The sequence below is a fragment of the Gymnoscopelus microlampas genome (genome assembly GCF_963454915.1).
Source record: "Gymnoscopelus microlampas genome assembly, chromosome: 1".
NCBI classification, from domain to species: Eukaryota; Metazoa; Chordata; class Actinopteri; order Myctophiformes; family Myctophidae; genus Gymnoscopelus; species Gymnoscopelus microlampas.
Genome location: NC_139962.1, coordinates 19,794,112 through 20,283,264, shown reverse-complemented (window position 1 = coordinate 20,283,264; position 489,153 = coordinate 19,794,112). Strand labels below are relative to the sequence as shown.

At 40.4% G+C, this 489,153-nt stretch overlaps 16 protein-coding genes across 35 annotated transcripts in view; 9 read left to right on the top strand and 7 right to left on the bottom strand.

The window, feature by feature from the left end:
- Nucleotides 1–25,676: 25,676 nt before the first annotated feature.
- gpc6a (glypican 6a) lies at nucleotides 25,677–214,244 on the top strand. Of its 2 annotated transcripts, XM_084066777.1 has the most exons (10): nucleotides 25,677–25,778; nucleotides 25,921–26,096; nucleotides 78,251–78,409; nucleotides 138,772–139,163; nucleotides 157,512–157,677; nucleotides 179,203–179,333; nucleotides 183,531–183,674; nucleotides 208,047–208,177; nucleotides 210,202–210,377; nucleotides 211,414–214,244. In XM_084066777.1, the coding sequence occupies exons 1-10, from the start codon at nucleotides 25,756–25,758 to the stop codon at nucleotides 211,626–211,628; spliced, it is 1,713 nt and encodes a 570-aa protein (XP_083922903.1). In that variant the 5' UTR covers nucleotides 25,677–25,755; the 3' UTR covers nucleotides 211,629–214,244. The 2 variants fall into 2 exon arrangements, with proteins under 2 accessions (XP_083922903.1, XP_083922904.1); XM_084066778.1 differs by lacking the exons at nucleotides 25,677–25,778; nucleotides 25,921–26,096 and adding an exon at nucleotides 76,805–76,889.
- On the top strand, nucleotides 117,779–120,238 carry LOC311042470 (apoptosis-resistant E3 ubiquitin protein ligase 1-like; the record flags this gene model as incomplete). Its single annotated transcript, XM_084053223.1, has 1 exon — nucleotides 117,779–120,238. The coding sequence occupies one exon, from the start codon at nucleotides 117,779–117,781 to the stop codon at nucleotides 120,236–120,238; it is 2,460 nt and encodes an 819-aa protein (XP_083909349.1).
- A 22,390-nt stretch (nucleotides 214,245–236,634) lies between the features above and the next one.
- Nucleotides 236,635–355,193, bottom strand: gpc5a (glypican 5a). Of its 2 annotated transcripts, none has more exons than XM_084057973.1 (10): nucleotides 354,812–355,193; nucleotides 350,199–350,360; nucleotides 320,936–321,175; nucleotides 320,239–320,459; nucleotides 319,454–319,687; nucleotides 317,305–317,438; nucleotides 317,017–317,142; nucleotides 286,641–286,761; nucleotides 270,953–271,115; nucleotides 236,635–237,564 (listed from the first exon to the last, which is right to left on the bottom strand). In XM_084057973.1, exons 1-10 carry the CDS (start codon nucleotides 354,963–354,965, stop codon nucleotides 237,413–237,415), a joined length of 1,707 nt encoding a protein of 568 aa, XP_083914099.1. In that variant the 5' UTR covers nucleotides 354,966–355,193; the 3' UTR covers nucleotides 236,635–237,412. The 2 variants fall into 2 exon arrangements, with proteins under 2 accessions (XP_083914099.1, XP_083914100.1); XM_084057974.1 differs by lacking the exon at nucleotides 354,812–355,193 and adding an exon at nucleotides 351,034–351,054.
- An 11,633-nt stretch (nucleotides 355,194–366,826) lies between these two features.
- On the bottom strand, nucleotides 366,827–373,549 carry LOC311042978 (ephrin-B2a-like; the record flags this gene model as incomplete). The annotated part of the gene is made up of 5 exons (XM_084054087.1): nucleotides 366,827–367,178; nucleotides 369,206–369,326; nucleotides 370,811–370,903; nucleotides 372,252–372,535; nucleotides 373,443–373,549. The coding sequence occupies 5 exons, from the start codon at nucleotides 373,547–373,549 to the stop codon at nucleotides 366,827–366,829; spliced, it is 957 nt and encodes a 318-aa protein (XP_083910213.1).
- A 14,349-nt stretch (nucleotides 373,550–387,898) lies between these two features.
- Nucleotides 387,899–389,591, top strand: LOC311046167 (C3a anaphylatoxin chemotactic receptor). The gene is made up of 2 exons (XM_084058339.1): nucleotides 387,899–388,039; nucleotides 388,320–389,591. Exons 1-2 carry the CDS (start codon nucleotides 387,917–387,919, stop codon nucleotides 389,253–389,255), a joined length of 1,059 nt encoding a protein of 352 aa, XP_083914465.1. The 5' UTR covers nucleotides 387,899–387,916; the 3' UTR covers nucleotides 389,256–389,591.
- Nucleotides 389,592–391,583: 1,992 nt separating this feature from the next.
- cenpq (centromere protein Q) lies at nucleotides 391,584–403,390 on the bottom strand. 4 transcript variants are annotated; one of them, XM_084051891.1, is made up of 9 exons: nucleotides 403,117–403,390; nucleotides 401,225–401,320; nucleotides 401,063–401,120; nucleotides 398,361–398,475; nucleotides 396,762–396,830; nucleotides 396,507–396,636; nucleotides 396,066–396,185; nucleotides 392,831–392,908; nucleotides 391,584–392,114 (listed from the first exon to the last, which is right to left on the bottom strand). In XM_084051891.1, the coding sequence occupies exons 1-9, from the start codon at nucleotides 403,219–403,221 to the stop codon at nucleotides 391,959–391,961; spliced, it is 927 nt and encodes a 308-aa protein (XP_083908017.1). In that variant the 5' UTR covers nucleotides 403,222–403,390; the 3' UTR covers nucleotides 391,584–391,958. The 4 variants fall into 4 exon arrangements, with proteins under 4 accessions (XP_083908017.1, XP_083908018.1, XP_083908019.1 ...); XM_084051892.1 differs by having other exon boundaries at nucleotides 401,066–401,120; XM_084051893.1 differs by lacking the exon at nucleotides 401,225–401,320.
- Nucleotides 403,391–405,187: 1,797 nt separating this feature from the next.
- Nucleotides 405,188–411,214, bottom strand: mrpl16 (mitochondrial ribosomal protein L16). Of its 2 annotated transcripts, none has more exons than XM_084060912.1 (5): nucleotides 410,984–411,214; nucleotides 410,208–410,279; nucleotides 408,998–409,146; nucleotides 408,353–408,646; nucleotides 405,188–405,703 (listed from the first exon to the last, which is right to left on the bottom strand). In XM_084060912.1, the coding sequence occupies exons 1-5, from the start codon at nucleotides 411,072–411,074 to the stop codon at nucleotides 405,512–405,514; spliced, it is 798 nt and encodes a 265-aa protein (XP_083917038.1). In that variant the 5' UTR covers nucleotides 411,075–411,214; the 3' UTR covers nucleotides 405,188–405,511. The 2 variants fall into 2 exon arrangements, with proteins under 2 accessions (XP_083917038.1, XP_083917039.1); XM_084060913.1 differs by having other exon boundaries at nucleotides 411,005–411,214.
- A 412-nt stretch (nucleotides 411,215–411,626) lies between these two features.
- Nucleotides 411,627–416,033, top strand: LOC311042969 (tyrosinase-like; the record flags this gene model as incomplete). Its single annotated transcript, XM_084054075.1, has 7 exons — nucleotides 411,627–411,655; nucleotides 412,534–413,254; nucleotides 414,110–414,320; nucleotides 414,722–414,863; nucleotides 414,996–415,201; nucleotides 415,569–415,609; nucleotides 415,866–416,033. The coding sequence occupies 7 exons, from the start codon at nucleotides 411,627–411,629 to the stop codon at nucleotides 416,031–416,033; spliced, it is 1,518 nt and encodes a 505-aa protein (XP_083910201.1).
- A 59-nt stretch (nucleotides 416,034–416,092) lies between these two features.
- txnl4b (thioredoxin-like 4B) lies at nucleotides 416,093–418,543 on the bottom strand. Its single transcript, XM_084082184.1, has 3 exons — nucleotides 418,325–418,543; nucleotides 417,586–417,737; nucleotides 416,093–416,919 (listed from the first exon to the last, which is right to left on the bottom strand). The coding sequence occupies exons 1-3, from the start codon at nucleotides 418,454–418,456 to the stop codon at nucleotides 416,754–416,756; spliced, it is 450 nt and encodes a 149-aa protein (XP_083938310.1). The 5' UTR covers nucleotides 418,457–418,543; the 3' UTR covers nucleotides 416,093–416,753.
- Nucleotides 418,544–419,241: 698 nt separating this feature from the next.
- trmt10c (tRNA methyltransferase 10C, mitochondrial RNase P subunit) lies at nucleotides 419,242–421,074 on the top strand (the record flags this gene model as incomplete). Its single annotated transcript, XM_084041687.1, has 1 exon — nucleotides 419,242–421,074. The coding sequence occupies exon 1, from the start codon at nucleotides 419,536–419,538 to the stop codon at nucleotides 421,072–421,074; it is 1,539 nt and encodes a 512-aa protein (XP_083897813.1). The 5' UTR covers nucleotides 419,242–419,535.
- A 1,798-nt stretch (nucleotides 421,075–422,872) lies between these two features.
- Nucleotides 422,873–427,020, bottom strand: blzf1 (basic leucine zipper nuclear factor 1). Its single transcript, XM_084042851.1, has 7 exons — nucleotides 426,918–427,020; nucleotides 425,774–425,850; nucleotides 424,981–425,438; nucleotides 423,992–424,191; nucleotides 423,623–423,751; nucleotides 423,286–423,508; nucleotides 422,873–423,065 (listed from the first exon to the last, which is right to left on the bottom strand). Exons 2-7 carry the CDS (start codon nucleotides 425,796–425,798, stop codon nucleotides 422,883–422,885), a joined length of 1,218 nt encoding a protein of 405 aa, XP_083898977.1. The 5' UTR covers nucleotides 425,799–425,850; nucleotides 426,918–427,020; the 3' UTR covers nucleotides 422,873–422,882.
- A 666-nt stretch (nucleotides 427,021–427,686) lies between these two features.
- On the top strand, nucleotides 427,687–438,687 carry ercc5 (excision repair cross-complementation group 5). The gene is made up of 15 exons (XM_084060065.1): nucleotides 427,687–427,918; nucleotides 428,570–428,745; nucleotides 429,456–429,571; nucleotides 429,663–429,764; nucleotides 430,039–430,099; nucleotides 430,320–430,463; nucleotides 431,005–431,215; nucleotides 432,068–433,063; nucleotides 433,278–433,540; nucleotides 434,134–434,253; nucleotides 434,652–434,865; nucleotides 435,744–435,888; nucleotides 436,591–436,824; nucleotides 437,128–437,200; nucleotides 437,883–438,687. Exons 1-15 carry the CDS (start codon nucleotides 427,831–427,833, stop codon nucleotides 438,450–438,452), a joined length of 3,513 nt encoding a protein of 1,170 aa, XP_083916191.1. The 5' UTR covers nucleotides 427,687–427,830; the 3' UTR covers nucleotides 438,453–438,687.
- A 149-nt stretch (nucleotides 438,688–438,836) lies between these two features.
- Nucleotides 438,837–443,025, top strand: mettl21e (methyltransferase like 21e). 4 transcript variants are annotated; one of them, XM_084060195.1, is made up of 6 exons: nucleotides 438,837–438,915; nucleotides 439,143–439,196; nucleotides 440,003–440,160; nucleotides 440,291–440,408; nucleotides 440,531–440,628; nucleotides 442,167–443,025. In XM_084060195.1, exons 2-6 carry the CDS (start codon nucleotides 439,145–439,147, stop codon nucleotides 442,482–442,484), a joined length of 744 nt encoding a protein of 247 aa, XP_083916321.1. In that variant the 5' UTR covers nucleotides 438,837–438,915; nucleotides 439,143–439,144; the 3' UTR covers nucleotides 442,485–443,025. The 4 variants fall into 4 exon arrangements, with proteins under 4 accessions (XP_083916321.1, XP_083916322.1, XP_083916320.1 ...); XM_084060194.1 differs by having other exon boundaries at nucleotides 438,892–438,915; nucleotides 439,114–439,196; XM_084060196.1 differs by having other exon boundaries at nucleotides 438,856–439,215.
- Nucleotides 443,026–448,284: 5,259 nt separating this feature from the next.
- On the top strand, nucleotides 448,285–455,005 carry mettl21ca (methyltransferase 21C, AARS1 lysine a). Of its 4 annotated transcripts, none has more exons than XM_084068044.1 (12): nucleotides 448,285–448,306; nucleotides 448,464–448,609; nucleotides 448,990–449,014; nucleotides 449,071–449,188; nucleotides 449,320–449,437; nucleotides 449,547–450,404; nucleotides 451,661–451,809; nucleotides 451,959–452,076; nucleotides 452,343–453,164; nucleotides 453,309–453,466; nucleotides 453,730–453,850; nucleotides 454,026–455,005. In XM_084068044.1, the coding sequence occupies exons 4-12, from the start codon at nucleotides 449,174–449,176 to the stop codon at nucleotides 454,460–454,462; spliced, it is 2,796 nt and encodes a 931-aa protein (XP_083924170.1). In that variant the 5' UTR covers nucleotides 448,285–448,306; nucleotides 448,464–448,609; nucleotides 448,990–449,014; nucleotides 449,071–449,173; the 3' UTR covers nucleotides 454,463–455,005. The 4 variants fall into 4 exon arrangements, with proteins under 4 accessions (XP_083924170.1, XP_083924169.1, XP_083924168.1 ...); XM_084068043.1 differs by having other exon boundaries at nucleotides 448,464–448,613; XM_084068042.1 differs by lacking the exon at nucleotides 448,990–449,014 and adding an exon at nucleotides 448,844–448,937 and having other exon boundaries at nucleotides 448,464–448,613; nucleotides 449,040–449,188; nucleotides 451,673–451,809.
- Nucleotides 455,006–456,901: 1,896 nt separating this feature from the next.
- On the bottom strand, nucleotides 456,902–476,328 carry tpp2 (tripeptidyl peptidase 2). Of its 5 annotated transcripts, XR_014601163.1 has the most exons (30): nucleotides 476,129–476,328; nucleotides 474,355–474,483; nucleotides 473,406–473,501; nucleotides 472,285–472,389; nucleotides 472,041–472,165; nucleotides 471,715–471,878; nucleotides 471,433–471,587; nucleotides 471,218–471,294; nucleotides 470,993–471,120; nucleotides 470,549–470,797; nucleotides 470,296–470,411; nucleotides 469,975–470,146; nucleotides 469,407–469,564; nucleotides 468,427–468,503; nucleotides 468,233–468,339; nucleotides 467,683–467,837; nucleotides 466,949–467,065; nucleotides 466,743–466,843; nucleotides 466,555–466,651; nucleotides 466,325–466,462; nucleotides 465,748–465,992; nucleotides 465,363–465,441; nucleotides 463,438–463,476; nucleotides 462,803–462,954; nucleotides 462,618–462,714; nucleotides 462,252–462,385; nucleotides 461,892–462,153; nucleotides 459,119–459,238; nucleotides 458,016–458,923; nucleotides 456,902–457,949 (listed from the first exon to the last, which is right to left on the bottom strand). XR_014601163.1 is itself a non-coding variant. In XM_084062619.1 (29 exons), exons 1-29 carry the CDS (start codon nucleotides 476,291–476,293, stop codon nucleotides 458,834–458,836), a joined length of 3,849 nt encoding a protein of 1,282 aa, XP_083918745.1. In that variant the 5' UTR covers nucleotides 476,294–476,328; the 3' UTR covers nucleotides 456,902–458,833. The 5 variants fall into 5 exon arrangements, 4 of the variants coding, with proteins under 4 accessions (XP_083918745.1, XP_083918746.1, XP_083918747.1 ...); XM_084062619.1 differs by having other exon boundaries at nucleotides 456,902–458,923; XM_084062620.1 differs by having other exon boundaries at nucleotides 456,902–458,923; nucleotides 462,252–462,382.
- A 9,839-nt stretch (nucleotides 476,329–486,167) lies between these two features.
- Nucleotides 486,168–489,153, top strand: part of rasa3 (RAS p21 protein activator 3) — a 45,978-nt gene continuing 42,992 nt past the window's right edge. For all 4 annotated transcript variants that reach the window (XM_084071561.1, XM_084071559.1, XM_084071560.1 and 1 more), the window contains exon 1: nucleotides 486,168–486,421. In XM_084071561.1, the coding sequence (XP_083927687.1) occupies nucleotides 486,367–486,421 (55 nt within the window). In that variant the 5' untranslated portion in view covers nucleotides 486,168–486,366. The remainder of the gene's footprint in view (nucleotides 486,422–489,153) is intronic.

Genomic DNA, 489,153 nt, shown 5'->3' with positions numbered 1-489,153 from the left:
GTTTGATGTACGTGGCATAGTAGCTGTAGACATACTGGCGTGCGTGCGTGCGTGCGTCCGTGCGTCCGTGCGTGCGTGCGTGCGTGCGTGCGTGCGTGCGTGCGTGCGTGCGTGCGTATACTTTTCTGTTTATACCCCACAAAGATGTCCGCCGCTCCAAATGACACTTGTTGACGCCCCATTCAGGATTTTTTGCTACGCACTATGGAACACAGCCCTCTTCCTTGAGTTGGACTTAGGTCATGTCAGAGTAATCAGTCCACCACTCGCCCCTCCAGTGGAATATGTATGATTATCTGAACTATAAATTATGTTATTATAAAGACTATAGGAGTAAGTATTTAATAACTCTATGGAAATAAATCATTAAATTAACAGAAAGTCTTTCCTTGACAGCCAATTGAGACACTCACACATTTCTGCAACACTTGTTCTGGATGAACAACCAGTCTTGCAGCCTTGTTTTGAGCTACTTGTAATTTATTTAGCAGACTAATGGATGCAGATGACCATACTGCTGAGCAGTAATCTATGACATAAAATCAATGAACAAACAACTTGACAAAACAACTGTGAGGTGAGAAATGGTGCACATTTACGTGTTATGGCAATAGCTCTGCCCATTTGGTCAACCACTTTGTTTATATGATAAGACCATGTTAATGTGCAGTCAAGCCAAGCTCCTAAAAGCTTTACAGTAATTACTTGTTGAATTGTTTGACCATTTATTTGTATATTCATTATAGGATTTTGTGATTTCTATAATTAGAACAAAAACAATATACGAATTGTCTTTTCGATATACTAAGAATATGTTTAATAGTTTTAATCCAATTATATATTACAATAAGTTCACTGGACAGAACCTTATTGAGTGTGTGTGTGTGTGTGTGTGTGTGTGTGTGTGTGTGTGTGTGTGTGTGTGTGTGTGTGTGTGTGTGTGTGTGTGTGTGTGTGTGTGTGTGTGTGTGTGTGTGTGTGTGTGTGTGTGCGCGTGCGCGCGTATGTGTGCGAGAGAGAGAGAGAGAGAGAGAGAGAGAGAGAGAGAGAGAGAGAGAGAGAGAAAACCTACAATAATCATTTGTAAAGTAGCACACATCTAATATTACCTTTCTGGTGATCTCATTTGCATGCAGTTCATCAGGATCTCATCTTTCACTGGGAGCTCCGTTTGTTCATACTCTTCCAACAGGTCTTTAATTAGCCAATAAATGGGACTGTGTGACCCCATTAAGTGAGTCAACTGCAGTGAGAAAGCAAATTGAAAACTTTCATTTAATTTAAGTTGTTCTTTCTAAATTATATCCAATTTGTTTCACATATATACTAATCCTGTTTGAGCTGTAAGAGTTAATTGCTACTGACATCCACTGCTGTTTTACCAGGAACATAGTGTAGATTTGTTCTATGGGCAAACAGAGCACGGACGATCAGAGATGTCTTTATTAACCTGAATTCCAGAAATAGTGATCGTTAGAATTTTACACTTTGTGTCAATAAAGCTCTGTGTGTGTGTGTGTGTGTGTGTGTGTGTGTGTGTGTGTGTGTGTGTGTGTGTGTGTGTGTGTGTGTGTGTGTGTGTGTGTGTGTGTGTGTGTGTGTGTGTGTGTGTGTGTGTGTGTGTGTGTGTGTGAGTACGTGCGTGCGTGCGTGCGTGTGAGAGAAGTAGTGTAATGTACTACAGTATATCTCTGTTTTTTTCCGTCTGACTTCGTCATTCTAATCAATGGGGGACAAACCACCTAACTCCACAAGTTGGAGTTTGTCCGACAGTTTGAGGATGACGGAGTTAGGAGGTTCAGAAGAAGTGCTTTTTTAATACCTTTCATTGGTTCTATATTTGTAAAACCAACACACAGACGTAAAGGGTGTTAAATAGCACTGATTTATAAAACAATAAACATAAAAGTTGAAAAATTGAGATAGCTGGTCTCTGCCCGGCAGCAACGATATGTTACTGTATATACATTACAAATGTATACAATAAGCAACTTTCTCAATGCAAATGAAATGATTGTGCATGACTACTTTTCAAGAATTAATGGATTCATCTACTGTACATCGTGTTGGGTTGACATGCACAGCACTAAAAATACAAAACAATGATCAATGCCATGGAAGGCCTAAATAACATGAAAACAACAAAAAGACAGGTGCAAAGCACACACACTGGGAAAAAAAATCCTGGGCTCAGTGGCAGGTTTTTCCTTGCTTGCTTGCGTCTGGCATTTTGGTGACAAGCCACGTGTACCAATGTGGGAGAGGAGGTGTAGTGGTGTTATGCAATTCAGCAACACAATTTTGGAGGACCATGATTTGCGCCCTCTGCCACCTGCCTGCTTGGACCAGGTCAACTGGCATATACTGTATGTTTTGTGCTATCTTTGGCATTTTGCTGCAGTTGTTGCAAGTACAGTACACCCAAATACTCTACACTATAAAATGCAAAGCGGGTGTACATGATATATTTTTTTAAAGTGTTAAATAGGTCTATATTCCACTTTACAATAGAGTGTTTGTTCAGTAACAGTTGTCTCCCCATCTCTCCATCCCCGTAGTAATCATAAAATACATTTTCAGGTCAGAATACCAATCTCTAAACTAGCAGAAAAAATTGGAACTGTAAATATAACAGGTTCTCTTTCCTGATTGAATGAAATTGGCGATTTACCTGAAAATATATTTTCAGTTCATTAAAGAGCTGGAGATACAAGGAGACCCCTGTTACTGAACAATCACTCTATAGCTATTAGAATATAGAGCTTTAACATTTTAACAAAACAAAAAACCTTCTTGTTTTAACCATGGGTCTCCATGGGTCTTCAACAGGGGGTCCGGGACCCTTAGGGGGTGGGGCTTTTTCTTCTTTCTTTCTTAATCTGGGGTGGACAATTCTACAAGTAGGCCAAAGCTCACAATGCATCGCTGCATGAGCTGGCCAAGCTCAAAGCCATAGGTGAAGTATTGAGGGTTAAAGTGATTAAGGGTCTAAAAATACACATATACATGAATCCAGCACATTAATAGATACTGTGTAAACAAACAAACAAAAAACATTAATTTACAAATCACGGATGTGTAAATTATTTATAGTTTATTTATAGTTTAAATATCCCTTATGCGTAAATATGTTTTACATATTGTACAAAACTATTTTATACAATATGTAGTAGGGGGTCCCTGCTTCATCTCTGTCCGTGGCTTGCCCTGAAATTGAAGACCACTGTAACCCATTTGGTAAAATCAATACACATAATGTGTACACTCCCTGCTACACTCTAAGAATTACAAATGGATAAATTAACATTGAGAACTTTATTGTGTAGCCATATCAGAAAAATCACACAAACACGCATTATGTTGTGCTTGTCTGTTTCACTTTTGATATGTATCCCTCAAGCTGGAAAACAAGATTTTAGTCAATGTTTTATGCATTCTAACCCACATGTGATATTGGTTAAATGCTTGTATCCAACAAAAATGTTGTGCATCACGATGCACAGAGAATATTGAAGGCATGATATCCATATGCAGGCACAGTACATTTATCCTTCATTAGTCTCGCGCTATAGTCACGCAGCAGATGATCAGAGATCTCTGCCTGCTGATACATCTGGTGACATCTAAATTAAATGAATAGGGCAAAAAATGGATGGAAACCATTAGGAAATAAATACAATAAAAACATAGCAGATCCAATGCAAAAACGTTAGAAGGTCCTTCCAGTGGTGTGTTCCAGTTTTTTTTCCGGAGGGATACGATAATCATTCCCTGCACGACATGCGCGTGGTAGCGAAGATATGCTAGCCCGTTTTCAATAGATTAAATGGTTAGTAGAGGGCTACGCTTAATCTCTCAAGAACAGATTCTGCACTGCGTTGGAATCTGTCCTGAAGGTTCGTCAGAACGTGTACACACTGTGTGGGAGTGGGCGTGCCTTCAGATCAGGAAGCAGGCCGCGCTTTACCCAATCAAATGTAGTGGGCGGGATTCACGTGTCCGTCGATCATTCCCTACTGGAAACTAACCGAAACTAATTTAACAATAGCGTCCGCGGAGCAGACAAAACCACGGAAAGATATTCACATTTGAACTTACTCTTTCATCATAGAAACAAGTGGGCTTATAACCAAAACGATCCATGTTCTCTGGGAGAAGTGGTGTTAGTGTTCCGTGTAGAAATATTGTTAGTGGGAATGAAAACGTAGTCGCACTACCCGGAAGTGGAGCGGTGAAGGCAGACTTAAACCCCGGTTTCCTTGCGCACATGTGCTGCGTCGTCATTGTCCCAGAGTTAACTGACATAGTGAAAAACAGCAGAGGTCGCTGTTTTTCCTTTGCAGTTAGCTCTGGGTTCCCAGATTGGGCTACGCTTGGCTACGAAAATGTTCTGCCGGTCACACAGCGTATATAACGTAACACGGTAGAACCTTTAACTCTATGGGTAGAACACACCACTGGGTCCTTCCTATTGGGACAGTAACCTCAGGGTTGGTTTTCAAATCACTGGGCGTAGGTTTGTTTGTGCTGGATTTCTTCACTTTTCTAGCCCAGTGGTTCTCAACCTTTTCTAGATAAGGGCCTACTTGAAAATCTTTAAAGCGTTACTTGGTGGCCCACCCATCTGACCACTCAACACGGCAGCCCATCGGCAGCTTAACGGCTGCCGTGTTGAGTGGTCAAATGGGTTTATTTTTAATGATCAATCAATTGATTGTCTTACGGCTTGGATAAATAGAACCAAGTACTTTAAGTTCTTAATTATTGGTGTCCATATGAAAACGACATTTTCAAGGTTTTAAAGAAAAAATACCATGCAATTAATTGATAAGCTTTTTCTTAAATGTTGTTATTAATGTTATCATCAAAATCTTGGTGTTTTGACAATTATTTACTTTACTTTGCAATATCCTCATGGCCCACCAGTGGGCCCCGGCCCACAGGTTGAGAATCACTGTTCTAGCCGTAACTGTATATCTAATTTATATATTAGTACTGGTGGAGATCTCTGGTCCCCTGCAGCGATGCTACTCCTTCATAAAAGGCTTACTGATTTGTCAACCAAATAGATGATTAAACACACTGCCATGTTATGTTTGGCTCCGCGCCGAACCTCACTGAAGTTCTTACACTGAGAAACGCTTCTCATAGGATCAATGCCAGACATTAATTGCATTCATGTCATTGTCATCTTTTAAAAGCAATACCTACATATATATTCTCCCAGGCGTATCTCTCTCTCTCTCTCTCTCTCTCTCTCTCTCTCTCTCTCTCTCTCTCTCTCTCGTTTGTGAGTGTGTGTGTGTGTGTGTGTGTGTGTGTGTGTGTGTGTGTGTGTGTGTGTGTGTGTGTGTGCGCGCGCGCGTGCGTGCGTGTGTGAAATTGAAAGAGAGAGGGATTACTTTGTGTATCTATTTCTGTTTGTACATATTTTATATTTTTGTGAAGCATAAATATATACCAGGTCCCTCAACAATAGACAAAATAAATTAGTCAGGCTGATTTTACATCTCCATGCCAGGACTCGCCTCCTCCCAGCTCACTTTGATCAGCTCAAGTGGCTCAGGGTAGAAGAGAGAGGGTATCACTGATTAAGTTGTGCAGAGTGCAGAAGATAGTCAACAACTATGTTCCTGGCTATCTCTGCAATAGACCGCTCGCTAAGCTCTACCCCCTTAATGTTACTAATGCTATCATAGACAAGTTAAGACAACACCTCCGCTTTTGACAAGGTAATGATGGCAGAAGCCAGCTGTTTTTTAATCATTTATCTCTTAAAATAATAGACAATCTTTGGAGCCAGAGCTCAAAAAAACAAAACAAAAAGGACAGCATTATGCACTGGAACAATATATGTGCATGAAATTCGTATTTCAAAAGACTAAATAGAAACAAATGTGTATCGTTCCCAGAGAAAGCGGGAGAAACCTGAAATCTGCTAATAATATATAGTAGTAAATTAACCGGGCAGGAGACGCAGGGACTATACTACAAATATGACTTAGTTAAGAGACAAACAAATTAAATGAATACAAGTTGCTCAGTGATGGTGCAGAACTCATCTAGAACTGACTGAAAAACACACTGCTATGCACGCAATGTTATCTGACATCATCACTCCTTGTAAGCCCACTATTGTCCAAGGTCAGAGATAAAGGCCAGACATGTTCACCGTCACGCCACCAGAGGGCGCCCCACCGACTTCGTGTCTTGCAGGTTCAAAACATGTACCCACCTGTTTCCTAGGCTTGTGTTTTCCACTTCCTGTCGGATTTCATTGGATATCATTAGTCATCTGACCGGTTTCATTGGATTTCATTGGATCAAAAGACAGGAAGTGGAACACAGTGAAAAGCCTAGGAAACAGGTGGATAGGAAAAAATACATTCCAATATTCTGCTGTGCTACTGTGGAAAGGTTTACCTGCTTACTGTACCTAGTCCATAGGCTCATAATGTCACTTTTAAGTCCTCCTTAAAGAGCCGGTTCAGCAGCACTAGAAGCTGCTCCTAAATGGTTCCTGAGGTGTGATACATTTTTTGTGAAAATAGTATTTTTGAAGATATATGTACCTGTTGTTTGGTTTCAAGTCTTGTATCGATATTGTAGATGGTATATTGTGAATATGTATCTGATGTACTTAGTTGCACCGTCTGTCCTACAAACTCAATTTTGTTAACAATTTGCAAATAGTACAGTGGTACGATTATACAATGACGCTAAAAGGATAACACAAAAAATCCTAAGGGCTTGTGTCCATTGTGGTCCTATGTAATCAATTCATCAAGACATTTGAAGACATACAATAACATACAAGAAATCATCAACACTAGTAGCAATAAAAGTATATGTACAGAAAACAACCTGGGTGCAACTCAGCTCTACTTTCAGTCTGCAGCCCATGGGAATATGTTTGTTTTGTAACTTATTCAGCAGCCACAAGGTTGCTCATCCATTCAACCCATTATCCACGGAACGCCACTTTGTCCTAGCAGCATGGGGCAAAAAACAACACTATTTTTGATAGTTGACAAAATGCAATTGATAGCAGGTCTATAAATGGCAAAATTGCATGATAACCTTGGGGTGATTTTAACTTGGAATCTATTATAATATTAAATAAGTTTTGCACACTTGGATCAGCTTAAGTTTCTTAAATGAAATTTAAAAAGAAAGTCAAACTTTTTAACCTTCATCAGGCAAGGTTTATTCCTGATAAACAATATGACAATATGTTCAGAAAGCTTAGCTTTTTAAAATGAATTAAATAAATGTGCATTGACCCAAGTGTGCAGAATTTTTAGCACCGTGGCCCATTCTATAAGTCATGAGTGCAGTTGCTGTCAATAAACCATAAACCCTCTCTTTATTAGTAGAACGGCATGGGTTAGGTCGTAGGTGTGGTGCTCCACCTCAGCAATCCACCTCCGTGTCTGGCGCATTGTAAACAGGATAGACTCCTGCGTTCTCGGCTGATACCAACAATAAGCCTCTACGATCTACTTACTTACATACATACTTACTTACTTTACCTATCTTTTGACCCAACTAATCAGATGTTGCAGTTTAGAGTGCACCAAAACTAATATAATACAGCGCCGTCTTGAAATCACAAACACGTAAAGTTGAGTCGAATGTTAGATTTGAAAATAACATGTTTGGGTGATTTTATCGGACATCTATACTTAGCTTAACATTATAAGGAGTGTATTTCTGATCTGAAGGAGTGTATTGGAATGATGGCCATCTAAAGGTCAATTTGTGCTTGTCATTTTTACACTTAAGGTGTTGATTGATTCATGGTGTCAACTTCATAGACATATAAAGGTAGACGCCTCCTTCGGCTCTGAAGCATTCGTATCTCGGGCGCGCTTCCTTGTTCCGCAGGGCTATCCCATATAAGGCTTGGGCAAGCTGGAAACTTCCGTGTGCGTCACAGAAGGGGGCGTTCGGTAGGCCAATCAGAGGCAGGTGGGGCGGGTCTTTTCTTAAGAGGCAGCCGCGCAGCAACTAGTCAGTTAGACGCGCTGTGATTGGCCAGTAGTTAACGCGATGTGATTGATCAGTAGTCAAACAGCCCTGCGGAAGAGCCTTGTATTGAGATACCAGTCGCTACAATGAACTGCAGAGGCCAATGAGGTATCTAGGTTTCTATATCTATGGTCAACTTATGCACTGAGTAACATGCAAGGAAACTTCCAGTAGTAGGCTAGCCTTTGAGCAGCAAAGTGAATTAAAATGTGTTTTTCTGCAGTATATCTAAAGTAGTATGGCTGAAAAGGCAGCAAATAATCTGTTCATATTTCAAGGGTAGGAGAGAAAACAGCACTCCATGTGCCGAGAGGCATGAGAGAGAATAGGCACAGTTGAAGCACCCAATAACAACCACTCTAACAGACACTGACAGTGAGTCTCAGAAAAACAACACATAGTTACAATTAGTTAATGACTTCTCTTTCAAATCAAACATCCCAAGATATGAGCTCACCCAAACAATTAGTTTAGGTCCAACTTGTGCTGGATCACTCTATCTACATCAATGAGACTTGAATGAAATTCTGTACAATTCACACTCAGGACACTAATTAATATTTTCTTATGTTCAAGGTGGGCATCTCTTGCAATTAAAACAAACAAACACCAGCACAACCCTCAGTTCAAAGTAGGATGATGATACTGTTAAGAAAGGCATTTCAACTGTTTTGAAATAGTAGCATGCTGTGTAACAGTACAGCATGCAGAAGTCACATAATCAAGGGAAAAATACATATTGCCACAAAATTGCATTCTGACTTGAGAGGTTGGCAATTGGCATTTTTTCCTGCAGTAGAAAAAAAGTTAAGTTAAACAAATGACTCCCAGCTCTGCATTATTATTTCATTTTAAATGCCATATCCCAACAAACCCGCGGTGAGGCCTTTAGGAGGGCCATTCAATCAATCCGCAAGTGGAGCCTGCAGTACCACCACGGCCCAAGGAACCATCACGCCAGAAGGAAATGTTTGGATCGGGGCGGTGCAGCGGATCTGGCGCAGCGCTCAGGTCCTGGACCTGGTCAGACGAAGGAGGATCCCGGCCCGGAGTCAACCCACAGAGCCTAGTCCCTCCACGTGCCAGAGCCCCCCCGAGTCCCGGCAGAGTACTTCCGGAGAAGCGGACTGAGTGGCCCTGTCTTGCCCTGTAGGACTGACCGTGGGTAGCTACTGGGACGTAAGTCGGGGCTTGATCAACCCTGGCTGGGTCACCTGGGCGAGGGTGTATGTTGCGAGACCCGAAACACCCTATGACCCCAGGCTACAACACTGATGATACGTCCCAGTTGCATCCATGTGATGTTTTTCTCATTAAGACATGCAATCAACATTCTCAACTCAGGATCTAATCATATAGTAAGATACATTTTGCCTGATGCTTATAAAGAAAAAACTTTACTTTTTTGTGGCAAGTCTACCTTCCACCAATAACTGAGCTCACCTTGTTAGTCATTAGCCACTAAAGCCTGTTTACAGTATGATTCAGAAACCTAATTATTAGTAAGCCTAAAGACATCATTAATTTAGTTTAAAAACATTTTTCACCCAAGGAAAACAACCACCTGAAACTATTTTTGAATTATTTATAAGATACATTAAAATAAAATCGCTCACACTGCAATAATTTGAATAAATTATCAAGTGGAGATCGCAGAGTAAGAGTGCTGTTAAGAATGAGACTGATAAACAAATTGGCTTATCATTTAGAACTCCCTCCTTCAGCTGCAGTATGAATGTTAATGCATGCAGCATTCAACTGTACAAGCGTAGAACCTCACATGTTGTGTGTGTGAGAGTGAAAGTGAGAGTTATTTACTTGTTGCCTCAAGTACTGTCAGGCTGTTAGCCTTTTGTTTTCACAAGCACAGAATTCCAGATGGATAAGATTTACTGCATAATGACAATTGAGGTAAATTGTATGTCACAGAGAAGTATGGTGAACCATCACTGATGGTTCACAGCATGTTATGTAAGTCAGTGGTTTTCCAACTTTTTGTCCCCACAGCAAGTCAGAATCTTTTTGTAGTTGTACGTATGGTAATAATAATGTGTGATTGTCCCTGAGCACGCCTGGACTTTTCAAACAGCACACCAGTGTGCCTTGGCACACCATTTGGGAACCACTGATAAAAACATCAACAACACCATTGTTTGTAATGGCTTGACGCAGCCCTGACATGACCTTTTCATTGCCATATGAATATGATTAAGGAAAGACATGCTGTGGCTTAACATTTAAGTCAGCAGGCTGCTTATTGATTATGTATTCACCTCTAAGAGATCAGGACCACATTCTTGCAATAGATTTATTTAATTGTCTTTATTTCAGCTTTCGTTCTTTAGTCTTGGTTGTATTTTTAGAAGTTTTGTTATATCTCAAATTGTGCTATTTCTGTTGGTACCGTGTGGACAGTTTTTAGTACAAATTCAATTATAGGCATGTTTTCCTTTGCATTGATTAACGTAATTGATTTGTTCATTTTATTTGTCAACGAGCAGTCCTGAGAAATAAAAATATAATTAGGCATGCCGTCGATCGTTCAGTTTCACTGGTTTTGGCCCTCACTCCCACCTCACGTTACCATAGACAAAATGTATTTCCTCTCAGTACCAAACAATAAGTAAAAAATCTAATCATGTAGATCTCGGGATCCAGTGTGGATCTCGGAATTCTTGTGGCAAGCCTGTGATGTCACGACACTAATTAAGGCTGGATAGACAAAACGTCTGTCATTGAGACATAACATAATATGGAGCAATAAGATAAAACATTATTGACTGTTTTATCCCCCCCCCCCCCCCCCCCCCCCGTATTGCAGTCACGTAAATTTGTCCTATTGTATTTCAAACTAGAAAAAGTGCTCGGAGCACAGGTCTCCGCCAGGTTAGGTGCTGTAGGTTATTGTGGCCTCCTGTTGGCGCTCTAATAAGCCAATGTGAAAAGGGGCGTCATTTCTTCTTAGGCCTTGCACGGCAATCGGATACTGCATTCATGATTTGAGGCATTTTGTTCCAAAAATGTGTTTTGCTAAATTAGACCTGCTGGTGGCGCTATAACAGGCCAATGTTCTTCCTCGGTCTGGTGGGAATGTGTGTGCAAAATTTCACAGAAATCGCATGTTCAGTTCATGATTTGAGGCATTTTGTTCAAACGGACCAATCCAGCAAACTTTGGAAGCCAATGTTAGCCAATTAGGATGGAATATGAAATACTTCCATCTTGATCACATGACTATAGAGATCTGTAGGAGTCTGGAGGAGAAATCTGTAGGAGTAATATAAAAAAAAATGTTTTGCACAATTCGGCCTCCTGGTGGCGCTATAACAGGCCCATGTGAAACATTTGGGGCAGAGGTTCTGAGTTGGCATCCAGGGAGTGTGTGTGCACAGTTTCGCAGTGAGCAGGCCAACGGTGCCGGAGATTAGCTGTTCACAGACAGATGGACACACGGACGGACACACGGACACACAGACACACGGACACACGGACGGATGGATGGACGGAAGGACAGGGTGCAAAACATACTCTCTCGCCATGCCTTTTGGCCTGGCGGAGACAATTATTCAAAGCCTATAAAGCTTGCTGCCACATTACTTTTCCATGTGTTCACTGTCCAGATTTGTGTCCACATAGCCTACTATACTCTGGTTGCACTATAATGACTCTCCTTTATTATATCCCTTCCCCACATTGCCCTGTGCCTTTCCATACATATGCATGACCCCTAAATATTGTCATCACATTCCCCAGGCAATGGAGGGATTTTTCTACTGAGTGCAACGTTCTTGTTTAAATTACTTTTCTTATTTAATTGTATTTTTGGGCACTACCTCTATTGTTCAAATATTGCCTGAGGTCAACTGGAGACCAGACCCTACTCTCACAGAGTCATCTGAAAATGCCAGTGCAAATCACGACTGAATTAGAAGCAAAAGACGCCCCCAACAGGCGGGCTTCATGCCAAACCGCTCCACAACGGACCAGATCTCTGCCCTCCGCCTCATCATTGAGAAGGCACATGAGTTCTGCCGAGATAGAGATCTCTATTGCCTTTCTGGAACTCATGGCTGCTTTTGACACTTTGGAAGATCCTTACCATCCTTGGAGCACCTAAAAAGATTACCACTCCATTTCAAAATCTGTACAGCGACGCTGAAAGCTGTGTGCGTGTCAATAGCAAAAAGGCCTGGTTCTCAATTAACAGCGGAGTGAGATAGGGATGCGTAGCTGCACCAGACCTATTTAACTGTATCATCGACCATCTGATGGAACGGATCTGTGCTTGTGTTTCCGGGGTTCAACTAGGCAGTTACCCCCTCACAGATCTGGAATATACAGATGATACCACACTATTCTGCTCCAATCTTGATCATTACAAGAAGCCATGGAAATCCACCAGGAAGATCTAGGTCTAAAGGTCCGCTAGGCCACAATAAAATGAATGCACATCGGAGGCAAAGCTCCTGCTCCATTGCACATCAGTGGGGAGGAAGTCGATATGGCAATATAGCAACTGAGATAAATCGGAGACGTGCCCAAGCAGCCAGTGCCATGAAAACACTCTGGAAGCCGCTGTGGAGACACCATTCCATCGAGAGAGACCAAATTAAGGATTTACAACACCTCAGTTCTCTCCATCCTTCTCTGTGGAGCAGAAACGTGGCCTCTCAACAAGACCCTGAATGACAGAATCAATGGCTTTGACACCAGAGCCCTGCGCACAAGGTATAAAATGGCAAGATAGGGTCTCCAACGTCACGCTGTGGGAACGCACCCAACAGCCCCCGTCTGGCAGCACAGCGCCGGATGCACTGGTACAGCCACACACACACACACACACACACACACACACACACACACACACACACACGCTATCCTCCACTTTGACCCAAAAGCCACTGTCTGGAAACACCCCCGCGGTGCCCCCACCCCTGATGGATCGATGTCACGGCCGTTAATTGATCCCTTTGAACTTCAGAGGGATTGTGAGCTGAGTTGATTGATAGGCCATAAAAGTGTCAAACTCTAAGTGTCAATGCTCTCTCTAATCAATTTATGCATCAAAGACAGCAACATCTTTGATGACTCTCAGATGGGGGGGGTATCTAACAACACACCTTCCCTGTTTGTACACACACAGACAGACTAGAAATCTTGCATAGTTGAGCTTTAAGAATGTCAATTGTGGTCATAACTTTCTAAATGAGGACTTAAGTTTCACAGCTTAGATAAGCGTCTAAGTCTTAGACAAATGTGACAAGTGATCAAATACAAATAACCAAATGCATGTATGATGCAATTAACATAAATGTCATACATTGTTTTGACAGGTGCATACGCCCACAGAAGCCCTCTTTTCAATTAACTTGCAAAATGCTTGTTTCTTATCTCTTTAATAATACAATTCCTATCACAACATTGCACTGTTTAACAAATCAACTTTCAAACAAGTGCCAATTTGCATGCCCCTTGTAAGCTATTCATAGCATCATGAAAGATAATGAATTTAGTTTTTCCTCGTGCTTGAAACAATACAGTAGATCTAATTCATCACAAATGTTACTGTGCTTTACATTACATTACAGTCATTTAGCAGACGCTTTTATCCAAAGCGACTTACAATAAGTGTATTCAACATAGGTAGGGAACGAAAACTACTAATCACCAGAAGTTTTAAGTACATTTCCTGCAAAAACAAGCAACCAAGAGTATACCTAGCGCTAAGGTAAAAGTGCAATATATCAGCTACCTACTTTCTTAAACAGATGAGACAAAAATGGCAAAATCAAATGAGCACGAGCTAAAACAAATAAGTGTATCGACTAAACAAGATCCAATACAACAATACAAGAATAAAACAAGAGTTCGTACAACTAGTTAACAACAAGTAGGCCAGGCAAAGAGGAAGGATAGTGTTCCTGAAGAGGTGGGTTTTCAGCCTGCGGCGAAAGATGGGCAGTGACTCTGCTGTCCTGACATCAGTGGGAAGTTCATTCCACCACTGTGGGGCCAGAACAGAAAAAAGTCGTGACCGTGTCACGACTGAATGAAGAGCACTCAGTGTAAGGATTGTTTACAGATATTTGATGCCTGATGCTTCATTTAGATGCGTTGTGAGCTTGTAGATCGGCTATATTTGGAGTGAGTCACCGTCGTACAGTATGACAAAGTATAAATCTGGCTTAAGTAAATATTGCTTGTTGTTTAAATAAAATATTTCTAATTAACTGAATGACATGTGATTCTGCTGGGGAGAAATAAAGTAAAAAAAAAAAAAACAGAAAAAGATAACACTATGTACAACAAAAAATAAAAAAGGGGGGTAAAGTAAAATAAAAAGCTATATGTACAAGAACAGGGGGGGGGGGGGGGGTCTGTCTAACGGGATAACCAATACTACCTCCTTTTTTGGCCTCCTGAAAGGTGAATTTTCAGGGCTGTTTTAAAAGAGTCCAGCGAGCTGCACTTTTTCATAAAGCAAAGTGCTTTAATTTGAGTGTTTTCTTTGATCTATCCTACTGTACTGTACATCCCTTGACTGTTAATTATCAATGTTTTTTAAAATGCAGTGCAGGGGTATGCATTTAAGAATGATTGCAACTGCATTTACGTATTCATACAGTACATAGGCTCATGGAGTATTTCGTTTGCAAAGAAACACCAAGATTTCCTTTCCTCCCATGCTCATTGCTGTGTTGTTATTGCATCACGGATATATAAAATACAAATAATATAAATAAAACTCCTACTATACATACTCCATAATGCGTACTGTATTTCTGAGCATTGAGTGTGCAGTGACTATTTTTTCCCAATTTAGTTGTTATGGTAATGATTTCCTCCCCACACACATTTGTGTGTTGTATCCTACTGACTCACCTGCCAGTGAGGAGCCCCCAAAGGGACGACGTAGAGCCTTCATCCTATACTCCTCCCGACCAACACTCCCTGCTGACAGGGGCCACCCCAGCCCGTAGGAGTACGTGCAGTGACAAATATCACCCTGCCTGTCCGGCTTCCCTAGCCTGGTAAACCCTCCCTCCGGAAATCTCATTTGTCATTTATTTCAGGAGTGAGTCTGGCATGATCGCCCATTCTGCAATTTTGGCTGTGGGCTGGAGTTGGGCGGGAGTAATACCGTTGACTGACAACCCCTTCAGCCAATCAGCAGTGTTCCCATTCAGGCAGTGCATTTTTACCACCTCCAGACTAATGTGACGCAAAAGGACTTTTGAGACGGCCATGCCAAATAGGTTGCCTTATTCGGATACATGCGTGTCACATATATGAAGTTAAACAACTAAATTATATCCAAACGATATCTTAAAAGTAAATTCCGTGCCTCAAAAAAGAAGTTTGAGAGCGTTTTAAAACCGAAAGTAAGAAGTAAAGACAACGCACAAAAAACAATGGCTGCCGTTCGTTTTTTGTCGGCTGCACTCAGGCTGCACTCGGCTCCATTCGGGCTCACTCGAACTCGCCACCTGATTGGCCAACTTTCGCTGTCACAGAACGATGAACGACGATGCTGATAGGCTCGTCCATTTGGTGAACGGGCTAGAAACGCCCAGACAAGCCATCAGGCCAGACTCCTTCCTGAAATCAAATGGAAATGAGATTTTCCGGAGGGAGGGGCTTTACCAGGCTACGGCTTCCCTCCCCCGAACACGGGCCAATTGTGTTCATATAGACGCTTGAGACAAAGCCAGATGCACCACGGTGGATTTGAACCATAGAGTTATAATATATCTAGAGAACGGACGGCCCCGCCCCCACCTATTCATTTCAATGAAAGTTGCTCAGCGCATGAAGCACTCGGAAGTAACCTCTTCTACCGTATTCCAAAACTTACCAGGCAACGGCGGCTTCACTAGTCCTTCGCGGTTCTGGGGGCTTGATTTGAACCCACAACATCTGCCGTGGTGGGTTGGCACTTTACCACTACGCCACCCGAGCGCCCAATTCATTTTTCCTTTGACCTCAATATAGACACCAAAGTGAGTAGGTAAGTTCAAACAAGGGCAAACCTGAACTGCACTCTGATTGGATGCGCTTTCAAGGTCAACAGCACATGGGGTAAAAGTTGAGGACCTCTAGGGGGTCCTCAGAGTTCTTTTTTTTACATTAACATACGACGATGACTCACTCATAGCCGATCTACAAGCTCACAACGCATCTAAATGAAGAATCAGGCATAAACTGTCTGTAAACAATCCTTACACTTAGTGCTCTCCACTCAGCACAGCAATATTTGTGATGAATTAGATCTACTGTATTGTTACAAGCACCTGGCAAATACCTAATGAGAAAACTAAATTCATTATTTTTCATGATGCTATGAATAGCTTACAAGGGGCATGCAAATTGGCACTTGTTTGGAAGTTGATTTGTTAAACAGTGCAATGTTGTGATAGGAATAAAAGTATTATTAAAGAAATCATTTTATTTTATTTTTTAATGAATTGAGAGCTACAGATTTTCTGAGGTGCTTAAAATGTTCAGAATGCCATTTGTAGAGTGTCATACAAATGGCTGGTGGGACAGCCTGTTGGTAATTGCACCTTCACGTTGTCATCACCATGTCATGTCACCTTCCTCCTCTAACATCACCTTCGTTGTCACTTCTGTTCTCACACCTTCCTTGGCATGTGACCTTCCTCTTCTAACTAGGTGCTCCTGTGGTTTCTGCCAGAGCATGCCTACATGTGCAGAGAAGTTGTGCTTGTTGGAAGTTTAGGCAGGTTGGTGATGGTCAGTTAGAGAACGTTTAATCAATCAGAGTTCATAGCTTGTTTTTCAATGCTCTTGTGTAAAATAGCAAATGTTGCATAGCAACGTTACGTTCTCCAAAGCTATTTACATGCATTGGATTCAGCCATTCACACAGCGGAGGACATCATGCACGGGACTGTCTCTCTCTGCTCAATAGGCAGTATCGGTACACAGCTTTACTGGACATTTGTGCGTTGGTGTTGGTATTATCTCTTCTATGATCCCCTAAACTTGTCATTCTGAACATTTTGAGCACCTCCGAAAACGGTTCAGAAGATACAGCCATGTTGGTAGTAGTCTATCACTTCCAATGAAAATGTGTGTGGTCATTTTAAAGAGGGTGTGGTCATTTTCAGGTTGTTCATCCTGGGTAGAGATGTTGGCATGAGAGTTCAGTTATCCTCTCCTAAATTATGTGCATAATATACTGTTTTTCCTCAAATAGTGGGTCTTTGCCTCAGAGTGTACCAGCCGGGCCTTTATTGGACTGAGGCTTATATTAGAAAGAGGCCATTATAATTTACAACGGATCAGGGTGAATTAATCAAGATTTAAAACGCCATAATTGTGCCAGTTTGAACCCAGTAAAACATTCTGGGTATTTTATAGAATTAGAATATAATTAATCTCCAAACAAAATCTCAAACTAAAATAATTGGATCTCTCTCTCTCTCTCTCTCTCTCTCTCTCTCTCTCTCTCTCTCTCTCTCTCTCTCTCTCTCTCTCTCTCTCTCTCTCTCTCTCTCTCTCTCTCTCTCTCACACACACACACACACACACACACACACACACACACTGTCAGTAATAATGTACTGTATATGTGCAAGATGATGGAATTCAGACATATTCAGGCATAATTGCCAAGCAAGTGGACATGTTGACTGGACATGTCACATGTCCCACTGACTGTCGGATGCGATGCGAGGGTGCAGACTTGTCAACACCAATTCGGGACTCCTGGATCACTGCCCTCTACTCCCTCCTATCTAGCATCAGTGTCCAGAGCTTTGCAGTGTTGTTTTCTCCACTGTCACACCGCAGTGTGTCTATGTAGGTGGTGCACCCCTTCTCCACAGTAGCTGTGCCTTGTGTCGGCTCCCTTAGTGTCAGTGGGCTCTCTATCAGTTGTGGATGCCTGACACAGTGCCCAGCCAGCCTCATCTTTCTCTCTCTGACCTTGTCCGTGACCTTCGGGAGGCCCCTGTAGATAGAGACCATGCATGCCACGAGATGACAGAATATCCTTTCAAAACTCTGCATCCAAGAAATTCTCCAAATTGAATAGGCAGGTAGAAGGCAGCAAGTAGTAACATTTTTAATGGATAGATTTAGCTTGTTTGCTAAAAGTGTAACAATAGCGTGGCCTCCGTGTTCAATCTTTAGCTATTGATAACATGTTACTAGATGGGCATTTTTACCGTCAAAAGGTAAATTGCAGATATTAATACAGCAGTAGACTGTAGCACTGTAACAGTCTACAGTCTACCGATTACCTGAATGAATGAGACCTTTGCTGTGTGTCACACCCCCCCCCCCCCCCATCTCTCTCCCCAGTCAGCCTACTATCCTATCAATAAAAGCAGAAAAAGGCCCAAAATATATCTTAAAAATAAAAATAAATATATATATATTTACATTTTTTATACATAAATGAATCCATGCAAAAAAATCGAATAGATTTTTTCAATAATAGACCAAATCGATTTGTGAAGTCACATTTCAATGTGTTGTGAGCATGCTATTTTTGGTATTTTCGCTACTGTAAAAAAAAAAAAGACACACCTGCTCTCACACAGCAGGTGTGTGCTGGCAGGTTGCTCAAATTGGGGGACTTTGGCAAAAAATAAAAGGGCAAATGTTGATTGTGAATCATGATGGCAAGTACAATATTATATATTTAAGTGCAATACGTTTAATATGTGTAAACTAAGTGCAACATGTACAGTAGGAGAAGTGCAATAATGCACAATGTATAAAATGTTAAGTTTGATGATTAAATGCTTAAAATGTACCTGTTCACATTTCTATTCTGTCTTCCAGTGTAATTGGACTGGACCATTGGTAAAGATTGGCAGAGGGGGGTTGAGATGTGATTTTGTAATTGGTAATATACCCCTTGACATGGCGGAGTCCAGACTAATTACCTCCAGCTGAGTATAAAACGCTACCAGTCAAGCAACTGAATTGAATGAAATGGCATCTTCTGCTTGTTTCCTGGCACAGAATCTACAGCGGAGGAAGAGCAGATGTCACAGATGGGGCTAGCTGGCGCAGAGGCTCTGGGCTGGTTGAATCACCCTGCCCTCTAGTGGAGGAAACGGTTGAACCCCAATATAGACAAAGTATGGAGGTGCGTTACGTGTGTGAGTAAATATGTGTCAATTCAACTTATGTATGTAAGAACAAGCATAACAAACATAGCCTACTACTGTAAAGCTGGTTTGCGTGATGTTGGATGTCTATCGCAGTGGACAGCATAAATGTGGTCCTCACTGACTCCATATTTGCAGTGTGCTGCGCTTGGTAAATCCCCCAATTACCAAATCCAATGCACCTCAGAAAATTGTTAATTCATCCATCCACTGCATGCCTCACGTCAGTGTGCCTGCCCCAAGATAGGGCGGTGTCTAAACTAGTAACGCCTAGTTGATGAGCTATTCTTCTGTGCACTCGATGCAAAAACAAATCCTGGGGGTCATTCAAATAGTTAGGGTTCATCCTCCAGGTAGCATATACTCAGCCATTACATTTTGAAATCTGGTGTGTAAAGTTGACAATTTGGCCTACAGGTGCTAGAGGAAAGGTCAGTGTCAGGGTCACTCAAATTGTTTGTTTCACCAACCGGTGAGAATTAATAGTCAGTTTCACTTTCACATGAGAATTCAACAAGTTTCATGGCGATCTACCCATGAGATATCTTGTGTACAACTGGATATTTTGGCCAAAGGGTGGCGCTAGAGCAGTGTTTCCCAATCATTGGGTCGGGACCCATTGCTTTTTACCCCTTTTACACCCCCAATTTAGTCATCATGCTTCCCTCCCCCAAACATTGGCCAATTGTGTGGATGCACCACGGTGGATTCGAACCCACAACCTCTGAGGTGGTGGGCAGGCACTTTACAACTGCGCCGCCCAAACGTCCTGTTTTTAATTTCCTACATTTTTTTTTTTCAAAAGACCCCCCCCCCCCTCAAAGATTTTTAAATAAAAAATGTAGAAACAATAAAAAATTCTAACATTATTCCAAAGAAATAGAGAATTTTAAGAAATAGTGGAAACAGCAGATCTACAAGCTCTCAACACATCGCATCGTGACCACAAATGTCCGAGCTTGTAGATCTGCTATTTTCACAGGTTTTGGTCTCGGGCAGACATCAACTTTCTCGGATCTCAAGCTAAAAAGTTTGGGAACCACTGCTTTAGAGGAAAGGCCATATGGTCACCAACATATAGGGGTTCATCCTTTGAAGTGCATGAAGACGGACAGCAGATTGCATGGCATTCCAGCCAGTAATTTTCGAGATATCTTGATTGGGACCAAAATGTTGGACAGATGAATGGACTGATTGGACCGACATACTGACCAACAACATGAACCTTTCATAGTGCTATGATGTTGCAATTTTCTGTTAAAACGTAACAAACATGCGCCATGGATTGCAAAATGCAGATTGTTTGGTGTTTGTAGAGAACATAACAGGCCTTTTACACGTTGTCTTGCATGCTTGTATCGTATTATGTTTAGTCTCCCCTAATCCCTACCTCTCAAAATGATTAACATTACTATTTTATACTCTTCCAGACATACTGTACCACAAGTTGCAATAAGCCATGGTCTCATGACTGGGAAAAGCAGTATGATTTTGCAGTAATTGTACATATTTGTCTTAAACATCCATGAATTATAAATACATGATCAATTATTCATCTGTAGCTCACTGTGCTAATGTGAGCAAAGTGACCTTATTTTTAATCTGCCTACACCTCGCACACAAACTGTGATGCTGAATGCTATTGCAGTACAACAGTACCACTTCAGACATGCATAGAAATAACTAACAAAACTAATCCATCACCATAACCACACAATACCAAAGATATACATTTGTCCATTCATTTTGATGAATGTTTGTTAAAATAGGTATTTTCCTTTCTGTATTACACTTTTTTCTAAATGTTTTTTTTAATTTAGTTTCAGGAAACACATTAAGCGGATTAGAGACAAATGAGTAATAAAGCATAAGCAAGTAAATAGTTTAGGGAAAGAATGTAATAAATGAAGTTCAAAGAGCTTAAATTACACATACCTCTGAGTTTGTGTCCCCTGATTCTACTCTACCTTTCATCTCTCATCCCAGAGCCTTTCAGAGTGATGATTACATCACTTGAATGGTTCTTATCCAGTGGGACTCTTCTCCTCACATCTGTATGCAAGAGTTATCCATGTCTTCAAAGCATTTAAAAAGGAGTGGGCTGACAATTCAGTACTGTACTGTATGTACATTAGGTTGTGATTCTATTCTTCTCTTCCTGTCTGTCCAACCCAGAATCCATGTATCTATCAAGTGAACTTAAAGGATTTTGCCATTAGGCTACTGACAGAAACGATCCTCAGCAAATCAAATCAATATAAACACCCAAAGGGTATACTGTAGCAGATGAAGTTATGAAAGAATTTAAGTTTGAAACTACAGATTCCCATAAGAAAGCGGAAGTAACATTTCTGACGAGGAAATCTGCTGTAGGAACAGCAGGCCTGAATACTGAAAGCTACCCAGTGGTGCAGGGAGGGTGAGTCATGATGAACCCCATGCTGACTCCTCCTTGTGCGCTATCGATCCACTACCGGGATCACCTCCTGGCCAACATCTCTCGGCCTCATTAGCTAAAGCTTATTAGCTTAGTAGGAGCATTAGCCACAGTTGAGCATCTCTGCTGCACCTCTGCTGTGCTGTACACCCAAAAGTGGACTTGAATAAAAACTTCAGTATTAAGCACAGGACAACTTTGTTTCACTAGTAGTGTGAAAGAAAACTATATATATATATATATATATATATATATATATATACACACACAGTATATATATATATATATATATATATATATATATATATATATATATATATATATATATATATATATATATATATATATATATATATATAAAATTCATTCTTACAAATCTCTGGCTTTGTCTGTAATCTTTATTTTATTTATCACAGCTAGACCCTCTTTGTGGCCAGATAGGGCAACATATATTTCTACAAAACAACACTGGTGTGGCATTTTAAGATATATTGGACATATTACTATAATTTGACTTTAATAAATGTTTACAGCCTATTCATAACTTAATTTGTCTTTGTGAGAGATTGTGATGCAAGAAATAGTACTAGATATTCTTTTGGTGAAAAGGTTACTGGGTGCATATTCTGATAGCGATCATTGATGTAGACTAGGGTGTTTGTTGAGTAACAGGTGCCTCCCCGTCTCTGCAACTCTTTGATAAACAGAATATACATTTTCAGATGGGTTGCCAATTTCATCCAATCAGGAGAGTACCCAGTTCAGCTTAAATTTTATAGTGTTGCAGTTTCAAATGTGTCTATTCATTTTGTTGTGTCATCACTTCCCATTTCATTTGTTTATCCTGTATGAATGTGTGTGTGTGTGTGTGTGTGTGTGTGTGTGTGTGTGTGTGTGTGTGTGTGTGTGTGTGTGTGTGTGTGTGTGTGTGTGTGTGTGTGTGTGTGTGTGTGTGTGTGTGTGTGTGTGTGTGTGTGTGTGTGTGTGTGTGTGTGTGTGTGTGTGTGTGCGCGCGCATGCGTGTGTCACCACAATAGGACATGCACGCAAGAAGCCAGCCTGTATAGTGCCACTGAACACCACCTTGTGATTGTGCAGCTTTGTACACAACCTGCACACATAGTAACTTATTGATAGCTAAATGTTGGACAGCTAGGCCACACTGTTATTAGACACTATGTCTTGTTTTTATACATTTAGACTGCTACTCAAATAAACACAGGTCAATGCAAGTCTACTAAAGTACCCTCAAGCACAGGTACTGGATGCATTTTCTCTTTGTTCCTTTTGTTTTGTTTTACAGTATTACTATTTGTCATACCATGTCACATAAGTAGCCCATCCCACATGATTTTATAGGCCTATGGGAATGTGTCCTGAATAACCCAGTTAAGGTGGAGAAAGGCCTGATAATATTAGGCAGTCTAGAACAGACAGACTACAACATATTGGTCCTGTCCCAAATGGAAAAATAAAGAAAAAGGTTTTCTATTAAGGCAACATTCAAAGGCAGGAAGGCATCAAGACGTTCCAATCAGAAGTGACCTTAAAATGCTGCCTGGTAAGGTGACTTATTTTCAATATTTCTGAAGGCAGCATTAGAGTATCCTTAGGGCATTCCACAATTCTGTGTGAAGAATAGCGTCACTCGCTGTATCTTTTTATACATTTTATTTTAGAGCAGGAAGCTCAATAGCTCACACATTATTGGATTGTATTTGAATTTAGTAGTCTGTGTTTTGTTGTACCAATATTAATTTCATGAAAACTAGCTAGCAGTTCCTTATTTGGTTATTCAATTTTGATTTCAATAGGGTTGAAGGAGATGGCACAAATAGATTGTCTAAATGAAGCCACTAAGATGGTTGCTCGACAGATGTAATCAAACGTGTTTTTCGTAGGTTTGAATAAATAGTGGAATTGCTTTCACTTGCAGTCATACTTACACATTATTCATTCATAATTAATCATTAATATTATTTTTCAATAAAAAAATCCATAACAATAATGACAATAATAATAATAATAATAATAATAATAATAATAATAAATGTAATAATAATACATTTTATTTATTATGCATTTATTATAAGCACTTTATATTTTTCAAGTGGATTGACATGAAACATTGGCATAAAACAGCAATGGCAAAAAACAACATACTGTAAGACCCAACTATAATAGGTATAAACCAGCAAAATTAATTGTCTGCATTGAAACCTTTAAGAGGACCTACTGTATATCACTGTCAATCTATTGATACATTTGCCTTATAAATGCATATGTCAATATACAAATACAGGTTATGTACTGTTGATTGATTGATTGATAGAATTAACAAATTGCAAACAGTACAGCAAGTACGCAAGCATAAAAGGATAACACAAAAAACCCTGAGGCCTTTTTCCATTATGGTCCTATGTATTCAATTCATAATCAGGACATACAATTGTATTGTACAATACAATACAAATCATCAATACCATGCACAAGAAATGAAAAGTATAGTTATAGAAGGGGGGCTCAACTTGCTGACGGTACTCTCTGGTGGCAAGCTGGAATACCTATCTAGGTCCTGTTGCAATTTGCGACAGGTGCTCTTTAGGCTGTAATGTTACAATAAGACGTTGACCTCAACAATGGTGAAAACACAATTGCATCCTCAATACAACAGGAAAAGTGCCAAACGGTGTATTTAGCAGACCTTAATAGCTGTGTGACATTTTGTTCCCAGTCAGGAGCAGCTACATAATTTCTTGTGTGAATGGAGAATGACATTTACTGCTCTCTAAATAAACGACACAGTTGTGAGTTATTCACTCATCATCATTATGGTCAAAACGTTATGCCCAGTGGAATCATTTAAAGCGATTTTGTAAAATAAATAAATAATGGTTAAAGCTCTATATTCTGATAGTAGCTATGAACTAACACTTAGTTCAGTAACAGGTGTAACCATCTCTCCAGCTCTTTACATGCTCAGGTCATGATACCAATGAGAACTCGACAGATCTTCAATTTGATAGTGTTCTCGTTCCAATTTTTACATTTTCTGGGGTCATTTTTTAGTTAATCACTCCCAATTCCCCCCCCCCCCCCTGTATCCTGTATGAGTTATCTCATACTTTAACTAAATATATCAATTATACCCCATTAAAGTTAGAAAAGGCACTCAGAAAGCAGTGTAACTCGATGTAACTTGAAAATAAAACAAGAGAGGCTTGCATGCAAGTTGGCTACATGCTTATGTTTACATGTGGCAGCCAGCTATCTAAAAGCCCTTGTTGACAAAATTACATGTTGTGTCTATTTTCTTTTCTTACTTGGGACCACAGAGACAAGCTCTATAGACAAGCTCATAAAGGACCATACAGTGGTCAAGTGCAGACTAAAGCATCATTGTCACTCAACAGAGGCTCACTGAATGGGCCATGACTCACTGGTAAACAAAATGTTTACTGCATTCACCCTTTTCTGTCTAGACTCTAGGGCAGTGGTTCTCAAAGTGGGGTCCAGGGACTCTCTGGGTTCATTTAAGGTTCCAAAACCCTTACAGATCTGTAACTCTGAGAGTGTCAAAATGGAACCAAATGGACCCTCACGGTTCCATTTGGTTCCACTCTCAGAGTTATGGGGGTCCTTGAAATTAAAACGTTTTTATTTTTTAAATTTTATTTACACATGCTATAGTGGGCATTGCCAATAATGCATCCATAGAGCATTACGCGCCATACTGCTGATCCATTCCATGTTTTGCCCTGCCCTGGTGCGCTCAACTCGTATAGTGCAGCGTGTCTTCGCTGACTGAAACACACACAGTGGTCCACAGTGTGTGCGTGTGTGCGTGTGTGTGCGTGCGTGCGTGTGTGTCTGTGAGTGTGTGTGTGTGTGTGTGTATGTATGTGTGTGTGTGTGTGTGTGTGTGTGTGTGTGTGTGTGTGTGTGTGTGTGTGTGTGTGTGTGTGTGTGTGTGTGTGTGTGTGTGTGTGTGTGTGTGTGTGTGTGTGTGTGTGTGTGTGTGTGTGTACGACTTCAGTGCGAGAGAAGTTGTTGGCAGAACGGGACGCGGATTTTTGCTCAAGCTGGGTCACTGGACTCTACGCGTTCTTCTCGAGGAGAAGCGATACGAGGCTTTTTGCAATGAGGTGGTGGACGCATCTAAAGTGAGATGTGATTTTTATTTGGTTCATCAACCCCCTGACATTACATTACAGTCACGGAGTGACGGAGAGCCCTCTCTCCTCTCATTCCAACCTTTTGGATTCATTTGCAGACGGATTTATTTGATTTTTATATTTCTCTCAGAAACATTCGCAAGGATTTATCCCTGATGTATGCGATGTGGAGACTATTATGCACTTTCTCAGTGCTGTCCGTGTCGTCTGGCGGGGACAGTAAAGCGCGGAGCTGCAGCGACGTTAGACAAGCATACACGGCTAAAGGATTCAGCCTCGTCAATGTGCCTCATCAAGAAATATCAGGTAGGTTAACATCGGTGATTTGCCAAGTGTATAGACATGAATTATCTTGTTGTAGCAGAACAAATAAATAAAATAAAACAATTCTAGCCATACATCATGATAGGCAATAAACTATAGCCTATTCTACTCCCTTCAGCTTTGAAATTCTACTGCGGTCCCTTCATCTTCCTATTTTTACAGTCAAACACGCTTGATTATTCCAAACTGACATTATTTTGCCAAACAATAAATAAGCAAGTTATCTTTTACACCTTGCGATTGCATAAAACTAAATCTGTAGGCTACCTTTATAATCTGGTTGAATTTGTTGTCCCCGAAATATCGGAATGACTGTTGAACAGTCTGCACTGTAGGCTCTAAGCAGCTCTAAATGAAGGTGTAGGCAGCCTGCCCTACACGCTGCCTACCTTCAACAAGTCATATCTCACTAGAACTTCTGAGAAGCAGACCACTACAAACACGGACCAGTGGTGTAAAGTAACTGAGTAGCCTACATTTGCTCAAGTAGCCTACTGTACTGTACTTATGAGTGCAATTTTGTGGTATGTTTTACTTTACTGGAGTGTTTCCAATTTTCAGGCTACTTTTACTTCTACTCCTACTCCACTACATCTCAGAGTCAAATATTTTACTTCTACTCCACTACAATTATTTGAAAACGTACTACTTACTTTGATTATTATTACAGAACATACATTAACCTCTTCAGCCCTATACACATTTCGGCCATTTGCAAATAGCCGATCTACAAGCTCACAATGGTCACCATGTGAGGCGTTGTGAGCTTATAGATCTGCTATTTAAAGTTTTTTTTTTATACAATTGAAAACATGTGAACCATTCATGTGGGCCATTCTGCATATTGAGTACTTTTTTACTTTTGGTAGGCTACTTTAAGTACATTTTTATACCAACCAATGCTTTTGTACTTTTCACTCAAGTACATTTTGAATTCCGGACTTTTACTTGCAACAGAGTGTTTCCACATTGCAGTATTGATACTTTTATTTACTGTAGGTAAAAAATACTTAGTACTTTTTCCACCACTCTTTAGACTGTGCAGGGTCTGGATCTTGTCCAATTAGCCCATTAATACCTGAAGGAACTCCACCAAATGAACAGTTTAATGTTGCTCAATATTGATGCCTCTGTCTATAGCAGGTAAAATCATAGATAGAGTAGACTACCCACTGGGTTTTCTATTTTAAGTGTTCGTGTTGTTAAGGTACAGTGCAGCATGAATGCTCATTCTTTTCACAAGTTTGGGATCAATGTGCATATTGTCATTGATCAGAACTTAGCAAAAGGCCTCATAGAAGATTATATTGAATTAAGTAGGCATGATGCTATTTTCATAGCATGAAACCTTACCTATTATTCTGTTTGTTTATTTTTTTTGCATTTTTGGACTATGCAAATGTACCTGGTGAAATGCAGGGTTTGGAACACTTGGAAGAGATGTTTGAGCGCCTTGCAATTAATTTAACTCCAGTATTTAATTTTTATATGAAACTTCAGGATATGTCTACCTGTTGCGCATATTCAACAGTGGCATAAAGCCTGGTTAAAGTGGATAAAATGCAGAACCTTGTTTACCAGTAGGGGGCTGTATGCTCGCAGCACGGAATGTGCTATTTGGTATGGATTTGTCACAATTCCTCAAGGCTACAGCTTAGATTTTAATTCATGCTCTTTGGCATAGCACAGATAGAGGTTTTATTATCTGCTGTGTGGTGGTAATCACATTTATGGTCAAAGCAGGAAAGGAGATTAGCCAGTCCAGTAAACGGCCTGTTTCATGAGAAGTTAGTCAGACTCAGAAAGCAGAGTTGCTTAGAATGAATGAATCCCTCTATTGCCTCCCTCTCACAGACAACAATCTGATCAGTGTTGGGAGCAACATCACTCTCTTTTTGCAAGGAATGTCACAATGACCATACAGTGTTATCTTAAGTGGTAATTAAAAGCTTTTGTATTGGGCTATTGATGCTCTGTGTGTGTGTGTGTGTGTGTGTGTGTGTGTGTGTGTGTGTGTGTGTGTGTGTGTGTGTGTGTGTGTCTGTGTGTGTGTGTGTGTGTGTGTGTGTGTGTGTGTGTGTGTTGGGGGGGGGTTATGAGTGATGTGTTCCTTATGACTGAAAAGCCGATAAGGATGTTGTAAGACCGACAATTCCCTCCGAATTGGTAAAAAGTATTTACCACCACATGAACCCTTGCATCTGGGTAGGTCATAATAGGCAAATAAATAGGCATTTGGTGAAAATAGCAGATCTACATGTGTACAATGCGGCATGTTGTGATGCGTTGTGAGCTTCTAGATCAGTTATTTTTGGTGAAGAGATTTGGTACAGAGGGAGAAAATGAGGGGTCTAATAATGATAGACAGTTTGCATCAGGAGAGAATATTGAATAGAAATGTGTTGTAGGGTATAATGACACAAATCTGAAACAGGAACACAGAGTTCTAAAGAAGAGTGTGCAAAAGAGACGTGTAATAATAATAATAATGTTCCACTTAGTCCTGGTATCCCTATTTTGGGCATGTCATTATAGGCATAATAGTGCCATGATACTGTATATTTCAAAATAACTACAAGCTCACAATGCTTTGCTTAGCGGATATGTTTTACTATTTGTTTTACGATGAAGTATATAGGGCGTAAGTTGTGAAGCATGCAGATTTTTACCTATTTATTCATAATTTGAATGTACACAAAGACATTAATGGGAAGTTTCCAACACCAGCAGTGATTTGTTTTATATCCCAGCATGGCAAGACGCATACACAAAAGGTAAGATGGCAAAATTGAGAAAAATAGTTTGCACTCTTGCTAAATAGTCCCAAGTAGTCTGGTATTCCAGCCAGGTGTCTAAAACAAAACATAATACTAGAGAGACAGAAAAAAGGTTTGCCCACTTGACACATCAAGAAAAGACAGTCAATAAGAGAGTGCACTAGCAATGTGCTCCCCAGAGATTGCCAGTGTTCCTGTCTGTGGGGTTTCTATGCCAGAAACCCCACAGACTAGGCCGCGGACCCCCCCATCTCAAAAATATTTTGTGCCAGGGATTATTCAAAAATAGCAGATCTACAAGCTCATATGAGCTTGTAGATCTGCTATTTTTGAATAGCCAAAGTATAGGCGGCATTTGCTCAGGGGTAGAGTGGCCGGGTAGAGTGAACTGGAAAACCGCAAGGTTCCCAGTTCGATCCCGGGCTGGGGCGCTCCCTTAGAGTTAGTGTCGAAGTGTCCTTGAGCAAGACGCTGAACCCCTAATTGCTCCCGATGAGCAGGTTGGTGCCTTGCATGGTTTCCTCCGCCATCGGTGTATGAATGTGTGTGTGAATGGGTTAATGGCACAATCAATGTAAAGCGCTTCGGATAGAAGCGATATATACAGTAAATGCACCATTTACCATTTACTTTGAGAACCAATGTTCTATGCGGTCCACTCTACAGGCGGTCTCTCCCTCAGCTTCTCTTTCTTTGCAGACTAGAATTACCACTCACTCCTCAAAGTATTGATGCTCAAAGTAGCACCGTCTTATCAAATCTGCCTGCCCATATTCCTTTGTAATTACAAGTTGTAATATTTAAAAAAAACACTGCCCCAGGCCTTAATGTCATGGTCCTATGAAAAGAGCTGATTGTTACTGAGGTGTATGCTGGATAATTTGTCACGATTACAGACAGTAAATCTCTAAATGTATTATGGCATACCGTCTCTTCACTCTCTTGTATTTTCATCTCCTCAATGTAGAGCTATTCTTTATTGATCACAGCTTTATTCATCACCCGTGTATGCAGGAAAGGTTTTTGTGTGTGCTCGCATGTTAACTCATTGTCTGCATACAGTTATTGCAAGGTCGTTATTTTAATCATCTGCATAATTCAATAATTCTCCACTGGTTGAATAGCATTTTTGATTAAAACTCGCTTTGTGTGTGGTATGATGATATGCTCAGTTTGTAACTCTAAGAGAGCGTCTTTGACACTACTGTGTGTGTGTGTGTGTGTGTGTGTGTGTGTGTGTGTGTGTGTGTGTGTGTGTGTGTGTGTGTGTGTGTGTGTGTGTGTGTGTGTCTATGTGTGTGTGTGTGTGTGTGTGTGTGTGTGTGTGTGAGAGAGTGTGCGTGCGTGCGTGCGTGCGTGCGTGCGTGCGTGCGTGTCTGTGACTGAGATGGGATGGGAACGGGTTGAAGAAGCATATAGTTGAAAACCCTGTAGTATTCTGTATCCTTTACCAATTCACTTGTTACTGTAATTATTATTCAGGATCGTTTAGCAGATGGAGTTTCCCATCTAAATTAACGTTGAATTACATTCTTTAGATTGTTGAAAGGGCAAAACCACTTTAGTAGAGGTTTGGGTTGTGCAAGTTACCTTGCCATGATGTAACTCCAAAGGTGGACAAGAAATCAAAAATAATTGCTCTGTTGATTAGAAATTGATCATTCAAAATATGCTCCTCATTGACTGATAAAAAGCACATAAACGAACGCAAACAAAGTTGATTCAGACGATATAGAACATCACCAAACCCAGTGCTGTTTAAAAAAAAAAAAAAAAGTTAACTTCCTGTTGATTTTGCGATTTTTATTAAGACCCAGCTTGAGAAAACCCGGACGGGATCCGCGGATCCGGATCTTCAGATCAAAATCAGCAGGAAGTTGACATGTTTATAAAGAAAATAAACAATACTGGGTTTGGTGATGTTTTATATCTGAGTAAGCTTTGTTTGTGTTCGTTTATGTGCTAAAATAGTGACTTTGAGAGCTGTTTTACCGTACAATGTAAGTCAATGAGGAGCCTATTTTGAATTATCAATTTTGTAATCAATGAAGAAATTATTTTTGATATCATGTCCACCTTTGAGTTACACCATGGCAAGGTAACTACACAACCCAAACCTCTACCAAAGTGGTCTTGCCCTTTAAATAAAATGTCACCCATTGTACTGTCCTGTTGGCAAGCATATACACATAACTCATTTTAGCTGTCTAAAACTTAGAAGCTTACAAATTATTTGTAAATACTGTTTGATGCAGCTCAGTTGGCTGCGCTATATAATATGTCAAGTTATTTCTTTAGGCCATTGGCGATCACAATTAGAATCCACAAAAAAACATGTGTGCTTGTGCTATGTGTAATTGGATTTTTAATGTCTTCAAATAACCTTTGCATAAATACGACAGAGGTTAGATATGGCCCTTGGGAGACGGGAAAGAGAATGCACTCAATTATGCCTAATTAGCAATGCTAACAACCCAGTTGTAATCTGCATGTGTAGTGTCAGTCAGAGGCTGCTCATCCATCCATCAGTCGCCACATCATGATCCCACTGTTATGCCTTTGGCGTGAGTTATTTTAACACAGATCTGCTGTGTAAAATCCTGAGTGTTAATTATGGGTCCATTTGTTTCCGTTTGTACACTTTCAGAATTAAATTGACGCCGAGGATTTTGCAGTCTTAACCTTTCGTTGTAAATCTTCAATTTGCATGAGCTAATTATTGTGACAGTTCTCGGCACTCACTGGCGGAACAGGATTATGTAGGAGGTGAGATTCAAATGCATATTTTCCTTCTTTTTGGGGTGTGGGGGTGGTGGTGGGGGCGCTATTGTCAAAGAGATTTGTATAATAAATATAATAATAAATAAATATATATGTATATATAATAAATATAATAATAAATATATATATATATATATGTATGTATGTATGTATGTATGTATGTATGTATGTATGTATGTATGTATGTATGTATGTATGTATGTATGTATGTATATATATATATATATATATATATATATATATATATATATACTTACGTTGGGATTTCTCACTGGCCTTTTTGTCTTGGTGGGACCTCCTTGTTTGTGGAAAATGACAGGTGTTGCTAAATTTGGTTGGATATGTATGCCTTATTGTTATGGAATGAATGCATTTCATTGTGCTTTTTACTTCTAAGAAGTAAGAATTGAAAATACACCAATTTCCCAAAAAATATTTGGCATTGAGATGGCATTGACAACCTTATGTTTAGATGGACAACTATATTCAATTATACAAATTCAATTATACAGGACTGTTGGAATCTGTGTCATGGGCTCCAGGGTCACGAAACCAGCACACTAAGTACTCTAAATGATAAAATGTTTGAAGTTGCAACTACTGTATAGAGCTTTCACTTCACAGTTGGTAGGCCATTCCATCATGAACTTTATGTTTTGTTATTGTTGTATAATGTGATTATGGGGTTTGTTATGGGCAGGTATTTTTTAGTGGATATTTGGTTTATCCATGGTATGGCAAATACATATTGTAGATGCCCCACAAATGTAATTGACATGCTGGGAAACTAATGTTTAGGCTTTCCCAACCACAGACATAAACATGTGTGCACAGCACATCATTAGACTTCCGTATTCCAATATCTCTAGTAGTGCCTCTTAATCCATTAAGACCGGGAACGCATCTGTGTAATTTTAAGATTTCTTAGGCTATTAAAAAATAGCAGATTTACAAGCTCATAGCGCGGCACCGAGTGCCGCGCTATGAGCTTGTAGATCTGCATTTTTTTTTTAAATCATGAAAATGTGTGCAAATCTTTACACTAACACGCTATAATATCAGTGGTTCTCAAACTTTTTCATGTCAAGATTAAAAAATGATATGTATTTGGCCGCCGACCCCATCAAAATATGTTGTTCCAGGGACCCCCCCAGAGGCAAAGATTTGAGTTAAAAATGTTGTTTAAAAGAATATACTGTATGTATTCAAAGATTTGCACAATTGTTCAAGACTTTTCAAAAATAGCCAAAGTATAAAATAATGGTTATAGAGCTCAAATCTTAAAATGACACAGATGCATTCCCGGATTGAATGGGTTAAACTGTAAAATGTAACATGTGTGGTCGTGCCATCATGAGATGTCGTGCGCAGTCAGCAGTATAACACATCTCTGTCATAGTCACTGCTGCGCTTGGCATATTGTCACCATGTGTGTTTTTCCTTAGGGATTGAAATAACTCTTTCGGCAGTGAGGCAGACATGAGGTAATTGGCTCTGTTAGCTGACTCAGATAGAGGTCAGTCATAGTGCCCACTTTATTGATAAAGCGTGTTACTTTCTCCTGTTGCCTGAGGACTCTTTAGTGCTTTAGTGTTTGGTTGTCATATGGCTGGTGGGAGACAGAAGTGTAAAATTATTACACTAGTATAGTATATATACAGTATGAGGCCCCTGGCAAGTGAGTATGTCTTTAGGTGTCCATTAGGTGTGTGTGTGTGTGTGTGTGTGTGTGTGTGTGTGTGTGTGTGTGTGTGTGTGTGTGTGTGTGTGTGTGTGTGTGTGTGTGTGTGTGTGTGTGTGTGTGTGTGTGTGTGTGTGTGTGTGTGTGTGCATGCGTGAGAAAGTGGGTTGGTACTAGGGTTAAAAGGAGCTTTAAATGTTAATTATTGAAATAGACTGGTCGATGCACCTCCTCTACAAGTGTAGTCTCATCCCTCTGGTTCTTTTGCTCATGAAACTGTCGACCACTAAATTCATGTCAGCTAGCCAACAGCGAGGTTCATCCTTGAAGAACACCTCTGTGTGCATGCATACCGTGGGCTTTTGTGTGTGTGTGTGTGTGTGTGTGTGTGTGTGTGTGTGTGTGTGTGCGCGCGTGCGTGTGTGTGTGTGTGTGTGTGTGTGTCTGTGTGTGTGTGTGTGTGTGTGTGTGTGTGTGTGTGTGTGTTTCTGTGTCATTCTAGGTTAGCCATCATCAGTCATAGTGTCAAACCTTCAATGATTGACAGTCTTCTGCACCAGTCAAAGCTGGCTCTGCATCTAATAACGCTTAAGAGTTTTACAGCAGACACAAGTTGCTACTCAGATGGAGCTCTGATAACTTAAAACTTTAACGGTTAGTGTTCTATAGGTCCTGCACTAAAACATGCTCTATTCTTCCTTACTGAAGAATATCAAGTGTCTTTGTGCTTTAAAACCGGGAAAGCATCTGTGTCATTTTAGATTTCTTTGGCTATTTGTAGAACTGATATTTTTGAAAAAAAATATTTTTTTTTACAAATCTTTGAATATATATATTTTTAAAGCGAACATTTCTAACTCAAATCTTTGTTTCTGGGGGTCCCTGGTGCAAAACATTTTCAGATGGGGGTCCGTGGCCAAATACATATCTAAAAATGTTTTCTAAATCCTAACGTATGTATGTTGTTGTAAGTATGTTGCTATATCAGTGGTGCTCCAACTTTTCCATGTCAAGGACCACCCAGAATGATATGTATTTCGCCGCGGACCCCCATCTCAAAATATGTTGTTCCAGGGACCCCCAGAAGCACAGATTGGAGTAAAAAAAACGCTTTAAAACATATATATATATATTCAAAGATTTGCACAAATTTAGGATATGATGTTCAATGAATCACCTGTAAGATAGGCTCACTGCTGATCAAGGTGAAATTTCACCCAGTGAGATGCGCACAGTGTCAAATGTGGATTTCCGGTGACCTCATTCCGTCCATCTTTTATTGTGATTGGCAGCATACTTGTAAGGTTGCAACAATAAGTGGAATGTTTTCAACTCCTGTACCTCATATCTAGTCATAGAAAAAATGCTGTGCCCTTCACCCCCGGCCCTTATACAGTCAAGCTCTAAAATATGTTTTGCCAATCAGACATCCTTAGACGCTGTCCAAATCATTCAATAATTAAGTATCTTCAAATATTCACTGGATACGTGGAAACTTGGCCTAGCCAAGTAGACATCTTTAAAAAAGATTGTTTGGGTTTTATTCTATTCCCAGGCACATTAACATGCCCTTGGCTTCGCCAAATTGGAAGCGAGTTATTTGCCAGCCTTTATTCATCTTCAGAGAGAGAGGAAAGAATATTTGATGTAGTGTGAAGGACCTGGGCGTTTTGTGTGTGTACACGCATGCTTGCACGTGTGCTTGTGTGTGTGTGTGTGCCGCTGTTCTGTCTATCTTTTCAGGTTATATTAAGCCCCAACCACGTAGGAAATGCAACCGGAGTCGTCAATCAGGCAGAAGTCATTCATTTCCAGGGAGAGAATCTGGTACTGTTCTGGTGAAACTGCCAAATACTGTCTCGGTTGTTGCGGCCTTCCTGCCGCATGCATTGAAAATACCTAAAACTAGAAAAAGTGCTCCTTGGAGCATAGGTCTCCGCCAGGTCAGGTAGGTTAGTGTAGGGCAGCAATGTTCGGAATTCGCCAATCAGGCTGGAATGTGAAAATTCGGACGGATCGGACGGTTCAATGGCTTTAATGGCTGTCGGCCAAACGAGGCATGACTTTTGCCTGTTTAAAGTTTGCATTTTCAAAAAATTGCTATAGCGCCCCCGTTTGACCAATTGGAGTAAGATTGGTTTCAGTTATACTTGGAATGACCCTCTACATTACTGCAAATTTTCAAAGAAATGTGAGTCTGAATGTATGTGTTAAGGACAGATGAATAATTGTCATTTCGTAAAAAACGGTCCAAAGGGACTGTTAGTTAATGCATGTTAACTTTTTAAAGACAAGATGAAATGGCATTTTGACAGTATTTGTTTGTAAATTTTCTGACATATGTTCTTGTAGAAGAGTCATCCTAGTGTGCAACACTCCCCCTGGCCTATTCCCATGGATTGGATCCACCCACCTCACCTGCTGTCACTCCCTCTCAATCCATAATCACACCTGCCCTCACTCACTCCTCATTTCTCTCTCTCTCTCTCTCTCTCTGCCTCTCCCTCTCTCTCTAACTGCCTCTCTTTTTCTCTATCACTCTCTCTCTCTTCTCTCTCTCTCTCTCTCTCTCTCTCTCTAACTGTCTCTCTCTCTAACTGTCTCTCTTTCTCTCTCTCTCTCTCTCTCTCTCTCTCTCTCTCTCTCTCTCTCTCTCTCTCTCTCTCTCTCTCTCTCTCTCTCTCTCTCTCTCTCTCTCTCTCTCTCTCTCTCTCTCTCTCTCTCTCTCTCTCTCTCTCTCTCTCTCTCTCTCTCTCTCGCGCCTCATATCACCTTTTGACGTATCCCTCGAAACCGCTTGTTGCTGCTTGCAGCTATATTCTTGTATTTGTTTTACTGAGGAATGAGGATAAGGTTAGAAATATAGTTTTACTGAGGTTAAGTTTAGGTATTAGGTTAGGTTTTGGCACCGTGAGGTAAGGTTTAGGAATAAGGTTAGGTTTAATTTAGGCATAATTTACTGGGGTTACGTTTAGAACTACCAGGTGAATACCGCCGGATTTGCCCCGGGGCGTGTTTTGGGGCGAGCGTTTAAGCACTGCGGTCTGACATTCATCTCCGTATAGCGCAGCGAGTGAATGAGCCACAGCTGTTTGTTCTTGCAGCGTCCGCGACACAATGATTGAGATTATTTTGTTATTAAAGAAAGCCTCTGTGCTTTATTAACCAACAATAACGTTTCTGGGTGTACTGCTTGCGTTTAAAACAAAGTCTGCTTCACAACTTTTCACTGTTGACTGTTGTCTTTTGTCAGTCTTTTGCCTGTGACGTGTACCACAGCAGGTCAAATTGCTCAAGTAAGGCCATACAATGTTTGTAAGCACTTTGCGAGCAGTGGAGGCGAGACACCTGTCAGGTAAACTACTCAAAGTACTAAAAGAAAATTGCATAGGTCCAAAAGCCTTTTGTGGTGGAAACCATGCAGAGACAAATTGCAGAGCTTGAAGCCATGGCAAGCTTATGAGCGGAAAAAGCTGGATTGTTCATGATCAGAAATGTTAGAAATGGGTAATTAATTTATGGAGGAAAAAAATAAGAAATATGGAGATTTTTTAGAGTTCAAGGTTTCTGAACGACAGCGACGATGTTACTGTGAAGAGTGTTGCCTGAATGTGCCTAATGGAAGAGCCGGCTCTGTAGAGCTGTCGTCACGCTCAGTGTTGCCATGTCCTCTAATTATAAGCGACATTGCCCTTGTTTTTCTGTGAAGGTACTTTTGTGGTTGGGCTTTGTCCCTGTTTCTAAAACGTTGTTGATATTTGGCATGAGTTATTTGTTGATAGCTTGTAGATCTGCTATTTTCTACTACCACCACCACCACCACAAATAATAATATTAATATTAACTAGAGAAAGTGCTCCTCGGAGCACAGGTCTCCGCCAGGTCAGGTAGGTTATTTTGGCCAATAACCTACCTGAGGTTCATGATTTGTGGCATTTTGTTCCAAAAATATGTATTGCTAAATTAGACCTGCTGGTGGCGCTATAACAGGCCAATGTGAAAAGGGTGGCATTTCATCCTCGGCCTAGTGGGAATATGCGTGCAAAATGTCACTGAAATTGCATGCTGCGTTCATGATTTGAGGCATTTTGTTCTAAACAAACCAATCCTGCAACTTTGGAAGCCAATCTTAGGCAATCACGATGGAATATGGGAAATCGGACAGATCCGTGTTGATCACATGACTATAGAGATACTGTGTACCGATTTGTGTGATGTTTGGACAAAATCTGTAGGAGAAGTATCAAAAGATGTGTTTTGCACAAATCGGCCTCCTGAAAAAGGTTCTGAATTCGCATCCATGGAGTTTCGCAGTGACCGGGGCAACGGTGCCAGAGATCAGCTGGTCACAGACAAAAGGACACACACACACACGGACGGACGGACGGACACACGGACGGACAGGGTGCAAAACATACTCTCTCGCCACCTGTGCTATATTGAAGTGGTATATGCTAATCACAGCATATGGAAGTTTTGTTTCCAATAGATATGTCACACTTAATCAGTATTCACATTCCACGTACATCACCAGCGTAATAGAGATGGGATGTATGGCTCTTTTAAGGGAGCCGGATCTTGGTGATCCGTTCCTTTCACAGAGCCGTTCAAAAGACTGGCTCATTTATGGCTCATTTGTATATTTATTATTTATTTAAAAAACATGTATAAATGTATATAAATATATATAAATATTATATATATATATCTCATAACATTATTTATATTTATATTATATAAATATGATATACTTGATGTTATATCATATTATATACAACAATACAACATATAACATTATAATAATATATTATTATAATTAAAAATATATAATAATATAATAGATTACATAAATAATACAATATTTATTATATTATAATATATCATATACATTATAATACATATTATTATAATATGTACAATTATAATATAACATTTTATTACAATAATTAATATAATATATCTCTGCTGTCCAGCAGCAACCAGCTAACTCCAAACGCTAATTTTTCAGGAAATGAAACAACAAAATATACGTCTTTCAGGAAATGAGGAAAACCTTTTTATTTATTTTTATTTTTAAAACAAAGCAGTACAGCCTCATCAAAGTTGGTATAGTGACTTTATATATTGTCAGACACTTGCATGTGTCATTACATTATCACCACTTTACCCAAATCCAGCTCAAGTGGAGTTCAAGTGGAGAGTCCGAACAGCTGACAATAGCTCCAACCTCCAATCGCTGCTGAGGGAGACGCAGGGGCGGCGTTACGCGGGGGCTTCGGTGGCTATAGCCACCAACGTTTTATCCAAAGCCACCAATAAAATAAATAAATAAATAATAATAATAATAATTTAAAATGTATATATATATATCTATAACCCTAACCTAACTAGATTCCTGCAGCCCCGGCGGGGCCTGCCCAGGGCCCGGCCCGTGCTCAGGCTCACCGAAAATTTTGCGCAGATAATTTCACCCTGGTAACATAATCCGCCTCTCACAAAACTCCGGTATAGTGCATGGTTGTCCACTCCATTCTCCAGCCTGCACGCTGCTAGTAGTAGTCACGTGACAACAACACCGGGGTGCGCACGCACGCACGCACGCACGCACGCACACACACACACACACACACACACACACACACACACACACACACACACACACACACACACACCCCCACCAAAAGCGTGTTACAGACTGGAACTATTTTTGCAATATTATTCTTCACAGTTTACCTCAAAGAAAGGTAGGCCATAATCTTTTTTTGTTGTTGCTGCTGGCTGGAAGAGGATCACGCAAAGGGCACGCTGCTGCCTATAGTTGATTTGATTGTTGTGAGCTTGTCTTGACTTCTTGTGGGTTTGTTTAGCGTTGATTTATGAAAAAAAAAGCTGAAAATTTAGTTAGCTGGTTCCTGCAAAACAGGATGGAATATGAAAAATCTGAAAGAACCGTTTCGTTTAATGACTATAGAGATATAGTGTACTGATTTGCGTGACGTTTGGACAAAATTTGTAGGAGTTATGTCAAAATGTTTGTTTTTGAGGCAGAGGTTCTGAATTGGCATCCAGGGAGTATGTGTGCAGTGTCGCTGCGATCAAGCTAACGGTGCCGGAGAAAAGCTGGTCACGGACGGACACACACACACACACACACACACACGGACGGACGGACGGACGGACGGACGGACGGACAGGGTGCAAAACATACTCTCTCGCCATGCCTTTCGGCCTGGCTGAGACAACAAGTTTTACTACTCTGCTTCATGGGAACACATACTGTACATTTACTTTACATTTTACACTTTACATCATACTATACATTTATTTCAGTGGTTTTCATGTCAAAATTGTTTTAGTGCATTGCTGAAAGCACGGTAATGGATGTCAGTTTATGAGAGAGACTATCTACAGTAGCTAGCAAGAATACTAAACTAACATTGTTAACTATTTAGACATGTTTTGTCTTTGTTTTTTCCCCATGCTTCTTGCCGTTCAAACTGATTCTGAAGGGCATGATATGATGAAACAACTGCTAGACTCAATACTTGTGCACCCGGCAGATTATGAAAACCTGTCTGGTAAATAACATAAGGCAACTTGAAAATGGGATTTCCTACTGTATGTGATCAAGGCTTTATACAGTAGTACAGATAATTCATAAGAATATTTTAAAGGTTAAATATTACTACCCAGGCATTTGTCATTGCCCGAGCATATCCACCGAGGTCAACAAATGCCATATGATTGTTAATCACAAACCCATAGCCTCATTTATTCACAAAGATAATTGCACTTGTTCAACATTAAAGCGGGCCTATTAGGCTCATTTCTAGCCTCTGTCTGAAACAAGCAGTATTAGCTCCTGTCTATTCAAGGCATCGATCCCTCCTTAAAAGCCTACGTTCTTCTGATTGGCCAACATCCTTTATTTGGATGAATGAGAACTATGTAGAGGCATTGTGGGTAGAACAGGTGGCCATATAGAAATCCATTACAAGTTCACGGGCCTCGAAGGTTCAAATATTTCGGAAAGTCTATTTACAATATTACACACCTCACCCAGGGCTAGAGGTTTAACTTGGATGGTTAGCAGCTTCAGATCTGGGGAACAGTGCATTATTTAAACACAGACATTCGTGGCCCATGAAGAGTTAACCATAAAGAACAACTCCCCCTCCCCTCAACTTGAGTCCTTCGATCTGTCTTGTTGGAAGATATGGCATGCTTCACTCCGTTTGATTTTCTCCGGCAACGAGTAAATAAACATAGGACCCAGGAGAGTATGTCGTCCGCAATGTCAAAAGTCGGCTTTAAAGGTCCAAATGGCTTATGATATATCTCCTCTCTTAGCTTATTATTGGCGTTAAACATGACATGTGCTCTTATTGCTTAAACATCAGCACATGGACGTGGAAAATACATGTAGTTGAGAAACGTTTAGTAAAAAAAAATAAGCAAAACAATAACAATAACAACAATAAAAAACTACATCATATTGCGTTTGAAAATCATAAATAGTAAGTTTACTTGCACTGCAGTGTCAGAGCAGCGCAACCGGAAGATGAGAGGATTAATACATTACAAGTGCATTCATACGAGAGCTTTGAGACCTTGCGAGAGTATTAATACGAGAGTATTAATAGGCATACTGTATTCCTAAGATTTATACATGTTTCTGTAGGAACGGCCAACAAATGCCCGAAGTCTAAAGAAATTACATTCGGGCGAGCCCTAGAGCTGAATAGCTGATGTCATCTCAGTCTGAATTTTTCGCTTTTTGCTGACAAAGATTATTTTGTCAGGTGTTTACCTCATTATTTGAAACTTTGGCCATGTTTATTATGAATATCCAACATTGTAACATTAGCATAAAAAATGACATAAAATAAGGTAAATATTAAGATAATAGATTCAAGTTAATAGATCACTTTGCTGTCAATGAGAAACTGCCCTGGTGCAGTATAGTAACATATTAATTATGGTGGCATAGTGGAACTTTAGCTGTGCCGCTGATTGGTCAGCTACTGTTTAAACCCAGCTTACCAATCAGCACAAGGTTATCACCCTCTCTGTACTTTTCTTTCCACTCCCCTGATCCAGGACAAATAAAGGATGGGTATGTGTTAAAAAGTTTTCTTAGAACATCCAAGAGGAATTTCTTTGTTGCCCTTCCTCCAAACTCTGCTTATTCACTGTTGTCAAATATGATGGATGAGAATATCTGATGGTTGCCCTAAAGAATCTGTCAAACCACAGTATGCATTCATGCTTGAAATGCATATGGCCTGCAAACTTCTAAAGCCATCCTCAGCACCATCTACGGCATTTTCACAGCAGTGTGAAAAAGCCCCTGGCTGGCTTAGAAGACTGTCACAGCACTTTTCACTTTTCAATCAGCTGTTGACCTAAATCAGTAATGCAAGGGGGATTAAGATTCCACCCTCTCAAGCTCCAGAAACCAGCAAATAACAGGAAGAAGTGGGAACAGGGATGTGATTGTAAGTTTAGGGATTAGCAAGGAGAAGAGAGATGGAGCGAGTGAGACGATGAGAGAGAAAGACAGCCAGTGCAAAGAACACAGGAAAGTAGCTATGTACTGTATGTAACTGAGAGCACCAGAGGTCAGTGCATCATGGCTCTGCAATAAGAACAATGAACACGGGAGTCATGGGATGACCTTTGAGGGATTAGCCTATAGTGGTCTGACCTGCTGTTTGTGTTGAGGAGGTCACTTGTTCATGCACCTTGCTGCATTTGTTGTAGAAGATGAGGAAACCGCCTTATATTTTTTTCTGGAGTTAAGAAAAGAAGAGTCCACCTCTCACACTGTACCCAAATAAACTGATTTTATTGTACTCAGAAAAGTAATTAAATACAAAAGATTTCCACATCTTTTTTTCTACAACTTATTTTATTGTATTCCGAAAATTATTTAAATGCAAAATAATTCTACATCTTTTTTTCTATCTCTAGCCCCAAGTTTGCATTAATACACCTCCAATTATCATGATGTTTGTTGCAGCTTCAGGGAGTTCTCTGTTGTTTATTACTGTGGCCTTTCGTTTCGCCTTCTGAGCTTTTTGTTTCCTTAGGGTAATCTCTATATAGCAGTCCCAAACCTCACATCAGCAACAGGCTCAGAGACATGAGAACATCGTAGTGCTTTGGGAGATCCCACATGGAATATCATGTTGAGGTGGCAGGGATGCAAATACTTCTCACACTTGGGACTTTTTATTTTTGTTTTCCACACGCAGGCAACACATGGTTGAGGTGATTTGCTAAGGAAGCCATTCCGCAGAGAGTCACAAGTAAACAGGCATCAAGCAACAATAAACAGAGCATGCCAAAATTGTCATAGCAACAGCACTAACAAATGGAGCAAAGGAGTATCACAAACTTGACAGTGTGAATGCAATTCTTTTTTTTTTTTTAGGCTCACAAACAAAACGTCACCCATGCTTGTCTAAGAGTTGTGATGGGTCATGCATCAAAACAAAGAGTTCTGCAGCTTTTAGCCTTCAGTCAACAATACTGAACAAGCAGCAGCAGTACAGTGAACGGCAATGCAGAGGATCATACTGTAGTCAACACAAAATGTGTTTCTTTACTGGTCCATACTATTTACATATTTCAGCTGGATGGGCCCCTTGGGAGCACTGAGCCCCGAAGCCCAATGTTGGTAGCTTGAGAATGATAGAAATCATGTAAACATCAAGCTAAAAGCGAGTTATTGCAGAAGGTATTGCTGACATAAACTTACAATGCAAGTCGTTTAACCACTTATACCCTCTGTTCTTAGTAAAACGGACCTCAGTTGTACTTGACCCCCCCCCCCCCCCACACCAAATCTGCGATGTGATGCGTTGTGAGCTTGTAGATCTGCTATTTCTGAGTGGTGCTAGCCACTCCAAGCACTGACTTTGTCTGTGCGTCCGTCCGTCCGTATGTTTGCGGACGGCCTCAACATGTTTGTGTCTGGCCTCAACAGCTGTGGCTGATTGCAACACAAAGATGCAACCAGTTACACTAATTATACACAAACACGAGTGCAACACACACACACACACACACACACACACACACACACACACACACACACACACACACACACACACACACACACACACACACACACACACACACACACACACACTTTTGAGTAAAACTACTTAAAATGGGTAAAAAATACTTAAATATGAGTAATGATACTTTAAAGTTCCTGAACTGTGTAAAAATACTTAAAATGAGTAAAAATACTTAAAAGATGTTAAAATGAGTAAAAACACGTACAATTCAGTTTAAAGTAGTTCAAATTAGTAAAAATACTTTAAAGTCATCAAAGTCTGTAAAAAGTAACACACACACACACACACACACACACACACACACACACACACACACACACACACACACACACACACACACACACACACACACACACACACACACACACACACACTAAAAAGACAGATCTACAGTTTGAGTAAACATACTTTAAGTACTTAAAAGTAACTTAAATGAGTTCAAATATTTAAAAGATGTTTCTGCCAATATAAAGTTATTTTAAAGGAGTCTTAGGCTAATAATAGCTTAATGAAATTAAATCATGAAAGGCACCACTCTCTTCACACTGGGTGTGATTTTTGGCTACTGCTCCACCCAGAATATTGATGCTGCGGTTCAAGTGGTTAAATGTGGTATGAATAGAACTACAAACAAGCAGCAGCAGTGTTTATTAACCACTTAAAACTTATATACTTACTGTAGTTGACTGGAGTCCCCCAGGGGCCTACAGTATACAAAGCCCGCTCCTTCTTTCCCTCCACACTAAGTGTCTTTGCATAAAATAGCAGATCTACATGCTCGCATTACATCGCAACACATTGTGAGCTGCAATTTTTGCTGAATGTTTGCCTCATAATTGGGACGCTAGGGTTCATGTTATTAAAGATACCGATTAGTCAAAAATTGTCTCCATGTAACACTGGAGAACAGAAAACTGTAATGGAAAACAGGCCATCGAAAGCTGTGTATAATGATTGTCCGGCTAGCACACATACTGTACATTGAACTGGTAGAGTGCATGAGACCCTGACTGACTGACAGGCAGGGTACAGTAAGTCACGTACAGTAGCAGTCTTTGTGATGGCACTGGCAAGCTAGTGAGGTGGTGAGCATCTCCAACCTTTTTCACAAACACAAATCTCTGAATGTGGCAAAATGCAAAATGCAAAAAAAAATGCAGGCTAAACTTTCCTAGTTATGGTACCCAGAGTTCTATGTTTGCAAAATCAGGCATCAATTGCAGTGCTCACTCAGACAGTGAATCTGACAGTTAGCACTATATTTAGTTATACGTTGCTCCAATTAGTCTTGCGCTACATTTAGCAAATGAGGTGCACATCGGGACACATGTTTTGGACTATTTCAGGATTTGCAGAAGGGGAAAAAGTATACTATCACACCGTAAAATCTTTCACTCTGAGAGTGTGCAAATGTATATTTGTGCACTCGAGTACTACAAATGTACAGTGATGGGAGAAGTACTCGCATGTTTTACTTAAGTAAATGTATCAATACTGCAAATATACTCTGTTACAAGTAGAAGTCCCGTATTCAAAATGCACTTGAGTAAAAGTAAAAAAGTATCGGCATCAAAATATACTTAAAGTAACAAAAGTAAAAGTACTCATTGTGCAGAATGTCCCATTTCACAAGTTCAAAATGTATAAACATTCTTTTGAAAATAGCCGATCTACAAGCTCACAATGCGTCGCATTGCGACGCATTGTGAGCTTGTTGAGCTGCTATTTTCAAATGGCTGAAGTTTTTCTAACGCCTGAAGTGGTTAGTGTGTTTTGTAATAATAATCAAAATCTAAGTATCTAGTAACTAAAGTCAAATAATTGTAGTGGAGTAAAAGTACAATATTTTCCTCAGAAATGTAGTGGAGTAGAAGCAAAAGTATTGAAAATTGGAAATACTCCACTAAAGTAAAATAATACCTCAAAATTGTACTTAAGTACAGTACTTAAGTAAATGTACTTAGTTACTTTACACCACTGCAAAGGGATTAATGAACACTCAGGTTTTGTACTGTGTAGGGTAGCATAGCACAACTCGTTTAAGGTTTAACAAGGGAGTGCATAAAGAACTGCCTGGCTGCAGCTCTCAAGTGAATAGGTGATTATGGCTCACTAAGTAACAAGACAAGTGAGAAGTAGCCTCCTGCCATCTTTGCAACATTCAAGACGTTCCATAAACAAGTTGAAAGAAATAATTGCCACTTACTAGAACCTAGATGATATGTGTGACAGGGTATGCTGTACAAGCCAAGATAAAAATCTGTGTTTTGTTGTGCAAGTTGTTCAAAAGATTGTAATGTCACCAATTAGATGAACTCATGATGGGAAATACTTGTATCTAGAAAAAGTGTTCCTCGGAGCACAGGTCTCCGCCAGGTCAGGTACGTTATTGTGGCCTCTTGGTGGCGCTATAATAGGCCAATGTGAAAAGGGTGTCATGTCTTCTCAGGCCTTTCACGGCAATCGGACACTGCATTCATGATTTAAGGCATTTTGTTCCAAAAATGTGTTTAGAGAAATTAGACCTGCTGGTGGCGCTATAACAGGCCAATGTGAAATGGGTGCCATTTCTTCCTCGGCCTAGTGGAAATGTGCGTGTGAAATTTCACGGAAATCGCACGCTGCGTTCATGATTTGAGGCATTTTGTTCAAAACGGACCAATCCTGCAAACTTTGGAAGCCAACCTTAGCCAATGAGGATTGAATATGGAAAATCAGACAGATTCGTGTTGATCACATGACTATAGAGATACTGTGTACCATTTGCATGACGTTTGGATAAAATCTGTAGGAGTAAATGGGTTTTGCACAATTCGGCCTCCTGGTGGCGCTATAACAGGCACATGTGAAAGATATGGGGCATCCAGAGAGTGTGTGTGCACAGTTTCGGAGCGACCGGGCCAACGGTGCCCGAGACTAGCTGTCCACAGACGGGGACACACACACGGACGGACGGACAGGGGGTAAAACATACTCTCGCCATGCCTTTCGGCCTGACAGAGACAATAAAGTGGGCTGTGAGGACTTCCAGTAGGAAGGGAAGGAGTGACAGGGGACAGTTTAATTCAGGATGGAGCTGGGCAGTGGTTAGGGGTCTCAGCTCAGCAGTATCTGTTATCTCACTCTAAAGTTACCTCATTGCTCAATTTTATATTCAGTCTTCCCTCAACCCTATTTTACTGTCATCTGCAGTCTTTCCTGATATAGGCTTATTCCATTATAGTGTGTGCGTGTGCGTGTGCGTGCACGTGCGTGTGTATGGGTCATCCGCATGGCAGATTATTTAAAAAAAAAGTTTTTCGGTGGTCCCTGTTGCTCTGCCCAGAACAGGTTTCACACTTGAAGTAGTTGATTTAAACTCACTTAGAGTCTAATCAGCAGCTTGTTGTCACTGTTCAGATTATGATGCAGATGCCATGAATCTCCAAAGACATATATAATACAAAAAAGTATTAAGAAGTTTCTGACAGCACTTGCTCAGAACTGAGTAAGAAAATCTGCTCACCAATCAACCACATCAACTACAACTACAACTCTCCTTCTGGCCTCCTCAGTCCTCACACAGTTCTCACCAATTACTGTATGTACAAACCTACCCTGCTTACGAAGCATCATGTAATCCATTTTTTCAGGCCAAGGACCCCTTTAATTGAGAGAGAGATGAAGCAGGGACCCCTACTACATATTGTATAAAATGTGTTTGAGATTAAACTTTTTCAAAGATTCCATAGAACGCTTCATAGACTTGTTTGACAGCACTATCATCAGTGTTGTGAAAATCCGAAACCTTTGGTTATAATCCCCTGTATTTTCGTTTGAGCCACGGAGACATAGTGGTGGTGGTTTTCTTCTACAATACCTGTACGATTGCATCTAGACCCTGCACTTGGTGAGAGACCATTTTAAAGATAGAGTTATGCTCACGCCATTGTTTCATATGGGTAAACCCATTTCCAGGTGCCAAGGCCACAGGTTGGAAAGTTCTGTTCTGGAGAAACGATATCTTCCTTTGTTCGAGTTGATACTTTTCTCTGAAATGGGAGCTTCTCGGATTCCCTGTGCAAGAGTGCAATTAACTCTTGAAACCATGCTGTCCTTTCCGTGAGGCTGAACCTGCTTTGTAGAGGGACTGCGTAAAATAGGTCTTAATGTGAGACATCACACTCACTCCAGGTGATGCATACTCATCCTCACTGGGGGTAACAGCAGTAGTAAGTGTTTTCTTTGAGTCACCAGATCCTGCTCCGGATATTTCCAAGATTATTGAGACTCTCTAGTCTCTAGTCCCAATGACATGGGCTCTATCAAGAGACATATCATCATCAGTCCTGGTGAAGAGCATTCAGTGATACAAGGTAGTCACCTGCATTTGCCTTTGCACATGCCTGTTAACATGCAACCCAATGCTTATTATGTCTTTGTTCAACATAATAGGACACTTGGCTACATGACGTGTCCTTGCTGGGGAAATTGCTTTAGAGTCACAAAGACTATCAAGTGCAGCAAGATATAGAGTCCACTCTGGTCCATTGACCAAATGTCACTAATTTCTCTGTCTGCCATAATGGCCTGATCATGGAACCGGACTCAATCCATGCTGTTACCTTTGTCAGGACACTCGAGTCTAACCAAGGGCAACTTGCCTTTCCAGCATATCGTTGCTGTCAGGAAGAAACCTTGTATCTCCATATTTCAATATTCTTTTTATTTTTTTGCGTATATTATTGCCCTACTACTTCATCATACAAGAGTGTCGCACAAAAGCAGTGGCGGAAAGTACATTTCCTTAAGTGTACTACTAGTACTGTACTTAAGTAAAATTTGTAGGTAATTTTACTTAGCTCACAACGCGCCACGATGCGACGCCTTGTGAGCTTGTAGATCTGCTATTTTCAAAAGATTTGTATGCACTTGTGAAAAGGCACATTCTGCGTAACTAAGAAATACTTTTACTTTTGGTACTTTAATTACATTTTGATGCCAATGTACTTTTATTATTATTATTATTTTTTTTATTACAATGTATTATCTATTTAAATGCTGGACTTTTACTTGTAACAGGGTGTTCGTACACTGAGGTATTGATACTTTTGATACTTTTATCAATAATGCACTTTGTTGCAATCACTTTTTTTGCAAGAAAATAAATAAATAAAGAATCTTTATTTATTTGTATTTATTTATTTACAAAAATAAAAACAGTACAAAGGTAGCATTATTAAAAGACAGAAAATAAGTGCAGGTGAGAAAGGAAACCCATCAACCCATCAGTCATAGTGACAGGCTGCGGTTTTTCGAGCAGAAAACTCTCTGCAGTGTGAACGCCTTTACCAGGAGAGGACTATACAAGTATATGGATGGATCTAGGCAAGCATCCCACATTATCTCTGAAGCCTGTTAAGGGTGGATCTAGAGCGCCCTGTCCACCGTCTACAGTGGGCTTGCTGATTTTTATTGTCTCCGCCAGGCCGAAAAGCATGGCGAGAGAGTATGTTTTACCCTCCGTCTGTCCGTGTGTGTGTCCGTGTGTGTGTGTGTGTGTGTGTGTGTGTGTGTGTGTGTGTGTGTGTGTGTGTGTGTGTGTGTGTGTGTGTGTGTGTGTGTGTGTGTGTGTGTGTGTGTGTGTGTGTGTGTGTGTGTGTGTGTGTGTGTGTCCTGTCCGTGTGTTAGCAGCTAATCTCTGGCACTGTTGGCCCGGTCGCTGCGAAACTGTGCACACACACTCCCTGGATGCCAATTCAGAACCTCTGCCTCTGCCTTTTCACATGGGCCTGTTATAGTGCCACCTGGAGGCCGATTTGTGCGATTTTTTTTTACATTACTCCTACAGATTTTATCCAAACGTCATGCAAATCGGTACACAGTATCTCTATAGTCATGTGATCAACACGGATCTGTCCGATTTCCCATATTCCATCCTCATTTGCTAAGGTTCGCTTCCAAAATTAGCAGGATTGCTCCGTTTTGAACAAAATGCCTCAAATCATGAACGCAGCTTGCGATTTCCGTGACATTTCACAAACACATTCCCACTAGGCCAAGGAAGAAATGCCTCCCTTTTTCACATTGGCCTGTTATAGCGCCACCAGCAGGTCTAATTTAGCAAAACACATTTTTGGAACGAAATGCCTCAAATCATGAATGCAGTGTCCGATTGCCGTGAACGACCTAAGAATAAATGGCACCCTTTTCACATTGGCCTATTATAGCGCCACCAGGAGGCCACAATAACGTACCTGACCTGGCGGAGACCTGTGCTCCGAGGAGCACTTTTTCTAGTTTCTATTCTGTTTGAATTCTATTTATAGGGATGGAACATATGTCTAAGTATGCCATTATAAACCAATCTGTTGATCGCAATTGGATTTTGGATAATTGAAATGTACCTAATGAGATTTCTGAGAACTAGAAATGGTTTATGTCGTTGCGTTGTGGAGGGCAGTAATTCAGGGGTCCCGAGTTGGTGTCGGCTAGTACACACTCTCACATGTCATTGATGGTTGTACCCGAAGATTCATTCGGTTCTGGAAGTGCAGTATGGCATCTGTAAAAGGTTTTGCCTTTCTGTAGGCAGAACAATCATGAGTGCTTCTAACAGTGAATGAATTCCTGTCGTAGAGTACAAATTCATCTCTTGCAACCAATGTAAAAACTCCACTGAAATGCTAAAAGGTTGCCCACTCTTTTCATGCACCCATGTGGGCCGCCATCTTTAAATTTGGCAATGAAGTCACCCATGTGTTTGCATGCAACTCAAAAGGCAAACGAGAACTAATTCGTCATGTAGTTTACTAGCAAATAACCGCACTAAGTGCCCTGAGCTTTGGCCAAGGACTCTGGAGGAATAAGAGGAAGCTTTCAGCTTGCCCACAATGGAGCTGTTGATGGACATCATTTCTGTGTACATGGAGACAGAATAGAGGTAGGAAAAGAGAGATATAAGCTCCTTTACAAACCTAGTGATGGATTCACAAGCTCAAAAGAAAAACCTGTGTTACATACTGTAAGAATGTGCAATATAGCATTAAAGGAGCACACGGTAAGCATCTGTGTTATTGTTGGAGAGACGGTTTACATTCTTTTTGAGAGGATGCATGCGTCTGCCAGCAAGTAATGAAAATACTTGCACGTTCAGTTTGGCCAGACATAGTGCTAAGGCATAGTTCCGCACAAAAATATGATGCTGACAGAAATAATTGCCTTGCATCAATGTGAAAATATTGTTCACATACTCTAAGAAAAAGGTATGTGAGGTGCATAAGAACTAATAGGAAATGAGCATCATCAGTTCGTCGTAATTTATAGACTGTAAATGATATACACAACTCAAATTGTTGTATTGTTCTGAAATTGAAATAGTTCAGCTTTTGCTTTACAAAACTTTGGGTGGCGCAGGGTTAAAGTATCTGTCCACCACCGCAGAGTCCAGGGGTTCGAATACACCGCAGCACATCCAGTTTTCATCTATAGGGGCTGGGGTGGCGGATGTTGAACGGGAGGAATAGGATGCTACTGTACATCGTTCCGGTTGGGGCTCCTCACCAGCAGGTGAGCCAATAGGGTTCAACAGCAGTGCAACATTGAAAAAGGGGTAAAAAATATATATTGTATACTCAAAAACTAAAAACAAACCAAAAAAAATACCCTATGATGTCAAAGTGAAAAGAAAATACTAGACGATGACAAAACACTTTTCCAACACCTGATGCTTTAGCAAATGCAATTAATTGTAGCCTACTATGGTCTTAGTAAATTGCCCTTTATGGGTGATATGAGGGGTTTTGCTCATCAACAATTCCACGTATGCTTACCATTACCCAACTCACAGGGTCTTCTGGAATATATGGGAGGCCCTGTGGGAAGTCAGCAGCGCAAGGCCTTTATCGTGATGCACTACATGCACGCTCGACATTCACATTTTTCTCGGTGTGCTCATCATGTGCCCTCCACTGATATTGTCGCTTGTGCACTCTCCCTTTGTTCCATTCGGCATGTGCTCATTACACACCATGCACGGTATCTTAGGTAATCTTTCAAAGCCATTATGAATAGGCTAGGCCAATATGTAATTTATCTTTATTCCCAGATTATAGCCAGTCAGATAAAAAAGCAGCTTGAATTCGTTTCAGGCCTATTACTCACCAGATATGAAGAGCAGAGTTATGCGAGTATGTTCATCCTCCTGGATTTCCGACTTTCAATTTTTCAGCACAGTTTAAAATGAACTACCTCTGTCTCTTTCTATAGACATTTTTCGCATTCACGTACACGCACAACGTGCACAAGAAACGCTTGCGCAATTTAAATTGCTGAATGTGTGCGCTCTGGAGAGCCATGTGCTTGGGGGCACGTTTAGAGCTGGTGCATCTGTCATGTCATGCACTCCTTTAATCCATGTATAAAAGGGACTATTCATTAAATGTCATCACATAGTTTACTAGTATGCTAGCTATTCTAGGCCTACATGTACCGTACATATATAATTGACTATATGGGCCTAGACGAAAATAATCTATGGTGTGAGGCCCTTATACTGTACTGTAGGTGTGAGGCCCTGTAGGACCTTACCTTCAACCCTGTCCCAGCGGCCAAGCAAAAATCTTCCAATTGCTTATAACAAAAAATATTGCACAGCTATTTAAAAGTGTCATCATTCAAACGTCTTTTTTATCAATAGAAAATGTATGTAACATTCAATGATAGTGTTGCATTGCATATTTTATGTTTTCCATTTTTCATTGTTCAATAATTATTGATTTTAGCACTAAGTAACTTTCCTTTTCTTCCCCGGATTTGAAACAGGTTCCTTCCTTAAGTGCTGGCATTTTTACCATTGCCTGGGGGATAAATAGAATCTTGACCATCAGGTCAAAATTCGTGTCAGATCCTGTGTCTAGGTGAGACATGACCTTAGACACAATCTAAATGTCTCAATAGAAGAGTAGGGAGACAAAATACAACCATTGTATAAATAAGTTATATTGTATTAACATACTCTACCATACAGATGTAATTACATTTTATTCATTTGCATTCAAGTTACATAGTAGTGAGTGAGGCTTTAATCATTATTTATTTATTGTCTCCGCCAGGTCGAAAGGTATGGCGAGAGAGTATATTTTACCCCCTGTCCGTTCGTCCGTGTGTGTGTCCGTCCGTCCGTCCGTCTGTGACCAGCTAATCTCCGCCACCGTTGCCTTGATTGCAGCAAAACTGTGCACACACACTCCCTGGATGCCAATTCCGAACTTCTGCCCCAAATTTAACACATGGGCCTTTTATAGCGCCACCAGGAGGCCAATTTGTGCAAAACATATTTTTTGACACTCCTACAGATTTTGTCCAAAAATCCCGCAAATCGGTACACAGTATCTCTATAGTCATTAAACGAAACAGGTCTTTCAGATTTTTCATATTCCATCCTGATTAGCTAAAAATGGCACAGCCTGCAATTTCCGTGAAATTTTGCACGCATATTTCCACTATGCCGAGGAAGAAATGGCACATGATTTTTTTCAAATCAGCCTCATGGTGGCGCTATAACAGGCCGATTCATGTTTGTACCTATAACTGCACCGATCTGTGTAACACTTTGTATGCGCACTCCCTAGAGGTTAAGGAAAAACCTTTGCCCTGCATTTTTCACATTTGCCTTTTATAGCGCCACCAGGAGGTCGACTTACATAAAACACATTTTTTAATATTACTCCTTCCGATTTTATCCAAATTTCACGCAAATCGGTACACATGATCTCTATAGTCATGTGATCAAGACGGATGTGTTTGATTTTTCATATTCCATTCTCATTGGCTAAGATTGACATCTAAAGTTTGCAGTACTGGCTTGTTTTGAACAAAATTCCGCAAAGCATGAACGCACCGTCACACTATGTTGAGGAACAAATGCCACCCTTTTAACATTGGCCTGTTATAGCGCCACCAGCAGTTCTAATTTAGCAGAACACATTTTTTGCACAAAATGCCTCAAGCCATGAATGCAGTGTCCGATTGCCGTGCAAGGCCTAATAAGAAATAGCACCCTTTTCACATTGGCCTATTATAGCGCCACCAGGAGGCCACAATAACCTACCTGACCTGGCGGAGACCAGTGCTCCGAGGAGCACTTTTTCTAGTTTATTATATTTTCTCTGCTGCCCCCACCCTCCACCCAAACACAGGTTTACATGCACATTTACATTTACATCCATCCATCATTATGAACCTTCTTGACCTCCTCTTACAGTACCTTGTGATGAATCTGTAAAAAAAAAAAAACCTGGTCTCCTACATCTAATATAATATAATCATTTATACTCATAGTCATACAACGGTATCACTGGTCAAAATAGCAGATCTACAAGCTCACAATGCACCGCGATGCAATCCATTGTGAGCTTGTAAATTGGCTATTTTTGGCACACAACGCCATCGCACGACGGAGTATAAATCAGGCTTAAATGTGTAAAGCTCTGGTCATCTTCCACCCTGGGGCATTTCCTGAGGCTCTTTTAGACCACCAGCTGTTATGTTTAGGACTGAGTCATGCACCAGTTAGCATGCTGAATTATACCTCCCCGATGCGTGTCTCATATTCTCCCCATAAAAAGGAGCAGTTCTGATGAACTGCTTTCACTGGAACATTGTTATTCTTTCCCTGAAATTTTGACGGCAACCGACTTCTGCCTGTGAACTATTGATGAGGACCAACGAGGGATGGGAACTGAGATTGGTCAGAACCAAAATACAGATAAGCTCCTGGACAAATGGTGCTGCTATATTGGTATTTTACAGTCAATTCGTTCTAACAAAGCGTTTAACAAACATAAGCTTTACTGGGGTGGGCCAGCTGCAGAGGTGTATTTGAAGACCCATTTTAGCAAGGTACTATTTTACGTGCCAGAAAATGACGGTTAAGTAGCAGACAGTCTCCTCTCGCTCTGTCCCTCCAGTCCCTGTTTGTTCACAGTACACACACTGTAATGTGTACTGTGCATGGCTACAGAGTAACCAACACAGTATTACATTAGATTAGAAGATGGTCACACATTGTTGAGTTTTTACTTGTAGACCTAACTTCTAGTCTTGTAGCTTCAAATTCTATGAAAGAAAGGTGCAATGATGCTGCCAGTAGCTGCTGTACAGCTGCAAGATACGTTTATCATCTACACATCCCATAAGCCAGAGGGACAGGGTCTTTGTATTGGCTAGGTGGTAGTATAGATCTCATATGCTGAGGGACGATTGTGTTGTAATTGGCTGCCACGACTTCCCTGTTGCATAATTGTGTGATTAATTTGCACGAGTCGAAAATATATTATTTTCAAACTGTTGCGCAAACAACAGTTTGAAAATAATATATACAGTATCATGAGTACAACACAGAACAGTTGTTAGTCAACACAATTTATACATGTGAATAAAGGCTTCCACCTGTATGAATATAGGCATCAACTGTATCAATAGTTTTCATGCAAAATTCTGTGATTGCCTGTGATTTTCCTATTGTTTATTAAGATAAGACCTTGACTAAAAAACAACAACTATGATATCCTTCAGACCAACCCATTATTCTGCAAGTAAAAGAGGCTGATTGTTTCAGTTTTGTGAAGCAATATAGCAGAAACGATCAACTAGGACTCCCTGCAAGTTTTAACACAATCTATAACAAGCAAAATATTGCATTTGGCTCTTCCAGAACTCTTTCAGATTTTACTTTTATTAGTATGTTTAATAGTATTTGACCTAGCTGTGGTGTGGAGGATTTTATTCAATTATTGCTTGTTAAGCCAAAACTTTACTTTGAATTATAGCTGTGATATCTAGTAAGTAATGTTCAGTATGGTGGAACTGCAGAGGTTTAATGGCATCAGTGTTGACATTTGCGGTGTTCTACTTAACAATACAACTGCTGAAAGGGTCTAAACAACCTTGTAAAACTTTGGAGGACACGGAAGACAGCCAGGGAAGGATGCGATGAGAGACAGTGCACAACAACACATAGTAGTACAGCACCAGTGACGGTCACCACACCAGAGAGAAGTCAGGGGGGAACATCACAATAGACACAGCCCAGGAGGTCCATTAGACACTGGCAGTGGGCCTTGAGTTGGCGGGCATTAGTGCTCATAGCTCACACAACATCCGACACTGTTTTTAACCCATTAAGGCCTGAGGCCGATTCTACAAATGCCCTCTAGATCAGCAGTTGTTCACACACTTTCAAGATTTGTTCAAAAAAAAATCAAAAAATAGCCGATGTGCAAGTGATGCGCTGTGAGCTTGTATATCTGCTATTTTTGAATAGCCAACGCTATCTAAAATGACACAGATGCTTGTCATAAATTTAAAAAAAATAATGTCCATCTCCATCCAGTGTTTTAGTGCCTTGTCAGAAATAATCTCCATCCATAGTACACACTTGAAAATATATATCACATTTGACATGTTGCATCCATGAAACAGTTCTTAGTCACATATGCTTGTACATTCAAAGGATACCCAAGCCGGCATTTTGATACAACAGCGTCAGTGTCTATTGTTACGCTATGCTGTAGATTCTATACATTATACATACACTTCATAACAATTTCACTCTCTCTTTCTCTCATTTGCTCTCTCTCTCTCTCTCTCTCTCTCTCTCTCTCTCTCTCTCTCTCTCTCTCTTTCTCTCTCTCGCACACACACACGCGCACACGCACACGCACACGCACACACACACACACACACACACACACACACACACACACACACACACACACACACACACACACACACACACACGTATCATTGTGGTGTGAACACATTGTAAACCTAGCATAGATGACTTTTGGTCATCATCTATTAAGTTTTCTGTTTCATGTGTTGAATATACCAGCCTGTACTGGTAATTTATCAAAAGTAGCGGAGAACAGGAATAATGATTCGTGAATTCATAATAAATAAATAAGCTTTCTCCAGTCAAGCAGTATATGACTTCAAAGTATTGTTGGGATTTTTAGTTATTTATTCATTATTTCCATCTGAAGTAGACTAGAGATTCTCCTCTATATCTAGTGATACTGTTGAGTTTATACAATTCATGCCTTTCATTTTAATGTAGCTAATGAAAATATTTCACAGGTATTTCTCCTGGCTTGAACAATGAAGCCATATATATTGTGGGTCTGCTTTAATAGACTGCATGCATCATTGGAGATAGTGGCCATGGGCTCAACTGAAGTGCTCAGCTAGTAAGATGCCTTACCTTTGACATTTACCATAACGGCTTCCAACACGGCAGTGCACATATTGGCTCCAAATTACTGTTCAAGGGATATAGCCAAGGAACTGTAGAAATGCTCATAAAAGCATTAATGCATATGAAATGGCCTTAGAATTAGTCCAGACAGGTAAGTGGGGTGTAATATTGCTTGGCAGGAAATGCACAGCAGTAACAATGTGACCTACCGTGTAAAACCAGAGGAGTCTAGTGCAGCAGTAGATTAAGTGTTTAAAAGATTTGAAAGTGCTTCACCACTTGCATGTTTCTATTGTCTGTTTTAAAGCTGAAGACATGGGCTGCATCATGCTACAAACAACCATTGTCCCTTTCCATTTTTATGTATTCTTGTAATTGATTATGGCTTCTCAAAACATTGGTCAATATATGGTATATGCAATTTAGTGAATATTCTTTAAATGAAATAAAAAAATATATTTAATGTTAAAGGCCCACATTCAGCCTATGTTCAGATAATTTGTCCTCACTGATGCTTATTATAAGATTGACTTGATCTAATTGGTCTGTGTCTCATAGGGCTGGTTTGGTCAACACAATTTCAAAGGTCAAAAAAGTATTCATGAAAGAACAATGGCTTCTATTTCAGCCTGCTATCTTTCCAGGAAGCGAAAGGCTGTAGTTTCTATTAGCTTTGAATCCCCATTGATGATGCACAGGTAGGCAGGTCCATAGCCCACCAATGAGAACCAGAGTGAGTAGACGGAAATTGTGGCATCATATAATGAGCATTAGTGAGGACCAATTATATGAAGATAAGGCTGAAAATGGATGAAGTGCTCCTTTAAATAAATTGAACCCCTGATAAAATAGGTGAACTGTATAAAAAATGTACAGCAAGGAGGATGTGAAACCCTAGTTTTGCTCTGGTATGGCTCTATGACTTTGGGGTGAGGGGTGGGGGGAGGGGGAGTTCATGACAACTTTAAACCTTATCTCACTGGTTCTGGCCACAGTTCACACAATGAACAATATCTTTATCCATCCATCACTGTCAAAACATTTGCCAACTTTGGAAGTTATTTTAAAGTTGGGAAATCTTGTATCAGTCGCCAAGTGTGGTAACATATGGTCTGATGTGATTGTGGGAATTATCTGTGTTATCTTGTTTAGAAATATTCAATTTGGGTCTCTAGCCCCAGTGAAAATTGTAGAAAGTGTGTGATTTGGGGAATAAGGGGGGGAAATCCAGATGGTAAAGCAGGAGTGAGATCATTTGAGCTTGATGCCTTTCTTCCAATTACACACAGATGTGATTGAACGTATAAATTGGTGATTGAACAGGCTGTAAATGGTTGTTGACAACTCTTAATGGTTTATAAAGCAATTGTAAGATATTGTGAAATGCTTTACATTATGGTAACTAGAATAGCTTACAGTAATATTATGGATATCAAACATCTATGAACGCTTTAATTAACATTTTTACAAATTGTGAAATGAACATCACTCCCAGGCTTATTTATTGACCGACCTGCTAGACACATTTATATTACAAGAGATTATTTAGATATTATGTAGACAGAAACAGAAATTTCATCCACAACTGATTAATTTATACAAAAATAAAAGAAAAAGAGCTGACACTCGCCATTAATTAACAGCTGATTAATCATTCTAGATGTGTTAACGTCTCAACCAATTAATAATATACTTTATATTATTATAATAATTTATAGATATGTGCTATCAATAACATTGTGTATGGTTTCCAATTGTTGAATATCCCATTTTGGAACTGTGCACTTCAATTGAAGGGACAGACTACAATCATTGACCGAACTGAACATTTTATAAATTGTTCACCGCAAGAAGCAAAACCAGAGCTCAGACTTGATTTGCTTTAGACAGAACAATGAGAACATTCTGACATTACAGTGATGGTTCAACCATGCTGTATACTGTAGAGGTCTTGACAATATAATTCAGCCTATGTAACTACTGTATTGCTCTCTATCACCTCACTCCCCAAAAAGGAGTCAGTTATTCTGCATATTGGTGGATTTATTGAAACAGCTCAAAGGCTCAAAACATCCAACGTCAAACAGGTAACAATATTTAAGACAAACAAAAACAACGAGAAAACAAACCTTAGTCTCCCGTGTCACGCTGTCAAATGACGGAAGTGTAACCACCAGACCATATAAAGTGTTCCCCATGAACTGAAACAATTGGCACTTCCGGCACAATTAACACAACCATTGAAATTAATAAATCATATTGGCAATAAAGAACTGAAATTAAATATAAAACACAATCATTACAAATAATAATTATGGCAGCCATGCTCTCTATAACACAACTGCAGTTTGAATTGATGTTCTTATTCTCTTTACACTGTCCCCAGACAATGAACAATTTCGCTCATATTTTCGTTTTCTGTTCTGTTTCATCATACAGGATAGATATTCCATCATTAACTACCCTTTAATTGTCTGAATGACCGGGATTGTTCCCATATCTGCCCTCTATTCTAGGTCATGTCATCTGAATAAAAGCCCTCTTTAAAGTGCCAAGGTCCATATAAAGACAGAACAGTGATGCTGTGCCTGAGTCAATAGACGTCACTGATAAAGGAGTCAAACTTCCAGGGGACCTTGGCTCAACTTACTACTTAGCCCATCCTGTCCATGGTTCTGGAATTGGCTGCTCCAAAGCATTTAGCATCAGGGAGAGTGGGGGTGGTAGGGGAGGGGAGTGAGGCACATCCAAGTACTGGCTTTGTCCCTCCCTCCCCCCAACCAGAAAGTTAATGAGATCAGTGGGATCTAGCTCTATCGAGAAGCCAAGAGCACTGACCTGCTACTGCATCGAGTGGAACATAATGAGTCTCTATGCACATTGGCTCTGTACAGCAGCCAGGTGGGAGAATAAGGGGAGCGCAACCGTCCTTACTAAGGCAGTGGTACTTCTGAATGACGCTGGTAAAGGGATTTGATGGCAGATCAATAAATGATACCAAGTGTGATTCATTCAGCACAGTGCTTGCCAGTTATTGAGCTTGGCTCTGGTGTGGTGTGAAAACAACACTCACATCCAGAATGTGATTAGTCATGGTTGGTGTTAGGAAACAAATTCAAATTTTAACTACTGTAGATTGAAATTTATTGGGCGCCTGGTGGCAGAGACATTTTGTGTACTGACCATTATGTTTTTATGACTCACAAGGACCTAAGTTGGCATCCAAACTGCCGTCATGTCTTGCATGTCTCTCCCCCTCTCTGTCAGCTCTTGATCATGTCTCTCTACACTCCCCTGATCTAAATAATAGAGCATCTAATGAAAATATTTTTGTTCAGCGTTATCTTCACATTGTATGTGTAATTGAAGTCAAGAGATGGGTCAGAAGAACACTTTAAATGTTACAATTATGCAGTTTATTACAGTATGCCTAGGCAGCAGTATACTACTAGTAGTAGCCTGTAGTATTATTAATAGTATCTTGTTAATTAAATTTGATTCAAACACAGTAGTTCATGCTACTATACATGCTGCCAAAATGTAAAAAAAGAAATTAATCTAATGAACCCCAAAACGCTCGTTCTGGAATTTGTTGCTGTATAATACAGTATGATAAAAATATAATGACATGCCAAAAATAGGTGTGAAAAATAGTGACTAAATAATACACAGGTTATTTTACCATTTCCTGAAAAGTAACGGTTTTAGACATACAAGGATTCTGCCCGACAGCGACAAATTGCAGAAACACAGGTGTCAGGTGGGATATGTATTATCTCCTTACTTCATAATCATCTGGCAGGTTGTTTGGCATGAGAAGCTGGCTGGAATGTCTTTCCAAATCCTGGTAATAGTGGTCAAGGAATCTACCAGATGGCAGGGCCTATATATGCAATTTACCCCATGGCCAGGTAGACTAATGAATACTTTTGGGAGTTAATCACATTCTTTAGCATCTTTAGTACAGAAAGTGCCTTTTTCACTCAATTAACCTGAAATGTGTTGGAGTCTTTCCATCCATTTCTATCCAACATGTTTATGCTATCTACAAAGTGGAAAATGATGAAGATGTCATGTTCTGAACATGTACAGAAGGCTTCAGCCCAGACCCAGTATCTATAGCTCTGAAAATCACTGATGTGGTATTAATAGAGCATTAAACTTGATTTTTCGGCAGATCTTAGCTCATAGAAGTTTATTCTTAATTTCTATGAAGTTGTTAAACAGTGACAATGTGAAAGTGCGGTAATGAGGACTTTTTATGGAGGTAACTTTCTCAGTTGGAGGCCTCATTGGTGCCAAGAAATACTTGGCCAAAGATCATAAAGTGAAGTGATGAATATTTTAGTTAAATTCTGCTGTAGGTTGGAACTGTCAAGGTCATGTGGGATTTGAGATGGCAAATGTACCTACAGTAAACTGTATCAGCCTCAGCCATTGATATGGTTTAATAGTTTTGTGGTTATTAAATCAGATTGTTTTACTACTGCTGTTATTTTTTATTTATTTATTGTTATTTTGTAATGTAACCCTAACCGCAAACATTACTCAAAATGTAAAAGTACCAGAATTCAAATTCATCATTAGAGCAATGGTTACCACCTGTATTGTTTGAGCTCGAGTGTTGACCAATTTAGGGACACTGACTGTCCAACTGATAAAATGTAACGTATATAACCTTTACGAAGTACGATTTCTTTGCCCTTTACACCAGTTTTTACTTTAGGTCTTTTCCAAGGGTTCAGGGAAAACTATGCTACTTCGAGGGCATCAGGGGAGATTTGTTTTGATGAAAAGCAGTCTGCTTTCTCAATTCTGTTTATTTTCATATCAGCCTCATGAGCAACAGCAGAAAATAAATGCTCACTGCCGACGTTAGTGCAAGGGGGTTGACAGGAATTTCAGTGCAAGTTGGGCCGAGGTTGGGAAACGGGATCTGTTGCTGCTTCAGTATTCCATTGAGCTCTCAGTCCTGAGAATTGGGGATATTTCCAAAAGCAAGATCACAATATTACCAATTTTCTATTCAATTCATTTCAAAGGGCTTTATTCGCATTACGGCGATGCCCGTTGCGAACACAAGCCTCCCTGGTTATGCAATACCTGTTGTACCCATTGTACCTGTTGTCAGAATACCAGTACCTGTACTTTAGGTACTTAATGCAGTATGATTTATCATTCTTGGAGGGCAGACTATGATGTCTGTACAGTATGACGTCATATTGACATAGCGCTGTACTTCAATTACAGTAGCCGACTATTGTACTGAATTTGGGGGAAAGGCGGCATGGACGGACAGACAGACAGACAGACAGACAGACAGACAGACAGACAGACAGACAGACAGACAGACAGGCAGACAGAAACACTCACAGAGATTTTGCACATTTATAGATAGATGACCGTTTCAAAAGCAATGTTGTGTGTCTTTGTTTATCTAAACATTAATATCACCATTTGTTTAAAGTCCGCTTTCCAGGCTCCGCTGGGTTGGACTGGGTTCTCACTATGGCTTTCTTCCACCGGGAACGGTCCATGGCCATCTCGTGATTGATGCAGAGTGTTTATCTAAACATTAAATACAATTAATAACTGTAGGCCTACTTCCACTTCCGTTTGGCTGCTTGACTGTTCTTCTGAGAAATCAGTGTTTTCTTCAAAGATTTCATTGTACATTTTCTGGAAGGAACTATTGATGCTGACAGTGCCTGTCTTCTTTGCTTGGGGCTTGTCTGCCTGTCAGCTGTTGCGTACTACAGTAGCTGTTGTCCATCTTTTCCTTAATCATTTCTGCTGCTTGCTGTTTCTTTCCCAGGTTAAAGTAGTGGCCCTTATATCTAGGCTCCAAGATTATACAGGGGCTCTGTATGAATGTGACAGAATCACTGGTCTACTGCTTGTACCAGGATGCTCTTTGATGTTTTAACTCCCTGGCCTATTGCAACAGTCTTGTTTAAAGGGCCATTCACACCAAGCACGATAATGATGACAATAACTATAAATGTGTTGTTTTAAAAATCGTTCTACTGTAACTCAAATGGATGGCAGCGTCCACACCACGACTATAACGACAACTATAGTCATTAGTCCTGGACGATATTGTTTGGATCACTTTCAGCGCGATCTTATGGACGATAGAAGCATTAACAATCCTTCGGACATCTGGGATGCAATCTTATCACTCACAAAGTTTTGTTATTAAAGAAGATAAGGAGACTATTATGAATAGTTAATGCTAGCTGGTAGGCTAGCTGTTACCTCAGGTAGGGTACAAGTACAACTATCTCACCTCCTTACAATTCATAATCAGAGCCAGATTGTCCATGTATTCTATGCGTCTTTCAGCACCACGGAGAGCTCTCTCTCCTCCCCTGTGTGTGCTGACTGGGCTCAGACACAGCTCGTCTGTGCATCGCGTTTGTGCCACTATTTACAGAACGTTGCCGTGTGAATGCTCACATAATTATCGTTATATTTATAGTTATCGTGCTCGGTGTGAATGACGCTTAACAGGCGGTTTGCATGCCCAATCTTGCAAGTTGGGAGTGCTCAAAATGTGATCAAAACACACGTCGGCTATACTTGGCTCAGTACCTCCTCTTTTACGGCAAGGTGTAAAGTGTGTGCCATATGTGCTGTAGTCTTGTGTGTAAGCTTGCAACCCAGCAGTGTTCTCTGTGCGTCATGACATACAGTACAACAGATTTGTTCAATTCAAGCATTACCATTCATTGTCAGGTGTGAGTTAGAATGCATAAAGGACACGCTAAAATATTTCTTGCCTCCTCCAATTAAAGCTAAAAAAGATAGAAATGGACCGAGTGCATACCTTGCTATAGTTGATGCAAATTGTGGTCATTATTGACCTCAAGATTGCAGTGTGCTGCTGAACCCCCCCCCCCCCAAAATAAATAAAATAAACATAATTAAAAAAAAAAAAAACGCTGCAAGTCAGTCTTGTAATTTTGTTTTGCTTGGGGTCTACCATTGATTATGTAAACTTGTAAACTTTACAAACAACAGTCTTGTTCTGAAGCTTGAGAGGTTTCTGCAAATGATCCTGCATGTCATAATCAGCAGATTCTGTTTCAGCTTTCCATTTCGAGGGATTTAATTTGTTCAGTCTGTTGGTTCGTCCAACTACAACAAACAAACTGCTTTAAAACTACTTGCTGAATTGCCATGGAATTTTCTGTGCAAATTCATGCTCCAGGACCAGGGAGCATAGTGATTTTGAGACCTGCTGTACAAGAGTGAATGGAATAGAGTCCTTGATCACAGAGCACAGAAGTGACAGATGATGATTGACAATATGTGGCCTTGTGCCCAGTTAGCTACGGTATACAACACAAGTTTCTTGACTTTGTTAAGGTTGTGTCGAGCAGCAAATACAGCACACACCTTGTTCTATCTGTAGGGGCGGTTCACAGAATACGGGAGTCTCATCGCTGATAGGATATTTAGTGCCAGCTTGGAACTCACATAAAACACTGCACTGGGTTAGCTTTCGGCAGTGGTGTTTTGGTCACTACACGGGACACCATGGCGTTCCACTGGTAAATCTTCACCCCCCTAGATTCACGAGCCAAGTAAACAAATGGCTACTTCGCATAACAGGCTTACAGGTGGCGGTGAGTGTGCGCACGCGTGCATGTGACGTCATTAAAATACCGTTCCCCTTGGAAAGAAAATCACCATTACACCACTGGTTATCGGCCAGTTTCCCCACCTTCAAGCTAGTGGCTTTGGTCGTAGTTAGATTATTAAGTCATCAGTTGTATATCTATATACTGTATAGCTCCAAATCCAAACAGAAGTTATATGTTCACACTTTATAAATGGAACAGGTCAGCGATGCTCTTTAATTTATAGAGATCCAACAGTTCACCTATGAAGCAAGCTAGCACATGGCAATGGCGGTAAGGGAAAACTCCCCTTCAACTGGAAGAAACCTCGAACAGAGCTTAGCTCCCTAGGTGGGCAGCCTTATGCTTTGAATGGTTTTGGTTGGGGGGGGGGGGGTAGAGATGCACAGCAACAACAATAATAACAATATCAACAATTGTAATAACGGTGCACAGCCACAGTCCATGGGGAAATGACAATGACTATGATACTCAAAAACTATTTTACGGTTGATGTAAACTGTAATGAGTCTTCCCTTCGGTTCATGTGACCTTAGGAAGTTGCGAACAGATCTAAGATTACATCATTCCACTGCCTTGGAAGGAAAGATTGATTGAGTGAGAGCAATCAGTCTGTGAAACCTGAGGTTTCACACACAGGCATAACACAGGCCTAGCAGTACCGCACTCTCTCTCTCTCTCTGTGTGTGTGTGTGTGTGTGTGTGTGTGTGTGTGTGTGTGTGTGTGTGTGTGTGTGTGTGTGTGTGTGTGTGTGTGTGTGTGCGAGCGCAAGTGTGCAAACAACACAAATTATGAATTAATAATGCCAATGGCAGATGTATATTAGAGGCAACAATGCTACAGCAATAACCACTGTCTTGATTGAATACAGATTAAATGCTTATGGTGGATTGGGTCAGAATTGAAAACTAGCTTGATGAAACAGTTGCCACTTAGCTTGATACAGAATTGCAACCACTGTGAATATTGCAGCAACTTCTCTTCGGCCATATGCCACAAGTGAAAGAAGGTGAGACTCTGAATACAAAAAGGGATTCTGACAGCGCTCCCGATTAATGAACAGTCTAGCTTGGTGCCAACAGGGTATGCTTTTGTGCTTGGAATGCCAATTTGTCTATAGCCCATGTTTTGATTCCTTGGTCGTTGGTCCAAAGCAGAGTAATATTGCAAAAAGCTCCAGTATTTTCTCATCCATAATAGTGAATCCTGATAATTCAGATTGGGTCAAATTAAGGTATAGCGTGCTCTAGTGAACTCTTTGTAGGCTAATATGGAAGTTACTTCTGATGTGCTTCTTCATGATATTCACAAACCAAAACATCTTTAGAATTTTTGAACCACACCCAATTAATATAAGTTAAAACCACATAATATGTTCAAAATTCACAGTTGGGATATATTATCAATTTATGGTGTAGAACAAACTTTTAACTCTTGGTTCAAATTTATGGGCATATACTGATGACATCAGGGATCTCCATATATGGTTATAAAAGGGACACGGACTGACAGATACGGACAGACACAGCGGCCCAGACCTCAATATATATATATTTGTTTGAACATCATAGGATGAAATTGCAATATCTACTTAATACATTAGACATAGTACTGTATCTCTGTTATAGTCAACCAGTCATGCATACAATATAATTGCAGCATAATAACAGCGTACAGTAATGTATAGTAATAATCACATCAAGGAACTTTGTTCAGTGACCTCAACTGAGTTGTTCTTACAAATACAAAAATGATGATTTTGTCAGAGCACAGATGTCATGTCTCTGAAAAATTGGACCAGGCTACATGCTGGTCTCTCCTCTACCCTCATCCATGAGCGACTAGCATGCATCCTCTTCACGCTGTCTTTCATTGAGTGATGGAAAACAAGGAGTGCGGTCCTATTTTGAAACAGTTGGACCTTTTTAAACTCTTGTCTTGCTGCACTCGCCAACATTAGTGGACAGTAGTCAAAAACGGGAGAGAATCAACGCTTTCATAACTTGTTTAGTTGTTATATCATGTTAAGAAGAAAGAGAACCTTCGAATGATGGATACTTCTCTGCCATCTCGGTGACCAATATTGATGTGGCTTGACCATGAAAGTAGTCCATCATCTGTGATGACTAGCAGCTTGGCTTACGTAACCTTCTCTGTTGCTACCTCTTTCATAGTGAGACGCACAGTTGTGGTTCTACCATCAAAGCATGTTTGAAGCCCGAAATCATTATTTTAGTTTTTGCCGTCTTTTTTTTCAGACACATATGAGTACCAGCTCTTTTGTAGCATTGCATTTAGTTCAAATGTATTTTAGGCTAACATATGCAGAGAGTAGAGTTGTCATCATACATACTGGCTACTTTGTTTAACAGCAGTGATAGATTGTTTGTTTGTAGTATAACGCTGGTCCCTCGTGGTCTCTGAATAGGGTGCAAAAGGTTTTTCACCCTAGCATGTTTTTCCAAGGCTTCATAAGTGGAACCTAGTGGGGAAAACACTGGCTCAGAAGCAGAATTGCCAGGCCAGGACAAACAAAACAAAGTATTTGCAGGCTTTAACATTTGTGCACTCCAAAAAGCAAGAGTGATGAGGTTACAATGATGAGGTTACAACAATGAACACGTTTTGACAAAAAAACAGGGTATTTTTTTGTTTTTCAAGGCACACCAAAGCCTGCTATTAAAAGTGCGTATTGCAATATAAAATATGCTAGTCAAGAATTATTACCAACATATTAAAAGTATTTTTTGAATAAATATTTGTATTTGTTTTATTTTCCAATACATGACTCATGTACTGTAATTGCATTGCTATTCTAGCATTGCAGTTCACGATTCTGTGACCCAATAAATATCTCTACCCACAGTTTATGCACCATGCACTGTTCTATGAGATGAGTTCTATGAGCCTATATGCTGCTCTGAAATCCAGGATTACAGCCCCCATCGCATAGGCGGAGTTTCACATTAGTCCTGGGGGGGGCACATGCACCGCGCGCGCGATTTTTTTCGGGTTTACCGTGGATAAAGTTACTTTTTTTGTTACTTTATTGCGGTTTTAGGGTTAGGGTTGTTAGGGTTATTTAATTCTTTTGGGGGAGCCAGCCCCCCAAACTCCTGAAATGCATAGAAATCTATGAAATCCAAATAAAAAAATCTATGAAATTTGTATTAAAAAAAAAAAAAAAAAAACACCCCCGGCCGCCAGGGGGGGCAATGCCCCCCCTGCCCCCCCATAAAATCCGCCTATGCCCCATCGTCAAAGAGAGTCAATGGATCACGTTCTGTCCACCCACCATTTGGTCATTTTGAAAACCTAGATTTTTACATTATTATTTAAACCATAAAATTACTGTATATCACCATTGGGCCATGCCTGATTACCCTATATGAAATAGGTTTTTAACATGTGCGAGCTTGTAGATCGGCTATTTTCACTATTTTTGAAACATGGCTACCCAAACTGGCTGTGCATAATTATTTAGTGTTGTGTTGATGGTGCACAATCTGTGGCCAATTCATAAGAACCATCAGACACTCTATTTGTAAACATACACTAATAAGTTCCATGGACATTGAATTGAAAAAGACGGTGGCAGCTTTTCTCCCAATTGAAGACTATAATTGGCTGCCTTTTTCAGCTTCTTTGGCAGATACATTGGAACATTTTTAACAAACATTTTCATATACTGTACAACATTTATTTGTGAAAGCAGTCATTATCTGTGTGACTGAAACTGGTCATTCATGGTGTGATTTTTATGAATTACCTGCATGTTCTGAACATAACCGAGATAGAATGAATAGGATTCTGGTTTTGGTCACTTGAATTAATGATACAGCGACTTGTTGTACGGGCAGTGGATTTGGCCAGAGCCTGTCTGTCAATTGGTTGTGATGTCACCCTGTCAACCAGAACCAACCAACAAACAATAAAACTATGGCATGTCCGTGCACTGACCCAGTCAGCGGAACACATTCACCTGATTGCCCCCCCGTCCCTGGCTATGGGATCTAAACTCTACGCTCTCGGGGAGATGGGATCCAAAAGTCTTGACAGGCACTCACTCACACACTGGGAAAGGAAACTTGTTTCATTATTATTGCATAATTCTTCAATCTATAAAGTGAAATTTGGGTTGTGTGAAATTCTTATGGAGCAACGCTAATTATTGAAATAGTAGCAAAAGGTCGTATGGGTATTTTAGGAGACCTATACGTATTCAACAGAAACACTTTGAAAATAAATTTAGATGTGTGATTACTAGAAAAAGGAGATTACGAAAAAAGCTCAACAAGACTGGCCTGAGATTTATTAATAATTTAATGTGGAAAAAATACTGATATCTCTCTTGAGAGGAGACATACCATATGTCAGACCCACAAATTAGAACCTCACACGGCTAATTATAATGGATTGGAGAATTCTCTGAAAAGGAACTGTGTCTGCCTGACTGATTGCATGAGTTAAATGCGTATTGTCTCTAGGGTGATTTATACATACAGCAGTTGTGCGTTGGTGTCGCACACCGAAAATAGATTATCCAGCTCACAATGCATCATGTTGCAATGCATTGTGAGCTTGTAGATCAGCCATTGTCGGTGTGGACGACACTGACATGCAACCAACTATAAACCAGGCCTCACCATCTTTCTTTTACCCATTCCGCAGAATGTTTGCCTACTGTAGTAGTAGTAGTAGTGTCAGCAATTTTACCTAATTACAATGCTAGGCTCCAATCATGTTTTTACGTTTGTGGAGATAATGGTCCAGAACGATCAAACACATCTATGTAACAAAGAAAAACAATGCGTATGCGATTGCATTCGTTAGATAAACAGTATTTCTCATGCCTCACTTCTTTTTGATTGGGAAACATTTGAGCTAACGCCAGAACATTTCACTGTAAAATCCCCCAAGAAGATTACTGTTCATCCCCAATTATCTTGCCTTGTGTAATTGCACACATCTAAAACTCTGATCAGTTCATTGTTTAAGATGAGGAAATATGTGCAGGAGTGCCTCCTGCCATCTGTGCTCAAGCACATCTAAATGATGCAGCTGCAAGGTCAAACTAGTTGGATCAGATTGAGACATAAAGAGAAAGCCTGCCTCTGGTTATATGACTCGTGTCTATCATTACCGCAGAAGTCATTTGGCTATAGGCTTCAATTTAACACAGTGCATTGTTGAGTGAACTCTGGAAAATCCTCAGATATGCAGGCTAATCTTAAAAAGTGTGTGGGCAAGCGTGTGTGGATTTGTGCGCGCGTGCGCGTGTGTGTGTGCGTGTGTGCACTTATGTTCATGTCATCCTATGATAATGCTGTGGTTGTTACGGTCATTTCAGTCAGCAATCCATGACCATTCTGTACCAACTAAAGTAAACATTATCTTTAAAAGGCTTCAAGATTTCCTTTAATGTTAGACCATCATTATTACGCTATGGCAGATTGGGATGATTTTTGACAACGAGCACCTAAGGCAGTTTTCTTTTTTCTTTAGATTTACTATAGGCGGGATATCATAACTGAAGGAATTAAAGTGTGAACTAGAGCAATGTTTCCCAAACAATGGGTCGGAACCCATTCTTGGGTCGTGTAACAATTTGTATGGGTCGTGACTTGTGAGTAAATATCCCCCTTTTTAACATTAAAACAAATCTTTCAAAATGTTTTCACAAATTAAAAGAAAAATCTTTTTTTTCTTCACAAATACAGTAGAATAATTACAGCAATTTAAAACAATCGAAACAATTCAATAAATAGTTTTTTTAACACGTGCAATGTGTCACATCGTTGTGAGCCTGTAGATCGGCTATTTTCACTATTTTTGTAATAGGGAATAAGTGGTTAATTCATCATTTATTTTTGTAGGTTTAGGTCCCGGGGAGAGACCAAACTCATCTTTTGGGCTGAACAGTTTGGGAACTCCTGGACTTAAAGGCCCTCAGTTAGAATACAGTAACACTCGCTCACTAATATAGTGTTATTTAAAGCCCAGTTTTATTACTGCTGCAGGACACGTATGACAGCAGGTGCTTGAGTAGGGCAAAACGGATTATGAAGGACGAACGACACCCGAGTAACAGCCTGTTTGTGATATTGTGGAATGGGAAGTGTCTCTGAGGTGTCTCAAAGCCCGGAGCTCAAGACTCAGGATGAGGTTTTTCCCTGCGGCTGTCAGAGCCCTGAACATGGACAAAAACTAAATAATAATAATAATAATAATAATAATTATAATGATAAGGGTAATAATAAGGGTAATAATAATAATAATAATAATAATAATAATAATAATAATAATAATAATAATAATAATAATAATAATAGTAATAATCCAAACAAAACTGCATTCAATCTGTAGGCTAAATACCCCCTTGTAGTTTTTGCTCACACTGTTACTTGGCCTTTTTACAGGGTGCATATTGTTCGTATATCGTTTGCTTACGTAGTTGTCATTGCTCTGGGCGGGATACTGTTTTTGACGCTAAGACTGTGTATTTTTAGTCCTCCAAGCTTTTTGGGTAACACTTTACTTAAAGGTCGGGCCTATAAGGTCGGGAATAATAATGTGCTTATAAGGCATTATAACACTCATTATAAATGTTTATTGTCATGTATGAGAACTTATAATAACGTTTATAACATTTTACAAGTGCTGGTCATAATACATTACAAGCTCAGTGGAACAGCACATTATAACTACCTTAACTTAGTTAGTTATAAAGTGTCTTTGTTATAAGTTGTTTTTTTGTTGAGTTTATTGAATTTATTTATTGAGTGTTATGAAACATTATAATATTTTATAATATTATTATTAGTTTATTCTTCCTCTTTAATTGTATTATGTTGTAATGACATCCAGTATTATCATTATTATGTTGTATTGTTGTTGGCACAGCCTTTTATAACATTTAGCTGCTGACAAACCCTGAATCTTGAAAGCTGAAATCCACCTAAAATAATGTGTATATATGAGCAATGTATGTAGTAGTTTTAGGTTTGACATAATAACTTTTCGGTTGTTAAGACGTGACGTTGCGCCCCGCTAGAATAACTTCTGGGTCCAAGTGTGTATTTTCCCAATATGCGCAGTGCTGTGTCCCTCGTTGTTTTAACAGATCTGAGACTAAAACTAGAAAAAGAGCTCCTCGTAGCACAAGTCTTAGGTTTATAGAATACGAGGGCTCTGTAGATTATTTTAAGTCAACACCGTGTTAGCTAGATTAAAAGCAATCAGTTTTCATACTGTATCAATACTATCTTGTGTCCCATTACCATGTTTAGAAGAACCACTGTCAGATTCTGTGACGAGCATAATTCCTCTTAAATGTAGCTTTCACAACACTGATGTTGTTAATTTTATTCAAGTTATTTTGTCTGGAGTTGATTCACTAAATAGCATACCGGTATGTAACCTAGCCAGCTGAAGTTCTTACACGACTGTTTTCACTAACTTTGATAGATTAGCCTATGTATAATTTTTGCCTGGTGTTTTGAAGGTCTTATGTAGGTCTACCACATATGAAATGGTAGCTGACAATATGGGGTGTCTAGCCAGCTCATGAAGGTAGCAGGAATGGTCTTTGAATATAAACTAAATGCACAAGCAAATTAACTTGGGATGTGGTGAATGCACACAAACAGCAGATTAGATAACCCCATTTAAACCATATAATAAACCGTATGCGAGTATTTTACTCTGTAATTAACCAAAAGATAAAAACACGCTCTGAACTCTGTACTGTACAAAATAACGAATACAGCCTGCTAATGCACACACACTTGACAGACAAACATCATTTAACCCAACTCTCCCAACTTAATACCTTAACAACTGGTAACTTAAAACTTTTCAAGAGAGAAAGAACAAATCACCAACTGTAACTAAAAAATCTAAACACCAAATTAAACTTACTTGTTGTGGCAACAGATGCACAGTGACTGGAGATCTCAACAGAAATGATGGGAATCAATAAAACAATAGAAGAGCCAATTAAGCATAGCGAGCAATATCTCTAAATGGGTGCATATTGATTGGTCACTGCTTAATAGTATCTTAAGCATTTGCAGCTGTTGTTAAAACGCGAAATTATTTGTATCTGTAAACCATCCTGCTGTTGCCTGTACGTCTATCAGTTCACTATCGTTATAATGATATAACATTGATGATCAGTATTATAATGTGCCGTCATTAACACGGCTGCCATTCTATAGTCTGCATCCATTGTATCAAATTTTCATTCTAATTCTAATTCAATCATCAAAAAACGAATAATACTGTCGTTGTCATTCAGTCAGGGGATGTTCATTTCCTGGTTCTTCCTTTAATTGCCAGTCGTACGAAGAACGTGATTGGCCAACTCAAGTCCAAGATAAAGTACTCAAGCTTTGATTGGTTTATACTTCGCATCGGGTTGCCAGTTTTGTGATGATCGCTACTGAAATTATATCTATGTTATATTATTCTGGCGCAACTTTTGAGGTTGGATCAATTAAAAAACTAAAGCAGATAGAGGGACTTGGCCCATGGCCTATACTGTAGGTGGTGAAATAGGCTTTGTTTCAAGATTGCGACATGTCAGCTCTATTAAAGTGCTATTAAAGTATCTGAAAGAGTTACTAAAACAGAAATCTGATGCAATACTTTGCTTTACTTTCATGTCTGGAGGCCTTTGGTCATGGTGGCTACAGTATGTGGCGTAGTCAGTACACAAGGGACTGTGGGTTTGCATTGAACTGTTGATGGTGCAGCTCATTACCGTGCATGGTAAATCTGCCTCTCTCAGGACTGATTAAGGATTTAGCACAATTCAGAGTGCCAGCAAGTATGCACAGACATTTCAAAACCCTGCAGATCTACAGCTTTTGCCTCCATAGATCCACTCAGTGGCATACATACAACAAAGTGCCAGCCCCAGCCAGCATGCCTGTACTCACGCGTATACTGAATTCCACTGTAGGCTCGAGATTGTATGATCCCCGCCAGGCCAGAATGGCCGAAGGCAAGGGATCATGTTTTCACTCCTGTGAGTCTCACTGTCTGTCTGTCTGTCTGTCTGTCTGTCCGTCTGTCTGTGAACAGCTAATCTCGGGCACCGCTGGACCAATCAGTGTGAAACTTTGCACACATACTCCCATTAGCTCCCATTTCTTTCCCGGCCTCATGGTAGTGCTATAACAGATTAGCATTTTTTTTTATCTGCCTGTTATAGCGCCACCATGAGGCAGATTTTTGCACACAAATAAATTAGCTACTACAGATTACACAGCTTGCATAGTTTTGTGATCAATATGTTTCTGTCAAATTTTTCATATTCCATTCCATTTGGCTACGATTGGCTTCCAAGATTTGTGGGAGTGGCCCGTTTTGCACAAAATGCCACACACCCTGCCAGTGTCATATTGGTGTGAAACTTTGCACGCACACTCCCAGTAGGCCAAGAAGATCTGCCACCCCAAATGTTTCAAATCGGCCTCATGGTGGCTCTGTAACAGGTCACAACAAAGCCCTAGGTAGGCAACCTGGCCTGGCGGTCAAACAATTTAAAACTAGGCAGCATTAAAACTTTGTTCCTGCAAAGTAAAATTCTCAATGTTCATTTACCCATTTGTTACTAATTTGGTTACATTTGTAGACTCTCAGAGTTAACACTGAGGATTGTACTGTGTGAATCGTGCAGTGATCAGTGTGCATTCCAAAAAGCGGTCCAGTGTAGCACAGTGTGCACAGTGAGATAGAAATGAGACAGTATTTTACATTTTGGCCCCTGAGAGAGAACAGTTACATCTCCACTGGAATGATTCATTCCGTAATGTTGTTTGATAATGACCAGAGTATCTGTCTGCATTTGAGGTCATTAAACATGAGACTGTCATTATGTCAGAGTGAGTAAGTTTGCCAGTTTGTACCTAGGGAAATTAGGTTGTAACAGTGATATCACCAAGGGCTGAAAAAGCATCCAATCATAGTAACATCGAGGGCAGAGGCAGGCAGACTTATTGATATATGTACTCGTCTTATATTTCCTTACAACAATGTAAATGTTGAAATATAAAGGCCTGACTCAACCAATGTGAACTGCACTTTCCATTAATAGATAAATAAATAATTAAACAAATCTAATATAATCTAAATCTAAATAATACAATTTGTTTTCACAATTATGTGGCTTTTTTAGTTTTTTTGTTGAGCACATCCAGCTTCCATTTGTACTTTAATATTTACTTACTTTAATCAAGCAACCTTTCATTTACTATGGGATCACATTAGAATGAAAAAAAGATATGTGTTGATATAGAGACAGATTAAGCTAAATTATATTTTGTTATTCATGCATATGGTACTTGTGCGGTTCAACTGTCTGTATTTCTGTCGTCATCCATTGTTCTCCTTAGTCGGTACACTGTTCGATCTGAACTTACTCATGTGCATTGACGATTGGCATAATGTGAGGGAGTGAATAAGCCAATTATTAACTTTTTGCATTTTTGTTAACTCTCACTCAATTAAGACTGCTGTGAGAGGGTATGGGAGTGACTCATGTGAGCATTGTGCCAGGGTTAATTGATCGGCAGGTGTTTCCAGTTGTCTAATTGTGCTCTCCTCTTTATAGTAGCTGCATGCTGTACTGTGTCTGGGCTCAGGGCTACGCACGCACGCACGCACGCACGCACGCACGCACGCACGCACGCACGCACGCACGCACACACCAGAGAGAATGCCAGCAGAGGGATAGATCTGGCTCAATGGTGCAAAGTTATAAAGGACTGTGATTTAAACGCATAGCAAGCAGCAGACCCAGCAAGACTCAGTCACACGTAGCATACACCAATATGACGTAGTGTGTGGTCAATAAAATGCAGACGGTTTAATTACAACCTTACTTATTGTGTCAGCAAGAACCCACAGTAGCACTCAGCATGCTATAGTGACATAACCAATCGGCTGACGCGGACTTTGTCTTTTATACAGTTGTGGCTGTTCTCTGTTGTATCGAGACTACCGTATATATCCAAATAGTAGCCCTACCGCAAATAGCCACCCACTACCTAATACCCCTGACACCAGTTTGCGTATTAAACTCCCCGTCCAAATAAAATGCCCCGGTTTGTGCAAACGCCGGGGCTGTTATTTGCAGTTTCTTCATCTGAATTTGGGTCCGTGCAAACGCCGGGTCTATTATATGCAGTTTCTTCAGCCTAATTTGGGTCTGTGCAAACGCCTGGGCTATTATTTGCAGTTTCTTCAGCATAATTTGGGTCCGCCGGGGCTATTATTTGTAGTTTCTTCAGCCTACTTTGGGTCCGTGCAAACGTCGGGGCTATTATTTGCCGTTTCCTCAGCCTAATTGGAACTGTAACCAAATAATGGCCCGGTGCAGGCCTGCGCAAAATAAATGAAAGCCTGCTGCAAATAGCCGAAAATATAGATTTTTGGTATTAAATGCCCCGGCTACTATTTGAAAATGTACGGTATCTGTCTGTTCTCATGCATTTTTCTTCTCAGTGGGTTGGTACAGTATATGTTAAATTTGATTGAAGCAGATTTTTAACATTTCCCTAATTTAAGCTGTTCATTAGCATTTTTTCCACAGGCTATGGGATCTGTAGTGCAAGTTGGGATCCCAAGAGTGAAGTGTGCACATAGTTTGGGTTTGCAAATGCCGTGTTTGGACTATATAGTTCCTGGCTAGCAAACTCAAATAGTTATTGTGCCTAATATTTTGCCAAACTCTACACAAATATATTCCACTTTCATAAGTCAGTTTACATGACCTTGTACAGTATGTGCACGTACCTGGCAAAATAAACAGATTCTGATGACTAACATTAACATTATTAAAGCAGATATTTTTATTTCTTGAAGACGTGGTGAAATGAAAAGTATGTTTTTCACTTTGTTTTTGTATTCTTATGTCAAAAATCCCTAAAAGTCTATTTTTAATTACTTCCTGTAAAGGCAAACGTACTGCGTGATGACATGATAGACCCTTATGAATATAAATGTATAGTGATTTAATTCAACTGTTTGATTCCCATAGCTCATGTTCCACCAGTCGCACCTGATTTTAATTTAGGGGGTCACTCTTGGGCTACTGCGTTCTTTATCTAACTCGAGATAACGGCCAGACGTTGCATTTCTCGTTTTAAACTTAAACAGTACATTACAATATGTAGCCTATCTGAAAACATTGGAGGTGAGACATAAGCAATGCAACCCACAAAAGTTCTGCTAGAATTGCTCCCCTCGCTCTCTCTCTCTCTGCCTGCCTCAGCTATGCACTCTGATCAGTGCGGCTAGTGTAGTACAGAGATCCCATAGCTCGGAGGAATGGCTGACAATGTGATTGGTCAAAGAAAAACACACTCCTGTGTGTAAAGCCATTTAATGATGTATTTAAATTTGCAACAAAATGTTTTTAACAATGTTAAATGAAAGTTGCACAAAGCTAACAGATCACTGAAAGAGGTGGCTTGTGGTGAATATCTTACTTGTGCAATAATTATCTTTGGCTTTTTCATTAAAGAAGAAAGGATGCAAACTATCTACAAGAACAATGTAAGCTGTGTTATTATTCATTACGAGCTTAAACTTTTGTATTTTCTAATTTAAGATTAGGTGTCTTCAAATGCACACCAGTGTCCTACTATTCTTTGGCGTACTCTGTTCTTCCTTCTTTGAATTGGTACATGTAAGTATAAATGCTAAATGAGGGATACTCAAATAGTTTAACTTGAGGGCCACATTAGAAAAATGGAAAGGGGCCGGGGGCACTGTATTTTGACAAATGAAACTCTGGGATAAATGAATGGCATGAGATGGTAAATAAAATAAGAAGCTAAATCATCTGTCCATTTGGGGTTAAAGTGACGTTTTTTGGCATCAAGTTTTTGGTGCTTGCTGCTGCTCATTACTGCAGTGCAAATGTAAATTGTAATTTGAGGTCAGTCAGGTGAGGCTGAGTGATATTAATGTAATAATGGATATTATCAATGTAATAATAATGTAATTAAATGTAATTACAGTCATTTCATATGATGTCATTTAATGTAATTAAAGATAAGGTAATGTCTTTTTTATTATCTATAATTATTCTATTTTTGTATTGATCGATTGGGGGCCAATTAAAAGAAATTTGCGGGCTGGAAGTGGCCCCCGGGCCTGAGTTTGAGTATCACTGCAAAATGGTGCATTTAAATAGTGCCTTTATCCACAAAGCACTTTGAATTCACGCACTGATGGCAGAGCAACAGCAAGGCACCAGCCTGCTCATAGGGAGTAGTTTGGAGTTAAGTGTCTTGCTCAAGGACACTTCGACACTATAACAGGGGTGAGCTGGGGATCAAACCGGGAACCTTACGATTCCCAAGTGGCTGCTCTACCTCCTGAGCCACCGCCGCCCCATGAGGTTAGCTCATAACGTGGAAAAGCTTCCTGGGATGCATCCTGTTGCTTACTACAACAGTGAACTAAGGTTTATGTATAATGTACAGCAGACTTTTGTTTTGTCAGTTATCACATTCCATGTAAGCTCATGGTAATATTCTTATTTATTAATTTATATTTGCCCTCAAAGCGGAGCTAGCAAAAGCTGCCTGATTGCCATTATCTAAATTCTTTTGACAATGACATTTATAGAAAAACCTACATGGAATACTTCATGTACACGCCCAGCTCTGGTAAAGTTACACTCTGTTTCACATGACAGCATCGAGCTGACAGAATGTGAACCTTCCCCATTTGTTCCGGTCTGCCTCCCTTTGATAGCTTCAGCGATGGGAGGAACAAAATCTACAGAAGAGCCTCGATCAAACGCTCAGCGCAGCCTTTTGAAAAGCACACTCCTGTGGCAGCGCACAGCTCCATTGCTATTGCATGTAAAAAGCTTGCTCTCTATTTCTCTCTCTCTCTCTCTCTAGGTGAACACCTGCGTGTATGTCCTCAGGGATACACCTGCTGCACATCCGAGATGGAGGACACACTCAGCCAGCAGAGCAAGCTGGAATTTGAGAATTTAGTTGAGGAGATCAGCCACAACATGAGGACTACATTTGTCTCAAGACATAAAAAGTTTGATGGTAAGAGAGATATAATCACAGAATAATCCTCAGCATTACGTTTGTCAAAGTTGCAAATGGATAAATCATCACACCAATTTAACATAATGGATACTTGTGCTTCTGCTTGGTTTCTGTTAGTATACTGTCGCTCAGATGGGGTACTATTAGTATCCCTATGTACCCCTAGGGGTACTTTGGGGTTCTCCTAAGAGTACTGAGAAAGTTTATAATTAAAGAAAGTTTATATATATATATACACACGCACGCACGCGCACACACACACACACACACACACACACACACACACACACACACACACACACACACACACACACACACACACACACACACACACACACACACACACACACACACACACACACACACACACACACACACACATCTGATATTGTTTATGAACATTTTATCCCTCGTTCATAAAACAATTTACACCTGAACACTAAACTAACTAACTAATGTTTGAAAAATATTTTATAACCTACGTGAGCCAGATGTTATTGGTTCTAAATATCAGTTTTGATATATTTCAGTTAATTGCCCAGCTCTACACCAGGCTAAACTGAGATAGACTTTTACAATGATCAAAGTCCCCGAACGATCACAAGTCCCACGCCAACATCGTCAGCCATGGCCATCCCACAGGCTTTGAGAGCGCTCCACCTTGTGGGGTTTGAATCCATCCTTCATCAATTTTACACGGCCTCATTTCAGTCCCCGGTTATTTATAGGGGGCCCTATTAAGAAATCCCTAACTCTTACTTTCTGATTACTGACTTCATCCCCTGGAGGCCTGTGGGTTTTGATGCATTATTTAATAATCCTGAAGCTGCGAGTGACTTTTTCACGATAGAGTTAAGATTCAGGATGTCTGGATGTGCCATCATCTTGCCCATGGATTTATTCTCCCTATTTCTCAGTATTTGTTTGTAGTTTCCCATAGAGACTTATAGCTTGATCTTATTCCAGTCCAGCAGATATAGAACAAAAATCAACAGCTTAAGTGTAATCTTACTATAGCCTAAAGTGTGTGTGTGTGTGTGTGTGTGTGTGTGTGTGTGTGTGTGTGTGTGTGTGTGTGTGTGTGTGTGTGTGTGTGTGTGTGTGTGTGTGTGTGTGTGTGTGTGTGTGTGTGTGTGTGTGTTTGTTTGAAAAGCAGTGGGGGATGAAGATAGATTGAATTATGTGGAGCACAACTGATAAAAAAGATTAATTACAACATTGGATGATCCATAAAAGGTGGCCAATAACTCAGTAAAGTGTACATTTTACCCTAGAGTAAAATGTGTCTCAAATGTGTCCATGCAGCTGCCAGGGCCCTTAGCTTAAAAGCACATTTTGAATATCTGTCTCGGATAAGTGGGCTGCCACTCTGCACCTCTACATTTTAGAGCTATTCTACTGAAATCTTTAATTTTATTTTACAGAGAAATCAATTGCAACCGTTGCTCCTTTTGTGAATAAGAATTGATAATAATAATCGGCATCATCATCGTCATCGTCATCATCATAATCATAATGGGGATACAAAAGAGATTGAGCCATTTGGATTGATTTTTTAAAAGTGTTACACAAATGACATTAGTACAGTACATACTACAATTACAGTACTGTAACAATGCATCACATAAAATCAAATCAAATATTAGACAAAGATCTCCAAGCACTCAAAAGATGTGGAGGAAAGGAAGTAAGTTAAAACTTATTTTATTCTTTAAAAAGCCCAACATTTTTCGACCGGTTAAGGTCTTCACCAGGGTGAGAACTGATGAAGACCTTAACCGGTCGAAACATGTTGCCATTTTAGAGAATAAAATTTGTTTTCACTTTACTTCCTCTCTTGCACATTTTTTGAGTGCTCGGATCTCTTCCTCTTTTTTAAAGTTTACAAGTCCCGCTGATCCTAGAAGCACCATACACCTTTAAGAGGTTTTTCATCTCCTGTGAGCACCCGGTTGGCCTCTGTGTCTTTTCTCTTTATTTTCTTGTTCCGGTTGTATGTTAGATGTTCATTAAAATATGTTTGGTTTGCATCTGGCCTTTGTGTTGTCCGATGGGACAGTAGAGATTAGCGGGTGTGGTTGGTTGAGTAAAGTCTGGGTTGAGCTAAGCCTTGGTTGACTGACTCCTTTGATCCTGCCCTAGTTGAGCTGAGAGGCACTCCAAACTTTCTTCTCCCTACTGTACATCCAGAGCTGTAAAATACTATAAGTAATGTAGCATCCCTTATTTACACAAGATCAGAGCTAAGATGAACCGGGACACAAGCCTCTGCCCCCAATTTCTCCACAACTCTTTGCTCAGACAGCTGACTTACAAACAGTGGAACAGCAAACAGGCAAAGGCTAAGATACTACTTCAGTTTTTGAATTCCGCGAAATTCATGCCTCCCTTATCTGAAATATTAATTTAATGTGCTTGAAGCAAAGTAAAACTCAATTTAAAGTGTCTACTGGCCATTTACCATTAACTATTACACAAGCTTGCAAATTTGGCTATATACATTACGTGTTGTGTACTTAGTCAATGCATAGTGGTGTATTCTGCCCTCAATAGATTCCTTATTCCTTATTTGCCCTGTTCATTTCTCTTCATAGATAACATGTGAAATGTTATCACTTTGACACTCTTGATCTTTATCTCCACCTGACTGACAGGCCAGGTTTAAGTTTTACCCCTGTCCATGTGTCCGTCATTTTGCATTTTCAATTCAAAACACACTTTTTCCTACTACTCCTACAGATTTTGTCCAAAATTCATATCATTGGTACATAATATACTGTATATTTGTTGATATTCCATACTGTTTGCCTGTAATTGGCCTCAACAATTAGTGGAAGGTGCTTATTTCTTCCAAAATATGCCATATATCATGAACGCAACATCCAATCATCCCCAAATTTGGAAACGCATGGTGATGGGCCTCTGTAAAGCACACCTCCTACAGCACTTTCCTTTCTGTTGAAATGCTATGGTCAAAATGTGTGTTATGTCCTTATTAAAGCTATTCTACAATACAGTCTAGGCAATGTCTGAGTAAGAAGTGGTACAGATTTTAGTCATGTTGTGCACAAACCCATTATGGGTTGTCATTATGTACAGCAATTGCAGTGCACAATATACTGTGTTATTTTGTATGCATGATATAGCCAATGTTCTGTTGCTAATACAATATTCTCATTAACCATGTTGCTAATACAACAGGCTCATTAACCCAGTTGTAGTTTTTATCTTGTGACCTTTGGGAAACAAAGCTTTTATTTGCCTTACAACACATTACTGTATATAATATTTATTCTTTTGTAAATTGTTCAAGTTCATTACAAATGGGCCCAATATAATTATGTACAAGAACTACATTTCCAGAGTACTGTACCCCACTGCAATTTGAATGCTAGATATGATATGCCCATTAGTTAATTAATCTTCACATCCTCAATTAACGATCCATTAGAAATGATGCCAACCTTACTGCCATCATATTCGGTCGGCTCTGAGTGATGCACACAATCAAAAGTGGGAAGGAACAACGAAGCTCTGCAAAGGAAGCATATCATTGTACTTGCAAGGGGGTCACATTTTTCATCTGTATCAATAGAGAGCCAGATCTCAGCTGTGGCCTGAGCTAACTTAATATCCTGGGGCTAGGATTCTCAGTAAAGTGAATTATACCTCTGTATATGTTTCAATATCTCACTCGCACACACACACGCGCACACACACACACACACACACACACACACACACACACACACACACACACACACACACACACACACACACACACACACACACACACACACACACACACACACACACACACACACACACACACACACACACAAACAAACACACAAGAAAACGTAATAAATTAAACAAGTAGGAATAAACTTGCTGCAATGCACTTGAAGCACCCCGCAACACCCTATTTGTGTGATGGCAGTTCCTGGAGAGAGTTGTTTTGTGCAGCCTCTCCTTGAAAGTCACCAGTGGGACAGAGTTAACAGTTTCCAGGCCACACAGAGCCATCCATCCTAGCGAGAGAGGAAATGACACCAACTTACAGCCCAGCCCCAGATGATGGAGGCTTCCACCAGCCATGCTGTGAGTGCTGCTGGACAAACCCCATTCCCTCTGTCCACAGAGAATTACAGTCTTTGTGACATTGACTTAGGATGACACAGGAGCACTAAAACAAAGGTTATTTATTCATGCATACTTCCGGGAACTGAATGTCAGTGCGGCATTGGATTTCATTAATAATGAGCACGACTCTGTTACTGCGAATTTAACTATACATTATTAGATGTCCTACTGTAATTCTGTTTACAGACACAAATACTGTAGTGTGTGTGTGTGTGTGTGTGTGTGTGTGTGTGTGTGTGTGTGTGTGTGTGTGTGTGTGTGTGTGTGTGTGTGTGTGTGTGTGTGTGTGTGTGTGTGTGTGTGTGTGTGTGTGTGTGTCTTTCTTACATACATACTGTACATACTGTACATACATACATACATACATACTGTACATACATACATACATACATACATACATACATACATACATACATACATACATACTGTACATACATACAGTGCATACATAAAATGTATATAGCCTACAGTAAGATAAGATTTATAAACCTTAATTAATCCCCGTAGGAAAATGCAGCTGTCATAGCAGCAATAGAAACAACACAGGAGGCACAGACAAGAGTGGAACCAATATAAAAATGTAAAGAAAATAGTTAAGCTTAGATTCTGTTCTCTGAATGAATGTACTGTACAGTCTATCATTATAAATACTGTATGTACAGCATATGAACAGTGAATACTGTATGAATGAATACTGTATGGTTATCAACAATGAGTGAAGGGTGTGTGTGTGTGTGTGTGTGTGTGTGTGTGTGTGTGTGTGTGTGTGTGTGTGTGTGTGTGTGTGTGTGTGTGTGTGTGTGTGTGTGTGTGTGTGTGTTGTTACTATTACTTATTGTAGCTTCGAAAATCTACAGTAAAGAACAGGCAGTTTAAAAAAGGTCCCAACCGCAACTTCTCACCCCTTAACGTTAAAGTTAAAGCCCTATCCTGTAAAAATATCAAATCATGTTTCTCCAATGTGGATCTTGGACTTAATGAAGACTTGTTGCCAGCCTATGACATCAGATATTTTTGGTTATAAGTTTTTTGTTAAAGAAAAAATCATTGTGATAATAATGAGTGAGTGTTTGTTCAGTAACAGGGATTCCCCTTTCCCTCCAGCTCTAAAATAAACAGATTATTTTTAGGTGCGTGAAGATAGAGAACGCATTTACAGCTTAAATTTCATAGTGTTCCAATTTTGTCTGCTTTTCTTTTTCATCACTTCCACTTCACACACACACACACACGCACACGCACACACAGACACACACACACACACACACACACACACACACACACACACACACACACACACACACACTGACAATCTTATAGACGGCAAGCTTCCTGCAGTGTCTGTAAAAAATGTAAAACATTTTAAAGAAGAAAAAAAGAAATACAATATCATGTATTTTCTTTTTAATTTCTGAATTAATTGATTTTCATTTGTCTGCTTGGCCAAGTCTTGTAAAAATGTTTTAGCAGTGTATGTTAACCCATTAAGACCGGTAACGCATACTGTGTCATTTTAGATTTTTAGCTATAACCATTATTTTATACTTTGGGCTATTCAAAAATAGCAGATATACAAGCTCATAGTGCGGCACAGTGTGCCGCACTATGAGCTTGTAGTACTGCTATTTTTTTTAAACATTGAACATTTTTTACTCAAATCTTTGCTGCTGGAGGTCCCTGGAACAAAATATTTTAAAAAATGTCGCTTTAAAAAATATATTCAAAGATTTGCACACATTTTCACGATTTTCAAAAGTAGGCCTTGTATATCTGCTATTTTTGAATAGCTAAAGAAATCAAAAATTACACAGATACTCTCCCTGTCTAAATGGGTTAAAGCAATTGTGAGATGTCATTTTACAGTATATCAAGATTATATTATGGCTATGGATGTTGTTGACATGACATGAAACAGAGCTTCTTAAACACCCATAGTTTGGATATATCACAATGTATCATCATAACCATGCCTGTATTGTTGTTTATATAACACAGTAAACGTGATTAGCAAAAGTTTAAACCAATCATTTTATGTTGCTTATCAAAACCTACTTTAGCGTAGCAGTGGGTTATTGCGATTATATGAAAAAAACCTTCCCTTCCTTTCCCTTCCCAGACAAAAAAAACTATACTGTAACTACAATAATCTCCAATGAGGCCATGGCACAACAATTAATCAATGAATTCTTGATTGATAACATACTTTACAAGGTGGTATGGCACAGAGGATGTTGCAGACCTATAACTGACTCATTGAAATCGTCTTTCTGCCACTGAGGATTAAGGCCTGTCATAGTACCTCCATTGAAAAAACAAATTGTGATTTTGCACAGATGCATTACCTCATTTATAGAGATTAGGTTTTTCAAACGGCATACTATTGGTAATATAAAATTCTGTTGTGGACCTAAAATACTGTAAAAGTGTAATTATATATTATATTATATGATAGTATAGTATAGTATAGTATAGTATAGTATAGTATAGTATAGTATAGTATAGTATGGTATAGTATAGTTTAGTACACATTGTAAGGGGGTAAGATACAGTAGTTGTAGCCTGAGGTAATGCCAGCTCGCCTACCAGCTAGCGTTAGCTATTCATAACCTTCTCCTCATCTCCGTTAATAACACAATTATACACTTTCCGAGGGTGAGTGAGACAGATTGCATCCCAGATGTCCTTCTAATGGATTTTGATTGGCTGTTCATAAAATCACTCTGACAGTGATCCAAACGATATCATTAACAACTATCGTTGTCATTACAGTTGTGGTGTATACTCTGCCATCCAATTCAGTCAGAACTATTTTTAAAACATCATATTTATTGTTATAGTTATCGTGCTTGGTGTGAACAGCACTTTACACTCTCAGGGCCCAATTGGGGAATTTGGGGAAACAGGTGAACCGGTTAATATAGCACATCCAACAGTGTGGCAGGTGGGGCCTTGTGACAGATGCTTGTCATGCCAGGATATCCTCCTATAATTCCACAAACCTCTGAGACCAAACCTTTGAGCCCAAACCTCTGAGCCCAAAAATTGTTCTGCCCGGTTCTCCTCAGTGCCTGGAGCTATTGATCTCAAATTGCACACAACCATTGACCATTACCATGTGCATGGGACTGCGAAGCCTGTTTTTCGATATAACTAGATCTCAGCTGTTTATTCGCATTTTTAGGTCAAAGAATGTCGCCATTCTTACAGTGGCTGCTCAAACTGCGCATATCTCGCATCTACAGCCCCACTGCGTTACACTGTTGCACACACAGAACACTCGCCTCCGCGGCCGTGTATGCACGGACGCGCAGGTGCGCATGCACGTTGGGGAGGCACGTGTCAGAATGTACATTATTAGTGTTTGCGCGACGGCCGCGTGTGTGTGTGTTCGCGGCGGGGGACAGCTCTGGCCGCATGAGGATGTACCGTGGTATATGTATGTCTGTCTGTGTGTGTGTGTGTGTGTGTTTGCGCTTGCGACGGGTCGCGCATGTGTGTGTCGGGGACGGCTCCGACTATTAGATCTGTATATGCGCGGGTGTTTGTGTGTGTTCTGTGGCTCCACGATGTGGCGACCGGATGTGCGTGTGTGTTGTACACACTACAGTACAAACTCACTCCCTGATATACTGTCTGTTCACAGCGCATTAAAACTGCTCACTTTGGGTGCTCATATTCCCCGACTGGTATGGTCTAGTCGGTGTAATCCAGTGAAATCATGTATTATGCTCAAACATGATCATGTCATCGTGATATCAACAGTAAAAATCTTGATTATCATTATGCAACAGGAAAGTAATGCTGACGATACAACAGCAAAAAGCAACAGACCTAAGTGTTTAGCCGAAATAGTATTTTCTTCTAGTCAGCTTGTATCAAATGTATCAGCAACTTTGTCCTGATCAATATTTTCAGTTTCTTGTCTCTCGATAAAGAGGACAGCAAGCTTTGAGAGTTGCTCCTCCTCACAGTCAAGCGCAGGCAGCAGCTACGTTTTAAGTAAGTGTATGTATGCTCTTTACGGTGTGCGTTTGCGGTGTTGATGGCAAGATTGTTATCTTGCAGTAATCCTGCGTAGGCAGACCTCTGTCTGGCTATGTGACATTATCTCCACATAGGTCATAGAGATAAGCTAGCTGTTTTTCTATGACCACTTTATGGTGAATACGTTTGCAGCGCAGTGAGAGGCAGTAGTCGTGAGCTCAAATCTCACCATGATCGCAGAGGATACAGGATCTCCTCTGCTGAATGAACGTTCAGCCTATGCACTTCCTCTATCTCAATTTTATTTTAAAGGAGCTACACCATGAATTTAAAAAAGAATAATAATATTTGATATCATATTGTGTATGTCCCTCAAACGTTTTTCAAAAGGTTTGAGCCTAAATCAAGCCTCAGATATACTCATTCCAACTAACTTCTCTCTGGCTTATAAAGCACTTTCACCTGCAATACCACATTGTCCTGTTTGGCACGGGGCGCTATTGAGCCAGTTTGTATGCATGTCATGTCCTGGTTCTGTGTGGAAAAAGTAAAAAAAAAAATAAGAAAAAAATTATAAAAAAATAAAAATGAAAAAAAACATTTTTTTTTTTGGATTTTTTTTTTGTGGTTAGAACTGAAAAACGGGAGGAATTGTTCCCAGACGTGACGTAGGGTGGGGGAACAAATCTGACGGACTGTTTTCAGACCAATTTACATGAAAACCACAGATAGCCTATGAAAGCCTGCATGCTCGAAGTCGGGTATTTGTTGGAACAGAAGAGAGGTGGGGGAGACCAAAAACACACAAAAATTAAGAAAAAGTTAAAATTCATGGTGTAGACCCTTTAAACACAAATTATTTATGGAAAATTGTCAGCATGTAATTATTTTACAATTTACTAAACGCATATCATGATAATTGAAAAAAGACTAAACTAGCAATTGAGAACAAAGTATTTATGAAAATGTTTACTAAGGTATTAAAATGAAGTGTATAGTCCGGCCAAAACATCATTCACTTGAATGGAGTGTAGAATGCTTCTGCAGCCAGCAGGAGGGGAAATAGCGACATCTGCTGGGCCCAGAGCTCTCCCTTTCCGCCTGGTTCAGCCCTATGGTTCCTCAGCCGTAAGTTCCCTCTGTTTAGGGTTGGCGTTCTGGTTGGGGTTGGGTTGGGAACAGGGTTGAGGTTGGGCTTAGGGTTAGTGTTGTGGTTGGGGTTAGGTTTAAGGCTGAGGGAACACAGGGCTGAGGGAACAACACCCACTGAAGCACCGCTTGTGGACAGACATTTGGTCGTTTCCGGACTGGAGAAGGGCGAATTGGCGAGAATTAGGTTGAACATTATGATTGGGTGTGTTGCAGGTTAATTCAATTATGTTACATACTGTAATTGAATCAACCTGACTATTATTATGACCAGTCGAATTATGGCTTTTCATTACATTTAAGAGGAGTGCACACTGCTCGTGTTGGTAATTTCCACTTTCCACTTCCATTTTTGTTATTGCAAAACATCGCAAATGTAATTTCTCCAAGAGCAAACTGACATCCTTGTGGGTCTTCAACAAGGAAAAGTGTTCCTCAGTTAAGTCCAGTTCATAAGACCAATTCATAGTCTGCTTTGGATACATTATACAGTAGCTACAAAGGTAGCCAGTTTGTTGAAAAGTGACACCATGATCCTGACCAAGTGTCCATATGTGGCAAGTTGTGATTGAGAATGTGTTGAGTTCTGTATAAGCATAGTGTGCCTTTATTATTCTCCTTGTCATGGCACTCAACAGTTTTGTACAAGCAATTGTCACGTGTGTTAGAAATAGAATGCATAAAAACATGCTCCTCCAATATGTTTTCCAGCTTTAGGGATTCATAGAAACAGACAAGTATAACATATCATTGCTGTTGGGTGGAAACCTTATGTCCAAAACTGTTACTTTTCAGGAGATGGATCAAAGAACCTGTGTTCCAATGAATCCAATGTAGTTCTTATTTAGTCACAAGCTCTTGATAATGCTTTTCATTGGTTAAATATTTTTAAAACCCACAGGCAGACTTAACCCATTAAGACCTGGATCTGTGTCATTTTTAGATTTGAGCTAAAAAGCATTATTTTACACTTTGGGCTATTCAAAAATAGCAGATATACAAGCTCATAGCACGGCACCGAGTGCCGCGCTACGAGCTTGTAGATCTGCTATTTTTGAAAAATCGTGAAAATGTGTGCAAATCTATGAATATATATATTTTTAAAGCGAACATTTTTAACTCAAATCTTTGCTTCTGGGGGGTCCCTGGAACAAGATATTTTGATGGGGGTCCGCGGCAAAATACATATCATTTTAGGGGTCCTTGACATGAAAAATATCACTACTGATATAGAAACATACGTTTTTCAGAAAACTGTTGAGATTTAGGAGACATGTAGAATCGGCTTCAGGTCTCAATGAGTTAACCACCATCAACCTGGTCTCCCTGTTTTTGGCATGTGAGGTGATTTTATTTGACTAGAGGTGTCCTCAGTATATGCCCATATATTGGAATGCCCATATAGGAATATTGGTTGGATCGGCGGTTCTGGACAACAGGATAGCCAAACTACTGGACGGCGGGCACCGCACTCCCTTGAGTCCTTACTTCCGCACAAGTTTGAAGTCGGTCTGTCCCATGTATGCATATGACCATATATGGCCATAGCGGTCGGATTTGTGGCTTTGGACAACCGGCTCTCTGTATCTGTCAGTCCTTGTCCCTTTTATGCCCATATATGGAGAAGATCCCTGATGTCATCAGTATAATATGGGCATGCTCCGTTTTGTGCCCAACTGCCCATATGGAGCCCCCCCTTAAGCCAATTTTAATATAAGAAGATGTCCTGCATTTTAAGAAAATATGCGACAAAGTATGAAATAGTAGCCTGGTTCCAGACGAATCTGCCAAAAAATAATTGCCCTTGGCAGATTAGGTCTGGCCCCTCTCAATAGAGATTTTATTTCTCTCCCTCCGAAGTTGTGAGGGACCAATCAGAGCCCAGTATACAGATATGGGGAGGGTTTATTACCATGGGCATTTTTTTTATTTGCCCCTCGGAAATGCAAGTTCTACACAGAGATTCCAGAGACTAATATCTACGCAGTGATATTAGTCTGGCCATGCCAGGCTAATGAAATAGGGCATTTTATTAAAAAATAAAATGTAGTATGAGTGCGTGCCTCGCTATACTATGCTGGTATACCTGGACCAAGCAGGCAGACGGTGCAAATCCTGGTTCTCGTTCACTACAAAATTGCAGTGCACAACTGATTTGCAAAGGATACAGGAGATACAGCACACTGGCGCACCGTAATTCCCCAAAACACCAAACACATGCAGACCTAGAAAATAATGCATGCCCCTTCACCTCTGGAAATTAATTCACCCATTTGCTGCACACCTCACGCCAGTCCAGCTGGCACCTGCCCCAAAATAGGGCTCAGAGTTAACTAGTTAACTAGTTAATTAGTATGCTAATTATTGTGTATCCAAGCCAGGTGTGCTGCACTTAAAATGGTATAATGTCTTACTTTCAAATCAGTTTTCTCTACATCAAAAGTTTCTGATGCAAGTGTTATGGCAGGTGCTTAAGAGTTCATTTCTCATCATGTGACCTAAGAGAGCAGAGTTCCACGCTGTTCCTTCTTTGAACCTCAGCATCCTCTCTCAGACCCAGGCAAAGCTCTTCTTGATGGATTGGTCTGACAAACCCCTCCAAGAAAGCCTTCCTGCAGAGCGGCACTGTAAGAGCCAGGTTGAAACGAGACTGCTTATTCTGTGACATGGTGCCGCAGGACTGTAATGGTGTGTGCCGCCAATTTCTCATTTCTATTCAACGGGAGGAACCATTGTACATGGGAGAAAATTACTTTGGTTTTCTGTTCCTTGTTAATTTAGTCCCCCGCCCCCCCATCTCTCTAGATTTTCGTAACTGTATGCCAGATCTCAGAAGTTACACAGAGCTTTGAAAAGGAGACTGTAGCCTTTATCAACACAATTAACTAAAAAGACGTAATGAGCCTTTGCCTTGGCTTTTCATATAACTTTATATTATTTTATGAATCATTTTATCTCTTCAGTAGCAGGTAGCCAGGTACAGTGTTGCTTAACAAGGTATTATAAGGCATCACATTATAGTGTACATGTACATTAATGACATCAGAAAACTTTTAATATTATATATTAAATTGTATTTCACTGTAAGGTTGCTGAATTTACTACAGGTATTCACCTTTTCATTCATTGAATACCAATGCATACAGTCATCAGGTAAACATAATTCTAACACACTTCCTTTCCTTCCTTTTTGTAATGTACAATTAACTCATTGAGTGCCAGATTTTTTTTTAAACGTTTGGCAATTCTGGCACTCAATTGTACTACCTATGAGTATGTAAAAGAACAAAAACGAATAAACAAAAATGATTTCTATATTATTTTGTCCCAGTGCCAGAGTTTTTTTCACAGAAAACAAAAAGTGCTTAGGAAGCGAGATACAGCCCTTTTCAGTTCTAAGTTAAACAAGGAGTGGATGGAGCTGCAAATCTTCAGATAATGATATCTTGGGCTCATCACATGCATATGAAATTGATTATACCTCTACCACAGCACACTGAAGCAATAGATAATAATGATCGACATTTAGGCCTTTTATCTGTCGCTAGTGCAGTAACAAAGACACTGTCCCTCGCCAGCTTCCCACACATGAACACTAACAATTGTGTTTGTTGGAGCGTCTGGCTGAGCCAGAGCCACCGCTGCCAAGAAGCTGAGTTTACCTCTATGCCACCTGGACGTGGCAATTGTTTTGCACTGAGGAATATTACACTGAGTATACTTTCCCTCTGTACATTAACGTGAGTTGTACTTGACTTATGAGACTGCCAATGTTTAGTTTACAATTCTGTAGATAAGTTAAGAGAATATACAGTATACTCAAAATGTACAGTAGGTCTAATAAGACAGCAAATTTAGCAAAATCGAAATCAATGACATGGTATTTCCAAGTGACTATTAAGAAATTCACCATGACAACAAAATAAGAAGGAGATGAAGGAACATCTTCTCTCTTTCAGTTCAATAGGATGTCAGGGAGATTGTAGAGAAACGCATGCTATTAAGAATTGATTTTTATCATGCATCCTTGTAATTGGCTCTTTAGCTCTCTTTTTGTTGAATGATATTCCATTAACAAAAGCATAATCATTATAATCATGCTATCAGGTATTTGTTAATTTGACATGATGGCTACAGCCAAATTCAATTTAGGCTAATTTGCTCTTCTCAAATGACTTGAGACTTTTTGATTAACCACTTGAACTCTACCATCCTTATTATGCGGGGAACATTAGCCGAAGACAGCGATCTACAAGCTCACAATGCATCGCAATGCGACACGCTGTAAGGTTATAGATCTGCTATTTATGGCAAGAGATTTGATGTAGAGGGGGGAAAAGAGTGTACCAAGAAGGCCATTGTGATCTCTCGATTTCCATTATAGTTTGCATTGTAATCTCTCAACCTCGCGCCAAAATAATTTGCATCCGAAGAGATCAGTGTAGATTTTATTTACAAGCATGCTCCTTCCTTATATTGTAATATACTATACACAGTATATGCAGAGCCTGGTTTACCTAGATTGCACTATCCTGTGCACTATCTTTTAAAACAATCACAGCAACTTGCATGTTCCACTTACGCTTTGAAGACTGGAATGTTTGGCTCAATCTGAATTGATAATATGAATTGATAATAATTTCACTTTCACAGTGATTGTATACATTGTTTTTGTCAGCAGCAGCTGTCAGCAGCCACTAAGCAAATCCACCTTTCTTCACCATTAGGGAGCCAGTTCCTCCACCTCCCGTTACTTACTGTATGTTGTTGACAACTTACAGATAGACAGAGGGTCCAACAGGAGCAATGGAGCCCAAAAGAGGGAAACTAAACTAGAAAAAGTGCTCCTCGGAGCACAGGTCTCCGCCAGGTCAGGTAAGTTATTGTGGCCTCCTGTTGGCGCTATAATAGGCCAATGTGAAAAGGGTGGCATTTCTTCCTCGGCCTAGTGGGAATGTGCGTGCACATTTTCACGGAAATCGCACGCCGCGTTCATGATTTTAGACATTTTGTTCAAAACGGACCAATTCTGCAAACTTTGGAAGTCAACCTTAGCCAATCAGGATGGAATATGAAATATCGGACAGATGCGTCTTGATCACATGACTATAGAGATACTGTGTACCGATTTGCGTGATGTTTGGATAAAATCTGAAGGATTAATATCCAAAAATGTATTTGACATAATTCGGCCTCCTGGTGGCGCTGTAAAAAGCAGATGTGAAAAATGCAGGACAGATGTATTTCCTTGGCCTCTAGGGAGTAGGCGTGCAAAGTTTCACGCAGATCGGTGCAGTTATAGTTAAAAATGCAAATCGGCCTGTTATAGCGCCACCATGAGGCTGATGTGAAAAGTTTTAAGTGTCATTTCTTCCTCGGCCTAGTGGGCCTGGTGGCGCTATAACAGGCCCATGTGAAAGATTTGAGGCAGAGGTTCTGAATTGGCATCCAGGGAGTGTGTGTGCAAAGTTTCGGAGTGAACGGGCCAACGGTGCCGGAGATTAGCTGGTAACACACGGACAGGACGGACGGACACACACACACACATGGACGGACGGACGGAGGGTAAAACTTACTCTCTCGCCATGCCTTCGGCCTGGCGGAGACAATTAACTGTACTACTGTACTACTGTTACTGTAATTGCTGTAACTACTGTAGGTTCTCAGTTGTAAAAGAACCATCATCTGTTATAACAGAGGGTGCATACTGGAGCTAATGCCACAACTAGTATGTGCTAGTTGAATCTCCTCCAGGAGGCATGGCCCTAATAATAATATCAATGTACCATACTAGCATGACATGTGATAACACTAACTTTGTAAACTTGACCTGAGTGACACTGTGCTCTGCTCTTTTTTCACCAAATCTCTACAAACTAGAATAGGTGGTGATGCTAGTGGTTAAATGGTAAATGGTAAATGGTGCATTTGTATAGCGCTTTTATCCAAAGCGGTTAACAGTTGTACATCCTCCCTAGTACTGCCTTATGCCCTCTCTCTGTACACATTCATCATTTTCCTACCTCACTCCATCTTTCTGTCAGATTGCTGTCATTCAAATTGCTCTGTAATGTGCAAAGTCTGATTGTTAATGCCATGTGTCAATTACATTTTACGTTAGTATCACCAGTCAATCAAAGGTTGAAATTTGAAATGTGTCGGGTTTTCGCTGGCCCATAGTTCCTTTGTGAGTCCTTCAAGGATGTAAGCGCTACTGCCACACCAGTTGACAGTCAATTGTACATTAAACTGAACAGTTCTGGCATGCAGGATGGAATGTAGACCGCTATATCTGAAAGGTGACAGACCATGCCAGCATAGTCTCAGGAATGAGACCTCAGACCCGAGAGAGAGAGAGAGAGAGAGAGAGAGAGAGAGAGAGAGAGAGAGAGAGAGAGAGAGAGAGAGAGAGAGAGAGAGAGAGAGAGAGAGAGAGAGAGAGAGAGAGAGAGAGTGAGTGAGTGAGTGCTGTATGTAACAGTCGGCATGAAATGGAGAGAGAGATAGAAGAGAGACAGATACAGAGTGGTCTCTCAACCCATACAGGGCATATTTAACGTTAAATTCAGGGATGTCCCAAAACATGATCATTTCAAATCCGCCATTCTCATTTGATAACTGTACATTCAACACATGCAGCAGTTCAATGCTAGTATTAGGCTATGTATTATTACTTTTGGTAAAAGTTCTAGTTTAATTTCAACCAGAATGAACAGATCTCTCCTCTAGCCTGATGTGCAGAAAGTAATGCTAGCTTGCCTGGTCTCTTGCTTTCTGTAAACAATGGGCGCCGTGAGTTAGGTGGTTTTGTGATGGACATGAAATGGGAGCAAGGGGGAGGTATCACAGGTGGTAGTGGGGGGGGATGTATTGCACAAGGGATCTTTAACATATCATATTAAAAAGGAAAAACAAGTTATATTTGTGTTGAACTTTTATGGTCGGTAGCTGTCTCCTAAACAGAACATCTCAGGCGCAAACTTGAATGAGAACCCCACCAAAACTGTGTGGTCATTCCAATGTTTCCAGGGTCCTATGCCCCCCAGCATTATATGGCACATAATGAGAACACAGTGGTGTACAAATGGAACCGAATGGACCCTTACGGGGTTACCCTCAGAGTTACAGACCCTCAAGGGTCCATTTGTTTCCTATCAAGGGGGGGACCCCTTGAAACCCCCCCAAGGACCACTGGGGGTCCCCGGACCCCACGTGAAGAACCACTGGCTTAAGTTAAATAGTATCAGTGGGTGTCATATAGGGGCTGGTGTTGAAATAAACAATCAAATCTTCCCCTTTCCTTCAAATTAAATTGAGTGTACTACTGTATATTGCCATGGCGTTCTGCCAATTTGGTGAAGAGCTATTTTGTCCTGTAATAATCCGCTTATTCACTTTTGTTCAGCATTAGACGTGGATGTGCTCATAGGCCTGTTGACCTATCACCTACCTTTTTTTAATAAAAATGTTAAACAATAAATATTTTGCAGGTCACACAAGGGGTGATCTGTTTCCGATGCGCTGATCAGATGCACTTACAGTATTCATTTCCATCCCATTACACACTGCACACTGGCACAGCAGTTTAGAACAACAAACACAGCTTTTTCCATGAACAATGCCAATTTTTGCAAGCTTGGCGGTTCTTATGTCATGGGTTCATAGGATTAGCCTATTGATGATAGTCTGATCTGGTTATTCCGTAAGGACGCACGCTCACACACACACACACGCGCTCACACACACACACACACACACACACACACACACACACACACACACACACACACACACACACACACACACACACACACACACACACACACACACACACACACACACACACACACACACACACACTCAACCTGATTTTATCTGATAATACATTTTAATACATTAATATATATATACATTTGATTTGTAACACACTTTTCATTTGAACCAAATCTCAAAGTGCTACATGTTAAAAACAAAGAACAAAAAAATATATTAAAACAGTGAAATGAATAAAATTCAGATCAAAGGTCAGCTAAACACAGTTAAGAAGTTTTAAAAAAGTTAAACAAACACACATGGCATCACTGAGTCAATCTACAAATGCCTTGTTAAAAAGAAAGGTTTTTAGTCCCCTTTTAAAGGTGTCAACGCACTGTGGTGCTCTCAGATGGTCAGGGAGGGCATTCCACAGCCGAGGAGCTGCTGAGGAGAAGGCCCGGCCGATATATATAAAGAGCAGGGATATACCTTAATTATTCTCCATACATCATGCATGACAGTTTTGTTGGATCATTTGGTAACTGTACATTGTTGTACAGCTACCAAATGGACCATTTATCCATTGCCACAGATGTAGAATGCATAAAACATTTAGTAAAATGTGAGAAACTTTACATTTGTATATTTACATGAAAGTAACTAATCTGAGTAAAATGTATTAAAATTATGTACTGTACCTTAAAGTGAGTAAAAAGTAACTAAAGTGAGTTAACGTACTTAAAAGTAACTTAAGTGAGTAAAATAAATAAAGAACACGTCAGATGACGAAGGTTTGAGGTTATCTCATATATGTCGTCGCTGTGATCAGTGCTATTGAACACCCTTTATGTCTGTGTGTAGGTTTTACAAATGTTGAACCAATGAAAAGTATTAAAAAGCGCTTAAAGACTAAACCTCCTAACTCCATTGGATCCTCAAACTGTCGGTCAAACCAGCTAACTCCAACTTTGGAGATATTTGTTTTCTCCATCATCTCCACATGAATGGTCAAAAACCTAAAAATATAACGACACATTCAGGCAAGTATCTGACTATGTATAAAGTCACCGTACCAACTTTGATGAGGCAGTATTGTGTTGTTCTAAAAACATTTTTTTTTTTCATTTGCTGAAAAGTTAATGTTTTGGACATAGCTGGTTTCTGCCTGACAGCAGAGATATACTGTGTTTCCTATTTCTACTCACCTTAAAATGTCCGCCAAATGTTTGTATAAATGATTTGATCATTTCCTATTCAGATAGTGGGCTATATTTATTGTTCTATGATTGAGTCCTTTTTGGTGGGCCAATGCAATGCATATAAAACAGAAGACAATCATAGAGATTGAGTCAGGACCATCAAGGTGTTGAAGACTATCTATATTATAACATTAGTAACTAGAAAAAGTGCTCCTTGGAGCACAGGTCTCCGGCAGGTCAGGAAGGTTATTGTGGGCCAGCAATGTTTGGAATTCGCCAATCAGGATGGAATCTAAAAAAGCGGACAGAACCATCTTGCTCACTTGACTGTAGAGATAATGTGTACTGATTAGCATGATGTTTTGACAACATTTGTAGGAGTAATATAAAAAAGAAAAGTGTTGCAAGAATTGGCCTCCTGGTGGTGCTATAATAAGGCAATGTGTGGCATTTATTCTTCAACGTAGAACGCAAATCTGTGTGCAAAGTTCCAGCGCAATCGGATGCTTCGTTGATGATTTGCGTCATTTTGTTGAAAACGGGCCACTCCTACAAACTTTAGATGTCAATGTTAGCCAATGAGGATGGAATATGAAGAATCTATCAGATCCATCTTGATCACATGACTATAGAGATCATGTGTACCAATGTGCGTGACATTTGGATACAATCTGAAGGCTTAATATCCAAATATGTGTTTTACATAACATTACATTGCTGGTGGCGCTATGAAAGGCAAAAGTGAAAAATGCAGGGCAGATGTTTTTCATTGGCCTCTAAGGAGTGTGTGTGCAAAGTTTGATGCAGATCGGTGCAGTTATAGTTAAAAACGTGAATCGTCCTGTTATAGCGCCACCATGAGGCTGTTTTGTAAATTTTCAAGTGGCATTTCTTCCTCGGCCTAGTGGAAATGTGCGTGTGAAATTTCACGGAAATCGCAAGCTGCGTTCATGATTTGAGGTATTTTGTTCAAAACGGAGCAATCCTGCAAACTTTGGAAGCCAACCTTAGGCAATCAGGATGGGAGGGAATATGGAAAAATCGGGCAGATCTGTGGTGATCATATGACTATAGAGTTACTGTGTAGGAGTGATATAAAACAGTGGATTTTGCACAAATCGGCCTCCTGGTGGCGCTATAACAGGCCTATGTGAAACATTTCTGAGGTTCTGAATTGGCATCCAGGGAGTGTGTGTGCACAGTTTCGCAGCGACCGGGTCAACGGTTTCAGAGCTGCTCGCGGACGGACAGGACGGACACACGGACGGAGAGGGGGTAAAACATACTCTCTCGCCATGCCTTCGGGCCTGGCGGAGACAATAAGTTACATTCAGATTGGAAGAAAAGTTTCCACAAAACTGCACATACAGTACAGTAACCGTGGTTCATTTCACAGGGCTCTGTCATCCTCACTGTCTTTATTTCCAGATTGCCTAGCTGTTGAGAAGTTGTTAGGTTAGTAGACTGGGTTCACAATAATGAATCCTGGTGGCATATCCACCAGGTTTTTAATTATTAGAAAAACTCTATGACAGATCAAATGCTGACAGATGAATTGAATTCTCAATGACATGCTTCATTTCTACAGTAAGTGGAAGTGAATTCCAGTGTGCAATAAAGAACACATCAGATGACGAAGGTTTGAGGTTGTCTCATAAAGCTTCTAATGTGAATTGTGGTTGATGCACACCAATATTGTCTTGGGGAAATGAGAACTCCATGTGTGCATGTGTGTGTGTGTGTGTGTGTGTGTGTGTGTGTGTGTGTGTGTGTGTGTGTGTGTGTGTGTGTGTGTGTGTGTGTGTGTGTGTGTGTGTGTGTGTGTGTGTGTGTGATGACAAAGGTAATCTTTGCAACTGCAAGAGCCACAAAGCCATAAATCAAAAGGCAGTGTATCTTCATTAAATGCTAAAATAAGTAAACTTGGCACTAGACAGATGAAATTGCTCTACAGGTATCTTAACTGAATCATCAAAGTTTACCGTAATTTTTCTTATTTTTCTATTTCTATTTCTATTACTATTTCTATTTCTTCTTGAAGATGACAAAGAAAGTGATCTCTGCACGTTTTTTCTCATTCTGTCCTGTATGTGAAACTATTTGAAAAACAGACCAGAGCAAAAAAAAACAATAACAGAAAAGGTCTGGGTCTAATAACGGTGTGGCTTCCATGTGGATCCTGTACTTCATGGAGCCAGTCTATGACGTCTGTAATCTATCACGTATCTAGCTATCATTGATGTGTATCACCATTTGGGCAAGGTTTGGCTTGACTGCCTTTGACTTCCATTCACGTTGATGCGTGACATTGCAAAAACAATAACGGTGTTGTTGTTACTGTACTACCTTTCAAAAGAAGAATATATCTTTCTATTCACTACATTTTCAAAACAGACTTGCACATTTCTACGTTTCGACTACACTGACTCTGAATCAGAAGCACATTGCCATACACAAAGAAACAAGAGAAGCAACACAGCAGAGAAGTGAATAGTGAACTCTGTGTGGTGACAATTATCAAAGGCACAGTACAGTGGACATTGGATAGAACAAAGTTGTTGTGGACAGTCTAATAGGAGAATTGAGTGATTGTTTGTTTCTCTCATGTAGAATCGTATTTGTTAGATATAGTTTGAATTGTCAAAGCTTAATGGTCTTCAAAAACAACATTGTTTGAGTTGCAGACTCCTATCTCATCTGTGATTCTGTAGATCAGATTAATACTCAACAGAAAAGCCCCCCTTTTTAGCCGCGCTAGCCGCTCTATACCTTTAGGTATAGAGCGGATCCTGCTCTATACCTGACTTTGTCCGTGTTCACCGTCAACGTTCTGATTGGTCAGACCCGTCAACGTTCTGATTGGTCAGACCCGTCAACGTTCTGATTAGTCAGACCCGTAAACGTTCTGATTGGTCAGACCCGTCAACGTTCTGATTGGTCAGACCCGTCAACGTTCTGATTGGTCAGACCCGTCAACGTTCTGATTGGTCAGACCCGTCAACAAAGTGATTGGTCAAGCTTCACGTGACACATGGCTATAAACACATTATAAACACATATCGATGACAAAATGTATCAAAGGCGCCGCTACCTTCACACAGGGTGTGATTTTTTAAATGCATTAGAAAGGTCTTTCCAACATGGCTGCTGTATTCTTATTGCCTGCCAAAAACGTTTATAAACGTTTTTGAGAATTAAGCTATTGCCTGCCAAAAACGTTTATAAACGTTTTTAGCGGTGCCAACCGCTCTAAGCTTGACTTTGTCCGTATGTCCGTGGAAGCACGGGATGAGCACGGGATTTCAAAAAGCTATAACTCCAGTTTGCAGCATGCCACCAATTCCAAATATGGTATGTGGCCTTAGACCACCAATAGAGACGAGCATGAATTGCTGAAGTTATCAAAGAGGGGTCCAGGGACCCCCAAGCACGGGATGAGCACGGGATTTTAAACAGCTATAACTCCAGTTTGCAGCATGCCACCAAGTCCAAATATGGTATGTGGACTTAGACCACCAATAGGGACGAGCATGAATTGCTGAAGTTAGCAAAGAGGGGTCCAGGGACCCCCATCGTATGTTATGTTTGTCCGTCCGTGGAAGCACGGGATGAGCACGGGATTTCAAACAGCTATAACTCAAGTTTGCAGCATGCCACCAAGTCCAAATATGGCATATGGACTTAGACCACCAATCGGGATGAGCATGAATTGCTGAAGTTATCAAAGAGGAGTCCAGGGACCCCCAGCGTATGTTATGTCCGTCCGTCCGTGGAAGCACGGGATGAGCACGGGATTTCAAACAGCTATAACTCCAGTTTGCAGCATGCCACCAAGTCCACATATGGTATGTGGACTTAGACCACCAATAGGGACGAGCATGAATTGCTGAAGTTATCAAAGAGGGGTCCAGGGACCCCCAAGCACGGGATGAGCACGGGATTTTAAACAGCTATAACTCCAGTTTGCAGCATGCCACCAAGTCCAAATTTGGTATGTGGACTTACACCACCAATAGGGACGAGCATGAATTGCTGAAGCCCCGCCCCCTCTGTCTTCCCATTGGCTGGCCTTTAAACAGGCATAACTCAAGTTCACAGCATGCTAGGGAGTACAAATTTTGTACATGGACTAAAACCACCAATAGGGACGAACTGTACTTACTTAAGCCCCGCCCCCTCTGTCTGCCCATTGGCTGGGCTTTAAACAGCCATCATTCCAGTTTGCAGCATGCTACCAAGTAAAAATTTGGTAAGTGGACCAAATATGGTATGTGGCCTTAGACCACCAATAGAGACGAGCATGAATTGCTGAAGTTATCAAAGAGGGGTCCAGGGACCCCCAAGCACGGGATGAGCACGGGATTTTAAACAGCTATAACTCCAGTTTGCAGCATGCCACCAAGTCCAAATATGGTATGTGGACTTAGACCACCAATAGGGACGAGCATGAATTGCTGAAGTTAGCAAAGAGGGGTCCAGGGACCCCCATCGTATGTTATGTTTGTCCGTCCGTGGAAGCACGGGATGAGCACGGGATTTCAAACAGCTATAACTCAAGTTTGCAGCATGCCACCAAGTCCAAATATGGCATATGGACTTAGACCACCAATCGGGATGAGCATGAATTGCTGAAGTTATCAAAGAGGAGTCCAGGGACCCCCAGCGTATGTTATGTCCGTCCGTCCGTGGAAGCACGGGATGAGCACGGGATTTCAAACAGCTATAACTCCAGTTTGCAGCATGCCACCAAGTCCACATATGGTATGTGGACTTAGACCACCAATAGGGACGAGCATGAATTGCTGAAGTTATCAAAGAGGGGTCCAGGGACCCCCAAGCACGGGATGAGCACGGGATTTTAAACAGCTATAACTCCAGTTTGCAGCATGCCACCAAGTCCAAATTTGGTATGTGGACTTACACCACCAATAGGGACGAGCATGAATTGCTGAAGCCCCGCCCCCTCTGTCTTCCCATTGGCTGGCCTTTAAACAGGCATAACTCAAGTTCACAGCATGCTAGGGAGTACAAATTTTGTACATGGACTAAAACCACCAATAGGGACGAACTGTACTTACTTAAGCCCCGCCCCCTCTGTCTGCCCATTGGCTGGGCTTTAAACAGCCATCATTCCAGTTTGCAGCATGCTACCAAGTAAAAATTTGGTAAGTGGACTCAGACCACCAATAGGGACGAACTGAAATGAGTTAAGCCCCGCCCCAAAGGCACCGCTTCCTTCACACAGGGTGTGATTTTTTTTTAAATAATCAATGTTTTAAAAATGTATTTCTAAAATTATTTTTTTATTTTGGGGGGTTTTCCGTTTTTCCGTTCTTCACAACAAACCAGGAGATAACGCGATCAAAAGATTTGCTGCTCCATTCACTTCAATGTTAAAAAATAAACGGACAAAGATTTCACATTTGTTTTGCTATGTATTTTTGAGTGAAATTAAAAATTTCAAACAACAAATGTCAACGAGGTCGCGATGTGATTCAGCAACCATCAGGGGATCAATCATACTGGAGGTAAATATTCTGTGACTACTTGAAAAGGTGTGAAATCATTAAAAATGCTGGCGGCCGCAAACTGTTTTAGAAAACCCCTGGCAGTGAACAAGAGCAGATTATGAAGAATAATACATGCACTTCCCCACCCCATTTGGTTAGCTCAAGTCCTCCTAAAGGGGTGGGCACCCACGTTTCACAGATACAGGAAGTCAAGCGAGATATGGGAGTCTTGCTTTCCCACTGTCTTTGCCTCCACCCGTCTCCACCAAAGCCAAAAGTATCTGGCTGCAGACAAGATGGCAGACTGGTACATGTTGGCACATGTTGGAAAATATTCTGGTTTTATCATGTATGTTGTTATATCACCCATCTCTGCCTTGCATTTTATTGTCCATTCGTTTTGTTGTTAAAATCATCTATAGCCTACTGTATGTTGTGTAATTTCATATGTCGACATATACGGTAGTTTCAGTCAGTGTCAATGAACTCATCACACCAATTTCAAGCTCAAAGGGACCATAACATTCCTTATAAAAATACTAGTTCCAGCCACGTGCAGCCCGTAATTTGATTGAACAAGAGACATTGTGGATGTACAGTACTGCTGCACTGGAATGTTATACTTATACATTTAACATATCCCTTTGTTTCAATATGTTCAGGGCCATTACCTTGACAGCTAGCTCTGAATGTACTGTAACATGAATTATGATTTTTTTCTTCATTATGTTATTTTATCCTCAATTTGAAATGCAAACAGCAGTCCCTAATACTTTGTTAAATGTGTTCAAGTCAAGTAATTTACTGTATATTGCGCTTTATTTTACATTTAATTTGCCAGTTACAGTAGTGCTATTAGCAGGACTAAGTTTAAGCACAATTTAAGGTTGTTTTACTTACCACAAAGACTTATAACTAAGTACCATGCAAAATTCTCATGTGCACAACTACACTATGCCTCTGAGCTACAGAACCTGGAGTGACCCAGCAGTTCAACCTACGTATTAGCCTGAAAAATGAGCAACAGTGAAAGGGATGACAGTGTCTCAGCTTCCATTAACAGTAAATCACTCTTCACCCAGAATGCAACAGTGCACAAAGGTAATTAATTTCCTCAAGGACAATTATTTTTCCACTTTAAGATAATGACAAGAATTCCCTGAGGTTAAATCTTGACAGACAGGAGGTTTTGAAGGGAAATGATCCATAGAAACCAACTACAACCCTTATGTTCTCTTCGTTCGGCAATATGAAATTGTGAATGAATTTGCATTGGTGACAATGGTGCATTACTCTAGGAATGATCAATATAGTAGACTACACATATATCTTCTATATCGTATATGTTACATTCAGCCAGTGCCGGATTAAGGATTTTCTTTGTGACAGTAAGCTATAGTATGAACACAGTCGCCCAAAGACTGAAAATCTTTAGGAAAAATAAAATATTGAGGACTGCATTGTGAACACATTTAGGTCTGTGTATGAATCAATACATTTAGTATGATGCAACAGCAAAGCTATGTACAACACCCTGATGGAAATGTAAACTAGATATTCAATGGAAGGGCTGCCCCGGTGGATCACTGACAGAGGTGTCCTGCTGTTTTTAGAAGTGGGGAAGAGCATTATGTGCATGCACAATATGAAAACATTATGCACACGCAGTCTGAAAATATTATTGTGACAGCTCACCTTGAATATGAAACTGTATTACATATAGAATATTATCAATAGCATAAAAATGACAATCACATAAATATGTATGAAAAAATATACATGTCAGCAGAATATGCATGGTAACAACAAGGGTGCAATTTGTGAAAAGAAACTTCTTTTTGTAGCCTAGGGATCCTTGTGTAGGATGTGAAACTAGCAAATACTACTAAGAAAAACTGCCGAATGAATTAACTGTTTCAACTGCTTCGACCACTTTTTATCAGAGATGTATAGCAAATTAAAATCTTAATCAATGGCGATTTCTTCCTCGGCCTAGTGGGAATGTGCGTACAAAATTTCACGGAAATCGCACACTGCGTTCATGATTTGAGGAATTTTGTTCAAAAGGGACCTATCCTACAAACGTTGTAAGGCAATGTTAGGCAAGTAGGATGGAATATGAAATATGTGACACATCCATCTTGATTACATGACCATAGAGATACTGTGTACCGATTTGCATGTTTTTTGGACAGAATCTGAAGGAGTAAGAAGAAAACATTTGTTTTACAAAAGTCAGCCTCGGTGGCGCTCGAAAAGGCAGATGTGAAAAATGCAGGGCAAAGGTTTTTGCTTGGCCTCTAGGGAGTGTGCGTGCAAAGTTTCACGCAGATCGGTGCACTTATAGGTAAAAACGTGAATCGGCCTGTTATAGCGCCACCATGACGCTGATGTGAACGTTTTCAAGTGGCATTTCTTCCTGGGCCAAGTGGGAATCTAGGTGGAAAACTTCACGGAAATCGCATGCTGCTTTTCATGATTTGAGGCATTTTGTTCAAAACGAACCAATCCTGCAAACTTTGGAAGCCAATCTTAGCCAATCAGGATGGAATATGGAAAATCGGACAGATCCGTGTTGATCACATGACTATAGAGATACTGTGTAAAAATGTTTTGAAAAAGTCGGCCTCATGGTGGCGCTATGACAGGCTGATCTGAAAAATGTGGGGCAGAGGTTCTGCTGTGGCATCCAGGGAGTGTGTGTGTGCAGTTTCACAGCGACCGGGCAATCGGTGGTGGAGATTAGCTGCTCGCAGACAGAAGGACGGACGGACACGCGGACACACGGACAGGGGGCAAAACATACTCTCGAGACAATTAACGAATGGGCTCTGGCCACGTCCGCTGCATGTAGAGTTTGTCGCTAAAAACCATCAGGTGGTAAATGCAATTGTCCCATAGAAAGGAGGTGTCAATTACTGCCGACATTTCCCTTTTTCTCCTTTGTACATAGTGTTTTGTATTTGTTGATGATATGTATTATAGCGTTATTTCTTTATACTATGTTGATGAATTGAATACATACATGTATGGACCACAATGGAAACAAGTCCTCAGGACTTTCTTTTGTGTTATCCTTTTAGCCTTATGTCTGACTGCACCTGTTTGGTATGGTGACCTGTTTGGTATGGTGGCCGCCATATTTCCGGGGGGAACGGGCACTGGCCAATATCAGCGTGTTGACTACTGGCCAACCACAGCGCCTCGTTTCCCGGACTTGTCAGAATCTAGTTGTCCCGCCCCCACCTGCCTCTGATTGGCCTACTGAACGCCCCCATCTGTGACGCACACGGAGATTTCCAGCTGCCCCCCCGGAAGCGGAAGCGCGTCTGCCATACAGGCGCTTCAGAGCCAGAGGAGGCGTCTACCTTTATATGTCTATGCTCTCTCCACTACACCCCTGATATGACCACACAGTATGAGTGCATACCACGTAGCTATGGCCATAGTCCTATCCCGAAGCTGACCCCGGTTCGAATCCGACCAAAGGCTCTTTGCTACATGTCATCCCCGCTCTCTCTCCTGCCTTTCCTATATCTTCTTTACTTTAAAGTTTTGGAGACTGGGAGACACACGCCACAGTGTAAATAAAATGTATATCCTAATAAAGTTACACATTTATTAGGATGGACCTTGTTTTCACTTTGCTAGCAACACCAGACTTTTCTGCTACCCTGCCTACTTTTTTCCACCAGCAACAAATGTATGGACAAGACAGCTGGATTCTGTCACTACAAGCTATACAAGTATTAAAATTCTATTCCAAAATTCTATTTTTATCATCAAGGATTATTGAAGGAATCTGGCTTTCATTACTGCCATTGTCTACACAGCCACTGACCTCACTGCCAGTAGACCATTTTTTATTTTGTATATATATATATTAACAGCCAGCAAATCCATTACTTCCAGTAAAGACACTGCTCTGAGTGAGTAGTAGCCTACAACATACCTTCTGTAAGCAAGCTCCTCAATGCTGCCAGTCATAGCCAAAAATGTATAAATCACTTTAAGATTATGGATTAAAGGATTTACAGTTTACATTGTCTCAGCAGGATCTAGAAAAACCTGTCCATGCATTCATCTTCAGTATACCTGACAGTAACTGTAACGTTGTCTTTACAGATCTCCCTAAAACATTTATCAGACAGCAGCAGTTGATTCAGAATGCTGCTTGAGTCCTCACTAATAGCCTGAAAGTGGATCATACAGTATCTCTCCAGTTCTCAGATCATTACACTAGCTCCCTGTCTGTCAAATAATTGATTTCAAAATATTGCTATTGGTCTATAAAGCATGGAACGGTTTAGGGCCAAAATATATTCCTGCTCTTGTGCTACATCATGAACCATCCATACTTCTTTGGTCATCTGGGACAGGTCTGCTTTCTGAACCCAGAGTCAAAACTAAACGTGGAGAAGCAGCATTCAGTTTGTATGCAGGTCTGCTACAACTCTGTTATTTTAAATCTCAGCTGAAGACCTTTCTGGTGGCTACTATCTTTTACAGAGTTTATATAATTTATTATGTGCTGTTATTTTATTATCTCATCTTTCTTTCTGTTATATATTATCTTCTTTTTGTCTCCGCCAGGCCGAAAGGCTTGGGCCGAGACTATGTTTTCCCCCTGTCCGTCCGTCCGTGTGTCCGTCCGTCCGTCCGTCTGCGACCAGCTAATCTCCGCCACCGTTGGCCCAGTCGCTGTGAAACTGCACACACACACTCCCTGGATGCCACAGCAGAACCTCTGCCCCACATTTTTCAGATCAGCCTGTCATAGCACCACCAGGAGGCCGATTTTTACAAAACAAATGTTTTGCTATTACTCCTTCAGATTCTGTCCAAAAATCACGCAAATCGGTACACAGTATCTATAATCATGTGATCAAGACGGATGTGTCCGCTATTTCATATTCCATCCTAGTTGGCTAACATTGGCTTCCAAACGTTGCAGGATAGGACTGTTTTGAACAAAGTGCCTCAAATCATGAACGCAGCGTGCGATTACCGTGAAAGTTTGCACGCACATTCCCACTAGGCCGAGGAAGAAATGCCTCCCTTTTCACATTGGCCTATTATGGCGCCACCTGGAGGCCACAATAACCTCCCTGACCTGGCGGAGACCTGTGCTCCGAGGAGCACTTTTTCTAGTTTCTAATTGTATTGACATGGCCATTATATGTGTTTCTTTTGCACTTAATACTCTGTCTTAGTCTTAATGTTTCGTGTAAAGCACTTTGAATTGTCTTGTTGTTGAAATGTGCTATACAAACATACCCGTTGTGATTTTTATTGGCTGCAGCTGGGGTTACCTTGCTATGACATATCTGTGTCTGTTGGTTGTGATACATTTTGGCCACGGGTTACAATTGATGAGAGGGTTAGTTCAACCTAACTGTGGCTGGAGCTTTCATATGTGACCTGCATCACTTGTCTATTTTTCATCTACGTATTTCTTGTTTTTTGTAAGAAATAATTGCCATGCTTGGTAATTCTGGTATTTGATTCTATTTTGTGATTTGAGTGGTGGAGTAGTGGAGGATGAGGCTGGATAGGTCCTCTGTCACATAAGTCATGAAATTAAAGGATTTTGGAAAACAAATTTATTTCAGAATTGCTCTACAGGAGCTGCAAATGGATGTAAGTGCATTGCTAGCTCTAATGGGCCTTCCAAATCTGAAGCATAGTTGTTTTGCAAGTCCAATGAATAGATAATGCTTGTTCCTTTTGACTTTAGAGTGTCATTTACAAAGTCGGTAAACATCAATCATTTTGGATGCCACTTTGAATAGAAAACGTTTTCCTTTTTCTCTTCTTCAAATCACTAATAAACAGCACAGGAGTTCCACATACATTTTCTACCACTCTTCGCTATTTTGGAGGAGCACTATTTCTTGATATGCCACCCACTAGGATAGCGATTATTTTCTTCAAATCTAAACAACACTGCTTGTTTCTTTCCATATCTAGAAAGTAGTTTATATGTAACACTGTGTGTGATCGATTATACACTAGACCGGTGGCCTATACTCAGGAACGATGCAAGTCGGGAACAATGCAAGTTGTAAATGCATGCCTCACCAGGTTATGTAATACCCGTGGTACCTGTCAGAGTACCGGTTGTATTAGTCTGTCTGTCTGTGTCCCTTTTATGGAATCTGTATCTGTCTGCCGTTTTGTAATGTATTTTTAATGCAATCATTTTTTTTTACATACAATGCACAAAATCTCTGTACATCCGTCCGTTTGTAGTTCAGGTATCTCGAGAACCATCCGCCTGACCAACTTCAAATTCAGTACGCATGTCACTCGCAAAGACTGGAGAAAGTGCCATGTCCGGTGTCAAGTCTGTCAGATAAGCGTTGTCCAGAACCGCCGATCTGACCAATCGTTGCATCGTTCCTCAGTAGATCGTGCCACCAGTCTAGTAAAAATGTATAAGAGGAAATACGTAAAATAAATAATTAGCATTATCATATAAATTGTGATGCAAAAGTCACCTACAGTAATATTGAGCGATTCGTGCAAATGTTATGAGTAAAACGGTATGACATTAAAAAACATGTGATCATCCAATCGCAGAGGTACATTCATTCTGCTGGAGTCCATATCAACCTGGACAATGGAGAATTCACCTGACCTGTGGGTGGTCTTAGAGATCTGGGAAAGATTCAGAGCGGCAAATGTAGGTCTGTTTTCCATCATGAGATGAAGAAGCGTACACCACTGGGAGTGGTTACACTGTCTCATCCATGGTTCCCCTGTGGAACTGATTCAGGTCAGACTGTAGAGAGCGTGACAGGCAAACCACCCTGATCCAAGAAGAGGAGTTTATGCAGATAATTGTCTCCTCACATGGGAGCCCCTGTTGACTCGGTTAGAGGGGGGGAATCGGATTCTCCTGGCCAGAAGTTTGTGACTTGTCGCTTTAGCCTAGAATTGGAATAATTTGATGTTTATTAGGGTGTACAAATAAAAATCCAGTTGGCTTGTGACTCTTCTGTCAGGTTCCCTCGTTGTTTGCATCGAATATTTACTGTGCATTTGTAGGAATTTGATTTTTATTCTGAGTGATTTACTGAACAAATGCTGCTGCAATGCAAGCTTCAATTTGTAGAGCATTGTCTTTGTAAGACATCAATATTAAATAGTGTTCATAGTGATTTGTCTATGGTCAAATCCATATAATGCTCAGAAAATATTCCACTAATCATAGAAAATGTAATCATGGCAAATGGGCAGTATAACAAAATGACCAGAAAGTCAGGCAGGGTGTAGGCAAGCATTTTTTTTTTCTTTCTTTTTTTTCCTTCAATATCAAGAAGAGTGAATTAAAGACATAAATATGGGAATGGGGTATAAAGCAGGTAATGGGAGGTGTGGTCTGTGGCACACAGACACATATGTGAATTATGAATAATGCTCCCTGGTCACAAAGCAGCTGTTTATTTGTTGAACAATGATGTGAACAGGTTGGTATAAAAGCGGCATATGAAGGCATACTTTTATGACCATTGTCTGACTGCTTTCTTGAGAAGAACACCCATATTTTCTAAGGTGAGTTCCTTGCACAGAACTGAACATAATTGTTGGGTTTTCAGTTCATGAGAGATATGTGAAGTGAAACTAAGGCTGTTATTCTCACACATCCTGGTTACTCAGTTTATAAGTGCACGCATGTCATTTACATTGTAAGCCCTTAATTGGACATGGTTGACCTGGACATCTTAGGATTGCTTTACTGACAGTAGGGCACTGGCATCAATCAACTAAAAGCATTCTGTAATTTGTTTGGAGGCTTATTTTTGCCCCATCCCAGCATATTGAAAGTGTGTTGCCTTTCCTATAGTATAAAGTAGTAGTTCCCAAACGGTATGCCTTGGGATTATTATTATTCCCATTATTATACACATTATTATTGCAATATATACAGTACAACTAGAAAAGGGCGTAGGCGGAACACATAGCCAGGTTGGGTATGCCTAGCCAGGCTGGGTTGCCTAGCCAGGGCAGCCGTCAGGACCCAAGGAAGCTGTAGGCCGGGGTTAATAGTATTTCTACAACATACTGTAGGGTTGCGACGTTTTCTTTTTTGTGGCCGAAGTGAAAGTTCTTTTGGAAGCGAGCTCTATAGAGGCCCCTCAACATCAAATTGTACAAAAGTGTTCAATGTGCGACCTACGATTCCAAAACGTAATAGCGCCACCATGAGGCTGATTTGAAAACATAGAGGTGTCTTCCTTGGCCTACCGGGATTCTGTGCATGCAAACTTTGATGACGATTGGGCTCGCAGGTTGCGAGATTAGTGTGCACACTGCACAGGGACACCTGTTGGCCTGTTGGCCATACAAAAAAATATATGTATTTACTGTTTAAATGCTAATTTGTTTTCATTGTCAGTGTTTCAATCTCATGTATTCTCCCTCACACACACACTCCTGCTCTGTGTACCAAGATGAAGTCTAAAATAACTGGGCTGTAAAATATACTCCCACACCTACAGGGCCCCACCTCCCAGCAATGAAAACCATACAGACGCTCCATAAATAGCACATTCATGCATTTGGGTTTTTACACCAAGCAGAACTTTCAGTGAGATCTGTGAGAGCTGTTTAAATCAGCAAATGCCTTAGCTGATCAAGACAAATATGACTTAATGTGGGTTCACACTACAAGATAATCGTGGTGATTTTGGGTTGGAATCGTCCCTCTGGACAATCAGAATAGGCGTTGCCCATTCTAGCCTGATCAGGATAGATTATCTGGATAGATTATCCTGTGAGTGGTTCAAAGATCCAATCTTAAACCTCCTAACTTCCTCCCAGACGATCAGGGCCATCCCAATAATTCTCAAATATGTTTGATATTTATCTGGATGATTACATCACTACTGTCCGAATGGGACGGCAGGAGTGGCGGGTGACCAAGACAAACAACAACAAGGAGACAGAGATTCAGTGAAAGAGAGGACGTTTGACAAGGCCACCAGTCAAAACAACCTGTGGTGCGTTGGACAGCTGAGGCTTGCCGATATGCAGCAATAACTAGCAATAATCTACATGTATATAATGTTTGTCTGTTGCCACCGCACATTTTATAGGCTCTATTGTTTACATCTGCTTGCGCGTGTGATCACACCACTTTGGGGTGCTGTGTTAGCGTTGCTCCGGCAAGCCTAATAATGTCAATACAATCGTGTAGTGTGTGATTTTTTTTTATCTTAAAAAAAAGTTAGTTTTTGCCCTCATTTCGGTCTTTTGGCTAAAAGCTTGGCTTTTTTGAAGAACCTTGCATTGATCCAAGTGTGCATAACTTCCTTATTTTATCAAAATACAAATATAAAAATCACACCCTGTGTGAAGGAAGCGGTGCCTTTGGGGCGGGGCTTAACTCATTTCAGTTCGTCCCTATTGGTGGTCTGAGTCCACTTACCAAATTTGTACTTGGTAGCATGCTGCAAACTGGAATAATGGCTGTTTAAAGCCCAGCCAATGGGCAGACAGAGGGGGCGGGGCTTAAGTAATTACAGTTTGTCCCTATTGGTGGTTTTAGTCCATGTCCAAAATTTGTACTCCGTAGCATGCTGCGAACTTGAGTTATGGCTGTTTAAAGGCCAGCCAATGGGAAGACAGAGGGGGCGGGGCTTGAGCAATTCATGCTCGGCCCGTATTGGTGGTCTAAGTCCACATACCAAATTTGGACTTGGTGGCATGCTGCAAACTGGAGTTATAGCTGTTTAAAATCCCGTGCTCATACGGGCGGACGTCCCTGGGGGTCCCTGGACCCCTCTTTGATAACCGGTGGCACGTGTGGCAAATGAGAGGAGAGATGGCATAGGCAATCTCCAAGTCTGTGTGTGTGTGTGTGTGTGTGTGTGTGTGTGTGTGTGTGTGTGTGTGTGCGTGTGCGTGTGTTTGTATGTGTTGCTTCTTTGCCGTGCTCATCCCGGGCTCATACACACAGACACACAGACACACAGACACACACACAGACACAGAGTCAAAGCCACGTATAGAGCGGTTGGCACCGCTAAAAATGTGAGAAGCGTAAAGGCACAGGAGAGTGTGTTGGGGCTGTTTACTCATATTGAAAACAGACACACTCTCAGTCTTAATATAAGCGCTAAGGTTTGGGCGAGGGATGGGCATACAGTACTCATACTGTTGCATGGATTTGTGCAATGACTTTACCTTGCAGGTTATGCAGATTGTGCACTTGTATCCTCCTTCAAGAAACCTGTAATTGATATAACCTACTCAACAACAATTGAGTTTTGTTGATTCATTCTCACTATTGCTCTCCTCTCAATGGGACATTTTTGCTTGTGCTACTCTGTTGGTATCATGGTAGCAAGGGGTAGATATAAATTCTGGGTACAAGTCATCAGGTTTTAATGACAGCAGTTCTTCACGCGAGAAATGATATTGCCTGCCTCTACACACATTACCCCAGGGTATGAATCTTCTTGTATAGTATTCTTGTCACAGATTGAGCCAATTTAATTTCAAAAGAGCATCTTCAAAGAAAAATGGCTTGTGGCTTCCCTTGAATTTGACTGATAAGCTAAATTTGCTAATTCATTTTCGGTTAACCTTATAGTCTTTGAAGCCTACATTACCGCAACTGCTTTAGGTATGTTCAGTGTGTGTGTGTGTGTGTGTGTGTGTGTGTGTGTGTGTGTGTGTGTGTGTGTGTGTGTGTGTGTGTGTGTGTGTGTGTGTGTGTGTGTGTGTGTGTGTGTGTGTGTGTGTGTGTGTATGTATGTATGTATGTATGTGTATGTATATGTATATGTATATATATGTTTAATCCAAAAGTCAGATGGTTGACTTGGCCAGCATTAAACATATCAAACACAACATCAACCATATTTTAATACAAAAGAGGAGATTAATTAGTGTTTTGGTTTGAAGACCTGATGCAGTTACACCTAAAAGCCCATCATCCAATGCAAATATGTACTGCTCTACGCTACTATTGTATTGGATAACATTAAGTACACCCAAAGTTATTTCTGTGAGAGTAGTGAGCAGACTCCCTCTTAATTCAGTCTGTCAGCTCTCTGCATAAAAGTCATCGGCGCTCAACCTTTCCCCCAGCGATTTCGGCAGAGATTCACTGAGCTGTCAGAAAACAATTGCTCTTTGTAAAAGGCAGGGGCCGGTGCAACTTTAATTTTAAAGATGTTTTAAACGAGCTGCCAGTGTATGATGGATGGGCTGTGTGGAACATGCCTCCTGTTCCCCTGTATGCTACAACAGAGGCCTTTAATTATGAGACCCCTGTATTGATGCTGTCAGCTCCTATGTGATATGCATCATGCACGTGGTGAGAGTTTTTTTTTTCTCCACCTGGCAGCCCACTGTAAAAGATAGCATGCATGGAATGTCATCTGTTGAAATTGCAGTGTCATCAAAGAAGAATACTTATTACCAAAGGATCAAGGCCTCTCAGCATGATTCAAAGCCTTTGGTATTCATGTATTCATTCTCACTCATAGATCAAGTGAATTTGATCAACCCTGAATAATCAGTCTCTACAGTGAACATCTATGTGCAATGCATAAAAGAAATTCAAAACTAAAGGGTAGGATATTATGCCATTAATACGCTATACAGAGCTTATGATATCTCCTAGAAGGTGCTGATATTACCTAAAACATGCTTCTGTAGTTCAAAAAGGTGCAACAGCCTTTAGTACTATAATGGGCTATAATGATCTACTCTCCAGTTTGTTGTTAAGTCCTGGTTAAACATAAAAGGGAACTGTGGTGATTTTAGACATCAGAATCTGTTTACTTGTCACCAGTGGTGGAAAGTAACTAAGTACATGTACTTAAGTACTGTACTTAAGTACGATTTTGAGGTATCTGTACTTTACTTGAGTATTTCTAATTGTCTCCGCCAGGCCGAAGGCATGGCGAGAGAGTATGTTTTACCCTCCGTCCGTCCGTCCGTGTGTGTGTCCGTCCGTGTGTGTGTGTGTCCCTCCTGTCTGTGTGTTACCAGCTAATCTCCGGCACCGTTGGCCCGTTCGCTCCGAAACTGTGCACACACACTCCCTGGATGCCAATTCAGAACCTCTGCCCCAATGTTTTCACATGGGCCTGTTATAGCGCCACCAGGAGGCCGATTTGTGCAAAACATTTTTTTTTACATTACTCCTACAGATTTTATCCAAACGTCATGCAAATCGGTACACAGTATCTCTATAGTCATGTGATCAACACGGATCTGTCCGATTTCCCATATTCCTTCCTCATTGCCTATGGTTGGCTTCCAAAGTTTGTAGGATTGCTCCTTTTTGAACAAAAAGCCTCAAACTATCCACGCAGCTTGCAATTTCCGTGAAATTTCACACGCACATTCCCACTAGGCCGAGGAAGAAATGCCACCCTTTTCACATTGGCCTGTTATAGCGCCACCAGCAGGTCTAATTTAGCAAAACACATTTTTGGAACAAAATGCCTCAAATCATGAATGCAGTGTGTGATTGCCGTGAAAGACCTAAGAATAAATGGCACCATTTTCACATTGGCCTATTATAGCGCCACCAGGAGGCCAGAATAACGTACCTGACCTGGCGGAGACCTGTGCTCCGAGGAGCACTTTTTCTAGTTTTCAGTACTTTTACTTCTACTCCACTACATCTCAGAGGCAAATACTGTACTTTTACTCCACTACAATTATTTGAAAACTTTAGTGACTAGTTACTTTTGAGATATAAATTATGATATTATGAAATATACATTAACCACTTTAGCCCTATTTTATACATAGGCTATTTGAAAATAGCCGATCTACAAGCTCACAACGCGTCGCGATGCGACGCGTTGTGAGCTTGTAGATCTGCTATTTTCAAACATTTTAGTACTTTTACTTTTGGTACTTTAAGTACATTTTGATGCCAATACTTTGGTGCTTTTACTCAAGTACATTTTTAATTCCGGACTTTTACTTGTAACGGAGTACTTCTACATTGCAGTATTGATACTTTTACTTAAGTAAAACATTTGAGTACTTTTCCCACCACTGCTTGTCATGTGGACTATAACATAGCATGTGAAATGTGTTGTGTCCCTATAGAACATTTCCTGAATGATGATTTTCTCAAACGTTCCACCGCTCGCTCTAGACTAATAGCTCTAACACTAATACTCCACGACTAAACAGACTGTGATTGGTTCCCTTTTAAAGGTGAAGGTCAAAGAATGTTCACATTATTGTGTAGGATAATATTCTCAACAAACAAGTTGAAGTGGTATGTTATGTAAAAGCAAAAACAATTAACTAATCGATGAAAAAACGATATTCCATTACTGAAAACATGCATACTGTACAAGCAGAAACTATAGTATATATAGACTGTGTTTCACAGTAATGATCACTGGGCCATTTTTATCTGTACTTTTTGGCAACTTATCCTTAAACGATTACGCACAACAGAGAACAATTAAGCGAAAACCAAAACATTTCTTAAATCTCAAAGGATCGTTGAAAACAGAGAAAGCAAAATTAGAGCATGATGGTTTGAAGACACCCATATTGTATTCATCTGTCACAGATGAATGTACTTCTAAAGAAGTTGAACATTAACATTATTTCATGTCTGATGTTGGCTTTTTCATTCAAAACAAATCATAGCTAATCTGTGTTGTACCCTGCATGTCACCACATGCTTCAAGAGTTCCATTATTGTCCCCGTACCCAAGAACTCCTCCACAGAACATTTTATTTGATTTATTTGACACTATTTTAAGGATAAGACACAATACTTATTTCCATTTTTGTCCATGGTTTTGGACAAACAAAAAATTACAACAGAGAACAGGAATTGGAACATAAATAAAACAACATAAAACTATAAAACTAAAAGAGTGCTGTATATTACTGTTTAGCATGCTTGTTAATAGGACTAGAGGTTTGGGCCGCTTCGCGGCCCTCACATCTAGCTCGATCAAAAAGAAGATGCTGCGGCCAATAAGAAGGAAAGCTGCTGTGGCTAAAATGTTAAGATGTAGTAGGAAATGTAGTTTTATATTAACCGTACACTATGTAAGTACATTGAAGGCGGGAAAAGAAGCCAATATTATAGCCAGAGCTCTGATCAACAGTCTGGGGCAAGTTTCGGGGCAAGTGGAGTGTTCGTGTGTTGACCAACCCCGGACAAATTCTGGAGGTCATTTCAATTAAAGTAGTAGGATAGGATAGGATGTTCGTATGAAGTGCTACTGTGGTATATCCAGGATTAAAAGTAGTTATTAAGTTATTACACATGATAATATTACTACCAGGTTATTTTGTTATAACACATTGGTTTAATAATAAGCAACTGGGTTAAAGAATTGATGACTCACTCAAAGTCCACTATGCCAGCAAAAAGTGACTGAGTTTCCCTAACAGAAGACTAATCAGTTCTCACATTTACATTTGAAAGGGGTGATGAGTACATCACCTGATGAAGCTCCAAGAACTGAACTACTTTGATAAGGAGAACAGAGGGTGGTCATCAATGTAAATAGCATAAATCATTAGTTCCTCTCTTCTACTGATTCCCCATAAGCAAGACAGTTGCTGCAAGCCATCAAAGCAAGTTTGTAAGCAACATAGATAAGATAAATAAGATAATATAAAGTTGAGTCGCAGTATTTTTCCCTGACTGTGAAAAAACAAAGGTCACCAGACTTAAGCAATGGCTAAATGTAAATGAGTCCAAATCATTTGTCTGTAACCTTTTCTAAGTAGACAAATATGATATTCTGATATAAAACTCAAAACCTGTTGAATATACTTAAGATACATTGTACAAAGGATTTCTACTTTTACTGCTTTAATAAAAACTAGACTAAAAGATTTACAGATCAAAGATCAATTCCAGGTATTAAAATAGTAGACAATAGTCTTTCTTTAAGTTTCTTTTCATAGAACTATATTTTAGTATAGATAAGTCACAGTGGACAAATGTTCCAAAGCTCCAAAAAATAACCTGTATTTTAAATAGGACTGTATGAGTGTAACTTTGGTTTGCATTGATTTAATGGAATACTTTTTGGTCTTATTCTAATGTGTGTGAAATATTGAATGTGGATAATTGAACGAAGATTTGTTTAACTAATGAAATTAAGTAACAAATGTATTGTTTATGATATATGCTTAAAAACTGAATACTGTTGTGCCTGCATACTAATTCGTCACACACCTCCCGGCAGGGCTGCTGCTGGGAGATAGAGCTTCTGATTGGATGATCGTTCTGTCAATGAAAGGCGGGTGTTAAGACCCCGCCCCGGAGGCAGTAATGTGGATAGTATATATGCACTAACATTAGACAGAAACAGAGCGCAGTACAACATTGGCCTTGTATCTTGTTCGCCTTTTTAAAACTGGAGCTTTGTTCATCATTTTAAACACTCAGGAGATGATTGTGTTTTCGTTGGAAAAGACTTAGACCATTTACCAAACTACCTTATTTGGAAAACCACCTTATTTGGAAAACCGCCTATGTCATTCGGTGAATAAGCTTCAATGCTTCAATACCAGTGCTTCCATGTCCGCTACATAATCAGTCCATTTTATCGATGGCTCTAATATTTGGCTGTGCTGTGGCGCTGTGCTTCTTGATAGGGAAAATGTTGTACGTGATTGGTGTAATTACTGTTTCCATCCTAGCATGTGTCTCTATCATAATTTTCCTCTGTGAGCTTGCAACGTGGGTGGTCAGCTTCCTTCAGAATGAGGACCCAGAGAGACGTAGTGACCGCAGCATCTACGACAATGTCATGGGCAATTACTTGGACCCCCGTTCATGCAAGGTGTCATGGGATTGGAAGGACCCACAGGAAGTGGGTCATACTATGGGCTTCAGAGTACAGCTGTTCTATAGGAATGGCCAGCCCTTTCCTGCATATAAACCAATGGGACTGAGGGTCAACATTACCCATGAAGAGTTAACTGTGGATATCCCTGTGACCCAGGAAGTTCTTCAAGACCCGGAGTCCAACATAGTCAAAGTGGCCTTCACCGTACGCAAGGCTGGACGCTATGAGGTAGCAGTCAAACTGGATGGCCTCGACTTGGCATACAGCCCCTACTACAAGATATTTCAGCCAGGTTTAGTGGTTCCTTCCACAACAAAGATAGCGTATCACTTCTCCACACTGGTCCTGGTCAATGGCCAGCAGCACACCTTGCAGATTGAGCCCAGGGACGAGTATGGAAACCCCACCACTAACTCCATGTCTCTGGTCGACGAGGCCAACTACAGCATCCACGTGCTCTCTCTCGGGACAGTGGATGACGGCAGTGTGGAGGAGTACTACAGCAAGTCTGTTTCCTCCAACAAGCAGCACGGCCAGGTTCTGCTGACGTTGACCCTGTGGAAGACGGGGTGTTTCAGGGCCTGCATCTCCTACAAGGACCAGCCACTGAGCAATGGAAAGTTTGACATCATTGTTCTCAGCGAGAATGAGAAGAACTGTGTGGAGAAGAACATGTCCACTCCAGGCTTCAGCATCACCTTTGAAGCGTACCTCTACAGTAGCGGAAACTACAGAAGCTCCTCCTGGCATCCACCAGCCATGGCCCCCCAGAGGAGGCCCTTGATGGGGGACAAAAAGGAAGGTTATGACTCCATTGTGGAGGGACAGCCCGAGAAGGTAAAGAAACCAAAAAAGGTCTATTGCTACATATCACCGAAGCAACTATCCGTGAACGAGTTCTACCTTAAAATTATTCCATGGCGCCTTTTCACCTTTCGTGTGTGTCCAGGGACCAAGTTCACTTACCATGGTCCTGACCCCGTTCATAAGTACCTGACCCTCGTGGTGGATGATGGGATTCAGCCTCCAGTGGAGCTCAGCTGCAAAGACAGGAATATTATGGCTTCTACCTTCATCCGCTTCATGCACAAGAACATTGGCGGCTCTGAAACGTTCCAGGACAAGGTGGACTTTTTCCAGAGGGAACTCAGGCAGATCCACTCAAAGAGACCTCGTACCAAGACCTGCCTGAAGATCTCACGCCACTCCATTCTGGACTCGTCCCTGAAGGCTACCAGGAACTTCTCAGTGTCCGACTGGAGTAAGAATTTTGAGCTGGTGTTTCAGGATGAGGAAGCTCTTGACTGGGGGGGTCCTCGCAGGGAGTGGTTCGAGCTCATCTGTAAAGCCTTGTTTGACACCTCCAACCAGCTGTTCACACGCTTCAGTGACAACAACCAGGGTCTGGTTCACCCGAACGCTGACCAGCCATCCCACCAGCGTCTAAACATGTACAAGTTTGCGGGCTGTGTCGTAGGGAAGTGTCTCTACGAGTCTGCCCTGGGTGGGTTCTACAGGCAGCTGGTCCGGGCTCGCTTTACCCGTTCATTTTTGGCCCAGATCATTGGCCTCAGGATGAACTACAAGTACTTTGAGACAGACGACCAGGAGTTTTACAAAACTAAAGTCTGCTTCATCCTAAACAATGATGTGAGTGAAATGGATCTTGTGTTTGCTGAGGAGAAGTACAGCAAGTCAGGATATCTGGAGAAGGTTGTGGAGTTGATATCAGGAGGAGCCCAGATCCCCGTCACCAACGAAAACAAGATGCATTATCTGAACCTGCTGGCCCAGTACAGACTGGCTAGCCAGGTGAGAGTTGAGGTGGAACACTTCCTCAAAGGCTTGAATGAACTAGTGCCGGAACACCTTCTAGCCATGTTTGATGAAAATGAGTTGGAGCTGTTGATGTGCGGCACTGGAAGCATCAATGTACTTGACTTCAAAGCTCACACTGTAATTGTGGGAGGATCATGGCACTTCAGAGGGAGAGTTATGGAGTGGTTCTGGGCCTTAGTGTTCAGCTTCACCCAGGAAGAGCTGGCTCGGTTGCTGCAGTTCACCACAGGCTCCTCCCAGCTCCCCCCAGGGGGCTTTAACACCCTCTGCCCCTCCTTCCAGATCATTGCTGCCCCCACACACAGCACCTTGCCCACTGCACACACCTGTTTTAACCAGCTGTGCCTCCCTACCTATGACTCCTATGAAGAACTGCACAAGATGCTGAAACTGGCCATCAATGAGGGCAGTGAGGGCTTTGGCATGCGCTGAGTTCTGAAACACTGTTCCTCTCATGCTGTCACACTGGTCTGGTCTGGTGCCCTTGCATCTGCATCTGTTCTGGACACTGGGCGCCTGAGACTACCCTCAATTATTTTTCAAGGTCAGCGGGTATTACAGAAAATCCCAGAAGGACTTTTGAAGAAGAAGCTTAAACCCATAGGTCGTTGGATGGCTGACCTACAGGCTTACAACACATTGCAGACGCGGGACGTTGTGAGCTTGTAGGTCGGCTATTTTTGTTGCACGATGCCAGATAAATTAGGCTTTGGAAGTGATCAGAGGAGCTGTATATGCAATACTTGCTTTTATATAGCCTGCCTAAATGGCTACTGCCAGCTAGCACTCACTTCAGTAGTCATGGAGTGCTTCAAAGGGCTAGTACATCTGCTACTCTCTCCCTATCACCTTGGACCTAGTCTCATGTTGCCAGACGATCCGAGATCTCCACCTAACAATGTGTCCAGGGACTTCTGAATGCAAGGTGCAGTAGTAGTTGCTAGAACAGCAGCGAGAACGGCCACTAACAAACCTTCCGCCTACTGCTTTGGAAACCAATTATGACTGGCTGGTAAACTGTCTAACCTAGGACTGAACTGGATCCTAGATTTCCTGACTATCAGACCCCAACAATCTAACTTACCCTCAACACCAGTCTCCCGGGGCTGTGTGTTGACTGAGCCCTCTGCTGTAGCAATGTACACGCACAAGTGTGTGGCCAAGAATAGCTCCAACACTATTATCAAGTTTGCTGACCACACAGTGGTGGTGGGCCCGATCACAAACATCAACAAGAAGCCATCGAGAGGAGGTGGCATACGTATGTATCATGTGGTGCCAGCCTCTGCTCAAACATTGGTAAAGCCAAGGAGATGATTGTGGAGTTTTGTACGTGACAGCAGAGGACCTATTGTGATCGGTGGGACACTAGTAGATGGTGAGCAGTTTCAAGTACCTCTGCACATCACTAAGGACTTATCAAGGTCAATGAACACAAGTCTCACAGAAGGTCCTGAAATCCTTATACTCGGCTACAACTCAGAGCATTCTGATGGGGGCTATCGCTGTTTGGCACAGAAATGTCTCCTCCCAGGACCAGCGAGCCCTGCAGAGGGTGGGGGACTTCACTCCCCTCCCTGCAGGACTTGTACTGCAGAAGGTGTTTGAACAGAGGTAAAAGGATTTTAAAGGACTCACATCATCCCAGTAGTGAACTGTTTGTGCTGCTGCGTTCAAGCAACCAACTGCGTTGTCCTAAAGCCAGTACAAAGAGATGCAGTAATAGCTTTTTTCCCTCAAGCTAGCCCTGAACAATACAATGACCAAACTGTGAGGTCAACTGCCTTTAATTAGTAGAATCTGTCTGTCTGTCTGTCTGCCTGCCTGTTTCAAATATCAATAAAAAAGGATCAGTTTTGGACATACAAGGTTTCCACTCGACAGCAACGATATCCTATTTTACCTCAGTAACAAACGGAAGAAATTACAATTGTAAATTGTCTGCATTGATACTGCAATTACATTCTGTACATACTGACACACTTGATACTCTTTACACTTTATTACTTATTGCTGCTACAGTAAGTACTCATATTATATCTTGTTTATTGTCTCCGCCAGGCCGAAAGGAAACTGTGCACCCACACTCCCTCGATACCAATTCAGAACTTCTGCCCCAAATGTATCACATGGGCCTGGAGGCCGATTTGTGCAAAACCCATTTTTTGACATTACTCCTACAGATTTTATCTAAACGTCATGCAAATTGGTACACAGTATCTCTATAGTCATGTGATCAACCTGGATATGTCTGATTTCCCATATTCCGTCCTGATTGGCTAAGGTTGGCCTATTATAGCGCCACCAGGAGGCCACAATAACGTACCTGACCTGGCGGAGACCTGTGCTCCGAGGAGCACTTTTTCTAGTGTTTATATTATTTTTGTTGGACATTGTTAGCACAGTCTGACAGAGCATGCCACACCAACATTTCACGGCACATACTTGTGTAAGCATGTTTTATTCTTGAATCTGGAATCTATCATTTATAATATTAATCATCAGAACTGAAATTGGTATTTTTGGTAAATTGGTAAATATGAAAATGACTTAAATATCAAGTCAAGTTTTGTCTTACATTATTTCACAGGGGAAACATCAGTCATTCATTTAAAAGATCAATCCCTTGCTTTTTCTCATGTCAATTCCTAATTAAAAAAGATGAATCAGTTAAAATGATTCTAGTTTTAGCATCACGTCTCTTCTGTTCTGTTCCGTGGAAAAAAAAGACATCCAGGAAGGCAGTCTAATAATGGAGATTTGGGGATAGGCAGAAGTGTTTTTAAATATGTCTAAAAGTGTATTTGTGCAAATCATATGATGTAGCTTGTGCCCTAGTGCAGTGAAATTAGAAAAGTGATGGATTGCGGCCATATTCAACTTTCTTTTCCCCCGTTTTAGACATCAAATTTAAATGTGGCTGCAACAATGTCTTTCTTCCTTTACTCTTGTGGCCAAACACTCAGACCACAATAATTGTGGTCTGAGTGGTTGCAGGCAGGCAATTATTGCAATTGCCTGCCTCCAGCACAAACAAAGGGGAGCGTTTTCTCACCTTCAGCTCCAGGTATTTAATGCAATGAATTCTCAGCTCTGGCTAGAGATTACGGAGCACAAAATGGCTGAATATATCACTTATATAAGTATAAGTTAGTTTAGTTTCTTCCAAAGATGTATTTTGATTTGAGGAAGTGTGAAATTAATAAAGATGATCGACAATAATGGACTTCTAACCCAAGGTTTTATCAGAGTTCAAAATTACTTTAAACAGGAAAGGAGAGACCGCCTGAGATACCTGGTGCAAACCAATTTACTGTAATTGTAAAATATCAAGCCACTTACAGTAACTCATTTATTAGCACTTTACTGTTTTGCTCATTCATTCAAATTCAAGCTGGTACTGTAAGAGTTACTATGCAAGTTGGGCCTCACTGAATACAACATAACCCTTTCCAACCTTTGCTGCTAACATTTTGATGAGTGCGCTGAAAATGGAGGACATCATACTTCATAGTCCTTTCTTGGGTCATGGGCCATCACTGCCAAAAACTGTTTTCCAACAAGATAGAAGGAAAAAGACCACCTTGTCAGGACAACCTGACTTTTAATACACATTCAGAGATAGTGTGCTTTGTGCAAGCAAATACCATCGACACAGATTTATGTTATAGATCTTTGATGCAGGGGTGGGCATAGAAATAATTAAATCTACTTGGTCAACCAAGATGCTATACTAGAAATGCATTGATGCATCAGATCATTTATAATTGAAGCTGTAAAAGAAGGTTCACCTCCATTTACACATACTACAGTAGATGTTGGGATCTTGTGTGCAAGTGCAACTTCCGTGCGCATCTTGGCCTGAGGCACTAGAGTCAAGGCCATGGGGTCATCAAAATATGTAGAGTTCATCCTCTGGATCAGCAAGTATCAAAAGCCTATTCGATTTTGAGGTACTTTATGCTAAGGTGCATTGCAAAAAAAAACACCCTGCAGTCTTTTAAGTGAGTAAATTGGTTTAAAGTAGTGGTCTTGTTTGGGAGTCATAGAGCCTGCCACTAGCAACACAAAAAATAAACAGAAAAGGCACAGCTATATATTTGATGATGGTTATTATTACTTATACATTTTGTTTTCTGTTTATGTGTCTGTATGTGACCAACACATCTCTAAGTAATGAATGAATGAATGAATGAATGAATGAATGAATGAATGAATTTTATTTGTATAGCGCTTTTCCAAACAAAGTTACAAAGTGCTTTACATACATGATTAAAAACCGCAAACATCAGCACGAGAAAGATAAAAATAAGAAAACAAAGAAAAACATAAACAAAACAAAAAATGGCATTTTAAAGTCAGTCCATAAAACAATCCTTAGGAAAAACACTTTATATACAGATGTGTTTTCAAAAGCGATTTAAAAGAGGAAACTGACTCTGCCAACTTAAGGTCCAAGGCTAGGGCATTCCAGAGCACCGGTGCCCGGGCCGAAAAGGCCCGGTCCCCCCGTGTGACAAAGTGCGTTGTGGGAGGATCCAGGAGGGCCCAATCTGAGGATCTAAGCTGGCGAACTGGCTCATGCGGTTGTAACAAGTCCACAATGTAACTGGGGGCCAGTCCGTGTAGGGCTTTAAAAGTGATCAATAAAATCTTAAAATCTATTCTGTAGCTCACGGGCAGCCAATGTAGGGCAGCCAGGATGGGTGTGATATGTTCTCTTTTTTTTGTATTGGTGAGTAACCTGGCAGCAGAGTTTTGCACCATCTGGAGACGGGATAGTGTTTTTTTATTGATACCTGAGTAGAGGGAGTTACAGTCATCTAGGCGGGATGAAATAAAGGCATGTATGACGGTTTCCAGGTCTGCAGTGGAGATGAATGATTTAATCTTGGCAATATTCCTAATCTGGTAGTAGCAGGACTGGACTACTCTTGTGACTTGTGTGTGAAATGATATGGCTGGGTCAAAAATTACACCTAGGTTACGGGCAGTGAGGGTGATATTTGGAGCTAACGTGCCAAGTTCAGAGTGGAAGGAGTGGGTTGAATTTGGGGGGCCGAATAATATGATTTCTGATTTTGTGTCGTTGAGTTGTAGAAAGTTCTGGGACATCCATTTTTTGATGTCCGAGAGACATTCAAGCAGGCGGGGTATGTTTCCTGTGACACCAGTTTTTAACGGTATATACAGCTGTGTATCATCTGCGTAGCTATGAATGGCCAGATTGCCATGACACTTGCTGTGTACATTCATTCTACCAGGAGGAAGAATATGTTTTTTGAGTATGAGTATGTTTATGATAACACATCATGTTTATGATGTACACAATGATTCTGTGTGTGTGTGTGTGTGTGTGTGTGTGTGTGTGTGTGTGTGTGTGTGTGTGTGTGTGTGTGTGTGTGTGTGTGTGTGTGTGTGTGTGTGTGTGTGTGTGTGTGCATTATCTATGTGCACGCTGCTCTGGTCATTCAAGACTGTTGGATCTTTATATGAGCTTGGATATTGATTAACCATACTTGGAATTAGAGATTCCATTGTGTGAGCCAGTGAAAAATGAACCACCTCTAGTGTGTGCAAGTTGTATAATGAAGTGAAATAAATATACAGTATGAGCACTGCCTTTTTTCTGCAGATAATGCATTGTCAGAGCTGCAGAAAGGTCACCTTTATTAATCACATTCATTATTTAATTAATCTAATTAGTCCAGATAGAAGGAACACTTCCAACAGATTTTCACTCTTGACCAAAATGTATTCTTAACACTTCAGGATGACTTCAAGGGTAAAAGTCCTCTGCATTCCATAATGTTAAAAAAGGTACTTTGAAATCCAGTGTGAAAGTCATTTCTGGCAACCTGGTCTTCAGCTCATGGTTATCTTTTTTTCCCTTGTAAGTGTATAATACATAAAATAACATTATGGCCATAATATCCAAACTAATCACATGCACATATTACTTCAACTTCAGCAGTCACTGAACTAATGATCTAAAGATATTAATACAAAATACTTTTATGTATTTGAATTGTCATTGGTTTTAGTTAAAACATTGCCGGTATTAATACTCTGGCTATGGCTATTATTTGTCAAGACTAAAAGCTTTAGTCCCACTAGTAGCCCCTAGGGGTTGTGCTGCACCCCAGGTAGTAGGTTTTGACATAGATAGGAATGTAGGTACGTCATTCGCTGCTGCAGTTTGTTGGAGTGATGTGTCTACGTCGCTGCCGTATTGGGGAGGGGGAGCGGTGCGCCCAACCGTCAATCACGACTACTGGCCATTGTGGCCAATGACAGCGTGTCCTCGCCGGGTCATCGCTGAATGGAGTTGCATAAATTATAACAACAGGCAAGTTCCAAGCTGCTGCACATGCGTGTGCATGCCCCTTATGATTTCCCCTCCACAATATGTGCCCGCGGGTGACACAGCCCCAGAATCCAGCGCGGCATCTACTTTTTTATGTCTATGGTTTTCGACAGATGTTTGGGACAAAATTGTTGGATAGACAAGTGTCATGGAAATCTGTGCATTCGCTTTTGAGATATCTTGTGAGGTTTTGGCCTGCAGGTGGTGCTAGAACAGAGGCTGTGGGGTCACCAAAAACAGTAGAGTCATCCTCTGGGGAACATGAATCTACTGAAGTTTCATGGCAATCTGTCCATTACAATTTGAGATACAGTACAGGTTGTGTGCAAAGTTGACATTTTGTGGGGAGGGTGATGCTTTATGAAAAGTCATGGGCTCACTCATATAGGTTTCAACCTCCAGGGTGCAAGAATGCTGTTCCTGACTCTGTGACTTCTATATCAGCCATCAGGGTCTGATTTGGCAGGTTCGGGGATAGTCTCAGGCCAAGACTTCTGAATTCAAAACAGTGATGTTAACAATATGGACTGTGACTCCTATATATCATCAGCCCTACAGAGTAACACTTTTAAGGTCCTTGTAATAGAGCTCAACAGTGATGTGAAGTGATGTAAAAAATCCCTCAGATGTTGCTGTGTATGTGGTCTGAAGTGACTGACTGCAAACTACTAAAAGCATTGCCTTACCAACATAATTCTGTTAAGCCACTCATTAAGCCGTCCCTATGTAGTATTATTCATGATAACCTTTCATACAGTAATTCTCTCTTTAAAGATTGTTGCAATTCATACGGTATTGTATGCTGTATGCTTTATGTAATAGTACAGTGAATAGGGGACAAGACAGATGCGGAAGAAAGAGCATGACATGCATGCAGGTCATGACATTTATTCAAACCCATGATATTGGTATTACTGTGTATCTGTGTCAATTTGGTACACATTCAAATATCCACATGCAACACAAAGTACAGTACTTCAGCAGACCTGCAAATGAGGTGAGCTGAAAGTAAAAGGGTCAATAATAAATAAAGATCTTGCATCATAATGCATGCTTGTGTGATAGACGACACGGCAGTTAGACAACCTGAACCTACAGTACTGAAAATAACTTATTCTTCTCTTCTTGTCTCAGCTTAGTGTGACCCAGAGGAAAGGCTGGTCCGTTCATCGTGTGTGTGTGTGTGTGTGTGTGTGTGTGTGTGTGTGTGTGTGTGTGTGTGTGTGTGTGTGTGTGTGTGTGTGTGTGTGTGTGTATATGTATATGTATATATATATATATATATATATATATATATATATATATATATATATTTGAATCCCATAGAAACCCACCCACATATGTAATATGTACAGTACTGTAATAAAACACAGATCTTGACTATCTATAATAATAATAATAATACTTGTATTATTATTATTATTAATGTAATTATTATTAATATAGTAATAATAATAATACTTGTATTACTGTATTTAATTGACAGTTCATTTTAAAGACTTAGTTCAGGTGATCACTCGTGCACATGTAGGCCTATTTACAATTATAGCTTATTATAGCTTTTCATTTTAAATGAGAGGTTCTATCTCAAATCCAATTCATGTCCATTTAAAATATATAAAAAGATACCTGCTCTCTATTATTTCCTTCTGAACATTTTGCACCATGGTTTCTAACATGTGCAGTAGGAGCATTTTGAAACAGATATCCCCATAAAAAGAAATGTCTACTTACTTCAAAAGCAGTAAATTAACACATAGATCAATAGGTCTATAAAAGCATTCTTATGTTACAAAAAAGTGCACATTGACACATGGTGATGGTTGGAATTCTAGGAATCAGGCCATTGCATGGATCTTAACTGTAATCCTAGGAGTATGTGGGTGGCTTTCAATCCAACACAGTCCAGAGTTCCCTCAATGGCAGAAGGCCACTACAGTCAATCATTCAACAAGCCGTGTCATTTTGATGGACAAATCAATAACCACAGTCTACCAGTATGAGCAGATCTGTTCTTTGGCAACCGCATATAATCTCAGAAAGAGGGAATGTTATTATGTGGTCAGGGAAAGTGATCAGCATTGGCGTTTAACAGCCTGAATGTCAACAAAGCTGTATATACAAATTAGAGTTGACCAGCACCAAATGTGTCCATGTGTGGTCTAGCCCATGTGCGCATAAAAAACAATGTAATACTTCCTAAGGTTAATATGAGTTAATATTTTAAATATGTTTTATTTGCACATGCATTACATACAGGTCCCTCTTGAGTAAAAAGATGAATTGTTTCTAAAATAAATACAATATTTAAGGTGTTTTTTTATAAACGTTGTTATAAGTCATCATACTGTACATGATTATAAACATTTACAGTATAACAAGTCTTATAATGCCTTATAAGTGCATTATAATGCATTATAAATGTGATTACCATTTATTAAAGACCTGACCTTTAAGTAAAGTTGAACTGAATTCAATGCAATTCAATAATGTTCATGTACATATTTTAGAGTAGGATTTTAAGGAGTATGGCTCAGAAGAGGCTTAGCAAAAAGCAGTGATATGACTGCATGTGACATGTAGGTAATGACCATTCAAATGATTGCCACTCAATTAGCCTATGCAGAGCTCAATTAATTATGTGTGCTGAAAAATTCACCTCCACACCCTTCCATCAGTCCCTCTTTTCAGGCTATGACCCATGAAACTGGGTGAGTTATAAGATGACACTTGCAGAGTTTTCCTCAGTGAATGATAGACTATTTTCACTTTCATGGGAGAATTTAGCACTTTTATGTCTGCCTTTTAGAGCCAGGGAAAGCTGCAGGCCATCTTTATGCAGTACTTGTAGTTGTATTTAATTCCGTCTGTCATGGTACAGTAATGGAATTCACTCTGTGTTCTCAATGCTGTGAGGACAACGGTTCCCATTTTGTTCAACCTATTTCAAGGGTTCAGTTTAAGAAGGACTTTTAATGTTTCTAGTTGATTTGCAGATATCTTTCAAAAGTATCAAATGGTCAGATACTGTAATATGTTTTTTTGCATTTTAAGTGTAAATCTTTTGTCATACAATTCCACATTATAGATAACAACAATATTGTCCTTGTACTGTCATCTTTGAAATAATTATTAAATCATGTTTTATGTATTCATTATTATTAATTATGATTGCCAATCTATCTATTCATTCTGTACACTAACACTGTTTTGTTCACCAGCAAGCTATATTGTGTTTCCATGGGTTTTGTAGCTTTGTGCAATATAAGTTTAGTTATGGTGTATAACTGGAAAGCCATTTTGGGTCATGACCAAAGCATCTTGTAATCACTTTTGCAATAATTTTCTCTTCCAGAGGAAAAAATTAAGAGTGCTGTACAACACAACGTCTGGGTCCTGTACACTGCTGGCTTTGACAAAAGCCTTCAAAGCTCCCCTCAAATATGTTTAGCGTTTTCAGCTATTTAATGTTTTCCAAAGCCAAACTGTAGTGCTTTACACTGCTTCCAAAGGCGTGACTCTGCAAAAGGCTAGCTGTCTAAGGGTGTGCGTGCGTGCCTGCCTGCCTGCCTGCCTGCCTGCCTGCCTGCCTGCGTTCGTGCCTGCCTGCCTGCAGCGGCGGACTGCCCATTTGGCGTACCGGGCAAATGCTCAATGCTAGTGAGGAGCCCCCACTGGGAGGACGTAGCACCTTCATCCTATTCCTCCCGCCCAACACTCCCTGCTGACAAATGCCACCCCAACTCGTAAGAGTACCTGATGTGACAAATATCAACCTCCTCATCCAGCTTCCCTCCCCCGAACACAGGCCAATTGTGTTCGTATATAAACGCTCGACAAAGCCGAATGCACAATGGTGAATTCGAAACCACAACCTCTGCGGTGGTGGGCAGGCACTTTACCACTGTGCCACCCTAACGCCCATCATCATAGACCAGTAGTACTCAAACTATTTCATGTCAATGACCCCCAAATTAATATGTATTTGGCCGCAGACCCCCATCTGACAATATTTTGTGCCAGATACCCCCATAAAAGAAACATTTCCAAATGATGTAAAGTTAAAGATGTTCAAAGCTTTGATCTGGTTTATTTAATGAATAAAAGAGTATGTTAGCCATCTCTATGGTAGAGTATGTTAATACAATATAACTTAACACTTCTACAGTGGTTGGAGGTGGTCATCCTTCTTATCCATTGAGAAATGTTTACCTTGGTGTCAGGTTTAGGACTCGTACTGGTTGACAATGTCAATCAAGTTATTTGAAGCAGATGGTGCACCGGATTGGACACTAGATGCACCACCATCTTTATTGTAATTTAGACATCGTTGCAACGGACATAAAACATATTATAGCTTTAAGCTCCTCTTGGCATGGTATTTGGTTTATGTAGCATCTCATCTACAAGGCATGGAGATGAGATGCTACAGAAGACTCATGGGTATCTCCTACACACAACATATGATTTTATGTCCCATGCAGTCTGGTTTTAGAACAAAACACAGTGCTGTAACAGCGTGCCTTAATGTTATTGATGACATCAGGGCAGCCTTGGGTGTGAAATCTTTCTGTGTAGCCTTATTCATCGACTTGAGCAAGGCTTTTGATACAGTTGATCACCATGTATTGCTAAAGGTCCTTTCAAACATTGTTTTTTGTCACAATGTGCTAGGTTGGTTCAAGGACTTAGTCGGCCCGCACACAGCGTGTTAAGTTTGGCGATACAGTGTCTGATACCCTCACCCTCTAGGGCCAAGAGGGAGGAGCCCCCAAGGTTCCATTCTAGCTTTTCGTCTTATATGTTAACCACATGTGCAGTCAATCTAAGCACTGTAAGTATCACATGTATGCTGATGACACAGTTCTGTATTCTTGTGCCCCTTCACTTGATGTGGCAGTGTCAAATTTGGCCTCAGATGTTGTCTCTCTGCAGCATGAACTGTTAAATAGCAAAATGCTACAGTAAACACAGGCTATGCTATTTGCCCCAAATAGTGTAGTCCCTGTCCCCTCAAACATCATGGATTGTCATGGATTGGATTATCCATTGAATGGGTTGAGCTTTGAAAATATCTTGGGATTTGGTTGGATAACAAGTAAAAACACCACATTGATTCTTTGGCAAAGAAGCTAAAATTCATGTTGAGCTTCTTTTACAGAATGAAGTCCTGTTTTTCCCCTGCCTCTCGTAGAAAAGCTGGTCACAGGCCTCTTCCTGTCGCAGCTTGACTACGGCGATACTGTCTATCGCTTTGCCTGTTCCTCAACACTGGTCAAACTTGAGCAAAAAAGGAAAGAACCAACGCGTTTCGGCAAACGCCTTCTTCAGGGTGTTCAGCAACACCCTGAAGAAGGCGTTTGCCGAAACGCGTTGGTGTTTTTTAATGTTCTGTAAGCCCATTGCCCAATAAAGGCTTTTTAATTTCAAATCCACCTGAGTGCCTGGACCTGGATTTTTGTGCCTTTTTGGCACATTCTTTCATTTTTTGCTCATTCATTGTATTCCCTTTCATGAGCACCGGTGGTTTGAGGGATACCAGTAGCGCTCCTGCCATCTCTCTCTCTCACTGGTCAAACTTGATTCCCTTTTTAATGCTGCACTGAGGTTTATTGCCAATTCCACCTTTAGTGGGTTGGTCCTCTCTCGCAGGTTTCTACACTGGTATACTCTCATTTACAAAGCTAATCTTCTCGCCAATCTCCCATCTTACATTTGTTTTAAATTTTTAACTAGTCCAAAACTCTCTCAATCTCAGATCTAATGCTTGACTGCGCTATGTCGTACCCCCAACAAAATCTGAGGCTGGAAAAAGACGCCTTGCGTATTTTGGGCCTTGGTCGTGGAATGACCTGCAGACCAGACTCAAATTGGCTTTTGTGATCCCTCTAGTGAGTTTTAAAAGGATTGCCATTGACACACTTCCCAGACATTGCTCCTGCTTTGATGTGTAGCAAATGTTGTTGGTCTTAGGTTTATATTGGTCACTTTGTAGATTCTCTGTTTTTCCTTGAGCTCCCTAGGTAGTAGGTATTGTTTTTACGGATGTTGCGGATGACATAGCTGTCATTGCTATTGTTCTGTGTTTGTTGTTACTGGCAGAGCTGAGTAACATTTATTGCCTCTTCTCTTGGCCAGTTCACACTCGAAAAAGAGTGTGAACAAAACTCACTGAGTTTCAAGTGTGTTTTTTTACTGGTTTAATAAAGGTTAAATAAAAAACTAGAAAAAGTGCTCCTCGGAGCACAGGTCTCCGCCAGGTCAGGTACGTTATTATGGCCTCCTGGTGGCGCTATAATAGGCCAATGTGAAAAGGGTGCCATTTATTCTTAGGTCTTTCACGGCAATCAGACACTGCATTCATGATTTGAGGCATTTTGTTCCAAAAATGTGTTTTGCTAAATTAGACCTGCTGGTGGCGCTATAACAGGCCAATGTGAAAAGGGTGGCATTTCTTCCTTGGCCTAGTGGGAATGTGCGTGTGAAATTTCACGGAAATCGAAAGCTGCGTGCATAGTTTGAGGCTTTTTGTTCAAAACAGACCAATCCTGCAAACTTTGGAAGCCAACCATAGGCAATGAGGATGGAATATGGGAAATCGGACAGATCCGTGTTGATCACATGACTATAGAGATACTGTGTACCGATTTGCATGACGTTTGGATAAAATCTGTAGGAGTAATGTAAAAAACATTGTTTTGCACAAATCGGCCTCCTGGTGGCGCTATAACAGGCCCATGTGAAAAAATTGGGGCAGAGGTTCTGAATTGGCATCCAGGGAGTGTGTGTGCAAAGTTTCGGAGCGAACGGGCCAACGGTGCCGGAGATTAGCTGGTAACACACAGACAGGACGGACACACACACGGACACACACACGGACACACGGACGGACGGACGGAGGGTAAAACATACTCTCTCGCCATGCCTTCGGCCTGGCGGAGACAATAAAACACCCAACATATCACTAATGAGGAAGTCCAGCAAAAGATCAGACAAGCCATCGGCCCACATGATGACCTGCTTACCACTGTGAAAACTGAAAAACATTACCAGATCCTCAGGCCTTCCACCATTCTCTGCAAGGCACCGTACAAAGTGGCAGGAGACGAGGGAGACAAAAGAAAAGATGGGATGATAACATCAGAGAATGGATGGACACACTTGAAACTCAGTGAGGCAATGAGAGCTGGCGAGGACAGAGAGGGATAGAGAGAATTGGTCAATCTGTGGTGCCCCAACAACCCTCCAGGGTTATAGGATAGGACTGGACTGGACTGTATCATCATCTTGGAATTTTGGCCAGGTCTCTTTCATAAAGTTGGTAGAGGTCTACCTGGTTAAATCAAGGTTTAATAAAAACGAAATAAATGTATATAAATACATCGCTGCTGACATGACCATGAGAATTGACCTGCTGCGACTTCTGGTTGGCATAGCTGTTGCTAAGGTGTGACATACAGTACGATTTCAGACCACAATCCCCATTATGCTGTTTGCTGAGAAAAGCATGTCAAATTAGCTGGAAAGGGACTTCTCATTGAAATGTATAAATAGAAGTAAAAATGAAAAAAAAGTTAACAAAAAAGTGTCCTTGACTCAGGTCTAATGGGACAAATGGAAAACAAGACCTGCAGGCTCTTATTAAACAAACGCAGGTGTGATCATGGGTCACTAGTATTAGGGAATGGAGCCTGAGCCCACACAGTAAAATCCTTAGTGTTCATTTAAATTTGTAAAATGTTAGTGTAGAACAACATTAATTAACACTGAAGATTGTGTTCATAAATATGCACCTGTCCAATCCCCATGTTTAGAGTTCGGTCGCCTATGGAAGCATTTTGTACATGTTGTTGGAAAGCAGCAGAGCACACGGGGCAGTATGATCAGTGATTTTATTGTAATTGAAGGGGGGGGGGGCTGTGGCTGTGGGAAGACAGTTATCGCTTCTGCTGATAAGATGGCATTTGAAAGTGCTGGGACGTTGACTTAATACAGAATGTCAACTGGGGGCGTGGAGATAAACTGTATACAATAACATGTTCACAGGAGCGAGTATAAAGAGAGTTTGATGCTAAATACCGTTCGCACGGTGTTCATTGCAGTGTTCATTGCTAATATCCTTCTTTCGGTCGGATTGGCTTGTTTGCCCTTACTGGACGAGGGTCCTTATTTGTCAAACAGACGGGGTCTGACACACACATGCTGCTATACATGCACTACAGTTGCTGATTGTTACGTGAAAAAAATTCTCGCGACTCAGAGAGACTGGATGAAGTCTAACAGCAAAAAAGGCAAAAGAGCTAGAATGGGGGAAACAAAGGCAGAGGCTTGAGCTTGCTTGGCTAGCAGGGTTCAGACTATCAAGGCAGGGAACAGACATACACCAGGGCAGGCAGACTAGGATGTGGCTAGATAAAACAGGTCTTAGCAGTCCAGACAGCACAACAGGTTAGTACTACAGTGAAACGCAGGGCAGGCTGAGTATACGCTCCAATCTAACCTCCACACACCTGTCTCCACTCAGACAATCTCACATGCACGCACGCACACAACACACACACACACACACACACACACACACACACACACACGCACGCACGCGCACATGCACAGAGAGTAGGGGGGAGAAGTAGAAGGCATGGGGGCAGATGTAACACTGATTAATGGAGATAGCAAGGTAAACAGTAAAATCAGTGTTCATTTAACTCTGACAGTGTACAAATGTCCATTTTGGTTAATACCAGGGATGTTACTTTGTTCCCCTGATCGCTCTCTCTCTCTGTAGTAAGTAACAGTGGACAAATCACATTATGTCTGAATGTTGAGAATGTCTTGTGAACGGGCCCTTTAGAGATGCTATTGGTAGGCTGTCACCTGGAGCAATTGTAACTAGTAGCCAATTGTGTTAATTTAACACTGGTTTTGTACTTGTTTTTAGTACAGTAGGTGCTTGGGAATGGGCCATTCCTAGAGAAGGGGGAAAAAGAGGTCTGTGTTAACTACAGGCTGCAGGTATGAAATGCAGACGTATAGGCGTAGGAATCTCATACCACATTTCAAAATGCCAAGGATGGAAATGGAATAGCTGGAGTTGTGTTTGCCTCCTTGTATGGCAGCTGCAAAACATCATCTGTACTCAACAATAGCCCTTTTGCGGACATCACCATGAAAGAGATGTTGTAAAATTTATGTAATCAATACAGACAGTATGAATGCTTAAATGACCATTAGGCCGCAGACAACAGACCCAGCTAACGGTGAGGGAATAATGTATCTGCTGTATTTTTACAGTAGGTTAAACATGCCAGTGTTTTATGGTGTGGCAAGAGGATAGCCGTGTGTGTGTGTGTGTGTGTGTGTGTGTGTGTGTGTGTGTGTGTGTGTGTGTGTGTGTGTGTGTGTGTGTGTGTGTGTGTGTGTGTGTGTGTGTGTGTGTGTGTGTGTGTGTCGCTATATGTTTGTTTGTTTTTAACATATGTTTTATACCTTTTGAAATATATAACTTATATACTTAATTATACAATGGAAGTCAATAGATCTCTGCTCTGACCAGGCTGAAACCTTTCCCACACTTGTTGTCATAAGCTATGGCTATATAGACGACTGATGTCACAGATTGTCTCCCACATTGGAGCCAAGTCTGAGATCTACATTGTTACAGTAAAGTAGTGTTGGAGCTTTAGAGGTCCCCTGAGTTTACTAACTGGGCATCTCACATATAGAGAGGCCTAGTTAATTAGAAAAATAAAGCAGCATAAATATAATTATTCCCACCCCACATACAATGCCAGGGGGGGGCAGTTTTCAGGGATGCACAATTATCTCTAAATATGATGGTACAGGACAATGTATGTAATTTCTGCATATGCATGTTTCACATTTTATATACTTGTATTGACCTTGAAAATGGGATTTGGTTCATTAGTTAATTTATTAGTGGTTGTTATTCTAGATACTATATTGATTATTATATGTACAGTAGGCATTACTGTCATTCTGCCCTGCGTGAAACTACAATCGCTATATAATTCTGTGGCTAGCATTGATCCACCATATCTTAAGAGCTACTCACGTTATCACAAATGTGTGTTTATGGCTATATCGGGGCTCACCATTGTCATCAAGAGTGCACAGAAATGACACCCTGCCAACAAATCACAGCAATTACAAATGCTATAACAGTTAATATTAGGAGGCGAGCAACATGTGATATTATGTCTGTGTTGTTTGTTTACAGAGAAGAAAGGAGGCGGCATATTTGACATTTGTGCATGGGGAGATGTTTTATGATCCCTGCTGTGTTAATGCCTTTCACACAGGAGCAAGGCATCCTATTAGTTAAGCTTCACTGAGACTCCGCTGCTTATGGGTTTCTTTTCTTTTCTTTTCTTTTGTTGTTCTTTTTGGTGGTTGCTGATTGTCTGATGCTCAGGAGATCAGCATCCAGCGGAGAAGATAGCTATAAGGCAAACTGACAAAGAAATTATTAATGAATTGATGTGGATGTGTTGTTAGTTAGTTAGTAGAGGTCTTCAACAGAGGGTCCGCGACCCCTAGGGGGTCCGCGGAGGTACTGCAGGGGGTCCGTGAAATTGTTGTTTGATTAAAAAAAAGAAAAAAAGGTTTTAAAAACTTTTTGTCAATTTCTTTTCCAAAAATGTCAATATGTCTTTAAACATAACATGACATATTTTAATAGCTTAGTATTGAATGCACAATAACATGGTATGTTTATACATATTTTGTAGAGAAAGAAAAGGTCTTTTGCACACCTACTGGGACAACCTGTGGGTAGGAGCAGGCTCCAGGCAACCATTTGTTCATGTTTAATTGTTTATACATATAAAACACAATTTTATACATAAATATACGATATATGTGGTGGCCTACCCCCTACCCTACGAGGTAGGGGGTCCCTGCTCCATCACCCCATCAGTTTGGGGGTCCCTGGCCTGAAAAGGTTGAAGACCCCAATTAGTTAGTTAGTTAGTTCCGGCCATCAACACTCGAAGAGTTCCAAACAAAATACACTTACATTTGACATGACAGTTTATATCTGTCATTTGTCTACCACCTTACATTTTCTCTTTTTTTTGCAGTATTACATAGTTGTAATCAATTGTCACAGCTGTTCCACAAATGTACCCCTTTGCTGATATACAGCAGTTTTTTTTATGTGTCCTAGCCTTTTGTGTAACATACAAACTTCCTTCAATTCATACAGGCTCAAACATCTGGATACAATCAAAAAGCATTTTCTTCTAGAAAATCATAAAATGTTAAAGCATCTTTATTCATAAATAATGAATACTATAGTACTGTATAGTACTGTACTGTATAGTGTGTGTGTGTGTGTGTGTGTGTGTGTGTGTGTGTGTGTGTGTGTGTGTGTGTGTGTGTGTGTGTGTGTGTGTGTGTGTGTGTGTGTGTGTGTGTGTGTCAGAGAGAATCAAAGACCGGTCGAGTTCTATGATTATGGGTCAAGTGAAGCTACTGTGTAGTGAATAATCATAGAAATTGAGATGCATGTCCTTGTTTCAGAATGACATTGTTACTACACTAAGTGCATCATATCCTTCTATTAATTCAGTGAAGCAGTTATTGTTTTCATGTCATATAATAAAAAAAAGAAGCCCATTCATTGTACTTTCTTTCAGTCTACTGTAACACAATATTCAATTATAGGCCAGCTGCCTGGATGGTCAAATAAATAGTCTCTGTGAGAAATAAATGTGTCTGGAAATAATAGAAGCTATTCAGGATGATAATGTATACTGGTGTCTGTGTCTAAAACTTATGAATATTTTGTTACAGTATGCAATCAGAACCTTTACATTAATCATTCATGGTCTTTGTGGCCCATTATTTCTGCTATTAAATTATTAATGCTTCGGACTGACTTTCTGCACATAATCAAGTACCTATTATTGGCTGTATGCTTTGTCCCCAGTATACGTAGACAGGACTTGATATTAAATTATAGCATCTCTTAAATTCAAACAACGAAGACTCAGAGAAGAATAGGACCAAAACCAAGAAATACACAGTAAAATGCTCAGTGTACTATTATCCATTTGTTTTGGTTGCATTTGTGGAGTTAAATGAACACTGTGGATTTTACTGTGTATAGATTCCATTTATTGTGTTTTTCAATGGCCGTTTCACTTTCGTTTTTGCATGGTAAGGTTTTTGAGTGGAATTTATTTCCCTTGAGCATGTTTCAGATGACGGCATGGAGGCTGACTGGTGCTACTGTCATGCAAGGCTACACATTTGCTTTAAATAAAAAGTGTGCTTTATAATGTCTAACCTTTTTAATTTGACACAGTTCTTTGACAAGATTACTGAGTCAACAAAAAACAAGAAATTTGACTATATGACAATGTCGGTAAGGATGTTTAATTAAAGTAGCCATACAATAGGACAGCTTAAAACAATTATATTATGTGGACTAGATAATCCTTTGCTCGAGGATACTCTAAATCTAAACTAGAAAATGGGAATTACTTCACAAACTGTTCATGACTTTATAATAACAAATGTATCATTTTATCCCCCCATCCCCCATCCCCCAATCCCACCCAAACCATTTACCCAGAGTTTTTCTTGGAGCTGCTGGACAATTCCGAGAAGTCTCTGAATGACATGTTCACACGGACGTATGGGAAGCTGTACATACAGAACTCAGAGGTGTTTCAGGACTTGTTCACTGAGCTGAAGCGCTACTACACGGGGGGCAATGTCAACCTGGAAGAGATGCTGAACGACTTCTGGTCCCGTCTGTTGGAGCGCATGTTCCAGCTGCTCAACTCCCAGTACCACTTCACGGAGGACTACCTGGAGTGCATCAGTAAATACACAGACCAGCTAAAGCCCTTTGGAGATATACCCAGGAGGCTCAAGGCTCAGGTCACCAGGTCTTTCATTGCAGCACGAACATTTGTCCAGGGGCTAATGGTGGGTCGTGAGGTAGCCAACAGGGTCGCAAAGGTGAGTCTAAACCTTCGTGCAATCATCATCTTGACTGTTACAGTGTGTTCTGTTCTGCATTCTGCTGAAAGTGAAGGAAATAGATGTACAGTGTCCAGGACTGTTGGCAGTAATCCCAACGTAAAGAAATTGCGGTGGAGTCGTTTTCAACTGTCCAATAAATAAAGCATGTCCGGATAGCAATTTCAGAGCAAAATTGCATTTGTATTTTTAAAGCTCTCATATACTGTATATTTGAAACATTCTTGAATCTGTCCATAGATGGTTTCAAAGTCTCTCGCTGTGAGAACATGTGTGAAAACCCAACATACGGTCAGCTGTTTTCACAACTATGATCAACACAAATTGAAAACAAACTGTGCTGATAATAATGGATACAAAATGTCATGGAAATTATTTTGTAGGCTAGCTAGCTAAGCTGATAGTTTGAGGTTATTATATGCAGTGTGCTGTATCCGTTCGGAGTACATTATGGCTGTTTGGAACACGTGTCCATTCTGAGCGGCCTGATTGCTTGGCCCCCGGAAGTGCTGCTTGCAGAGTTGTTGAGAACTGTGGAGCGGGACTGCTTGCAGCATTCTCCATAATTGTTTATCTAGTCGACGTCACACTTGTGACACTGCTCATCCCTTGGGTCCTCAGCAATACACCAGTGAAATCAGTACTCAAGATATGTGAAGGACAGACAAACAGACAGACAGATATGCATAGATTCCATGAATTTATTTTGCAGGTCAATGGTTACAAACTAGATGCTCTCAAAGGTTGGATCGTTACAGGCAGCTGTGTTGTTGTTTACGGCCAGTCTTTGTATTAAATCAATTTATTTTCCCTCTACCACTAGAGAGAAAATGTATTTATTCCATACTGTATTACCATCTTTGTTTGGATGCACTTTGTTTGGATGCCCAAGTTTAAGGGCCACTGAAGCCAGTGCACATTCTTGTATGTGTTTTTTGGAGTGTGTGTTCCATATTCCATGAGCAATGCAAAGGAACCATCCATGGAGAGCCAGGCTTTGGGCAAAAGACTTAGATTAAAGGGAAAATGCCCAGAGGCCACTCATGCGGTGAAGGATTCTGTTTGCACAGTGTACATTTGTTATTCTCTTTTTAATATATTTTTAGATGATGTTCAGAAATTAGACACGACTTTTATGTTAGCAATTAATTTCTTGGGTTTATCCCCAACTGTCTATGGTTTAGTTTGAAATTCGTTGAATTCATTAGACTTAGAAAAATAAATATGTTCTAAGAGCTTTATCAAACATTATGGATTAGAATTTTATTTTAAACAGCTTAGGTTTATATTAAACACGGGGAGTTATGCAAAAAAAACATTCATGTATTCTATTTGAGAATTACATCACTAAATATTTTTTGTACTTAGTTAGAAATGTTGCATGACTCTATTTCATTAATAGACTTTATGAGTCAGTTGGAATGCTAAGCAAAGAGACTATAGCTAAACCTTTTCCTTCTAAGAGTGCCATAAAGCACAGACACTGCTGCGTCATTTGATAAAGACTTTTTGAAGATACAGTAGCAAAGATGAGCATGAATGTTTAACATTTTGACTGAGGTTTATAGCCACTGCAAAATAAATTATACAGTAATAATACAAATAAATCACAATATGCATGTATTACCTTAATCTATCTACAGTGTGTAAATCAAATCAATCACATCAATTTGGGCCCCTTAGAGGCAGGGCTGTCATGGCTACCAAAAATATTGAATGTGCTTTAGATTTGCAGTCACTTATTAAGCTATTTTCTATTGACCCCAGGAAGTAACTCACTGTGGTGAACTGGCCCTGCCTTTGGCTTCAACCAGAGACAATTTATGTAAATTTGTAGACTATCCCTCAGAGCAGCTTTACAGTTAAGCAAAGATAGAATCCCTTTTTTATCACCTCTATTGGCCTAATGCTTACCCGAGCCCGAGAGACAAATGGTGGGAATAAAAAAGAGGAAATGAAAGAGAGGACAAAAATAAATGCAATGAGATTGGAGAATGACCTTTAATCATTCCTGTCTGGGCTGAAAACCATGTCTTGACCTACTCCCTGAGATTATTAGTACCTGTCTGTGGCAGAGCTACATCTACAGTAAGCTTCCACCTAGAACGACAACCACTTAACCTGCAAGGTCCAGGGCTGCAAGCTTATGGTAGAATCTAGGTATAGGCTATAACTAAATACACGAATGTGGTACATCACAACAATACCAAAGTATCAGTATGTAAATTCAATTGTATACTGTCAGATCCATATAACGATACACAGTGCAACAATTTATATTATCTGTGTAATATGAACTTGCTTGAAGCTTGACTTTAAACTCAAGGCTAAGATATGTACTGTAATAACCAGCCTGCATGTATTTATTGAGACAAAATGATTAACCTATATCTAACAACAATGTTGTGGAGGTGCTGACCACGGTTATATACACCCATTCACACACAGGCACGCGCACACACGCACATGCTTGTTGAGAGCCGTTAGGGGTTCTGTATCTTGCTCACTTATTGCTGTTTGCGACTACAGGATTAAGTGTAGTATTTCACAGGTTCTGGATTTGTTTCCATACGCTGTGGTTTCAGGTAAGGTTCTCAGAACCAAATGTGGGCCCTGCTCAGGAGGTAGTGTTAAGTTCTGGGAACCCATACATTTTTTTTAATTTTTCATTTTACTTTTTTTTCTCAAAAATCTACAGTACAATATTGGCTCTTTTCGATGTCCTGAACCATTGATGAAAGTTGTTGCTACTGTATGATTCAGATGCTGCTCTCACTGCAATTCTGCTGCAATTCTGTTTTGTCCTCAGCAGCTAGTGTTGACATGTACTGTAGGCAATAACCCTTTTTACATGGGTTAGTCTTCTCTGTTTGTCTTTTTTTGTATTTTTTGGCAGTTTGAAAAGTGGAACATTTTCTTAACTCCTTATTCAGGATATTTTTGGGGTATAAGATGCACTAAGGGTAAGCTAAACACTTAGATAAAACCTACTATTATTGCACTTGATTAGAGTCAGAGGTAGCAAGTTGTACGTTTTCATGTCCCCAGACCTTACAAAGTATAGAAAGGGTTAAAATACTACAGTAACGAAATATGACTTGCAGGAAAATGTTCATGTCCCAAAAAGTCCTTTAGCATAATTATCATTGTAGCAAATGACATACTGTGTCCATAAAAATCCCTTAAGGGGACAACTTTTCCCTACAGAGCAGCAGTCAGTTTAATGATGTCTTTTATGGAAACAATCTTTAAAAGGTCAAATTCATAATGTACCAAAGAAAGGCTCCCCAATCTCTGGGTGAGATATTGTTACATTATGGACTTCAAACTGAACCATGAACTTAATGTCAAGTACTAACCACAGTATTAACTTACAATAAGCCATGAACTTCCTATAAGCCACAAACTTCTAGACTGAATTCTATAGCTATTTGCACTCTTAAAACAAAGGGGGGGGGGGTGTACAGGATGATTAATGTCCTTGCTCAAACACATGCACCATGGCATTGGATTGCATGCGGTATATAATCTTTAAAGAGAATCATTTTAATTGTTAATTAGCGTGTCCTGTGTACCACTACCATTAGCCTTCCTTGGTGGTATAGCCATTTTAGATTGCTTCAATTTCTTTCTTTCTTTTTTTTACATTACCTCTTGTTTTTTCCTATTTTTTTATTCTTGAATCTTAGCTGTATCTCTCTACTCTACTGGAGAGAGATACAGGTAGTTTCATGCCTACCCCGGTAGCTGCTATGTTAACTGAATTTCCCTTGCAGGATCAATAAAGAAGGTCTATCTATCTATCCACACATCTGTCCTATGCTTACATCTGTCCTACACAGTAAAATCCTCAGTGTTCATTTATCCATTTGCAACCGAGTGTGTATAAATGTAACCAAATGGACCCTTACGGGTCCATTTGGTTACATTTGTACACACTCAGAGTTAAATGAACACTGGTGATTTTACTGTGTAACTCGGGTTAAATCCCACAGTCCCACTTCCTCATCAATTATGAAGTGCAGCCAGGGAACGACGTAGCACTGCTGAGGGCTGCCAACCCAGTGAACAGCCACAGGACTGGAGGTGAAAAGTTGCTTGACATGACAAATCACCTTGACCTAAGCCTCACCCTCAGTACTTGCTGCTTTCAGCTGCAAACAGTAACTCCAGCATCTCACCATTGTTTTCAGAGAGGAGGATGGATGAGGACGCAGAGTCTTTTTCATCTCATAATACTGTAGTTTGAATGTATTTAAAGTACTGCAAGACTTTCTTTCTTCATCTTTAGATATTGGACAAAACTGCACAGTATGCACATGAAGTAACTCATTCTTAGGAGGGACCCCATTGTGGTTTTGATTGAATATTGTATTAGACAAAAATGCAAAACAGCACAAGTACAGTCAAACACTTGTGGTTTTGTTTCCATTGGGGTCCTATGTATTCAAAAAAATAACACCAAAATTCAACAATGTCCCCTAAAAATAACTGCCCCCTTTGGACTCCTGAAAGGTGAATGTTCAGGGCTGTTTTAAAGGAAACCAGTGAACCACAACTAAACATTGGTTAAGATCGGACACTTCAGTGAAATTTGCTCTGGTCTTGTTGATTGGTTAAATTTGTCATCCAGAGTGAGGGGTATTCTTTATTTATTTACACTAAACAAAATTTGCATTAATGTTTGAGAACACACACACACACACACACACACACACACACACACACACACACACACACACACACACACACACACACACACACACACACACACACACACACACACACACACACACACACACACACACACACACACACACACACACACATACACACATACACACACACACACACACACACACACACCATCTTATAGAATTATTGCTACAGTATGTCATTTGACGTCTTATCTGAGGACAACAGTAGGAATATTGATTTATGTCTGTGTATAAGACAGCTGTTTAATCCTATATTGACATGTTGATGAATAACAGTATGGACCATTGCTAAGAGATTAGATCACATAACTAAAGCAGCTTTGTGATGCATAGGGATCTAGGGTACAAATTGACTAACGTGTCTCTGAGTTGAAATGGCTGCTTTAGACCATCTGTCCATTCCATTTTCCATGCTACTTTAACAGCGCTTGATGATGCACTGATGACGATGATGAGCATTGCATAATTGCTGTTCATTTGGTACGCAGTGATGTTGGAATGGACATTTTATCACTCGACAAAATGGGATTGCACTCACTGGCCTTGAACTGAACAGTTTTCAAAGCTATATCCGGGATTAAGAACTGAATCTCTACATATTATGGTGACCATTAAGAGTTTTATCCTGTAGGTGCTTAAAACACAGTTTGATCCACATAAGACCTGCTCAGAAAAGATTGCAGGGATTTGGGCCTTTTGAACGGTTTAAAGTTCAGGCATTTACTGTAGAGCAGTTATCACTCAGTCTGCAATCTGCATGTGCATGAATATCTGGCCTGGTGCACGGTACATATTTATTCATGGGGACAGGAGGAAGTAGGGTATTTTGTGCAAGCGGATTTGTTTATCCCAATGGCTTATACTTGTCATGCTGATCTCATTATACCCTCTTTCTACCACGCACTATCAGATAGTTTTACATTTAGCTCCAAGGCGGTGTCTAATCTTTACACATTTACTGTACCTTAGATTAATGCTCTGCCAAAGTCTTTGCTGACATGTGGGAAATGTCATGAGTCCCTACAGTACATACTTTTTGTCTTCTTTTTAGCGGTGCCAGCCGCTCTACACCTGACTATGTCCGTCCGTATGTCCGTTTGAGCCCGGACGCTTTACACAGCTATAACTCCAGTTCGCATGCCAGCAAGTCCAAATTTGGTATGTGGACTTAGACCACCAATAGGAACGAGCATTGATTGCTGAAGCCCCGTCCCGCCCTATTATAGCGCCACCAGGAGGCCACTACACTTGACTATGTCCGTCTGTATGTCCGTTTGTCCGTTATGTCCGTTTGAGCCCGGATGTCCGTTTGAGCACGGGCTTTAAACAGCTATAACTCCAGTTCGCAGCATGCCAGCAAGTCCAAATTTGGTATGTGCACTTACACCACCAATTGGGACGAGCATTGATTGCTGAAGCCCCGCCCCGCCCTATTATAGCGCCACCAGGAGGCCACTGGCTTTAAACAGCACTTTACACAGCTATAACTGCAGTGCGCATGCCAGCAAGTCCACATTTGGTATGTGGACTTACACCACCAATTGGGACGAGCATTGATTGCTGAAGCCCCGCCCCGCCCTATTATAGCGCCACCAGGAGGCCACTGGCTTTAAACAGCGCTTTACACAGATATAACTCCAGTTCGCAGCATGCCAGCAAGTCCAAATTTGGTATGTGGACTTAGACCACCAATAGGGACGAGCATTGATTGCTGAAGCCCCGCCCCGCCCTATTATAGCGCCACCAGGAGGCCACTGGCTTTAAACAGCTATAACTCCAGTTTGCAGCATATGCCACCAAGTCCAACTAATACCACCAATAGGGACCAACTGTAATTACATAAGCCCCGCCCCCTCTGTCTTCCCATTGGCTGGGCTTTAAACAGCCATAACTCCAGTTCACAGCATGCTACTGAGTACAAATTTGGTACGTGGACTCAGACCACCAATAGGGACGAACTGAAATGTAGCAAGCCCCGCCCCCTCTGTCTTCCTATTGGCTGGGCTTTAAACAGCCATAAGTCCACTTTGCAGCATGCTACCAAATACACATTTACCACGTGAACTTTGACCACCAATAGGGACAAGCTTTAATTGCTGAAGCCCCGCCCCCTCTGTATTGCCATTGGCTGGGCTACAAACAGCCATAACTCCAGTTAGCAGCATGCCACCAAGTCCGAATTTGGTTTGTGGACTTACACCACCACTAGGGACGAGCATTAATTGCTGAAGCCCCGCCCCGCCCTATTATAGCGCCACCAGGAGGCCACTCATCAAAGGCACCGCTTCCTTCACACAGGGTGCGATTTTTTTTCTACCAACCACTGTCTTTGGCTGTGTGTGTTGTTCTATGAAAAGCTGTGTGTCATCGTCTATATTCTCTCTGCGAGGTGCCTCATTTTTGTGTAGCTTACTTTTCCGAAAAAGGCTTATATTGTGTCTCATGGCCTATTAACGATAATTAACGATTGAATGGCATTAATTACTGTTACATAGCAGATTCAAACATAAAAGTGCCTCAGGCCAATATTCTTCAATTTAAAAACCTTGGCACTAGTTGCACTATTGCTTCCTCCAGTTCAAGGGTTCAAGATTCAAGATTATCTTTATTATCCCATTAGGGGAGAATTCTTTTGCAGCCAGGGTGTACATAAAACAAAACTGAAAACAAAATGACAACAACAATGCAACACAATAAAACACAGAGCTATACAGAAGTACAAATGTGAATGTGTGAAATGTACAAGGTAGTACAAGGAATGCAACCAGTGTGCAACCTGTCACTTGGGATGAAGGAGACATGAAACAACGACCTGAGGGCAATGGAGTGAATGGTCCTCGGAGTCCAATATAGCATTAGCCCCCATAAGGACCTAACTGTTATAAATGTCCAGAGACTTGGCATGACTTGAGTCCGTTCTTATTGGACAGATTTTAGGTTAGGTTAGGATAAAGTCATACTGTGTAACCTTTTCAATTGGACACAAGTTTTTGATATAATCTTTCGCTGGTACATTTTTCATGATAACTGTTCCATTATGTGTTTTTGACTACTTCTCTAACCACTATTAAACATCATCTTAATTCAATTCAACTGGTTAAAACCTATACAATAAAACTTCTGTTAAAGAGTCATCTTCTCAGTAGAAACAATAAAAAAAAATCTCTGAAAAATTGCATTTTAGATGACATGGCATTCGTTCAGACCTTGGAACTCTGCTCAGCATACAGTATTGTTTATGACCTGGTCTTTCCAAACTGGATGTTCCTGAGACAATTTTTGACAAACCTTCTTTAGACTATTTTTGAGATGTAGTTTGTCAAAAGTAGGCTACTTCTATGTGCTTTGGCAGTTTTTCACTTTAGTCTTTCCACCCTTGAAGATGGATCTTGTTTGAAAGTGTTTTGGACTGATGGTAAGTATAAAGAGAATCAACAAATGCACAAGGTTGAAATAGAGAGATTTTTAACCAATTTTTAACCCTCTAGACTAACCCTAACCTGACCTGAGTTGGCTCTCTAGTACTTGTTCCACTTTTATTCCCTCTACACCATTGGTTCTCAAAGTGGGGTCCGGGGACCCCCAGGGGTACTTGAGGGGGTTCCAGGGGGTCCCCAGCTAAATGATGGACAGGAACCAAATGGACCCTTATGGGTCTGTAACTCTGAGAGTGTACAAATGGAACCAAATGGACCCTAACGGGTCCATTTGGTTCCATTTGTACACTCTCAGAGTTAAATTAACATTGGTTTTACAATGTGAATTGAGGTCCCTCCCAGAGGTATAAATGCCATTAAATGGGGGTCCGTAGCCTAATGCATGTCAAACTGGGGGTCCTTGAAATTAAAATGGTTGAGAATCACTGCTAGAGAGCCGTAAAAACCTTCTCTTATGGGGGTCCCTGGCTTATCTTTTCAAATGGGGGTCCGCGGGGTAATAAGTGTCAATTAGGGGGTCCTTGACATGAAAAAGTTTGAGAACCACAGGCTCTACACCAACTGAAAACGCATCGCAACACGTAGATCTGCATTTTTTGGCGAATGTTCCCTCCAGAATAGAGATGATAGGGTTCAAGTGGTTAAATGTGAACATATTAAGTTGCTTTTGGTGCCTATTGGGTCCAAGTCAAACACGTCTACTTATTTTGTATTACACGCAGGGCCGGTTCTAGCTCGTATAGCGCCCTAGGTGAACCCCTGTTAAAAAAAGTGCATTGAAATTCAGTACGTGAGCCTGACAGCCTAAATACATTTATTGCACAATACAGGTCTTTAGGCACAATTTCTCAAACATTCAGAATAGGGCCAAATAAGCCATACAGTACAACCTCTTTGGTTAATTCTGGGCAATTATGCTAGAATTTGGCATATTATATAATTATGTTTCAGAAGTATTTCAATATATTATATTGAAATACTTAATATCTCACAAAATATCAGCATTATATGACGTATTTTAATTTAGCCTAAAGCTTTAGAAATTCCCCTTCCTGAGCGAAGTCACCAAAAGCCTTTACGATGTCACCTCAATGAAAGTTAACCAAATCAATAATGTGCTTGATAGGTTAATAAATATAACCTGGCTCCACCCCCTCCTCATCTTGTACTTCTGAGTAGGAGACCTTTCCAGGCAGTACCCTATTTTGGACATGTCAGTATGGGAAATAATTGTCTAATATAGCAAATCTACCAGCTCACACGTTGTGAGCTTGCAGATCAGCTATTTTCGTACAGTATAAAATAGAGCTTAAATGGTTAAGCTGTTCCTCATTTTGATGGGTTCTGGGAACACCCTCAAAGACCCCTCAAAGGTCCCCGGACCCCCTTTGAGAACAACTGATCTAGAGCACAAATACACATTTGTCTTGTATAGAAAGCTCAGAAGCTCTTTTTGCAACAGTGCATTCAACTCAAAATTAGTTTTGTTGGTTGACATCCAGCCATAGACCGTAAAAAAATATGGACAGCGTCACGCTATTGGTTTCTGCAGACCGTAAATGAAGCCCATTTTGCAGCGATTGCAGCAAATCCGGTTTCCATATCCGGTCCAAAATGCAAATGAAAATTAATGCTATTGGCTGAAACTGCAGCAAGGGCGGGTCTTCACTCGGTAGAACCAGTAGAAACCCTAGAAACACATCCTACTTTATCATCAATTAATGAACTGTCACACTTCCTATATAGCCTCAATTTACAAGCCGGATGCTAGCCCCTTGCATCCAACTGACAGCATTCAGTTAATCAGTTCAACTGACTGGAATCATGGCATGGAAATCCAACCATTTGTAGACTACATAATATTCAATTGTTGACAAGAGAAGACATGATTGAAATAACTAAATCAACAGGCTTCATACAGTATTAACAAATAGTACAGTCCAGTAAATACCTTGATTAAGTTGTACTGTCTGCAGCTAAAAACCAAGCTGTGTGCTGTCTATATTTAAAGCAGGATAAAGATTTCACTTCCATCTTCGGGTAATTAAAGAGGAATTCCACTGCAAAGCATAATTAAAATCATTTACCACATCGAAGCATAACTGATTAATTGAATCTCCCAATGTGTCTGGCTAAAGCAATCTCTGCACAGAAATGTGAATTTAATACAGGTATATGTCGTAATGATGCACTCTATTTCATTTAAAAATAACTATTTTACTGTCTAGATGCCCACAAACCAAAAAATTGAGTAACCGATTTCCATGTAAATGGTAAATGGTGCATTTACATGATATAGTGCATTTATCCATAGCACTTTACAGTGTGCATTACATTCACACACAGACGGCGAAGGAAGCCATGCAAGGCACCAACCTGTTCAACATTGAGAACACATAGGGGTTCAGTCTTACGTGACCAGCGTCCCACAATTTTCAAATGTTTCCAGTCATACAGTCTGGGACACGGAAGCTCTGATCATGATTAAAATATAGAGCGGATGTGAAGCCTCCCCCCACTTCCGTTTCATCTTTACAGTGGCACAAATGTATCCTAATATAAATCAAAATCATCTAAGCATATATAGCTTGCTGCTTAGCATAAATGGAAATTAAAACATAAAATGTAAAGATATTTTAAAACGTATTTTCGTGAATGGAAGTGCCAGCTTTCTCTCTCGGATTTTGGGAGTTGTAGTTCCAGACTCTATATAGCATTCAGGGATTGTGGAATTGTTGAGTTGTCTGGCTACGTGAGACTAGGGGTTCAGTGTCTTGCTCAAGGACACTTCGACACACAGCAAGGAGGAGCCGGGGATCGAACCGAGAACCTTCCGATTCCCAAGCGACTGCTCCATACTGTATACCTTTTGAGCCACTGCCACCCCCGTGCTTAAATATATTATATTTGTGTGTGTGTGTTGTGGGTGTCTGTGGGGGGGGGGGGGGGTAACAGACACATACAGAAAAGTAAAATCTATAATAAACTCATTCCTACAATTTCCAATGTACAGGACAACTAAATTAGCACAAAAGAAAATGAGTACTTGTATATGGAACCTTCTACAACTCAAACTAATTGATGGTTATAATTAGGTCCAGATGCTATTCAGACAGCTCTTGTTATTGGGTTTTGATCAGACCCTCACAATTAGTTTTTCACCTCGGTTGAAGTCCTTTGTAAAGCACAACTGCATGCAGCATGTGGTGTAGCTTAGAAATATAGTATGTCTGGACTGGTGATATATGTCGAGAGCTGGCAGTGAGCTAGCTGGCAGCTAATTTGTCTCTGCATATATAGACGGGTTTCCGCGCGACGTCAGCACAGAGCAGAATGCGCAATCTGCGCATGCTTGGGGTAGAACGAACCCGGAAGCGCTGTTCACTCTGATGTTGTGTTCGGGAGTTAGATAGGCATAATGCTGCTATTATAGGCATAATAGGCATAGTGCTGCTATTATATACAAATAAAGGACAAACAGATCCAACTTCCTACAAATCATTTCTATTGAGTAAACAAGATATTACAAACTGCATAATTAATCTACTTTCATTAAACCCGGTGAAGACCATTTCTTTTATGAATGGACATTTGACCAGAGCTGCTGCAGGTAATAGCGCCCTCTATAGGCTCACTTTAGAAATTGCATGCAAATCCCTCTCTTGCGCGCGCAGCATCCTCTCATGTTTACAAACAGGAAACCCGTCTATAAGCTACTTTTGTGACATCCCCCTTTAACCACATGAACCCTAGCATACCTAGCAGTATAGGCACGTTTTGATAGGCAAATATTTGGCAAAAATAGGCGAACATTTGAGCAACTGCGCTGATCTATAAGCTCACGCCTCGCATTACAACGTGGTAATATGTATTCTGTATATCTGGGCTAATACAGAATTCAGGGAACTCTGTTATTGCTTCGGATGTAGTTGAAGACACTGGCGTGACATCAGTAGTAGTAGAAGTAGTAGAGGAATCTGTCACAGATCTACAGCCAAAATATATCATTCAGTTGGTTCAGGTTCAAGCTAAAAGAGTGACATCTTCGAAGTGGGAGTGTGGTCTCTCTCTCTCTCTCACTCACACATCTTGCTGGGGATAAGGCCTCCGCCATAGTGCTGTGATGGCAGATGGAAGCTGGCTCAAAGAGGCTGGCACGTCAGGGGGAAATGTGCTCCACCAAAGATGTCCTTTTTAATTAAAAGATTTTGATCTGTGATGATTTGTTGAAAAGAAATGAACATGAAAGGATTTTTTTTCTTTTAACCCATTAAGACTGGGAAAGCATTTGTCACTTTAGATTTGAACCACTTTAACTATTACATCTTATACTTTGGCTATTCAAAAATAGAAGATCTACAATCTCATCATGAGCTTGTATATCTGCAATTCTTTGGAAAATCATGAACATTTTTGCAAATCTTTGAATATATATTTTTCAAGCGAACATTTGTAACTCAAATCTTTGCTTCTGGGGAATTCTACAAATGTCTTCTAAATCCTAACCGTTTTTTGAAAAAAAACTTATGTTGCTATAATATCAGTGGTTCTCAAACCTTTTCATGTCAAGGACCTCCAAAATAATATGTATTTGGCCACGGACCCACCATCTCAAAATATGTTGTTCCAGGGACCCCCAAGAAGCAAAGATTTGAGTTACAAATGTTCGCTTTAAAAATATATATATTGAAAGATTTTCACAAATGTTCACGATTTTTCAAAAATAGCAGATCTACAAGCTCGTAGCGCGGCACTCGGTGCCGCGCTACGAGCTTGTATATCTGCTATTTTTGAATAGCCAAAGAAATCTAAAAATTATTGTTGTTCCCGGTCTTAATGGGTTAAAGAAAGAAATATCCTTGCACATTCAAGTCTGACATAGTACAGTACGCTCTATTCCATGTTAAATGGACTTGATCAAATAGGATGTAAGGTTAAGGAAAATCAACTTTCATCTCTCAGTCTCTCCTGTCTCTTTCTCTATATCTTCACCTTTCCGTATCGTTAAAGCTTTGTGAAAACATATCATGTGTCCTGACATTTCCATACAGGATCACATTTTAGTTCTGACTGGATTTAGATATATGGAGGAACATCTTTGTTCATACCATGTTGAACTTGGGACATTAGACCAGGATGACTGCAGGCATTTGAGACCTGCAGGATCAGATGGACAGAGTGGCTCATGATGATGTGCTGCAGTTTATGCACACTTTATCCACAAGACAGAAGGGGTCAAATGAAAATTACATGCTCTATGGAGGTGTTGTAACCAACCGAGATAGTGAAGACTCTGCTATCTGTCATTGCGGCTTGGTTTCTGCTTTCAACATGTTTGCACCTGTCTTGGTGTATTAAGAAAACATTTCAAATTGGATATGAGTGCCATATGACATGGCACGTGTCAGGGTAAATCAAAGTGCAATTCCCTGCCCCACCAAAAACAAGACATTTGAAATGACTGGTGTGGGTCACAGGAGCCTGCCATGTAGGCTAGCCCTAGGCTGTGTCACAAAAATGCATTATCACACGTCTATTCCATCCACGTCCCCCTGTCAGTCTCCCTTGTGCACTGATTCAACAACTGACACGTGGTTAGTCTCTTCTTCTTCTTCTGTTCTTTTGGGTCTTTTTTCTTTTGCTCTGTGTCTGTTTAAATGCTGAGTAGCAGGAGCTACAGTACAGAAGCAATAAACGGAATGATAGTCTGTTAAATTACAGAGCAGTGCAGACCTTAATACCGTTTATCAGTGTAACATTTGCATTACATCTCAGCAAATGTTGCCAGTTCCAGCTAAAATCCTTTAATCTCACCTGGAAACATTCCAGCAATGATCAATGCATTATAAAAACGATCAATTTTGAACATTTCTCTGAGGTTATTGTGTCATATCTTAATAACTCGCACATCTTGTATGTGTACAAACATGGGGCAAGAGTCATTTGTTTTTATCATTGAATTATGTGATCATGATGGATTCATACAGCCTTTTTGTAAGACTCTGAAGATGGTGTAAAGATGGTGTGCTGGCATTCAGAAATGCCAGCACACAAGAAGAAGAAAGAAATTCAGGATGGCCCAGTATTGCTGCTCCCAAATGCAAGTTTGCTTTGGTATGGACCAAAGTAAACTTGCATTTGGGAAGTAAACTTGCATTTGGGAGCAGCAATATTGGTGTGCGGATTTTTTATTCTTATATACTGTTTAACTGTTTTTGATCCAGCACCCAGCCTAGTAGGTCTGGGATGTGCTTTTAGCTGTTTATGAGCTTCTCTCTCAACATGGTAAATACAACATTGGTTTGATGAAACGTGGTCGCCAGGCTGAGAAAGGTATTTGCCGAAGCATTTTAAAAGCTTGTCTCCATTGATTAGATAAAGTATTGAGATGAGAAGATAATACCGCCGATATAAAAAAGAAAATAGACTAGAATATTTATACAATCTCTGCGGCACTTGATAGTATTTTACATAGATTTCCAGATTTCCTTTCCTTCACAAAGTTGCTACAAGGAGTTTGCTGTAGATTTCACTTGGAGGCAGATGGTAGTCTGATTTGCTCAGTGACAGATCACCCATAATGTCATTGACACTAATGGCTGTGGAATTGAATGGGGACACTGGGCCAGCAGTAGAGCCTCACATCCATGTCCAATCAGCGTGAAGCAACACTCCCTGTCACAATAATTATGACAGAACTATTGAGATGATTTTTTTGGCCATCTCTCCCTCCTGTCCCGGTGGTGCCTGCCTTGTTTGGCCTTGGTGACTTGCAAAGTCATTGTCATTTCTCACAACTTCATTACTTGGTGGCACAAAGCAATTTCCAGCGTCTGCGCTTTTCCCCACTCTGTTGCCCCTAAAGGGAGCTTGCACCATATGTGCATGCCAGCTCCTTGTCAGGTAGACAAGGTGAATCCTTTCAAGAGTGCCTTTTCAAGTTTCATGTTAGTGAATCTCGTCTCTTTTTTGTTGTTTTTGTTCCAAAGGCTGTTTTACTCTTGTAGGACAAGTGTCTGTTGACAGAAATAATGGATTGTCAAACAAAAAATGTGTTGAAACGTATTTTTTTGTTTGAGAATGATTTTGTCTTAAGCACAGAGAACAGCCTTTAAGCTTCCTATTGTTTCTGATGAGGTTGAAAGGGGATATGGAATCTCAAACTGATACTGATTGTGTAAGTCTGCTCATAGCTAAGTTATAAATGGGTTTTACTTTAGTATAGACTTATAGCATTTCTAATCCTCAGTAAATGCGAGACACACAATGGCAGTGTGAGCAGAAGGGCTGACCATATCTTCAGTCTGCTCTTCTAAAGCAGCTAATAAGAAGCCTTCTGTTTGTGACTCACACCCGCATTCTATTTCTTCTCACTCCTTGGTTTGCATAATGTCTTGCATCACTCTACCACACACGCACACGCACACGGACCAGGCAGTATTAGTACCGTACTTAAACAGCAGATGAATGGATTAGCTTGTTTTTCTTTTTTTCTTTTTACCCCTTTTTCTGCCCAATTTAGTTGTTATGCCAATTCATTCACTTCTTTTTTTATCTTACTGGTTTACCTGCTAGTGAGGAGCCCCCACCGGGAGGACGTGGAGCCTCCGTCCTACTCCTCCCACCCAACACTCCCTGCTGACTGGTACTCCGTAGGGAGCACGTGCAGTGACAACATCACCCTCCCCGCCCAGCTTCTCTCCCCCGAACACGGGCCGATTGTGTTCATATAGACACTTGACAAAGCCAGATGCACCCGTGATGAATCCAAACCCCTAGACTCCGCGGTGGTGGGCAGGTACTTTACCACTGCACCACCTGAGCACCCATGAATAGATTAGCGTGTTAATCCTGCTTTGGCGCAATTACTACATCTCACTCCTAAGCTTAACTGTACTTCCACAGCTGCCTGCTGTGAAAAACTCCATTCACTCCATTGTAAATACTGTAAGTGCTAACAAGATAACCAGATTGCACATCCAGGGCAGCCAGCCACTGCTGTGCACGGTGAGGCCACTTGTCAAGAACTGGTGTCAAGGTTTTCAAAGGTTGTCAGAGCGTAGGAGCAGCTTTTCCTGTGTGGCTGCCATGAAATACACACACACACACTTGCACACACACACTTGCGCACACACACACACACACACACACACACACACACACACACACACACACACACACACACACACACACACACACACACACACACACACACACACACACACACACACACACACACACACACAAAATATAATTTGTTTGATATGTTCTTGAATACATATTCCTTTTAAGCAAATGCATATTTATATAAGGTAAATATTTGAAATTATTGTTTTATTGGCTTTCATTGACAAGATAATTTTGTTTTCCTCACCCCTTCACAAAGTTAATAACATATTTCACAAGTGAATTTTAATTGATTATATTTATTCCCAGATATTTCAAACGACTAAAGTTGTTTAATTAGGGAAAGGTAATTGTCATGCCAATTAAGGCCATAGAGAGAGTACTTGATACTGAGATTCTGTTTAGGTTTTATGTATTACTGGGTAAACCACCGGCAAACATGACTTACTTAAAATAGGTTTAAGTAAGAAAACTATACCAAGAAAAATAGCTACAGCCAGAACTGTCTTTACTACATGACACTGACACTGAAATTATGATTTATATTTATGTAATGGAGAAAATGTACCTGGAAGTAATCAGATCTCATATTGGGTTAAATGGATACTATACTTTAGTGCCATTGAAGACAGCTATTTTATTGTATTAGTCTCAGGTTTAAATAATGGACAAAATCATTTTGCTACCATTGGCATCTAAAGGAAAGCAATAGATGTTTTTTTTTCTCCTTTGTTTTTCACACGTGGCTCTGTATATATCCACACAGGTTTAATGCCTGGTTTAGGGCACGGTCACACCAAACTATGGCTGTCGGCTGATAAACTCAGGTTATGCGCGGCCGACAGTTTTTTGCAGCCAGCGCATTCTAAAAAACGGAGTAGCTTGCAGCGCGTTCTGTCCCAATAACCAGTGACGCACCTGTCACTCATTGTCAGGACCCTCCCCGTAGCCCGCAGTTGCTCAATTGCGAGCACCATGACGCTTCCTGAGTCTTGGGACGGTCCCCCTTTCTACTCACCCGATTGGACAGAGGGGTAAATGCAACATCGGTTTCGAGCATTTATCTGCTTCAAATTGACAAGGCGTATAGAGTACATAAACGCAAGGTGTTGATGCGCAAGACCATCAAACCACGCCATTCCCATTGAAAAGCATTGGCACATTCCACCCTCATACTGTAGGTACAGTAGAATGAAAGGGCGGTGTGACCGTGCCCTTAAGGCATTGTTGGCTATCACTGGCAAACTGCAGGTGTCATTTAACTCCTGTTGCTTCATTCTTAACAGCGATGGAAGGAAGAACAGTACTAGCTATTTTTAGTCTCTGCTTTATTGCTCAATGATTTTGATCTCAGTCTCTTACGCACGCACGCACGTACGTACGCACATGCACATCTGCTAGACTGATGTTTGAACACTTTAACAACACAGTGTCAGATGTTGCCATGGTGCTGCTGAAGTGTTTTGACACAGACTACTTTTATTTCCTTCACGTGGACACATCACTAGATCACTTAGGCTCCTATCTTCTTCTTCTCCTAAGCATATCTCCTATATCTATCTATTACTGTGTGCCATCATTTGATTTTGTAGAGTCTAAGCCTTAAGCTTTAAGTTAAAGCTACAGTGTGCAATATTTTTGACAGTCACAGGGCCTGAAAATAATATGTGCTGTATGAAGGTTTCATTGAGAGACGTGCCAGCTGCCTGTCCATGTTGAGTTTTTCCTTGCCTTTCTAAAGCGTGTTCTCTCTTAAAACACACTGGTAAAATCCCTTGCCCCGAAAGTCTGCTCACATACCCTACCATATCCATGCTTCCCACTATAGCAGATTAGCCAGCACAAGTATTAGTAACAAAGTTTGTCTTGCTTTGGCTGCCGTAGTCTGTTGGGCGTATGTGAAACGGGAGACACAACAACACACTTTTATGTTCTTTGTTCATCATTAGGGGCCCAAGTATTACACAATATAATTATGGCTTTAAGGCTTAATTAACTGGATAAGACTTGCCTTGACAACTAATGAATCTTTCTCTGTTCCGCAGGTGAATGTTGTTCCAGCCTGCATCAGAGCCTTAACCAAGATGCTGTACTGCCCGTATTGCCGTGGCATGCCAGGGCTGAGACCCTGCCACAACTACTGTCATAACGTTATGAGAGGTTGCCTGGCCAACCAGGCAGACCTAGATGCTGAATGGAACCTCTTTATTGGTAAGGGAAAGAATATTTCTTACACTTGTGTTTGTACTAGAGTTCTCAACTGGCCTGAAAATTAAGGCCGGCCCTATCTGAGCCCTAACTGGGCCGGCCCGAAATTATTACCATAATTTTAGGCCCGAAAACCCTGAAAAACCCGAAAAAGTGTCATTATGTTCTCTATGTCCTCAAAGTCACACATCTAACAAGTTTTGAACTGAGCAGATTGGACCTTCCGTTCCAGAGATAATGGCCAAAACATCTTAAAAACTGACACTTTTGCTGATCGTCGATGTTTAAGTATTGGCAATTTTCGCTAGTTTTCGCTAGGGGGGGGGGGGGGGGGGTATATGTTTATTTTTGTTATTTCATTTCTTTCACGGAACCCGAGGCTCTGCTCGGCTCGGGTTGACTAATTAGCATACATTTTCGGCCCAGTTTGGGCAGAATTTGAGAACTCTAGTTTGTACGGCATGTTGCTTTTCCATGGCAGTGTCTAGAATAACCTACTGTAAGCAGTAGCAGGTTGTGTTGTGTGTAGATTCAGCATTAAAGGATTACCAACCAGACCCTTTTTTCTGTCTGAAATGTTGCTTGCTTTCCCTGGAACACTGGCCTACTGCTTAAAGCCCTGGTCCCTGCTGTTTGGGACTGATAAAGGAGAGCAGATCTTAGGCAAACACATTTTCTATAGTGTCTCCAGCTGAGCTTGGTGAGTAATATAGCACTTCAGTTAGACTTTAAGTAGCTGGCTGCTACAGTATAAGCCCTCCTGTCAAATGGAGGGCCAAGCAGGCACGTGTACCCTTCCCTCTGGATCTTTTGTGGGCCGACGCTTTATTTGTTATGTTCCACCATCCCACCAGCCCTCCCCTACTAAAAGAAGAAAAAGTACAAATGGTGGGGGATTTTCCCCGCAGATAATGTTTGTCAGGCGAGGAGCACTTTTGAGCTGGTGGCTGTTTTTTTGACGGGCCTTGCTGTTGGCGAAACCATCGAGTGAAGTGTAGCCTGTTCTCTCCTATAGGGAACCTCTGAAGTCTCAAAGTAAGGCATGTCCCCGTGCACAGAGTAAGATGTCTCACAGCTTTGTGACATGTGTTAAAAAGTTTGTGTCTTGTTCAGTTGTGACGAGGCAAATCTATTGCCGCTAAGGGAGGTTGTACTTGACAGTAATGGGAAAAAAACGTTGTTGCCACGGAATGATGAATCTGCTTTGACGAGGACACCCTTGAGGTGTAGAGTAAGTGGATTTTAAAATTTTCAATGGTTTTCTCAGACTGTGTTTTTGTTTTGGAAGCAGGGTGATATTGGTATTGTAATTAGAAAAGTGGAACCCTGGGGATGTTTATTTTTCACCATGATAGATGCATTTTTTATGTCCTCTGACATTGTCTATTTATTTTATTTTGCTAAATCACTTCGATTAGCTTACGATAGCTTCCAAGACATATTGATTTGTCTTTTAGAAACAACTTCTCATAAATGTGTCAGGTCAATCCTTACAATCGGAGTATGTCTTGCATTATGCATGATAGAAGATTGAGCTTGTAGACAGACTTTTATTGTCATTATCATCACTGATTAGAAGAGGTGAGATCAGACTTTGTAAAGGCACAGTGTGTGAGAGCACTCAATGGCATTTACCTGTAGACTCTGCTCATCTCTAAATGTCACTATCAATAGCATTGATTGGCAACAACATCGGGGGAAGGGGATTCAGGGCCTTGCCTGAATTTAAATGTCCAGACAAAGACAGAAAACCAATGATACTGTAGCTGTTATCTAGGCTGACCTGGTGATCAGGACATGATGTTCAAACCTTTTTTGTATATATTTTATACTGCTTTTATTTATTGAGTAAGTTTGTAAGTTGCTAAGCTACAATGCAATTCGGTGTCTGTCTGTCTGTCTGTCTGTCTGTCTGTCTGTCTTGTGCAGTGAAAACAGAAATGGGATTTAATTCATGTAGAAATGTAATAAAGACAGATTGTGTAGTGCTTATAGCATGAAGTTCATCAATCTGACTGCACAGATCTAGATTTGTTTAAATACCATGCAAATAGTTTTTTAATATGACAGTGTATTCTGCCATAGACGAGAAAGGATGTCCATAAATATTTGAATATGACAAATTATGTGAACAGTTTGCCCCAGTTGCAAATCTTTTACTTCTTAGACTTTATGTAGTACAAGCCACTAGGGTTAAAACCTGTAGAGCAGAGGCCAGCAAGGGTCCATTTTTACTCTCTCAGAGATAAATTAACACTGTATGATAATTCTCCTGAAAAACTTCTGAATCTGTACAGTGTGTGACTGTTTCCTGCGTGAAAGTGATTGATGATCTACAGTATTTTGGCCTACAGTAGTTTTTTTTATTCTTGCTTTATTCCTTGATGAATTTCTACTACAGTAGCATGCAAGATTATTGAGTGATTGAACAATCATGCATAATCTTGAAGGGAAATATATCAAAACCGATATTTAGAACCAATAACCAATGTAATATTGCTCATGTAGGTTAATAAAATAATTGAGAAGCAACTCTTTCTTTTTCTTTTTTTTCTTATATCGACGAATCGGCACGAAAAAAAATGATATAGATTTTTTTATAATACTCTAAATCAATCGATTAGATCTGCTATATTCACTTTTTAAAATAATAATAATAATCGTTCATTAATTGTTATCGAGGCTAAAGTTTGAAATAATTGTGATATTGATTTGAAGTCATATCGCCCAGCCCTAATTTGCATGATTTATTTGTGCTGAGTGGGTATATAGTATCCTGTATTTCCAAGTATATGTACATGCTTGCGTGTTCTAGAAGATAATTCATGTTTTGGCCAGTGAATGACACAAGACCATCAGTCATCAAGCTTTATGACAAATTCACTCAGCTCTGTATCACGACAGACACATCATTATCATTTTTCTTGTCGGCACCTTGTTAAAATTCCCTGAAGACAGAGAGGAAGAGAGAGAGAGAGAGAGAGAGAGAGAGAGAGAGAGAGAGAGAGAGAGAGAGAGAGAGAGAGAGAGAGACACACACACACACACACACACACACACACACACACACACACACACACACACACACGACAGGACTTGTTTACTGCCCTACTGCACCACCTCCACAATGTCACTTAGTCCATGATCAGAGCTATTCTTGATGGCAGAAGTGACGTGACTATGCACCAGGGTACGACGGATATGAGGGAAAGAGCCTAGCATCATTCTTCAGCCCTCTCATATTCTCTGAGCTTAAAATGACACAGTACAATCCTCAGTGTAAATTTAACACTGACTGACAGTCTACAAATGTAAAACCAGGAAGGGTCCATTTGTAGACTGTCTTGAGTTACAAATGGACAAATTAACACTGAGGATTTCACTGTGTAGGAATGCAATTAATTCACTGCATGCACATTTGTTGTGAGTAACACTGTATTTTGCCGTTCCCCTGAGTGGGGACCATTTAGATTTTTAGTTTTGTTTGATATTGCCAAGGTTCCATTTTCCATCTTTTTACAATTCTATCAGAAAGAAGAACTGTTTGATTCAAAGGAAAACACAGCAGTCAAAACAGCAGGGTGCAGTCGAATCGAGTCGATTATTGGGTGACTGGGTTGAAAATGGCATAGCGTTTTTGTAAACTGTGCACATTTCAGTCTTTGGCTGGCATAACGTGCAGTTGTTGGATACATAAAATAATTAAATACTGTATGAAAGAGGCTGCAGTAGATAAATTAATTCATATCCTAATGCCAAGTCAAACTTATTAGCTGATGTGAATGTTTGATTTTGCCCCCGTACTGTTGAGCTACAATGAAACATTTCCTAAGCTTTTGATTATGCAGGCAAATGAAAGTGAAAAGCTCAGTATAGCTTGCGTGCTACACTGTCATACATAATACAGACCTGCACATGTGCTTCTGCATCACTTGCTCCAAAATGTCAAAACACACATCTCTCATCTTTCATTTCTCCTCTTGCCGTTTTTAATTTCAAGTGAGGATGAAAGTCCAGTAAAAGCGTCAAGCTGATGAAGATGTGACATAAAAATTAACAACAAAAGTAAGTTTCAGACCAGAGTGAAAAGAGACATTTTAACTGCAATAGTTTATTTAATTGATTGTGTAGTTGCTTAGCATACAGTATTTGCCAATATGATAAAAACAAATATTATTTATTATTATTTCTGATAATACAAATGTATTTGTTGGACTATTGCATTTTATTGTAATTTAAATGCATCCTATTTAAAAAGTTCATAAGTCCAGTGAATTTTTTTCATCTATTTTGGCCAGCAAAAATAAATGTCTAGCAGAAACCCTGAAATGGCAACAGGGTTGATGGGAGAAAAACAGGTGATTTTATTTCAAATTATCACATTTACATTTAGCTCTGGACCTGTTTGACTTATACTTGAATAATACCTGCAGTGTCCATACATCTATATTTTCTTTATAAATAATGCAATTCCTGGAAATACAAATTGTGCTTAGGAAATATATAACAATTTATAACAACACGTATTTTAATGGTAGTGATGGTAAACATGAAACATGTCAGAGGGACATCGCGTAAAAGGCAGCCATCGAGGACAGGCCCATTACCCTATTGTCACTCGTCTTTTGTACACCTACTTATTATTTCTACTAATCAAGATTTAGTCTTGTGTTGCTTTCTACTGAGACCTTTGACACTACAGTGTAAGGGATCCACATTGATTTTATTTGCTCATTTTCGTTTTAATTGCATCCCACTGTAACTGGACCTCCCCACAACCACCCGATTCATGAAAATTCAAGCCAATATTGTCCCTGTCCTCCAAGAAGGACTCTTTGTGGGAGGAGGATCAAAAAACAACAGTCCTGTGCCTTATCAGCTAATGACGATATAACTACTATCCTCATTCATATCACTTTAAGTTAGGTTATTTTGTTTCGTATGACATTTGTAATAAATGTACATTTATGCTCAAAACCAGATCAAGCACATAGTTTTGTGTTTTTAGGGAAAAGCAGTACATCTGCATGTTTTAAATGAATAGTTCTTCAACTCAGAGCCCCCAGGTTCCTGCCAAAGCACTGCATAAAAACACTGCATCTTCAAGATAGAACTGAGACCTTTAATACATGCTGACACACATACTGACGCTGCCAGCATAGAGAACATGATAGTGTCGGTGACAGATATGACAGGTACAAACAAGCTACTGGGTTCCTGTCTGCCTGTCAAGACAGTTGAGGGGTGTATGAGTTACTTAGCTCTGCTAAAAGAATCTCCATAGCCTCTGCTCCACCAAAAAACAGTCTCAATTCCATCTAATCTCCACTAAAGGAGCTACAAACTGTAGCTCGTACATATAGTATGTAGGTATTGGAAGTACATACTGGACACTATACCTGTTTTATACTGGGCTGAATGACGGTGTGTCTCTGTCACCGTGTACCTTTTTTTTTTTACCCTTGTGAGCACTGTGCACATCAACAAACGGTTATGAATTTCTAGCCCCTTTATCGATACAGGAGACAATAGCACCTCTGTGGTTTCACGGTATTGGATTAGGACAGTGTTGCCTCATGGGTAAGAAACCACAGTTATACCCCACAGTAGTTAAAGATAGTGTGCCCACCTCAAGGATGAAGCTCAGTTTTAGAGGTCATGTTTCTGCTGCAAGTTTACTCCACTTGTTCTTTTCTTAGAGAGCCTAAAGCGACCTGAATGCAAAGACATCTTCTTTATTTCCAGACCATTACCTTTGCCAGGATGTTTCATTCAGCCCTGTCTGTCTGTCTGTCTGTCTGTCTGTCTGTCTGTCTGTCTCTGTAAACTAGGCAGAAAACTAGGTAAACTAGGCAGATCATCATCATCATCATCATCATCAGCAGCAGCAGCAGCAGCAGCAGTAGCATCAGCAGCAGCAGTAGCATCTTGCTGCCAGCAGGCCAAGGACCTCAATTCCCAAATATGTGTTTAAATCAGTCAGAGACATTTGTGTCATTTTTTGGGAATTAATAATCACAGATCAATCAGTGCCAGTACCCTCCAAGCTATGGGATATGCGACCCACGGAGCTATGTACCGGAACTAGGGTATCAGGAGCAATCTGTTCACCCATCTTATGGGATCTACACTACTAACTAGCCAATTTCACAACACTCCTGTCCCTCTGGCCCAACATTTTAAATTGCAACCTTTCATTGACTGCCTGGTGATACAAACATACTTTAATTGACACAAGGAATTAACAATCACAATTTGCAGATTACACTGAACATTAAATGCCAGAAAATGATGTATAGTAGGATCTACTGACATTGGAGCTGGAAGGGTTGTGCACACATATTGCAATTATATAATTCCGGCGCTGACTGAATCTTTAAAGGTAGAGTACGTGATATTTTTTGGTATTTTTTTATATATAAAAAAAAGTTTAAGTACCATATTCTGATAGTAATCATTGCTACAGAGCGTTTGTTCGGTCACAGGTCTCTCCAGCTCTTTAATAAACAACAGAATATAGTATGTTTTCTGGTAGGTGCCAATCAGGAGAGAGCGCTGAAAATTCATTTTCTGTTTATTAAAGAGCTGGAGAGACCTGGGAGAATCCTTTTACTGAACAAACACTATATAGCAATGAGTACTATCAGAATATAGAGCTATTTAACACTTATTTTAACCAAAGTAAATCACTTACCCTACATTTAACTATAGAAGGAAGAATACACCGTGTGGACGGACCAGAGATGCATACAATAATTCAATCAATCAAATGAAACACTCAAAATGAAAAAAATCACACCCAGTGTGAAGAGAGTGGTGCCTTTACGTGTTTTTACTCATTTTAACATTTTTACGTATTTTTACTCATTGTAAGTATTTTTACTCAGTTTAAGTATTTTTACTCAGTTTAAGTATTTTTACTCAAAAGTGTGTGTGTGTGTGTGTGTGTGTGTGTGTGTGTGTGTGTGTGTGTGTGTGTGTGTGTGTGTGTGTGTGTGTGTGTGTGTGTGTGTGTGTGTGTGTGTGTGTGTGTGTGTGTGTGTGTGTGTGTGTGTGTGTGCGTGCGTGTGTGTGTGTGTGTTGCACTCCTGTTTGTGTGTAATTAGTGTAACTGGTTGCATCTTTGTGTTGCAATCAGCCGCAGCTGTTGAGGTCATGCTGAGTTCGTGCTCAAACATACATACAGACAGACACACACACAAACATACATACAGACAGACACACACACACGGACACAGTCACGTATAGGAGTGGTTGGCACCACTCAAAAATGTGGTTCAGCGACGGTTGTAGCAAGATGTTTTAACGTCCCAGTACTGTATGTTGCTTAATTCTAAAATAGGTTCCCTATTTAGAATTTGCTTCTCTCGGGACAGTAGGAGAAAGATTGTGCTGGCTGATATTCCCAGTTTTAGATTATGGGGATTTGGGGACATATTGTACTGTATATGCACAATTCAGCCTCTGTTTTAAAACCCTTGGACGCCATTTATCATAGTGCTTTATGGGGGATGGTTTCATAACCCATCATCGCTCATTGTACCAGTCAACAGGTGGGCCATCCCTTGAGTTAAGAGGGAAGCAGCATGATATCACTTGCTATATCTTTCCAATCTAATCTCCATAAGCTTGTCTGGTTATCACACAAGATCCCTGCATTCATCCACTGTGATTACCCTATCTATTCGTTCCTAGAACTAGAACAGATTGGGGTAGCTCAGCTTTCAGAGTGTGGGGTCTTCTGATCTGGATTGAGTTTCAGGAGACTGTCCAAGCTTCCCATGCGGTACTTCTTGGACTCATAACAGAATTATTATTCCTACTGTAAATATGCTACGTAGCTGTCAATTTGTTTTAATACTTTTATAATATGTGTGTATGTGTGTATTTAGTTTTATGTGTCTAATTTGTATGCATTTACATAGCACATCTATAAAAGAGACCCATGTCTCCCTGTTAAAACAAAGGTTTCAATCAACCAATCAATCAATTCAATATATTCAGCCATGATGTCGCCTCATGTGACCTTGCCTGACAGCTAGTTTGACATGTTACAAAACAGATTATAATAATACATGATTTTTGTTGTTCTTATTGTTTTAGTTTTTCTAGACATCGTGACAATGTACAAAATAATACATCTGAGAGAGAAAAAAATAAAGCGGAGTATGTCTGGAATGGATCACAGATCACTCATGGACTGTTTATGCAAACTATGTGCAAATGATTTGCAAATTGAAAGGGAAAAAGTAGCCTGTGCACTGAACAGCCCACTGAACAATTTGTGCCAAGTTTGGAGGCAATTGGACTACTGGTGTGCAGTCCAATCCCAAACACAAACAGCGGCTCTCCAATTATAGCAGCACGATAACAGAGTAGCAGGTTGTATTTCTAGTACTGCATTTTTATGAATTGCCGTCACAACATCTAAGTGATGAAATAGGGCTACTAGCTGCGAGTGGAAACCAGGTTTATGAATCTGAAAGTGATATGGCAGTCTCAGGCCATTTACATCACACTAATCCTGCTTGTAAGTTTGATGAATAAGTAATATAAGTAATATAAAAATAGTTATACTATATGCAAGCCTACTGTACACAGTAGAATCCAAAGACGAGATACAAATCATCTCTGTTGTTGCTCAACAATGAGGCATGTGATGGATAGGTCACTCAAAAAACATAGATGTTATAACATAAAAACTTAACATAACATAAATATGTTTCCGCCACAATGTACAGTATGTATGAAGGTGCAAGCAAATTAATATTTCTTGAGTAAATGCTATGCTCAGTAAGGCTTTGTAAGGAAATAAAATATTTTAGAAGTCCATTAGAGGGATTAAATGAGGCATATGGCACTCAAAGGTCTTAGTTACACTTGTCTTTTAAATGCAACCTGGCACATCCAATCACGCCTAGCCAGGTCTCATTAAATATCAGGCATTTAACGCTCAGGTCGGATCTTAGCCGCATTGAGATCTGATGAGCATTGAGCTCGGATCTCAGTGAAGTGTGGACAGCTTTGTGGGCACAATCCGTGCCTTTGTTTCTCCACTGTTTGCAGAAATTGTCGTTAGGAGCTGTGATAATGGTGCTGTTAAATATTGTAGTATTATAAGCTACACTTTGTCATCTGCCCCTTTTGCCCTGTAATTTTCAATCTCATGATATTTCTAAACAATATGAAACAAGGATTCCAATTAGTAAAAGTGCACTCTTTACACAGAGCTTAATCTTCCTCCAGTACCCATTGTTGAAACAAAGTAATACATCCCTGTGCAGCTACCCTACTTTGAATTAATTGCCTTCTTATTTAGGGATTGTTTGATGACCCAGTAGCAAAAATCTTTTCCCATTACCCTCCTGAGGAAGACCTGAAAAACAATGACCTTCCTTTAAAAAAGAGATTTTAATCATGTGGATCTCGGGATCCACATCGTCACCTTAATGTAATGGCCAAGTCATTTATTAAGAATAATGATTTTTGTTTCTTAATTGTCATTGTGTGTGTGTGTGTGTGTGTGTGTGTGTGTGTGTGTGTGTGTGTGTGTGTGTGTGTGTGTGTGTGTGTGTGTGTGTGTGTGTGTGTGTGTGTGTGTGCGTGTGTGCATGAATTTGTTTTTATTTATTAATAAATATGATATTCTATATTTGAAAGTTATATATTTCAAAAACATACAAAAACATTACGTGGAAAAAAAATAGTGGAGGTACTTCTGTGGCCTACTGGCAGTGTGGTGTTGATTGTTCCAGTGGTTTGTGAGATTAGCTCCAGACACAGACAGCCACACCTTTTTTTCATCTTCATACGAGTAGTATTAAATATTAAAAGTAGTATGATACTAAGTGCAACTCATTCACCATAACTTCTATTACACTTATACTGTACACACAATATGCTTTAAAGGCACTTCTGGTTTTCCCCTTCCACATGCAGAACTATACATTCAACTATACATTCAAGATGCTCATATCTACTGTAAGTACAAGTAAGACGCGGGAAGCGAACGCAGCTTGAAAATAACAATGGCCGCGTTTCCCAAAGAGATGCTGCGTAGAGATGCTGCGCAGGTCCTACGACGGGTCTTACGTGCGTACACACAGGCTGCGCAGTACCTTAGCAGGCACGTAGATTTCAGGTCATGCGTAGCCTACGCAGCTTGCGTAAGAGCCTCCTACACAGCTGGGAGTCGGCGAAACCTACGCTCTACCCTCATTAGTAGCAGGTGGTTGTGCCCTACGTGCCATCTAAACTGGCTTCTGGAGACACCATCGTCGTAGGTTCTCCAGTGCACAGAGTTACGTGTCTGCTAAAACTACATTCGAGAGACAGCATGCACGTAGCCTACTCCCCGCCTACTCCTAGGAGAGGCGTAGCCCTGAGTGCTGTCCTACGCAGCGCCCCAGGGCGCTCGTAACAAACTGGGTGGCTCACAGAGCCATCCAGAGCCACAAACCAACTGAACATGTTTCACTGCCACACCGGGCCCCAACATGACAGCAACAGAGCTACTGCACATGACACAAACAGCATCAAACACGAACAGCATACAACAAAAAACATCATACAACACAAACTGCCGCTGCAGCAGCAGCAGCATCCAGCAAAGGAAAAGGAAAAATTAGGTATGTCACAATTATGACAATCACCTGATCGCAAGATCGCTTTTGTTTACGAAGACAGACACATTTGTATTAATAATGTTACAATGTTCAGCGTACAACGCAGTAATTAATTCATTCGGCCTAATTCATCGCAATTATTTGAGCGACAATTAATCGTCAAGTAAAATGTCATAATCGTGACAGTCCTCAAGAGGTTCCTACTTTGAGTCGTCTTCATCAGCCGTCTTCAGGGGAAACCCCCGAGAAGGACAAGGTCTTCGGCCGTTCGGCCTTGCGGACCAAGTCGTCGGAGGAATCCCCCATGCAGACAAACCCATGGATAGAGAGAGATCTCCAGATCTCGTTCTCTAGGGCAGGGCATCCTCGGATGAGCCTTCCAGCGGGCGTCTCCCGCCATCTCCATCCTCCGTACATCTGTTTGGCTTCACCAGTACTTTACATCTCCATCCTCCGTACATCTGGTTGGCTTCACCAGTACTTTACATCTCCATCCTCCGTACATCTGGTTGGCTTCACCAGTACTTTACATCTCCATCCTCCGTACATCTGGTTGGCTTCACCAGTACTTTATTAGACTGTAGGTGAGAACCTCAGTCTTCTGGGCATCTACGATGCAGATGTCATCTGCATCGTCATATGTATGTGTGCGGGGGTGTATGGGTGTGTGTGTGTGTGAGTGTGTGGGGGGGTGTGTGTGTGAGTGTGTGGGGGGGTGTGTGTGTGTGTGTGTGTGTGTGTGTGTGTGTGTGTGTGTGTGTGTGTGTGTGTGTGTGTGTGTGTGTGTGTTTATTTACAAAATAAAAAAGACTACATTAGAGAGTCATCTAGACCTCCTAGTTGTAGTAGTGAAGCCCAGTTCTTGCTCCCCTCCTCCACTGATGGCCTGTCTTCATAGTCCACGCTTATAATGAAGAGATGGGGGAGGGGGATGTGTCCCCTGCAACACCTCTGCCAGCCTTGAGTATCTGAAAGAAAGAAAGAAAGAAATATTCAAGTAACCGAGAGCCACATATACGTATACTGTATCCTGTCACAACATACAGCCTAGTATACGTATGTATCCAGTCACAACATACAGCCTAGTATATGTATACTGTATCCTGTTATAACTGCATAACATATACAGCCTTGTATACGTATACTGTATCCTGTCATAACTGCATAACATATAAAGCCCATTATATGTATACTGTATCCTGTCACAGCTTACACAGCCTAGTATACATAGAGCTTGTAGATCGGCTATTTTCACAATGTTTGCCTCTTTCTTATGTAATATTTGACCATTTGGCCAATTTAGTATTAAAAGTCATTAAATTGTAACTTTATACATGTGCAAATACCCTGTATACACTTATAGGGCATAGCAGTGGCGGCCATTTTGTGGTGTCACAGATAGAAAACTCATACATTTTTCCCGAAAAATATTTTTTTATAAATTACATTAAGCCTGGAACCAAGCCATCCAGGATCCTGATGAATGTGTGAAGTGATTTACTAGGCCCAGCGGTGCAATAAGCACTCAAAATCTTTACTTGAGTAAAAGTACCAATACAGCAATTTTGAAATACTTTATTACAAGTACAAGTCTTGTATTCAAACTTTACTTCAGTAAAAGTACAAAAGTATTGGCATCAAAATATACTTAAAGTACCAAAAGTAAAAGTACTCATTATGCACAAAGTAGATTGGCTATTTTCAAATAGCCTAACTATATAGGCTTTAGAGCTGAAGTGGTATGTTTTGTAATAATAATCCAAATCTACAAAGTAACAACCAAAGTTTTAAAATAATTGTAGTGGAGTAAAATATTTGTCTCTGGTATGTAGTGGAGTAGAAGTAAAAGTATTGACAATTTAAAATACTCCAGTAAAGTAAAAGCTCCTCAAAATTGTACAGTACTTGAGTACATGTACTTAGTTACTTTACACCACTGTCTAGGCCTGCATAGCCTGTCTTAGCATCACAATCAAACACAGCTCAACAATACAACATATTCACTTCACATCACATCACACAACACAACAATGCTTCATCCTGACTAGTTGTTGCTTTACCAAGTAAAATAAAAGTGAAATTAAACACACACATTCCATCAATGTGTTTAATGCTAAGCCGCTAATTAGCTAAGCTAAGTCACCTGCAGAAACTCACCTCAGTCTGGCCAGATAGAGATAATGCACTTCTGTTTCCAATGTCTTGTTGTCACAAGCGTGTTTTAGCAGCTTTCACCACTAAACACTGACAACTCTACTCAACGTTCATGTGGAGTAACGTTGCATTATGAGTTGTTTATTTTGATCTTTTACTTACAAACATTGCAGAGCCTGTAACACCTGTGTGTGTCTGTCTGTGTGTGTGTGTGTGTGTGTGTGTGTGTGGGGGGAGGGGGGGGGGGGGGGGGCAGGGCCGGCAATTGGAGGACTTATAAAGCCCGCCCCTCCCTCTCTGCTTCCTAGGGTGTGTGGAGCAATAAGTAACTACCTCCCAGGGCAGGGTTTCTCAAAGTGGGTGCCCCCGTGGCCAGGTATTGAGGTATTTTAACTTTAGTGGAGTATTTACACATTTCAATACTTTTACTTCTACTCCACTACATCTCAGCGGAAAATATTGTACTTTTACTCCACTACAATTATTTGAAAACTTTAGTTACTTTGCACTTTTGCAAATTACATTATAAAACATACATTAACCACTTTAGCCCTATTTTATACATAGGCTATTTGAAAATAGCCGATCTACAAGCTCACTTGTAAGCTTGTAGATCGGCTTTTTTCAAACATTTTAGTACTTTTACTTTTGGTACTTTAAGTACCTTTTGATACCAATACTTTTGTACTTTTACTCAAGAACTCAGACCTGCCAACACTCTCCCCTCAGTGCTCCATATTCTTTATCTTATAGGCTCGGCTTTCCATCCACACACCTTGCACTACACCATGTTCCACACATCCATAGTATACACATTCATACACCACTGGTTTTCACCTTTTATGCCGTGAAATTCTGCACGCACATTCCCACTAGGCCGAGGAAGAAATGCCACTTGAAATGTTTCAACGTGGTGGCGCTATAACAGGCCGATTTGCGTTTTTACCTATAACTGCACCGAACTGTGTTAAACTTTGTATGTGCACTCCCTAGGGGCCAAGGAAAAACCTTTGCCCTGCATTTTCCACATCTGCCTCTTATAGCGCCACCAGGAGGCCGACTTACGTAAAACACATTTTTGGATATTAAGCCTTCAGATTTTATCAAAATTTCACGCAAATCGGTACACATGATCTCTATAGTCATGTGATCAAGACAGATCTGTTTGATTTTTCATATTTCATCCTGATGGGCTAAGATTGACTTCTAAAGTTCGCAGGAGTGGCCCGTTTTGAACAAAATGCCGCAAATCATGAACGCAGCGTCCGATGGCGGTGAAACTTTGCATGCACATTTGCACTACGTTGAGGAACAAATGCCACCATTTGAACACCCTATTACAGCGCCACCGGGAGGTCGATTTTTGCAATACTTTTCTTTTTCATATTACTCCTACAAATGTTGTCCAAACATCATGCAAATCGGTACACATTATCTCTGGAATCAAGTGATTAAGATGGTTCCGTCAGATTTTTCATATTCCATCCTGATTGGCGAATTCCGAACATTGCTGGCCCACAATAACCTACTTTCTAGTTTTGTTATGCTCCTCAAACTTTTTTTTTTGGTTTGTTTTATGTTGTTTATTTTCCTTTTATGTATTTATTATTCTTCCCCCCCCCCCCCCCCCCCCTGTTTTGCCTCATACAGTATGTGCATTCATTCTATGATCCTTAATAAATACATAAATAATATTTAAAAAAATGTATTGATTAGTTGACCAAAATAATAATTAGAAACAAACTTGAGTGTAACAAGTTAGTTAAAATTGAAATTGCAATACTTCAATTATTATCATGGCTAGTTATTGTCAACAACATTACAACTGTTTTGTAGTTGTACATTTAAATAAATAACCACCTTCAAAACTATTTCTGTCCCTAGCACTCAGATGATTTACAGAGGTACCACTATGATGCAGGAATGAAGGAATTAATGACCCTGGACCTCCAGTATCAACTTGACTGGTTTTATTACATTGAACACATTCTTATTAGCAATAATGGCAGAGCAGCACATCAGGTGGAAGAAAAGAAAGTGAGGACAAGGGCACAATCAACATAAAAATGTAAAAAAAAAAAACTGAATGTAAAGCCACAAAGGGCAATAAAACAACACGCAAGCAAATGCACAAAATGTGAGTATTTAACACTCATACAGAGAGGACCAGAGCAAGCAGCACAATGGACCACACGGCGGTCATTTACATCATACTCAGTTTGACTAAGGGGCCTTTTAATTAGTTGTGACTGGCATTGTGCAACTGACTAGAGACATGTACTGTACAGTACTGTCTGGAGGATGATGTTTGACACACCGTTCAAAACAGCATTCTGTGTTAACTATCATCATCAGATAATTTGACCTCAGTCTAAATGTTTTTTCCGCTAGCTTGGCATTTTTCAAGACTGCTGACAGTCAACACAATAGACTGTGACGTTCCTATCAACGAGAATATTTAATGGTCACCGGCACTTTAGACTGCAAGCCTTCCACAAAGGCAAATGCAACTTCTATGTTGTATTTAAAAAAGGAATTCCACTTAATTTTGAATCTTTCATTTATTCACTTTTCATCATCAAGTAATGTATTTGTTCTTAAATAGACCTATTAATCCTTCCAAGTCGGCCATCTCCACCCAGGACCCATTAAAATTGCATTACAAAACAAGATGTGAGACGCCAGAGGGTTAAGTATCATGAATGAAATTAGATTATGAATTAAAAAAATTGCAGAAAATGCTATTTTTATTATGGTAATAACAAACAGTTACTATCATTTCATAATTACTTTATACAGTAGTCCTTTCAGATAATAATGAACTAATGAGCCAGCCATAGCGGACCTAATGATCTCCTCCTCAGCCTTCTTCAAACCTTCCTTTGTGAGGACCTTTGGAGCGCGTTTTAAGTCATTCATAAGAGTCAACCTATTATAACTACAGTATATTGTATGCTGTAGAACAGAAGGAATGGAAAAGATTCAGAAAAAATATGCATCCCTATGATGAGTGTTTTGGCAGGAATATTGCAAAGAAGACAAATCTACATTTCCCTTGGATTTTCACAGTTAAAACACTTTATATATTTTGTATGATATTAACAAATGACAGTAATGTGTGGCAGAGTATTGTAATTGGTCGTGTCTGTTTGTGTGTTTGATTGTTATATGTAGCTAGATAACTTGAGAACCAATCTTGGATCTTGGAGAGAATGACCAGTTGGCTGCTCTGAAGAGTTTTAACTTTTGGGTTGACAAAGGTCAAGATCAAGGTTGGAATGTTAGAAAGAATACCTTGAGAACTCATGGACAGATCTTCATGACACATGGTGGGAATGATCAGTAGGCTGTTCCTAAGACATGATGACGGGTCAATAAGGTTGCACCGTGAGGCCGATTTGAAAAATATAGGGTGGAGTGCCTTCCTTGGAATCGCGGCACTCAAGCTTGTAGATCTGCAATTTCTTTTTTTGAAAAATTGTGAAAATATGTGCAAATCATGTTTTTTTTAAAGGACAACTTTGGTTTTTTACAACCAAGGTTTATATTTTAGCTTGTAATTAAAGCAAATAAAAGATGAGTGTTATTTTTTTTTCATTTACTGCTTTCTATAGTTTTAGCAATTTTCACGATATTTTTTACAGTGGGCGGGGGCATTCTGTCCGGTGGCTAAATATGCCTTTTTTTACACAATAAAAAAGGTCCTGTGGTCTTTGATGGCCAGATGTGAGTTATTGGGGGCTAGAAACAAGCTTCTGTAAATACTAATAAAGAAAACGCTGGGTTATTGTGTAAAAAAAGACATATTTAACCACCGGACAGAATGCCCCCGCCCACTAGACACACACTGTAAAAAATATCGCGAAAATTGCTAAAACTATAGAAAGCAGTAAATTAAAAAAATGTAACACTCATCTTTTAATTACTTTAATTACAAGCTAAAATATAAACCTTGGTTGTAAAAAAACAAAGTTGTCCTTTAAAGTGAAAACTTTTAACTCGAATCTTTGCTTCTGGGGATTCTACAAATGTCTTCTAAGGGCACGGTCCCAACGCACGTTTATTTTACCTCTGCGGCGGAATCGGACAATGCTTTGTCAATGCAAATGCGTGGATTCTTGGAAAAAATGTGCAAGACCATGAATCCACGCATTTGCATTGACAAAGCATTGGCAGATTCCGCCCCAGAGGTAAAATAAAAGTGCGGTATGACCGCGCCCTCAATCAGTTAAAAAAAAAAAAAAAGATTATGTATATGCTATAATATCAGTGGTTCTCAAACTGTTTTTGTAATTGTCCGCGGACCCCCCCAAAGAAAAGCAAAGATTTGAGTTAAAATGTGTACATAGCGCGGCACTCAGCACTTGTATATCTGCTATTTTTGAATAGCCAAAGAAATCTAAAGTGACACAGATGCATTCCTGGATTGAATGGGCTAAAGGAGAATGCCTCTTTGCTGGGGGAGATATTAGGCTTTTGGTATTCATGCAGAGGCTCTGAACCACTCTGCTACACTGGCAGCTTGCATGAAAAGGTGTGACAATTGGTCCAGCAGTTTCTGAGATTAGCTGTGCACAGATAAGACACACATGGGCTTACATGGGTGGCCATGGCTACAGAGAATAGGGCATAGCAGCACAGATGTGGTTCCCATTCATTTTTTTCCGAGAGAGATTTACAAAAATATTTATATAAATTATTTTAAGCCTGGAACCCAAGCCATCCAGTACAGGCTCCTGGTGAATCATGACCATAAAACATTTGATTCTGTGTCAGAAAATATTTGAAAAAAACCGCAAAGAAAAGCATATTTAATAAATATAGAATATAGTATATAATATAATTAAATATTCAAATAGTTTTTGACACAAAATCAAATGTTTTATGGTCATGATTCACCAGGAGCCTGGATGGAATCCAGGCTTAATTTAGCTTTTATAAATCTTTTCTGAAATCTCTATGGGAAACATTTATGGGCTTTGTATCTGTGTAACCACAAAATGGCTGCCACTGCTATGCCCTATATGGGTAGAGAGAGCCGTCTGGGAATCAGAAGGTCCCAGATTCGATTCCCGGCACCGGCAATTTGTCGAGGTGTCCCATAGCAAGAAACTTCACCCCCTCTCCTCTGGGGGCAGCACTAACGTGATGCTGAAAACTGAAGTTCCCTGTAGCTCTAATTGTCTGGCGGAGACAAAGTTTTGCACCCTGTATGTCCATCAGTGGCGCCGGAGCCTGTTTAATTAAAGGACACTGTGTCCCCCCACTATTCAGTCCAGCCAAAAAAAAAAAAGAGAAAAAAAATGTTTTTTCTTTCTTTTTTTAATGAATAATATGTGTCCTTGATGTGTCCCCCCACGTCATATTCCGTTCCGGCGCCCCTGCTGTCCATCCATGTGTGTCCCTGTGTGTGTGTGTGTGTGTGTGTGTGTGTGTGTGTGTGTGTGTGTGTGTGTGTGTGTGTGTGTGTGTGTGTGTGTGTGTGTGTGTGTGTGTGTGTGTGTGTGTGTGTGTGTGTGTGTGTGTGTGTGTGTGTGCGTGCGTGCGGACAGCTAATCTACGGCACCTTTGGCCCGCTCACAGCGAAACTGCACACACACTCCCTGGATGCCAGAGCAGAACGTCTTTCAGATCGGCCTGTTATAGCGCCACCAGGAGGCCAAAAATCCTTCAGGTTTTATCCAAACATCACATAAATCGGTACACAGTGTCTCCATAGTCATGTGATCGAGTTGGATCTGTCCGATTTTTGATATTCCATCAAAAATCGTGTGTTTTGAACATAATGCCTCAAATCATGAACCCAGCGTGCGATTGCCGTGAAACTTTGCACGCACATTCCCACTAGACCAAGGAAGAAATGCCCCCTTTTCACATTGGCCTATTATAGCGTCACCAGAAGGCCACAATAACCTACCTGACCTGGCGGAGTGTTTTCTAGTTATTATTACACACACAGGGGCAAAAACATAATTTCCACCTCCCGGCTTTACAGCCTGGTGAAAAAAAAAAAAAAAGGAAATTCCCTTTGATCTACATCAGTATTACAGGACAAATTCAGAAGAAGCCCTGTCCATGTTAATGTGTTCACATTCTGGACATAGTTTATTCATAATACTAATAACTAAAGTACTCATTGCAGTAGTACATTTTACAGCAGCCATTTTTGTTTATAGTAGTGACCTTGTAAGCCTAATGCTGAGATTAAAAACGAAGAAAAAAAAGATTTATAACAACAAAAATAAAGAATGTAAACATATTCTTTCTCTATATAACTCTACAGTAGAACTACATATAATGTGTCAAATATAATCTAGGTGCATTGCTTGTGCTCCTGTGGTAATGATTAATGGTTCTCATAACTGGTTCAGGTAACTTTCATCAAAAGTCCACTATTTTCAAAACATGCTCCCATATTGTATGTGACATTGTTTCAAAAGTTATTTAACAATATATAAATAACCCTCCTCCATAGCTGTATAATCATTTGACTCATTTTAAAGGTAGGGTAAGTGATATTTTTTTAATTTTTATATTCTGATAGTAATCATTGCTATAGAGTGTTTTTTCAGTAACAGATGTCTCCCTGTCTCTCCAGCTCTTTAATAAACAGAAAATATTTTTTTTCGGTAGGTGTCAAAATCTCAGCCAATCAGGAGAAAGTATCCATTTTTAAGCTTAATTTGTATAGTGTTCCAGTTCCAATTTTGTCTGCTCATTTCTTAGTGTCATCACTTCCAATTTCACTTGTTTAATCTGTATCATGATTGAGTTCTCTGTCCTGGTTGGATAAAATTGGAAATGAAACTGAAACTGAAACGAAAATGCATTTTCTGTTTAATAAAGAGGTGGAGAGACAAGGAGACTCCTAATACTGAACAAACACTCTATAGCAATGAGTACTATCAGAATATAGAGCTATTTAACACTTATTTTAACCAAAGCAAATCACTTACCCTACCTTTAACTATCCATCAAATATTCATTAAGATAAAAGAAAAATAGGTTGTCAGAGCTCAGCCATTGAGGTCTGCAAGTCCCTTATAGAATGAGAAACAATTTCCCCTCTGCTGTGAGAGAATTCTATTGAGGCTTTTTTTGCCATCGGATTAGAGGAACTCTACTCTGAGACTCACACAAGCAGCGGAGGATTTCACAGGACTCAACTTGGCCCTTTGCAATGACCTCTAGTCAAGTCCTGATGGAAATCTAACCAAGCATCAAACCCAATTTGAGGCTCCAGTGTAAACAAAGAGAAGTGCACTTCAAAGATTGAGCCGGTGACCGATGCATATGGTGGAGAGAGGAGGTGTATCCAAAGTGTATCCTGGAAAAAACAACAACACTGATTTGGGTTGAGAACAAACAGCTGCATATTTTTCAGGCATTTAAAAGAGCTTACACGGTACAATCTGTGTTATTTTAACTCTGAGAGTGTACAAATGAAAGTTTTAATACGTCCCCCCAATCATGCAGAACCAAATGGTTTAATTTGCACACTCAGCTTCCCTGTGTTCCACTCATTGCTAATTAGCAGTCAGGTTCTACGTCATCTAGATCTCCCCTATGCCTGCCCCCTAACCAGCGCTACATCCTTCCAACGAGCCTGGTAAGACTTAATGACCTTTTTAGAAACAAGATAGTCTAATGAAAAGATCAAACACTTGATTTTCACCCCTGACATCTCCCCAACTGAGGCGATCAATAGCCCCATCCCATCTGGAATAATAGGTTCTGTATGAACACAGATTAATATCACATTGTTTTAATGAAAACGAAAGGCAGCAATCGGGGGAGTCATCTATCTTGGTATTGATTTATGCCATGCTCATCCAGTACGCCCCTTGTATTTGATACTCTGTTGACTGCTCTTCCTCTCCCAAGTTTTCAAAGTAACGCATGAATGCACTTCAAAGAATTTTGTTTTCTTAAAAGAAAGTGTGAACAACAAAGAAATCTCTTGTACAACATGATTTCAGAGCCATAGCTTTAATTATTACAAGACTATTTTAGAGTGTGATGGGTGGCAGATGGAGTGAGTGAAGGGTGACTTTTGTGACTTATGTATTCATTGCCGAGTAGACAGGAATATACTGTAATGTAATTGTAATTAAGCAGTGGCAACATATTTGTGAGTTGTCTTTGCTCTTATAGCTGGTAAATGCTTATACATAATAACATTTTCAATAGTTTTCATCCATCATCAACTATCCCTTTTCTCACTAAAGTGATTTGTATATGTAAATTAACCATTTTGTGTTCTACATGTTGATGCTAAGCTCCGAGCAGTGACATTCTAATTTCTATTTTGATGCTGCATATCATCACTGTCGGCAGAAACCTTGTATCTCCATATTTCCCCATAATACGGTTTTCTTCCCATAAATGAATGCCGTACTTCGTCGTTCAGTGTTAGTGAAAATAGACGATCAACAAGCAAAAGGTCGTGACAGACGGTTCACGCGTTACCGCTCGGAACAGCGGTGAACGCACCGCGATCTTTGTTGATTTGTCCTCCTGTGCGGTGCGGAGAAAACAAAAGCTCTCCACAATCCAGCTTTTGCAAAAGTGGTTATGTTTGTCTGTGTTATTTTATTTAAACAATAAAAAGTATTATCAAGAGTTTGAGAATACAGTGCTTAACTACATTGGATCAAGTGGAACAGAGGTTGCATCCACTTTTGTGTGCTGCATGCATGTGCTGCAGTATCTCTCTGCTGATGCATACATTGTCTGTGTGTTGTGACAGATGCTATGTTGCTGGTGGCAGACAGACTAGAGGGACCCTCCAACATTGAAGCAGTCATCGAGCCAATAGATGTCAAGATCTCTGAGGCCATCATGACCATGCAGGACAACAGCATGCAAGTGTCAGTCAAGGTATGCTGACTTCATTGTGTTCACTGCCAAAGCTTCTTTGTACAACACAGCCATTTTACACATCGGCCAACCCATGATGACCCATTTCCTGCCATTTTTTTTTACCATTTTCACCTACATATATAATGTAGGTGAAACATGTATAATGACATGTCCAAAATAGAGAGACCACTTAACCAAGAAACTATTGACACTTTAATGTTGCTTTCAAACATTTTACTTCATCTTCTCTAAAGGAAAGTCAGAAAAAAGAGAGAACAATGGTCTATCTTCTTTTTTTAACCCAGTTTAATTCCTTTCAAAATAACTTTTTTAAATTCGTGCTCATTGTCTCCGCCAGGCCGAAGGCGTGGCCGAGACTATGTTTTCGTCCCTGTCCGTCCGTGTGTCAGTGTGTGTGTGTCCGTCCGTCCGTCCGTCCGTCCGTCCGTAGCTAATCTCCAGCACCGTTGGACCGATCAGCATGAAACTGTGCACGCATACTCCTTGGATGTAAAGTAAAAACCTCTGCCCCAAATTTCTCATATCAGCCTGTTATAGTGCCACAGGAGGCCGTTTTTTGCTAAACAATTTTTTTATAATCGGTACACATTATCTCTATAGTCATATTTCATCCTGATTGGCTAAGATTGGCTTCCAAAGTTTGCAGGAGTGGCACAACAAAATGCCTCAAATCGCAGTGTCCGATTGCCGTGAAACTCAAAGCTCATTCTGACTAGGCCAAGGAAGAAATGCCACCCTACATTTTTTTAATCGGCCTCATGGTGGCGCTATGACAGGCAGATTCACGTTTTGGCCTAAAAGAAATTAAACATAGGTCATACAATAAAAAAGATATATAACTTGGATTACTTGGATCATTACGAAACTCTCCAAATAAGCCACACCGCTGACATTTCAGGCCAACAATAACCTACCTGGCCTGGCAGAGACCTGTGCTCCGAAGAGCTCATTTTGTCTTTGATATGGCTTCCTCAGACTCTGTAACACAGAGCTGAAACAGTAAATTGCCTATTTGAAATTATTCTAAATGTTAAACTTCAACAGTGGTATACAACACATGAGTCTGTTTTTAAGTTGATTTGATTTACACAACAGTTTATATATCTCTGCTGTCCGGCACCAACCAACTCCAAGATGTTAATTTTTCAGGAAATGACAAAAACAAAACAAAAAGTGGAGTTAGGATGTTTTGTTCATCATTGATAAGAGCAGCTGAATGGACCTCCAAGCTCACAATGAGGTTGGAGGTCAAAAGGGGGTGGAGTCAGCAAAACTCCATCCCCCTTTGGTGGAGTTTAGCAGAAAGTTTGAGGATCCTATGGAGTTAGCTGGTTTTGTCAGAAGCACTTTTTAATACTTTTCATTGGTTTCATTTTTTTTTATCAACACACAGACGTAAAGGGTGTTCAATAGCACTGATTTATGGAAAAAAAATCAAAAGAGTAAAAATTGAGTTAGCTGGTTTCTGCCGGACAGCAACGATATACATAAGCATAACATGATAGTTCTTTCCATGGGAAAGTTGACAGTATTTGTTGTTGTGCCGGTGAGGTAAGAAACCCTAGGGGGGCTTATGCGAGTGTCTCACCGTTTACATTATGTATAATTTGATTTATTTAATAAAAACAAAAACAAAAAACAAACAGAAAAAAAACAGACAAAAAGTCTGTGGCAAGTTCCTTCCACAATGTTTTCTAGATGATTTTTTACCAAATCCCTGCCCATCATAGTCTAGTTCACTGAGGTCGCTGTGAAGTGCTCCAACACATCTAGTGGAGGACAATGTCCAGCTTTTTCACATTTTGTATGCACTCAAATCCCCATTCCTGCAAGTCTGCAGTTGCCAGAAAGCTCGTACAGAGATTTCAATCTTTCCCTGTATTCACATTTAACCATATCTAGTAGTCCTTACATCACACATTCTCTTACAGTACGGTACGTTCTATCACTCAGGTCTGAACAATCTGTCAGGCCATATCGCATTGAGATAAAGCTGTAGTCTGTACAGTATGTGTCACCTACTTTTACTCCTGCAACACAGGGCTGTTGAAAATCCTCTTTCTGATATACTGAATGGGAGAGTAATATCATAATCATTGTGAAGAACTGACAAGTATTAGTGAAAAGTCACGAGGACCATGGCGGTGGTGCTCCATCACAGTCTGAGCCAGATACCAGCGCTCACATAGAGGAATGCTAATCAACTCTGCTGTTAAGACAGGTTCAATTCAATTCAGTTTTAGTTATATGATGCCAAATCACAACCAAAAATATCGCATGACAAGACTAGTGGTTTTCTAAGTGGGGTCTGGGGACCCCCAGAGGTCCTTGAGGGGGTTCTAGGGGGGTCCACAGCAAAATGAGGAACAGTTAAATCACTTTAACCCTATTTTATACTTTAGCGTTTCGACAATATCAGATGTACATGCTCACAACACGTCAAGATAAAATACCCTAAGCTTGTAGATCTTCTATTTTTGAAAGATTTTGAAAGATCTTGAGAAAACTTGAAAACATGTTTTAAACACAAATCTTGTCTTCTGGGGGTCGATGGCACAAAACGTTTTCAAAATTCAAACATTGACATGGCTGCAGTGCTACTTTATTCTCATCACGCTATATAAATGACAAAACTTTAGATATGAGGAAAGCTAGGGAACCTTTTCACTGTCATGTTATTTGCTGTTTAGTCTCGCGTAGCCAGACCCCACAGAAAATGAAAAACAGCGACCTCTGTTTTCTGATATTGTCTGTGGGGTCTGGCGGGAGGAAAATGGAAGACCAGTGCGCAGGGAAACTCCGGTTTCATGTCTGCCTTCAGCGCATCACTTCCGGTTGGTGCGACTACGTTTTCATTCCCACTAACAATATTTCTACACGGAACACTAACACCACTTCTCCCAGAGAACATGGATGGTTTTGGTTATAAGCCCACTTGTTTCTATGATGAAAGAGTAAGTTAAAATGTGAATATCTTTCCGTGGTTTTGTCCGCTCCGAGGACGCTATTGTTAAATTAGTTTCGGCTAGTTTCGAGGGGGGAAGGGTGGATGGACACGTGAATCCCGCCCACTACATTTGATTGGGTAAAGCGCGGCCCGCTTCCTGATCTGAAGGCACGCCCACTTGTAGCCAATGCGCACACGTTAGGACGAACCCCTCCGACAGATTCCACCGCAGGGCAGAATCTGTTCTTGAGAGATTATTTGCTGTTTGATACTTTATTACAATCAACCCGTGCAGGAAAGCATTCATCTGTTCTAAGCAGACCTAATACATTATATAAATACAAAAATGTATTTAATACAAAATAAATACATTATATAAATACTTCCAAATGCTTGCAAATTCACAATTTCACATGTACTCAATTTCACAGAACAATGTGGTATCACAACTTTAAAGAGAAATATATCCGACTATGCCTACTGACAAGTGTATGATTCATGTTTTGATATTATGTGCTTTTATATATAGGAATGAACAATTGTCTAATAACCAGTAACTCTGATGGCTACAGTTTGTTTGTATACACTGTGATGTGAAATGACAGAAGACCAGATAGTGAAACTGCACACTGCCAAAGAAATAGAGGAAAAACAAAACTAAAGTACAGAACATATTGTCTAATTTAAAGGTGCAAGGGAGAAAATATAGAAAAAATAGACATAATAGCAATGCTTTTTTATCTGTCTCTCTCTAGCCTGTTTCTTAGCAGTGTGCAGTTTTGCCTTTTATGTTCTATGTGTGTGTGTGATTCCCATTTGATTCCCACCACATGCATCAACATAAAAACACAAGCAACAGCATATTTTAGAAGTCTACAGTCTACAGTAGACTTCATATTGTGGTGCATTAAGATATTTATTCTAAGCCAAAGGTGGAGATAGATTTGCTTCCTGAGTCAGCAGTCGTACAAGCATTTTTGTATAATCATTTTCCTTGTCAAATGGCAGTTAACCTGGGGGGACATTGCACTTAGCCTACATTTAAATTCAACTAATAGCACAGTAATACCTAAATATAACCTTGTTAGCACCTACAAGTCTAACTAATTCTAAACACTCAAAAATGGAATACCTCACATTTGTATAAATCTATGTACCCCCTCACAAGTCAACTGTTCATGTTGTATATGCCTTTTGCTGTCTCTCTTTTGTTTATTTATTCATTTATTTATTCATTTTCATCCTAGATCTTTCAAGGATGCGGTCAACCAAAGCCCTCAGGAATGGGCAGGTCTGCACGTGGCATTTCAGATGTGTTCAATGCTCGCTTTAAGCCCTACACACCAGAGGAGAGGCCCACCTCTGCAGCTGGAAACAGGCTGGATAGACTGGTGAGAAAAGTGTGTGTGTGTGTGTGTGTGTGTGTGTGTGTGTGTGTGTGTGTGTGTGTGTGTGTGTGTGTGTGTGTGTGTGTGTGTGTGTGTGTGTGTGTGTAAATATAACACTGTGAAAACAAATTCAAACAATGTTATTCTATCACTCTCTTCATTTCCATTCTGAATGACCCACTGATCATTTTTCGGGCTATTAGACGTCTAAAATACGTCTAAGGGCTAGGCTAAAACCGGGTTATAATTGGTCTAACAGTGAACGTTTTTTAGACGTCTAGGCTTAGCCTAGGCGTTGATTCGCTGTTTTTTAAGCGTCTATTTATAGACTGTCTATATTATAGCCGTTGAAATGACATCTATAATATAGACGTCTACAGACGCTTAAAAAACAGCTAATCAACGTCTAGGCTAAGCCTAGACGTCTAAAAAACTTTCACTGTTAAACCAATTATAACCCGGTTTTAGACAGAGGTCTATTAGCCGACTATGGCTCAGTGGGGAATGAATTAATTAATTTTATTTCGAACATTATTTAAAAAAAGAATACAAAACAGAAGAAAAAAACAACAATGTCCGAAAAGGAGTAAGATGAAGTGTAAAACTTATAAACTCCTTGTAAAACTTATAAACGTATTCTCCACAGTTACTTTTAAAAGCAAAACTATTTTGCAAACCATGGCTACACTAGTGAGCTTTTATGACACCTGTACTCACTGCCATTGGCAATTCACCCGCCAGCAACTGCCTGAAAGTCATAAATATTACAGACCTGAATCATCTCATCTGCGTGAGAATTTTTTTAATTTGGTATTGTGAAACTTGTCATGGTGTGATGATGTGATAGGGGGTGCAATAGCAAATATGCCCAGTGATACTACTCTGACAACACTATGTATGTCTACTTTAATGCAATGCAATATTTGTCTTTTTAAATGTTATAAAGTATTTATTTTATTTATTTCTTGTGCTTGTTTTCTCTGGATCTACCACTCCAGAATAATTCTCTTGATGCTTTTTGCACGATCCTCACATTCATCAGATTTGTCAAACGCTGTTGGGGAGACATTTAATTTTTAATTCCCCATGTTGAAAGGCCGAGTCTCACAGAGGGATCGGCCGGTAGGACTGAATATTTCACCACCATGATTTATTAGATGCTATGTAACCGCCTTTTACTCTCATAATCTTTCTCTGTCTCCTCTCTCCCTCTCGCTCACTTTTGCTTTCACAATGTCCAATTAAATGTCTTTCTTCTTTATTTTTCTGCTACGCCAAGAGGGTTGTCTGGAGGACAATGCAAAACAGTGTAAGGCTTCGACTCTTCCTCTTACCTTTACCAAGTCATCCTTCTTGCTGTACACTGTAAAGTCCTGAGTGTTTATTTAACCCTGACAGTCTACAAGTGTAACCAAATGGCAGTGGTGGAAAGTTACTAAGTACATTTTAGCAATGATTACTATTAGAATATAGTACTTTAACTTTTTAACAAAAATAATAAAAAATACAAAATAAATATCACTTACCCTACCTTTAAGTACAGTTTTGAGGTATTTTTTTACTGGAGTATTTCCAATATTCAATACTTTTACTTCTACTCCACAACATCTCAGAGGCAAATATTGTACTTTTACTCCACTACAATTATTTGAAAACTTTAGTTACTAGTTACTTTGTAGATTTTGATTATTATTACAAAACATACATTAACCACTCCAGGCCTATATATTCCTCGGCTATTTTAAAACAGCAGTACTACAAGCTCACAACGCGTCGCTTTGCGACGCGTTGTGAGCTTGTAGATCGGCTATTTTCAAAGCATTTTTATATATTGGGAAACTTGCAAAATTAGTACTTTACTTTCAGTACTTAAGTATATTTTAATGCGAATAGTTTTGCACTTCTACAACAGAGTATTTCTACATTGTGGTATTGGTACATTTACTTACAGTAAGTACAAAATATGAGTACTTCTTCCACCACTGCCAAATGGACACATAAGGGTCCATCTGGTTTGGTTTGTTACAAATGGATGAATTAACAGGATTTTACTGTGTACTTCTTCAACGCTGCATCATGCAGAACCATTTTTTAACAAATCGAAAATAACTAATTCTTCTAACTTTGAATCGTTTGTGTTTTTCATGGTCATTCATTCATTCTGATGAAGGTGTGATTAGGCTACTCTGTCCATCCTTAAAGACGGGGTGCTGTGATTTTCAGTGATGTCCCCCCCCCCCCCCTAAAACATGATCATCAGGTATTATGGCTATACTAGGAGGAAGATTTTTTTTCAAAAAAGTGTACAGAAAGTTTTAAAATTATGTTTTTATGTGGACACCTTAGCACTCCACCTGTCCTAGTCCCTCCTCCTCCTCCCACAAGACCACTCCCACCTGTCCTAGTCCCTCCTCCGCCTCATGCCCACACCTGTTGTGTTATGATAATGAGAGGGAGGGTATATTTCTACTGCGTCATTAAAGCGCTGTTTTTCTATTGGCACGTTTGACCCTCAAGGTTTCAGCCTCCAGGAAGAAACTCAAAATAGTCAAAGAAGACAAAACACCACCAGGGGGCTTAATGAAGTTCTATCAACCTCATAGACACATGAAAAACAGAAAAAGTGCAAAACCATGGCACCACCTCCTTAAAATTACAGTGAATTGTGTGCATTTCTATGAAACTTAACAGTACTGCCTATCCAACTGTTGGTAAGATTTCAACCCTTCAAAACAGCATAATGTGCATCTCAGTGAGCAGGAATATTCTGTTCAATTCTAAGTCTGTTTTGGGAGTTGTGAAGTCAGCATTAATCACAACATTAATCAAATTCCTCAAAAAGTTGCAACAGCCCTCAACCTAAATCTCATAACAGTTTGTTTACAGGAAATATATGAACCATATACTTTTAATCTAATGTTAAAAACGTGGACAGGTTCATCCTGGGTCAGCAATTTTCCAATGAAACAGCAATTTTACATCATTTCAAGTTCATCTTTTCAGTAATGGATGGCCGCCCTTGTCTGCCTTCTGCAATTATGTGGCCCATCAATATCTGTCATATGGTGTAGTCATTTTTTGTTCTCTACTCATATTATGCTCACAGTGTTCACCCAGTTTAATGAGTCTTCTCCACATGCATAAAAGAGAAAAAACATCTGATTATAATGTGACTGCGGAGGCTTTTTGATGCACCATGGTTCCCTGCAGCGCTTTGTAGCCAAGCCTTAGAAAATATAGCCTGTTCGTCTGAATTGCCACCTCGCTTGAGAAATTACTACAAGAATTATGTTTCATTATATTTTGTAATCCCATTTGAACCTAACTGCCACCCGAGTTTCAAAGTTAGACATAGTGAATAACAGCAACTTTTCCAGGTCAAAAAGCGTCACTACAGTAGAGGTGAGCGTTAATTACCAGACAGACCAGAAGCGCCCATTTGTTTGTGTCTGGTGTCCATTTTGAACATCAGTGCATTAGACTATGTTGACTACATGAGCAATAATCGTACAGTACATGAGTATTTGGTTAACATTTGTATTTTATAGTATTGTAGCAATGGTTGGGGGTATCACAGTAAAGTATTACATATTACTTTAATGATTTCAACAAAGTAATATAACGTGTTACTGTTGCAAATTAAGCAATATTATTACAGTTAATTTACATACAGAATATACAGAAAATGTTATTTGTTTTGTTTATAAGCTTATAACAAATTAATGACTCCTCTTGTCAATGAATTACTGCAACCGCATTTCATATTATGAGTACTGTTGTGCTTCATGAGGGTGTTTTCATGAGGGTGTTTTGTGAAAATAGTGTTAAAACTTGTATTGTAACGTAACATTACTTTTAATTGAAAGTAAGAGGTAATACTTTTGAAAATATCTTCCTTCTCCAATCACTGGTTGTAACTACAGTATCAATGTTGAGTCTGCATTTAGTCTTTGTTAGTCTTTTGTTGGAATACTCGACTGTTAACGCTGTCTGTGCTACCGAGCAACCAATCAAAAGCACCACAGATTGTCCTGGCAGTGACCATGCGGACATCAAAAACGACAGCGATTCTCTCCTCTGTCACTAGGGGCAATGCTGCTTGAGATCCAAGAATTTGCAGTGGATTCTTGGTATTGTAGTTCATGTCCTGAATGGGATAGCGTTTCGACAGTCAATATTTAAGTAATGTAATCAAGTGTTTGTTTGCTGTTGTTCCCATGTAGGGCACACAGAACTGAAGGGCAAGATTTGAAAAGCTAGTTGTAGGTAGAACAAAATGATTGGGGGAAAATAATCAGGAGGCCAATCCATCAGCTCCAGGATACAAACACCAATTACTAGTGCACGTTCCTGTCAGCCAGGCTAATCACTCACTGAAAACACGCTAGTCTCAATATCCAATGCTATTGCTGCTGACACAACTCCCAATTATGGCCAGCAAATTGACAGCCAAATCATTCTCTTGTCTAAACCATGAATGCACACCGTACGATAGATCAACATGGCATGTACTTTACTTTACTTCATTATGGATCTCCATTAGCACTTGCCTAAGCATGGCTATTCTTCCTGGAGTCCGTCACACCCAAAATCACATCATACACAACAACGTACAACTGATACAACAAACAGACAACTAATAGTTCAGCTACAAAAGTTAAGAAACAGGTGCATGAACAAGGAAAATACAATTTTACAATATTGTACATTTCATGATAAAGGAGAAAAGAGTTACTGTAGATGTGTTCTCTCTTTTTGTCCTCTTAAAGACACTATTATTGTACAAATCGCTGGGTAGAATAAAACATGAAATTAAAACAATACCAAAACATTTATGAGTTACTATTTACCCTTCAAGCTATGATAAAGCTGAGTTGAGTTGAGCTCACGATGCACAGCATTGCGACGTGTTGTGAACTATAGAATGCAATTTCCGGCACGGGATACCTTTGTACGGCTAAGTATAAATCGAGCATATAGAGCAAGGAACTCAGCATACTTTCTCCATTGGCCTTAATCGAACCTCGATTTTTGCACTTGTTAAATCATTAATCTCTACAAAGGCAAAACAATCCTCTCTCTGGCCCACCTCTTGTTAGATTGTGGCCATGTGGTGGCAGTTCACTGGGCCAAAATAAGTGTTCTGTTGAGTCTGAAATCACAATTCATAATCTGTTGAGCATACAGAGTGTCTGTCTCATGCAGTGGAGTGAATGTCTTATACTATGATGGTACATTTATGTTTTGGGGATATTGCAGCCTGCTGTATTGTCTGTCGTCATTGCAGTGGAGTGAATGACTTACCATTGACATGGGTCACACATAAGTAACTATGACTGTTACATTTATTTGTTGGGGGGATGTGTACATCTGTTGCAGTCTGCTGTATTGTCTGTCGTCATTGCAGTGGAGTGAATGTCTTATCATCAACACTGGTCACACATAAGTAACTATGACTGGTACATTTATTTTTGGGGGGATCCGTGAATCTGTTGCAGTCTGCAACAGAACGTCATTGCACGGTAGAGAGTTAACAAACAGATGTACTTTATGTGCAACTGTTCAACGCCAGGGATGGCAGGTGCTGCAGATCGACATACTGTCGAGTAGTAAGTAGTGGAAGATGCAGTATATGAGAGATACTCTAAAATATAGTATCACAGTCAGGTATTCTCTTCTTCTATGTCCATTTGCAGTTATTATAATGTTACTCTCTCTTCTTGCATCCATCCTTCTCTCATGCATTCAAACACAAACAATGCCAAAGCATTGGCAATAATTCTGTTTTTTTGCAATAACTGTCTTCATGCATGGGCAGAATGATGCTATTCAAAGGAGTACAAGTCAGAAGCAGGTCATTGAGGATGGAATAAGCATATTAGTGGTGTTGCTTTGTTCAATACAGTTTCTGCCAAATGTGCCAAGACCAAGTAATTACTTTGTTGCACTTGCCTACACTATGCACACTACACAGTACTATCTCGATGTGTCAAAGAGTGTTGACATTTGACAGTGCTTGCTGATGCCTTACTTTGCATTCATTTGTACACAGTTACTCCAATAATTGCTTAACATTAACTCAAGTCTTTTGCTTTGTATTTGTGAATTCCTTGGTTAAATGTTTAATGATATGTATTTGATACCATGAGGAATAATTTACTACATCGTAGTTTGTTTGACCCCTTACTGGAATCCCCCAGGGCTCCATAGAGGCACACACATGTTTTCACTCACTAAATATCTTTGCTGAAAATAACAATATCTACAAGCTCACCACGTGTCACATTACGACATGTTATGGGCTTGTAGATCTGCTATTTTCACGGAATGTTTGCCCCCAGAATAATGACGCTAGGGTTCAAGTGGTTCAATGTTTTTCATTGGTGATGCCGTATGAAAATGGTTGACAAGTCACTCAGCCATCTTGTTTACAGAGCTGCAGTATACTGTATCTAGTTATATGGCATCTGTGACTAACCCCTCTTGCCCAACTGGTATTGTTACCCTTGGGGCAAGACACAAAACCAGCTGTGTATGAAATTTCCATCTGTGCTCCCACTAGACAGGACCTGGTTTGTTTAGCATGAAATTGGTGTCCTAGAACTAATGTACTCAATGTCTGTTATTTTGAAATTAATTTACCAAGCTATAAACTATTGTTAATTACTATTATCATTGCTAATTATGAATCAATCTCTTTCTAGAAAGAAAATCAAAGTCCGATATCAGGTTGAAAGCGACAAAATGCCTTAAAATTTATAACGATAATATCTCAAATTTGTATAGCGCTTTTCCAAGTACCTAAAGACGCTTTACATGGGGGTCATGAGAAAACCAAATTTATTTTTTGTTTGTTAAAATTGTAGACATATGCGTGCAAGTATACACATACACTCAAACAGTATACCTGTTTATGTTTTTATATTCTATAAAGTGATGCCTGCAAATAATACACATTTGAGCAATGGCCTCTTTTGCAGGAAGTCGGGCTTATTGATGCCTGACAGGCTCCTGTGGGAAACATTGGGGGCATGCGGACGGAACGGCTGTTTGTCTGATGAGGGGAGCTGTGTATAAGAGGTGCTACAGCGCATGCGTATGAGTGCTAATGAGAAACACGGGGCCTCGGGTCTAGGAAAGCGTTGATATGGTGGTTGTGTTTGGGTAGATCGTCGAGTCGAGGGCCTGAAGCAACCTGTCAGGTCTCTCATGTTCCTGCAGCTTTTAAGTTGATAGTCATTAACATTTGTTGGGGCAGTTGTCATGGCTTTTGCAGAGGATTCAATTGATATCAAGTTTAGATTTTATTTTCCTCCTCCTGCATCCACCTATCAATCATGTAAAAAAAAAAAACTGATTAGAATTGGTTTCACTTTGAATGCTTTCATATTACTGAAAGGTTGTTGCGGTGCTGTTCTACCACAAATGATCAAAAGCTATAACATTGTGTTCTACAGTATAAAGGCAATGAACCCATTCATCTTTTTACTCACTGCAACAACATATCTTTAACCTGTCAGATGTTAGAATGTCATCACAATCAGCCCACTGACAGCAGGCATGTTGTTCCATAAGCCATTTATTCCAGAATTTACCCAGAACATGGACAAAAGGTGGAAGAACAATGCACTTTGCAGCACGGCTCCTGTCTACCTCGCTCACACCTCTAACAATCAATTCCAGCACAGCTGACAGCCTCATAATGATGATGGGAGAAAAGACAAAGACAGTGGGTGTAATGTACTAATGTACTATTTCTGTGTAAAGTTAAGAAAGTACTGCCATAGTGCCGCTGCACATTTTACTTAAAGCACAAGATAATTCTATTTCCAAAAACAAACTTTAAGAATTAAGTGCAAGCAGCACATCTGATGCTCACGTCATACTGGAGGCGTCAAGTGGGCGCGTCAAAACCTGTTGACGTGTCTTTCAGATCGACCTGGGGCACAGACAGACCGTCAAAACACAAGTGTATATGGCATCCTCCTGGCATTGTTGAGTTCAGACTTGTATTGCAGTGTGTACTGTAGCCAAAGTATTTTATGTTTTCACATGTTTGACAGTTCTTAACTCATTAACCGCCAGAGTAAAACATTGTCTATAGCCGACCTTGCCAGCGATTCCGAGCGCTTTCACTAACCTTTGAAAATTCGTAGAATATTATTATTCACAACGATCCGCTTTAAACTGTAACAAATAGCAAAGACAATGTACAAAATTACTATTTGCAAGTACTTGCAAGTACTTTGCAAGATTTACTTGCAAAGTGATAATTAATTTGTTCGCTAGAGACAAGGCCATTGGGTCACTAAAATTAGTCCATTATCTTGGAAGCATGAAGGTGCACAGCAAATCCCATGACAATCCACCTAGTAGTTTCCTAGATTGTTTGGGACCAGTGTGTGTATGTGTGTGTGTGTGTGTGTGTGTGTGTGTGTGTGTGTGTGTGTGTGTGTGTGTGTGTGTGTGTGTGTGTGTGTGTGTGGGGCATGCACCCTAACAGCAGTGATGGTACACAAATGATGTGTTTTTCTTTCTACCGTAGTTGTGGTAACATCCTGGGGCCTAATGGAGTCAGTTACAGAAGGGTCAGCCGGGCTGACCCTTCCGTTATCCAACTTTGTGTTTTTCTGCATGAAATATAAATCTCTCAGCAGCAGCACCTTCCATACATTCTACTTTCATGTGCTGGGTCTTTGTAGAACTAGGAAGGCTTCAGTTGCCCAGGCATTCCCTTCATGCACACCGAACTGAATGCACTTGATATTCGTTGACCTTTAACTAGCAGGCTCCAGCTCAACCCAGCTCAACACACTGTACACTGAAAGGAAATGCACCTTATTCTTGATGTGGGAATTACAAAGAAAGCGTTTTGGAAAGGGCTGACTGGATTGTTTGAAACTGAAGCTTAGAAAAGGGGCCAGCCACATCTAGTGAGTAGCTTTTGCAGTGGCTCAAGTGAATTGGTAGAGTTAAGTTCTTCTTTTAGATTTACCAGATTTTAATTGTGTGTGTGTATGTGTATGTGTATATAACTGCAAAACATTCATTTTTCTTTGTGCGCATGTGCCTCCCTGCATGTCCTTTGCGTTGTACCGGCCTTTTATAGATCATTTAATGTTCTGACATCTGGCCCCCATTAGGCTGTACGTCTGAAGCTGTATGTGGGAATAATACAAGCCCCTATTGACAGATACTAAATATGAAGTAATTTGAGCATATTCCATGCTGTATCCTCTTGTGACAACGTTATTAATGCTGGCAGACCGTGACAACACACACGCACACACACACACACACACACACACACACACACACACACACACACACACACACACACACACAGAGAGAGAGAGAGTGGTGAACAAGCATGAAGGTTATTGGCAAAAGGGGTTGCCTCTGCATGCTAAATAATGACCACTCTGCCTATTCTTAGGACAAAATCAGATGCAGTGATTCAGAACACTCACCCTAAATGTATGAAACTTTAGCCATGGTCACCTCTAGGGAAATGGGAGATAAATTGTAGGTGTCAACCAGTTCACCTTTACCAAGTGACAGCCAGAAACTAAATGGTCTGATAGGCTACCTGCCACCGGAGAGCTGTCTCGCATGAGCCTGCCGGCTGCTGGAATGTCTACTGTACATTTAAAGGAGACAGATTTATGTCTCAATCCTCAGATCTGCTCAACTGAAGATAGTGGAGCCTAGAGCCTTATTATCAAGTAGTCATTGATATTTAATGCCACCTTTCATGTTCACTGCAGTATGAGTCATTGGGGACGGCTGTCACGCTGGCAGTTTGGTTACAATTTATTTCTTTCTGATACAGAGTGAGTTACATTATTTTTGTTGAGTCAGGATATACCTTATTAATAGATATATATACAGTATATACTGCATTTATATATAATTTCATGCATTTTTTCTGTGAATTTGTGTTTGTTGCCATGGAAACTAAATGTAATAGAAAAGACTTGCAAAAGAACTGGTTCACAGAAAGCCTTACAAAAGCTTAACAAGAGCTCTAATGAGCGAATGGACATTAAAAAGGTGATAAAGGGCTTGCTGCCCGGTCGAGCTGTCTTTATGTCTAATAAGGTCAGGTCACTGCCTGAGCTAAAGGTATTAAGAGTTGATCGCTGAAGTCGGATCTATGGCAGTGAGCAGAGATAGCCTGTGCAAGCCTTAATTAGAGACGGTGGACCTACATTAACATGCAGAGCTGGAGGGTGCCCTACATGTACGTGCTCTGATAAATCAACAGCTATTCTACATCACTTGCAAGAGAGAGCTAACCCAGGGAAAGCCGCGGTGGGGTAAAGCTGTTTGAATGAAATGCTTAATTCTGCCAACACATTGAGCAAAGGACCAAATGGATTAGAATTGATAAAACAATTGTGTGTGTGTGTGTGTGTGTGTGTGTGTGTGTGTGTGTGTGTGTGTGTGTGTGTGTGTGTGTGTGTGTGTGTGTGTGTGTGTGTGTGTGTGTGTGTGTGTGTGTGTGTGTGTGTGTGTGTGTGTGTGTGTGTGTGTGTGTGCGCGCGTGTGTGTGTTTAGGGCTTTAGCTTTTGAAATTGCTATATAATTCAAAGAGCAAAGAGGTTGTTTCTTTTAAATAAATTGTTTGCATGAGGCTCAGAGTTGCTCTGGCTGAGTGTTATAATTAGTTTCTACGTACATGAAAGTGTTCCCAACTGCCTTAACTATGTACTTTACTCTGCATTATTCCTTTTTTTTTACCAGGAAATCTTACCCCACAAATATACGTCCAATAGGGAGGCAAAGTGTACGTGTTGCCAGGTAGTCTATACACACTGCGATCCTTTAACGGCTTGAACCCCAGCATGCCTATTCTGAACATTCACCAAAAATAGCAGATCTACAAGCATTGTGGTGTCATACGGTGTGAGCTTGTAGATCGGCTATTTTTTCAGCTCAGGTCCGCTTTACTAAGACTAGAGGGTTTAAGTGGTTAAAGAACAATAGGCACAAATTGAATTAAAAGATTGATTAGAAAATAAATAGGCATTTTTACATTAAACCCTATGAGAATTTACCAAAAATCTGCTGCATAGCGACCATATAAGCCACTTTTAGAAGGTGCTGATCTTCCTTTTATGGCAGAACGGAGTGCTTTTTAAATAAGCTTTAAATAGTTACAAAAAAATGTGAAATGCGCTTATGAAGTGGACCGCTTTTTATCAGCTGTCCAATCGCGACTGCTCACAAACTCAGAGCAGCTCCTCATCAGAGCTGATTGTCTAGCTAGGCCCTGTTGTCGGCCACTGAGGCACAGAGGCGGCCTACCATGCTCTTCTCCTTGCAAAGCAGTATATTAAACCTATTATTACCTAATATAATTACATCGTATTCACTATATTCACTGTGGAGCTGTATTTTCTTAAAGGCAGGCCCATTGATATATCGCAATTAATAAGTGCACTGTGGTCCAGCTGCTGAGCTCCAGGCGACACAAAGCAAGCAGCCTTGGCCGGGCATCAAAGCTATCAGGCGGGGGAGGAGAAACAGGGACCTCTGTTCTCGTATCGGGCAGCTGGTCTATGATTGACAGACTAAATGATTGTAGCATTTTAGGTGATACATATGCCATATACTGTAGTTGTTCAATCTTGTTTACATCCACACCTACACCTACTACAGTAGTTTAGAACTTTGTTTTCAATGTTCGGTAAGTTCCAAGCATACATTCCCAAGTTACATTCAATGGCTTATCCGGAGTCGGGTCACGGGGGGATCAGTTCCAGCAGAGAGCTCCAGACTTCCCTTTCCCGAGCAACATTAGCCAGCGTTCCAAGGCCAGTGTGGAGATATAATCCCCCCAAGGAGGACCTCCCTAGGGAGGACCTCCGTAGGGAGACGCTCAGGTCAATTTTCTGACCTCCCCCAACCCCTGTTGTCTATTTTCTTTTTCTCTCTCGACAAAAAATGAATTGAAATAAATAAAAGGCAGATTGTGTGAACATAGCCTTAGAGGCTTTGAAATACTCATTGGTATTTGAATACTCATTTTCATAAACACTATTATAGATAACATTTAAGACTAGTTCACAAGGGGAAAAAATGAAATTATGTCATCAACTACTCATGGGGCACTTAAATGCCATGCATTGTACTGCCCCCAACAGTTCCAGGGAGTAATTGCTTCAACTTAGGAACAAAAGTACCATCATTGGTTTGAAACCAATGACTTTTCTTTGGCTGTCTGTGTGTCAATGCGACAACGTGCCCTGTCCTATGCCCTTCAGAGCAGGTGTAGTGTTTGTACTGTATTATGTCCTGTCTCCCTCACAAGGTCAAAGAGGAATATGATATAATATAGCTTATATTTGCAATAAATAATGGAGAAATTAATACTATCATTTCAGTTGGCATGAGGAGCAGATGAGGATATCATTTTCATTTTTGGATGAACTATTCCTTTAATGTTTCATAATTAACCATAATGGTAATGTGGTAATGAGGCAAACTCTTAGAAAGTTGCACCCACAGTCGGGAACTGCTGTCTGTCAACTCCCTTACTAGTTGACCTTTTCCAGAACAGACATTTTGACTTATAGCTGGATAAACGCAGCTAAAGGTAATAACATTAATTGTTGGCCTGTTTCATTATAGTTGTTTCTGTGCCAGCATAACTGAACAGGCTTTGCCATGCTGTAACTGAACAGGCATTGTTAATGCTGGCACACAGTAATACCTAAATGAAAAACACCCATAATTAATGTTATTACCTTCAACTGTGTTTACCCATCTATGACAAATTAAGGGTTTATTGCATGGCCAGTAGGCAATTAGTTTTATATAGTCAATGACATATGGACTTTGTCACGGTTGCAAGGAGGCTTCTTTACATTTGTACCTAGATAGGAACATTCCTTATTAGGTTCCTGTTTTGTCTAAAGGTTGCATAAATTGAGACAATCTAGAAAGGTAGGTGACTGATGTCAAATTTGATGCAGCTGTGCCTCTGGTTTCCATGGTAATCAGGCCTCTCTGTCTGTCTACCCGCTTCTTCTTCTTTCGTGTATAGTCATCAAATGCCCAACTCTGTGTCGGTTTCCATTGACTGACTGACGAACATGAGTGAAAACATACTGTCGTCTCCGGCCTTCAACCGTCCGGGCTGGCGAATAGACCCCTTAACAGACGACGTCACACTGATAAGAACCAGTATGCGCGCACAGGCCGGCACCAAATGAAACCCCCAACCTAGGGCATTCACGAATAGTGATTTTTAGCATTTGACTTATTCGACCAATAAGTATTTGAATATTCGATTAATCGATTTGATTATTATTATTATTATTTTTATTTTTTTTGCCAATGGCATTGACGACTCGACTCAAGGACTCGACGCGTCGGGGCGAGGATAGCGCGTCGGGGCGAGGGGACAGCCCTAACCTCACATTCAGTATGAAATGATTTGACAACAATCAACCATGAATGGATTAGGAAAACTACCAACACCAGAGCTCACAGCTGCGTGTCTGCTGTAGAAAAGCTATTTAAAAAAATATATGTATATTTTTTATAATCGAATTTGATGTACAGTGGTCGAATAGTGGTTTGATAGTAGAATATTCGAATATTGGATTATTCTGGAGGTTGAATGAACTGAAACCAGCGCACCCCAAATTGGGAATTGATTGCATGAAACAATCACCTGTGCGTCCAGTCTCAATGTTGGTAAACAAATAATTGGTCTATGCACATACATAATAACATGATAAAATATTCAGTATAATTTGTATTTTTATTTTTTATATATATTTGGACATGTCCAAATATGTTTTTCAAAATGAATTAATAGATAAATTACTGCATCTTAAATGATGATAAATTACTGCTTCTAAGGCAGGGATAAAACTGTGATACCTACCTTAGAGGCAGTAATTTATCTTCACCTTGTGCTGACTGGTATATGGGTTTAGGTGTTTAATAGGATCCTCATTGTTACCCAATTACCAGCTCCGTTTTCTTCCTGGGTCCACAAAGAACAAACAGTTAAAAATGTATATTAAAAAGAAAACAAGACACTTAAATAGCAATGTGTGGAAATAAAAGGGAAAATTAGGACACTATGCCCATTGCATATTTGAGGATCCTGTATATGTTTACCATTGACACCAATATAAAGTAATATAAAGACAGTTTGTGTATTACTCTGTTATTGTTGTATTTAGAATATTATGCAATTATCTGCATGTATAAAGTTAATGGCATTCAAAATTTAATATAATTAATTGCAGTAAGTTACTATATAGGTATCAGATACTCAATATTACTGGACCAGATGTCATACAGCTAAACTAGTTATTTATTTTCAGACAATTTCCAATCTGAACAATACAATAAATGTAAAAGAAAGATTTTGCAAGCTTTCGCCGTAGACCTTCAGGCACATGCCTGAAGAAGGTCTAGCTGTAAAAAAAAATCTGATTTCTGCACAGCTTTGAGTGTGCAGAAGCTGCCTTTTATTCATACATTTTGGTTTCCTTTTGGCTCCAGCACCTCGCCCAAGTTTACCGGCAGATTAGTTGTTTGTTTCACTATTCTGTCAAACATTTCCTATCTAAAATAAAGGCCTTTGCTGACAAACTGTTTTGTAATTTACGGTACTTTTGCAAATAATTGTGTTACTTGAAAAACATTTTTATTTTGTAGTAGTAGAAAAACGATTCCAACATCCTAATTGTAGTGTTGCCATCTACTGTAAATTTATGCTGCTTACATTTTAATTTATATGCATACAGATGTAATTTCTGTAATGTCCATGTTGAGAATTTACATCACTCCTCTTGATGTCTTATTTGCCTACCAACTTGTATCTAGTCTTACATGTTTCCCAGAGAGTTTGTCAGTGCAGCAGTAAACTCTAGGGCTACAGCTCCAGTGTGATGGCCAGAGACCCTGAATATTTAACCTCACCTAATCCACTAGTTGCAGCAGTGCTGGATTGTGATAGTAGCAATACTTCCTATACTCCTCGACCAGAGTAACAATGACAGCAGCCAATGCATGTATAGATTTGTGTGTGTGTGTGTGTGTGTGTGTGTGTGTGTGTGTGTGTGTGTGTGTGTGTGTGTGTGTGTGTGTGTGTGTGTGTGTGTGTGTGTGTGTGTGTGTGTGTGTGCGTGCGTGCGTGCGTGCGTGCGTGCGTGCGTGCGTGCGTGCGTGCGTGCGTGCGTGCGTGCGTGCGTGCGTGCGTGCGTGCGTGCGTGCCTGCGTGCGTGCGTGCGTGCGACCCGTGTGTGCGACCCGTGCGTGCGACCCGTGCGTGCGTGTGAGAGTGCATTAAAGAGCGCATTCAAGTACTGTAAATAGTCCATGAGCCAGACAAGATTTCATTACCGAAAGAGTGGGCAAAACCATACCTATATTAAATTGTTCATAGGGTCAATACGAGTAAATAAATATATGATAACCTTTCCACAGGAGCAGCTTTTTCATGGTTATCACACATTTTGTTATTTTCCCCATACGTACATGACAGGTGAAAAAATGACAACATTTTTTTTTTTAAAGAGTTGTCATAATGAAACTTCCTGAGTTGATTACTTACATGAAGACAATGATTTATCGTATTACAAGTTTTCTGAAATTGTATATTTAAATATGCAAATTGGGCATTAGGAAAGTATGCCCGAATTTGCATAACTTTACAGAATCAACATTGGACAAAGCCAGAGTCAACATTCTTATTTAATTTTGTTAAGATGTTGGAGTCAAAGGTTTTTAACGAGGGAATATTCAATATCTGGCTCAATTTTTGGGCTCTGGCTCATGGACTAAATGCTAAATTTGCATATTTAAATATACAATTTCAGAAAACTTTTAATACGATAAATCATTGTCTTGATGTAAGTAATCAACTGGGGAAGTTTCATTATGATAGCTATTTTTTCACCTGTCATGTACTTATGGGGAAAATAACAAAATGTGTGATAACCATGAAAAAGCTGCTCCTGTGGAGAGGTTATCATATATTTATTTACTCGTACTGACCCTATGAACAATTTAATATAGGTTTGGTTTTGCCCACTCTTTCGGTAATCATTGCTCAATTTTGGGGCTCTGGCTCATGGACTAAAAGTATTGAGTAAAGTAAGAACAGTCTACATGGTCTGATCAATATTTCCTGTTGAGGTGCAGGTGCTGGCGTATTGCATGAATGAGACTCTCCATTTTCTGTTATCTTCATGACAGGATTAACACATGAAAAGTGAGGGCAGCCCCATGCAATGGCATCCTGTAGATGCTTTTATGTCCGGTTACACCCGAGGCTTGAGTGTACACATGACATTCACTTTCCCTAGTCCCCAGTGTAACCACACTGTACAATCCTCAGTATTGATTTGACTTTGAGAATGTACAAAGGTAACACATGGACCCGTAACACAGACGATTTTACTGTGCAAGACATGACTCTTAAAAGCCCATGTTATACTCAGTTGCACGTGGGTGTCGCATACCTAAAATAGCCGACCTACAAGCTCACAGCACGTCATGCTGCAATGTGTCGTGAGCTTGTAGATCTGCTAGTATTTTCAATCTGCGATACCGGCATGCACTCTTAAGTATAAATCAGGCTTTACTGTATGTGTGTGAGACAGTGAGACAGAATCTGGGGTTCTGTTTTGGTCCAATGTTGTCTTTTAAAAGTGACAGTCATTGTGATAAAAAAAAAACATGAGAGATTAAATCATTTGTGATTGATGTATTATGGCTTCATCGTGGCTCTTTTACTATCTGATATCACATATACAGTAAATGAGAGCTGCCACAGTAAATTATGGAATCCATTTAATTATGGGATCCATTTCAGGATAATTGAGAGTTTTTTTTTTTCCTTTGGAGGACTGGAGGGGTAACAATCTTTTTATTGTGTTGAAGATGCAGGCAAACTGTTATCTCCTATCAGATCTACACTGGTACAGACTAATGCCGGAGGGGAAGAGGGTTCAGCTGATATTAACTGTATTAATGAATCAGTCTGTCCAGAACATGCAGTAAATGATTGTGTGCTCAGCCTTACAGGGATAGAGATAGGGGAACGATAAGATAATGGAGCCGAGATGTGGTTGCAAAAAACTTTGTGGTTTGGTGAGGAATGGAAAAATACATTTTTGGTTACTGTGAGTTAGGGTGAACGGTGCAGCTCACAGGTTTTCAAAGTAGGGGCGTGGCCCCCAGGACAGCGAATTGTAAAGGAGAGGAAAATGGAGACAAAGTAATGCAATTAAAGATATATAAAAATATATATCATTTTATATACATATAAAAAAAATGTTATTTCAATTCGAATTAAATTCATAAAATGACTGTGCCAGAATAAACACTTTAAACCTTCCTGTCTTTTGGGGCATGTCATTATTGTATAAATAATTATAAAACTTTCAGAAATGTGAAATATGCAAACATATAAGCTTGTTGTGAGTTTATACAGTAGATTGACTATTTTTGCTATTTATTTATTTATTTATGTTGACCTATTCATTCACTCATTCATTATATCCATTTGGCTATCCTTGGCATGGAAATGTTTGGGAAAAGGCAAGGGATCTCAGTGGATGACATTAACTGATCCTCTAATAAACAATAAAAAATTATGGATAAACCATAAATGAACATACAATACATTGGAATGAAATAAACAAGAGTGAACATACAGTAGGCCTATATGGATTAAATGCAGGTCGCACCTAAACACATTCTCAGTCACAGCAACACAACACAACACATTTTTGGCGCCTCAGCAGATCATCTGTTTCCATCTATCGTATCGTATGCTACGCTATCCTCATGTCCTGCACCATTTTGACATAATTCTCTGCCACTCCTGCCTTCCATATACAGTACCACACTTCCTCTCTTGGCACCGACTGTCGACGAAGACAGTGCAACTCCTTCTGGCCTTCTCTCCATCAACACTCTCAGGGCGAACAGTGTGTCTGTGGTGCTCTTCCTCCTTGGCATGAACCCACCCATACTGCTGCTCACTAATTGTCCCCTCTCCTTTTAGCCTAGCTTCCACTACTCTTTCCCATAGCTTCATGCTGTGGCTCATCAGTTGTATCTGTAGTTATACAACTCTGTACATCACCCTTGTTCTTGAAAATCGGTACCAATACTACTCTGTGTTTTATTTTATTAAAAAGTTAAAACTTACATTTTCAGAAAACACAATGAGGGCTGAGACCCTCTTTTCCAGTGGTGCCGAGATTACAAGTTTGGAAAAAACACAAGCAATTTTTTGCTATGAATTGCCTTGAGATTTTGATGTGCCCATTTGTGTTCCTTGGGTACAAAATGTTTGAGAACCACTGCCCTACAGTACAAGTGATGCACACAGCCAGTACAAAGGATGGATCTACGAGTTGACAAGGTCTGGGGCGAAGCCCAGAACATTAAGTACTGCAGCCAATTTTTTGGGGGTGGCTTGCACACGGCAAAAGAACATTCGGGTGGTCCCTGCTGTTCAATTTAATTTGACTGCACTGTATGATTACTGCAAACATTATATTTAATTTTCAATTAACTGTTTTAAGTACATTTCACTCAGTAACACTTCCACTACTGAAATGTCTATTTTTAAAACCTAAAAGATTTGGGGCTTTAGACCTCGGAGCCACCCGTCAGTTTGCCCCTGCCAGTATAGAAGTTCTAATTGCCATCCAGAGAAAAGTCTGGCCAGTGTTCAGTTTTGTCAATCCTCATTGCATTCCAGAATCATCTACACAGTCTCCCAGAACAATTAGCATTTGGTTAAATTAATTACATTTCCCACAAATATCTGCCTTACCTATGAATGCTGTATTAAAGGTGAAGCCTTTAGCATCACTACTGTATAATGTCGATAATAGAACACAATGGAAGTTCAGATTACATGAAACCACCAAACCACACCACCCCACAGCATCCTCCTGTTACCATGACTGCTCTCAGTCATCATGTGCTGTCTTGTTTTCTGGTCACCGTCTCTAAACTTCTCTAGCCATGGCCAGATGGAATCAATGTGGAATGAGACCTCATGCCAGATAAACAAGACATCACAATGTCTTGAATCACAGAAAAATACAGTACAGACCAGCTGAAAAATTCTGATGTGCATCCATATTGTTATATGCCACACTATTATAATACTATTATATTACTTTCTAGCCTTATGTAATATATATTGTCTTATTTGTGTAGTTTTTTTTATATACCCAGTATACTTATTATTACTGTTGCACAAGTCTTGTAGACATACTGTACCACAACAACATTTCGCTGCTTGTACCTGTATGAGTGAGTGACAAATAAATCCTTCCTGATACTTATTGGTTCTGATAATAATGATAATAATAATACCCTTTAATACTACTGTAGAAGCTTTAATGATACATTTGAGGATTGTGTCAGTAAATTATATATAGTACTTTATACAGTAAAATAATAATAATACTAGCCTATTGTATATTAATCATGAACATGATTAATGTTGAAAGATGTCATTAAAGCCACTCTATGAATGGAAATGAACGGTGTCACTATTACAACTTTTGCTACATTTTAAGTCAATAGCCATCATTGAGAATATATTATAACCAACATATTGTTATGCTCTTGTTTGTATATATTTCTTATTTTTATACAGCACATTTCTGTTTCTAGAAACTCTATGCATTTCTTTGTGTCTTTAATGATGAACCTATAAGAAATAAAGTACTTGAGCAATGTGCTACACTATCCTTGCATCACCAGGCTTTCTGCAGTGTGGAAAGCCTGGTTTCTACTGTTAAATGCTCATATCAGGTCTAGAGCTGGTCTAGAGCCCGCCTGCTGTAGCCGGTAATTTCCACACACATATACCGTACATGTATGCACACCGTGTCAGTATCTGCTGTAGACCAGATACGCAAACTGCAAAGCAAATTGATCCCAGTTTACTACTACTACTAATATTAATAAATTGTATTTGTATTGCACTTTTCATTCACAGGGAATCCAAGAGTGCTACATGGTTAAAACACATAATCAATCATAGAAGGTTAAAAGCAGGGTTTTTTAAAAATGTCAAGGCACAAAAGGATATTGCTGACAGTGGTTACACAACAATTTAACACGAAAAGGCCTTCCGTAAAAAAAAAAAGTTTTTAGGCCTGTTTTAAAAGAGTCCAGGGTCTGCAGTGCTCTCAAATCGATAGGAAGGCTGTTCCACAGGCGCGGTGCTGCAGAGCAGACACTGGGTGAAAAGCAATGATTTTGGGAGGGTATCCCTCAGGCATACCCCTGATACTTAAGGGAGTATGTGTGTGTATGCTGCCCTCATTCATTAATGTACCACCTCCCACATACCTCCCACATATTCAGGTGTATGTACCATTTCTGAGACCTTCATTTGCATGTCTGCCAGCAAGGACCTCACACACCCACCCCTCCCACCCCTCTCACCCTTCCACCCCAACCACTTCTGAGCATGTGCAGAAAACTACATTTGATTGGAAGCTGTGGCTTATAACCCCACCCACCCACCCCACATTCTGCATGCTAATTCTTGTATAAACCCCCTAGTTTATACCCCCCCCCCCCCCCCCCCCCCCCCCCGTGGGAAGGGTGGTTTATAGCCCCCCCCCCCCCCAGGGGCTGTGGCTTGTCCCCCCCCCACCCCCAATGGGAGGGGTGGTTTATAGTTCCCCCCCACTACCTGCACTAATTTATATATATATATATATATATATATATATATATATATATATATATATCCACACACACAAACAATATAGAAAAACACATAGGCAGAACTCATGTAATTATGTTTATTGATCAAGAAAAATAAATGTATACAAAACAATGGAACAGGAGCACACAGATAAGGTAAACTGTTTCAAAGAAAAGTATTTTGTTCCAGGGACCCAGAAGCAAAGATTTGAGTTAAAAATGTTCACTCTAAAAAATATATATTCAAATATTCTGAATCAGAATCAGGTTTATTGTCACATCACAGGTTTAATTAAAAAAAGTGGGTGAAATTTGTGTCTATATACTCACACTAGTACCTGAGATAAGATATGTGCATGAACATAGCAGCAATGTATACTGTGCATGATATACTTATGGACGTTAGTTAAGGTGCTTGGAAAAAAAAGTTAAAAGTCAGTGCGTTATACACAGGATTACGGTGCAAAATGTCAGTGTGTGTCGACCGCATAATCCACATAGACTGACATATAGTCAGCAAGTAGTGACATGAAGAAGAGCAAAGAAAAATAGCGGGAAAAGGAAAACAGTCACTTGTAGGCTACTCATGTAATCCACGGTGGCTGGGTCCAAGGAAGAGCTAAATCCAAGTCATGTGTCCCTGGTATAATCCACAGGAAGAAATACAGAAAATAAAGAAATATATTTTGTTCCAGGGACCCCAGAAGCAAAGATTTGAGTTAAAATGTTTGCACTAAAAACATAGTCCTCAAGCTCTTTGTCGTCAAGCATTGGGTCCTGGAGAACACAGCGTTTGGTACAAGGTCCTGGAGATGATCTTGTGAACTTCTTCCTGCTGGAGGGCTGAAGATCCAAAATGGAAGTCCATCTTTGGCGTTGCTCTGTGTCCTCAAGCATTGGGTCCTGGAGAATGCAGCGTTTGGTATGAGGTTTTGGAGATGATCTCCTGAACTTTGGACTGCTGGAGGGCTGAAGATCCAAAATGGCAGTCCTTGAAGCCTTGAAGAAAAACAGAAGAAGAAAAAAAGAATTACAATTAAACCACAAAACCACTGAAACCGGAACACAACAATGTTAATACAATTACCACACTCTACCACACTACTGTGTGTGTGTGTGTGTGTGTGTGTGTGTGTGTGTGTGTGTGTGTGTGTGTGTGTGTGTGTGTGTGTGTGTGTGTGTGTGTGTGTGTGTGTGTGTGTGTATTGCCTGCTGACTGTCTGCTGAATCTTCTGCTGAAAACCAAGCCATTGTCCTGCAAATTGCAATTTATTCTGGAGATTACCTGTTAAAACTCCGAAAGGTCCTCACACATGTACCGCTGGGTGCCAACAACTGTAAAATAATATAACAGCAATTACAACTCAGAAAACTTCAACTGAAACAGGAGTGCACAAAAAAAAAGTTAAATGAAGAGTGTGGGTGTGTAGTACCTTATAAAACTTCCTCGTCAACAGTGGGGAAATCAATGGATTTCTCCCTGCAAATATCATTTTAGGGGTTAGTGGGATGAAGCAATGCTTTGCCATTGTATTCAATATAGCCACAGTAAAGACAAACTACAAAGCAATCCAACTTCCAAATCCAAATTAAATCATGGCATATGAATTGACTAGCTACTTGACTAGGCCACATGTTTTAAAACAATCTGAACTCATACAGGTAAAGGAACACTAGCCTACAACTGATCAAACAGACTGTAGAGAACTGATCAAAGTAAATACAATAAACAGTATAACCTACTAATGATTTACAATTAGATAAAATAGCAGCTTACCATTTACAAAGCTAGTCCAAAAACACCAACAGGCCAGCAGTACATGGTTGAGAAGAATGAATTCACCCAACCGCCCAAACAGTTCAAATGTTTGAAAACTCTGTTTGGACACATCTGATTGGATAGACACAAAGGTTCCCCTCCCCACCATTTGAATGTGCATGTTAAATGTTGGCAGTCAGAGAGAGAGAGAGAGAGAGAGAGAAAGATTGGAAATAAACTATTTACTTAGTTTAGTTAGTTTTAACAAGTTAAACGTTACTATGTAGAGGTACTAATGCTTTGCACTAAACAACAAGCACAAAAAAAGAACTGACATTTTATACTTAAGTAAAAGTATCAATAGTGTAATGTAGTTACTTGTTACAAGAAAAGTCCATTACATTTTGTTCTTTTGAGCACTACTGGGCCTAGACTAGAAAACAAACTAAATAGTTTATTAACCACATGACTGGTGGTAACCTGTATTTTTGGCAGTGATGGCAGAAGTACTCAGTTATTTTACTTAAATAAAAGTAGCAATACCACAATATAAAAATACAAACAAAATATAAACATAATAAAACAAGTAAAAGGCCTGTGTTCAAAATGTTACTTGAGTAAAAGTTTAAAAAAAGTATTGGCATCAAAATATACTTAAAGTACCAAAAGTGAAAGTATTAAAATGTTTGAAAATGGCAGATCTACAAGCTTGTAAATTGGCTATTTTCAAATAGCCTATGTATAAAATAGGGCTAAAGTGGTTAATATGGTGATAGAGGTGGAGCTCCTATTGTCTGAGAGACCTGAGACAATAGGGCCACTGAACCCATCAACACCTTTCATGCAAATGTTGTGCCTGCATGTAAATCTCTACCCCCCAAAATACACACGAAAACACACATAAAGTAAGCCTTGTTTTTGATATAATTTTAACCATTTAATGACCCTTAAACGTACTTGGTAAAAGTACAAAAGTATTGGTATCAAAATGTGTTCAAGTACTAAAATGTTTGAAAATAGCCGATCTACAAGCTCACAACGCGACGCGTTGTGAGCTTGTAGATCGGCTATTTTCAAATAGCCTAGGTATAAAATAAGGCTAAAGTGGTTAATGTATGTTTTATAATGTAATCATTTATATCTGCAAAGTAACTAGTAGCTAAAGTTTTCAAATAATTGTAGTGGAGTAAAAGTACAATATTTGCCCCAAGACTGCACTCTGATCTCTCTGTGTGTGTGTGTGTGTGTGTGTGTGTGTGTGTGTGTGTGTGTGTGTGTGTGTGTGTGTGTGTGTGTCATGCTTTATTAGTATGTCCTTTCTGTAAACTAACACTGCTCACCTATGCAAGACCTAAGAACACATTTTTTTTTTTTAATATTTGTATTAGCTTTTCCTTGAATGTCACAATGCAACTTTGGTTCACTGTTTCTCTCTCTCTCTCTCTCTCTCTCTCTCTCTCTCTCTCTCTCTCTCTCTCTCTCTCTCTCTCTCTCTCTCTCTTTCTCTCTCTCTCTCTCTCTCTCTCTCTCTGAGCCCCCCCCCCCCACTCTGAACCCCACACCTCCCATTGTTTGAACAAACCTCTAATTTACATATGTAAGGGAGATTCCCTAGCAGAGAAAAGAGAGACGCATATCCAGGTATCTTAAAGGCATTTTAAGGTAAACAGTCCTCTCCCGCATTCATTGAAATACTTCCACCAATCATTTATGTTTGGTGGGTGTATGCCTTGCCCACGTATCCAGGTATATCACCTTTTTCACCCAGTGAGAAGTACTATACACTACTGTCTGGTCAGTAACCACTAGCCTACAGTGCACGTCAACATTGTGCAGCATTCTAATTCCAAAGCCTATCAACCTAGCATTCCTGTATTTGTCCTACACTACAGGTGATTGAAATCAAAGATCAACTGAAGGAGTCCAAGAGGTTCTGGTCCAACCTGCCAGATGAAATATGTACCATGGGCAAGCTGACAGAATCAGATGAGGAGCAGTGCTGGAACAGTCACACCAAGGGCAGGTGAAAAGAACTTTAACCACTCAATATACCCAGAGGAAATCTACTCCAGATTTTCACTTATCACCTTCTGCCTGCTGGGGATTATAGAACTAGCACCCGCTGAGTTACCAGATTAATGCTCTCTACATAAGCACAATGGACACCGTTTATACAAGGCAAAACCCGATGTGCTCTAAATAGTGTCTCATATACCCAGAGGACTGTGTAGAGTTCCTCATTTTGACCACAGTGTGTAGAGTACAGTTGAAGCAAGGCCAGCTAATGAGATCTCTATCCATACCTAACAGTGAACTAGAAATGCTGGCAGAAAATAGGATTAGGCCACCCCACCCCACCACGGTGGTCCTTTCCAAGTAACTAAATCACCAGATGGTGCAATAAAATAAATTTACATTGTCATGTTTATGGCAATACCGCTCCTTGACACTGCTCTAAATCTGATGAGTTGACTGCCCAACAATAATACAACATTGATGACAATCAGCTCAGAGAAGAACAGTATCATCATGATACCAGCTGATTCCCCCAAAGACCCAGGTACAGAATGTTCTCTGTAAAAATATGTCTCACTGTAAACATGTTACTGTGGTACTGTTTGTTAAATAATGGCCAATAAATACTCCTTACAATTGCAATGAAACAGGTTGACCCCAGCCTTCTCCCAGGCTCAGGCAGGGATATCCATCATAACCATTGTGATGTATATACGTATAACAAAGAAAAGGCAACATTTCCTCTGGTGATTGGGTATAGAGCTCCAATAGAGGAGGTGTGGTGAATTGAATCTTAGAAAATGATGCAATGCTTGTTATTGAGAATTAAGAGACGGCAGATAATGATGAACTGTATAACAGATATACACTAATAAGATACATTTGTAATGAAAAAGAAACAAGATATGACATATTGTCATATTATACCAGGTTGCTTATTTCTCTCACTAAACATGGCAATGTTTTTAGAGCCCACATTCTGAGAGGACATTGAGCAACAGTGCCACTTAGAGTTACATACAGTGGCCAAACACAGTATTGTGGGTCTTCTTTAGATCCCATATTCTGAGAGGACATTGAGCCCTCATTGGCTAAAGGACCAGCCAATGAGGAAAAAGTGACGCAAAAGTCAGGACTAGCGAGTGTAGATGTAGACCAGGTTTTGCAAACTGGTAAAAAGCAATATAGCAATCTTGAGACTGTAGGGCTTGTACTGTAGTGCAGGCAGGGCAGTGGTTCTCAACATTTGCGGTACACATTTGCGGTACCTCTGCAGCAAGTAAGGGTGCAGTGTCATGTTCAAAGACACTCTAACGGGGATAGACAACATAACTATCACAGGTCTGAACCTTGACCTAACCACTGTGACTTGATATGCCATCCACTGTCACTGATGCCAGTCGCTGGCTGAATTCAATCTTTTGTACCACACCAGACGGCACCACAAGAAAACCTTGTTTCAGGATGTTAAAGTTGGTATCATCACTGTGTCAATAAATGGATGATGTTCTCCAAGGAAGCCACAAATATTTTGTGTTGTTATGACCTTGTGATTAGCAGATTAAAGTAATTAAATTAGATACAGTACATTAACAAAAATATTATTTTCATGAAAACATACAGTGGTCTTTTTTCCCTCTATACCAGATGTCGTCGCCAAAAATAGACGGTCTAAAAGCTCACAACACATTGTGAGCTTGTAGATATGTTATTTTTGCTGAATGTGACTGACAATCAATCAGCCTATTTAATGACGATGTTAAACCTCATGCCAATTTGGAGCATTAATGTTATGAAATCTGGAAAAGAAAATACACAAAATAAATTGACATGATTTACAGCAGATTTAACTGGCTAACCATGATGACTTATTCCAATTCTATGAATGTACTGTTGAATTTAGACTCAGAATGGAGACATAAATATTTTTGTCAAAAGTGGGCATTTTGTTCAGCATGAAAAACATGTGCCTATGTGTCCCAGCATCCATCAACATTACATGACACATGTTTCTGATTTGATCCTGGTCAGATATTTCCCCGAAGTGGTGAAGGAAGGTCTGACCAACCAGCTTAACAACCCAGAGGTTGAGGTAGACATCACTAGACCAGACACGCTGATTCGACAGCAGATCATGGCTCTCCGTGTAATGACCAACAAGCTGAGGAACGCCTACAATGGAAATGATATCTACTTCCAGGACTCTAGTAAGTTTTCTGATATATTTAAGGAGTGGCGCCGAGACAACTACTGTACATATTATATTGCATAATATTCCCTTTCAAAATTAAATATCACAGCCGAATAAGCTTTCTGTCAAGAACTGGTTTTATTGTTTTTAGAATAAAACAATAAAAAGATTGTTTTGGCCCATACCACTCAGGCATAGACGTACACAATTATGCACATACCCGTTTGCTTATACACACTTTTACACCTTTTACTGTACCAAACAAAGTCTCAGTTGTTACTTAGGAATCTTTGCTGTTTGCAACTTGCTACTAAAGGAAAGACTAGCATCATCAGGAAAATAAATAGAAGTGGTTGTGAAACAGATGACAGACCTAAGCTCAGAAAGACAGCCTACAGTACATATCACTGTAACGCCATGCTTTCCATTCAGAGAATCCTCTTGGTTTCGGGGGTGCCAATTGCCGAGTGGTTAAGGCACGTACCACATAGGCTCTGATGCCTGACAGCGAATCGATTCCCAAGCCCAACGGACCTTTGCTGCATGTCACTCCTCGATTCTCACTCCCTGCTTCCTGTCTCTCTTCACAGTGTACAATCAATTAAGGCAGAAAAAGACCCAAAAAACATCTTAAAAAGAGAGAGAATCCCCTTGGTTTGACAACATGTGGTGGTTTGTGTTTATAATATCTGCTGCAGATAGACTCTACAGTATGTATACAGACTGATGTGCTGACTTGAGAAGTTAATATGGCATTTTATGCAGAGCCGGTCCACCCTATACGCACACTACGCAGGTTGCGTAGGGCCCCGCCTACCCGTGTCTTTCTTTTCTTTTTTTTTTCGTCTTTTTTTACCCGCGTCTTTTTTCGCTGCCGCCCGAAGGGCCCCCTTTCCTGTATCCTGCTTAGGGCCCCTGTGGAGTCTAAACCGGCACTGATTTTATGACATACTGCCGCTCCCTCTGTAGTTTTTTTTTACTGTTGCTTTGTACAGTCGGTGGCTGTGCACATTCATTCATACATTTTCACTTGCATGTTTTTGTCTCTGCAGGCGATGAGGGGAGTGGCTCCGGCAGTGGCAGCGGGTGCTCTGATGGTTGTACCACTGAGCCTGTCTTAATCGGTACGGAGGAGGCACCCATAATCGGCGCAGACCGGAGCGATGTTCGTGCCGCAGCAGCCGGAAGGTCGTTTTCCCCTGGACCCTCCCTGCTGCTGGTAACCGCTGCCCTCGCACTCCTGGCACTGCAGACACAATTGAGATAATACCTACATGAGTCCTGATCAAGGACCAGTGTACTCGGACTTAAAAGTAACAGCAAGTTCTAATGCTGTTGATGTTCCCTCACTGGACATGTAGAACCTCCAGAATCCCATCCAGAATGGTTCACGGTAGGGCTGAGTGCAGCTCTGCATCCTGCTTGTCCCCCAAAGATTGCTTGGTGTCATCACTGAAGCAGCTTTCACATCCCTTATCTAAAAAAAACAAGGAAAATGTGGCTTTTCCCATAATTCCAGAACTGGTTTTGAACAAGATGCTGCCCTTTTGGAGAGTGACACCCATCTTTAGATGCTCATATGAAAAATGCCCCCTCTTTTCTTTACAAGAAGAAAATTGTCATTGGTTTCGTCTTTTGAGTCCCCCACAGAGAGAAAGTAGTATGTCTTATTGTGTGAGTGTGAATGGCAATGTTGTAATTGGTTTTTATCCAGGCTCAGCTGTAATTGGATTGTGCGTTCACCTGATTCTCCTGCTTCAGTCACATCATATAGGAAGCAGTCACTCTATAATTGCACACTTGATGATCTCAAGACAGTATCAGTGTATTGAAAACTACTTTTGTTGGTTCCACGTGCTTTGAGACCTACAGGACACAATTATCACATATATAGAGAAAAATATATATTTATATTTTCAGAACTTTTAATTGTATTGTTCCATTATTTGGTACAATACAATTGTATTGTACCATTATTTTTTATGAAAGTGTACCTATTTCACTGAAAGGTACTGTACACTATTGTTTTATCAGTGGCTGCATTTTAGCATAAGCATTATTCGTTTTGGAAAGTTGTGTTATCGCCTATTGTATAATAATAAAGAGTTTTGGAAAAGATTTTAAGTTTAATAAAATAAAATAGTAAAACATGGCATTACAATTGCCAAATTTGGGATCTAACTTTTGGGTACTTGAAACATGAACTTGAACCTTTCAAGTGCATGTTTTTTCTTTCTTTTTCCATTTTCTTAAAGTACAATCATATTTGCCACATGTATGTATTTGCCATGTTTTCTCACAAAGATTTATGTAAAAATCAAGCTATGCTAGATGGAGCTGCAGAGCAGTCAGAGCATGCGCTCTGAAAGCTTGATGTTTACAGTTCCATATATCTATGTATTCTTGACATGGTATGTCTTTCAAAACAAATCGAGAATGTAGTATGCTTTGTCAGCACTTTTATTTTGAAATTACTGATATGTGCCCTTCCTTCTACATCATTAATATTCAATTGGTTCAGAAGTTCATTCATATGATCTTTACCCTTTTGAAGAAAAAAGATATTCTCAAAAATATATTCAGATTTATTTTTTATGAATAGTAATGAAAAACCTTTGAATTTGCTGTTATTTTAGCGGAAGTGGCAGCATGGAATTGAACTGAAGTGAATGAGAACCATCATGATGGCACAGTATGCGTTTCAGATTACTGGGTTGGCTCCAATTAAATTAAATATGATCCGCACTCTGGAAAAAGTATGTTCATCTCTCTTTTCTATCTTTTAAAACTACATTTTGTGTGTAGCCAAACATGCCAATACTGGGGAAGGCAGAAGCCAAAACGTTTGACTGCACACAAAATGGGCATCATGTTGTTTTAAAACAAGATGTATAAATGGAAAAAGTGCAGCTCACATTGAATTTCATTGGAGTCGCTTTACTGTGAGTGATCCAGGACCGTGTTGAACTAAAAGAAGATTATTTTGTGATTATAGGTGAGCACAGTGGTTCAACTTTTTTAAGATGCTGGCATTCTTATGCCTGAGCAATCCGGCTCCTCAGTGAGGCTTAAAGTCTACCATGGCGCTTTTGAAAATGAGAAACCCAGTAGGTAAGAGTATGCCATGCAAAGGTCAAATGCACCCATGAGAGCCCGTTTCCACAGAGAAGAAGAGTCTTGAATGATGTTGGATAAGAGGTCACCTTTTTTTCATGTCCTTCAAATACAGAAATGAAATTGACTGAAAAAGAAAAAGTCTTATCTCGAGTAGTACTTTTGCAATGGGCTCATATCACTGCAAACAAAGGTCCTGTCTCGGTTTGGTTTCTCAGGTCCAAGCTGACATTTCCCTTTTCTCCAAATAGGTATTTTTTTTGTGGTCAGAGACATGATCTGAATGTGCAGGTGCCCCACTTACACCAAGGAATATACTATTTTGTCTATTCAATTATTTAATGTTTGTTAAAGTAAACTGAAATTATTCAAATTCTAAAGTGTAGAAAAACTGTATGGTTGGCGGGGGTTTTCTGTTTGTTTGATTTTGTTTTATCTTTCTTTTTACAAATGTTTCGCAAATATATGTTATTCATGGTCTTTTCCAGTTTGATGTTAATCCTTTGCTGCACCTTTGCTAAATAATGCTGTGAGTGTGGCACTGTCGTGATTTGCAAAAACAGAAAAGTAAGGGGCACATTAGGAGTTGCCAGAGCTCGCTGCTTTAAAGTTCTTGAGGGAATTGATGTTTCACGGTTATACAAGCAGACATGCCTTACCGTTTTTTAAGAGAATAGGCTCAGATTGATTGCTTTTTTTGGCTTTTGTTACTCATTCTTGTATACAGAAAATTATGGACGGGTGAAAATAAACATTTTATTAAAAAACATCACCTTGTATATTTTATCTTTCATTATTGTTTTTGATTATCATGTTGTTTTCTCTCACCGCGTTGGATGAATAATATCAATTGAGAATAAGAATAGAAAAAGTGCTCCTCGGAGAAGGTCTCCTCCAGGTCAGGTTAGTGTGGGCCAGCAATGTTCGGAATTTGCCAATCAGGCTGGAATGTGAAAAATCGGACGGATCTGTCTTGATCACTTGACCAAAGAGATAATATGTACCGATTTGCATGATGTGTGGACAACACATCATGGAATACATCATGTAGGAGTAATATGAAAAAAAAGTTTTGCAAAAATCGGCGTCCTGGTGGCGCTATAATAGGACAATGTTGAAGGGGAGGCATTTGTTCCTGAACGTACACTGTAGGGCGAATGTGCGTGCAAAGTTTCACCTCAAACAGATGCTGCGTTCATGATTTGCGGCATTTTGTTCAAAACGGGCCACTCCTGCAAACTTTAGATATCAATCTTGGCCAATCAGGATGGAATATGAAAAATCAAACAGATCCGTCTTGATCACATGACTACAGAGATCATGTGTACCGATTTGTGTGAAATTTGGAAAAAAGTAATTTCCAAAAATGTGTTTTACATAAGTCGTCCTCCTGGTGGCGCTATAAAAGGCAGATGTGAAAAAAGCAGGGCAAAGGTTTTTCCTTGGCCTCTAGGGAGTGCACATACAAAGTTTTACACAGATCGGTGCAGTTATAGGTAAAAACACGAATCGGCCTATTATAGCGCCACCATGAGGCTGATTTAAACATTTTCAAGTGGCAATTCTTCCTCTGCCTAGTGAGACTGTGCGTGCAAAATTTCACGGAAATTGCATGCCGTGTTCATGATTTGAGGCATTTAGTTCACAACGGAGCACTCCTGCAAACTTTGGAAGCCAATCAGGATGGAATATGCAAAATCTGAACCGTTTTCGCTCGTTCGTGACAGTGGCCTCAGGCCGTTTTAAGCTGCAGTACCTATGAATGGCCAGCATGTCCAATGATCTTCAATGCAACCTCTGGGTTCGAGGGACTTGGTCTGTCTACTGTACCTTTTGTTGCCCCAGTATTTGTAATTTGTATCAAAATGCTTTTTGCTGTATTTTCACCCATCACTGGAAACAACGACCAGGTTGCCATGTGATAAATACTGTACTGACCAATAAAATAAAATAAAAGAGGATCTCTTCTTTTTCAGACAATTTGGACAAACTCAAGTAACAGTATACAATATAACACACAAATATGGACAAAAGCACAAACGCAAGTAAATCCCACTCCTCACACCTGACTGACCCATCACTGAAGGGGGAAAAAATATATTCTGTATATAATATATTCTGCACTAAAATGTATATGAATTGTATCCTCCATGGCTGAGACGTGAGAGTGCAGAAATTGGCCAAGACTACAGTTTGTTTTTACCAGAGACCACACTGTTACAGTATGTGTATTACTATGGAGCTGGTACTATTTGTGTGCACTTCCTTAACCACTTGAACCCCAGCATCCATATTCAATTTACTAAGTGGTTATAGTGGAGATAAGGTTGAAATAGTGGTGTAATATCATTCCTAAGTATCATTATTATTACCATCTACAACCATTAACAAAAAATATCATTGTACGTATAATCTCAGACTATATCAGAAAAAGAAATGTGTAACGTGATTACTACAGTATGTCTTCACAGCGAATGCACCAGATTGGTCCTTTTTTTCTTTTTCTTTTTTTTACCAGAATGCTTCATCCCCACTGTCACATCTCATCAAAGCGTACAGAATTCCTAGAAGGTTTCAAAGATATAAGACAGGAAAGCCCTCTGGATATATATCTACAAGCCATACAGCACCAAAGCTCAGGCACTGGAGTCTTGGGTACCCTAGAACTGTAGCTCCCCAAAACATCAATTTATTCATTTTTAGATGACAACTTCAATGGGGACACAACACAAAACCGCTTCACAGCTGAACTGGAATTATTCATCGTGAATCTTTCTTTCTGTCTGTATAATTATTTATGTGCTTCAATAATGGATAAAGCAATCTGAAAGGTTTAGATGAAATACAAAAAGTTTGGGTATTTCAAAGCCAGAGTTTTTCTGAGGTTCACAAACAGTAAGAATCCTGGACAACTCTTGGCAAAGCCCCTGTGACGGCTCTAAAAATAATTGATTTGTTATAATGTATGTGTGCTGTAATGCAAGAACAAGAAGTACAGCATGAGTGCTGAATGTGCAGGAGTACCACCCACCCAGAAAGCCCCATTAAAAAATACAATTATATAAAACATTAGTTCCTCATTTTATCCATGCATTCAGGACTTTTGAATAGCTCTACATTTCTGACTGACTTTAGGATGTTATTAATTTTAATGATGGATATTTTCCTTTCTTTTCAGTTTCATATTTCCTTTCTGGGTGTAGTTTTGGCAGGGCCCCGGTGCAGCACGCAAGCCATTGCTATTTGAGAATAAGGGAATTTCCCACTTATTTGAACTCTTATTTAACTATTATTTTAATATTAACCCACAAACAGAGAAGCTTCTTGAAATGTGAGTAAGTAATGTGAGTACCCAACGTTCCTCCTCACTTTCTTGTTAAATCTTGGCAAACTGTGAGTGTGAAGAGTTTCTGCTGGAGATGATAATGAGCTTCCAGCTTTGGCCATGCTTCTGGTTAGCATGTGGCTCTTTGACCTCCTTGGGTCAGCTCCTACACTTACAATTTAGTTACTTACAATAACAGGCGCTCTTATCCAGAGTGACTTACAAATGTAACATCAGAGTAAACGGCATCAACCCTAGACAACAGGGTAAATGGTCACATAAGTTGAGTGCAAATAAACAAATGTAGAACTTAAAAGAAACTACGATCCCAGGTAAACATCAAATCTAGCATCTGAGATCAGAGGTTCCTAAACTTTTTAGCTCGAGACATTTGATGTCTCCCCGCCCGGGACCGAAACTAGAGAAAATAGCTGATCGTCAAGCTCACAACGGGTTGCATCGCAGTACATTGAACCTGTCCTTGATTTCTATAGCATAGTGCTCCTGTAGCTGGGGGTCTATCTCCAGCTGTCTCCATTTGTTCTTGATCTTCTTCATCCCCTCCTTCCTTAGTATCCTCAAGATCAGCCGCACTGTCGCAGCGATGATCGTGTGGTCCGGGACCCAAATGAGGACCCCATCATTGTTGATGATGCTTCTCCTTTACTTCCTCAGGATATAGTAAATCTGGTGCCTTGAGTTGTGTGGTGACATCCAGGTCCACAGCTCCCCCTGTTTTGGACGATCTTCTTGGTGGCCAGCAGTTGGTATTACTCCATTAACTCTAACATATACGCTTCCCTTTGTCTTCTGTCTGTTCGTTGTAAGTGAACAATGTGTCTTCTGGGCTGAGACATGCATTGAAGTCACCCAGGATGGACAGGAAGTTATGCGGTTAACAGCTGCAATCGTCTGTCTGAGCTGGTTGCACAACTGTGCTTTGTCCTTGTCAGGACAACATCCTCCATTGAACAGGGCTGCCCGGGAATGATGCTGTGATCATTTGTTCTAATATGCTCTCTATGACAATTTGCAGCTTTTTTTCTCCCTTCTGACAAGGACCCTGACACACCCATTCACTGAATGGGGAAGGTCTACACTACAGCACATGGCCTTGTGCAGAGGTCAAACCCATGCCAGCTGTATAGCGGGTGATCTCATTACTTCTGTCCTTCTTGTGCACCTGCCAGTGCTCCTGTCCAGCCAGCTCTTCAGTCTTCAGCCCCTGTTCCTCATCCTGTTTACAGCTTGTGGGAGATGCTAGAGTCTGGATGTTGACTGTGGCAAGTGTGAGAGGCCGTTTACCTCTCAGTATTGCATCAGGTGTCCACCGCCTGTTAACAGCACCCCACCCTGGTGGTTTTAAGGACATCATCCATTCTGACTGGCAGATGCATGCGGGTACTTGCATTGTTCGCAATGACTCCCGCCCCAAAAAGTGTTGGACTTGTGTTTCAGGTGTAGTAATTCAAAGCTATAGATGAGGTCCGTCGATATACTCTCACTCGGGAGGTGATTTGTTAGTCCTCTCCCATAACCTAATCTCTTCCAAGTAATACACAAAACGACTCACACGACATGAGACCAGACAGGTAGAGTACAAGCTGCCCCCGTAGGTGTCGTAGACATATTTAGATGCCAATATTACTTTGTATTAATTTGTTGTCTCCGCCAGGCCGAAAGGCATGGCGAGAGAGTATGTTTTACCCCCTGTCCGTCCGTCCGTGTGTCCGTGTGTCCGTGTGTCCGTCCGTCATTCGATCCGTCTGTGTACAGCTAATCTCCGGCACCGTTGGCTTGCTCGCAGCCAAACTGTGCACACACAGTCCCTGGATACCAGAGCAGAACCTCTGCCCCAAATTTTTCACAGGGGCCTGTTATAGCGCCACCAGGAGGCCGATTTGTGCAAAACACATTTTTTGACAGTACTCCTACAGATTTTGTCCAAAAATCCCACAAATCGGTACACAGTATCTCTATAGTCATTAAACGAAACGGGTCTTTCACATTTCTCATATTCCATCCTGATTGGCTAAAAATGTCTTCCAAAGTTTGCAGGAGTGCACCGTTTTGAACAAAATGCCTCAAATCATGAACACAGCATGCAATTTCCGTGAAATTTTGCACGCACATTCCCATTAGGCCGAGGAAGAACTACCATTTGAAAATGTTCAAATCAGCCTCATGGTGGCGCTATAACAGGCCGATTCGTGTTTTTACCTATACTTGCACCGATCTGTGTAAAACTTTGTATGCACACTCCCTATAGGTCAAGGAAAAACCTTTGCTCTGCATTTTTCACATCTGCCTTTTATAGCGCCACCAGTAGGCCGACTTGTGTAAAACACATTTTTTTATACTACTCCTTCCAATTGTATCCAAATTTTACGCAAATCAGTACACATGATCTCTATAGTCATGTGATCACGACGGATGTGTTTGATTTTTCATATTCCATACTGATTGGCTAAGATTGACATCTAAAGTTTGCATTATTGGCTTGTTTTGAACTACATTCTGCAAATCATGAACGCACCGTCCAATTGCGCTCAAACTTTGCACGCACATTCACACTATGTTGAGGAACAAATGCCACCCTTTTAACATTGGCCTGTTATAGCGCCACCAACAGGTCTAATTTAGAAAACACATGTTTTTAACAAAATGCCTCAAATCATGAATGCAGTCAGTGTCCGATTGTCGTGCAAGGCCTAAGAAGAAATGGCACCCTTTTCATGTTGGCCTATTATAGCGCCACCAGGTGGCCACAATAGCCTACCTGACCTGGCGGAGACCTGTGCTCCGAGGAGCACTTTTTCTAGTGTAACTATCATTTTGTTTAACGTGCTAATTATGTTTTAACGACACATTATGTAAACTGTTGTATCAGAATGTTGTACACCACTGCAGGGGGTCCAGTCAGACCCTCTACTGCTGCCATTTGTACATAGAGAACAGTAAACAGCTGATTCTGTATAAGGGCTGCACTACACTTCTACTATTCCCAACTTAACCTGTCATCTAACCACTGTTGTTATAGTGTCTATTAGTGTAAGCATGCCTACATCCTCCTATAAATTGACAAAGCTCTGTGAGGGAGGGTGGTGAGCCCAAAATTGTTCTGCCCGGTTCTCCTCAGTGGCTGGAGCAATTGATCTGAATTTGCACACACCCATTGACCATTACCATGTGCACGGAGCAGCGAAGCCCCTTTTTCGTTTTCCCCAACTGTCAGCTGTTTATTAGCGTTTTTATGTAAAATACTGTCGCCCAGCTGTGGGATGGCCCCGCGAGCTATGGGATAAATGGCTCCCGGGTTGCCAGATCATGTGCGCATATCCCCCCACGGGTATGGACTAGTTTAGAATAATTATGACAATTTAAGGGCAGCTTACTAATGCAAGAATAGCATCCCTCCTCTGTGTGTGGGGAACACTGTAAAGTAGTCTGGCAATCTCAGACTTTCGAGTTAGAACATAGGAGGGAGCACAGAGGACACAGGAGAGTAGAGTGGGGCTCTGAGGCAACAAGATGCTGCTGCTTGCTTTTGATGCTGTCATCTTCCTCAATAAATCCTGCTATACTTCACCCTGATGTAATAGAATTTTTCCATCACACACGTCAAGCCTAATCAACTCCTGTTACCATGTTGGTGGTATGCTTCTTGAAAACGAGTCACAACTGGTAACACAAGACCAGACCTGCTAGATTACATCATGTATAGTAGGTGTAGCATGTGAACATGGTTCAAGGTTATTATAAAATGTATGTACAAAACGGGAGGCATGCGTTAATCCGACAGACCTTTTCTCCGACTATGTGGCATCCGCGTGCGGTTAGGGTTAGGGTGCGGGTTTGGTTCGGGTTTACTGTTTAATGTCGGGCCGTAAAAAACAGCTGGCAGTAGCAGTGCAGGCAGTGAAATCCTTGTGCTCCAAGTATGTACAATATGTCATGTTTTTTTTTGTAACTTCTGTGTGCCTCTTTGATGTAGGCTACCAGCTGTTACATGAGGCAGAATATAATTTGTACTGTTTCCTTTTACAGAATAACACAGTGCATGCCATCTATGTTGGAAACCTTTTTTACAAGAGTCCTACACAAGTCAGAAAACTTGATATAATCTCTGAAAGTAGGATGGTGTAAATATTAAGGTCAGAGGACATTGTTAATGGGATTTCCGATGGCACAATTCATCTAGCACTAATTGTAATTGCTTTACAATCAGTGCCTAGTAATAGTATGAGGGCATTGGAGACTGTGAAAATCCCTTGAAAATAGAGCCTTATGAAATTAAATCTTAGTTTTCAATTTTCACTCCCAAAAGAGTTTACCATTTAAATGGGTTTAACCCCATTCTGGGTAATAGAAGACATAAATAAGTTTATGAGGGAATCGAAGGTTTCACGCTTACCCTGGGGAGAGGGGTAAATTAAAAAGTGAACTTTTAAAAATGAGCTACCATTTATGCCACATCAAATTAGGCCAGAGGTTTATATTTGCTTTGTCTTCATCCTTCACTTTAAGATAACTACTGCAGGGCAGGCCCAATATCTCACAATGTCATTCTGTTGTAGTGCTGTAGATGTGGTTCCTAATCAGTATGTGACTGCCATTAGAAAACGTGTTTACTGTTTTATCTCTAACAGCCTCTGAAAGCGCTCCACTCGAATCTCCACCTCCCCTATGGTCCCTTTACTTGTACAAATAAACATTCCTTCATAATTCAGACAGGCAGCTCAGACTTCCCAGTAAGCTCAATAAATTGAATAAACCCAACCCACAGTCTCTCTCTCTCTCTCTCTCTCTCTCTAAAGACAGAATTACACAGCAGATCTGTCGTAGCTCGCTGAGAGATTACTCTTTCTGATCTTTCAATAGCATACCATGGTGCAACACCCTCCCTGAGAGCCATCTTTCCACCTCCAGCACTGAAGGATTCACAATTAACATACTAATAAAGAAGGAAAGGAAGACACTTTTGTCCTCCTTGACTTAGTACTTGACCTAACCAAATGGATTTTACCCTGCTCATGTAGGAGAGTTTGGCCTGCCACACCACTGATGAGTATTTTGAATAAACATTACTATTCACACAGAGCAATATTTTGATGTGTGTCAACCCTTTTCAGGAAAGTTCTCCTCCTTATAAAAGAAGGGTTAACAGGGATCTGTTACAGTAAATAAACATTATCTACTAAAACTTTAAATAGGTATGCTACTGTCCCATAAAGAAAGAGAATACATTTCATGAAAAGTCAAACTTGGTCAAACTTGAATGACAGACGCTACTTACTTTTTAATGCATCATACCTACTGTAATATGAGTGGCACCACCAGAAAGTTGTGAACATGGAGAATAACATAATTATGCACTCCCATGGGATTTACCAGAACAGCTAACAACTTATTTGTAGATAGGTAAATTTGGGGATTGGAGAAACGTATATGACTGATCTATTTTGCATGTTCTACAACACTTTTAAAATAGAATATAGCTATGAATAATGAAAATGGATAGGGGCATAAAGAGAAAAACATAAGATGATGTGACTCTTACTGTGCTCGGAACAGATGCACTTTAGGGAGGCAGGGGGCCTTTCACTTTCTTTTCTTCTCATAATCTTACTTTTTTTTAAAGTTACACCTGATGTTGATACCTACATCCAAGACTTGAGATTGCACCTCAAGTTATTATGCCTGATTTAAACGATGATTCAAGCGAATATAGTTGTGAGGGAAGACAGTGACAGTCAAAGAGACAGAGATTGTGGGAAGAGGTGGGCGATGGATATTGGAAAACACAGTGCTGCCGTCTTGTCTGATAATCTGAAGGCAGTGTGGGTGGGCAGACAGAAGAAAAAATAATATTGAATGATGGTGCAGTTTTCCTGTCTTCTGTGGACGAAAAAATAAAACACCTTCACCACACTGAACACAAGGGAATAAGAAGGAAAAGAACTCACCCCTGTTATGTTCAGAGGGGACAGGTCCATAGGTTACATAGCTATTCTCTTAGAGGAAGACAATTGAAAAGGGAAAATACAGCCTACCTATTTTTTCTCTTTCTTTTCTGAACTACTTAAAAGATGCATTTATATCTGGGGGAAAAAATTAATCCAATTAAAAATTATGGACGCCATCCAGGTAGCATCGAGTGAGTTTGGTTCATAGTCCTGAATGCTGAAGGTGTCATGACAAGGATGGTGCTTTTAGTACTCAGAAGTATTTGTCTGCTATAGCCTATATACAGCCTTCTCCCCCAGGCTGTTTTTTGGGTGACCTTTAAGTGCCCTCATGTAAGGAAAGAGGCTTTTGGCCAAGGACTGGAAAGCTACTTGTGCACCTGCACCATCTTGGCACACTTCTCTTGGCCACTCTACAGTAATCATTATTTTTTGGCTGCTTGATAATTTGTAACAGTTTAAATTCAAATGGGGCAGTACCATGATGGTGTTTCTTTTAAAGATATGTTTTTGGCTTTTATTAGATAGTATACAGTAGTCTGACAGGAAATGGGGAGAGAGAGATGGGGAGTGACACGCAGCAAAGGTCGTCGGGATCGGGTTTCGAAGCCGCGACACGCTGTCAGGCTACATCAGCAGCCTAGGTGCCCGGACCACTACCCTAGTGGTCCGGGCCCCATGATGGTATTTCTGACTTGTGAATTAGCAATAAGCTTTTGGATAGTGGGATTTTCCGTGTTAAGTTTATTTGCGTTCTATTTGTCTGCTGTTGTGGGCATGTCTGTAATTATTATTTCCTTTTATGTGGAGTATTTTCTTTTAAACTGTGAAGTGTGCATGTCTGAATAATAAAATAAGATCAATGCACTTGCATGTGGGACCATGATTCAATGTATCATTAAATACATCTCAAAATGCATTATACACAGACAGTTCAGATACTGCACATCTTTGAGTATTAGCAATATGGACGTTGGTCACACAGTTTGATATGATGATTTCATTGTCTCCACCAGGCCGAAAGGCATGGCCGAGAGCCAAGACTGTTTTGCACCCTGTCTGTCTGTCCGTCCGTCCGTCCGTCCGTCCGTCCGTGAGCAGCTAATCTCCCACACCGTTAGCCCCATCGCAGCAAAACTGTGCACACACACCCTGGGTGCCAGACCAGAACCTCTGCCCGAATTTTTTGTAGTCCAAACCTCACGCAAATCGGTACACAGTATCTCTATAGTCATTAAACCAAAGGTATCTTTCAGATTTGTCTGATTGGCTAAGATTGGCTTCCAAAGTTTGCAGTTTTGAACAAAATGCCTCAAATCATGAACACAGCAAAAGGTAATTTCTTCCATTCATTCATTATTAAAAAAATAAATCAATAATAACATGAAAAGTAAGTATTAATTATCCGCAAAGGAGACCAGTTCAGTTGTCCTGCGGTTAGAGTAGCCGACCTGAGATTGGGAGGTCGGGGGTTCAACTTCAATCCCTGGCCGGGACATACCAAAGACTATAAAAATGGTTTCCAATGCCTCCCTGCTTGGCACTCACTCAGCATCAAGGGAGGTACAGTCCCTGTGACTGCACTAGCGTAGCGTCATGTCAGGCGGTGTACTTGTACATCATCTTTGGGAACCGTCGGTTCGTTCCCAAGGCTACCGGTACTTAATTTTACTAATAACTATATGGTCTTTCCTCTAGCCCCTACATTAGGTAAAACATTTCCACTTGCACACAAGATATCTCATAATCTAAAGGGTGGATAGCCATGAAGCTGAGCAGCATCATGCTCCCTGAAGGATGAACCCTAATCATTTGAGTGACCTCATCATGACTTTCCTCCAGCTCCACCCCCAGGCCAAATTTAATCTTGGATAAAGACAGAATTACACAACAGATCTGTCTTGGCTCACTTAGAGATTACTATTTCTTATCTTTCAACAGAATAGTATGGCGCAACACTCTCCCTGAGAGCCGCCTTGGCACCACCAGCACTTATGGATTCATAATTAGCATATACTCCCACAGATGAGAAGGAAGACACTTTTGTTCTCCTTGACCAAGCACTTGACTTAAACAAACTGAATTTACCTCTGCTCATGTAGGAGAGTTTGGCCTGTCACACCACTGATGAGCATTCTTTCAGTACAAACATTACCATTCACACACAGAGCAATATGTTGATGCTGGTATCCAAAGCTTTTCAGGAACTTAAACATTCACATTTAAACTTCTCCTCATAAATTGGTTTAGGTCTGTTAGATAGACATAATCTGTTAAAATGCGTGTGTGCGTGCGTGCGTGGGTACAATGTGGATTTCAAATGCATTCGCAACTTCTCAGAACTCAGATCTAAGGATAATATCGCAATTTTTCAAACAAATCCACATGCAGATCAGTTAGGCCTACTTATGAAATGGCACATTGTCTGACTTCTGTCTATTGTTATGACTGTTTGTATATCAATTCTGGATTATTTTTAGCCTTGTTAGCAGGGTACTCTAAGGATGACTAAAAGTCGTTGACTTTGTAGGTTGGTTTTTTGACCGTCTGTCTGTCTGTCCACCACTTTACTCCCAAACATAACATTTATAGAAACAAACAACAAAGATTTTGATGATCCCTACAGCCTTTCCTCAAGCACCGTCATTAGGCGGTGCACACAACTGAGTAAATAAAGCCCTTTTGCACACCTACTTCAATGGACAGGTGCCTCGATCGGAGCAGTCAGTCATGAGAAGGGCAAAAAAGAATCCCGCACACTGTCTTCACTTACAGTCAAAAGAGGTTTATTAGAGGTAAAATGTTTCGGTCTCTCTGACCTTCACCATCCGAGAGACCGAAATGTTGTACCTCTAATAAACCTCTTTTGGCTGTAAGGGAAGACAGTCTGCAGGTGCACACAAGTCAAGAATGTAATTGCTGAATTAAACTTGCAGATTGATTAGGGCTGCCCTTTCCTATAGGTCTGCCCAAATGGCCCAAATGTCAGCTTTTGCACTCAAGATGTATGGTACCTAATTGACTGCTTGCCATGAAATTTGCTGAGCACATTCATGCTCCTCAATAATAACCATTTAGATTTTGGTGACGTCATGACCTGTTCTCTAGCATCACCCTCATGTCAACATTTTTAATGTTTGGTCCTCCTAGTGACTACAATATAACATTTACATCATTATCTCCGCCAAGCCAAAGGCTAGGAATGCAGATTATGTTTTGTCCCTGTCGGTGTGTGCGTGCAAGTGTGCATGCATGCATACTGTACGTGCCTGTGTGAATCCGGAGCTAATCTCACCAAACTACTTGACGGATCAGTGCCAAACTTTTTATGCATGCTGCCAGTAGGCAAAGGAAGTCACTTCCTGAATATCTTCCAATACATCAAAGACAACTATGCTATTTTAATAGACAAAGGCCAGAGTTTGAAGTTTCTACCAGGGGCATTTCAGACCCTTTTTAGGGGTGCTCAAGCACCCATACATTTTATGTCAGCACCATTAAATGTTTGAAAATAATATCCCCCACTTATTTTGACAATATGGCTGCAAGTTTGGGGTTGATGCCAATTAGGAAAGGTTACTTTCATTATTTTGATGCTGGTATCCAAAGCTTTTATTTAAACTTCTCCTCATAAATGGGTTGAGGACTGTTAGATAGACATGATAATCTGTTAAAATGTGTGTTTTGCGTACAATTTTTTTATAATTAAAACGAAGTCCCCCACTTATTTTGACAGTATGGCTGCAAGTGTGGGGTTGATGCCCATTAGGAAAGGTTATTGTCTCCGCCAGGCCGAAAGGCATGGCGAGAGAGTATGTTTTGCCCCCTGTCCGTCCGTCCGTGTGTGTGTCCGTGTGTGTGTCCGTCTGTGAACAGCTAATCTCCGACACCGTTGGCTTGATCGCAGCGAAACTGTGCACACACACTCCCTGGATGCCAATTCAGAACCTCTGCCCCACATTTTTCACATGGGCCTGTTATAGCGCCACCAGGAGGCCGACTTATGTAAAACACATTTTTGGATATTACTCCTTCAGATTGTATCCAAATTTAACATAAATCGTTACACATGATCTCTATAGTCATGGGATCAAGGCGGATCTGTTTGATTTTTCATATTCCATCCTGATTGGCTATGATTGACATTAAGGGGCGGCCATAGCTGAGTGGTTAGTGAGCCAGCCTAGGGAGCCAGAGGCCCTGGTTGCCCCAGGTTCGATTCCAGGCCAGGCCAGCATATGTGTCGATGAAATGAAATTTGTCCCTGAGCAAGACTCTTAACCCCTAATTGCTCACAGGTTCTCATTGGAAACAAGACCGCAAGGACTTTCATGAACGACCTGTTAAAAGGAATTATCCTTATCCTTATCTAAAGTTTGCAGGAATGGCCCGTATTGAACTAAATGCCGCAAATCATGAACGCAGTGTCCGATTGCCGTGAAACTTTGCACACACATTCACACTACGTTGAGGAACAAATGCCACCCTTTCAACATTGCCCTATTATAGCGCCACCAGGAGGCCGTTTATTACAAAACTTGATTCACCACGCAAACCGGTACACATTATCTCTATAGTCAAGTGATCAAGACGGATCCGTCCGATTTTTCACATTCCATCCTGATTGGCGAATTCAGAACATTGCTGGTCCACACTCACCTACCTGACCTGGCGGAGACCTGTGCTCCGAGGAGCACTTTTTGTAGTTTTCATTTTCATTCTAACCACTGTGTTTTTGACAGTTTGGTATGGCTTTCTGTCTGGATTGTGTAACCTAATAACAAATGTAGTTCAGGTATAGTCAGCTGCCCTCCTTAAATATAAAATGTCCTATCAGTAGTTTTGTTTTGATATTTCTAAAGAAATTCCTCTTTCATACTCTCTCCTTGTGTCTGGAATGGATAATATCCATAAACATTTTCCATCTGTGCAGTTTTATTTTGAGACACTTCCATTAAACTCTCCTTAATGGGGCAGCAGGGGCTCAGGAGGTACTGTATATTGAATTGTATAATGTATTATAATTAATGCTGTAATGTATTCATTGTTATCCAGTGGCTTAGGGGCTGAGCCCCCCTAAAGGTCTGATCCTAGAATTGCCCCTGGCTACTGCACCAGACAATGTAAATATTATTATTGGGGTGTCCCTCCTGGTACCTACTCCTGGTAGTTGCTGTGAAGACAATTATGTATTTGCAATGATATTATTTCTGCCATCCAATGCTGTTAAACCAAACAGTTGCCTTATTCTGCCTCTCTATAACTCTTTAAGATACAATTACAATTTTCAATTTAGGCATTTAGCAGAGGCGCTCTTAATCCAGAGCGACTTACAGTAAGCAAGGTAAACACATACATCAAATTCGTAGAGACAGTGTAGTGCCTCAGTAATCTACTGTAGGATCATAGGTAAACCAAGAACTTATAGCATCAGTCTAAATAGTATAATATAAATAAATAATCTGCACAATGAAACTATACAAACTTCATTTGTTGGTCAACAAATGGGCCTGGCATCTGTCTAAATAACATGATATCTAAATTACATTTAAACCTTTGCATAAGACTGCATGGTCGTCATGGCTAGTTCAAGTGCTACAGGCTAAGGTGAAGTCTGAAGAGGCGAGACTTCAGATCACAGCGGGAAATTGGGAGTGAGTCTGAAATTCTGACTGCAATGGGGAGTTTGTTCCACATTTCGGAGCCATTGGGGAGAAGAGTCTGGGACGTGTGGAGCGTTGTCCCGGATGTTTTACGGAAGGTTCTGACAGCTTCCCTGTGTTAGCTGATCTGAGTGAGCAGGTGGTTGTAGGGTTGGATCATGCTTTGAAGATATGGGGGTGCCATACCTTTGGTTGCACATGTCAAAATGTTGTCTGGTTGAAGACCACGTGGAGGGTAAAAATGCTGGGAGGCCAGTAAGGAGTGCATGAGTTACAGTAGTCAAGCTTTGAGATGACTGAGGTCTGGATAAGGAGCTGGGCTGACTCCTGGGTGAGGAGTATGAATCAACCTTCAGGATCGAGTGACTGCTGCAATGCGTGCCTTGAAAGCAGTGACTTAAAAAGCCAACAGTGGTCACCGTGGGCCCTCAACCCCTTTATATTGTAAACAAACTGTAATGCAGACCAAAAAGAAAACACAAAACTGTTGCTTTTAAAATTAAATTGCAGTATTTTATCTGACCCAATCTTAATCAAACTAAATAATAATTCAATTCAATAATCAGTACACTTCAAAATACAAATGAAAAATGATCAAAATCTGATCTTTAGTCCCGCAATGCAAAGTTATTTTAAATGTCTCCAATGAATAGTTTCCAAAAAGTAATGCAAAAGTAATCGAACAAAAATTGCGGATATTCTATTTTCCAAAAATCCAGTAATCCGCAAAGTCAGCAAATAAAAAGGCAATGCATTGCATAATAAAGGGGGGAAAATATATTCCTTACCCAACCAGGAGGCCAAAGCGGGTTCCTTTGTCCAAAAGCTCTGAATTGATTCAGATAAAAACCCTCAGAAATCTTCCTTGACCAAACTTCTCTTCTTCCAGGTCCCAAAGTTCTCCGGCCCAATACTCAGTGGTTTATCAATTCCTGATTTTGGTTTAGTATAGGCTTACAAGAGTCTCTTTCTCAAACACCACCAAACTCTTTTTCAAAACCTAAAATGGAACCCCCGGCCGCCTCACTTCCTGTATTTTTATAGCTGTTCCTGGTACCTCACTTCCTGGAACTTTTGCTACATGTGCTGCTTTTTCCCCACAGCTCCCCCTATGAGTGAACCTTGTTATCACCAAGTATTATGTTTCTTTTTCTTTCAATACTCATCATACCTGGACAGGAAATACATAAGTGATATTTTTTGGTTAAAACAAAAAGTATTTTGTTAAAAGGTTAAAGCACTATATTCTGATAGTAATCATTGCTATAGAGTGTTTGTTCAGTAACAGGAGTCTCCCCGTCTCTCCAGCTCTTTAATAAACAGAAAATACATTTTCCGGTAGGTGTCAAAATCTCAGCCAATCAGGAGAAAGTACCCATTTTTAAGCTTCATTTTTATAGTGTTCCAGTTCCAATTTTGCCTGCTCATTTCTTAGTGTCATCACTTCCAATTTCACTTGTTTAATCTATATCCTGATTGAGTTCTCTGTCCTGATTGGATAAAATTGGAAATGAAACTGAAACTGCAACGAAAATGCATTTTCTGTTTTATAAAGAGCTGGAGAGACAAGGAGACTGTTACTGAACAAACACTCTATAGCAATGAGTACTATCAGAATATAGAGCTATTTAACACTTATTTTAACCAAAGAAAATCACTTACCCTACCTTTAATATAGGCATTTATGTGGCAGTGTCACAAATGGAGAATTTTCAAAAAAAGGAAAGAAATATCTTGAAAAAGAAAAGGTCATTTTGGAACATTTTTGAAACATTTTTAACAACACACATCTTGTATCGGGGGTGGGGTGTTCCTGGCACAAAATATTTTCAGAAGGGGGGATCTGTGGACACAAATACATATGAATCTGGGGGTCCTTGCCATGAAAATGTTTTCAGAACCACTGGTTTAAACAACATTATAGGAAACAAGCCCTGAGAAGCAACTGCACTTCTGACACAACTCGCAACTTTACAGAAAAAGAAGCCCAAAGTGGCTTATACAGTAATAAGCGGACTTGGCAACGCTGGAGCCCACTGTATCCTCGCCTCTTCTTACTTCCTCCATGTTATTAGCCTACCCTCTCCACAAGAGCTGTTGGGGGGCCCGCAGGTGCTAGCAGCAGCCACCGGGCTCCGCCAAACTTCGGTCAACTCAACTGTCATTGCATCTCTGTGTATTTATTATTTTATTTTACCGACGGCACGGGTGGACGGCCGTGGGCCCCAAATGACTCTGGGCCCCAACGCAACTGCGTTGTCTGCATCACAGTAGTTACGCCCCTGCTTGAAAGAGAGCTGACTGTCCAGGACAACACCAAGGTTCTTCGCTTTTGAAACCAAAGTCATCAGGGCGTTGTTTATGGAAATAGCCTTGTTTAGACTTGTCTGGGTTCAGCTTGAGGTGATGAGAAGACTTCCACTGTGAGATGTCAGTCAGCCAGTCATGCAACTATGCACTCTTCCACATGAGTGGCAGAGGGGGGGGGGGAGAAACAGTTGAGTGTCATTGGCATAGCAGTGATAAAATAGATTGTGAGCAGAGATGATTTAGTGTACATGGGGGGGGGGGGGGGGGGCAAGAGGACAGGTGGTTGGTCTAGTGGAGGTCACCAGTTTTTGGACCTCATCTGGAGAGAGAGGGGAGAGCGAGGACAGGGATTATATGTTGTGGTTAGCAGTGGGGGAGTCAGACACTTGATTGGGGGAAGATGGGAAAAGGTGCTTCTGATGTCATCAACCTTCTTCTCAAAGTAGGCGACAAAGGCGAAGAGGGATGAAGGGGGGTGGGGGATATTTAAGAAGGGAGGAGAAAGTGGTAAAGAGATTCCTTGGGTTGGAGGCACAGGATTGAATCTTGGTAGCGTGGTAGAAGGAGGACTTAGCAGTGGATTGTTAGAGGAAGAAGGCAGAAAGAAGTGAGTGGAAGTGGGAGAGGTCATATGGTTGCGCCGTCTTGCACCACTTCCTTTCAGCTGCCCTGAGAGGTGTTCGCTCAGCTCTGAGGGTTTCAGATAACCAGGGAGCCGGCGGACATGGGCCTGCTGGCCTGGAAGAGAGAGGACAGTGACGGTCAAACACCACAATCAAATGGCAGTAGCTTTACACTCCAACATTACAACACTTAAAAACACATGATCACCATATGCCTACTCCTAGTACAGATTCTACAATCCTGCCATGACATGCCCATTCATTTTACTCACCCAGTGTGTATTATACATACATAAGTGTAGCATGCTTTTTGACACAATGGTCATCCCTGCCAAAGTCAAATTCTGCATCTTACCAGGTCCTTCGGCCTAACGAAAAAGCAAAAAAGGAGGGTACAGGCCAATACTATAGATCAGTGGTCTTCAACAGGTGGTCTGGGGCCCCTAGGGGGTCCTCAGAATTATTACAGGGGGCCGCCAAATCTTTGTGTGATAGGACTTTTTTCTTTTTACATTAACCAGTTGTACCAATAGCATCCCTATTCTGAGGAGAACTTTGGACAAAAATAGCTGATCTACAAGCTCACAACGCCTCGCAGCGCAGTTTGGTGTAGAGGGGGGGGAAAAGAGCAGACCAAGTACAGAGTGAAAGGTCAGGTCTACTAAGTATTGATGGTTTAATTCAGGGGTCTTCAACAGGGGGTCCGGGACCCCTAGGGGGTCCTCAGAGTTACTACAGGGGGTCCGCCAAATCTTTGTGGGATATGATGTTTTCTTGAACCCTAGCATCCCTATTCTGAGGAGAACTTTAGCCAAAAATAGCAGATCTACAAGCTCACAACGCCTCGCGCTGCGAGGCGTTGTGAGCTTGTAGATCTGCTATTTTTGGCAAAGAGGTGTTTGGTGTAGAGGGGAAAAAAGAGCAGACCAATTAAACTAAAAAAGTTGAATCTGAAACACAATTTTATACAATGTAGAGGGGGTCCCTGCTTCATATCTCTCTCAGCTAGGGGGTCCTTGGCCTGAAAAGGTTGAAGACCCCTGGTTTAATTGGTTAAATGTCTGAAAATACACATTAAAAGTCCAACATCCACTGATGATAGTGCTGTTAAACAAGTCTATGAAGCTATCTATGAAATCTATGAAAATGTTTAATCTGCAACACATGTTTTACAATTTGTAGTGAGGGACCCTGCTTCATCTCTCTCTCAGCTAAGAGGTCCTTGGCCTGAAAAACATTGAAGACCCCTGCTATAGATGCAGTGGAAAAGCAACATTCAACAGCCCTGGGTAGGCCACCCGGCCTGACGGAGATCTCCACTCCACGGAGTGCCCCTTTCTAGTAATATGTCTGAATTGTGTGCAGTCAAACTTCAAGTCTTTTTTGTCAACTTTAACTTGCACTGATGGTAATATAGAGCCATACTGCAGCTTTATCTGATTGCTTCACTGATAAGACAATGAAGAAGAATTCACAGTGAGAAGTCTGGAGGAGTTGCTACACTGGTTTCTAGAATTGTTTCATGGGGAAAGTCACTGCCTAACGCTGCCTAATCTATTGAATAATGGGGACAAAATATTTGTTGTTGCTAGTGGAATAATTGTTAGGTCTTGATCAATTCCTAACTTTGGCCATTCATAAAGACACAATTTGTTTAATAGTTTATTGTCAAATGCAATAGACTTAGGTCCCACAATTATGTTCTCGCATTACATATCACGACTTAACATTATTCGGATTTGGATAATTTACAGTCTCTCTCTCTGTTGGACAGGAGTATATGAATCATTACAATATTCCTATTTATGTATGAAAGGTACTGTATTGGATTTAAATAATAATAACACATAATATTTAGATTTTCATCTAAATTAATAAATGCAATGTTTATATCATTTTATTAAATCAATTATGTATTATTTTATTATCATAATAATAACTTGAAACATCAGAAGAAAGTTGTGCACATATGCACAAGTGATGGTAAACAAGGTAAAAATGAGTTATTTTGGTGGAGAGACATAAATTATAAATTAGGCTTAAACGTTGGCTGTTGTCAAGGTCGTGGTAATAATTTGGAGTGGGCCATAACCCTCCATGAGCACATGAAATTAATCTTGGTATGCATAACTTTATGCAGCTCTCAGCAATATTCTCCATGGAGATCCCTTGGGCCCTTAAGTATGCAGAGATAAAATACCACAAATGCTAGCAGTTGAAGCTATCCAAGGTTTCACCTCGGTATCACACAATGGATACACTGTGATACCAGGGACTATGCATTGTGTTTGTGAGGGATTGCATCACATCCATTCAAACTGAAGATCAGCATAGTTGAGCAATATAAGAGATGCTCAACAATGTATTACCTGTGTTAAATATATTTAACCCATTAAGACCTGAGGCGATTCTTTAAAAAAATCTAAATCATAACAATTTTTTGAAAAAAATCCCAAAAAAAGTTTCAAGATAAAAAAAAATAGCAGATCTACAAGCTCATAGCGCGGCACTCGGTGCCGCGCTATGAGCTTGTATATCTGCTATTTTTGAATAGCCAAAGAAATCTAAAGTGACACAGATGCGTTCATGTATTAATGAGTTAAAGTCCGCTGCTTCACCACACTGTAAATCGCTCTATTGCAATATTATGTTATATTTACAGTATCATTATTTTTATTATTTCCTAATCACTATCTGGAATAGTGTAATCAAACAAAAACTAAAAGATGGCGTGATTAATCGATAGAAAAATAATATTTTTTTTGGGTGAACTATTCCTTTAAGGTAAGGTTTTTGTCATAATGTTTCATGTCAAACTACTACCTGCTTGAGTTTGCATTTGATTTGTACACCATGTGAATTCAGGTACAGTACGTTTTATTAATAGAACTATGAACTTGCCATAAGGTCAGTCTCATGAAATATGATGAGGGTAAAATGTCTCCATTCGTTCTGAACACTAATATTTGATAAGACAGTGTTCAAAAAGTAAAAGATATAACTAATGTATGTATTTGAATTATGTAACTTGGCTTTTGTATATTTTATTGTACTTGTGTAGTTAAGTCTTCTTTCATCACATCATTGTGGGTTGCCCTGCCAGTGACACCGCTACAAGAAACAGCCATTTGAACCAATAAAGCTATAGGTTTTTGTACTGCTGTCAGACCTGCGATACTAGGTGAATTTAATTACCTTACAGGTACGATATTTGGGCCCCTGGGGAGGTCCTGAAGAATATATCTAAATACTTGAAGAACCTAAAGGTCAGAAAGTACCCACACAAATATATCTTCTTTCCATTCTGTGCTGTAATAAGTGTATATCGATGACTCATATCTGCTGATTTATTCTTTACCCTACAACTTAATTTGCATGAGCAAAGCCAAGCAGGATACTGGGGAACAGAAGGTCAAGGGTCCCCATATATAAAACAGTCAAGATAACGGAAACCCACAAATATAGCCCTGTGTCAACCAGATTACCAAAACTGACCTTTCCATCTCTTTAAGAAATGCAGAAACACTTATTTATGCCCTAACCCTAAATCAACTGCAGTACAAAACTGCAAAAGCAGTACCTGCTCCCAGGAACACAACGCACCAGTCCATAACCCATTAAAACCGGGAAAGAATCTGTCATTTTAGATTTTAGCGTTGGCTATTCAAAAATAACAGATCTACAAGCTCACAGCGCGTCTTCGTGCCACGCGAGCTTGTACATCTGCTATTTAAAAAATATATATATATATCTTGAAAGTGTTGAGAATTTACTTTTCTTTTAATGAATTGTTTAACACACATCTTCTCTTCTGGGGGGTCCCTGGCTGGCACGAAACATTTTCAGATGGGGGTCTGCGGCCAAATACATACACAATTTTGGGGATCCTTGACCCAAAAAAGTTTGAGAACTACTGATTTAGAAGGCATTTGAGGCCTCAGGTCTTACTGGGTTAAAGACCTCGAACTGGCTCCAGAGAACACATCATATCAGTCCTTCAAGACCTCCACTGGCTCCAGACAAACACAGGATGAACGTCAAAATCCTTCTCACCATCTGTGCACCTGTATGTGGCCAAAATGTTTGATTCTGTGATTATATTTGTGGCTGGTAAAACTGTTGCATTTGTGGCATTAATTAACTGTAAGATAAATTAGTTCCCAGGTGTGTTAATGATGCTGACTGTTTATCAGCGCATTACTGGTGTTATAATAACCATTATGTTCATACAAATTGGAAGAAGATAAATCAGCATCACTTACATTCACAATATTGGGTTTCCACCATATGGTCTATCTATGGCTGTTGTTTCAATTCATGGGAATAAACAATCTCTCAGGTCTAAAAGTGTAAGCTACTGTAGCATATGAGGATAGTTCTGTATTGCGCCCTAAAATAGGGCTACAATAATTATAAGAAAATGGAAAGAAAGAAAAGCATGAATGTATACAGTACATACAGCCTAATATATAAACACAATAATATGTAAAGTATTGTGCCAGTTTAACCACTTAAAACTTGGCATGCCTATTTTGTGCATGTCATTATTGTAAAACATAGGCCTATATGTTTTTCTACAAGCTCCCAATATATAGCAATGAGACATATTGTGACCTTGTATATCTGGTATTTTTGCTATGTTCGCCTGTTTAAGCCATTTTACAACAGGGGCCCAGAGCCCGAAACACTGTTTTGGAGTCCTTTAGCATGTAAAACCCCTGTTTTATGAGCAAAAGAACAACTAAGTGGTCATTTTAGAAACACCTTTACTTCTGAAAGTGTAACCAGACATCCATGGAAGGCTGAATGATATGAAACAATAAGTCTTTTTCCTTGCTTTGGTACAGTGCGTACAAGTCGCACACCTGCAATATGCAATAAGAGTCAGGTAGCAGGTGGAGGGAATTAGACCTCCCCCCCACTCACACTGCAGGACCTATCACTTCCTATCCAGGCCTGTGAAGGGAGAGGAGGATTGAGTTTGAAAGACGATAATAGACTCCTGGGGAAACTAATCTATCTCTAAAGAAGAAGGGACTATGAATCCTCTCCCTTGGCTTTTTCTTCCTCTCCTCGCTCTCACCCATCCTCCAATTTTCTAAGCAGCAGCACTGCAAGTCAATATTGCTATTCAAACTACCAATTAAATGATCTCTGAACAGCCTAGTGGCTGTTAAGAGTTGAGAGAAAGGTTCCCTATGAGAGAAAAAATGGTTTGGTGCAAACAATTATACTTATAAGACCTTACTATAGGTTTTTCACAATGAACAACATTTTCTTTAAGAACTTGTATTTATATATGGTACAGAAGGGAAATGGAAAGGAATTTATGATACCACAAAATATTGAAAGAGTCCCCATTTACTCTTGGGTTGTACAAATGTTGCAATTGTAAAGGCTGTTGAGGCAATTATTTTTGCTTTAAATTAACAAAAAGAGTTATATATTTCAAACTACCTGGCTAGCTTCACGTGTAAAATCCTATTTTAAAGGAGAGTACGAAAAATAAAACCATAATGAAGTACAGTGCAGTGTGCTAAACTATATTACCATATTTATCTATGGATCAAATATATTACACATTGAAATACAATTAAATTAATGGCACATTTTTACAACAAATAGTTATTTTCCATTGCCTTGAGTAAAGAAATATGATGGCAGTGACATTAGCAGTTCTGATTACGCCAATATTAGTGAATGTCATTTACTGTAACAGAAAACCTTATTTATTCTTCTCAGTCAATGCACGTTTTCTCTCATACATAATACAACTCTGGTTGTTAATTTAACTCTGCTCTGAGAGTGTACAAATGAACACCCAGGATCTTTGTGTATAGAAGCACAGTGTTTACCAGTACATTACGGTATTTTGCTTTTACACAACTTTCACTTCTTATTGCTCTTCACTACCCTGTGTCCTTTGGTCACCCATTTCAAATTGGAGCATTTGATGTCCATCCCTTGGCCCTCTCATTTCTGCTGCTTTTCACCCGTGGTTCTCAAAAGTCTCAAAGTCTGGAATGTGTCACACCGCCAGACGGATGCCTTTACAGCGCCAGGATCATCTGTAAACAAGTCAATATCACAGCCCAGCCGGCTCCCGTCAGTCTTCCATGTGAGCTGGATCTGCCCTCCGTTTCGGCATCCTCCCCATGTGGGTGATGGTGATGTCTGTGGTCGCTGCCCACATCTGGACTCACTGAGGAGAGAGCAGAGACCAGAAGATCAGTGAGACTAATGCTCTAGACACAGCAAAATCCTCAGTGTTCATTTACCTCTGAGAGTATACAAATGTAACCAAATGGACCCGTTTGTATACTCACGGTAGAGTTACAAATGGATAAAATAACACTGAGGATTTTACTGTGTAGTGTTATTACAGCTCCATAGAGGATTTGGTATTCTACAGGAGGAGGATCGTTTGTCGTGTTAATGTATTTGAAGATTTCAAGAGTTATGTGGCTGTAAATACAGTAACTTTGACAGTTTCTCGGGTGTCGTAATGAGTTTAAATTTTATGATAAGTGAAGGAATGCATTTTCCAATAGTAGGCCAAAACTACTAAAGCTGTTTTGGTAAGACTGTATATATTAAAGGGATGTTTCACATGTTTGTGGTCATTTTATCATCTACTCTGGATTTTTTGAGCGCCCAGACAGTTTTTAAGTAGCTTGATTCAGTATTTAGATGTTTGATATTCATTTAATCAAATACTATCAGTTACAAAACGTATTATATGAATTTATTTGGGAAAATGGAAAAATAAAATACAACTAGAAAAAGTGCTCCTCGGAGCACAGGTCTCCGCCAGGTCAGGTAGGTTAATGTGGCCTCCTGGTGGCACTATAATAGGCCAATGTGAAATGGGTGCCATTTCATATTAGGCCTTTCATGGCAATCAGACACTGCATTCATGATTTGAGGTATTTTGTTACAAAAATGTGTTTTGCAAAATTAGACCTGCTGGTGGCGCTATAACAGGCCAATGTGAAACGGGTGCCATTCCTTTCTCGGCCTAGTGGGAATATGCGTTAAAAATGTCACGGAAATTGCACGCTGCGTTCATGATTTGAGGCATTTTGTTCAAAACGAACCAATCCTGCAAAAAGCCAATGTTAGCCAATTAGGATGGAATATGAAATATCAGATACATCCGTCGTGATCACATGACTATAGAGATACTGTGTACCAATTTGCGTGATTTTTGGACAGAATCTGAAGGAGTAATAGCAAAAAAAATGTTTTATAAAAAAGTCAGCCTCCTGGTGGCGCTCTAAAAGGCAGATGTGAAAAATGCAGGGCAGAGGTTCGGGTTTGGCATCCAGGGAGTGTGTGTGCAAAGTTTTGCAGCGACCGGGCCAACAGTGCCGGAGATTAGCTGCTCACAGACAGACGGACACATGGACGGACACACGGACGGACACGCGGACGGACACACAGACACATGGACGGGGTGCAAAACATAGTTTCGACCATACCTTTCGGCCGGGTGGAGACAATAATAAAAGTAATATTTGGCATTATAAATGTGATTATAATGCATTATAGACCCGACTTTTAAGTAAAGTGTTACCTGGTAGTTATGTGCTGTTCCGCTAAGCTTACAATGCATTATGACCAGCACTTATAATACGTCATAAACGTTGTTATAAGTGGTCAATCATGCATGATTATAAACAGTGTGTTATGAAGCCTTATAAGCGCATTATAATGCATTATAAATGTGATTATAATGCATTATAGACCCAACCTTAATATACAGTCTTACCACTTTTTTCATTTAGCAGTACATATTGTAGCCCATATAAGATATCAAAGTAAAACACGTTAATGTGAATGTAAAAGATTGAAAGGGCTGAAACTGAGTGGAAACAGGCATAGTAGGCAATGCCGGTTTTCTTCGCGGTCCAAACTCATTTAATGAATTTTGAAATCTCAGTTATAAGGATCTTATGGCATGCTCTTGCATGTTCATACCATGTTAAAGGGTTTGAAATAATACTTGGCACCAGACCTAGCTTGGCTTTAACTGATCAGTAAAATCACAGAAATCGTAAAATCAGTCCTGCAGCTTATTAATATAAAGTGTTGTTATGCTAAAATCTGAGTGATGGGGTCTCTCAATTTACCACAATCAGTGGGGCACACACAAAGGAAATGAATGTGTGCTGGATTTTTAAGCGGCTTTTCTTTCTATTTACGTAATAATTGAATGATATATCATCATCCTCATCATCCTCATGATCCCTTATTAATGATTGTTTTAGGCTAACAACCTTCTTATACCAATATTAAACATGACATGGTAAAACATTATTTTATGTCATAATGCCATTCTGAAGCACCGTTAGTAGTTAAGAATAAAATGAAAAATCCACTCCAGTTCCTCTGCAATAACACATCAAAAGCTTTTCTTTGCAACAATAAAAGACAATCTAGCCCTTTTTAGAGGAGCTGTAATGATGTGCGTCAGTGCAAGCTGTAAAGATGAGCTATGACAAGGAGGATAGCTCTAATAGATAGCCCATTCATATTTTTGAGTACTGTATGCTGGGTTTTTGCCCAGAACTGTTTTTGTTTTCAGAAGCTAAATCAAGTGAAGAGGAACCACCTGAGACCTCTGCTGAAGCAGGCTGGCTGCTCCCGTTCTCAAACAAGTAAACACGTTGCTGTGCTGCAGATACAATCCCCATTCAATTACATTCTGGGGCACAGAGAAATAACAATCAATTAACTTTATTTGTAAAATAAATAAATACAAATATTTAAATAAATGTGCCAATTTAGACAAATTACAGAATTCTCCCACTGAGAAATGCCTGGGTTTTGGGGGTAAATAAATCACATCTGTTTATATTACAGCAGTAGATGCACAGTTTAGCAGCTTACTTGTGCAAGCCAGTAATTTCTAGGGAATGTGAGTCGGAAACAGCAGGAGCAACCTGTTCCTTTAGCAAGATCACTTTCAATAGTATTCCAGTGATCAAAGGTTACCAGTAATTCTAACATACTACCAACCTTTTTAAAGCTTAGAACTAACACATACATGTGGGTATGACTTTGTGAGCCATTTCATACAGAAGTAAAACACAAACAGTATCATTGAAGTTACAGAGCATTAACAAATACAGTAGGAATAAAAGGGTAAATACTCCAGAAGAATATTACAAAGCAGTTTGTCAGTCCGGTGTTTCTGCTAAAGGAGCTCCATAACATCACATTTGCTAGTTTCGGAATAAATTCATCTGTCAATTCCTCGTGGCAAAAGCCGAATGACTTACAGCGCAGCCTGTCTGTTTACTGATTTAATTTGCTTGCTGTAATTAAGGCTAAAGTATGTCAAATGTCTCGCCCGATCCCACATAAAACCTGCATTCATCCTGTTTGTGTAATTATAGAGAAAACCAGGATCAATGAAATCTAATTTAAGGTAGGGGCATTATTCTAAAGTGCATCTCTGCATGGAGCCAGAAGAATGATAAAGTGCCTTGGTTATATCCTGTATGGATGCCACAGTGAGAGTGTTCATGTCCTGAATCCCATCACCCCATCCTCTGTTACATCCTCAGAGCAGTCAATACTGGACCCTGACCGCCAGTCAGTCATTCTCAGGTTGCACGTACATAGCCCGCATACAAATCAGTTAGTAAGCACCCATTCAAAACACCAGAAGAGATAAACCCAGGTTTTTTTTTATTTTCTTTAACCACGTAAGCCCTATATACGTACATCATTGTACGGCGAATACCTAAAATAGCCACTGTGCAAGATGTAGAATCTGCTATTTTGGTTATTTTTTAATGTGTTTAAAAAAAAAAAAATGTTTTTCCTAAGCTATTGCCCATAATGACATGCCCAAAATAGGGACGCTAGGTTTAAGGTGCTTAAACCATTCAATCAGAGAACGCTGTCATTTTAGATTTCTTTGGCTATTCAAAAATAGTGGATATAAAAACTCATAGCGCGTCACCGAGTGCCACGCTATGAACTTGTAGATCTGCTATTTTTGAAAAAAAACGTGAAGATTTGTGCAAATCTTTGAATATGTATTTTTTAAAGCAAACATTTGTACAAAAAAAAGTGTTCCAGGGACCCCCAGAAGCAAAGATTTGAGTTACAAATGTACAAAATATAAATTCAAAGATTTGCACAAATGTTCACGATTTTTCAAAAATAGCAGATCTACAAGCTCATAGTGCGGCACTCGGTGCCGCGCTATGAGCTTGTATATCTGCTATTTTTGAATAGCCAAAGAAATCTAAAATGACAGAGATGCGTTCCCGGATTGAATGGGTTAAGAGGCTGCTATTGTGAAACGCTCATTTCCATAAACTTGGCAGCAAGTGGAAGCTGTAGCGTCGTGATATACAGTATATCCAGGACGAGGAGAACAACACACAACAGCTCTGAGATTGCAACAGTGAACTCCTGTCTGTGGTAAAATTGAAAGCTTCTTAGAAGAAGTCCAATAATATGAAACTGCAATTGCTTGGCAACGCAACTGGTAATTATTTTTGACAATAATGGCCATAAGCAGGGAGTAAATTTAATTCAAGTGATAAAAGGTGCAATGTTGCCCAAAGCACCCCATCTAATACTGTACCAGTGGGAGAAAGGTTACCAGAAAGTGTTATCGGTGGAGGACGTGAACACATGTTGAGGAAACTTGAAATTCTGTCATTGCTTTATCAACCAACAGGGGCTCATACCTTCCGGGTCAATTGTCAGTAAACGCAAGGTCATGTAGCTTTTAAATCGCTGTGTTTGTGAATACACGCTGCCTGTGGATGGAAGTGTTAAGGGGTGACCTGTCTTTGGCTGCTTGTGTATAAAGGCGTGATTAATCCTTTTCAGACCCTACACAGCATGATTGAATAACGCTCTGCATATGGAGTAGCCAAATGTGATGTGGAGGGTTGTCTGTGCATGAAAATGAATTAAAAGGTGAGCGGGTGGTATGCTGTATGCTTAGCAGTATGCCATCTAATTACAATACAGTCAACACCACTTCAAACTGTGTACACAATAATGTGCACAAATGTTCATGAACAACAACCACCAGAAAAGGGAAATGATAAAAACATGAAATACTATGTCTAACAGCTGGCCATCATGTGTGCCTTTTGATGCAATACATTTCCCAAGGCATGTCTGTTTACACATTTCAAGTAATCAGCTCATATCATCCAAAAAACACACAAATAATGAGATATTTTCCTTGAGTCAAACATCAAAGAGAGTTTTAAACACAACAGAGATGATCTGCTAATTAGCATGAACACCCTACAACCACGTATTACTCCCCCCCCCCCACACAAAAAAGAGGGGAAAAAAGGAAAACATTATTTGCATAATGAATGAAGGTTTTGAGTTTGCACAGTTCCCTCTTATTAACCTTCCATTAACCTTTTGATTAACATAGGCAGCTCTGAGCATTATTCCCTGGGATCACACACACCACAAGGCTTGGCCTAAATTCATCAAACCATCAGTGGAATCGCTTATGGGTGATTAGGCTGCTGATAGCTCACCGCCTCGCATGAAGACGGTCATTTACTAGAAGTTGGAAGGTTACAGAACAACAAGCGGTTTTATTAGAGCCTGCATGTGTTTAACTACAGAAACACAAAGGTACGCTGAGAGTCGCTGGTGAGTGGCTAATCAAAATGACAGGAATTGCATGATTATAATTTCAATTTAGAATTAACACACAATTTATATACTCTGTCTCTACTACATAAACATCCAGACATACAGAGAACATGTACATGTCGTGTTTTGAAATAACATAAGGCAGGCAACAGTATAGTGATGTACAGTTTTCTAACTGAATTGATTATACTGTACATGTACATGCAGTACATATATTATACATATACTGTAGTATGGTATAGGCAGGTCCCAAATTGTGTGTTATTTGAGGTGATTCAAGTGTTAGACATAACTTATAATAAGGTGACAAAGGCAACATGTATTTTTCAATGTCTACACAAAATTCAAACATCCTACCCATACAGTGACACTGATCAAAGGACGTATTGGGATCAAATGACTATGGCTGTCAGAGCAATGAATGAGAGCAAGGACCAAAAACTAAAACAAAAGAATAAAAATAATAATAATGAAACTAAATCTGCATTCAATATGTAAGAATTACGAGAAGCTGCTCAAAATGTTACTTGCTCAATGTACATAGATAAGTGAAATAAACAAGTGAAATGTATGTATATATGTATGCCTTCTGCCTTCATGCACATTGCATGAAGGCCATTGCTGCTAAAGATAAAGATCATGCCTTTAAGAGGTTTATCATTACTGCCATTCAACCTGTGCTTTTAACTTTATCTTTATCTATCATTTGTATTTCTTATTTGAATGTCATCATGACATCCAGTATTATGTCATTGCTGTTAACAGCATATTGTATTGTTGTATTAGCAGTCTTTGTGGAACATGTCGCACCAACATTGCACTGCTTGTACCTTTATGAGTCAGTGACAAATACACCCTTGATTCTTGAAAATAAGTCTACAAGATATGGGACCTGTACACCAAAATACCATGCGCACAGTGTCAGTATGTGTTGTTTAGGGATGGTTGTGGTGGCTGAAATACCCTTTGACATAGTTGACGGTTTTAAGAACTTGTTAAAAACTAATTTGTTTCGGAAGCATTTTGTCTTATGAAGTTCTTACCTGACCCAACTGTGTAGGTCAATTTTTACCAGGTTGCAAAACCTGGTCTACATCTACACTCGCTAGTCCTGACTTTTTCCTCATTGGCTGGTCCTTTAGCCAATGAGGGCTCAATGTCCACAATACTGTGCTCGGTCACTGTATGTAACTCTATGGTAAGTGGCGCTGTTGCTCAATGTCCTCTCAGAATATGGGCTCTAAAAACGTTGCCATGTTTAGTGAGAGAAATTAGCAACTACAACTGTATATGGGATCTAAAAACGTTGCTTTGTTTAGTGAGAGAAATAAGCAACCTGGTATAATAAGACAATATGTCAATCTTGTCTTATTTTGTTTTAATTTAGTTTTTGTTTTTGTTGTTGTGCTATTGCTCTTATGTGCCTTGTTGTAACTTGTTTTACTTGATTGTTTTCCACTGTACAGCAATTTGTAACATTGTTTCGAAAGGTGCTTTATAAATAAAATGAACTTACTTACTTACATAGTGTATTTTCTTTGTAGTCTACAGCGCATTTTATGTTTGGTGCTAGTGGTCCTGAAGCATTCTTGTTAACGTGGGGGCATATGTCAGCTGTAATTTATGACAATGAAAGTGTCATTTAATATCTACATAATGTTTCTTATAGTAAAACAGAAATACAAGTAATTTCAGGACAAAGGCAAGTTTGTCTAGAGTTGCACTTCCTGCACAGGAAGACCTTTAACCATATTATCTATTCCTGCATTGCTATTCAAATTCTGAGACATCTGGTAAGATTTATGCAACGCTCAACTGTTTGAGTTGAACAAGAATGACAACAACAAATAGCTTCCACTGCTCCACTTTGGCAATAAACATTATAAATGGCCTATTTCAAGCTTTCAGGTAGATGGTTCCAGCACTGAATGCATGATTCATAGGGGCTATCATAACAGTATTTATGGGAAAAGGAAGATATGCAGCTGTTGTAAATCTTCCGTTTTTTGTATTTTGGAAGCATAACACCATCTAAATGTAAAGAAATGACTAACAACTGTCGTAAAGGCATAGGCTATATTTAGAACAGGTTAGTTGCATTTCCCTTGCTTGGCCTAAGTCTAAAACATTTAATCCTGAGTGTAAATTTAACTATGAGGACTTATTTTATAGGGCAAAGTAAAGGTTGATAAACCAAATTCAAAGATCCCCTTTATCCTATGGTGAAACATTTCTATAGTGTTGTAACTGGACTGTTTTCTTCCAGCATAAAATCCAATTGCTACAGTACAGTATATGCATCCATGCATTTGATCCTTTCAGTTTAGCATAAACCACACGCCAAAACTGTCAGACAATTTCTGAATTCATATGCAATGCCACTGAGACAGTATTTTCCACAACCATCAACAAAGCAGCACATAGAGTGTGTGTTATTGAATGTGTGTGAACTGTCCACAGCCCTCCTCTGAGACACAGACGAGTAGAAAAAAATGGACCAATTATATGAAGATAAAAGTTTATTTTCTTTAACCGCGTAAGCCCTATATATGTACATCATTGTACGGCGAATAGCTAAAATAGCCACTGTGCAAGATGTAGAATCTGCTATTTTGGTTATTTTTTAATGTGTTATTTTTTTTTAAATGTATTTTGTTTTTCCTAAACTATTGCCTATAATGACATGCCCAAAATAGGGACGCTAGGTTTAAGGTGCTTAACCCATTCAATCCGGGAACGCTGTCATTTTAGATTTCTTTGGCTATTCAAAAATAGCAGATATACAAGCTTGTAGATCTGTGCAAATCTTTGAATATATATTTTTTAAAGCAAACTTTTGTAACATATTTTGTTCCAGGGACCCCCCAGAAGCAAAGATTTGAGTTACAAATGTTATAATCATATTCAAAGATTTGCACAAAAGTTCACGATTTTTCAAAAATAGCAGATCTACAAGCTCATAGCGCGGCACTCAGTGCCATGCTATGAGCTTGTAGATCTGCTATTTTTGAATAGCCAAAGAAATCTAAAATGTATATATGTTATGAATGTATAATATGAGAAGATTTGAAGCGTCCAGCTGCAGAGGCATGTGTGCACCTCCCTGAGGACAACAATCTAACGGCTTGACCTATTCGTCCAGTTCAGCCAGGCTCTGCCTGTGCTTGATTAATTCTGTGATCCATTAAGTGGCTTTATTTCCCAGCAGGGAGAGAGTCCCCTCTGGCCTTCCATCTGTGGATTAGGGGAATCCCTTAGACATCGTTCAAAAGGAATGCAACCGGAACAGTGATGTTGACTTCATCACAGGCATAAATTGAGGTGAAAGACATTACATTCACAGCATGCGTCTCATTCTTGGGAAGCTCTAACAGGAAGCAACACAAAGCGGTTAAACATTTGGCAAATCCTGTTAGAATGTTACCTTGGACAGTTTCCAAATCTTTTAAATAGTACGAATATCAAATATGCCCCCCCCCCCCCCCCCAGGTTGTAAGAATATATTAGCATTTTAACCATACTGTACCTAAAGAACATTCTTGCACACCAGTAGCATAAGTAATGGAAGGTGCATGTAGAAAATGTACTTAATCTTATTTGTAATTTCAAATATTCTAATGAGACCAATTATGTTATTTGTAATTTCAAATATTCTAATGAGACCAATAATATTCCCTTTCTAATAACACTGAGCTGGAGGCATGAAACCACTTGCAGAGTGCTCAGGATACTCACATCTACACGGTCACTCTTGTTTCAGGTTTCACTTGCATACAATACTTGGTAGCCTACATTGCGTCCCGAAAGGGCAACTAAATGTGCCAAAATTATCACTAAATGTTTTATTTTAAAATCTGGCATACTTGCTCACCAACATGTCTATAATCAAAATATTTCATGTCTTGTCTTATGTTTTTTATACTAGTATTGGTTGTAGACTTCACTTTGTTGCTTTGCATTGACTGCCAAATATCACTTATCATTTGACAGTAACTTCAGAATAACTTCTGAATAAAGAGCAGTCCAAGCCTAAAACATAACACGCCAATCTGATAGTGATAGTTAACAGTGATTTTGTAAATTGTAACACTTGCTCATCAAACCTTGATTTGGCTATACATTCATTCATACATTCTATTTTTCCTTACATTGAGACCTTTCCGATAACACCAAAGATACATTGGAGGCACAGAAAGGTTTACTATGTAATAACAGTCGGGGAGTGAATATTCAGTCTATTCAATTAAGTTTCTCATTATAATACTGAACGCAACATAGTATTTGACATCACATCAACTGCTGTTTGTCTGCTCTTGAATTTAGATTTTATCAACACAGAAGCTTATGATCCAGCACTTTTTTTTATACATAAACCTTTAATTGTTGCCAATAATCTCAATTATCTGGGTTATTCTTGTTCCCTCAGCTGAAAAGTTTTACTGCGCAGTTTTAAATCTGACATTTGTCATGTAAAACTACAATAGTTTTGCTCATGTGGTGAGTATATGAGTCAAATCCAAAGTCCCTGGTTTAAAACAATGATGCTATATTGCAACTGTGATGGATTCTAGGAGATTGCAAGGCCACATTAATCCCAGCATCTCCACAGCAAGCAGAGACAAGGTGTGAACGTGCCGTGAAATGAAGTATGGAAGCTGGGCCAATGATATTTAATTAATGCTAGGCCTGACTGGAGGGCCTGGGCTCATCTGCTGCAAGTCTCATCCAATATGCATGACTCACAAGCAGGCTTCTTGCCACAGCAAACGAACCACATCAATGTGAAGTGGTGTACACAGCCAGCCAGCACACAGAGGAAGCAAGCATTCAAGGCTGCTCAAATGAACACAGAGGTATAGCTGAAAGCTTCCACCTACTTGTCAAATGAACTCACTACTAATAAATGAGTTCATTTGAGGTTTGTTGTTTATTTTGATTATCTTGCTAATCAGAAGCTTCTTAGGTAAACTTGAAATATCTACAACAAAATTAAGCAAAAGCTGCTTTTGGAGTTTCACTGTATGCTCCATGGAGGAAAAATATAGTATAGTTTGTTCATTCCCTTTATGCTGTATGATGAGTTTTAAACCATAAATAAGCAATTCATCCGTTTCATTATCTTTTTTTTCTCCTTTTTTTTCAGTTATTACAATTTTTGACATTGATTTATTGATTTATTGATTTATTGATTTAATGATTAATAGATTTTTTTGGGAGGGGTGCATTTAAGCCTTTATTTGATAGTATCAGTTGAGAGAGACAGCTAATGTGGACAGAGAGCAGTGGAATGCCACACAGCAAACAGTCGAACCGGAGACATGCTGATGAAGACATTTTCCCCCACGTGGTATGTGCCCTAACCATTCGTCTATCGGGTCACACTTATGCTTCATTATCTATTAAATACATGAACCCTAGCAGATGAACATTTGGTGAAAATAGGCAAAATGCTGTGAAATTAGCACATCTAAGCTTGCAACAAAATAAGCATGTACTGTAGATCGACTATTTCCGGAAAGAGATTTGGTGTAGAGGGGGAAAAGGGGGACCAAGAATAAACACCTGGGGGACCCCAGTGAACAAAGTATAGGTTTAAGGGGTTAATAGTGTAAAGTAGTCATGTCTTTGTTTACTTTGATACACATACATGATGCCTTAGAGAGCAATACCGCACAGCAGCATATTCCCTCCACAGATTATTCCCCTCTATGAATTCAGCAGGTGGAGGTAAGAAGGTGTCATTTGTCCTGCCCGTGCCTCCTGTCAACCCCCCAACATTGGCCACGTTACATTAAATAAATGGCTGCCTTTTCTCAGGAGTCCACAGCGGCGTTATTAAACTGCCTACCTGTGTTACGATGATAGATCTCTCCCCAACTTTGGACCCCCAGCAAACACAAGTTACCCATACATGCAGAACATAAAGAGATTGCTTGTGTGGACAACCGGTTCAAGCAACGAAATCAGGCTCCCTACAGCTGACTGGATCCCCACATGGCCACATTCAGCGTGGATGTTATGATGGCAAAGGTGAAACAGAGTGAAATATTACTTAGAAACGTCATACCTCAGCCGACAGCCTGATTGCCTTTTTTTTTGGCAATGATATATTGAAGATGGTTTCCTAAGAATGAAAATAAATTAAATTGTTGTCAGTTGACAATAATTGGAAAGTGCATCCGTCTTTAAGCTTGTAACTAAGAATCCACCCAACACAAAATTCAGATATTATCATCTGGGGTCAAATGAAATGGTACCAGTGTGGGAAGCCTTGCCTTTAAGATTGAAAAAGACCTCTAGCAGACTTCTTCTTGGTTTGTGCTTGAGATTCCAGATCTTTAAAGCCTTTAAAGCAGGGGTGTCAAACTCAATTTGATGTCCGGGCAAGATTGGTCAAATTGTGACTTGAGGTGGGCAGGAACCAGTTGCGGACACACATGCGCGCTCACGCATTCAGTTATACAGCATTGTTTTTCAATCTGTTGTCTGAACTTGTCTCAGAAAACAACAATGCAATTTGTAACAATAATAATAATTATAATAATTATAATTATTATTATAAACCATTTTAAGTAGAATAATTCAATTTGAAGTTAAACAATACCTGGTAATTTGTGTGGGTTGTTAAATGCCAAATGGCTATGGCTTCAATTGCTTGCCTATTGTTCTTTACAGAAGGAGTTTCACTGCAGCAAGTGGGGAGGGGGGAGCGTTCTCATGTCTCATATATATATATATATATATATATATATATATATATATATATATATATATATATATATATATATATATATATATATATATATATATATATAATATATAGACATAAAAAAGTTAGAGAACCACATTATAGCAACATAAGTGTTTCAGAAAACTGTTAGCATTTAGGAGACATTTGTAAAGATTTCCATGATTTTTCAAAAATAGCAGATCCACAAGCAGATCCACAATAGCAGATCTACTTTATATCTGCTATTTTTGAATAGCCAAATAAATCTTAAAATTACAGAGATGCTTTCCCCAGATAGAATGTTAAATACACTCTGAGTTCAAATAACACTGAGGATTTCACTGGGCAAGCTCCTGAGAAATAAAAGAAGCAGCTTTGATACATTTATTTTTGAACACATATATGATTAATGCTTCTAACTACCTATTATATATATATATATAGACATAAAAAGTTAGAGAACCACATTATAGCAACATAAGTGTTTCAGAAAACTGTTAGCATTTAGGAGACATTTGTAAAGATTTCCATGATTTTTCAAAAATAGCAGATCTACAAGCAGATCCACAATAGCAGATCTACTTTATATCTGCTATTTTTGAATAGCCAAATAAATCTTAAAATGACACAGATGCTTTCCCCAGATAGAATGTTAAATCCACTCCGAGTTCAATTAACACTGAGGATTTCACTGGGCAAGCTCCTGAGAAATAAAAGAAGCAGCTTTGATAGATTTATTTTTAACACTTCTAAGTCACTTGCTGCTTCAGACAGAGAGAGAGAGAGAGAGAGAGAGAGAGAGAGAGAGAGAGAGAGAGAGAGAGAGAGAGAGAGAGAGAGAGAGAGAGAGAGAGAGAGAGAGAGAGAGAGAGTCTGACTCCTGTGTGAGGATCAAAGAGTATAGCCATTACTACTCGACTAGTAGTTGAATAGACTCTTAACGAGCCAATCAGCCACAACATTCCACAGCTGGGGAGAGACAAAGCGGGCCATCAAAGGTACTTGCTGGAGCCGAGTGGGGGAGAGCAAGGCAATGTACACTCCGAATCTATGTCTGTTAGATGTAGTATCAATTTACTATTTTTAAAAGTATTTCCTGGGCCGCCATGAACCTTTTCCTGGGCCGCAAAACGCCCGCGGGCCGCGAGTTTGACACCGCTGCTTTAAAGCAATAACAAATTGTGATGCACAAGCCCCCACCACATCACAGCACAATGTGTTGTTGTGAGCTTGTTGATCTTTTTCCCCTGGCATTTCTGATCATTTCTAAATTGTAAAACTTTGGAAATGTTTCTATGCCAGAATGCCATCTTTAATGAGGTTAAAGATAAAACAAATGTTTACCATACCATACATACCAAAGTATACCATACATACCAAAGTATGTTTCAATTTATAATGTTCCCCTTTCTTGTATTGATTAACTATTAGTACTTACATTTTCTGCAATGAATACAAGTAGGCCTATTCCATGTTGACCACTAATGGAGAGCACAGCTACACTAATACTAGCCTTGTATGAATCATCAATTATGTGACCACATAAACATACAGTGCACACTGTGTGTGTGTGTGTGTGTGTGTGTGTGTGTGTGTGTGTGTGTGTGTGTGTGTGTGTGTGTGTGTGTGTGTGTGTGTGTGTGTGCGCGCGCGCGTGTGCACGTGTGTCTGTGAGTGTGCTATAACCACCAAAAACACAAAAACAGATTAATTGGAAACACACACTAATGGACCCTTGTGGTTAAATTAATATGAACAGCTAACTCAGTGGATGGAGGATTTGAGTGTTCCCAGCAGCAGCAACTGTTGTTATGCCTAATTTACCCGCTGTCATACGACGGTGCCCCATGCCAAAAATAGCAGATCTACAAGGCAAGCTCACATCGCATCGCACCGTGAAGCGTTGCTCTGCTAGATCTGCTATTTTCATGCAGGACACCGCCGTTCAAACAATAGATCAGGCTTTAGCGGTTTAGCAGCTTGTTGACTGATACAAGATAACCCGCAACTGTCTCATAGTCACAATCATGTCTGCTTGTCATCTTCCAGTCCTTGCTGACAAGCCCATGGGTGGAGAGGGTGATAATGGATGGTTCTAATGGTCAAGCCAGGACCACACATTAAGGTCCCGGTCGATTCTGAGTATTGCACACAGGAACTGCTGCCAGCAATCAATGCTCCACTAATGTGCGAAAAAGGAGTAAGTTGAATGTCAGTGTTGCTGATCAATAACTATTCATTTTCTGCAACCACATTTCCACAAATAGGACACTTAATATTGTGCGATTGGATAATTACCATGCCCAATTAAGGTCGTGTGACACTAAGCAATGGATGGTAGATGGAAGCCATAGGCCGCAAGGTGCTAATGGAGACGCCCGCCAGACTCTGATCGACATTTGGGAGATGGATCTTGATGTCTGCAAACTGGACGCCAGCTAAACCTGCAGCAGTCAGATAATCCTCTCTCTACCGCCACAGCAGCACAGATAATGGATGGCCATCCTCTCAGATTCTGCTCCTGGAGGAGTAACATACACAACTCCAAAGGGAACAGGAGAGAGCTGTGCAACCACCACTGTACGATTGTACATCTATATCCACTGCACTGCAGCTAGCCGTCAGCTTTTTCAGCATATCGTTTCAACAAATTCAATTTTAGCTATGGCTGAATTTCTAACATAGTAATTGGTGTACATTGTTGACATTCTTAATACATTATTTATTGATTTATATTTCATGTTGGGGGAACATTCTAAAGATTTATAGCCCTACTAGCGGCGGCAGGGCTCTAAGGATGGTTGGTGTCAGTTGGTCTGTTGGTCTTTCGGTCTGTCTGTCCATTTTTCCACCACTTTGGTACCAAACAGCATCTTAAACTACAGTCTGGATTGCCATGTGATTTGTTGTGCACATTCATGCACCGCAGAGGATGAACCCTACTGATTTTGGTGACCCCATGGCCTTTCCTGTAACATTGCCCGTAGGCCAAAATGTCCACTTGTTTTCGGTTTAAAAGTCATACAGTAGCTTTTTAATTTTACAAATGTATTTTATTTCACACCCATTTGGTGTTCTAAGGATGCCAATTTCGTTCGAGTTCAAACCAATTTGGTCCGGTTGGCTGTAAGGATCAGCAAGGCCTCAGGGGGTCACAAGTGGAGCTTTTCAACTCTTACCCCAATTTTACCCATCATGTCTCTATCCCAACCAATTTATGAGATCAGGGTGAGTCTGAGCTGGTCTGAGCAGAACTTGGGGTAATCAAGACAGAAGGTCGACAGCAGAGATTAGTGTGATGGAATAACAGCTCAATCTCATTCCTCCCAATCTAGAAGGATCCTCACCGCTGGCCACCTGCCATTCACCTGAAATGTGTATAATGCCTATATATGGTTCAAACTTGCATGTGCTCCCCTAATATGAAATGATCATTTCTCAAAGACAGATAACCTCAGCAGACAAGGAGAGATAAGCATCCAAGAAAAAAAATATATATAATACTTAACTCATATACTGCCTAGAACGACTAAAACGACTTTTGTCCATAAGCCATGCCTGCCAAGAACGACTAAAACGACTTTTTAAAAAAAAGTGGCTATGAGCTTGTAGATCTGCAATTTTTTGAAAGATGTGTGAAAATGTGTGCAAAGCGAACATTTATAACTCAAATCTTTGCTTCTGGGGGTCCCTGGAACAAAATATTTTGAGATGGGGGGGTCCGCCAAATACATATCATTTTGGGGGTCCTTGACATGAAAAAAAAAACAGTTTTTCAGAAAAAAAAAATAGGATTTAGAAGACATTTGTAGAATCGGCCTCAAGTCTTAATAGGTACCTCTAAGACCTGAGGCCGATTCTACAAATGCCTTCTAAATCCTAACAGTTTTTTGAAAAATATTTTTATTTTTTTATTTTATATCAAAAAATATATACTGTGAATATTCAAAGATTTGCACAAATTTTCACCAAAACAAAAAAAAAAGATCTACAAGCTCATAGCACACGGTGCCGCGCTATGAGCTTGTATATCTGCTATTTTTTAATAGCCAAAGAAATCTAAACTGACAGACATGCGTTCCTGGATTGAATGGGTTAAATGTGGCCCAGTCTATCTGTGATTCTCTCTTTGACTCCCTGGCAGGCAGATGGAGAGAGACTGGTGGTCCAATACCCATGAGCACAAGTACGAAACTCTCTGTGATGTCTCCACTTCCCTGCTCCCTATGCACTTGAACTGCACCTTTAATAACACCTTTAGCTTCAATTCCAGAGCCATGGGTTGCATGACATGGTGTGCAAACAAGAAAAAGATCAATTACCACAGAAATGTCTCAAATTATCTCTCCATGGAATTCACTGGTATGGCAGTGAACATGGTCGACTAATTCAATTTCCTGTGGACCACCCTCTCCAACACGCTCAAATATCTATTATGAAAGGCAACCTCTATCGTTAGTGAAATAGCTGAAAGCTAGCACTTATTATTGGTCTATTTACGTTCTCCCTATTCTGGTTCAGAGGAAATTGAGCTGTATGTTGTTTACAACATGAGGAAGGTCACTTCCTGCTGCCAGCGGTCCTACATCAAGAACCTGTATGACACCATGCTGCGTGAGGGTAAGTGTGTGATGAAGAGTGCCAATTACGACCAGGTTTTTCAGAACCTTTCTTCTGGATAAATCCATTACAACCGGCAGCAAGGGCTAACTCAAATGATTTGTGCTTTTGGAGATGCAAAAAAAGGATGTTAGGAGGAAATATAACTGACCCTTGAGTATCCAATCCAATTATATCATAATTATTATTATTATAGAATTATCAATAATTCAGTTATCATTACACTGATGCCATCATTACTGGCTTCATCACTGGTTCCAAATGTTTCTGCAGCCTTACCCAGTAATTAACATTTGATTACAGCATCACATCTCTCCCTGTTCCCATCCATAAAACAAAAATCACACCCAGTGTGAAGAGAGTGGTGCCTTTGAAAGTGTAACTGGTTGCATTCTTGTGTTGCAATCAGCAACGATATGTTGTCACGTGACACGTGACAACATATTGTCACGTGTCACGTGAAGCTTGACCAATCAGCCGTGCTCAAACATACGGACGGACATACGGACGGACGGACGGACGGACGGACGGACGGACGGACGGACGGACGGACATACGGACATACGGACACACGGACAAAGTCAAATGTAGGAGTGGTTGGCACCACTCAAAAATGCAATGTACTGTAATTCAGGCTCATCACACTACATTCACTCTATTCAGGGTATTTCTTACTCTCTGATTTAACGACAGAATATCAGAACATGGTAAACATATTTCCACGTCTACTGTCAGTTATACAAGACATTGACCTCTAGTTTGAGGGCAGTAGACGAGCGCACTCAGACGATAACTAACTACCCACATCCACGCAGGTGTTAACTAAACTATCACTGCGTGTGTGGAGTTCCTGATGTGGGTGTATCAGTCATTATTCCACTGATAACATTTCCGCTGCAAACAAATATTACATCCCTCTAATTTGGAGAGCCACGTTGACTGGATAGGGCGCACAGATAGATCAAAAATGTCAAAATAAAATGCAATAAACACCAGTGTGCTCGTGGTGGATTGTCCCTTTTCATCAGGCTCCCCATTTTAATCAATTTTCCGAACCCATCAACTGCTCTGCCGATAAACATGAACATAACCACCCACAATCTAATGTGTAAACTTTTGTCCGTTCTCTGTTACAGAAACGTATGTATATGGGACTGTGTTGGGGTTGGTGTTAGTTGTCCTTTGTCCACTTTAGTGGGGATATACTGAACAACATACTATACAAGCAGATCAACTATAAAATAATCTAGAAATAAATATGTACTGTATACCTTTCCGCATTCAATAACATTTTAAAATCAGCTTCTAAAACATTGCCGCTAACATCCAAATTCTCTCATACAGTACTTGTTCTGCTCGGTCATCTTATGTCCGATTCTACATGTCGCCTAAATCTCAACGGTATTCTGAAAAACGTATGTTTCTCTATCAGTGGTGCTCAATCTTTTTCATGTCAAGGACCCCCAAAATTATATGTATTTGGCCGTGGACCCCCATCTCAAAATATTTTGTTCCAGGGACCCCCAGAGGCAAAGATTTGAGTTAAAAAATGTTCGCTTTAAAAAATATATATATTCAACGATTTGCGCACATTTTCATGATTTTTCAAAAATAGCAGATCTACAAGCTCGTAGCGCGGCACTCGGTGCCGCACTATTAGCTTGTATATCTGCTATTTTTGAATAGCCCAAAGTGTAAAATAATACTTTTTAGCTCAAATCTAAAAATGACACAGTTCCAGGTCTTAATGGGTTAATATAGCTGGTCTAAGGCGCAATTACGTTCAGGCTTTTCTCACTCCACCTAAAATAGCAATATGCAAACATTAAGCCAGACCACACCAAATTTGAAGGCCAACACACCCATCGTCACAAAGATGGCGCAAGCACATTTGGTACTTATTCAACACTTTGGTACTTATTCAACACATAAATAAAGTCTCCTCACCGGACTGCATGAAAATGCTGTATACAAGAAATATATAATGAAATGAACATCAAAGCTGCTTGGTAACAGTCTAGTTAAAGATGAATAGGTGGGATAATAGACAGTTTCATTTTGTGTCTTGATTGTGAATCTAAAAGCCCACTCTTAATATTATTTTTAACTAAACTATTTTATTTCACAAGAAAAGTTGCCAATATAGGAAATATGTACTGAAATGAATTGATGCTAAACATTAAGGCCAGCAATGCATCCCAAAATCCCCAGAACTCTGATTACTCCAGACATTTCACATTAACACTTGAGTGATGAAGGGAAAGTATACGGTTCATCAGACTATATGGATTTGCCAGTCAGCATGTTTCAGCAATAAAATGGGTTATAACAGCCAAAGATGGTGATAGTATATTTCTTTAACTCCAGCAAAAAAAGACAATCTGTTTGAGTCACAGAACATTAGCCTCTCGTGTTTGATGGAGCAATTACAATTGAATAAGTGTTTATCATTCTTTGGCAGAATACCAAGCTGAAGCCATTAGACAGGTTGCAAAAGCTGAAGCTATTATTGGGTTTTTACTATATATAAAAACACACATGGCGTTTCTTTTATTATTGTGTTTCCCCTTGCTTGGCTTTGTGAAGAAATGCAGATTAATATTGCCATGTGTAATTCATGTCTTTAGGGAAATGAACATCTGTTATCACAAAAATATTTGTGTTATTTTTCATTATTAAGCATAGCCTCAAGAATTCAAAGTTAATTGAAAATAAAGAAAGAAAAACACGATTCTCAGATGAGTGCTACAGTACGTCCTTCATTCTATGTTTTTTATTACAGTATCCTTCACGCGTCAGGGCTGTTCAGATAAAAATGTGAATTCTGGCCTGTAATGGAAAACATTTCCGTCTGCACAAAGATATGGCCCAAGAGACATATAGTTTTTTGCTTCAACAATACATTCCCAGACAACTAGTATCATGTGTTACTGCATGTTTATTCTTGGGGTCAATACATTTCTGTGTACTGTGTGCACTGTGTAGAGTAACATACTTGTTTTAGCAGACTGCTGCAATATAGGCAATTGACTCGGTATCCGAGTGTTTTTGCTGTTCTAAATAAAAATACAGCTTTGTGCAGTTATTAATGCCACATTCATTTACTATATATGCCAATGTTACTCCAACCTCAGGTGTCACTCCGCTGTTGCTCCATCGCATAATAATGCAACCTGTAATTAAGAGCCTCCTTTTCGAACTGTTTGTTATACAACATTAAGGCACAATGGAGCGGCTATTCAGTTGACGCATCAAAAACAAGTGTATTCTTCTTTACTCAGTCTACAGGTTGTTACTTGAAGTCATGTTGTCTCCACTGTAGTGAATACAATTAAAATAATGTATTTAATTTGTCAAAGTTTAAATAAAACAAATTAACCAATAGAATAACCGTAATTTTATACTGACATGGAACAGAGACTGACTGCTGCAAAGTCATGCGCCACAATTGGCGCTAGAATGTCAGCCATGCCGAGATGCCTTAATTCACCTAATTATTCTATTTGTTAAAGGTTGACTTAAGATTCCAGTCAGTGCCTGTAAGGGCACACAATTAGAATTTGAGCATCCATAGTTGTTGGTGAGTTAAGGTTGTTGCACTGGTTAGGACCTCTTTCTCAATGATGTGACAGAGTGGCTGAGCATGGGTGATCCTTTCTTGTTTTGGTCTTATGCCATTGTGACCATCTGTGTATAACTGGGACTTTGCACTCAATTTGAAGGTCTACAATACATGACCTGACAGCCTGCATGTGTGCCAGTGTGTGAGAATGCAGGTGACTGAGGTGAGATTTGAGAATGCTTGGAAGCAGTTCATAATGTTGTGACACCAAATCATTCTGACCTGGTCACCGAGTCATTGTAGGAGGTTGTGGGGAGCAGGGTTTGGGTCAGGAAAATAATCGACTCTCACAGGGGGATTACAGATAAACAGCAGATAATAGCTCCCTGACATTATGATTATTTGGGCATGTGGGGACAGCACTATCTATTTGGTATAATGCATGAATTTCACGGTTCAGTTTGGTCACCAATAGACTGCATTACTGTAGTTCACTTTTCTAGAATGTGGGTTAAACATTTCCTGTTCCGGGTCAGTTTCTCATACTGTAGCTTCATTTGATTGGCTCAGCATCAGATTTGAACTGGAAACACACACCTTCATAATCTACTGCTGAGCCAATCAAATGAAGATATGAGAACAGTTTCTCTAACAGGAAATGGTTATGCCACCTTCTGGAAAAGGGATCTAAAGTAATGCAAAGAGCCTATTTGCTGAAACAATGTGAGAGACTAGCATCTCACATTCACTCACAATGTAGTATCTCCATGTTTTCCATTCTGATGACAGGGGGGTTTTGGTTCTAGTCTGGTTTGTAAATTATTGTTGGAGCAGAGTAGCTTGTGTTCAGAATGCTGAACTAGGCCAAAGGAATATGCTGTATGAATTTGTAAAGTGAGTGGTATCCCTCTCCAATGGAAACAATGACAAATTAGGGAATATTGTATTTCAGAGGACATTCACAGTAACAGCATTGGTGTCTGCCATCTCTCATAGAGCATAGCGAGATTTGAGTTTGCAAAGCCTATTAAAAGCAAAATTGGCATCCAGCATGTGTTAACACCCACTATAGTACATGACACCAGTTTGATATTTCCTGATTGTGAACAACTGGTGCATTTTGACTAATTATTCATCGCTGTCTGGAGAATATCTGACACCTGGTGCACTACGGCACAAAGCAGCGCAAAAACACAGAGCAACTGTCATTGCTAGTTTATAGCCGATGCAGTTGTCATTGTGCTTTAGGGTAGACCAGCTCTGACCTGGTCTAAAGCACGGTCCCCCAGCGCAGTATTTAAATGCTATTAAAAGAGAACTTTAGATTGAAGATTGATCTGTATAGGCTGGTTTGCAACGCACGCACAATGCTTATAATCAAAATCCATTGAATTTCAACACGACCTTCACATACAACGTTGTAGATAACAATGTTGAGACATTCAAGATTTTTAAAAAAGAGTTAAAAAAAAAAGTTTGATGATCTGGCCCAGATTATTATCCATATATTGTATTGGCACCAGCCAAGCGCATGATTTTTCATTATTCCTATTAATAAGACTATTACAAATAAAATATTGGAAAACTGTTTTAAAAAAGCCGTTGCTGTGCGTCTTTGCACAGAGACGAGAGCGGTAAGGAGAGAGAGAGGGAGAGAAAAAGTGAATGCGACTATACACAGCATATAAATAGCATTTGTAACTGAACCCAGACCATGAGTTTGTCATTATCATCTTTTTCCTTAATGTGTCATCCATTATCGTTGAAAGAATGTAACTTCAGTCTGAGTATAAGTCACGTTGTTTGTGTGGGGCCACTGAGATGTTCTGCCGTTCACCTAGCTTGTATTAATGCGTGTGGACATGGGTGTGTTTGTGTGTTGCACTGAAAACTTTCTGCCAAGAAGAATAGACAGACTATAGAGATGATGACACAAACGCAAAACTAATCTGAGGATGAACTTGGATGCCTGAAGATGAAGGCTGAGATCAATTTGAAATTTGACAAATGAAGAGAAAGTAAACAAAACCTGCCTTTCATACACTACCGTTCTGACAGGTGGTATTGGTCATGTACTGTAAATATAAGCTTAAGATACCTAAATTAAATTAGTTTTGAACAAATAAAGGTTTTATTCTTTTTTGTAAATATTATTTTGCAGTAGGACAGAGTAATAGCTCTCGCTTTAAACGGAGATAGATTTGTTAGAAGCTATAGGGACAGTAAAGTCGGGTTATGACACATCCAGATGTTGGCACACAGCTAAATCCTGCGCTTTACTGTAAACAAGGAAGAGAGGCCTACTCTAAAGGTTGTTGGTATGTCAGACAATGAGAATATTTGTAATGCGACCCGGTGCATAGATTTGTGCATATTGATGGGGCTGACTATTGGGTTGAAGAGTCTCTGACACTGGGTTGATTATAAAAACAGTTCACAGAATGATGTGTGCTTGCCCTTTTCATGGTCCATTAACGCAATGAGTTGTCCTTCTGCACGCAAGCTGCAGCTCATTAAACGAGCCATTAAATAAAGAGAACATGATTGAAAAATGGAAATGTGCCATTGAAGATAATGACAACTTGCTGTGTTTAAAATAATTGTAAAACAAAATAAAAACACCTTGGCTAAGAATTGATAAAGAAAAAAAGCAAGGGTGTTATTGTATTCCCATTTTAGAAAAGAATGTTTACTCTAGTAAATCAAGAAGCAATTGGATTTAATTTTCTCCCAAGCATGGATTCAGCTATTAGGCAAGAAAATGTTTCCAAAGTAAACATGAGTCATTCTAGCTTTCTAGCCATGTACAGATGAAATAAACAATGATCCACATGTATTGATTACTTCAACAGTGACTGTAATATATTGTCGCTGCCGGGTAAAAACCTTGTAGGTACAAAACCGTTCCAATCCGATGTAGTTATTATTTAGTCACAAGCTCTTGTAAATACTTTTCATTGGTTAAATATTTATAAAATCCACAGACAGATTTAACCACTTTAAATGTCCCTTTTTTGGGCATGTCATTGTAGAAGATGATTGAAATTTGTAAAAAGAAAGAAAGAAAGAAAACAGCAGATCTACGACTACAAGCTCGCAACGCATCACATTGTGAGCTTGCAGATTGGCTATTTTTGCTACTTTTGTACGATACTGTCAAACTGCAAAGTATAAAATAGGAAATTCATGGGGGAAAAAAAAACAGCGAAGATACACAAATTATTCAAACGTGTTTTGCCATGTTTTTGGTGGGGTAAAAAAAAGAATAATCTTGCTCAATGTAGCAGAAATAAGGGGCTGAAGCTACATGTGAGTTTGTTAGCTCTTTATAGTCATCTTCTTTAAAATGCTGTAGCAGACCCAGGTTGTTGGAGTAATTAAGTATGGTGAATTTCGACAGACTTGTTCTTTTACCCATTATGAACATCTTTAAACTGCAGAGAAAAATCCTCAAGATTCACTGTGGCGCATATAATTCTGCATTACTTACGCTTACTTTAACCCACCTTTTCTCCAGCTTCATATCTTTACACAGAATTCAGACCTGGCTTTGCTCCTCAAACCAAATCTGATGCTTAGTTTGTGTAAAGATGGCTTATGTTAGATATGCATTGTGTCTACAATGCTGAAAGCAAAACTATGGACTTTATACAGTATAGGGTATAGCAGTGGTGGCCATTTTGTGGTTCCACTCAAATTCACTCCATTCATTTTTCCCATAGAGATTTCCAAAATTGTTTCATTTGATTCTGTGAAAAGAAAAAAAATAATAATAATTATATGATATACAATATTTAATAAATACCCTTTGTTTTGTGGTTTTCAATATTATTTTTCACAGAATCAAACGTTTTATGGTCATGTCCAGGCTCCATTCACTAGAAGCCTGGATGGCTTGATTTTAGGCTTAGAATAATTGATAAACATATTTTTGCAGTATATCAGTTACAGTGATATTTTGAATGCTTCAGTTGATGTTGCACGACTGCTTTAAATACTCTTACTGCACTATTTACATTATAATTTTACTAACTTGTAGTTGCACAATTAATAATGGAATTTAGATTTATTCCTAGATCAGTGGTTCTCAAACTATTTAATTTCAAGGACCACCATGACTCTGAAAGTGTACAAATGGAACCAAATGAACCCTGTAAGGGTTCCATTTGTACACTCTCAGAGTTACAGACCATGTAAGGGTCCATTTGGTTCCATTTGTACACTCTCAGTTACAGCGCCTGTAAGGGTCCATTTGGAACACCCTCAAGGAACCCTGAGGGTCCCTGGACCCACTTTGAGAACCAATGTCCTAGATTATTTTTAAATTACACACTGGTATCGGATCAGTATTTGGTATCATCGGTAGTATCGGTACATCTCTAGTGTAAAGTGCTAACAAGAAAACCGTTAAGTGCAAGTACAAATCTCCTGCTCCTGCCAGGAAGTTTACATTTACAGAGACCTGATTATTTTTTTTAGAAATGTAACTCATTCGAAAGCCTTTGAGGGTGAGAGCAAAGCAATTTTGGTGCCACAGGCTGGTGAACACACACTCTGTTCTAAATCTGTATTTCTTTATGTGTGAGTGAATCAAATATTTATGGTATTTTCTCATCTTTTAATTTCCAAGTTCATCATCCCAATGCAGGTTTATCTCAATAAAATCTCAGATAATCACATGACAATTCCAGTAGGGTGAGCAATGCCCGAGGCAAAATGAGATCCAGATAATAACAAATCATTTTAATCACAAGTCTGCCATCCAATGGCTGACAAGGTGTGCGTATGTGCATGCGTGTGTGTGTGTGTGTGTGTGTGTGTGTGTGTGTGTGTGTGTGTGTGTGTGTGTGTGTGTGTGTGTGTGTGTGTGCGCGCGCGTGCGCGCGTGTGCGTGTGCATGTGCGTGTGTGTGTGGGGAGGGGGGCCAGGTTGTTGCAGTAGTACCTTTCTAATAACATTGACTTATAGACGTGGTGAAATGTAAAATCCTGTTTTCACACTTTTAGAGCATACACGTGGTCATAATGAGGACATACATGTATCCATCATTAGATGCCATTTTTGTGTATTCTTATGTCAAAATTCCCTAAAAGTCTAATTCTAATTACTTCCTGAAAACGCAAACGTACTGCATGATGACACAAACCCTTATGAATATGAACATTGATTTAAGTCACCTGCGAGATTCCCGAAATGTACATTCCTCCACTCGCAACCGATTTTAATTAGGGAAACACTCTTCTTGGGCTGCTACGTTCTTTATCCAACTCTAGATGATGGCCAGACGGTGCATTACTCGTTTTAAACTTAAACAGTACATTAAAATATGTATCTGAAAGAAACTGAGGTGATAATTCGTAAGCAATGCACAACATAAACGTGTCTCAGTCGAACGGCCCTTTCCCACCGGATCTCTGTAACTAGGCCTTGAACCACGCCCCGCTTCTGTGATGCACGTGGAACTGCCTCTCGCACTTGAGCAGCGAGAGGCACTGCCGAGCGAGCCGTGAGATGAGCGAGTCGACGTGCCGATTGTTGTGAAGTCTGTGTTTAGTACTCTGTGCGGGCACTGACTGGGAGCCACTGGAGGGAGCGGAGAAGGTTTTGGCTGGTTGAAAACGGATCATTTGAAGAGGTTTAATAATGTGTAGAGAAATTGTCAAAAAATATATTTATGTGGATGAAAAACAGTGGAAGATTATATCAAAAACAACTTTTGTTTAATTGAAAAGGTTACACTGTATCGTACTAGAAATGCACACAATCTTTGTGTGTGTGCGTGCGTGTGTGCATGTGTGTGTGCATATGTAGTTAATGTATCTCTTGAGAACCGAGAGAGTGTGGTGCCCGCCCGGCATCAAGTCGGTCGGATAGGCGATTGTCAAGAACCGCCTATGGAACTGATATACTCTGACTCTAACGTGTACAACAGGTATTGCATTCCTGACTTACTTTGTTCCAGAGTAGGGCCAGTCTAGTGACTTTAAATCTAAGAATGTAAAATAATCTGAGTGGGAATAGTTGTTTGACATATTTTGTTCTTGTGCAATAAATTGTTTATTATTAATTTATCAAGTGACTATTTATAATTAGGACAATTGTGAATATACCCTTGAGCAATTAAAAATAACAAGCTGTCATTTGAACATTTTATTTTAGATGTTTTTACATAGATTTCATGTGTGACATGTATTTCCATGTTTTGTTTGCTTCAATGCTATTCACACTTCTTGCTCTTTTTGGCAAGGAATCTGCAATTACCTGAGAAGCTGTGACTCATAGTAATTAACAGCACTTAATCATCCTCCCTGATTTCCATCTCTGTAATACTGGCTCTCTGGAGGGTACGAGTCACTTGAGGTGGCCTAATGTGATCACATAGTGTAATGAGGATGAAGATGGGTCTGATAATCACAGCCAGGTATTACAGAGACCATTAGGAAGGCACCAAACATTCTTAGCGAAGTGTCTATTATATGGACGGCAAAGTGGCACTACATCTCCATGCAATACTATCGCTCTCATTTAAAGAAGGAATCTATGTTACACGTACAGTATGACATTATGACACACACACGCACACACACACACACACACACACACACACACACACACACACACACACACACACACACACACACACACACACACACACACACACACACACACACACACACACACACACACACACACACACACACACACACACACAACTGAGTCTTAGTCAAGCACTAACAAAATATTCAGACCACCATGCTCTTGATGTGTATATCAGCAATTTTCCACTGACAATGTGTATGTTTGACTAAATGAGTCTGACATCCATACCCGACAAACAAAAATTATGTCCCTCTTACCGTTTATCTGGATAAGGTACACAGACCGATAATTAAATGACAAAATTAAATTCCTTTTCATCAGGGCCAAAGTCATTACATTGCTGAGCTGCTGTGGTGCGAACTGCAATTGGCAGTCAAGTAAATCAATGTGTAGTAGAGTTTAGTAATAACCACGCACAAAAAATGCTGTATGCTCGCTTGCATTGTTTATGTTTGTTTGGAACTACTCAAACCCAGGAAGAAACAAAAGATTTTTTATCGAGTACCAAAAGTTGTAAGAATGTAAGAGAACCTTCAAAAACAGGAGAAATGGCTTGTAAACTTGCTTCTAAGCTCTGGAGTAGAATCTGAACATAAAATGATCTATGTGCAGCGAGCGCGTTGTTAAAGGTTTGTGTTAAAAGGTGCTTTATTCTGAAAGTTTGCTGTTGTATAGCTTTGTTTACCTGAATATGAACAACAGGATGAGACAACATGACTGTATGTATTGCAGCCACTGGAGTTTAATTTTTTGAAATTTTACAAGGCCGGTTCGCAATAGCTGAATCAGTTTTCATTCGTCATTTTGATAGGTTGTTTTTCTTTCTAAATTGAGTTTGTTGGTTGTGTGTTTTCATTTGCTTTTTGGTAAACTCAGATTTCACTTGTATACATTCACTGCATTGCTACTGTACCCCTCCTATGCAAAATAAACATTTATGCATACTGCAGTAAAAAGAAAAGTGTAGCTCAAATATTCAGAATAACAAAATCAAAAGCTATGTTGGGTGATATATCCGGGCTAGTCCGTTCTCCACAGTGAGTTACACCAGTGATTGGTCTGCTGTTGTGGGGACATACAGACACCCGCCTTATAGATAGCTTATTTTCTTTCGATTCCTCTAATTGAATAGCGCTACACCACTATCACCAGGCTGATACTAGATAGCAGAGGTGTTTTATAAAGAAGAGCTCTTTCTAAGCCTTCAATATCCACTGGCATTTAATGAGGTTGGAATCATATCCAGTAATATCCTGCTGAGACACTATTAATTAATAACAGTTTGCTAAAGGGGCCTTCCTCCATTTCCCCTCATTGTGCTTACTCTCAGAAAATCAATTTTTGTCTCTCTTCTGTTGCCACTGTGTCTGTCAGAAGTCTTACAATACACCCCTCATGCCATGAGCACTCTTTGTATCTGAGCTGAGCCACACAGAACCAGATAACAACACGAGAATACTGGAGCTTCTGGCTGAGGTTGAAACGTGAAAAAGCTTCAGTCATTACTGCAGGCATTGCTGATTGGTCACAGAAAATATGCTGTACCGGATAAAGACAGGGTTGAGCGAATCCCATTTGACCTTTTATGCAACTGTAAATGAAACCACTCCAAAGAGTCTCATTAATTGGCCTTCTGTCATTGTATCTTCAACATTCAACCATGGCTACAAGGAAACTATGTAACAAATTATATTCAAATACAGTCTCTTTAGAAGATATATAATGCACCATGACCAAGACCAAGACACTGACATTCTCACTGAAAGGCCCTAATGTCCAACAGTGGCCAAAACAGAGACAACTTCCCAGGGTTTTACTTTTATGTCTGTGAAAATAAAATCATATTCTTAAAGAGATTGATATTCTTTCAATATCTTGGCAGTCATCTAAACATGCAACAAAAACAATCATGAGTGGAATGCTATCCTGCAACCTATGATGTCAACCCACAAGAGAAGTGCACTAGTGCATGACATGTCTTCAGGATTACAACCTCTGTGGCCCAGGCATGCATTGGAACATTGTCAGTGGCCAGCGCTAAACTCTTCTTGAGGCACCTCTTCTCAAGGCACAGACTCGAGGCGTGACGAGATCAGGGGGGGTGGGGGCTGCTAGAGCAGGGGACCTTATGGGAAAACTTTGCTCTAATAAGTCCAGTCGACCAACAGGAGGTTTAATTGACAAGGACCCCAACAAAGATACAATCAATGAGAACATCCAACAGTAGGCAGCGATTCACCAGAGATAAACACTCTACCCAGTCCAGTCGTCCAACAGTAGTAGTACGCTGAGATTCACCATAGATAACACGGCATCCTGCCATCCAACAGAGATAACACACTCTACTGAGTCCAGCCGTCCATTAGGACGCCACAATTCAACAGAGATAATATGCTCTACCGTGTCCAGCCGTACAGATGCATAACTTCTATTCAATTTATGTTAATGTGCAGTAGAGTCAATGAATGTTTCATGCTTCTATAATAATGGCAGTCAATCAACTATAAATGACTCTCTTCAGACTTCAGACATACAATTACTATGTATTTTTATAGAGCACCGAAGTCTGATGTCACTGCCAGTAGAGGGCCAGTAGAGGGCACTGTTCCAGGGTTCGTGGCTTTATTTTTTGTGTTGAAATCCCCATCTGGGAATCTTAGATCACGTCATATAAGAACTGTGTTCCAAACATAAACACACCACCCTGGCGTTTTTGTCAGGGTGGTGGCTCTGCATTGTTTATGATATTCATTCATATTTGATACAGCCTGTTTCTGGCAAAAATGGAATTAATTCTGCGTTAAAAGTCTTACGAACTACTACTTCCGGGTCTGAAATCACTGTCCCCACAGCAGCCGCGTTCATGGGAAATGTAGTCTTTGGGTTGTTTGACTCGTTTCTAGTGTTTATATTGTGTTACTCTTTGGGTAAATGTGTACATTTACACCTTCAGTCGATGCTTCATATCCATATGAGTAAAAAGCCAGGGTGGTGTGTTTATTTTTGGAACACAGTTCTTATATGAAGTGATCTAAGATTCCCCAATGAGGATATCAATACAAAAAGTAAAGCCATGAACCTGCGGAATGCGCCCTCTACTGGCAGTGACGTCAGGACTTCAGTGCTCTATTGTTTAAAGATATTTCAAGGTTGGTTCATTATCTTAAATGTTGAAAAGTAATTCGTGTTCATGGTAAAGTTCCCTAAAAAAAGAAAAATCCCTATTCACAGGAGAAAGTGATCACGGCAAAGAGGAAGAGGCATGGTGTAGTAGAGTATACAGAGATTGTTGTGTATTAATTCATGTCGAACTGTGAACGGTGTGCTGATTAACGAGCTCTACTGGGCGTGGGTTTGGGACTGTTTAGTGTTGACAGAGTGCGTTTAGTTTGACTGTGAAGTGACAGCCAGGGGTGGCTAAACCTGCTGCCATCAGCAAAGAGACGCCCGCCATAGTCTTCATCTGCATAGATAAGAGTGGAGACTGCAGTCGGTTGGAACGTCAGGTGGTCGTCGCGGAAGTTTTGCATCGAGCTGTGGAGGGTCTGCTCTCTGTTGTCGGCGAGGGTGTGAATCCTGCTGTTCATCTCTGCAGTGCATCCAGTGGTGTGTTCTACCGTGTGTTACGCTAAATACATTGTAACTAAGTACATTTACTGAAGTACTGTACTTAAGTACAATTTTGAGGTATTTTTACTTTACTGGAGTATTTCCAATTTGCAGTACTTTAACTTCTACTCCACTACATCTCAGAGTCAAATATTGTACTTTTTACTCCACAACAATTAATTGAAAACCTTAGTTACTAGTTACTTTGTAGATTTTGATTATTATTACAAAACACACTAACCACGTCAGCCCTATATATATTTTGGCCATTTGAAAATAGCCAATCTACAAGCTCACAATGCGTCGCGACGCGACGCATTGTGGGCTTGTAGATCTGCTATTTTCTAAAGATTTTATATACATTTTGAACTTCTGAAATGGGACATTCAGCACAATGAGTACTATTACTTTTGGTACTTTAAGTACATTTTGATACCAATACTTTTGTACTTTTACTCAAGCACATTTTGAATTACATTTTGTACATTTTACTTGTAACAGAGTATTTCTACATTGCAGTGTATATTGATACTTAATTAAAACATGTGAGTACTTTTACCACCACTGCTAACCATTTCATCCACTGACCACGCATATGTTGTGCGGGGAATGATTATCGTATGCCCTCCGAATAAACCTATAACACACCACTGAGTGCATCGCTGCTGTGCTGCTATAGACCGCGATAGGGCTGATGGCTGTAGGAACTGTTCTAAATCTACACTCAGAGGTACAGAATGTCTTCTTTTTTTTTTCATGAGCTCCAACGTAAAGCGCGTAGACAGAGTGTGTTTAGCTTGAGTCTGAAGTGACAGCCAGGTGGGCTAAACCTGCCATCTGTGGAGAGACACCCACCATGGTCTTCATCTGCACAGACGAGAGTGGAGACTGCAGTCGGACAGAACGTCAGGCGTTCGTCGCTGAAGTTTTGCTCCCTCTTCTAATACAACGACAAAATGTTATCTTTTAAATGTTAGATAAATCAAAAATAAGATTGGTATTATGAATTGTGTTATTGATTCCACAAATGCTACAATTGTCATTGTTGTTTTTTTGTTTGTTTTACCAAATTAGGTACAAATGGTGTTTTGAATAATGTCACAATGAACGGGTTTTGATACTCCATACTGTTTGCCTCTAATTGCCGTCAAAAATGTGTTGGTGGGTGGGGCCTATTTCTTACAAAGAATGTCATATATCATGAATGCAACATCTAATCATCCCCAAATTGGAATCACATGTTGAGGGGCCTCTGTACGCACTTCCAAAAGCACTTTCACTTCTGCTCATTGGGGTTGCCACAAATACAAAGGTTTGCACCATCTGTCGTACAAATTCTATTTCCCTTCATGTCCTGACGGCAGCAACCCATGACTGACACAGCCCTGGGTAGGCAACCCAGCCTGGCGGAGATCTGTGCTCTGAGGCACGCACTTTTCTAGTTCATACAAGTTATTGTTGTTTTTTTTCCTGTTGCTTTATTTGATTTATTTTCTTCAGTTTTATGTAAAGTAGTGCTTTATGAATACAGTTATTATTATGACCAAGGGTCATAAAGTAGTGGACAGATGGTATGTAGAGGTTACAACAAACAGTTTCCTTATGACTTTGGGAGACAGGCATTGTTGTCTGACAGGAAAAGCAGGGTCCGCTCTAGAGTATTTGTGATGGTACATACTACAAAAAGCAGAGGTGATAAGACGTCAGCTCCCCTAATGCCAAAACAATTCTCAGCATCTTCCTTGAGATACTGAGGCTTGAATAAGACTGACAGGCAGTAGAGGAAACATTTATAGAGTCTGTCTGTTTGGATGACCTCCACCGCACCTACCCTGGGCGATGTGTGATAGGGTGATTAATCAGGTTGTTAGCATGTCTGATGGAGACCAAACGAGAAGGCGAGAAGAGGATCCATTGCGGGTTAGAGAAACAAAGAGTGAAAGGCGATACAAAATGAGAACATAATAAATCTTCTGTATCATACAATACAGATGTCACCTCAAGGGAACAATACTTTTTAAATGATAAGCTTTGATTGGAATAATTACCCCAGAGCAACCATTATGTGTAATAACTATTATGTCATAAAATGGAGACAGGAGGGAATGTTGCAGATATAGTGTTACCAAACTGCACCACTTAAGGTCTATATTGTACAAATCATTTTTATTTTTAGATCTGAACAAACAAACAAAAAAACGTAAAAGCTCATTCCATTGGCAAATGTGACCTTTGAGTTTTAAATGTGGTTGTGGGTCAACTGGGAATTCCCTGTATTAACACATATTGAAAACGAGGGTTGGCTGATTATGTCACAGACTTTGTTTGACCTCAAACATGTCTTCACATTCATTGTTGGATTCAGGTTTCGAATCTAAGACAATTTATTAGATCATAAATTCCTAATTGAACTGATTACATGAACATGGGATAAATTGATAGCCAATACCAGACAAAACAAAAACCTAGGGGTACTAGTACCCCAATTTGAGAAACACTGTTGTAGATAGTAGCAGAAGTAGTAATAGAATACTCAGAGCACATTATCTATTATGCTTGTTTCACCTCAAGCCAAGTATAAACAATGCAGCTTTCAAAACATTCCAAAAATACAAATTTGTGAATGTTTAATGAGGTAGGAAATGCGTGTTTATTAGGCCTCAAGGACACACACTTTGCCTTTTGGGGGCAAAACGTGAGTTATTTTGAAAGAAATCTCCATTTGATACTTTTAACATAATACATTGAGATATCCCAGGGTTAAGTGTGTGTTAAAACCAAAATAGAGGGCCATGGAGAACAAAGGTGACTTACATTTGGAGACTCTGAGGACCTTCCTCTTCACCTCGCCACCCCCTGAACCGCTACAACCATCCTCATCATCACAGTCACCACTGTAGTGTCCTTCAGCATCTCCACTTCCTGTTTCGATCTGATCCAACGTCCCCAACTTAGGAATTGATTTTCCCTGCAACAGCTGCAAATGAAAAACATGCACTTTATAATTAAGCTTTTGAAAAAAATGCATACAAAACATGAATTTAAAGGGCCATGTTCTGTGCCAAATATTTCACTTAGGCAATGACTCATATCTGCACTTTTCTATCTAGTCTCAGGGCATTTAATTCTATCTTTGCTAGAGTTATTGAACTATACTACAGCAACAAATATATTTCACCCCTGTGACTATATATGATTTCATATGATCATTGATCTAATTGATTTTTGGGGAAACTTAGCCTGTATTTAGCCTGTATAGGCTACCATCCTCCACTATCATCGTGGAAATGATCTTATAGCGTGAGTTAGAGGAAGCCCACTTTTTCCATCCTCAGAGGCCTGCAGGGCTACTAAACTCTATACTATATTGCCCCGCAGTCGAATCTCAATCAAAGGCTTAGTGAACTCTGTACCAGGCAAAATGCTTGCTCTAATTGCCTCATTTAAATTCATGGTGAATCACAGAGGACAAGAGAGAGTGCTTTGTGTTGATCAGAAAGGTAGTGTCTATGCTAATTAGTTACTGTCGTCGCTCGATACAGGGGAGTAGATATGTCAGGGCTAATGCCACAGCTGAGCCACGGGGGAGCTGCAACAAATCTATGCTGGTGATATAGCCTTACTGAGCTCCCTAGTTCTCAGCTATAACAAAGAAGTGACTATAAAACCACAAGTAGTAAGGTGCTGTGTTTGTTTAAACTTTTAATTGTGTACTGTAGCATTTGCAAGCAGGGATCTTTGATCAAATGGACTATGGTGCGTTTCCACATGACATGGGAGCTGGAGGTTTGCTTCACAATCCAGGAAGACTTTACAGTAAAGGACATCCTAATTGTAACCTCTGATCTCAATTTACAGAGGAAATTGCATCTTGCAGTAACTGGCCAGTGCACAGGGGACCAAAAGGAGATTAACCTGACCCAGCCAGAGGTGGCGGTATTGAGTAACCAGGTTCCTCAAGACAGCTGTGAAACAATGTGTGGAGCAAGCTGTTTGGATCTGGTAGCGTCAGGTTAAAAGGAGATAGGCATGAGACAAACATGAGAGCTTGAAGATGACAGTTTCCAAGGAGATGAAAGGGACAATAGCCTTTTCCCTCGGTTAAGTGTGTGTTAAGTGTGTGTGTGTGTGTGTGTGTGTGTGTGTGTGTGTGTGTGTGTGTGTGTGTGTGTGTGTGTGTGTGTGTGTGTGTGTGTGTGTGTGTGTGTGTGTGTGTGTGTGTGTGTGTGTGCGTGTCTGTGTGTGTGTGTGTGTGTGTGTGTGTGTGTGTGTGTGTGTGCGTGCGTGTGTGCGTGCGTGCGCGCGCGCGTGTGTGCGCGTGCCTGCGTGTGTGTGTGTGTGTGTGAAAAGTATATAATGTATGAAGAATAGAAACATAAAGGCAGAGAGAGAGGAGAAAGAATGTGCAAGTGCACTTTAATGCCATTGGGTCATCACAAAGGTACAGTACTGAATAGAGCCCCACAGGCAGTGTTGCATTGGTCATTGTACGCTGTAACACACCGTCCCGTCAGTCTTTTGAGCAGGAGCACACACACGCATATGCATCGATTAAAAACAACCCTTAAAAGTTCACACCTCAACAAAGTTTACAAAGGCTGCCGACTGCCGGGTGTCACACCAGGTGAATTAACATAGGAATGTATATTAGATGCATATCAATTGTCCATTGTGTGACCTGTAGTGTAGGTGTTACGCGATATGTGCGTGACGTCTTTAAAATAGCGTCCCACCAGAGATAGATTCACCAATGCAACACTTTCCACAGGTATAATGTAGTGGAATGAGGGAGTCCTGCTACAGTATAATAGTATCAGTATCAGTGTATCATTCATGGCAATAAAAAACATTGTCTTGACCTGAACGAAGGACTGTTTTACCATCATAGGAGGGAGTTCGTTTGACTTGTTTTCACTATCCAATGCAAGTTCTGAAGCTGTTATATCTGCAGCATATCAGCCAGTGGTGTATAGTAACTAAGTACGCGTACTCAAGTACTGTACTTAGGTGCACTTTTGAGGAATTTGTACTTTACTGGAGTATTTCAAATTTTCAATACTTTTACTTCTACTCCACTACACCTCAGAGGCAAATATTATACTTTTTACTCCACTACAATTTTTTAAACTTACTAATAATGACTTTGTATATTTTGATTATTATTGCAAAACATACATTAATCACTTCAGCCCGTATACTTAGGCTATTTAGGCTTTTAGGCCTAAATAGCAAAGCGACGTGTTGTGAGCTTGTAGATCGGCTATTTTCAAAGCATTTTTATGCATTTGAAAACTTGTGAAATGGGATATTCTGCATAATGAGTACTTTTACTCTCGGTACTTAAGTATATTTTAATGCGAATACTTTTGTACTTTCACTCAAGTATATTTTTAATACCCGAATTTTATTTGTAACAGAGCATTTCTACATTGTGGTATTGGTACTTTTACAGGGATATTTCACTTTAAAAAAAAACTTTGTTCATTTTATCGTCTACTCAGGCTTTAGACGATTCGGGCCGCGTCGTCCACTTCGCATCGCAGATCCACCTTACAGCCACCTCACAGTGTGAGAGAGAGTATTGTGTGAAAGTAGGGCAAAGTCGATTATGATTTTCAGACATGGCAACGCTGTGGTGAAAAGTAATGCAAATGCGCGTATAATCAGAGGACATGGCAACGCTGAGTGTCCTGTGCTCCCCTCTTTCCACGGACCCCTTGGAGTCTTGGGACACCCGTGAAACATCGTGGAGCCCTTCGGACCCCCGCGAAACATAACGGACCCCTTGGGGGTCCCGCGAGACCCTTGGGGGTTCCCTGGAGACCCTTGGGGGTCCCTGGAGACCTACAGACACGGCGAAGGAAAATGGAAAACTGTAAAGCCACAGCCACGCATGCAAGAGGTTGCACATGAACTCTTCAGCCGCACTGAGGCGCTCCAACACAAACACTCTGACGCTCCCCTAAATCCACTCCAGGGTTTGAAAATACCCACTTCACAAAGGGGTGACGTGCATCACCGTTCCAATGACCAAAACTCCACTTTGGGATTTCGCAAAGACCCACAAAAGCGTTCAGTAGTCCGTCCGTGTGTGTGTGTGTGTGTGTATGTGTGTGTGTGTGTGTGTGTGTGTGTGTGTGTGTGTGTGTGTGTGTGTGTGTGTGTGTGTGTGTGTGTGTGTGTGTCTTCTGATTATTAAAAGACGCATCCAACTCACCATTCGTGTGTCCACATGCACTGTTGTGCAAACACACAAAAACAGCCGCCATCTCCACACACATTCCTTGTGTGTGTGTGTGTGTGTGTGTGTGTGTACGCGCGCAACAACACACAAACGGCCGCCATTTTGACCAGATTGTACAGGGTCACACATTTCCGTATAACACCCGCCACCGAAAAGATGTATGATGACTCATTGTATTATTATTTGATTATTAGATAATGATTATACATGCCCCATGATTATTATAAGATCATATATCTTAATCAAAAATTATAATCATATGACATAATTAATCATCATAACTTATTAATACTCATAATAAAATAACAATATTAAATAACAATATATTGCCCATTTCCCCCCAGCCATTTCGCCATTTAGATATGTATATATATATAGAGAGAGAGATAGAGAGATAGACAGATAGATAGATAGATAGATATCCAGTAAAGTGCAGTACTTGAGCACATGTAGTTATTTACTCACCTCTGTAATTTAATTCATGACTCCCAGGATCCATTCTCTTTTGGACTCCTCTTAGGACATGCTTATGTCTCCTACAGACTACGATAGGCTACTTTACAGGTCACACTTGGACCATTGATAGGCAGGAGTAGGCAGCTTTAGCTTTGTAAAAGGTGTGAATGGGCCAGCCAATGTATCACTTCAGTAACGTCACTGGCGGCCGGCGGCTGTGTCTATTGTTGTCGGAGCAGAATTCATTTTCCTGGCAAATCTTCACTGACCGGGCCATGGCCCCACTAGCCCTCATGACGCTACGCCAGTGATCGGCGCTGCCAAGTGGTCTCTACGTGGGCGTGGGCGCTACGTGGGCGTGGACGCTACGTGGGCGTGGGCGCTAGATGTGAGGCCGGCGCAGCCGGCCAAACTTCTAGTTGCTTTAATACAACAGTGTTTTATAGAAAACTATTAACTATGTTCCATGTAATGGGTGACAAACCTATGATTTTAACAGCTTTGTGTCTTTACATTCTTAGCATGCAGGACCAAAATACTGGACAAAATACTCATTTTATCACTACTGTTGTGCTTAAGATAATAAATGACATGAAATATATATGCAGACTGTAGAGTGGACTAATTAAGACCACTGCAGGGAGCGGATGTTATCTTTAGAGCTCAGATTTATTTCTGCTATGCTGTCGGTACTTGTCTGAAGTCCTAAATTTATATTAAGCTGCTCAAACATGTGGATATGGTTGGAAGGATCTATGTTATCTAGACTTAAATGTTTCCGGTGGAAAATGTAGTTCCTGGTAGTGCCCAGGGGGGATGGATTATGTTTTTCATGCGCATGTTCTATTCAAAGCATTTGCCTTGGGGGCCAGTAAGTTAGAAACATGAGATCAAATGGGTACTGCTATTAAACAATTGTCAGAGAAATGTGTATACTAAAGCAGCTTTTATAAAAAATCATGGTAAAATTATAACTGCTCAAAAATAATAATATATATATATAAAATACTTGGTAAAAATGACCAAATCTAGAATGTGCCATGAAATACCTGCTAAATAGTCTGTTGAAGGACTCAACAACGAGGCTCCTGTGATTGGAGGAATACATTTTCCCCTCACAAAACAGATGCCGCTAGATTCAGACACATGCAGATGGGAGAGACGGGATCCAATACAATACTATAATGTCTATCCACATAACAAATGTTTTGCTGCTGTGACTGTACAAAAGCAACTGAATTGCACAGCGCACATACCCACTGACCTGAAATGTCACTTTCACACAAAAAATGCTACACGTCTAAGTTTAAAAGACAAAGCATGTCTTTTGCATGTGTTAAAACTGGCCTGGACCGCTGGCATAGCGGTCCAGGCACCTAGGCTACAATGAAGCCTGACAGCGTGTCACGCGTTCAAGTCCCGTTCCCAGCGGCCTTTGCTGTGTGTCACTCCTCAATTCTCTCTCTATCTATAATAAAGGTATAACATTTTCTTTTTTTAAACTTGACAATTCATTCATCTTCAGTAGACTCGACTACTGTAATGATATCTTTACAGGTCTTCCTAAAAAATCGATCAGACAGCTGCAGTTGATTCAGAACGCTGCTGCTCAAGTCCTTACTAATACCAAGAAAGTGGTTCAGTTCTTAGGTCATTACACTGGCTCCCTGTGTGTCAAAGAATTTATTTCAAAATACTTCTGTTGGTCTATAAAGCACTGAATGGTTTAGGGCCAAACTATATTTCATGAACCACCCAGACTTCTTAGGTCATCTGGGAGAGGTCTGCTTTATGAATGAGTCAGAACTAAATGTGGAGAAGCAACGTTTATATGCAGCACACAGGAACACACTCCCAGAAAATGTCAGGTCTGCTACAACTCTCAGTTCTTTTAAACCAAAGCTGAACAATGTTCTGTTTGCTGCTGCTATTTAGTGAGGTTTTAGATTCTTGTGTTGCACTATTTTTCTGTATAAGTTGTTATTTTCTATTCTTTTAACTGTCTAATAACTAAATTATGTGGGCATCCACACTGATGTTTTCATTACAGTTGTGGTTGAAAGTTAATAACTATATTTATAGTTACTAGAGGTCCGGGCGCCCAGCCCCCTAGCCGCGTACGGGGGCTGGTTGTTGTTGTTGTGTTTAGTCGGAAACAATGAAATTAGTGGCGAGGGGAAATGAATGTGGACGGAAGCTGGGACTTTTGTCTAATGTATAATAGGATATGGTTATTATGCTTGGTGTGGGCGGCCCATTATACTTACAGGAACATTATATGATTAATAGAAAAAAAATCATTATGTCATAACTGTGAATTCAGTCAATCACTTCACTCATCATGGCTTCAAAAGAGCCAGTGGTCAGTGGTCCTTGAGGGAGTTCCAGGTGGTCCCCAGCTAAATGAAACCAAAATGATAAAATGAAACCAAATGGACCCCTTTCCTTTAACGCTCTCAAGAGTTAAATCATTGTTAAACATCTGCATTACTTAAAGGTAGGGCAAGTAATATTATTTTGTTATATATATTATTTTTCTGATTCTGATAGGTATCGTTGCTACAGAGTGTTTGTTCGGTCACAGGGGTCTCTCCAACTCTTTAGTAAACAGAATATAGTACATTTTCAGGTAGGTGACACATTTTAAGCCAATCAGGAGAGAGAACTGAAAATGCATTTTCTGTTTAATAAAGAGCTGGAGAGACATGGGAGACTCGATCCTTTTACTGAACAAACACTCTATAGAAATTAGTACTTTAAGAATATAGAGCTATTTAACACTTATTTTAACCAAAGTAAATCACTTACCCTACCTTTAATTCAATAATTGTTATTTTGATCAACGTTTGCCTGTTATCTCTCCTAATGGTACCACATCAATACGGCATGGAATTGTGGCCAACAATAACAAAATATTCTAAGTGTTGGGTCTGAGAGGCTAAATCTCATAAAATGGTGGTCCGTGGCTCAAATGCCAAATAAATAATGGACCTTGATATGAAAAAGGTTGAAAACTACTGATCTATGACACCAGTTGTGCATTTCATGACATATGATTCCATACTTGGGCAACATTTAAAAAAGTTTAGAACATACAGTAATAATGAATTGGCATTCTACGTTACCCTAGTGACAGTGTGCACAACAAATTTTGCGCCGATCGGTCCAGGGGGATGGTTACCTCTTTGAGAGCTACTGTATGCCATAAAAATACACATGACAAAGGAAAGAAAGTATATGATGTCAAAAACTCAACAAGGAGAAAGGAGAGATAATGTACGGTGTTGTCTGTTAACTTAGTGTGTGTGTGCGGGCATGCGTGTGTGTGTGTGCATTCGCAAGTGAGAGTTAGGTAATACTGAGAGAAACTTCAGACAGTCGTTAAATCTATATCTATTGGTAATAACTACATTTCACAGGCAAGAACTGCACCTAAATAAAGACCAAACAATGTCAATAGTAACATGAAGGTCAACATGAAAGTGTGTAATGTGTGAATTTGTGATCTCAAGAAAAGCAAAAAGGGGGGGGGGGGGAATACAAGGTAGGGAAAGTAAGCGTAGTTGATTAAGACATTCATAAACAAAAACTAAATGGCTTATATACAGCATATTTCAGTTGCAGATGGCCAGAGACAATTAAATTATGATGTTGAATCTTCCAGCTACTGAAAAGGGTCTAACTTAAAGGGGATCTCTTATGCTTTTCCTTATTTTCTGTCATATATGTTACAATATTGAGGGTTCATATTAAATGTGGCCAACGTAAGCCAGTAAGGTTTTTTAACTGTGAAAATCATCCAAAAGTAGCTACAGCATTAGTATCTTGAGGAGTGTATTTTCAAGTGTGAACATGTCTGATGAACTGAACCACTGGTTTGAAACCACTGTTTCATAAATACTTCTTGGTTACCTTGGTAAATCAAGTGTTTACATGAAATTAATACATTTTATTCTAATTACCCAGTAAAATCCCAATTGTACCCATGAGGGTACATTTGTAAGGAAACCCATAAGGGTCCATTTGGGAGAATAGTTACACTGCATATAGTTTGTGCAATTGGAGGCATTTGGAAGCAAGTTTTGCCCAAACTATTAAGATCAGCAAACACAACAAGAAGCATTGATCATGTCAGTGATGTGGATGAGAACAAAAAGGTCCCAATGTGGTCTCCATCTCTGAATTGAATTGAAGGTGGGTCAATTTGAATAAAGAGCCATATATCATGTATATGACTGTTAATCAATGAAACTGGAAGAAAAGGGGGGGGGGGGGAGAGAGATACAGGCTAATTCCCTGCATTTGTGCTAGTTTGTCCTGGGTATCTGTCCTTTTATTTTGCTCTTCTGTCACACCTTTTCTCTTAGAGTAGTCATTTATAAAGAAATGAATTCAGGTGATTAAAGTTTTCTCTGTAGAATAGTAGTTAACCGCTTTTTATCAAGGCCATGCATTGACCAAGTAGTTCCCTGTATGGTAGACTTTTTGCAGTTTTGTCATCTGACTCTTCTCCCATACAACAAAGTATCCCAGCCTTAATGAAGATTCTGAACGATTGATAGTCTTTATCATTTAAAGGTGTCTTTAACACTGATAGCTTTCTGATGCTTTTACTGCTCTTGAGACAGAACTGCTGCAGCAGATGCTGTAATAGTTGTAGTAATGATGTATTGTGTCATTTGTTAATAATCTTCGCAAAAGCATAATATCATAGTGTGGAGAGAGAGAGAGAGAGAGAGAGAGAGAGCGAGAGAGATGGGGGGGGGGGGGGGGGGTGGCGGGGGGATCAACAAGATCTTGTTCTAGAATCAGTCTGACCTTTTTCTCCAGCACCGGATAATTGAGACTGGCAGCCTGAGGGGGTGTGCGTACACTCCCACTCTGTACACAGCCTAAAAGCGTGCAATTACACACTGACACAATAAATTACATTTTTCATTTATCTAAACGAACAAACAATCAAGCACACAAGGCAGTCAAAATGATGCTCCAAATCAAAACCTATACACTGTTCCTACCTAACAAGCTATTCTATCCTATATCTACGTATTTGATACATATTTAAACATTGTTTAACCCTTTAAGACCTGAAGCCGATTCTACATGTCTCCTAAATCCCAACAGTATTCTGAAAAACGTATATTTCTATAGAGCGTCGCAGTTCCGCCACTTCCTGGTGCCGGAAGTAAATACTCGATGCATTTTTCCCATTGACTTTTCCAAAAATATTTATATTATCAATCAATTTAAGCCTAGAATCAAGCCATCCAGGATACTGGTGAATCATGACCATAAAACATTTTTTTCTGTGATTTTTATTTTATTTTATATTTAATGATATGATATACTATATTTAATAAATACCCTTTGTTTTGCCGTTTTCAAAAAAGTTTTTTCACAGAATCAAACGTTTTATGGTCATGATTCACCAGGATCCTGGATAGCTTGATTCTAGGCTTAAATTAATTTATATAAATATCTTTGTAAAAGTCAATGGGAAAAATGCATCGAGTATTTACTTCCGGCACCAGGAAGTGGGCGGGAACTGCGACGCTCTATATCAGTGCTGCTCAATCTTTTTCATTTCAAGGACCCCCAAAATTATATGTATTTGGCCGCGGACCCCCATCAAAATATGTTGTTCCAGGGACCCCCAGAAGCAAAGATTTGAGTTAAAAAATTTCAATTTCGAAATATATATATATTCAAAGATTTGCACACATTTTCACGATTTTTCAAAAATAGCAGATCTACAAGCTCGTAGCGCGGCACTCGGTGCCGCGCTATGAGCTTGTATATCTGCTATTTTTGAATTGCCCAAAGTGTAAAATAATGCTGTTTAGCTCAAATCTAAAAATGACACGGTTCCAGGTCTTAACATATTCTATGTCGCACTTTGTATCAATTCTTCTCTGCATTTGTTCAACAGAGTAACCCCTAACAGAAATACAGTGATATTTGATATATAATACATTGGTCCTCATTAACTGCTGTTTAAACATACAGACTCCTCTCAAATTGTATTGTTGACTCTCTCTAATTTGGAACAACGTTGTACATTGTACATTATTGTACATTATTTGAATTGTTTTAAGGTCAACCAGATCTTTGCATTTTAGTGCTTTTAGTTTGATAAAGAGTTGGTTCGTTTTTTTTATTTACAATTCTTATGAATCTTTTTTGAATGATAAATATTCGATTAGTAATTGTTTTGTATGTTTCAATACAACATTGCGTGTGTGTGTGTGTGTGTGTGTGTGTGTGTGTGTGTGTGTGTGTGTGTGTGTGTGTGTGTGTGTGTGTGTGTGTGTGTGTGTGTGTGTGTGTGTGTGTGTGTGTGTGTGTGTGTGTGTGTGCGCGTGTGTTTCAAAATGAAGAAGTCAGTTTAATATGATGAAAGATCATGCAACTTTTACACAAACATTATTCTCCAACATGAATAAGAATACATAATTTTCAAATGATATGAATCTACAGTTGCACAGCTAAATTATTGTTGGCTGGATTTTTCTTTTAATATACAGTATATGGCTCGTACTTTGCTGCAATGAACCGTAAATGGACATGATCATTTATTATATGATTGGGGGAAATAAAATGTGATTTATATAGTTAAAGAAGATGTGTGTCTGCAGCACTGTCAATTTTAAAGTAATTACATTTGTGAATTAAAGAGCCAAAACACCACTATTTCCTGCTATCCTTCTCAATATGATTAGATGATCAGATGGCTTAATGAATCACTGCTGAACTTCTAGAAAGGTTTCGGTTATAATCGGAAGCATTTGCTTGGTGAATGGGTTATTTTGGCATCCCAGCTGTCCCTGGCTGAAGAAGACAAAACAAGCATGTTTTATAGACGACTACTATGACCTGGAAAATTGCAGCCAATAAGTTATCACTTTTTATATTGTTGATAGGAAATGGACACATTTAGACCACTTCAAAGACTTAAAATAGGGAGATGAAATAAATGTCATTACTGTTATGTAATTCCAACAGTGTAAGCATTCATTCATATTTATCCATGCACTTTATTTTATGGCACCCAATCCCAAGAATGTTGTAATAATAATAATAATAATAATAATAATAATAACTAGAAAAGTTCCCTGACCCACTCTGCCCACTCTCACCTGTACCCACACCATTCATTAGCTCAGCTGTTTCCTGACTCACTCCGCCCACTCTCGTCTGTTCCCAGACTTCCCGCTTCCCCTCGTCAGCCCTTCTGCTCCTAAACTTCCCTCTCCCTCTGTCACATTCTAAGCATTGCTACTTTAGCTCTCTGACCTACAGGCAGTAGTCTGTGCTTTTGTGTTCCGTTTCAGTATTCTGTATATTTCATACTCCGAGTTGCCAGGTACTGTGTGCTTGTTCTGTGTGGACTGGACTCCAGTGTTGATTTCGTCGACTAAAACTATGACGAAAAATGTTCGTCGACTACCTTTTTCACTCACGAAAACTAAATAAAAACTAAGCTATGACGACTAAAACTAAGACTATAATGACAATTTCGTCAACTAATAAAAATTAGACTAAAATGTTAGGGAGGGACTAGTGGAGAAGAGATCCAGTAGAACTAAAATACAAGTCATTCTTTCATTGCCACACTTATTTCAGACTGTGTCGTCCTAGTGCCACGAAAAAGGTGCATTTTTCCTCTGTTTGTTTTTTAACATTGAAGTGAATGGAGCAGCATTTTTTTGGATAGCGTTATCTCCTAGTTCCTTTGAGATAAACAAAAAAAAACAAGAACAAAAAATAAATAAATATATAAAAAATAAATAAATTAAAAAAAAACTTTTTTTTTTTTTTAAATAATTTCGTAATTTCCGTCCGTGGCCATGATAGCCATAGAGCCATCGGAAGGGAATTCCCGTTTTTGGCAATAAAAGAGTTAACGTTGTGACGGGTGCTGTGCTCTGAAAATAGCAGACCTACAAGCTCACAACGCGTCGCGCTGCAACGCGTTGTGAGCTTGTAGATCGGCTATTTTCAGCATGCAACCAAGTGTGAAATCAGCCATTACGACGCCATCAAGGCACCGCCAAAATACATTTTAGTCGACTAAATGAACTGTAGATTTAGTCGACTAAAATCTTATGAAATTTAGTCGACTAAAACTAGACAAAAACTAAAACATTTCAGATGACTAAAATATGACAAAAACTAAATGGAATTTTATTCAAAAGACTATGTGACTAAAACTAAATCCAAATGTGCTGTTGGACTCCCATCTCGGAACCTCTCCTGTGTGCCTGACCTGTTTGTTTTTGACCTTCTACCTTTGGGTTATTGCCTGCTCCCTATTTGGATTAGGTTGCCTGTTTTGGACTGCTGTCCTGGTTTTGACCCCTGCCTGCCTCACCTCACTGTAAGCCTTGTTCTTCTTCCCTTCTAATAAATTCATTATATTGACCCTGCTCTGCTCGTGGTCGTGTGCACTTTGTCTCTTTCCCCTGACACACCATAGCAGTACATTCTGAAAGCAAGCTAAATAGTATTAAGTTATATTTCACCCTTCTCCTAACCTGTCTCGGCCAGCCTAATGGCACAATGTCATATTCAAGTTCAGGAATGCAACCAATAAAAGGTGCACACATTCTCAAAGTTAATTCAGTGAACTAGGGGGACAGGATAAATGAATAATTCACAAAGAAAACTGCTGGTCAACCACGACATCAATGACTGGTAAATAATTCAACCCACGGTCTGTGCAAGGAGCTGCTTGCCCCTGATTTTGATTGAGAGACACAGGGGCAGGTCCTACTTATAGATTCTTGATGGGTTTTACCACATTGGGGGTGGGGGTGAGCAGAGAGGAGACGAGTCAACAAATAATTCATAGGAGGAAGCTGCTGATGAGCAAGATGATGAAATCCTGAGTTTGTACTCTCAGATTGCATGATGAATTTGTCAATAGCTGCGTTGCTGTTTTGTGTTCTGCTGCAGTCACTGCTTTGAATAGTAATGATTTGTTTCCATTTGGGCTTAAGGAGGGTGCGGGCGTTTCTGAGCATCTGTGAGTCAAGGTCAAGTGAAATAAACGAAACAGGAGTAGATTCATGATATTTGTTTGGAAAATGAAATGAGCTTTTGCATGCATACATCACGCTTATCTTCTCAACACATGCTCAATGCAGGCGTTTTTATAAGTGCAATAATTTCACCTTGAGAGATGAATGTGAGGTCCATCTGCATTATATTTCCCTCCCATCGCTCAATTTTTCTTTTCTCAGACACAATGCTCAAGGCAATGCACAATGCTCTTAACCACATGAACTCAAGTGTCCCTATTCTGGGCATATCATAATAGGCGAACATTCACTGAAAATAGATGATCTACAAGCTCACAATGTGTCACATCGCGACACGTTGAGAGCTTGTAGATCAGCTATTTTCAGCTAAAAGATTTGGTGCAGACTGTAGAGGGAAAAAAGGAAAGGGCCAAGTACGGAGTCCTGGGTGACCCCGGTCAAAGTACATGTAAAGTAAAGTAAAAGAAAAAGTACATGGTTTAAGTTGTTAAATATAGAGTACTGTCAATATTTCTAGAAGTAGTAGACATTGTTGACAGTTTAATAACCTATTTTTTCAAAAGCTCCATTGAAAGATTTCACCAGGGTGAGTCATAGAAAACAAATAAGTCACAGTCCAATGATGATGGTGATCAGGTTGTTTAACCACATTAAAGGTGCCTATTTTGGGCAAATTTTCTAAAATGTTCAACATTGTTGCCATAAAAATAATAATAATCGGTCAAATAGATCTACAAGCTCAAGATATGCTAACAAATAGCTTGAGCTATAGCGAAGAAATACTTGGGTGCAAAAAAAAATTACATTGAGGTTCAGGCTGAATTTCAAATGGGCTTTATCCTCAGCAGATTATAAATGATTTAGTTGACGATCAGCACTGTTTGGGACTGGTGTAGTCTGTGCAGTAAACAAACACTCAAAGGTGCCGAATAGTCCATACATAGTTTATACATTCCCAAACACAAGGACATAAACACCTTTAAGATTTAAAAATAAATGCTGCACACACGTCAGGACGGCAGATAAGCAGCTCTAATGGCTGCGATATGGATTTATGAACGCGTTCCGACACCCCACAGATGGTGTGAATTAGACAGGGAGGGATGCCAACACTGGGTCAACAGAGACGACCTCGCCTGCAGCCTGCCTCTTGGGAACCCAGGCGAACAGACGAGGAAGCCAGCGCCGCTGCTCGAGCACCCAGCCACGGCTACTCAAGCACCCAGCCACGGCTACTCAAGCACCCAGCCACGGCTGCTCAAGCACCCAGCCACGGCTGCTGCTACTGCTGTCACTGCTGCAGCAGAGATGGTGGGAACAGTAAACTGTCCTAATCTAATCATCCTAAGAGACAGAGTTATCAAACCAAGCCACAACAGCATAGAAGTGCGTAGAACCGGGCTGGCTGACAGAAAAACAACATCGATTTGGTCAAAGGGGGCAAACAACAATTGTGTAAATGGGAACGTACACAAAAGGGCTCAAATGGATTTGTAAATATGTATTCATTGATTTGTTTTGTTTTTCTCATCCCTGGAGTGCTCTGTTGATTGTGTTTTGGAGACCATATTGCTCTATTATACCTTACTTACCGGCAAGATGGACGAGGGTGTAAACTAGTTAACACTCTAATCGAATTACAAAAAAGACAAAACAAATAAAAACAGCAGCTTTAGGTTTTTGATGATTAACTTAAAATTGCACTCAAAACAAACAAAAACTAGAAACGGGTGCATATCTCCACCGGGCTGGGTTGCCTAGCCAGGGCTGTGTAAATCATGGATTGCAGATGTCAGGACCCAAGGAAGTTGCGGGATGAAACAGCATTTATACTACATCAATACGGAGCAACTTTATGATTTGTGGCACCCTCTATGGGCAGAAGTGAATGTGGTTTTGGAGGCCCCTCATCATACAGTATGTGATTCCAATTTGGGGTTGTTTGGTTATTGCATTCATGACATATGGCATTTTTGTACGAAATAGGCCCCTCCCATTAATTTTGGAAGCTAATTACAGGCAAACCGCATGGATTATCAAAACCATGTTTGACGCTCATCGTCTTATGACACCCGAGATCATTTGTACCTAATTTGGTGAAACAAAATAATGTTTCTTCGACAAAAACTGATATTTGTAGCATTTGTGGCACCCCCTATGTGTTTAAGTGAAATCACTTTTGGCTCTGCATTGTTTAGAGGCCCCTCAATGTTTGACTCAAATTTAGGCAATTATAGTCATTTGGAATGGAACATGAAACATCTGAATGAAAAAATATTACTCCAGAGATAATATCTAGCGATTTGTGTGAGTTTTATCTCTGCAGGAGTACGTAGCAAAAAGTGTGTTTTTGAAATGCAAAATGGCAGAAAATATCGTTAGGCAGAAATGGACGTGGCTTATGTGGGGATTTAATAATTGAATAGTTGCCTAATGCAGGTGTAAGACCATTGTGTTTTTATTGTGTTATAGGGGTATAATGCATAGTTTTCCATGCATTTTGGAAAGAAATTCGGCCGCGTGGCTTTGCCACCCGCCCAGGATAAGTGTCCCTTCTTTTAATCTCTGGGAGTTGGGAACAAACAAGGGTGAAACATAATCCTCCTGGCCTTCTGGCCTGGCGGATATAAAAAGAGTGGAGGTTAACACTCGTTAACTCTGAGAAATAAGTAAACCGTGCAGAACAGAAAGATACTGTATACTGGAAAACATAAAAAGGGGGAGAATGGGCCAGAGAGAGACATAAAGACAAGTGTCTTACCTGATTGATGTGTTTCAGTTTATCTATGATCTGATTTATTACAGGGTCTGTTCCCTTCACTTTAACTTCTGGGTTTGCAGTCTGAGCCTTGATCCCATTGCCCACCACTCGCAGGGTGTAACTGTGTGAAGAAGAAATATGAGACAAAAGGAGATACATGAGTGCGTTCATATGACCTCAATAATGCAAAAGCATCATCGTGAGAAATGTACCAGCAATCAGTCAAAACTAAACGAAATCAAATAACAACCTCAAATTGACATCCGGTCAGAATAAAAGTCTTTATACCAGTATCATTGAGAAACATAAAAATCACTGTGATAAACAACATTCTGAACTCATAAAAAGGCAATATTCGAATGCACAACGCAGCATACCCACTGTTGTTAATACAATAAACAAGATTAAATGACAAATACCCACAGGACACTGAAATGTGTGAGTGCAAACTGAAATTATTGATATACTGTACACTGGAATTTAAATTATCCTTGGTTCTGTTTTTAAATTGATTACAAAACAAATGTGTTTGTCTACCTCTTATAAACATGCAGATATAAGTATTAGCAAATAGGGATATCAATGCTTACTATTTATTCATTTGTACTTGAAGAACCTTTTTATACGCTCAATATCCGCCTATTAATTTGAGACATATAGTCTTATGGAATGAATATAGAGAAATTAACCTCTTTGTGACCTTCACTGCAGCAGTCTTTTGCATTGGTCCTCTACATCATGATTAATACCAGACTGAAGAGATTACATCAGAGCCATCTGTGCCCAATTTCACCCAATGAAAATGTGTCGGGCCAGTCTATAAATATGAGAGATTTGTTACTATCTTATTTAAATGACAGAATGTTGCAAAACAAGAGGATCAAAAAAAAAAAAAAACATGTGTGCATACAAACTTCTTATCATGCACCTCTCTCTCTCTCTCTCTCTCTCTCTCTCAAAGCAATATGTTTCACTATGCCATTGGGAACCCCAACCATAATCACAGCCATAATAACGTCTCTAACATGCTACTGGTCTGCAGTGCAATACAAAGATTCTCATGGGGCTCCACGGCACCAGAAAATGTAGGCCTGTCCACGTGTCATAGATTAAAAGAAAAAACATTAATCATACTCATCATTTATTCTCCACAGTGAGTGCAAAGCTTAGCACCAAACCACAACCTACATGAGGATATGAAACAGCTGTGTGATTGCCTGTGTCTCCGTGGAGACAGCAGCAGTATCCTTTAATCCATATCCCTCTTCCCAAAGGGATGCTTGGTTTGCATCTCATCTCTGCTCTCACTGCTACCGAGTCATAGATTGAAATTTTCAATCATCACCTTTTTGATGGCTTTCCCCTTTTCTTTTTGGGCTGATTATCCATTTTTGCCAAACTTGAACTTCTTCAACAAATAATGCTGAGTATGAGTTCCTATTAGTGCAGTCATATCCTAATTTACAGTACTCTAATGGTTGTTCAGAGATGATAAACCCCCCAAAAAGAACACCACTTCCTTCCAGACATCTTTCTAAATTATTAGACATTATGTAATTTTTTTGACAAACCCCAGTACAGAGCACAGAGATGATATGCACTGCGACCACCTTTCAGCCAGCCATTAAAAAGCGCTCATGTTCTTGACATCAAAAAGTTGTACAGTATATCTGAATAGCTGCAAGCTGGTCCTGGTGAAAGAGTTGTTGTGGGCCCCTACTACTCATAATAAATGTATGCGTGCCCCCTCCCCCTCTTTCAGCTTAGGCCTATACAAAGTGTTGAAGGTGAAGGGTTATATCAATAATAATATATGCTGCAGAATTGGACACGATGGTTGATGGCTTTGAAGGCAACAACAACTGTTTTGTGGTTGTCACTGAGCAAATCGGCTCCTTCAAACAGCCTGTTCTCATGAGCTCAAAAGGCCAGACAAACCTTCAGGCAAGACAGCAATGGAACCCATGCAACTGTTAATGCATCAAACAAAGAACCCATAAATAAAACAAACTACATCTTGTTTCATTCAATTATCCAGAGCTGAGCTGGTAATAAGGGTGGCATAACTAATTCACAGTGATAGGACAATTCAGTGAAATTATGAATTCAAATGTAAGCTTATATCAGCTCTTTCTTGAACTTGATGCTGTTTAGAGTCCACAACCTGTAAGCTTTTGCCAAGGGCTAATTTGGTGAGACATGTAGTGGTGTCGCTTTCATTAATTAAAATTCATCACAACAAAACTTTCTTAAGACAGTGAGGTAGTGACAGCCTGTCTTTGAATAAAGGCTTATCATAATGCCAATTACAAGGCTAGTATGGGTATGCAGAAGGTAGGCTGTGCATGTGCCTTTACTGAAAGCCGTGACAAAATGACAAAACAGTGATCAATACTGCTGCTGGCAAAGATTTAGCTTCAAACATGGCTACTGCCATGTTTGTTCCAATTACTAGGAAGCCCTGAACCTTGAAGCTATATTGACTGATGCCAAGGCAAGGCGAGCTGAAGGGCAAGGCAGCAGTTGTAATTAACATGGTCTGATAGTTGGTTGGTGGGTAATGGTCATTTTGTGTCAGGCAACTGTACGTTTTTTTTTTACTAAATTGCTGGTAGTTGGTTCTCAAGACGGGAGTGCTGAGACAGATTTGTGCATGCAGCAAAAACTTTTGCTACTTGGTGAGATCTCTGGAAAATGTATTGTATAGTAATTTGTATTGCAACTGTAAAATAGTAAAACAGTAGAATATCAAAATGCAGTTTCACACTCATTGTCACATGACTCCCCAAAAGAAAAAACGGCAACACACAGTGACATTTGTCACATTTGTGGAACCCCCTATGGGTCTAAATGAAATCAATTTTGTCTTTGCATTGTGTAGAGGCAAAACTGGGACACCTCGTCAATTTGTGTGTCCCATACGTACAGTATGTGCTCAATGAAGGACGTTTTAAACTTTTGGTATCACCATAATAAAACAGGGACCTGAAGTTGTATGGGTCGTGGATATTATGCAAGCAAGTAAAGTAAGTAATCAACATTCCTTGCGCCATCATTCATGATGACATGATTAACATTAACAAAAGAAAAGCTGTAGGTTTTGCATATTAAGGTTGAATGAGATGTACAGCCCAAAACAGGCCATTGACCGATAAAATGTTTAATTGGCCATTAAAGGTAGGGTAAGTGATATTTTTGGGTTAAAAAGGTTAAAGCACTATATTTTGATAGTAATCATTGCTATAGGGTGTTTGTTCAGTAACAGGTGTCTCCCTGTCTCTCCAGCTCTTTAATAAACAGAAAATAAAATTTCAGGTAGGTGACAAACTCTCAGCCAATCAGGAGAGAGTACCCATTTATCAGCTACAATTTTATAGTGTTCCAGTTCCAATTTTGTCTGCTCATTTCTTAGTGTCATCACTTCCAATTTAACTTGTTTAATCTGTAGCCTGACTGAGTTCCCTATCCTGATTGGATAAAATTGGTATCCCAACCTGAAAATGCATTTTCTGTATAATAAAGAGGTGGAGACACATGGAGACTCCTCTTACTGAACAAACACTCTATAGCAACAATGAGTACTATCAGAATATAGAGCTATTTAACAATTATTTTAACCAAAGAAAATCACTTACCCTACCTTTAATTATAAAGATCACAGGCCACCATGGCCGATTGGGAAAATGCTGTTATTAGGCAATTTTATAATTTAAGCCATTATTAATATTATTATTTGGATAAAGTAACACAACATTGCATGATTGCAATACGTAGTTTACAACCATTTAATCATAATGGTTTAATTCCCGGCAGACTGCTATTGCTGTGCACTGCAGTTATCTGATAGATCAGCCTATTCGTCGGACGATGGTGTCGTGCATTGAAAATATCAGACCTACAAGCTTGTATGTCTGCTATTTCCGATACGCAACAACACCGTCATACAGCGAAGCACAAATCGAGCTGATTGCGTCTCCTCCTCCTAATCAGCGCTGAGTATGGGTCTTCTTGGTTCGCTTGATTGTTATGATAAACAGAAACGGGGTTTCAAGGTAATAGAATCTGAACCAAACCGGACCCAATTGACGATAATAAAACAGGGACCTGAAGTCGTATGGGTCGTGGATATTATGCAAGCAAGTAAAGTAAGTAATCAACATTCCTTGCGCCATCATTCATGATGACATGATTAACATTAACAAAAGAAAAGCTGTAGGTTTTGCATATTAAGGTTGAATGAGATGTACAGCCCAAAACATATATTAATTTGTTGATACTGTGAGACGGAGTCAGGCAAGCTGTTATCACGCCCACTTTATTCAGTTCTTGGCAAGCGACACCTCTGCATGATGGAGTAGATAGATATTATTTAGGTAACTATAAAAACAGGAACAGATTGCATCTGTGATAAAGTGGAAAGAAGCGCAGTGCTAATGTAACAAGGTATAATTATCAGTTGTGTGCATGTAGCCTATCTGCAAACACGCATGTGACGTTAATTGTAATATATAAATTATTCTTTGGCTAGTAAAATATAATCCTGTCGGTCAAGATGGCCAGCCCAAAAAATGCCTAGGGGAAACCCTGACTTCCATTGAGTCTGTGTGTGATGTCATGTATCTTATTTCCGCACATAAAAATTGTTGTGTTATCCTATATCAAAATCGCCATGGACCGTGGACGGTGGTCACAAACGTAACATCCGGACCTACGAGGCGCACCGTTGCTCCGATCCGCAACAAGTTCACCAACACTGGTCAGGGATCTGCCATCAAAATAGCCACACCAGGGGCTGTAATTGCTGAAGCCCGACCCCTTTGCATTCCTATTGGCTGGATTTAAACAGCCATAACTCCAGTATGGGTGGTCTCACCCAATTCCAATTTAATAAAAAATTGACACTTCCGGTTTATTTCCTACTTACGGTTTGTTGGATTACCTTGAAACTTCACCGACACATTCTCTGAGGGGTGTGGAGTTCAATGGTGCAACCCGGAAGTGGATCTGCTCACTTTCCAAGAAGTGGTCGTTTTACCAGGAAGTGGTCGTAGAGACCCAAAACTCTGCCTACCTCCCCATTTTTGGGTATAAGGACTCCAACAGTAAATAACGGAAGTTGATCCAACCATAGGAAGTGGGTGAAATTGCAATTTCTCCCCCACTCTGATCATTTCTTTGCCCCTACCTCCCGAACGCATCATGTGCCAGTGGACAGGGTGCTGCAAGTGCATGCTCCAATTAGCACTAAACTTGGCACAAACACTGTTCTGGCTGGGGTCTGTCATGACAATAGTCACACCAGGGACCACGTCAGGGTCCCCCGAGGGCCACAGGCACACCGTTGCTCCAATCATCACCAAACATGGCCGAAATGCTGTTCAGGGATCTGCCATGACAATAGTCAAACCAAATTAAATAAATTAATTAATAAAATGTGGGGCACTACAGCAGTGTTACAGCAGGTTCTAACATTTAAAATGGCCATAACATGGTGACCATTGCTCTGATAAGCGCAATATAGAACTGGATTTGAAGGCAGTGTAGCGTAAATCTAGTAAATTACAATTGCACACATTTTCTACAGCATTCATGCATCAGCCAAATTTAAGCTATGAACCAGTTAATCACAGAGAGACACCAACTTGATAATCAGCTTAGAACTTAGAACATTACTAGGCTACTTATAACATCCAAACTGTGCTGTCTCTTATTTTCAAAGTGTGGTACTGCAGTACATACCACCTGAGATGTCATTGTCAAAGGCCCAATATAAAATAAGCAAACAGAAATTAGTTAGTAGCGACAGTCGGTTACTGCAGTGGTTGTGTGTTTATTTAGGCTATTACATCTGCTAAACATGTCATGAAAATGTTAAAAGTACTAAAATAGAAATGCCACTTTTCTAACTCCTCTTAAATATCTTCTCTTTCCACAATTTTGTGGTATTTTATGAGGACAGATGTAAAACTTTGATCTACAGCGTCCTCATAATACCAGACAGTAAAAAGGTGCAATATTTACAGACGCTAATGGTCCATTGACTGTAATAATGTCTGAAATTAATCATGTGGTAACAGCCTGACTTCCTAGTGCCTTTTATAATGTCACTAATGGTCAACATGCCGAACCAAATATAGTGTTCCTTTTAGGTTTAAATTCCAAGGCATTCAATCCTCCCAAAAGGTACATTTTGCTTGCAACATTCTATCACTGCAAAACATAATACATCCCACAGAGATATACTTGTTTCCATTCCCAAGCCTTGGATTCAGTCTAGTGCCGATTATCAACATCATCACACGGACGAATGGAAAACACTTTCCCTTTCTGTCTCTGCCATCTTCATCCATATAAATTGACCAAGCTTGTCCAATTTCAATGCCTGCTCCTTGGGATGAAGAGAAAAACATTAAGAGGATGGTTATGAATTCATGAGGACTTGCATGCATAAACAAATCAAAAAGTACCCTTTCTGAGTCACGAGGACCCAAAATCAAATCCAACTCCCGTCAGTAACTCCCATCTCTCTGCCCTAGCTTTCCTGTCTCTCTACAGACTCTCCTAGCATACCAAAAGATAATCAAAAAGGGGGGGAAAAGCCAAAAGGGCCACCTTCATTAAACAGTAGAAGCAGAAGTGTCTAAAGCAAAACACTTCACCACTGATTGGGCTTCCGGGCACAACATATCACTGTTTCATGATCATTCATCGAGCCCCCTCAGGAGTGGAGCCAGGTGAACACAAATAGATGCTAATAAGGCATGGGGATAGATGTCCCCCTCCTCCAACCACCAAATGGTAAACATAAGGATATTTAACTAACAATTTACAATGTAATTTGTCAGTGTTATGCCCCAGTTCATTAGTATCCTCTCCCAGAGTGCCACTCTACCCAAAGATAAGAGATCCATGTCAACAATAACTTAATCTTTGCTGTTTTACATTTATATTATATATATTATATAACCAATGTGATGTGGTGGATGGGCAACTATTTTACTTTTCCTTATTTTCTGTCATATATATGACAGAAAATATTATTATACTAATAATATTACAATGTCGAATATGCATATTAAATGTTGAGTTTCAAATAAAATAAATAATAGTTATCTCTGTTATCTCAAAAACGTCAAAATTGTTTTTGTTTGTTTTCCAACTTGCAAAACAAGCAGACGTCAACATGGTGACGGGTTTCTTTATATCAGTGATTCTCAACTTTTTGTAATTTCAAGGACCCCACTTTGATAAGCATTATCAAAGTGATAGACCACCATTAGATAGGATTTTTGTTTAGTTTTTTTGTCTCTGTAATCTATACTGTAAAATCCAGTGTGCAGTGTACAAATGGAAACGAATGTACCTGTAAGGGTCAATTTGTTACACTGCCAAGCCCCCAGGGACCACACTGATGTGACTATTCTCATGGCAGACCCCTGAACAGTGTTTGTGCTAAGTTTGGTGCGGATCAGAGTAAGGCTACAGATGTTACGTTTGTATCGTCCACCGTCCCCTGTGAGTACACCTTCTCAGCTATTTTAACCCGTTTTGACCTGGTGTCCCTATTTTGGGCACATGCAAAATAAATAAATGAATAACATCTAAAATAGCAGATCTACAAACTCGTAATGCAACGTGTAATTCTATGAAAAAAACATAGAAAGATGTGGACATACAAGCTTTCTGCCCGGCAGCAACAATAAGTAGATGACATGGCCTTGGTTGGTTTATTTTCTCTAAGCAGAGACTATGAAGGCACACAAATGCATTGAGCAGGTTTCCATACTCCAGGGGTACATGTTGGTCCAGCTGTTTACTAATTAATGTGGACAATTGATCCTTCACAGCATCAGCGCTGATTGTTTGAAGAAGGCCAAGCTGATGTTGTTCTTAATTAGGAAAAGGAAAAGCTTTGGCTCAGGATGTTCTAGAAAGGGTTTCTGTCCGTCTTGTTGGAAGCACGCAACATTTTAATAATACTGTATGGATTTGGATATATTGACACTAAAAGGACGAATGCGATGTACAGAATTATCAAAACTGCAATACCTTTTGTTCTACCTGGCTAAATATAACTTGTAGAAGGTAATTTGTACAAAATGCTAACCTAACAGTATAGTACTTAAAGGAGCACTTTGCAACCTTATCTTCATATAATTGCATCCTTAATAATGCTCATTATAAGATGGCACAATTTCTGTCTATTCTCTCATTGTCTCATTGGTGGGCTGTGGACAGTTCAGAAACCTGCCTACCAGTGACATCATCGATGGGCATTCCAAGCCAACAGAAACTACAGCCTTTCTCTTACTGGAAAGTTAACATGCTGAAATAGAAGTCATTGTTCTTGCATTAATAAAAAAAAAAAAAAATGAAATCTTGTTTGAAATGACCAAACCTGTCTACCGACTACCAATGATGTCACTGGTGGGCAGATTTCTGAACTGTCTACAGCCCACCTGAGATACAGAGTGAGTGCACAGAAATAGTGTCATATTATAATGAGCAATAGTGAGGAGCAATTATATGAAGATAGGTTGAGAATGGGTGGGTGAAGTGGTCCTTTAATAAGACAAGATGATTGTCAGGATAGTTTGGCAGCAGTGTGAAGAACATTTTGTATACTTTTTGTATATTACTGTATTGTATATTACTGTATGTAATGTCAAATTAAATACATTTCCAGCCTTGAAGTTCTATTCTATTCTATATCATATAATGAAAATCTAAAATCAAACTCCTGCAGGAAATGTTAATGAAATAGGCTGCCTAAAAATCTGCTCTGCCTATGCAGCGTTCTGATTTAATAAGACCAAATCTATCAAAAGCCTACGGAACACTGCGAAACACTGACTGAGTTTTAATTCAACTCTGAAAGTATAAAAATGTTCTTGTTATTATCAGGAAATCACAACATTATTGTACACCGTGTTCACACTGAGGAGTTGTTTTTCCTCAGTGCTATTTTCTTAGTTGTTTCCATCATGTCGATAAGTTGTTAAGTTTCTCATCTGTCAATCTGTCAAAATACAATCCAATGGGGCCAAGAAATCAGAATGTCAATATTTAAAGATGTCCTCTCAACACAATAACCATAATAGAAATAGATCGGCATATATGCAATTTTCGTTATCCATGATGTGCCATTTCAGCTTTGATCGGTATTAAGTTAACCCATCCTAAATATTAGGAGTTTTAATCAGCTGAAACATGTACAGAGTAAACAAGGGACTTGTCTTAAGACTGCAAGTATTAAATGTAGTATTATCTTACAATAAATGCACAGACTTTCTGTACGTACGTAAATCACGTATCTCGAGAACCGTTCAACCGTTCGACTTCAAATTCGGCATGCGTGTCGCCGATGACCCGAGGGAGAGCAGTGCACAGTGGCGAGTCTTCCGTATAGGCGATTGTCCAGAACCACCAGAAACGGCTCTGGCCATGGCCCAAATGAGGCAATTGAATGCCATGGAACCCCAGCCTAAGCTTGATTTAGAAAATTCCCCACGCCTGTCAAATTCTCCACACCTGCCATTTGATTAGCTAATCAGTCCTCTTTTCACCATCAGTTTGCACTCTTCAGACATTCTCCACACATTGTCCTATACAATATGTGTCTTTAACACCTTTTCTTCCATTCACATTGATGTCCATATGTCCAATCTTTTTGTTCACAGACAGTAAACTTGGATGGAGTACATATACAGCCATATTGATTCCAAGTCAATTTTACAGTTGGATGATCACACAGCTTCTCTCTCCATCCACTGACAGCCTTATCTGTGTTTATGTTTCCACATGGTATCTCAGCACACTCATCTTTCTATGGACAATCACAAGAGGGTAATACAAGAAAACTGCAGTCCTTAGCCCTTACACCTCTTAAGACTTCTTGAACTCCCAACACGGTGAACGACAATTACTCCTCTTTCTCTTTTTGTTTGGCCACATTATCTGTGCTGCTGCTCACAATTTAGTAGGCTTTTGCAATATATTATGGAGGAATATATTCAACAATTCGCCAGATTTGCAATGCTATGCTCTCAGTTGTTTTACACCAACTTTATGAAGCAAAATATAAAAATTGGACAGCACAAAATGGACAATTTGGTATTATTCCCATTAAAACAAACTATAAAATGGATCCTTGTTAAATGTTGATTTCAGAGGTAAAACACAATTTCATGTGTCAGTATCTAATTATCACAGTGAAAATACATTGTGTGATAATGTACAATTTCACCATGATATTTAATCATGACATTGTTGCACAATATTTGTAAAACTACATAAACCCCATTGGAAACACATTAATAGGAGCTTAAAAACAACTACATGGAGCATTGATGAAAACAGATTCTTGTCTTAAGTCAGCTTTACGCAATGATCAGTTTACGCTCACGTCATATATTTAAGCCTGAGTTTTACTTGGTTGTGCACCAGTGTCACCAAAAATACCAAAAATAGCAGACCTTCAAGCTCACAATGTGTCGCAGCGTGAGCTTGTAGACACAATGCAGAAAACCAAGTATAACTCTGGCTTTATACGACCAGATCAAGGGGGTGGAGATGATGAAGAGGGTACAGAGAGTGGAGGCAGCTCCGGGCAAACAACAGTCTGGGGGGAGTCATGGAGGGTCAAAAATGAGATGACTGGGCGCAAAAGGTCAAAGGAGGGACAGGTTGCAGGCATCAGTCTGGAAGAGAGAGGGACCGCCTGGTTCACCCGCATCAGAAATCTTCCAGGCACGCACCTGATGGTGGATGGAGGCTGAGGAATAAATACCTGCGGTCCATATGAAACTCAATATTGATGATTTATAGAATTTGTTCCCCTATATGACTGTGAATGCTGGACCCCTATAGCCTACCTTGCAGAAGTCCCCGGGATGGGAAGGGTACTAAACTTAAACAAGAATGAGCACATTATCAACAAGCATCTGTATGGGGTTTTACCAATCGGTGAGTGAGATGGTATGGCATCCAGGAGAACGAGGCAAGCCAGTTACTGCTACACACAGACTCCGGGAGCTCCCAGCTGGCAAACTGGTGCTGTGGGAGCCAACACACAATCACGAGGGCATCCCACACCAACGTACGAGGATGTACTATAGAAAGATGCAGGGGCACAAAGTACTGAACTGGAACTGGAAGCTCTACTGGACTGCTTGTCTGAGGATGACCTATACCCCCCCCCCCCCCTTCCCAGTGCCCCGTGCCTTGTCATATATGTGCACAACCCCAAAACGTTGCCATCACATCTTGCCCCAGACAGAAAGAAAGACGTAGGGAGGTAGGATATGGTGTAGATTTGCAGTCTACGGATCACACATTTCTAGTATGAATTTGTTTTAGAGGTAGATTTCACAATTACATCACACCCCTGGCATTGGCCAACTTTCTGTACATGTTTATCCCTGGGTATAAAATGGTCAGAAAGGCTATTTCATTTAACCAATGACAATGAACTAATGGTCCACAAACAAAAAATGGAAAACGCATTAGTAATGGCAAAAGGAAAGTTTGCATTGGTCAAACAAAATCCATGCACAGTACATTAAACCACCACCAACACAAAATTGGTTGGTTTTCTGTCATGTTGTTCCAGCACAAACTTTAGAGAATTGCTGCAGGCAGTTTAGTTAAGATTCAAACCTTCTCTCAGAGGACCTAATTTACCTGTGCCGCAAGGTACATTCCACTACTTTTCATCTCATGCTGTCACTTCGTTTCTAGAGGGCATATTAACTTGCACTTGAGTAGTAATTCATGTGTATTAATATTTTTATATATTCAGCTATAGAGATTCAGTTGTGTTTGGACGTGGTTAATTAGTTAATTGGAAGTGGCCATAGGGAACAGTGCAAGTAACATTCAGGGGTGAGAGAAGTGAAGGACCAAGGTGCCAGTCAATACCATAGTGGAGTTAGCCTTGCATAGCCAGACTATATCACTGCATGGATATGAGTCTGGTGCTTCCATGAGGAAGTTTTATTTCCCAAGGGGCGGGATCAAAACAATGGCCCTCGACGCAATTGGTTAGACCTACAACCAACTACCAATTACAGTCTCCCATATTCGAACACTGGGCCCTGATTGGTCACCCACCTCTTTTGGAGCAGGAAATGGATTCTCTATGGAGCGGTGCCAGACCCAAATCGCACATTTCTTTTGCACTCGCAGATTCGTCTGGTCCCAGGCTATAGCGGAATACCTAATATCTCCCATGGGATGGGGGGGTTTCCTTTGCGTGAGTGGCATACCAGGATAACCTGACCTGGATCGGGTTTCTTGATTAGTGAGGGGTGGTGTCAGAGTAGCCATGCCTGTAGCCCAGAAGTATAATATTTCCATTTACCAGGAGAATTTCCCGTTGGCCGAGATTTAAGGTTTCCCAATGCGGTAAACCCGGGTCTGAATACACAACATCTCATGATGACACAACTATAAGGAACTATACATTTTCATGCTTGCCTATACATTACAGGGACACTGCAAGGAACCCAGCAAAAAGGCTATGATCCATACGAAGGTCAGGAAGCTAATACAAAGCACTTTGTTTTCTAAATTTTTAGCTGTTATGACTGTGTTGTTAACTGACACTTCCTGTCAGCTAACAATGCAGCCTGCCAGGCTGTCAGGCTAACACTGAAGGTTGAGTGTCAGGCTGATGTATCAACCGTCAGGCTTATTTTGGGTTCGCTCACTCTGAATACCTTCAGGGTGGCAACACGCTATGCGGCAGCCAGCAGCACTAATCTGCACAACCTCTTCACACTTCTTGAGCTTGTGTCAACAGCAATGTGAGTCAGTTAGCCATTCATATGCTGCTACAGATGGTCTCATCCCTCTTCTTTGGCTCTGCAGCTGACATGATTCATGGGGCTCTGTGTCTTGATTTAGGGTCTCTTTCATATTTCTCCTAGCCCACAGCAACGACGCATTTCTCTAAGACACCCCTGAGGCAATGACCCTGTCTGACTGCCCTGCCTTTCTACGTGGCTGAGAGGGAAAAAGGCACGGCTTGACTGGATCACACACACGCAAGCATGCGTGCACATGAATATGTGTAGCATGAAGATAAATTATTTCCAGCATGTATTCCAGGCTAATACAAACAAAAAATAAATAAAATGTAATAGGCAGTAGAAGTACAAGCACAGACAGACACATGCACACTAGAACGAACACACACACATTAGGGATGCACTGGTGAGTTTTTTTCCAGCGTTTTTTTTCTCCAGTGTGGCTGTCTGTCTGTCTCATGTTTGTCCGGAGCTAATCTACCAAACCACTGAACCGATCAGCGGCAGATCTCTTATGCACACTGCCAGTACACCAAAGAAGCACATATTTATTCTAACATATGTGTGATAGTTTTCCATTTTTTTACTTCAGAAGCTGGCCACATTAAGGCCGTTATTAGATCTTGTCTTCTTTTTAAATTAAGCTAATAACAATATCCAATTATTTTCAGTCAATGGTTGCCAATGCTGATTGTTATGAGAATTTTTGCTTTAAAGCAAGCACAAAAATGGCTTTGTACCTGCATTTCAAACATGCGTATCTTGAGATAATTAAGTAATATTGTAAGGGGAGTTACAAAACTTCAAGACTTTGAACATGCTGGTCAACATATTGCAAAGCAATAACCCCAACAATGCTGTATTTCTGCTTGTCATCTTCTCTTCGTGTGTTGCCTGTCAACCATAAAAATACAATCTGACCAGTGATGGAAAAAGTGTATGCTCAAGTAAATACTCAAGTATTCAAAAGTACAAAGTACATTTGAGCGTAAATGTACTTTGTAAAACGCGGATCTCAAGACGCATTGTGAGCTTGTAGATCGGCATTTTTTTTGCTATATTTGAAATAGGTCTTAAGAGGTTAATCAATAATATATTTTTCAACATTCCTAGAAATGTACAGTACTCAAGTAAATGTATTTAGTTACTGTCCACCACTGAATCAGACCAAATTGGTTCAGCTTTAGCCCAAATCGTCCGATGCTGATTGTCTTCTATTGGTGAATCCCATAAACACAAACACAAAATATGTAAGGTGGGATTGGTAGAGACATATGATAAATAGTTATGAAAACATGGTAGCACCCAGAATCTTAAATATGAGCAGTAATGTCTTGTTGTGTCAAGGTCTCTGACAACTCATTAAAGGTGTAGTGAAATGAAAAATATGTTTTTCACACTTTTAGAGCATATCCGTGGTCATCATATGGGCATACCTAACAATAGATGCCCAAAAAAATAAAAATAAAAACATTTTTGTGTATTTTTACATCTGAAGTCCCTAAAAAGCCAATCTTAATTACTTCCTGTAAACGAAAACGTGCTGCGTGATGACATAACGGAGCCTTCATGAAAATAAATGAATCTTGATTACATACACCTGTTTGATTCCCATAGCTGCACGTTCTTCAAACACAGCTGATTTTAATTACAGAGATACTCCGTTTTGAATCTCATTGAAGATGAGTGTATTACTCATTTTAAACTTCATCTGCACACTAAAATATGTATCTGAAAACATTATAGGTTAGAAATAAGCCAGGTAGTAGCAAACGTGCTTCACTGGCCGTCTCTCTCTCACTTGTAAACAAACACTAGCCGTGTTGCACACGGCTGAAGTGATTGAGATCCAACGTCCCATAGCCTGAAGGGATGGGACCTTCTGATTGGTTTAGAGTCGTTGAGCCGACGTTTCAGGCTGAACCTTCAAAATAAAATGACCGAAAATGTCACTTCAGTGCGTCTTTAACATAAATTATATTACTCCATTCCCACGTTCCCGCACATGATGGCTAATGGTTGAATAAGGAGACCAGTTGAATTTAACCAGCAGTTGGGTTAGACAGGTTTGTCTCTCTGTTCACTTTTGAGATGGTTGGAAGTTGGATGATAAGCCTGTGTGTTTCCCTCCTATCTGCAGTCTAAATTTTAAATCCAATTTGGTCTCTACAGGCTTCGGTTTTCCCTGTCAGAAACAAGTATAACAAAAGACTGCAAGCACCACTTCCTTATCGCTACCAGTAAATTACCCCAGGATCAGATACAGGCTGCCAACTCACAGAAATTCCACTCACTAGAGAGAAAGAGAGAGAGAGAGAGAGAGAGAGAGAGAGAGAGAGAGAGAGAGAGAGAGAGAGAGAGAGAGAGAGAGAGAGAGAGAGAGAGAGAGAAAGAAAGAGAGAAAGAGAGAGAGAGAGAGAGAGAGTGGGTGTCAAAACAAGGGGAGGGGAGTGGCCCTACAGAGAGTGATAGGTTCAACTGCTCTCAAAGGTCATCTAATGTTATCTAACGTTCATCCTCAATCACCAATGTTTGTCTTTTGACTGTCCCCCCAAGAGCTGAAGAGAAGGACCTGTCAATCCAAACGTTCATAACCTCCTGCTGTAGAGCAGTGATAACATTTGCAACGCCTGGGAAATGGGGGGTGGTCTTGAGAAACATCCAACAGCTTTTATTTATTACAACACACCAAAGACCATCGATGGAACTAACCATTTTTGATCATAAATTATATCACATGCCATGACACTCAGCAGTGTGTGTGATGATGCAGAAAATCATCTGAACTAGTAATTTTTTATTAGATTTTCATCAGTGAGTGCAACATGAAAAGGGGAATTTCTTACATTGCATGGTGGAGTACACAGTAAAATCCTGAGTGTTAATTTAACCCATAATGGTCCATTTTTACTAGGGCTGTCCCCCGAAAGCCAATTAATCGATTCATCAGTCAGTTTGGTCTTAGTCCACCAAGACTGTGTTAGTATAGTCATTGTCTCCGCCAGTCTCCGTGGGTCCATTGTCCCCCCTCTAGTCTTTGATTGTCTTTGAATAAAATCATATTTGATACACAGAAGTATCACCCACTGATTATAGCAAATGTTATGTTATTGCAATCCGTTCTTTATTTCCTGTGCAATGAATTAATCAAACTACGGGTGTGGTTTGGAACAAATGCCACTGCACAGCACTTTGAATAGACTAAAATCTTAAATAAACACAATTGACACAAGGAATTGACACTCTCACATTGTGCTGATCATAGTAAATTTGATTCACAGAGATTTGCTGAGAATTAGGGGGGAGCAAGACTTCTGAATGTTGTTTGACTCTTGCTATCAGCAAAATGTCCGTAATACGTTTACTGTAGCTATACAGAGACAGACAGCAAACTTGAATTTTATTTCATAGGATTAATGAAGGAATAAGACTTTGAAATTCCACATACATTGTGAGTAAAATATGAGTCTTTCAGATCAGCTCTGGGATCTTGCATGCATGCCCAATGTGCGCCCTGCGCACTCTTGTAAACAACCAAATGGATTTGGCATTGCGGGTGGTCTGAGGAGCCGCAATGCGCTTTTCACGCGTGGGCACGGTACCAATTTCACGGATAGAACAACTACACACCCATCAGCCACACCTCCAGGCACAAATAAGGGGGTCGGCAAAATGTTTAACGGGTAACACCGCCACACAATATCACAATGTTTTTTCCCCTGGATTCTTTGGATAATGCGCCTCCTGCAATTCTCCATATAGCCATGGCCATTTGTGCCAGATCATATTTTCCAGCATTTGCCTTCCAAAGTCTGCAGGCTCTGGGTAGTAGTCAGGTCAGGTTTTTTCATAACCTGCCCCGCCCGCCCCCCACGGGAGCAGAACCCAACCCAACCCATCCCGCAGAAATGAATATAAATCAACGACCCAGCCCGTCCCGCAACCCGCCAAAAAAAAACACACACAAGAAAGTCCATTCAATTGCTTTCCAGAGAGAGAGAGGGGGGGGCAGAGGGAAGGAGAGAGAGAGAGAGAGAGAGAGAGAGAGAGAGAGAGAGAGAGAGAGAGAGAGAGAGAGAGAGAGAGAGAGAGAGAGAGCCCGCGCGGGAGAGAGAGAAGGTGTGTTTTGGTGGTTTTCTATTCTTCCGTGGGTTGACCCGCTTCGCCTGCCCCCACGATAATTGCGTCGTAATCTATAACCGGTCCGCCCGCCCCACGGTTCAACTCGCGGGACCTGCGGGCTACGGGTCGGCCCGCGTATCACTACTGGGTAGGCAACCCGGCGGAAACCTGTGCTCCGAGGAGCACACTTTTCTAGTTTTTTATGCTTTTTTCCATGCACATCTCTTGTAAACTCTATATACCTGTAACTCGTTCATTCAATCTATAACTGTTATAATTCAGTCACTATAGCCATTGTGAAATCAAAATCAGAATGTTCAGCTCTCAACCTCACCAACCTGAAAGGACTGGTCACACAATTCTACACAGATTTGTCAACTAATATAAATCTAGATTCTATATAAATCAACTAATCATTTTCTTTACACTTTCAGAGTTAAATTAATACGCAAGATTTTGCTGTGTAGGCTGATAGTGTTGGTGTTCAATTAGAATGCTGCATAGCCAGCTTGTACCCCACTGTTGGCAGCCAATTTCATTAACATTAGCTGCAGGTGTTTGTAACACAGGGATATTTAACACTGTATGATGTGTGTGTGCTTCATTACAGTTTGATGGGGTCTGCTTCATATGGTGACGGGCACCGCTGTGTGTAAACAACAGCGAGTCAAACGCAGCACAACAACAACCTGGAACTATGTCTGTTGAGCTAAAGGGCTTGTCACTGGTTGTCACTTGTCTGAGAAAAAAATCAGTCCTTAGTATTCCAAGTGCACAGGGGGAGAAACCATGTAAATGTGTTTGTTAAATCATGTACGCCTACACATTTGATTTGTCAGGTACATGTTCTCAGGGGCATGTTTAACATGTCAGACCATTCTGATAAACAAACTGTACTGCAAACATGCAGTGATTCAGTGATACTGTATGCTTACTCAACAAGGATTTAAACTGAAAGCCGCATAATTATTCAAACAACAGTTCTTTTTGTGACTGAGATTGGGCATCACACATGTTGAACATGCAAGTGTGTTCCAAGACAGCAGGAACATCATCACTTTAGTTTATTGGAATTATTCTAACATAGCTGTATAAATTGTCTCCGCCAGGCCGAAGAAATGTGTTCAAATAAATAAATAGGTCTATACAGTATATGCAGGTATATAATCCAATTTCATTGATAACTAATCATGTATGGTTTTGTTAATTGACACCAGGAAGTTGGGAACGATTCAAGTTAGAGATGCATGCCCCACCCAGTTATGCAATTCCTGTTGTACACGTTGTCAGAGTATCCGCTGTACCTGTCTGTCTGTCTGTCTGTCTGTCTGTCTGTCTGTCTGTCTGTCTGTCTGTCTGTCTGTCTGTCTGTGTCCCTTTTATGCCCATATATGGAGATTTCTGTATGTCTATCTGTGTCACTTTTAGGCCTCTTTATGGAGATCTCTGAATGTGTCTGCCTGTCTGCCTGTTTACCTTTTATGCTCACATACTGTACTAGAGTTCAGGCCGGTACACGGCCCTCAAACCTACGTTGCACCGCCAATCCACCAATGAGCGTGACGACGTGGTCCACTGGCCCGGCCGCTTTCCGGCCGATCCTCCCTTAAGACAATGTTAATATAAGAAGAAGAGGATGGCGTTCCCTGATGACATCGGCATATGCCCATATATGGCATACTGTATATGGGCATATCGGTCGGATCGGTGGATCGGTTCTGGACAGCCGGCTACCTGACCGACTCAACCTCGGGCACTGCACTCCCTCGGGTAGTTGGCGATGCGCACACCGAGTTTGATCGGTCGGTCAGACGGTTCTCGAGGTACGTGAACTATAGATGCACACACTCACACACGCATGAGATTTAGCACAATGATTAAAGACAATATACTACTATAGGGTAATTATTCATTAAATTCATATCAACTATATAATGATTACAAAACTAAAACTACACAAAATTGCCTCCACAAATTAGATTTCACACTGGTCTACTTATTTGAAATATATTCATATTTCTTGAAGCTATCATGATAAATCATCAGTAGTAGCTTCAGGCTTGGAGTAGCTAATCAAAGGACATGCAATAGAATGTAATAGTAACATTATATAAAATCTACAAAAGGACTACTGGATGCCCTCCTGACTAAGCAAGGGAAAAGGATATGACAATATCTAATGAGCACATATCACAATTAGCATTTACTGTACGTTTATGTCATATTTATATTAGGGTATGGCCTGTCCCTCAACAATAAACCAGAGCAATATGATTATAATACATCAAATTGCATCAAAATGAAACAAGCCAAACAGGTCAAGACCGTATTCGTCAACATTAGTTAAATGTGTGGCTGTTGACAGGCGATGGTGCACAACAGTTAAACTGCAGCCAACTTTTCGACACAAACCAAACTGATGGCTACAGTCACATCAGCCAGCTTGCGTTGGTTCGCTCAGCTAGCATAAAATAAATGGCCTCTCTGAGGTTCGTCGTTGGAGTTGCTTGTGGCGTGAACATATGAATAAAGTCACACACATTCATCTGGTTGCAGGCTGTGCAGGTGGACTCCCACATGTGGCGAGGGAGCAGTTCGGCATACAGTTTGCGCGAACGTGCATCGACTCCTCTCTGAGGCGCCATGGGACGCTACTCCAGCGATGGTGGATCGGAGCAGATGGTGAACGTATGCTCCGCTCATGCATGTCATCATCACCTTCATTAGCTGAAGGTGACATATGACATCATCTGAAGCAGGTGCATTATGGGGCCTGGAAAAGGGGAGTTTTCTTCCCTTTCTTGTCTTTACTGCGGCACGGTTCAAGGTTGTTGATGGGAGGTAATCACAATCCCCCTCGCACGCCTTCTTCCCGTGCACTCAGTCCTCCCCCATTCCCGCCACCTCTCAGCATTAACCCATTAAGACCGGGAACGCATCTGTGTAACCACTTTAACCATCATTTTATACCTTGGTTATTCAAAAATAGCAGATATACAAGCTCATAGCGCGGCACCGAGTGCCGCGCTATGAGCGTGTAGATCTGCTATTCTTTTTAAATCTTGAAAATCTGTGCAAATCTTTTAATATATATATATATATATATTTTTAAAGCGATTTGTAACTCAAATCTTTGCTTCTGGGGGGTCACTAGAACAACATATTTTGAGATGGGGGTCCGCGGCCAAATACATATCATTTTGTAAAAAACAAAATCTACATTTGTATAATCTCCAGAACCAAAGATTTGAGTTACAAATGCTCGCTTTAAAAATATAATGTATATATTCTAAGATGTGCACGCATTTTCATGATTTTTTATAAAATAGCAGATCTACAAGCTCATAGAGCTTGTATATCTGCTATTTTTGAATAGCCAAAGTATAAGATGATGGTTAAAGTGGTTAAAATCTGAAATGACAGATGCGTTCCCGGTCTAAATGGGTTAAGGTAAATAAGGGGTTCCAGCAGAGAGCCAATGAGCATGGGCCACTGAGCAGAGATGCATGTTTGTGTTGCTTTCCTCCCAGGACCCTGCTCGTTTATCTTGGCTGTCAGGTAAAGGGCAGGCTCCAAGAAGGTGAAACTTTTTTTCTTTTTCTTTTTTTTACAAGGCAGGTTCTGTTTCCATAGAAACTGCAGGACAACATTAGAGGGGGCAATGATGAAAGAACAAGGTCTGATCTCAGGGCATCCCAGAGCGGGCCTCACTGTTGTCCAAGACATTTGTGTTTGCGTCCCAGAAATGAAAGTGCCGTTTTAAATTAATTCTCTGGGAGCCTCGAGACTTGGACCTCTTACAGTGGTAGGTGAGATTAATGAGAGCATATTTACACCCATGCTTCCGTTTGGGTCAGGAGCTAAAAGGTAGGCTTCTGCTTATAAAAAGGTGTTGAAGAGCCTTCTGTGGGGACAAGTTTCCCAACAAAGCACGGATGGGTCTCCAGTGAATGTCAGACTACTTTGATTAAGACATTAAAATCTAAATTTACTGGCTGTACCTGGCTAGGAATTTGTTAAAACCTACTGAATAATAAAACATGCCTCAGAGAGAGAGAATTACAGATTGTTTTCTAACTGATGATATCCCAAATGCAAACTACGAACACAAACAGAATGCACTTGAGGCTGAAAGTGCTTAAAGAAAGAAAACAAATTGCAGCACTAATGAATAGTTCATGTCTACTACAGTTTTCACTTTGTGGCAGCAAACGGAAAACATGTTTTGTTAACAAAATGCATTGAAAATCAAAGGAACAGACAGGTTGGTATACCGCACTCATCGTCCCAGGCATGCCTGTGTCTATGAGATAAAGCAACAGCATGATGTAAAGATATGAGGGCCTTTGTTTCCAGGCACCATCCTTGCGGATACAAAAAAAAACGTGTCTATTCAGAAGCTGAAAAGTGGATTTGGCTGTTATGTAGTTATGCATATTCAATATTAAATTAAGCCACAAATCCCCTCAGCAAAAGGCAAGACTTCAGACTGGAGCTCAGAGGTGGCTTAAGGGTTGAATCCAAACAAAGCCTTCAAACCATTGTCTCCCCTATTTTGTATAGGGAAGACAATGGGGCCTTAATAAAGGAAAAGTACTCTCAGTAAAAGAAGGCAACTAATTAGAGGTGACAGCTCAAAAAATCTGTAAGTGTTTTTCAGATGACTACAATAATGTGGAAATACTGGTTCTGGTTTACAATTAGGGCTTTTTGCCAGAAAAAGGTGAAATACAGCTACAGTATTAGTACACTCCTGTGCCTATTAAATTGGATTGTTAGTCAGTCTCTGATCTTTATAACTTTGTGGCAGTATTTCTAAATGGCCTAATTCTCAAAAAGTCCTGTTTTTCGCTTTCTCGCTGAATGCTGCACCTCTGCTCCCACTTTTTGTCTGCACACACACTCAAAATTCTTTCCACCACTCTCCTGCCTATTTTCAGTGGACTGAGTTATATCTGAGTACTGAGGGAAGTGCTCTGTGGGGACCAGACAGTGTGCATAGTCAACAAGTCAGAATGATATCACACCAGGGTGAGGGTGTGTTCACACAGTTCATCAGTAATCAGTAAGCAGGGGTGTAATGGTGATTTGTTTAACTGGCGGAACGCTATTTTAATGTTTGTATAGGAAATGACTAGTTTTTAGCTTAATTGTATCCTTTGTAAATCTTCTCAAGGAATGCCTTGAATTATAGCAGCTGAAACAAAAAAGTTTGCTTTGAACGAGTATCTTTCTCTTCTTCGACGGTGGCTGAGACATTCTTGTTGCGTACAGATAGGATACTGGCAGCAGCAGTACTGTAGCCAAAATGCTGTATTGCTTATATACCGTGTATGTGAGGAGTGAGGACACATCTGTGCATGTGCGTGCATGCGCGTGATCCTGCCCAAAAAAATGGCGGGATGCCCTGGTGTTGCGTGAAGCGACCAGTGCACACCCCTGTCAGTAAGACAATAAGGCATGTAATATGAATGTCCAGTGACCTGGCAAACTACAGAGCCACAATCTGCTCCAGATGCTGGGGACAGAGTTCCAACACAGGGTGGGGGGAATTATGTACTTGTGAAGTAAATGGATTATGCTCACTGAAACACAGAGGCAGGAAGACGAAAACACACATCACTCACACAAACAAGCATCGCACAATAACATCTCCTCTTCAGCCATTTCAAAGTGTGACTGCACTTAACCAGGCTGCTCTCCCTGGCCGCGGCTAGGAGTCACTGGGCCATCACCTGGAACGTCGACAGCAAATCTGAGAACTAATAAATCAAATATGATTTTCGCATTCAGTGCGATGATGTGCAATAACAAAATGGCCCGGTACTCCACGCACACACACACACAGGCATATGCAACAGGAGTGCTTTTGAACTGCGCTCAGTCAGCCACACAGGGTCTCCTCTCTGTCACTTGGACTAATCGTCAGGGAGTGGTACTCTGACCAAGCCCAAGGTCTAAACCCAGACGGATATAAGGTCATGTTGGAGTGGAACTCTAGCCATGCAGCTCCCAGACCTCAAGTGCTCCAGTGGTTTTGTGGTTATCTGCAGTGGGCAGCTGTCGCAGTACAGTAGAGCTCTGTCTTCAGAACATCCGCTTCCTCTCCTCTCCTCCCCTTTCTCTCTCTCTCTCTCTCTCTCTCTCTCTCTCTCTCTCTCTCTCTCTCTCTCTCTCTCTCTCTCTCTCTCTCTCTCTCTCTCTCTCTCTCTCTCTCTCTCTCTCTCTCTCTCTCTCTCTCTCTCTCTCTCTCTCTCTTTCTCTCTCTCACTCTCTAAAAAGGAAACACAGCAATCTGCTTCGCATTCTGACAATCTGCCCCCCCCCTCTCCTCTCCCCCTCTCTCTCGCGCGCTCTCTCTCTCTCTCTCTCTCTCTCTCTCTCTCTCTCTCTCTCTCTCTCTCTCTCTCTCTCTCTCTCTCTCTCTCTCTCTCTCTCTCTCTCTCTCTCTCTCTCTCTCTCTCTCTCTCTCTCTCTCTCTCTCTCTCTCTCTCTCTCTCTCTCTCTCTAGCTTTATTGTCTATGGACTTAGGGTGCTTCTTGTTGTTTTTACCGCACTGTTTTTTAAACAATGGACCAGGAGTCCAAAATGAGTTGTAAGCCTATTTCCCCACATGAGTTCTTATGGCAAAGGTAGCACTGCATTTCTATGGGGCCTGGTCCCAGGACAAGAGACAGGAATTTCACATTTGTTTCCCAGTGTGTTTAAAAATCTTAGCTGAGTATGTATAGATGACTATGATTTTGTTTATGTCATTTTGAGGTATAGCTAACATTCTTATTTGAATTAAAGTGTCTTTCTCTATGTCAAGTGCATTTTCTCACTTAATTACACACTCACTCTATTGAGGGTGACAAAGAGGACAGTAATGCATTATATATGCGACTGGGTCTGCTTAAAGGGTTATTCTTCTCCTTTTTAAATTACAACAGTGCATCATCTCGAATGGGCAGTAAAAGTGGCTTGGTAAATTGATGTAACAAAATGTATTGAGTGCCCCTTGCTGGTGAGAAACAGGTACTACAACCCTAAATGAACTTTTAGGCAGAATCACATGTAAATAAAAATGACTGCAGTAATCACGATTATAAATCAAATTTTCAACTTTAAACTAGCCAACTAATTTGTTGGGATTAAGCGATGACTATGTTGTAACAGGTCTACAAGAAAAACATTTCTTATTTATTACCACAAACTTGATAATATCATGAATATGCTGGGCTATAGAATTCAATGTAGTGTACTCTGTTGGAGCACAGGCACCCTGGAGGACACCGTCAAATTAAGTATGCTCCCCATGGCATGAGATTAACTAAGAGGTAATCTTAAGCTCTTGCTGCATCTTCAATTGATTGCTATTAGCAGGAGCTTAAAAGCTGTCACTTCAATTAAACCAATCTAAATTACCTCCGCAAGGAATCAGAACAGCACAAAAAACAAAACAGAAGAGAATAAAATAAAATAGAACAAAACAGAACATAATAGTATAGAATAAAATAGATTGAAATAGAACAAAACAGAACAGAATAAAATAGAACAAAATAGAGTAGAGTAGAGTAGAGTAGAGTAGAGTGGGAACAAAACTGAACTGAATAGAGCAGAATACAACATGAAGCTGACCCATATTCACTGAATAAATATCTGGTCACAGAGGCTGAATAATATGCATTGTATCTGTCTATAGTCATGAAATACAATGGAAGGCTCAGACAGTCAAATCAGTGTTAAAGGGTGGGTCATTAAACCAAAAGGCCACGTGCAGACCACTCTCTCTCTCCGTGGCCGTCTAAGAGACATATTGAATGTTTTCATCTCCTGAGCAGCAGATTGCATATTAAATGCAAATGGCACACAAGGTCAGTTACCTTATTATCAGGGAAATGAAAATAAAAAATGTGTTGTACCCAATTAGAAAGAGGCACTTTGAAAATATAAACAGACCACCAAACACCTGGTGTGCGCTACCAGCCGCGAGACAGATTGCAGGTGGGGATGAATTACAGGGCCCCCACCAGAGATCATCATGAATAAAACATAGCATCACACTTGTTGAGGCTGTGGCTTTTTAACGACACCATGCATACATCCCTTCTGGTGATGGCGTGGGGGCTTCTCATTGGCTGAGGGCGCAGGAAGGGGGCTATATCAGTTAAAGTCATTCTGAACTGCAGCTGCCAGCTTGCTCTCATGCAGGAAGCGAGGTAACTGTCAACTAAATATGTGCTAACTGTGCTAGCAGCAAAAATGTACCCTGGTTCCATGACTCAAATACCATGACACATGATAGAAAAAATATGGTTGATGAAATAGTGGTTTCAAGTCTGGCCTATCCTACACAGTAAAACAAAGGGTTAATTTAACTCTGAGTGTACAAATACATTTTTGAACAGTCTCATAGTTAAACACTACACTCAGGATTTAAGTGTACAATCGTGTGTGCGACTGTGCGTGCATGTGTGTCTGTGCGTGCGCGCGTGGTGATAGAGTAGGCAGCTGATGGCAACCTGCCAGCTATTCCATGTGTATCCATGGCAGAGGTGGACATGAACATGTGGGAATGTGCTAACCTTTCTGCTCTGACAGGGACATCGTCCCCAACCAAAAGGGCATCCACATTTCATGTCATCTCTACAACTGTCCAGTCCAGAGGACATTTAGACCTTTTAATATGTCCTTTTGTCTGCTCAACGAAGGCATGAAAGTCAAACTCAACAGAACGTGTTCCTCCCATAAATAAACATTACACTCTCAGAGTTAAATGAACACTATGGGTTTTACTGGGTTTGCTCTCTTGTCTTTGATCTTATCTGATTGTTCTTTATCTCTTTGTTTACCGTGGACCCAGATGTGGATGTGCATTAAATCTACCTTAATCCCTCTGGCTCCTGTGGCATGTTTTCTTTTCGTCCCCTTTATTAAGAAAAACAAATACTAAGCTCTGGTGCAGACTCAATACGACTTTAAGAACCTAAAACAATTTGCTGCAGTGCACACAAAGGGCTACTATATAAAGGCAACCACACGGGCATGGACAAAAACAAAAAAAACACACACACACACACACACACACACACACACACACACACCCCTACACACACACACACACACACACACACACACACACACACACACACACACACACACACACACACACACACACACACACACACACACACACACACACACACACACACACACACACACACACACACACACACTGAACCAATCGTTTCAGGTCTCTGAAGCCTCTGCATGCTTCTGTAAATCAGCCGTCATCCGGCAGTGTGTTTTATTCCACTCTCTCCCTATGGGTGTCGGGTTATGACCTGCAGGCAGGAGGTTATTTATTGCCTTCGTCTGAGCCTGTGTCGACGTCAAGACTGTAATGTAGGCTTCTGGGCTAATAGAAATCAACAGAGCTGTAGCTCGACAGGAAATCAACTAAGCCGCAGGAACGCATCTCAATCGTCTCCTCATGTTTTCGTTTTTTTTTTTCCCCCACTGATCTTGGTGATGCCAAAAGCCTACTCAAAATAGCAGCTCTACAAGCGCTGCACTTGCAGATCTGCTATTTTTGGCGCGCGACACCGGCGTACGGCGGCGTATCAAGCATGTGGTAGCTCACAACGTGTTGTGATGCGTCACGGTGCGACACGATGTGAGCTCGTATATCTGTCGTAAGGCACGACATCGCCGTACGATGGAGAATAAATTCAGCATAATTGGCCTAAACAAATAAAAGTTGTCAGAGGCACAACATGAACACCTGCCCCGAGACAATGTGCCTCTTTCATGTTACTGCCTACGAAGGAAGGATGCCTAGAGGAAGGAAAGTTGTAGAACTAAGACACAGCCCACAGTCTATAAAACAAACTCCCTGGGACGCCTGGCAGAGATGATGGACAGTTTGCTGCCTGCTAACCTGCCTCTGCAGTTCTCCTTCAGGTTCTATACAACGTCTCTGTTCTCCCCACCGTGTGGGCTCATCCCTTGGTAATGGAAAATCACTCCTCAGCAGGAAGACAACAAGGATAAAGTAACCCATTCAATCTGGGAACGCATCGGTGTCATTTTTAGATTTCTTTGACTATTCAAAAATAGCAGCTATACAAGCTCATAGCATAGCTTGTAGATCTGCTATTTCTTTTGAAAAATCATGAACATTTGTGCAAATCTTTGAATATATAGTATTTTTTTTTTTTTAAAGCGAACATTTGTAACTCTGTAACTGTAAATATTTGCTTCTGGGGGTCTCTGGAACAAAGCATTTTGAGATGGGGGTCTACGGCCAAATACATACTGTATCTAAATACTGTTTTCTAAATCCAAAGTATGTTACTATATCAGTGGTGCTCCAACTTTTCCATGTCAAGGACCCCCAAAATGTATGTATTTGGCCGTGGACCCCCATCTCAAAATATGTTGCACTTGTTCCAGGGACCTCCAGAAGCACAGACCAGAGTTTGCTTTAATACACATATACAGTATATATATTCAAAGATTTTCACAAATTTTCCACGATCAAAAAATAAATAGCAGATCTACAAGCTCATAGCGAGCTTGTATATCTGCTATTTTTGAATAGCCAAAGAAAAAATTACACAGATTTGACACGTTCCCCGTCTTAATGGGTTAAGCAACGAGAACAACTGACATACTGGGTACTATCGTGTACTTATTTACACATAGTGTCATTATTTGCACATTATAGGTATTTGTGTACTGTGAATACTGTGGAACTTTGTTCTGGGGGGGATTCTGACATATTGTCTATGCCAGTGGTTCCCAAACCTTTTAGCTCTAGACCCAAAAGAGAAATTTGATGTCTCCCCAGGACACAAGCTAGAGAAAATAGCAGATCTACAAGCTCACCACGCATTGGCAATGCATGCGACGCATTGTGAGCTTGTAGATCAGCTATTTTCACTACTTCTTAAACATTTATTTTCTAATTTATGGAATTCTATGCTGTATGTTTCTGCTCTGTATGGATACAGTGTAGTGTCCCTTCTGATCGAAAATCTTTTTGGGGGCACGGTGGCGCAGTCGGTAGCGCTGTCGCCTCACAGCTAGAAGGTCCTGGGTTCGATTCCCGCCAGGGACGCTGTGGGCGCTGGGGGCGTGTTCTCTCCTCCACGTCATCGGCGCCCATACCCTAGGTGGGGTTGGTGAAAGGGCCTACTCTGTGTGGAGTTTGCATGTTCTCCCCGTGTCTCCTAGGGTAGTTAATACCCTCACAAAAACATGTAGTAATCCTGGTCACTATACTGCCTCCCCCTGGTCAGCCGAGGCGCCTGATGGAGGAGAAGGGAACTAGTAGGAATAACGTGTTCCTTCCACGCGCTATGTCCAACCAGGGAAACTCCCCCCTGTCGGGTGATAAGAAGCGGCCTGCTTGCTCCTCATGCATTGAAGGAGGCATGAGCTTCAGCTTGGGCTCTCCCTAGGCTGGCAGAGGGTAGGTAGTGCCCAGGATTACATAGGCAATTGGCACTGGGTGAAAAAATGTGGGTTACAAAATCGTGGGATAAAAAGAAAATCTTTTTTTAATAAAAACGTACTTTTAACCCAATAAGACCTGGAACGCATCTGTGTCATTTTTTTATTTGAGCTAAAAAGCATTATTTTACACTTTGACTATTCAAAAATAGCAGATATACAAGCTCATAGTGCGGCACCGAGTGCCGCACTATGAGCTTGTAGATCTGCTATTTTCGAAAAATCGTGAACATTTTTTAATATATATATAAGCCAACATTTATAACTCAAATCTTTGCTTCTGGGGGGTCCCTGGAACAAAATATTTTGAGATGGGGGCCCGCGGCCGATTACATATCATTGTGGGGGTCCTTGACATGAAAAGTTTGAGAACCACTGACATAGTAACATAAGTTTTTTTTAAAAAGGATCTAGAAGATGGCTCTCAGGTCTCTTCAGGTCTTAATGGATTAAATAGGGATGCCCTGATATATATCACACGTATCGGTATCGGACGATATTTGCCTCATTGACTGCCATCAGCATATCGGTTGACCTTCACCAATGGCAGTGGACAAAATGTATCTGTTGTTGTGACGCATCAATGCTGCACTATGTTGGTGTGTTGGTTATCTGCAGCCTACCAAGCTGCAGATTCTGATTAGATCCATTAGGTTATTTCTTTTCATAATGAAGATTAAATTATTTCCCTGACGTAAAAGGGGGAATGAACAAATAACAACAAAATCTAAATAATCAGCTACCGGACAAATTGTTAAACATCGGTATCAGCCATGAATTTTTGTATTGTGCATCCGCATCCCTACTATTAAGAACTGAATGCAAAACTAAAATACTCCACGTCACTTAGGGACAAAACAAAACCTTATTCGATTAATCGGAATAGTAATCGATAGAATAATCGCTAAGAAAATATGAAATACTTCATTGATTTTTTTTGCCAACAGTTGTGTAGTACAGTAAAATCCAGAGTGTTTGACTCTGAGAATCACTCTAAAATAAACACTCTAGATTTCACCCGGTATCGAGTAGAATAGTGTCCTGCAAATTCATCTGACTTTTGAGAGGGGCGGGAGTGACACTACAGACCTTGCCCACCCCCTCCTTCATATAACAGCTGTGAAAGCCATATCAATAGACCTGTCATCTTTTACTGGTGGACCCTAACCCAATATGGTGACTCCAAACCCCACTCACTTTGAAATATAGGCCCACCTGTCATTCCAACAGCGCTGACAGCAGCTGACACTTAGGAGGAAATACCACCGACTGAGGATATATGAGGAGGTCCTTGAGTGATGACAGCACAGGTAAAGCCAAATCTATGATCAGCCGCACCACGGTATCGCACAGAGAAAATAGCAGACCTACAAGTTCACAACGGGTCACATTCACGCCGCGTTGTGAGCTTGTGGGTCGTCTATTTTTGACGAGCAACACCGCCAAGCAACAAAGTATGAATCGCACAGAGATGCTGTGATGCAACGGATCACAGCCATCTAATACTATGAAAGAGGCTTGCTTGTCGGCTGCTCACACACTCATTTGTATCAAAGATCTATGGATGAATTCTCCATCAGTGTCAGCTAATTTGTGGTGGCAGGATATACGAGCAGGGGAATGTGTGTGTGCTTGTGTGTGTGTGTGTGTGTGTGTGTGTGTGTGTGTGTGTGTGTGTGTGTGTGTGTGTGTGTGTGTGCTTGTGTGTGTGTGTGTGTGTGTGTGTGTGTGTGTGTGTGTGTGTGTGTGTGTGTGTGTGTGGGTGTGTGGGTGTGTGTGTGTGTGTGTGTGTGTGTGTGTGTGTGTGTGTGTGTGTGTGTGTGTGTGTGTGTGTGTGTTGTTTTTTGAGTGTCTCTTAGACTAGTTATTAGCCTCAGTATGGGAGGTAAAGTGTAAAATTGTCTCTGCCAAAAAGTAACTGATGTTAAGTGTCTTCCAATCTAACCTCTTGACAATATCAGCTCCATTCCAGCAGGAGAGTCCATCCCCAGAGGCCAGCTCACTCACACACAGCTGATCTGACAGGCCGCCATAGTATGTACGGTAGAGGCGCAGACTGTTCAGAAACTCCCTGCAAAAGCACACACAACCAGCATTAAAGAATTAGAGGCTGCTGGTGCCATAATAAGCTGTTGATCTAATTTGAAAATTTGAAAATCAAATAAGCACAATAAGAGTCCCGCTCCCAACCCCACAATACCTGTGAAAGAGGGAACGTTTTTGCTCTACTTACTTCCTCTTGACAGCAAGGGAGTCCCCTGTCTCTGGGAGGGTAGCTTTAAGAGGGATGGATTCTCTGCGGATGCCATTCTGTACACTGACAGCCTGTGCGGGCTTTCTGGTTGGGGGTCCACACAATTTATGTACCTGTTACCCAAAAAGCACAAAGGAAAGAAACATCAGAATTTAGTTTTATGGGACAGCAATAAGTGTGGTCTCACACGTCGTATTTAATCTCTGCCTTATGGTTGGAGGGTGAGTCACAGATCTGTTTCACCAAAGTTAGGCCAACGTGTGTCATCATCTAAATGATATGAACGGCACCCTATATTCAGCGGTCCAAGTAGTAGTGAGAGTGGCCATCCACTAGATGGAGCTACAGAGCCAAAGTACATTATCAGTGCAGCAAAGATTGAGCAGTAGTCCTTTCCTGAGCAGACAAGACAGCTGTTTTATGATGATCTATGAATTGTGCAATAAATAGCACATTATAAAGAATGAATTCTCAAGTATTTTATGCCATTTTATGTGGTATACATTTAATCAGATATTCTAGACTATAGTTGGAAATGCTAAATATAAACAAATAATTCTATTTAGGTCTATAGACAAGACTTAATTTAAATAAACTAGACCGGTGCCCGTTCGGTACCGGCCTACTCGGGAACGATGCAAGTTGGGAACGATGCAAATGCCTGCCGCACCCTTTAGTGCCTATATAGAAATTCCTTGTGCAGTGGTAAATGTCTGTGGAGAATGTGTGGAGAATGTCTGAAGAGTGCGAGCTGACTGTAAAAAGTGGACTGACTAACAAATCAAAATAATGGCAGGTGTGGAGAATTCGACAGGTGTGGGGAATTTGCCAAATCAAGCTTAGACTGTGGTTGCCATGGCAATCAATTGGCTTATTTGGGCCACTGCCAGAGTCTAAATGTACAATGGGCGTATCAGCGGTTCTGGACAACCGCCTATCCGACAAACTTGACGCCGGATTTGAAGTCGGTCGGTCGATCGAACGGTTCTCTAGATACATGAACTACAGATGTACGTACAGAGAGTTCGCACACTTATTGGAAGATGAGGCCAAGAAGAGAGTGGATGAGCCATAGAACTGGATTTGGATAGAACCACTGACTGTAATAAACTGCAAACAAATGCATATACTGTATACACAGACCATTATGTTCCTTGTGAGCGTGATGACCAGGGTTTGAATCTGAATGCCCCCCCCCCCCCCCCCCCCCCCCAAAAAAAACAAATCCAAACATTTTCCAGGCCTGCAAAACTGTTTTTTTCTGATTTCAAAATATTTCCAGGAATTTCATGCCCGTGGGAACCCTGTTGAGTCATAGTGACAGGGCCTATGGGTGTATCGGGTTTGTTTATGGTTACGTCTGAGTCATAATGATGGGACGGTGCTCTGCCGGCAGATCCCTCCCATACCCAATTTTGATATAGGATATATATATTTAAATATATATATACCTCACCCTATAAAATATTATGTGTCATAATTCTCACCTAAGCGTGCATCTGAAAATCACCAGCATTCACCATATAGACCACTGTTTTAGGTGTCAACCTTTTTGTTTTGTTTTTCTGCCCAAACATCTACTGAGAATCATAATACCTTATGTAGTCCACAAAGCCCACAACACTGTATTGCTCAGGTTCACAACACCATAGCAATTCCATAACCAACATTTTACCCTGTAGGCGAATTACCAAGTCAGACAGTACATGGAATGACTGTTCTATCCATCTGCAGTTTTGTGGAATGAGCAATGCACAATCTTTGCTGCAGACTGGGTCTGGATGCGAGTCCTGCTCTGGCTGGTAGCTTGACCACTGAGTCTCTGACTGGCTTTGAGCTTCCCACAGGGATGTATTTATGGAGAGCCCTAGTCTGCTCGAGTTTAGTCAGCCAGTTGTTGTGTGATACATGCAATTTCAAGCCATTTATGCATGGACACTACACCACATACCTCTCTGACAGTATGGAATGGACATATCACCACTTGAACTGCTGGCCTACACAGTGCTTTATTCCCACAATGACACATTTTATCTGCCAACAAACAGAGACTAAATACAAAGTCTCCCTCCACATCAATATTTAACAAACGACAAAAAACTGCAACTCTGAATATGAAACATTTGACCTGTGCTGAGAGGCGGGGCCCATTCTTCTGAGCATGTGCAACGGCGTCATGAAGCAGCATGTGAACTCCCAGAAGCACTTGCTCTAAGTCGTGTGCTCCCTGCATTCGCGCCGACAAGCCTTCCAGTGAGCGGACGAACTCTCTCCAGTGGGCGTCAATCTCTGCCATGCTTGCCAGACAGCCACGCATGACATTGAGGCAGTAGCCCATGCAGGGCTTAGACTGGGTTAGGCCCTGTGTGGACAAAAAATCACAGTATAGGGAGGTTTCCTGTTAGTAAACATGAGAGGAATATGACCGCGCAGCTGCGGGGGGAAGCCTATGGGTGCGTTTGGAAATTCCGCACCGGAGCACACTCGCCTATTAGTTTGTATTGGCCAGTGCGCTCACTGCCGCTCAGGGCTGTATTTTCGAACGCGCCTTACCTTACCTTACCCCCAGGCATGCGCAGATTGCCCATCAAAATATCTTGTTCCAGGGACCCCCAGAGGCAACGATTCGGGTTAAAAATGTTCGCTTTAAAGAATATATATATTCAAAGATTTGCACACGTTTTCACGATTTTTCAAAAATAGCAGATCTACAAGCTCGTAGCGCGGCACTCGGTGCCGCGCTATGAGCTTGTATATCTGCTATTTTTGAATAGCCTAAAGTGTAAAATAATGCTTTTTAGCTCAAATCTAAAAATGACACAGTTCCAGGTCTCAATGGGTTAAACGGGGAAAACCTGGTAATATTTTTTATTCGTTATCATACAGAATGCATGTGACACCATGTCTTCATACCTGGCAGTGAGGACAATACTGCATCTTGAGCAGGGCACGCCTGCACTCACGGCTGAACTGCAGGTGGTCCGTGGTGTTGATAACCTCGATGCCAAGGTGCAGCGACTGCAGCAGGAGCTTCCCCGAAACTCCGGAACGAGCGATTTGATTGGCCAGGATGCCGGGCGTTGCGCCGAAGGGCTTCAAGTCGCGGCTTGACGACCGTACGCATTCCGCATAACCTGGTGCAGTGGTGGGAAAAGTACTCAAATTCTTTAATTTAGTAGAAGTACCAACACTGCAATATACTTTTACAATAACAGTCCAGAATAAAAAAGGTACTTGAGTAAAAGTACAAAAGTGTTGGCATCAAAATGTACTTAAAGTACCAAAAGTAAAAGTACTAAAATGTATGAAAATAGCAGATCTACAAGCTCACAATGATCTTGCAGATCGTCTATTTTCAAATAGCCTAAGTATAAAATGGGGCTGAAGTGGTTAATGTATGTTTCATGATATCATAATTTATATCTGAAAAGCAACTAGTAACTAAAGTTTTTAAATAATTGTAGTGGAGTAAAAGTACAATATTTTGCCTCTGAGATGTAGTGGAGTAGAAGTCAAAGTATTGGAAATGGGAAATACTCAAGTAAAAGTACAAATACCTCAACATTTTACTTAAGTACATTACTTCGTTACTTTACTTTACACCACTGACCTGGTGCGATGTCAGTCAGGCCGGGGTTGATCAGGTGGTTGTAGACCAATGGAAAGAGAGCGCCGAAGAACCGCTGCACCAGGTCGTCCATGCTGAGCTCCGAACCCAGCAGAAAGAGACTGATGTCGGTGAACAGCTCCCGCACGGGGCCCGAGGCCTGACCCGCCATGTGACGGTAGGACTCCTGGAGGAGGGCGTTGGTGTGATTCTCTGCCCTCTTCATCAGAAGCTCAAAGGTATCTGTGGAGCAGGGGGAGTGGAAGGGGGATTGGGGCATCAATGGGGTGCTTAGACAATTGGTTCTCAAAGTGGGGTCCAGGGGTACTTGAGGGGGGTTCCAGGGGGTACCCAGCTAAATGATGGACAGGAACCAAATGGACCCTTATGGGTCTGTAACTCTGAGAGTGTACTAATGGAACCAAATGGACCCCTAACGGGTCCATTTGGTTCCATTTGTACACTCTCAGAGTTAAATTAACATTGATTTTACAATATGAATTGGGGTCCCAGAGGTATAAATGCCATTAAATGGGGGTCTGTAGCCCTAATGCATGTCAAACTGGGGGTCCTTGAAATTAAAATGGATTAGAATCACTGCTAGAGCCGTAAAAAATCTTCTCTTATGGGGGTCCCTGGCATATCTTTTGAAATGGGGGTCCGCGGGCTAATAAGTGTCAATTTGGGGGTCCTTGACATGAAAAAGTTTGAGAACCACTGGCTTAGACTACTGGAATGTATTCTCTCCATTGCTTACTACTTGAGAGAGAGAGAGAAGAAAGAGAAGAGAAGAGAAGAGAAGAGAAGAGAAGAGAAGAGAAGAGAAGAGAAGAGAAGAGAAGAGAAGAGAAGAGAAGAGAAGAGAAGAGAAGAGAAGAGAAGAGAAGAGAAAAGAAGAGAAGAGAAGAGAAGAGAAGAGAAGAGAAGAGAAGAGAAGAGAAGAGAAGAGAAGAGAAGAGAAGAGAAGCCTGCAGCCCCCTGTGTTGCGCCTGCTGTGGAGGAGATGGAAAGGAGAAATTGCCTGTAGCGAATCCTGACATCTTCATTCCCAGCCAGCATGGGCAGGGGAGAGGGCTGCAGATGCTATGAAAAGAGGGTCTGGAGAGAGAAAAGGCTGGGAGACAGATGAGAAAGGAGATGGAGATAAACCGGCCTTCGCACAGTCAGTCTTCACAGGAAAGCACATTCGCCCAGTCAACCCCTCTGCTCTCTTGTTATGTGTGCCTTGCCGGTGCGTTCACATCCACACAAACACTTAGCTTTCCCAAAAAGAGAGCTTCACTTTCAAGTTCAACATCCAACAAATGCACTCTTGAGGGAAGGCTCAAGCTATTACTAACAACTTAAAATGAGTCAGCCTGGCATGTTTTTGCGGGCCTGCATTTGACACAAAAAAGGCAGACTGCTTATGAAGATGTTTTTGTGTGAATATCAGGTAAAAGGAAAAAAGATACAGGCAACTGCATCAGCCACATAAGGCGCACAAGCATATTTCCACAGGATTGTATATTCACCTCTATAGGCAATATCCGGCTCTGTGTGTGGGTGTGCATGTCTGTGTGCACGTGCACAAAAACCAGTGGAGGATAAACATTCAGCAGCAGGCATCGTTAATGTTCACAGCAGGACTATGAAAGCTACTCTGAGGCAGGATCAGAAAATATATTCCCACTGGCCACCAGCAAATCTGGACCAAGTGTAAAGCTGATTTGGGATGGAGATTAGACGACAGAATGTTGGAATAGACATGATGAACATTCCTCTCAGAGTGACCTGCTACAATGCACTTCTCTTCTCACTTTTTAAATACCATACACAATACTTATATTTGATACTTTTCACTCTTACCTGTTGCTCACATACATAGTACTTCTATGTGTCTGAGAGCAATGGACCAAGTAAAACTCCTTGTATACTGGCCAATAAACGGATTCTAATTAATGCCCAGTGTCATTTCGTTAACATAGGGGTTAAACGAAATACTGTAAATGAGTTTGTTTAGCTACATTATGGTGACCAGGTTTGCCATAGTATTATCCTGGGGGGGGGGGGGGGGCAACTAGCCTGGTAAACCCACCCTCCCTCCGGAAATCTAGGGGAGGGGTTTACCAGGCTAGGGGACAACTGCATCGTAATAGCACAAAACAGAATGTCTCATGCATTTTCTTCTGCAGTGTTAAAACCAAAAGCCGGCAATTCCCACACCATCATGTGCTTGTCATGGGTTGTAGGGCAGTGGCCAGGGTGAAAGCTCAGAGCCGCCTATAGGGGGGTCTGAGGAGGGGCGCCACTCAGTAGGGGGTTTAAGATGTTGAGAACTGCATATTATGCAGTAAAATACAGAGTATTAATTAACCCATTAAGACCTGAAGCCGATTCTACAAAATGTCTTCTAAATCCCAATAGTTTTCTAAAAAAACGTATGTTGCTAAGTGGTTCTCAAAATTATATATATTTGGCCGCGGACCCCCCATTTCAAAATATTTGGTTCCAGGGACCCTCCAGAAGCAAAGATTTGAGTAAAAAAATGGTCGCTTCAAAAAAATATATATATATATTCACAGATTTGCACATATTTTCACAATTTTTTAAAGATAGCAGATCTACAAGCTCGTAGCGCAGCACTCGTGCCGCGCTATGAGCTTGTATATCTGCTATTTTCGAATAGCCGAAGTGTAAAATAATATATTTTTTAGCTAAAATCAAAAAATTACACAGATGCGTTCCCGGTCTTAATGGGTTAAACTATGAATGTGTAAAAATAGACCCATGAGGGGAAAATTATAAATGAAATTGACACTCCAGATTTTACAGTGTATGCAGTGACTCGGAGAGATTGACCGTGACCGAATGCCCCCCTGGTGAGGGGATCTCGAATAGCTAGATCTCGAAGGCTCAACAGAGGATAGTTTGGCATGCCTGCAGGCAGTCCACCTCAAGCAGACAGAACTTTACACACCAAGGCACCAGCAGGAGAGACAATATTGTGTCCTCCAACAGAGCAATACCTGGTAAATATTAAATAAAATACAAATATGTCCTTTTGATGGAGAGTGTCCAAGAGTAGGGGGATGATTAGGGAGTGAGAGAAACATTTAGGAATAGAGAATAGATAGAAACCACACTGAAATAGTCACAGGCACAAGAGAAACAAACCACTACCGCCTAAAGAACAGTTGGCAACACAAAGACAGACAGAAAAATAAGTGAGATGACAAATAAGCTACATGCAGTGGTGGAAAAAGTACTACATTCTTTTACTTAAGAATGTAGTACTGCAATGTAGAAATACTCAAGTAACAAGTAAAAGTCCGGAATTCAAAATTTACTTGAGTAAAAGTACAATAGTATTGGTATCAAAAGGTACTTAAAGTACCAAAAGTAATACATTATGCAGAAGGTCCCATTTCCCAAGCTTTCAAATGTATAAATGTATTGAAAATAGCCGAACTACAAGCTCACAATTCGCGACGCATTGTGAGCTTGTAGATCGGCTATTTTCAAATGGCCGAAATGTATATAGGGGCTGAAGTGGTTAATGTATGTTTTGTAATAATAATCAAAATCTACAAAGTAACTAGTAACTAATGTTTTCAAATAATTGCAGTACAATATTTACCTCTGAGATGTAGTGGAGTAGAGGTAAAAATACTGAAAATTGGAAATACTCGAGTAAAGTAAAAAATATACCTCAGAATTGTACTTCAGTACAGTACTTGAGTAAATGTTCTTAGCTACTTTACAACACTACATGGATGGATTTCAACCATTGGATGTGTGTGAACATTACAGGGGGAGTGAGGGGTCACACAGGGATTACGGTGCGTGCTTCTAGGGTGGTTTGCCTTTGTGGAAGTAAATTAATCCCAACTGTCAAACTGCACAAAGAATAATTGGGTGATAACCACTTTTTTTTACTGTTTCGTTATGTATTTGTTCCCTTTGCATTCTCTTTTGAAGTAAAATATCATGAAGTCACCGGCAGAGTTTGGTTAACAACAACAGACAAAAAAATAATCATCAGGAGTGTAAGAAAGGGTAAAAAAAAATCTTTACTGGTATGAATTGGCTGCCACACAAACCAGTAGCCATCACACCTACTTCATATCAGAAGGAAACGGAAAGAGAACAATAGTTCTGCTGTCTTAAAGGTTTCATGACGTTCAGTTTTACCACACATTAAATGGTCCTAATTGTCATGGTCCTTCAAACGTGTATAGAAAGTTTTAACAAAAAAGTCCACTCCATTGATCCATGGCAGGTGTTTTTCTCTCACATTTCTAAAGCCTTTTCAACTGCAATGAAACCGCAGGCAAAGAAGAAATCTTTGCCTGCGGGTGTCGCTGGTGAGGGATTTTGCCTGTCAATCATCGCCTCTGCTCCGCCCCCCCAAAGGAAAGCATAGGGGCGAGGAGGAGAGTGGGCGGGATTAATCGACAGTGACCTCACTGTCGAAGGGCCAAGCTCAGATTACTTTTCAGCCTAATTATTCAGAAACCCCAGACCACAGAAAATCCACTGAATGTTCAAAGTTCAGACTTTTTGGGTGTAATTGAGGTCATAAAACCCCCCAAAAAAACATAAAAAATAAAAAAAATATGAAAATTAATGTCATAGAACCTTTAAAGCAGTGGTTCTCAAAGTGGGATCCAGGGACCCCCAAGGGGTCCTTGAGGGGGTTCCAGGGTCCCCAGCTAAATCTGTTTATATAGCATCAAACCAGTGCAACCACATTAGCCGTATTATACACCAGCTATTTCAAAATAGCTGCTCTACAAGCTCACAAGTTGTAAGCTTCTAGATCTGCTATTTAAAAAAGACACATTTTGGAATATTTTTTTTAAACATTTTAGCTACACAAATCTTGTACGGGAGTCCCTGGCTCAAAATATTTTCAGATGGGGGTCTGCACCCAAATACACATTAATATCTGGGTCCTTGACATGAACAGTTTTGAGAACAACTCACAGTGTACTTGACATTACTGCCAACCATTTTCCAAAGCATTCTGTCTGTGGTTTGTTAGAGTTCCGAGGAAGCCACTGGAATCCATTCATTTCAGTTCTGAAACTTGTTTGAGATAGATAGACATCTATCTCAACATAGAGAGAACATGGAGACTCATGTTACTGAACAAACACTCTATAGCAATGATTACCATCAGAATATAGAGCTATTTAACATGTATTTTAACCAAAGAAAATCACTTACCCTACCCTACATATTATAATGTACGATACTAGAAGGTCGGGGCGCTGCGCGCCCCTCCCCCCTATCCGCTGCGCGGTGCTTTGTGTTTGTTGGTCTCTATAATATATAAAGCCATAATAGGAGATTCCCAATGGAGCTATGCCCAAATATGGAGTGTGTTGTCTGACCTCACTTGGGTCTCGTTGGGCGGTGGTCGGCGATGACGCTAAGGAACAACATGGCCGACTGTAATGTTGTGAGTTTGTGTTGGCCGCAATTAATTATGCTGCGAGGGGGCAGATGTGTGCTGAGCAGTATGAAGTGGCCTACAGACTGCGCGTAGTAATTCTGCACGTTGTGGCGTGTCTTGTTAGTGACATTGATATGTTGTTTTTGTGTTTAGTCCCACACAGTGGCAGGTTTTTTTGGGGGGTTTTGGGTTTAGAAATGTATATATATATATTATATACTAGAGGGTCGGGGCGCTGCGCGCCCCTCCCCCCTAGCCGCTGCGCGGGGCTTTGTGTTTGTTGGTCTCTATAATATATAAAGCCATAATAGGAGATGTTCCCAATGGAGCTATGCCCAAATATGGAGTGTGTTGTCTGACCTCACTTGGGTCTCGTTGGGCGGTTATATAAAGCCATAATAGGAGATGTTCCCAATGGAGCTATGCCCAAATATGGAGTGTGTTGTCTGACCTCACTTGGGTCTGGTTGGGCGGTGGTCGGCGATGACGCTAAGGAACAACATGGCCGACTGTAATGTTGTGAGTTTGTGTTGGCCGCAATTAATTATGCTGCGAGGGGGCAGATGTGTGCTGAGCAGTATGAAGTGGCCTACAGACTGCGCGTAGTAATTCTGCACGTTGTGGCGTGTCTTGTTAGTGACATTGATATGTTGTTTTTGTGTTTAGTCCCACACAGTGGCAGGTTTTTTTGGGGGGTTTTGGGTTTAGAAATGTATATATAGATAGATATAGATAGATAGATAGATAGATAGATAGATAGATAGATAGATAGATAGATAGATAGATAGATAGATATGACTGAACCTGTGATTAGACAGTGATATGTATCGATGCTGGTATGGTACTTTGTGCATTAATGGAGGAACACCAACATGAAGATCAGTTAGCTGTCTCAGCAGTATTAATAAATTACTTTGCACCAAAAGAGGAAGTGTGGAGGTAAATAGCTTGCAGACTTGCACCAGCAGTCAGACCCCAGGGTGAGCCTCAGGACATATAGAGAAAAAGAGAAAGATACAGAAGGTGGGGGTGGGAGATGAACAAAGGTACTAGATGAGGACACAGTGAAGTGTATCACAGTACTTACAACCAAAAACTCTTAATCTCATTGTTTTTAAGTGAGCCAAACATTCCTCTTTAATTCTACCCAAAAGACGACTCTTAGAAGTAAACCATGCTGTATCCAATTTAATCGTAATTTTCACCTTAAAAGCCACCACCCAGCTTAGAGTGGTAGAGATAGGCGGTTGTTGTCTGTAGCTGACAGCTGAAATCAGCTTGATATTTGAGTATACCCCCTATACAAGAAGTGACTGCATATTGTCATTAAGATTATCATACTTTTGGACAGTGTTGTTGGCATGTTGTGGACCCCCGGTTGATCGATGCATGGCCGAAGACGTTGGTTTGGTGGGTCCACAATATTCAACAAAATTCCTCAAAGAATTCCTCGTAGACTAATCTGAAAGCTGAACCCATATATTAAGCATATTTGTCTCCCCAGTTGGGCGAGGGTGCAGCAGGCTGTAACCAACAAAGCTACGGCGCTCCAAGCCCTTAAATGACTACACGAAGAGCAAAATACAACAAAGATGATGCAGTCTCACTTAATGTTAAAATTGTCCTTTGTCACAATAGTTCATTTCATTTTTCTAATAAAATATTCCTAAATAAATGACTGTTATAACACTAGAGGTTTATGGATGTATTATCATTTCACTGTAATTTCATTGTATAGTAAAGCCTGGATGGGATTATTATTACTGTGGTTACGTTCACTGGCGTAATTTGGTGATTTGGGTACTGTGCAGGTCAAAGTCATTTGTGACTATGAATTAGAAATAGTTGTGTGGTCTAATCTTGAAAACTAGCTCATACAATCTTATGGCTGTGTATTCAAGTGTTCAAATGCCCCAAATAAATGAGTTGGTTAGTTAGTTTTCCTTGCATTCTAGTGTGTACTGTAGTTTTTTTAAGCAAAAGTAGCTAACCAATCACCAGTCATGTGATTTGCTACTTTACTACAGTACACTTTAAACTAATACTAGGACCACTACAGAAAATTGCAGATGAACATTTCATTCCAGGAATTCACATTATAGACCCTACCACTGACTATGCCTAACCTATTGCCCACAATTCTGCACATTGCTCATACACGGTCAAGCCATATGTTTATCCTTTATCCAACACAGCAGACTAAAGAATAACTGTTGGTCTTGCTAGGTAGCTGAATGTCCTCTTTTGCAACCAGGTAATTGTCTCACACGTGTGTTTGTGTGTCTCTGTTCTGCCATCTTTACTTAGATATAGTAAAGATATAGTATGACAAAAAGAAATACAGGAAACTGTTTACTACAGTTGCTCTCATACAGATGAGATGATGAGCAGGGTGGGCAGTGCTAAGAAGTAGTAGTATATGGACTTAAGGCTCCAGTGGCATTACCTGCAGCTGTCCCTGAGAAGGAGCAGTGTTACTAGGATCATATTGTGTGACAGTATTCTTGCCACAGTAATACCAGGAACCCCAATGGAAACATGAGTCTAGGCCGCAAGGACTTATTTGGACGTACCTTTTAGACAAAGTGTTTTGACTGTACTTGTACTGTTTTTTACATTTCTGCCTGATAAAAATATTCAATCAATCAATTGCTCAATGCATCTGGGAAGTATTGAGTCTCTCTCTGTAAGAGTATGTATGGTCTTGGCATGCTCTATAAGTAAAGTCTCTTGAGACAACTTGTTGTGAGTGCCACTGTATAAATTAAATGTATGATGAATTTAAAAGAATTGAGGTCCTGCAGGCTGCTTCTTATCCTTATTGATGGGTTCAGTGATGTCTACTATACACCCCTCATGAAGAGCTGTCCAACCATAGAAGCATCTGTTCTCTGTCGACAGCTCACTGACACTGGCTCATCAGGGAAATTTGTGTTTGTGCGTACGTGGGTGCGTGCGTGCCTGTTGGTTGGTTGGTGAAAATATATAAAAACTGAAATGATATAAAAATAGCCAACATTAGAAAATCCATTAAAGACGTTGAGCATTTAAACGGTTACATTGTGACTTCATTTCCCGGAACAATGACATCTGAACCAATTTGTCTGGAGAGATGATCCTAAAATGCAATTGTTAAGGGACTACCTAAAACATCTATGGCTTTCAATTAGGGAGACAGTATCAATCACACTAAAAGGGTCTTCTAGTATATACATCAATCTACAACCCCCTAACCCCATTACATGGTACAATGCTAGATCATACCTAATAAACTGACAGCTGATGTTTTAGTGCTTGGAATCTTGGCCATAATTCAGACGTATTAGGTAATTTTATAACAATCCCAAAGCCCTTTCGATTTCATTCTACAGTAGCTGAGCATTCCACTCCATGTCTAAAAGGCTTTTCAATCCTCTCCAATTGTCTTCCTTTCTTCCTTAATTGCCTCAGCTCTCATTTTCCATACTGAAGGATGATCCAGTTAACTAACCGAAGCAATTCATCCAGTGGTGAGTTATGGTAAGGTCAAGGCTTCTGGTAATAAGCAAATAAATGGAAAAAGGAACATTCTCTTGATTCATGTCCCAGTTTAGATGCACTCTTCGAAGACAGGCGTGGAATACTGTTTTTTTCCACCAGAGGGCGACATCTTTCGTTGTAGCATGGTTGTATTTAGTGGCGCATTCATGTGAAGTATTGATGTGGACTAGGACTATAAATAGTACATTGATCAGTGTGAGGCATAACTTTTCTTCATGCATTCTGTAAATACATAGATCCTCACACAAACAAAGTTTTGTGTGGCAGAGTGGCACTTACAATTTCCAACATAGAAATGTCAGCTTAAACGATTCATGTAGGTTTAACCTTTGTCATAAAAGTTTCACTCATGTATGTGGCTTTAATCAACTGATATCCTACTACAATGTGTTTTTTGGGTGTAAAGGTGGATCGGCACAACATACATTTCCTTTCTGTAAAGTGGCAGAGTGTGGCCATCCACTGTCATTGTAAAAGGAAGTTGTCATTAATCATTAAGGCATTAGGTAAATAACCAGTTTAAATTGTTAGGAAGCTGCAAAACGTAGGCCATAACACATCACTAACCAACACTGAGGATTTTCCTACGATCAGATCTCTACATGGATTTATTTGTTAAAGCCTCCAAGCTTTACCTGCACATAGCCTATTCTGCTCGTTCTGCATTCCCAGACTGTTCCCATCTGTGAGTGATCTGCGTGTGTGTGTGTGTGTGTGTGTGTGTGTGTGTGTGTGTGTGTGTGTGTGTGTGTGTGTGTGTGTGTGTGTGTGTGTGTGTGTGTGTGTGTGTGTGTGTGTGTGTGTGTGTGTGTGTGTGTGTGTGTGTGTGTGTGTGTGTGTGCGTACGTGCGTGCGTGCGTGCGTGTGTGTGCTCACTTGCGCACACATGGTCGCTTGTATGTATGCTTGTTGAAACATATGAGGGAGATATGTGTCACTGAGGCATTGGGTCAGTCAGCAGCTTGACTGAGCAAATGAGAAGGTGAATATTTAGCTGAAGGCCCCTTCAAATAGACAGCAAAGTATCACGAGTGAGTCTCTCTCTCTCTCCCTCTCTCTCTCTCTCTCAGAGAGAGAGAGAGAGAGAGAGAGAGAGAGAGAGAGAGAGAGAGAGAGGGGGGAGGGTATTTCACTCACGTAATAACCCGGCCAATGCTGGGTACCGAAACCTGAACATTATGATTGATGCGTCGCAAAGTGATGCATTGTCAGTGCAATAACCCCGGCAACACTGTGCAAGCTGATTTCTGCTTGTAACATATACAAGCAGAGGCTTGTATATTACAAGCAGAGGGAGGGATGAAAACTTTAAGAGAGCTTGTTGAGATGCACATGGCAAGAACACTATAATGTGTTTGATGTCATTAAAAACCTAAAAACCTTTGGTGCTTCTGTACTTGCAGGTTCAAAGCATTCTGATGCCAACAAGTCAACCTCAGAGGAACGCAAACATGGCTTTTATTAACGTGATTCATCTGCTTTGAATGGCTGTGAACCACAAGAGAGATCCATCCAGTGACATCTGATAGGCCACAGAAAACAGTCTGCATCTACAGACAGAATGAGTCAGGGCCTCTATGACTTCAATCACACAATGGAAGTCAGTTCTTCACAGGATGGTATGGAAGGTATAGTCACCAACCAAGTATGCTGTACACCAGAGGAGGAACACACAGTGAGTCAGCCCACACTTCATTGTTTCTTGTTTTTAAATAAAGAAGGCTCTTCGTTGTGTCAAACTGAAGCCGAATTTGTACTATGTAGTGTGTTATTTTCTTTCCAGTTGTATACGGAGCATTTGAATAGGGGTACAGCGTCTCTCTAGAATTAAAACCCTTCCTCTGACATATTTCATAGACTAATACAGTGTATTTGAACTAAGCTGTTTATCCCCTAGTATTTGAGTATTTGACTGTTTATGTTAAGATTTGATGATATTATGATGATTTGACTCTGGCAAAATCCTCTCTATTTTGTCTCCTAAATACTCATTTAGTCTTGTTTTGTTTTCTTTCTATACTAATGTATTTTTCCTACTTATGTATTTTTACATATTTAAAAACATCACTGCATATCTGTTACCATATGTTTAATTTTATTTAGCTGCTATTTTATCTGCCTCATACCATTGTCTTTTTTAAATATCTGACCTGCTTATATTTATATATCTCACTGCACTCATATCAGTGATATTTCAATATTGTTCTTTCCTTCTATTTCTATTCTTCTTCCCTTTAAGGAAAACTGCGAAAGATGGGAGCTTTTTTTTTACAAAAGAGAAAAGATAACTAATAATCTGTTTTATGTATTACCTTAATATTCCTGTAAACTTGTGATGTAACAATTAGGTTGAATTTGAAGTTGAAGTCCCAACTTCTCTATAAGTACTTTGCATGTCCCCTACACAGTACACACCCTGAAGAAGACATATTTTATCATAACAAGGCTATAAGTGTGTGACTGCTACATTTGTATCAGCATAAGACTAAGCTAAAAGAATGGCTGACCTCGAAATCCAAGTGAGCATAGTTTAATTCCTTGAACACCTTGGTTGGTGGTAATAAATTAGGGTAATCTTGTGAATTTGATTGGCATTAAATAGGTATATTTTAGCTCATGGCATGACTGTGCCAACTTGGAGCTGGGTCAGAGACTGAGTTAGCCTAACAGCCCATTAACAAACTCACATATCTGTATGTAAAAAGAAAAAAGAAACCTTTTACAGCATGTATGAGAGGCAGCGATAGGCGATGCTACAGACAGTCATAATGCCTTTTTTATCATCACTAATTATTATGTATGTGAATAGCCCTTTCTCTTCCTACTTATGGCATAGGCTTGTGTTTGAGACGTGAGAGAAAGTGTTCACATCTGAAAAATTTAAGCAAACGTCATTTTACAGCTGTGCTTGATTAAAGAAATCTTTGGCCAGGTGATAGTCTCAAGACGAATATTGTACTATGTTCATGCTATTGCTATGCTAGAGAGTATCACACAACAAGGGAGAAAGAGAGAAAAATAGAGAAAGAAAATATCAAGAAAAGGTAGAAGAGGAGACAGACACATAGAATGACCATTTTGAACTTATGTCATACTCAGGTTCCCAACCTGGCGACAAAATGACCACCATGTCTGGACATGCTGAATGGGGTGGTGTTGGTAGGCGGTGAGAAAAGCAGCCTGCTGTCCACACACAAACAGCTTCTGAAAGCACGGTGCACGATGAACCATTTCTAAACACTATGCCTACCTGACTACAACTGCCCCTTCACAGACCGGATGACATAAGGAAGGAACAGACATACAGAAAAACAAGGGTGGGGGGCATATTAAATAAGAATTTACTGCATCATTGTTTTCTGTCTCCTGTGAATTATGAGTTATATACTGCAATCTAATCTCCATGATGCATGTGCATGTTTGTATTATGTGTATTTGCATGGGCATGTCATTGCATGTTACCGCATGTGCATGTATGCAATGTCTGTAGCTGCTACTCCTGTTGTTGCTCATTTAGCTTTACATGTTTACATCACTAATGCATGAAGTCTGTTATTTTTTGGGGTATTCAGGTGGGGTGGGAGCGGCCAGTTTCAGGAGAGCTTATGTTTTGTTTTGTTTTTGTTTTGTCAAGTTTGTTTTGTCCTGTTTATGTACAGTATGCATGGATGTATCTGTTGTACTGTTTTGTCTATTGTAATTCTCTGTATTTCTGTCATAAGGACCCTCTCTAAAATGAGATGACACATCTCAAGGGGTTATCCTTCTAATAAAGGTACTATATATATGCACTTGTGGCCAAACACGCACGCACACGGGCGCGCGGGCGCACACACACACACACACACACACACACACACACACACACACACACACACACACACACACACACACACACACACACACACACACACACACACACACACACACACACACACACACACACACACACACACACACCCCACACACACACACACACACACACACACACACACACACACACTCTGGTAACCAGTGCTGGTTTAGCATCAGAGTGAGTATGAAAGACCCCCTGTTTGTACCTGCCGGCTCTGATCTAATGTGTAAATCAGCCAGTGGTCAACAAGTGAGACTGTGTGTGTGCTCGCGTGTATGTTTGTGTTTGTGTCTCTGTGTGCGCGTGCACATATGCGTATGTTTGCATGCATGCTGGTGTGCGTGAAGGAGAAGGACAGAATGAAATAGATAGTTTGGGAAGTGTATTCTGCCAAAGCCAGCAGTAAGTCACGTGTCAGCCAAGACTTTAGACCTTTGTATCTTTATTGGTCTGTCCCCCCTCTCCTTGCCAACAACAGCACCACATACAGTACAGCAGGGGACTCTCTCACTAGTAAGCAAACAGCAGTGCCTGTAAGGTAAAAAAAATAAAAGGCCCAAGGATCGATTTTTTGTTCCTTCCATCTTCAATAAGGCACTCATTGTTTTATAACTGAAAACAGTCATCTACACAGAGGTTTTGCAGGAGTGTGTCTCAAAGAAGAGAGGGTTAACTTAGGGCACAGGACCGTGATTTATTCATGGTTGCTTTCAGTTGGGAAGAAAAAGTTAACTAAGCTATAAATGAGTGTTAGGTTTAAGGTCCACACGTTCGTTGTTTAGCAAACGGTATAGCTAGTTGTTATTGTTGTCTTAAATGCAATCAATAACTACCTTTATACTACACCAATTCATTAACAAAATAAGATATTCTGTGGATCTCAGAATCTACATAGAAACAGCATGGCTGGCTCCAATGTGGATCTCGGACTTCAAGTTACCAGCCTGTGACATCAGTCATCTATGACGTAATATATAACACATGACAAATGACTTCAAATGTTGTTTGTTGGTCGATTTTGTACTTTGTAAGTAAAAGTAACAATACCACAGTGTAGAAATACTTCCTTACAAGTAAAAAGTCCTGCATTAGAAATCTTACTTAAGTCAAAGTACGAAAGTAATGGCATCCAAAAATGTTTTTGAAAATAGCAGATCTACAAGCTCAAAACGCATCGCAAACGTCGATTTTCAAATAGACCTGTACTTAGGTACAGTACTTAAGCAGTACACCGCTGCTGATGAAGCAGGTCTGACGTGAGTCACCTGTTGTGTGGCAGATGCCGCGCGTCTCAATTTATCTCTTTCTATCACAACTGTCTCTTTTAGTTGTCTCTGTCTCTCTCTCTGCCTGGCCCTCGCGTTCCTTCTGAAGGCTTAAAAGTCAATATTTGAGGATCTCGATGCAGCTCTCCAATACTTCAAAGAGCTCAGAGTTCCACTGCGATGGCTGACATGGCCTTTAATATGCTGTTCAGGGAAAGAAGGTGGGTGGGTCAAGAAAGCGAGGCACAAGTGCTTCTTGTAATCTTGTAAGAGAGAAGCTTTTGTGTGTGTGTGTGTGTGTGTGTGTGTGTGTGTGTGTGTGTGTGTGTGTGTGTGTGTGTGTGTGTGTGTGTGTGTGTGTGTGTGTGTGTGTGTGTGTGTGTGTGCGCGTGCGTGCGTGCGTGCGTGCGTGCGTGCGTGCGTGCATGCGTGCGTGCGTGGTGGTGGTGGTTGGCCATGCGCATCAGACACACACAGCATGTGTGTGTGCTTAGGTCGATAGTCTGTTCATACACGTGAAAACAGAACTCAGGCACAATGATAGATTTGTGGGGGTGCTGGTGAAATAGAGTGTAGGGTTGTTGGAAAAACAGAGTGCAGGGGTGTTGGTGAAACAGAGGGTATTGGTGTTGGTGAAAAAGAGTTTAAGATGAGGTGAAAAACCCCACAGTAATAGATGGCGCTCTGCTTTTCCACAAGTGTGTAAGAAAGCAGCATCAAACAAAATACCCAGCTTTCAAAGCACTGTGTTTTACTGAGTGTTTTCTGATGTACGGGCAACCATTTCACACTGCAATGTTGATTTCTGATCTATTTGACTGTTTCTTTCTTTCTCTATCTCTTTCCACCTTTCTTAGAACTGCAATGATGGTGCTTGTATGTCAAAGAATGTCACACACTTTTTAAACCTGTAAACCTGTGATGTGAGAGTAAAGTTGAGTTGAGTTGACATAAAGAATACACAAAGAGACATTCAAGGTCGGCCTACACTCAGCAAACTGACTAGTGTTTCATTCATTCAAACATATTAGTTCTTCGAAATGAACTTGGTAACTTCCTTGAATAGATCTGTTCATCATTCGTCATTACAGTTGCAAATGCCAAATTTTGATTGGCTTAGACGTCTCTATCCTCATTGGACTAAACACTGAACAAACTATTGAACGAATCATTTGAACAAAACTTTTTAGTGAAATGTACTGAATGATTCAGTAGTACATTGAAAATAATGATAATTCCCATCATGTTGTCAACCTAGAAAACCAACCGAAAAAAAACCTTAAAAGTCTGCAGCATCTAGGGAAACTCAGAGAAAGTTAGTGCTGACTATGGCGGAATCTCCTACTAGCCAGAAGGTGCTTGCGCAGCCCAAGTGAGCCGGCAGGAGCAGCCTACAGGCAGTGAAACGCCACAATGCGGACCTGCGAGAACACTAAAAGAGTATTCCTCAACTCTGGCTATTACTGGCCTTCCCAGAGTCTCGCCGCTTCACTGACGAGGTGCTATTGCCGCTGGCAGTACCGGGGGTCCCTGATAGCCACCACTGTCGAGCGGGGAAGGGGTCATGACTGACCCAAATAAAGTCACTGCCATAAAAATCTGGCCAGTCCCCCAGAACCCCAGAGATCTGCGCAGCTTTCATTTATCGTAGGTTCATGCAAGACTTCGCAGCTCGCAGCCCCTTACACTGGGTATCACATAATGAACAGGTATGCCACACAGCCTTACAGGAGGCATTCACTGGAACCTCCATCCAGGCATATTCCAACCTGAGCCGTTCATCATGGACATGGGCGCCAGTGACAGGGGCCTGGACTCTCAGGAAGGCTCCTAAATTTCAAAGAGCCTGAAGGACAGCTTGGCCAGAGGCTCAAAACACTGCAGGCTTATGATTTTGAGGTGCACCATCAAGCAGGTCATCCAGTGGTTGTGTTCTAGGTTTTTCGCAGGGTATACCATAATTATTCCCACACGCACTGCATGTGCACGTGTAAATACGTCCACGCGTGGTAGAATGGAATAACCGCTCTATTGTTAAGTTAATGTGTTAATTACTTCGAAACTCCAATGGCCAGCGGTCATTATCAACTCAAGACAATAGCCACACATCACCTCGGACGCCACATTATCACATGAAAAAGCCTATTTGAACTGAAGTCCTACATTCTTGCTGCCCCCAGCCCCTTCTCCTGCATATCAGATACGCTTCCTCGGATGGTTACTGGACGGTATACGATTTCTTTCACAGTTTCTTGGATGGTATACTATGTATATAGCGTAACACGGTAGAACACACCACTGAGGCCATCTCCATTGCAAAGCTGACAGGCTGCCCTAATGGGGCAGGCTGACCGGTGCACAGCAGCACCACTAGTATTGATTGATGGACTTCAAGGTTAAGCAAGATTAGAAAATAAACCAACACCATGCACGATTGTAGTAGCATACAGTAAAAATGAAAGTAAAATTAATTGAAATGGGCCCCTTTTCAGTAGCAAGATATTGAAATATTAAACCAAACAATAATAATTAACTATAGGCTGTAAAATAATATAAAATGTATACACTGACATGTAGTTGTTCACCTGACAGTTGAGGGAGCAGATTCATCTCCCTCACACAGAGGAAGAAACAAGAACAAATTACATAAATTCAATTATGACTGTGGTATCGTGCACAGGCCGGCCAGGGAGCGACGGACAGACTCGAGCCGGGCACCGTTGGATGCGCCTCGCTAGCCCAGATACGGCGAGCCGTGCCCCGTTAGGCGCTGTTGTCGCTTTAAGCCAAAAAGTAACGGCCAACAAAAGCCGCCTGTGTACGCTCTGAGGAGCGCTGTGTCACTGTGAACCAGATTATAATGGTAGCACACTAGCATTGCATCAACGCTGGTTTCAGGTCCGGCAACGTGGAAACGCATGCAGCCCTAAACAGCGCCATCAGGAAAGCGAAAAAGGCCTACACTGCAAAGATGGAAGACCAATGCAATAGTGGCGACATCAGGGGCACGTGGCAGGCGGTACACACCTTGACGGACGGCAAAGCAAAAAACAGAAGTGAAGTGAACCCGCCTGTCTCCCTCCCCAATGAACTGAACACCTACTACGGCCAGTTCGAGACCAGCTCCAACCACGGCAGCCAAGCGGGGCCATCAGCAGCACCAGCAGAGGAAACCAGCCCTCTAACCATCTCGGAGGACGACGTGCGCACAGCCTTCACACGGGTCAACATCCAGAAGGCGGCGGGACCTGGTGGGATTCCAGGCCAGGTCCTTAAAGCATGTGCAGACCAGCTGGCGGGTGTTTTCGCTGTCATCTTCAACCTCTCCCTCTCCCAGGCTGTGGTTCCTGCTGGGTTATGATTTTGAGGTGTTCTTCTCTACTTGCCTACTTGCGGATTATACCAGTGTCAGTCTACCTTATGTGGATTATGCGGTCGACACACACTGACATTTTGCTAACGTCTATAAGTATATCATGCACAGTATACATCTACTGCTATGCTGCACCTTCATATCTTATCTCACGTACCATGTAACTTGTTTTTTTGTCCTCTTGCTTGATCTCCTTACCCCCTTGCCCCCCCCCCCCCCTCTTCTTCTCCCCTTTCTTTTTTACTATGGAAATAACGATACGATGGGAACTATGCACAAAAACGAATTTCACCCACTTTTTTACTTCTGTAAACCTGTGATGTGACAATAAAGCTGATTCTGATTCCGATTCTTGCTAACATCTATATGCTAAAGCTGTACAAGCATATACAATGTTTTTGAAGGCCTGCAGACGATCTTCCCACATCTCATGACATCGATGCTGTTATTATTCTGTTCAGTGAAATGTGCATCTTGTAACTTTACGGCACTCTGCCTGCCATATCAAAATCTTTGACTGTCCCTCCAGAGCATGGGAACTCTCTGATCGCCCCTCCAGAACATGGGAACTTGGGAAGGGATATCAACCCAATCATCAAAAAGGTGAAATGCCCACATAATAGAATAAACACCCTTTTTTGTGAAGAAACGCCCCTTTTTTGACGGCTTAATGAAAGGTGCAATGCCCACATTTTTAAGGAACGCCCCTTTTTCGCAAAGAAACACCCTATTTTTGCCAGCTAAATGTAGGGCTGGCTACCCCAGTCAAAAACAGAGAGAGAGAGAGAGAGAGAGAGAGAGGGAGAGAGGGAGAGAGAGAGTGGGGGAGAGAGAGAGAGAGAGAGAGAGAGAGAGAGAGAGAGAGAGAGAGAGAGAGAGAGAGAGAGAGAGAGAGAGAGAGAGAGATCTACCACAGCTTTACTTGTAAGTGCCAGAGTCAAAGTCAAATCGTAATGTCATAATAAACCTTTCACAGGCTTTCAAAGGCGACTCTGTGTGAAGTTGTTCAGGGATTCCTATGGCTGCCCTCAGGGAGCTGTTACCAGCCAGCCACTAGTGAGGGAGTCAAGAGGGCTGTCAAGACTTGAATAGAAGGCCCGAGGAACACAGTGCGTCAGTGATTACTTTGATGAATTGGATAATTACATTATATTCAAATGGATACCCTACAGCTGTCTAATTTGTCTCCAATGACCAACCCACAAAAGAGGTGCACTGCTTTGTTGATGAAAATTTAATTTCTAATTACAGTCAGCCACCGTAGTCGCTGTGCATGTACGAGTCCCATGTTATGTTGAGTGGAAATAACCACAGAAGAACCAACTGAAGGGAAAAATGCAATATATTTCCAAGGGACTGTCTTGAAGCCTGATATATACTTTGCCAAGTTTTGTCTGGCTTGCCAAAAATGAATAAATAATCCTGATCTTCAAGTCAAACTTTCACTTGAAAATCAGTTATTTTCGGCGAGCATGAAGTCGTACGATGAAGTCTGAATTACGCTTTATTCTGAAGAACCTGCAGGCTGGTGCAATAACAAAATACAGCACATCTGTCACTTGTGCCCGGATGCTAATGCTAAAAGAGGACAATTATGTCATTATATCTGCTATGAGAGGGACACGATGTCTGAGAAGACAGGAGAAAAGGGAAGCTGGTGGAGAGAGGGAAGAAGCAGACCGTGGGCTTGGTGTGTTTAGGATTTCATCGCCTAGACGACTACACCCTAATCCCCGGAGACTCCTTCCTTACTTAGGAAATGCTTCCTTCCTTCAGGGCTGACAGAATAAGTGATTTCTGTTCTCCAGACAGCCACGGTAAAACGGAGAAACCTGTTTTACAAAATGGTCCCACATTTCCACATAAAGTAATATGCTTATTACGGTACAGGTGAACTGAAAACAATAACTAAAAGGAAAAGATTGAACTGAGACAAGGTATAAGTGGTTGTTCCTATGTTCTTGTTAAGTGTAGAAATAATATATACTTGCATCAAACTGCCATGTTGTGCTATGTTTTCACTAGTAACAATTTATTCATCTTCAGCAGTGATTTGATCTAGTGTTACTAATAGGATTTTGTGTAAATAGTAGAGCCTTCTCAATGAAATTAACACTCAGGATAGATGATATTATTATGAGCACTGTGTTGTTGAGATCGCTCAAAACACCGCCGAGCTGTCACACTGTCATCGCTACTGATAAATATAATACATATTGTCGCTGTCGGGTGTAAACTTTGTATGTTGTAACTTTTTAAATGAAATAAAGAACCTGTGATCAATTATTATTTATTCACAAGCTCTTTTTAATACTCTTCCTTTACAAAAGAAAATCGTGAAAAAACATTTAAAAAGTTGAAATATGTAGATACAAGATTTCTACCAGACAGCAACGATACACAGTCAGAATCTCTCTGCACAGATTTGATTACCATCACTTCACTGCACAGCTAAGCACAATGTGTAAAGGGAAAAAGCACAAATAGAAATAAAGACAGAGTTCCTATGTATCAGCGTGTTGCTGTGTATAATCTAATCTTGAGTATGGCCGGAAGACGACAGCCAGCAGCAATAAATCTCCATTTCAAATGGGCACAAGGGAGACACACAATGTAAAGTGCTGACAAGTGATTGTATTTTTAGAGCTCATGTGTATGCAGTACAGCAGAGTAGGGTGGTGTGTGTGTGCGTGTGTGCGTGTGTGCGTGCATGCCTGCGTGTCTGCGTGCGTGCGTGTGATTTCTGACATGTATCCCCTAAGAAACATAAACAAATGCAAAAAAAGGCAACACATGACAGGGGCACACACACGTGCATACACACACACACACACACACACACACACACACACACACACACACACACACACACACACACACACACACACACACACACACACACACACACACACACACACACACACACACACACACATAGATACGTACATACGTACATACATACATACATACATACATACATACATACATACATGCTGTAGGCAACTGGGCATGTGTGCTCACTCCTCTGTCCACCCACACTCTAAGGAAAGAGTTCAATATTTACACTAGAGTGTGAACTGAACTGTAGGAACCAGCTGTAAGTAAACATATGTTATGCGTGTGTGTGTGTGTGTGTGTGTGTGTGTGTGTGTGTGTGTGTGTGTGTGTGTGTGTGTGTGTGTGTGTGTGTGTGTGTGTGTGTGTGTGTGTGTGTGTGTGTGTGTGTGCGCGTGTGTGCGTGTGCTTATTTTTGAGTAAAAAAACACCTAAGAAATAAGTAAGCAAAACAAGTCAATGTCCACCCTCCACAAAGCCTTGTAAAAGAAAGCATGACCACATACATGTAATTAGCTCAAAAGAGTGGTCCCAGGATTAGAAAGAGCTAAGCTAGCTAGTACGTCTAATACAGTAGCTGCTGGCAGAGGAGAAAAACAGACTTGTTGTGGTTAGACTGGCAACATTGTTTCACTGCAGCAGCCCAAATGGCCGGATTGTTGCAGGGTATTGACTCTGAATAATCCAAGCTTCACTCTAAATCCTCATCCTTTAACTTCAAACGCTGTGGAAAGACTTTCAATAGAGTCTGGCAACCGCCCAACTTTCTCTCCATCATTCTCTCATTCTTTCGCTCCTTCCTTTTTTGCTCTCTGTCCTCCCTTGGATCAACTGTCCGGGCTTGAATCACAAAGCCATGCCCATTTCTGTGGGAATCTCGAGGAGGCCCAAGCTCTGGTGGGCAGTCGCTCACACACACACACACACACACACACACACACACACACACACACACACACACACACACACACACACACACACACACACACACACACACACACACACACACACACACACACACACACACACACACACACACACACTCCTCTTGTAAGAAGTGACAACAAAGGAGGCACGGCTGTAGACCTGATGGACAAAGAGTGTTGACTAAATGAAAGGTCCGCATTTCACACAAAAGACCAGAGAGCAGGTTAGTATGGATTTCAAGGCCAGCTGTGTGAAACACTATAAAATCTAACAATCACGTCACTGAAAATATGTTTACACTGATATCTGTGGTACTAATCGTCTATGCAGACCTGGCAAGTTGACAGTGCCATTTAGAATCATTATTAACCGTTGTTTCAAAGGCCCAGAGCTTATCCGGACCACCAAACGTGATTAGGAAGCAGAATGGGTTGAAATCATTAAATTCAAAGATGCCAACATATCCACTGACTTCAGCAATTTGATCTGGCAAACACTTCATTATCCCTTCATCCCCGCCACCATCACTGGCACCACTCTCCCCTCTGCAACAAAAGCTAAGATGGATTTATTCTCTCAGGGGGGGTCACAAATAGAGGTGAAACACCCCAGGAGCCAGAACAGTGCTGCTAATACAACACCTTGTTAATATGTTCTCAAATGTAAGACATACAGTATATCATAGCAAGTCAGCTTTATGGTGTTGTGGAAAGCTTACGCATATAATCTGTCCCTGATATAAATCATTGCTGAAAATGCATAGGCTACCTCTACAGAGGTTAGTGTGAACAAATTAATAAGGCATGCATAAATCTTTACAAAATAGTGGCAACGACAACTCATTTGAATGTTAATTTCAATCTATTCTTTCTAGGCACAAAAAAAATATTAGCATTATGATAAACCAATAAATCCATGTCATTAACGCTGTAGAATTGGGTATTGGTGTCACAACAAGTAAAAACAAGGGGAACAAGAGTCTAAAAGTCCTGCTTGCTCCTAGCACCCCAGGTAGTAGTTTTCAAGATATTGTGTTTGGGAACAAAGTGTTGAACAGACAAGTTTCCTGCGGGCATGGGGTCAAAATCAGTAGGCGTTATTATCCGGGAGCATGAAGGTGCACAGCAAATTCCATGGCAATCCAGCCAATAGTTTTTGAGATATGTTGTTTGGGACAAAAGTGTTGGATGACTGACATTGCCATGCTTAGAGCTCTGATGCTAGTTGAGCTAAAAAATAAATATACCACCCAAAAAATTACAATATAAGGAAACCAACATCAACATGTATGTAAAAGTGGAGTCCTATAAAAGGCAACATACTTTCCCTAACTGAGGCAAGTAGCCAATTTGTGACCAATATAGAAACTTTACTGGAAGAGAACACTGTGTTACTGTAGTCAGTGGTGCAGTACTATTTTAGGTTGGTCACATCTCAGTATCCGTCTTTGTTCAAAATGTACCATCTCATGTTCAGTTCAGACCAAAGATTCGCTATGAAATGAAAACGTTTAAGCTTGATTTATTTTCTGCAAAACAACAATGGTTCCCAGATGCAAGTACGACGGAGCATACATTAAGCATTACAATGTTGCAGAGAGAAATCGGAGCGATCTGAATTTCTCCGAAGACACACTACGGTGAATATGTAAATAAATCACATAACAATTTTACCTGTGAAATCAGAAAGCAGGGTATGATTACTTGCCCATAGCATTCATCCACTTTTCACAACATGCATAGAATAGTTTCTTTTTACTATTGAGCCAACCTTGTGTGTCTTAAACTCAAGCTTCTTAAGCAGAGCTAATATAATAAACAGGCATGAGTAAAACTTGCAACAATCGTTATGTTTAAGTGATCCATTCCATACTAATCCACACACCAATACTTACAATGGTTTTCACAAGTTGCAAATTTACCAACCAAAAAGCAATTAACAAAGAAATGTGACACTTTAAATTCCAAGTTAACATTCCTGTTTAGTTCATTCCCAACAACACTGTAATAAGAATACCAAAATTACAAGGAAGACACTGAGACAGACATGTCCCTTGTTTTAAAGTGTCATTAAGGACTAAGAGAAACAAAATGAGTTTTCCTTATGGAGGCTGGCGTGACAAGAACTGAATTTGAATCAACATTGATTTAATGAATCCAAACTTCTTTAAAGAGTACCTCACATACTGTACAGTACCTCCACCACAACTACCACACACAATTTACTCAATGTATACTTTGTATTGCCTTTTATCCATTGTTTTAAGAGAAATCTTCACTGAATTAAAGCTTTAGCACAACACAATTGGCTACACAGAAACTGCCCTAACGTCTAAACTTGAGTAGACAAATTAGTAGAAGAATGTTGCAACTAAACACTATAAAAACGAACACACTGACTGACATCAAATCAAACTCAGTTCCTTCCTGTCCCCTCAATACAATTTCTTGCTCAAAGCAAAATGCATTGTGCTTCTTTTATTATTCAACCCTTAAATATTTATATGAATATACTATAAAATTCAAATAGTAATAGTGTGTTAAGAGTACTCTAACACACTATTACTTTTCTAAACATTTCTTGAAGGACCCTCTAACAGTTAGAGGGTCCTTGTTAGAGAAATGTTGGAAAATTAAAAAACCTTTTAATTATAATTATCATGTCAGGCAGTACACAGAAAATTCATTGAGCAGGTCCAATGGAACAGTTGGGGGTTCAGTGCCTTGCTCAAGGGCACTTCAGCGAAAAATGATAATTAGACCTATTTCAGAGAGAAAGAGAGAGGGAGAGAGAGAGAGAGAACCAAAATTAAGAGGCAATGAGAGACAGAAAGACAGAAAGCAGACTGGCGGAGGCGGGGAACCACCCACATAGCATTGTACTAAGCAACCATTCAGATTTTACAGAGCCTAAGCAATTAGTCAAGAAGACGCTCCGTCCCTCCATTATAAGGAGAAACTAAGTGTGGCATCATATGTATGGGAAGCACGGAGGGACACAAATGCCTGGCAAAGCACTCTCCCAGATCTTAAGACCAAAGTACAAAAGAATTGTTACGCTGTTCAAGTGACGACATAAAAGAAACACAATTCATGCATTTAATGTGTCTTTCCCATCTAGGCAGGGCTCAGCGATGCAGAATTAATGAGGGTGGATTGTTATTTGACTTCTCTCGTGTGATACGAGGCATCCTGAGGTTTCCTTCCACTAATTCCCATGGAAGAGAGCCAGAGCAGCCACAAAACACGTTGAAAAACAGTACATTATTGCTGCTGTCGGGCAGTTTTGTTTAGTTTAAATTAATGCCCTCCTTTGTCAGTCACACACCATTGCGTAAAAGTAGCAAAAAATGCCGATCTACAAGCTCACAACATGAGCTTATCTGTTATTTTCGCTATTGTTGAAAGGTTTTGAGAACTTTAACCTTTTCACCTATAATTACGTGCCCAAAATAGGGATGGCTGGTTGAAAGTGGTAAAATCTGTCTATGGGTTTTATAAATATTTAAGCAATGAAAAGTATTAACAAGAAGAAGTTGTGACTAAATAATAACTACAATGGATACATTGGAACACAGGTTCGTTTTTTCTATGTCCTGAAAAGTACCTGTTGATGGCCATATACTATACAAGGTTTTCACATGACAGCAACAATATACAAAATATTAGAAAGAAAGAAAGAAGAAATACGAAATATTAGAAAGAAAGAAAGAAAGAAAGAAAAAAGGAAGAAAGAAGTTTGTATTATCTTTCACACCCACACCACACTGCAGTGGGGTGGAGGAAAGAGGGAGAGCTAGTAGGAACGATGGGGGGTGAAGACAAAAACAAAAACATTTACTGGTAGTCTGCAAGCGATTGACAGCCTGCACTCTAATTTGAGAAACAACAGAGAGAACATACAGTATGCTGCGCATTACAACCATGGGAAGGAAGGAGCAGGAGTTAAAAGGGGAAGGCTAATGTACCCATTTGTTATGTGCAAGGCCTTCAATTAGGCATCTTTATTTGATGCAGCTGGAGACAGTGATTCAGCGCCAGGACAAGAGCAGAGAGCGATGGAGAAATAGAGAGGAGGGAGCAGGGTGGGAGGGAGAACACAGACAAGACAGATAACAGCCTCAGACACTAGAGATATTAAGTTAGTCTATAAAATGCTCCTCCAAGTGGTTCTCCAAGGGGGGTTTACAAAACTCTCACAGTTAATGCTCATCATGAGTGGGTAACAATGAAAAGCACCACCATGAATCTCCTATATTATGTAAAAGAAAGAAAGAAAACATACACACATGAATCTTTAATAATAATAAAAAAGACTACACTGCTCTCATTTTTGCATTTCTGAGCACTGTGCCACAGCATTTCAATATCTTGTCCTCAAATGAACTGGACAACCATCAAAGTCATTTCACATCCAAGACATATCTGGGCAGTTGAGGTGATAAAAATAAAAAGTTGAATAAAGATACTGGTGGGATACTGTCAAGCAGATGCCCTTTCATGCTTTTGAGCATATAACCTCCTTTATTCCTATCTCTCTTGGTCAGTCAGCATGTGTGTCCCCAGACAGTATTTGTCTTTCATGTGTCTTAAAGGTTCCTGCACATTGTCCACACAAAGCACAAATATGTGGCCTGCTGAGTGGGGCTTCAGGGGAGTTCTTTTTTCTCCCACTAAGGTTTGCCTTTCATCCATGGCAACCGAATTGCGCTATCCCAGAAACCCTGCAGAGCCGGAGTCAAACACTACCCAGGACTTGCTATGAATCAACTGGCATGATGACTGAGAAAGTGTCTACGTCAAACACAATAATAATCGTGTGAAGCTATGAACGAATGGGATCAGGGAAATGTCTTCCTTTCCTTTCCTAATGCTTTATATTCTGTAAAACTGCACGAGGAATCTGTCAAATTAACAATAACTTTTATCCGCAGACAGTTCTTCATTTTTCTGTCTTATAAAAGGGCCATGGATTATGTAATGGCTGTGTGGATATGGTCATTTCTCATGCAGCAGTCAGTAGCTACATGTCATGTTGCACCCAGAGGACAACTTTAACAGTCAGTGCACTGCAGGCACACACACACATACAGTATACACACACACACACGTACGCACGCACATGCACGCGCACATGCACACACACCCACACACACACACACCCACACACGCACACGCACACGCACACGCACACGCACACGCACACACAAACACTTTGAATTTATTTTGCATATCTAAGTACTGTATTGACACACAATTGCTGTTGCAAGGGCTTTGAGTGCCAGTATAACTGTAAAGCATAGATGGTGGAGGAAGACATCCATGTTTGTTCACTAACAGGAGTAGTTGCTGACAAGGAATTCCGTTTGGTTTGGCAGGAATGCACACTGCCAGCCAATCCAGTGGTGAACCTACATGACTGCTGGTCTTCTTCTTTTTTTTGCAGTACTTTCAAACAGCAACCCATTCCTATAAAACCAGTTTGACTGTTACCCAAAGTGTCTATTTTGTAGCCTAGAAAACTGAAACTGTTAGGATTTTCCGGTGCATGTTTAGGCTTTTATGGAAGACATAAAAAATAATAGGCCAATGTGAAAAGGGTGCCATTTGTTCAAGGGCTTTTCACTGCAATCGGACACTGCATTCATGATTTGAGGCATTTGGTTCCAAAAATGTGTTTTGCAAAATTAGACCTGCTGGTGGCGCTATAACAGGCCAATGTGAAAAGGATGGCATTTCTTCCTCAACCTAATAGAAATGTGCGTGAAATTTCACGGAAATCACATGCTGCGTTCATGATTTGAGGCATTTTGTTCCAAACGGACCAATCCTTCAAACTTTGGAAGCCAATATTAGGCAATCAGGATGGAATATGTCAAATCGGATAAATCTGTGTTGATCACATGACTATAGAGATACTGTGTACCGATTTGTGTGATGTTTGGACAAAATCTGTAGGAGTAGTATCAATAAATGTGTTTTGCACATATCGGCCTCCTGGTGGTGCTATAAAAGGCCCATGTGAAAAATTTGGGGCAGAGGTTCTGCTCTGGCATCCAGGGAGTGTGTGTGCACATTTTCGCTGCGATCAAGCCAACGGTGCGAGAGATTAGCTGTTCACAGACACACACACACACGGACGGACGGACGGACGGACAGGGGGTAAAACATACTCTCGCCATGCCTTTCGGCCTGGCGGAGACAACAATACTGTTTATTGGTTGTTAACCACTTAAGTGTGGCCTATCATCGTACAAATAGCAAAAATAGCGGATCTACAAACTCACAACGCATCGCATTGAGACACTTTGTGAGTTTGTAGATCTGCTTTTTTCTTTTTCATCATTACTAATATGAAACCTTTTGAAAGATTTATGAATTTCCCCAAAATAGTGACAACAGGGTTAATGTGGTTAAATATGTCCTTCATTGACAGACCATTAAATTATTTTTCGTAGTTTCGTTTGAGTAAGGGGCAGGAACAAGATTTTCTCTTACCCGCTCCTTTTTGGTCATGGAATGTGTTCATTGAGTTGTTTTGAATGTGAATTGCTATGCATTTCCATGAGCGGAACAAATATTGAAATGAAATGAAATCCACCTGCACTACATAGCATACACAAACTCACAGTTTGGCTGTTAGTATGAGTGCAATGAGAGACAACAGGCTCTATAAACTCCAACCAAAGATTCTGACCATGAATTCAAATTCCAGAGTGGACACATGAAGACATCAGAGAGCAAACACAGGGCTATGCCCCAGTAAAACCTGAGTTAAAAACACTGCATACACAACTCTCCTACAAATCTTCTGAGTTCAGTAGGTGGAGGATAACACTATATCTTTAAACTGAGAGAGATCGTTAAAGTGAATTGGTTTAATGATACGTCTCAGACTGTATGTAGTCATAAGCTCTGTATTCAAAGCCCACCCATTTCAGATATCATATGACAGCTCTTGGGCCTGACTGGGTGAGCTAACCTACACAAGGCAGGGAGAGCACACAGACAGGGGCATGTTTTCGCCTGCAACCCTACTGTCACTCATTGCTAAAGAGCTACGGGATGGAGAGAAGACTGAAAAAAGGGAATGAGGTTAAGACCATAAGGAATTTGGGGGCTGATGACCACTTTGGCGTGCAAGCCTGTGTATAGCTTAACCCAAACTAAGCAAACCAAATACGTAGGAGGCATCATACTGATGGTGATGATGATGATTATGATCATCTGAGATTACTATAGTTAGGAGAAATTTGAGAAATCTAAAGTGGATAAACAACGCAGAGCAAGAGGGCTCAGTTCTCCGGCATATGAGCCTATATAGACTTTTACAAAGATGTTTGCATCTGGACAGGATAATTACTTTGTAGCATTTGGAATATAAGAAAATGGTGCTATAAATAATTCATACAGTTTGCTTATCTTCTATTCACGTGTCCTAATCTGTAAAAAAATATATATATACCTGTATATTTTATTCTGGTTAGGACATATTTGGGTATCGCCCACAAGTGTAGATGATATTATCTACACTTGTGCTCCTCAATATCACTCATCCACCCCCTACAGAAGGCCTCCTGGGCCTCCTACCACCACAGCCAAGCTATCTAATCTCATGATCAGAGTGTTAGTGGCAGACCTGCAAGGAAGACAGACCCGCTCTGTTTGTGCTGAAGTGTAGCCTCACTGCACACACGTGCACACGCAAGTGTGTGTGCACGCGCGCGCGCGCACACACACACACACACACACACACACACACACACACACACACACACACACACACACACACACACACACACACACACACACACACACACACACACACACACACACACACACACACACACACACACACACACACACACGCAAGCAACTGACTGGCCAATGACTCTGACTACACCAACAATGATCCTAAACCATGATGGCAGACAGACATACATACAAAACACCTACACAACATCTGGACACATGCAATTATCTTTCTAAACAGTCATGCACTTGTATAAACACACACAAATAAATCCTCACCTTGAAAAGCAGCCACATTGCGCGAGATGAGGAACTTGAGGCTGGAACTGGAGGTCTGGAGAACGTTCTGGAGGTCTCTCCTGGCTGCCACTTGGTACTTCTCCTCCATCTTTTTAGTGCAGCAGGTCAAGTTCTTGGACATGCATACCTGCAGGTCTGACCCTGAGTTTCAATGAAAGGTAATCACGTATTAGTTTGACACATTATGGCCACGCTGTTAATAGAATCAAAAAATAATAATAGAAGAACATTGGCAAAGTATGTGTCTGATAAACTATAAGGCAAAACACATTGATTATACATTTAGAGAAAGTTCAAATTCCGTTTAAATAGGGTACAAAAGGAGTCATTCGCATTTGGATTCTTAAAATTTGATGCCGTAAATGTCTGTATTGGTGACAATCAAATCCATTAAGTCATGCGTAGAATAGAATAGAAGTATTTGAATTGAATAGCTTTGGGATATTTGAACAGTAAAATCCCATTCATTTACTGTATCTGTGACGGGTGTACAAAGTGCACCAAATGGACCCTTATGGTCCTTAAGGGTCCATCTGGAGTTACATTTTACTGTGTGGCCAAACATTTCCTATATTCCTATATCCTGAATTTCCTATATACAAAGCTAAGCTTAATGTATACTCTGTACAACGGTGATGTTGAAAATGAAATTAAACTAATTCAAACTAAATCAGGCTCTAGAGACTGTATGGCGTTGCAGTGGACTGGGTATACCATAAGCTTTTAGAATTGCACAAGTCTGAACAAGTCATGCAAGTGCTGAAACGCTAAAACAGCCAGATTTGAGAGGATATCAAAGTCAAAATGTTATCACCTCACCAAGTGATGTTTCAGATTTTTCCACTGCATAGAAATGTAAGCAATCTGCACACATAGGGGACGATCAAAACATCTTAAAGGGGGATGCAAAACTTTGAAAATACTCCTCCTCAGACATGCTGAGGCAAAGTGTAAAGAACTGTTGCCAAAGACACTATCAGCGCCATGTGAGGTTCAGTGCAGTGGGAACAGAGCTGGTGATGGCACATGTTGAGGAATTCTAACTCTTCTAGATAAGGAAACATAAAAGCAACACAGGTCTTGCTTTTTTAACCTAAACGCTCCCCGGAATTACTTCCATGTCAATATCAAAGACCGTTTTCTCTCAAGGTGACAGACTGGCCTGTTGTTTTCACCTTAACAGGATTCAGTTATTTATTTCAGGATAGTTCTGACTCAGTGGTCCAACATATTAGTGCCCAACCATTGTTGAAGGAAACAAAAGTTGAAAAAAGTATATTTCTATGTTGTTTGTGGTTAGAATACTACAAGCATTCCAGCTTCATCATCAGTTCAGTAACAGAAGTTTAGGTGCATGGGACTCAACAACCTGCTAAGACACGGTCATAACCAAATGATTTAAGACCCTATTGACAGCTGGTTTAACAAATTGAAAAAGCTCCATATACAGCTGTCAAAGAGATTGAGGGCTAGAAACAATGATTTTATCACACACCTTCCACCCCATATTGAACTAAGGCTTACACATATGATTGACAGCACAGGAAAACCCCGTTGCTACAAAGACAAAAGAAAGCCCAATTGAACTTTTCCTAAGATTACTGTACTACAGACACCTGTAAATCCTTCTGTAGGCAGATGATCGTGATCAGTGCTATATTTACAAAAGACCAAATGACGTGTGTTCATAGGAAAGATCACCCCTCACCCATACCAAAACTCCATGGTCAAACACAGTGGAGGTTGGGTAATGCTGCCTGTGGGGTTGCTTTGCAGCTTTTCTGGCACGATGAAATCCGAGGATAGTCAAGGCATTTTGGAGTAACATGTTCAGTCTAGTGGCAGAAACTGGGTCGCTGTTGGAGATGGTTGCATTTTCAGCTGGTCATCCCTAAACATACGTCAACAACTACTATGATTTAAGCAGAAATGATGGGCTCTTCAAGAGGGAGCAACCACTAATCCAGATCTCACTACAATTAAAAAAAAGAAAAAGTCCCAACCAGTGGAAGGTCTGTAAACACCGGAGCAGGGTGGTACAGTTGCAGAGGAACTGCCTTTCAACTAGACTAGAAGGCACAGGGTTCATGTCCTGTGTTTGCACTGGACAGGCCATACCTTGATCAAGGAAGACTCGGAAGAATACAACTGAATATCTGAAACAATGAGATCCCACTAGCACCTTTCCAACTTCACCGCCACAAACAAAACAGCGTCCAGATTTAAATCCCAGACGTTAAGGTTCATTTAAAATGTTGGGAGTGATGATGGTGGCCTTGCAAGGGGATATTTAGAGGTTTAAGAGGCATTTGAGGGTTTTCAGTCCGTCAGATATGTTTCCTCACAGCAGCAGAGGAAGGGGTGATGAAGTAAAAATGGAGTGGCTTGTGTTTGGCAGTCAGCATATTTTACAGTTATAGCTTTTCTTTCCAAGAGAAGAGGCTAGACAGCATGCGACCACATATCAACCAGATCTTCCCAAAAAGTCCAGACATTTAAAGCCGTCATTGGCAATGGACACTTGCCAAAGTTTGTTTTTTCACTCATCCTTCTCTGGAAAAAACAATAGTATTACGAATGAGAAAACACCCATTCAATACAAACGTATAAGCATTATTATGTGGTGTATATTATGTGCAATGATCAGCAAGTGTAATGATTCACTTCACACAAAATTATTCCAGCACAAGCCACTTATCCTCTGCTTTGGAAATCCAAAGCACTATAGAGTTGTTTTTTCTTCTTCACCTCACCCACCACCACCAAATGTGTTGTAGGGTAAATTCTTACCACATTGAGCAGCAATTCCCACTATCAACAGTCAGTGTAATTGATGGTCTACAGTTGGACACATCAGCTACATAAAACAGTGGTTCTCAACCTTTTCAGGCCGCGACCCCCCCCCCACCCCCCCCCCCCCAAAAAAAAAAGCTCCTGGAATTATAGGCATTACATTTTTTTGCCTCTTTCTTATTACTTTTGATGCAGTAATGGTCTTATTATTTTATTTCTTTTTTTTTTAGGTGTTACAAAGGTCTTAAAGGTCCTTAAAGTGTCACTTCACTGTCATCTGGGGACCCCCCAACATCATGTGGGTCCCAACCCACAGGTTGAGAACCACTGACATAAAGTAAGGCAAATATTTGCCTTTATACTGATGCTAGCCTAGAATATCACTGTTAAACTTGATTTGCTGTTGTAGGGGTGAATGGAAATGTATCTCAATCATATACGCAGGGATATGTTTTGGCACATGATGACGTGCACTGGATGAAGACAGAAAGACAACCTTCACCTTCAAGCTGAAGATAACTCCTAGTTGCTGGTGCCATTATGAAAGGTTCGAAATGCACACTTTCAGACTAATCACATAAATCCTATTTGTAATTTGTAATAGCCTAAGCTAAAATGTATCTAGCATATTCAAAATGTGGGATATTTAAAATCTAGCAAATAAATAAATACTATACTCATACTATGCTAGCTAGTAACAGTCTAATATGAAGGGAAAAAGGTGTTTTCGTTTATAGGCCTATAGGTTTCAAAATTGTTATATTGCCTCGTAAGTGGTAGACTCTTCAATCTACCAGTGGTTCTCAACCAGTGGTCCTTCAGGGGGTTCCAGGTGGTCCCCAGCTAAACGATGTAAGAGTTGGTAACCAAATGGACCCTGACCCTTATTAGATCTTAGATCTCTTGAGTGTAAAATGAAACCAAATGGACCCATAAGAGTCCATTTGGTTTTACACTCTCAAGAGTTAGATTATTGCTAAACATCTGCATTACTTAATTTACAAGAAGTCTACACAATTAGAGAATGTAGAAGAGTTGTTATTTTCATCAATGTTTGCCTGTTATTATCTCTCCTAATGGTATAATAACATCAATACAGCATGGAATTGTGGACAAAATCTTATCCAACAATAACAAAAATATTCTAAGTCTTGGGTCTGAGTGTCTAAAATCTCATCAAATGGTGGTCCGTGGCTCAAATGCCCAATAAATAATGGACCTTGATATGAAAAGGGTTGAAAATCACTGATCTAAACAAAAAGGTAAAAAGAAGAAGAAAGTCCTCACTTTCTTCCTTTCCTCACAGCAGCAGGAAAATCTCATTTACGGAGTTGCAATATTACAGTAACACAGTGGTACTCAACCTGCGGGGGTCCCCCAGGGGGGTTCCCACATGATTTTTTTTTTTTTGGGGGGGGGGTCCCAGATGACTGTATAAGTGACAATTTAAGGACTTTTAAGACCTTTTTAATACCTAAAAAGAAGAAATTAAATGAAAAAATACCATTACTGAATCAAAAACAATCAACAAACTATACTATAAAAACAGGTTGAAAATATCCGATCTATAAGCTCACAACGCGAGGCGTTGTGGGCTTGTAGATTGGCTATTTTTTACAATATTTATCTGTGGAACCGAGTCAAACTTAATGTAATGCCCCAGTTCAAATATGATTATTTTGGGGGGTCGCGACCTGAAAAGGTTGAGAACTACGCAGTAACACATCGAGTGACGCTAAACTCAGTCTCACGTATAGCCTGGGGGTGCAGTTTTGCAATTCAATCCACCATATCCATACCTGATTTTGGCTTTAAAGGCAATAATTTGATCGGTCCTATTTGCCTGAGCTGGAAAACTTTGCGCACTTCGTCGCAGCTGCTTGGGCTTCCAAAACTTAATCCAGTGCAACAACAAGCCAGGAACAAAATGCAGTTCAACTCTTGCAAACCCATTATAAAATCCCGATTTACAAAAAAAATAGTTTTAAGACGATGATCAAGCTCTTTCAAACCATATTTAATTGCTCAGAGGCTACTCAGGTGAGTCCCACATTTCCGATGTCACAGATCACCATAGGCTATTATAGAGTGGTTTAAGGAAAGTATCCCAGATTCTTCAGTAGGTTAGATCTCTGCATTCCAGTCATATGGAAAGTTGGTGCAGCGTGTTGTCAGAGTCAGACATGCTCTCCAAATTGGTCTGGTCGAGCGGCTGAGGCGGTTCCATGAATACCAAAACGCTCGCCCCAAAACAGAGTCACCCCGGGGCAAATCCGGCAGTATTCACCTGGTGTTCCTAAACGTAACTTCAGTAAACTACGCCTAAACCTAACCTTATTTCTGAACGTAACCTCAGTAAAAAACGATGCCAAAACCTAATCTTATTCCTAAACTTAACCTCAGTCAAACTATGCCTAACTATTTATCCTCAGTAAAACACGAATACAAGAACCGCTGGTCCGCGCGAATAAATGGGGGCGAGCGTGTTTTGGGGCGAGTCTTCGGTTACCGGTTCCATACCTGCGGGCTTTTTTAGTCCCCTCGCTGTCTACTTGGCCTGCAGCTCCATAGCGCCATCTAGTGGATAAATCGGTAAGTGCTTCAGATGACAACATTACGCTTATAAATTGTATTGTTTTTTTTATCAGTGGTGTAAAGTAACTAAGTACTCAAGTACTGTACTTAAGTACATTTTTTTTACTTTCATCAGTATTTATAATTTTCAATACTTTTACTTCTACCCCACTACATCACAGATGAAAATATTGTAGCCTACTTTTACTCCAATACAATTATTTGAAAACTTTAGTTAGGCTACTGGTTACTTTGTAGATTTGTATTATTACAAAACACACTAACCACTTCAGCCCTATATATATTTCTTCCATTTGAAAATAGCATATTTACAAGCTCACTATGTGAGCTTATAGAGCTGCTATTTTCAAAAGATTAGCATACATTTTATACATTTGAAAACTGGTGAAACGGGACATTCTGCATAATGAGTAGGCCTACTTTGCTACCTTCGTTACATTTTGATACCAATACTTTTACTTGTAAAAGTATTTCTACATTGCACTACTTTTACTTAAGAAATTGCGTACATTTTCCACCACTGTGTTTTATTGACATAAAATTTATACAAGACCACATAATTTGTAGGCCTACATATCTGTCAAAAGGAAAAAACACAAAAAACGTTGCGTATTTCCATTGTGGTCCTGTGAGTGCCACGTGATTTTTGTTGTTTGTTTTGATTTGTTGGGGGGGGGGGGCGTAGCGGACATACAGAAAAGTATAATCAATAAATAGCCTACATGTGTTCAATTTGAAAGTACTAGACAAGAAAAATAGTAAAGGACTGGGTTCTGTAAAAGGAACCCGTTACAACTGCATGTTTAACGAAGTTGTAAACCATAATGTGGTTTACAACAACGTTCATCCACTTCACCCATATTATAGATGGGAGACACTTTGGCTCATAGCTACTACACATGGAGCCTTAATATCTAACAAAATACAATTGTCCTAAGTAAGCCCCAGTGGGTGAGCGAAATCATGCATATATTTTAAAGCAACAATCTGTGATTTTAAGTAATGTAGTCAGCATCCAGTATGTGCTTAGTTAGGTATACATCTAGTTTAAGCTCATTCATTTGAAATCGTAAAAGGTCCGTTTTACTCTCGTATTTACAAATGTAAAATAACATTTTTACACCCATCGAACAGCAATTGGTCACATGAAAATGTAATCTATGCATTTTGTAGCCTAGACTACTAGACAACTCTTGCTTAAGACGTGTGTACACTAAGCGCCCACGTCTGAAAATGCGACCGAATTTAACGTGATATTTAATACTTCAACTCTGGTCCATTTTAAATACTTTAATTCACGGCAAAACAGAAGCATTACGACCAACGAATTAAGAGTGATACGAGTTGGATGTGGAGAGATCAAAGTCTGTCCGCCTAGATATGCAATTTGAGACCAAACATTTAACTTTCACCACTCAACGGTTCATTAATTGCCTTATTTAAAAAATAATTAAGTACGCATATCCGTGTAAATGTGCACTTTTACTCTATCTTGCAACACAACATAGCCTGCTACTTACAAACTGATTGTTTTAATCTGTACAACAAGTTCAGTACTGTACTGGCCATGCTGTAGTCATTTAATTTAGTGTTGTCCATTGTGTGGCTGCAACAACCCAATTCTCCTCGGGGAACAATCAAGTGTTTTGCTAGATCCGTTTCAGCATAATGGCGATTTCTAGCAACTTTGCTATTAGGCCTAAAATAACCAGTATCTTTCGCTGCAGTACAGTCCCATTTAAAGATCTAGTCCTCGTTCCAATGCAGCAAAATTTGATCAGTGACACCTGACCCAACATTATTTCTCAAACCTTAGCCACACCTAATGTTACCTTTTAAAATATACACAATGTAACCTTCTAAAAGTGATGTATTATTACTTTTGTATAACAAAATGCATGCATATATATAAAAACAAATCTACACGTCAACAGGTTTATAAATGATTAATTCCAGAAATAAAGTTACTTTGAACATTTAATACAATTTAAAACTACAAGATTACAGTTATTTCTCATTTCACATTGATATTCCAACATTTCACAACACATAAACAGCAATTGGCCAAAGCTAATTAAACCTCTTGTTAAGCAGCATTTTTTTCCTTTCAGATGCAGCTTCATCTCCCCTCTCCTGCACAGGCCGGGACAAGTGCAATACCTCTGGTACACAGCATTGCTACTCATCCCTACCTGTGTAGAATGGGACCACTATGCATCAGATATCCACTCAAGTATGTTCTTGTAAAACAACAGTAGTGTCCATACAAAAAAAAACATCTTGCCAAAATCAAAACAATACACAATTCCAATCACAATGCTCCTTGTGAGTGTGAAAGTCATCAACTTAGTCAGTTTTGCATGGATTTGCACAGCATCAGTTAAAGCGGAAAGCAAACCAGCAAAACTGACCAGGAAAAATGAGCCACTCGCATTGGTTTCTTCTTTTTGTTAGCCCAACCTAGACATGGTGCACTTAGTTAGAAGTACTTCAAGTGCTTACATTGCAGTAGATGGGAGAAAAACACTACCTGCACTATAAGCACTTTAGCACTGCTGAAACTTGAGGCCATCAGGTGAGCGCAGGCTAAGAATCCTGGTTTTAAATGCAGGGAAATATGGAATAATTTTAATGATGTAAACTACAGAATCAGGGTGTGCATGTGACACCCAGCCATCCCAAAATCCTCTACTCTAAACACGTGGAGAGCAAGCAGGCCACCATCAGTTTTGCATAGATTTGCACAACTCATCTATTCTTGTAGTGCAACTATGCAAAACTAGCAGAGAACTGCAAGAATTTATGCCAAATTAGTAACAAAACTGATCAGGTCGCGAATATCACAGCCCCTTATGCCAGAAGGAGCACTTAGGGCAGTAGGTGCTAGTCTATTTCACTATCTGCACTAGATGCACCTTAGCACAAAGACAGTACTTCAACTGAGAAAGCATAACATCCCAGAAGTTGCAAATCATTGTCAGGGTATTGCTATAAGTGCCTTCACTGCAGTAGGTTATTACATAGTACTACCTGCACTGTAAGCACTTTGACAATACCATGACCTGTAGCATCTTTTCATCAGTCCAACAACCATGTGAAAGATACTTTCATAAAAATAAAAATAAAATACAGCTTTGTGAGTCCTTGATGCCATGTCTTGTCCAGGTCTCTTCTGTCTACAAGTATCCTGCAACCCAATAAAAAAACATGCATTACACAACAAAAAAAGTACAAGTCACCTGTATTCTAGTAATATTTTAATTGTAAATGTAATTTCCAACTAGTTACAATCTAATCCAACACCACAGCTCTCTTGAAAATACTACATGTTACAATGGCACACATTTAAACCCGACTTTCACTATAGCACATAGAATCATTATATCAATGTGAAATTAAGTCGATTTAACATAGGATAGAATGTAAATTATTCAAATAGCACGAGGTCACTCAGAGAGAAAAAAACATGAATGAGTTGCGCAGCTTGTGGCCCGCGTTCCCCCGCAGCACCAGGGCGCAGGCGCAGAACAGCACACTGGGGCCGAAATGTTGTTCACCCCTCCCCCATCGTCTTTTAACATGGCGCCTCGATGTGCGCCAACCTTTAGCATAAATCGCGATTAAACCAGTCAAATCAAATGAAATTCGAATTCGGTGTTGCGTGTTACAATAAAAAATATGAGCAATGTTCCTTTCACACAAATAAGTGTTGTAAATCCTCAGTGGTGTAGCAAGCAGGGTTGTCAAGTCACCCATGTAATGAAAACTGGGCTTCAGGTAGCGTTTCAGCAGCAGGCTGGCTGGTCGCTGGTTGAGCTAAAGCCAGTAACTTTGTGGGGGGAACACGTCTAATGAGCAGCGCTTTATCGTTGTAAACAATATAAACACTAACCTTAACTACAGTCAACCAGCCACGGCAGCGGGAGCCGGCGCGTGTTGTCTCCAGTGTGGCAACGAGCTAACTTGTTGGCTAACAGGCTAGCCAACGTAGCCTGGTAGCTAACAAACACGCACAGGGACGGTGCTTGTTTGCTAGCTACCAGGCTACTACGTTAGCTAGCTAGCCTGTTAGCCAACAAGTTAGCTCGTGGAGCTAACTTGTTGTGGAGCGATTTCACGTTAACCAAGCCACAACAAACTACAGTGCTAGACATTTAATAAAATACTTAAGTACATTGGTCATGCTGCTGACGTTGAGAAAGTTAAACATGTCTTGTTAAGTTTATTGTACTGGTTAATTCGTCCTCATGTTTTATCTATTCTCGACACACGGGCGGACCATGTGTTTTACGTTCTACCCACAGCAGTAGCATCACTGAACAACAGCCACAAGTTATCGGGGGGCTAACTAAGCTAAGCTAAAGGGCTAATTTGTTATACTTCGTCGCACGAGCCTCTTTCGTTGGCTCGTCAAAAATCGTTGCGTTATTATCAACACCAGGAAAGTGTCGACGTGAAACGCGTCCGCGTTTTTTACACCACGTGAAAGCACGACAATGTAGGACTTTTAAATAAAATGGTGATATTATGATAACTTAACGCTTAACTAGCCCCAAACAGCTAAAGAAGAAGAAGCGCGCGGCCTACAGCTGCCCCATGTGCTGCTGCTTTGTTCTGGGGGGGCACTTTAACTCACACACCAATGCACTCGGAACTACAGCAGCGGATTTTAAACACAATAACAACTCGCTTCGCTTTTATTTAACCCACGATCGGACGTGCGATAACGTAACCGTTAATTACAGGCCGGGTGATTGTTTTAACTACAGTTCCCAAAAGCAGCAGAGCGAGAGCGAGAAGGAGCGTTTCAAATCTCCCTCATTCCCCTTCAATGGTGGACCAGAGGGGCTGCCATGCGCCTCACGTTATTACACCGCTTTTTATTATCGTCAGCCTGTCGTTTTATTTTGAGGATAAAATGTTACAGGATAACAACAAAACACGATGATGGAGAAGCGAACGCGGGTCAAACCCCATGCGATTTCTACGTTAACACAAAGAGAAATATCACAACAAATCGACTTCCTTTGCCGATAAACATGCGCTCGGTAGACACTCACCCAGTGAAATCCACCATCTTCGCTCACTTGCATGGGCTGCCATGGACTCTACCGCCGACAAACACACAAATATACCCAACTGTTCCCTAAACTTTTTTTTTTAACGAATGGATAAAAAGGAAAGTAAAATCCGAGGCGATCTCGCATTAAATGAAGACTAGTGCTATATTTCTGCAAAATCATTGAAGGGATTACGAAAGTGGCGCGAACACGAGCAGTTGGTAACCATGTGGGTGAATGAAGGGCGGCTCCCACTGAACGTAAATATGTAGCTACAACCCCCAACTCCTCTGTCTGATTAGCATATAGAAACTACGGTACTTCCGATCCGACCCCTCTGCTGCCTGTCTGTCTGCCATGAGAGAGAGCCAATCCATGAGCAGAAGATCCACAGGAGAGGGAAAAAGAAGGATCACTGCTGTTTTCAACAGCCTTAAAAAAGTTTACATATATGTATATAAAATATATACAAGTTTTATATATATATATATATATATATATATATATATATATATATATATATATATATATTGTGTGAATCTAGGACTAGGTAGGCTGTGATATTGAAGTAAACATATGTAGCCTAGAGGTATTTGGCCAACCCAGTCTAATTTGGCAGGCTACCATAACACAAATAAAACCATGAACTAACCTGTTGCTTCATATGTTGTTTTTACCCAGAGATGTATAGATGTAATTTAAGCAATGCATATCCTTTGTTGTATCTGAAGTACTATTAAAAACGTTTGCATAGTGTAAAACGTTAAAGCTACTTTATAAGAAAGATACAATCTAAAACCAAAGATGATATAATAATCAGATAAACATTGAATGAAATTCAAAATGATTGCCACTAATGTTGTTCATGTTGTTGTTTTCAGTAACTCATTGTTTTAATCTGTACAATCAGTTCAATACTGTACTGGCCATGCTGTAGTAATTTAATTTAGTGTTGTCCATTGTGCGGCTGCAACTAAACTTTCCCTAACTTTGTTTGTTATTGTTCATTTTCATGTTGTTGTTTTCAGTAATTCATCTGAAATGTTTCACTATAAATATTTAACTGTGCACTTGGTATGTGTTTGTGAATAAGAATGTTGTTCAGACATATAGGTAAACATTTTAGATCCCAAGTGCTTTTATGCCACAATTAAATGTAATTCTATAATGAATCTATATTCCATTGATATGTGTTTAACAAATTAAACACATTTGGATTGAATGTTGAGAAACTGCAATCATTCTTTTTTTTTCTTTTCTTTTTTAAAGCAAACTGACTGAGGTGGAAGCATTGTAGATGATATCTTCAAATGCATTTCTGGACAGTCATTTGATAAAATGAAGAGCATTTCATGCCATTTTCACATCATGACAATGTCTTCACTCAGTGGAATTTTGGCACAAATAGATGGTGGAATAAGGAAATGAAATACCACATGTGTATGATTGTCATAATATGCTGTAATAATGACAACAGTGATATTTTTATGCAGCAGAGATGCCCAAAAAATGATTAATCTGCAGTACTTACATTGGAGATTTAATACAATTCCCAAATCATTGTTGAAACAGCAATTTACCAATCCTCAGTATAAATGTATACATTTATACATCTATAGTCATGTTTAGATGTGTATACACTCTTAAAGTTAATCATCACGTTCACTCTGGCATGTCATTAAAATAGGCCAAAAAAAGAAAGAAAATACAATCTGCACACATTTTCAATAATAGCTCATCTACAAGCTCACAATGCATCGCAATGCAACACGTCATGAGCTTGTAGATTGCATTTCCTGATTTTTTTGAATAGGGCTTAAGTGGTTAAATTAACTCATGATTTTACATGATGTCCCCACCTTTTAGTTATCCCCTGAATTAATTCCCACTTTTGCACCAACTAATTGTATCCTGCTGAATAGGAGACAGTACAGCAGTGCTTTAATCAATATAAATGCTGATTCTGAAGTCACAAAACATCAGTTTCCTCAGCTTGTCTCCCTCTCTCAACTGCAACTGATTTCCACTTCCAAAAGTCCAAGTCCGGCTCATTCGTACTTGCTAATCAGAGTATGAAGTTGAATTCATATTCATTACAACTAAAATAGATGAACAAAGAAAAAAAAACTCATTAACTTATTTTAGAGATGTACACTCAACTCTCTTAAAAAGGATGTCAGTTTTTACCTTATCTGTGTGTAAAGGGACATCACACATATTTCACATGCTTTGCCACAGTTTTCCATGGTTTTCAATAATGCATATACGCTGTGTTGAAAAGTACTACAGGTGTGTGCTCTCTATAAATCCTCAGTGTTACTCTAACTCTTAACGGTGTACACATGTAATCAGTCCAGCTGGTTGTACAATCTCAGAGTAACAAACTGATAAATGAACACTGAGGATTTTACTGTATGCTGTACCAAACAAGTGAATTGAAAATATCACTGCTGTGTGTATCTCCACAAAGAAAAAAACATGTAAATGTGCTGTTTGTTTGTTAAGCTGTCAAAATTGTGATGAGTGATAATTATGGCTCCGATATGAGGCTTAGGTTTGTTATCATCTGTTGGAATCTGTTGAATGTGAACCAGCTGTTCATAAGTGAGATACAGTATGTTTGCTGGCCAGCAGAGGGTACTATCAAACTAAGTACAGTAGGATATCAGTATGCTTTTCACATAGTGGCTTTGTAACTGAAAAAGGAAACACTTAAAAAACACTTAAAGCCACTGAAATTATTATTATAATTTTTTTTAAATGTATCTCGATCTTCAGAGAGGAGAAGGAGATCAAGCATTAACTTACAGTGGTAAGTAATTAAGTAAGTAAGTAATACAATAATACATTAATTTATGTTTAATATTGGGAATAATTTGTATTCGGGTGATAAAAAAAACGTGTATTTGACATTTCTCTTGCTATGATGCCTTCAGACAAAGGTGGCGTCGGTGCGAGACATGAGGCCTACTTAAATGTAGGTATGGTGATTTAGTTGACACTGCTCTTTTGCCAGTCTCCTCTAACTCATTGATACATTTGAACAATGATATGAGAACACAACACAATCTAGTTTAACCACTTAAACTTTGTTGACCGTGGTCCCCAAGGTGTCTTGGACCCCTCCTTTTCTCCCTCTACACTACACTAAATCTCTTTGCCAAAAAATAGCCAATTTAATTCCACAACGTGAGCTTGTAGATCTGATATTTTTGCCAAATGTTCACCTATTTTCAGGATGCCAGGGTTCATGTGATTATTGACAGCAATATCCACTTCAGTTCTTAGGGTCTTTCTTTGACAGCACTTACTGTTGAGAGAAGGAAAGCTCACTTGTGACTCCCAACCCCCCACACAAAGCTAGTTCCTCTGGAAGTGTGGTGGGGGGTGGGTGGACGAGGGAGGTTGTAGACCACACATCTTCCCATGGGGTCACAGGCAGCTTATGGCTGTCCTTATGAGACCTCACCCCCTCACTCTCAAAAAGCCATGCTTTCGAGACAAAATCATTTTGCAAGCGTGAACCGCTTGGTTTGGGAAAATGAATCGATAATGCATATTTGTTGCACTTTTTCCCCAGATAGAAAAAATATTATGAGAGAAAACGCTATGGGAAAAATGGTCATTTCTATATGAACAGTACAGTGTGGTGCAGAGTCTTTTTTTGTTTTTATGTTTTCCCTGTGTGTGACTGTAAAACACAACTGAGAAAGCAACACCTGCGAAAGTGTGTTACGTTAAACACTGTTTTAGGGGGCTGGTTGAGACAGTCAAGCCTGGACGTGAAATACAGAACTTCCCCTTGGTGATGCTACTCTACTTCTTTTCTGCCCCATTTCTCTAAAATGTCCTACCATGGCGAGGCTCCTCCCACAACAGGGGCCAGGAGCCTGGGGGTTCTGTTTTGTTCTTCCTATAGAAGCCTGGCTGCCATTGTCTCTCTATGACCTAGAGGTCAACTGAACTCACCTCGCCTTACCATGGTCCATTCAACTGTGAAGCTTCACACAGGACAAAAACATCTCATAAGAGCAAGTATGGACTTCAAGCATGGGGGTGGAAAAACACACATGCAACGAATTAGTTCTTTAATGTTTCAGAGTCACAGTCACAGTCTAATTTGTTTTTTTGTCTTCACAATATGCTCACAGCTATTATATACTGTAGATGGCACAAAGTGATCAAGAATTTCCGGTTGGTTGTTTATAGAATTAAATACAACTGAGTGTAGTCTGGTATTGTCTGCAATATTGATGTATTGATTGTGAACTTTCCCGATCTAGAGGTGGTAACTAATATCACCTGAATCTGTAAAAGAAGTAGTAGCCTACTAATCCATTCACAACATATGCTCCTGTTTGTTATGACAGGATTACACAGGAAGAAGAGTTGATTTGAGGGTGTCTGTTCACTACAAACTAAAAGAAAGCTAATTTGATTGCAAGTTTTAAATGTATTATACTCAACATCAGGTGAGGAGTCAGACCAAGCAGAAGCCAAGCATGTCTTGTAACTTGTTATTTGAAACAGCAGTGTCCCTAGTGGCGTTGACAGCTCATGGAAGCTGACAACCTGAAAATGTGAAACATGATGTGGATGAAGAAGCATGACACATATTTGCCCACAGATATTACACAGAGAATCAGGAACATGAAAATAATACAATTGTTAAATACTTAATACATTTTGTTTTTTTAAGTAATATGTAAACTCCTTAAGTGTACAAAAACACATGCTTTTAAAGACAAATTTCATTGTACTAGTCTTTAGTTAGGTAATAAATCGGCTGTGGTTTCTGGCGGATTTTTCCAATACCATTAACCTGCAGGAATAAGACATGTGTTACAGTACAAGTATCCTTACCATAAATCATTATGCTATGAGCGGAAGCTGGGGCACAGCTGTATAGTGGCTCGGGAGGTAGAGCAGCCGCATGGGAAACAGAAGGTTCCCGGTGCGATCCCGGGCTTCCTTGAGCAAGACACTGAACCCCAGTTGCAGGTTGGTGCCTTGCTGTTGGTCTGCTGTTGGTCTGTTTCGTCTGCTGTTGGTGGGTGAATGTAAAGCACTTTGGATAAAGGTGCTATAAAATGCCCCATTTACCAGAGAGCATTTTACTTTACTATATAGTTCTCTATTATTTAACCAGGTGAGTCCAACTGAGATGGTTATCTCTTTTACCAGGCAAAAAGAGCAACAAAACACGTCTAGGTGCCCTGCTATGGTAAGAAAATTTATATTCTTTCCTCCACTCTATCATAAAGAGAGGTCAAACAAAAGAAAATCCAGTGTTAATAAACTTGGTCTTGATTTTGTGGAGGCAAAGTACAAGTCAGAGTTTAAAAATCTCAATGAAAGCAAATCATAATTTGCAAATAAATAATTAACAACATTTCACACAAAGAAAATTCCAACAAACATTCCAACTGTGAAAACATATAATGTTTAACATATATTTCTAAGTGTGTGGACGTCATTTCTTTAACAGACGTATCTGATAGAGAACCTGTCTCTCATAGAGAAATGACTTTACATTTATGAAAAGAAAACATATTATCTGTACAAAATGTAGCTGCCATATGGCAGCTTCTTTGATAAATAAAATCTAAGTTCTAGCAATTAATCCTCTTATCAGTCAGTGATAAAGTCACTCATTCTCACAAAGTAAATAAATAGAAACCTTAATTAAAGGGCAACTTTACTTTTTAACCTGAATTGTGTGGATGTCATGTGTATCATCATGCAAATATCTGATATAAAACTTCCCAATGTATTCTCTCTAGGGACTGGAAAATCTCCACCAGCCTACGTAAAATGAATAATTTGTATGTAGGCTGTCTCAAAGATATATTTAACACTGGAATCTGTTTGTCCATACAACATAACAGCTCTCTATACTACACAGTAAATCATCAGTACTAATTTATCAGTTTATCCAGAGTGATAATGTAACATTTTACACTCTCAGAGTTATTAACACTGATGTTTGCTGTGTACTGAGGCCCAGCCGATCCACATTTCCAGCAGCTTAGATTCAGGACACTGGTAGGCTACATACTAGACTAGTATCTAGTCCTTGTTTTGTCTTGGTGAAGTCTTGTTTAACACTTGCCAGCTTGCTGCTCCATTACGGTTTTGATTACTTTCAAAACAGCTCCATTAAACCTTGTAGTAGATGTTTGTAGGACTCTGTGGTGGTACCTCCTGAACTATGTAGACAGGGGGCCCATAGTCACTGTTCACCGGTTCGTAATGACGACAGAACATGCTGTCAGACGCCCGGAGTGGGAAAACAACGTCACTGCGGTCCGAACCGTTATTGTCACTGGTGACACTGCCCCGCTTTGGCCCAGCCAATGTGTTGAGGGACATGGAGGCAGACTGTTGGACGTCAGGAACACAGCGACGCTGGTGGCACTTCCACAACACAACCAACAGAACTATGATGACAAGGATCAGCAGTAGACCGCCAGAAACGACCCCTATGAATAACCCTGGTTCTGTACCATCACTGGGGACAGAGGCATCCTCCCCTGTGAGTGAGTGAGAACATGCAGAGACAACAGAGAATGGGGCATGTCATTATAGGTAATAGATTCCCAAAGACACACTGTGAGCTTGTAGATCTACTATTTCAACTATCGCCTAAGTCAGGGGTTTTCAACCGGTGGTCCGCGGACGTGGTCCGCGGAGGTATTGCAGGTGGTCCCTGGCCAAAAAAAAAAAAAAAAAACTTTTTTTTTTTTTTACTTTTTTTTTTTTTTACTTTTAATAACTTACAGGAGTTCTTACTGTATTGTGTGTGTGTAATATGAAATGTGAGCTTACCATAATCACAGTAATCCTTAATCATTTTCCATCATATTCAAACAAAATCGCTGTATTTTATTAGATATTATATTGATATTATAGCTATTTTCTCCAGCTTCCTCTGGTACATGAACCCCCCACCACTATTGTGTGGGGTGGGTCTATGATGGACCCGCCACGCACAATAGTGGTGGTCCCCAGGTTGCTTTTAGTCAGGATGGTGGTCCCTGGGTCGAAATCAGTTGAAAACCCCTGGCCTAAGTGGTTAAATACCATTTTCAAGAATCCACATTCACCCACCGGCCATTTTGCTTTTACTTCACCTGAGGGGGTGGGAAACCCCAATGACAGTCTAATGACCCTCCATCAGTATATGTTAACACAAATAAGAAAATAGAGACCGTAATCTAATCTGTGATGTCACGAAGCCTGGAGCCATCCACTGAAAATACACGGCTCTTAGGTTATAGCAGTAATATCACTTCCAAAAACAGAATCAAAATAGAGATTAAATGATAATCATGATAAATATAATATCAGTCTGGATAGTGTTGTTTTCCGTCTTTGGAATTTTATCATTTGGACCTATTCATGGTGTTTAGCACTACTGCCTCATAGCAAGGACATCACCAGCCTCATTATAGGTGACAAATTCACTGGTAAATATCATATATCTATAAGTTTACCCTGTGTTAGTTTACCGTGTGTTAGGTTCAACTTATAGCCCATCGCAACGGTGTAGCTGGCTGACAAGAACTGATCTTCAAGCTAACAACATGTTGCATTGTGACACGTTCTTAGCTTGAAGATCTGCAAATATTATTAAGGCATTAGTGTTTATACATTAGACGTACGTGTGGTAAGCCTACTCCAGTTTCCCCCCACATGACAACAAATGGAATTCAGTTGGATGAACATGTCTAAACTGCCCACAGCTATGAATGTGAGAAAAACAGTGTTGTTGTTTTTTGCCCTGTGATGGATGTGTCCAGGGTATCTCCTTGCCTTTAGCTCATTGCATACTGGGATACACTCTGTGTCCCTGAATTGGATCAATTTTCCTGGCTGTAGGCAACAGTAGATAAGATTCATTAAGACTTTTCCTTAGGCATAATGTTAGAGTATAACGTTATATGGCTGTGTTTAGGCATCACATTAGAGATAGTTACATTTAGGCATAGGGCAAAACATATTTTGTGGTTTAGGCAAGACCCAAGATTAAGATCTTCAACTCAATTAAACTCAACCTTTATGTGTATAGGACCAAATCCCAGGTCTTCACAAGCCAATGCCATTAAATCATAGTGAAATCACAAAATAAGGTACACAATTTTATATAAAACCCATAATAAGTAAGTATAAAAGTATAGGTATAAATACAAATAGAAAACAAAAAAACAGTAAATAGACAAAAAATACTAGACAGTAAGCATTAGACACTGACACATTTGACATAGCCTACATGTACAACTAGGTTTAGATAAGGGTTTGGTATATTATAGGTCAGGGGGAAATTGGGAGGGTGGACAATGAGATTGCGTGACCTCGAATGTTCATGAGTCAGAGCTTTTAGAAATTGAGCAGGATGGCTAATGGATCAAGAGCCATGAAATAAAAATACAATATTCATTCAGTGTCATACCCACTAAAATTACAGTTGTCCTCAAATAGCAAGTGTATAGGGCAGGCACCAAAACCTATGCAGTCAGATTTTTCTTTCTCCTTTACATACCATTATTGCTTTTCCCATCATGTGTTCTTGTGGGGGATTCTTTGACCTTTAACTTTGGCTGTTTGGGTGGGAATCTGGTCGGAGACTCCTGGGGCTCTGAGGGCGGATCAGAAGAACCTGGAATAAGGCGGGATGGTTAATGGTGGGATGCATACTGGCATGGTCACATCTTCAGCACTAGCCTCGTCAGCCAGCCTCTGTTTCACTCTCATTCAGCACTAGCTCTGCCAAGATTCTAATACCAACAAGCTGTTAGTCTTAATGTAAATTCACACCATCCCACTATGCTCCAAGCATAGTGGGATGTCATCCTATTCCACTTTCACACCATTGTTAGTGGGTTTACTCGCCATATGAGTAAATCTTGGATTTGTAATACAGAAGGCGTGCACACATTCAAGCATTATTGGTATTAGATCAAATTGTGAATACATAAAAAATATTCAAACGGTGCTATATTAAAGTGATGGTCTTAAGCTGCCAACAATGTGAATTATGGATCTGAGATAATTCATATGAAAAGCCATCTGGATGATTGTTAATACATCACACTGTTGTGCAAAATACAATATTAACAGAGACATCATTGTGTTTAGCAAAGCACTACTGATATATTACTTTTGACCAAATTTAGAGCAGGTGTGCTTTCTCTCTGCTATATCAGGCTGCTAACACGTTTCAGAAAGAGTCACTAGCCGTAGCTTTAGTGAGTAAAGAGGTCGTGGGGTAATCAGAACTTCAGAAGGCCTCCGGTTTGCCACCTGGTCCATCTATCTATGTGTCATAAAGTGTCCCTGAGCAAGTCACTTGCTACCCCCCCCCCCCCCCCCCCCCCCCCCCCCCCCACCACCACAACCTGTATGCTCATCAGAACCATATGCGCAGCCATCAGCTGGGTGAAGCTGAAACTGGATTTCCCCTACAAGTCTAACAAAGGTTTCCCTTCCATTCTGATTAAAGGACGACTTCACACATTTTCAACCTGTCTTCATATAATTGGTCCTCACTAATGCTCATGATAATATGGCACCATTTTTGTCTACTCACTGTGTCTCAGAGGAGGGCTGTGGATAGTTCAGAAATCTACCGGTGACATCATTGTTAGGAAGTTTTTTTTTTTGTGACATCATCGATGGGGAATTCAAGCTAATAGAAACTACAGGCTTTCTATTCCTGGAAAGTTAGCATGCTATAATGGAAGCCATTGTTCTCGCGTTATAACATTTGAATATTGAAGAAGAAAAAAACCTTCCTAACAATGATGTCACTGGTAGAGGGGTTTCTGAAGTGTCCACAACCCTCCTATGAGACACAGACTGAGTAGAAAAAATGACACAATTTTATCAGAAGCATTAGTGAGGATCTATTATATGAAGATAGGTTGAAAATGGGTGAAGTCGTCCTTTAAGGCTCTGGCCAAACTAGCAGAATAATATTTTTCATTTTTTTTGTCTCTCTCAATACATCATTCTTTCTCACATGTATACACACACACACACACACACACACACACACACACACACACACACACACACACACACACACACACACACACACACACACACACACACACACACACACACACACACACAAATACTCACTCTGGCCCACTCTCAGTACCAGTTTCATGGATTTGGTTCTACAAACCCCACCATTAGTATTATCCAGACCTTGCAAGGTGCCTGTAGAAGTAGCTGATAAAGAAATATATATATATATATATATATATATATATATATATATATATATATATATATATATATATATATATATATATATATATATATATATATATATATATATATATATATATATATATATATAAATATATATATAGAGAGAGAGAGAGAGAGAGAGAGAGAGAGAGAGAGAGAGAGAGGAGGGGTGGTGGAGAAGAATGAATGAATTGAATGTGTAAGCAGTACTCAAGATCATTACATTTTCCTTCTGAATAGCTTTCAATTTTCCAGCAAAGAATTCTCTCATGCTTAACAGCATCATGCATACATAACACAAAGTAGCCTAAGCACACATTAACACAACCAAAATCATAACATCAGCACAGGTTAAAACATGCAAATGCTTAAAGCCCCTTAACTTGAAGCATTTGAATTACTAAACTGTCACACATCAGTTTGTGCATTTATGTGTGACATAAACACACACACACACACACACACACACGCGCGCGCGCGCGCACACACACATGCACACACGGACGGACGGACACGCTCGCGCACGCACACACACACACACACACACACACACACACACACACACGCGGACGGACGGACAGACACGCTCGCGCACACACACAAACACAAACACACGCACGCACGCACGCACGCACGCACGCACGCACACACACACACACACACACACACACACACACACACACACACACACACACACACACACACACACACACACACACACACACACACACACACTTATTAGGACCATTTAGGTCAGATAACAATGTCTCACTGTCTACCAGTGACATTGTGCTGAAAGCTCACATCGAATCTGCCTGATGCTGTAAGAGCCTTGTGTGATTTGGGGCATGTAAGCTCTTAGAATGAATCCCACTGACATGCCACTGCGATGTGTGCTGTCAGAACAGAACAAGGTACTGTGTATGACTGGCAATAACTCGAAGAGTGTACAAATGGACAATTTTGTTCCATTTGGACACTCTCTGAGTTAAAGTAACACTGAGGATTTTAGCATACACGCCACGGTAAGACTTGCTCTTTATCTCTCACGCAACACTTGGCATTAAGATTCTTGTTAACCAACATTGACCCCACAGCAAGGCTCACACTCTTGTGTGAACTAATAAAATTGGAGGGCGCAAAAGATGATGGCTTCTACAGCTCGTGGAAAAACAGATAATAGCATAGATTCAAATGCTCTTCCTCATGTAGGCTATAAGCAAGACAATGTTGCACTTTCAGTACACAAAAAGATTTTAGATGGATATTACAAAATCTACAACTTGAAGCTGAACCACTTTGAGGTGAAACTGAGTGCATAACTCACAGGTAATAAAATAGTCCCTCCCCTTGAGGAACTCCAAACCCCAGAGGTTTGGGCTGAACTCCTGGAACTTAAAGGTGAACTTCACATCCCTGTGAGGCTTATCACAGCTGAGAAGAGGTGCATCTGTCTTGTCAACGATGCATCTCTGCATCTGACTCCGAGTCACCAGGTACACGCGGTAGAACTCCTCCTCCCCCCCAGATGAAGCCCCAACTCGGGGGCAGACAATGTCCATCTTGTCTCCAATCTGAGGAAAGAGGACCAGACCCTGACCTGGAGTGAATCTATGTGTGTGTGTGTGTGTGTGTGTGTGTGTGTGTGTGTGTGTGTGTGTGTGTGTGTGTGTGTGTGTGTGTGCGCGCGTGTGTGCGTGTGCGTGTGCGTGTGCGTGTGCGTGTGCGTGTGCGTGTGCGTGTGTGCGTGTGCGTGTGCGTGTGCGTGTGTGTGTGTGTGTGTGAGAGAGAGAGAGAGAGAGAGCGAGAGAGGGGGGGTATGAGGATATGGAGAAACACAAGGGAATGTTGATTAACATACTTTTTTGGCCTGGTACATTCAGGATATCACAGAATAAGGAACAACATAGTGTTGTGACTCTGGTATTGCACAGATATCCAATAAAACAGGCATAGACATCACCTGTAATATGAGCATAATAATGAATAGCATCTATTTTACAGCCTGTTAGTTTATATGCTATTTATAGGTCATGCAATTTTATGAAGGTTAATTCTCATTAATGCCATTTAATGTCTGATCAAAGTGCACTTCACAAAATGTGCAGGGACAGAACAAATCTAATCAAATCAAACCACATCACACAATATATTCTGAATTCCTGCCATGAAGCGGGTTTTGCCACACATTAATATGTCTTTAATTTGGAGTGCAGTGCCACCCAGCAGAGACATTCACATTAAAACAGTAAAAGAATCAATCAATTTTCGGCTTCATAATGACAAATAGCTTAAATATCCAAAGCAATTACTGATTACTATTTAATAACTTTATACTTTAAAAAAAAACATTGATAGTGGAAATAGATGATCTACAAGCTCACAACACCTCACAATGCCTTGTGAGCTTGTGGATCAGCTATTTCCACTCATTTTTAACATGTTTGAACATTATTCAACATAATAATAATTGCGAATAGACGATTATGTAAAAATTGTGACAGATCAATAAGCCTACCTTGTGTTGGAGCTGTTCCAGTAGATAGACTCCAGTATAGCAGCACGGCAGGAGCAAAGGATGGACAACCAAACAACAGAATGGTAACACCATGTAACTCTCCCCATCACATGGATCGCATAGATAGGCTATGATTAAATATCATTGACATTTATTTAAAATAAGCGAATTGTTTTGCAGCTCCATCTTTTCGAACTTTCCAGATGTGTGTACGGTAGTTTAATTACCTAAAGTTGCAATCTTCTTTGTAGCAAATGCATGAACATTTCCACCTTCTCGTACATATTTGGCAAAAAGGCATTAGTGTAATGAAGTGTAGGCTGCAAAAATCGGTGGAGCTATATTAGTTAGTTACCAGCTGACTCACTCACTGGTCCGCCCATTGGATCCCGTGCAGTAGCCCATGGTTCTCAACCTGTGGGTCGGGACACCAGGTTGCGACACATTATTTTTTATAAATACAGTTATTTATTTATTCAAACAAGGCTTTCAATCGGTTCTCACTTCACTTAATTATTGCTATTTATTTATTTATTCATTCATTTATCGACAATATATTGAATAGTCTATAACAAAAATATTAACATAGCCTAAAGTATTCTATAAAAATAAATAAAAAAGACAAAACATTTTCGCCTCCTATAATATACAAATAATTTGAAGGCAGAGAGGAAAATGATTATGCCAGAAAATACAGTGTTAAATATGCATATTAAACAGCATGTAATTTTCGTCTGACAGAACATGCAATCAGCATTTCGTTTGATCATCAAAAAGCAGAGCTGCAAACAGCCCTCTTAATTCATGACTGTCACGTCACGCACAATCACATCATCACCAGTCTACTAACCCCAACTGTCCCAATTTCAACCCACTCTACCCACAAGGCTGTGGGCAGTTTTCAGAAGAAAATCGGGTAGCATTATTTGCAATGGTGTAAAGTAACTAAGTACATTTACTCAAGTACTGTACTTAAGTACAATTTTGAGGTATTTTTTACTTTGCTGGAGTATTTCCAATTTTCGGTAGGCTACTTACTTCTACTCCATTGCATCTCAGAGGAATATATTGTACTTTTACTTCACTACAATTATTTGAAAACTGTAGATTGTGATTATTGTGATTATAATTACAAAACATACATTAACCACTTCAGCCCTATATACTTATTTCGGCCATTTGAAAATAGCCGATCTACATTGTGAGTCTGCTATTTTCAAAAGAGTTTTGTACATTTTATGCATTTGAAAACTGGTTAAATGGGACATTCTGATTCTGCATAAGGAGTACTTTTACTTTGGGTACTTTAAGTATAATTTCATACCAACTTGTGTACTTTTACTCAAGTTAATTTTGAATTCCGGACGTTTAGCCTACTTGAAACAGAGTATTTCTACATTGCAGTATTGATACTTTTACTTCAGTAAAACATTTGAGTAGCGAGTATAGCCTACTTTTTCCACCACTGATTATTGGTAGCCTAGCCCTACTCACCTCGCAATTTATCGTTTCTTTTGGATAACTTCATCGTGTTGGATTCCTATAACTGTGATGAACTCCTGTCCGCTCTGACGTCTGACTTTAACTTTGGATTTGTACTAAACTGTAGTTCACCTGCACTCGGTGGCATAGCATACACATATCTTTTATCTCCAAATCTGTCCTTTAGTAGTTATCTTCAATTTGCCCTTTTAAATAAAGTAATAAGGCATTGACACACATTTTGACAGCTGAGCCATCGTCAGCCATCATGAAGGATGAGCAACTCAAAGCTGTGCATATTTGCAGGTTTGTTTGTCATGTTTTATTCCTTTTCAGGTCGTAATAAAATTGTTATCCTATCAGGAGAGAGAACTGGATACAGGCAATACAAACAAAATGGAACACTAAAACTGATAGATAGTTTCATCCAATCTCCTGATTGGATTAAGCTGGTGTAGCTGGTGAACTTGAACATTTTATATTTTCTGTTTACTAAATAGAGAGATGGGGAGACCCCTGTTAAACATGCTGTAGCAATGATTACGATCTAAATGTAACTTTTTGACAAACACACCAAAACAACTTTTAATTTTAACAAAAAAAAAGATCACAAAAAAGTAGGTAGGCTACTGTGTTTACTTTTACTTTTAAGATATCACCAGGCTCACCAAGACTAATTTGGCCCACTTTAGTTATAAAATGTAGCCTACTTTTAAGTTGACAATAATTGAACACTTAAGTTTACCCCTAATACCTTTGTACTTGGATCATAAGTGAAAAGTAAATGTCTTCATACTTTCAAGAAGTCTACATGTAATTTACTCATGTAGAAAAAGTGTTCTACAGTATAATCTTCCATATAAATGTTATGCCATAGCCACTGACAGATTGGGAATTTGTTACTTTAGGGCACCAGAGGCTTTAAGTTAACAAGCCTCACCAAATGACTTGCATACTATCTGTAGGTATTGTTTCAAAACAGAAATTGATGTAACCCTCACTGACTTGATCAAAGTTAAATGCATAAATACAGCATAGCAGCTAAATTCATTTTTGCTGGTAAATCTTTCACAAGTGGAAAGAAGTACCAAAATGAAATACTCCTTGGGGATTGTTCTTTTGATAAAACCCATTAAGCCAAATAAAAGATAGTTGTATGGTACCTAGTTGATTCAATGCTGTCTTTTACTTCCTCATTTCCTATTATATGACATCTTTCAAGTGTTACAGCGCATACAAGAGAAGATCTGGTGACAAGATGCTATGCCTCTGAATATGTAAAGTTTTTCAATTCCAGTGAACATTGCTATCTATGCTTTTAATTACTGTATTAGGCTAGTTTCATTATGTTATGAAGTGTTTTTTTGTATATTGACCTGGGCATCTGTGTATTGTGTCTGTATGTTTTTTTTTAAACTGTACAAACATCTAAGTCTAAATTGCACTTGACTTTTATTATTTTCATATTCATCAGTCATGTAGAACGAACTTACACACAAAGATCACATCACAGATATTAAGCATTGCATCAACCAACCAGAATTTGTGTCTGTTTATACATAATTTGTGTCAGTTTATGTAGATGCATTACAGACACAGGCACATATAGATACCATCCCTTCATGTAATTACCCATATGTTTACCCGTATACTTCTTGAAATTGGGAAACTGTGGATATCGACAAAGAAAGGGTCAGGACAAGTCTCAGTTACATCATCATTGTATATACAGTCACAATCTAAACACTTATACATTCACAAAGTCCCTTGGGAATACAGGACTCCTTTGACTTGTAGGCTACCCCAGTTTAATGTCTCCTTTCCACTGAGAATACATAGTTGTGTACTCGGTAATTGTAATATTGCTGGTGCCCATTTAATGTTGAAAATATCAGTCCTTATTTCCAGTTTAGCTGCCATGCTTTCCATCATTTACTTAATGCTTTTTAATCTCTCCCTCCATGGTTGGACAGTGGGTTTTACATTCCTACAAGACAAATATAATCATCTTTGCGATCAACAGCAACTCAAAGAAAATATGTCTGTTTTTTGTTATCTGTTTCTTCTGGAGTCTCGCATAGTATAAAGAATACTGGCTCCAGAGAGGTAGCTACAGTATGTCTACTCCCATGATTTGTTTCATCTCCCCCTGATTGTATCTCCAATATTGATATAATTTGTGGTCCGCCATGGATGCAATTAAAAGTTGCTATTTGTTTATTTCAGTGCTAACAAAAATCTAAACAGGGAAGAATTGAAATTGCAGTTGATTACTTCTTCCAGCTGCAGTCGTCTTGGTCTGTAGCTGTTGTGTTGTCTCCCAGAGTGAGGATAATGCTAACATGTTAGGTGTCTGTCAGAGAATAACCCCTATCACGATTAGCATTAACCTCAATGTGGGAGTAGATGCAATGGTTTATTCAGCACTCACCCACTCACTTTAATGCTGGGCATTTCCATTGCTGAGGAAACATACTGTAGGTAAAATGTCAGGTTATTTAAAAGGCCTGTAGGAGGTGACAAATCCAAGTATCACAGTTGCATTTGAGGGATGAACTATTGTTCCACACTTCATGCATTCTAATATCCAATACACTAAATTAACATTATCATAAACTCAGGATGATCCTATTGATCAGATGAACATATTATAGGACGTATTTTAGAAGGAAAAAAGGATGAGAGACGACTTTTTGTTTATGTATCGAACAAGTGAGGGCTTTCTTTAAGGACCAATTATGGTGTAGAATAGATTTACCACAGCTTCTTTTATAACAGGCCTCTTAAGGGCCAAATGCTGTTAATTTAGCTGTTTAGCCAGCATTTAGTTTCCTTCAAATAAATCACACAACCAAATGCACAACACCTGTATTGTGTATGCATTTCCTGTTTTCTTTCTAAATGTGTTGCCATTCTGAATCCATTGTAGCAGACTTTAACTAATAGTTTATACTTTTTCCATTCACTAGATAACTACAGAATGTATTTGAGAAAACATGATAATAAATATTTAGCAATTATGCGTCTACATTAATCTAGAAGCCTAAAACACAAGGTGATGGGTAAATTACACTGGATATGACCACCCAATCAACCATACACCAACAGCTGTAAAGCAGAATAATCATGAAAAAACTGTGAAAGGCATTAAAGACTATGATTTACAATCAAGACCCAATGCTTGTTGTCTGGATTTAGTTTACAAGCCTGTCTGCATGTGTGTGTTAAAATAGTTATGTGCCACGAACCTGCCTCAAGAACACTTCCTCTTTCGATGACTTTCTGCATGTGGCTGTGACCACTCTCCCTCTTTTCTGTTCACTTTGCTTCTTGCTCTTTCCTCCGCCCTCTCTGCGTACGTCTCCCCACAAGTAGTAAGCTCAAATGTTGCTTGGCGTGTCTTTTATATACCGTATTCGTATGAGTCATGTAAAATTCCCTTCTAACAGAATGAGTATTAAACCAAAAAGGAAATCACGCAATCAATTTAATCTATTCATCCATAATGTTAATGCTGTTTACAAGAAAGAAAATATAGAAACTTCTTAGTAACTCAGGCTGTCATTATTTCAAAGGTGGTGGTGGCATGGGTGAGGATTATTTGAGATACAATCAAGTTAAATTAGGTTAGATTTCCAAATCAAACATCTGGAATGAAATGATGACTCCTTTTTAACATGATATTGTATGTTATTTGTCTCATTTCAAGTGATTCAGCTACTGGTGATGCTAGATGAATCTAGGCTACAGGGGCAACCACAATATTAATGTAGCCATAATAATGTAAATCCTTAAATGAACTTCAATCAAAGCTGTTTTGTGCTGAAGTAATATTGATATATACAATAGTATTGTACATATTTACCAGCTCAGTGGCCTTGTGGTTAGATTGTCCGCCCTGAGATTGGGAGGACGGGGTTCAATGCCATCCCTTTTATATCAAAGACTATAAAAATGGGATCTAATGCCTCCCTGCATGGCACTGGTTGAATTGGGGGTAAGTTCCTGCGACATACTAGCATCATGTCCAGGGGGTGTACTTGTACATCAAGCCACCTCACGCTACAGAAACAGGAGATAGGCTCCTGCCATATATGGGCCATATGTCTCGTATTTCCCTCCAAAATTGAATACAGTAAGTGTGCCAATGATGTGTTTAGATCTGTCTCCAGCACTTGACTGACTTCTGTTAATTTTTCAGTGACCTTGAACTTTGACCTTTGACCAACTTTTTCTAATCAGTTCATCCTTGAGTCCGAGTGGACTTTATTTGTGCCAAATGTCATGACATTCTCTCTATGTGTTCTTGAGAAAACGGATTCACACGGTTGTGAAGGACGGACGGAGGAAAGGAAGAAAAGAAGGAAGGAAGGCAGGCAGGCAGGCAACAACCTAGAAACTATGCCTAAAAGGTATATAAAATTAATGAACACATGAACCCTTGATATCTACATAATATATTGTAGTACAATTTACAATTTAGGCATTTGGCAAACGCTCTTAAAGCGACTTACAGTAAACAAGGACAACACAAGACAATACATCAAATGCATAGAAATACTAATCTAATAAGAAAGTAATACATAAGTAAATCAATAATCTAATAATAACTAATACATATGTAAACTAATAACCTATCAGCCTGTACATTGAAACGATACACACTATAGGATGTCTAAATCTGTCTAAATAACATGCTATGTACTGTACTGTGCTACGGTCTGAGGTGGAATCTGAAGAGGTGAGTCTTCAGATTACGGCAGAAGATTAGGAGCGGGTCTGCAGTTCTAATTGCAATGGGGAGTTCATTCCATAGTTTGGGAGCCAGAAGTGAGAAGAGTCTGGGACGTGTGGAGCGTTGTCCCGGATGTTTTAGCGAAGGCTGACAGCTTCCCTGTGTTAGCTGATCTGAGAGAGCGGGAGGGGTTGTAGGGTTGGATCAGGCTTTGAAGATATGGGGGTGCCATACCTTTGGTTGCTTTGTAGGCCAACGTCAGTGTTTTGCACTCTGTGCGGGCAGTAACTGGGAGCCAATGGAGGGAGCGGAGAAGGGGGAGACATGTGAAAATTTGTCTGGTTGAAGACCAAGCGTGCTGCGGCATTCTGGATCATTTGGAGAGACTCCTGGGTGAGGAAGGGTCTGATCCTTCGAATGTTATAGAGTGTAAACCTACAGGATCGAGTGACCGCTGTGATGTGGCTCTTGAATGAGAGCTGACTGTCCAGGACAACACCAAGGTTCTTGGCTGTTGGAACCGTATTCACCATGGCGTTGTCTATGGAAATAGTTAGATCCTGCGTGGGGCAGGACTTCGCTGCAAAGAAGAGAAGCTCAATCTTGTCTGGGTTCAGCTTGAGGTGGTGAGAAGACATCCACTGTGAGATGTCAGCCAGACATGCAGTGATGTGCTCTTCCACCTGGGTGGCAGAGGGGGGTAAGGATAGAAACAGTTGAGTGTGTCATAGTACGTACATGCTATGAAATCCAAATGTGGTAATATTTTTTCAGGATCAGTTATTTAATCCTTGAATGGTTCACATATCTATCAACAACCAACATGATAAACGAATCATAGGGCAAAATATTGCAAAAACAGTGGCTGCATATTTATGGTTTTGTTCAGGTATGATCATTATTCTACAGAGCTGTGTCTAATCGCAGTGAAGTTATGACATAAATCTGCTTTCTGTTTCTGTCAGTTAGAGGTGTGACAACTCAAATCAACGACCCTTCACACTAAATGACTGATCACCGTTGCATTTCTCAGTTGTTGTCTGAACTGACCCAGAATCTACCATTGGTTTGTTTGTGGTAACCTAGTAACCCAATAAGAAAGAAATAGAGAAGATGAACGGTGCCTCCCCATCCCCATCACACCAGTCATCATGTACAGCTTTTAGAATAGCACTCAGGCATAATGTAATACAACCAAGGGAGAACCAAACTGTGAATGAGTTTCGTCGAGTCAAATAATGCAACCAACCATTTCCTTGTCATCTCTAGGGACTAAAATCACATAGCATTCGTATTCCAGTAAATGTTTTAAAAAGGAGAAGCTGGAAGGGAGAGACTGATTATACCAGGGGAAAAGACTGAAAGACTGACAGAAGGCGGGGAAAGGCACAGTGACATACAAAGCCATGGTGGGGAGCCCCCCTGATCTACTGGAAATTTTGAGGCAGTATTAAATGTCTCATCCATCCCTGACTCCTTCTGTTTGTCTCAAACATATGGTACAGTAGCCTATACCAAGAACTATACTATGATGTCACCCAGTAATGCCAGTATAAGGTTTTGTATTTGAATTAGGGGTTCCGAATATAATTATGACATTGTGTGTGATTAAGGTACCAGAGTCCCAATACTAATCTAGCAAGACTGTAAATCCTCTTTATCTGTGCTGTTCTTATTCATCTTTCAATAAAGAAATAATGCTTTGAGAGGCATCCTGTCCGCACTCACTAAAACAAAATATACTTGTCCATACAGTCTTGCGAAAGGGTGCACATTTGGCCTCAATTAAGTTGCAGAATGGCTCAAAACGTACAAATTAATGTGAAATGTGTTTGCATAAAAGATTTAAGAATAGGAAGCAAAATCATTGGGAAGTCAGTGATTTACTGTGATGGAAACTTCTGTCTGAAACTATTTGTTTTTATTTGTGCTGCTGCCTAGTGCCTATCTTGGCCGCAGATTTCCCTTGAAAAAGAGGTTGTTGATCTCAATGGGACTTTCCTGGTTAAAAATGTATTTTTTTTTTTTTTTAAACATACCCAAGTAAAGACTGACAAAACTGTGATCTTTGAATAATCACCTTCACCCTAACCTCTATTATTAACACTTTCGATTCTTTCAATATTCTACAAAGGAAACTAGAAATGAAACCAACGTAAAAGTATTGTGTATTGTGTATTTTCTTTTAGTCATGCCAAAAAGAGTTGTTTCTTTCTTTCTCTTGGTCCTACCTTTCACTGTTTGACGTGTTTCCACGTGGGCTCATTGAGTTACACTTTCCTGTCACATGTGGGATGTGCAAGAGAGCAGAGACAGACATGATATTATCACATAGCATTTCCAGCTTCCTATGGCATCATACGTGTTCTTGATGAACGACAGTTGCAGTACCACAGGGACATTTTCAGAGATGAAAGCTGTGGCTTACTTTTACCCCACTCACATAGCTTTTTTTCCTTAGAACACAGAAGGCATTAACCCTATACCTCTTAGACTGAAGATAGGCATAGAATTTCAGTTTAAAGCTGAAGCCTTCAAGGCATGTGCTTGAACCTGTGACTGTACAGTGCAATACATATTATATATACGTTAGCTAGGGGTGTGCCGATATATCGTCCCGCGATATATCGCGATACGTTTTCGCGACGATATGTATCGTTTTGGGGAAAAAAAATATCGTTTTTGAAAAAAAAAAGAAATTTTTTTTTTTTTTTTTTTTTTTTTTTTTTACAATCATAATAATCAGGCATGCAAACGGCCCCGAAGTGAAAAGAGTGACAACATGTTTTTTTTTCGGGTCAGGTGTCATACTATTTGGATTCAAAACGGCTATTGTAGCTGAAAAGCTACAAGTTTGCATGTCTGAATAATGCAAAAACAGAATTATTTGTTTGCATTTTCTTTTTTTCTCCTCCATATATTTTCATAATAAAAAAAGTGCGTATCATATCGTATCGAAATCGTATCGAAGTTGTGAGCCAAATATCGTATCGTATCGTTTGGTGGAATTAGTGTATCGGCACACCCCTAACGTTAGCATACCTGTACAAATTCACAGTGGCATTACAAAGAAAACAATAGAAAAACTGTTTAATCACAAACACAGTGACTAAAATTAGCAATGCATTTAACGGAAGTGTGTAAATTAGCAAGTGGAATTAGCAAGACTAGTTTTTGTTTTACAGTTTAGTGAAAATACTCTGAATTTTCTGTTCAAAGGAGAATATACTAGCAATACTGGAACTACTGTAAATAATGTTAATTAAGTTAATGAGACAAAACAATGAAATAAATTCATGATGCTTATTGTATTGATTGACTGACTGTATAAAACACATTCATATAAAGAAGCATTTAAAAAATAACATTCATTATTTTACAATAAGTAGAAACTACACAAGAGTCTGTTGACCTCTGTCATCTATAATACTTCCATGAAGTATTGAACCCAGCATAATCAATTAAATAAGTCATTTTAAGAGTTTGTACCCAAAACAAAACACACATACATCATTACAGATCAATAAATTATTGCTTGAGTTTTAAAGTCTAAGATCTATTAAACATTAACACACAATCAAATAAAGACTTCAAATACCATCATTAAAACACATTTTTGAAAGGCAACTGTTCATTCACCCGACCGAACAATACAAATATTAACTATAAACTAGAACTCACTTGACTCTGTAAACAAAAACGAATCCACATGGTCCTATATTGTCAACAGTTCATGGTAGATTACTTGGTTAGAAAATAGCATTATTTGATTCACAGTATATTAAGAATTACTTTTGTTCACATAATGTCAAAAAGCCTTTCTTCCCTGAACAATTATGCACTGTAAGTGTAAACATAGAGATGGTGACAGTGTGCGGAAAAATACATGATAGATAAAAAACATGTTTCCAGTTTCTTCTATAGTCATGATAAACCAATTAAAGGTCAGGTCAGGATACACATTTTATCCAACCAGGATAGAGAACTCATACAGGACAGTATAAATGTGAAATTGGATTCAGAAGTGATAAAACAACACAGTGAGCTGACAAAATTGGAACTGTAGCATTATAAAATGTAATATGTAATAGCATATCCAATCAGGAGAGTTCTCTCTCCTGATTGGATATAATTGATAACCCGACCTAAAAAAATATTTTCTTACATCAATTCAAAGTCTAGCTTTATTTTACCCAGATGGTGAAACATCCTCTACTTTAAGCATTTGGGCTATGAAAATCATTTGAAAAACACCAACACTGGAGGGGATATGGCTAATTAAGTGACATCCAGACTGAATTTCTGATAAAAAATGATTGTAAATTGTAGGCCTCTTGATGTTACATTATTATTTGATAATTGTTTTGCCATAGACCTTATAATGAAATGATATGGTCTTTATTTGGCCACTTCTCAGAATACTTTTTTAAGCCTTATTTTTTGTTTCACTATCATAACATAATGGTATGCTTTAAAATAGTAATCAGTCAGCCCCATACATAAACTACCACGTATAAACGGTTAGAGTAAATAATAGAGTTAAAAGATAAAGTCATCCCTCCAGATTTATACTTTGTCGCACGGTGTCGCGTGCCGAAAATAGCCGATACAAGCTTACAACAAGCTTGTGGCTTTGCTATTTAGGCGCGTGACACCATCGAAAGACAGAGCATAAATTAGGCTTAATAAACAAACAAAGAAACATTATGGTAGTCAGAGTGCTTTCTGAAGGCACATACGCTACCGGTGAATTATGTGGGCTACTTCTGATGGAAAATAAAGTTCAAATCAGTTAACTTTTCAAAAGCAACATTAATATGTAACGAACCCGTTTTATCTGACATTCGCAAGGACTTTCATGAACGACCTGTTAAAAGGAATTATCCTTATCCTCATTCCCTTATGAAACTGATTGAGGGAGAGTTAAGTGCCCAGAGTAAAACTACAATTTCACTAGAAGACCAGTATCGCCATCTACTGGTAGTAATCAACACTCAAATGAGAGTCAAGTGTTGAATAGCAAAAATAAGGAAGGTAAACCATGGCCATTCTGTTTCTGGCTGGCTGCAGGCCAGAAAAAGTAAGAAATAGGAAGTCAGAAAAAGGAGTTGGAAAGGTAGTGTCTTTAGTTTAAATCACTGCACATTCAGAACCTTGTTGCAATTCACCCAATAGTTCACAAATATAGCTATATTCCATGTACAGTAGTTACATCATAGAGCTAAGTTATTGGTTACTGGTAATACACTAAAATAATAATACAACTATCTGTGCAATACTCTATTCCAGTGCTTCTCGACCCCCAAATTAATATATTTTTGACCACAGACCCCCATCTGAAAAGGGACCCCCATAAGATCTGTATTGTTAAAACGTTTCAAAACTATTCAACATTTTCCACACCTTTTTCCAAGATGTTTTGAAAATAGCCGATCAGAAATAGCCCATGTACATAGGCTGAAAGTGATTACACCGATGCTATTCAACCCCCTCAAAGACCTCTACGTGTCCCTGGACCCCACTTTGAGAACCTGTGCTTTATTCCATACATTTATTGTAGCCTCCTGGGAGGTTAGTGGCTGAGGAGAGACTACCCAGCATGCTTCTGGGAGCACCTGTAGTTCAATGTCTTATTGTTCAATTGTGTTCTTTTATTTACTATGGGGAATGTGTGGGATTTACAGTGTGGTATTTGGGATGTTATAAATGTTATTGGTTTATGTTCATTTAGTCATTTATTTTATGTTTTTACATTTTGGAAGTGGAATATAGGCCTAGGGGTTTTAAGCACCCTCACTTTCTCTGTTCTCTAAGGTTTCAGTTGGTTTGGTTACTGCCATAATACAATAAAAATAAAAAACATCCCTATTGTGAAGTGTTGGAATGTTTACTGAACTCACAGTTCATTACACTGGTGTCCGAAGTGGAATGTCCTCTGTCGAGGAAATCACTGCTGCTCTCTCCTATATGCCAGAAGCACCAGTGCAGCCCAAGAGCACCGGCAAGAGCAGCCGACTCAGCCAACTCAGGCGCTCACTGGAATCTCGCTCCTGACATATCCTGACCTGAATAAGCATTACATTGTGAACATCGAAGCCATTGACGGGGGCCTGAGTGTAATCCTGTTTCAGGAGGGGGAGAGCGGAGAAAGAGTGGTCAGCTGCTCCGTGAACTATGCTGAGAGGAACTACTGCGTGACCCAAATGAGAGCTGTTGCAGGTGATCTGGATGAAGTTTTGGTCTGTATCTAATATATGGACACAAGTTCCTGCTCACACATCCCTGACTTTGTTCCTAAATTTTAAAGAGCCTGAAGGAGAGCCAGCCTGGTGGCTCAAATCACTGCATGGTTATGTGTAACAGGATCAATTGTAGGACAGACGATAGCCAAGGTTTCAGGTCAAACGTTATCGTTATTTTGGTCGATAGCCACACAAACAAATAGTGTTTGTGGGGATGGCTATTTCTTTGCTACTGTCCTCTAATAAATGCTTTTTAATTAAAAAATATATATATATAAATATTCTGTGTGTAAGTTCTAAATGTTTTATTATCATCATCAGTAGTAGTAGTTTACATGCAAGTACATTAGGGCACCTGCCCTTCTGAAAGGCTGTGCACGGCCCTGAAATATCCCTATCATGAAGAGTTGCAGTAATTATTGAAGCCACAGTTCATTACAGTATATTTAGATATGAGACTTCTACCATGGTAAAACACATCCACATCCTGCACATATATGGTATTGGTGGTTAGAGAAAGTGAAAGTGTTTGGTTAAAGAGGAAAACATGAGTCAGTGTGGGTGTTCTGGTGGTGCAAGAGTAAAGTACCTGTCCACTACTACAGGTAGGTAGGTAGGTAGGTAGGTAGGTAGGTAGGTAGGTTAAAATCCCCCATTTGGTTTGGCCGTGTGTCTTCTACACCAACACAATTGACCCATGTGGAGGGACCCCGACGGGCTGGGGCGGGGGCCTAGTCAGTGGGGGGTGTTGAACAGAAGGAGTTGGGCAGAGGGCGGCGCTATGGCCTCCCAGTGGGGGCTCCTGGGAGGACTTGAGCCTGTAGGGTGCAACAGCAGTGGCAACACAAGAATGTGTTGGGTGGGTTATTTTGCATAACAACTGAATTGTGAGAAAAAAGAAGTAAAAATAATTGGCTACTTGAAAACAAGTTTGTGGACCAAAATTAGGCTACTTTAACCACTTAAACCCCAGCATCCATATTGTGGGGACAGCTTTCGTTGCATCGCGTTGTGAGCTTGTCGATCGACTATTTTCAGCGAAAGTTTTCCCCACAATAACAGAAAACAGAAAAGACGACCTGGCCCTGAGGAAGTGGAAACAGTGAAAGGCGGAAATGGTGTGCTCAAATACATATTTTTATCATATAAAAAAGAGCAGGTGCTGTTGAATAAAGTATTAAAGATCATCACATAAGAGACAAACTTCAGGCTCTTGCACAGAACAAAAAATACTAGGATTTTAGTTAAAGAAAGCCTTTATGCTGACATATAGTTATGGAAAAAAAAGAAAGAAAAGAGAACCTTGGAGGACAAATCATGCTGTAATCACCCATGTGTTTGTGCTGGTTGCAACAACTGTTGCAATAAAAGCATTTCAGGAAACAGAGAGGTACAAGAGAGAGGGAGGGAGAGAGAGAGAGAGAGAGAGAGAGAGTTTTTTTTTATCAGAGTATGTACTCCTCCCTGTGTTCTCTCTCTAGTTCACCACTGTACAGGATCACAGGGCAGCTTTTTTCTTTTTTACATCTAATACATCTATAAAGAATCTATAAATTAGCATACAGTATTAATGCTGACATAAGAGTGATCTTATCTTAACTAGCCTAACTTCTGCTAAACAAGACCGGGGATTTATGTTAGTTCAATAAGGCTATCATATAGTCATATAGAGATGTTTAAAGGTGTGTTTCGCAATGAAGGAGTGCTTGGGTGTGTAAGTTCCTGGAGTGCCATTCAGCTCCATGTGAGCATGTAGTAAGTGCAGGCATGGAGCCAGGTACGGAGCACTGTGATGGGGAACGCAAGGGGTGAAAGTGGCTCAATTATCATAAAAGGAACTATGTTATTGAGTAACATTAAGTGGAAGGAAGAAAGTGTGTCTTAAATGGTCTTTAAAAGTTGCGTAACATCTGCATGAACTGTCAAGTCAAAGCACTGTAGGCCTCATTCTGTTGTGTTAAACGTTCCGTCCATCACCCTCCTTTTCCCTCAGCTCCAGCTAGACATCAAACGAAATGGCTGTTGAGCATGCTGTGACCAACAACCTGTCCAGTGCCAGTAACTCCAGCAACTCGGTGACTTGGCAGGCAGAGGCAGTCAAAGGAGTCCAAATAGCAGTAACTCTTCTCATCATCCTGGTAAGTTTATCATTGGCTTTGTCAGCTTTAAGATGACCTGAAACAAGTCAAATGTTATGTGCGGTCTTCTGATCAGTATTACATGTATTATATATTATAAACTGGGCTGCATTTAATTTTATGCATCTTACATTTGTAATATTTCTGTCTCTTTACTCAGACTTTTTACACTTACTCAGAAGTCTTAAAGTCTTCAGATTAAATTGAATTGCATCAGCTAAGAATTAACTTTGGAGAATAGACGTCATATGCCGACTGACATCTCTCTTGGTTCCTTTAGGTGGGAGTGCCTCTAAATGGGCTGGTTATTTGGGCGCTAGGCTGGCGATCTCGAGGCCGCCTGGCACGTCGAGGCAGCAGTGAAGAGAACCGTTCAGCCAACAACTTCCGTGTATATGTGTTGAATCTCTCAATGGCCGACCTGTTGCTGGTTCTACGTACACCCCTCATGCTAGGCTACCTTGCCAACAACAACAGTTGGCCGTTTGGAAGTGCCTTCTGTCGCATCATTATGTTTCTCAGAGTCATCGGTTTGTATGCATCTGCATTCCTGCTCTGTGCCGTCGCCTTTGAACGGTGCATGTGTCTACTGAGACCTGTCTGGTCCCGATTACGGCGTCCTAACTGGGCAGTCCCTCTCACCTGTGGCCTGCTGTGGGTGGTAGCTACAGCGCTGTCTGCTCCATACCTCCACTTTGCCATCCTACAACCATGGCACGGAACCTTGCAGTGCAGAGAGAGTGAGGAACCCATCAAGGGGATGTTTGAGACAGAGACTATAGTAGGGTTCATTCTCCCTCTGGTTGTGTTCTTGGGAAGCAACACGGCCATCTTGCTGATGGTTAGACAAGTAGGGGCCCCCATGTCGGGCGTGCCCACCTCTTCTCCCGCCACTGCCCGCAGGATGGTCAGACTGTACCAGGTGCTGTTTTTCACCATGCTTCTCTACCTCACCTGCTGGGTACCTTATTTCGTTTGCCGTTTCCTCGATGCCTTGACTCCTAAGAAACCTGAACTGAGATTGTGCACATACATCTCTCTGTACCTGGTGTACATCAAGAGTGCTCTTAACCCTGTGCTGTATGTATTTGCTGCCCGGGGCTTGGGCCGTACTGTCCGAGCATCACTTGTCTCCACCATTGCGAGAGTTTTCAATGAAGACTCCGCAGAGTCAATACGAAGGAAGTCGCTGAAGGCTGGCAACTCGCTGATCTAGCCAAGATATGGAAGTGAGAATTCCCATATTATGGGAATTGTGTTTTATATAACTAAACCTCAAGACCAAAGATTTATTTTGGCATGCTATGCTTTACTTCATATAGGACAGTGTAGAGAGACAGGAAACCAAAGGCAGAGAAGAGAATCATGTGAGATAAGACAGGAGTCGGATTCGAACTCGCCTCCTCTCACTCACAAGGAGACCGAGCCAACAGGCACCCGAATATACTGTACATCTGACTTGGGGATCGGATAAAAAATTATCCAATGAGAAAAACATCATTGGGTTACTTGCAGGAACATGTTTTGGGTTTATATTACACTGGTTTAATGATAAACCATCAATCATTAACCCATTTAGACCTGAGGCCGATTCTAAAAACGCCTTCTAAATCCTGACGTTTTCTGAAAAACTTCAAATATTTATTCAACAAACATTTATAACAAATGTACATGTATGTTATATACTAGTATATATATACTATATACTGTACATACTGTAGCAACAAGAACCCAATTGTTTTCCTACTCGGTCTGTCTCAGAGGAGGGCTGTGGACAGTTCAGTAACCTGTCTACCAGTGACATCATCGATGAGGGATCCAAGCTAATAGAAACTGCAGGCTTTCTCTTCCTGGAAAGTTAGCATGCTATAATAGAAGCCGTTGTTCTAGCATTAATACAAATTTCAATAAAACAATTGGAAGTCTTGTTTGAATTGACCAAAACTACCTACCGATGATGTGACTGGTAGGCGCCGGCGGGTTTCTGAACTGTCCACAGCCCTCCTCTGAGAGATGATACTATATTATAATAGGCATGAGAATCAATTATATGAAGATTGGTTTTCATATGTGTGTGTGTGTGTGTGTGTGTGTGTGTGTGTGTGTGTGTGTGTGTGTGTGTGTGTTACTAATCAATTATTTTATTAAATTATCAATTTATGTTTTTAAACGACTACATTGATGAGTTTGATTAACTGTTGCACCCCTAGTAACTAGGTTATTCCTGCCAATGCTCTTGTTAAATAAATGTGTTTCTGAAATAAATCAAATCATTGACTGTTTTTTCAAGGTATGGTCAATTACCTACTTAAAACTGTTGCACATGTGTGTTACAATACTTTTACAGTGAAACTTTTACAGCTTTAGAAAAAGGAACCTGCATTATAGGCTGGGTGCTCCGTAAGTGTGGAGATGACATTGCTTTCTTTTAAAGTCTCTTTTAATCTTTTATAATTTTTTATCTTTTATAGAATTGAAGTACTTTGCTAGGTGTTTTAATTGTGGTGTTTATTTTTGTATTGTATTGTTGAATGTATGCATTGACCTGAGCAAAACAATTTTCCCTTGTGGATAATAAAGACATCTAATCTAATCTAATCTCTAATTATGCTTGCACATGTTTGCCATGAGTGCCGCGCTACGAGAAAATGTGTGCAAATCTTTTAATATATATTGTTTTAAAGCGAATATTTTTAACTCAAATCTTTGCTTCTGGGGGGTCCCTGGAACAAAATATTTTGAGATGGGGGTCCGTGGCTAAATACATATAAGCTTGGGGTCCTTGAAATGGAAAGGTTTGAGCATCACTGATATAGAAACATATGTTTTTTTCAGAATACTGTTGGGATTTAGAAGACATTTGCAGAATCGGCTTCAATATTAATGGGTTAAAAAGATTTGAGTATAAAATTATTAAATATGGCATATTTTGGCCATAGTCTTATTTAGTTTATATAAATATATAAATATATATATATATATATATATATATATATATATATATATATTAGGGGTGTAACGATACGTTTTAACAACGTTTCGATTCAGGGATTTAGTCGATACGATACATGAACGATACAGGATAGGTTAATTTAGAACAATACGATTCGATTCAATGATTTAAAATCGATATAGTAACTATTTATTTACCCAAAAATTCTGTGTGAAAACTAAATACCTGGATACTGGATATAAACCCCTCTTTCTCTTTTTTCTTCTTAAAAGTACTTAGTATTGATCAAATTGATTATTTGCATTGCGAAACGATTCAATACGATTATTTGCATTGCAAAACGATTCGATACAAAGTCAAACGATACGATATTTTGCTGTTTGCATAACGATATAGTAGATCGTTGAAAATTCAAAACGATTTTTCGATGCAGTTACTATATCGTTACATCCCTAAATATATATATATATATATATATATATATATATATCAGTTATTAATACATATATGTCATATCTGGCAGTGTGCATCAGCGAGTGTGCCTAATTGGCAAGCTGCGGCGGACGGAATAGTTTATCATGTGATGCCAAACGAGCGCTCCCTACCCCATCTCAGCCAAGTACAAGTCGAGTCCTCCCCAACCCTCCTAGGAAAAAACACCTTGCTTGGTGTAAAGCAAAAGAAAGTGGGGATCAAGTATAGAGGCCTGGAGGACCCCGGTAAACAAAGTATATATGGTTTAAGTGGTTAATTCTTTGTAAAGTGTTGACTGATTTGATAAGTCAAGATGAAAATTGACTGATGATTTATGAATGAACTTCAAACATCCATGACTTAAGCACACAATGTTTAGCCAAGTTATTTAGGTGTGTTTGGTAATGTTTTAATGATATAAACAGGTCTAAAAATAAATCCATTAACAGGAAAATGGTCTATAAAGGCAGTCCAAATGAACAATATGGTTTGCTAAACGCTACCGATCATCAATTGATCAGCATGTTTGTGCGCATGAATCAGCAAAGCCTGAGCATCCTGGAGCTGAGCTGATTTCAGGAGGATTCTTCCCAATCGGCGCGCAGTGGTCTCCGATTCTGTGTTAGGTATCATTCTCATCATCTGCTCCTAAGTGAGACAACAGCATGCAATACTACTGTATTATTTCTTGCAACCAATCTTTGTAAAAGTACTACCGGGAAAAAGTCTCACTAGACGAGATTGCAATATCGAGATTTCAATCTCGTCTAGCGAGACTTCCGTTGTTTTTTTTTGCATAGTGTTCTGTCACTATGAACGTCAGATCTAAAAAAGAACTATTTAAATATGCGATCTAACGAAAGGCCTATTGGCGCACGTTTTAAGCTGTGGCGGACCCGGGATGGAGTTATGACATTTTTCTACTGTACTATTCATCCTAAGATATCATAACATCATAGAAAAGGTAAGAAAACGGTGGTCCAAAATTCCCTTTAAGATAAGCATAGGCTTGTAATCACTTGTACCATGCCACAGAACAGTAATACATGCTTCAAAATATCTCTAACTAAGAGATACAGTATGTTGAGGCAAAACATCATTAATTAGACACACAATTTCACTATGTGCCTTTTACAAAATAGCTTTAGTTGTTTTGAAATATTTTATTTCATAATGATATTGCATTAGATTAGTGAGTCAGAATGCACAACTCTTCCTCTAAGGAGGAAGTGTCTGGCCAACCAGTTTAACCACATCCTGTTCTCAGTAAAATTATGAATCCAAATGAAGAAACTCCAGAACCACCTACAACACTGTCAAGTGATATCACTATAAAGTAAATGGGTGTGTTGTGCTCAAATCACCTGTAATGTTGCTTCATTGGATTTGAGTGGAGGCAGAGGGGCCAGCTTGAGGATTCCTTGCTCTGGTATGTGGAATATCTGGAGAAGATAAAGAGCCATACAGATGAGTAAATGTATTGCACAAGTCAGCTTGATTACAATGATGACATAGTATTTCAGCCAAACAAAACGTCCTCAACCCTTTTAAGTCATTTCCCGTTGCTACAGAGACAATAAATTTGGTTTCCAGATGTTCCTAAGAATTAACAGCCATGAACTCCCTTACACGTTCATACACATCAATGTGAGCACAAGCTCAAACAGGAAAGAATGCATTCAAATGAGTCTGACGAAAGTGTTCCAGTGAAATCCAGTGAAGCTCCTTATCCGATAATATTTCACATCAAACTATTAATCTGGTGATGCCTCATTCATATAAGTTTCTTTAATTTGCGTGAAACATTTACCTAATTTCAGAAAGAAACTGTCACTTTATCGCTGTATAATATTCACATTCTGTGTGGATGTACTCATGACACAAACAGCAGTTTAAATTAATGTGAATTAATTGCACAAAATAAATTCTCCTGGTGTTTAAGGACCATAACACTTTATTTAAGGTACAGATATTAGTTGCCTTGTAGCTCTGTATGAATCAGCATTAATCATTTTAACTGTTCATTTTTACTAGTTACACAAGAACAGTTATTGCCAGTGGTCAATTACTTTAGAATGGGGATTGAAAACTGTTGAACATATGCTATAAAAATAAATGTCCTAGCAAAACAGATTCCTTATTCCAAAGAAAGCTTTTCACACTTGGTACATGTTCTAGGTGAAAGCAAGAACTACAAAAATCAAGGGCGAAATATAGTGGCCCGGGGTCGTCTTGCAATACATAAAACGGTCAATTAAAACAGAGCAATAAAACCTGATCATACAACAATATGTCCCAATACATGTAAATTACAACCATATATGTGGGGGGGGGGGGTATATATTTTGAACCTGGTTGTTCTGGTCTTAAAGGGGCCACACCATGATTTTTTTTTTTGGGGGGGGGGTATTTTTTGGGCTCCCCATTGTCTCTTGTACCCCAAAAAATATTTTTTTTTTAACATTCAGTCATTCATTCTCATTTCAGAGATTTTCAGAATGGGCGTGTCTGAACAGGCCATCTCAGAATGGCAATGTTGCTTATGTAAGCAACATTTCTAGTCCAGTCTAGTTGACAGATAGAATTGCTCAGTAGCGCCCCTCTGCCCAAAAGGATGTTTTGGTATTGCAGCTGAAAAAGCTTGGAATGACAGACAGTCAGATTGTGAGAAAAAATATCTGGATGTTTTTTTAGGCTTACAACCTGTTTAATACGTATTAGGGGGCAATATTTATATATAATATATATTTTTTACATTCATGGTGTGGCCCCTTTAACCACGCACACTGGTGTGGTGTCCCTATTTTGGGCATGTTGTTATAAGCAAAATGTCAAAATGTTCAAAAACTAAACATCCACAAGCTCACAACGTGTCACATTGGGATCTTGTGGATCTGCCATTTTCAAATAACCGAATAGGGTGCTGTGTGATATATTTTGGTTAAAACTAAACTTATTGTCAAAAGGTTAAAGCTCTATATTCTGATAGCAATCATCAATAGTGTTTGTTCACTCACAGGGGTCTCTCACCATTTCTCCAGTACTTTAATAAACAGAAAATACATTTTCAAGTGGTACACCAATTTCACCCAGTCAGGAGTGACAATGTTAGAGTGTTCCAGTTTCAATTTTGTCTGCTCATTTTTTTGTTTAATCCTTTTATCCTGTATCAGTTCTCATTCCTGAGATGAGTTCTATCTTTCTCCCATTCATAGTCTTAGCACAAGAGAGTAAATATTCTTGTGGAAGAGGTTTCTTACTAGCCCCATACTGACCATTATGATGGATATGAAGTATGAACACAATGGTCTTACTACTTACATAAATTACTAACCATTAGTAAATATGAATTAGTTGTAGTGTATATGTTACAGGTAAATTGGCATTCTCTATACACCTTTCGGAATGATAGAAGGGCACAATGGAAGTGCATATATGCACCTTAAAATATAGTCACAAATAAAAAAGGAAGGAAACTGTTGCTGCCCATTATGCAAACTGTGTGAGGAAATTGGAAAATGGAAGCCAATGCCTTCCTTGAGAAATTTAGACAATGGTTTCGGGTAGGACACCTACTGGTTGCCAATGGCAATAAAGTTATTTGAAGCAGATAGCCATTAGGCCGTAGACAGCTGTACATCCGCCATCTTGGCTGTAGTTCAGACATTGCTGTAATTATCGTTCACCGAGTGTGTTGTGTGTTTTAAGATCTCCTTAGTGTGTGCAGACATTTGAATGACAGTAACAAGGTTTTAGGTGGTAGTTAAAAATAAATATTCCCGGCTACCCTGGCCAATTTGATCACTTATTTATTTATATTTGGATAGTAAATAAAGTAACAACATTTTAAATTGCATAGATTTACCAAAGATAACCATAACCACGTTTTTATTAGCATACATTATCTGGTAATAATCGTCACTGTGGTTTTCCGAGAGCCTACTACCTACTAGTAGTCTCCTGCACCACACAATAAACACCGACACACAAAGGCAGCAGCTACAAAGACAAGAAACCGTCATCTTCAGATATACTCATATCACAGTCCCAAAATGACAACCTTCATCTATTCGTTGCAATGAGCGAGTTGCTACAATCTGTGAAAGCCTCAAACTTTGGAACCGCTGTGGATATTATACAAGCACAATGACTACTATGGCTACTATTACATGGAGAGTTGAAGCAAAGTGATGGAAGAACTTGGTGAAACATTGCAGATCTCATTAAACAGTAAAAATGAAAATAACAAAAAAAGAGGCTACTATGTAAAGGTTGAAGGAGATGCAAAGCCCGAAACACTCTGAGACTAGTTCATTTATACTCTGTAGTATGATGGTGTCACATACCGAAACGAGCAGATCTACAAGTCTGTGTAAACTTGCAAATATATGACTTGTCCATCCTGACTTCTTTCTGCTCTTTTTGGCAAGCGATACTGCTTGCTGCATGATGAGTAGATAAATTACGCTTCAGGGAAATATGGATTAACGCAGAAAGCAACAAGTAACAAGGTGTAGCACTCAGTCCAGTGGTGGACACACACGCATCTACAAACGTTGGCCGGCCAGACTAAAGGAAACCCTGGAAAGCACACTGTACCTCTTTTGCCCTCTCCTCTTCATCCTTCAGCTGTTCTATCAAGTTACTACATTTGTGGTCCAGAGAGACCTTTTGCTCTTCCATTGTTTCCAGGGTGCTGAGCACCGTCTCCAGGCCCCTCTGGAAACACAGAGGTCACACATCAAACCAGACACCATTTCACAAGTCTAAATGTTACGCATTTGTAATAGTGAGCAAAAATTATTGTGGCACTGCAATGTATGTTAATAACAAATATTGTTATCTTAGGAACACTTTGTGCTACGTTATTTGTATAGCCAAATGTGCCTGATGGGAAAGACATTCATCCTATTAAATCTTTGACTAAACTCACTTAATATAACTTTTTACTCATGATTGTAATGTTAATGATACGACTAGTAAAAAAATCGCAGTTTGAGTAAACCAATGGATTATTTTCACATTAGGGACATTTCTCACCTCTAGCAAGCTGAGATTACTCTCGTTAGCCAATGATTCTTTGGTATGTTCCTGGTGCTGACGAGAAGAACAAGAAAAGTCACTTGGTCTCTGGATGGGGACTTTGAGCTGCTTACATTCAGCAAGAAATCTGGAATTTGGATAAAGCACAGCCAGGTTATTGCCCCACTCCCCAACAAAAATCTTCAGAGAATAATTTGGAGTTATATAAAGTGAATAGGCTATGAAAGTTAATTTAAAATGATTTTTGTTTACCCATTTTTTACTGCATTCAGATGTTTCTGGATTTCCTTCACATCAGTCTTCCTTGTGTAAAGGGCAGCTCTGTGATAACATATCGGAACATCATTTATCATTAGCCCACAAAGCCATCCATCCATCCATCTTCAACCGCTTATCCGGAGTCGGGTCGCGGGGGCAACAGTTCCAACAGAGAGCTCCAGACTTTCCTCTCCTGAGCAACATGAGACCCCTCCATCGAGACCACTTTGCCATGGGAGACCCTACCAGGAGCACTAGGCTCCAGACAACACAGCTCCCAGGTTCATTGGGGCACACAAACCTCTCCACCACGGTAAGGTGATGGTTCCTTGGAGGCGAACGGCCTTTTTGCATGTAGTTTAAGCGCAAGGGGGCGGGGGGCGGTGGGGAGAGAGTCAGTGCACTGAAGTCAAGGCACAGACTACTGTGTTGTTGACAGACAACGGATGCACGCTTATGAGAAACAACAAAAACAAACTATAGGCTACAGTGAAGTCAGACTGAATGACTGAAACGTTTTTTCTTTTTTAACTCTCTTGGTGATTATCATTCAGTCCGACTTCACTGTAGCCTATAGTAGCCTTTTCATAAATTAGATTTGTACTTAGGCTGTCCTGAGAGTTTATAATATTTAGAGAAATTAAAAGTTTCAAATAAAAAAGTAGTGGTAGTAGTTGCGAATTACTGGACATTTAGACTGAATGTTTCATTTATCCTCACCTTGCGCTAATGCACGCAACTGTTTTGCCAGGTTTTATTTTTGTTGTTTCTCATAAGCGTGCATCCGTTGTCTGTCAACAACACAGTAGTCTGTGCCTTGACTTCAGTGCACTGACTCCCCCCCCCCCCCCGCCCCCTTGCGATTAAACTACATGCAAAAAGGCCGTTCGCTCCTTGGAGAGCCTACAAAGCCATTGACAGTATATTACAAAACTCCTGCCGCAATTTTTTATTTGGCATACCTATACAGATAAACAAATAAGCAGCTTCTGCATTCAAGGTCCCATACGGTCAAAATTAAGCTTTTAGCCTTTAATCATTGTTCAGCTGGTCAGGAATGAGATTAGTACAATGGTGGTTGTAGTCGTACCAGAGCAAATTAGAACTCAATGGAACTAAAGGTAAAATTGGAGCTCTGTAGGGAGTTCACACTGTTGGCTGTTTACCATGTTGCTATGGGCCGTCTGTGAACAAGACAAAACTTGAATTACCCGAGTGATAAAATTACCAGTAACTTAACCACTTAACCCACATTAGTTCAAATCTGTGAACAACTGTTATTTTTGTGAATTTACAAAAAACGTTTAAGCCCTTCTCCAAAACTAGCCAATCTACAAGCTTTGTAGATTAGTGTTGTGAGCTTGGAGATCAGCTAGTTTGGGCTAATCCCGTGGTTAAGCCATGGGAGATGCATTTACTGCCTGACAACTGCACAGTGCACAGCCTCTGAAAACAAAATCTAAAATAGGCCTTTAGGTCAAGTGAGATTAACACAATAAAAAACATATAGCCTACTATAAAATGTTAATAAACCTAATATAAAAGGATCAAATTATGAACCTACATTTTCAAAGTGTAGGCCAGATCACTCACAGTATTGACATGTCCAGTATGCTGTCCAGAGCACTGATGGAGGATGCAGGCATTGGCTTCCATTGTTTCTGACCTGTTAACTTTCTAGGGGGAGGTGGGGCTGGTGGTGCATCCCCTAATGTTCAAAGCACAAATACATTATATTCATTATGACTGAGCAGACTGACATATAGTACTGAACACACAGGAAATATTTTTGTATGATTTATTCTGGGCATATTCACTGTACATAGCAGCATTACAAATCCTAAATGGATGTTCACATCTTGCACATGGTGGGTTAAACTATGAAGCCATTTCCCCCACACAAATAATTGTATTTTCACATTAGTTCTAGTTAGTTTTATTTGGATCTACGATATTGTTTTTAGCGGTGCCAACCGCTCTAAGCTTGACTTTGTCCGTATGTCCGTCCGTCCGTGGAAGCACGGGATGAGCACGGGATTTCAAACAGCTATAACTCCAGTTTGCAGCATGCCACCAAGTCCAAATATGGTATGTGGACTTAGACCACCAATAGGGACGAGCATGAATTGCTGAAGTTAGCAAAGAGGGGTCCAGGGACCCCCAGCGTATGTTATGTTTGTCCGTCCGTGGAAGCACGGGATGAGCACGGGATTTCAAACAGCTATAACTCAAGTTTGCAGCATGCCACCAAGTCCAAATATGGCATATGGACTTAGACCACCAATCGGGACGAGCATGAATTGCTGAAGTTATCAAAGAGGAGTCCAGGGACCCCCAGCGTATGTTATGTCCGTCCGTCCGTGGAAGCACGGGATGAGCACGGGATTTCAAACAGCTATAACTCCAGTTTGCAGCATGCCACCAAGTCCACATATGGTATGTGGACTTAGACCACCAATAGGGACGAGCATGAATTGCTGAAGTTATCAAAGAGGGGTCCAGGGACCCCCAAGCACGGGATGAGCACGGGATTTTAAACAGCTATAACTCCAGTTTGCAGCATGCCACCAAGTCCAAATTTGGTATGTGGACTTAGACCACCAATAGGGACGAGCATGAATTGCTGAAGCCCCGCCCCCTCTGTCTTCCCATTGGCTGGCTTTTAAACAGGCATAACTCAAGTTCACAGCATGCTAGGGAGTACAAATTTTGTACATGGACTAAAACCACCAATAGGGACAAACTGTAATTACTTAAGCCCCGCCCCCTCTGTCTGCCCATTGGCTGGGCTTTAAACAGCCATCATTCCAGTTTGCAGCATGATACCAAGTAAAAATTTGGTAAGTGGACTCAGACCACCAATAGGGACGAACTGAAATGAGTTAAGCCCCGCCCCAAAGGCACCACTTCCTTCACACAGGGTGTGATTTTTAGCGGTGCCAACCGCTCTAAGCTTGACTTTGTCCGTATGTCCGTGTGTCCAGATGAGCACGGCGTGTGTCCGGATGAGCACGGCAAAGAAGCAAACAGCTATAACTTCAGTTTGCAGCATGCCACCAAGTCCAAATTTGGTATGTGGACTTAGACCACCAATAGGCACGAGCATGAATTGATGAAGTTATCAAAGAGGGGTCCAGGGACCCCCAGCGCCCGTATGAGCACGGGATGAGCACGGGATTTTAAACAGCTATAACTCCAGTTTGCAGAATGCCACCAAGTCCACATTTGGTATGTGGACTTAGACCACCAATAGGGACCAGCATGAATTGCTGAAGCCCCGCCCCCTCTGTCTTCCCATTGGCTGGCCTTCAAACAGCCATAACTGAAGTTCGCAGCATGCTATGGAGTACAAATTTTGTACATGGACTAAAGGCAGCAATAGGGACTAACTGTCATTACTTGAGCCCCGCCCCCTCTGTCTGCCCATTGGCTGGGCTTTAAACAGCCATCATTCCAGTTTGCAGCATGCTACCAAGTACAAATTTGGTAAGTGGACTCAGACCACCAATAGGGACGAACTGAAATGAGTTAAGGCCCGCCCCAAAGGCACCGCTTCCTTCACACAGGGTGTGATATTTTTCTGATATGTAGCTTAAAATATTCATTCTTGCTTAGTTTTGCAACCTAATTTCCTCAAGATGCACATGCACCTTGCACATGCACATACAATTAAAATGTGGTTAATGAAAAACAACACAATAGCTTATTCCGTTACTTCACCCCAACTGACCGCCCCCTCTCTCTCTCAAGTCTGAAGCTAAATTTATTTTATGAGTGGTGTCTGTTTGTGTTTGTTTTGTTGTTGTTTATACCCTATTCAATTTATCTTTTTTCTTACTTGATATTTGTCTATCCTGTTACTTAATCATTTTCTTGACTGTTTGGAGATACTCTGTTTATTTGCTTCAGTAATGACTGTATTACTTGTGAGTATGTAAAAAATGAATAAACAAAACGTTTAAAAAAAAAAGAAAAACGTCTGAAGCTAAATCTAAATTAAAGTCTAAAATTAAAGGTTAAAGTCTAAATTATTACTATTTGTTAAATTAGCTTTGTAATTCATAAATCTAAGTTGCTTTTACTGGTTGTCTAGAGACTACTCCAGTGGTTCTCATTTTCAAAGTGGGGTCCAGGCCCAGGGTTCCTTGTGGGGGTTCCAAATGGACCCTTCTGTACTATGAGAGTTATGGGGTCCTTGAAATTAAAAAGGTTTGAGAATCACTGGTCTACTCCATCAGTGGGGTGTCACATGCCAAAATGATATTATGTTCTTTTTGACAAGCGATGATTTTAACCACCTGCTTTCCTCTTCTTCTTTGAGGGGTTGAGAGCACTGGGTCCTGGTTCTGAGTCCTGAAATCGTCAGGAAGATGAATTAATACACAGTGGTGTAAAGTAACTAAGTACATTTACTCAAGCACTGTACATGACGTATGTGTGAAAGGCTTGTGCTTTACTTGAGCACCGTTGTCTTCACGAAGTGTTAACAGCAGTTTTTTCTGCGGGGCTTTCTTCTTCACCACCTGCAGCCGCTTCATGGCGTTGAGCTGTGACTAATGAGGTAAGACGGTAATATATGTTTATTTCCAGTTAACTTGAATGGCTAGAGTCTAGTAACAGCGTGGCTTCCCTGTACAATCTTAGTTACATCAATAGTTAGCTACTAGGTGTGCAGTTTGTCAACAAAGGTGTGTCTGTGCAGGCTGTGAACAAAGCTCCACTGCATTATATTAATAATAATACACATAAAATTCAAAGAGTATTTTTGCTGAGCAGGATTTCCCCAGGTACTCTTTCAAGATTTTGTTTAAATGTTCAAAAATAGCAGATGTACAAGCTCACAGATATACAAGCTGTGAGCTTGTATATCTATTCACACAAAGCTGTGAGCAGGAATAAGTAGGCTACTCTACAATTTTGAGGTATTTTTTACTGGACTGTACTGGAGTATTTCCAATTTTCAGTACTTTTACTTCTACTCCACTACATCTCAGAGACAAATATTGTAATTTTACTCCACTACAAATATTTGAAACTTTAGTTACCAGTTACTTTGTAGATTTTGATTATTACAAAACAATTTCAGCCATTTGAAAATAGCCGATTTACAAGCTTGTGAGCTTGTAGATCTGCTATTTTCAAAAAAATGTTATACATTTTATACATGAAATGAAATGAAATGGGACATTCTGCATAATGAGTACTTTCTACTTTTGCTACTTTAAGTACATTTTTGATACCAATACTTTTGTACTCAAGTACATTTTGAATTCCGGACCTTTACTTAAACAGAGTATTTCTACATTGCAGTATTGATACTTTTACTCAAATAAAACATTTGAGTAGTTTTTCCACCACTGCACAATCATGCAGACGGGTGGTAACACTCACCTGTCAATATAAATGACCATTGACCAAATATGTAGCGGGCACAGTGGAGTAAATAAAATAATGTCCATCTACCGGACATATTTGATTTTCTGTCCAAAAAGTCTATTATACAGAGAAGGTAGGGTGCTGAGAGGCTTCCCATCCTGGTGAATAGACTTTCAACAACACGAAATTGCTAGCTGTAGAATACAACTCTGGTAGACGTATTTATGATTCTGACGTTTTCAATCTACGAGTTGTAGGGTTCACCCACCATGGACATAGGGACTTTCAGCACTATACCCCATAGACACTCCAAACATGTACAAATTGAAAATAAAGGTTCTTACCCCCACGCCCCAAATGTTAACTCTCGCTACGGGGTAGTAGTTTAATGTAATAATCCATATCTTTCAATAAAGAAGTGTTTTAATGCCGTCTGTGGCCGATTCTGTCGGAAGTTCCCAATGGGCGGTAGTGATGCGCCCATCTGGTGAAACCCGGAATTACACTCAATGTAAAAAGGAAGTAAACGAGGGTGGAAAAAATGGCGTTCGGCCACAGACGGCATTAAAACACGTCTTTATTGAAAAATATGGATTATTACACTAAACTACTACCCCGTAGCGAGAGTTAACATTTGGGGCGTGGGGGTAAGTAAGCACCTTTATTCTTAATTTGTACATGTTTGGAGTGTCTACGGGGTATAGTGCTGAAAGTCCCTGTGTCCATGGGGGGTGAACCCTACAACTCTCGTAGATTGAAAACGCCAGAATCATAAATACGTCTACGCGAGTTGTATTGTACACCTACAAAACTGCCATTGTTTCGGTGAGTAGCGAAATAGTTTTGTTTATTTTTGACTAAAGACGGAGACCTCGAACGGCAGTGTAATGTTCGGTCTATGAGCAGAGCAGTGCGCCTGGCAGAGCGTTAGAGAGAACTCACTAATGCTCTGGACCGGAGCTAGCTAACCAACCTGGGACGTTGCGTTGTGTTTGGGTTTTTGAGTCTTCTTCTTGCTGGTGTTTTTCACGACAGGCTGTTTGGACGAGGCCCGTGCAGAGCCTCGAACGGGTTTCATGGCTGAACAAACTAGACTAACTAACGCTTGAAGTCAGATATGAAATCCAAACGATACAACGAGGGAAATCGTACGTAATTCTATTATATTACGAAGCCACCATAATGTTATTTTGTTGGTGGTTGTTGAACGACTTCTTTACTTCTCGCGGGAGACGTTTGAAAATGACACTGTAACGTGACGTCAGTGGTTTGTTGTTCTTCATGTGATCAGTGTGTTGCCATATTTCGTGAGAGAAATAAGCAACCAGGTATAGGAAAACAAGCCCAAAAGAAGTGGGCCAGACCACATGAGCACATTCGAAAATAGCAGATCTACACGCTCACAGCGCGTCGCGTCTGCTATTTACACACAAAAAAAGTAACACAAATGGTCACTGGCACAAAATATTTTCAGATGGGGGTCCAGTCCGGTGGACAAATACACTAATTTGGGGGTCCTCGATATGAAAATGGTTGAGAACCACTGGCTTAAACAGCATTAGGAGACAAGCCAAAGTCTCCTAATGCTCCTTTTACACTTTAGAAGCAAGGCTAAATAAGCAACTGCAATTAAGAAACAAGCCCAAAAAGCCGCAACTATATTTACAAACAACTTTACAGAAAAACAAGCCCAAAGTCACTTATAATAAACGGACATGGCAACCCTGGTGATAAGGGGGACGTCCAACTTAACTGTGTTACTGCCACCTACTGTAGCTGACAGCAACAGCAACTATTAGGCCTGTAATATATTATGAAAATTGCTTTTTCCCCCAACCCATGTTAATGAATAATACATAAAGTTGTATTTATGCTTTAACTTCTTGTGAACTTCTTGTCTGGTGTCCACACAAACTGTCCAGTGCTGTCTGTCTCCAATCAACCAGTACATGTGACATGGAGCTGGATGCAAAAGGAAATTCTTAAAATTGGTCATAATGACCCAGTGGGTTAAATTTCAAATAGCTTTGTAATTAAATGTTTTATCATTTCATATAGACCAATTATTTGTTTACCAACATTGAGACTGGACGCACAGGTGATTGTTTCATGCAATCAATTCTCAACCTGTTGTTTTGGGGTGCGCTGGTTTCAGCACACCCCAACCCCCTCTTGTGTTGGCTAGTGAGGCACGTCCTAGCGAGACCTGACAGAATGGGTTTCATTGAGCACATACTGGTTGCGTGCATACTGATACTGGTTCTTATCAGTGTGACGTCGTCTGTTAAGGGGTCGATTCCTCAGAAAACAGTTATTGAAATCAGACCATTTACATTTTGAGATTATCTTTTATACTTTTTAAGTCATTGTAGTTTTTGCATGTTGACACAACACCATTGTCATCATGAGTGCATTGTGACAGAGCGGGTAGTGTGTTTCTGCGAAGTGTCAATATTTCCAACTTATTTGATTTCGTAAGTGGGTCTGTTGAAATATCAAAATTTGAGGAACTGTGGCGACATTGATTTCACAGAGCGTGTTTTGTAAATAAGCAGCACACCATCATCTGTGCTTCCTCCAGCTTGTCCTTGAGGCAAACAATAAGGTTCCTCTTTGCTTGGCCACTGGTGATGAAAACATAGTATTTAGTGGTCAATCTTCATTGGTACAAATCTGTCTGTCTGGAAAAAAGGTCAACTGGTGTGTACACATCCAACCCAAATAGGTTCAGGAGCTAGGTAAAAAAAGTGAAATCACAGGAATAATTTTAATAATACAATACTTTCAGTATCAGTATATAGTATAGAATCAGTATATGAGGGCGTCACACCACATTGCGTGAGTCTGTGTGAGAGAGCACCATGTATTTCATTTCATTATCCTAATTAAAGAGTAGGATACTTGAAAGTGAAAACTTCACATTCAAACAGCTTGCATACCATCTTGCTTACCGTCTTCAAACCAGTGAGACACAAATGAGGCTCATAGTTGTGGTTAAGGGGATGATTCATCAACCCTATCCCTAACCTCAAGACAAGACAAGACAAGACAAAACTGCAATGTATTTGTTCAAATGTAACTCTTTCATTTTTCATTTGGAAGCAGTAACAAAGAAATCCACAAGAAAATGACAAATATTTGAGTAAAAAAAAAAATAGAAATGTTCCATTTCATTTCAAGGATTTTCATACTGCCATGTACACTTTCAATGATATTTCCCCCATATTCAAGAACATTATTTGAGTTTTTTCCTTATAGGAAACAAATAATTTACACTCTGCATCAACATAATTATAATATTATGGGGATGGCACAAGTTGATAGATGCACTGTATCAACTTTCGTATCAACTTTCCTTAAGTCCTACATCACACCCTCCAAGGAAGGTGGAATTTTCCTGTGAAGCGTCCATTGGTTTTAATTTCATAGGGGCTAAGCACCTTCCTGATGCCCATCATGTTGCCCTGAACAATCTGCTTGAAGGTCCAAGGATTCTGGTTGTTCTCTTCTCTCTCTGTCTGCTCCTTCTGCATGGCTGCAAAGCTTTCTCTGCTTACCACCTTACAGACAACAAAGTAGGAAAAACAAAGACAGAAGTTGTGAAGGGAAGTTTTAAAAGATGTTTTCCCCTCCAAAGTCAGATCACCGTTCACTCTCTCATTTCTTTCTTTCTTTTCTTTCTTTCTTTTTCCTTTATTTATTCAGGGAAGCCCACTGAGAGCAAGCTCTCTTTTTCAGGGACGCCCTGATAACAGCATATAAAACATATAAAATACATACATAATGAAAATAACAATAACAAACATTTGAATCATATTACAATCATCACAGATGCAAAATAAACAGTTTTACATGATGAAACAGGTGCAGTTACTATGAGTGTCCTCGAGAAGTACCCTAAATGTCTCTATTGAGACCAATCGCTCCAGTTTCAGAGAGTCCTGAAGTTTGTTCCATTTGTGTGGAGCATAATACATGAAGGCAGTCTTTCCTTGTTCACTGCTCTTACGTGGACTGGTATATCTAATGTGTTTTTGTGAACGTGTTGAATGTCCAGTAACCTTTAGTTCTAAGAGCGAAAATAGGTATAGAGGAAGCTTGCCACACAAGGCCTTATAAATAAAAAGAATACAATGTTTTCTTTAGGGCTGCAATTATCGATTATTAATTAATAATAACCGATTATTCTACCAATTACTTTTTCGGTAAACAAATAACATTTTAAATAAACAAATTCATTCACCACTTAAGTGGTATTCGTTGCCCAACTGTATAAACATTGGGAAAATAGCAGATCTACAAGCTCACAATGCGTGGCATCGCTTGTACTGCAGTTCAGCTATTTTCACAATAGCCTAAAGGCTGATGCATACTACAGTTTTAGTGCCAAAATTAAATCAGTTCGGCTCTGTCCAGACTACAATATAACGTCATTCAGAGGTTCGGGGGGTTGTTTCCTCATTCATTCATCCCAGCTTCAAGTTCATTCTGTCAGCAGTGAAGCCAGGGAAAACTGCGTTTGGAAGAGGACTAGTTTGGAAGAGACACAAGCCAACTTCCAGGAGGAACAAATACCTCTGAAATCTCTGTCTAGTGACCATTCATAAACACAACCTATCGCTAGGTTAACGAGAGTGGAGCCGTTCCGACCACCACAGAATCTGTGTAGGCTATACAACATATATAATTTATTATACCCTATCAAATCTCTATCACATTTAAAAACAAAGAGGCTCCGCTGTATATGTAATATTAATCAATACTGAACAACTACGTGACATTTATTGGCTAAAATGAAACCAGCTACGACACAGTCCAGCAAAGCGTATCTCTCTCTATTTCTCCCCCTCGCCGGTCTGTCTCCAGCCAGCGCGCACGGCAGCGAGAGCCAAATGTATTCGTTCTGAGGAGCTCAGTGCACGGCCACAAACATTTTCATGTCGGGGACCCCAAATATTTGCATGCGACTTCGCCGTGAGCGAAAGCCACATTAGTATGAATTGACTTTTATAGACCCGAAATAAAATAGGGTCGGGAGTCTCGGGACCCATACCGAACCGATTTTATTTCGGCACTAAAAGTGCAGTATGCATCGGCCTTAACACTTGTTTTATTGAAATTCATTCGGGTCTGTCTGGTGGAATACCAGTCATTTCGCCCATTTCGCAGTTCGCCCCAAAAAGTCGGACATTTCGCCCAGACATTTCGCCCAAAAAGTCGGACATTTCGCCCAGACATTTCGCGGACATTTCGCCCGCTACAGTTAATAATATATAGTGAAGCTAGCTGGCCGTTTGTGTGAGAGAATGAGAGAGGGTTAGGGTTAGATAAAAGCTCTCTCTCTGTGTGTGTGTGTGTGTGTGTGTGTGTGTGTGTGTGTGTGTGTGTGTGTGTGTGTGTGTGTGTGAGACGCAGTCAGTGGGGCAAACGCAGTCCCCACAAAAAATATTTACGATTCTGTCCCTATCGGTACTTAACTCGGACGGCGCGTAGTCGACTAGCAGGCCATCGGCTGGTCGTTACGGGCACTCGCGCCTAGAGGCGCTCGGGCGCAACTCCTCAGCCTCAAGGTCTGCTGAGTCGGCGCGCCTCCGTCATGGTCCAAAACTATACTTTATCGGCGAAAAAAAGTAGTCCGCGGATGACTGAAAATTCCCCTCTTAAATAAAGCCATTTATAATGAATCTCGCACAACTGATTGATTATATATTTATAATGAATGTTGGGCGAAATGTCTGGGCGAAATGTCTGGGGGTGGGCGAAATATCTGGGCGAAACGTCTGGGGGTGGGCGAAATGTATGGGCGAAATGTCTGGGGGTGGGCGAAATGTCCGCTCAAAAACACGGGCGAAATGGATTTAGGGCGAAATGTCTGGTTACCGTCTGGTGCGGTTCAGGTCTTAATATTTAAATGTCCTTGTGGGTCAACGGTGGATGGACCGTGGCTGGGCATTGATGACTCACAAGCGCAACATGCCCATATATGGAGACCACTTTAAACTAGATTTGAAGGCTGTGTAGTGGCCTGAAAATCTAGTAATTAGATTAATAAATGTGAATAAATGGCCTTACTTGACACGTGTCATTGACACAAGAGTCATGGAGTTAAATAACACTCATTTTACATCCATAGTGTTTTTACACATGGTTGATAGGATAGAGAACAAGGTATGAATGAAACATAAAACAAGTATGATCTGTAATCTCACCTTGGCAGGGAATGGCAGCTTCTTCGAGATCTCCTTCAAGATCGGCTCCACTTCTCCAAACTCCACCCTCCCTCCCACTTCCACAATAAAACGGCCGTAGCGGACAGGTGTCACATAGTGGTCGATGGCACCCTTTCCGCCACCCATGCGCTGACCTAGGCCTTTACGGGTTATGGGCTTGTAAGGGCCATTGATGCGCCAGCGGGCAAATGTGGTGCGGGGGTCCATCTTGCGATTGACGGTCAGACGCATCATCTCTATGTGACCCCAATGTATGAAGCCCCCTCCCATGGCCTGAAGAACAAACACAACCACACTGAAATGTTACTAAAAATTGTCCTTGCTCAAGGTGTGTTTATTGTTACACCTTGGGAATACTGGGATTTGGAGTTGAACTCAGGTCTCCCGCACGGGATGGGACACTCACACTAAAACCAAACATTTTAACCACTAGTCTAAGATTATTTATTTTCGCATACAATTAAGTGTAATTTTTTGCATTTTGTCCCTACTCATATTAATGGCTCTGAAAACAAGATAGCGACAGCAATAACGGAGGGACAAAGTTTTATAAAATAAGTATATTTGACCTGCAGCCAGCCATCACTGGACTACAGGGTTGATAGAGCAGGTAGAATTACTTACCACAATGGCATACTCTCCAGTAGTGAAGGCATTTGCTGCCTTAGCTGGACCCTGGATATCACGCATTCTCTTTCCCTCCTTTTTAGGCTTCTTAAGGTTGGGTATCTTGTTCAGGAACTTGAGTTTGGGACGTTGAGGGAGAACCACATCTTCAGCAGAGGAATGAAGAGAAAAAGGGTGAGATGAAAAGACAAAGAATGTGGGAATAGCCAAAGTACAGCCAATGCTTTAACGTTAAACAATGCAGCCCGACACACTAACTTATACAGTTTAAAATGGTACACTTTTCCAAAGAAAAGCTTTCTAAGATTTATCCGGATTCAGATTCCAATTACAACAGATGTAAGTCATATATAGGCTCCCTTATCCACACTTTTTGGACTTGTCCAAGACTAGCTCCTTACTGGACCTCTGCATTTGAGACTTTTACTGAGATATTTGGAGTGCCATTTGATCTCTCTCCTCCAACAGCAATTTTTGGGGTGTTTCCAAAAGACTTATCTTTATCCAAACAACAGTAGGTAGCTTTTGCTTCTTTGATTGCAGAATTTGATTGAATTCTGTTCAAATGGAAGCAGGAATTGCCCCCCTCACATTCTCAGTAAATTAGGGATCTTATGAAATTTCTACACCTAGAAAGTGAGAAAGGCTCACCTGATGTATTCTACAAGCTGTGACAGCCATTTCTATCTTAGAATCACAATTTAATTCCTTACTTTGAGGGAGGGGTCTAGGTTTGGCTGATCTACTGTTGGACTGTATAAAACGTATTGGTCAGGACTTAGAATATGGAATGGATGGATGTTCTCTTACTATTACCATCTCTTTAGCCATGTTGTCTATTATTTTTTTCTTATTCCTTTTAGTGTCTAATGTCAATTGTCATTTTATTTGCTTTTTCAATATTTTTTATTTGTATGTTCAATATGTCTACTCTGGATGGATTTATCACTCTGAATTATTATTTTCACCACAAATAAATGTTATTTTGTCACTTGTCTCGGTTAAAAAGAAAAAAGTCTACATATCTTGTGCACTATGGCACAGTCCAAAACGAACATGACATGGTCTTGTGGGGGGGGGGGGGGGATAATGTGACATGCTAGATCAATGAGTGTTGATGTTTTTGTCAGCAAGGTGCCCTCAATAGAAACATTTTATTTTTCACTTAAAGTAAAAAATAAGGTTCAGTATTTAAAAGAATGATTACCACTGTAGTCTGGGGGTATCTCATATGACTTCAGTCCAGCTGACAAAACCTTCAGGTTGGACTGCAAAGTACCTGCACAACAGAGAACATTTTGCATCTTTGCTTTAGTTAATCGTGCTTATTCCTAGTGTGCTTGGACAATGCCTTTGTCATGCATCAGCAATTATGTTACCAATATTAAGTGGATTATATAGGATATATAGGCTGATCGCATGATCCTGCCCCAAAATATTAGGTCAACGTTACACAATAAAGCAAAGCTAGTCTGAAAATGTCCTAGAAGAACAACCTCTCATAGTACATGGTGCATCTTACAGACCTACAGACTAAGGCATACACACAATAAGAATATTTACGCACAGAAAGTACATTTACTCAAGTACAATTTTGAGGTATTTTTTACTTTACTGGAGTATTTCCAATGTGCAGTACTTTTACTTCTAATCCACTACATCTCAGAGGCAAATATTGTACTTTTACAATTATTTGAAAACTATACTAGTTACTTTGTAGATTTTGGATTATTATTACAAAACATACAACCACTTCACCCATTTGAAAATAGCCGATCTACAAGCTATCTGCTATTTTCAAAAGACTATATATTTTATACATTTGAAAACTTGTGAAACGGGACATTCTGCATAATGAGTACTTTCTACTTATGGTATTTTAGTACATTTAGATATTAATACTTTTGTACTTTTACATTTTGACAACAGCGTATTTCTACATTGCAGTATTGATACTTTTACTTAAGTAAAACATGAGAATACTTTTTCCACCACCACTGCTACCTTGCAGATGTCCGCTGGCTCTACAGATGCTGGCCAAGCCACCAACAGTGTACTTGATTAATGAAATCATGGCTGTGCCTTAAAAGAAAACAATGTGGACACAAACCCGCAACCACGACAACATTAATTTACAACATATTTAGGCATATAAACTGGAGAGGTTACAAATTCACACGCTAGATAAGGTCGCCGCCATCTTGGTATTACATCTCCTTATTAGTGTTGCCAGATAATCAGAGAAAAACAAGCAACCAGGTCTATGAAAACAAGTCCAAAAGAAGCGACTGGATCACAGCGATTTGAAAATAGCAGATCTACAAGCTCAAAACGTGTCACGATGTGACGCGGTGTGAGCTTGTAAATCGGCTATTACATTTTTATTTATTCTTTAACTTTAAAAAAGTGCAACATTTTGAAACAGGGTCCCGGGGAACAAAATGTTTTCAGATGGGGGTCCTCCAGGACAAATACATATTAATTTGGAGGTACTTGACATTAAAATGTTTGAGAACCAAGCCCAAATAAGCAACTACACTTTAGAAACAAGCACAAAACACCGCAACCCACAACTACCAATATTTACAAGCAACTTTACAGAAAAACAAGCTTATAATAAGCAGACATGGCAACGCTGCTTCTTATCAACATCCGGTACGCTGGTTTGTGTTCTCCGTCTGACTACAAAGCAATGTTTTCAATAGTTCCCGTTGAAGCATTGATTGATTAATTGATTGAATACTTTATTTAGAAAGACATGGTAAAAGTACATGGAAGCACAATACAAGGTCCTCTGAACTGGATCGCTCATAAAAGCACTTGGCTTAAAATGAGATCCCCTTGCACTCAAATCATGATGACATTTAAGAAGACATACAAATATACACTACTATGCAGAAGGTCATACAATCAGCTTACAGGTTACTGTACTGTACTTACTGTACTAGATTGAATTTGGGGGTCAATATTTACAAGCTACTTTACAGAAAAGTAAAGTAACCTGTGGGTCAGGGAACCACTGCTCTAAAGGACAATGACCTACCCAGTTGAACTTTGGGATATTTTGGCTGTGTTGAGTGTTGAGTGTCTCCACAGACATCAGTTAATACTCTAGTCTAACTGACATTTTCAATACCATTTTCACTGACAATTTCAATATAGTTGTCTTGTATTTGAGAGTCAACGATGAATGCAATTATAATAATAATAACTAGGAACAGAAAGAGTGGAACGTGTCTGTGAATCTGTGTACCACACTAAGAAACAAGCTACGATATTTTGAACAAAGTGTTCCAAGTGCTAATATTCCAGGTACACAAACATTGCAAAATCAAGATGAACCCAGAAGCCTTTTGACAATTACGTCACTTCATATTTAAAAGGCATGACTGGGAAGCTGAAGTGGTTGCAGTGACTTCCCAGAGTCCCAAATGTAAGTGATCTGTCTCACTGTATTCTACTATGCTGCTGTCACATAACAGCAGAGTCCCTTTGTGGTCTTGGCTGTTTTCCATGCTGTGTCTGTTTCCAAGTGTCCTGGAGGCTCAATTTCCCCGGCCCTGCACCACTCCAGATGCCCTTGAGAGACGAGAGTGTTGCCCCCTGTGGAAAGGTTCCCCTTGTGGCTTCAACTCTGGGAGAGGAGTCTGTACACCACACCCCACTAAAGACCTCCCTAAACCAAACGACTATAGAGTTAACTGGCCCCGTGCTTTTTACGATTCGGTCTGCACATGCTGGGGGAACTTTGATGGATTTGACTGTGGACAATGTCTTCCTGGCTGGAAGGGACCACTCTGTCAGCAACGTCACTATGTGGAGAGGAAAGAAATAACAGATCTGACAGACCAGGAGAGGGACACCTTCCTCTCCAGGCTGCATATGGCCAAACATAGCCTTAGTGAGCGTTACATGATCCTTACCAGCAGTGACACCACTGTGGAGGGCAACTACGATTTTCAGACCACAAGTTTGTATGACCTGTATGTCTGGATGCACTACTATTCAGCTAAGAGCTACAGTGGCTCTGAAGACAATTCAGCACATAGGGGGCCTGCTTTCGGTTTCTGGCATCGGGTGTTCCTGCTCTTCATTGAGAGGGAGGTGAGGGAGCTCACTGGAGACTTGGACTTCTACATTCCCTACTGGGATTGGACCAGAACTGATCACTGTAATATCTGCAACAACCAGTACCTTGGGGGAGTTGGACCAGATGGGCGCATAGATGGAGCTTCGCCCTTCTCAAAGTGGAAGGTGAGACTGTGAGATGTGAGTATGTGTGACAGCCATATGAGCATTGAGACAAGCTGCAGTTCAATGAATCTAAGAAATATCATGATATATCCTTATAAGAAGAGAGAGCTATTCAGAACGTTTCATTATAATTCTCATGAGTCACCAGGCCTGGAATTTTAGGGGCAAGGCTACTTGGCCTGAGGGCACAAAGGCCAAATGCCAGGGCAGGAAGGTCACCAAATAAAACAAGATTTTAGTCCATTGAAGGAATCAATTTAATTTAAGGGTTAAGTACATTTTAAATGTAATATGTAGACTATATGCAGTGAAATAAATAAATTATGGTATTTACAATCTGATCCATGCTCAGCCCTGCACCAATCAAAGTCACTGGATTGGTTTAAAGATAGGGACTCAGGGGAGTTAAGAATTAAGAATCTCAACAAAAGACACTGGTGTCTACATGACAAGAAAGAGACACTGACTGGTGTCTACATTTTGACAAGAAAGAAACAGAGGAGAAAGTGGTACAGTCAGCTGGGGCATTACGGCCACTGTGGCCTCAGGGCATGCCATTTTTTGAGGGGCACATGGCCAAACTGAGGGGTAACGACAGCCATGGCCTTCGTGGTGTGGTAAATTAAGGCTTAACTATACTGCGGGTTACCAGGCCTAGCTGCTTAAAAGAAGTGTAGAAGACGGTGGCCTCCCTGAAATTCCTGTGAGTCACTAAGCTTTTTTCCCCATATTATGTTTACTTTCTCTTTCAAGGAATTATTTTACATTATACTTTGCTAAATGAAACTAATTATTTTCAAGACCCTTTCTCCTTCTAATGTCTATGCTGTATGCTCCTCTCTCTTCGCCACACAGACTATATGTCCATACCAGGAATCACTTGGTGTAATCTGCATTCAGTCTAATAACTCTGGACCTGAATATCTCATTCGCAACCCTGGCAAGGATCCAGAGTACCCAACACTTCCCACTGCTGAGGACGTCCAAAACATTATGTCAACAGAATCTTTTGACACCCCTCCATTTGGCAAAACGTCCAACAACAGCTTCCGAAACAAGCTTGAAGGTACATGGAACTAATGCATCTAATTTAATATTTGTTTAATAACTAGTGCATTATATTTAAGATTTCCTAATGAGCCAAATCTGTCATTATGAGTTCAACAATGTAATATTTTAATGACGTCTTCCACAACTTTGTGCCAGCATCTATGCACATCTGTCACAAAAGCTTTGTTTTAAACTCAGAGCCTATAGGTAATGTTAGTCATTCAATGTTACATTAAGGCTTGCGCCAACTACTTTAGTATAAGTCACAAAATAGAATTGTAATATATAGATTTAAATTATTATTGTATTTTTTAATTTAATTTTAACTTGATTTAATGAAAAGTAATTAAATATTTTTAAAGAAAAATATGTATAAATTATTTCAATATATTCATTGTTAGTATTGTCGCCCTCTAGGATTTGATATTCCTCGTGACTCCCGCCACCTGAACGCCTCTATGCACAACCTGATCCACAGATATCTGAATGGCACTATGACCCTTGTCCCTACTGCAGCCAATGATCCTATATTCATGCTCCATCACAGCTTTGTTGACAAGTAGGTTTGATTATTAGTTTACTAAGTAATCATTAACAGCAGAGCTAATGTTTTAAATGGTGGCAGTACATAAAAAACACTTAAAATGAATAACACTAATATTGATATGAATTCTGTTTGTTTGGGAGCCAGGCTTCTAGAGGACTGGATACAGGACCACAGTGATTATACCTATCCTGACAGCGATCAGGTCCCTCCAGCCCAGAGAGCCCAGGCCTACATGGCTCCCTTCTTCCCCCTCAGAGCAAATAGCATCTACCAAAGCAGGCCCACCAAGACCCTGGGATATTGGTACAAGGAACATAGCCTCAACAAGTTCAGAGCTGGGAAAATCACAAGTGAGACTGCAGGTAGATAAAGGTAGATTTGTTATGGAGTGCTGGTATAAGATGCTTTCTGCTAGTACGGGAGAGATAAAGCCTACATTTATTGGTCAAATCATGTATTTAGTATATGCTATTATTCACACTACAAATCTATTTCACTGTTGGCCTTTGTAGAAAAATCTGCAGGACATGACATCACATGGCTTTGGGCAGTTCTGGGCGTTATTGGTGTTGTGCTACTCTGTGTTGGCACGGTGGCTGCAGTGAAATCTAAAGGTATGAGTTTGTCTGTATCTCAATCTTGATGCGAAAGAATTATGAATTTGCAAAAGGTTACCATGCATATGAATGTCTAAATCCATTCTGGTGGGTTCTCTAGATAAAAGATCAGAAGACCAGAAACTGGACACAGAGAAAGATGTGAGCCATGACATTTTGATCATTTGTGATATGTTTATGTTGTATACACTGAGGTGTACTTAACTTTAGAAGCCTGTATATTCATTTGAGCAATAATGCTCAAATCAGGAGTATAATATTATAGATCATCTGACAAAAGAAATGGTTGCTATCATTAAGTTTGTATTTTCTTATCTACTTTTTCGTTAACCTCTGTTCTTTCTCATGTTATTTTTCACTCATTGTTTTAATATCGACTACCATATTTGCTCTACAGTTGAGCCAAAGGACCAATGCCCTGTATGCAGTCTGGGTTGAAGAGAGGAACAATGACAGATCAAGTTGTTCAGTAGCCTCTCAGGAGGCTACAGGTACAACTCCCACACCATCCTCAGAAATAGGACACACATTGGAGCACTCGGTGGATGTGGAAATACAGCTCTAGTCTGAAAAGGAACTTTACATGGTACAAAGTAAAAATAACACGGGTAAATCAGCCTCAGGTGCATTCTAATTTATCACTTTATTTCCATGGGAAACATAACAATATTTTATTCAAAAAGCAATTAAAAAGTTGAATAATGAATATGACTGCAGTAGATCCAAACACAAGACTTCCAAACTGACTGTTATATCAAGCATGCTTATAGGGAGTGACATGTGGCAAGGCAGTAAAGCTGCAAATTGGAAAAGCCTAAATGAATCCCTCTATTATTATAAAATAATACATGAAATAAAAACAAAATCCATATTTTAACATTTGACTCATACACATTTCTGAGCAATTTGGGTGAATAGGATTCTGCAGCACATTCTTTCATATGTAACATAATATGTGACAAGGACTGAAACATAATAAATCATATAGCCTTATCTATGCAGGCACCTAGCATGAGAGAACAGTCTGCATCTTGCTTCCTAGAGAATTAGGAAGTCAAAAGCAACATGCAGACAATGTTAGTCACAGTGTTATGTGGGAGCTAAATGTTTAACCACTTTAAACCTGCATCCCTATTTTGGGCAAAAATGTTCAAACATGTATCAAAAATGATAAGTATAAAATAGGGCTCAAGTGAGTTAAATTGGTTTTGTCAACAGATCATTATGATCAGCAGTCATATTATAGCAGTAATCTGTAACCTCACACAGTGATAAAAGGTCTTAACTAGATTCCATGGTAGAGGAGGTCAAATTTGGGAATATTTTGAGGATCAATAGGACTCTGGACAATCATCTTCCCCCTCATGGCTCCTCTGTATATGACCTCAATCAGATCCATGAAGTCCTGTTTGGTCTTAAAACTGCCCACAAATTTGGTGTGATCAGGTGAGCTGAGAGAAAAAAAAACTGTACATTAGGAGATGTTGGTGGAGAATTATGTGTGGAAAATGTACTGGAGTATGAACAATTGTTTCCAACAGTAACAGGAAGAGTGGGCACCAAGGAAGAGTGGGCACCTTGGCTATTCATTCCAAAATGTAAAAAACAAGAGTAATTGGAAAATGGTTTTAAGTAATGTTAAGTACACTGACAGGCGAAAGATCGCACTCAGAATGACATGATCAAAGTTTCTTTACTTCTATCCAACCTTCGAGAGAAGGCTGGATATCCGAAACGGTCATTGTCTGTTATGTTTTATGAGGACAACCACCAGAAGAGTCAGAGCGCAGTGGTAACAAAAACAATTGGTTTAAATTAAGTAATGTAAGTATACATGATTAGAACATACTTCAACATTCGACAATTAAGGCCTAATGTTTCTATAATTGCCCGTCATTGTGGGCATAAACAATAAGTTGAAGGGAACATTTAAGTCTGATAATGATGTACCATGCCTGTTAAAATCATCAAGACCATTTTACAAATTCAAAAATGTTTTTTTTTACATCCATTGCCACGTTACCAACTGGTATGTGAATTCTGACTACAAAGACTTCCATACATTTCAGAATCAAGCAGAAGTGAACAGAACATTTCCATTGCATCTTTGTTCTCACCCATAATCCACTTTCATATGCTGTCCATTGAAGAAGAAGACTGTGGAGGGGATGTAACTGATGTCGAAGTATCTGGTGTAGATGGGAGCTTTATCAACATCAACGATGTAGACTGATGCCATGTTACTCAAGTCATGAGCGGTTTTTGACAACTGGCAGAGGAAGAAGACAATAAATAAATAATGACAACAAAATGTCTTTGTTGAGCAGTGGTTGAAAAAGTACTCACATTTTTTACTCAAGTAAAAGTATCAATACTGCAATGTAAAAATACTACAATACCAAATGTACTTGAGTAAAAGTACAAAAGCATTGGTATCAAAATGTACTTAAAGTAAAAAAGTACTCATAATGCATTATGTCCAATTTCACACGTTTTCAAATGTATAAAAGTATTTTGATAATAGCTGATCTACAAGCTCACAATTCTGTAAATCAGCTATTATCAAATGGCCGAAATGTATATAGGGTTAAAGTGCAATGTATGTTTTGTATTAATAATCAAAATCTACAAAGTAACTAGTAACTACAGCTTTCAAATAATTGTAGTGGAGTAAAAGTACAATATTTGCCTCTGAGATGTAGTGGAGTAGAAGTAAAAGTACTGAAAATTGGAAATACTCGAGTAAAGTAAAAAAGAAATACCTCAAAATTGTACTTAAGTACAGTACTTGAGTAAATATACTTAGTTACTTTACACCACTGTTGTTGATATCCCAGACCACTGTAAGTGACTTACTATCTCGTCAAGCTGGAGACAAACGGAATCATCATCTCTCCCAAACCTCAAAACTAAAACCTTTTCCGCAACGCCCTTGATCACCTCATCTATGTCTTTTTTGCACGACAATTTGGGCAAAAATAAACTCATTTTCTAAATGAATAAAGAGTCATTAATCACACAGAAAGTCTAGTAAAGAGTAATCACACAGACACTGTTTCGTTCTCCAAAGGAGGAAACGCATACATAGAACTTGTGCACCAACTTTAAGTGTCCGTCTGGAAACCACCAATGATTATGCATAATTAAATGTGTGATTTTTTTGTCTTGTGATGTTTAAGGTTGATGCATTTAAAAGGATGTATATATATGCATAGTCTATTTTGTGGTGGTCTATAGTAAGATTATTTTCGAGCCCATTTCTCTATGCTCTAGTCTAGTCGTCACCGTTTATGGAGTTACATTTAACCGTTGCCATGTCGGCTTATTATAAGCGACTTTGGGCTTCTTTTTCTGTAAAATATTGGTATACCAGATCATAGTTATATCTATGTACCAGATTACCAGTTGCGGGTTGCGATTTGTTGTCTTGTCTCTAAAGTGTACTTGCTTATTTAGGCTTGCTTTCAAATATTTTAATTATTATTCAAACTAGTTGTTCTCAATATTTTTCATTAAACTGTTTTGTGCCAGCGAACATTTGTGTTGAATTGTTTAAAAAGATATTCAAAATATTCCACATTTTATTTCAACAGTCTTTGAAAATAGCAGATATATGCTTCATAGTGTGTGTGGTTTAAAGTGCTCATGTGGCCTACCGTAGCTTCTTTAGAGCTTGTTTTCCTACACCTGGTTGCTTATTTCTTTCACAAAACCTGGCAACACTGACTTCACTACGACATATTAAGATGTCACACACCATTGTACAACGTGACCTTCCACTAAACTCGCACGCAAACAAGCATGGATATTAAATAGGCGTAAAAAATCAACTTATACCTTTCCCTGTGCTTTCATACCGGGGTTTCTCGGATGCTACCGCAGCGAGTTCAATGTTCATCGCTCCTATTAACAACAAAAGAGTTGATAGTGCCAGTGAAACAGAAGAAAAACTGCGTCGTCTGCTCATGTTGGTGCGACAGGATCACACACACACACGTCATTTTACGTCAGACTGTCCAAAGGTGACATTATTGACTTAAATATTTACTTGCTTAAATCGTTTAGCCATGATACGGTTATTCTCCACGTCGGTTCTCTCTAAGCTGTGGAAACACCGTCTTCCTTTGCTAGCCACTGCTGTCAAGGAAGGAGCGACTAGACATCATGGCTGTACCTGTTCATCCGCTCAGTGGGTTCGATTATTCAGTGCTGGGTGTCCTGCGAGGAAAGATGTGACCCCAACACCACAACAGTCGGAGGAGAAAGAGCAAATAGATGTGAACGCATGGAAATCTCTCATGAGATCTCAAGTCACCGCAGATGAAAAGCAAGGAGACGCTGACCAGGGAGCAGAGGGTGGTGGGACTCCTGGAGGAACACCAGGTGATGCTGAAGAGGATTCCATCCTCGAGGCTACCCGCGAATTGGTCCTGATGTGGCGAGAGGCTGGGAAGTCTGTCCCAGCTCAGATGACTGATGAGGAGGTTCAGGAGCTGGCGAAGCTCACCACCAAGACTTCAAAGAAAAAGTATCTTAAATTCCTGGCCATAAAAGAGGGCGTCAAAAAGAGCCTTAAGGAAAAGAAGCAGAAGAAGCAGGCTGAATGGGCTGCCATGAAGGAGGATGAGGATGAGGAAGAGGATGGGGAAGGACAGCAACTGAAAAACACTTTCCTCCTCAAGTTCTGGAACCGCTCCCTGGACAAGGTGCTGGCCTGGAGAAGTGCCCAGGCCATGATTTTTGGCCAGCCACTGGTCTTTGATATGAGCTATGAGCAAAACATGACCTCGCGTGAGATCAGGAACGCGGTGAGTCAGCTGATGGAGGTGGAGGCGTGGAATCGTCGCGCTGTTGAGCCCTTCCATCTTCACTTCTGCAATTTGCAGCCAGACGGAGCCTACATGAAGGAGATTCAAAAACGCTATGGTGCCGAGGCCTGGGATCGCCTGCTAATGACCTCAACAAACCACCAGCATGTTGATGTCTTCCCCCGTGAACGTCTTGTGTACCTCACCGCTGACTCCCCTAACGTCCTCCGCACCATTGATCACTCCAAAGTCTACATTGTTGGAGCCCTTGTGGACCGCAGTATCCAGAAAGGCGTGTCGTTGGCCAATGCGAAGCGTCTGAATCTAGCCACAGCCCGACTACCACTCGATGAGTTTCTCCACTGGGACGTGGGGGCAAAGAACCTGACTTTGGACCAGATGATGCGTATCCTGCTGACACTTAAGGACACAGGGAAGTGGGAAGACGCTTTCTCGTTTGTGCCGATGAGGAAGCATGATGGATACCACCAACCAGAGAAATGGTTCTTGAAGGGGGGTTACAAGGATAGGAAGGCTTCTGGTGCCAAGGCGACACATAAGGTTTACAATGAGAAATCAGAAGCTAATAGAGGGGCAGCTGCCTACAGAATGAGGGATTCTGGGTTCACAGGCATTGTCAGAGAAAGGAATGAGGACAGAATTGCGATGAGCAAGAGGGCAGGATCAACTCAAGATAACAAATCAGCTGTAACCAGGCTACGGACATCATTAAGCGGACAGTTAGGACAGGCCAAAATGACAGGCAGGAACAAGAAAAACTGGTGGGACGAAAAGTGATCTCAACTGACATGTCTGTTTACATCCAGACTCAATGAAGGATGTGAGCCTGGCTTGGAATGTACAGGGAGATAAAATGTAAAATGTGGTTGCTCATTTTGAATTAAACCTTTTGTTATATTAAATAACTTGGCACTGAGTAAGTGTTGAATTATGTTCATATTCCTGTCAAAGATTTCAATGCTTCGTTTTCAGTTCAGGTGTTAAAATATGAAATAGATATTTTGAAAATAGAAACGTTTATTTTGGTCTCTGACATGATTTTGTTTTAATGCATACAAGAAAGATAAAAGCCTTAAAACATCTTTCTTTTGATTTCAAGTTTGAAACATGGGTACCACAATTGGGAACAGCATCTTAATAATCACCCAAAATACAATAGTGTGCAGTATGATTTCAGGAAATCTCAACAAATGGCAGATACAAGATTCAAAAAGTTAATCAAATCAAGGACACAGTATAGCAGTGCAAAACGCAAATACAGTAATATAAGCTCCTCATCCAGTATTCGTTAAATGTATGAAAGATATGAGTGGGTACTTTTGTATTGCTTATGATCTCTGCACTCCAAAACAATCACATCAAAGTATCCATTAAATATACTATCGTCTTGGTCTTGAATGCGAGAAAATGAAAATTGCTTTGAAAATGAATATAAGGCTTCGTCCACACGTACACGGGTATTTTCATAAACGTAGCTTTTTATATGCGTTTTGGGGGGTTCGTCCACACGCAAACGCGTTTTTGCTCCATGTAAACGCATCTTTTGGAAAACTCCTGCCACAGTGTAGATTTTTAAAAACTCCGGCTATGTGTTCCCGTGTGGACACGGTAAACAGAGTTTTTGCATGGGTCGTGTAACGTTTAGCCGTTGTCGTGTGGACAGAGAGATTTTTTTAAACAGGGCCGTGTAGACGCGGAGGTTTTCAAAAACGAAAACGAAATATCTGCGTTTATGAAAATACCCGTGTACGTGTGGACGAAGCCTAAATCTCATACCAACAAAAATATATAATAAATAAAAAAACTCAACCATAATTAAAGCCTAAACAATTATTTTCAAGAATACAATTCAATGTACAATACACAATTAAAATCACATCTAAAATGTAAATTATACTGTTCGAAATATTGCTATTATGGACCACATGTGACAATACCATGGTCTTTTTACTTGTGTATAGTTGTCTACACACACTGTAGTTGACCAATTGTACCACCACCAATTACCAGTCAATCCCTCAGGTATGTGGTAACAACGCATGATTGTTTCATGCTGGCATTTCACCTACTGTAGGTTAAAGTATTGTGCAGCCCAAGTACAGACCACTTTTGGAGTTCTACAAAGAGATAAATAATACAAATGCAGCAATGTTAATGAAACACAGCTTGCATGTCTTGTAACACTTGAACAAAAACCAAATAGCGCTTCCTGTTTAAATTATTAAAATAGCCCTCAAAAGGCCCCTTTTTCCATCAAAACCATTATGATGAAATGGAAGGCCACTACCATGTTTCATTCAAAAATACCATTCGAAACACAGGAAAATAATCAAATTGTTAGTAATCTCTGTCCTGCTGAACACTGAAATGTTTAACATCAGCCCCATGCTGGCATGGACACTGTAAACGTGTGCATGTGCGAGTGGCTGTCTTTTGGTGTTGACTGTAGTAATAATTACCTCACACAGAGAACCCATGCCGCCAAAAGAACATGATTTGTCAAATATAAATTGAACTGTGTTCAAAGCATTTGACATGAACTTTGACATGGATGACTGGAGGTTATGTAGCCCCTTCTTTGACCTCTACAGCACCAGGATGTCCCCAGTGCAACGTTCACAGCAGTTGAAGGTAATGTTCTCATAGCGGGTGTATGGGTGGAACCTGCCGATACTCTTCTTATTGTTCAGAAAGGTAGAAGGAGAAGAGTCACAGAGTGGGGACTCAACCTCCTCTGGACAAGAAGTAGGGTGTAAACTCTTCAGTACCTAGCATGGATTTGCAAGGGAGAGAGAACAAAGAGGAAAGATAAGACCTCTGGGTTATAGGAAGAATATGGTACATGGCAAAATCTCGAGTGTTAATTTAACTCAGAGTGAACAAATGGTTCCATCTGTACACTCTCAAATAGTTAAATTAACATTCAGGATTTTAGTGTGTCGCAATATATTTTGTTTAAAGTAGACAGTGTGCTGACTAATACCACACCTTCTCAGCCATCTTCTCAGCTGGTGTGTTGCACAATTCTGGGGGTGTGCTGCTGCCGCTCTTCACCACACTGTTGTTCAGTTTTCCCAGCAGGTGGGAGTTGATGGACTCAGCCAGCTTCTGGTTGGCTATAGCCAGCTCACCCGTGCTAAGGGACTGTGCACTGGGGTAGTAGGTTTGCTGTCTGCCCCACTGGAGGGACACTAAAAGCTGCTCAAGTGATCTGACAAATGGAATTGAAAGCATGTGAGGATACAAGGCCAACTGTGCTTACGCATATTGGTGCAAGACTGCCTTTTGTGGCAGTCCTATTTGAGTTCTGATACAGTGCACATACCTGTGTGTGAGCATCATGTCCCTATAGAACTCTTCTCTCTCTGACAGGAGGTCCTGAATAGCACCTTGGGCTTCTCTGGTCTGTCGTTGCAGGGCTGCTCTAGCATTGGTCAACTCCTCTGCCATGACTCTGGACAGACACGTTAAATTCAACTACTGGTATCCACTAAACACCATCATCGTATAATTGGTACTTTTATGTAGAATAATAGTGAACATTTATAATTTAAAAGTATTACAATCCCTTTCTCCCCATTTTTACGTCATCTACCCATTTCTATTTCTGAAATACACACACCTATCCCTACACAGTACAATCTCCACTTTTAATGCAACACTACAAATATTGCTGTCTATTCAAACTCTGTACCTGCTGGCCAGGAACTTGCTCCTCCAAACATCACATTGGATGCTCATACGTTCCAGTTGCTCAGCAGTGTGTGCCCAGTTCCTGCCCAAAGCTTCATTCTCCAAAATCAACTGGTTCTTCTCCCGTGACAGACGTTCAAAATGGTACTGCAGGTCATCACCCACTGAAGCCACCAGCAGCTTCTTTAGTTCACGATTCACCTAGAACAATGGAAGGTTTGAAAATATGACAGGTGAATGTCTCAGGCATGGATAAATACCACCAAGTGAATATACATTATACAAAATACAGGTCTGTTTGAGTCCAAACACCACTGAGGTGAACAGCGCCAAATTTCTTGTGCGCTCTGCCAGTAGGCCAAGGAAATAAATCCCGGAATATTTTACACGTATTATTGTGATTTTTTTACGCCGTGACTCTGAAAGAGGGTAGCTTTCTGTGTGTGTGTGAGACGTGTCTGTCTATGAGAGAGAATCTCTCAAACCAAAACCACTCGACCGATCAGTGTCAAATTTCTTATACATGTTGCCACTAGGCTAAAATAGAACCCCACAAATTTGTTTTCATGTGTTCTACACACTTTGTTTAATATTTCACTTTAAGTTTATGATGGAACTTAAAGGGCCTTGGACTGCACAGATTATGTATATAATACTGTATATGACGACATCATCAATACTGAATAAATGCAGGTGCTTAACCCTTTGTTGGTTGTTGATATACTGTATAAATCCATATTTACAAGACTGATGTCATGATTATGACGTCAGAGGTCCACAGGGATGCCTCATCGGTATTAGACCCCATCTTGTTCATTTTTACTGATGGTGGAGCTACTCTTTTAATTTCTATGCTGGCATTACTGAACACCGAACTAAGTACTTTAATTGATTGCTATATCTTTACATTTCAGTTAAATTGCTTTAATAGTGGGAATTCTGCTGAAATAAGACATTAATATAATCATAATAGCTTTATTGGGGTCTTACCTCTGTCTGGACACGAAGCTGATTGGAAAGGCCTTCTTTATCCTGCAGTAGCCTGCGTTCAGAGTTCTGTAACTTCTCTAACGCTCCTCTCCAGTCCTCCACCAGAGGCGGGTAGTGTGAAGGGTGTTCCTCAGCCTGCTGCCCAGCCTCCCCTTTGGACTCAGCAGCAGATACTACACGTCCATGGCGGCTAATAGCAGCACGTGGGACTACAATCCTCACAACCTCCAACTCCGTGCAGACCTCTCGGCTCACCTTGCCCAGATGAAGCACGCCTGGAGGCTGGGCAACCGTGTGAGCCGATCTTGAGACGCGTTTGGGACTCACCACCATCTTCTTCAGCAGGGGAATTACGGCAGGCTCTGGGGGAAGTGTATCCGTGACAATCTCGACTGCGACTGGTGGTTTATCCGTTTCCATCCCATCACCAGGGCCCCTGACAGGCACATGGGCAGAATCTGGAAGAGGGGACAAAGCGCAGAGTCTTCTCAGGATAATTATCTTTACTCCACAGCGGTCTACACTCTCACTCTCAAAATCAAACTGGATCAAGAGGAATTCAAATTCCTGCTCACTCACCTCCCCATCAATGGTATTGTGAGCACAAGACACGGGAAAGAGAATAAAAGGTATGGAAGACATGGCTACTGAAAAGTCTTCAGAGACTGTTTTGGCTAGAGTTTTATCAGAACTTCTCATCAGTGTGCTGTGAGCCTGTGACTGGCTGAGCAGTTATGGAGGAATGTAAACACAAAGTGTTTGTGTGGTGTTTCAAATACTGTATATTACATACCTCTTACAGCTACTGCAGTAGTCATGATGGAAGTGTCTTAGAGTAGCGAGAAAGTCGTGTCAGTCGTTCTCTTTTCCCTAAAAAATAATAGAAATGTACATTTGTGTATGAACGGTTTGTCCCAAAGCCAGCAGACACCAACACAGACTATGATATGGTCCTGTCATCTAGATGTCAAATCTGGAGCTGAGAGACAAACAAGTAACTCCTCAACAACAAACAAACTGTACGGTCATTAACACAACAAAGAGAATGGCAACAATAACAACAACAATGCACATCAGAGTTGCTTTCTTCCAAACATCCAAATATTGACTTTAACGACACTTTCAGTGATACCGACGGGTTGTTGCAAGAATGTTGCAAGTATCATGCTTCAAATCTGAGGACCAAAGGTCCTTCCATGGTAGTGGTGTAAATTTGATTGTTATTACAAAACATACATTAACCACTTCAGCCCTATATACATTTTGGCCATTTGAAAATAACCGATCTAAACGCTCAGCTTGTAGATCTGCTATTTTCAAAGGCTTTTTACACATTTGAAAACTTGTGATGTACCGTTTGTACTTTTACTCAAGTACATTTTGAATTCCGGATTTAGTATTGATTAATTGAATACTTTATTAACAGTTTGCAAAGACAAGCACAGGGAATCACAGTTCAATACAAGGTCTGCTATTTTAAACCCAAGAAAGCCTATGGCTTATTTCTATTGGGGTCTTTTGTACTCAATTCAACGAAACATTTAATGACAGACAAATGTACACTACTATGCAAAAACATCATATAAACGAGTAGAAATCAAAAATAAAAATATGTACAGAGTAACAGCATTTCTACATTACGGTATGATACTTTTACTTAAGTAAGAATGTTTTCCCACCACTGTACTTTGGTGATACAGACGGATTGTTAAAAGAAAGCACCAAGTATTGCACTAGCTTCATATCTGAGGACCAAAGGTCCATCCATTGACCACAGCGTCGACGCTGTTGCTGTGAATTCAACCATTCATTACAGTTTATGGACCAGCTAGCAACAAACAAGATGCATTTGTAAATGGTAACACACACTGCCAAATCCTTTGAGTTTCGATAATAAGCTAATAATACGGAGAAAGGATAAGCTGACAAAAACATACCGACAGAGAGTGCGTCCTGATGTCAACAACACAACTGGTGCTTTTAGTCAGCTTATTGTTCACTGGGTTTATTTGGTGTTGCCGTCGCCATCTTGTATCCAGTCCGTCTGTCCGTCCGGACCGGATGTTGTTGGCCAAAACCCCGACAGTTCCGGTGGACTGAGGTAAAAAAAAAAAAAAAAAAAAGACCCCGTACCATAGCCGTACTGATCTGGGGTCGGTTGCTGTTGTTTTCACGTTTGAGCCATGAAACTTAGTCAATTCAATTCATTTCAAATGAGCTTTATTGGCATGAGAAACACACGTTTACACTGCCAAAGCAAGTGTCAAAATATAATAAGCACTTTGAGATTTTTTACATGTAAAGTGCATTATGAATAAAATCCATTATTATTATAATAATAATTATTATTATAATTACATAATAATTATTAATGAAAACAGTTTAAGAAAATGGGGAAAGTTGAAGGGGCTACAGGCTCAGCATTGTGTCAAACAGAGCACATTGCGTCGTATTTGATTTTTTTTTTTAACAAATAGCAGCAATCTTTTGCAGTCACTTTGGGACAATTAGCAGCATTCTTTCTAAAAAACTATTCAAATAGTACAAATCTGATCTGGGTTCAGAAAAAGCGTGCCCGAGCACACGGTGTAACACAGTAATATAACCGGCCTAATTCATTCAACATTGATCGGAACCATGGAGATTGGAACCTTTATTCGTAGCCCCCACAAAAGATGACACACATAACAGTTACACCACCACTGTTGAACAACGATTGAATCGTCTCCATATGAACTGACTGACAAGTACTGAATTGGTCCGGAAAAAAAACTACCAAAGTCCGGCTAGACAGTTTCTTATCGCTGTATACTTTAAACACGCACACGTATTACTGTTGTGCAATAAACCATGGGAGTGCAGGGACTGTGGAGGCTGCTGGAGAGCACTGGGAAACCCGTCAACCCAGAGACACTGGAAGGAAAGATCCTGGCTGTTGGTATCCTTGATTGACTGATGATTGATTAATTGATGTTTTTAATATACAGTATTGATTGATTGGGTGGGGAGGCAGTACAGCTCCTACCCCCCCAGAGAGAGAGAGCTCCTATCCCCAGAGAAAGAGAGACCCCCCACCCTGTCTCTCTGTCCGTACATAGTTACTGTATATTGTACTTGTGCTGTTATTTATTGCTCTGGACATGGTCTTACTATAGTATGTGTAATGAATTTACTCCCATGATTGATTGATCGATTGATTGATTGATTGATTGATGTACTTTATTTAGTAAGACATGAGAACAACAGTACATGGAAGTACAAATTCGCAATACAAGGTCTACTAAACTGGAAGGCTCATAAAGCACTAAGCTTGTTTAAAATGAGATAACCATGCACACAAATCATGATGACATATAAGAGACAGACAGATATACACTATACAGAACGTCATACAATCAGCTTAAATGTTACTGGTATGAAAAATAAAGACTTTGACAGGGGCCATTTTCGAATTGCAGCCTTCTGAAGGTGCTCCTTTTGGTAGGGCATTCCACATTTTTGTTGAATGTTTGTGACATGTATTGCTTTGCTTTCACTTGAGTGGTAAGTATAATATTGTGTCAAGTTATATTCTTAACCAAGCTTCCAGACATCAGCATTTGGCTCAATCAGGCGGTGAAGGGAGTCAGGGACCGGGAAGGAAACAGCGTTCAGAATGCCCACCTCCTCACACTCTTCCACCGCGTCTGTAAGCTGCTCTTCTTTCGCATAAAGCCAGTGTTTGTGTTTGATGGAGACGCACCACTACTGAAGAAGCAGACTCTGGTACGTGGAGAGGATGTCTATATTTCAGTGGTTCTCAAGCCTTTTCATTTCGGGGCGGCCGATGGCGTGGTTAAGACGCGTTCCACAAAGGCTTTGATGCCTGACGGCGTGTCCCGGGTTTTGATTCCTGAGCATGGCGGTAGATTTGATGCATTTCACTCCCAGTCTCTCTCCCATGTGCTATCGAAATAAATGGCAAAAAGCCCCAAAGGAAAAAAAAACAAACAGAAGAAATTTAAATAATTTCAAGGACCCCCAGTTATGCATTAGGCTACGGACCGGACCGCCATAACTTCAAGAGTGTTCAAATAGAACCAAATGGACCCGGTTCCATTTGTACACTCTCAGAGTTACAGACCTTTTAAGGGTCCATTTGGTTCCTAAAGGGCCGTTCACACTAAGCACTATAATGACTCTGCCATCCACTTGAGTTATAATGAAGTATTTTTTAAACTACTGTATATCTTTAAAGTTATAGTACTTGGTGTGAACGCCCCTTGAATATCAATAAGTTAGCTGGGACCCCCTGGAACCTCCTTAAGGACCCCACTTTTATAACCAGCGATCTATTTTGTTTGTGTCCTGCTTCTGGTCGCAGAGAGATCTCTGTTTGTGACTGTGTCTAAATTGTCTGTTTACACCATACTAGAGGTGACTACGTAATACGTATTATGCTGCTGTGTGTGTGATGTGGAATGTCCTTCCTACAGGCCCTGAGGAGACAGAGGAAGGAAGAGTTGACTCGTGAGTCCAAACAAACCAACGAGAAACTCCTCAAGACCTTCTTAAAGAGACAAGCCATCAAAGCTGCACTTGGAGACCGCAGGTAGGGACATGAAAATCAGCACGAATAGAGGATTGAAAAGACTGACAAATGTGAAAGACAAAACTGTTGCTTTTACTTTTGTCCACCACAGTAAAGACCCTCTACCCAGCATCTCTGATGTCAGGAGAGATGAGGTGGATGACATTTATGTTCTACCAGCCCTGCCACCTGCAGAGGAGAAGGACCAGAACAGGTGGGTGTGTGTGTGTGTGTGTGTGTGTGTGTGTGTGTGTGTGTGTGTGTGTGTGTGTGTGTGTGTGTGTGTGTGTGTGTGTGTGTGTGTGTGTGTGTGTGTGTGTGTGTGTGTGTGTGTGTGTGTGTGTGTGTGTGTGTGTGTGCGCAAGAGAGAGAGAGAGAGAGAGAGAGTGAGGCTGCTTCTTGTACTTATTTAGGGGGTCCCCAGCTAACTTATCAATAGTAAAGGGGCATTTAAGGTTATCTGCTCCATCCTTTCTTTATCCCTACAGCTCAGAAGAGGAGGAAGAGCGAGAGCAGGAAGAGATGACTGAAAACCACCTCATGTATCAGGTAACATTACAATCACCACATGTTTAAAACTGATCTTTGGGCGCCGATAGCCAAAGGCGGACCTTTGCTGCATGTCACTCCCCGACTCTCTGCCTGTTTCCTGTCTCTCTGCACACTATAGCTAATCAGTAAAGGCAAAAGCCCCCCCCCCAAATAACAATGGATGGGACATTGTATGAAGTGTATATTTTAGATGATATTTATTTTCTTGTCTTCTCAGGAGGAACTGTATGAGCATCCCAACTCAGTGGACATCAACTCGGAGGGGTTTACCAGCCTGCCTCCTGAAATGAAACATGAGATACTCAAAGACATGAAGGAGTTTAGCAAAAGACGCCGAACCATGTACCACAAGCCTCCAGAGGTGAAACAAACATTGCAGACAGACACATGAACACACACACACACACACACACACACACACACACACACACACACACACACACACACACACACACACACACACACACACACACACACACACACACACACACACACACACACACACACACACACACACACACACACACACACACACACACACACACACACACACACACACACACACACACACTCACACACACAAAGGGGTATTTCCCTTTTTTTTCTTAGTTTTTATTTACAGATTTTCATTCACGGTTACAGTGAAGGGGTTCATATGTCTCACAATCAATCATCATGAGGAGTATTTCACTTAAACACACTTTTTTTTGTGCACCATTGCACCCCAGACAGTTTTTAAGTTGCTTGATTCGATATTTAGATATTTGATATTCACTTTATCAGACACGTCCCCTTCCTATATAAACCCATTTGAACCATGTTAAATGGGTTAGGTTTTGGGTCTCTTAGTTTAAGAACCCCTGCCCTAGTTAATCCAGGGAATTCCCATAATCTCCCCCCAGCAATCAGGAGACTTCTCACAGTACCAACTGGCTGGTCTGCTGCAGAGGAACCATCTGAACAAGCGTCTTGAGGCGGTGGAACGAGAGATGGGCCAGCAGAGTGCTAGCTTGGCTCCACAGCTCTTTGGACAGGATGGAGATCAGGGGGAGCACAGTGTGGAGTCTCGTAGGGTCCTCTCCGAGGACTCTTCTCACTATATTCTCATTAAAGGTGAAGCCGTTCTTTCAGATACAGTGATAATCCTGATTATTTAGCTTAATCACAATTATTGATCATGATGATGCGGTGTGGATGATTTAAGCAGTCACACCTGTGACCTGACCAGTCCAAATTGGACTGAGCTGGGTGTGACTGCACAGTGCACACCTGTTGCAATGCATACAGGATAAATCAGCCATCCCCACACACACTGAACAGCCAGATCCCAATACTATAACTTTCATCCTCGCCTCCTCCACTCGCATCGTTTCCTCGTGCCTTAGCCCCCACCTCCAAGCGAGGAGGCAAGAAGGAGAGGCGAGGATGGAGGATTTGATCGGTTTCACTTTAAGGAATGAGAAGACCTATACACCACACATTCCGACACAACGCAAGTATCTCGTAGGGACTTACCCCCAATGCAACCCTTGATGCTGAGTGCCAAGCAGGGAGTCATGGGGTACCATGTTTGTAGTCTTTGGTATGACCCAGGGATTGAACCCCAGCCACTGAGCTGGTCAGGTCGCCCATAATAATGTTCTTAAAGTTGTTGCTCACTGTGCTTGTCAATGTCATCGTTTTGGTCAAATGGTATCTAATGGTCTCTGTGAGCCTGATGGATGGATAGATATGTTGTATAATATTTTAGTTATTATCTCTGGTGTCAAAGTGAGGAGACGAGACAAAAGTGCACCAGCTGACCAAATAATATTACATAATTGTGAAATATAAAATCACTATGTTCAATTAATTGTGCAGCCCTAGTATCTCAAGGTAACAGAAACACAGAAAGAAAACGCCAGGGCATTGGAGTCACATTTATAGCAATATGATTGTCTTTTTTGATTGTTTTTTGTTTCTCAGGCTCTAAAAAGACTGAGAAGACTCCAGAGAGCCAGCCGGCAGCCCAGCCCTGGTCTGGGGGACCCCTGTCGCGGGGCAGGAGAGATAGACCCGAGCCCCTGTGGCGTCCTGTCGTCGAGGAGGACGAAGAACAGGGTCCCTCTTCAGCCCCCAAGCCATCCATATTGAAACCTCCCCTCTCTCCTCAGAGGAACGCTGACCCCCCTTCACCGCGTTCTCTGAAGGCCATCCAGGCAGCTATGGATGACAGTTCAGATGAGGAAATTGGAGTCAGTGAGAAGAGGAGTGGCAGTGTATCCCCTCGCACCCGACTGGCCATCCAACGAGCTTTGGCAGAGGACGACAATGGCATGAGTGACAGAGAGGCTCTGATTGTTCCAGCGCCAAATGAGTCCCTGCCAACGAGTCGACATCCTGCACCACGACTGATCATAAGCAGTTCAGAAGACGAGAAAGAAGCTGATGACCTTCAGTGTATTAATCCTCAACAACACACAGAGAACAAATCGGGCCAAAATGTTCATACAAGAGATAGGTTGTTGGACAGTAATTCTGAAGACGAGTTGGAGGAGGCAATAGAAGCACTTAATGTTGCAGTACTGACACATAGTGATGGACACCCTAACAAAGAAGAGACTCCGAATAAGAGAGAAGCATCGATGGAGTTAGAAGAGCAGACAAAGCGAAAGACGTTAATTCATGTGGGGAGTGGAGGAGAGAAAGACAGGAAGGAACACAAAGAAAGAGGAGTATTGGAATATGAAGGGACAGGAGAGGACATGGGACATGATCAAAAGGACTGTTCAGGTCAGTCCCAGAGAGTTGCCTCAGATCTAAAGGACATGTCCACGATCCTCTCTCCCCGACAGCTGCAGGTGCCTCTGAATGCACGTCCTTTACCATCACATAACGGGAGTGAAGACAGCATTGACGTATTGGAGGAGAGGCATGGAACCTTACCAAAGAAGGAAGACAACGAGGGGAGCGATTCAGAAGGTGTGTTCTTCTGGATCGCTGTCATAGGACAAAATCCATGATTATTTCTTTAATTTACTATAACCAAATCAGGCTTTTATATGCTTTCTATATCATCATGATTTTTATGATTTGTTTCCTTTTTGATTTGATGAAAAATATGTTTTTAATAGGACTTCAAATCTCAAAATCTAATTAGTGTTAATTGTTGTGGCTTTATCGTCTGCTCTGCCAGAAAGCTTCATCGAGGTGTCCGAGGGGGAGGAATTAACAGAGAAGGATGCAGGTGATTCCCACATCCAGGATAAGGGACTTCCAGCAGATGTCCATGAGGAGGAATACAAGGAGGAAGAGGAAGAGGAGGAACCTCTCAGTAGCCCAGCTGATGATTTAGAAGACGGGGAGGAAGAGGAGAACAGTATGGAGGAGGTGAAGGAGGACGGGGAGAGAGATTCCAGCTCCACACCTGTCACCAATGAATGGGAACACATTGATGCTGTAAGTATGAAATTAGATCCCAACCGATGCCTGATGTTGAGTTCTGATGACGATTCTGTTTGGAGAGTCCTAGACCACCGATTAACCCATGTTTTGACCGATATCTTGTCAAAAAGTGCAACTTTATCTAATCAATTGGAAAAACTTAGATTAGATTAAAGTTTCTTTAAGAGAACTTTTAACTTATAAGCAAAGAAATTAATAAAAATAACTTTTTGGGTGAAGAATTTTGGTCCAAAAATAAACAAACTGTGTCGGCGATATTGTCAGGGAGGTGGCTCTGTATCGTTTATGATAGTCAGTCACTCATATTTGATGCAGTCTGTTTCTGGCGAAAATTTTACTAATTCGGCGGAAGTAACATTAGCGTTTTCTCACCGTCAGTTGATGCTTCATATCCATATGAGTCAAGCCGCCGGGATCATTTGTTTACTGTTGGAACACAGTTCTTATTTGACGCGATATTAAACACGTCTATGGGAATTCAGAATGGGGGAAAAAACACGACCCCGGTAGGATGCGCAAATTACGTCAGACTTCAGTGCTCTATAGTTTCTGGTGTGTGGTGATGCAGTACCCGTGTCCTCCTGCAGGAGGAGCTGGAGGCAATGGAAAGCTCTCTGCAGGTCCAGCAGAGCAGCCTGAAGGAACAGAAACAGCAACAGGAGAGGATGGCTGCCACAGTCACTGGACAGATGTGCCTGGAGAGCCAGGTGATTAAATGCTATAGACGCATGCACAGCATCAGTGCATACAGGTGTGTGTGTGTGTGTGTGACACACACAAAGTTACAAGCATCTCTAGTTTTGATATGTTGAATATTATTGTTATGAATTTAGTATTGAATATTATTCAATATTATGTTTAATATAGGAAACCTTTTATGTCCAAAACTGTTAGTTTTCAGAAAAGAAAAAACCTCTGTTCCAATGGATCCAATGTAGTTTAGTCTCAAACTCTTGTTTACTTACTTTCCATTGGTTAAATAAGTATAAAAACACCACTTTCACTGTCAATATGTATCAAAATAGCAGTCTACAAGCTCACAATGCGTACGATATGTTGCTGCACTGTGTAACAGCTATATGAATGTTTTCTGCCTCCATAAAAGGAGCTACTGAGGTTGTTTGGTGTTCCCTACGTGGTGGCTCCCATGGAGGCTGAAGCTCAGTGTGCGGCACTGGACCGCTCTGACCACACCCATGGGACCATCACAGATGACTCTGATGTCTGGCTGTTCGGAGGGAGACATGTCTACAAGAACTTCTTCAGTCAGAGCAAATACGTCGAGCACTACCAGTTCATTGACCTTCAAAACCAGCTGGGTCAGTGCCACCGAATGTACTGTGTCTGTGACAACTCCTTTGATAAGTCAGAGCTACATATCTAATGACAAATTCAAATATGATGCCAAGTTCAGACTCGGTTCTAATGTTTCTCTCTGAAGTTTAACACCTCGGATCAACACCACTGCAGGGTGCTAATCTGAGATGTTTATCCGGCACATAGCAGGGACGGGCGTTGAAGTCGGTGATGATGACTGACTGGCGGTCAGCGGGCACGCCACGCTACCTGAAACTCTGAGTACTCAAGGCTGTAACGTTTTAACCCATTGAGACCTGAAGCAGATTCTACTTGTCTCCTAAATCTCAACAGTTTTCTGAAAAACGTATGTTTCTATATCAGTGGTGCTCAATATTTTTCATGTCAAGGACCCCCACAATTATATGTATTTAGCCGCGGACCCCCATCAAAATATTTTGTTCCAGGGACCCCCAGAAGCAAAGATTTGAGTTAAAATATTCGCTTTAAAAATATATATATTCAAAGATTTGCACACAATTTTCACAAATTTTCAAAAATAGCAGATCTACAAGCTCGTAGCGCGGCACTCAGTGCCGCGCTATGAGCTTGTTGATCTGCTATTTTTGAATAGCCAAAAGTGTAAAATAATGCTTTTTAGCTCTAATCTAAAAATGACACAGTTCCAGGTCTTAATGGGTTAAGTCTTGAGTGCTCAGAGTTCTCAAATGAGTCATTCACACAGCTGTCAGCAGACCTGTGATTCTCCAACTTTTTTTATTTCAAGGACCCCCATAACTCTGAGAGTGTACACATGGAGTCAAGTGGACCCGTAAGAGTTGCAAAGTCATGGTTCACTCCCCATCTTTCTTACCGCATCCTGTCCTTTCTCGGTCCCCAGGTCTGGACAGGAGCAAGCTCATCAACCTGGCCTACCTGCTGGGTAGCGACTACACGGAAGGAATCCCAGGAGTGGGCTACGTCACTGGTATGGAGATCCTCAACGAATTTCCTGGGCCAAGCATGGAACCACTCACGCAATTTAGGTCTGTGTTTGTGTGTGTGTGGTTGTGTGTTGGTTAAATTCACAAATCTCATTGTATTGCATCAGAATTAATTTCTTTAAACAAAATTTTTTGTAGATTTAACAGCCGAAGTGTGTTGCACTTGTCAGTTGCTTTGCTTTCACCCTGTGACTGTGCTGGCCATTCCATGATTTGAAGCCTACCTACTGTATTCTTCTAAGGTAGTTCTGACTGACCCTGGAGGTGTTTTGGGTTATTATCTTGCTGTGGCATGAACCCCTGACCAATTGGGTGTAGACCATTGCATGGTGGTGCTACAAAATGCTGTGGTAGCCCTTTTAATCCAGGGTGCAAGTTGCTGACTCCAGCAAAAGATCCCCAGACCGCCATGATTCCGCCTCTATGTTTGACAGTTGGTTTCACACAGAGGAATCATCCTTGAACCAAATATGTCAAATTTTGATTCATAAGACCTTCTTTAGAATACATTTCATTATACACTGGACTTCAACTGCTTACATTTCAATAACTTGTTGTAATAGAACACATCTAAAGTGTTTGACATGATTGTATGCAATAAGTTCATGTATCCATTGTGGTGTCACTCAGAAGCCATACACTTTAATGCCAATGGTATGTTAGTGTTTTCTGTATTTTTTGTGTTCAGGTGTATATTTTAAAAGGCTTTCTTCTATCTGCCTGTTTGCTCTCTCTGCCTTCCAGTGAATGGTGGTCAGAAGCCCAGAAGAAAAAGCGTTTGGTGTCTGACCCACGGGACTCCAAGGTTAAGAAAAAACTGCAGGCCTTGAAACTGCAGCCTGGCTTTCCCAACCCTGTTGTAGCACAGGCCTACCTGCATCCAGCTGTCGAACAGTCAGATAGCTCCTTCAGCTGGGGATGCCCAGACCTCCACCTTATAAAAGAATATCCTTTATTTGTATGTGTGGGTATGCATGTGTGGGTATGCATGTGTTTTCCTGACATAAGGCACATTCTGGGACAAGTTTTGGACAACAAACTACAGTGGTTGATTGGGGACAGCATGTTAAATCGATTTGTTGATTGGTTAGGGTACTGGCATATTAAATGAATGTAAGTCAATGCAATGTCCTCAAAGGTTTGTGAAATTGATTGATTGAATACTTTATTAACAAGGCTGTAAACGGTACAGGTAGTACAGTCAATGGTTATGCTAAATGGGTAGCATTCTAGTATGCATGTTTGTGTTATTTCCTTAACCATTTTTACATTCTGTCAAAGTCGTTTTGGGTGGAGCAGTAAGAAGGCAGAGGACACACTTCAGCCTGTACTTAAACAGCTCAATGTTCACCAGGTACTTGGAAGAGCAACGCATGTCAGCTCAACCCTGTTAGGGGGTCTCATGACTGTTAACTAAAGGGATGTACTGCCAGTCAGTATTGAAAAAATAAATTCAGACAGGTTAATGAGGTACTGCTTCCCCCTGAAGAGGTTTATTTTGCAAAGATGACGATCTCCCTGTACATTATCGCACTTATTACATTTACTTTTAAACAAAATCAATAATTTGAAAAACATATTATTATTAGCTTACAAGCCTACACTAAAAACAAGACAAAGGGTATAAAAGCCCCGCAAGCCCTTAGACGCTGTGTTGCATCCGACCGGACCAAGCAACCAACATTTCCATCCATAATCGTAGCTCACGCTACAGGAGAATTAGGAAGATATTGGGAAACCTTGAAACCCCGCTTCCGATGATCAGGAGGGACGTTCTCCTTTCAAGGCTGATAGGAAGCGATTATCTGACCAAATTATCCTGTAGTGTGAGGGGTTCAAATATCCAATCTTAAACCTACCCCGATCTGCTCACAGGCTATGGGGGTTGCGGCAATAATTTTCAAGCATGTTTGATTTTTATCTGGATGATTACATCCCTACTGTCTCCCTTTCACAGTGTCCTGTTTGACTGTGTAATAATGATGAAAAAGGTGGTAACTAACATTAGTAACATTCTTTCCACCGTTTGTCTGCAGACTCAGTTGCGGATTGACTCGTTCTTCCGCATGGAGCAGCAGGACAGACAGGCCATCCGCAGCCAGCGTCTTCGCCGCGCAGTCACCTGCTTGAAGCGGAAGGAGAGAGCGGGAGGAGGGATGGAGGGAGAGGAGGAAGAGGATGGAAAAAGCGATGAGGAAGAGATGATCTCCCCATCAAAATTGAGGAAAGGGAAGTCGGTGGAGCAGAAAAAGAAGCTAGGAGGGGACAAGGAGCGAGACACTGCAGGGTCCGTGGCGGGAGGAGGGTTCTTGGGGTCTGCACCACCGGTCAATGCCGAATCTCGTCTTGGTTCTCTAAAAGATGTGACCGGTGGCAGCGATGACATGGAGTCAACCTCCATAACTCACAAGCACATTCCTCAACCCAAGAGCCTCCCAAAGGTAACAGGGCAAAGCAGCAGCGGCTCCTCTGATGAGGATAGCGATGGGGGCGGTGACATTCCCATGGTTACTGCACGATCCGTGTTTGAGGATAAATGGCGAGGTCGCGGTGGGACACGTGTCAGGGGGAGGGGGAGGGGGAAAGGCCGGATAAAGAAACTGTGAAAAGCTATGATCTCCCGTCTGTTCATTGGGTGTTGGATCAGCATTGGAACATTGAATGATTACCAGTGAGTCAGTCGGTTGATGAATGTCTATTTTTGTACGATTGGTGTGTCCAGACCAGATCACTTGTGTTGACTTGGTAAAATAATCGGACTGACGCCCTTCTGTCATCGCTTTCATACGTCTCTACCCGCCCACCACATACACTCAAACACTCCATGTCATGAGCAAATGTGAATAAATACCACTACTCTCATTATGCCAGGTATCTGTCTGATTTCTGATTCAGTGTTCTAATTCTGTACTCTCTGCATGGTATGCAGAAGAGCAATATCATGCAATATTAGCAGCTGTTGTTGTCTGTCAAGTAAAAATAGCTGAGCGGTGCAGTCTGCATGTAGCATGCTCAGAGCGAGAGACAGATACACAGAAAGAGAGAGAAAATCACTGTAGGTTACATGGGGTAAGTGGAGTATAATAAAACTACACGTGTCTGTGTTTGTTGTGGAGGTGTGAAGGGGGCTTAACTCTTACCTCTTACCAATCCACTGGAGACCCAATTTGCCCCATTTCCAGTGGCCATTTTCTGGGATAACAAACCAAGAGCGGGGATATGTTTTTAGCTGCTAAAAATATGCTGTAACTCATACCGTTTGTACAGTTAATGCTCTGCTCCTTGGACCCTGTCAGACATGGATACCCAGCTGCCGCCGGCCATGGAGGACTCAATGAATGGGGAAAACAGTGAGTAGTTCACTTAAGAGTGGGTAATACAGGCGAATGCAACATTTGTTTTGCTGTGTGGGACTTTCAAATTAGAGTAAATTGTTTTAAATTATGGTGGTTCTCTTTCAAACGTTTTAAGCTGAATTGAAGTTTAGGTTCTTTCCACCGATGCTTGAGCGTTTTCAATGTCCTTATATAGCCCTGTTGCTACAATAAATAGCTTGTCAGAACATGCATCTGTGTGCAATATCAAGTTCCTACTCTGTCATCACAGAGATTTATAGTCAGTTAACATTTATACACCGATAAATAGACTATGAGACCTGTTTATGAGTGCCCCCTAAACCTACTTGCCTTTGCACGGCCCCTCGTGGGTGCTCCCCTGACCTTCTCGTATCTCTCTAACCGTGTTAAATACCTGATGTTGTATGTGCTATGTAAAATATTACCATAAGCAATGACGCAGCATGAGCGATGGGTTAAGTAAACATAAATGAAGCATAAGGTTACCGCTTAAGTCCCATTTATGCTACTACATAACATACATAACGTACAGTAACCAATGGAGGGGGAGACAAAAAGGGGGTGGAGGGTGGTGGTTTTGTCCGTCGGATTTGTCGTCCGTCAGGTTGAGCGCAGAGCTCAACCGGCTGTACGTTCACCGTACGTTCAACAACAATACCCCCCTCAACCCCTCAGGTGGATTTAGGACAAGCTCATGACAGCTCAGTTGTTCAGAGTCAAGAGTTTACATTATGTTCATTCAAAGTACAAGAAGTAGCCAACTAATTATTCTATCCATGCCACTCTGGTCACCATTGCAGGTGTTGCTGTGGATGCAGACCTTGCCAAAGCTATCACGTCACGGCAGTTCCGCCCGTCTCTCATTCTCAGAGAGGCCTGGGAAGGCTACAACTTTGCTAACCTAGAGATCCGCATCAAAGAGTCCAACGACCTCTATGGATGTGTGCTCTGGCCCTCGGTAAAAAGGACTTCCTATATACACTATCATGCAACTTTATGCTCACCTTTCATTTATTATACATCATTAATTTGTTTTGAATGATGACAGGCAAAAACCAATGCAACTGAATTGTAACATCCTACAACAGGCTTCAGTGCTGTGTTATTTCCTCGATGTCAACCGTGACAAGTACAACCTGACAGACAGAAATGTTATTGAACTAGGAGCTGGAACTGGATTGGTCACCATAGTATCCAGTCTGCTAGGTATGGAAAATAATAACAATAGCAATTGTTTATTGCAAGCTGTGTGTTTCTAAAGCTTGCTTACTGTCTTTCTCTCTCCTTGCTTTTCCTTAATTCTCTCTTACTGTGCTACTGCTTATCAGGTGCCAAGGTAACCTCCACAGACATACCAGAAGTGTTGGGGAACCTCCAGTACAATGTGCTCCGGAACACTAGAGGGCGATGCAAGTACATTCCGTTGGTAGGTTTATAAATAACTTGTGTGTGTGTGTAAACAGTAGAGTGACAGAAAACTGAAGAAAGAGCACAACATGCACCACTGGTCTCCTGCTGAAATGGAACCGGGGATGTTGCGATTATGTGATTAACACTCTGCTCTACTGGTGTGGAATAATTGACATGGTGTGAGATAATTACCATATAGATATATTACTGATATGGCTGCTCTGCCAGAATATTGCTTCATCTTCCTCTTCACCCGCTTCAAGGGGTACAAAATAAAGTATTAACCACTTGAGCCCTTGAGAAGCGGATTGAGTGGCCCTGTCTTGCCCTAAGAGGACTGACCGTGGGCAGCTACTGGGACGTAAGTCGGGGCTTGATCAACCCCGGCTGGGTCACCTGACCTGGGCGAGGGTGTATGTTGTTGCGAGACCCGAAACACCCGATGACCCCAGGCTACAACACTGATGATACGTCCCAGGTGCATCCATGCAATGTTTTCTTTATAGTTGTAGCTAGCCTATTTCTGAAAAGTATTTAAAAAAATAAAATAGATGTATAGCCAGGTTAAATGATGACGAATGATGATCCCTGGCTAATAAGCCTTATATGCCTTAATACATTATAATTGCCCTCTATAACTAAAATACAAAATTGTAAACACCTTAAATATTTTATTTATTTTAGAAATAGTTCATATTTTACTCAAGGGTGACAACGCCCATCACAAGTTCATGATGTCATTTGTCCATGTGTGGTCTAGCCCTATGGAATGGAATGCATCAGCATGTGCTAATAAAAACATATTCAAAATATTGTTTTGATGCTCATACTAACCTTAGGGAGTTGGTTTTTAGTTAGCACATGCATTCCATTCATTCCATGGGGCTGGACCACACATGGACAAATGACATCAACTTTTGACGGGCGTTGTCCCCCTTGAGTAAAAGATTAACTGTTTCTAAAATAAATAAAATATTTAAGGTGTTTTTAATTTAAAATTTTAGCTAAAGAGGGCAATTATAATGTATTAAGCCGCAGTGGTTCTCAAACCTTTTCATGTCAAGGACCCCCAAATTGACATTTAATAGCCCGCGGACCCCCATTTGAAAAGATATGCCAGCGACCCCTATAAGAGAAGATTTTTACGGCTCTATAGCAGTGATTCTCAACCATTTTAATTTCAAGGACCCCCAGTTTGACATGCATTAGGCTACGGACCCCCATTTAATGGCATTTCTATCTCTGGGACCCCAATTAATATTGTAAAATCAATGTTAATCTAACTCTGAGAGTGTACAACTGGAACCAAATGGACCCGTTAGGGTCCATTTGGTTCCATTTGTACACTCTCAGAGTTACAGACCCATAAGGGTCCATTTGGTTCCTGTCCATCATTTAGCTGGGTACCCCCTGGAACCCCCTCAAGTACCCCTGGGGGTCCCCGGACCCCACTTTGAGAACCAACGTATTAAGGCATGCAAGACTTATTAGCCAGGGATCTTTTTAAAACAAATGTGAAGCACTGCAATTTTGCACTAACAAACCTATTTTCAGGTCACAGAGCTTACCTGGGGCCAGCAAGTGGAGCAGAGATTCCCAAGTGCGACCCATTGTTTTGACTACATCCTGGCAGCTGATGTTGTCTATGGACACAATTACTTAGAAGAGCTGATGGACACCTTTGACTACCTGTGCCAGGACGACACACAGATCCTGTGGGCAATGCGCTTCCGTCTTGACAAAGAGAACAGCTTTGTGGGGCGTTTCCAAAAACGCTTCAACATGGAGGAGCTGTATGATCTTCCTAGTCTCAGCATTAAGCTCTACCGAGGCTGGAGGAAAGACAAATGGACCACCCGCTCCTCTGCCTGACCTACTGCTACCAACCACAGGCTCTTTGACTGCATGTATCTTTGTGCATGTTAGAGATTGAATAGAGCTGGAATTGTTAGTGAAAATATGTATACATTTCATCTACCGAGCTTGCGTCTATCATCTATATCGTCGCTGTCGGGCAGAAACCAGCTACAGTAACACATTTTTCAACTTAGATTGTTTTTTTTTAAATAAATCAGTGCTATTGAACACCCTTTACGTCTGTGTGTGGGTTTTACAAATATTGAACCAATGAAAAGTATTTAAAAAGTGCTTCTGACTAAACCTCCTACCTCCATTGGATCCTCAAACTGTCGGACAAACCACCTAACTCCAACTTGTGGAGTTAGGTGGTTCACTACACTAAATTACAATTTTGATGTTGAGATACTCAAAATAAATATATTTATTTTTTTACTACATTTAACATTTAGTTGAATATTTTGTGTCGCAAACTCAGTATTTACATTTAGTATTTGTTTAGCTAAGTATATTTAACTAAGTAAATATTTTATTCGCAGAGCTCAACATTTTAATTATTGACCATATTTAGTTTTGGTAAGATTCTTTTTTTTGGTGAATCTCAATATTTAGCTGTAGTTATGATATTCATTTTGCTTATCTGCTATTAACGAAATAATTGAATATTCTGTGTTTTAATTATTGTAATTAGCATATGTTCACTGTTTTCGTTGTACTTTTTGACTTTGTTTTGTTTTTAGGGGATGTGTGTATTGTTTTTTTTGTTGTGTGATGTTTTTGTTATCGTGATTGTATGTTTCTTGCTGGTCAAGCCAGCTATATTTACAAATGCACTTTTTAACGTTTGTCACTGCACTGCTCATGTGAAACTGAAAATCTTGAATACAAATTTTAAATCATAAAAAATAGCATATGTTCACTGTCAGCTTGACTTGACAATGGTAGGTCTCTCAAGCCTTGGAAAAAGCATCACAAAAAAGTTGCCCAATGCTCACCCCTGCATTACACCCTTCTAGTGTAAATGTTTTTAAACTGGCAGGTGAGAAGAAGTGCTGGGAATGTCACGTGTGTCATGTGCATCCCAAACACACGAGTCGGGACCCATCTTTGGGTCACGGACCCGTTTTTATGGGTTGTGACTGAGTAAATATCCCTTTTTTAATTCACATTTCCCAAACTTTATTTTCTTCTTTTTTTCAGAAATAAAGAATCTAAACTTTTTCAAAAGAATTTCCTGAATTTTCCTTAAAATAAAGTTCCATAAATTAAAAAAACTTCTATAGATCTATAAACTCACAACGCATGTAGATCGGCTATTTTCTACTATTAAATACTGTATGAATTAAGTGGTTAATTAATTATATTTTGTATGGTCCCAAGGAGTCACCAAATGTATCTTTTAGGTCTCAAGCTAAAAGGTTTTGGAACCACTGCTCTCTTTTTTCTGCTATTTCTGTACTCATAAGTCATGCTGTAGCTCATATATTTGACAACAAAAACGTCAATGGTCCGCATTTAATGAGGCATGCAATTATTTTGTGTGTATTCCTTATCATGTACAGTAGCTCAGGGGTTCCAAGTGGGGTCGCGGGACACTGGCGGTGGGGGTTTTACAAAAAAAGTTGTTTTAAATCTACAGAATTCATTCATTACAATCTAAAAATTATTACAAATAGTACATTTTACCCATCTCATTAGGTACTGTAAATGTGATTGATTGAATTCTATATTAACAAGATTATTATATTAGTCTATGTGTTGAATAGCCCTAGGCTTAATACATTACAAATACGCACCGAACTTGCAAGTTTATGTGCATAAATTACCTCCAGGGTTAGGTGGGGTTGCAAGTCAACGGCCACATTATTTTGGGGTCGCGGGCTGAAAAGTTTGGGAACACATGATGTAGCTTAATACAAATGGTTATACATCAACTAAATAACCAGCCTTGGTGTCCTCTACTAACTCTAACCCAGGCAAACCCTCCCCTTAGCCCTCCAGCTCATATTTCCAGCACAACCCATGTTTTCATCTCTCCCCTCGCACCCACCCCTCTTCCCCTCACCCATCACCACCCCTGCATGTAGGACTGTGACCTCTGATCGGGTGAAGAATGAACTGAGGAGGCTACACCAGAGCAAGTCTGTAGGGCCGGATGGTGTTCAAGCATCTCTATAACCTCCCATTGAGACTGAAGAGGGTGCCTGAGCGGTGGAAGACATCCTGCATAGTTCCAGTGCCTAAAGGAGTGCATCCTAGTACTCTCAATGACAACAGGCCAGTGGTACTGACCTCTCACATCATGAAGACCTTTGAGAGACTAGTTCTGCAGCACCTATGGCCTCTGGTGAGTGACTCCCTGGACCCTCTGCAGTTCGCTTACCGAGCCAAAGTTGGAGTGGAAGATGCCATCATCTACATACTGCAGAGGGCCTACTCACATATGGAGAATAAGGGGAGCATGGTGAAGATCATGTTCTTCAACCTCTCCAGTGTGTTTAATACCATCCAGGCCCCCCTGCTTGCTGAGAAGCTTACATCCATGCAGGTGGACCACAACATGGTGGCCTGGATTATCTCACCCGGAGGCCACAATAAGTTCGGCTACAAGGCTGACATCAGTTTCAGATCTGGAACATGCCATCTCCAGAAGTTCTCAGACGACTCTTCCATTGTGGGTTGTATCACTGAGGACAATGCCTTGGAGTACAGAGGTGTAGTGGAGAATTTCATCAGATGGGCTGAACAAAATCACCTACTGCTGAACAAGGAAGTCCAAAGAGCTGGTGATAGACACCAGACGGAGCAAGAGGAGGACCCCAGTACCAATTACCATCCAGGGGGAAGAGGTAGAGATCGTGGACTCCTACAAGTTCCTGGGCGTCCACCTGAACAAAGATCTGGACTGGAAAGACAACACAGAGGCTGTCTACAAAAAGGGACAGAGCAGACTGTACCTCTTGAGGAGGCTCAAGTCCTTTAATGTGTGTAGCAAGCTATTGAAAATGTTTTTCCAGTCTGTTGTAGCCAACATTGTGTTCTATGCAGTGGTATGCTGGGGAGGTGGCATCAAGGCCTGGGAGCTGAACAAGCTCAATAAAATCATAAAAGCCGGCTCTGTTGTTGGCCTCCGAATGGAAGGGCTGCAGTCAGTCGCAGAGAGGGGGATTAGGGACAAACTAGCCCCCATCCTGGTTAACCCCTCCCATCCACTCTATGGCGAGCTGCAGGATAGGGTGAGCACCTTCAGCCAGAGGCTCACTTCCCCCCCGAATATGCATACGGAGCGGTACAGACTCTCAAAAGTACCTTTTATGCCAACTGCAATCAGATTGTATAATGCATAAGAATTCTCTCCCTCAATGCATATGGTTCTGTGACGGCCCTTGTGTGATTATGTCCATCTGTGTCTGATGTGTTTCTGTTTGCCTTTGCCTGTTTGTCTCAATTTCCCTTCAGGGATTAATAGAGTATATCTCATCTCATCTCAACCCTAATATAGACACTAGTTGCAGCTATTACATTAATCAATTTAATCAATCAAAGAAAACAAACACATTATCTACATATTTACACATAGTACCTGAGATAATATAAGGTGTGTGAGCATAGCAGCAGATGTATACTGGGCATGACATACTTATGAACGTTAGTTAAGGTGCCAGAAAAACACAAAAAACACACTGGTATAATCCGCAAGTAGGTCCATGAGGAAGAGCAAAGAAAAAGTCCAAGTCACTTTTCCCTGGTATAATCCACAGGTAGGTCCAAGGAAGAGCAAAAGTCTGAGACCAGCCTGACTACCTGCTGCTATTAATAGAGCTCCTTAAATATTAAATGACAGCTAGCCAAATATCTGTTACATGCTTGGCTGTGCTTCATTTGGCCATAGTAAGAAGACAGAAGGATTAAAGAGGTGGATTATCAGGTTACTGAAGCCAAAGAGAGATAAACATCATGTATCATTGTCAAGACAAACCTCCACTTTACCAGTTGAATGTGGAAGCAAAATTATGTCATGTCATAAGAAGCATCTGGCATGCACGTGCAAGATGTTAAAGGGATTAGTTTCACTCACAGCACTTATTTATTTTATCCAAATAAGGCTGCTCCACAGCAACAATGAGTATAACAGAACTGGCCACTGACCTAACCTCATCCCTCACAATTCTAGCAATTCTGAATGAGATCTTGTGAGGTCTCACGTCCCTTACACAAATCATCTGTCAGAAATAGATTACCAAGCTTAGAGAGTGTGTCAAGGTCTATGGGATGGAGGCGAGGATTCTGTAACGTGACACTTGTATTCCAAATACTGTCTAAATGTATTGGAGGGTAATGGATTGAGTTTGTGTTGCAGAAGCTCATGGTTTTCTTAGGGTTCAAACCCTATCAAACCTATCTTGTTACTCCTCATATGTGCCAAAGTAATTGGGGTCATGGCAGCTAAGTGAGGGACCAGGCACACACCACAGATACCTTTCAAACTATCTGGCTTATTTTTAAATAGTCATGGAAGCCTTTGGCTTTTGTCATTAAATACCTATGATTTTTCTTTCAGAATTGTCACGACACCAGGACGATACAATACAGTGAAATAAGAAGAGTCGTAAGTCAATGCAGTTTCAAGGTTTTGTCTTTTTAAATCACCCGTTGAGCAGTTGAGGACAACAAATCAGATATAGAGCATGACTTTGCTTACGAATCCTGCTTAACATCTGAAACTAATATACCAGGCAGGCAAGACATTCAGTCATAATTTATAACTATAAAGTAACCTGGCTCCATCCTCAGTATGGCTCACTTGGAGTGGTGTAAAGTAACTAGTACATTTACTCAAGTACTGTACTTAAGTACAATTTTGAGGTATTTTTACTTTACTGGAGTATTTCCAATTTTGTACTTTTATTCCACTACAATTATTTGAAAACATTAGTTTACTAGTTACTTTGCAGATATCAATTGTTACATTATAAAACATACATTTACCACTTTATTTTATACTTAGGGGATTTGAAAATAGCCGATCTACAAGTTCACAACGCGTTGCATTGCGACGCGTTGTGAGCTTGTAGATCCCCAATCTTCAAACATTTTAGTACTTTTACTTTTGGGTACTTTAAGTACATTTTGATACCAATACTTTTGTACTTTTACTCAAGTAAATTTTCAATTCCGGACTTTTACTTGTAACAGAGTACTTCTACATTCCAGTATTGATACGTTTACATAAGTAACACATTTGAGTACTTTTTCCACCACTGCTCACTTGTCTCCCTGCATCTATTTGTAGACAAAGAGGTAGGTAAGCAGCAGGATTTTGTAGTTTCATATACTGACAGTGAGAATGAAATATAAATGTAAACTGAACCCACAACAATGTACAATGACATAGATTATGGTTAATTATTATTTCATATTGTTAACATCAAGTCATGTAATACATTTAGAATGGAACAGAAGGCATTCGTTCTTTGGCACATGTTGATATTACAGTTAACATGGCATTGCGCAAACCACAGAAGCTTCTGGAACGTCAGTCCAGGACATCCCCTCATCCCCACTATCTGCAGACAGTGGTAATTGAATATCCCAGCTGTTGGTATTGTAGTGACATTTCAGTATTAATTCGCTTTCTCTGTCTCTTACTGCTACTTAAGAGACAGCTACTTTATCCTGTATGTCTGCCTGTGGATGTGTTTGTGTTTACTTCACCTCTCTAAAAATAGCCAATGCCCTTGTGATGATGGTGATGGGAGTGTCCTGCAGGATGCTGTTTCTCTATAATTTCGTGGACGGTGGTCCCATTTTCTGGAAAACAAACCAGCAGGTTACAGGTAGGTTACTGCATCTGAGACTGCTACGTGTAAAACAAAAACTGATTGTTGTATTTCTGGTTAGAAGTAGATAAATGTCAGAGTTATTTTATGTTAATTTCCCTGGGTCAAAAACCTGACAACATTGTTGAAGTTATCTGTTGTTTATCTGTTAAAGTATTTTAAACTGGAAGGAGCGTAAACCAGACTGCTTCTCCTGGGATTCTTGGCTGGATGAATACTTGGACTTGCTGAACATGGAACAAGTAAACTGCCTGTTCAAATAATTTGATAAGAGCAGGGACACAATCCACATTTGCCCTGGCAAGTAAGAACTGTTGAGTGTTGCCCTTTGGGTGTCACCTTTGTTGTTTTGTTGACCTTTTTTGTTGTTGTCTTATACATTTTCTTATTTATTGTGTCTTGTGTGTTGTGTGTTGTGCAAAAATGTAAAAAGGAATCTAAAACTATTAATTGTAAAAGAAAAAAGCAATTCAAATACTTTGTCTTTTGTTTTCTTTTTTCTTTTCACACGTGATGACAATCCTGTCAACAGAGATCATGGCTACATTGTTCACATCATACGGTGTGGGGGAGAGCAATAACATGAAAATGGAGGAGGAAGAGGGAGATGGGGGGAAGGCTAGAAAAGGTCAAATTACCATTCTAAGTGAACACTAAATAATCCACTAATTCTTATTCAGCTCACAGAGATATGAATGACTTGTAGTTTCAAATTCATTTTTAATTTTAGTTTTTGACAGCACCAAATCAGCTGTCCAGAGACAAGACAGGGCTCCCAGTTTCTACTTCACGGCTGATAAAGACATTTACTGCTATGCAGGACATAAGATCACCATCACTAGCTCTCTTCACTCCTATGCAGGCATGGTATGGCCAGCGGTGAGTAGCATTTTATACCAGTCTTCTTCTTATAAAATATAAAATTAACATTTCATATGCATTATTTCTGTCTAGATTTATACATTTAAATCATTCTAACTGGTGATATCAAATAATCTTGTTACCCACAGGCACTGGCATTCTGTCGGTACCTTGAGACTCATCGTAAACAGCTGAGTCTTTGGGACAAGGCAGTCCTGGAGCTTGGCGCTGGGACTGGCCTTGTGTCTGTCGTAGCGACACTCCTGGGTGAGTCAGAGGAATGCATTGCACAGCCAAGTAGCTCACCTCACTTCACATGACCTGACATGTCTGAGACGCTGTGTGCTTTGAGAGGTCCTCTAACCTTGGTTTGCAGGTGCTTGGGTGACGGCCACAGACCTTGAAGATACCCTGAGCAACCTGAGATGCAACCTGTCCAGGAACACCAAGGGACGATGCCGATACACACCCCAAGTGGCAGCCCTGTCCTGGGGTTATGACCTGGAGCGCACCTACCCTAAATCAGTCTATAACTATGACTATGTGCTGGCGACTGACGTGGTCTATCATCATGACTACCTGGACGAGCTGCTGGCCACCATGAAACATTTCTGTCAACCAGGAACTACTCTGATCTGGGCCAATCAGATGAAGTTTGAGATTGATCTGACCTTCACTGAAAAGTTTAAAAAGGCCTTCCACACAGAACTGCTGGTTGAAGATGGGGAGATGAAGATCTTCATGGCAACACGCCGGGAGGGAGAGACGGAAGACAACCTGGTTGAGGAAACACAAGGCAGACTTCATGAGGAGCAGAGAGAGGAAGAAGAGGAGGAAGGAGAGAGGGGGGAAGAGGTGGGAGAGAAAGAGCAGGAGAGCGCTGGGGGAAAGGAGAACAAAGAATATCGTGTGAAGCAAGTAAAGGAACTGGGTCAGAATCTGTTAACTAACGGCGTGGAAAAGTGTCCCAATTGGCTTCGCTGTGTCAGTACCGCAGAAAATATGGCTGATGAAGCAGTACCAAACAGTCTAAACGAAGACAGAACAGAAAATAACTCAAAGCAGGCCCAGGAGAGAATTGACTATAAGGAACAAGATGAGGAGGAAGATGAGTGCAGCCAGGCATCTGTGCTGAACCTGGAACCAGAGGAAGAACGCTGCAAAGACACTGAGACACAAAACAATGACTCAACATGTAGCCCTCTGACCAATCAGGATGAAGACACAGGAAAAGGTGAGTCATTGGCTGCATGAATGAAAACACAGTGGAGGGAAGTAGCTGTACATTTACCTTAAAGGACTACTTCACCCGTTTTCAACCTATCTTCATATAATTGGTCCTCACTAATGTTCATGATAAAAATGGAATCTACTCGGTCTGTGTCTCATAGGAGGGCTGTGGACACTTTAGAAACCCGCCTACCAGTGACATCATCGTTAGGCAGATTTTCTTTTTTAAACAAGATTCCATTATAGCATGCTAACTTTCCAGGAATAGAACGACTGCAGTTTCTATTAGCTTGGATTCCCCATCGATGATGTCACTGGTAGGCGGGTTTCTGAACTGTCCACAGCCCTCCTCTGAGAAATGTGTCTATTCACTCTGAGTGAATAGACAAAAATGGTACCATATTGTAATGAGCATTAGTGAGGACCAATATAAAGATAGGTCGAAAATGGGTGAAGTCGTCCTTTAAGTGTATTATGTACAATTTTGAGGTATTTTTTACTTCTCCTAAGTGTTTCCGTTTTTTTAATACTCCTACTCAACTACATTATTATATGAATATATTGTGCTTTTTACTCCACTAAATGTATTTAACAGCTATAGTTACTAGTTACTTTGCAGATTTAGATGATTGATTCAAAACATATATTAACTGTTAAATTATTAGGTACTATTATAGGTTAACCACAGGAACCCTAGCGCCCCTATTCTAGTGTGAACATTCTGTGAAAATAGCTGATCTGCAACCTCATAGCTCATTGCATCAACGTGTTGTGAGCTTATAGATTGCTTATTGTTGACGAAAATTTGGTGTAAAGAGAATAAAGGAGGGGGCATTGTACAGAGACCTGGTGGACTCCGGTCAATGAAGTATACAGGGCTCAAGTGTTTAAGCTATCCATTAGCACATGAAGTAACAGTTATCCCCACCTTTACCAGCTGCAACATTAAAGTATGAAAACATTAATGCATTACTAATTACAATCTAATATTCTGATTGTGAAATTAGCCAGTCTGCATAATGTTTGTACTGTAAGTATATTTTGATGACAATACTTTTGTAATTTTACTCAAATACAATTTTGAATGCAGGACTTTTCTTGTAACATAGTATTTTTTTTACATTGTGGTATTGCTACTTTTACTTAAAACAAATCTGAGTACTTCCATCACTGACCATGAAACACGTTCTATAAATCGACATCAACTGCAGTCTCCATTTATAGAAAACAATTGTGATCTGATCAATTTGCTCTGTGCAGCTAAGGACCCAGGGCATATGGCTGAGAGTAAACCAGCCTGGGCTCCATTGTTCTACTGCAGATTTGGAACAGACATCTACTACTATGTAGGAGAGAAGATCACCATTCGTGAATCCATAGGCTCCTATGGAGCAGTAATGTGGCCAGCGGTGAGTGTCTCTGCTGACATGAAAACAGACAATACAGATGACAGTGTTGGGTTCCAAAGATGTGATACTGTGTTGTTATTGCATGGTTCACATATCATCACATGAACAAGATGTGTTACTCAGTCCTACTTGTTCCCTCTGTCTCACAGGCTTTGGCTTTGTGTTACTACCTGGATAACAGCAGGCAGAAGGTGAACCTGATGGGGAAAGAGGTTCTGGAGCTGGGAGCAGGAACAGGCCTGGTTACCATTGTGGCCAGTCTGCTGGGTATGACTGACAATCAACCATTTAACAGCTTAGAAAAAACAGAATCAATATCATGCATGGAAAAGGAATTTGGACTTGGCAATGGGATCACAGCACGACACACAAGCCGACTCACACAACTTAAAACTGTGTTTTAACTGTGAATCTTGACTTCACCTGCATCGGCCCGAGTTGTAGTTATCATAAACCATAACTTGAATTATTGAACATTTCAAATGATAGCATTTTGTGCAAGTCTGGGTAAGCTCATGATCATGTCTTTTCAGGGGCCTCAGCAACAGCTACTGATTTACCTGATGTGTTGGGTAACCTGCAGTTCAATGTGATGAGGAACACAAAGCGATGCAGGCACACACCCCAGGTTACAGTCCTGTCCTGGGGTTACGACCTGGAGCACACCCACCCTAAATCAGTCTATCACTATGACTACGTACTGGCGGCTGACGTGGTCTATCATCATGACTACCTGGACGAGCTGCTGGCCACCATGAAACATTTCTGTCAACCAGGAACCACTCTGATCTGGGCCAATAAGGTGAGGTATGAGGCTGATCTGACCTTCACTGAGAAGTTTAAAAAGGCCTTCCACACAGAACTGCTGGTTGAAGATGGGGAGATGAAGATCTTCATGGCAACATGCCGGGAGGGAGAGACGGAAGACAACCTGGTTGAGGAAACACAAGGCAGACTTCATGAGGAGCAGAGAGAGGAAGAGGTGGGAGAGAAAGAGCAGGAGAGCGCTGGGGAGAACAAAGAATATTGTGTGAAGGAAGTAAAGGAACTGGGTCAGAATCTGTTAACTAACGGCGTGGAAAAGTGTCCCAATTGGCTTCGCTGTGTCAGTACAGCAGAAAATATGGCTGATGAAGCAGTACCAAACAGTTTAAACGAAGACAGAACAGAAAATAACTCAAAGCAGGCCCAGGAGAGATTTGACTATAAGGAACAAGATGAGGAGGAAGATGAGTGCAGCCAGCCATCTGTGCTGAACCTGGAACCAGAGGAAGAACGCTGCAAAGACACTGAGACACAAAACAATGACTCAACATGTAGCCCTCTGACCAATCAGGATGAAGACACCAGAAGAGGTGAGTCGTCGTCCACATGAATGTAAACACAAACCATGTCGTACATTCTATAAATCTACATATCTGCTATATTTCAACTTCAACTGCAGGCAAAGCCTCCGCGTGAAGAAAACAATAGTGATTTTATCAATCTGATCTGTGCAGCAAGGGACACAGAGCTGATGGCTGTGCAGCAGCAGAGTAAACCAGTCTGGGCTCCCACGGTCCACTCCAGATGGGGAAATGACATTTACTACTATGTAGGAGAGAAGATCACCATTCACGAGTCCATAGACTCCTATGGAGCAGTAATGTGGCCAGCTGTGAGTGTCTCTGCCAACATGAAAACAGACAATACAGATTACAGTGTTGGGTTCCTGTTTGATTTGAAAAGTTAATTTTGAATGAGGCAATTTTAAAAACAAATGAAAACAAATAATTCAGAATAACAGTCATATAAAAAAATGCATAATCGAAAAGGAGTGAGAAGAAGCATAACTGTTGTTATTGCATGGTTCATATATCATCACATGAACAAGTGATGTGTTACTCAGTCCTACAGTACATGGTTCCCTCTGTCTCATAGGCATTGGCTTTGTGTTACAACCTGGATAAAAACAGCTGGCAGGAGGTGAACCTGATGGGGAAAGAGGTTTTGGAGTTGGGAGCAGGAACAGGCCTGGTTACCATTGTGGCCAGTCTGCTGGGTATGACTGACAAACAGTTTAGAAACAACAGAATCAATATCATGCATGGAAAAGGAATTTGGACTTGACAATGGGATCACAGCACGACACACATAACTAAAATTTTCAAACATTTCAAATGATAGCCTGTTGTGCTATTGTGGGTAAGATAATCATGATCATATATTTTTTTCAGGGGCCAGAGTAACAGCTACTGATTTACCTGATGTGTTGAGTAACCTGAGCGACAATGTGACGAGGAACACCAGGGAGCGATGCAGGCACACACCCGAGGTGTCAGTCCTGTCCTGGGGTTATAACCTGCAGCGCACCCACCCTAAATCAGTCTATCACTATGACTACGTACTGGCGGCTGACGTGGTCTATCATCATGAGTACCTGGACGAGCTGCTGGCCACCATGAAACATTTCTGTCAACCAGGAACCACCCTGATCTGGGCCAATAAGGTGAGGTTTTCGACTGATCTGAAATTCACTGAGAAGTTCAAAAAGGCCTTCCACACAGAACTGTTGTTTGAAGACGGGGAGATGAAGATCTTCATGGCAACATGCCGGGACTACGTGGTGGAGAGTCACCTTAAAAGACACCGGTGGGATCTGGTTCAGAAATAGATCTGACGTTCACTGAACTACTAGAAAACACTTATCCCTGACCCTGCTGACTCCATTTCTTAAAGCTAAAGATTTGATGTGCTCTCATATTAAGGGTGTCATTAAGCTTAGTTTAAATAGTTCCACCATATCCTGAATGAGCCTTACCTGCTCTGCCGTCTCCATCAGCTTCCCCAAGTAGAGGGAAACGGAATAACCTTCGGGTTGAAAAAGAAACAAACACAAATAACTAAATCCCAGTAAACAAAATGTGGTTTCGGTACAAACAAAAAAACTTAAAAAAAACAAACACACATTTCATTGTAACTTATGAGTGTTATAAGCCATAAAGCCTGTCCTTGTACTACATTCAGCAGCACTGTAATTTGGAAGATAATGTTTTATCTGCTTTCTCCCTGCGTTTACCATTACACTGTGTTGCATTAAATTTAAAACATGTCTATCTGATGACCTCACTGGTTGCACAATTTAAAACTATATGAAATAGAACAGAATTGCTGTTGTGACTGTTTACAGAATTAATAAACTTTCTTTTTGCAACGCCTCCTGTACAAATTACTGATCAGAGATAAACAAACACTCAGAAGGAACACCAAAATGTTATAAGATCAGTGAGCAGAAACTAAAGAGGTTCTCAGACCTTTAATAGTTTGGTATGTAAACAACTTAAGTTACACTATAGATTGACAAACACCAAACAAGAATACATTTGACTTGACAGTCATATTATTAGCAGCTGCATGCACACTTTTACTCAAGTAAAACATTTGAGTACTTTTTCCACCACTGCATGTCATCACAGCTAAGAAGAACTTCTCCTCAGAGTTAAATCAACACTCAAATTCTTCCAAATCCTTTTATTGTCATTTTCCTTGTGTGTGACATAGTTCATAGGTGATCACAAAATAGTGCGATAAAACGATAGATAGGGTTCTTCTTTCCATATGTCATCGAGGAATAATGGTTATAAAATATTACTATGAACATACAACCTTAAACTCATAACATTCCTTAAAATATTGGCATTTTACTAGGTTTTTAGGATACTACATATAAATACAAGACATCAGAAGTACTTCTGAAATCTTTGTTTGGACACCAGCAGTGGGGGAGCAGTAAAGATATGAGAATCCTGCTAGGTGTCCACAATGGACGGTACAGTCCTGTGGTGAAAAAAAATAAGGCCATTTCCGGCTGTCATTGGCAACGTGTAGACAGCAGAACCCTGAACATAATGCCTTGTTTAAGCCTGATTTAAGTCGTACACCAGTGTCGTGCCCCTAAAAAATCTAAAAGCTCCCAATGCGCTGTGAGCTTGTAGAGCTGATATTGTCAGCATGCTACACTTATACTTCGCTGCAGGAAGTGTCGATTGACAACAAGAACAGATCGCAACGCGGTTAGCTTGAAGATCAGTTCTTGTCTGCGTGCCACAGCGTATACATTTGAGCTTAATTTAGGTCTGACATTAAACAAAATGGGTAGGAGGAGATGAGGAGACATCATTCTGAGCGTAAAGAGGTACAGATTACCGACCCTTTGACCTTTGGAGGGATATGAGCAATACTGTAACTCAATTGAAAACCCGACCCCAAGAAATCCTTGTGCACTTGTGGATATTGGTGAACATCTCAAATGTCTTAACTAAGCAGTGTGTGGTGACACTGTAGCTCCACCTGCACTACCAAGTGGCATATGCAACGCTATTCTACTACATACAGGTTAAATACAGGTTACTGCTAAAAACTAAACAAAAAAAGAACAGGGACATCAACAAAGGAGTAGGTATCTCAATGTGCTTGGCATAGTTTCTACAAGCGTCTAGGGGTCTTGTGGAGGAATACAATACTGTCCTTCCATGAAGTTCCACCATGTGTTGGGTTGATGATGGAAATGGGAAAACCATCACCATTCCAGATTTCCCATAGGTGTTCATTCAAGTTGAGATCTGATCTGGTGAATACATACAGGCTACACATTGCGGTCATGCAATAAACACCGTTCAGCAACACCACATTCCCTTGGGGATGTTGTGGATCTAACTAGAATAGAACTAACAGGCCAAAAGGGAGGTCGTTGGCGTTTTCCTCTCTCAAGGGCTAACTGGGAGTCAGCCTTGCCCGAAGAATGTACCCCACTGCCTAGTCTCACGTAGCCAGACAACTATTCCACTATCTCCGAATGATATACTGTATGGAAGCATTTGAAAATTGTGGGAGGCAACAGTCTGTCCACACGAGACCACCCACTGCCTAACATAGGAAAATAAATAAAACAACATTTGCGGCTGGGCAGAACTACCATGAAAATCAGTGGTCAGTTCAACTTCATTACATCAACTGGTACACACCAAGCCCCTGTAGCATACGTACAGTCGTACATGCTATTGTAAATAAACGGAATCCACATTCTTTACAGTATTCAGGTCAGGTTTTTGTAATAGGTATAAGATGTCCATGGTCCTACACAGGGACCATAGGACTCTTCCAAACCACATGGACATTCGTTGTGGAAGAAAAGAAATAACCCATGCTTTATCAAAGAAAAGATAGATCTGAAGGCAGACTTGCTAATGACACTTTCACTGAAACATTCTTTTACACCACTCACTAGTATACAGTACATACAGTCATTCACAAACACACACACCCATGGAAATAATGACAGTGGGAAATTCAGACATTTCCAAGGTTAAAAATCTCTTCCAAATTGAGATAAAACTAAAATCTGCTTCCAAATTAATTACATTTTTCCATATATCCTAGAAGACATGCATATATTCAAAATATGTTAAAGGAGAATATTTGTTTCATATACTTATATTGCCTCTTTATAATTGTGTTACGATGTGTATGTACATAGTTTTTCTGACATTGTGTACAATTGCAACATATTTAATGTTGCAGCGAAATGGCTCCAATACCGTGTTGTTCATAATCAAATCAAAGGTGAACATACGACCACCAACTATGTTTAGTACATGTCTGCATGCCCTACATTATCCGTTGTCATGACAAAATGCACATGGTCAAAATTGCGGAATATTCTACTGGGGCACATCAGAAGATGTGCACCTCATCAGAAGATAAGGTGCTGATCCTACTGTAGTTCAGCAGCCATTCAGGTCTGCCTTTTAGATTTAGTGACTAGACACAGCATGCTGCTGAAACGCCGCTAACCCTACATGCCAAAGGCTTATGGTTGAAATGACTGAATGCATCTTAACCACTTTAACCCTGGTGTCCCTGTTTTGGGCACATCATAGGCGAAGATATACAATTTGGAAAACAGGGCTTAAGTGGTTAATATATTGGTGTATGGACAACCTACTGCTTCGACTTACTGCTTCTTATGGACAATGCCCATGTGTCATTAAACGTGGTAAGGGTATAAAAGGCACCTCAAATGGTCTTGTCCTTTGAGACGATGGGTAAATATACTAGCGCTAAGTGTGGACAAGACTGAGACAATGAGTAAATACCGTATACTAGCTTTAAGTGTGGACAAGACTGAGAGGATGAGTAAATACAGTATACTAGCTTTAAGTGTGGACAAGACTGAGCGGATGAGTAAATATACTACTGTAGCTTTAAGTGTGGATAAGACAAAGACAAGAATAAAAAGACCATCTTGTGTCGGCAGACCTGGCTATGACATACTGATATCACACCCAGAAGCATCTGAAGGTGTTCTTTCACCCAAGTGTCCAAATAAGGGACCTTATTCATTCTGTTTTTCAGTTCAAATCAGATAATTTTCAGTGAACGATAGAGCACAATTTAGGCTTATAAGCCAGGGATGGCTTGATAAAACCAGAAGGGGGGGGGGGGCATGCAGATATCAGGGTCATCATTGGCCCTTGTATTGCATTAATGATATGAGGTTACTTCTAGAGATGGGGCATGGCATCTGAACAGGTTAGGTTAGATGTTGAAAATCTTCAGCTCTACAAGAAACTACCAAGATAATAGGAAACCCTGAAGCATTGAGCCACTATCCCCATATCATAAATTCAGATTTGTGTGTTCCAGTTGGAGATCTGGCAACTGTTTCTGATGGTCAACAAACGATTCAGTGCCCACCAGTGACCAAAGGAAAGCTTCACTTCCTGCATTATCAACTTAGAGGAGACCATTCTGCTTCACTTTAGTAGGTCATGGTGATCACCAAGAGGATGCACCCAATGTACTGGAATCATTCACGTACTCTGCCGTTTCCTTTATTTTGGTGATTGCTTGTATTATTGTTCTTTAAAGAGGCAGCTGGTAGGCCAGATGGGTAGACGATGTGATCCTGAGGAATATGAAATATGAATGACCATGTGTGAACCATATATGGCCATGTTGCTTTGTGTTTGCTTGTGGTGCTTGTCTAGAACGGTGTGTAGTCTACAGGGTACATGATAGGAAGCCAGTTCTCAGTGAAGATGGCACAGTGCGTCCATCCAAGATGACGCATCAACTGGAAAATAAAAAGGCAAGTGAGAGGAAGTGATGTTAAGAGTCTGCATCTAGAATAAGCATTTTACTTTTGTTTCTTTGTTCGTGTGTTTAAGTTACTGCAACAAGCAACTAAAACAAAAGACATATGTAGAGACACAGTAAAAGTACAAGAGGAAAAAAATAGAGGGAAAAGGAAGTCATTTCTGTTTCATACCTGAATGCAGTTTTTCATGTTCTCTTTGCTGGGCTTGTCCTCGACTATCTTGGAGGCGTATTTCAAGGCCCGGCCATACGTCTTAGTTGCCAGAGCATGCTTATAGGAAAATGTCAAGACCTGAACAGAGAAGAGACCAGACCAGACCAACAAACCGATAAGCCAATTGACTAAGATTAAGGCTTTAGCATAGTTCTTCAGAATTAGTTAGTATGGACGTGTGGTCTGACCACGTAAGACAGTCATGTCATGATTCATATCTTTGCTGAATGGCTAAACTCGACAAGTGGTGTGATAAGCTATCCATCACAGATAGCTTAATATGGCTCATTTCATTCATTCAGGCCAGGTGTGCGTGTGCCAAATTGGAGACTTGTAATAGATGGCAGAGCCGTCTGGGTGATTTGAGAGACCCTTTTCCATTCCACTTCACTGCCGGTAACATGACATTCTGGCCACGTCCCAGAACTGACATGCGCGTGACATGACATGCCCCCATAAAATGGGGTTGTGGTATAAAAAAAACATCCTATCCTATTACTGTGGTACTTCCACCCCACACCTCTCCTCCTATACGCTGATTAGCTTGAACCTGACCGGCGGCAGTTAATGTTCCGGACCCGATAGATGATCAATCGTCTCCCGACAAATTCTTAAAGGACCAACTCCCACCTCGCAGAGGACACCCCGACGCAAGGGACCGCTCTTGTCTGCCAACCAATGGCTGAGTGAATTTGGGCCTCGTTTCATGGTGAGTGGTTGAGCATTCATAACGGTGGGGGAACGGAAGTAGTTGTGTGAAGAATGAACAAAATAGAATTTGCAGACAACTTGAAACGCTTCCCACTTTTTCAAGCCCATCCAAATTTGTCTCTCTCTTCGGGTCGGGATGCCAATTGTATCCAATCAGGAGAGAGAACTCATACAGGTACTTGGATAAACAAGTGAAATTGGAAGTGATGAAGAAGTGAGCAGACACTATAAAAACTATAAAACTGAAACTGATAAATGAGTACTCTCCTGATTGGCTGAAATAGGCAACCCACCTGAAAAAGTATTTACTGTTTAATAAAGATCTGGAGAGACAGGGAGATACCTGTTATAAACTATATAGCAATGATTACTATCAGAATATAGAGCTTTCACGTTTAAACAAAAATCACACCTCGTGTGAAGAGAGTGGTGCCTTTGATGAGCCCCGTATTGATGTTGTCATCAATGTTTGTTTATTGGATATACAGACATACACACGGACACACAGACAAAGTCAGATATAGGAGTGGTTGGCACCACTCAAAAAACCTTTTGATTTAGTCAAAAGAATATCACTAACTTAACTCATTCTCTGCCAGACTTATTTCTGGCTGTGTTTGCCCACTGCCAGCGATTTAGTGTTTTTTATAACTTTACAATTTTCACACATTTTCTTTTTCATTACGATCGCAAGTCCAATCGTTTATAAACACACCGGCGATACGTGCACGTCGCTCAGACAACAGACATTCCGATCGGGCGGAGTCTCTGTCCACCAGCCCAGCGTAAAAACACCATGTTTCGCCATGTGAACAGAAAACGCACTTACTTTTTCACCTCGCCACAGACCTTGCTAAATCCCTTATGATCGCGTGTTCAACTGTTTGTAGACACACAGGGTAGTTGTGTGAGTGGCCCAGAGAAGAAATTTTCAATCGGCGACATTCCATTTTGCAGTAGTAGCAGTTTCAAAACAGCGTTTCTAAACAGCGTTCCACGGCGGACAAAAACAAAGCCGAGATAATGCCGTTTTAGAGGGGGACTTAAACAGGAAGCAGGCGGAAACGAAATCTTCGATTGACGTCATTTCCGTATCCGGGTGTGCTACAATGAAATGTGTCACTTCGAGAGATGAAGGACGGTGAGATCTTTTAAAATCAACGTTTTTTGCAAAATTACGTTTTTTTACATCAGTGGCGGATTTGGTAATTGGAAAAACATTTTTTTTTTACGTCAGTGGAAGTGAATGAGTTAAGGTAGGGTAAGTGATTTTTTGGTTTAAAAAGTGCTATATTCTGAAAGTAATCATTGCTACAGAGCGTTTGTTCGGTCACAGGGGTCTGTCCAGCTCTATAGTAAACAGAATATAGTACATTTTCAGGTAGGTGACAAAATTTAAGCCAATCAGGAGAGAGTACTGAAAATGCATTTTCTGTCTAATAAAGAGCTGGAGAGACATGAGAGACTCCTTTTACTGAACAAACACACTATAGCAATGAGTACTATCAGAATATAGAGCTATTTAACACTAATTTTAGGGTAAGTAAATCACTTACCCTACCTTTAACCCATTAAGACCTGGAACTGTGTCATTTTTTGATTTGAGCTAAAAAGCATTATTTTACACTTTTGGCTATTCAAAAATAGCAGATATACAAGCTTTTTTTTTTGGAAAAATCGTGAAAATGTGTGCAAATCTTCTGAATATATATATTTTTAAAGCGAACTTCTTTAACTCAAATCTTTGCTTCTGGGGGTCCCTGGAACAAAATATTTTGATGGGGGTCCGCGGCCAAATACATATAATTTTGGGGGTCCTTGACATGAAAAAGATTCAGCACCACTGATATAGAAACATACGTTTTTCAGAAAACTGTTGAGATTTAGGAGACATGTAGAATCGGCTTCAGGTCTCAATGGGTTAAGCCTACTCAAAAATATATATATTTTTGTCAAGCATGACACATTTCTGCTGAAGCATAAATCATTTAATTCGGTGTTTGCTGTTGTTTTTTTTTACCTTGGTGTCAGTCAGCTCAGCCCACTTCTGCACCTCCCAAAATGTATCTGTGAGGGCTTTGGTAACAGATTCCTGGGTATCGTCAGAGCTGCTGCCCACCGGTTCCCCCTCTGTCTCTGCCGGCGCCGGCGCTGGTCCTGGTCCTGAGCCCTCAGCGCTGGCCCCTTCCTGGGGCTCAGGGGGAAGCAGGAGCTGGTCGGCCAGAGCGCAGCCCTTCCTGCACAATGCATCTAGCAGCGATGACTTCTGCTTCTCCATGTCACTGCAACACAGTAATGCGAGTGTCGGCACCCTGGTCTGCATGTAAAATGTACTCGTCTCATCAGCCAGTTCAAAAAGATTCAACAAACCGGTGGGTACCTCTTGATAGTTGCAGCGTCCGGCCGGGGGTCCGTCTTCATGGTGAGGTAGACAGCCAGGGCCGTCTGGTCGATGTTGGACATTACTATGTCAGCGGCTGACACTACCTCATCAAGACGTTTTGAACGCTCCTGCTGACAAACAATAGACTAGTGTTAAGAGAAAATCCGAGCACAACTTCAGTCAAAAATTAACGATACAACAAATTTGTTGTCTGTCTTACTTTAAATTAAAGAAGTACCTGAAATACAGAATGTGAGTGCTGGCATCATTCTCTTTAGAGTTAGAGAAATCTCAGCACAAATGTGGTGCGTGTGTGTGTGTGTGTGTGTGTGTGTGTGTGTGTGTGTGTGTGTGTGTTAAAACCTTTTCCAAGTCCAACTGATGTAGTCTTTGCACGTGCAGAGGGAGGTAAGAGGAATATGTGTCCTTCAGTTCATCATAGAGGGAGCTGCTGTCCAACCTGAGGACCACATAAGACACCACAGGATAAATGATGGCTCAGACACAGCGAGAAATGCAGGCCAGACCTAAGAGAAGAGAATTCTCACTTTGTCATCCACTGAATCTTCAGGTCTCTCAGAGCCTCCGAGTACTCCTCTTTCACATCCTTCTCTTTCTCCACCTCCTTGTCTTTCTCCTTCCCCCCATTCTTCGACTTGTTGGGCGCAGGGATCAAGTGGTAGACAACTGGAACAATGTCCTGCATGAACACACAAAATGCTGTGGTCAAAACAAATGAATAAATATCCACGGATCTATGCACAAACCACACCATGGTCCTTTTTTATCTCTATTTACGTATAGCAATTGAGAAAATGCCAGTACACATGGAGGTAGAACAGATGACGTGCTAACTACCAGTGTCATTAGAGAAACATTCTAAATTGTCTTTACAAAGTAGATTCTTAAAATTTGTGCCATTTTGCTGACCACCAGAAAACACAATGCACCTCAAAAACACGTTGACAATAATTGTGTAGACGGACTACTACGCTGTTGCATAATTTGCTAATAATATATGCCATTTTGTATATGCCCTTTTCTATGGTTACATGGTTTTTACATCATTAAGAGAGATATAACAAGTCCATCATCTCCCCAGGGTGATTTCCCCTCTACAGCCAGGTGGTGGCAGAGCATACGATGCTCTGTGTTGAACAGTGAATGCTAGCTCATCCAGTACCTTTTTAAACTTTCCTTGTCGTTTTGCAGAGGCCTGCCCCTGGTGGTCAGAATAACACACAGTAAGGAATAGAAAACACAAACACACCAAAAGGATTCTCTTCATTTATCTTTCGTCCCGCCAAGTGAATCTATTCACCTACCTTTCAAATGTTTTACAATTTACCATATCCCCATATTTATGTGCTCATATTGGCCATTGCGGCTAGTGAGAGTGACTGACTTTATGCCAATGGCCTCGCCACTTCTGTGGCCTTGTGGTAAAAAAAATGTCCACTCTGCCACAAGGGTCAATTCTGCACCTCTAGTGGGTGGTTCCACCACTCAAGTAGTAAAATCTTGAAACACCACATAATTGGCAGCAGTGTGACAGACAGACATAGAACCATCATGTCAGCAAAGAATACTATATAGTAGACCTTGTAGAATAGTCAATACAATGTTGTAAGAAACTTCTCGACTTGAGCATCCGTATTCTGGGTAACATATGCCGAAAATAGCCCATCTACAAGCTCAAAACGGGTGGTGGCGTTTGCGACACATTGTGAGCTTGTAGATCGGCTATTTTCGTTGAAGAGGGACAAAAGAGCGGTCCAAGTACAGAGCAAACTCCGGACAAGTTTACCACATATAAAGGATTTAAGTGGTTAATGAGAATGACCTTGCAATGGCTACTTGAAAAACAGCCAGGAGCACAAAATAGCAACTGTTGGACAGTGCTGTTACACAGCTCATGTTTTCTTTGAAGCAGGCAAGTGAGACAAAGCAGAGATAAGTAGATTGAACAAATTCAAAAATGTACAGCAGGTGGGATGGAAGTAATAATTTGCAACCCTTGAAATAGAGCAAATGTGGTGGTTGGTAGTTTTGATGTCTTCATCAAAAGCATATATTTAAAGTGATATTTCTCTTTGACTTGATTGATATTTCATTAAAATGTACTGATTTTGGTCCCCCTTCAAGTGTAAGGAACATACATTTTGATAGACATACTTCGGCATATATCTGTTTTCACCATTGCCAGCAGCATTAAGAAGCCAACATTGTATTGTCTCAGATTCCATCTGTGGTCACTTATTTAGTATTTCAGTAACATAATGTACAACACAATACAGTGCTGTCATTGACATCGTTTTCGGTTTCCATTGTCTCATGACTCCAAAATTATAAAAAGTTATTTTGTTTTAGGGTCACAAAATACTAACTGGTTACGGGTAATTCCTCTGGGCTGTTAGTATTTTGTGAGCCTTGAACAAATTAATAACTTGCTATGGTCGTGCACAGGCATCTGACAAGAGGAAAATAAAGATATTTCAATGACAACATCTGCACTGTGCTATACAAAAGAACAAATCTGTAAGTAAGATGAAGTGGAAGTACATTGGAAATGTTTGTGAAAACCTTCTATTCGCTGTCCTGATGACCTGTAAATATGTCAGCTGCTTCCCTTCTTTGTGTTGATTCATATGTCCAACATATATTAACTGAAGCGTTGCAATCTGGTGAGAAATATTTATTTTTTATGTATTGTTTTTCAGGTTTGGTTGGATGTTCAATTGGTGGACGAACTTGAAAGTCAAGTGGTGAATATAAGTGTTGAATATATACAGTATTCCAGGGGCTGAGATTGACTACATGTTCAGGTCACCAGCATTAATACCAGTGTGAAATATCACTTTAAGATCCAGTGAATTAGGGTGGATACAATGAACAAAAAAAGACAAGAGTATGATGAGATCTGACAGAGGTGATCCTTAAATGTGACACCATCCGCAAAAATACAGACAGGGTAGGAACATGATGTATACAGGAAGAAAAAAAGCCATAACATTGAGCTCAAGTCCCGGCTGTAATGGAAAAAAGAAGTATAGAACATAAAGAGTGGAAACCAATGAAAGCCTTTGGAGGGCAGAGATTTACACTTACGGCTTTCTTGCCATATTCACCCTTGGGCACAACGAGAGAACCTGTCAGATAGCATCCTGGACATGTGCCCTTAGGGATCCTGCAGGAATGGAAATGACAGATGAGTGAGATTAAAAAGAGGGAGACAACAGGGGAATAGCATAGGACAGAGTTAGACACATCCAAAATCTCATTAATGGGTCACATTAACGTTCATCTCAATCCTTTTTTTTCTCTTTCCATTTTAAAACCCTTTAGAGGGATGTTTTTTGCCATGCCAAGGACGTCATGACACATTTGAGTATGGCACTTCAAGCCCAGCTACGAAAACACAGATAATCACGGTGAATCTAAACGATTCCGAGGTAAATCTAAAAGAATCACTTCTAGTCAACTCTCCACTTACTTGTCATCTGGCAGGGCTGTGATGTAGAAGGGCTGAGAGGCCCCTGGACACAGGGTGATAGAGTTGACCTTCTTCTTGGACATGAGGGCAGCGCGGTGGGTCTCATAAATGTCCAGACTCAGTGTGGTGGACAGACGGTGGGAGACCACAAACGGCAGGTCCTTGAGGCGCTCCAGTTCGCTGCACTGCTCGTGACGCACCTGCAGTCGCAACGTGTAATCACCCTTCTCCAGCTTCAGAGAGTACTGAGCAGAGAGAGAGAATGGAGGGGGGGGGGTTATTCTTATTAGGATCAAGTTACTCTGGAGATTTTTAAAAGTTAATACACACACTTGAATGACGACATAACTTTATCTGAGCCTAAGTTATGTGTCAGCCAAGAAAGAGTTATTAGTATATAGTATGTGTAGCATGTTTCTAAAAACAATTGTGTACGGTTAGTCTGTATATTCAACTGAAAATAATTGTCGACGTGAGACATTTTTGTTGAGCGACATTACACGTGTTCAGCAAGCATAAATTAGACTTTAGGTCATCGAGTGGCTACATTTGCATAGTCCAACAGCTGAGGTTGTACCTGGTGTGGGTAAGCATCCCCTGAGCCCAGTAGCCTCTTGTTCTGGTCAAAGAGCATCCACAGCTGACTGTCAAACTCAGACTCATAGAGCAGCTCACAGAGCGTGGGACAGCTAGGCGTAACCTCTCCACTCTTGGGCTGAAAACAGAGTGATGGAAAATTACACAAAAGAAGAAAACCCCACCGTTTGCTTAGTATGCATGGTGATGAGCAGCATGTGCCGACGTTACCTGGTGAAAGCTGTAGGCGAGCACGATCTCATACAGCTGTCTATTGTTAGGGAGAACATCCCGCACTCCTAAGGCTTTGATCTTAGAACTTATAGGTCTATGAAAACAAACAGAACACATAGTTAGCATGAGTATGATATATAGCAAGACACATTCCGTGTGTGTGCGTGTGCGTGTGTGTGTTTTACCTGAGGGGCTGAACCCACGACTTTAGGGTAATGCTAGGGGAAACATCCTCATATCTCAGGGGAGAAGACACCTCAAAGCTTGTAACACCTTCTGACGCATGCTGGGAGGAAGGCAAACATGGGATTACAGACAGAACACGGATAACGCCTGAGTTACGGTAAGTATTAATTCACTGATGCACTAGTGGTGTTTGTGCAGTACTTACAATATGCATGGGAGAGGGAGATGTGTTGAGGCCATGGAAGGAGATGCTGTAGTCGACTGTGACATCACCGAGGCTTGCCCACCAGCGCGCGATGCACAACTCTACTATCTTACCTGACTGCAAGGAGAGAGAACACACACAGTACACTTATTTCAATAATTTAATAAGTGGATAAACCCCTTGAGATGCACCATCTCGTTTATAACCCATTAACCCATTTTGGGCGGGAACCCCTATTTGTAACTACACCTTTCAGGACGGGAACCCCTTTTGGGGTCCTTGTTACTATGTACAGTATACAGCAACATACATTTGTTGTAATTTTTGAATAAATATTTGAAGTTTTTCAGCAAAGTTAGGTCAGGATTTAGAAGCCGTTTTTAGAATCGGCCTCAGGTCTAAATGGGTTAAAACCGGGAATGCATCTGTCATTTTAGATTTAAGCAGATCACAAGCTCACAGTGCGTTACTTTGTGCCGCGAGTTTGTACATCTGCTATTTTTGAACATTTTTTAAAAATCTTGAAAGTGTGAGAACCTGCTGATTTAGAAGGCATTTGTAGAATCAACCTCAGTTCTTAATGGGTTAAAGGGGTCCAACATTACTTTGCTCACAACACCTTTCATACCAGCATCAAATAAGTAGATTTAAATGGCGTGCCTTGCAATGTCATAAATAATATGAAACAATACTGAGTGTATATACAGTATACTATATACAGTAAATGCATGTACCAGCACAGGGAAAGCCTCGGTCAACGAGCCCCTCTCCAGTAGCGATGAGAACTTGTAAAATTCATTAGCTCTATAGGCTTTCTGCTTCACCAGGTGCACTGCATGAAGAACAAACTTAGAAGACACATCCCCCGAGTGAGAGGTCAATGTGATCTCTGCAAGACAGAGAGAGTGGTAAAGGAGGTAAGTGACACAAATTACGTTTAAAATGTTAAGTTAAGACAGCAGAGCAGGGAGTAAAGTAAATAAGTAGAGGCGAGTATAAAAGGCACAACATAACATATGACCAAAGGCTAGACAGATTAAACACTAAATAGTACTGTTTTGGGTATGTAGGTGAAGATGTACATTTCTCAAATTTTGTAATTGTGATGCAATGAGTTGTGAGCTTGTAGGTCTGCTATTTCCGCTGCTTTTGTGCAACACTGTCATACCATAAATAGTGGTAATTTATGGGGAAAAAAACTAAAAGATGGTTGATATGGAGATACAAGGTTTCTGCCTCACAGTGACGATAAGCAGACATACACACAAGTATGCACACACACACCTGCCCAGGAAGCTCCCTGAGGAACAGTGAAGAAGTGGCGTCTGATCTGCCCTGGTCTGAAGTGGACGTCTAAGAAAGATACCTCCTGGTTACGATTCTCACCGACTCTGCCAGAGGGAAGACACAGCTGTCACACAGAGACCACCTCAACACACTAAAAGAAAAACACCTGGCAAAGCACTGTGGGTACTTACTTGGTAGGAATGATGACGGTGATGGGGACTCTGAATAAAGGACCAGAGGTGGGAGCAGCAGTATCGTAACCACACACCTAACCATACACATACATCAACACAAGGGATGGAACAAACTGAACAAGCTGGTATAATAATAGCATACTGTACATATATGAATTCATATATTCACTGTTGATAGACTGCAAAGAATACATTACCCAGATACTAACTGTTGAAGGCCTTTTGACACTGTACATATATACATTTTCATAGTCACTGTTGATAGGCTGCACATATAATCATTTCATCAAAAAACTTGGGATATCTCGTTGTGTGGCACTGAGAGTGTTAAATAAACTTATTTTTTTATTTTATTGATAAATATCTTCACGGGATCTATGAGTGAATGGTTGAACATAATTATGTAGTCTGAGTGCCAGAATCTAATGCTGTGTTCAAACTAGCAGCTGCAAAAGCTATAAAAATGACCAAGCGTCACCAGCTACACTGCTGCCGAGTTGCCTTTGAAGTGCCTGTTGACATCATCAAGTGTGCGTCCGACGAGCTATAAAAATATAAAGGAACAGGGAACTGGCTTACGGCAATGATTCGGTTTCCTCCCATTACAAGCAGGAATTGTGTTGAGAGAGAAGGTAAGTGAAACAACAGCATATGATTGATTAACTCTTCACTGCGTCGATAAAGCGCTAAGAAAAGTGAAGCGTCAGGCATCAGTTTGAATATTCGTGTCGCCTAATTCAATTGAAAATAGATTGTAGCCTGTCACTTTGTAACTGCTAGTGTGAACGCAACACAAGTCTATTTTATTTGACCTTTTATCTTTATCTTGGCTCTGGACTCTAACCTGTTGCTGTTTTTCACTCTTACTGAAGTTTTTACTCATTTACTCGTTTTTACTCATTTACTCAATGATTCCACATCATCACATGTGAAAACCACAGCCCCCTCCTTATCATGCCTCAAGTCATACCCCATACCTCAGCATGATGCAGTCCCTCTCTAAGTCCCACGGGGTCAATGCGGACATTGACATGACGACACTGGTTCATGAGCTCTAGATGGGAGGGACACTGGACCCAGGGGGCGGAGCACGTAAGGGCCAAGTGTAACTGAAGGGAGATTCGCTCAGAGTTGTCTGGAATGGTCATGTAGAGAAGAAAAGAGAGAGAGAGCAAAAGGAGAGGAAAGAAAGTCTGGTCAGCACTGAAGTGCAATTTAGGGCTGCAACTATTGATCACTTTTTCGATTAATCGAATAGCGTGTTCTTTGACCATTCGTTTTATTTTTTACACATAATGCACCGACGCGAAAACATTTGAATTTATTCTTATAATCTACTAAATCGATGACTTAAGCCTATTTCATGCTTTGTTGTACAAAAGTGTCACAAAACAACAACATTTTAAAAGAAAAAGATTAAAATAGAAAAATGTCCCCCCAAAATCAAAGATTGTTTTATTATCAATTAAAACGATGAGTTTGAACACCCCTAAAGCAATTCTGGACTGTCTGTACTATTGTGTTTGTGTGTGTGCAACTACATACCTGTGTTCTCAGGGAAGATGGGTTCAATGCCCACTCCGTGATCCGAGGGTGCCAGAACTTGGGCAGGGTCCCTGAGGTAGATGCCCCTCTGTGTTCCCACAGTTACAGAGAAGCCCAGGTGGCTTGTCGGTAAACCGGCATGTTGAGTGAGGTAGTCTAATGCCCTGTCCACCTGACAGAAATGAAGAGCAAGGAATTAAAGCAAGGGGAAGAAACAAGAAAGGCAGTGAAAGGGAAACTTAGTTATGCTGCATTAATAATAGAATAACATTCATTACAAATTGAGAATATGTCCCATGATGACACCCATAGTCCAGTTACCTGGATGATTCCATGTCCCTGTGCAAACACTTCGATGTCTTGCACCTTCAGAGCTGTGTTCTCCAGCGCTCTCCTCACAGCAGGAACAGATGGATGGATCCCATTCTGCTTCAGACCTGCATCAAGTACATGTGCACATATTAGCCACGCACACAAATTACGGCAAGGAACGCATAATCCTGCATAAACACTCACATAATACACATACACACAACCTAGTCCCACTGCGTGTGACAACCCCAAACCCACACACCTGAGAGGACAAGTGCGATGCCTCCACAGGCGTTAGGAGATGACATGGACGTTCCGTTCATCAGCTGTGTACCACGGAGTGTCCAGTTGGGTACGGATGCGATGGCCCCTCCAGGGGCACTGATGCTGACTCCGAGGGCCCCGTCTGTACTTGGACCCCTGGAGGACCAGGTGTACTGGTTTGGAGGCAGCTTCTCCCTTAGTGAGTACTCCGCCACCATCATGTCTGGGGTCACATAGGCTCCTACACCTGTGGATAGTTAAGATAGATGGCTATGTCTTAATATCTACATTTGTATGATGCCATGGAAAATTGGTCTAATTTCCACTCTGGAATGCGCACATATATTGATCTAATTTTGGAGGCTAATCGGCCCTTATAACAGTACTTTACTGAGAAAGTCAGGCATGTACAGCTCAACTAATGTGATATGCATGCGTGTACCTATTACACTGCTGGTGGTTCCTCCAGGGCAGCCAACAGTGGAGAGACAGGGGCCGTTGTTTCCTGCACTCGATACAAACATCACATTGTGCTTCTGCACAGCCTCTGTTATCACTTCACAGATCCTCCTAGAAGAAAATATATACGTACTTTTTCACTGCTTGTACCTGTATGAGTAAGTGACAAATTAACGCCTTTGACACTACACACAAGATACACACTTACCCTGAATTGGGCCAGTGTGTGGCTTCACCATAGCTATAGTTTACCAAGTCACACTTATGGTTGATTACTTCAATCATCTTCAATAAGGATAAGAGACAGAGAGGGAGAAAGAAAATTAAAGAGAAAACAAAGACATCAGTGAGCAAGGCAGGTGTGTCAATAGCAGAGAATTGTTGTTTTTATTATTATTTTAACTGAAAACGACTGTTGCATACAGCTCGGATAAGGCCTGTGCCCGTTTCCATGGTACTGAGGCGTGTGTCTCCAATCTTCAGGGCTAGGATTTGGGCACCAGGTGCGACGCCGTTACGTTCCGGCTCGTCTGGGAAGTAGCCAGCCGCGATACTCGCCACGTGTGTCCCGTGAGCCCCTTGACAAAATAACACGCAAAAGCAATTATGTTTAACGTCTGCACCATAGGATGCGTTTATTAGGCATTCGAGAGGAGCTGTAAAACAATGAAGACGATCTGTATTTTTAGACTGGAGATAGCTCACCTCCGCTGGTGACAATGCAGAGTGTGTTTCCCTCATCATAAACGTTGATTGAGTAGTTGAGCATCTCAGCACTTCCCAGCGAGGCGAACTCCTGAGTTTCTCTGTAGGAGCACAGCACCGTGCACTGGGAAAGCTCGCCGGTCTCTGAGGTATCCACAACAGCCCTGCAGAGTGCACACACAACAGGGGAAAATGTACAACTGGTGAGAAAAGCCAAGCTCTAAAGGTCACTTTGTCTCAGAAACAAGACTGCAAGCATATGTTTTTTCATAGAAGAGAGTAACCAGGCAGAAGAGGGATTGGAAGGGGGTGCCTAATGTGCTAACCTCCAGGTGATGCCGTCGTGCCAAAGCACACAGTCATAGACAGGCCCTGGGTCACTGTACTTCTTCTCTAGAGATGCTAACGCCTCAGCTTGACTCTGAAGCTCATCCTTTTGCAGTTTTTCAATCTAAAGAAGGGAACAAATTGTGGTGGAGGGGAGTAGAGATGAGACCATTTGGGAATAGGATACAAAAGAATATGCCTGTATCCAGTTAATGGCTGCACAGAAACATTTGTAGTTGTGACCTGTGAGGGGGTGGGGTGAGCGAGATCAAACTCTTCCGTCCGGCGGCTGACTTCAGCGAGGGCTGCTCTGTGTGCTGGGTCCCATGTCTTCTCTTTACGCTCTTTCTATTGGTGCAAAAAAACAGCAGCTTACAAGACCATGCCAGTGGTCTGACATATTTTGCCCAACTACAACTCACGGTATACTTGACATTATTGCTGACCATTTTCCAAAGTATACCATAGCTTGTTCATGGGAAACATTTATCCATTCATTTCGGTACAGTATGAAAATAAACTTGCTTTAGATAGTTCATCCGACACACACGATGTCCCTGCACCTTATTTCTTGTCAAAGTTACAAAATCGTTGTGTTAATGCTTTCTAAATTGCCTATTGATTTGAAAAGTCTAGCTGAAAATAGTCCCTGGAAAAAAGATTGATTCTTTCCCCCATATTTTTTTACAGCGTGGCAGAGCTGTCTACAAATGTGTCTGCCTATCTGTCTGGGACTAGCCTTGCAAGCTGCTGGACCGATCAACGCAGCATCAAATGGCACTGGCAGGAGGTCAATGACATTAAGCGGTTTTATTTTGAACATATTGACGTCAAAACTTGATATGTTGAGAAATCTGCTCCATACTTTCACTCCATTTCTTTGCATTCTTAATTTCTTATATTCTTCAAAAAGTGGGTTATCATTAATTCATAGCATCATGTGCTAGCTGTGGTTATCACTTGCAATTGTATAAGCTAAATGTAGTCAGGGGTACTTTGATTCAGGTATGAGGGACAATTGGGGTAATAAAGGCCAGAAAGGTTTGAGAACCAACCACTGCTGTAGAGAATGAAGGCTTCAGTGAATAGCCTATATAGCAGATTATAGATACCAGTAGTGTTTTTTGTTTTTAATACTTTAATTATTGAATCGTAGCCAATGTTTTGTGATATTGCCAGATTCTTCCCAATACATAGCCCTAATTGACAGACACAGCGATATTTTCTTTTCAGTATGACGAAGTTCCGAAAGGAAAATAAAGTTGTTTGAAGTTGAAGTAGATAGTTAATCCAACACACTAAATGGTCCATTAAATTCAGGCTTCATCCATACCATAACAACTATGAATGAAATGCCCTCCTACCTGTATTCTCTCTTTAAGTGCCTTAGGGAAGAACTCATAGCCATTTTTAACTCCAATGCGATACTTCCCTGATGGATTGACCCAGGAAGGAGGGATCTGGGGGATGAAAATATTAATAATAGAGTAAGTGTGTAAAAGAGAGAGAGAGAGCGAGAGAGAGAGATTAAAGCAGGAGACAATTACAAAGAGGCTAGTCTCGCGTAGCCAGACCCCACAGAAAATGAAAAACAGCGACCTCTGCTTTTCTGATATTCTGTGGAGTCTGGCAGGAGTACAATGTTAGACTAGAGCGCAGGGAAACACCGGTTTCATGTCTGCCTATAGCGCATCACTTCCGGTTGGTGCGACCATGTTTTCATTCCCACTAACAATATTTCTACACGGAACACTAACACCACTTCTCCCAGAGAACATGGATGGTTTTGGTTATAAGCCCACTTGTTTCTATGATGAAAGAGTAATTTAAAATGTGAATATCTTTCCGTGGTTTTGTCCGCTCCGAGGACGCTATTGTTAAATTAGTTTCGGCTAGTTTCGAGGGGGGGAGGGTGGATCATGGTGGATGGACACGTGAATCCCGCCCACTACATTTGATTGGGTAAAGCGCGGCCCACTTCCTGATCTGAAGGCACGCCCACTTTTAGCCAATGCGCACTGGTTAGGACGAACCGCTCCGACAGATTCCACCGCAGGTCGGAATCTGTTCTTGAGAGATTACAAAGAGGCAAATGTGAGAAACACAGCTTATGTTTTAAATCCTCAGAATTTGCAATATGCAGAGATCTATGAAAGTAGAATCATAGAATGATCCATTCAAATCCTCAGACTCCTTCCCATCAAGCAAAGGCTTAAGCATTTAACCACAGTAACGGTAATCATGGGACATAATCAGTTGACATTTTGATGTATCTGTCGTTTTCTTTATAAATAAGAAAAGAGGACTGCAAACCTTAAGTGTTCTAGAAGAGAGACCAGCGACTGTTCCATCTTTTGGCTCCACCGCTGTGGTCATGTTCACGTCCCCGCTTCCTGTCGTGTCAATGATGTCAATGATCTTTGGCTTGCCTTCAGTTGTGATCTAAAGGAATACAAGATGATGAGCTGCAAACTACTGAAAATATGTGAGGAACACTTAAGTGGATGTGTAATACATTATAACACAGTAACTGTAATAATACATACGCCATACAGTATATATATATATTCAGCAACAGCAAGACTCAGCAGTGATAACCTACCATATTTCCCTATAACAATTACACAGTTGCACAAGCATACATTGCTTGCATGTGCATTCACACATATGGGAGGATCAAGCGGACCGTAAATTTTAACTTGGACATTGATCACATCAGCTGGATACAAGATAAATATACAGACAGGATAAACTAGCATCAGAAATGATTTTATTAAAAAAGACAATAATTGCCAATGTCAAGAATCAATGTATTATTATTAACTGTCACCCATTAGATGTGGAAAGGTTTGTTTACACTTATTAGAATGGAGACACTATGTCTGTCATATGAGCAAGAGATTAGATTATTTTCAGCTCACCCTATAGTTAAGTGAACCCACACATTTGTAGAATTGAAATTGCATTTTAGCTGGTTGGTCCTGGATAACTGATGAAGCGCTTCAAAACTAAGTTGACAGCGACCCAAACGTGACTCGACAGTTGGCTGTTATGTGTCCAGTTCACCTAAGCAAACATCATACTGCACCTAAAGGCGTTTCAACAAGCTTGGTAACAGTGGGTAGGGAGCCATAAGATGACACACGTGTTAACATGGGGGAATTCAATGACAACCACAAATTAACTGGTTGAACCCGATATATATCGACAACTATGGTTGAATCCTGTAATTCCAGCCATTTACGATGTTACCCAACTAGCCTGCTAGTTTAGAGCTCAACCACCAGCCTGGACATTTTTGGCTCAAATCAACAGACACAATCCTTGGTTCTTTAGTTTCGTTTAGCCGCAAGCAACTTCTTCTATGTTTTATATCTGGCATCTAAAGCTGCAAATATCCCTTTCTATCTGTAAAGTTTTTATTTAATACAAATCCACCATAGACACGTTATGAGCTACTTTCTGTCAATAAATTCCTTGCAGGTGATTATTTTTCTAAGTGTTGGAGTTTGGAAGCGCTCGTTTTCAAAAACGCAATGTCCTACTGCCTCCTGCAATATGTGACATTTAGAAACAGGTGGTACGCCAGAACCGTTGAGTGATTTCCAACGAGCGCTTCCAAACTCCAACACTTAGAAAAATAATCACCTGCACGGAATTCATTGACAGAAAGTAACTCATGACATGTCTATGGTGGATTTCTATGAAACAAAAACGTGTCAAATAGAAAGAGGAGAATTCAAGCTTTCCGTACAGCTGCAATATTGGTGAGTTTAACGTCGTTTTACACCATCAGATTTTCTGTTTGGATGTATATGGGCTGTCAAGGGTTGGTATTGCAACTCTAGATTCCAGATATAAAAAATAGGATCTATAAGAGTTGCTTGCGGCTACAGTTTCGTGTCGCATCAATTACAGGTGTGTTGTTGTTGTTGTTGTTGTTGTTGTTGTTGTCGTTGTTAGCTTGCCACCCATGACAACGTCAGGGTCAACGTTAGGTTAGCTTAAAGCTAGCTACCCATGCTAACTGTCTGAATGAGTCAGGCCTAATTCAAGATAACGATACGCAGCCGGTGGGGTTTTTCACCTGCATGCCAGGCGCCCCTGGATCCACGCCGGTGTCGAGGATGGCGATAAGGACACCCCGTCCATCGTACTCTGGGAACCGGGTAAGGTAAGACGCGGCGCCGGTCTCCTTCTTGGGCAGCAGCCCGTGGAAGGGGAACGGTTCCTCGGTAGTGTGAGCAGCCATGATTCAACACAGAGCAGCAATGAAAACAAAGCTGCGAAATGGGGAAGAGGAGTATGGTTTGGTGGTCACGCGAGATTTAGAACGTGAGCGTGGTGAGCAGGATTGCCAGATTGTGTGAGAGAATTAAGCAAACCAGGTCTAGGAAAACAAGCCCAAAAGAAGAAAGCCACATGATCACTTTAAACCTGGTACATCACCTATGTGAGCTTGTAGATCTGCTATTTTCAAAAAATAAATGTGGAAGAATTGGAATATTTTTTAAACATTCTAACAACACAAATCTGGCACGGGGCTCCCTGGCACAAAACATTTTCAGATGGGGGTTATAGAGGGACGAATACATTTTAATTTGGGGGTCCATGACATGAAAGTATTTGAGAACCACTGTTTTTTATTTTTTATTTTTAAGTGAAGTAAGCCCAAATAAGCAACTACACTGTCTACACATCAAGCCCCCAAAAAACGCAACCCGCAACCACCAATATTTACAAGCAACTTCACAGAAAGATAAGCCCAAAGTCGCTCATAATAAGCAGACATTGGCAACACTGGTGATGAGCAGAGGAAAACCAGAGCCTTGTATGGCTCTGAGGAAAACACGTGGGAGAGGAGGAGGAGATTCTCTTAAAGGCACGCGACACACTCCTCCTGGTAAACTAAATAATAGTTTACTTTTACTAAGTATTCGCTGCATGTCATGAAATACAAACTTATTATATAATATATAAACCTATAATATTTGTTCAATCGCCACTGTCCATTCAGCTGTGCTATCAAAACTACAACACTACCAGGTGGGGTGGCTCAGTGGAAATAAAAGAGAGCAAACATTAGATGGTGCTATAACACTACTACTTATTTAATGAGTCCAATGGTCCTTTGCCATCTGAGAGAAAACGTTATGTGCCTTGAATGATTACCTCTCACTCTTCATTCAGCAAAATGTCAGTTTATCGTTGCCTGTAAAAAATACACTGAATTGCTTGTAAATTAGCAATGGCAGTTTAGGAAACCAGTAAGGTGCAGGAGGACCATAATATTTCATAATGTGTCTTACAATGTTGGGCTTCACTGATGTTTGATTAGAGTGTATGTAAATCTTGGTCCCTATTTGCATTTTTTCTTTCACTGACATTCTTTAGGATCCCATGACATGTGCAGATGCAAAATATTGTCTCCCTCACCAAGTGGTGGAAGAAGTACCCAGATGATGAATTGTATACTTCTACTTAAAGTAAACCATCTGGTAACAGGAAAGGTGGGCACCAAAACATTCTGGGCACTAGGGAAATCTGGATATGTCAGCTATTTTAGAATAGCTGAAATACAGAACATGGGGTTTGTATTAATAATAACAATCTGCAAAGGAACAGGTGTTGGATGGAGAGAAAGTTGTGTGTAAAGGACCATGGGTCAACAGAAAGGAAAGGAAAGAGACCAGATGATTATCAGCATACTACATTGTCATAACCACATGAAACCTTGCATCCCTATTCTGGGCATGTCATAGTAGGCTAAGATTTTGCGAAAAAAAGAGGAGCATTCACAGACAATAGCAGATCTACAAGCTCACTGCATGGTGCGTTTTGATGCCTTATGAGCTGGCAGATCTGCTATTTTTGACAAACAGATTTGGTGTAGAGGCCAAGTATGGGGCCAAGTATAGACCCCTGGGGGACCCAGATCAACAAAGTATAGGGTTAAGTAGTTAACACATGCAACGATCAAGGTAATGAAGAAATACCCAAATGGCTAGAGACATGGAATTTGAATAACATGGATGTGCAAATGTTTTCATGCGTTTGCTTCATGCTCTAATCATAGCAATGTTTATTTGTCTATTCCATCTCTATAATACAGGAATTAACTTTGCACAAGTCAATCACCATTAGTATTCTGCTCAGTATTTTCTCTGTTCCTTTATTTGGCCATTTCTGTCTCCCTCAAACACACAGACATGTGTACTCAGGCCCGGCGCTAGCCGACAACAGTGTGGGAGGTAGGTGAGTAAGTACGGGGGGTGTTTTTTTCTTTTACCGACAGCAGCTGAAGTCCTTGTCATGTCTGTCTATCAGTCCCTCCAGGTACACATAACACCACTGACCACTTTCTTAACACGCTCAGGAAGGCGTGACACCGAAAAGCTATTAATTAAAAAGTACCAGAAGGTTTATTCTTTTTTACTGGGAGTCTTGACTCCCAGGGGCTACATTGACACAGGCCTACATTGTATATGTAGGCCCGCCTACATATACTGTGTATTGATGAGGGACCCCCCTGTCAATGAAGTAGTATATAGGGTTTAAGTGCCCCCCCCTCTTCTTCCTCCCCTTCTTCTTTCTATGGAAATAACGTTATGATGGGAACTATGCACGAAAACAAATTTCACCCACTTTTTTACTTCTGTAAACCTTTGATGTGACAATAAACCCGATTCTGATTCTAAGTGGTTAAGAACTCTAAGAACTAGATTACTTTGGCAGAGTACAGTTTGATTGATTGATTGATTGATTGATTGATTGATTGATTGAAGTACTTTATTTAGAAAGACATGGAAAAAGTACATGGAAGTACAAATTACATCCAGCAATGCTGATCACTGGTTAGCCAGAGCACAGTAATGCTGAATACTGGTTAGCCAACCAGAGCACAGTAATGCTGAACACTCATTAGCCAACCAGAGCACAGTAATGCTGAACACTGGTTAGCCAACCAGAGCGCAGTAATGCTGAACACTGGTTAGCCAATCAGAGCCAAACCGTGAACACATTGAAACGTCATTTGCACACAAAACCATAAGGACTTTTGGAGAAACTTGATATGTGATGAACTCAGATAAATGAAGGTTCTGTTTAACAATGAAGTCACTATTTGTCTTCTCAGTAGACCAGTGGTTCTCACAGTGGGACCCCCAGGGGTCCTTGAGGGGGTTTCAGGGAGTCCCAGCTAAATCAGTTATAGTTAGGAACCAAATGGACCCTTATGGGTCTGAAACTCTGAGAGTGTAGTCAGTGTACAAATGGAACCAAGTGGATCCTTATGGGTCTGCAACTAGAGCTCTGATAGCTCTGATCAACAGTCTGTGGCGGGTCTTGGAGGTCTGTGGAGTGATCCTGTGCTTGCGAATCCCGGACGAACTTTCGGAGCTTTTGTCAATTATAGTAGTGTATGTATATATATATATATATATATATATATATATATATATATATATATATATATATATATATATATATATATATATATAATAAAAGATAATAATAGTAATCAAATAAACAATAACAGTGAAATGGCTTCTACAGTAAAGGCTGGAGATTGGACACCTGTTTACTGATGTGTAGGTCAGTACAATTGCATAGTACTTGTGAACACTAATTCATACTTAGAACTGTACACAAACGTTTCCTTTGTTGTGGTCTTTGTATTTTCTTTTTTTTCTCTTGTGTTTTGTATGTTTTGTCCATTTGTATGATGTGTATGGTATGTCTTGTCTTGTTATAATCGTCAGTAATGTAGTTATTGGTTTAAGAATGTCCTTGTAATGTCTATTGTATGTCTTGTCAAAAAAAAAAAAAAATGCATCATCTGTCGAAAGAAAATTCTTTGTTTGTTTGTCCACAAAAGAAAATAAAGTACAAATCATAAAAAAAAAAGAACTGTACACAAACATTTTGACAAGTGTTGCTTGACAATGTAAACAGACTATATTAAATCATTATAAAACAAAACAACAATCAGATAACACACTAAGTTGACTTAGTACCTCAGTACCTCTTCTCACCTCCTAGATCTCTCACTCCTTCCAGTGTGCAAAGAGGAGGTTTCCCCTGAACAGCAGGAGAGGAGTCCCAGTCTGGTCCAGGTGAAACTAGAACCTCCACAGATGACATTACTAGCAGTGAAAAGTGAAGATGATGATGAAAACAGAGAGACAGAGCCTCTAGCCAGCACCTCAACTGAAAACATGAAAACACAAGCTGATGTAGAGGACTGTGGAACATCACGGTTGCTGCCTGACGAGTTGTATGCTTGTAGACCAGATCTGTATGCGCAGCATAAGTGAAAGTAAAACGGCAACGCTGCGCTTGGAGAGAGAAGGGAAGAGAACATTTGCTTCACTTCTAAGCTACGGGGAAAACAGCTGTAAAAACCTTTATTTAATTGTATTTCAGTGAATAATGAAGGAATAAGCCTTTGAAATGCCATCTAGAGTGGAACATGAGTCTTTCATAGATCGGATGGATTGATACAAGAGTGTGAGTAGGGGGGCTTTGGCTGTCTCAGGCATAAAATCACAATTGATCACATTTAACCTCTTCATAACCAGCACCACCTTGCAACTCTGTACCAGGGGACCTGCCCAGACTGCCCTCCGCAAAGGTTCCTCTGTCTCCAGCTTGTCAGTCACAAAACGAATACAGACAGACACTTGTTCCTTGATTGTAATGTCAGCTGTCTCGTCGATCTTCACAGAGCAAAACAGCAGACTGTATTTCCTTAACTCATTCAGTTCCAAGGACGTGTTTTTCCCCAAAGGCCCAGAGTGCCAAAGACGTGTGTTACGTGTTTTGGTGTTCAGTGTTTATCCACTAGAAACCACGTGATCACAAAAAAACACCTCGTCCACTTCTGTGAAAAAGAAAAAGCTTTCTGTTGATTTTGGGAAAAACCCAGCAAAGCTTGTCTTGAATGAGCCATCTGCTATTGTTCGACAACCTTTACACCGGCATTAACATTAGCAGCGACCTGAATGGCAGCCCGATGCACATTGCCTTGTTCGTGGCCTCTGAATCTTTCAGTGCTTTATTACAGCTGGAAAATCCATTGTGTCAAACACTTTCAAGGTTTCTGGATCACGTCCTAAGCCTATGTACTGTATCTGTGTATGTAATACAGAATTAAATCAGTTCATAAATGGAGTAATTATTTTCAGTATGCTGTGCCGTCATATGTCCCCATGTACATCCTGTGGTCGTTGGCTTGTATGTATTAAAACAGTATTGAGCATCCTTTCACTAATCTGCTTAGAATCAACATCTGCCTCTCTTGCTGGGTTTCAAAATAGCCCACACAGCACACACCACGCACGCACGCACACACACGTACACCTACACACACACACACACACACACACACACACACACACACACACACACACACACACACACACACACACACACACACACACGTACACCTACACACACACACACACACACACACACACACACACACACACACACACACACACACACACACACACAAACAAACACATTTTGCAACATACAATAATGAAGTCATCTTCATTCAACATATAAATCTCCAAACCAAAGATTTCCTTTTTGTCTCTATGTTAAACACACACACACACACACACACACACACACACACACACACACACACACACACACACACACACACACACACACATACTGTACACACACAGGCCCTGTGGTTTACCACAGGGTGTAGCCATCCTGGCTAAGATGAAGTAAATGCATGTCATAAATGTATTTCAAACATTATTTCCCTATGTGCTGCTGTAAATCCAGCTCGAAGCATTCTGCACCTCTCCACTCATTATTTGAAAGCAAATCCTGACTTAACTTGCCACATCTTCATAATTATGTTACTCTTTGCTCCTATGTGCTGCAACATGACATTTAAAAAAGCAAGTATTCTTCTTTTCTTTTGCTATCATGACACAGTACATACATAATTTGAGTTATTGTATACAAATTAAAAAGGTTTTAATTGAACGGCTAAAGTAAAGAATGTTAAAACCAGGAACCACGCCCAAACTGTATTACTGCTACAAATACCACATTAACCCAGCTGCTACAGGATGTGGTAAAGGCATACAATATCACTGTTTCTGCTTTGCTATTACTCTGCATGTGCATTTTGCTTTGCTTTTACCATGCAAGGTAATATACTTATCTATACACTTATAGACCTCCAGTAATGTGCTGTGTAATACACAGTTTATGTGGGGAAAGTGTTAGTTGAGGACGCTGTAACAGGTTGACAAGAGAGATGAGACATATAGCCTAATTAGATTTAGGGCTGTTCTAAAAAAAGTCACAGCTAATCCTAAGGCCTGGGCCACCGGAAGTGCTGTGGCCAACTAACTTTCTTGGTAGAGGAACTGTCAACCGCTCCGCTGTCCCACATCACTGCTGGGTTGGGCTTGCAGTGCAGTGCTATTTTGAGGAATGTGGTCATAACATTGGGCTGTTTTCTGAGTCCTGGCCCAATGAGCTTAAGCATGGACTGATGATGAACCTTCGCCTTTTCCTAGGTGGCTCTTAAATCCAGCCCAGACATGCACTATCCACACCATTACACGGCCTACTCTCCATTCATCCTGTCTTTTAGATTAGACCCAAGTTCAGTGTCAATGAGGTAACAAGGTCCGTTGTGATATCGTTCTGCTGTACTTGTATTTGGTGAATGTGACTGGATTTTTATTTTAATTTTAAAATAGTTGAGCTGATTAGGTTGAGTTAATTGTCATTATAATGAATAATGGAGATAATGAATTAGAGATAATGGATTAGTCTGTGTGTGTGTGTGTGTGTGCATGTCCGTCCATCCGTCCGTCCGTCTGCGAGCAGTTAATCTCTGGCACCGTTGGCCCGATTGAAGCGAAACTGTGCACACACACTCATTGGATGCCAGAGCAGAACCACTGCCCTGAATTTCAGATTGGCCTCTTATAGCGCCACCAGGAGGCTGATTTTTACAAAACATTTTTTTTATATTACACCTACATATTTTGTCCAAACATCACGCAAATCTGTACACAGTATCTCTTTCATGTTCCATCCTTTGCGGGATTGGTCCGTTTTGAACAAAATGCCTCAAATCATGAACGCAGCGTGCAATTTCCGCGAAATTTTGCACGCACATTCCCACTAGGCCGAGAAAGAAATGCCACCCGTTTTTACATATAACTGCGCTAGATCTGCATGAAACTTAGTATGCACACTCCCTAGAGGCCAAGGAACTGCCTTTTACAGCGCCACCAGGAGGCCGATTTTTACAAAACGATTTTTTTTATATTAGGCTACTCCTACAAATTCTGTCGAAACATCACGGAAATCGTTACACATTATCTCTATAGTCAAGTGATCAAGACTGATCTGGCCAATTTTCCATATTCCATCCTGATTGGCGAATTCCGAACATTGCTGGCCCACAATAACCTGACCTGGCGGAGACTTGTGCTCCGAGGAGCACTTTTTCTAGTTTCATTATAATTTCACCACTATCCTAGTAGGTAATCCAATGTCACAATGTACTGCTATGCACTTATAGGTTTCATTCTCTCTATTCTCTCTATATCTCTCTATACCTCTCACTATTATGTCCCCACCTACAGAATGATGTACTAAATCTAATCTAACAAGTAACTTCTCTTATGGGGTCCCTGGGACAAATCTTTCAAATGGGGGGTCCGCAGCTTAATACATATCAATTTGGGTGTCCTTGGCATGAAAATGTTTGAGAACCACAGCTCTATGTGACTATCAGCCTTTATTTGCTTATGGTTGCAAATGTAATCATTCACTTTAAATTCCAGATGTGCTGAAGTGATGCTTTTGTGGCCAGACAAGCTTTCAAGGTCATGGATATGATTTAAGTCGAGAATGTTTAGGGCGGGTCTTGTGTGTGGTCCAATTCACTGTTTCCCAAACAGTGGGTCTGGACCCATGTTTCGGTCGCAGACCAATTGGTATGGGTCGCAAGTAAATATACATTTTTTTTGTTTCCTATTTTTTTTTTAAATATATGTTTCTAAAGATTTAAAAAAGTTTTAACAAAAATCCCAACTTTTCACCAATTAAAAACAATTCCAACATTTTTCAAAAGTATTTCATAAATACAATTTTAAAAATCGAATTATTCCCATGAATAAATAAAACAAGAAGTAGTGAAAATAGCAGATCTACAAGCTCACAATGCACTGAATGCAGCCGCCCTTTTGAGCTTGTAGATCTGCAATTTTCCTTGGGCCCCGGGCAAACTTTTTTTCTTTTGGGTTTGATCTAAGAAGTTTGAGAACCACTGGTCCAATGTATCCAGAGATTGGGAGATGTAATTCATTTTTTATTGGTTCAGTAGTAAATTCCTCTTGTGCCATGCACTACATATAGCCTACACAGCATGGCATGTCATAGGCTACATGTTGGGGCTGGGACAATGAACACAAAATGTAGTCTACCTGTCTGTTCTCCAATTTGCATTGTGTGTAGACTATTAGAGTTGGAATTGGGGTGATCTTAAGGATACAGTCAATCAATAGGGGCGGATTAACCCTTCATGGTGCCCGGTACTTGGAACCGGTTTGGTGCCCCCAGGACGGTTTTGTCAACGGGGGGTGGGTGGTGACACTGGCAGTATAAAGTTTAAACTTGCATGATGATGATACTGTATGGGCCCTGATTATGGGGGCCCATCACCATCAGTATCATCATCATGCAAGTTTATGGTGGTGGTGTAGCCCAACACTCCCTAGTCACGAACAACCGCATGTCTCGAGATAAGGGGTCAAAATAAAAATTAAACGCAAAAATGATCTCTGCCAACACATCCTACTGTAATGTGAACCGTTTTTTTCGCGCCGGTTCCTGCCAATCCGGTTCTAGTGCGTTGAAACCACAGTCATGACGTCACGTTGGCACCGTGGTGTAGAAGGACTGGGGACCACGCCCCCGCTGGCACCATTGAGCGCTGCTGCTCAGTGTTGCCATGGCTTCTTGTTATAAGCGACTTAGACCCCCGTACCAGATTTGTGTTGTTAAAATGTTTCAAAAATATGTATACAGGCTCCATTTAAATTGGCACACACAAAACATGACCGTATTAATTAATGCATGCACACCTTTTAAACATGAAATGCTACTTTGAGGGCATTTATTTTCAATGTAGCCTATGACATATTTCCTTGTGAAAATAGACGATCTACAAGCTCACAACTTTTCGGATAGCAACGCGTTGTGAGCTTGTAGAGCGGCTATTTTCACTAGTTTCGGTTACGAGGAGACATCAAATTTCTCTATTGGTAAATGGTTTGTGAACCACTGATCTAGAGTAGTGTTTGTGAAACAAGGGCTTGGTTCATGACAGAAGGCAAGAGTTTATGCTCTACAACAGACACCATCAGTGTGGCTAAAGCTCTAGCTCCATTGGTAGTGTGGCAGCCTGTGAGTCCGGAGGTCAAGGTTTCAATTCCTATCCCCGGCCATGGGTTGAGGTGTCCATGAGTGGAATTCTCATTATAGTTGCTCCCCGAGTGCTAAATATGACCACATCACCTGGGTCAAGCTGAAAAGTAGTTTCCCCTGTTGGAATAATTTAAGGTCTTTATTATTATTATAAACAGCACCTTGACATTCAATATTGATCTGTGAAAATATGAAGCCGACTAACCACATCGCTATGGTGATAAAATGGAAAGGCCTAATTAGAATGACATAATCCATCTGTGTTGTCAAGATGAAGTACAAACATTTGCAAACTTTTGTCAAAATTACTGAATTTTTGATACAAGCTTGAAATCTGCATTAATAAGCAACACAATACAGAGATACAATATCCACAATGCCATAGCACTATGCTCAGCTGTTTAGAATGCTTAAATGTGCAGTCTTCTTTCTCTGAAGTGCAATCCATTCTATGACTTGTTGCATTAATAGGCATTTTCCACATTTCCTGTTGCATTCCCTGGCCCCCGTATTGCTGCTTGCAGCTATATTGTGTAGTTGCTTCTTTTGGGCTTGTTTTCATAAACCTGGTTGCTTGTTTCTCTCTCAAGATCTGGCAACATTGCTGCTGCTGCTGCTCCTCTGTTCTGTTCCCAGCCTCAGCCTGCACAGCCAGCCAGTAGCAGCGGTTCTTGGGGACGGAGAGAGAATGGTCGCTGCCTTGCTGGAAGCACATAGATGTACAAAACCTCTGGAATAGCCGCCGTGCGCTGGAGGAGAGGCCGAGACCATTCACCCTCACCGCGGAGGATTGTCTTCATCTGGTAGGCAAAGCCAGGGAAAGCGGTGCGGAGCCAAAGCGACAGCATGGCGGTGGAAGAGGAAGGTCTCCGAGTCTTCCAGAGCGTTAAAATAAAGATAGGTAAGAAGGAACAACACAGAGGATCCAAAGGGATTCCCATTCCCTAATCCCTACCCCCCCCCCCCCCCATGTCAGCCAAGCCATCCATGTCAATGGATGGCTTGGCTGTGCAATAAATACATACAAATTACAAAAAAACAACCCCAAAAAATAACTTTAAAAAATGACAAAATTAAAATAAATCAATAAATATATTTTTGTTATTATTATTATTTTGATTATTTTTTTAAATAAATAATAATAATAACAAAACAAAATACCCAAAAATAAAAATAGGTAAGCAGCAACACAGAGGCAAACTAGGGATTCCCTACCCCCAGTCTGCTCTGCTCTGTTCTGTGCGCGTCAATGGATGGCTTGGCTGTGCATGAACGAACGGGCCAAGTCAATGGCAATGGGGGGGTTTGACTGGGAGAGGAGGACAGATCTGTCTTGTTCTTGCCATATTGTAATTCAAATCACACGCTCTCCACTCGCTGTGTGCACAGATTTCAAAACGCAAAAATGGTCACAGCATGTCCTCAGATGTCTTTGAAATGGATGGAATCAAGGGATATCTACAGAGAGATAACGAAAGATAGTATAGCAGGCTACAGGGTTGGAGAGTTGGATAATATGTTATTTAGTAGCTCTAAGCTGAGAGCAACGTCTGTGTTGAGCGAGAAAAACACAGCTGCAGATCCAGATGGTTTCGCTGGGCTCTTTTCCACGCGTGGAATTTGAATAAACCGTGTGTGTGTGCGGTGAAAACATCCATTCATATTATTGCAGCTCTGTCTCGCACCGTCAAGCGCTTTATAACGACGTTCTGTAGACATATTGGCGAGTTAACCAGGGTCACCCGAAGAGTGTAATAAAGGACACTGCCCTTTTCGAGATGTAACACCTTTATTAAACGGTTAAGATGGTGCTATAAAGGGACGTTTTCACATCAACGATGTTGGCCGTGCATAAGCCTGTGTTAAAAGCTGAATGGACCCTGAGCTGCGTAGGCTATGGCTTGTGGGCTGTATGGAGTCTAGTCTATGGTCATTTGCTGCTGTAGACTATGGAACAGGTTTATTGGAAGAAATAAGACATTATAACTTGCTACAGTTTGGATTGCGTTTTTCGGTTTAGATTGTCCCGAGATAGGCTAGGGCAGTGGTTCTCAAACAGTGGGTCGGGACCCATTTGTATGGGGCCTGAGTAAATATCCCCTTTATTTTTTTCATTTCCTAATTAAAAAAAATTAAAAAAATATATATGTTTTGCATGAATTTAAAAAATCTGACATTTTTCAGATTAAGAATAGTGAAAACAGCAGATCTACAAGCTCACATTACATTTCTCTTTTGGGTCTTGAGCTAAAAAGTTTGGGAACCACTGGGCTATAGGGCCAAAGGGCCATTGCTTTGCCATGTTATCCTTTTTATAGATTGAACAACCAAGATATAATGTTGTTGAGCAGCGTTTGTGTGCTTTAACAAAAGGTGAGTGAGTGAGTGAGTGAGTGGGATATTTGGGATCTTCTTCATCTCCCTTTGACTAACTGCAGGTACTCAGGCTGAACAGTCATTATTGTTTTGACTTCAAACATGCGACATGAAGCAGAAAACATGACAACAAACACACAGGCTGTGGGCTGTGCTGTGATGCCAGCCAGTAACACAGCAACATTCAGGAAGCCAGATAACCAGTAGTCCTAGGCTATATTCTTGAACCCCATTTAAGTTGTAATCAGTTTATCTGGAAATAGCTGATAATTCAACCAGGACAAGTGGCATGATCTAAAAGAATCTAACTTGATTCAATTTGTACCGGCATAGAAGATAATAATAATATTAATAGAACAAATCCCAGGAGTACATTATCATCCATATATATATATATATATATATCATATAATATATAATATATATTAAATAAACTGGTGGGGGCCGGGAAAAAGTTATCTCTCAGTGCCGTAATAAGCAGTAGCTGTTATTCAGCAATATGATTATGACTCATTCCTGAATGCCCCTACCTGTATCTGTCACATACCTGTCTGTCTGTTTTTCTGTGTGTGTGTGTGTGTGTGTGTGTGTGTGTGTGTGTGTGTGTGTGTGTGTGTGTGTGTGTGTGTGACGTTTAGATCAGCAATTTTTGAAAATGTTTGAATACAGGATAAGTGGTTAAATAAAATATCAGTCAAAACATCAGTAACCGGGGCAGGTGGTCAAAGACCTTCCAAAATCGGGATTGGCATCTACACACACACACACACACACACACACACACACACACACACACACACACACACACACACACACACACACACACACACACACACACACACACACACACACACACTACTGCATGGCCACCATATTTATCTGTGTCAATATAATTAACCTAAATAAATAAATAAAACATGAAAATATCATCACCTTCGAGACTAAAGTTTGATTCCGTTTTGATTCTTCTATTATGCTGCTTAGTGCTGAATTTACCATTTAGTCCATACAGTTACCTAGCAGCAGCAGCAAACAACGATAAGATAAGCCAAATTCCCTGTCTATCTGATCCCCATGGCTCTCTAGTCCCATAGCAGTCTCTATGTAACCCTTGCATCACACTGTTTGCATCAAAGTCAGAACCGGAGGTGGTCCTTTGGCATGTGACAGAGGCTGGCAGATGACTCCAAAGTTGAAAATCAGCCACATATTTGTATGAGGAGGAGATTGTGGGAGGGTGGGTTAGGGGAGAGAGAA

What these genes read in the sequence shown, in the direction of transcription:
- gpc6a (XM_084066777.1), top strand. Translation starts at nt 25,756, where the DNA reads ATGAGGTGGTGGACGCATCTAAA. An exon ending in GCCTCATCAAGAAATATCAG is followed by an intron (nt 26,097 to 78,250) that starts GTAGGTTAACAT and finishes CTCTCTCTCTAG; the next exon opens with GTGAACACCTGCGTGTATGT. An exon ending in GAAACAGGCTGGATAGACTG is followed by an intron (nt 183,675 to 208,046) that starts GTGAGAAAAGTG and finishes CCTACACTACAG; the next exon opens with GTGATTGAAATCAAAGATCA.
- gpc5a (XM_084057973.1), bottom strand. Translation starts at nt 354,965, where the DNA reads ATGGGTTTGCAAGAGTTGAACTGCATTTTGTTCCTGGCTTGTTGTTGC. An exon ending in GCCTTTAAAGCCAAAATCAG is followed by an intron (nt 350,361 to 354,811) that starts GTATGGATATGG and finishes ATTGAAACTCAG; the next exon opens with GGTCAGACCTGCAGGTATGC. An exon ending in GGTCCTCAGAGTCTCCAAAT is followed by an intron (nt 237,565 to 270,952) that starts GTAAGTCACCTT and finishes CTCTCTCCTCAG; the next exon opens with TGAGTCCAGATGTGGGCAGC.
- LOC311046167 (XM_084058339.1), top strand. Translation starts at nt 387,917, where the DNA reads ATGGCTGTTGAGCATGCTGTGACCAACAACCTGTCCAGTGCCAGTAAC. An exon ending in TAACTCTTCTCATCATCCTG is followed by an intron (nt 388,040 to 388,319) that starts GTAAGTTTATCA and finishes TGGTTCCTTTAG; the next exon opens with GTGGGAGTGCCTCTAAATGG.
- cenpq (XM_084051891.1), bottom strand. Translation starts at nt 403,221, where the DNA reads ATGAAACCCGTTCGAGGCTCTGCACGGGCCTCGTCCAAACAGCCTGTC. An exon ending in GAAGAAGAGGAAAGCAGGTG is followed by an intron (nt 398,476 to 401,062) that starts GTTAAAATCATC and finishes TTTGAACATTAG; the next exon opens with GGGATGCACCACCAGCCCCA. An exon ending in GTAATCTCAGCTTGCTAGAG is followed by an intron (nt 396,186 to 396,506) that starts GTGAGAAATGTC and finishes CTGTGTTTCCAG; the next exon opens with AGGGGCCTGGAGACGGTGCT.
- mrpl16 (XM_084060912.1), bottom strand. Translation starts at nt 411,074, where the DNA reads ATGATTTCATTAATCAAGTACACTGTTGGTGGCTTGGCCAGCATCTGT. An exon ending in TAGCAGTGGTGGTGGAAAAA is followed by an intron (nt 410,280 to 410,983) that starts GTATTCTCATGT and finishes TCTGTTGTGCAG; the next exon opens with GTACTTTGCAGTCCAACCTG. An exon ending in CTGGAGAGTATGCCATTGTG is followed by an intron (nt 408,647 to 408,997) that starts GTAAGTAATTCT and finishes TTTGTTCTTCAG; the next exon opens with GCCATGGGAGGGGGCTTCAT.
- txnl4b (XM_084082184.1), bottom strand. Translation starts at nt 418,456, where the DNA reads ATGAGTTTATTTTTGCCCAAATTGTCGTGCAAAAAAGACATAGATGAG. An exon ending in GTCTCCAGCTTGACGAGATA is followed by an intron (nt 417,738 to 418,324) that starts GTAAGTCACTTA and finishes TTCCTCTGCCAG; the next exon opens with TTGTCAAAAACCGCTCATGA. An exon ending in CATATGAAAGTGGATTATGG is followed by an intron (nt 416,920 to 417,585) that starts GTGAGAACAAAG and finishes TTTTTCTCTCAG; the next exon opens with CTCACCTGATCACACCAAAT.
- blzf1 (XM_084042851.1), bottom strand. Translation starts at nt 425,798, where the DNA reads ATGACTACTGCAGTAGCTGTAAGAG. An exon ending in AGCAAGTTCCTGGCCAGCAG is followed by an intron (nt 423,752 to 423,991) that starts GTACAGAGTTTG and finishes GTGTCTGTCCAG; the next exon opens with AGTCATGGCAGAGGAGTTGA. An exon ending in GACATGATGCTCACACACAG is followed by an intron (nt 423,509 to 423,622) that starts GTATGTGCACTG and finishes TCCATTTGTCAG; the next exon opens with ATCACTTGAGCAGCTTTTAG.
- ercc5 (XM_084060065.1), top strand. Translation starts at nt 427,831, where the DNA reads ATGGGAGTGCAGGGACTGTGGAGGCTGCTGGAGAGCACTGGGAAACCC. An exon ending in AAAACCACCTCATGTATCAG is followed by an intron (nt 430,100 to 430,319) that starts GTAACATTACAA and finishes TTGTCTTCTCAG; the next exon opens with GAGGAACTGTATGAGCATCC. An exon ending in GTATGTGTGGGTATGCATGT is followed by an intron (nt 436,825 to 437,127) that starts GTGGGTATGCAT and finishes ATTCTGTCAAAG; the next exon opens with TCGTTTTGGGTGGAGCAGTA.
- mettl21e (XM_084060195.1), top strand. Translation starts at nt 439,145, where the DNA reads ATGGATACCCAGCTGCCGCCGGCCATGGAGGACTCAATGAATGGGGAA. An exon ending in CTCAATGAATGGGGAAAACA is followed by an intron (nt 439,197 to 440,002) that starts GTGAGTAGTTCA and finishes TCACCATTGCAG; the next exon opens with GTGTTGCTGTGGATGCAGAC. An exon ending in GATGCAAGTACATTCCGTTG is followed by an intron (nt 440,629 to 442,166) that starts GTAGGTTTATAA and finishes ACCTATTTTCAG; the next exon opens with GTCACAGAGCTTACCTGGGG.
- mettl21ca (XM_084068041.1), top strand. Translation starts at nt 448,847, where the DNA reads ATGGCTACATTGTTCACATCATACGGTGTGGGGGAGAGCAATAACATG. An exon ending in CAGGCATGGTATGGCCAGCG is followed by an intron (nt 449,189 to 449,319) that starts GTGAGTAGCATT and finishes TGTTACCCACAG; the next exon opens with GCACTGGCATTCTGTCGGTA. An exon ending in GGATGAAGACACAGGAAAAG is followed by an intron (nt 450,405 to 451,660) that starts GTGAGTCATTGG and finishes TGCTCTGTGCAG; the next exon opens with CTAAGGACCCAGGGCATATG.
- tpp2 (XM_084062619.1), bottom strand. Translation starts at nt 476,293, where the DNA reads ATGGCTGCTCACACTACCGAGGAACCGTTCCCCTTCCACGGGCTGCTG. An exon ending in CATCTTCCCTGAGAACACAG is followed by an intron (nt 469,565 to 469,974) that starts GTATGTAGTTGC and finishes TGACCATTCCAG; the next exon opens with ACAACTCTGAGCGAATCTCC. An exon ending in GTGAATATGGCAAGAAAGCC is followed by an intron (nt 463,477 to 465,362) that starts GTAAGTGTAAAT and finishes TCTGACCACCAG; the next exon opens with GGGCAGGCCTCTGCAAAACG.